A 576,716-nucleotide genomic window follows, 5' to 3' on the forward strand; every position below is an offset into this window, starting at 1 on the left:
GTGAAGTGTGTGTGTGTTTTTCATGTGTGTGTGTGTGTGTGTTTACAGCGGTGACACTGTCAGCATGGACGAGGTCACTCCAGCAGGTGTTCATTAGGCCTCGTTAATTCAATCGAAAAATATGAAAATGCAAATTTAATTAACCCATATCCCACAACGAGGCACCTGCTCCCCCTGCTGATTTCACCAGAGGAAGGAGGGGAGAAACAGGGGTCTCAGTGTCCGACTCATCATGTATCTCACCGCTCTCTCACAGAGAGGAGACAGTGGTCAAACTCATCTGCTCATCTTCTTAAAGGCTGAAATACAAAAGCGAATTGCTGCCACTTTTGATAAAAAAAATATATTCAACATGTCATTATAACCAGACTGTATCTCGTTTTTACGAGTTATGTTGTTAAAACAACATAGTATGTCATAATTATGAGAAATTATCTCGTTTTTATAAGTTATAATGTGGTTAAAACAAAACAGTATGTCGTAATTATGAAATAAAAATGTCATAATTATGAGAAAGTATCTTGTTTTTATGAGTTATGTTGTTAAAACGAAACAGCATGTCGTAATTATGAAATAAACATCTCGCAACTATGAGAAAGTATCTTGTTTTTATGAGTTATTATGTCATTAAAACGACACAATATGTCGTAATCATTAAATAAACATCTCGTAATTATGAGAAAGTATCTCATTTTTATGAGTTATTATGCTGTTAAAATGAAACAGTATGTCCTTTTTATGAAATAAGCATCTCGTAATTATGATAAAGTATCTTGTTTTTATAAGTTATGTCGTTAAAACAATACAGTATATCGTAAGTATTCAATAAACATCTCGCAATTATGAGAAAGTATTTCGTTTTCATGAGTTATTATGACTTTAAAATGACACAGTATGTCGTAATTATGAAATAAACATCTCATAATTATGAGAACGCTGAAGTGCGATGGTAGACACACATAAACCTTTTCATAATTACGAGAAGTTTATTTCATAATCACGTCATAGTATGTCGTTTTAACGACATAAAAACTCATAAAAAACGAGATACTTTCTCATAATTACGACATACTATGTCATTTTAAAGACAAAAATTACATGTTGAAGTTTTTTTTTTTAAATCGTAAGTGGCAGCAATACGCTTCCGTACAGAAATTATGATATCAGCATCAAGCTGCTTTTGTCTATTGGAAAAAAAAAAATTACAGGAACAATTACAGACTGTAGTCCTGTATCTGTTTCTCTTAAAACTTTGTTCTCCTCCTTTCACCCTGTTCTTTAATGGTCAGGACCCCACAGGAGCAGCTATTTCTAGAATCATTTGTGTGGCAGGTCATTCTTATTTTCATACTCATTTTTTTTTTTTTTTATATGGTGTTATTGTGATTACTATTATGATTTCTGGTGCCCCCTATACTATAAAGCAATGTTCCTATTTCAAATTCATGATGCTCTTATAATAACTATATTGAACTACTATAATCTATTGAATCTCCACGTGTGCTAAAAGGCTCATTCTGATGGCGTAAAGAGTATAATTGATGGTGTTCTTTATTCTGATGACAGAGGGGTAGTGGGGCTGGCTAATAGGTCAGAGCTGTCCAGCTGATATGCCCACTGAAAACAATAATTCACCCACTCAGCCACGCTCTCACACACACCCACACGCTGAGGTCCAGGTGCTGCCATTGTCCCGCTTCCCGGTGCTCGTTTTCCAGTCTGATTTTCTTTTAGCGATGGCACCTGTTGTAGTGATGGGCTCACACACCATAATTTCAGCACTATCTCTCCCCCACTCGGGTTGCTGCTGTCTCTCTCTCTCTCTCTCTCCCTCTTTCTCTTTTTCTGACTCAATTTAGAGCCAAAATTCTGTTGGCATGAAAATAATCAAAACACAGCCCATGTAAAACAGAGAAGCGACATATGTTTTGCGTATGTACTGATTCTGCAGTTCTTAAGTAAAGCAACTGTTCAGCGGACATGCAAGTGTTCTCTTTAATTTACCAATTATTCATATGTGACACTGTTGCGTCATTTGTTTGGCAGTGTGAACTGCAAAAAACAGTGTTTTTATATGTATGTGTTTACTGCAATGCCAATTTAGGAAACTCTAGTACGTGGTATTGAAATCTGAAATATCTGGTTCACTGCAATGCAACTCAGTCTGAACAGCCAGATCAGAATTTATGTCATTTTTACATCAAGAAGATGTAAAAAGGCTGTGAGGAGATGGGAAAGCAGTTTGTTTGAAAATGTTTTTATTCCTAAACAATGTTAATTATATTAGAATAGAGGAAAGTCATTGTAAAATATGTTGTTGTTCTTTGTGTTTTTTTTTTTTTTTTTTTTTTTTTTTTTTTTCGGTTTAATGACTGTGCAGTGCGTAGCCTTATTGTTGTTTTATGTGTTTTGCACTAAGGCTACGTGTTTAAAATAAAAATAATATATATATATTTGTTCAGAAAAGGTTTTATATTCTTAGACATTGTTGATAACATTACAGTAGAAGGAGAGATCAGTTACTAATAAACATTGCTCTTAAATAATAGGTCTATGCTTAATAAACATCACTCTGAACAGATTCCACTCATTTGAACAGCCTGAAAATGTTTTTAAAAAGCTAAGTATTACTTGCTAAAAAAATGTTTAAATTGTCTTGTTTAAATCGGGCTCGGTCTCACCAAGACAGTTTATTGGGGCAGGCTTGGGCAGAATGTGCACCAGGTCGGGCCAGGTCGGGTTGGATTTTTTGGGCCCATTCTAAGCTCTAGCCTGTGGTGCATCCGTGCTGTGTTTTAAATAAAACGGCTGAACACATCACAGGATGCACCCACAACATCAAAGGTGATTGTAGTGAGAATGAAACCGAAACTTCAAGTGAAGCGATGCTCTTTCTCGCATGTGTATTAGATACACAGTGCACACTGCTCAGACAAATGTCAGATATGGGTCACAATAAAAAGATTGTGTGAAAATCAGATTTAAACGATCACAGTTTTTAAAACCTACAGTATGCTTGGCTATGCTAGGTAGGTTAAGTGGCTATAGGCCATTAGTGGTATTGAAATCTTATATATCTGATTTACTGCAATGCAACTCAGTTTAAACAGCCAGATCAGAATTTATGCCATTTTTGGGTCAATGAGATGGAAAAAAAGACTGTGAGGAGATGTGAAAATGGATGTGAATAGATAAGAAAATGGATGACAGCAGTGAGGAAGGGTTCAGTGGTACTATAATGAAGTAACAGACCTGTAGTGCATACGTGCATACTGTGATTCTAATAAAATGGTTGAATACGGTCACAGCATGCAGCCACAACATTAAAGATGATTCTGTTGAGATTGAAACTGAAACTTCATTCATGTCAGTTACACAGTGCACACAGGGTCACAGTAAAAAGCTTGTGTAAAAAAATCAGTTTTGAAAAACAAAAAGTTTATTACAGTCTTTAAACCTATGGTTGGCTATATGGCTAGGTTTTGTAATCTGACTTATCTGATTTACTGCAATGCAACTCAGTGTGAGCAGTCAGATTTTGAATTTGTCTGATTTTTAGGTCAAGGAGATGGAAAAAAGGCTGTGAGGAGATGTGAAAATAGATAGGAAAATGGATGACAGCAGTGAGTGGTGAGTTCAGTGGCCTGTAGTGTGTCTGTGCTGTGTTTATAATTAGTGCCACAACATTAAAGGTGATTCTAGGGAGAACGAAACCAAAACTTTGAGATGTGAAGACAGATTTGGGCACACATTTTCTCAGTAGCTTCATTAGGTAGAGTCACCGTTTCTGGAGGGTTTCTGGAGGGCATGGGCTTAACATTTTAATAGAATTTCCATGCAAGAAAAACTAAACTTAAACGTGTTTTCCTTAAGGTGATTTTTAAGTCAGCTGAAGAAGAAATATTGAATTGCTCCATAAACTATAGCAAATTCATTGCCTCAATTATTATATTATATTATATATGCTGGCTGGCTGGGTACAGCTTGTCACATTTGCATTATTGCAATTCTATTGTAAGTCGCTTTGGACAAAAGCGTCTGCCAAATGTAATGTAATGTAATGTTATATGACTGATAATAAGACATATATGTAATAGTCATACATTCTCAGTTTCTAACTTAAATTAACATAAAATATAGTGTTGTGCTCATTATGTGAGATTTGGTTTATGTAAAACATGTGAAGTTGATCTTAAAGGATAGTCTGCAGAACTTAAACAAATAAAAATGCATTTGTTAAGCAACAACTAAACATTAACTGAACTGAAATTTAGCTGCATTTTTACATTCAAAACATGTAGTTGGAGCAACTTAGATGTATTTGGTTCACAGATAATATTTAATTGACTCAACTTGTTTTCTGTAATTGGACCAAAGTTCTAGGATTGTCAGCAGAACTTAAAGTACGCATCTCACAGAACTTAAACTAGACCAACAACAACAAAAAAGGTGCAACAGGTCACTAGAAAATTATTAGAAAAGTCTTTTTTTTTTTTTTACAGTGAAGCAAATGAGACCCCTGGTCTATGAAGGTCAGATTGTGCTACACTCTAATCCATCCTGCATATTCCTCTCCTCTTTCCTGTCTGGGCTGTGGCTGACCGTGTCAGTCTGCTCTCCTGAGTGAAGCTCTTAATGGCATGGCTGTAAAAAGGCCAGCGTCTCTGGCGCTGAGAGTAATACCACAGCTCCACTACCAATTAAGTCCAGCTCATTTGCCTCTTTATGAAGAGTGATCTGCATTTTACGACTGCTGTAACACCACTGCAACCCACTGGAGCGCTCTCAGAGTCCGAGGAGACGCTCTCCATCCCTTTAAAGACACACTGAGCCGCAGAGTGTTAAACTCTGACAGAGATTCTACAGCTCTTACAAGAGTTTGGGTTTCACTGTTTGACCCGTTGTGATAAAGAGACCTTTAACTGCACACTGTTTTACAATCAGTCGTCTGACTCAACTGACCCTGAGAGAGAGAGAGAGAGAGAGACATTTACATTCACTTAATAATCAAACTATTTTGTTTGACATTGCATTTGGTTTGTATTTGGTTTTTAAGTGCTGCATCGTTGCTAGGTTACCTGTATGTGGCAGAGTAATACATGAAGAGCTTCGGTTAGAGTGTGTTACCGGCTGATAACGGCACTCATGGAACACCTCTCAGTTAATCACATTGCAGGAACGGAACTAAGTATTTAATTTTAGACTTAATAATCAAACTATTTTGTGTCAATCTAAAAACATAGACTGAATTAAGATGTTTACAAGAGCTGTGGAGGAGTGTTTTACAACTCAGCAACATACCTAGAGGGAGTGCTATAATATGTTATATTGACACTGCTGTGCTGTGGTCGCACTTCATAAGTGATAGCATAAACCTCGAGTGTATTATTGCAACTATACCACAGTTCCATTATCAATGTTTATTGAAAGGTTTTTAGGACGAGAAAATATACGATCTATTTGATTATAAAAAGTCATGCGAGTTAAAATAGTTCCATTGCTGCTCTGTTCGTAGCTGCGCTGTTGTAAGCTCTGCATTGTTGCTAGGTTAGCGTGATGGCCTCTACTTTTAAATTTAAAATTGTGGAAACCTAAGCTTACTGTAAATAAATGTAAGAGTTTTATTTTTTACCGAATAAACGTTTTTTAGGAGAGAAATCTGTATAGATTAACGTCCAGTGCTTGTTTGACTTTTGATCTCAGCTCACTGGGATCACTGAATTATTTAAAGTAGTTTTAGTTTCTGGTCACCATCAGAAAGCCTGTGATTGTTTTAAATGATTTTTTAAATTAGTTTATTGAATTTATTTTATTTATTTTTACTATTTTATTATTACTTTTATTTATTTATTTATTTTTTATTCTAATGTTTTACATTTTCATTTTTGTTCTTAGTTCTATTATTCGTTTTATATATATTTTTTACTTTTTATATGTCAATTTGTTTTTTATGGTATTTTTGAATTTTCTGTTTTCCATATGTATTTTATTTATATATATTAAATGTTGATTTAAAATTAGTACATTTATTTTTTTATATTTTTTTACTATTTTATTCCTTATTATTTCTAATTTCTAATTTCTAATTGCTCGTCAACATTGTAAATGAGGGTCACCCTCAATGATTTTCCCGAGTGCTGATTTATTTGTGTGGAACCGCGTCTTTGCCTGCACCGCCTATTAGAGACATGGAATTTCTGCACTGTACCTACTGACATTGCATTTGGTTTGTATTTGGTTTGTAAGTGCTGCATCTTTGCTAGGTTACCTGTATGTGGCAGAGTAATACATGAAGAGCTTCGGTTAGAGTGTGTTACCGGCTGATAACGGCACTCATGGAACACCTCTCAGCCAATTACATATTATATTATATTATATATGCTGGCTGGCTGGGTACAGCTTGTCACATTTGCATTATTGCAATTCTTATATGACTGATAATAAGACATATATGTAATAGTCATACATTCTCAGTTTCTAACTTACATTAACATAAAATATAGTGTTGTGCTCATTATGTGAGATTTGGTTTATGTAAAACATGTGAAGTTGATCTTAAAGGATAGTCTGCAGAACTTAAACAAATAAAAATGCATTTGTTAAGCAACAACTAAACATTAAGTGAACTAAACAATTTTAGCTGCATTTTTACATTCAAAACATGTAGTTGGAGCAACTTAGATGTATTTGGTTCACAGATAATATTTAATTGACTCAACTTGTTTTCTGTAATTGGACCAAAGTTCTAGGATTGTCAGCAGAACTTAAAGTACGCATCTCACAGAACTTAAACTAGACCAACAACAACAAAAAAAAAGGTGCAACAGGTCACTAGAAAATTATTAGAAAAGTCTTTTTTTTTTTTACAGTGAAGCAAATGAGACCCCTGGTCTATGAAGGTCAGATTGTGCTACACTCTAATTCATCCTGCATATTCCTCTCCTCTTTCCTGTCTGGGCTGTGGCTGACCGTGTCAGTCTGCTCTCCTGAGTGAAGCTCTTAATGGCATGGCTGTAAAAAGGCCAGCGTACATTGCAGGAACGGAACTAAGTATTTAATTTTAGACCTGATGATTCTACATATGGCCTCATATGTAGACCCTGCCCATGTGGAGACACTGCCCCTAGTGGTCACATGACAACATTACACTCAATTGATTGAAAACAAAGATGGCAGGAATCCCAGTCAAAAGTTTCTACAGCCAGTCCAGACAGAAATATGGGCAAAGTAAAAAAAATATCATCCAATTTTACGTTTGAAACTGGTTTATTTACTTACTGTAGAAAGTTAAAATTTAGTTTTTGGAGCTAATTGGATCCTTCTGATCTCACTATGTTAATGAAGTAACAGACTCATAAGTCTCATGGTGCATCCCTGCTGTGATTCTAATAAAAAGATTGAACATGTCACAGGATTTAGCCATGATTTTAAAGGTGATTCTAGCATGGATGGAACTGGAACTTCACGTGAAGCGATGCTCTTTTTCGGATGCGTGTTAGATACACACTACACACTGTTCAGAGAAGTTTCTGGTGGGTTTCCTTCATGCTGTGGTCCAGCTCATGCCAAATCACCCATCTCAGTTAGGTTTAGGTCAGGGTATTGTGAAGTCCCTTTATTAATCCCATACCAGTTTCATTTTTTATATATGTTTCTAATGGGTTTTAGCAAAAACAATTAATTTAATTGCAAATAAGACTGGAATTTTTAGTTTCTGGTCCTGAGTGGCACTGCCACTATGATTAGGAGATTGCTGGTTTGAATCCTGGTCATGCAGCTTACTATCAGCAGCCAGAGTCTGAGAGAGCACAAATTGTCCATGCTGTCTTGGGTGGGAAGATGCCGTTCTTTCCCACATCACTCTCCAGGTAGTGTTGGTTTACACGAGCCGTCTGTGAGCTAATGCATCAGAAACAAGTTGCATTGTTTTTTTTTTTGCCAAAATGACTTTCTGTACAGAGAAAAAGTTTTATTTGTATACTTGTTGGGTCCTAGTAATTGGACATGTCCAGAGGAGGGACAGTGGGTATATTGGTAGAAAATTTTTAGACATGCAGCTGCCAGGAAAAAGACCAAAAAGAGGAAGACCAAAGAGGAGATATATGGACGCAGTTAGAGAGGACATGGAGGTGGCTGGTGTGAGGACAGAGGACATCGAAGACAGAGGGAGATGGAGGAAGATGACTCGCTGTGGCAACCGCTGAAAAGTGGAAGTGCTGAAAGAAGAAGAAGAAGAAGTTTGGTTCTAGTAATCCCAAATAGCTAAGAGAAATGAAAAATGCACCCCAAGCAAAAGTCCGAGCAAAGACATTTTTCTATTTAAAACTGACAAAATTCATAAAAATCTGCATGTAAACCAGCTAGAGAAAGAAAGAGAGAGAGAGAAAGAGAGAGAGCGAGAGAAAGAAAGAGAGAGAGAGAGAGAGAGAGAAAGAAAAATTGATCTTTTTCTCAGTCTACATTTTATGTTGGCGCAGAAACACAGTGCTGGGTTAAATCGTGTGATTTGTGTTTCTGAAAAAAAATAAGAGAAACGATCTTGGAAGCAAAGAAATAATACGATTTTAATAGAAATTTCCTCGACCCTGAGCATCTGTTCCGCAGCAGCCGGGCGTCTGATTGTATTGGAGCTTCATGGAGAATCTGTGCTCTTTGTAGACGGTGAGCTTTGACATAAAGAGCAGCTCCATTCAGCTCTGTTACAGCTTTCATCTGAATAGTAACAAAGACCCCGCCCTCCTATTACACACACACACACACACACACACACACACACTGTTTTTTCTTTCCTCTCCCTCTTACACACCTCTCTCTCTCTGTTTGTCCCCCTATGACACAAACACACACACACACAAACCCGCACACACACACTTGCGCTGATGGGCTGTCGTGTTGTTGGCAGTGTGTGTGTAGTGCAGGTGGAGGCTGAATGGTTGTCTCCTCTAGAGCAGGTACACTGTGGAGATGGCAGCCTGGTGTGTGTTCTAAAGGAAAGGCTTTGTATTCGGTGTGTGTGCGTGCGTGTGTGTGAGTGTGTGTGCGTGTGTGTGCTTGTGTGTGCTTGTGTGTGTGTGTGTGTGTGTGCGCGCGTGTGTGTGTGTGTGTGTGTGTGTGTGTGTGTGTGTGTGTGTGTGTGTGTGTGTGTGTGTGTGTGCGCGTGTGTGTGCGTGTGTGTGTGTGTGTGTGTGTGTGTGCCCATGTGTTCTCCTCTTCAGCAGGTACACTGCAGAGATGCCAGCCTGGTGTGTGTGTGTGTGTGTGTGTGTGTGTGTGTGTGTGTGTGTGTGTGTGTGCGTGCTAAAAGCAAATGCTTTGTACTTTATCTGTGCAAATATGCGTGTATGTGTGTGTGTGTGTGTTTGTGTGTGTGTCTGTGTGTGTGCATTAGGTGGTTTGGTGCCATTTGATTGGTGCGTGGTGTGTGTTAGTAGCAAGCAAAACAGGCTGTGTACAATCAAACAACAGTAAAATAACTTTGCTACTTGTCCCAGTATGTTGGCCACATAGTGGACAATGTAGTACTATTATAAACTATACTATAAAATGATAATTCACACTTATAATGTACAGTGCCTTGCTAGCAAAGAAGAAATAAAGACATAAGAAGTGCTGTTTGTACAGCAAGCATGTGGAAAAAGGTGCTCTGGTCAGATGAGACCAAAGTTGAAAATTTACATTTTTTGGCCTAAATCCAAAGTGCTCTGTGTGGCTGAAAAGCAACACTGCTCATTCTCCTGAACACACCATCCCCACTGTCAAACATCGAGGTGACACCATCATGGTTTGCGTCTGCTTTTCTTCAGCAGGGACATGGTTAGGGGAAGATGGTTAAAATGAATGGGAAGATGGATGGAGCCAAATACAGTACAAAACCATTCTGGAAAAAAACTTGTTGGAGTCTGCAAAAGACCTGAGACTGGGACGGAGATTTATCTTCCAACAAGACAATGATCCAAAACCTAGAGCAAAATCTACAATGGAAAGGTTCACAAATAAACATATCCAGGTGTTAGAATGGCCAAGTCAAACTCCAGACCTGAATGGAGAATGGAGAATCTGTGGAAAGAGCTGAAAACTGCTGTTCACAAACTGACGCTCTCTGAACAACGTCACTGAGCTTCAGCTGTTTTGCTAGTCTCTCAATGTGAAAAACTGATAGCGACAAACCCCAAGCGACTTGCAGCTGTAATTACAGCAAAATTTTGTATACATTTTGTTCCACTTCCTGACTGTGTCCCACTTGTTGTTGATTTTTCACAAAAAAATTACAATTTCATATCTGTATGTTTGAAGCCTGAAATGTGGCAAAAGTTTGAAGAGTTCTAGGGGGCTGAATACTTCTGCAAGGCACAGTAGTTTGCTTTGCAGTGTTACTGTAAGAATTTGCTTGCATTCAGCAACGAAAGCATTAGTGAGTTCAAGATTTTAGGAAATCACCTCATCTCACCGCATCATCCCCAGCTCCCCAACTCATTCGCTCTACAGCTCAATGCTTTAATGCTTCAAGGCTTTATACCCTTCTATCCCACACCTGGCACTAGTAATAGTGCCAGTAGTTTCACAACTATCTGCTCCAGAAGGGATCGACCAACAAAGATCATTTTAAGAGCAAGGCTTGTAATAGTTGACGAGGAGCCCAGGGTAACTTCTAAGCAACTGAAGGCCTCTCACACAAAGGATAATGCTCTTTTAACTCATACATTGTTGTTAAAAATACAACACTGTTTAGAATCATATATTAACTCTCTAGACAGAGTTCATTTTTTGTATATTTCTATGTATAATTGTATGAATCTTTTGTTAACATTCACCCTGTTTCTTTCCCAAAACTATACACCAGAAAATCTACATGATTTCAAGCAGTGAATTTATCATAATAGGCCAAATCTCAAGTGGAGAGTGGAGACCCTTATTCAACTTGCAACCCAACACCAAGAGCACGAATAACACTTTACCAGTGGAATCACAACTAACTCTTACTCATCTAAATAAGCGTGTAAACACATAAACACACACTCTAAACTCCACAACCTAAATAAAGCCCCATCATAACCCCAAACAAACTTGAATTTTAGCTCTGAAAAAAAAAAAAAACACAAACACTGAGAATGGTTTTAACACTGAGGGTTGTTTGGGTAAAATGTTACACTGTGATTTTAGCACTATGGATTTCACTGTGTACTTTAGGCTAAAACTACTTCATTTGTATGTATCAGCCTCACCCCTCTACTCACCCCACACTCTACCTGAACTGCTGCATTCATGCTGCACTGCCGGCCCCTAACTCACCGAGGCTTACGCAAGACTGTACATTTATTGTGCTGTTGTGACAACAGTGGCTGCATCTGAGAATCTGATCTGTGTACCGTGCAGAACGATGTCAGACACAAACACTGACTGTGTGTGTGTAAGTGTGTGTGTGTGTAAAAGCTTGTAATGCTGCAGTGCTCTGGAATGGACTGTACTCTGCAGTGCCTGTTTCAGCAGAACAAAACTGAAACACTCTGTATTGTTCCCTCATGAGATACACACTGATTTTATTGTAAATGTAATATATCAAACAATTAAGAGCCTACAGTCTGAGTAAAATGAACATTGTTGTTTTATTCTATAAACTACAGACAACATTTCTTCCAATTCCAAACAGAAATATTGTCATTTAGAGCATTTATTTGCAGAAAATGAGAAATAGCTGAAATAACAAAAAAAGATGCAGAGCTTTCAGACTCATGAATAAAGCTTTATGAAAGCAATCTACTGGTCATTGGAAGTCTGCACTGTAAACCCATATGTTGTTTGAACTCAAATGTCTGGTTACCCACCCAAGATGGCGGCGCGTTAACACGTAGCGGCCGCTCCGGGTCCGTTAAATGGTGCTTTTGTGTTACTATTTGTCGTTTTTTCTGTTTATTTCCTGCAAATATGTGCATCGGAACACCCGTGCACATGTTCTACCACCGCCAGACCCTGCTACAGTGGAGAAATCAGCCAGAAAACACGCTACCGGACGAGGTTCTGCAGACGCTACTTGAGCTTAGCCTGCTAAGAAACCCAGGCCGCCAGCCCGCGGTGTTTCCTGACGCCGGAGCCCAGCGGAAGTGCCATCGCAAGCGGTGCGAGCGTAAGCGGAAGCGCGGAAAGAGAGCCTAAAGGCTAGTCCTAGCCGGCCGGCTATACCATCGCTCTTTCTGGCAAACGTCTGTTCCCTTGACAATAAACTGGACTACATCCGACTCCAGCGAACAACCCAGCGTGAGTTCAGAGACTGTTGTGCTTTGGTTTTTGTGGAATCGTGGCTGAATGACAACATTCTGGACAGCGCCATTCAGCTAGCTGGGCTAACCGCGTTCAGAGCGGATAGGAGCGCGGCTCTATCCGGGAAGACCCGCGGTGGAGGCGTGTGTGTTTACATCAACACGGAATGGTGTAACAACGCTGTGACTGTCGCCAAACACTGCTCTCCGCTGGTGGAGTTCCTGATAGTCAAGTGCAGACCTTTTTATTTAGTACGGGAGTTCTCCGCCGTGCTAATAGCTGCTGTCTACATCCCACCCAGCGCTAGCATTGGTGCTAATGCTAAAGAGGCTCTGTGTGAACTCTATCGGACTATCAGCGATCTGCAGAACAAACACCCAGACGGACTGTTTATTATCGCCGGAGATTTCAACCACGCAAATCTCAATCAGTGCTCCCTAAATTCCATCAACATGTGGACTTTGCAACGAGAGGAGCGAGCGCGCTGGATCTTGTTTACACAAACATCCCCAGCGCGTACCGGGCGGAGCCCCGCCCCCACCTTGCTTTCTCGGACCACATGTGTGTTTGGCTGACTCCAACATACACACCACTCATCAGACGCTCCAGACCAGTTCAGAAGCAGGTGAAAACCTGGCCGGCAGGCTCCATCTCTGCCCTTCAGGACTGTTTTGAGTGCACTGCATGGGACATGTTTAGGGAGGCTGCTACTGAAGGTGGTTCTGTTGATTTGGAGGAGTATGCAGCATCAGTCACTGGCTACATCAGCAAGTGTATTGATGATGTCACTGTCTCCAAGACCATCACCACACGCCCAAACCAGAAGCCTTGGATGACTGCTGAGGTACGTGCGCTGCTGAGGACCCGCGACTCCGCCTTCAGAGTGGGTGACAAGGTGGCCCTGAGGAAAGCGAGAGCCGACCTGTCAAGAGCCATCAGAGAGGCAAAGCGCGCACATGCCCAGAGAATCCACAGCCACTTCAAGGACACGGGTGACGCACGGCGTATGTGGCAGGGCATCCAGGCAATCACCAACTACAGGACAATGCCACCGTCCTGTGAACGTGATGCCTCCCTCCCTGATGCCCTGAACAACTTTTATGCACGGTTTGAGGCACAAAACAACACGATGGCGAGAAAGACCATGCCCAAGCTGGACGAGCAGGTGTTGTGCCTGACTGCAGTGGATGTGAGGAACACTCTGCGCAGAGTCAACCCACGAAAAGCTGCAGGACCAGACAACATCCCCGGCAGAGTGCTCAGGGAGTGTGCAGACCAGCTGACAGATGTTCTCACGGACATCTTCAACATCTCCCTGTGCAGCGCCACTGTCCCAACGTGCCTCAAGTCCACCACCATCATTCCCGTGCCGAAGAAGTCCACAGTGTCCTGCCTCAATGACTACCGTCCCGTTGCACTTACACCCATCATCAGGAAGTGCTTCGAGAGGCTAGTCATGAGGAACATCAAGACACAACTGCCCTCTTCACTGGACCCCCTGCAGTTTGCGTATCGTCCCAATCGCTCCACGGACGATGCCATCACCACCACCCTTCATCTCTCCCTCACCCACCTGGAGAAGAAGGACACTTACGTCAGAATGCTGTTTATAGACTTCAGTTCAGCATTCAACACCATCATCCCACAGAACCTCATCAGGAAGCTAAGCTCGCTCGGCCTCAACACCCCCCTCTGCAACTGGATCCTGGACTTTCTGACGGGGAGACCCCAGTCAGTCCGGTTCGGGGGCAGCACCTCCAGCACCATCACACTGAACACTGGGGCCCCCCAGGGCAGTGTCCTGAGTCCTCTGCTGTTCACCCTGCTGACTCATGACTGTGCTGCAAAACACAGTTCTAACAGCTTTATCAAGTTCGCCAATGATACAACCGTGCTGGGTCTCATCACCAAAGGCGACGAGTCAGCATACAGAGAGGAGGTGCAGCGGCTGACAGACTGGTGTACAGTCAACAACCTTCACCTGAATGTGGACAAGACAAAGGAAATGGTTGTTGACTTCAGGAGAGCACAACACACCCACTCTCCACTCAACATCGACGGGTCCTCTGTGGAGATTGTTAAGAGCACCAAGTTCCTTGGTGTCCACTTAGCAGATAACCTCACCTGGACCCTGAACACCAGCTCTACAGCCAAGAAAGCCCAGCAGCGTCTCTACTTCCTCCGGAAGCTGAGAAAGGCCCGTCTCCCTCCACCCATCCTCACACTCTTCTATAGAGGGACCATTGAGAGCATCCTGAGCAGCTGCATCACTGCCTGGTTTGGGACCTGCACCGTCTCTGACCGCAAGACCCTCCAGTGTATTGTGAGGACAGCTGAGAGGATCATCGGCGTCTCTCTCCCCTCCATCACGGACATTTACACCACCCGCAGCATCCGCAAAGCAATCAGCATTGTGAATGACCCCACTCATCCCTCACACGAACTGTTCTCCCTCCTGCCTTCGGGAAGAAGGTACCGCAGCATCCGGTCCAGCACGACCAGATTCTGCAACAGCTTCTACCCCCAAGCCATCAGACTCCTCAACTGCAGAGACTGAACTGATGGTTTTTCTGTACATGCACACACACTCTTACCCCACTTACCCCAGAAAATGTCTGTCTGCACTTTTGTACTGTTGCACTATTGTTCTGTCTACACTGTGTTTATGTGCACCATGGTCCCTGGAGGAACGTTGTTTCGTTTCACTGTGTACTCTGTATATAGCTGAAATGACAATAAAAACCACTTTGACTTTGACTTTGACTTTGAAATAATTTAAGTCTGTTTTACATACAGTGAAATTGGATATTTATAAACTATACTCATCTATTTAGAGTTAGTTGAACATTTGTGGGCACATATATACATTCAAACTGAGATCTTTGAGTTGAACCAACTTATAATAACTGAGTTTAGTCTGTTGTCATTAACAGCTTCTTTTCCATTGGCTTCTGTCACAATCTATTAGCATACTGGGTGTGTTCAACAGTTTCTGACTAACACTCACCATCAGTGTGTAGTGATTCCCCCTGGGCTACCTTACAAATAAATCAAGATCCCCTTCAGTTGTAATAATTTAATGTTTTAATGCATGTTAACTCAAGTTTTCATTCCCCATTATTTAAAAAATTAGAGCAAACCGGCTGCCTTAAAATAGTTAAATAAACTCAACTTATGCGGTCTTACAGTGTAACAAAAATACAAAAGTTAAATCCACTTCTCCTTTAGTTGTAATAACTTGATGTTCTAAGTTATGTTAACTTAAGGTTTCATTACCCATTACTTAACTTTTTTAAGGCATCTGGTTTCCTCAATTTTTTAAAGAAAATTCAACCTATCCGGGCTTACAGTGTGGAGGAAATCTTCCCAGAAACACATGCCTTTGAACTCTCCCATGGAGACCATTTTTGATGAGTCTCTTTTGTCAATTTGTCAAAATAACACTGACTTTAACTGAGGCAAGTATAGTTGAGACCTGCAGTTCTTTAAATGTTGTTCTGGGTTCTTTTGTAACCTTCTGAATGAGTTTTCCATGCCCTTTTGGAGTCATTTAGGTCAGCTAGTCACTCCTGGGAGGGTTCACCAGTGTTCTATTCATCGTTTTCTTCATTTGTTAATAACAGCTCTCACTGTGGTCTGCTGGAGTACCAAAGCTTTAAAGATGACTTTATAACATGTTCTCACCTTTTTTTAATTTCTTCAGAATTTCTTTAGGCATTATGTGTTGCTTTTCGAGATCTTTTAGCTGCTTTTTGTTGTCAGACAGGTTCTATTTAAGTGATTTCTTAATTGGGTTGAATAGGTTTTTTTGCCCTTAATAAATTAAATAATCATCTAAAAAGTGTTTTTTTTTATGTTTACTCAGGTTATATTTGTCTGATATTAAAGTTTGTTTGATAATCTAAAAAAAGTAAGTATGATATGCAACTAAGATGCAAAAAAAAAATATAAAAATCCTTAGAGGGGAAATACTTTTTAATGCCACTTTATGTGTGTGTGTGTGTGTGTGTGTTTGTGTGTGTGGCCAGTGATGTACTGGCAGTCTATCTAAGGGCTATTACAGTCTTGTACCCAGTGATTACAGGTCAGTGACTCAGACCAGGACAAGCAGATTAGAAGATAGATAAATGTTTCTAAAGTGAGATGCTGTGAAAAGCATGAGCACTGCTCAAAAGTATCATCCCACTGAATATTCTAGAGTAATTAGAAGAGACAGAGTTTTCACTGACAGTCGACATATCACACTCAAGTCTATTCCAATCCCCGGGTCAGAGAGCAGTGTGTGTGTGTGTGTGTGATTGTGTGTGTGTGTAATCCCCGCAGGTCAGAGGCGGCGGCTGCGTGAGAGCAGTGTGACAGGTTGTTTATGGATTATCATCATGTCTGTGAGATTAGCGTGTGATTATGGATGAAATGGCAGGGTTATGACTCCACTAAAGAAATTAATCAATCATAATGAAGAGTTTTAACCCGTGGAAAATTGCCGCTACGCCACACAGAAGCGGGAGCTAATTATTTATAGAAATGCTGAAGTGCAGCAGGATTTCACCTGAGAACATGATCTGCATCTTTTTATTATTAATCATAAACAATAATTTTACCGATTAAAGATTAATCTCCTGTAGACTTATTTATTAATTTTATATTTAATTATTTTTTGTGTAACCATTAATATTCAGTGACTACCACTAACTACTTGGCTAACATCTAAACTACTCATTTATAATTTATTACTAGGTAATTACTAGGAATTTTTTGCCCGCCACTGCCCACCCCTCTTTGGAGGTCCAATTAACCCTTTCAGACCCTGCATCCGTTACAATTTTTTACATTTTTGACTATTTGAGAGCTGTTTTCCATCAGAATAAACCATGAACCAGCCAATGAACAAGTTTATAAACCAATAAAACAGTAGCTTTTTAATCATGTTTTTACTGATTAGGGATGTTTTATGAAATAAAAAGGTAAACTATTACAATAAAATATTACATAAAGGCTTCCAATGCAATGGGAATAAAAAAAAACTACTAAATATTTGAGTTAATTTGATTTATATGCTATAAAGATTTTATAGTAGAATATTAGAAGCTTTAATTTCTGTGCATTACAGACAGAAAACAGCATTCTTACATATAATTTTCCGTCACTGAAGATTCAGATCTGAGAGGCTTAAGGTTTAAAATGAGTGTTTATACAAAGTTGTATTCTCTGTGGTCATTGTGCATATTATCGCTGTCCAATAAAAAAAAAACACTTATCTCCAAAACAGAAACTTTAAAGGAGAGAGAAAAAAAAAACTTTGTAGACTTTCAATAGAAAGAGTCAATGTAAAAAGAGTTTATTTCAGGTCATTTTGAAGAGTTTCTATTGGTCCGTTCATCAAGAAATTTTGGCACAGTTTAAGGGAGGGTTTGTCTGTTCAAATTATGTAGTAAACTAAAAATCAACAAAAATGGAGATAAGAATATAAGCAAAATAACAGGCAAAATGGAGGGGGTGGTGTGAAAAAACCCTTAGAAAAAAATAGAAAAAATGGGGAAAAAAAGCAAAATATAGCAAAAAAAAAGGCAAATATTAAGGAACAACGGCAATATTTCACTAGCTATTGTGATTAATTCAGTATTTACTGAGTAATTATTGTGGATTATTCAGTAATTGCTTTCAATTACTTGCACATTACCATGTACTATTCAGTTACACTTAGGGATTATTAACATAGCTACTATTTTACATTGTTGGTAACTATTAATTACATATTAACTATCCAATAATTATGCAACATCTATAAATGACTATGTTACTACTGTTACATGTACATTACTCACAGTAATTATTCAGTGGCTACTGTTACTATAACAGTTGCTTAGTTACCACCATAAATTATTCAATTACACAATTTCATGACGAATTACTAATTAAGTACTTAATTACTCACAGACCAACTGCTACAAAGATTCCTAAGCTTGAGACCACGTCCCCTGCTGCAGTGTGTCCCCTGCAGGCATTTTATACATTATGACAAATTCACAATGTACTACTTTACAGGGACAAACGATTTAATAGCATTTTTAAAAGCTCCTTTCAAACACTTTGCTTGAATAATAAAATAAATGAAGCAGAGTAGCCGGAATTCTGTGGCTGTGGATCAAACCAGAAGGCCTCAGGCTTTCAAACGATAATTAAAACAGTGAGAAATACGGTTAAAATCACCCAAACAAACCGAGAGAAACACTTTAACATAACTGACTTCAGCCATTAATGTACAAGAGCATTTGATTGGGCACCTAAAACCAATTTGTGAGTGAATATTCCACTCACACACACCCACGCACACACACACACACACACACACAAGTTGAAGTTGAATCACAGCGGGCTTGTAATGGCTACCAGTGAGTGCTGATAAAACTGCCCTCGAGTCCCAGGACCGCTGCTGAGTGCTTAAAACACATTACAGAGACTCAGGGCTAACAAAGCAGACAGACACACACACACACACACACACACACACACACACACACACACACACAGCAACTGAAGGCCAGATAAAAGGAGAAGAGCAGAAGAACAGAGGGAATAAAGGAGAATCTGAGGGTCAAAGACACAACAAGGCTGCTGAGAGATTAAAGGATTGATGGTGGGAAAGTGGGAGGAGGGATCAGAAAACAACTGTTGCCAGGTCAGCTTTTACAGAGTGCTGGCACAAATCCCATTTATCCCTTAAAAAAATGCACTTGCATTTAGAATTCGCATACTGTTGAGTTTACAGGTTCAAATGTCACTTTGCCTAGTTGGACAGAGTGACTAATTGAACGTACAGTAACAGGCATCCCACCTCTCCTGTGATTCCAGTGAGTCTCCCTAATATATGCCCACAAATGATCAATTTGTGCTTTTCTCTCTTTCTATCTTTGAACCCTATAGTATATTGCTATTTATACTCTGTACATACAGTATATCTGGATTTCTGAATACACAAATCCTCCAAATGATCCAAAATGACTAAAATATTTTGAATATTATCTTTCATCATTCAATATTGTAATAATTTAAGAACATGTTTTCACTGTTTGGAGATACATGTTTTTCTATGGACAACAACAAGGGCATAGTATACGGACTATATGTGGATTATAAGGCCTTATTTAGTGTCACATTCACTATTTCCTCAAAACATTTAGCATTAATTACATATATGAACCATATTTGTGCTAAGAAGATTTTGGGAAAACCACTGCTTGTTCAGAAAGTCACTAAAAATTGCAAGACAATATTATAACTTTTATTCATTTTATTTATTGTATATTTCTATTTATTTTATTTGGTGTTTAATCTTTTGACCTTTTGCATTTTTATTTATTTTACTTGTTTATTTAGTCCTTTTATATGTTTTATTTTCTGTTTAACCTTTTTATTTGATTTCTGCTTTTACTTTTATGTGTCCTTTTTCATAGAATCTAAGTGTTATTTTTAGCTACTAGATTTTTTTTTGTCTTCTGTTTTTTTTTTTTTTTTTTTAAATGTTTGCCAGTCCTTTTATTAGCTTGGTTTTAATTATGGATCTTTTTTATTCTGAAATATTAAATTAAGAAATTGTGTTCTTGCTTTTCTAATGCTTTTGCATTTACCCTTTTTTGTTTTGTTTATGAAGTTCCTTGTTTTTTGGTTCCTTTAAGTCCCTTAAATTTTGTGGTTAATTATAATTACTACAGACGGTAGTCTTTTTGTTTCTCTACATACTTTTACATACTATTATCCTCAATTCACAGAACCACCACAGATGCTATTCTTGGGGTGGTGGGTCATCCTCAGCACTGAAGTGACACTGGTATAGCGGTGGTGTGTGTGTGAGAGAGAGAGAGAAAGAGAGAGAGAGGGAGAATACTAAACTATCTCACGGTGATGGCCAGCACTCTGAGGAAATCCAAAATCAAATTTCAAGAACAGTTAAACAAATCCAGCAAGACTTCCTGCAGATGGGGATGCTTCTCTGGCGTCTGATTGGCTAACAGTGCCACTGCCCAATTAGATATAATGGAATCAGCCCTGTCACGTGCCTCCGTGATTAATTTCAGATTTTAATGAAAACGTCACATTTATTTAAGAGACATTTAACACTTAATAGAACCTTGATTGAACAGCCCAGCTATGAAATAACAGACGAGCTGTATCATATTCAGCATACTAACACATACGCACACACACACTCACACACACACACAGGTACAGAGGGAACACTCTTAAGGATTACACATTGCCTTCATGCTGTGAACTGAAGCACAGCCGTGGTGGTTTGATTTCAGTAGTAGTTTGTGTATATCTGTAGTGGTGCATGCTGGGAGTGTGGAACCCTGAGGATATCAGGCTGTTCTAGACTGTCGAAGAAGGCCTAATGATTTCCAGCAATTTACTTTTTTTACCACTGATAAGAAGCATTTGACAGTACTTTAGACCCTTTTTTCCTAAACTCTAAATGCAGCAACACACCCACCTCATACAAATAAACCAATAGCTGATTTCCTGCACAAAAGCACATTTTGTTGTCACAACATAAAAACCTGGATCCACATCAACTAAGCGAGTGACATTACAGAAACAGCATCACGTTTGTTTGTTTGTTTGCTTGTTTGTTTGTTTTTTAATAAAAAAATGTACTTGAGTTTCAAATGTGTGCAACATGTTATCTACAAGTAATTGAGGGATATTTATCATTCATCAAATAGAACTATGATGTGGACAAAAAATAGTCTGTAGCAGACATTCAGTAAAAACACGTTTTCAACATTAACATTTTCATATAACATTATAGTCATTATGGCTTTTAGAAAAATGTGTTTTGGGGAGGGGGGGGGGGGGGTGTAGTGCACTGTAGGGCCCTGTGGTGCAGTCTACGCTTTTCCCTTCCATTACTTTTACTTTTATACTTTGTAGTTTTTAAACCAGTACGTTTACAGAACCATCTGTAAGCCAGTTGGCCTAGCATAGCCTCTTATTTATTATTAATAATCTGTAAATTCAAAATTGTGCATTAGTTATTTAGCAATAGTTATTCGTGATAACACACGACCTTGAGTGTTCTATTGCTTTTATACAACAGTTTTTTTCTCTACAAAATGAATAAAGAAAATAAATCAAAGAACTTTAAGAAATTAAGAATGAATATGCTTTAATATGGACTGTGCCTTCCGCCAAAAAGTCGTTCCACCACAACTGTAACAGAACTGTAACTTAACTACAAAACGGTGTATAGTTTATACAGACTAACACCAAGAAAGTTCAAAATTGGGAATAAGTGAAGATGGTAATGTTAGGAGCGTGAAATAACGCTAATACTCCCCTCTCCTGCTCGGTGGAGTCGTCTTCAGGTGAACGCTGTGCATTTTTGAGCATTTTTGCTTGTTTTGTTGGGTGGTGTTGGTTTTAGCTAGCCGGCTGGACTGTGGTTAGATTAGCGTAGCTTGCTTTAGCTCAGCATTAACTTAGCTTAGCCTAGCCTGGCTGGTTAGCGTTCTGGCTTTCAGACGGCATTAGCCGAGCGATTTTCTTTCCTTTTTCCACAAAAGACGAGCCAGCGCTGCGGGCGAGCGTGCCGCGGCTGAGCGCTAGCCTGTGCTAAGCTAACGCTGCTGGAGGTGATGATTCAAAACTATCCTGTGTGTACATGCTGTTAATCGGATACAAGGTTAGTGTGAGAAGGCCGTGATGTTATCACAAATATCAGCACGGCTAGAACACTTCTCAACCAGATCAGATTGTGAGGTCGAAACTAACCGTTGTATAAAATAGCTGTTGCAGAAGCAGTAGTTAAATACTGTGTTTAAGGTTTGGAGCATCAGGTAGTTCATTTTGACGTAGCAAAATAGCAAAATCTCTGTATAGTAATTCAAGAACTCAAGAAAGCCCAGATCAATATCAATATCAATAAACAGAATAATACTGGTGCAAATGCTCATTTCCTGCTGATGGCATGTTGCATTATTTATTCTGTCGCATGTCAAGCATCAAACTTGCAATTAAGAATGTGGAAAAAAGTGTCTCTCTCTGAGCAGTTTTACACAATACGTGACATAGCTTTGTGTTTTCTGTTCAAAAAGCTGTGTAACAGCTCTTATTAAAAGTCAGTGGGGAGTGTAATTAAATTAGGAGATCATTTATTTGTGACACTGTGTGGAACACGGTTAATCTGATTAGCCAAAATTGGTTGTGTGAAGCTGCAACATGTATTCAGCCCAAAATAAGCTTAAAAAATACCTTTTTATGTTTAGATTTTTTCCTTAATTTTGTACGTAGGAATAGGTGGGTACCACTTTAAAATAAGACTACCTTTATAAAGGGTTTATAAATGGTTTACAATTAGTTTATTAATGGTTACCAATTAGGTTGTAAATGCCTTAAAAATCATTAATACTCAGTTATAACACATACATAGAAAGGGCAACAATGACCTGTTGTTTGCCAAATAGTGAACCCACAGCCATCTATATTGTTGCCCTTTCTACGTATGTGTTATAACTGATTATTAATGATTTTTAAGGCATTTACAACCTAATTAGTAACCATTAATAAACTAATTGTAAACCATTTATAAACCCTTTATAAAGGTAGTCTTATTTTAAAGTGGTACCAATAGGTGTATATAACTTATACTGAATTATTGATATTTCTGGTACTAATTAAAGTTTAATAACCACTGACAGTTGCCATAGTATGTTTTTTTAACATAGAGCCCTATTACTGAGCACAGTGCAGCTTGATTTAGCGTCAGTGTGCCTTTGCTATAGTAACGACGGGAAAAGTACACCTTGCACGGTTGAAAACACACAAAAGGAATGTCAAAAGTAATTATCTTAAATAATCATGGGTGTGTTTTGAGTATAAGATGCAGTAAACCAATCAGTATGCCACTTGCTGATCTCTTTTACAGCCAGGTGTGCTCTGACTTTGGTGCATTGCAGTGGTGTGCAGTAAGGCCCTTCTAACCCTTCAGAGAAGGGGTGACAATAAATGCATGTAAATAATTACATAATTTTTATTCAGGAAATATATATCAAAGCTATTGTAAGTGCGAGAATTTATTTTATAAATTAACTAAAATAAAAAAACAGCAACTAATTCAAAGTATTAGTCTGTGTTTTTCAGTTGCTACAGGACTCTTATCTGACTGACAGAGGTTTTAACCAATCAAAGCTTTTTAAAATGGCTTCTGCCCCCATGTGACTGCTGCCCCTTCTCCTGATTTTGAAGAGGGTGTAGTAATGAATCTATTAGCAAAGTCTAACCAATCAGATTCATGATTTTCACTACGGGGGCGGGGCCATGGCTGTCTAAACGCGTTGCTTAGTCATAAATGGAGCTCATGCTGGATTAATTCAATAGTTAGCTAACTATCATGGAATTGCGACTGCAAATCAGATATTGTGTCACATCATATTAAAAGGCCTTTTTAAAGTCTGTCCTTCAATGTGAAACTAATCCACAATAATAGGCCGCCTGACTGGTGAGTTTTTGTGTGTACTTAATGTTTTGGCTGCCCTGGCGTACTGTAGACATACAAATGAGTGATATTTGTTGAACAGCTGTACTTGTAGGCAAATTAAGCATTGATTGTTGGGTCTATTGTATACTTTTGTAGTTTGTAGCTGTATTTGTGGGCTGTTGATGTGTATTAAGTTAATATGACTAAGTCAAGAGAGAGAATATGTAGTTATTGTAATATTTATATGTGTCGGTCGGCCGGCGGCGGAGTGGAGGGAATGGGGGGGTATAGGGGGTGGTTGCAGGAGGGATACCCACTATATTCACTGCACGCCACTGGTTCATTGCTATTTCACGGGTGCAGCTACCTGGACGTGTCCAACGCTTCTCAGCAGAGGAAACTGACCTGTTTGTTCACGCTTGTTTGTTCTGTTCATTGTTAGTGTAAAAGTTTGCATAGCTGCTAAAGTGCATATTCATATATATATATATATATATATATATATATAAAGTTTTAAGAGTTCAGAAATCAATATTTGGTGGAATAACCCTGGTTTTTAATCACAGTTTTCATGCATCTTGTCATGTTCTCCTCCACCAGTCTTACACACTGCTTTTGGATAACTTTATCTCACTCCTGGTGCAAAAATTCAAGCAGTTCAGTTTGGTTTGATGGCTTGTGATCATCCATCCTCCTCTTCATTATATTCTAGAGGTTTTCAATTTGGTAAAATCAAAGAAACTCATCATTTTTAAGTGGTCTCCTATTTTTTTCCCAGAGCTATAAATAAGCACCATTGCTTTTTAAACGGCACATGTGCAAGACATAAAAATGGAATCTGGCACCCACTATTAGGCCTCCTTCCAACTCGATACAGTAATTCACATTACCTTGTCATGAGCACACTGGCCAGTGTTCAGTCTCACTAACAAGATAACACCTCATAACTTATACAGATATAGGCATTCATGCTATCTTATGTAGCGTTGTTGGTAACACAGCTGACAGACTCCCTGAACTCCAAACTCTGCCTTTTAACTTCCAACAGCATAAATATAAATAAATGTAAATATAAACATTAGTCAGCCTCCCAAAGGATCAGTGGAACATGCTAATGCTAAGCTACACCATATTTTTTTTTAGTGACTAATCATGTTTACATTGGCTTGTGTGTGCACACATGCAGAGAGAGGGGTTAGCACAGAGCATATGTTTAATGTAAATAGAACAGAAAGGCCCCTTGGTACAAAGCTAAGTATGTAAACTAAGAACAAACCCTCAGAAAATGTAATTAATTCTATCTTCATTCCTTCTTCTAGCTTCTAGCCTGTCGACTTGCTGTACTTTTCATTGTTTCTGACATTTTCTACCTACTGATTTTGTCTTTTGTGAGTCTGCAGAGTGTTTTATTACACTAATTCTGTCTGTCAATGCTAAAGTGGAAACTCTGGAAACTTGTGAATGTGAATCATTTTACATGATTTCAATTTTGAACTAATCTTTTTGCTGTAATTCCCTTTTACGCTGCCTGGAGACATAATAGCAGCTTTATTTAGTAAAGTAAACAAAGCATCTCTACTTTCGAGCTCAGAAAGTAGATTAATTTTAAGTTATATTGAAATATTGATTAAATCTCATAACTAACTCACCTTGTGTCAGGGTTAGAAATCAATACTCTGGTGATCTGTCTGGGCTGGGCTGGGAGGTATCATTTGATCAGCCATGTAAGTGAGTGAATGAGTGATGTATGTATGTGGTGCATTCTGGGAAATAAGTCCAAAACTGTGAGATAACTGATAGACACAGGTGCAAGAAAAAAAAAATCCAACTTGTACCTAAACATAGTTTACATCGGACAAATAATAATAAAAAAAACACTATTAAATAAATATGAATGAATCTAAATAAAATATCATTGTGTTGGTTTTAAATTGATTCTTTTACTTTACATTTTAAAATTAATTGATTAAAGCAGCATCATTTAAAAACAAGGTGTCTGGTAGGTTCCAAGACCTTTTTCTGGCAATGACAGGTTTTGCTGGTTACCTAAGCAACCATGGTGCTGCTAATCCTCGCTTAAATTACTAGGTTCATTCAATAGAGACTGGACCACAATGCAGTAATGTTACGGCGTTCACGCTCACCGAGCTTCTGATTGCTCACACCTAGACTGCCTTGTATAAATACCCCCCCCTGTTTCCTTTGTTCCCTCACAGAGTTTTAAATCTAGCTTGTTAGCTCTTCTACTAAGCATTTATTTTGATTGTTTGATCGTTAACTATTGTTACCGACTTCTTTTTTATGTTTTTTGACCACTCCTTTTCACCTTTTTACTGTTTCTTTATAGTTGCTGACCTATATTTGTCTTTAGACTACCTTCTCTTTTTACTGGCTGTCACTTTAAAGTTTCAGTTTTTGTGAAAAATGGGATTAATTAGCTCATTTTTTAAAACAATTGACAGATCTAACTTACATTTGATTTTGTAAAAATTAATAATTTGACATATATCTAACAATCTATTGGTCAGTTGGTCATCCAGCAATCTGAAAGGCATAGTGTTACCCATGTTCTTAGTTTTTCTTATTTTACTCACTCTCTTTCACCCTATTTCACACTCGTTCTCTCGCTCTATTCAAACACAAAAGTGCGCACTGTTGACTCCACTGGCTGCAGTATAGCTCTTATGACTCAGACTGTGATGGGATGGGGCTCATGTACAGTCTGACCTTAGGTCAGTTTTTCTTGACTGCTATGAACAGGCTCTAATAAAGCTAGAGAAGGAACTTTCGCTGTGTTCAGAAGGTCTTCAGACTCTCACACTTCTGAGATCACCACAGAGAAGTTGCACTCGAACAAATAACTACTAGCTGGTACATTTACTGATTTCACATCAACACAGTACACTAAGCTGCCTCTGGACTATAACTGTAGAAATACAGCGTTGCTGGAAAGTTTATGAACCCTTTAAAATGTTATGTATTTCTGCATAAATATGACCTAAATCATCGTCAGATTTTCACACAAGCCATAAAAGTAGATAAAGAGAACCCAGATAAACATAGATATTGAGGAAAATAATACAATATTACATATTTGTAAGTGACGGTAGTATTTGAACCTCTAAGATTAGCAGTTCATTTTAAGGTGAAAGTAGAGTCAGGTGTTTAGCAACAAAACCGTTGCTAAAAAGCTTAAACTCCACTATTTCACAGTCCCACAGACTGACTGTGTGAAAATGGAGAACATTCAAGACCTATGTTACCCTCCCCAGGAGTGGTCGACCAACAAATATCACTTAAAGAGCAAGGTGTGTAATAGTCGACAAAGTCTTAAAAGACCCCAGGGTAACTTCAAAGCAACTGAAGGCCTCTCTCTCTCACATTGGCTAATGTTAAAGATCCAGTGGATAAGCCAGAAGGCTACTGGATAAACATGTTGTGGACAGATTAGAGCAAAATAAAACTTTTATTTTAAATGAAAAGTGATATGTTTAGAGAAAGAATCCCATCTGAGAAACATGGTGGTGGTAGTATCAGGGAATTCAGCTCCTCAAAGCCGAGAGAGCATCCATATAGAATACAGCCCCTCTGTTTATTTTACTCTAAGTTCTATCCTAAGTTCATTTCAATAGTGTTGTTCCATAAAATAAGAACATAAGAAAACATTTGAAATAAATTCAAGCACCCAGCATGTTTCCACCCTTATTGAACCCTTTCACAAGTGTTTTCCCACTGGTGGAACTAGTGATATATGTTCCTACCAATGAGATTCAGCTTTACTTCCACCACACCAGTGACTAGTATCCCACACTATACTTGACAATACTATATTTTTTCGGTACTATATAACAAAATTTATTCTTAAAAAAAAAAAACTTATTTACAACAGTGTCTGTACACTGTAAAAAAAAAACCTGTAGTTTTTACAGGAAAACGCTGGCAGCTGTGGTTACCAGAGTTTTCCTGTTAAAATTCCAGACGATAAGTAAATAACTCTACTGAAAAAAAATGTAAATTAATTTACAGTGATTAAAATCACTGCTAAATTACAATAATAATCTGTCAAGTTTACACAAATTAAATGTTAATTTTGCATAGCAGTGTTCTACATAAAAATACCCTTTCCTGTATTTTTTACCTCTAACAAATGTCTTTACTTTTACACAGAATTACTGTTGCGATTTGGAGGAATACATTTTTCTTTTGCATTTTTATTGCACATTTTGATAGAATATTTCTGTTTTTTTACAGATTTATTTTAACTCTTTGAACTCTAGGTTGTTTCTGTGTGTTTTTTCTGCGTTTTTGACAGTTCCCTTTTTCAGGTCTTATAACACAGTAATTATATCAGACAGTCACATGCCCTCATCTCTTTTACTCCAGAAGCCATACGGCTGCTCAAAAATATAATTATTTAAAATGTAAAAGGAAGCAGAATTGTTATATTTTTTACTTATTTTTGAATGTATAGACTTTAAATATATTCACACCTAAGATATCTTTTCAAAAATGGTCAAAAATAGAGTGTATATGAGTTGAAAGCATAAGAATATTGATGATAGTTCATTAAATGGTTTATTACTTTAACAAAATACATGGAGAAACAGCATCAGGCTTAGAGTTATTTTTCTTGATAATCACACCTCTAGGATACATGTAGATTACTAAAAACCTGACACTGAGAGAAATCAGGACACACAAAGAAAACTATATACAAAAATGTAAACTTTTTAGTCTAAATAAATAAAAATGTTTAGTGAAAAATAACTACTTAGTAAAAATGTGGAAGTAAAATAAAAACTATATAAAGTAGTGCGCAGCATACCTAGCTTTAGTTTGAGTGCAGGTAGTTTCACACTTTTTTCTGTGGAAACTTTTGAGTCATTTACTGATATTATTTGGTTTGAAACATATAAATATGTTTGAAGCACTAAAGGTAAATAATATTGGTTGGGGAAGAAGATCCCACTTTTTAGGTGTTTTTCTCAATGGGTTTCTTGTAGATGCTTTTGCACACTGGAATGTCATTGCTATTTTTAGAGTAAGTTCCGCCCTTTCTAACCATATATGGATTATGTTGATGTGTGAAGGGATTCCTGAATAATTAAGATGAGAACATAAGGTGCGATTTTGGATGGAAAATCCGTCAGTAGGGTTCTTAGGGTTAATAATGTACCTGGAGCAGCATTGTAAGATGGGACTTCAGCTCCTGCTCTGTACATATTGAGTCAGTGCTGTGTAGCAGCTGTCCTCAGAACAGTGTAGATAATGTTAAGCTGTTCCACAACATTAACTCTACATCATCTACAGTGAAGGAAGTGTAGGAGCAGATGCTGGGGAAGGATCACATTCTAGAACTGTTGCATTTCTTGTGACGTAAAAAAAACAAAAACATAAATGAACAATATGAAGCATTCTGTGTAAAATCCATGTTTAAATTACTCTATTGCATTGTTCCACATGTCTCTTTCTCTTTCAGTCATAGCTCTTTCAGTCTCTCAGCTTGTCCAGAAATGCATGTGTAAAGCATTAATGTCCCTTAATTTTGGGTCAAAGGGTGAATGAAGCTTTCTGCCTGTAGGTGGAGTCTAGGAGCAAGAAATACCAATTTCTATAATTAATTGTACTGATTAAGTACACTGTTGAAAAAAAGGTTAAAAAAAGGTTATTTTCCAGCAGCAGGAGGCACCAGAAAATGTCTGTAAAAAACAATTATTGTATTTACTTTGATTAAGAACTATTACTGTCATTTTACTAGAACTTGTTTTACATGAAATCTTTCACTTTCAACAGATTTTAATTCTTAAAAAAGCATCATAAACTCATTATTAAACAGAATAATTATTAATTTTACGAAAAAGCTGTCCTATAATTACATGAAATCTTTCACTTTGGGTGAATTATTAATTAATATGAATTATTTCTCTTTCTTTCTTGTCTTTTCAGAGACAGTTCCGTAGCCATGACAACCGAGGAGGTGGATCCCACCGCAGTGGGCATGTCCTCCCCTGGAGCCAGTCCCGGTCTGGAGGTGGCACCCTCGCCTGGATGGGAGGAGCCAATTGATGAAGAAAAAGGGCCTCTGGAGCCAGAAGAGAGGGCGGGGCATGTGGAGGAGGTGGATGATGATGTCAGCAGTGAGCTGAGTGGTCTGGTGGTCCCGTATCCAGAGCTGGCACCGGTGGTCTTCTTCTGCCTGAAACAGACCACCTTCCCTCGCAGCTGGTGCATCCGCCTCGTCTCCAGCCCATATCCTTTACTGTAACACTACTGTAGTGCAATACTGTAACACACTAACTCAACATGCTAGTGTAACACCCATCCAACTCATTCCTGTAACTCAACACACTAGTGTAAGATTCAACAAGCCAATTTCTGTAACTCAACTCACTAGTGTAACACCTATCCAGCTAATTTCTGTAACTCAATACATTAGTGTAAGATTTAATCAGTTAATTTCTGTAACTCAACACACTAGTGTAAAACTCACCCAGCTCCTTTCTTTAGCTCAACACACCAGAGTAACACCCATCCAAATTATACCTGTTACTCAACACACTAGTGTAACACCCATCCAAATTTCAAATGTAACTCAACACACTGGCATAACACCCATCCAATTAATATCTGTAACTCAACACACTGATGTAACATCCATCCAGCTCACGTCTGTAATTCTACACACTAGAGTAACAACCAATCCAACTCATGCCTGTAACTCAACACACTAGTGTAACACCCATCCAACTCATGCCTGTAACTCAACACACTAGTGTAACACATATCCAACTCATACATGTAACTCAACACACTAGTGTAACACCCATCCAACTCATACCTGTAACTCAACACACTAGTGTAACACCCATCCAACTCATACCTGTAACTCAACACACTAGTGTAACACCCATCCAACTCATACATGTAACTCAACACACTAGTGTAACACCCACCCAGCCCATATCTGTAACTCAACACAATAGTGTAAAACCCAACCAGCTCATACATGTAACTCAATACAATAGTGTAACACCCACCCAGCCCATATCTGTAACTCAACACACTAGTGTAACACCCATCCAACTAATTTCTGTAACTCAACACAATAGCGCAACACCCATCCAACTCATATCTGCAACTCAACACACTAGCGTAACACCCATCCAACTTATACGTGTAACTCAACACACTAGTGTAACACCCATCCAACTTATACGTGTAACTCAACACACTGATGTAACATCCATCCAGCTCACGTCTGTAACTCTACACACTAGTGTAACACCCACCCTGCTCATACTGTATCTGTAATTTAACACACTAGTGTAAGATTCAATCAGATAATTTCCGTAACACAACACAATAGTGTAAAACCCAACCAGCTCATACATGTAACTCAATACAATAGTGTAACACCCCCTATTGATGTCTGTAACTCAAAATATGTTCTCACAAACACACACACACACACAAATGGGCACACACTATTAACCAGTCTTCTACAGCATCTCTAGATCTTCCAGCAGACGTGTGAGTTCTCTTGTTAATTTTTTTAAGCCCCTCTGGATGTTTTGGAGGGTCCGAGATCGCCTCTGTGTGGGTTAATGTAATATTTATATCTGTGTTGTGTGGAAAATGCTAACCCACTGTCAGGGTGACTTTGATTTGCGCTTTGAATGATTAATGAACTTTGATGACATCATGAAAATGAAGCATGTGATGATTTGCCATGGAGCACATGCTGTGTGCAACTCTGTGTGTGCAGCATGCAACTCTGTGTGTGGTAGTGTGTGTGTGTGTGTGTGTGTGGTTCAGTGGGATACCATCCACTTCAGTAGTGGAAGCTAATATATGCTTGTTGGCTGGTTTGTGTACTTCACCTGTAGGAAATGGAAAGGGGCATAGAGGGCAAAATCTTTAAAAATGGTGTGTGTGTGTGTGTGTGTGTGATACTCAAGAGCAGATCCTGTGGGTCAAATACCACCTAACTGCCCAGCAAAAAACACAGCAGACCACGAAAAACTGATAAAATAGACAGACTGAGAGAGAGATAGAGAGAGATAGACAGACAGAAAGAGAACGTGAGACAGAGAGAGAGAGAGAGATAGGAAGAGAGAGACATTTGAGAGAGAGAGAGAGAGAGAGAGAGAGAGAGAGGTGCAAAATAGCTTTAAATTGCTTAATTTAAACTCTTACAAGTCTAGAAGCACAACTATCTTTAACTATCGGATGCTTTTATTAAATACTTTGGAAATAAAAAAAAGAATACATAATTACATGAATAATTACACAGTAGTTACAACATGAAATTACCCTTCCAATAACTAGCTGATGCACCTTGTTTTGTTGAAATGTGCATGCGCAGGATCTTGCCTTTTTTTTCCCTGAGCTTCAGTGAATGGAGGTACAGGGCTGTTTTAAGGCATTTGGTGGCCCCAAGAAAATTTGACAATATCGTGTGATTAAATACAATAAACATTACTACCACAAACATAAATATATTTCATTGGAATTTAATGTGAAAGACCAACACAAAGTGGTATACAATTGTGAAGTGGAAAGACAATTCTGCATGATTTAAAACATTTTTTACAAAAAAAAAAGCAAAAACTGAAAAGTGCGGCGTGCAAAAGTATTCAGCCCCTGAGTGCAACCAATTGCATTCATAAAATTGCCTGATGACTGCTAATGACTAAACCAAAAAAATTGTATACCACTTTGTGTTGGTCGTTCACATTCGATTCCAATGAAATATGTTTATGTTTGTGGTTGTAAGATGACAAAATATGGAAAGGTTCAATATATATGAATATATGAATACTTGAATATATGAATACTTTTGCAAATCACTGTAGAACAGACCTGCATTTTCCTTATCATGTTAATATAACAAATTACAGTGTGTGGCCATATTATCAGTACGTTCGATAACAAGTTGCACGAGCTGTTCTAGTTCATTACTAGTTGTACACTGAAAAAAATAAATCTGAGCGTTAGTAAATGTAACGTAATTAAATCTGTGTTGTTAACAACAAAAAAATATGTTTCTACCTTTACATGAATATATCTAGTTTTTAATTACTCCACATTTGTTCAAAATACAAGACATTGTGTATTTTTTCCTTCATATGATTTATTTATGTAATCCCAACAAATCTTTTTAGGTACACCTGCACCACAAACAAAAGTCTTGTTATATTTACTAGAGTTTTAGTCACTACCTGTGTCAATGCTCTTTCTACAGTGTTGCTTCATGCAGCTTTCCTATAGGCTCCTGGTACCATATATCTGCATATTGGGTGTGGCCTCTCCCTTACTTACCATCTTTGTGTTGTCTGTTGCCCAAAGCTACCTTATCCCGGGCGTGCAGTAATTATAATATACATGTTGATTGGCAGGTCTCAGTGTTGTAGAGCTGTAAGAGCACATTAACTTTATTCTGTGTTTCTAGTGATCACAGTATGCTGACTTTGAGCTACAGAGTTCACTCTTTACTGAGTTTACTCCTGTGTTGCTCCAGTATTATACTGTCAGTATTGGCAGTTAAATAATAATATTCTAAATATGTTGAGAATACTCATGGTTAACCTAAAATGAAGTTATGTGAATATTACTAAAGTTTTACTAACTTGAAAGTGTGTTAAAATAAATATGAATTGTTAGTTTATTTGAATAAACAGATCATTTTTTAAAAAGGACAAATTAAACACTTGAGTTGAGTTAACTCAGCTTTTTAAGTCAGCAGTGTACAAGAGAAAATTAAGTTGACAATATTTAAATTTCCCATTTAGTGTCAATGGACTAAAATATATGTTAGCCCTACTTGAGAAAATTAAGTTGTAACTATTTGAAAAAGTATGTTAGCAGTTACTCTTTTTTGACTTTTATTGAAAATTAAGAAGGTTTTTTTCTTTCTCCTGTAAAACTGCTGTTTTGTAGATACTTGTATTTCATTGGACAGCGATGATATATATTAATAAACAGCCTATTGGATTCTACTTTTTTTTTTTTTGCCCAAAAAGTTTATATTCAGGAAAACACATTAAAATACAGTAAGTATCTGTATTGATTGAGCTAATGAAGAAGATGTAGCTGCAGATGTAGATGTGCTTTACTGGCAAGTTCTGAACTGTAGCTTTGGATCAGCAAGAACTTTACAGTGGATCTGAAAGTACAGCAGAGAGAGAGAGAGAGAGAGAGAGAGGAGAGAGAGAAAAGGAAGTGATGAAGTGATGGATGAAAGCGATATGGGGGGGAAGTGAAGCAGAAAGTTCCTGCTCATCACTGCTGCTGGAGCGCAGGGCCACAGTGGAGATAAGGTGCTGGGATTTCGCCGAGCGTTCGGTTAGAGATAGAGGAAGGGAAGCCCGGGGATTTGAAAGGACGGGACGGAGGATAGAAGGAGCCCACCGGGGCTCTGCACCATTCCATTACTCCCTCACTTTTTCATTTCGTCAGCACTCTGTCTGTTCTCTCTCGGAGTCGGTGGATAAGTGTGGAATTGCCCCGGGGCTGAATGGACCGTAGACTTGTGTCTTACTACAGAAACTCCCTCCAGCTCTGCTTCTCACTTTTTTTTTTTCTTTTTAGTTTGTTTGTTTCTTTTCTGAGAGTGTGTTTTTTTGTTTGTTTTAAAAACAACCCCAACACCCCAAACCAGAAAAAGGTGTTGGGAAGGTGCAAATGATGAGAAAAAAAAAGTGTTTTGTGTTTCTAATATTTATGAGCAACAAAAGACTAGAATATGAAATGAGTAAAGTGCACTTTTTATACCCAATTATGTGAAGTTGTTGCAAAAAAGAGTAGCATGTATTTTAATAGACTTTTGTTGCTGCATCACAACTTCTTGGAATGCAGAAACAGAAGTATATGGATGGATGGATGGATGGATGGATGGATAGATACGCCTCTTTTCAACGCCTCTTTTCAAACTGCTGCTAATGTAGTTGGGATTGCTGAGTAGTATCACAGCACTCTTGGAGGAAAGCGAAGCGACTCGGTTCTGATACATCAGCTCACAAACGCCTCATGATGATCAACATCCCCCTTTGGAGTGATGTGATGTGGGGAGAGAGCGCCATCTAGCCACCCAGAGAGAGCAAGGCCAATTGTGCTCTCTCAGGGCTCCGGTAGCCGATGGCAAGCTACATGAACAGGATTCGAACCTCCCGATCATAGTGGCAGCGCTTAGCCCGCTGGACCACTCAGAGCCCAGGGTGGTATGATACGTGTTTAAGAAGTATAAGATTATAGAAGATGCTAACTGAGGTTTGAAAAAATAACTATGCCTTATAAGCTGTATACAAAAATTAATAAAAACCTGAAAATTTATATCTCACCTACTACAGTGGTCAAAAAATAAATACAAGAATATGTAAATAGAACTAATACAAAACTATACAATGTATGAAAGGAACATAACCAAAGATAGAAGGTAGTGCCGTAATACAGAATAAATAAGACAAAAAGGAAAGTTGGTATCAGCAGATACGACAATATTAAATATAAACCTGTGCATTTATTGTATTTAAGTTAAGTGTAAATAGTGACCAGGAGTGCAAATGTACAATAAAAAGTGTCAACAGAGTCCCTGAATACAGAGTACAGCAAGTGATTATAATACAGATAAAAAAAAAACATGTGAGACTCTTTCCTCTAATCCTTATCTGTCTTTCTACCTAATCAAAGTTTTGACTATATTGTAAATTAATATTGAAGTCATCCAGACTATAAAGGGACACATAAAGAATCATGTAGTAACTTAAAAGTGTTTAAAAACAAACCAAAATACTCTGTGAAGCATTTGGATGGTCTTATCTGGGGTGCAGTTTCTGAGGATGGCAAAACTGATGAACTTATCCTGTACAACAGAGTAGCTCTTGCTCTTCCTTTCCTGGGGTGCATAACATTTTGTATGCACTTGAGGACACTTTTAAAGTTTTTCGGATTGACTGAACGTTTTTTTTTTTTTTTTACTTAGTTGAGTAGTTCTTGCCATGATATGGATTCGAACATTACTCAAATAGAGTTTTTCCCTGTATACCACCAACTCTACTTCTTCACAACTTTACAACTGATGCTCTCAAACACATTAAGGACCCTATCTTACACCCTGCACAAGGTCTGTTGCAGTGCTCATTGCTATCTTACACCCTGTCAACAGTCTATTTTCGTGGTTGGTATTGTATCACTAAGGGTTGCGATGGTATTACTCTGGTATGGCTAGGTTGTTGCTGTTGTATCTACAGAGGGTTGCTATGCTGCTGCCAATTGGTTGCTCTGGTGCTCCATCTGGTTGGTTGGTTGGCTGTTGCTAGTGTATTTGTATCATTGTGATACAAAATACAAAGGGTGCACAAATCTTGTATCCAGGTTGGTAGTGGCTCAACAGGGTAACAGAGCCTCCTTTCAACTGGACAGTTTCCCCCATCATCACAATTACACATACAGCTCTGGAAAAAAAAATAAGAGCCATCTTAAAAATTATTAGTTTCTTTGACTGTACCAAATTAAAAACCTCTGGAATATAATCAAGAGGAAGATGGATGATCACAAGCCATCAAACCAAACTGAACTGCTTGAATTTTTGCACCAGGAGTAAAGGCATAAAGTCATCCAAAAGCAGTGTGTAAGACTGGTGGAGGAGAACATACCAAGATGCATGAAAACCAAATATTATTCCACCAAATATTGATTTCTGAACTGCAAATAAAGGCTCTAAATGACAGTATTTTTATTTTGAATGTGTGAAAAATGTCTGTAGTTTATAGAATAAAACAACTATGTTGTTTTATTCTATAATAAAACAACTATTTTATTCAAACACTTACCTATAAATAGCAAAATCAGAGAAACTGAAATGGTCTCTTAATTTTTTCCAGAGCTGTACTTTCATTACACAAGAGTTTCTTTCAGTTCCAACATCTCCATCTTGTTGCAACATTTATTTGTTAATGAATGAGGAAAATTTAGGCCAAAATATTGTTTTTCATGAACTTTTATTAGAAGTTTGAACCACTGTTCTCATTTTATAAGAATTTATGACCTGTGCAATAGATAAGGTCTAAAGAACTGTGGACACATTTGACGTAATTCTGCCAATACAGACATGATAATTTACATTGACAGCAGTGTGTGTGTGTGTGTGTGTGTGTATGTGTGTGTGTGTGTGTGTGTTTGTGTATCAACATGTTTTTCGTGCTGCTTGCTGAGCCGCTTTCGCAGGAACAGCAGGGCGATTACGGGTCGCTGCCGGCATCTTTCTGATCTTAATGGGGGGTTGATGTTCCAAATCTATCTCTCTCTGGTTTCTCTACTCTGCTCTTCTTCTCTCTCACTCCTTCAGTCTCTTTCTTCCTGTTTTTACTCTTTTATTGTTAGTCTGTCTCTCTCAACTCCTCCCACTTTCCTTCTCTCTTTTCCCCTCTTGTCTTCCCTTATTCTCCATTCTATCTATCTATCTATCTATCTATCTATCTATCTATCTATCTATCTATCTATCTATCTATCTATCTATCTATCTATCTATCTATCCTTCCTCACTGATATCCATCTTTCTCTTTCCATTTGTCTGTCTTTCACATTTCTTGTTTTTTTTTCATCTTTGTCGCAATTTCCATTCTCTTTCTTCTTCTTCTCCAGTATGCTTCACCTCACTTCTTCTTTTTTTTTTTACTTGTTTTCCTCCCTCTGTATCTCTTTACTCATTTGGATATGTCTTTTTGTTTCCTCTTTCTTTCCCTTCCTCTCTCTTTGTCTTCCTCTTTTTATCTTCTCTATCTTTCTTTCCTCTTTTTTCGGTCACTCTCTCCATAAGTCTTTTTATTTTCTTCTCTCTCCTCTTTTTCTCTTTTCTCTTTCTGTGCTTACTTTCTATACTACTTCTCTCTCTTTCTTTCTCTTTCTTCATTGAACCCTTCTCTTTTCACTCCTTACTATCTCTCTCTGGATTATGTTGTGCTCTTCTTCTCTCTATGCTCTTCTATCTCTGTCTTTCTTTTTCATTTTTCTCTTTCCATATTAATCTGTCACTACTCCTTGTTTTCTATTTTCTTACATATTACATGTCTGTTTCTTCTTCCTTTCTATTCTTTCACTTTCCTTATCTTTTCCTCCTTCTTTGTCTCATTGGTTTTCTTCTTTTCCAGTCTTTCTCTTTTCTCTCTCTATTTTTCTCTCTTTATTCACTTTAAAGTTATCTTTGTTTCCTCTTTATCTCTTTATCTTATCTCTTTTTCTTCTTGTCTTTTTTCTCTTTCTCCTTTCTTCTTTCTTTCCCCACCACAACTCTCACTCTGCTACTTGCTCCTGTATGTTTCTTCACTCTTTTTCTGTCTCTAAACATTTTACTCTCTCTTTCTGTCTTTCTCTTTCTTTTAGTTTTATTTCTCACCTCTCATTCTCTGTTCTCTTCCTTTCTATCTTTTTTCTCACTTCTCCTTCTCTCTCTTCTCTTTCTCTTTTTTCTTTACTCTCTCTACCTCCTTCTACCCTCTCTCTTTCTTTATTGTCTATTTTGCACCCTCTCCTCTCATCACTTATTTTCTCCCTCTACCCAACACTTTTATTTATTCGCTCGTTCCTTCATTCTTTACACTCTAGCATGGCCTCAGACACTGATTGTCTCAGCTGTACCCGTCATTAGAAAGAATGGTTCCTCCAACATTCATCTCTCTCTCTCTCTCTCTCTCTCTCTCTCTCTCTCTCTCTCTCTCTCTCTGGCTCTGTCTGTCATTCTCAGTGGCATCTCCACTGGCAGTGCGGGCACAGCAAATGCCCTTGGGCCCCTGTAGAGCAGAACCCCCTCCCTCCCCCAGAGTCTTTATTGGACCCCTCCTTTGGCATCTATGACTCATTGTCAGCTCAGATAATGTAATAATGTGCTTCAGTCATTAATCTGAATTAGAGCAGCAGCTTGGTTGAGGCGTTAACTTTGAATTCAAAGCTTTTCACATATTTAAAAATGTCCCTTTCCCCTCCTCCGCCCAACTCTGTCTGTATCTCTTAGAGAAACACACACACACACACATACATGTTCAAATCATGGAAAATAACAAACTATGATCACTTTACTTTCTTCACTGAATTTTTAAACGCAGTAATGTCAAACCAGATCAGAGATAAAATATCAATGTACATTTGCTTGCATTTTACTATTTGTTTGACATCACAAGGTCACATTTTGAGAAAGTTAAATACATGAATTATAGCACAATTCCTAGAATGCATATGCTTGTGTCACATGTCCAGATTCAGCCACTCACAGACCATTTGCTGTAGAGTTGCCGTAGTCCAATAAACTCACTTTAAACTTATAGTGAATTTGCAAACTCTGCTTCAGCACTACAATTCCCAGAATACAACAGCCAATGCCATGGGTCCAGGTTCAGCCACTCACAAACCATATTCATGCCTGATACACTGTATCACTGTAGCACAATAAACGTGCTTTAACTCACATGTATAGATGCACGGTGGGTAATTAGGATGACAGTATGGATGAAATGCATCATGGGGGATTGAGAGCCCAGATTCCTTTATGAAAAAAAAAATCGTAGCTTTAGTCATTCTAGTGTTAAAAGTTAAACTCCAACCCTGCAAAAACTCGAATTTCAGGGAGGTAGCACCAAGCCACAAGTCACAGGCCACAAAATACTCAACGCAACCATATATAGTTTTGATATATTTATTCAGCTGCCTTCACTTCTTTTAAACATGTTTATAGGCTTAATGAGCACAAAGACAAACTAATTGTGATAAAAAGTCCAACCCATAGTACACTGATAGGTCTAATAAGCACAAAGACAGACCAATCAAAATGTAAGTTCTGCCCACAGAAAACACTTGTAGGTCTAATAAGCACAGAGACAGATCAATCAGAATAAAAACCCTGCCCACACAGAATACAGATAAGTCTACTGAGCACAAGTGTAGATCAATCACAAAGTACTGTAAATCCAACCCACAGATTGCACTGATAGATCTTTTGAGCACAAAGACGGACCAATCAGAATGTAAGTTCTGCCAAAAGGGAACAAGTTTAGGTCTACTAAGCACAAAGACAGATCAATCAAAATGTAAGCCCACTCACAGGGAACAAGTTTAGGTCTGCAAAGCACAAAGACAGACCAATCAGAATGTAAGTTCCGCCCACAGGGAACAAGTTTAGGTCTACTAAGCACAAAGACAGACCAATCAGAATGTAAGTTCCGCCCACAGGGAACAAGTTTAGGTCTACTAAGCACAAAGACAGATCAATCAGAATGTAAGTTCCGCCCACAGGGAACAAGTTTAGGTCTACTAAGCACAAAGACAGATTAATCAGAATGTAAGTTCCGCCCACAGGGAACAAGTTTAGGTCTACTAAGCACAAAGACAGATTAATCAGAATGTAAGTTCCGCCCACAGGGAACAAGTTTACGTCTACTAAGCACAAAGACAGATCAATCAGGATGTAAGTTCTGCCCATAGGGAACAAGTTCAGGTCTACTAAGCACAAGGACAGATCAATCAGAATGTAAGTTCTGCCCACAGGGAACCAGTTTAGGTCTACTAAGCACAAAGACAGATCAGTCAGGATGTAAGTTCCGCTCACAGGGAACGAGTTTAGGTTTACTAAGCACAAAGACGGACCAATCAGGATGTAAGTTCCGCCCACAGGGAACAAGTTTAGGTCTACTAAGAACAAAGACAGATCAATCAGAATGTAAGCCCGCCCACACAGAATATTGACAAGTCTACTGAGCACAAGTGTAGACTAATCACAAAGTTCTGTAAATCCAACCCACAGAATGCACTAATAGATCCTTTGAGCACAAAGACGGACCAATCACAAACTACTGTAAATCCAACCCACAGGGTGCACTGATAGGTCTATCAATCACAAAAAGAGACTAATACAGATGTAAGTTCCGCCCACAGGGAACAGGTATAGGTCTAATGAACTCAAAGACAGACCAATAAGAATGTAAAGCCTTCCCACAGAGAATATTGATAGGTCTACTGAGCAAAAGTATAGACCAATCACAATGTACTGTAAACCCAAGTCACAGGATGCATTGATAGGTTTACCAAGCACAAAGACGGACCAATTAGGATGTAAATCCCACCCACATAGAACACTGATATGTCTACAGATCAATTATGATGTAAATCCAACCCACAAGCCCATGAAGAACTGTAATATATATAACAGTTATTGCTTTTGATTTTGACATCCCGAGTACATAACGCCAGTGCAAGTATTCTATTATCTTTTCCATTTTTACCAACACTGATTATAACTAACTTCTTTCCATCTCCTCCCATTTCTCTCTTTCTCTCCCTCTCTCTGTGAACAATACTGCATGAATGCTGTAGCCATCTACAGATGATGCCACTGTGGAGATGGAATATTAAAATCAGCAGGGGAGGAGCTACAGCAGCTTCTGTTAATAGCTACACAAGCATGGCTGTGACTGGAGTGCCTGTTGCATGACAACAGCTTTATACAGCAACACTAAAACCACACACTGAGAGAGAGAGAAAGAGAGAAAGGGAGAGATGTCACACTTTAAGGACTAAGACTGTTTATTAATAAGCTGAGAAGTCATCTGACCTTTCTTTTGAAAGACATTAACATACACTAAATACATTACATCACCCATTACATTCTAATATTGTGAAGGTTCCCCTCATGCTACCGGAACAGCTCTGACCCATTGAGGTAGGAACCTCACGAGACATCTAAAGGTGTCCTCTGGTGTTCGGCACCAAGCAGCACCAATGGGTCACCAAGTCCTGTAGGTTGTTGCATCCATGGATCATATCAATGAAGCTTAGTCTTCTGTTCAGTGGTTGGTTTAGGACTTCTAAGTTTGGTCCAAAACCAAAATATCAGGTCTAAAAGGTGTGATTAACCACGGTCCAGACCAAAGCACCAAAATTTGACCCAAAATTTGACCCAAACAGGTGATCTTGGTCCAGCAGCCCCAGACCATCATACTACCACCACCATGTTTAACTTGGTGATGTTTATCTTTTTCTGAAATGCTGTGCTAATTTTACATAAGATGTAGGTCCTCCATAGAATATTTTCCAAAGGTCTTGGACACCATCCATATGTTTGTTGGCAAATGTGAAATGGGCCTGTTTTTTTGCTTTGGAAGTCTCCCATGGAAACCATTTTTGCTCAGTCTCTTTCTTATTATTGGATCATTAATACTGATCTTAACTGAGGCAAGTGAGACCTGCAGTTCTTTAAGTGTTAGGTGTTAGACCTTCTGGATGAGTTGTCCATGTCCTTTTGCAGTAATTTTGATAGCCACAATCTATTTGCATACTGGGTGTGTCCAACAGTTTCTGACACTCACCATCAGTGTGTAGTGATTCCCCCTGGGCTACCTTACCTTAAGTTCTTCTTCAGTCATAAAAACTTGATGTTTTAATTTATGCTAACTCAAATGTTCATTCTCCAAATCTTCATTCTTCTAAAAATTGAGCAAACCAGCTGCCTTAAGTAAACTCAACTTATCTGGTCTTACAATTTAACAAAAATAAAAAAGTTAAATCAACTTCCCCTTTAGTTGTAATAACTTGATGTTTTTAAGTTATGCTAACTTTAGTTTTCATTACCCGTTACTTAACTTTCTAAGGCCACTGGTTTCCTCAATTTTTTTTAAGTAAATTTAATTTATCTGGGTTTACAGTGTAATATGAACGTTTGGTTGATAATCTGGAAAAAGTGTGACCAAAAAGCAAAGAGAAAAGAAATCTCTAAGGGGGCAAATACGTTTTTTTTTTTTTTTTTTGCACTGTAGGTGATGGCGACTGGAAAATTTCATAGTAAAGTTCTTTATTATGCTTATTAAATCACTCTCTATATAAATGTACAGTATACCACTTATTTATCACACACTCAAATCTTGGTTCAGATTCTGGTTCAGACTTTTTCAGGTGTGAAAAGGGCATCAGATTCTGATCCTGCATCCATTTTTCCTGCTTCCTGCTTTTTTGTTTCTTCACTGCCTCCCACTTCTTTACAGATTCCATTGAAAGCAGATAACCAATAGGGTTGACTTCACCTCTCAGTGGTTTTATTGTTGTGGTGATTGGTGATTGGTGTTATTGTGTGTAGGGATGGTAGATTGGCAGGTTGACTGGAATGCTATTAACCAGGGAGTTAGACAGCATGCTGATGTCTCTTTCTACTGTCTGTCTGTCTGTCTTTATCTTTGTCCTTTCTTTCACACCATCACTCCTTCTGTCACGACTCCTGCGATGCTCGGTCATCAGACACATTATGTCCCCCTGTGAGTGTGTGTGTGTGTGTGTGTGGTTACAAGTGTGGGTCGTGGACAGAGGTCATTATGAGCTCAGCATGTGCGTTTTTAATCAAGCACTTGTGTGAGAGTGTGTGTGTGTGTGTGTGAGAGAGAGAGAAGATGAATAATCAAGAATGACACTGTGGAAAAAAGATGTCATAGTATAGAAGTCATAGTATGAATCGGAAACAAAGGGGGACAAAAATTAACATTGTATTTTTAAGCTAGCTACAGGTCCAACATGCAGACAAGAAAATATTATATAAATGGAAATAGGGTAATGCTGCCATTGGCTGCGAATAATAAGAAAAATACAATTAAAATATATATTTGACCACATATCGAATGTTCAGATATGAAATATTTAAATGTTTTACAGAACTAATGTTGCCATTTTATAAGGAACACACAATCTACCATTATTAAAAACATAACTCTCTGACCAACACTTCTCACCCAATTTGTGTTTAAACAAACCAAAATACTCTCGAAAGCAGGGGTGTCCAAACTTTTTTTGTTGGGGGCCAGAAGGAGAAATATATTTGAAGTCACGGGCCACACGCCGTAATAAAACAAATAATGAAATATACCACGTTAAATAATACATTTTTCCTGATTATTTCATTTACACACCATTTTACTTGACTTACTATCTTTATAAATCTTTGACAGTGTTGTGTAAACTAAGATTTTTCAAATTGATGTTTAATTTCATGATGTTTCTTAATATTAAACTCCTTAATTACAGCAACTTTTAGACTTTCTGTGCTAGAAATGCGCACCCTCTCCTCTTTTAGACTCTTTGCCCCATTTTTCTGTGCTAGAAATGCGCACCCTCTCCTCTTTTAGACTCTTTTGCCCCGTTTTTCTGCGCTAGAAATGCGCACCCTCTCCGCTTTTAGATTCTTTGGCCCGTTTCTGACACCTAGCGTTCAAACTTTGAATCTCACATTATAAAAACCTGCTTGACAGCGGGCCAACTTTCATTCTATTTCTAAAATACCTAGTTACCTAAAATATGTAGTTTGGACACCCCTGCTCTAAACAGTTAATGAGGCTGCAACAGATGTAAATATTGGTGTTTCTTTCCTGGAGCGGACCTGGTGAGTGCCAGTTTCATCATAACATGGTCCGTGAAGACTGCACTTGAGGATACTGTTGCAAGGAAAAGTATGTGAACCCTTAGGGATTACTTGGATTTCTGCATAAATTGGTCATTAAATGTGTTCTGATCCTTATCAAAGTCACAACAATAGACAAACACAGTCTGCTTAAACTAATACCACACAAAAAATGGTGTTTGCATGGTTTTACTGAACACAACATGTTAACATTCACAGTGCGGGGGGGGTATGTGAATCTTTGGATTTAATAACTGGTTGATCCTCCTTTGGCAGCAAAAACCTCAACCAAACGTTTCCTGTAGTTGCAGTTCAGACCTGCACAAGGTTTAGGAGGAATTTTGGATCATTCCTCTTCACAAAACTTCAGTTTCAGTTCAGCAATATTCTTGGGATATCTGGTGTGAATTGATCGCTCTCTTGAGGTCATGATGCCACAGCATCTCAATTGGGTTGAGAAGATCAGGACTCTCCAGAAGGCGAATTTTCTTCTGTTGAAGCCATTCAGTTATTGATTTACTTCTATGTTTTGGGTCGTTGTCCTGTTGCATCGTCCATCCTCTCTTGAGGTTCAGTTGGAGGACAGATAGTCTTAAGTTAAACATAGGAATTCATTTTTCCATTGATGATGGCAATCCGTCCAGGCCCTGAGGCAGCAAAGCCTTCTTTTCAGTTTGTATAACTTTAGTATTGATCTACCATGCAGAACATAATGAAAAAAATAATGAAAACCACTGAATTTAAAGTGTGACATAATTTTTGACTGGTACTGTAGTGAAGTATTTCCAATGGCAGCAAGCGACCAAACAACATCCAGTATTACAATATTTTTCGCACTGTAGGGCACGCGGATTATAAGGCGCACTACCAAAAAAATTTTTTTGGTCTGTTTTTCTTACCTATGGCACACTATAAGGAACAGGGGCGTTGCCATGTTTTCCTTCCCACTCAGCAGATCTCTCTGCTGGGTGGTGGTGGGGGGCGGTAGGTTAAATAAGTTAAGTAAAGCTTAAGTAAAATGTATTAAAATTAATTAAAATTAATTAATTAAAATGAAAGTAAAATTCTTAAATTCTTAAAAAAAAACACTTTCTTTACTTTTTTTTTTAAAGTCAAATAAGCACTGGATGTTAATATACACAGATTTCCCTCCTGATTTTTCCCCTCCTTTATTTGGACGAGTAAAGTGCTTCCATTTATTTACAGTAAGCTTGGATTTCCAGGTTTCTCCAGCACTAAGGTTGGAGCTTTAGCCACTAACCGCTAGTGCTAACAACAGTGTTACACTGAGGAACCCTGAGTGTTCTAGTAAGCCAGGGCTTAGCTAGCGGTTTGATCCACGTAGACTACAGTCTGATATACTCACCTCTGAATGGTGAAAGAGCTAGCGCTTAGCGCAGTTAGTGGGTAATGCTGCTCCAGCAGTGCTAGCCGGGGTTAGCTGCAGACTACAGGCTGATAATAATCACCATCGTACGGCGACAGAGCTAGCGCTTAGCGAGGTTATCGGCTAATGCTAAAACTGCTTCAGCCTTGGTATTTGGTGCAGAGAATTAAACTGAAACTCCTGTATAACGCTGCACTTCATCTGAGTGGCCTTACTGCTTCTTACAACCTGACTGCTAAAAATCATACATAAGACACACTGGATTATTAGGCGCACAGACAATTTCTGGTAAAATGAAAGGATTTTAAGTGCACCTTATAGTCTAAAAAATACGGTAATTAACAATTAACTCCCTTCAGCTTGTTGCTGAACCTCTTGTTAAGCTCTCGTATGAATGTTTAATGAAACACTTCTCCAGTACGTCAAACACGTCAGTCCGTTTCAGCTCCACTACGGCTTTTTGAATAATACGCTTTTCATGGCCGGTGCCGGTTCCGCTGCGACGCCGCATGTGCAGCAGGCCTGCGCTGATGTTCTACCTGTCACTGCCGTCATCTGTCACCTGGCAGCGAGTGGCTGCTGGAGTGTGCCGGGCTGGTGTGTGAAGCTGGAGTGCTTTAAGTGGAAGTGTATCATGTTGTGAATGGTAAGAGGTTACGCAGAGATGAGGGACTGTGTGTAGCGAGCAGTATGATCTGTAATCATCCTGTCGTTAAGCTCTCTCTCTCTCTCTTTTTATCTCTCTGTGTCTGTCTCTCACTCTCTCCGTCTCTCTGCTAGTTGCACTGTGTGAGTGATCACCAGTGAGATAATTAGGTGGGACTGATCTGATCAGCATCCGTCATTCGCTGCAGTCACATCACTCCCACCTCGTCTGAACTGTCTCAGCTCTCCTCAATTAAACACAGTTAAACAGATACAGTGCAGTGCAAAAGTGTTTGGACCCTTTATGATTTCTTATATTTTTGCATTTTTGTCATACGCTGTAAACCCATACGTTGTTTGAACTCAAATGATTTAAGTCTGTTTTACATAAAATTGGATATTTCTAAACAATACTCCACTTGTGGGCACAGATACATTCAGTTGAACCAACTTATAATAACTGAGTTTAGTCTGTTGCCATTAACAGCTTCTTTTCCATCGGCTTCTGTCACAATCTAAAACTGAGTTTAATTTCCCTATAACCACAATCAGTCCTGATTACTACCAGACCTGTAGAATCAAGAAATCACTTAAAATCAAATAGAACCTATCTGACAACATGAAGGAGCTAAAAGATCTCAAAAACAACACAAAAATACGTGAAAAAACAAAGTTATTGATCATCTCTCAGTCTAGAAAAGGTTACAAAGTCATTTTTAGGGCTTTGGGACTCCAGCGGATCACAGTATTATTCACAATTGAAGAAAACATGGAACACTGGTGAACCTTCCCAGGAGTGGCAGGCTGACTGAAATTGTTCCAAAAAGGGCATGGACAACTCATCCAGGAGGTCACAAAGAAACCAAGAACAACATTTAAAGAACTGAAGTTAAGGTCAGTGTTAATGATTTAATAATAAAAAAGAGACTGGTTGAAAAGGGTCTCAAGGCAAAAAACACACTGCTGATATTGATTAATTCAGAATGAATACTGAACAAGTCATAGTAGTTCTGCAATAATTCATACTGGGTTCAGAATAAGATATAGTAGTTACTGAATAATTCATAGTGGTTACTTAATCATTAATAGTGCCCCTGAAAATATATATAGTGGGTAGATAAATATGTATAGTATTTATTGAATGGTTTACACTGAATAAGTCAGAGTTTATACTGAATAAGTCATAGTATTTATGAAATAATTCATACTGGATTCAGTACAATTTATAGTGGCTATGGAGTAATTCAGGCTGGATTCAGAATAAGATACAGTAGTTACTGAATAGGTCACAGTAGTCACTTAACCATTAATTGTGCACACCCCCAAATATCTATAATGGGTAAATAACCATTTAAAGTAATTACTGAATGGTGCACTCTGATTAATTCAGAGTGGATACTAAATAATTCAGAATTTATGCCATATCATAGTAGATATGGAATAAGTCATACTGGATTCAGCATAATTCATAGCAGCTATGGAATAATTCATACTGAATTCAGCCTAATTTACAGTAGTTACTGAATAATTCATAGCAGTTACTTAACCATTAATAGTGTCCTCAGAAATATTTATAGTGGGTAGAGAACAATTTATAGTAAATACTGAATGGTGTACGCTAAATAATTCAGAGTGGATACTAAATAACTCAGAGGGGATACTGAGTAATTCATAGTTGCTATGGAATAATTCATAGTAGCTATAAAATAATTCATACTGGATTCAGTCATAGTAGCTATGGAGTAATTCAGTCTGGATTCAGAATAAGATAAAGTAGTTGAAGAATAATTCATAGTGGTTACTTAAACATAATAGTGCCCACCCAAAATATATAGATTGGGTAGAGAACCATTTATAGTAATTAGTGAATGGTGCACACTGAATAATTCAGAGGGGATACGGAATAAATCAGAGGGGATACTGAATAATTCAAAGTCGCTATGAATTAGGTCATACTGGATTCAGTACAATTCATAGCAGCTATGGAATTATTCATACTGAATTCAATCTAAATAATAGAAGTTACTGAATAATTCATAGTGGTTACTTAACCATTAATAGTGCCCCCCGAAATATCTACAGTGGGTAGATAACAATTTATAGTAATTACTAAATGGTGAACACTGAATAAATCCTAGCAGCTATGGGATAATTCATACTGGATTTATTATAATTCATAGTAGCTATGCAATAATTCATACTAAATTCAGTTAAATGTATAGTAGTTACTGAATAATTAATAGTGGTCCTCCAAATACCTATAGTGGGTGGAGAACAATTTATATTAAATGCTGAATGGTGTACACTGAATAATTCAGAGTGGATACTAAATAAAATTCAGAGTGGATACTAAATGAAAGAGTTTATACTGAATAGTAGCTATTAAATAATTTATACTGGATTCATTATAATTCATAGTAGCCATATAACAATTTACTAATTTATAGTAGTTACTGAATAGTGGTTAATGAGCACTATGTATTAAAGTTTTAAGGTGTTAATAAGTGATACATTGTGTTGTTTAAATACAGTAACAGTACAGGAATGGAGAAACAGTATCGTCCAAAAGTCAGAGAGAGAAAGAGATTTATAGAGTTTATAAAATGTGAGCAGAGGAGACAAACTGCCAGAGTCCACCGGGAATCATGACAGCAGAACCGGAGTGTAGAAAATCCTGTGTGAAATGTGAAGAGTGCAGGTGTGTGGAGTGTTGGAGGAGGTGTGTGTGTGTGTGTGTGGGGGGGGGGGGTTGTGTGGAAGATGCAGAGCAGAGGGCTTCGTTTGGTTGCATCTCCCACAGGAGAGTGTCTCTCTCTCTCTCTGTACAGAAATACCCAGAAAATCATTCCATATTTTGTACTTAATACAAACATAGTATGTATTAGAACTGTGCGCAATGACAGTTAACACAGTTACCATAGCAACGGGTCATTCAGTGGCTGGATAAAACCTGTTGTTAACACATCAGACTAAACCAGACTAAACAGCCTCAGGTCTCCCGCAGTACTGTCTTGGCTTCTTTGGGAGACGGTAGCCTACACTGAAAAAAAAAAAAAAAAAAAAAAAAAAAATATATATATATATATATATATATATATATATATATATATATATATACGTTTACTCAAGAAAAACTTGTATTAGTTAGTTGTAATTTTGCTTTGACCCTATTAAGTCTCTATTTAGATGTAATATGGCAAGTTTTTTTTTTAACTTACCTAAATTTTGATCAATCTTTTTATTTAATCCAATTGTTATTTCTAGTACTGTAGGTTTAAAAAAATTGTTTTTACAGTTTTATACAACAATTCATGCACCTGTTTTTCACTTCTTAAATATCACTGTGTTCGTCTGCAATATGATATATTTAACTAAAATTGCTGATTCAAATAATCAATGATTTATAAAGGAAAATCATAATAATTATTAGGGGTGCCCAAACTCTTTCATACCCCTATATTTAGTACATTGTTGCTAAATCACACCAAACCAACATGTCAACAATAATAGAATACTTCTGAAGTAGTACAAGAGTGAACACTGTAGCACCAGGCCAACACACACCAACACCTCAGCAACACAGAACACAGGCAACTTGCTCCTACAGCCTACAACACCGAGACCTGGCAGCTGCTGTACCCTAAATAAATAAATACAAACAAACACCCAAGAGAAGGTAACTTTGATCATTCAGTGTATTGGGAGCAGGACACTCACAAAATGCCAACATATTTTTGCAGAAGCCAATAAGAAACATGTACAGCTCTGAAAAAAATAAGAGATCACTTTAGTTTCTGAATCAGTTTCTCTGATTTTGCTATTTATAGGCTATCCGGTATATCTTTGAGTACAATGAACACTGTAGTTTTATTCTATAAACTACGGACATTTTTTTCCAAATTCCAAATAAAAATATAGTAATTTAGAGCATTTATGTACAGAAAATGAAAAATGGCTGAAATAACAAAAAAGATGCAGAGCTTTTAGACCTCAAATAATGCAAAGAAAACAAGTTCATATTTTTAAAGTTTTAAGAGATCAGAAATCAATATTTGGTGGAATAACCCTGGTTTTTCATGCATCTTGGCATGTTCTCCTCCACCAGTCTTACACACTGCTTTTGGATAACTTTATTCCACTGTTGGTACACAAATTCAAGTAGTTCAGTTTGGTTTGATGGCTTGTGATCATCCATCTTCCTCTTGATTATATTCCAGAGGTTTTCAATGTGGTAAAATCAAAGAAACTCATAATTTTAAAGTGGTCTCTTATTTTTTCCCAAAACTGTATATTTTAGAAATAAACACTAAGGAAAGAGCATTGCTTCATGTGTAGTTCACTAAATTATGTTTGGAAATGTTTTTTAAACATTTTTATTAGTTTAAAAAAAAAACTTTTACATTTTTTCTAATTGAACACCATTAGTTAATCTGACTAGAACTGACAGTCACTTTTTATCAGAGTGTATACTATGCAAATAGTGGACCACTCCTCAGGAAGAATAGGTGGATCCCAAACTCCACTCCAACTCAATCCAAAAAAAATGCATGGAGCCCAATCTCTTCAGACAATTCAGATAAAGTAGCTTCTATAGTCCTGTGTGCAGGTTTTATATAATTCTTGCAAATACTTGGCATCAAGTCAAGTGACTTAGACCTTATGTTTGTGTGGTGGATGAGCCCTTGCAGTGCTTCAGCAGGGTTTTTCACTTGTATGTCACTTTAGGACATGTTGTGTAGACACCAAAGAATACTTTTCTGAGTGGAGGGAGCATGGATAGGTCATTTATTGTTGTTGGGGCTTATTATGTCCAATTGGACGTAAATCTAATGAGAAAATGTTATAGAAAATGTAGAAATACTGTTTATATTTTGACATCTAATCATTTTTTCTTAGTGATATTTGCATGTTGATATGTTTATATTACAGCTTGATGTGTTAAAAAAAGCAGTGGCATGAAGTTCGGGTTGTACATGATGTTTGTCATGTCTTATTTTGTGAGTTTTTTGGCTAGTTGCAAAAGCAAATATCAGATTCTTTTTACTAATTTAGGTAAACTCAGACTTTTACCATTATCTGATTACCAAAGTTCATTTATATGCACTTACTCTCAAGTGGGCAGTCTTAGTTTTAGTATTAGCTCGGAAAAGGTGCAAACCTGATGAGGGCCGGTTTCATCATGAATTTTTTGACGCACCTAAGAATACTGTTTTACAAAGTTCTTGAGATTTTTTTTTCAGATTGACTGACCTTCTTTCATACTTGAAAGAGTTAAAAGGTGCAACCAATGTTGTATTTTTCGATTTTCTTTGGTTATATAAAGAACCAAACCATGTTTGTAATAGGAATATGTATATATGTGAATGTGAAAAACCTCCTATATACCCAATTGACATAAAGTTCTTTTAGACATTCATGTGTTTTTTTTTTGTTTTTTTTTATCTGGGGTGTTGTAAACTTGCAGTTTCTAAGGCTGCTTTTATCCTGTGCAACAGAGGTAATTCTTGGTCTTTCTTTCCTGGGGCATTCCTAATAAGAGCCAGTTTCATCTCAACAGTTTTGAAGGTCTTTGCACTTGATTACACTTGAGAATACTTTTTTTTTTACAAAGTTTTTTTTTTTTGAGTGGAACTGAATCATCTGTGAGATTCCACCTATATGTTTGAGAGCACGTTTTACAGCATTGCTCTTTTTGATCCATCCACTCCACTGTCGTAGGTGTTGGTCAGGTGTGAAGGTGTCATGTCTGGATCAGGCACTTTATGCCGTAATTGGTCTCTGCGGTTTCAGAAACCCGCCGAGCTAATTCCGTTCTCGGCCTGAACTGCAGACTCCTGGGCGGATTTTAATTCAGGCTTTCCCTCCTTGGGGGTCCGGAGACTTCTGTGACACCCACGGACGTGAGCGACGGTGATGAACAATCAGGCGGAAACTCTGAGGCGATGGAAGGGGGCGGGACAGGAGGGGGATATTTCAGAGAGAGAGAGAGAGAGAGAGAGAGAGAGACAGTGAGGGGAGGAAAGGCAGCCCGATGGTGGCGGCGACTGCAAATCAGTCTTGGGGTGGATGTAAGGTGATGCAGAGCGCACATTTCTCCGCAGCAGATGAGAGGGATCAGTCAGACTGCTGCGAGAGCACCATCCATCTCCAGCCTAATCCTCAGCCTTATTGGATTTTACCATGAGAGGAGGAACATGCGCCCCAGAGCTACTGAACATAACTCAGCCAACGTGCTGCATCACTCCCACCCGCCGACAAACACACACCTACAAAACTTAGCCTTACCTTTACACTGCTGAGAGTCAGCCTGCAACTATTGCTTATAGTGTACGTGCTTTACAAACACTCAATTATAGTATGAGCATCGATCATAGACTAGGCCTTCATTCCCAGTACCACACCATCGCCTGGGGCACTATAACAATCACCCCCAAGCACTGGACAGTGAGGGCGAGTGCATTTTTTTGGTTCTCAAGTGATGGATCTCCATCCAAACCTCTTGGATTTGGGGTTGGAAGTCCAGACGGGATTTCCGCTCGGCGAATTGGTAGAGGCAGGATGGCCAAAAATGCATATTCTGACGGTTTCAAGTTATATCATGGTGTTTTTTTTATATATTTATTATTATTATTATTATTATTATTATTATTATTATTATTATTATTATTATTTGCATGACTGGGCTTTAATATAGGTTTATGAGTTACTGTACTGTTAGGAGTACATATAATATAAAACACTAAGGCTTTGATTAGTACTGGGTTGTCCCACAAAATTACACAATATATGAAGAAATCAGACTTTATTATCAGAAAAATAGCTAAAGAATGTAAACAATAGACCTTAAAAATAACCAGTTCCATAAACAGTTCCATAAACACTATAAACAGAGCTAAAATACTAAATGTTTAAGTATTCAAACAGATATTTCTTAAAAGTTAGATACAAGTTTAATATCAATTTACTATATGTTATTCCTGAAGCCATTAGAGGCATTACAGTATTTAAATCAGCCACAATTTCCTTCTTTCTCCAGTTAACAAATACATTCAAATCGTCCTTCAAGCTACAGTATTAATATATTTAAAAGGGCTGTAGTTAGACCTTCAAAATGTACATGCATCCCACTTACTACAGAAATCTGTAGAATCTATCTGTAGAAGACATATACTGTATGTGTATATGTTGTTGATGCTGGATAGCAGCTCATCTCCTCCAGACTCTGCTACATGTGGAAATACAGGTTTCTACAGGTTACTACAGGTTACTACAGGTTACTACAGGTTACTACTGGTTTCTAAGGGTTGCTACTGATTGCTACAGTGTCCATGTCTTGTGACTACAGCGTTTCCTAAGCCAATATCCTCCAATGGGGGACTTGGCACACAATGGAGGTAAAGCCTGGGATAGCAGGAAAGAGGGATCTAAAAGCGCTATCTAAAACTAAAATTAATTGATGCTAGCTTTGAACCATCTCTACTCTGCATCCACTATAACCAGTAGAACCAACTAAACTGATCAGAGCTCACTTCAGAAGGGCTTATATTAGTATTTTTATTTTATTTATACATTTATTTGTACCAGCAAGACTTGAGAAAGCCAAAATTAGGAAAGTGAGTAGGGGGCAAGGCTAAATAATAACCAATTACAATCTCTACAGTTGGCTAACATTTACTAACATATAAAGTTGAGTCAAAACAACTGCTCTTATAGTCTGAGAATCACTGATTTAAATTCTGGATCATGCTGCTCACCATCAACAGCCAGAGTCTGAAAGAGCATTATTAGCCTTGTCTATCTGTCTCAGGGGTGTGTTATTGGCAGTTTCTCCTCACATCACTCCCAGTGTCATGTTGATCAGAACAGGGATCTATATTAGCTGTTGTATTAGAGATAGTGATTTGATGTTTACTTCCTAAAAATACTTTTTAAAGATATTTTCCAAAAATAAAACCAAGTAACAGAGTTGTATATAGGCTAATAAAATGAAATCCCAACAGTGTTCTCAAGTCTAACGCCACACATGGTATTTCTCACGCTTGCCAATCCCTCGGCTGTATGTTATAATGTACTCTCGTTGAGCCAGTCAGAATATAGATCGCTCTGTTGTTAGGCAGACCTAGTAAGAGGGTGGAGTCTCAGTCAGAGTGTCAGGCGCGAAGAACTGTCCGATTCGAAAGTTCTGAAACACACATCGGTGTTTTTGAACAACTGAGGAAGAACTGTGCGGAACACCACATCCCCCCCAATCTCACGCCCACCAAACTTAAAAAAAATTGAACAATTGAGAGCCCTGAATCCCAAACAATGTTAGATACTAACTACAGTACGTATACATTACAGTACTAAGTTAATGCATTTTTTTAAGCACTGAGAAGTGAAAGATGTTGTGCTTTTTATTTCTTTCATTTTTATGGAGAGATTGAGTTTTAGTTTATGGTGTTAACGTTCCGCTATGAACTGTAATAGCTTCGGTCTTTTGTCGTATTCTTTTTCTTCCTTTTCCTCTCATGCTCGCTTTCTCTTCCTTTATTTTTGTTGGAGAGTCCAGATCGATTAGGCTGCGGGTCTCTCCTGGGCGTCGCAACAGAAGCCGCCGGGTGGAGAGCGATCATTATCCATTCGGATCATCAGCCCAACAAAAGCACTACTAACATCTATCACTGGCTGTGACATTCTGAGAGAGAGAGAGAGAGAGAGAGAGAGAGAGAGAGAGAGAGAAAGAGAGAGAGAAAGAGAGAGAGAGCAAGAATGACAGTGGATGGAGGATGGACAGGCATATGATTAGTGATTACGGGTGAAAGAAGGAGAAAATGTATGCCACTCCTGGGCTGTAAAGGCCACACGGACAAGGCGGCTTCGCTGCCATCCATCTGTCTGTGTGTGGTGTGTGTGTGTGTGTGAGGTGTGTGTGTGAGGTGTGTATGTGTGTGAGTGTGTGGCTGCTAAAGAGCACAGCTAAATGACCTGCTTCTCTCCCAGCAACAGCAGCTCAGTGACCCCAGCAGGAGTAATAGAAAAGCTAAGCCACCTAACAACAACCTGTTTCAGCCCATTGGCCTCCATTCATCACTGCAGTGTTGCTCTATAACTACACCCGATTGGGCATCATAACAAAGGCCCTGACAATAACTGGCCTATCCATGCTCCATCCTTAATGCTTACTTTTGTAGATACCATGATGTCCAATGTTCTCCAATGTCCAAAAGTATTAGTTTTACATACATATAACATTCTATAAACATCCCATAACAAGTTTCTATTGAGGAATTATGATTGTGGGCAGAGCGTTTGTAGGTCATGGATAGGCAACAAGTGAAAACTCTGCCCAGACTGGACTACAGTTGGACACACGCTGGGATTGTAGCCAAGCAAGACAGAAAGTCTTAAACTGACCGCAGAATGGCTTCGGTCCAGCATCTCAGACGAATAAAGCAGCTTAATAAACATGCGGCCCAATGGACTTTTGTATTGAACAGGAGTAGCCTCGGAGCCAGCACGCCTCATGCATTTTTCAAGAGGACTGCTGAAAATGGGCTGAGAGGCCGTTTTCTGACCAGCGAAAGCTCGGATTCTTATTAGTGCTCTTTTTTTTCTTCATTTCCCAGTATTCCTATACTTTGCTGGGCAGCATTTCATTCGTTAAGACAGCGGCAATCCATTATTGAATTAAGGCAGGCTGTTCTACACTCTTCCTCACAGTATAGTGTTTCTCAATTGCTTAATATTCATTAACAGTCATGTGCAATTTAAAATTGAACCTCTTGAGTCTTGAGTTACGCCATTTGTTGTGTAGTCAACCCCTCTCTCTCTCTTTCTCTCTCAGTTTGACTCTTTCTTTAATAAATAACAAATGCATGCTGTTATAAAGAAATTGTTTTTGGTGTATTCATACTGGCTAGAGCGTTCCTGTGGTCTCAAAACAGCCTCAAGATTCATTGCACGGATTCTACTTAATGATTAACAAGAATTTATTTTTTAAGATTCTAATTTCTATTAAGATATGATTGCTTTACACATTTCCTGGAAGTAGCATCTTGTTAGAAGATGGGTCTCTGAACTGTGGTCATGAAGGGACGCACATGGTCAGCAACAATCCTGAAATATTCTGCAGCATTCCAGAATCTATTCCAGAGTCTATAGATTAATGCTGTTGGTTTCCATTTATGGTTCTTCATATGTGACAAAAACAAGATAAAATAGGTGCTTTAACATACTATTTGAATGAGACCAAACCAGGCTGATGAAGGTATGCACATGGTCAGCAACAATCCAATCCAATGCAACATTCCAACAATGATTGATTGGAATTAGTCTATGAATTCATGCTGTAGGTTTCCAATTATGGTTCTTCATCTGTGTGCCAAAAACAAGACAGAAAGGTGCTTCAACCAGCTGTTTGAATTAAGTGCAACCCAAAATAAAAAAATGACTCTTTATCAACTCTGTAGCACAAATAGAATTCTTTATAAAATTAAAAAACATGACGTTTCAGTCCATGGTTCCAGGCCTTTGTCGGATATACCAAACACTACACAACAAGAATGTTTAGCGGAGTACTATGTAGTGTTTTTGGAACAACTGATGAAGGTCTTGAAGCATGGCTATGTTTTTAATTAAATAAAGAAGTCTTTATCTGTGTGCCTGTAAAAAAATCCAGGATCTTCAGAAGGGATGCACATGATCAGCAACAATCTAATCCAATGCAAAATTCCAACATTGGCTGATTGAAATTAGTTCATGATTCGTGCTGTTGGTTTTCATTTATGTTTCTTCATCTATGTGACAAAAACAAGATAGAAAGATGGTTTAACCAACTGTTTAGAACAAGTGCAACCCAAAATCAAAAACGACTCTTCATCAACTGTGCAGCCCAAAAAAATCTTTAAAAAGTTAAAAACATGATATTTCAGTCCATGCTTTAAAGCTTTGTCAGATGTACCAAACAGTACACAACAAGAGCTTTTAGTGGAGTGTTATTTAGTGTTTGGTACATCCGATGAAGGTCTTGAATCATGGGCTGGAACATCGTGTTTTTAATAAAACAAAGAACTCTTCATCTTTGTGCCTATAAAAATCCAGTCTCTTCAAACTAGGCTCATGAAGTGATGCACATGGTCAGCAACAATCCAATCCAATGCAGCATTTCAACAATGATTGATTGCTGTTGATTTCCATTAATATTTCTTCATCTTTGACAAAAACAAGATAGAAAGGTTCTTCGTCCAACTGTTTGAATCAGGTGCAGCCAAAAATCTAACTGGTGCAACCCTCAGTATGTAGCAAAAAATAGGCTTCTTTATTTAATTAAAAACATGAGGTTTCAGCACATTCTTCAGGGCTTTGTCAGATGTACCAAACAGTACACAACAAGAGTTTTTAGTTGAGTGTTTTGTAGTATTGGTACATCTGATGAAGGCCTTGAATAATGGGCTCGAACATTCATCTGTCTGCCTATAGAAATCCAGTCTCTTCAGACCAGGCACATGAAGGGATGCACACGGTCAGCAAAAAAATAAATAAAAAAAATGCATAAATAGAATTCTTTGTTTAATTAAAAACAAGGCTTCAAGGCTTTGTCAAATGTAACAAAAAGTACACAACAAGAGCTTTTAGTGGGGCATTGTGTAGTGTTTTTGGTACATCTGATTAAGGTCTTGAAGCATGGAAATGTTTTTATTTTAAATAAAGAAGTCTTCATCCGTTTGCTTCCAGAAATCCAAGCTCTTCTGACGTTGCTTCTTCTGTTTTCTGCAGTTTTAAACTGTCCTGTTTAGGTGAATTTATGTCAACTGCAGCTTCAGCTTTCTGTTCTTGGCTGAAGAAAAGGGAACCTGGTATGGTCTCCTGCTGTTGTACATAGTGGTAATCTGAGTTAGCATAGTCTTTCTGTCGGTGTGGTTCCTTATCAATGTAAATGCTTTTAATGCATTTTAGTTGCATAGACAATCCCGGAAAACCAGAGAAAATCTCTGAGATTAAATTTTCTGCCAATTCTGATGGTTTAGGCGTGATTTTATGTATAGTACTGCTAAGCCAAGGGTAAGTACAGTAAGTAGCACTGGCATAAAATGGTGTTAAAATACTATTGACAATACTATTGTTTATTACAATTGTTACTGTATGGTTGTTACCGTGACATGTCTAGGAAGTCTCAATACAACCGCAACCAAAGGAATAACCTACTCACACCTTCCAATCCAATAACAGACACCATAATAACCCACTCCATGGTAAGAATAGAGCAAGCATAGAATAAGAACGTTTTTTCCGGCTCAGTATTTACAATAACAGACGCAATAATTACAGCGTCCCCAGTGTTTAGAACAGAGAGAGAGAATTGGACGGAATCCCGAGCGCTAAAGCAGGAGCAGGACCGGAACGACACAGCATTGTTTCCAGCCATGGTTGGGATGAAATGGTGTGCATCCGTGTGTCAAAAACATCTTAGTGAATTGAATGTGAACAGGCACGGCGCTTCGGAGCCTGACGGCGCCTCCTGTTGCTCTCCGCAGGTAGAGCGATCTCTCGGCGCAGCAGTGGCAGTCTCACCTGCCAATACTCATCAGAGCAGCCCAGAAAGGAGCTGATTGCTCCATCAGTGGGGGTTGGAGAGGCAGGCATGCGCAGAAACAAAGAAAAAAACAGTCATTAGCCTAATGCGTTCAACAGCGTGCTAAGAGCTAGGTTTCACCTTCATCACTTATGCACTTATGCAAGAAAATCAGCAACAGCAACTTTCTACCAAAGACAGGAAAACTTCTGATTACATTATGTTACATTAAATAGCATTTAGCGGACGCTTTTATCCAAAGCGACTTACAAATAATGAGGTATAGTGCTAGGTGGTTTGTTAGGGGTGTTAGGAGAGTAAGAAGAAGAGCTCAGTTTTTAGGAGCTTCTTGAAGAGCTCAGTCTTTAGGAGGTTCTTAAAGATACGGCGAGAGATGCTCCTGCTCTGGTAGTGGTAGGTAGTTTGTTAGGGGTGTTAGGAGAGTAAGTGTTCTTTGAAGAGCTCCGTTTTTAGGAGGTTCTTAAAGATATGGCGAGAGATGCTCCTGCTCTGGTAGTGGTAGGTAGTTTGTTAGAGGTGTTAGGAGCGTGGGTGCTCTTGAAGAGCTCAGTCTTTAGGAGGTTCTTAAAGGTAGCAAGATCTCCTGCTCCTGCTCTGGTAGTGGTAGGTAGTTTGTTATTCCAAATTCCAAAAAGTTTTACTTTTGTCTTGTCAGCCAACAGAATCTTCATCAAGATCATTTTTTTTTTGCACAGTCTCTTTCTTATTATGGAATCAAAAATTTTGAACTTAACTGAGGCAAGTGAGACCTGCAGTTCTGTAGATGTTGTTCTGGGTCGTGACCTCCTGGATGAGTTGTCCCTCTGCTTTTGGAGCAATTTTGTTGGGCTGATCACTCCTGGGAAGGTTCAGCAGTGTTCAATGTTTTTTTCCATTGGTAAATAAAAGCTCATACTGTGATTTGCTGAAGTCCCAAAGCTTTAGAAATGACTTTGAACTCAGCTTTCCATAAAATGTAGTTAATCATCAATAATTCATGAGGGCGACCTCAAATAGTTAATTGTGTCAGGTGACCTTAGTGGTGTAAGCTATCAGCAATCACAATCAGGCAGTGGCAGTTGGCTCCTCCCCTTCATCACCACGGACAGAGCAGGAATCCTAAGATAACAGGTGGGCTGTGTGCGCTTGGTGGCAGCTGCACCTGCCACAGCATATGCAAATAACCTCTGTTCTGATTGGCTGCACTGTGTTTGTTCTGTATGTAAAAAGGTTTTTTATCAACCCTAATTTCTTTCCTAATGGAGCGTAAGACAGGGCAAACAATCAGAACGGAGACTATTTGCATACTGTATGTGTATTGTGACGGAGCGGGCTGCCACCAACCCCAAGCAGACTGCCTGCCTACCTGCCTGCCTACCTGCCTTCCTGCCATCCAGGGAATCCTGTGCTGTCCAAGGTGCTGACAGCTCAGCTCCTCAGTTTAGCACCTCTGTTTTAGTCACCCACCAACACCATCTTCAACGTCCAAGGGGAGGAGCCAACTGACACAGTGTGGCTGCCACCCGTTAACAAAATGACCTGTCACCACCTTGGACAGTCCCTGGGTGGCAGGCAAGCAGGCAGTGTGAGGTTACTGGCATCCTTGTCTGGCAATGCTTATGCAAATAGCTCTGGTCGTGATTGGGTGATTGTGTTTGTCTTGTATATTTTAACCCCAGTCAGCCAATAGAAATGGAGACTGTGTTGAGAGTAGGGTTGCAACGGTATGAGATTTTCACGGTATGATAACCGTCTCGGAAAATACCGCGGTATCACGGTTATCACGGTATCACAGTTTGTTACATATATTATTAAACTGACCCTTAAAGAAATTACAACAAAGTTTTTTTGTTCAATTAACTATTTATTGTAGAAACTACACCATCAGGTGAAGGAAACCATGTTTTTCCACTACTCTTAAGGGCATTAAGAGTGTATATATATATAAAAAAAGTTGGTATATAACCAGATACTGCAGAAAGAGGGGATTTATTTCTGACATGATCCTCACAATAGAGATTTCTATTTTAAGGCTTTCACACCTTAAAACCTTCAACATATGAAAAACAGGCACGTCAGAATTTGAAAATAAACGCATGTAAATGAATGGCGTCTTTCACATCCAGTCCGGCCAGGACCTTTACACGGACACGTGAATCCATCGTAGCACGCACTTCACGCCTGTACCTGCGTGCCCAAATTTCGGATAACTCAGCGCTTTTGCGGGCGCTTACCGCATGGGTTGTGCACGACTACAAAGAGGTTTTATTTAGGTTATTTAGGTAAAATTATAAACTGAACACATACTTTGCGCTGCACAGCGGGATGGTGTTCTCGGAGATGGGAGAACAGGTTTGATGTATTTCCTCCTTTAGCTGTGACTTTACGGCCACATTGATTACAAGCTTGTTGATTACAAGATTACAAGTCTGTTTTCAGGCTGTTTGAATGAGCGAAATATGATCAGAATTATGTTAATTAACACTAACATAGAAGCATAGAACTATTATTTAATTAAAATGATTTTTAAGAACAGCTAAACACAGTGCGGAGAAGTTCACGTGCGAGAGAGAGAGACACACAGAGAGAGAGAGAGAGATTTGCGTGTTCTGATGTGAGCTACTCACAGGTAAAGGTTCTCTTTTATCTCCTCGTGCTCATTTTAGTCCAATTCATAATTCTGCAGTTTCTCAGTGTTTTCTGTCGTATTTTGCGGCTAGCGCGAGCGCTTACAACTAACACCGCGGACCGCGAGGTGCAGCCGCGCTGCCGCTGTTATGCCGAATCCGACTCCCTGCTCAATCCGACTCCCGCTTCGCGGACAGAATCGGCACAACACCCCCCGCTGTAGAACTGCGGGAGTGAAAACAGCGCTTATAAATAAGTTAGTTAAGTTTCACTTTCAGTTTTCGTTATTTGGTTCGTTTTCATTAACAATAATAATTGGTTACTTAGCATTAACATTGTGATTATCACACCAGAGCTTTATTTAAAAATAAAATATATAATTAAAAAACAGATGCCTACATCTCAGACTATTTTCTGGAGCCCAACCCGACCCGGCCCGAGGAATGTGGTGGGAAATCTCGGCCCGAACGGACCCGATTTCGGGTCGGTCCTCGGGTCAGGTCTGGTTCGGGCAGAGAATCTAAGCTCTAGTCTGATGCACTTTCTGCCATTCTCACCGCTGTGTGCTGAGTAGCTGAAGCGGAGCAGAGTTGCGCATGCGCGGGTGAGTTTCTCCGCTGGCTTGCGTTTTACCGGTAATAAGCAAACACACACGGTATGATAACCGTGCATTTTAATACCATGGTATACCGTGAAACCGGTTACCGCTGCAACCCTAGTTGAGAGCTGTCATCCCGGCACCCGTGCGCTGTCCGTGGTGCTGACAGCTCAGCTCCCACCACTCTGGGTGGGCTTTGTGAGGTGGGTGGCATCCCCATCCACCACAACATGCTGTATGTAGATAGCCTAGTTCTGATTGGCTGCCTTGTGCAGGTATTAAAGTGAAAAGCAAGCAATCTAGATATTTCCCCCCCCCCCCTTTTTTTTTGCCATTTAAGCTCATCAGGTCCAGTGCAAAACTGGAAATGGTACAAAATTGTACCAAAAGTGTAAAAAAATTTGCTGTAAACTGCCAGGACCTTTACATAAAACAAATGAACAAAAACATTACTCGAATGTAATTTTATTTAAAGTAGTATATTGTAAAAAAAAAAAAAAATGTTCTTAAAAAGAGTGGGTAATTTTTAGCAAACAATTCATTAGTTAGCTGCTTACAGCTGATAAATAACAATAAAAAAGGGACTTTGGAAATGGATTTTAACTGTTGTAATGCTTCTGAAGCAGGATGCAAATGCAATTTGGTTTTATTTTCCATTTTAATAAAAAAAAACTAACAAAGAATAAAAACTAAGAGTAAAGAATAAAAGAATAAAAGAATAAAAACTAATGAGACACTAACACTAACTAAAAAACAAAGATTAATATTAAGATGTAATATTTCCAAAGCAGGATGCAAATGAAAGTTGGTTTTATTGTCCATTTAAAAAAAAACTAATAAAACTAACAAAGAACAAAAGACAATGACACTCTAACACTAACTAAAAAACAAAGACTATAAACCAAACAAAGGACTAACTAGGTCTAACAAATAAATAAGCAACAATAAACAAACAATAAAGAAAACAAACCAAAAACTTACACATGCAGCAGGAATATGTCTCAAGCTAACAGTATTAAACTTTAAAGCAGGGTAACATGACAGAGTCAAACAAAAAGCACGACAGAGACAAGGGACAACTGTGGAGGTAACGAGGGGGCGGAGTTACAAATAAGACAGGCGGGGCTAGGGCAGAGACAGAACAATAACACAACAGGGCAATGTACTTAAAGAGCACATGGCTGAGAACACAAGATAGGAAAATAGAGGGCAGGAGCACATGGGACCAAAAGAGGAAAAACACAAGACTTACACAGATTTACATGGAGCATGGTCTTGTTGGACAAAAACTCCTCAAAGTTGGGGAAGAAGGCGGCAAGAGAATCTTGTATATGGCTTAATTCATGTGTCTTTTGCAAAGAGGATTCTATTATTGCTAAAGCATCCCCACATCATTAATGATCCCCCACCAAATTTCACAGTGGGTGCAAGAGACTGCGGCTTGTATGCCACTCCGGGTCTCCTTCTTACCACTAGACAACCAGGTTTTGAGCTAAAGCTAAAAAAATTGGACTAAAGCTAAAAAAAATTTAGTCCTCTATGGTCCTATCTTTATGGTCTTATAGCCTCTAGAAGCCTGTTTCCAACTGTTTTTTTTCCATGCTCTTCACCCCAGCTGCTATTTGCCATTCTTTTTGTATGTTACTTAACCTTTTTTGTAGGTTACTTGATCATCTCCAGACCTGACCTGAATTCTATTAAAAAGCTCTGAATGTAATCAAGAGGAAGGTCAAGTATTAAACAAAGCTAAACTGCTCAATTTTTGAGCAAGGAGTGTCATAAGGTCACCCAAAATCAGCATGAAAGACTGGTGGAGAGCATGCCAATACACATGGAAGCTGTGCTTAAAAATCATGGTTATTTCACCAAACATTGAATGAATATGAACTTGTTTTATTTGCATTATTTGAGGTCTGAAAGCTCTGCGCCTACATCTTTCTCATTATTTTGACAATTTCTTCCTTCTCTAAATGATTATAATGAATCTTGTTATTTGGAATCAGAGAAATTGATAATTTTGAAGTGGTTTCTTAACATTTTCTGGAGCTGTATATTGTATATATAGTGTATATTGTGGTCAAATGAATATTTCAAATTTTTTTTTTACGTCTTCCTCTTCTTACCTGCTGTAACTGAGTTTGTGGGGATTTGTTTAGCTTCCACTGAAGCCAACTGTCACCTGCCAGAGTCGAATCCCGCCATCACCTGTCACAGCTGAAGCCACCTGTCACCTGTTAGGCTTGAAAAGCACCTGCTGTGCGGCAGATTCAGTCAGACTGGCCGTGGCTGTAGTTCCTCACCTCTGACAGCGCTGAACGCCGAGGCCCGAGGTTAAACATTCCCGTCCAAACACACAGCAGCAATTAGCTCAGCGGGCCCGGCTGTGTGTGTGTGTGTGTGGGTGAAGCTGAATGGATGGGTTGTCTTCTATCTGTATCATCAGCATCATTTCCCTGATGTGTTTTCTTTGTTTTGGTACATTCTTCTTCTTCTTTTTCTGTGTCATGCTTTCCTTTCCTTTTTCTTTTTCTTTTTTGCTTTTCTCCTTTTCGCCTCAGTTTTCATCTCCCTCACTTTCCTGGCGGTGTCAGTTATCACCATGAAGATGGAGAGATCAGACGAGCCAGCTATGACTCAATGCTCCTCTGATGTGCGACGTGAGAACTCCAGCAGTTCCAGGAAAAAAAAAAAAAAAAAACCTTTAGGTTAAATTAGCTGAAGTTTCAGGCGAATGCCGGGTGTTGCGTGGTGCAGCGCTTTAAGAGATTTCTAGAAGTCTAAACTGGTCTTTAGTTGGGATTTGAGGATTTGTACGGGTGATTTTGTTGGTGCTTCTGTAGCAAATTACTTTTACTTTTTGTGTTTATCTCTCGCGCCAAATCTCTCTCTCTCTTTCTCTTACTTTTTCACTTTCTCTCTCTCACACACACATAGCATTAATACTGCAGTAATTGTGCAGTAAGCGTGATCGGGGGCAAAAAATGCACAGGCTATCCTAGGCTGCAGCCTTAAAGCTCATGCTATAATTAAGTCCTACTGATTGGCCATGCTGTAATTAATTCATTCTTTTTATTTTACCCCTTACCCCACATTGGGACATTTTAATAATAAAACACTTTGTGAGCTCAGGATTGATTCAATTGAGCCAATCAGAGCTTTCGCACTGTTTATCGTGTGCCTTGGTAGCAATGACGCTAATCCACCAAGCTACCTATGGAGCCATCCGCAACTTTCATCCGCGCTTCAGTTTCCTCCAAACTGTTGACACACTGTCACTGTGCTGAAGACTCTCAGACACTCTTAGGCACTATTGCTCTCTCTGTGTCTCTCTCTCTCTCTGTCTTTTTCTCTCTCTTTCAGCTGACAGCAGGTTTCCAGGTTGTTAAAGGTGGAATATGGAGCTACACTAGCATTTCTTTCCTCTATTAAAACTCTTAGTTTAACTCAGTAACACATTAAAGTATTATCATTTAAAATATCATCAGACTATCCAGAGAAATTATAATACAGTAAAAAAGGCATTAATTTAATTATAATTTATCATAGAATATTGCTGTGATTAACATAATACATTTAGGTATTTGACACTAATAATATAAATATCATTATTTGTATGTATGTGTGTGTGTGTGTGTGTGTGTGTGTGTGTGTTTGGAATAGGGGCCCATTCAAAGTGTAGCCTAGGGGCCCCGATCTCCTTAATCCACCACTGAATGGCATAACTGTAGAGATACATGTAGTGATATGATGTGTGCATGTGTGATGGATAGTGTATAAACCAATAAGGTGTCGGAATGGCATATGTTTATACTTCTCATCCAACCAAAATCAGATTCACTCCATCTGAATGGAGAGATTTATCTGGATAAGTGTTTTTAACATGTTTTATTCTGTTATCTGTCTTATCTATCCTTATAAACAGGTAGAATATTAGATAAACAGAAAAAGAATAATCTCTCATTTCTGGAATCTGTGCCGTGTTTCTCGTTTTGTTCCTGGAAGGATAGGAAGTAATTTCTGAGCTGTCGCTCGCCCGTGTTACGTTCTTGAGTTTTCTCGTTCACTGAAGCTCATCAGGTGAGCAAGTTCTGAATGTCACACTTCATTACCTGCCTGCGAAACACCAGAGCACAGCATGAAAGCAGAGAGAGAGAGAGAGGGGGGGGGGTTAGAAATGGGGGAAAGGTGGGGCAAGTGAAAGAGAGTAGAAAGAAGAACTGGAGAGGAGGTGGGATGGTGGAAAGGGACAGAAAAGGAAAACATGGAGAGAGAAATAGACATTTGCAAAAAGTGTCCCCCGGACCTGGACTTGGGACTTGGGTGCCTTTTACAAACATTTATTCCCCGTGGACAATGCTTAAATCACTATTATAAACTGTACAGCGGGCAGTACTTTCATCGATTTTTACTTTTACCAGACATGGATATACTTTAGAGTAGTCAGAGGGGAAATGAGTTTTGATGGGAGCCATGATGCTCCTGAACGCATCCCGTCTTATCCTCTCTGTTCTGCATGCACTTCATGAATATTGAAAGATTTCATGTAATTATAGGACAGTTTCTTGTAAAATGAATAATTATTCTGTTTTATAAGGAGTTTGTGATACTTTTTTAAGAATTAAAATCTGTTGAAAGGGAAAGATTTCATGTAATTTTAGGGGAAGTTCTTATAAAAAGGCAGTAGTAGTTGTTAATTATAGTAAATACAATAACTCTTTTTTATAGTTTATGTCTGTTTTAAATGTGACAGTATCTTCTGTTTTTACATACATTTTCTGGCATTCCCTTCTGCCGGAAAATAACTGTTTTTTTTTTTTTACACTTTTTTTTTAACAGTTTGCCACAGTGTGCAGACAATCACCTTTCTCTCCCTCACTTTCCCACTCTCGATTGGGGAAAAAAGGTCTGTGTCGTCTGTGTACGCATTTGTATTCACTCTTGGGCCACTCATTCTTTGTTCGGGAAGATTTTATCTGACTTGCAGGCATCAGGGAGCCGCTATTGATATGCATAGACTCCCGCGTCTTCCGGGAGACTTAGGAAGAGATTGAATAACTAGAGAGGAGATGGGATGGTGGAGAGAAGGAAAAGGAAGTAGAGAGAGGAGGGAAATAGGGATAGAGATGAACTAGAGAGGAGATGGGATGGTGGAGAGAAGGAAAAGGAAGTAGAGAGAGAGAGGACGGAAATAGGGATGAACTAGAGAGGAGATGGGATGGTGGAGAGAGGGAAGGAAGTAGAGAGAGAGAGAGAGAGAGATAGAGAAGGAACTGGAGAGGAAATGGGATGGTGGAGAGAAGGGAAAGGAAGTAGCGAGAGAGAGGAGGGAAATAGAGATAGAGAAGAACTACAGAGGAGATGGGATGGTGGAGAGAGGGAAGGAAGTAGAGAGAGAGAGAGAGGGGAGGGAAATAGAGAAGGAACTGGAGAGGAGATGGGATGGTGGAGAGAAGGGAAAGGAAGTAGAGAAAGAAAGAGAGGAGGGAAATAGAGAGAGAAGAACTAAAGAGGAGATAGGATGGTGGAGAGAAGGGAAAGGAAGTAGAGAGAGAGATAGAGAGAGAGGAGGGAAATAGAGATAGAGATGAACTAGAGAGGAGATGGGATGGTGGAGAGAGGGAAGGAAGTAGAGAGAGAGAGAGGAGGGAAATAGAGATAGAGAAGGAACTGGAGAGAAGATGGGATGGTGGAGAGAGGGAAGGAAGTAGAGAGAGAGAGAGGAGGGAAATAGAGATAGAGAAGGAACTGGAGAGAAGATGGGATAGTGGAGAGAAGGGAAATGAAGTAGAGAGAGAGAGAGAGAGAGAGAGAGAGAGAGAGAGAGAGGAGGGAAATAGAGATAGAGAAGGAACTGGAGAGAAGATGGGATAGTGGAGAGAAGGGAAAGGAAGTAGAGAGAGAGAGAGAGAGAGAGAGAGAGAGAGGAGGGAAATAGAGATAGAGATGAACTAGAGAGGAGATGGGATGGTGGAGAGAGGGAAAGAAATAGAGACAGAGAGAGAGAGAGAGAGAGAGAGAGAGAGAGAGAAAAGAGGAGGGAAATAGAGATAGAGAAGGAACTGGAGAGGAGATGGGATGGTAGAGATATAATAGGAAAAAGACGGGGAAGGGAAGGAAAGAGGAAGAGAGGAAGAGAGAGAGAGAGGTTGATAATGTGAACTGGATTCTCATTAGGAGATGTTCTGTCTGCTGAGCTTCACTGGAGGTCAGAGCTCTCTATCTCTTTCAATTAGCATCCAAAACAACACCCAGACCACCACTACCACTCTCCTTCACCATTATTCCCAATCCTTTAGTCTCTCTCTCTCTCTCTCTCTCTCTCTCTCTTTCTTCCTCTCTCTCTTTCTCTCTCTCATGTAAAGAAAAGAAGACATCACACTGTCAGACAGGAAGTCCAGGGGGCGTGTTTTGGAGGGTTGGGCGAGGATCGTTAATTGCAGGCAGATTTTGTGGTGGATCTCCAGGGGTGAGAGTTATGAACTCACATTAAGATCACTGTCTCTTCTACTATCTCAAAGAATAATCTAGATATGTTACCACAATAATAATGCAGAAAGCAATAGCTGGTATAAGACTGGTAAAGCTGGTATCATACCCAATTTTCTATTTTCGAATTTAGCTTGATACAGTCAGAAAATTAAACTGCTAAAGGTTACACAGACCTGTAGTAATTACCTGGGTAGTAAATCAGTTAAACTGCACCTGAAAAGCTGTTTCGCTCACATGTGAGGTGTATACATTTGATAGTTGGGGATATTTGAGGTTAGATCTGGTTCTGTTCTCACCACAAACTAAACACTTCAGAGTCTGTTTGGGACCGGATCTAGACCACTTCTTTTTGCAGGTCTTAGTGTTGTTGTTTTGGTCCATATCTGAGTGTGATAACTATATTTTTTACTACTACTTTATAGAGTGTTAACATGTGCAAAACACCATAAATCTGTGTTTGAACCCTGTTGGGATGATGTCATACTAGCATTCACTTTTACACTGGTATATCTCCCACCACACCACACCCCCCACTACCACCAACCACCCCACCCCACCCACTCTAAGGCACTCTCTTTCATCAGCTGTCACTAAATGTGTGGGCTGCCACCGTCGCTGTCTGACATCGCAGGCAGGCAGAGAGGCAGGCAGAGAGACAGGCGAGCTAGAGCTAAGAGATTGCTGTCACAGTTACTATTACCGTCACTGAGTGTCTGTATTACTATCGCTATGTCAGTCACTATCATATTTCATTTTGATTCCATTCAGTAATTCATTTCTGGCAGGTCTCTATGAGTTTCCACATTGATTCTCTATCTGCTGCTGCTGAATTGTGCTGTTTAAAACTATAGACGCATCTGGAAGGTCTATCATTCCAATGAAAAACACTCAAAATATATTCCATTTATACCTTCTATGGAGAAATTCTTTTTATTATTATTTTGAATAAATTCTACATAACAAAAATCTTACATGTGCTGTATTTAGACTTATATTTATTCATACGCTGATGAAATATATTGTTATTATTTAGAAAGTCACAATTGTCAAGCCCTCAAAATAAACATTCAGAAGAAAAACAAGAATTCTGTGTAGGAGTTTTCAAGATATTTGGGCTCTATCTGACACCCAGCACAAGGTTTATTGTGCTGTTATGTTAAGGCTCATTGCTATCTTATACCCTGTCAACAGTCTATTTTCGCATCTTGTGTATGCGTTTAAATAGCAACAGGGCTTGTGAATATATAGCTCTGGAAAAAAAATAAATAAATAAATAAGCGACCACTTAAAAATGATGAAAAAATTGAAAACCTCTGGAATATAATCAAGAGGAAGATCTCTTGCTTGAATTTTTGCACCAGGAGTAAAGGCATAAAGTTATCCAAAAGCAGTGTGTAAGACTGGTGGAGGAGAACATACCAAGATGCATAAAAACTGAGATTAAAAACCAGGGTTATTCTACCAAATATTGATTTCTGAACTTTATGTATATGAACTTGTTTCCTTTACACTATTTAAGGTCTGAAAGCTCTGCATCTTTTTTGATATTTCAGACATTTCTCTTTTTCTGCAAATAAATGCTCTAAATGACAATATATGTATTTGGAATTTGGGAGAAATGTTGTCTGTAGTTTATAGAATAAAACAACAATGTTCATTTTACTCAAACATATACCTATAAATAGCAAAATCAGAGATACTGAGTCAGAAACTGAAGTGGTCTCTTAATTTTTTCCAGAGTTTTATCTTCATCGATGGGTTTGGTTTTCTCGAGATTTCTCGAGGTGTATGTAAGTCATTCAATATATTTAGGTAGTCAGCTGACCTCATTCTTTGAGCACATACTGTTGCTAAACCTAGACCTGACCAACTGCAATAAACTCAGATCATAGCACTGCCCCCACAGGCTTGTAGAGTAGGCACTAGGCATGACTTACCCTGATGCTCCATCACTCTGGAACATGTTAAATCTGGACTCATCAGACCTTTACATGACCTTATTCCATTGCTCCAAAGTCCAATCTTTATTCTCTTTAGCAAGAGAGCTGTTTTTTCTGGTTAGCCTCACTGATTAGTGGTTTTCTTAAAGCTACACAGCTGTTTAGTCCCAATCCCTTGAGTCCTTGTCGCATTGTGTGAGTGGAAATGCTCTTACTTTCACTATTAAACAAATTCCTGTGTAGGAGCCAAAACATTAAGACTACGATTTGCATTGTGTGTGTGTATTTAAATAGTTAATTAACTAGATAAGAAATGTATGTATGTGTATATTGCAGTAAAACAGTAATAAGTTATCGTAAGTGCTTTTGTACTGTTTATAAGACCCAAATTGTTTACATTTACACCATTTGTTAATATGCAGAAAATAGGTGTACTGTCGCTTTAAGAGAGACGGCACTGGTGCTCTGCCTGGACGTGTTTTGGGCAGTGCTGAGTGAGCTGCGTTTTTGGATGCTAGTAACAACACAGTTTTCTTACCGTGTTTGCGTTTTAGTACAGTATTGCATCACGTGTTTGGAACAACTATGGTTTAAAAGTTTTAGTTTTGTTTGTTTTCATCACTTGTACAGCCTGGAATAAACAGCAGTTGTTTTTGTTCATTTTACACGGAGTCCTGTGGAAGTTTTTTGGGGAAGACGCAGACAGGAGTAAAGAAGTTGCTTCAGCCACTACTCAGCTCACACACCCTGAGTTCTACTGTTGTTTTTTTTTATTTTTTGATTTCACCAAACGTTTGAGTGATCGGTGATCACGATCAATCAGGACTTTTTGTTTTCAGGACTATACTGTTTGAATGTGTACAATGTACTTTTAGGAATATTCTAGACACATTTTACTTCCCTAGTACCAAATTGTACAATACTGAATTCACATACTAATAGCTACAGTCAAGCATTTGCGATAACTGGTGATGAGACTTTCACATCTCGGTGCCCGGTCTGTTGTTTCTTATTATTCAATAATTACACTGACCTTAACTGTGGCAAGCGAAACCTGTAGTTCTTTAGATGTTGCTTTGGGTTCTTTAGTGACCTCCTGGATGAGCTGTCCATGCCCTTTTGGAGTAACTTCTGTAGGCTGGTCATTAAACCCACATAGGGTCAGGTTGGTTTGGATTGCTTTTCCCCCTTAATAAATGAAATCACCATTTTAACTGCTATGCATATTTGCTCAATTTATATTTGCCTCATACTAAAGTGTGTTTGATAATCTGAAAAATTGTAAGTATGACAAAAAAAATCAAAAGAAAAAGAAATCTGTAAGTGAGAAAATACTGTTTGTAAGATGCAAGTTATTGTAGCCTACAAAAATGCTACTCTAACTCTTGAAACACACTCCAGAGACAAGCAAGGTGCCATCCCAACGATACTTTGCTATGTTTTTTTTTATGCGAGTGCAGGGCCAAGGTGAAAAGCGATAACAATGTTCAGTGATTAAATGAAGACAGCTGCACATTTCTCTCTCCGCAAAGGTTCTCCTGGAATGAGCTGGAGGCTAGCTCTCAGATGAGCTGGAAAGTTGCAGAGTGTTGCAGGTGCAGGGCTGTAACCTCCACCGGGGCTCGGAGTGTGGACACCGAGGGCCCTGCTCGTGCTCGGGAGATTGTTATAGAAGCAGCAGGCGACTGGTCAAGGGTTTGATTCATCTCTTTCACACGGGCCCTGGAAAACAGAGGCGGACGCCACTGTAAAGGATGAAAAGGGAAGACTACAGATCTTTACATGTCGCATGTACCGAATGAAAGAGGTCGAGGGAGATCTAAGCAGCTGTGTGAAAGACCACAGGCCATTATGCGCAGAGATGACAGACGCAGCGGCATTTCACGGCAAAAAAGGAATGGCTTCTGATTTGCACTACAGATTGTCTGGACTGGGAGTATTCACAAAGCGTGTAACACACACACATACACAGACACACATTACCAAAAAAAAAAAAAAACATTTAAAAAAAGATAATTAGGCACGTCAGCCGTTAGTATTCAGTGACATAAAAAAAATAAAATTCACTCCCTTACATATTTCTTTTGTTTTTGCGTTTTTGTCATACTGATATTTTTCTCCATACTTTTTAAACCACTTTATTATCATCTGAGTTCAATTTCACTAGACACAATCAGACCTCTAGAAACAAGAAATTACTTAAATAGAATCTGTCTGACAAGTGATTCCAAATTATTCCAAAAGGGCATGGACAACTCATCCAGGAGGTCACAAAAAAACCCAGAACAACCTTTAAAGAACTGCAAGACTCACTTGCCTCAGTTAGGGTCAGTGTTAATGATTTAATAATAAGATAATAAGAGACTTGTCAAAAATGGTATCAATCATTTTCCAGGCTGACAGTGTGAATATTTATTAAATAAATATTTAGGTAAAATGGAATTTAAAAAAGTAAGAATAAATCAACTTCTTAGAGATATTTATTTATTTAGAACTCAAGATACTAAGTAGAATTTTTGGGCAAATGAATTGGTATAACAAAAATAAAAAAGTGAGTTGTAATAACTAGTTATGTCAGCCCTGATGCTGTTTGTCTGCCTGCTCAGGACTCCATTTCCCAGCATGCTCACTCTCAGGACTACAGTGACTCATCAGATCACATGACGCCTCGGCGTTCCGGTTCGCCCAGCTACTAATTACTAATTGGACTTTAAGTGTAAATTCCCCTTTGTTTGCTCTCTGTAGTTGCCAAGTACTGAATCTTTCTAAACTTAAGTTTTCATTACCTATTACGTAATTTTTTTAAGGCAACCGATTTGCTAATTTTTTTTTAAGCAAATTCAAGTCCCCAAATAACTCAAACAACAAAGAAGAAAGATATCTGCAAATCATGCAGTCAGTTTCTCTGAGAGCTCCTAATCACCCCCATAATCTGTTAGAGGTAGGCCTGAGGACGTAGGTAGGTCTGAGGACGCACAGCAGAAACAGAAAAAAGAAAAAGTGAGAGAATGACAGAGAATAGACTAATATGTGGGGTTTGCAGCTAGCATTGTCATTTCTCCTGGCTGGGTGCCATTTGTGTGCTGACAGCCGTTTTGCTTGCATAGGCTAACTTCATGTTTCTTTCTGCCCCCGTTCCTCCATGTATCACCCTCTCGCCGCCTTATCTCGGGGGAAAGAAATATCACCTGTTTGTGTGGAGGAGAGTAAATCATCCCATACTTGTGCAAGGTCACCGAGACTATCTGTCCGGCTGCAGCTGGGGATTAGCTTCAGCGCTAAAGGGCTAGCCTGAAGAGGTAGACTGCATCAGGAAGCCTGGGCTGGTGGTGCAGTCTGAGCGCTAATTATGAGCAGACTGGGGATCGGCCTTAGGGGCTCGCAGGTCTGTGGGAAATGGGATGGGTGGTGTTTAAACAACAGCGTCGTTAGCATTGCGCTAGTTATGAGCTGGATCTGTTCTAGAATCTAGAATTATGAAGGAGCTCCAGAAGTTTGTGTTTGGTCTGTATTTGTTTGTGCTGGGAACACTGTGAGACAGTTGCGAAATCTGCCTGTAGCTGTATGTAGGCTAGTATGATGTATTCCTGATATATATATATATATATTTCATACCGTGTGAATTCCAGCCTATGCATTCCATTATGACTGGCCCAGTTCCCACTCACTCCTAGCTAGTTGAAACTGTGGATCTACATTGTGATAATGAATTCCAGCATGTGTGGAAGCATGAAAGAACATGGAAATTGTGAAAAATTGATGATCTTAGAGCAGTGGTTCCAAACCCTGGTCCTGGAGGACCCAGCGCTCTACACGTTTCCTTTTATTTCCTGCTCTAGATAAGTACCTTTAGCTCTACTCGTTCAAGTTTCTTGTGTCCGAGGCTCATTAAAACAAAATGTTCACGGCTGTAGCCCTGGAAGCCCAGGCCGGGCGATGTTTAAGAACTCCAGCAGTACTGCTGTCTCTAATCCGCTCATATTGTACAAGCACAACACACACTAACACACCAACACCATGTCAGTGTGGAAGTATAAAAGAACATGGAAATTGTGAAAAATTAATGAACTTAGAGCAGTGGCTCCAAACCCTGGTCCTGGAGGACCCAACACTCTACATGTTTCTTTTTATTTCCTGTTCTAGATAAGTACCTTAAGCTCTCCTTGTTCAAGTTTCTTGTGACCACTGATGCATCCCATATAATATTGTATATTTTTTTTTTTATCTTTTTTTTTATTTAATGGAATGACAAACAAACAAACCGGAGGGTGTAGACAACCAATGTCGCTGTGTCCCAAAAATCTTGCCCCTTTAAAACAACACGCCCTGTTGTTCTCTTGCTCTATAGCACTGCATGTTGTTGATGACATCAGAGCATTTCGTCACTGTCCAATGAAAAACAAGTATCTTCATTTTTGTCGATTCTTAGTTTACTGCATAATTTGAACACACAAACTGTCTTTTATACTATGCTAAATTGTCTTGATAAACAGACCAATAAAAATTATCCAAATGACCTGAAATAAAAAAAAAGTTTTTTTTTCTCTCCTGTAAGGTTGCTGTTTTGGAGATACTTGTTTTTCATTGGACAGCGACGATATACATTGATGAGCAGTGCAGGGTGTAGGGAGTGATTTGGGAAGGATCTGTAAATGCTACTGTATGAAGTACTACTGTATGAAGAGTGAGAAATGGATGAACCAAACGTGACAGAAAATCGTTAGCTTTGCTACAAACCTTACATTAAAAGCTTGTTGTTAGAGCTATTTTTTAGCTAATAGTGTCAGATCTCAATCATACTGAGGGCTAAATTTTTTCGATCTACTGTATAGGCAAGCCATCATTTGTGGACTGCGCAGCTCGATTAGGGCATGTCGCTGTGTCTTTGCTAACGTAACGACAGGAAAAGTATGCCTTGTGCAAATCGAAAAGTGCAAAATACTAATCCTGGGTGTGTTTTGGACATAATGTAAAATAAACCCAGTGTATCAGTGTATCACTTGCCATTCCCTTTAAGAACCAAGTGTGCTATGACTTTGGCAGATTGGTATTTTAATGGCGTAGCGCTGCTTCATAGCCGAGGAAACAACTGACCCGTGCATTCATACTGTAGAGATGTGTGAGCAGCTCATTCATTTTTATTTTGTATTGTGTTTAATGTTTTTGTAAGAGTTGGGTTTGTGCACTGCTGTGCATCCTTGTGACAAAACTAAGAGTAAAAGAAAGGAGTTTTTTTTAATAATGTTAAGCTTGATTGTGTATATATACACATGTACTTTCCGACATGCAGGGTATCTACAGTACATACTTTAATAATTTAGCATGTTTTGAGCATATTCTCATTCATTTCTGCTCTCATTTATTATCTCCAATGTTCTCAGTTAAATGAACTGCATGCTTGTTGTTTATTCTTCTTTCTTTCTCTTTTTTTTGTTTCCGTTCTATTCTTTTTTTTTTTTTTCGTCTGGAGAGTGTTACCACAGCAACAGGGCTGGTTCTGTGTTCTGTCTGAGGAATCCTCGCAGTGCTACGTCGTCGCCGCCGGCAGTGGCAGGAGAAAAGCCTGTTTGAGTGGCTAGCATATCGCGGCGCGCTAATGAAAGACTGTTTAATCAGAGGAGATTTGGTGCTTCACAGACTCCGCCAGAAACATCAGTCTTAATAGAACTAGTGGAACCAACTGAACACACACTGAACACACACTGAACACACACTGAACACACACTGCCCCTCCGTACAACGCCGGAAAATATGACATATAAATTATGCATGTTCTCAGGATTAAAAACCAGCGTATTTACTGACTCTAACACAGTAGAGGATAGCTTTTAGCTCTTTAGCTCCACCAGGGCTTTAATTTGATTGTTTCCATTACTTTCCAAAAGTTCTGAAGGCCATTACATATATGCATAGTCCATAATAAAACATTATATTTGTTTTTGATATGGCATAGGCTTAATTAACTATTTTGTGGGCTCTCGAAACTTAGCTTGTGGCCTCACTATAGTAATATTTCATGACCTCTTTCCAGCTAGCATTTTTTTGGTTAGTAGAACCTTTTTAGACTATTTCAATTACCATTTAGTTCCAGAAGTTTCTGGATGTTCTTAGAACCTTTTCTAATTTAACATTTCTAAATGTTTATGCATGGTAACATCACTGCAACATGACTTCAGTGTCAATGTTTTTATTTTTAGTTTTGGGAATGTTACTTCTAACATTTTCATAATGTTGGTATCCATCTAGCATCGTAGGAATATGCTTGTTTTCAGGACGTTCCTAGAACATTATTCTGTAACATTGCAGACAAACCTTCCTGAAACATTTTAAAACCTTGGCTAACCATTCTTAGCTTTTTGGATGTTCTTAGAAGGTTACTATTTGACATCTGATAACATCCCTTCAACATTACTGCCATGTCAGTTTTTTTCGGAAATGTTACTTTTAATGTTTTTATAATGTTAGTGTTCATCTAGCATTTAGGAACTTTATGTGAGAAATGTTCTAATAACGTTGTAATACAAAAGATGTCAGGGTGAGGTGCAGGGAAGACTTGGAGGCGGATGTAAGTGCAGGTAAGAAAGAAATTTAATAAATATATATAAATAAACAAGTAAACACGTAACAAAGATAAACCAAAAACCAATAACCAAAATAAACAAGTGAAACAAAAGAACATAAACCTAAACAAACAAGAGATAAAGATAATAAACAAACTAAACAGGGCAGGGATATATATATATATATATATATATATATATATATATATATATATATATATATATATATATATATATTACATTACATTACATTACATTACATTTGGCAGACGCTTTTGTCCAAAGCGACTTACAATAGTCAAGTACAATGTAAAATAAGTTTAAAGGAAAAACATCTTTGGATAGGGATAAAAGGAGGACAAAGGGGAATAATAGGATAGAGGAGTGAAGGAGAGGAAGAAGGAAATGAGGTTAGAAGTAGTTAGTGTGTTAGAGGTGTTAAGAGAGTAAGTGCTCTTTGAAGAGCTCTGTCTTCAGGAGTCTCTTAAAGATAGCGAGAGATTCTCCTGATCTGGTAGTGGAGGGTAGTTAGTTAGAGGTGTTAAGAGAGTAAGTGCTCTTTGAAGAGCTCTGTCTTCAGGAGTCTCTTAAAGATAGCGAGAGATTCTCCTGATCTGGTAGTGGAGGGTAGTTAGTTAGAGGTGTTAAGAGAGTAAGTGCTCTTTGAAGAGCTCTGTCTTCAGGAGTCTCTTAAAGATAGCGAGAGATTCTCCTGATCTGGTAGTGGAGGGTAGTTAGTTAGAGGTGTTAGGAGAGTAGGTGCTCTTTGAAGAGCTCTGTCTTCAGGAGTTTCTTAAAGATAGTGAGAGATTCTCCTGATCTGGTAGTGGAAGGTAGTTTGTTCCACCATTGGGGAACTCTGTATGAGAACAGTCTGGATTGCTTTGTGTGAATGTTTGGCAAAGCGAGGCGACGTTCACTGGAGGAGCGCAGCGGCCGGGAGGTAGCGTAAGCCTTCAGGAGTGAGTGCAGGTAGGAAGGAGCCTGTTCTGACATCACCTTGTAGGCGATTGTAAGAGTTTTGAATTTGATGCGAGCATCAACTGGTAGCCAATGGAGCTCAATGAGCAGCGGGGTGACATGTGCCCGTTTTGGCTGGTTGAAGACCAGACGTGCTGCTGCATTCTGGATATACAAGGGATAAACTAAGAAATAAACAAGGAAATAGACTAAATATATATACAAGGCAAAAACTGAGAAAAACACAGAGCAAGGAACTAGGGAACGAGGAGAATAAACTGAGAGAAACGAGGAAAAACAAAACAACAGAGGAAGGTGCAAAGACCGACAAGGACAAAGTGGCACAGGGGATCTATTTATATGAACAGGAAACACACTAGAAGTGGAAAAAGCTGGGGAAGGGGCGGAGCTACAAATGAGACACGTGGTGGAAAACTACTGAGACAGGAGACACAGAGGAGCACAGGTCACGTGGGAATAACACACAGAGACATGAGACAAGGCCAGGACGTGACAAAAGACTATTATTGTCACACACTTACAGAAAGTTCCTGGAACATTATTTCTGTAAGTTTCTGTAAAGAATAACATCCCTGGAACATTTTTAAAACATTGCTAAACATTCTTATGCCATTGTCTATTAGCTGTCAAGTTTTCTGGATGTTTTTTAGAATGTTTTTATTTAATGTTTTTAAAAGTTCTAGTAACATCACTGCAACATGACTTCAGTGTCAATGTTTTTATGTTTTGGGAATGTTACTTTTAACATTTCCATAATGTTGGTATCCATCTAGCATCTAGGAACATAATGTGAGAAACATTCTAATAACATTGTGATGCAATGACCATTATAATGTCACTTGTTTTAAAATGTTCCTGGAAAGCTAACCTTCTTGGAACCTTTTAAAAACACTGATAAACATTCTGTTAACTGTTTTTTTTTTTTTGTAGCTAGGATTACATTACATCACGTTATATACATTATATACTAGTTCTCTTAATTCTCTTAGTTTTGGGTGTAACATGAAATAAACCAATCAGTGTGTCACTTGCCATTCCCTTTAAGAGGCAGGTGTGCTCTGACTTTGGCGGATTGGTATTTTGTGTGTCCTTGTGTGTGTGTGCGGTATGGACGTCTGTCTGTTGACTGTTGTCAGGGTTTTAATCAGTCAGTGGCGCACCTGTTTTCCGTTGCCAAGATAGCAATACGCCGGGAAATTCATCACCGTAGATATGGTGACAAGTCTTGTGCAGAGTGTAAGCCTATTAGCTTGAATTCATGTTCTTTTTATACTGGATTTGACCATTCCCAGTGAATATCAAAACTTGCTTTGCAAGTTATTTTGGATAATCACATCTTTGTAATGCAGTAAATACAAATGTAAATGTTATCTAAATGTCCCACAAGCAGGGGAACAGTTGGAGGTCTGATTCAGAATGAATCTGTTTTTATTATTAAATGTTGGCACTAAAAAAAATCATCTTTAAATTAGTCAGAACTCTGTAGCTACACTCCTGGTCAAAGGCCTAGAGAGTGGGAAGTCAATGAGTTCTGCAGAAGCAGTTTTCTGGTTTAGAGAGGTCGAGTATTGTATGGAAATCGCTGCATCTATCAGGCCAAATCGTGACTGTCTCTCTTCAAATTTCATTTGCAAACGATCGAACAAAACATATGTAATATACCCTTGTGAAATCAACACATCAGTCCATCTTAAATCCAAAGAATCCACTTTTTTAGAGAGCTTCTCATGGATGAAGATGGGCTTTGTCAGCTGAAACTCCAGCTGGAATTCCAAGAAGGCTTTGGGACGTGGCCTCGTCAATTTGCCTGCAGGCAGTGAATGATTTAGCGCTTTGAAAGGAATAATGGTTTATTGGAGATTGCACTGTAGTTGGAGGCAAAGCCAGCAAGTGCTGACTCAAGCACTGCACACTTAAAAGTGAACAGAGAAAAGGGGCTCTGACTGGTTTCTTATCAAGCTGAGGCTTGAGGAGAGGATACAATGGGCTGTAGTCTATTTGCATGTTTATGAGATGGGTTTAAATCATTGTTTATAGTCATGACTTGGAGTTACTGTATGTCTGCTCATTCTAAATGAAGGCTGCAGTGGAGTACTGCACTTCTTTTGGCATTGTTAAATGAGAGCTAAATGAGTGTAAAGCCTTTTTTCCATATGAGAATCAGAATCAAATTGGTTTAAAGGGGAACTTTGAACATAATTCAAATGAAAATATTTAAATGAAAATATTCATTCATTAAGAGTGATTGGATGTAAAATAAGGTATTAGAGAGAGATGTCCTGACTTTATGTAGGTTGTCCATTCCAGATAGCATGAAGAATCAACCCATGGTTGGCTGATGTATGGTAGTATAAGTTGGGAATCAACATTGGCAATGAGGACTTGGGACAAATGCAGTTTATACTCAGCAACCGTGGTGTTGGCGCAAGTGGCTCAGGACAATTCCCATATTATACTTGGCAACCAGGGTTTTGGCACAAGCAGCATTCATGTTTGTTTGAAATATTGGTTTGTTAGAGAAAATAGAGAATATCTAACTTCTGTAAACTTAAAGGGGAACTTGTGACGATTTGTCAAAGCATCGACCGAGACTCAACATTGGCCATGAGGAATGGGGATGAATGAGGTTTATACTCAGCAACCGGGGTGTTGCACAAGAATCTCAGGCCAATTCCCAAAATATACTTTACAACTAAGATTTTGGTACAGGCAGCATTTATATTTGTTTGAAATATTGGTTTGTTAGAAAAGAAAGGAATCTTAAGCTTCTGTAAACTTAAGGTGGAATTCTGCCAATTTGTCAAAGCATCGGCTGAGACTCATTGACATTGGCAATGAGGAATGGGGAGGAATGTGGTTTATACTCAGCAACCGGGGTGTTGGCAAAAATGGCTCAGGACAATTCCCATATTATACTTGGCAACCAGGGATTTGGCACAAGCATCATTTATGTTGAGCATTTTGTTTGAAATATTGGATTGTTAGTGAGTAGAGAGAATATCAAACTTCTGTAAACTTAAAGGGGAACTGATTTGTCAAAGCATCGGCCGAGACTCAACATTGGCAATGAGGAATGGGGAGGAATGCGGTTTATACTCAGCAACCGGGGTTTTGGCACAAGTGGCACAAGTGGCTCAGACCAATTCCCATGTTATATTTGGCAACTGCATTGTGGCACAAGCATTTCAGGCTGATTCCCATATTATACTTGGCAACCAAGGTTTTAGCACAAGCAGCATTCATGTTTGTTTGAAATATTGGTTTATTAGAGCATACCTGTCAAGTCTCCCGTTTTGGCCGGGAAACTACCGTATTTTACTCCTCTTTCCCGCCGTCCTCCCGTATTAGTATTTTCCCGTAAATTTCCCGTATTATACTAAATAAAAAAATATATAGGCCACAGGCGACAATGCACTGACCGCTGTGTGTCTCTTAACCAATCGTGGTGCCGGTTCAAGTAGAAAGTCCCGCCTTTCAGGAGAAACAGCCAATCAGCTAGCTGGTTTTGCGGAGCGCAGTTTAGTGTGCGGGAAGCCCCGCCCCTCCCCTCGCTGTGAGTTCAGGCAGCTAGTCAGAGCAGCTGTCGTTAAAACTAATCTGGATATACGGAGATTTTTCTAAAAGAAAGGTAATGAACCATGTAAACTGTGATGAGATTGTTTCTGATAGCTGGTTAAAAAGACTCTTCTCTGAATCAACACATAAATTAAACCCACTGTGTGTTTAATAAAATACAGCTTGTGACTCAGTTAGCTTAACTTTAGAATTAGCTAGATAGATATTCAGGGTTTGAGAAAAATCTAAATATATATAATGCCCTGCCCTGATGTGCCTGATCAGCCAATAACTATCATTTCCAATCTCGATTAGTTCAGGGCTAGTTTTAGGGTTTGTTAGAATGTGTTTAAATCTCAAGTATTGTGGTAATGTATTATAATGTAATGTAATGTATTATTTAGAAGGGGTAGAAGAGATGGTTGAGCTGGAGAGAGAGAAAATGTGGAGAGGGCTGAAATTAACTGAACTGATCAGGAGTGGACTGAACGATAGAAAGAAGTATTAATGAAAGATTATTAATTGTGTAGGCCCCTTAGGACTATTATTTACTTATGGAATATATCTGATCCATGTCCTTTTTGTAAATTTGTGCACCCTTCAATTTCAATTTTAAATCTATTAAAAAAAAAAAAAAAAAAAGGTTAGAGAGGAGTTTCCTGACTCTAATTATCTTTATGTAGGTTGTCCAATCCAGAAAGCATGAAGAATTGGCCAAGGGTGGCTGATGTTTGGCAGCATAAATTGGGACTCAACATTGAGCATGAGGATTGGGGACAAATGTGGTTTATACTCAGCAACCGGGGTGTTGGCACAAGTGGCTCAGGTCAATTCCCATATTTTACTTGGCAACCAGGGTTTTGGCACGAGCAGAATTTATGTTTGTTTGATGTTTGTAAATGTCACTTTAAACTAGTGTTGCGTGCTTTTTGACATTTTGTTATTACAAAAGTAGTGAGAAAATGTCACAAAACATCACATTTGCTTATTTTTCAGTGGTTATAAAAATTAATGAGGGTTAAAACCATCTTACAACATCGTTAAATGTATGTCTTTATACCCTCATAGTTCCCTATTTACTGTGATATTGGCTGTAAGGATTGTAAAGGAACTTTTTTCCATTCAACAAAGTACAAACAGTGAAAATGTACGTTCAAAGCTGAGGGTACTACCTCTGTGATAAGATTGGTACTACCCCTGTGACAGTTTTGTAGCATTTTTTTTCTATATCCATTTACAACAATCATATCTTTCCAAAATGCCAGTTGGTCAGTTTTTTGTAGGACAAAAACATATTTTAAGTATTTATATTATTAAATAGTGTCTCATGCCCATACCATGTTGTTTTTTTTAGCATTATGCAATGTGGCTTTATTAAGTATTAAGTATTAAGCTATGTTAATTTGTTCTTTGAGACAACACTAAAGGACACATTTTTTCTATATCAGCTGAGAGATACAGAACCATCACTACAAGGTAAACAAGCATGGTACAGTAATGTTACTGGATTTTACATTAAAAATGGTCAGGTTACACAATGTTACACTGACATGCATAGTTACACTGTATAAATTGGTTTTAAAGATAATATATTCTACCTAATTTTTTCCCTATTTTCTCCTCAACTTTAACCGGCCAATTACCCAACCCACTCTTTAGGACTCCCCCTATCACTAGTGACTCCCCAACACCATGAGGGTAAAGACTAGCACATGCCTCCTCCGATACATGTAACGTCAGCCACTGCCTCTTTTTGAACGGCTGCTGATGCAGCATTGCCGAGTAGCATCACAGCGCGCTCGGAGGAAAGCGCAGCAACTCGGTTCCGATACATCAGCTCACAGACGCCTTGTGCTGATTAACATCACCCTTTGGAGTGATGTGGGGAGAGAGCGCCATCTACCCACCCAGAGAGAGCAAGGCCAATTGTACTCTCTCAGGACTCCAGTAGACAATGGCAAGCTACATGAACAGGATTTGAACCGGTGATCTCCTGATCACAGTGGCAGTGCTCAGAGGGCCATATTCTACCCATTTTTATACAAGTTGGAACAGAAATAGAAATCACTCTCACATAAAAAAGATCTTACCGGCTCTATTCTTGCCAGTTTCAGTCCCTTTCAGAATGAGCCATTTAAGGGCTCTGTCACTTTTATGCAAATGAACTGTTGCTCACCATGCCATGTAAAACTTATTATTTGAAAGTACTTATATCTCCCTCATATGCTGACTTTACATGGAGAGTAGGTACAGATCCCTCTCTCAGACAAAGTCTGCTGGATGAAATCTCTACCAAAATTTACAGACAACTTATCTAGTGGGTGGGGCTCTGGTGGGGGTTGAAGAATGAGGGGTGGTGCCAGGGAGGTTCTATGCACATTTACTAATTGTAACGTCACAGTAAGGGAGCCACCCAATCAGCTCATAGAACATGATTCCAGACTCCAAACTCAAACTACAGCTGATTTAAAGAAAACAGCTGGATAGAGTTTAGCAAAATATGCTCACTTTAAATTTTTTTTGTTTCATTTTTCTTTCACCACCACGGTTTTACTTCTCCGTAGGTTTGCATAGTTTTCAGTCATGTCTTTATCTTCTCCAGAGCGTAAGTGAGGTATGGACGTTTCCAGATGTTTGGTCACGTTCTTCCTGTCTCGTTCTGTGATGATATTGGGCCGTTAGCACTTGGTTGATGGCTGGTAGCCCCGGAGCACGGCATCAACTCCCCGTCACTCCCTCAATTAACTTTATTTAAAAGCCCTGCTGTTGCCATGGAGATCAGAGATCAGAGTGCTCTTATGAGCGTGTCACCACGGAAACAATGGAGGCTCAGTGAGCCGAATGTGCAGCTACAGGTTTTGTCTGGGGACATCGTTTCAACTCAAACTATGAGACGTAATGCGTTTTCATAGTAACACTCTTACCTGAGTTAGTTCAGTAGCACTTTATATACATAACATTTAACAGCGTATGTTTTTTTTTTTAATCTTGTAAAATTCCTAATGATTTCAAAAAATTACACCATCACCCCATGGACTGGTTACTTTGGCCCAATCCTATTTCACCCTCTTGTCCCTAAAACAACACCCTACCCTTCAGTTTTGCAAACTCTTGTTAAGATAGAAGTATAGGATGAAGGTTTATGAATATATGGTTCTCCAAATGGAAATTTATCAAAAACACACTTTAAACAAAGGGTTTCGAGAAGTCACTGTAAATATGGCGGTACAATTAGACAAAGAAACTCACAAATTTAGTATTTTCTTTGTTAAAAAATGCAATAATCTTTGCATTATCTTTTTTTAACGCAGGAGGTAATGTTTCTAATGACAGTTGGATATGGTCAGGTTTTTTGTTTTCTTGAGGGTGTAACAGGAAACCAGGGCAGTTTTCTTGCCCTGAAAAATATTCTACAAATATATTATGAAAAACATTCTTAAAAACTTCGAAATAATAAATCAATGTACTGATTCACTGCCCTAGTATTTAAGTTTACTGTACAACTACTAATAGGATCCACACTATTACAGCCACCAGAGAACAAATAATTTAGTTTTTTACAAAGCTTTATTTACATTTTTGTCCAAACTATTGTTAAAGTCTTATTTTGGGGTGCAGACCTCCCATAATTTGGTTTAGTATAGTTACAATGTATTGTGGCTATTTTTTTCATAAAAAAAAAAAAAAAAACATAAATCACTAGCCAAAGGTTTTGGTAGCTAGCTAGGTAAATTTTCCATTCCACCTTATATGGTATAGCTATTACATTATCTGCATTTCAAAGTGTAAACTACATCACTGAAGGCTGTTCCAAAGTAAGGGATTCTTTATAATGCAACCGAAAAAAAAACTATCTATAAGATGCAACTGATGTATCCTTCCAAGTACTTGATTTCCTACAATTCACAGCAAAAGCAATTCAATCAGAAGCAAAAATGGCGAGAAACAAAAACATCTGGTGCAGAGTTTATTTGAAAATATTTTATAAATTAGTTGGGTGAAGAAAAAATGACCTCACCACAAAGCCTCATTATAGTGCTCCATATTTGAGGAATATGGAGTGTTGGGTTTTTAAAGGGATGTCCCATTTCTTACAAGCAAGATTTTAACCACATGTTCTTATAGATTACTTGGTTCTGAGAGGAATGGTGTCACTTAAAAAACAAGGCTTGAGAAATGGGAATGGGCTTTGGACTTAAGAATAGTCTAAACCAATTATAATGAATTTTTATAGGTTTATTTATTCATTGGATTCCAATATCAGATGGTATATTTACTTAAAAAAGACTGAACAGACCAACTACATCAATGAAAGGCTGTTCCAAAGTGAAGGATCCTTCATATTCAACTGAGAAAAAGCCGATGACATTCAAAGTGATATGAAGGACGCAACTGATGTATCCTTCCAAGCACTTGATTGCCCACAATTCACAGCAAAACATCCAACGAGAAGCAAAAAACGTTGGGAAAACAAAGCATTGGGTGCATCTTAGAATTCCTTTTAAATAGGTTTTAAGGAGTTAGATCAGTAGGCTCTTAAGAAAAAGTCTATTGTGGAGTATCAGGTTTTTGAAGCGTTGTCCCATATCTTACAGGCAAGATTTCAAACACTTTTACTTGCAGCTTACTTGGTTCTGAGGGAAAGGATGTCATGGTTGACTGGGCTGTGGACTTTGGAATAGTCTAAATCAATTCTAATACATTTTTAAAGGTGTAATTATTCATTGGATTCCAATATCAGATGGTATATTTACTTAACAAAAAACTGAACAGTTGAAATCAAGGAGCAACAGTTGGAAAACAGAGAAGTCATTTCTAAACATGAAGCCCAAAGTGTTTTATTTGCATGGAGCTCCCAAACTAAATAAAACCAATTCCACTGCATGCTGTGGTAAAGCAGTGCTGAAATACAGCCTCATAAACCAGACTGGATATGTTTCAGAAACATGTTTCTCGTTTGATTGCACACAGCGTGATTGTTGCAGCATGCTACATTTTCTCGAGTACAGTTCCACGCTACTAGCCTTTAGCTCAATCAACAATGAACCGTTTCCTATTGTCTGATAAAGGCGGCTCATGCACGAGTTCTCAGCCTGCAGAGCTGATATAAATTCTGTGATGTTGAGAGCTGTGCTGATTTTAACAGTCTGTTTATTTCTGACAGTCTCTGTGTGTCTCTGTGGAAAAAAGAACAGAGTGAACAGAACAGTGCAGACCTCCCACCTACAACTGCAACATTCACTAGATGTTAAAACCCTGACTAACATCTAAATATTTTTAATTAACCTCCAGAAATCTCATCTTTAATGCATTAATGCATACAGAAATTTGCATATAGGTTTGTGTAACTAGGTTTGTTATATGAAATCAAGTATCTCTCAACACTACAAATGCTTTACTTAAAAAAGAAAAAAAATCTCATATTAGAATATATGCATGTAAACATAAATATAAAACACAAATCCTGGATCATGCTGCTGGGCATCAGCAGCCAGAGTCTGAGAGAGAGAGAGAGCACAATTGGCCATGCTCACTCTGGGTGGGTAGATAGCTCTTTTTCACTTTTCTTTCTCACTTTCAGTGTGATGTCAGTCAGCACAGGCTTCTGTTAGCTAATGTATCAGAACTGGGTCGCTGCGCTTTCCTCCGAGTCTGCTGTCTACCCGGTGATGCTGCCTCACAGCAAGTTGGAAAAGAGGCAGTAGAGGCATGTGCTAGTCTTTACCCTCCTAATGTTGGGTTCTTTATTAGTGAATCCCTAAATAGGATGAAGTTTAGAATTAAATTATTTTGAATCAATCAATCATCCAATCAATCAATACAGCTCTGAAAAAAAATAAGAGATCACTTCAGTTTCTAAATTTTGCTATTTATAGGTTTATGTTTGAGTAAAATGAACATTGTTATTTAATTCTATAAACTACAGACAATATTTCTCCCAAATAAATTCCATTTATTAGCATTTATTTACAGAAAATGAAAAATGGCTGCAATAACAAAAAAGATGCAGAGCTTCCAGACCTCAAAAAATGCAAAGAAAACAAGTTCATATTCATAAAGTTTTAAGAGTTCAGAAATCAATATTTGGTGGAATAACCCTGGTTTTATATCACAGTTTTCATGCATCTTGGCATCATGTTCTTCTCCACCAGTCAAGCAGCTGGGACTGTGTGTCTCTCTACTCTTCCTCCAGACTCTGGTCCCTTGATTTTTGAAAGGAAATGGTTTGGAGAGCCGTGTCATCTGCTGGTGTTGGTCCACTGTGTTTTACCAAGTCTAAAGTCAGTGCAGTGTTTTCCAAGAAAGTCTTACAGCACTTCATGCTTCCCTCTACTGACAACTTTTATGGAGATGCAGATTTAATTTTTCAGCAGGACTTGGCACACTGCCCACACTGCCAAAATTGGTCTTACATAAAATTACAATATTCTGAGACACTGATTTTTGGGTTTTCATTGGCTGTAAGCCATAATCATCAACAATAAAATAAATAAACACTTAAAATACATCCCTCTCTGTTTAATACAAATATATAATATATACACTTCACATTTTGAACTGAATTACTAAAATAATGCAACTTTTCAATGATATTCTAATTCTAATCTTTTGAGATGCACTAGTATTTCTGCTCCAGAGAGTCGTATTTTATTGTCAGCAATTTGGAAATATCATACTGATTAGAACACTGAGTGACCACCGTCGTTAGGACAGATAGTGAATGTTTAAGCTGTCTGTAGCTGGAACAGAATTACACTCTTCACAAAGCAGAATCATATTCATAATAGTCAGAGTTGAAATCTCTCCAGGCCAGGGCACGTGCGGATTGGCTGCTTGGCAGCAGTGCTTTGTGTGTGTGTGTGTGTGTGTGTGTGACTCCAGGCGGAGGTTAATGGCTCTCTTAGCCAGCAGTCCCTCATAATTCTGTGTGTGGTGTTCCCTAATTAAATATCCGTGTTCTTCTCGCTCTCTGCAAACGAGCTCACCGGCCTTCTGCCACAGTGCTCCCCACACACTACTGACAGTGCGCGAGAGCGGGAGACGGCGCTTTCACACTGAGCGCAGGGTAAATGTTCCGGTTACTTTTCCAATCGGACATAGTTCAGCATTTAATGCTTCCAAAAACACTTAAATAAATGTACTTGTGACAGATGGATCTGCTTATTGCCGTGCAAATGCCGCAGTTGCAATGCTGGATGAGGCTGGTAGCCATCATACTAATGCTGCAGTAGCCATGTTGGATCAGGCTGGTAACAAACGCATACTAACTCCACTGTAGTGAAATGGGATGAGGCCTGTAGCTGCTGCTTTAGCGCCACTGTAGCAATTTTGAATAAGTCTGATAGCTACGGTAGTGTTGTGGGATTTGGCTCATAACCAGTGTGCTAACACCACTGTAGCAATGTTGGGCACTACCAGTAGCTGGCATTTTAACACCTTTAACACACACATTATTCTAAGTATTTATCTTTTTGTTTTATTGCTCTACGTTTTAGCCTGTTTGCATATCCTTTTATTTCGAATTATTTTATTTTTCCTTAATTAAATCTTACATTGTTTGCTTGTTTTTATAATTTAAACTTAATTCTCAATCCCTGTTTCTTTATGTAAACTCGGCTACATCGAAAATGAGGGTTACCCTCAATGTATTTACCGAGTGAAAATAAAGGTTGATTGATTGATTGATTGATGTTAGCGATGTAGAATGAGGCCCACAGCTCTTGTGCTGACACTATAGGAGTTTGTTGGCTTTCAAGATGGCGGCCATGTTCTGGATACAGTTTAAAATATAGAACCCCTTACCCGTTAGATGCTGGAGTATTCAGATATGTAATTTCTCTTTTGTTTAGTTTGCCTTTTGTTTCTGACATAAAAGGATGTTCTGTGATTTTGACTCACTCTGTATATTGTAACTGGAGAATTTTGATTAGTTAAATTTAACTGGAGTATTTTTACTCTTAGTCAAGTAATTTTTGACTAAGAAAAACTGAAGTATTTGCACGTTTTACGTAAGTATTTTCTAACTGGAGTGTTTGTGCACTTTTTCATAAGTAACTTCTAACTGGAGTATTCGTACGTTTGCATGAGTCATTTCTAACTCTCTTAACTGTCTTTTAAATCTTTTAACTCTTTTAAAAGTTTTTTTTTTTCTAACTGGAGGATTTTTTGCTTTTACTTAAATAATTTTGCTGGAGCATTTGTCCTGGAGTATTTGTATCACTTTTATCCAAGCATTTTCTAACTATTATTACTAGTAATTATACTTTTACCTAGGTAATTTTACACTGGAGTATTTATACGTTTACTTAAGTAATTTTACACTGAAGTATTTATACGTTTACCTAAGTAATTTTACACTGGAGTATTTATTCTTTTACCTAAGTAATTTTACACTGGAGTATTTATTCTTTTACCTAAGTAATTTTACACTGGAGTATTTATTCTTTTACCTAAGTAATTTTACACTGGAGTATTTATTCTTTTACCTAAGTAATTTTACATTGGGGTATTTATAATTTTACCTAAGTCATTTTACACTGGAGTATTTGTACTTTTACTTAATTATTGTTTAACTCAAGTATTTATACTTTTGTTTAAGTATTGTTAAACTGGAGTATTTTTATCACTTTTAACTAAGCATTTTCTAACTGGAGTATTTGCTCTTTTTATTTAAGTATTTTCTAACTTGAGTATTCATATTTTGCATAAGTCATTTGTAATTAGGGTATTTTTACTTTTACCTACATCATTTTACACTGGAGTATTTATACTTTTATTAGAGTAATTATACACTGGAGTATTTATACTTTTATCAGAGTAATTATACACTGGAGTATTAGTACTTTTACTTAAGTATTGTTTAACTGGGATATTTTGTATCACTTTTAACTAACTTTCATTTCTTAACTGAAGTTAGGGAGTTTTTTTTAATTGAAGGATTTGTGCTTTTACTTATATTTTACTTAATTTCACTCTGGATTATTCATCATTTTTACTGAAGTAATTTCTAACTGGACTATTTATACTTTTGCGTAAGTATATATATATTTTTTTTTAAGTGGAGTATTTGTGCACTTTAAACTAATCAGTTTCTAACTGGAGGATTCTGGTACCTCCTTCTGCTTATTTGTAAGTAATGGAGCGTTCATGGCTGTTCTCTACTCTTCACTCCATTTATTTTGAAGAGGTTCCTCATTTCCTGAACATTCAGAACTCTCGGGCCGTGTCGGGATTGGTCCTGTATGTTAGACACAGTCGGGCGGGTCAGAGTAGCAGAGCTTTAATGGACTCGTTTTTCAGCTTCTCACAGTGTGATGGCAGATCTTACAGAGCACCACTCTGTTTCTGCACCCAATCTGTTCCTGTAGCCGCTATGTTTCAGACCGGCGAGAGCCGGGGGAACCATCTCCTCCATTTCTACAGTCGATTCCTCCCTACAGGAACAGCCCCGAGAGCAGCTAGCCCAGTCCCAGCCCTCTCTCTTCAGACACTTACCGTCAAGCAGAACACTGACCCGGGGTCAGCAGCAAATGATCCATCTACACCCACCCTTCTTCTTCCCTTCAGCCCTCTTTAATCCTCTGCCTGTGATGGAAATTATGTGTGACTCTCAATTTCATCTGAAATCCATCCATCTACATTCTCTGCTGCACCACTGCAGATCATGCTATGGAGACATTAGATGTTTTTACAAACCACACGGTATCTACAACGTTCTCTTGAATGGAAAATAGCTTTGATCTGGTGTGTTAGAAAAGACTTAAAACTCAGCTACACTCAGCTAACTAGAAAATGATAATTCGGTGAAATAACTGCATGTTTCTCTTGGAAAAAGTTGCTAATATTTTTTAACAAAGCTAGAAAGATGTAAAAGAAAGGCAAAAAAATAAAGGGCTTTAAATCTATTGCTACCCTAAATCCAAAGCTATCTTAATTTCACTGCCACCTACATTCTTTAATAGTAATTTAAAAAGTTCTTAAATTTGTAAATAGTATTCAAAAGTGGTGTAGAGTTAAAAAAAAAACTTTGGCTAAAAAAGGAGAATGCAAATATTTCAGGGCTACAATTTGTAGAGAAATGATACCATGCCAAAACATTTGCCCAGAGGTTGCTGGTGTATCCAAAAGCTTCTCCATACACAGAAAGTACTGACGAGCATTGGAGAGGAAGGATGTCATGTGTGTTCTCAGTTTATTCATTCATTCATTCATTCATTCATTCATTCATTCATTCATTCATTCATTCCTATGGGGAAGAAATGTACAATAATTTTACAATAGAGCTAATTGGACTGTTTTAGGAAGCTTATTATAGAAATCTGGTTCTACGTGTATAGTATACCAAAAGTCGAAGTGTAAGCTAAGAAAATGTGATCTGTAGAGATGTTTGAAATTCTTGACAAAAGTTTATGGACACTTTTGAGTGGATTCCTATTGGAAAAAAAAAACTGATTGCTTTAGAAAGCACAAGCAGTGTAAATCAGTATAGGTCCAACTTTTGCAAGCCAAATTAATAAAATTGTTCATAAAAGTACTTTGATGGTGCCATACAAGAACCACCAAGGGATATTTTTTCAGCTTGAATTTTCTCATAACAATTGATATAAGTGATTGATAAAAAAAATTAGGGGTGTTTTTTTACACCTGTAGTTCATTTTTCTGGTCTGAATCAGTTAATCAGCTTCTTTACTTGGAGGGGTTTCTCCCTTGGTTTGGTTTGTTTTCACACAGGCACAAACCTAAATGCACATAAATATAAAAAATTGCACCAACAATTCACACGAGCATGTTGTCTCATCTGATTGGTCAGAGCTGTCTGGCACAGGAGCAAGAAAGTAAATATAGAAAGAAGGTTCTGTCTTCGAGACCAGCACATATATTTGTGCAGTGAACACATTTAATAATCTGGCTAATATATCAGATTAAACTTCACCTGAACAGCCATTTAGCTCAAATTAAAGGAGGATATTTTATAGTCCCCACAAACAAACCATTCCAAAGTTGATTTGGGACCAAATCGAGACCACCTCCTCTCTGAATCGCACCAAGGATGTAAAAGAACCAGAGTTCATTTTACTTGACCAAATAGTGCTGGTGTGAAAACACCCTTAGTCTCCAACATTAAGATCTAGTTTAAGTACTATGATAGTTACAAAAAAAGACCCAGGAAAGGCTTGTAAGAATGTTTTTTTTAAGAATGTTGTTAAATATAAGGTAACGAAGTACTTATCTTTATGAACGTTTTTAAAAGATGCACCCCAGGCTTGTAGAAGAGATTAAGAGAATCCTTAAAATTAGATTTCTTACTACCATACATATGATATACTTTATACTTTAGCAACGGTGGACCACTGCGCTGTCCACTGAGGGTGGTAATTCCGGTAGTGGCAAATTCCTGACTCACATGACCAGTTTATCCAAATGCTCCTCCATAAACAGACAGTGCTGAAGAGCAGTGAAGAGAAAGGGTGTTGTACATGTTCTCAGATGGTGTTTCTCTGCTGTTCCATTTATTCATATGTGGAACAAACCTATAATAATCTTAAAAGAACTGTTCAAAAAGCATATTGTGTGAAATTCGTTTGACATGTATTTCAAATTTCAAGGTTCTAGCTAAAAAAAAAAAAGACATCAGCCCTCACTCTTACTCTCAGAATTCAAGTGGCCTTGCTGTGAGCATGCTGGCCAGAGTTCAAGCTCTCTCACAAGATAACACCTCACTACTTGTTGTGTTGTTTGTCTTCCCAAGCCATCCCCCTGAGGGACACACTTACAAAACTCACTGACAGAATTCACCAGCTTCTTTTTTGGCTTATTTTCCATAATTTTGTATCCAGTCAGTTGGTTTAAATAGGTTCTGCACATAAAGCCTGTTTAGATCCTGTTCTTTTTATCCTAATGTAGTAGGTTGAAAATACTACCAACAATTAAAAAGAAGAAATTCATTTAATAATAGTTTAAATAATTAAGTAGAAGAAGTACATTTAATAATTGTTTAAGACATTTAATCTGAATATATTTTTTAAGACTTTTATTGTGAAAAGAGATATTTTTGTTGTTGTTATACATTGTTGTTAATGTACTGGAAAATAATATATTTTTTTCAGTAGTCATTAATGTAATTTATGGTTAGTTTTAGTCTAAAAGCTCTGTAAACGTTCATCTGAATTAGTTCTAAATATCTAAGCTCAAACTGTAAATAATTGTCAGAACCGTCCAGTAGGGGGAGCACGCGCATGGTTAGCCCTCATTCAGTTTAATACAAGAGTGAGGAAACCACTTCTCTGTGTGGGCTGATGTTTCTCTCCCCCTTTTTTCAGGTAAAAAACTGATAAAACACGGTTTTTAGAACAAAAATGTATAATTAATGAGTTTATTTGATTGTTTTGCTGTTCTTACATTGTTTTTATGGTTATTTATTGTGGTTTTTGATCAGTGGAGACTAGCTAGGAGCTAGCTAGCTAGATCACTAGCTTGTACTGTATTAGCTCCCATGGAAAACACAGTGTGGTCAATGCAGCAAGTGTTCAATTAATTTGTGTGCATAAAATGGAGTAAATATTGCCCAAAATGGTTCTAATTGTAAATTAATTAATTACTTGTAAATGTTGTAACTCATTCAGTTTAATACAAGAGTGAGGAAACCACTTCTCTGTGTGGGCTGATGTTTCTCTCCCCCTTTTTCAGGGGTTCTACACTAACACACCTCATCTGGTGGTTAATCTGCAGTAGTGGAGGGTTGTTGGAGAGAGTGTGAACAGAAATGGATGGTTTATAGTAAGCTGTTAATGCAGGGGGACTTCAGTGGCTCATGCTGTCACTGACAACCCCTACAGCAGCGCTAATGAGCTGTCAGAGAGAGAGAGAGAGAGAGAGAGAGAGAGAGAGAGAGAATAAAGAAAGGTAGAGACAAATATTCATGTGTTTTCCTTTATATTCAGAGGTAAGGTATAGGATAAAAGTTACCTGGAATTAATAATTATAAATTTAGAGTGATATTGAGCTGCACATACAGAAGTGGTGTGTGAAGCAACATGCCAGAAGTCTCAGCATCGAGTTGTAGAGGTTCCTAATGGTGTCCGGTGATAATCCTTCCAGAATTTGCAGTGGGGATGGAATGTTGACTCGTCACTGAAGAAAACTCTAAAGAGTTTCCCTGAAATAAACTAAAGAGAGAAGAGAAAAAAAGAAGGGATGAAGAAAGAAAGGTGTTTTTACCCAAAATATTAGTACTGGCAATGCTCTTCCTGCTTCCAGCTCACTAGACTCAACTACCGTATTTTTCGGACTATAAGGCGCACCGTATTATAAGACGCACTATCAAAGAACGCCTATTTTCTGCTATTTTTCCATACATAGGGCGCATCGCATTATAAGGCGCGTTAAGTGACACTAGAAAGGGTGCCTATATCAAAGTGAACAGGGGTGGCGCCATGTTTCCCTTCCCCCACCGGGGGTGGTCGCTTGCCGGTGGAGCGTCTCAGTATACAAATCTAGCTCTTTCAAAGTCAAACGAGTGCTGGATATTAATCTACACAGATTCCTCTCCTGAAAACTGTTTATTTGGGTGAGTAACGTGCTTCAGTTTATTTACAGTAAGCTTAGATTTCCAGATGTCCACTAAGGCTTGCTGCACCAGCGTTAGCATAGCTATCCGCTAGCACGCTAGCTAGTCACCTAAACTAGTAAAGTTAACCCAAACTTAAACGACAGCGTTACACTGAGTAATCCTGCATGTTCTGGTAAGACAGTGAGATATTAGCTAGCGATTCGTCCCCCGTAGCTTGTTTTAACACGGTAAACAAGCAGATTACAGGCTGATAAAACTCACCTCTGAGAGAGTTAGCGCTTAGCATCTAGCTAATGCTAGCCAGGCAAAGCAGCACAGACTTACAGGCCGATAACTCATCTCTGAACGGTGAACGCTTAGCGATTAGCATCTAACTCTAATAATACTGCTCCAGCAGTATTAAAAGTGCTAAATTTAGAAAATACTGATCTCTGAACAGTGAAAAAGCTAGCTAGCTAAGCGGTTAGCATCTAGCTAATGCTATTGCTGCTCCAGCCTCAGAGCGGCACGGCTCTGCACGGAGTGTGTGTTTACTGCTCCTTACACCTGACGGGTAAAATTTAGATAATACTGATCTCTGAACAGTGAATAAGCTAGCTAATGCTATTTGCTGCTCCAGCCTCGGAGCTGCACGGCTCTGGACTCTGTATAGCACTGAAACTCTGTATAACGCTGCACGGAGTGTGTGTTTACTGCTCCTTACAACCTGACGAGTAAAATTTAGATAATACTGATCTCAGTGAATAAGCTAGCTAGCTTAGCGGTTAGCATCTAGCTAATGCTATTGCTGCTCAGCCTCGGAGCTGCACGGCTCTGGACTCTGTATAGCACTGAAACTCTCTATAACGCTGCACGGAGTGTGTGTTTACTGCTCCTTACAACCTGACGAGTAAAATCCATACAAAAGGCGCACCGTATTATAAGACGCACTGTCAATTTTTGTGAAAATTAAAAGTTTTTAAGTGCGCCTTATAGTCCGAAAAATACGGTAATCCTCACTTTCACAAGCCCTGTTAGATTTTCAGGTGGTGTGTTAAAGCACTATGGAAAACCACTAAAATGTGCAGAGCATGGTACCTCTAGGATATTGCTAAATATATTGCTGGTTTAATAAACTGTTGGGTTTAAGCGCCAAGGACATTTCCCACTACTACTTTTACTGGCCAATGGATCTCTGAGAAGAAGAGTTTGGAGGAGAGGCGTAGATTAATTTTGAAAGTCCGTAGAGCAGAAACTTTCGATTTTTCTTCCTCTAGAGAAGGAGAGAGACAGATAGAGAGAGAGAGAGAGAGAGAGAGAGAGAGAAAGAGAGAGAGAGATAGAGAGAGAGATAAATGAAATGTGAGACTAAAGTAACCAGAACTGAGCAAAACAAACATGAGTCAGATGGAAATGTTCTCTTCACTTAGTTTGATGCATCTTTTTTGGACTTTCAGGCAAAAGTACAGACAGAGAGAGAGAGAGAGAGAGAGAGAGAGAGAGAGAGATTGTAAAGACTGAATGAAACAAGACTAAAGTAAATGTAACTAATGAATTTAGAAATGTGTTTAATCACCAGGGCCCCACTACTTTACACTACTATCTCTGATGAGAAGAGTTTAGGAGTGGTGTAGATTAAATTTGAAGATCTATTTTGGCTGTCTAGAGGGGGGTAGAGAGAGAGAGAGAGATGAAATGTGAGACTGAATGAAATAAACTAAACTAAACAGAATTGACCAAAAAGTACGAGTCATATAGAAATATCCTCTTCACTTAGTTTAATGCATCGGTTTTTGGTGTTTCATCAAAACTACAGGAAGTTGAGATTTCTGTTACCCAAGAAAAAGTACTTTGTCATGAATCTATGAATCTAGTGACAGAGAAAAAGAGAGAGAGAGAGAGAGAGAGAGAGAGAGATGTTGTCGAGGCCGAATTAAACATGGCTAAAGTAAATGGAACTGACCAAAAAAGACATGTCATATAGAAATGCTCCCTTCACTTAGTTTCACTTCGTTCAAAAAGGAAGAGATTTCTACCAAATGAGACATGAGTCATATAGAAATGTCCTCAGAAAAAAAACTTTGAGCAAATTTAAAATGTGTTGATGGATTTAATCAGCAAGATCCCAGCTTCCACTATTATCTCTATTTAGTAGAGTTTTGGAGTGGCGTCTAGTCTAGAAAGAGTGAGGGTGGTGGAGAAAGAGAGAGAGAGAGAGTTAGTAGAGTTTAAGAGTAGCATTGATAAAGTTTATAGATCTATATTGGAAGTCTAAAAAGAGCAAGAGACTGAATGAAGCTGACCAATAAAAGACATGAGTCAGATAGAAATGTTCTCTTCATTTACTTTAACATATTGTTTTTGGATGTTCAGAGGCGAGTAGGGAAAGTTGATATTTCTATAACCCAAGGACTTGAAGTACAAGTTACAAATCTACGAATCAAGGGACAGTGATAGAGTGAGAGAAACAGAGAGAGAGAGAAAGAGAGATGGTAGAGACTGAATGAAACAAGACTAAAGTAAATGGAGCTGACCAAATGACAAATGAGACATGAGTCATATAGAAATGCCCTCAGAAACTTTGGATTTTTCTTCCCCTAGAGAAAGAAAAAAACAGAGAGAAAGAAAGAGAGAGAGAGAGAGAGAGAGAGAGAGAGAGAGAGGGATGGTGGAGACTAAATAAACAAGACTAAAGAAAATGAAACTGATTAAATTTGAAATGTGTTGTTGGATTTAATCACCATTATCCCGGCTTCCACTCCCATCTCTATTAAGTAGAGTTTTGGAGTGAAATCTAGTCTTGAAAGAGTAAGAAGTGTGGAGAGAGGAAGAGAGAGAGAGAGAGAGAGAGAGAGAGAGAGAGAGAGAGAGAGAGAGATGTGAGACATGAGTCAGATAGAAAAGTTCTCTTCACTTAGTTTAACTTAGTTCAGAGGCGAGCACAGAAAGTTGATATTTCTGTAACCAAAAGACTCCAAGTACCCAGTTACAAATCTACAAATTTAGTGACAGTGACAAAGAGAGAGAGAGAGAGAGAGAGAGAGAGAAAGAGAGAGAGAAGAAAAATAGATGGTAGAGACTGAATGAAACAAGACTAAAGTAAAAGGAACTGACCAAATGAGTCATATAGAAATCATCAGAAACTTTTGATTTTTCTTTCCCTAGAGAAAGAGAGAGAGATAGAGAAAAGATGAGACTGAGAGAAACAAGACTGAAGTAAACAGAACTGACTAAATAAAACATCATGAGTCATACAGAAGTTACCATCGCCTAACCAAAGTCAAACTAGATGAAGAGACTGCAAAGAAATAAAAAAAAACATAAGAAGAGATAAAACAGTAATAAATCAGTAACAACTATTAAAACCAAGACTATGATAAAATGACACACTGGTCAGAGCAAATCGCCCTCTTCCACTGAGCACACGGCCTCCTCAGAACACCACCCTAGCTTAAAACAATCAACACCATTCATACTTTTAGAATAATTTAAATCAATCTTTACCCATGCTCTGACATGTAAAGTCTGAGTCATGTAAAGATTGATACGGCATCATAATCTGTGTCTTCTATTTTCTGATTAGTTTTTTTTCTGCTTGTGTAAACCGCAAAATAACACAAAACAAAAAATAGATACATTGTGCTCTGGAAAAAAATAAGAGACCACTTAAAAATGATGCGTTTCTTTGAATTTACCAAATTGAAAACATCTGGAATATAATCAAGAGGAAGATGGATGACCACAGCCCATTAAACCAAGCTGAACTGCTTGAATTTTTGCACCAGGAGTGGCATAAAGTTATCCAAAAGCAGTGTGTAAGACTGGTGGAGGGGAACATGCAAAGATGCATGAAAAACCAGGGTTATTCCACCAAATATTGATTTCTGAACTCTTAAAACTTTATGAATATGAATTTCTTTTCTTTGCATTATTTGAGATCTGAAAGCTCTTTTTTGTTATTTCAACCATTTCTCTAAATGCTCTAAATAACAATATTTTAATTTGGAACTTGGGAGAAATGTTGTCTGTAGTTTATGGAATAAAACAGCAATGTTTATTTTACTTAAACATATACCTATAAATAGCAAAATCAGAGAAACTGAGTCAGAAAAGTAAGTGGTCTCTTAATTTTTTTCAGAGCTGTATATATTTTTTTCTAGTGCTTCTTCACCAATCGTCTGGAGCTTGCCTGCTTTAGCAATCTGTGTTCTAGCATAGTAGTAGGAGATTTCATCATGCAATTAGGGGTCAATGCAATTTTACTTACTGAGACATCTCTAAAAGCTTGAGACACAGTACAGTATAGCAGTCTATGGTGTCTTTATGGAATCTTCTTAAAACCTAGTTGTGGTCATGTCATATCTTTTGCTAGTGGTTCCTCACCAACCATCTGGAGCCTGCCTGCTATTGCAATCTGCATTCTAGCATGGTAGGATATTTCATGATGCAATTAGGGGTCAATGCAATTATACTAAGTTTAAGACACGGTACAGTATATTAAACTATGGTTTCTATATGGAATCTTCTTAAATCCTAGTCTGCTAGTTGGAAAGTAAAAATATATATATATATATCAGCTAATGGCTACGTGGGAAATCCCACAGAACTTTAGCTTTGAATTTGGACAGCTTGAACTTCTCGTTGGAAGCGAGTCCCCCCTCTTCTTTAGTAGAATCTGAAAGAAGAGATAAAAGTTAAAAGCAGGAGTTGTAAAAGAAGGAAATTAAAATATTTGAGGAAGCTGGTTGATGTAAGATTTTAAAGTAATGCTTACTGAAAGCTTGAGTTAATTAGACTAAAAACGTTAAGACTACAAATTATTATGCCCAAATCCTAAGTGCATTTCATTGATTTAATTTTTTTTTATAGATTTAGATATAGATGTATTTAGTCTTCTTTTTGATTTCATTTAAGTAAAATAAAGATTTAATATATTCATTGAAAAAGAGATGAAGAAAGGAAATGTTATAGGGTGAACAGTAGGCGTGGGTAATATTGCCCTAAAATTATATCATAATATTTAATGGTTCTTTCATAATAATGATACTCTTGGCGATATGACAAAACTCTGAATAAAAAAATCCACAATAAATTATTGCAACAAAATGAAAATTACATTTTATTTTTGCAAACGATAGGATAGGGCACACCCATAACTGAGATATTAAAAACTACAAGAATTTTATCTGATTTGTAACAGAATTCAATGATCCAGAATGCCATGGTACTAATAATACTAATATTGAACTCTAAATATCTCCATATATCCAGGATTAAAGTTAAAAAATGATACTAGACAGATATAATCTGTCTCTGGTAGATATATTATGGGAAATGAGAACATTGTGGCCTTTTCTTTTGCTAAAAAACAGCAAAAAGTATTACCCTGATGATACGTTACGGCACACCCCTAGTAAACAGTATAGAGAATACAGCCAACACAGCATTAACAGCTCAGAAAATGATGCTTGTTCTTACAGCCTACAACATAGAGACCAGGCAGTTAATCATAATATAATGTACAAGTTTACTTAAGGTTAAGCTCAGGAGGAATTACTTCACATTGATGGTGAGGGTCAGAAACTGGGGAACACACAAAGTACTGTATTTTTCGCACTATAAAGCACACTTAAAATCCTTTAACTATCCCAAAAATCACCAGTGCACCTTATAATCCAGTGCATCTTATGTATGAATTTTACCAATTTGCCGGGTTGTAAGGAGCAATAAAGCCACTCCGCTGAAGTACAGTGTTATACAAGAGTTTCAGTTTAGATCTCTAGCAATGAGGCTGGAGCAGTATTAGCATTAGCTGCTAAGCGCTAGCTATTTGGCTGTTCAGAGGCGAGTATTATTGGACTGTAGCCTGCTGTTAACTCTGGCTAGCACTGCTGGAGCAGAATTAGCATTACCTACTTACTACGCTAAGCGTTAGTTCTTTTGCGGTTCAGAGGTGAGTTTTATTGGATTGTAGTCTGCGTGTTTAAATGTTAAAACAAGCTACATGTGATGAACTGTTAGCTAACATCGCCCTGTTTTACCGGAACACTCAGGGTTCCTCTGTGTAGCACTGTCGGGCGACATTAGCCGCTAACCACAGCTAGCCTTAGTGGAAATCTGGAAATCTAAGATTACTGTAAATAAACAGAAGCGCTTTACTCACCCAGATAAATAGTTTTCAGAATAGAAATCTGTGTAGATTAACATCCAGCACTCGTTTTATTTTAAAAGAAAATATTTTAAGAATTACAGTTATATTTACATAGCTTAGCTTGGCTAAAATTGGTAAAATTAGAAGAAAAACATGGCGACTCCTCTGTTCCTTACTAGTGTTGCATAATGTGCCTTATAATCCAGTGCACCTTATGTATGAAAATAGACCAGAAAACAGACGCTTATTGATGGTGCGCCTTATAGTGTGAAAAATACGGTATGCAAATGGATTGTGCCAGAAGCCAATAGAAAAGAAGCTGCCAGAGACAACGTATTAGTTCAAACTAATTTGGGGGTTACATTGCAAGAGAAGTCCAGGGGATTTATTTGATGTTCAAAGGAAAGGGGAGGAGCTTCAGGCATGTTCCTGCTCCCAAAACTTATGTATGCTAGTATGCTAGTAGTTCTTCACCAACCATCAGGAGTGTACTTGTTTTAGCAATCTGCATTCTAGCATGGTAGAATTCGACACATTTCATGAAGCAAACCACAATTTAACCATTCAGTTATTGAGTTCCACATGGCTCTATTGTAGGACCTATAAAACTGTTACAAATAATAATAATACTTTGAAAAGAAGTGAAGGGTGAGCTTAGATACAGGGTTTAAAGGGTTTAGCACTAAATATAAACAAGTGTAATGCATTTTTTTATCCTAATATTTTAGCGCATGCAGCATTTTTTTTAAGTCATCTGGTGCACCACCTTGGGATGCTTCTTGTATCACCAGTGGAAGATGCGGAAGAGAGAGAGAGAGAGAGAAAATCCTGAAGTAATGAGTGTGCTGTCGATACACTGTGGTAAGAAAGCCCCTGAGATCACCCCAAGGAATCTAACACATCTTGTGTGTGTGTGTGTGTGTGTGTGTGTGTGTCTGAGCAACAAGGGCTTTTGTCAGGTCAGTGCAATTGATTTTGTTTGGCTGATGTGTATGACAGAGTGTGTGTGTGTGTGTAGCAGTGTGAGTATGTGCACATTCCACCTGTTTTACTGCAGTTTAAATTGGAACTCCTTGGGACGCCTGATGTCACATTTAATGTTGACTGAATTTGATGACATACCTACAGTATATGTACAGGGGTTGGACAATGAAACTGAAACACCTGTCATTTTAGTGTGGGAGGTTTCATGGCTATGGTAAGAGCACAGTTTTGCTCAAAATATTGCAATGTACACAACATTATGGGTGACATACCAGAGTTCACAAGTAAGACAAGTAATTTTAACATCATTTTATAATTTGTTATTACCATATTAAAATCAGCCACAGATCTCTTGCTTCTCCAGTTAACAAATAAATTAAATTCAGTGTCAATTGAGTATTAATTAATATATTTAAACCGAGCTATAGTTACTGCTCTTGAAGCTTTTTTGCACCTCACATCCAGAGCTTTATGGAGTTTTATCACTTGTGCTGAATAAATGATTGCACAGGTTTAGGACCAATTCTGGGCTCGTTTAGGGGACGAGATGAAACTTTTTCCGAGCTGTGGATCGATTGCAAAATTCCATTCGTCTCTTCCTGAATGAATAATTGCTGTTTGCTTTTGTTTTTCTATTTTACTCGGGTAAAAACACTCATACTGCACGGAACAGCAGCAGGAGCTCCTCAGATAAAGTGCTGTTCTCACTTTGAGTGTTTGACTCCACAAAGTTTAGATACCATTACTCTAGTAGGGCCATTGGTTGCAGGACCAAATTAACATAACATTGAGCTGCCATAGTGCCTGTATTGAAGAACAAAGGTGATCTTTTTTTTTTTTTTTTTTTTAAGGCATTTTACAAAATTGCACACCAGGTTCTCTGGAAACACCAGGCATATGTTTATAAAGCTGACATTTGTTTCTCGCTCACACAGGCATTGCCTCTGTGGCCTTTATAAAGCAAAAACATAAAAAATACAAGTATAAAACACGTATTATGAATGCTGGGTATAATATAAAAAGTTATTTTGCTGGGTTCATTTGGCTCCAGGCTACGATTCTGGCTCCGCTGAGGGAAACATACATTCAAGCATCCTGAAGTAATTCAGAGAATGATCCGGTCTTGTGGCCTGTTATATTCTAGTGTGCGTTCTTTCGTTCTCTTCTCTTCTTTTACACTCCTCAATTCCCTCCCTCTCTCTTCCCCTTCACATTCCCTTCTTTCTTTCATTTCTCTTTCTCTCCATGACTGCTCTCACTGGTTTTTAATAAGCAGAGAGAACAAGGGATCTCATTTCTGTGAGCTGGTTGATGTGGAGAAAGACGTGACGAGGCTAGATCATTTAGCTTCTCATCAAGAAGCTTATTTTAATATTGTCGTTTTTAATGCTTTTCCTCTTTTTGCAGATCCCTCTCTCTCTGTCTCTCACTTACTCTACACTCTAGTTGCTCTCATCTTCCCATTTGTTTTTCTCCCTCCCTCATCTCTTTTCTTTTTTTCCCTCTCTCTTTCTCTCTCTTTCTCTCTGCCTTTGTCTCTTTCACTACATCTTTCTAAATCTGTCTCTCTTTATCTCACTTCTCATGATTGCTTTGCTTTTTTACCTCCCTCTCTCCTTCCTCTTTCTCCCTGTTCCTTATTATTTATTATTCTTTTCTCACTCATTCTTTCTTTTGCTTTTTCTTTCTTTCTTCCATTCTTAATTCTTAATCTGTTCTTATTATTTTCTTTCTTTATATTTTTTTCTTTCTTTCTTTCTTTCTTTCTTTCTTATGTCTATATTTTAGTCACTTTCTCCTTTCTCTTTCTTCCATTTTTAATTCTTAATCTGTTCTTATTATTTTCTTTCTTTCATTCATTCACTCATTCATTCTTTCTTTCTTTCTCTCTTATGTCCCTCTTATTTCACCTTCTCCTTCCTCTTTCTTCCATTCTTAATTCTTAATCTGTTCTTCTTTCTTTATTTCTTTCTCATGTCTATCTTTTAGTCACTTTCTCCTTTCTCTTTTTTCCATTCTTAATTCTTAATCTGTTCTTATTATTTTCTTTCTTTCTTTCTTTCTTTCTTTATTATGTCTATCTTTTAGTTACTTTCTCCATTCTATTTTCTTCATTCTTAATTCTTAATCTGTTCTTTCTATCTTTCTTTCTTTCTTTCTTTCTTTCGCCTTCCACATCCTCCAGCTGCTTTCTTTCTTTCCTTTCAGATTTTCTATAGGATTAAGGTCCATAATCTTAATGTGATTCTTCTTAAGCCACTTCTTTTTTGCCTTGGCCATATGTTTTGGGTCATTGTCATGCCGGAAGATCCATCAATGACCCATCACTCATAGCACATTCAATATTCTGTGGAACATGACTCTGTTTATCAGACGGTTCTGTACATGAGCCTTCTTGAGCAGAGGGGCAGCAGAATCTAATTCCATTGTAGTCAAGTGTTTTAATTGTTTCCTTGGTGACTGTGCTCCCAGCTCCCTTGAGATCATTAACAAACCCCTCTTATGTAATTCAAAGCAAAGGCAACTATTTGATTTATCGTGCCAACAGTGATCTATTTTTCACCAAGCTTCTTGCTAATGGTATGGTCTAAATAGTTCTTTGGTATTGCCCATGGTGGTGGACTAGTGGTTTGAAAGGAGGAGACTGATTCTGTGGAAGGTGTTGTTATATATAAATTTGTGTACTTTATGGGCATATAACTGGTCTGTCTACTTAATTAAATACAAATTAATTTCTAATTTCTAACATGTTTTTCTATTTTTCTGTATTTTTCCATTTTTTTTTCCATAAATGTAATAAATCTGAATTGAAATGATCTGTGTTGGCCTTAACTATGAGCTTCACATGGTTTGAGCGGGTCAGTATGATGGTGATTATACTGAACTGCGTGACCCTGGGGATGTACCAGCCCTGCGAGAACATCGACTGCTCCTCACAGCGCTGCCAGATCCTACAGGTAAGAATGTTTTATACTGCTTCAAGTATGGGCACATCAAAACTCCTTGATTAATAGATTAATAATATATTAAAACAAATCCATTTTACAGTAAGGATATTTTAACTTCAAGAACATTTAGAAATGAATATCCATGTAAATACATTTTTAATTTAAATATTTTGTGAAGACTTTTGTAACTGTCTATCATTGTGAGCACATTTAACTTTCTAATATTCACCTTTGATCATCATTTGTGGAGATATTTGGACATTTTCTTAATTGTGAAGTTGTTTGTAACTTTTATTTGTAAAGTCATTTGACACATTCCATCATTATGAGGACAGTTAAAAATGAACTTTACTTTAAAGACATTTGTAACATTCCATAATTAGAAAGACATTTGTAACTTTCTGTTGTTATTGTGAAATCCTAACATTCCATCACTGCGGAACACTTGTAATCATGCATTATAGTGGCAAAATATATATTTTTTATGATAAGGATATGTAGAACTTTCTTATCATGAGGACATTTAGAACTTTGGCTCATTGTGAGGACATTCAAAACATTTGCACACTGTGAGGACATATAGAAGATGTGCTCTTTGTGAGGACATAGAACTTACACTTATTATGAGGGCATTTCTAACTTTCTCATTGTGAGGACATGTAGAACTTTCTTATTATGAGGACATTTAGAACTTTTGCTCATTGTAAGGACAATTTTCCTCTCTGTGCAGACATGTAAAACTATTGGCCATTGTAAGGACATTCTATTTTTTTGCATTCTTTTGCTTGTTCTTTTGCTTACTGTGAGGCCAATTGTGGAGACATTTATAAATTCCATGACTATAAGAGAGACTCCATTGCTGTAAGAACATTTTAAAAGATGCTTCATTTTGAGGACAATTGTTGCATTCCATCATTAGGGAGACATTTGTAACATTCTCCAATTTAGGGGACAATATGGAACTTTCCTCGTTGCGAGTATCTATGAAATATGTGCTTACTGTGAGGACATAAATCTTCAACTCATTATAAGGACATGTAGAATGTCCTACTGTGAGGGCATTTAGAACTTTTTTTATTGTTCTTATCATGAGGACAATTAGAACATTTGCTCATTATGAGGACATTTATCAAATTTATTCTCTGTGCAGAGATGTAAAACTATTGGCCATTGTAAGGACATTCTTAACTTTTAGATATTTATAACTTTTGCTTACTGTGAGGCCATTAGTGGAGACATTTGTAAATTTTCATCGCCATTAGAGAGATTCCATTGTTGTAAGGACATTTGAAAAGATGCTTCATTGTGAGGACATTTGTAACATTCCATCATAAGGGATACATTTGTAACATTCTGTTGGTGCCATTGTGACAAAGTAACTTTTCATCATTTTGAGAACATTTGTATTTTTTCATTGTAGTGGGAAAAATATAATTTTTCTCATTGTGAGGACATTTAGAACTTTTGCTCATAGTGAGGACATTTAGAACTTTTGAACATTAATAACTTTCACTTATTGTCACTAATTGATAATTATTGAAGACATTTGTAAATTCCCATGACTATACGGAAGTTTTCATTGTTATAAGGATATTTAAAAAGTTACTTAATTATGAGGACATTTGTAACATTCCATTATTAGAAAGACATTTGTAACTTTTTGTTGTTGTCACATTGTAACATCACTGTGAGGACATTTGACATCCTCCATTGCAGTTGGAAATGTACCTCATAGTGAGGACATTTAGAACTTTTGTTCATTGTGAGGACATTTAGAACTTTTGCTCATTGTGAGGACATTTAGAACTTTTGTTCATTGTGAGGACATTTAGAACTTTTGCTCATAGTGAGGACATTTAGAACTTTTGAACATTAATAACTTTCACTTATTGTCACAAATTGGCAATTTTTGGAGACATTTGTAAATGTCCATGACTATAAGGAAGTTTTCATTGTTATAATGACATTTAAAAATTTACTTAATTATGAGGACATTTGTAACGTATATGTTTTACTGTTGTGACATTGTAGCATCACTGTGAGGACATTTGACGTCCTCCATTGCAGTTGGAAATGTACCATCATTGTGAGGACATTTAAAACATTTGCACATTGTAAGGGCATTTAAAATATGTGCTCATTGTGAGGACATGTAGAACTTTCTCTTTATGAGGACATGTAGAACTTACCATGAGGACATTTAGAATGTTTGCTAATTTTGAGGACATTTACAATCTTTACACTTTGTGCAGACACTTAGAACTTTCGACCATTGTGAGGACACTTAGAACACTTTTGTATATTTCTGTTGTTGTTAGATCATTTGAAATGGTCTATTATAGTCAGAAATTTAAAACTTTCCTTATTGTGAGGACAAGAACTTTCACTCATTAAGAGGACATTTACTTTCAGAACTTTCTGTTCTCATTATGAGGGCATGTAGAATGTTCTTATTATGAGGACATTTATAACTTTTGGTCATTTAGACCTTTTACTCATTGTAATACCATGTATGGAGTCATTTTCCATGAGAAGTATTCTATTTTGTTTAAGGACATTTAAAAAGTCACTTAATTTCGAGGACAATTGTAATCATAATTTCATAATTATGGTGACATATTAAAATTTGGTGACCAATAAGGATGATCTTCCATTGATTTATTTTTTTTCATAATATTTGTGTTGAAGTTTTCCTTTTTTTTCTGTGATTATGGGGACATCTGTCATTTTCTCTCATTTTGGGGTCATTTTGGAATATTCGTCAATGGTCGAACATTCAAAATGTTCCTTTTTCAGTTAATAGGAAATATTTATTGCGCTAATATCTAAGTTAAATATTTAGTAACTTTTCCCTCCCAAAAAATAGACATTCACTCACACTCAAATACACACTCAAACACAGCTCCTGAGGCTATCTTCTCTTTCCTGTCCTCTGTTTGGTATCTGGCGTCAGATCTCCACACTTAAACCTCAGGATACTGATGTCTATCAGTCCAGATAGAAGCCCAGGAGCTAAGCCACCTCTCCTCCTGAAACCCGTGCAGGAATTACCTGATGTCAGTGACCTCTTTAGCTAATCCGTGTGTGTTCTCTTCTCTCTTTGTTTGGGGGTGAAGGACTGTAGCTGTATTGTAGGGATTTGGCAGTGAGCCGAGTCTGTCTTGTGTCTCGTGTCCTGCTGTTTGAGCTGATATAGAAGTGATTCCTCCAGAGGACTGAAGAAGTCATGTTTGAGGTTCTGCAGTGTTTAGACAGATACAAAGCTATAGATAAAAAAAAAAATCTATATAGTACTAAAAAAGGGTATCATGTTTTACTGTGACTTGGAATCCATTCAAATTTTTGAAACTGTATAAAACCAATAGAGATATACAGACATCCACTAATAAAAAGAATCACATTTTTACCAGGTTAATAATTTATACACAGGGGTTGGACTATGAAACTGAAACACCTTTTTTTAGACCACAATAATTTATTGTCTCGACGGACAGTTCTGGTGGAAACAGGAGAGTTGAGATGCACATTGAATTCTGCTGTGATTTGAGCAGCTGTGGTTTTATGTTTTTTGGATACAATCCGGGTTAGGACCCGAACATCCCTTTCAGACAGCTTCCTCTTACAGCGTCCACAGTTAATCCTGTTGGATGTGGTTCGTCCTTCTTGGTGTTATGCTGACATTACCCTGGATACCGTGGCTCTTGATACATCACAAAGACTTGCTGTCTTGGTCACAAATGCGCCAGCAAGACATGCACCAACAATTTGTCCTCTTTTGAACTCTGGTACGTCACCCATAATGTTGTGTGCATTGCAATATTTTGAGCACTGGAGAACTGTGCTCTTACTCTGCTAACTGAACCTCCACACTCTGCTCTTACTGGTGCAATGTGCAGTTAATGAAGATTGGCCACCAGGCTGCTCCAATTTAGCCATGAAACCTCCCACACTAAAATGACAGGTGTTTCAGTTTCATTGTCCAGTTCAACCCATGTGTATCCCTTTCATAGTACTACAGTTGGGTAAAAATGTATTTAGTCAGCCACTGATTGTGCAATTTCTTCTACTTAGAAAGTTAAGAGAGGTCTGTAATTTCCATCATAGGTAAGCTTGAGACTATTTGAGAAAAACTGAGAAAAATAATCCAATAAATCACATTGTAGGACTTTTTAAAGAATTTATTTGTAAATCATGGTGAAAAGTTTTTGATCAATAAAACAAGTTCTGCTCAGTCAGTACTTTGTAACATAACCTTTGTTTGCAATGGCAGAGGAAACTTACAGGTTTCCTGTAAGTGTTCACCAGGTTTTCACACTCTATAGCTGGTATTTTGGCCCATTGCACTCAGAAATCAGGGATATTGCAGATGATTTGTGGGCATCTATCCACTATTTGCGGGAGCCCCACTATCAATATGTGTGAAATTCCCGCTGGTCGTAGGAGAAGTGAGATGTCTGTACAGCAGTGGTGTGCAGTGAGACCCTTCTAACCCTTCAGAGAAGGGGTGACAATAGGTGCATGTAAATCATTACATCATATTTAATCAAGAAATATATATCATAGTTATTGTAAACTATAAGCATATAGTTTATAAATTAACTAAAATAAAAATTCAGCAACTAATTCAGAGCATTAGTCTGTGTTTTTCAGTTGCTACAGGACTCTTATCTGACTGACAGCGGTTCTAACCAATCAAAGCTTTTCAAAATGGCTTCTGCTTCTGCGTGACCCTTCTGCTGATTTTGAGAAAGGTGTAGTAATGAGTCTGTTAGCAAAGTCAAAGCACAGTCTAACCAATCAGATTCATGATTTTCACTACGGGGGCGGGGCCACGACTGTCTAACCTCTTCTCGGCCCTCGGCTGAAGGGGCTACGCGTTGCTTAGTCATAAACGGCGCTATGGTAAATGAGACAAATATTGTGTCAAATCATATTAAATAGCCTTTTTTAAGGCTCTCCTTCAATGTGAAACTAATTCTCAATAATAGGCCGTCTGACTGGTGAGTTTTTGTGTGTACTTAATGTTTTGACTGACCTGGCGTCTTGTTGGTCTTTGTTGGTCGGCTGTACTTGTAGGAAACTTAAGCACTGATTTTGTTGTTTGTAGCTGTTGTACTTTTGGTCTTTTAATGTGCATTAAGCTCATATAACTAAGTCGAGACAGAGAATATGTAGTTCTAATATAAATCTATGTGTAGGTTGTCGAGTGAAGGGCGGGGGCTTTGTTGCAGAAGGGGTACCCACTATATTAACTGCACACCACTGCTGTACAGTGTTCATAACTCTTATACTTCTTCACATTTTGTCACCTCTCAAGCACAAACTTGTATTTTTCTTGTATTTTATTGAGATTTTTAGCGATAGACCAACACAAAGTGGCCAGATGTCCAGCTGTGTGTGAATTAGTCTCAGTATAAACATGCCTCAGTGGTTTGTTAGGTTTTTCACACCAGCACTATTTAGTCTGGTTAAATTGAACTCTGGTCCGTTTGTAACTTAAGTGTGGTTCGATTGAGCAGGTGTGAAAACAGTAATTGCACTCGGGTACGGATCAAAAGAACTGCAGTGCAGTGGTGAGAGCGTAATCCAGTCTCTATCCGGCTCTACCCAGCTATTAAATATAGTCCATTTATTTGAACTGCTGATAAAGCCCAGTTTAATCTGATATATTAGCCAGATAACGCTAATTACCAACATCTATAAAACACAAATGCTGTGTCCATGCACATGCGGTCTGTGCTGCGTTCACTGCTCACAGCCGCGTGACGCGGTTTACTATGTGTAACATCTGTGCTGCACATTTAAACACTGTGTTTGAAAGCGTTCAGCGTTAAAGCACAGATATACACGCTAAAACACAATATCTTCTCTCTATATTTGCTTCTTTCATATATTTATACATACTTCCACTCCAGACAACTCAACACAACTCAGACCAATCAGAGGACACAGTCTGCTCGCGTGGTTTATTGGTGCACATTTTGGTGCGTTTAGGTTTGTGCCTGCGTGAAACCAAACCAAACAGAAGGAGAAAACGCTCCAAGTAAAAGAACTCATCAGTTGATTCGGACCAGAGAAACCAACTACAGGTGTGAAACCCCCCTTAGAGAACACTGCTAGTCAACAAACAGCAACATGAAGACCAAGGATTTCACCAGACAGGTCAGAGATAAAGCTGTGGAGAATAAGTTTAAAGCAGGGTTAGGTTATAAAGACGTATCCAAGCTTTAAGTATCCCGAGGAGCACTGTTCAATCCATCATCCAAAAATGGAAAAAGTATTCTACACCTGCAAAACTACCAAGACACGGTCATCGTCCACCCAAACTGAGAGATCGAGAAAGGAGAACACTGGTCAGAGAAGCAGATAAGAGGCCTCTGTTCACTCTGGAGGAGCTGCAGAAACCCCATTGTTCAGGTGGGAGAATCTGTTAACAGGACTCGACACATATGTCTAGAAGAAAACCACTGCTGAAACAGGAAAGTAGGAATTCTTTTGCGAGCCACTGTATATAAAAACATGGTTTACAGTACGTAGAATATAGTGGACATACTGTATAAAGGCACAGTATAATTCTAGGTGTATTTTCAACTTTTTAAAAATCTTTTTATATTGAATTTTACTCAAAGTTTCACGTTTTTTTTTTTCTTCCTCTTCTTTTTGTTCTCCTGTGCAGCTGCTACGATATTCTGGAGATACAAGTTTTTGTTCTGACATTGATGCTAAGATAGTTGGAGCTCGCATATTACACACAATGAGTGTAAGGTACTGAGTACTGAGTGTTTCAGTACAAATAAATCAATATTACATTTTTATTGTTTAGTGGCATTTATTCATTCATTTATTTTTTTTTTTTAATATTGTTTGCTACATTTGCATTAGTGCAATAAATCATGTTGACTCAAAACACACCTAAAATTATGTCAAATTTTCATCTTATTTTTATTTTTTTGTAATTAAATCCTCTTGTCCGAGGAATTAGCATGCTATTGTTTTGACCACTGGGCCCTATTGCTCATTTAATTGCTGAGGCTAATTATTGCTAATACGCTATCAATGCTCTTCACAGAGAAACTCTGTGTTGCTTAGTCTGTTGACCTCCTCCTTCCTCTAAAGCTATTTGCAGTAGCTAGTTTTTAATCAGCCAATGCCTGAAGGGGTTGTGATTTCTGAATTTCAATAGCGATTTAATTTAGTGGCAATTATACAAGTGATATAGATAACAATAAATAAGCGGTTAAACACACATAAACACACACACTGATCTTAGACGTACATTGCAGAGGTACATCACGTTTCAATTTCATTAAGATTCAATTGATGCAAGCTGCAACCACACACACACACACACACACACAAGCACACAAACAGATCTGTGGAGCACAGAAGTGGAACGAGAACAAACCCCAATCGCTTAGGAAAAAGAACAAATAATCACTTTTACAAAACAACACATGTAAAGGCGGAGACTTCTCGATCTGTCTGCTGCGTTTAATTGAGTGTTTGATTAGATGCGTGTTTTGTTGTAAGCCGGACTGTGATTACATTTCAAATTATGATTATTGTTGTTATTATTATTATTATTATTATTATTTCCCCTCCCTCTCTGTTTTCTAGGCTTATATTTTCTGAAAAAATATAATAGCTTGGGAAAATAAGACTGATTTAAGCAGCTGCTCAATTAATGTTTAAGCAATGTTTTACTTGTATACTCTAAACCCATAAGAGCCCTATATTTCAAAAAGCTTTGGAACTTTAAGAACTTTGTTAACTCATACTTAAAATCGTTATTTGTAAAAGTTCTTATTTAAGTAGATTCTTCTTGCAGTTCAGAACTTTAAACACCAATTTTGAAGGAAAAAAACAGCAATGATCAATAATCATTATTATTATTCTCTGTGGTTGAATCTATATTATATTATATTATATTATATTACAGGGGATGGACAATGAAACTGAAACACCTGTCATTTTAGTGTGAGAGGTTTCATGGCTAAACTGAAGCAGCCTGGTAGCTTCATCTTCATTAATTGCACATTATTGCACCAGTAAGAGCAGAGTGTGAAGGTTCAATTAGTAGGGTAAGAGCACAGTTTTGCTCAAAATATTGCAATGCACACAACATTATGGGTGACATACCGGAGTTCAAAAGAGACTTGTTGGTGCACGTCTTTCTGATGCATCTGTGACCAAGACAGCAAGTCTTTGTGATGCATCAAGAGCCACGGTATCCAGGGTAATGTCAGCATACCACCAAGAAGGACGACACACATCCAACAGGATTAACTGTGGACGCAAAAGGAAGCTGTCTGAAAGGGATGTTCGGGTGCTAACCCAAAGAGAGAGAGAGAGAGAGAGAGAGAGAGAGCTCTGGAAATATAAGAGACCTCTTTAAACGATGAGTTTCTTTAATTTAACCAATTTGAAAACCTCTGGAATATAATCAAGAGGAAGATGGATGATCAGAAGCCTTCAAACCAAACTGAACTGCTTGAATTTTTGCACCACGAGTAAAGGCATAAGGTTATCCAAAAGCAGTGTGTAAGACTGGTGGAGGAGAACATGCCAAAATGCATGAAAACTGTGATTAAAAAACTGGGTTAATCCATCAAATATTGCTTTCTGAACTCTTAAAACTTGAATATGAACTTGAAATTGTTTTAAACTTGTTATCTTTGCATTATTTGCGGTCTAAAAGCTCTGCATCTTTTTTTTCTCATATTCTGCAAATAAATGCTTTAAATGACAAGATTTCTATTTGGAATTTGAGAGAAATATTGTCCGTAGTTTATAGAATAAAACAACAGTGTTTATTTTACTCAAACATATACCTATAAATAGAAAAAAAACAGAGAAACTGATTCAGAAATTGAAGTGGTCTCTGTATATTGTAGCTGTCCTATTAAAAACACTTATCTCCATTTCAACAGTTTACAAGGTTTTTTCTCTCTCCTGTAAAGTTGCTGTTTTGGATATAAATGTTGTTCATTGAACAGCGACGATATATATATTCCAGGTGACTCATGAGGTGAATTGTAATGTATTGTGTGTATGAAGCTCCTTCTTAAAGCATGATAAAGTCTAAATTGGTGTGGATTGGTTGAAAGAGTTTAGTAACCCTTTCAAATAACTGATTTCTCTTTCCTGCAGGCGTTCGATGCGATGATTTACATCTTCTTCGCTGTGGAGATGGTGGTGAAGATGGTTGGCCTCGGAATCTTTGGCAGACGCTGTTATCTTGGCGACACCTGGAACAGACTGGACTTCTTTATCGTGATGGCAGGGTGAGTGAAGCCTATGAAGTTGAAAAATTTAGTTTGCTCTTATGGTTTTATTGGAAAATATTAATGTGATGCTACTTGCACAAAAGCATAAATTAAAACAGTTTTAAACATGTTCACTTAAATTTTTAATGGATAATGTCATGGTTGGACAGAACTCAGATGACAAAAGAGTGGTCAAAACGAGCAGGGTCAACACCAGTAAACAACAGCAAGAGGGGGTAAACAAACCAACAAAAAAACAACAGAAAAAAAACTAAAATGGACCAAAAACAAGGTTGGAATGAAAGAGTGAAACACAGACATAGTTACAGTATGTGGAAAACCATTAATATTTTGTGAGGAGTGAGTGAAGTAAAGGATGTATTTATTAGAGGTGAAACAGGTGTGTTCAGTATTCAGGCGATGAGCTTCCTGGTAGTGCCGTATGCATGTCATGTGAGCGAGTGATGTCAGTGTGTAGTGCATTCTGGGTATTGTAGTCCAGTTATTTTTGACTCTTGAACTTAATTTGAATAATTGTCTACTTAATAATGAACAGTTTGCTGTCTAATTATAACTCATTGGTTTATTTTGTTTAGTATTAGTGTTTTCACATAACTGTGTAAACTTTTTTTTCTTTTTACAAGTTAAAATTAGATACAGTACTAGAAAAAAGTTTGGACATACTTTAAAAACATCCAAACTATGAAGGAAAAAAACATATGGAATGATTTATTAAACAAAAAGGGTTAAACGCACCAGAATTTGTTTTATAGTTCTATATGTATAGTTCTATTATAGATTCTTCAAAGTAGCACATCTTTACACATCTTGGCTGGATTTTCTCAGTCAGCTTTATAAGGTAGAGTCACCTGGAATGATCAGCTTTCAGTTAACAGCTGTGCCATTGCAAGAGTTCTTAAACATAATATGGCAAGAATTACTCAACTCAAGCAAAGAAAAAAAAATGACTTTAAGAAAGAAGTTCAGTCAATCTGAAAAATGTCAGAGTAAACTTTGAGAGTATCCTGAAGTGCAGTTGCAAAGACCATTAAATACATTATGATGAAAATAAAGCTCTCATCAGGTCCTTCCCTAGAAAAATAAAGACCAAGAGTTTCCTCTGTTGCACAGAATAAGTGAATCAGAGTTACCAGAACGCAGGTTAGCAGCACCCCAGATAAAAGATCAGCTAAATTCTAGTATAAATTTGTATTATGGTTTGTTTAACATTTTTTATTTTTTATTTTCTTACATGATTTCTTATGCATTTCTCCCTATTAATTTACAATGTAGGAGAAAAAAAGAAAAATAATAGATCGTTTCAATGAGGAAAACAATAACAAAGCTAATGCGCACGTCTGTTCCTTCGACGCTTCCGGTGGCGCTATTTTCAACTATACAGCTGTCAAAATGAAGAGTGCATATTTCGCAAATCTCCCGAAAACAGAGCAAACATACGGTCAGAAATTAGTAAAAAGTGATCAAACCTCTTTTCCTGATCCTTTTGATAAGGTTTTAAGAGAGAAGTTTTTTCCTCTGATTTAAAACGCTTGATAGAGGTGACCTACCCAGATATGATCACTACCTCGTTGAAACGGAGGCAGTAAAAGCGCACCGCAGTTTGGACGCATATAATTAATTTCTCAATGGAAAAGTTGGGAATATTTGTTCCTGTAGTAGAGAAGGCATCACTATAGTGTATGGTGAGGTTGGAGCAAGTCAAACGCTATCCAACACGTACTCTGCATGGTTTATAGATAAGAAGGAGGGAGAAGTTGTGAGCAGACACTGTAACTGCAGGGCAGGTCAGCAGTGTGAAAAACAAAGCAGGCGTGTTTTCTATGGAGGACCAAAAATGACATAAGTATAAATAAATAAATCTTAAAATAAATACATGAAAAAATAAAGAAATGTTGAAATAAATAAATGAATAAATAAATAAATGTTGACATGAATAAATGCACATATAAATGAATAAATAAATATAAAAATAAATATAAATAAATAAATAAATAAATATAAATAAATACATATATTTATTTATACATTTATATGTGCATTTACATATATATTTAATAATTTCAACATTAATTTATTTATTCATTTATTTATTTATATATTTATACATTTATATGTGTACTTATTTATACTTATGTCATTTTTGGTCCTCCATAGTTTATTGGTTTAAAGAACAATTTGACCTGATTTTCAATGTTTGTGACTCTCAGATTAGGTAAAGTTTGCATTCATGTTAAATTAAAAAGTTACGTCCACTGTTTTGAACGCTGTTTACCGCTGAACGGAAGTGTCCTAGGAACAGCTACGTCACTTCCTACGCTCATGAATATTCCTCTAAAACGGTCTATACTAAAATAGAAGATGCATCCAAACTATTAGCATTTCATTTTTAGCTTAATTTTAAACAGCAAAATGGTAAAAATCATCTCTTACATTACTTTTAAAAGAAATGTATCATTTTTTAATGGCTCTAGTTTATCTTTTTCATTTTACATTATCTTAAAAATATGAATATATGCAGTTTCCTGACCTTTTGCGGTTCTATCGAGAGGTTTAAGAAGATTCTCTTACCTTTGACAAAGTAAAGAAAGCTCGATATGAAAAAGGTTACATAATATTTGAGCAGTAGAGACAAACAAGATGAGCAATAAAGATCTCATCGCCTCAGACTCCACTTCCGTCACTCAGACGCCGACTTCCAGAAGGTTTCGGCACCCAGGAGCCAATCAGATTCTCCAGATTTCCCTTTCTGCAGTTCCCGAGTGAGATGGCACTGGCTCCAGATGTCAGGACAGCTGGATTAGAGTGTGACTTCTATCAGGCGTGTGGTTTTTTTTTGTTGGGGAATGTCAGCAGCAGGCTGTGTGAGGGGCTACGGTTCAGAGTTGCTCTTGGTGAGGTTCCCAGAATGCTGTGCTGGTGTGAGGATGATAGAAGCGGAGATTCAAATGAAGAGCACTGAAGCTACGGGGACGTGATGGAGCTTCAGTGCAGAACACGCTCTCTAATCCTGGACTGCAGCCATATCCCCTATCTGCCATAAACAGCAGCTTTGGCTGTATATTCAGCAGTATTGACATAAACGTCACTGAGCAGTCCCCGCTAACCAGGCTGTGGGCCATTAATGGCTGAAGTTCGCATCTGCGCCAGATGTTCATTTTCGCTCAATAAAATCAACCCCGAAGGTTTAATTACATACAAATAGCTTCAAGAAACTCCAGAGAGTTGTACAAGTCAAAGCATGAAGGAACTTAGTGGGGTTTAAGATTGCTTGCTTATGCAAGTTGTGCGATAAACTGCCTGTCAAAACTTTGGGGACACTGAGAATATTTTTAGAAACTTTTTAGAAGTTGTAAACTTCTATATTAAGGTAATAAGGCTTTGAATAAATCCTCAATTTATCATCAGTTGTAAAGCATTAACTAGAGTCAAATACAGCTCGAAATTTTCATCCCAAGCCCAACTTAACCTTACCATGTTTTGAGCGTAAACCTGGTCTGAATCTCACCAGGATTGGAGACCAAATCTGGTCTAAATCTCACCAGAATTTGAGACTGAATCTGGTCTGAATCTCACCAGGATTGGAGACTGAATCTGGTCTGAATCTCACCAGGATTGGAGACTGAATCTGGTCTGAATCTCACCAGAATTGGAGACCAAATCTGGTCTAAATCTCACCAGAATTGGAGACCAAATCTGGTCTAAATCTCACCAGAATTTGAGAGTGAATCTGGTCTGAATCTCACCAGGATTGGAGACTGAATCTGGTCTGAATCTCACCAGGATTGGAGACTAAACCTGGTCTGAATTTCATCAGGATTGGAGACTAAACCTGGTCTGAATTTCATCAGGATTGGAGACTAAACCTGGTCTGAATTTCATCAGGATTGGAGACTAAACCTGGTCTGAATTTCACCAGGATTGGAGACTAAACCTGGTCTGAATTTCATCAGGATTGGAGACTAAACCTGGTCTGAATCTCATCAGGATTGGAGACTAAACTTGGTCTGAATCTCACCCGGATTGGAGACTAAACCTGGTCTGAAGTTTGCCCAGTTTTGTTTCTGAACCTGGCAAGAACCGCTTCAAATTTGAGTCTAAATGCTCATTCTAAGCCCAACTTATTCTTACCAAGTTTTGAGTCAAAACCTGGTCTGACTCTCACCAGGAGTTGAGACTGAACCTGGTCAGGATCTCACCAAGTTTTGTGTCTGAATCTGGTCTGAACCTGGCAAGAACCTCTTCAAATTTAAGTTTAAACCTAATTTTGAGTGCAAACTTGGCCAAAAATTGTCCTGAACCTCACAAAGTTTTAAGCCTGAACCTTAAATTCACATGCAAAATCTGTCGAATTCTGAGTCCAAATCTTGCATGAATCACTTTGAATTTTAAGCCTCAACCTGAACTGAACTTAGTTTGAACCGAGTTCAAAGCTAAAAAAAAAAACACCTATATTTTCCTGGCCAGAATTAAATCAAGTTTATGTCCAAAAAATGGCCTAAACCTCATCAAGTTCGGGCCCAAATCTAAACAAGAGTCAGAACCTGTCCAGAACCTAATCAGGTTTATGTCCAAAACCTCACAAAGTTTTAAGCCAGAACCAAAATCTACCGAATTCTGTATCTAAATCTTGCATGAACCACTTTGAATTTTGAGCCAAAACCTGGATTGAACTGAGTTTGAACTGAGTTCAGTTCAAGGCTAACCAAAACCACATAAAACTTCCAAACCTGTTCAGAACCTAATCAAGTTTAGGTCCATAAATGGCCTAAACCTTACCAAGTTTGGGCCCAAATACATCACATTTGAACCTGCCATGCAAAACCTTAAAATGTACAGTCCAAATCTGGCACTGATTTTTGAGCCAAAACCTGGACTGAACTTCTCTTAGTTTTGAGTCTGAACCTGACCTGAACCTCACCATGTTGTGATTCCAGGCCTGACCTGAACCTCAGGAAGTTTTTATACTGAAAGATTTGAGTAAAGTTTTGAGAGTTTTGATGCATCTTGGCATGTTCTCCTCCACCAATCTTACACACTCCTTTTGGTTAACTTTATGCCTTTACTCCTGGTGCAAAAATTCAAGCAGTTCAGCTTGGTTTGATGTCTTGTGGTCATCCATCTTCCTCTTGATTATATTCCAGAGGTTTTCAATTTGGGAAAATCAAAGAAACTCATCATTTTTAGGTGGTCTCTTATTTTCTTCCAGAGCTGTATGGATTTGTATTCGAAATGTAAAAAAATGGCTTGCCTGACCTCAATGTTAAAGACTATAGGAGCAAGTTACAATTTATTCTGCTGCTAAGAATATTTTTTGGGCTAAATGCTACAAGGACCACTCATTCACTAAGTATTGTTTGAAAAAAAATCTATCTTTCTATGTTCAGCACTATTTGGATTATGAAGTGAATACAGTGAGTCTACATACTGTATCTCTAGTGGACATACACAAGGTTGTGACCTTTAACGCCCCGGTCCGAGTAGCAGCAGACTGGGCAGATGGTGGAAGCATCTCGGCAGACTTTCTGATTGCCCACGGGATGGTCTTGGCGTGAGAGTGTGTGTGTGTGTGTGTGTCTGGTGCTGTCTCCTGGTGAAAGTAAGTGTCCAGAGACATGGCTTTAGATCGGCGCTGAATTTAAAGCAGTGGTAGTCAGTAAATAACTCACGCCAACACCGACTCAATTGAGAATGGGAAACACACGTTCCTTTTTTCTCTCTCTCTCTCTCTCTTTTTCTCTCTCTCTCTCTCGTTTTCTCTTTCTGTGTAGTGAATGAGGGTCCTCCCACCGTTCACCTTCTCTCCTCAGCTGTCTTTTTTTCTGACCTCTGAATGTTGTTATGTATGCATGAGCTTCTTCACACTGACAGCACTAGGAATATCAGCCTCTCTTTCTCTCTCTCTCTCTGTCTGTCTCTCTCTCTATCTCTCTATCTGTCTCTCGTTCTCTCACACTTATTCACACACTATACTCCTCTCTCCTTTTGATCAGATGTCATGTATGACAGCTCAGTCGAAAATTCGTACGGAAATTCCAACTAGACAAGAGTGTCTAAATCCCTTAACTTTCCTGCCATGCATCAAAGTGAGGCTGGACACACACACACACACACAGACACACACAGACACACACAGACACACACAGACACACACACACACACACCAGCCTTTAGGTGAACATTTTATTTTATTTTTAAACCCAAATAGACTGTTTGAACTCAAATAAATGAAGTAAAATTGGATATTTCTAAATAACTTAAACTTAAACTGAGATCTTTGAGTTGAGCCAACTTATAATAACTGAGTTTAGTCTGTTGCCATTGGCAGCTTCTTTTCCATTGGCTTCTGTTATAAACTATTTGCATACTGGGTGTGTTCCCCATTTTCTGACTAACACTCACCATCAGTGTGTAGTGATTCCCCCTGGGCTACCTTAAGTAAACTTGAAGATCATATATTATGATTGATTGCCTGGTCTGTGTGGTGTAGGCTATAAGAACAAGCATCATTTTGTGAGCTGCTATAGTAACTCTGTATTGGCTGTGCTGTATTGTCAATATTTTTAATTCTTTCTTTATCGACTTTTCTATGAGTATTTAAAAAAATAGTTGAATGAACTAAAAAGAAGACTAAATACAAATAACTACCATTTTTATTCACCTGACCATCACATTTAAAGTAGAATTATTATGCAAAGCAATTGATATAAATAATAAAAAATATAATACACTACCATATATTTTGTGTTCTGGTTAAGTTTGTGGAATTTTTTTATTAATTATGTAATTCTTACATAACAATGTAATTCATTACATTACAATGTAGTGTACAGCACTTGAGTAAATAAAGTATATAAGTTCAGGAAAATCTTAATTTTAAATATTACATTACATTACATTATATTACATTTGGCAGACACTTACAATAGTGATGTACATAGAGTAATAAAAGTTAAAGGTAAAAACATTTTTAGATTGGGCCCAAAGGAGGTCAAAGGGAAATAATCATATAGAGTAGAGAAAGGAGGGGAAGAAGGAAGAAGTAAATGTATATACATACATACATATATGTGTATATGTATTTGTTAAGTTTGCTGTACTTAAAAATAATATTAGATGAACTTAAAATTTATTAGATATTTGATTACAACAAAAGTTTTGAGTTTAGTCAACTCATTGGGTTATACAGTGTATAATGATGTGTGTTCCATTAGCTTGAAAATTCAAAGTGATTTCCTCTGTTTTGGATGAATCATAAAAACAGAGGTCAGCAATAGGCAGTCCCTCGGGCCAGATGTGGCCCTCAAGCATGAAACATCTGTCCCGTGAGGTTGTTTGAACTATAATAAATGATAGTGAAAAATTAAAATTAAAATGCTTCTCTGGCGAGCTTCGGTGTGACTTTTTTTCGCTTGTTCTCTGGCTCTGGATCTCCTTATAACGCATCACAATTTACTTGCTGGGGAAGCGGTAGTGTATTGGACCGTGACCCTGACGACACGGGTTCGATCCCGCGTGAGGAGCGGTGTGTTTTTTTTATTCTTTTTTTGTTCGCTTCTTCTTCTGTTTACCTGCTTTGAGTTCAACTGTTCTGCAATTGGTTCAACAACCCTCTGGGCTGGAGAGCTACTAGTCTGTAGCACCCCATTCTATTACACTTCATTTTACCCCCCCCCCCATGTAATGACTTGGAAAATATCTGGCACGCAGCCTAACTTATTTGCCGTCCCCTATATATATATATTGAGTCCTGATCCAAACACCATTAGTTTGAATTAGGATTGTGAATGTTAAAGCATTAACGCACATGATTAATTTGTAATCAGTAACATGCTATTCATTTTTTACCGCTAATTAATTGCGCCACCAAATTTGACACCAACTTCCACCGTAATCTGCTCCATCTGCTTCTTTTTAAAGATTTTTTTTTATTACATCTAATTATGCTTTAAACTTGTGGATCTTGATGCCAAATTATGGCAACAAATGTGCCTCTAGTGTGCCAGATTGAAAACACTATAAGAAAAAGTAAAGCAGGCAAAAACCTGTTAAAAGTTGTAATATAAGAAACTTAAACAGGAAATGTGACCCTAATCCAAAAATGTGAAATATTCAAAAAATGTTGTTCAGGCAGACCTTCAGCCTGTACTGCAGTAAGTAATAAAACATGGTCAGTGGATTTCAGGTCAGGTCAGAATGACTTGGCCTTTCAAGAGCGTTCCGCTTTTTTCCGGCCGTGAAAAACTCTATAATTCCTTTGTTGTGCGCTGCAGGTCACCGCCCCTCTACAAATTGAAGCACATTTGATGGTTGATGGAATCTCAGCTATATGCTTCTTTTTATTCACTCTGGAATTTGTTCTGCTGCTGTCAGCAGTCAGACCATCAATAAAGACTCATGAGCCTGTTCTACTGCAGCTCCACAAATCAGGTGATATGCTCTGGACCATGAGGAGCTTCATTTAGTTTTTCACACTCTTCAGCATAGTGCAGACTTCACCTCATCGACTGCTACATTAGTCTTTCAGACTGTCTCTGGCATCAACACACTTTTTAAAGCACGGTTTAGTACAACCTATATTTAAAAAAAAAACTGAGGAACCAATAAAAAATTTTAAAGAATTGTAAATAATATGCTACATTTTGATTCATAGGATTCATGAGGTTTTTTTTTTATTGCTTCACAGAATGTCTGGAAGTGTTTCCAGTGATTTACACACGATTTACAGCCACCTGAGGGCCCAAAGGTCACTAGCATCCAATGCAGATCATTGTTGTCACACCTTTAGCCTTTGTATGTCTAGTTTCCTTTTCTGTTTCTGACCTGTGTTTCAGTTTGTTTAGTTTTCTCCCCCCCCCATGTGTTGTTTGAGCACATGGCCTGTGTTATTGTCCTGTCTCCGCCTTAGCCCCACCCTGTCATCTGTAATCCCTCCTGTCTCATTTGTATCCCCGCCCCCTTGTTAATCCCACAGGTGTCCCTTGTCTGTGCCTGTGTATAAATACCCCATGTGCTCCGTTGTTCTCTGTCGTGCTTTTTGTTTGACCTCGTCCTGTTACTCTGTCCCGATCTTGTTTATCTGTTTTGTTTAGCCTCATACCTGCTGTGTTTTTTGTCCTCAGTGTTCCAGGTTTGCTTTATTTAGTTTGTTTCTTTGTTTGTTATTTTTGCTTGTTTTTTAGTTTATCCTGTTTCATAGTGTTTTGTTTTAGTTACCTTTTCTTCATATTATTCCTTAGTGTTTTGTTCTTTGTTTAGTTTTGCTAATATGGAAAATAAAACTGACTTGCGCTTGCATCCTGCCTACTCTTTGTTACAATTGTCTTATAATGTATTATGATCACAAGTCATAATGCGTAATAAACATGGCTATAATGGGGTATGCATTTTTTTCAAATATTTATAGCCATGTTTATAATGCCTTACAAATGCATTATAGTATGTTATGAATGTAGTTATAGAGTCTAATAGAGATGACAACAAATTGATTTACTGTTCTCAACTTCATCATCCATTGACTGCCACTGAACAGCAGATAATAAAGCATCATCATGGACAGGTAGGAACACCAGTCTTCTTGGTGACAGGGGGTCTCATATAAATAGGAAGGTGATTCTTTAGCCAGTATGAATTGGTAGGCGTGAGTGATGGACGTGCACAGTCAGCAGTCATCTATTGATTTAACTCTGCTGTCAGGAGAATTTGCCGGAAAGGCAGAAGCAGATGTGCTGAGCTCATTAACATCCGTCAGCAACTATTTTTTATTAGTTTTAATCGAGAAACAGTTTAGCAAGCACAAAAAGTACACATACATGCACTGTCAAAATAAAAGTCTTAGGACGACAGTTTTTACAGTAAAGTTTTACCTTAAAGTGTTTTCTGAGGGGGAGATTGGCTTGGAGAAGCTCACACCTGTATAGGTGGTGAGGTGTTATCGTGAGACTCGTTGAGTAAGACTAAACACTGGCCTTTATGCTCATGGCAAGGCAAGGTGAATGACCTGAGATGGAGTGAGGCCTGATAGTGGGTGGATCGAACCACAGTGTCATGTGTTACCGAAGTATATCTAGCCTGTTGTATTTCCCTGTTCTTTAAATAAAACAAACAATAAAAGTTCATTTTTATTTGTACAGTAGGACAATATTTGTGCTCACACATTTTAATTCATTGATATCTGTTGAGATATCTTTTTAGTTGGTGCAAGGTGATTGGTTCAGTTGCCTGTCAGTCAAAAGCTTGAGTAGTGGACGGGGCTAGGAGCTGCGTTGGGAGAAGCAGGAAATAGCGGGGAGCAGAAAGAGAGAGAAAAAAAAGAGAGCACTTAAAAATGATGGGTTTCTTTGATTTTACCTAATCGAAAAACCTTTGGAATATAATCAAGAGGAAGATGGATGATCACAAGCCATCAAACCAAGCTGTACTGCTTGATTTTTTGCACCAGGAGTGGCATAAAGTTATCCAAAATCAGTGTGTAAGACTGGTGGAGGAGAACATGATGCCAAGATGCATGAAAACTGTGATTAAAAACCAGGGTTATTCGCCCAAATATTGATTTCTGAACTCTTAAAACTTTATGAATATGAACTTGTTTTCTTTGTATTACTTGAGGTCTGAAAACTCTGAATCTTTTTTGTTATTTCAGCCTTTTCTCATTTTCTGCAATAAATGCTTTAAATGACAATATTTTTTATTTGGAATTTGAGAGAAATATTGTGCGTAGTTTATAGAATAAAACATCAATGTTCCTTTCACTCAAACATTTACCTATAAATAGCAAAATCAGAGAAACTGATTCAGAAACTGAAGTGGTCTCTTATTTATTTATTTATTTATTTTTCCAAAGCTGTATATGCTAGCTAACTCAGTAGGACTAAAGTATGACATGAGCCCAGTGGGATATACAGTACTAGAGCTGCTGACATGGGAGCTGTGTCTGAACTGGCATCTAATCCCCCAGTGTTTCTGGTATTAAACTCAAACAAATGTTTTTTTTTTTTTTTTCATTTGTATTGGGTGATGTTAACTTGTTGTTTCTGAGGCTGGTAACTCTTTTATTCTGTGCAAAAGAGGTGACTCTTGCTATTACTTTCCTGGGGTGGTCCTGATGAGAGCCAGTTTCATCATTACATTTTTGATTGTCCTTGTAACTGCACTTGATTTCATTTCATTTCTTGAAGTATTTTTTCTTCACTTAGTTTAGTAGTTCTTGCCATAATATGGATTAGAACATTATTCAAATAGGGCTTTTCATTGTATACCAACTCAACATCCAGCTGATGGTCTCAAACATATTTAGAGGGTAATATATTTTATGTATTTACCTCTTGTTTAGCACAGCTGTTAACTGAAAGCCATTCCAAGTGATGCTACCTGCTATCATAAAGCTGACTGAGAAAATGTCAATATCTGCAAAGAAAAGTCGTCTATCCTCAGTGAGAGCTGTAAAGAAAGAATAGAAATCTGGTATCACTGACCCCAGACCTGGCTCTTCAACTCCTTCACAAGATAACTCTCTTTCTCTAACTCTCGTTTTTCATTTGTCTTTCTTTCTATTGTGTGCTCTGTCTCTTTTTTCTCCGCACATCAGTCTGTTATAGTCTTTAATCTCTCTGCTATACCACCTTCATATACTGTCTGATGCTGCCGTACAGCTAGACAGCAGATCAATCCCTCAGCTATCATATCAGCCCCGTCCACACGGTGAACAACTGCAGGAAGAGAGTGAATGCAGACAGCTGAAGCCTTCATCCACCAATCATCACTCTCCTTCCTTTCTGCTGGTTCAGCTATCCCTCACGGTGATTGTATTGATCATGATCTCTGTCTTTCTATATCTTATACTTTCTTCTTCCTGTTCCATCATGGAACAAATTCAGTTTTATATCGTAACATCTGCCTTTGGAGAATTTCACACTGTTCCTGGACTCCATGGTTTCTTCCCTGGTCTTTTCTTCGTTGTGGCTTATTATTATTAGTAGTAATATCTTGTCATCATCTTTTAATCTTATGCTGTTGTAATTCATCTCATTATGTCAAGCACAAAACAGCAGCGCTTCACATGAAGTTTCAGTTTCACCCTTTTCAAAATCAGAGGAGCTATACTGCGCATTAAATTGTTCATTATAGCATTTTTAATGTCCTTTGATGCCTTAGACACGTCATTTCATTTGAAATACTTAGTGGTTATGAAACAAGCCTTTGGCCTTTAGTCACTGTCCTAAAATAAATATATTAAGACCTTGCTATTTCACCTTTTTTTTTGTATTGATAATTTGGTCTGTTTTCATGCATTTGATCTCCTAACACTCCGGTTAAGAGTTTACTAAGCTAAAATTCATCTCTCTTTATTAATTAAAAATACTCAATTTGATTCTAAGACCGTCTTCCAATCTAAAAAAAAATGAGTGTATGCTGTTTCAATGATTACATAAATAATCTGATACAACTGCAGTAATCTGATTATGAACATGCGTGTAAAGGCACTCAAGAATGTCAATGCATTTAGAGCTACACTCCTAGACAGCTGCACACGCTTGAAGGAGAACACTGGCTCCCACTTGCTCCCAACGCTTTGAGGAAATGGGGGGTCTTAATTGCCAAATGTAGACAGCGAAACTGGTTTTGCTTTTTGAAAAAAGTCACTATTCATCAGTGCAGTGCATGCCAACATGCGACTAATGCATTTGGTAACTGGCAAATGCATGTTCTCTTCTAAGCATGTTCATCTTTCAAGTAATGTTACTTTAGATGAAAACTCATTAGTCAACAGATGCCTGAGAAATTGGAAGGACCATGATTGGCCAAATGGAGACAGCAAAGCCAGTTATGCATTCTCACGCTAAATCTGTATCACTCTGCAGACATGTTGCGAGTAACGAGATACCAAATACACAATTTATGAATAAAGGGGCTAGGCTTACATGAGTAGTTAGGGACAGGCAGGGTCAGTGACAGTAAGGCAGCAAATGTAAGCAACATACCAGAGCGTAGTCAGGCCTACATGGAAAAATCCAACAGATAAGGAGCAAGGCAGAAGAGTAGTCAAAAATACAAAAATAGATCGCCAACTGAAACAAACAATAGTGTGGGCAAGGCAAAAATCAGTAGTCTGTAATAAAGACAATAAAAAAGGAAACGTGTTGTAGAAAAGCTAGCGAACTGGACTCAATACTCAGCATTGAACAGAACAAATAGAGGTGTATTTATACTAGACTGGGCAGGTGAAAGCAATCAGTAATTTGGAGAGCGGGAATGCCGTAGCATCACATGATCAGCAGAGTCGGGGAAGTCTGGCAGAAGTGAACTGGGAAGTAGAGTCTTTGAGTAGTTCAGACTACTCAGTTCAGTCTATATAAACCATAGACTGTTATGTAGTCACAGTTCTGTTACAGTTCTCTTGTTGTGGAACTACTTTTTGGCAGAAGGCACAGTCCGTATTAAACCATATGCATTAACACAAAATCTTCTGCGCTGAGACCAGCTGATCCAACATGTAGAATTAGCTTTTTTTTTTTTTTTTTAGAAAATTCTTTTTTTTTTTGCTAAACAAAAGAGAATAGAAATACAGAATGAAACAGAAAGCAAACCGCCTGTACCAAACTTTGCTAAACTATTATAAAAAACCCATAAGTCTGTTGGTGTTCATCTGATTTAATACAATATAAATGATGTTGCTCATTAGTTGTGTGGTGGCACCGTACGTTATGGAAGCTCCAACGCAGAAGGTGGAAAAATATAAAAAAGTCATTAATGGGCTTAATTGTCCCAGTTGCTAAATGACAAGCAGTTGTGGGAAATTGGAACTAGCAGAGAATTACTGGATGAAATACAAAATGGCCAGATATGCAGACACAACAATAAAAGGACAATAAAAGCTGAAAGAACAAATAGATGAAAGACACTCTTTAGAAAAACAATGTAAGATGTTCTTGCAGTTTCAGTCTGATCAAATTACGTAATGCTGTCTAATACCTTTTTACAATGTATATGAATTGCCTTGTTTTCAATCCAGCCTTTACAGAGTGAAGAACAGATTCATTTATTTCAGAATCTCTTGCATATTTGTTTGGTTTTCTGTGTTTTCTGCTCTTTTTTTAGTCCAGGGAAGTGGTGTAATGTTTTATAACTGTATAATACAGCTGTAGCAGATACAGATTAGGTTTAAAAACTGCTCAAATCTAGAAAAAAGAAACATGACTTGGCTCGGAAAAGCTTCAGTGTAATATACCATAGAATAAAATGTCTTCCAGATCTCAATCTGACTGCCACAGTTCCCCTGAACAGTACTTCCCTAATGAGATACAGGTAACACACAGTGGAAACCTTCTGTAGCTGTGTTTACATTGATCATAACAATGATAATATATGTACAATGCCAGTCAAGTGTGTTTGGACACACCTTAAATCAAGCGTTTTCTCATTATTCAAATAATTTCTGCACATGACAGACACTCGCAGATACCAAATACACAATTTATGAATAAAGTGGCTAGGCTTACAGGAGTAGTAAGGGACAGGCAGGGTCAGTAACAGTAAGGCCGCAAATGTGAACAACATACCAGAGCATCGGCAGGCAAAACAGGGTCAAACACAGTAAAATCCAGCAAACAAAGGGCAAGGCAGAAGAGTAGTCAAAAAATACAAAAATAGGTTGACAACGGAAACAAACAATAACGTGGGCAAGTCAAAAATCACTAGTCTGAAACAAAAGCAGGTCGGTAATAAAGAATAAACAAAGGAAACACGTTGTAGAAGAGCTGGCAAACTAGACCCAATTCTCAACATTGAACAGAACAAATAGAGGCGTAGTTATACTAGACTGGACAGGTAAAAGCAATCAGTAATTGGGAGAGTTGGAATGCCGTAGCATCACATGATCAGAGTCAGGGAAGTCCGGTGTGAGTGTATGCTGGGAAGTAGAGTCTTTGAGTAGTTCAGAGTCCAGAGCAGGCAGACTGAGAGCATCAGGACTGTCATAGGGCATATCAGTTTGTCTTTGGCATCTCCAAGATAGCAATGTACGTCTGACTATTGACTGTTGCCATGGTTGAAATCAGTCGGTGGTGCACCTGTGTCTCCTATTGCCAAGATAGCAATACGCCAGAAATTTACCTGAACACCTCACTTCCAGACCACCACGCCCATCAGCGTAGATACAGTATATCGTCGCTGTCCAATGAAAAATACTTTTCTCCAAAACAGCTACTTTACAGGAGAGAGAAATTCATCAAGAAATTTTGGCACAGTATAAGGGACAGTTTGTCTGTTTAAATTATGTAGTAAACTAAAAATTGACAAAAATGGAGATAAGTGTTTTTCATAGGACAGTGACAATATTCATTATCATCTGTGCTATTTAAACAATGCAGACCCAAGGCATGATATAAACTTTTTGTGGGGTGTAAGATGGCAATGAGCACTGCATATTATTTCTTAAAATAAAATGCTTTTTCAAGGACTTTAAAAAAGTATCCCCAAGTGCAGTTACCAAGAACATCAAACTCATGGTGAAACTGGCTCTCATCAGGACCGTCCCAGGAAAAGAAGACCAGAAATTTCTCTGCTGCACAGGATAAGTTTATCAGAGTTACCAGCCTCAGAAACCACAAGTTAACAGCAAATACAATCTAATAAAAGCAATCTAAATGCGTATTTCGCTTTGTTGAACTTTATTTTTTTTTAAGTTTACTACATATATTTCATCATAGTAAGTATTAATTTACAATGTAGGGAAAAAATACAAAAATAAGACATTAAATTAGAAGGTCCAGAGGTGTCCAAACTGAATTTGACTGGTATATACTGTAGATACACTGTTTTACATTTTTTTCTCTATTTATTCCTTTAAACAAAGGTTTGTGTATATATGTGTGTGTGCATGTGTGTGGATTTGTTGGGGGAGCACAGGTAAAGGGATAAAAAAAAAAAGCGAGGCTGTCAGGAAGCTAGCTGCTAATTACTCCACAAAACACTCCAGCTGATTGGTGCAGCTTGAAGTGTCTACTAATGGAACAATCCAGGAGCGTACCAGCGAGCCACTTTAAGACACTTTAAACCCACAAACCTCTGATTCAATTAAAGAGGCACTAAGGAGCAGAAAAGGTGTGCTGATGTGCGTTTTATGGGCACGTGGGTTTTTTTACGTTCGTATGCAGCATGTCTGCATCAATGCATTTACAGTATTTCTGTGTGTGTGTGTGTGTGTGTTATATACTGTATATATCTCCTCTGAAGCAGCGTTTTCCACTGGCAGGTTGAGTCTTGCTGTGTAAGCTGGCAGTGGATGCGCCTAAGAGCGAAGGCTGGAACAGATGGAGGAATTTAATTGATATCAGGCTTGATGTCTGTGTGTGTGTGTGTGTGTGTGTGTGTGTGTGTGTTTATGCATACATCTAAATATGTTCAGCAAAAAAAAAAATATATATATATATATAAATATATAAATACATAAACAGACAGGCTTTGCTCGGCTGTCTAACACACACACACACACACACACACACACACACACACACACACACACACACGTTCGGCCTTCTCCATATGCACAAAGCTTGTAGTCAGAAATCCTCTGGATACAGTATAGCTAGACCCACGGGACTGAATGGTTCTTATGCCGCATTCAAGACAACTGAGAACTGGGATTTTTTTTTTTTTCTACCAGCCTCCCACCTCGGCTTTAGCAGTCTGAGATTGGAACACAATGGCCGCATTAAGCTTGCACTTGCTTGGCTGCTGCTAAATGGTTAGCGGTTTATTTTGAAATAAGAATATCCCAGGCTACTGTACAGTATGTGGTGCTAAAAATTCATTCCTGTTCTACCAAATCTTTGAAGGTGTACTTCTGCTAAAATCTACTTGTTCTTGTTTTTTTGTTTTTTTACAATAAATGAAATACTATAGGTCTCTCTGAGTTGTATATGGATGCTGCACATGAAACTCTTCCTCAAACTCCATTGTCTGAAGTAGCTAGTAAAAGAAAATATATTCAGAAAAAACGAGTCGATCAGGAAAAGCAACCTGTGTCTACGTCAACCCGTGAATTAGTATTCATGGCCTCGTCCACCTTGGCTCACGACCGCCAACAGGGATGGATTTTTTCTTTCTAGATCTGGACTACTCACCTCTGTGTGTTTACACAGGTTTACATAGGATCTCCGGTGGATTTTGCATTTTACAGTTACTCTTAGACAGGGGTGTCCAAACTTTTTTTGTTGGGGCCAGAAGGAGAAATATATTTGAAGTCACGGGCAACAGACTCTGTAATAAAACAAATAATGAAATATACCACTTTAAATAATACTTTTTTCCTGATTATTTTATTTACACACAATTTTACTTGACTTACTATCTTTATCTTTGACAGTGTTGTGTAAACTAAGATTTTTCAAATTGATGTTTCATTTCATGATGTCTCTTAATATTAAACTCCTAAATTACGGCAACTTGTAGACTCTTTTGCCCTTTTTATGCGCTACAACTGAGCACTCTCTCCGCTTTTAGACTCTTTGGCCCCTTTTTCTGCTCTACAACTGCGCACCCTCTCAGCTTTGAAACTCTTTTGCCCTTTTTATGCGCTACAACTGAGCACTCTCTCCGCTTTTAGACTCTTTGGCCCCTTTTTCTGCTCTACAACTGCGCACCCTCTCAAGCTTTGAAACTCTTTTGCCCCGTTTTTCTGTGCTAGAAATGCGCACTCTCTACGCTTTTAGACTCTATTGCCCCGTTTTTTTGTGCTAGAAATGCGCACCCTCTCCGCTTTTAGACTCTTTGGCCCGTTTCTGACACCTAACTTTGAATCTCACAAAGCGGACAACTTTCATTCTATTTCTAAAATACCTCGCCAGCCGCTCCAAAAAAGGAAACGTGCCACAAATGGCCCGTGGGCCGTAGTTTGGACAACCCTGTTCTAGACCAAGTCTTGAGTCTTTGAAATGAAAGTCTAAATCAAGTCTTGAATCTCTGGAAAGAGAATCTAAATCAAGTCTTGGGTCTATGGAATGAGAATCTTGAGTCTCTGAAATGAGAGTCTAAATTGAGTCTTGAGACTCTGAAATGAGAGTTTAAATTAAGTTTTGAGACTTAAGGGCAACGATGGGCAATGGGAGCCAATGCCAGCACAGTTTGCTGGTTTCCCTGCTTTAGCAGAACTCTTAACCCTGGCAGTTAACAGGTCAGTTGAATCAAGACAATGTGCTGAGCAGGACAAGCACAAAATTGAGCAGGAATTCAGCTCTCCAGGACCAGAATTGCCCAGCCCTGCTCTAGGGTGAGAGTCTGAGTTGCGTAGTCTTGGGAAGTTTGAGCCTGATATAGGTTTCTAATTAGAAAGTTTCCCTCTGGAATTTGAAGATCAGAACCTTTTTTTTCCTGTTGAAAACATCATGACATAAGATTATCTGTACAATTCTTGTGGATATTAAACCTTTTAAACAGTAGGATTTGCTTACATAACTATTACAAACTATTTGTCATCTTTGAATGTCTAGAATAAATAGAGCTACCCACTGTTTAACTGGTATATCTGTATCCAGAAGCAGCAGAAGTGTAAGTTAGTCTAATCTGAGCATTTATCCCAAACTAAATCCAATACGAGTTGAAAGAAAACATGCTGTTCAGGCTGTTTTGAGACCTCAGATTCAGGCATGAGGCCTCAAACAGCATCAGGGCCTTCAGAACTCATCTCACTTATCGCATTTCTATCATCTCTACTCTGAAATACTTTCTGTGAGGATTGTCGGGAGTGCTCAGCACTTGCTTGCTGAGTTTGTGGATGAATTGCCTGCAGTGTATAATTGTCTGCAGTGTGTAATTTATTAGCTGTAGCCTGCTGTAAGTGTTAAGCTGTTAATAATGCAGACGGCTTGGTTTTGCTGTGGGTCTGAGCCACATTCAGCCTAATAAAAAAACAATGTGTTCATATCACAGTACAGTGATCAGTCAGTAGGCCGGTGTTCTGGACCGACAGTGCAAATGAAATACACTCACTGAATAATGTGAAGCAGGTCAGAAGGTCTCAAAAAGCAGCACATTAGAATTATATTCACATTAGAAAACATATTCAGTCATTGAAATCTACCAGTTTTCAGGGTGCAAATTCAAGTCACGTCTGGAGTCTCTGGAATGCCTTCACAAGATGAGTCAAAAGTCAGAGTCAGTTTTCAAGTGTCAGAGCTGCTCCGTCTAAGTTAAGTCTTGATCCTCTTTGGTACAAATCTGAGGTTGAGTCTTAAATCTAGAAATGAAAGAAATGAAGAAATAAAAGTCCAAATTGAGTCTTGACACTCTGCAATGAGAGTTTGAATCGAGTCTTGTGTTTCTGCAATGAGAGTTTGAATCGAGTCTTTTGTTTCTGGAATGAGAGTTTGAATCAAGTCTTGTGTTTCTGGAATGAGAGTTTGAATCGAGTCTTTTGTTTCTGGAATGAGAGTTTGAATCAAGTCTTGTGTTTCTGGAATGAGAGTTTGAATCAAGTCTTGTGTTTCTGGAATGAGAGTTTGAATCAAGTCTTGTGTTTCTGGAATGAGAGTTTGAATCGAGTCTTTTGTTTCTGGAATGAGAGTCTAAATCGAGTCTTGTGTTTCTGGAATAAGAGTTTAAATCGAGTCTTGTGTTTCTGCAATGAGAGTTTGAATCGAGTCTTGTGTTTCTGGAATGAGAGTTTGAATCGAGTCTTGTGTTTCTGGAATGAGAGTTTGAATCGAGTCTTGTGTTTCTGGAATGAGAGTTTGAATCGGGTCTTGTGTTTCTGGAATGAAAGTTTTAATCGGGTCTTGTGTTTCTGGAATGAAAGTTTGAATCGAGTTTTGTGTTTCTGGAATGAGAGTTTAAATCGAGTCTTGTGTTTCTGCAATGAGAGTTTGAATCGAGTCTTGTGTTTCTGGAATGAGAGTTTGAATCAAGTCTTTTGTTTCTGGAATGAGAGTTTGAATCGGGTCTTGTGTTTCTGGAATGAGAGTTTGAATCGAGTCTTGTGTTTCTGGAATGAGAGTTTGAATCGAGTCTTTTGTTTCTGGAATGAGAGTCTAAGTCGAGTCTTGTGTTTCTGGAATAAGAGTTTAAATTGAGTCTTGTGTTTCTGGAATGAGAGTTTGAATCGAGTCTTGTGTTTCTGGAATGAGAGTTAAAATCGAGTCTTGAGACTCTAGGGAAAAATATTCAAACATTAAACAAAGAATTTGAAATCTACCAGTTTTTACCTGTTTAGAGTTTTCGGGGTGTCAACGCTCCTCAACACCTTGGAATTAACTCTGAAATACTACACCATCAAAGAGTTCCCCTCAACTCAACTTGTAGTTTAGGTTGGAGAATAAACTCACACAATTCAACATGCGCTGGATGTAAATCTACAAAAAATTCTCTTCTGAAAAATGGTTATTTGGGTGAGTAAAGCCCCTTTTTTATTTGCAGTAAGCTTAGATTCTCGAATTTCTCTAGCACTAGGCTGGAACATTAGCATTAGCGGCTAACCGCTCCAGCATGCTAGCCGGGATTAGGAGCAGGCTACAATATGATAATACTCCCCTCTGAATGGGGAAATAGCGAGTGCAGTTAGCGGGTAATGTTAATGCTACTCCAGCAGTGCTAGTCGCGATTAGGAACAACTACAGGCCGATAATACTCACCTCTGAATGGGGAATAGCGGTTAGCCGGTAACGCTAATGCTACATAGTCAAATGTGGAACCTTTTGAAAATATGTCAGGGCAATAGATCCCATTACATCTGGCATGAAACTAACTTTGGATTTCACTTGAAGGACATCAAACCAATTTCTAGTAGACATTTCTAGTTGCTTGCTCACAATGCAGTAAAGCCTAGTGCAGCAGTGCCTTACCTTGCAAGAAGACACATATGGGAAAGTGGCCAACAGTAAGTAGGCAGTGGCGCCAGTGGCAGCATTGCCTCGACTGCAACAGATTCAATTGAATTTCATCTGAAGGACTGTAGCAGTGCTTCTTTTCTTCCCTATTTAATCGGCATACTCGTTTAAAAGAAAGCAGATTACTGTAATTCTCCCTTCTATTTCAGACATGGACAAATACGCTTCTGAAAGCCTAAGCTTCTGTCCTCAGAGACTGCAAGTGTGATATTATTGAAATTATATTTTTGCATCTGAAATAAGGATTATTTCTTTTATCTTCTCAGAGCCATGTAGGGTGGGTTTTATTTTGCACAGCACTGCCCACTGTGTTAAATTTTCTACCTTCCTTTTTTCCTTAAATCATTTCTATTTTTTGTTTATTTTTTTTTATATTCCTACTATTCATCTACAGGGGTTGGACAATGAAACTGAAACACCTGTCATTTTAGTGTGGGAGGTTTCATGGCTAAATTGGAGCAGCCTGGTGGCCAATCTTCATTAATTGCACATTGCACCAGTAAGAGCAGAGTGTGAAGGTTCAATTAGTAGGGTAAGAGCACAGTTTTGCTCAAAATATTGCAATGCACACAACATTATAGGTGACATACCAGAGCTCAAAGGAGGAAAAATTGTTGGTGCACGTCTTGCTGGCGCATCTGTGACCAAGACAGCAAGTCTTTGTGATGTATCAAGAGCCACGGTATCCAGGGTAATGTCAGCATCCCACCAAGAAGGACCAACCACATCCAACAGGATTAACTGTGGACGCTGTTAGAGGAAGCTGTCTGAAAGGGATGTTCGGGTGCTAACCCGGATTGTATTCAAAAAACCTAAAACCATGGCTGCCCAAATCACGTCAGAATTCAATGTGCACCTCAACTCTCCTGTTTCCACCAGAACTGTCTGTCGGGACAATAAATTATTGTGGTTTAAATGCAGGTGTTTCAGTTTTATTGTCCAACCCCTGTAGATTCCAAGACAGAACAGAGGTAGTGTTTGTTACTGAAACACTGGGCCACTTTCGGCATTGTGAAAGTTTCTGGCGGGATGAGATTTGTTGATCAGTAAATAAACATTGTTGTTTTATTCTATGAACTAGAGGCAACATTTCTCTCAAATCCTAAATAGAAATCTTGTCATTTAGAGCATTTATTTGCAGAAAATGAGAAATGGCTGAAATAACAAAAAAGATGCAGAGCTTTCAGACCTTAAATAATGCAAAGAAAACAAGTTCATATTCATAAAGTTTTAAAAGATCAGAAATCAATATTTGGTGGAATAACCCGCCAATGGTTTTTAATCACAGTTTTCATGCAGCTTGGCATGTTCTCCTCCACTAGTCTTACACATTGCTTTTGGAATAACTGTTTTCCTGTACTCCTGGTGCTACCATTTAAACAGTATAGCTTGGTTTAATAGCTTGTGATCATCCATCTTCTTCTTGATTATATTCCAGAGGAACTCATCATTTTTAAGTGCTTTCTTATATTTTTTCCAGAGCTGTATTTGGCTAAAAAATTATTGTAGACCCTCCTTCGAAACAATGACTACCTGGAGCTCTAGTTTTAAAGCATTTCCAGCTTCAGCAGCTCCATAAACATTGCAGGAATACACTCAGAGAGAAGAAAGCAAGCAAGAAAATGTTCTCTCTGCTGTGCTTCCCTGAGAAGCTCCAGACCACCCAGTTCAAAGACAGGCCTGAGCGTCACCTCAAATATTTATGCCACCATTCGGAGGAGGCCTAGATTAGAAGCAGCTGTCTGCTCAGCCCAGCGTCGGCTGCTACATACTATACTTTTACTATAGCTGAATATATTCAGAATACACAGATAATTTTTTTTAAATGAATATGAATACAGAAAAGGAACAACATCAAATTCCCTGTATTATTTTGAGGACAGTGTATTAATAAAAAGTGATTTATTTGGACCTAGATTTGGTAGGTTAGAGTAAATATTCTACAGTCACACTTTATAAAAATGACTGTAATAACTGTGTAATTACACATTAACAATGCAGTGTTCATTTAGTTAAAGATCGAAAATTCTTTGTGGACAACCTGTTTTTAATGACGAAAACCAGACAAGAACTAAATAAAAATTAATACTTGAAAAATACTTGAAAATGAAAACTATGACAAAATTTATCACAATTTTTATAAAATAGTAAAAACTAAACAAATATGTCAAAGACTGACAAATGGGGAAATAATTTGTAATAAATGATATGATAGGAACACAGCCGCGCCACAGCTGATTTACACAGCGGCTCCTCTCCCACTTACTAAATAAACAGGATTTATGGGATAAGTTTAGCTGCGTTACCATGGAAATTTTATTTGCTTTTGTTGCCTCATATCTGTGTCTCATCACCAAGATATTTAGAAAGGTAATCTTGTTCCGATTTCTGGAGGCAGGTAACTCATGTAACATTAGCTAGGTTAGCTAGTTAATTAATTAGCTAGACTGATATGTCTCCGGTTTAGTGTTAGCAATGTTTAATGTCTAAAAGGGATCAGTGCAATCCATGATTATTAGCTATGGTGTTTCAGTTATATCGGCCACAAACCTCCTTGAGCTGTGAGACACAATTCATACAGCCTTCACTGCATTTACGTTCTATTAAACTAATGGGTAATGCATGTTAGCCGTGTGTAGCCGCGAGTATCTGTGTAGCTGCATATTATTTTAGTAAAAATTAGCAGTGAATTATCTCAAAATAACAACAAACATCTAAAATAGTAAAACAATAAAAAAGTAATACATACTTTTTATTTACCTAAAATGTATTAGAATAAAACTAAACTAAAATGTTGTTTATTTTTGTGGACTAAAACTAGACTAGAACTAATAATAACCAAAAGACTAAAATGTGACTAAGACTAAATTAGCTAATTAGCACTGTAACAATCGGTGTAATAAGAGTGTAACTACTGGTGAAGTACACATTATTGCAGACTTCATAATTTAGTAACTGCACAAGTTTCAACATCAATTTTGACTTGTGTGCAATAGCGTGAGTGAATTTTTATGAATCATTGTGTGTGTGTGTGTGTGTGTGTGCGTGTGTGTGTGTGTGTGAACTTTCACATGTAATAGTTTTGTCCTCTTAATGTGTTTGAGAGTATCAGTTGTAAAGTTGTGAAGAGGTAGAGTTGGTGGTATACAGTGAATAGCTGAATTTTAATAATATTCTAATCTTTATCTAATAACTAATTAGTAATCAACTCAGTAAAGAAAACAAAACTTTCAGAAAAATATTTTGCCAAGATAGCAATGAACTTCAAACGATTGGCTGTTGTCAGGGTTAAAATCAATCAGTGGCGCACCTCAATTTTCTGCCCCCATGATAGAAGTACGCCAGAAATTCACCTGCATACCTCATTACAAGACCACCACACCCATCATAGATATATTCACAGCCGCTGTTGCTTTTTAAATGGCACAGGCACAAGCAGTTAAAATAGACTGTTGGCGGGGTTTTAAATAGCAATGAGCATTGTGATGCGCCTTGCACAGGGTGTAAGATCTTAGGGCCCTATTTTAGTGATCTATAGCACACCAGGGCCTGTCCTGTATCTTTGGTATTGTGAGGGTGCAAAAAAAATATGCCTTGTGCAGCTGGAAGCACGCAAAAGGCGTGCACTAATTCTCTTAATTATTTATGTGTGTGTTTTGAGCGTGATGTGAAATAAACCAATCAGTGTGCCGGTACTTGTTTCCTTTAAGACACAGGTGTACTCTGACATTTGTGCATTGGAATCTTAAGAGTTATCCAAAGACACAAGACACGCTGAGACAGGAACGCTAATATATAGCTTTATAGATCTGTGTATTTCATATTTTTTGAAGTTTTGAATAATTGACAGGCAGCGCCAGACGCGAGAGCGTGGCAATAATGTGCTTTGATGTTTTTTTTTAATATAAAAAATATAAAGGTGAATTTCAGTTAAATAATAGCAAAATAAAATAAAATAAATTTATGTTCAGTTGAAGTGCTTTTCTTTTTTCTTTTTTTATATCCAAAACTGCAGGATTTGAGTGAGAATAAGCACCTGTTGAAATTCTCAAACAGCAGAATGCCTAGATCTGCTATATTAAGCTACAGTCATTTAGTCTGTGTACTGAACATATAACTAAAAAAATATAACTCCTTCTAAATGTCAGGAGAAATAAATATAACTAACAATAACTTATAGTTACTGTGCCGATTTTTTAGTATAATTTAATTTAAAGTTATAGACTTCTGAAGGCTCTGGGTGAGGTGTTTATATTTGCTGTGGTAAAGAAGTGATGGCATGTGGCATTTTGAAGTGCAGTGCTCGTGGTGATCGGTGATCCAGTTCTGGGTGCGCGGCTGACTGATGACTGTTGTCAGGGTTTTAATCAGTCAGTGGCGCATCTCTATTTTGTGCGGCCAAGATAAAAAAACATGCCAGAAATTTACCTGAACACACGTCATTTCCAGATCACCACACTCATCGGCGTTAATATATTCCTATGTCCAACGCTATTTTAACGACACGTGCGCAAGGCTTGAAAATAGACTGTTGACCAGTGTTGGGCATCTTACTTTGAAAAAGTAATTAGTTATAGTTACTAGTTACTTCTCCAAAAAAGTAACTAAGTTACTAACTGAGTTACTCCACTATAAAAGTAACTAATTACCAGTAAAAGTAACTATTGCGTTACTTTTGTGTTACTCGCCCCGTAACCTCCACTCCCTGGCCCTCACCTTCTCAGAGAGTGTTTCATGAGCCAGATAAATAGAGTGCACGACAGCAAAGACAACAATCATTGCTTAGGCGGTTATCTCATCCTCCCCTCCCTTGTGACTTACACACACAACACACACACACACTTGCGCCTTTGTCTGTATGCGCGAAGTAAAAAAAAAAAAAGTTTATTGAGCGACTAAAGTAACGTGCAGTAACGGGGTGTCGGAAATGGTAACGGCATTATAGTTACAGTCAGAGTAATTAGTTAGATTACTCCTTACTGAAAAAAGTATATTTCAACGCCGTTAAGATAGCAGTGAGCATTGTGACGCGCCATTGCACAGGGTGCATGATAGGGCCCTTAGTGTTCTTGCATGATGCAGTGTGTTCCTGCCATCTCAGGAGGCCAACAGCAGTCTGAAGCAGCAGACTAACATGCTTTTCACCCTCGTTACCCACCATGTCTGCAGATCGAAATTATCTGCTCCACACACACACACACACACACATTCCTCTCAGGATCCTTATAGTGTCTAATGATGACTGGAGTGGGCCTGAAATTGCTGTGAAATCTGGCTTGTTAAGGCTGGAACTGACATCAATTTCTTTGAGCCCCGTCTCTTAGCTGAAGTAGCCAGGTCCAGCGGAAAGAGCCCGAGATGGCACTTCTCTCCGCCCACTGAGCGAAAGCACCGGCTTTACGTCAGTGCTGTGCAGTGAGGCCCTTCTAACCCTTCTTCTAAGAGAAGGGGTGACAATAGGTGCATGTAAATCATCACATAATATTTAGATGGACAATGAAACTGAAACATCTGTCATTTTACTGTGGGAGGGTTCATTGCTAAATTGGAGCAGCCTGGTGGTCAGTCTTCATTAATTGCACATTATTGCACCAGTAAGAGCAGAGTGTGAAGGTTCAATTAACAGAGTAAGAGCACAGTTTTGCTCAGAATATTGCAATGCACACAACATTATGGGCGACATACCAGAGTTCAAAAGAGGACAAATTGTTGGTGCACGTCTTGCTGGCGCATCTGTGACCAAGACAGCATGTCTTTGTGATGCATCAAGAGCCACGGTATGCAGGGTAATGTCAGCATAACACCAAGAAGGACAAACCACATCCAACAGGATTAACTGTGGACGCTGTAAGAGGAAGCTGTCTGAAAGGGATGTTTGGGTGCTAACCCGGATTGCATCCAAAAACCATAAAACCACGGCTGATCAAATCACGGCAGAATTCAATGTGCACCTCAACTCTCCTCCACCAGTTTTCACCAGAACTGTCTGACGGGACAATAAATTATTGTGGTCTAAAACCAGGTGTTTCAGTTTCATTGTCCAACCCCTGTATATATTATAGTTATTGTAAACTATAAGCATATATTTTATAAAGTAATTCAATTATAAAAAAAAGCAACTTTTTCAAAGCATTAGTCTGCGTTTTTCAGTTGCTATGAGACTCTTGTCTGACTGACAGCTGTTCTAACCAATCAAAGCTTTTTAAAATAGCTTCTGCCCCCTTGTGTCTGCGTGGACCCTTCTCCTGATTTTGAGAAGGGTGTAGTAACAGGAGTCTGTTAGCAAAGTCATAGGACAAAGGACAATCTCACCAATTAGACTCATGCTTTTCACTACGGGGGCGGGGCCATGCTGGGCTATCTAACCCCTTCTCGGCCCTCAGCTGAAGGGGTTGCTTAGTCATAAAACGGCGCTCATGCTGGTTTAGTTCAATAGTTAGCTAACTATAATGAAACTGCAACTGCAAATAACACAGATATTGTCACATCATATTATATAGCCTTTTTAAAGGCTGTCCTTCAATGTAAAACTAATTCACAATGGAAGGCCACCTGACTGGTGAGTTTTTGGGTTGGGGCATTCGCGATTGCTCTAAGACTGCAAGGTTAGCTCAGCTTCCACTAAAATGTAAAAAAATAAGTGATCAAATATATACTGTTGTGTGTACATGTCATTGACTAAATATGCCCTACAATGCGCTCAACTTTTGTTCAGATTCAGCTTCTTATCACTGGTAGCAACACAGCTTTCCTCTCACTCATTCCTGCAGCTTCACAGCGCTGCTTTAAACAGTGCGGACGCTGGGTGTCCAAAGACTTTAATAGCGAAGCAAAGTGTGCAGCGAAACGAGACGAGTGATTGGATAAATGCTGGGCTTTGTCCCGCCCATCGGATGCTCAGCGTCTCTGGGGGTCTATGGGGCAGTGGGCTGGCCTCGGCTGGCCTGGACGCTCAGCTTCTGCATGATGATTGGATGATCTGTCTGAGGCGGAGTCCCTTTTTGATTGACAGCAAAATGAGCGAATCAGCGATCTCTGGGTGTAAACATCCGCGCTGGGAGCATTTAATTTTCACTCTGTTCTGAGTTGAACCTGAGACTTTCTTAATCCTCTTAGTGGCATTTTCTTTATTAAAAACGACTAGCGACAAATCGAGTTTCTATTTCTGGTGTTTTTTTGTAGCTGCTTGTGTTTGGAGACTGACTTCTATCACTCTTTCTGACTTCTATCACTCTTTCTGAATTCTATCACTCTTTCTGACTTCTATCACTCTTTCTGACTTCTGTTACTCTTTCTGAATTCTATCACTCTTTCTGACTTATATCACTCTTTCTGCCTTCTATCACTCTTTCTGACTTCTGTTACTCTTTCTAATCTCTATCACTCTTTCTGCCTTCTATCACTCTTTCTGACTTCTGTTACTCTTTCTAATCTCTATCACTCTTTCTGACTTCTGTTACTCTTTCTGACTTCTATCGCAGTTTCTGTCCAGCGGGTGCTGCTGAGCCCCTTCACCGTCACAAAGCACTTACAGACAGACACACTTCACACTAGCCTCGCGCCAGCTGAAAGTAATATCAGAGAGTTTTAATGTTGGACCACATTTTGGCGAAGCCATTTGATATTCTTCCTTACGAAGAAAAACTTAGAGTTAAACAGCAGGGCAGATCAACTGCTCAGATTAATTTGGTGTAAAAGGTGGGAAAAGTAACAGGTATTTTCAGCTGTTCTGGTATGATAAAGTGAGCTGGCTGAGTGGAAGTGCTGTAACAAATAAAATGTACTGTTGGCCATTCCTCTTGATGAAAACATCTCAGGGTGGTTAGAATTTACGTATAAATAAATTGAAACATTTTAAGATGTAGCCTAAAATTGAGCTTCCCCTCCTTGAAAGATCAGCATCCGCCACTGGTTGGGGGGGTTGTAGTGTGTAGTGGTGCAGTGGTGGGAGTTGCAGAAGGGGGTACCCACTATATTAACTGCACACTACTGCTTTACTTTATTAGCCTCATCGTTGTGCCTTTTTAGAAAAAAACACTTTTTTCCCACCATATTTGGTAGAGTGCTGGAGGTTAGCCTCAGCAGCGCTGTAGATTATATATGCATTACAGTTGTCTTCAAAGGAGCGCTGGGAAGCGGATCAGTGAATTAATGCGGAGCTACTATATGGAAATGCGCAGCTGTATTGGCAGAAGTGGGGTATGATATATATATATATATGTATATAACGAGTCATATGATATTAATGGGAATTCATAGGCGCGGGAAGATAATTGGCTTGTATCTGTTCCATGTCTTATACCCTTCTTTTTTTTCTGTGGTACTGAAATGTCGCTGTGGTAAAGAAATTTCACATCATTCTATACGCTTTCCAGATGCACTGCGAGGAACAAAATCATGCGCTTGAAAAGAAAACTGTGTTGAAAATGATGTGTTTCACATTTTTATATCTGCTGTTTGGGTTAATACTAATAGAAACTGTCTTTTAAGGACGCTGAGTGGTCCAGAGGTATAAAGCTTTTAAGTTCGAACCCCCGCACATGCAGATTTTTCATCTGTATCACTTCGCCGCCGCGTTGCCAAGTAACGGCATATACACACAGTACAGTTTTGAATCATCACCTCCAGAGGCACCAGCAGCAGCGTTAGCTTAGCACAGGCTAGCGCTCAGCCACGGCACGCTTGCCGGCAGCACTGGCTCGTCTTTTGTGGAAAAAGGGAAAGAAAATCACTCGGTTAATGCCATCTGACGGCCAGAACGGTATCTTAACCAGCCAGGCTAGGCTAAGCTAAGTTTATGCTGAGCTAAAACAAGCTAACCTATCTGGTGGTGTTGGTTTTAGCTAGCTGGCTGGACTGTGGTTGGGTTAGCGAAGCTTGCTTTAGCTCAGCATTAACTTAGCTTAGCCTAGTCTGGCTGGTTAGCGCTCTGGCTGTCAGACGGCATTAGCCGAGCAATTTTCTTTCCCTTTTTTCCACAAAAGACAGCCAGCGCTGCGGGCGAGCGTGCCGCGGCTGAGCGTTAGCCTTTAGTGTGAGAAGGCCATGATGTTATCACATATATCAGCATGGCTAGAACACTTCTCAACCAATCAGATTGTGAGGTCGGAACTAACTGTTGTATAATGCTTAATTAAACACAGGACCACAAAAGCTACTTTTTGAGTAGCTCTCACCTATTAGCTATTTAAGTTAGACTAATTGGGATGTATTTTTAATAAAAAATACGTAAGAAAAAAAAAGGTGCCCCCAAAAGTTTTTTTTATCTTATCATAATAGTTTGTGTGTCTGATTGAATCTTATTATTGAATTTTATTTCTTCTCAAATGAGACATTTGCTGTTTCTGGGAACTCTCCTTCTTTTCATTTAAATTTCTTTTTAAGGGAGGGTGGTGTGACTGGGTACAACACTGATCCTAGTGTTGAAACATCATGTCATGCTGCTTGATGAGTGCATGTCTTCATTGTTTACAGTTGTGGTCAAAAGTTTACATACACTTGTAAAAAAACATAATGTTATGGCTGTCTTGAGTTTTCAATAAGTTCTACAACTCTTATTTTTCTGTGATAGAGTGATCGGAACACATACATGTTTGTCACAAAAAACAGTCATAAAATTTGGTTCTTTCATAAATTTATTATGGGTCTGCTGAAAATGTCACCAAATCTGCTGGGTCAAAAATATACATACAGCAACAAAATTTGTCAATTTTGGTGATGTAGCGAGTTGTGTCAATCAAATTAGCTTCATGTCATGGCCTCTTCACTTCTTGTAAGTGATTCTGATTGACTACAGCTGTTGACTTCTCATGAGCCCATTTAAATAGGGCTCATTTGACCCAGTGATTAGACTCAGCTACAAAAGCTACAATGGGAAAGTCAAAGGAACTCACTCATCCAAAGTGTGGATCTGAAAAAGCGAATTATTGACTTGAACAAGTCAGGGAAGTCACTTGGAGCCATTTCAAAGCAGCTACAGGTCCCAAGAGCAACTGTGCAGACAATTATACGCAAGTATAAAGTGCATGGAACAGTTGTGTCACTGCCACGATCAGGAAGAAAACGCAAGCTATCACATGCTGCCGAGAGGAGATTGGTCAGGATGGTCAAGAGTCAACCAAGAATCACCAAGAAGCAGGTCTGCAAGGATTTGGAAGCTGATGGAACACAGGTGTCAGTCTCCACAGTCAAGCGTGTTTTACATCGCCATGGACTGAGAGGCTGCCGTGCAAGAAAGAAGCCCTTGCTCCAGAAAAGGCACCTTAAGACTCGGCTGAAGTTTGCTGCTGATCACATGGACAAAGATAAAACCTTCTGGAGGAAAGTTCTCTGGTCAGACGAAACAAAAATTGAGCTGTTTGGCCACAACACCCAGCAATATGTTTGGAGGAGAAAAGGTGAGGCCTTTAATCCCAGGAACACCATGCCTACTGTCAAGCATGGTGGTGGTAGTATTATGCTCTGGGGATGTTTTGCTGCCAGTGGAACTGGTTCTTTGCAGAAAGTAAATGGGATAATGAAGAAGGAGGATTACCTCCAAATTCTGCAGGAAAACTTAAAACCATCAGCCCGAAGGTTGGGTCTTGGGCGCAGTTGGGTGTTCCAACAAGACAATGACCCAAAACACACATCAAAAGTGGTAAAGGAATGGCTAAACCAGGCTAGAATTAAGGTTTTAGAATGGCCTTCCCAAAGTCCTGACTTAAACCCCATTGAGAACATGTGGACAGTGCTAAAGAAACGGGTTCATGCAAGAAAACCATCACATTTAGCTGAACTGCACCAATTCTGTCAAGAAGAGTGGTCAAACATTCGACCTGAAGCTTGCCAGGAGCTTGTGGATGGCTACCAAAAGCGCCTAGTTGCCGTGAAAATGGCCAAGGGACATGTAACCAAATACTAATGTTGCTGTATGTATATTTTTGACCCAGCAGATTTGGTGACATTTTCAGCAGACCCATAATAAATTTATGAAAGAACCAAATTTTATGACTGTTTTTTGTGACAAACATGTATGTGTTCCGATCACTCTATCACAGAAAAATAAGAGTTGTAGAACTTATTGAAAACTCAAGACAGCCATAACATTATGTTTTTTTACAAGTGTATGTAAACTTTTGACCACAACTGTACACACTTTTTCTTTACTATCTCTGCCTTATGGATCATTTAAGCTCATAAAAGAAAAAAAAAAGAAAAAAGTATTGGCCCTTAAAGGCAGCCCTGAGGTACACCACTGAACACTGTATGCTTTATATCTACACTTTCCTCCCACAGCACATTTACGATCTGTCCCTTATCATGTCTCATAATGCTGTCTTTCACCTTAGGGTTGTGGAATACTCTCTGGACCTTCAGAACATCAATTTCACGGCCATCCGGACAGTCAGGGTTCTGCGACCTCTCAAAGCCATCAACAGAGTCCCAAGTAAGTCCCTGTGAACATTTCAAACCTGCTTCTTTACGGCTTTCATCCAGTTGAGTTTTTGGGGTGGAGGCGCCTTGCACAAATAATTCAGGACTGTATTTCCTCAGTGCCATTCTTGTTCTGTTTCTTTTGGATGGTTTATGTGTTTGTTTTAGTTTTTGTTGACTTAGCCTTGTTTTTTTTTTTGTCAGAGACAAATGGGGCAGTTCCAAGGAAGCTTGTTGTTTTTGTTCTTCTGAGCACCGTAAGTCTGGTAGATCTGTCAGTTCTCTCCTGCTGAGGGCTTGTTTTTGTATTCGTGGGGTTTTGCTTGCGTATTCTCAGTAGCAGGTTGTTGTCAGGTGTTACTCACCGAATCAGTTTCTTCAATGTTCCCTTTAATTCTCTTTCTCTGTAACTTTTTCTGTCAAATTACGCAAAACAAAAATGTCTTTTGCAATTACGCAACTGACGTGCTAATGACGTTTTGCACACTTTGGACTAAAACACTTGCTTAAGTTTCAAGGTTACAGCAATAAAGGCACGGGACTAACTGTTATTAATGATATTTCCTGTTTAACTTGCAAAATAGATTAGAGCAATCATGGCGAGACCTCAGAGCTTGGCACCCAAGAGCCTCTTCGGTTACAGATGATTGCCCTTGACTTAATGTTGATTTGCTCCAAGTATCAAGGAGGACTGGATAAGGGCATCAAATCCTCTTAATCATGAGAAATATGGGTTTGGGTAAAAAGGAATTAATAGACTCAAGAGCTCATTATTGTGATCTCAGGGTAGGGCTGTGGTTGTGTGATGGTCATGCAGTACAATTGCATGGTTCAGATCAGGAACTTGATACTAAGGGTAGTGGTTTTGGTTCTCACAAAAAATTGTCTGGGAAGTGAAGTTTACACCATATCCATGTGGGGTTCTACTGGGTTGTTTCAAGTGTGAGTAAATTAGCATGTTTTTTATACTATTAGCACTTTTTTCACAGACATTCTGGCATTGTGCTGGTTTGCAAATCTAACTTTGAACCGTTCGCCAATGTTTCCATCAAGGAATGTAGGTTTCGGAACCAGGAACATTAGTTCGCAGTAGTAACCGAAGAATACTAGGCTCTTCAGTGCGAATTATGACCACTTCTGTTTACCAATGCTATGCAACACCCTCTGTTGATGACCTATGACGTGACGTTTTGATGGTTCCACTTAAAAACTGGTGAAAAAAACGGGCTGGTTTGCTAAACAACGCCCCAGTTCTTATAAGCCTGAACGGAACTGGTTCAAGAACCAGAGTTCTTTTGGTGAAAAAGCACTTTAAGTTAGTTTGCGCCCAATGATTGCCAATAGGCTCTGGATCCACTGGAAACCTGACCAGGAATAACTGAATAAGAAGTTAAATGTGGTGGAAGTCTATTACAGGGTACCATACACACTCCTATTTGACAAGACAAGGCAGGACAAGTGAAAGAAACATCCGTACAGACAACACACACTTACACACCAGTAAGCACACACACAAAAACAATGCAGAAAATGTTAATTTCGATTTTATTTGATTGTATATAGCTTAACTCACATTTGACCCTACAGTGCTGTGAAAATGCCTTAAAGATGGCCCCTTAAAGATTTATTTATTTGCTTCCATGTTTACATTTTTTTAAATTATCAAACATATTTTAATATCAAACAAAGATGGGTAAACAAAAAAGTACTTGTTATATGTTTATTTTAATTATTAAAGAAATAAAAACTTAATCAAACTTAAGCAAACAATCTGGCCCTATATAGAAAAAAATTGCTTCCTAAACCTAAACAATTAAGGCGTGCAATTCTTTGGATATTGTTCTGGGTTCTTTTATGACCTCCTGGATGAGTTGTCCCTGCCCTTTTGGAGTACATTCTCTAGGCCAATCACTCCTGAGAAGGTTCACCAATGTGCTGCTTTTTAATGAGACATTCTAGCGTATTTCATGTTGCCAGGAAGGTTTTATTTTAAGTGATTTTTTGATTGTACAGGTCTGGCAGTAATCAGACCTGGTTGAGGCTAGTGACATTGGACTTGGAGTTAATTTATGTGTTCAATTACTTTTTCACATAGGGCCAGATTGGTTTGGAAAGCATTTTTTCCTTAATAAATAATTAATCATTTAAAAACTGCGTTTGCACTGCAAAAATCCATTTAGAACTACAAAAAAATGGAAGGATATGTAAAATATATATAAATTAAGTAATATATGCTTACATTAAATTTAAAAACTCTGCCAGTGGAGTAAGCAATTTTTTTTAGTGAGATTTCTTAAAATAAGCAATCGCAAAATATTAAAATGAGTGAGGTAAAACTTAAATCAAGCAAAAAGGACTGATTAAATCTGGAGACACGAATCAGAATAACTTGATCTGTGACTTTTTGTGGTTATTTTAAGTTTAGATTATTTTTAAAGCAAAATAATCTTACACTTTTTACACTAAGAAAATATCTTATCAGAAAAAAATAAGAATTATTACCTTGAAATTAGATAATTTCACTGCCTAAAATTTTGAGTTTTTTTTTTTTTTGGCAGTGTTCACATTTACACAGCACTGTATGATCCAATCTCCCTTGATTTCCATATACGTTTTTTGGGGGAAAAGAGGAAACCAAAGCACCCATAGAAAAACCACACAAACATGAGGAGAACACAACCAAACTCCCCACTTAATAGTGACTTAAGTGAGGTTTTGAACCCCCAACCTACATAACGTGCCATAGTGCAGAGTGTATTCTTGCCTTGCACCCAATAATTGCATGTAGGTTCTGCACCCATTGCAGCCCTGACCAAGAAAAAGCAGATAAGGAGATGAATGGAGGAATGAATAAGTATATAAAAGCAGGGATGACAAGGGATGGGAATACTGATAGATCAGACGAAAGGAGAAAAACAATGCAGATAGCTAAGGCCAGGCACTCTTGTAGTTGTGGGTTTGAGGGTTTTCTCTTGTTCTCAGTTGTGGTTGTGGAACATGGTGCTGCTGTGCCTCTGCTTCTGTGGGAGAGAATGTGTTCATGTGTGAAAATCCTCTCTCTCTCTCTCTCTCTCTCTCTCTCTCTCTCTCTCTCTCTCTCTCTCTCTCTCTCTCTCTCCGAGATCAAAGCATGTGAAGAGAAGGGTCATGTCATTGCCATCCTCTTACAACCCACATTTCCATATTTGTGGAAAGGAAGGACTTTTCTCCTCATCCTTCTTCTGTTTGACACTATTTTTCATTCTGGCCCAAAGTGTGCACACTGTTTACATATTTATAAAGTAGGAATAATGCCCAAGATAAACTAAAGGCTGATCTTTGATGTTTTTACTTGGACCCAGTTGGCCTTCTCAAATGGTTCCCATTGTTACAGCCCACCATAATCTCACATGGATCCCATTTAGGCCCAAAATCGCACCTTGTGTTCTCAGCTTAATTACTCAGAAATCCCTTCACACATAAACATAATCTATATATGGTTAGAAAGGGCGGAACTGACACTTTCTAAAAAATTGCGGTAGACATCCCAGTGCTGTAAAGCATCTACAAGAAACCCATTGTGAAAAACACCTAAAAAAGTGAGATCTCCTTCCCCAACCAATATTATTTACCTTTAGTGCTTTAAACATATTTATATGATGTTTCAAACCAAATAATATCAGTAAATGACTCAAAAGTTTCCTCAGAAAAAGTCAGAAACTACCTGCACTCAAACTAAAGCTAGGTATGCTGCGCACTACTTTATATAGTTTTTATTTTACTTCCACATTTTTACTAAGTAGTTATTTTGCACTAAACATTTTTAGTTATTTAGACTAAAAAGTTAAAATTTTTGTATGTAGTTTTCTTTGTGTGTCCTGATCAAAATACTGAAAGTCATACGCTGCTCTGAGTGTCAGGTGGTTTTTAGTATCTACATGTATCCTAGAGGTGTGATTATCAAGAAAAATAACTCCGCCTGATGCTCTCTGTGTATTTTGCCAAAGTAATAATGAATAAGCCATGTAATGAACTATCATCAATATTCTTATGGTTTTAACTCATATACACTCTAATCTAACTTTTGAAAAGATATCTTAGGTGTGAATATATTTAAAGTCTATACATTCAAAAATAAGTAAAAAAAAACCAGACACTCTGTAAAATTTTGACCAAAACATGATCAGTTCCAAAGAAATATAACAATTCTGCTTCCTTTTACATTTTAAATGATTATATGTTTGAGCAGCCGTATGGCTTCTGGAGTAAAAGAGCTTAGTGCATGAAGCTGTCTGATATAATTACTGTGTTATAAGACCTGACAGAGGAACTGACAAAAACGGAGAAAAAACACACCAAAACAGCCTTGGGTTCAAAGGGTTAACCATTCCTGATGGCCACAAAGAGTACCGGAACAATTCCTGGTGGGATGCTCTGTGTGTGGGCCGCTGGTCAAAGGACCAAATATGAAAGTTCAAGCTTTACTTCTAGAACTTTACTAAAACAGAAATAGTAAAGAAAATCCATTAATAAACATTGGAGTTTTTTAAAGGTAGATTGATACATACAGGGCTCATTGCTATCTTACATCCCATCAACACTTTGTTTTCACGCCTTGCACACGCTCCATAAAAACATTGTTGGAATACAGGAAAATTGCTACACTGATGAATGTGGTGGTCTGGAATTGAGATGTGTTTTCAGGTAAATTTCTGGCGTGCTTCTATTTTGGCGAAGAAAAACACAGGAGCTCCACTGACTGATTAAAACCCTGACAACAGTCAATCGTCTGCAGAGCACAAACCTGACTTTAAACTCGACAATAAACAGAATAAAAAATACAATAACATTGCTGTTCCCTTAACTGAGCTACTAGTGTAGCTTCACAGCTTTTTGAATGCGCAGGTCAGTTTTCTCTATTGCACTTTTAAGATACAAATGTGTCAAAGTCAGAGCTCATCTGGCTCTTAAAGGGAATGTAAGGCAAGTGACACACTGATTTATTTTATGGCTTTATTTTATGTTATGCCCAAAACACTCCCAAGATTAATTAAAAGGATTAGTTCATGCCTTTGTGCATTTCAAACCACACAGCGCATATTTTTTGTGCCCTCACGATACCAAAGATATACTGATACACCCTAAATCAAGCTGCATCTTAAATCCAGATGCGCAATTGACCAGTGTGCTATAGATCACTAAAATAGGGCCCAGAAATGGATTCCAAAATGCAGAAAAGTTTTTGTATTTGTATTTGGTTCCCAGACCAGCCCCACCTATCACTGACTTCCGTATGTGAGGCCAACCATACAGTGCCATGTTACCAAGATATGTTATTAATACGAATGACTGGGAGTTCTCATAAAGCCAATCAGGGCATCCGTTCAAGGATACAATACCACCTTTTAACAAAAAGAGCCAATCAGCTTGCTCGACATGAGTGGTTGTAGGGAAGCTCTTACTAGGAGATCTGCGCAGGTGCAGCAACCATAACAAGAAATAATCACAAAAATATCATATTTGACTAGATTATAGTTTTTGGCTCAACAATGAACAAAAAACATGATTTTTTTTTTGTGATTATGTCTTGTGTGTGTATATATATATATATATATATATATATATATATATATATATATATATATATATTTCTTTCAAAATGAAAGTAGAAAAGAGAAAGAGAGTCAAAGAGAGACAGAGATATAGAGGGGCTGCAGGGTTCAATTTCAATAGAAATGTTGAGACTGTTTCTTAATATATCACATGCATCTTAATCAGTGTCACAGTCAAAAGGTTTTACTTCATTTGACGTAGAGCCCTTTCCCCACCGTGCTCGTCATTCCTTCTCGCTCTACACAATTAAATGGCATTCATTTGTAATGAACTGCTATCGGTGGAACAGTAAATTCAGTACAGCTAACTCCCGCAGGCTCTACAAATAATGGTAATGTGCGGTGGGTAATGTGTACACACTTAATATTCAGATTTATCACCGGCGTGGCCCCCCTACCTCACCTTTCACTCAATTCACACTGATAAATTATACCCCTGCTACTGCCTCACCTTCAGATAAAGAAACAGAGATGGATGGATTGCTAGATGTTAGCATAAATGTATATGTTGTTGGACAAACGGATAGATGGACAGATAGATGGAAAGATACAGTAGATAGATAAATAAATAGATGAATGGATGGGTGATGGTTTCATGCTTGGTAGATACATGGACAGATGTATGGATAAACAGACTGATTGGATATCGGTAGATATATGTGTAATGGATGGACTAATAGATGGATGGATAGACAAATAAATAAATACATAAATAAATAGATGGGAAAGGCATAGAAACAGATGATGGATGGATTGGTGGAATGAAGAATGGATAGGTAGATGAATGTGTGGATGGATGAAGGTATTGATAGGTCCATAAATGATGAAAAGATGGTTAGATCGATGGGTGTATCAATGGTTGGGTAGACAAATTAAAAACAAAATAGATCAGGTAAAGCTTGAGCATTGATGGATAGATGGATGGATGGATGGATGGATGGATGGATGGATGAATGGATGGGTAGAAGAGACAGACAGACAGATAGTTGATGAATGGATTGGTGCAAGGAATTATTATGGGTGGAGTAATGGAGCATTATATAGGGGTTGGTAGGGGAAGATAGGGGTTGGAATAATAGATTATGGGGAAAGGGGTGGAGTAATCGATCATTGTGGAGATAGGGGTTAGAATCAAGGATTATGGGTGAAGTAATGGAGCATTAAGAAAATAGGGTTAGGAATATTAGATTATGGGGGAAGGGGGGAGGAATAAAGCATTGAGGAGAAAGGGGTTAGGATAGTGGATTAATGCGGCATGGGTTGGGTAACGGAGCATTGAGTAGATAGGGGTTAGAAAATGGATGGATTGGTGGAAGGAAGAAGGGATAGATGAATGGATGTGTGAATGGATATAGGTAGATCTATAAATGGAAAGCTGGAAAGATGGTTGAATCAAGGGTTGGGTAGAGGGGTAAAAGAATAGATAGATAGATAGATAGATAGATAGATAGATAGATAGATAGATAGATAGATAGATAGATAGATAGATAGATAGATAGATAGATAGACAGACAGACAGACAGACAGATAGACAGATAGATAGATAGATAGATAGATAGATAGATAGGTACATGAATGGATGGGTAGATGGATGGATGGATGGATGGATGGATGGTTAGAGATATAAAAAGATCTATAAATACTGGAAGGATGGTTGGATTGATAAGTGAATCAATGGATGGATAAACAGATGAAACGATAGATAAATCAGATATAGATTGAGGATGGATGGATGGGTGGATGGATGGATCTATAAATGATGGAAAGACGGTTAGACCGATGGGTGAATTAATGGTTGGATAGGGAGATGAGAAGATTAATAGATTAGGTATAGATTAAGGATGAATGGATGGGTAGACCAGACAGACAGACAGACAGATGATGGATGGATTGGAGGAAGGAAAAAGGGATAGGTGAATGGATATGTGGATGGATGGAAGTATAGATAGATCCATAAATGCTGGAAGGATGGGTGGATCGATGGATTGACAGACAGATAAAAGGAAAAATAGATTAATGGGGTATAGGTTGATGTTGGATAGACAGGTAGAAGGAGATAGATCAGATATAAGATTGAGGATGGATGGATGGATGAATGGATGGGCAGGAAAGATGGTTGAATCAAGGGTTGGGTTGAGGGGTAAAAGAATAGATAGATAGATAGATAGATAGATAGATAGATAGATAGATAGATAGATAGATAGATAGATAGATAGATAGATAGATAGATGGATGGGTAAATCGTTGGTTGGATGCAAATGATGAATGATAGAAATGAGAAACAGATGAAAAGATGAATAGATCAGATATGGATTGAGGATGGATGGATGGTTATAAACACAGACAGACAGACCCATGGATTGGTGGATAGATAGGTAGATGGATGGAAGGATGGATTAATGGATGGATGGATAAATCAATGGATGGGTCAATGGATGGATGGATGCATGTATAGATAAATAGATTGATGGGGTAAAGATTGATTGGGTATAGATTGATGATGAAGAATAGATAGATAGATATATAGAGACAGACAGACAGATAGAGGTATAGATGGATCTATAAATGTTGGAAAGTTGGTTCAAACTATGGATGAATTGATGAAAAGATAAATCAATTAATGGGGTATATAGATGCATGATGGATAGATAGATATAGGGAGAAAGTGAGAGAGAGAGAATATGAGTAAACAGAGTGATGGACAGACAGAAAGTAAAGAGGAGGGAAGGATGAGTCAGAGAGTAAAAGTGAAGGCTGTCTGTATCACTGCACGGGGCAGAGGAGGCAAACGTACAGAATAATTGGACGAGTTTCTTTAGTGCCAGAGATCCAAAGCAGTGAGACATCCTAACTAAACCCGGGCTGGATGACCTCACCAGACCTTCCTGCCAAATGAGAGATGACTTGTGAGTAACAAAACTAGAATAAAAAAAGAGCAGAACAGAAAGAAAACCTGTTTACTGAAAGCTAAAAGTGGACGGGGTCGCTGTACAAACAAGCCAGGCCGAGTCTGAGGCAGAGGCAGACTGTAGAAAACTGTGTACGAGAAGTGAAAAGTCATCCACTTAAAAAATAGTTTAGTTGAGGTGAATCAAATGTTAAGAACACCTCCTCTTAAATACAAGAAATGGAAGATGTTTGCTTATATATAGTCATTCATTTATTGTATAAATATCTGCCAGTCCTGAGAGTCAGGATTCAATACCATGGGCTATATGTAATAGTAATGGCGCATTGAGAAGATTGAGTGGAGTGACGGAGCATTGAGGAGATTCGGTGGAGTAATAGGCAATCTAGAACATGGGAGTGAAGTAATAGGGCTTTGAGAACATGGGGTGGTGTAATGGCACAGAGATGGGGAGGAGTAACGAAGGATTGAGGAGACTGGGTAAAGTGATGGAGTATTAAGGAGATTGGGTAATCGGGTAAAGTAATGGGGCTTTGAGAACGTGGGGTGGAGTGATGAAGCTTTGAGGAGATTGGGTCGAATAATAGGCAGTCTAGAACATGTGAGTGAAGTAATGGGGCTTTGAGAACGTGGGGTGGAGTGATGAAGCTTTGAGGAGATTGGATCGAATAATAGGCAGTCTAGAACATGGGAGTAAAGTAATGGGGCTTTGAGAACGGGGTGGAGTAATGAAGCTTTGAGGAGATTGGGTTAAGTAATAGGCAGTCTAGAACATGGGAGTAAAGTAATGGGGCTTTGAGAACGGGGTGGAGTAATGAAGCTTTGAGGAGATTGGGTCGAGTAATAGGCAGTCTAGAACATGTGAGTAAAGTAATGGGGCTTTGAGAACAGGGGGTGGAGTGATGAAGCTTTGAGAAGATTGGGTTGAGTAATAGGCAGTCTAGAACATGGGATTAAAGTAATGGGGCTTTGAGAACAGGGGGTGGAGTAATGGGACATTACAGAGATGAGGTGGAGTAATTATGCATTGAGGAGATGGAGTTGAGTAATAGGCAATCTAAAACATTAAAGCTAAGTGATGGATGGGGCTTTGAGAACATGGGGTGGAGTAATGGAGCATTGAAGAGATAAGGTGGAGTGATGGAGCATTAAGGAGATGTGGTGGAGTTATAGGCAATCAAGAACATGTGAGTGAAGCAATGGGGCTTTGAGAACAGGGGGTGGAGTAATGGGACATTACAGAGATGAGGTGGAGTAATGGAGCATTGAGGAGATGGAGTTGAGTAATAGGCAATCTAGAACATAAGAGTGAAGTGATGGGGCTTTGAGAACAGGGGATGGATTGATGAAGCATTTGAGGAGATGGGATGGAGTAAAGAAGCATTGAGCAGATAGGGTCGAGTAACAAGCAATCTAGGACATGGAAGTGATGTGATGGGTCTTTAAGAACATGGGGTGGAGTAATAGGACTTCACGAAGATAAGTTGGAGTAATGGAGCATTGAGGAGATTGGGTGGAGTGATGGAGCATTGAAGAGACGGAGTCAAGTAAAAAGCAATTGAGAACATGGGAATTAAGCTATGGAGTATTGAGGAGATGGGAAGAGGTAATGGAGAACTAGTGAAAAAATAGGTAATTACGAACATGGGAGTGGAGAAATGGGGTAAGAAGATGGGGTGGAGTAATGGGGTGAGAAGATGGGGTGGAGTAATGGGGTGAGAAGATGGGGTGGAGTAATGGGGTGAGAAGATGGGGTGGAGTAATGGGGTGAGAAGATGGGGTGGAGTAATGGAGCATTAAGATAATAGGGAGGAGTATTGGGTATCGGGTGCAATAATGGAGCATTGAGGAGATAGGGGTTGGAACAATTAGGCATTAAAGAGATGAGGTGGTATTAAAAGATGGTGAAGTGGGTTTTTGCCAAGATAGGGTGGAGTAGTGAGGCACTAAGATGGGGAGGAGGAAAGGAATATTGAGAAGATGGGGTGGAGAAACGAAACATTGAGGAGATGGTGTGGAGTAATGTAGTGTTGTGGATATAAATGTTGGAATGAGATGTTTAAGAAAGGTGTTAGAGTAATGGAGCATTGAAGATATGGGTTGGAATAATAGATTATAGGGAAAGGGGTGGAGTAATGGAGCATTTAGAATATTGGGTGGAGTAATGGAGCATTGAGAAGATAAGGGTTGGAGTAATCTGGCATTAAAGAGATGGGGTGGTATTGAGAAGATGAGCTGGAGAAATGGGGCTTTGCAGAGATCAGGTGGAGTAATGGGGCACTGAGATGGAGAGGAGGAATAGAATATTGAGAAGATGAGATGGAGAAACAGGGTTTTGAAAAGACAAGGTGGAGTAGTGGGGCACTAAGATGGGGAGAATGAATGGAATGTTGAGAAGAGGGGGTGGAGAAACAAAACAATAATGAGATGGGGAGGAGTTGTGGATATACATGTAGTAATAGGATGTTTGGGAAAGGTGGTAGAGTGATGGAGCATTGAAGATAGAGGTTGGAATAATGGATTATGGGGAAGGGGTGGAGTAATGGAGCATTGGAAATATTGGGTGGAGTAATGGAGCATTGAGAAGATAAGGGTTGGAGTAATCTGGCATTAAAGAGATGGGGTGGTATTGAGAAGATGAGAGGGAGAAATGGAGGCACTGAGATGGACAGGAGGAATAGAATACTGAGGAAATGAGAGTAGGGAAATGGGCCATTGTGGTAATAGTGTGGATTAATGTTGTGTTGTGGAAATAGATGTAGTAATGGGATGTTTAGGAGATGGAGTAATTGGAGGAGATTTATTTCATATTTCATAGTTTTTAAATAAGCAAGAAACTAAAGTGAAAAAGTTAAATAATGCTTTTAAAAAATAGATTAAACAGTGCTATGTTGGTGCATGAGTTTTTATGAGGGTGTATTCTCAGTACTTCACAGTACTTCATCCTACCATTCAGCTATAAACATCACCAGCTTCGGGGGCGACAGCAAAGCCATCGAGGTCTTTCCGGAGAAGATCACTCATGAGCTGAAGAAGTGCAGCTAGTGCTGGTGTGTGTTAGACATGCTTTGTGGAGAACGACACACTATTCTATTATATTCTCCAGTACTTATGGACCATTAAGAGGAAGGTATTTTAGGACTGTAAAGTAGTGGAGTTCATATGTAAGTCCATTAACTCAGAGATCTAGCCAGAAGGAGGAGAGAGGAGAAGTTTTTTTTTTTTTTTTTAAATCTAAGACATTTTTCAAAAGAAGCAGTTTTCAAATGTTAGACGTTAATTAAGATTTCCATACCTTTTTGTTTGCGCGCAAAGATTTAATTTTTAGCAAAAGGTGCAAGATGAAATAAACGTTAATGTAAAAAAAAATGAATGCAGTCCTTACGATTTTTTTCTTTTTATATTAAAAGCAGTAGTATATATAGTGTTGGAAGGGATAAAAATATTGAAATATTATTTTGCTGGCTCAACCACATATAGTCATATATAGCCAATTATAGTCATTTTAAAAACAGAAAGATCTGGAAGGTTTTCCCTACAGTTTTTCTGGCCATGTCACTTATTTCTGACAGATTTTGCTGAATAAAAAAGCAATCACTGCACTGCTGATGGCACTGATACAAGAGCTACTGCGAACATGGAGATATTTTAGCACAAAATACCATATTTTCTACACTATAAAGTGCACTTAAAAGCCTTTAATTTTCCCAAAAAATCATCAGAGCACCTTATAATCTGGTGTGTCTTATGTATAAATTCTACCAGTCAGGTTGTAAGGAGCAGTAAAGCCACTCCACTGAAGTGTAGTGTTATACAGGAGTTTCAGTGAAGTTTCTCCAGCACCAAGGCTGGAGCAGTCTTAGCATTAGCCGCTAACCACAGCACTAGCTCTTTTGCCATTTAGAGGTGAGTATATCAGACTGTAGCCTACGTTTTTACCATGTTAAAACAAGCTACATGGGACAAACCGCTATCTGATAGTACCCTGGGTTGCCGGAACACTTGGGGTTCCTTAGTATAGTGCTGTTAGACAGCATTAGCTGCTAACCGCTAGCACTAGCGGCTAATCCTAACGCTCCAGACCTGTGCGCTGGAAAAAATTGGAAATCTAAGCTTACTGTACATAAATGGAAGCGCTTAACTCACACAAATAAACAGTTTTCAGGAGAGAAATCTGTGTAGATTAACATCCAGTGCTCATTTGACTTTGAAAGAAAGTGTTTTTCTTATAGTTATTATAGTTATAGTTTTGTTTACTTAGCTTTACCTAACTTAGTTAGACTGACCAATTCAGACAGCAACCATTTGGAACACCATAGTGACTGCTCAGCAGCACCTCATAAACCAATTGAAACAGCATAGCAACCACCTAGCAGCCTTATAGGAACCATAGGCAATAACTTAGCAATAGTTTAAATCACAAATTTTCACTTGCTTACTGAATTAAAATGACAAAATTTTCGTTTTCATTTAATATCTATATTTATTTTCATTTTAATACTGAAGTGTGGAAGTGTGCCCATCATCTATCTTGGTTTTTCAGATTTTATAGACACACTGCCCTCAGAAATGACTGCAATATGACTTAAGTGTGAAGGTGGAAAAAATATGCTCAGAAATGGCTTGGGGCTTTAGGGATTAACTAGCAATATTATGTGCATATTTTCCAATTCGCCATACCTTTATGTTCATATTCCCAGAAAGATTAGTCAGAACCGTGAAAGAAACAGCATGACCCCAGCACGTCCAAGCTGCAGGCTGACCACCACTCTATTCACATTTACTAATCAATCCCAGCAGAGCCACAGCTGTCGTCACCAAGATCCAGTCATTAGTATGATACTGTTAAAAGACACAAATAAAGGTGGACTGAAAAAGTTGGGCTCTAGTTCTCTGCAGAAGTTCTTGCAGCACACTTTCATTAGCGAGGCAGCGGTGAGAGGAGCTGTGATGGTTTATAGCACGGTGGAATCTGCTGCGGCGCCGCGGCCGCTGTAATTCTGCTTGCTTTATTTAGACGCTTATAAAAGAAGCAATCGGCTCTTTTAGCAAAGCCAATTTTCTGACAGCAGCCGTTACATTCCTTCCACTCACAGTTCTGGGACTGGATTAGATATCTTGGCAAAGCTGAAATCTGTAGCTGTAAGCTGTGTGGTCTGCTAAAGCCCTGGTACAGTCAACCATACAGTCAAAAATCCTGAAGAAAAATCTTTGTAGAGTGTAATTAACAATTAACATTTTTTGTGTAAGAAAAGTTAGGACATCTCAGCATTTTACTGCTTAAAAGAGCTAAAATCCCATGCCTTTCCCATTCTATTTATGTACCAGACATGTCTTCCTCTCCTTTGGTTACCTTCACTGTGTAGTCACTCCCCATGTGTAGGCCTACTAGTCAGAGTTGCCAGGTTTGCTGTTTTCCCGCCAAATCGGGATTGTGGTGAAAATTTAAGGATGCAGCGTGTGTTTTTTTGAGATACTTTTAAAAATTACGGAGGCCGCCAACATGCAGGGCAAACGTATAAAAGTTGACACTAAAATCAATCTTTCTTGGAAGATTGATTACAACAATAAGAATTCATTCATTCATTCATAAGGGTGGACAGTATGAAAATGAGAGCAAGAGAGAGAGATTTTTTTGGTTTGTTTTGCTAATTATGTTACTATTAAATGTTTTGACAGTGTTTTGTTTTGATATTGTTTTTTTAAATATATATAATAAATAAATAGCAATAAATAGCAATACTGATAATAAATCTCTTATAAACAAAAGTCGTATACTCATAGTTGTTTTGTCATTTGCTTCAACATGTGACAGACGTGTGATTTTTGGCTAGTTTAAGCTTCTGAAGGACATGTTTTAGACTGGCTGCTTCCTGCTTCTAGTGCACTCAAACAATTTAAATATCGTTGAAAAGTAGATTTATTTCAGTAATTCAGTTCAAAATGTAAAACTCATATAAACATGTATTACACACAGAGGGATCTATGTTAAGCATGTACTACTTTTAGTGTTGATGATTATTATGGCTTACAACCAATGAAAACCCAAAAATCAGTGTCTCAGAAAATTTTAATATTATATAAGACCACTTAATACTTTTGGCAGTGTTTGCAGTGTGCCAAGTCCTGCTGGAAAATGAAATCCACATCTCCATGAAAGTTGTCAGCAGAGGGAGCCATGAAGTGCTGTAAGATTTTGTGGGAAAACGCTGCACTGACTTCAGACTTAATAAAACACAGTGGACCAACACCAGCAGATGATATGTCTCTCCAAACTTGGCAAACTGCCGACACTGTCGGTAACAATTGTTCTTATATAATATTAAAATTGTATGAGACACTGATGGGGTTTTATTGGCTGTAGGCCATAATCATTAACAATAAAAGAAATAAAGGTTTAAAAGAGATAACTCTGTGTGTAATAAAAGCAGTGTGTAAGACTGGTGGAGGAGAACATGATGCCAAGATGCATGAAAACTGTGATTAAAAACCAGAGTTATTCCACCAAATATTGATTTCTGAAAACTTTATGAATATGATCTTGTTTCTTTGCATTATTTGAGGTCTGAAAGCTCTTTTTTTTTGTTATTTCAGCCAATTTTTCATTTTCTGCAAATAAATGCTCTAAATGACAATATATGTATTTGGAATTTGGGAGAAATGCTGTCTGTAGTTTATAGAATAAAACAACAATGTTCATTTTACTCAAACATATACCTATAAATAGCAAAATCAGAGACTGATTCAGAAACCAAAGTGGTCCTCTTTTTTTTAGAGCTGTATATGAGTCACATTTTGATCTGAATTACTGAAATAAAGTAACTATTCAATGATATTCTATTTTTTAGATGCACTAGTATATTTGGCATTTAAATATTGTGCTTGTCTTGCCTTAGTTTGCAAGGCCATGAGAGATAGTTACGACTTATGACTTTATTTTGATGAAATGCTACACTCAAGATCACTCATGCTGTAATGCAGAATTATTCAATCATCATTTCACTGACGGTGATAATTTTTAGAATAATATTGGCGTCACATACAAATCACATACACTTTGTTAATTGTTAATTTCTGAAGTTGTGGACAACTACCACTGTGTATAGTAAATTCAAAAGGCAGAGGGCAAGGCAAAAAAGCGTAGTCTAAGTACAAAAACGGGCAGGGAACAGAAAACAAACGATAGGAAAGGTGAGACAAAAGAGTAGTCAAAAATACAAAAAGAAGTTGGTGACAACTTAGTAGAAGAACTATCAAGCTAGATTCAATATCCGGTGAGGGAACAAAGGTAACAGGGTGGGGTATTTATACAAAGCAGTCCAGGTGTAAGCAATCAGAAGCTCGGCGAGCGTGATCAGGGAAGTCCGGTGAGTCAGCATGCTGGGAAATGGAGTCCTCATTGTGAAGGACTGATAGCTTTATCAGTTGGTTTGCCATCATTGTCCTGGATGGAGTCTTTGATAAGAATCTCTTCCCAAAGGTCCACAGTGGAAAGACAAAGCTTCAGAAATGCCCCCTAGAAAGCATCTTTAGATTTAGATTTGGACCTCAGTGAAAGCCTGGCTGGATAAGGGTTCCAGAGCCAGTGTGTAAAGCTTATCAGACTGAAGCTAGTGAACTGGTCTGCAGTCGTTATGTTTCATTGTATTAAAGAAACCATACAAATCAAAAACTAGCAAAGTCTGCTGGTTGGTGCTGGTCTGCTGGATTTTTCACTGAAACCTCTATTATCTATTCTGTGGAAATGGAACAGTTTTATATCCCAGGGTTCTCTGCAACAGGGCTGTGGAACAGAGGGGATTATTGCATGCAGTGAAGATGTGGTTGACACATATTTAGCCCATACAGTACACGGCTTGCTTTTTAATAATCTACATGTGTGGAGATAAGCTGGTAGCTGGAGGGCTGCAGTTCTACACACAGCAAGACATTTTCCACAAAATGTAGCTTTTTTAGGTTCACTAATTGGTGCCAAGCTGCCTTTTAGAGACCAGGAGGGAAAGCAAAAGTCCTAAAATGTATGTTTTGGTGTATTGTATAGTATTGGAGATGTCACCAATTCTAAATAACTATCAGGTTTCTTATGATACTTATTTAGATGCAAAGCTATAGAGAGGAATTAGTGGCAAAAGTGGAAAAGCAAACAACTACTGTGGACAAATGTGGATACAATCCACAAAATACATTGCTTTTTCTTATTATCATGCAGAATATGTGTCGAAATTAAATGCAAAACCACTATGACTTTATATTTTACCGCACTTGATCTCTTTATTGAAAAAGACTAGACAAGAATTTATATTTTCAAATTCAAACACTGATTTCGTGTCAGAATTTTACTTAGAATGCAATCAGCTCAACTGCATTATATTCCATTTTGAAGTGCTGCAAAAGGTCAAAGGCAAATCACAATGCACAGGATTGCATTTCGTCTAGGAGCAGTGCGGTATTCACGCAAAAAAAAAGTTATGTAATCATTGCCCAATCAGAACACACTGACATGGACGAGGCTGAGTAAATATTCATATATGTGTTCAACACTTTTGCATGTGTAAATATTAGATATACAATGTAAAAAAAACTAGAAAAGGTGTGGAAAAAGGCGGGAAACAGAACAAAGGAAATGCCACAAAATGGCATGTACAAACAAAATACAGCTTTCAGCTTCCAATAAATCCTTTAACTCCTTGTCTTGGTTTCTTTTATGATTTTCTTTTCTCTCACTTGGGGTTATTATATTATCTTCTTTTCTTTTTCCTTTATTTCTTTAACTTTTTTCTTTTGTATTTTCTTTTCTTTTTTCTCTTTACTCTTTTCTCTTTTACCCACTGCTACTGGTCACCCCTCTACAAAGGTGCGACTGTGAGGTCTCGTTTCACTGAGGTTTATATAGCGTGCTGTACAGGTGCAGCTGGTTGATACTAATCAACGCCAGGGATTCTGGGAGTTGGAGTTTTGAGATCCATTTTGCAGCATGGGATGCAGCACTTCCCATCACACATTGGATAAAGAAAAAATGTTTTAATTTTAAGATTTCTAAAAAAAATAGAAACATTTTAAAAGTCAAGGTAAAAAGCTTGTATTCCAAATGTTCCTTTTTTTGAGCATTTCTATTGGTCCGTACATCAGGAAAATTTGAATGTAACATAAAGAACAACAGCCAGAATCAAATTGTGTCAAAAAGTGAAAAGCATAAAAATCGAGATACAGTTTTATATTTAAGAGACAGTCACAATATATTTGAAAAGTTTAACAGTCTAAATTGATGTATTGGTTTTGGCATCTTCAGATTGATGAATCGTGATGCACTAATGCCTTTCCACATATATTTTCACATAAAAGAACTAAGAAGGGTTTTTTTTTTATCAGTGCAAGTAGATATCCGTCTGCTTATTTACATCCCCGGCCAATTCAGAAGACGCCGACGTGTCACAGGTGCGGAGAGCTGAAAACAATAGATTAGAAAAGAAGTAACTGCAGCAGCCTACTCACTGTATAACCCTGCAGGCCCAGATGCCTTTCCAAATCAGAGCATTCATTTCTGAAATTGCATGGTGGTAGAAAATAACAGCGCAGGGTGCACAGGGTGCGCTGTGAGGTTAAGATCATATTCTCTTTGTTATTATTTTCTCTGACAGTCTGCAGTGTGATGTGTAGACAGCTACTTATCTCCTCCGTGCTCTGACCCCCGGTGGCTCCGGAGTGGCCCTCGGGGGGGCATTATAGAGCTAGTTAGGGTTTAGGACCCGGCTGTGCGGCTGTGTGTTATGAGCTGTGTAACTCCCCTGCTGGTTAGCACTGCTGGTTTCTCTGTGCTCAGCAAGACAAGTGATGACGTGACCAGTGGCAGCAGCAGTGGCAGCGGTAGTGTAGTCTCCTACAGTGTACTGTATACACCAGGCACATGCACAGATAGAATACCAGGGGGTCTTCAGCTTCAATCTTTTTTCCTTTATGCTATAAAATAGAATTTATCTGAGCAGAATTAAGAATTAAGGTTTGAGTGTTTAGTTTATCTAACTGTAGATACACTAGTATCTAAGCTTAATAGGTTTGTTCTTTTCAGGAGACTCCAAAGGCAACTGTGCAACACAAAACAAATTTGTCTCAATTGTTTGATTAAGATGATAGAATTATTGTTAAGTTAAAGTCTTAGGTTAATCCTTTAACCTTTTCAGACCTGAATTATGTGCAGTTTTCGAAAAAAATAAAATAAAAATAATAATAATAATGCTGTTTTCTGTCTGCAGTGCACACAAAGAAAGACTCTAATATTATAATGAACAATCGATATTAATATTAAGTTCAATTAAGTAAAGTAACTGTTTTTGTATGTATATAGGGATTGGAAGCCTTTTTTATTTGGCACTAGTGCTGGAGTGGCAATCCATAAACGGGCATACAGGCATAGAAACATTCATGTACATAGCGAATTTAGAGCATGTAGTACACCTAATCTCCATGTTTTTGTACTGTATGTGGAAACTGAAGTTCCTAGAGTTAACATTTAAACCCATCCAGAAACAGGGAGAACTTTTAAAATGTGCCCATATGGGGACTCAAACCCAAGACTTCAGCATTGAGTAACAAGCCACTGTTACACCTAGAACTTTTTGTCTAGAAATTCTTATTAGAACAAAGCGGTTTTAGTAATTAAGTAAACTGGTTGGACATTAGAAAGCTGTCAATTATTGTCACCAAAAAAGTCCCAACCAATAAAAGAGCTTGCTTCCCCATAATATAGAACACTTAAAAATGTGGCTTGTACAAGGCTTGTACTATTATGATAATAAAAAAATAGGTGAACTCTTTACTTTCTTGACTAGATTCTCAACATGCATTCTGAAAAAGAGCATATCATCCAACCTAACACCCAAATAATTGTAGGATGAATTTGTTCTGTTTTCTCCTTTCTATCTTAAGAATTAAATTATGTAGCAGTTTGGACAAATCACAGGAATTCCCCTTTAAAATCTCATTTATATTTGAGATACTGTTATATTTGCTAGCCTGCAAATGAGTAGTTAGCTCACCGCTAGCTAACCTTAGCGGTGAACTAGCTAAAAAACTAATGTTACCGGGGAGAGAGCTACCGTTAGTGACCGTGGAGAGAACTAAAGCTATAGACGAGTTAGCTAACCTTAGCAACAAGCTAGCTAACAGACTAATGTTATCAGGAAGGGAACTGAAGCTTGTGATGAGCTAGCTAATCTTAGCAATGAGTTTGCTAAACTTTGCGATGAGCTAGCTAACACACTCATGTTACCGGGAAGGAAACTAAAGCTAGAGATGAGCTACCTAAAGGCTATGCTTAGTGATGAGCTAGTTAACCTTAGCAATGAGCTAGCTACCCTTAGTGATGAGCTAGCTAAAATACTAATGTTACCGGGAAGAGTACTAAAGCTAGAGACGAGTTACTTAACCTTACCAATGAGCTAGCTAACACACTTACTTGAAAGAGAACTAAAGCTAGCGACAAGCTAACTAACCTTAGCAATGAGCTACCTAAAATACTATTGTTGCCTGGGAGAGAACTGCCGTTAGGGGCTAGCTAGCTAACCTTAGCAGCCAGCTAGCTAACCTTAGCAATGAACTAGCTAAAATAATACTGTTGCCTGAGAGAGAACTGCCATTAGGGGCTAGCTAGCTAACCTTAGCAGCCAGCTAGCTGACCTTAGCGATGAGCTAGCTAAATACTATTGTTGCCTGAGAGAGAACTGCCGTTATGGGCTAGCTAGCTAACCTTAGCAATGAGATAGCTAAAATACTATTGTTGCCTGAGAGAGAACTTGTTAGGGGCTAGCTAGCTAACCTTAGCAGCCAGCTAGCTAACCTTAGCAATGAGATAGCTAAAACACTATTGTTGTCTGGGAGAGAACTTGTTATGGGCTAGCTAGCTAACCTTAGCAGCCAGCTAGCTAACCTTAGTGATGAGCTAGCTAAAACACTATTGTTGTCTGGGAGAGAACTGCCGTCAGGGGCTAGCTAGCTAACTTTAGCAGCCAGCTAGCTAACCTTAGCGATGAGCTAGCTAAAATACTATTGTTGCCTGCGAGAGAACTTGTTAGGGGCTATTTAGCTAACCTTAGCAGCCAGCTAGCTAACCTTAGCGATGAGCTAGCTAAAATACTATTGTTGCTTGGGAGAGAACCTGTTAGGGGCTAGCTAGCTAACCTTAGCAGCCAGCTAGCTAACATTAGCGATGCACTAGCTAAAATACTATTGTTGCTTGGGAGAGAACTGCCATCAGGGGCTAGCTAGCTAACCTTAGCAGCCAGCTAGCTAACCTTAGCGATGAGCTAGCTAAAATACTATTGTTGCTTGGGAGAGAACCTGTTAGGGGCTAGCTAGCTAACCTTAGCAGCCAGCTAGCTAACATTAGCGATGCGCTAGCTAAAATACTATTGTTGCTTGGGAGAGAACTGCCGTCAGGGGCTAGCTAGCTAACCTTAGCAGCCAGCTAGCTAAACATAGCGATGAGCTAGCTAAAATACTATTGTTTCTTGGGAGAGAACTTGTTAGGGGCTAGCTAGCTAACCTTAGCAGCCAGCTAGCTAACCTTAGCGATGAGCTAGCTAAAATACTATTGTTGCCTGGGAGAGAACTTGTTAGGGGCTAGCTAGCTAACCTTAGTGATGAGGTTTTGGAAGAGGTTTTAGAAGAGACACAGATTAAACATCATTTTGATAAATGATGTGATGTGTTCTCTGCGCATACAAAATGTTTCTGATTGCTACCATGCTTTTAGCATCACTACAGCACCAGCAGCATTGCTAAAGCACTGTGAATATGTTAGTATGGCTATAGATGTTTGGATTTTTTTTATATCTTAGTGATTAAATTATGTAGGAATTTTGACAAATCAGAAGAATTCCCCTTTAAAACCTCATTTGTATTTTTATTACACTGTTATATTTGCTGCTAATGAGCTGCTATTGATTGATGATACAGACTAGTTGCTGGCTGATCCTCTGAACCGAGGTCAGCTGAGATGACACAGTGAGACAGACAGGTGTGAGAGTGTCAGTGAAATGGGTCCGTGCCGCAGTTCCCACAGGTCCTCTACAGAGCTTAATGTGTCTGCTCTTCTTTGGGCGCGCCATTAGGGCCGAGGCGGCCGGTTACTCTGCTCCAAACAGCGCAGATTAAGTGGCATTAAGCCATTACGGGCATTAAGGCATTAAGGCTCCGGCTCTCTGGGCCTTTGCTGTCTGATCTGATAGATCAGCTCGGTAAACTGCCTGCTCATCTTCAGTCTGACACAACAAAGTCACCAGCATGTGTTTCTTTAACTCTGAAACATTCACACTTCTTCCATTTCTTCATTTTTGAATTAATATGAAACAAGTTTTAGATACCGAATACTATACCGTATTTTTTACAATATAAGGCGCACTGGATAATAAGGCGCACTATCAATAAACATCTATTTTCTGGTCTATTTTCATCCATAAGGATTATAAACAGATTAAAAGGCATGTTATGCAACACTAGTAAGGAACAGGGGTGTCGCCATGTTTTACTGCTAATTTAGCAGGTCTGGCCGCTGGGTGTTGGGTTTGAAGATAAGCTAAGTTAAACAAACAAAATTATAATTTTTTAAATAAAAAAGAATTTCCTTTTGCTGGATGTTAATCTACACAGATTTCTCTCCTGAAAACTGGGTGAGTAACTTATTTGGATGAGGTAAATGCTTCAGTTTATTTACAGCAAGCTTAGACTTTCCGATTTCCACTAAGGCTCGATGCAGCATCATCATCATTAGCAGCTAAATGCTAGCGCTAGCTGCTAATATCGCCCAACAGTGCTACCTTGAGGAACCCTCAGTGTTCCAGTAAGCCAGGGCGATGTTAGCTAGCAGTTCCCAGATAGCTTGTTTTAACACAGTAAACACACAAACTACAGACCGATAAAACTCACCTCTGAATGACAAAAGAGCTAGCGCTTAGCGCAGTTAGCGGCTAATGCTAATGCTCCTCTAGCCTCGGTGCTGTAGAACTAAACTGAAACTCCATTATAACACTGTACTTCACTGGAGTGGCTTTAATTATGAATACTCTGACAGAAATGCAAAGCTAGGCAAGGCGATGTGCAGTGGGGTGTTTAGGCTAAAATGAAACGCTCTGATTGGCTGAAAACACTTCGCTCAACCAATCCTAAACTTATGGTTTTCATTAAATATGGCCAGTAGGCCCTAATCATTGAATGGATGGGCCCCAATGCTGCAGCCTATGGTAGCCTGTGCATTAGTCTGCTTCTGACTAGGCCACATTAATGTAATTATATTAGGAATACTAGTGGGTTTAAAAACAAGCTGATGAAAACATAACCTAGATGAAGAGGCCTTGTTATATCTGTTTGAATAAAGTCACTTATTATTATGTAGTCACGTACAATTAGGTGTTCAACAACATGTTAAAAATACAACAGAATGCAGGAAATGGCATCTAATTCATTAAAGTTATCATAAGGAACTCTTTGAAAAAATGAGTAATCAGTTGGCATTCGAAGACCATGAGTGACCTTGGTCCTAGCACAGGGAAGAGTCGGGATATTGATTCCCTGTGGGTTTTGAGTGATGGTGGTTCGAGCCGAGCCGTACTGGAAGCTCTAAGAGCTCTTGGTATAGATCTGGCTTTGATCATTGCCATCTACTTGGAAGGAGCTGGTCCATTTTGTTGGCTTTGTAGGCCAGCATCATGGTTTTAAATCTGATGACTGGAGGGAACGCAGCAAAGGAGTCACATGACTAAACTTCGGACGATTGATGGATGACGAGTCGTGCTGCTGCTGCATTTTGAACTAGTTGCAGGGTTTTGGTGGTTTGCAGTGGAAGACCAGCTACAAGAAAGTTGTAGTAGTCAAGCCTTGAAATGAGAAGGGACTGCACAAGCATTTGAGTGGCTTCCCGAGAGAAAGTTCAAATTGTCCAAATGTCAGATTTGCAACATGGCTTGAGAATAATAACTGGTTATCCATTACCATTATCCATCAGGTGATGGGAAGTCATCCATGATGAGACATTAGCGAGAAATGCTGAGATTTGGGATGAGACATGAGTGTCGGAAGGAAGGAAAGAAAGGCTTAGCTGAGTGTCATTAGCATAGCAGTGGTATGAAATTAAAAAAGCTTCTGATTGCTACCATGCTTTTAGCATCACTATAGCACTGGTAACATCAGTACAGCACTGTTAGCATCACTACAGCACTGGTACTATCACTACAGCACTGGTAGCATCACTACAGCACTGGTAGTATTGGTAATGCAGTGTTAGCCTTGCTTAATATTGCCACCACAGTGTTAGCATCCCTATTATGGCATTAGCATTATAACTGCATCAGCTATTGCTATGACCTTGGCCATTATTTTAGCATTACAACATAAGTTTTTACACTTTTTTGTCCCTACGTTAGGAAATATAAACATATATATTAATTTGATATTAAATCAAATTGTCACCTTGTTGGCTGGAATCTAATTGAGTCTGCTAATCAACAGTGATAGCCATTGGAAACGTGGAAACATCTACGGACATTTGGACATGTAGTCCGTCTATCAGAAGCTGTTTCAGACGCTGTTCTACAGTGTAACGCTGTGTGCAGGTCGGAGGCTGTTTCCTGTGGAAGCTTTGATCCGGATGAACGTGTGATTTATCAGCGCTGTGGTTGTGATCACAGTCACTGAGGGATTCTCTTTTATATGCCCATCTTCTCTCATGAACACAGGAGCTGTCAGTTATTCATAGCCGCCAGATGTCGATGCATGAAGATAATGATGGGTGATTATTATCTCAGAGTTAGTTAAAAATTAAACAATGTCACAACACGAGGCTTTGTGTAGGACTACACAATATGTATGCATGCAGTGGGTTTTCATTGTGGATATGCAGGTGTTTTGCGACTAAATAGAGAGAGATAACTGGTGAAAAGCAACAGTTGTATGGATGCTACGTATCTATAATCTAAAGCATGGTGCATCCACCCCCATGCTTCACATATGTCATTCACAATTTGTATTCTAGTTCTTTTCAAATGTGGTTAGTGTCCTTAGTGTTGCCGAAAAGTCCACATCACTTGTGTTGATAACTAATTCCATAACTCCATAACGTATCTAGATGTTTTCTAGAATACTTCAAACTATGGCTATACAATAAATTGTATTTTAGCGTTATTATGCTTTGAGATTTTTACAGTAAACACAAATAAATAGGTGAATGAATAACAGAAGGCTATGCTTTATGTAGCAACAGAGAGAGCTTTTCATGAAAAAAAAAATATTAATGCTAAGAGCCGAAAACAAATTTGTGGAGGATACACTAATTTTTCACACTATAAGGTGAACCTAAAATTCTTAAATTTTCCCCAAAGTCACCAGTGTCCCTTATAATCCAGTGCGTCTTATGTATGAATTTTACCAGTCAGGTTGTAAGGAGCAGTAAACCACTTTGCTGAAATGCAGCATTATAAAGGTATTAGCTAACCGCACTAAGCACTAGCTCTTTTTTCGTTCTGAAGAGACTGTTATTGGCCTGAAGCCTGCTGCTAACCATGGCTAGCATTGCTGGAGCAGCATTAGCATTAGCCACAAACTGCACTAAGTGCTAGCTCTTTCGTTGTTCAAAGGGGAGTATATTGGACTATAGTCTGTGTGTTTACCGTGTTAAAACAAGCTATATGGGATGAAACGCAAGCTAATATCACCCTGGCTTACCAGAACACTTAGGGTTCCTTAGTGTATCGCTGTTGGGTAGCGGTTAGCCGCTAACCCTGGCTAGCACTAGCCTTGGTAGAAATCTGTGAATCTAAGCTTACTGTAAATAAACAAAGGTTCTTTACTCACCCAAATAAACAGTTTTCAGGAGAGAAATCTGTGTAGATTAAGATTCAGCCCTTGTTTGACTTTAAAAGAAAATGTTACTGTTTTCTTTACTTAGCTTAGCTTAGCTTATCTTAGCCACCCAGCAGCGAGACCTGCTGTATTAGAAGGAAAACATGGCGACACTTCTGTTTCTTACTAGTGTAACATAATGTGCCTAATAATCTGATGCGCCTTATGTATGAAAATAAACCAGAAAAAAGCTGTTTATTGATAGTGAACCTTATAATCTGGTGCGCCATATAATGCAAAAAATACAGTAGTTATTTTCACATCGATATCACAATATACAACAGCATCGCAGTGCATCCCAATTTTTTTCTACAGCTCCAGAAAAAAAAACCCTTCTCATTCAATATTTTTTATTATTATTATTTTTCTTACATTGTAAATCAATACTTAAGTCATTCAGACTATGAAGGAACACATAAGGAATCATGTAGTAACTTAAAAGTGATAAAGAAAGCAATATTAAACATAACTCTTAACTTGCAGTTTCTGAGGCTGGTAACTCTGATGAACACAACCTATTTAACAGAGGTAACTCTTGGTCAGATTAATTTCCTGGAACAGTCCTGATGAGAGCCAGTTTCATCATAACATTATTGATAGTATTTATGACTGCACTTGCAGATACTTTCAAACTTTTTGAATTTGTTTGTTTATTAAACATTTACAAAGGAACACTCAAAATGAAGTGTTACAAGGCATCTGCAATGTGATTGGTTGAGAGGCGTTCAATAAGTGACATTACCAGCCGGTAATGCACTGTAACCGAAGCTCTCCGTGTATTACTCCGCCACATACAGGTAACCGAGCAACGATGCAGCGCTTACAAGCCAAACAGCGCAGCTACAAACAGAGCAGCAATGGAACTAAACAGATCTTATTTTATCATCCTATTTAACTCAAATTCAACTTTCATTAAACAGTGATTATGGAACTGTGGTATAATCATAATGATATACACTGCATATATGACACTTTATAACAAACTTGTGTGTTTATCTGTGTGTTTTTACAGGTATGCGCATCCTGGTTAACTTGCTGCTGGACACTCTGCCCATGCTGGGAAACGTGCTCCTGCTCTGCTTCTTCGTCTTCTTCATCTTTGGCATCATCGGTGTTCAGCTGTGGGCGGGGCTTCTGCGCAACCGATGTTACCCTGAGGATAATTTTACTCTGTGAGTTTAAATCTTAACTCTGCTTAAGGCTACATCTTCCAGGAACACTGTAGTGTTACTGTCTAAAAGCCATAAAAGAATTGTACAGTGCCAGTCAAAAGTTTGGACACACCTTAAATATATACCAATTCTACCTCTTTACAGCACAACTGATGCTCTTAAACACATTAAGAGGGCAAGAAATCCAAGCAATTAACTCTTAAAAAGCTTATCACCTCATAAAACTGACAGAGAAGATGCTAAGATGTTGTCACATGGGTCAAACCAAGGACAGACACTCGCAGATACCAAATACACAATTTATTAACAAGAGGGCTAGGCTTACAGGGGTTGTTAGGGACAGGCAGGGTCATTAACAGTAAGGTAACAATAAAAAAACAACATATCAGAGTGTGAAACACAAAATGGGGTCATACACAGGTAATCCAGAAGGACAAAAAGGGCAAGAGTAGGCAAAAGTGTAGTCAAACAAGGCAAACAACAAAGGAAATGTGTTGTAGAGGAGCGAGCTAACTAGATTTAATACTCAATGAAGACCTAAGGGAACTGAGAGGCAGTTACACTAAATTAGACCTTAGATTCTCTGCCGGAACCCAACCCAAACTCTATTTTTTTTATATATAAAGTTATTGAGTGATAATCACAATAAATCAAAGTAACAAATGAAACTAAACAAATTAAATTAAACACTTGACTTGGAGCACTGTGCACTGCAGTGCATAGCCTTATTACTGTTTTTTTTGCACATAAATTATAAGCACAATATAAAAAAATAGTTAGTTTAGAAATTGTTTTCTATTCTTAAACCATGTTAAATTTTATTTGATTAGAGGAAAGTCATTCAGACATCATTCTTGTAGCTTAATTTACCGAAGTCTAGGCCTCTGGATCATTGTTCGCATTGTTTATGTGTTAATCTTTCCAAGATCTGTTCTTAATAATAATAAAAAAATCTTTAATAATTGGTCTTCTTCAGTGCTGCATTATTCCGAACAGATTTCGCTCATACGTACATTTCAAAAATGTTTGTAAAAAGCTACGTTTTAATGCTTTACTAAAAAAAATGTTGGGTTTAAATTGGGCTCGTGCAGGACATGCACGGGCTTGGGCGGAGTCGGCTGGATAATTTGGGCCTGATCTAAATTCTGTATTAAAACAGACCACATGTGAGCAATCAGAAGCTAGGAGAGTGGGAACGCCATAGCATCCCATGATTATCAGAGTCGGGAAAGTCTAGTGTGAGTGCATGCTGGGAATTGGAGTCTTTGTTGTGTGAATTTTGTTTACCCATTTTCAATAGCATCGACTCTATGTGGTATAAGCATTTACTGGCCTATTGCAAATGTCGATTTGTCATAAAAAGTCATAAAAGGCTCATGAATGTCCTTCACCTCGAAGATAAGAAATCTAATGTTATAAACTTTTAAATGAATAGTGAAAAACATTCCAAAGACCCCTTCCTCCTCCAGTTTCTTCCTCCTCTCTTTATACTCCGCTTCTCTTCTCCTTCTCTCTGAGCTCAATAAAGCCTGATTATGAATCTAAATTTGAAAAATGCAAATGTCTTTGTCTTCTAGTTGAGCTCACCATTTCATTAAAACTTGCTCTTCTCTTTTTGGCTGCCTTTCATCAATATTAACTGCCCTCCACACACACACACACACACTCACACACACACACACACACTCACACACACACACACACACATACACACACACACACACACACACACACACACACTTCCCACAGTTCTCTGGGGTTGCTGTTCTGCGGTTTTAACAGTATCCTAATGAACAGTGGGATTGTAAATACTGTACACTTCTACACAATAAACCGTCTCCAAATTCTCCATTAGCATATAGTTAATATTAACATCTGTACACGAGGTCAGTCGTATCCTGAGGTAAACTGAGGTTAAACGGTCAGATCAGTGTGGTGGACAGGCAGTATATGTTTGGCTCAGTGTGTGTGTGTGTGTGTGTGTGTGTGTTGCAGCCTGGGGCTACTGGTGTCTGTGGACTGTGTGGGATTTGTATTTATGAGTTTTGTGACATTTTTAGCCTGGAGGGTGAATCCTTTACCACCTCACAGCCATCAACTCTCACCCCCACCTGAGATAAACTTATACTGAGAGTTTAAAAGCCTTTAAAGCCAGAAAATTACAAATAAAATTATTAATGCTGAAAGCGTGAAGTATAAATAAAACATTTTTGCTAAGATAATTTTAGTAAACCCTCTCTTCCGCTCACTAGCATCAAGCTTAATGGAATAATGTATTTATAATAAACAGAGATAACATTAATCAATAAATCAATCAATCAATCTTTATTTCCATCGGGAATACATTGAGGGTGACCCCTATTTACAATGTCGCCGAACATTTACAGTATAAAAGTGACTGAAAACATTTAATAATAAATTTGAAATAATAAGGAACAAAATAGTAAAAAAAATACAAATTTTAAAACATTTAATATAAATGAAAAAAATATATATGGAAAAAGAAATTCTAAAATAACAAATTGACACATGCAAAGTTAGGCTGTTATATTCAGATGTGCCGATTGTCATTAGCCACACACCCATAATGTTGCACATATATCTCTATAAATCCGGTCAATCCATAAATCCATCTTTCTGCCATCCTCCGAGTTACTGACTGCCCATAAAAAATAATATTTAAAAACAAATAACAAGCTAAAATTAACCTTAACTAATGTAATATAATATATAATATAAGTAAAATATGCAAGGTAGAAAAAAAAACAAAACAAAACAAAAAATAGATCTGTAAAAGTCTTTAAAATGAGAAAATAATATATTATTATTATTATTATTATTATTATTATTATTATTATTATTATTAAAACAATTTTAGTATCTTATCAAGTCCAATGGAGCCAACTCTTATGTGTATATATATATATATATATATATATATATATATATATATATATATATATGAAATACTATACTAATTTACAAGAAAAAACACTTTTTAGTTTTGCTTATTAGTATTTATTTTACTTATTACTTTTAAATTTATTTATTTATTAATTTAAATGTAAATATTGGTGTCAGGTATTGGTTCGATTTGTGAACCACTATCTGTTGAAACTCCGCCCACTGTATAGTAGTGTTGTACTTTGTCATTAAATCCCACTGTTCTGATTAGATAAAATGTAAACTAAATTTTACTCAGACTGTATAAATATTACAGTGTTATTTTTACTATCACAATTTTCAACATGCGATTTAAAATATATCAATATTTCACCTTGATTACATATCACAATATAGTGTAATTCAATTGTAGCATCTATCGTATCGCCAAGTTGTTGCCAGTACTTTTTTACCCTTGAAGCTATTTGTGTAATTTGTGTCATTGCTTTAAAGGCATTCCCATTAATGAGATTCAACCTGAAAAAAAAAAAAAATAAATAATGAAGAACTGCATTAAAGTGTTCACATTGCTCTTTGTCTTTGTTTATCACAGCTTGGCGGTTGGTGAATTTGTTCCTGTCTGAATGAGAGCGCTGTAGATCTTTTGTAGCTGTAGATCAAACTGCCATTAGGAGGAACACGGCTCAGGTTGACATAATTAGCATGTAGCTTTCGTTTGCTGTCTGTTTCAGCACCTGTGCTTTGAGGTTCTCTGCGTTTGTGTTCTGTTGCTGCGTTTGGTGTGTGTTTTTTATCTGTATGCATTCATTCAGGAGCTCCGATCCGTTCTGATCAGCGCATCTAATCTACGGTCTGATCTTTGCACGGAAAGCCCCTCCCCCACCCCCAGCCCCAGCTGAGACAAATGATGAGGATACAACAGTACCGCTTGTTTAAGTAATTGAAAGGGAAATTTCGGTCCAAGAGCAGTTCTGTTTCTGTGATTTCTGAAAGTCGGGGACAGAGGGATTTGGAATTTTGTCGGTCTTCTTAAATTTGTATGTTTTATAACTGAAAACCAACATCTTACTTTGTTTTTTAATGATAGAGTTTTTCACTATTCTTCCAGAAATGTATTTGTCTTTTACTTGGAGCGTTTTCTCCCTTTGTTTGGTTTGGTTTCACGCAGGCATAAACCTAAAACGCACCAAAATGCGCACCAATAAACCACGCGAGCAGACTGTGTCCTCTGATTGGTCAGAGCTGTCTGGGGTTGAAGTAAATATAAATATATGAAAAAAGTCACGCGGCTGCGAGCAGTGAACGCAGCACAGACCGTTCTCACCACAAGCGAAGCGCTCCAGAGTTTGTTTGGGACCACCTCCTCTAGGTGGTCTTGGTCCGGTTCTTTTGATCTGCACGAGTGCGATTACTGTTTTCACACCTGCTCAATCGAACTGCATTAAAGTTACAAAGGGACCAGAGTTCGTTTTAACCGGACCAAATAGTGCTGCTGTGAAAATGCCCCTTAGTTCTGAAGCAGAGGTGGTCTTGAACCGTTTCCAAACAAACTCTGGAGCGGTTTGCTTCTGGTGAGAACATGATCTACTGGTCTCGATCTAACCCAGCTATTAAATAAACTCCTTTTATTTGTTTAATCTGATATATTAGACAAATAACGCTAATTATTTACCACAGCTATAAACAGACGCTGTCTCTGCTGCTGCTCCATGCTGTTTACACACCATATGAATGCCACATGTTCAGTATTCACTGCTCATAGGATATCTGAGCTGCAGGTCCTATTAAAAACACTGTGATTGAAAGCACAAAGGCAAGTTTTCAGCATTCTGTGCTAAAGCAGCTTCACACTGCACAGATATACACGCTGGAACACAGAATCTTCTCGCTACATTTACCTTCTGTGTGAAAACAAACCAAACAGAGGGAGAAAACGCTCCAAGTAAAAACAAACTCACCAACTGATTTGGAGCAGAGAAATGAAACTACAGGTGTGAGTACTTAGATAATTAATCCCAAAGGGGTTGAGGTCAGAACTCGCTCATCTTTATAGACCTTGCTTGTGTTAGACGTTTTCTTGTTGTGATGTTTTCTTGTCTTGTTTTCCCCTCAAAGGCTATTTTTAATGACATGTTAGATAGTAAAGACAGAAATTACTATTTGTATTATTTTGATTATTATTTTTTATTTAGTTGTTTTGCTTTGTAGCTATGAGATTAGTTTCCAGACCCTCACCCATCTCATGAGAGGAGCCATTGGATTTGGGTCTTAGCACATGGGTAAAATTCTCAGCTGACAGCTGCTAATTACAATTTTTGACCTGCTTTAACAGTCTTAATGAGTCAACTGAAGTCCAGCAGGATAACTTTACAGAATTGGTGTATAAACTACTATTTTACTTTATTCATGGTTTTATTGATTTATCAAACCTAAATAAAAAATTGCATTACCTCTTTTAGTTTCTGTTGACTTTAATGGCATTTTAACACTTGTCCCAAATAAATAAGTCCACATCCAGAGCTGCTTATGGGCTTGTTTGGAGGAGAGACACATTATATATACTGTACATGTCGTTGCTGAAAAAAAAAAACCTAAACATTTTATTCTCCATTTTTGTCGATTTTTAGTTTACTACATAATTTGAACAGACAAACTTTTCCTTACACTGTGCCAAAATTTCCTGATGAACAGACCAATAGAAACTCTTTAAAATTACCTGAAATAAACTCTTTTTACATTTACTTCCATTGAAAGTTTACAAGGTTTTTTCTCTCTCCTGTAAAGTTTTGGAGATAAGTGTTTTTCATTGGACAGCGACAATACACACTAATGGTCAAAGGTTTTAGAACACCCTAATTGTTCTCTTTTATTTTGGCCATTAAACTCTTCAGGTCCAATCAATATCTGGAAATAGTACAATAATAATAATATAAGTAAACTGTCAGGGTTTATTAAGAAAAAACAAGTGAACTAAAAACAGAAAAAAAGGTTTATCTCAGTTCTCAGGCCAGCATGAAATGACCATTTACAATTTTGCTGTCAGGACCCGCACTCACTCCACAAAGCTGAGCTTACTACAATACCCTCAAAAGAAATAATGTGATAATTTAAAGCAGTCAAATAAAACAAAAATGAACCACTCACGCAACCCCATGTGCAGCACCGGGAGCAGATAGCTTCTACACCTGTAATGGACCAAATTAGGCTTCCCTTGAAGGGAATTTTAACTAGTGATAGGGATTGCTTCTAGGCTTAAAAACAGCTTTCACACTTGATCAATGGAAACAGCCCTGCAAGGCAAGCACACCTGGGTTTGAAAAAAGCTAATGTGAACACATTTGTTGATGTAATGTGAGGTTGTGTTTACTTAAAAAAAATAATTTGACTTGAGGTCAACATTCTTCGTCATCTTCTTCATCTTCTTCTTCTTCTTCTTCTTCTCCTCCAACTTCTTCTTCTTCTTCTTCATAAAGCACAGGCATGCTGTTAGCAGTTAGGGGAGGATATAGGGGACAGTAGGGAGGGTTGGGTACACCAGGGAGTAATTGTTGTTTCTTTTGTCTGTGCAGCAATTCATTGACTCTGAGACTGTCACTCCAGGGTAGGGACCCAAGCTGGTATTTCCCAGGGTAATTAGACCTTAGAGAGCTCATATTTGTTGGGGAAGGAGATGTTGTGGTGGTGTCTGGCTGTTCGTGAAAGCCTAGCAGGGAGTCTGAAGACTTTAGTGCATGAAGTATCTATTTGTACGCTATTTGCACTCAACGTTTTGTCACCTCACCAAGAAGGAGTAGTTATAATAGAATGGAACTTTATACGTGTGAATTTAAAATAAATTCCAAATAAAAATATTGTCACTTAGAGCATATATTTGCTAAAATAAGAAATAACAAAATAATAATAATAATAATAATAATAATAATAATAATAATAAAACAATGCAGAGCTTTTAGACCTCAAATAATGCAAAGAAAACAAGTTCATATTCATAAAGATTTAAGAGTTCAGAAATCAATATTTGGTGGAATAACCCTGTTTTTCAATCACAGTTTTCATGCATCTTGGCATGTTTTCCTCCACCAGTCTTACACACTGCTTTTGGAAAACTTTATGCCTTTACTCCTGGTGGAAAATTCAAGCAGTTCAGTTTGGTTTGATGGCTTGTGATCACCCATCTTCCTCTTGATTATATTCCAGAGGTATTCAGAGGTATATTCAATTAGAGAAACTTATAATTTTTTAAGTGGTCTCTTATTTTATATTATACATTATATTAGACTGAAATGACAAGTTAATTGGGGGAAACTGTACAATTGAAAGAAGGCTTATATACGATTTGGCCCCTATATTTTGCTGGATCTGTAGATCATGCACACTCATAGAGTGGGTTGCCAAAGCTGGTTTCCCTGCTTTTCATACAAATGCTTGATTGGTGATTCATTTGGCAACCAGGAGATCTCACCAGCTCTATTCTTGCCAGTTTCAGACCCTTGCAGAATGAGCCGTTTAAGGGCTCTGTCACTTTTGCTGACTGTTGCTGACCACACACCCCATGTTTACAAAGTTTTTTACCACACCTTATTGTTAGCTTATTGCTGCTAAATCGCAACAGTGTTAGAGACTCACCTAGGTGGTGTTCGAAGCGGAATAGCCGATGGTTTTAGTGGCTTACCTGGCAGCACCTCTAGTGGAATAGCTGAGCTCCTCTATTCGCTGACTTGCCACAAACAGTAGGTATAGATCCCTCTATCAGACAAAGTCCGCTGGCTAATCCTGCTGTGTACTGTTTGAGGTTTTCAACCCAAAAGACCAAAATGCCGGTCCGTCAACTGATGTAGTGGGTGATACTCTGGTGGGGGTTGATGGGTGAGGGGTGGTGCCTGCGCACGCATTTTCTTATTGTGACATCACAATAAGGGAGGCATGCAAACGGCGGATCGAAGCATATGATTCCTGACACCAAACTCTTTCGACTGAGTTTCAGAAAATCGGCAGATGTATTTATTTATTTATTTTTTTCCCCCACATTTTTATAGGGGCAGTCAAGACCCGAGCCAAAATAAAACTTACTCACAAACTCACAAAAAGTTAGTTTTTTTAATAATATTTCCACTTTAATACAAGTTTAAACCTGTTTCCTTTTCTTCATTCCTGTCTTTGTGTTCTTCATGCCTGCCAGCGCATTATAAAGTTTTAACATGGTGGAAATTCACTGAAATTGGTTTTCTCCTAAAGACGCTGCTGTTGTTTATGTTGCTGGTCTTGTTGCTCTGGTGATCAGTCATTTCTGTAGCTTGCTTGCGTCTGGTGTTCGGTCTGGAACAAAGTTATGGAAATCGCAGTGAAATCGTGGTCTTTTTTGCTGGAATTATCTTTTTCCTGTCTGTGTATAGGGAGTAGCAATCAGACAGGAGATGGGATGTGAGAAATTGAATTTGTGACATTACTGTAATCTCTTGACTGAATGCAATAAAGCATTCAGAAATCATTTTTTTTTCTCTTTTCAGAGGAAGACTGCACTTCTATCTGTGATGCGTTTAGTCTTCCATTGGCTGAGATTAGTTGGGACAGTTCTTTATGCCTTAGACAAGCCCATTCCACCTTAAAACATGTAACTCTATGTTTGGGCCTGTATGATGAGGTGTAAAACCTTGCCGTCATCTTTTGAAGTGCAGATTTAAAGTGACACACAGCACACACTTAATGCTTTTCCTGGCTGACACAGCACACAGTTACACAAGTAAACACAGTCGTGCCAGGAAAACTCCAGAAACAATAACATGCAATATAAACAAATTGATTGATTGATATTTATTAGGCTATTTGATAGTATTTCTATTTATTTAAAAAGAAAAAGCTTAGTTATTTCAATGAATTAAATGATTAGGATTAACTGTAGTTAGGGTAATTGTTAGGCAAGGTTTAAACACAATATTAATGTTTATGAATATAATAATGAATATAATGAATATGTTTTAATGTGGACTGTGCCTTCCGCCAAAAAGTAGTTCCAAAAGAAGAGAACTGTAACAGAACTGTAGCTACAAAACGGTGTATGGTTTATGGGTTAGCATGAAATCAAAATTGGGTATTAAGGAGGTTAGTAAACGTTAGGACTGTATAATAACGCTGAAACTCTCCTCTCCTGCGCCGCGAAGTCGTCTTTGTGTGAAAGCTGCGCATTTGTGAGCATTTCTGCCTGTTTGCTAGGTGGTGTTGGTTAGCTAGTCAGCTGGACTGTGGTAAGGTTAGCGTAGCTTGCTTTCCATCCAAAATCGCACCTTGTGTTCTCAGCTTAATTACTCAGGAATCTCTTCACACATCAACATAATCCATATATGGTTAAAAAGGGCGGAACTTACTCTTTCTAAAAATAGTGATAGCATCTCAATGCGGTAAAGCATCTGCAAGAAACCCATTGAGAAAAACACCTAAAAAATGTGAGATCTCCTTCCCTAACCAATATTATTTACCTTTAGTGCTTCAAACATATTTATATGATGTTTCAAAACCAAATAATATCAGTAAATGACTCCAAGTTTTTCCACCACGTGTCTCATTTGTAGCTCCGCCCCCTCCCCAGGTGTTTCCACTTCTAGTGTGTTTCCTGTTCATATAAATAGATCCCCTGTGCCACTTTGTCTTTTTCGGTCTTTGCGCCTTCCTCTGTTGTTTGTCTCTCTGTGTCTCTTTGTGATTACAGCCCTAACCCTAGTTCCTTGTTTATATCTTCTTGTTTATTTCTTGTTCCCTTTAGTTCCCTGTTTTGTGTTTATCTGTTTATTTCTAGTTCCCTGTTATTTTCCTTTGTTTTCTCCTTGCCCTGTTTAGTTTATTTATTCTTGTCTAGTTTAGATTCTTGTTGTTTTCCTTGTATGTATCCCTGCCCTGTTTAGTTTTGTTTTATCCTCGGTTATTCCTGTTAGTTTCTAGTTTCTTGTTTATTCCTTGTTTATGTTCTTAGTTCTGTTAAGTTCTTCGTTTATTAGCCTCCCTCTTTGTTTATTATTATTATTATCTCTTGTTTGTTTTGGTTTATTTCGTTGTTACGTGTTTACTTGTCTCTTTGTTTATCTTTGTTATTTATTTATTAAATTATTCGTTTCGCCCTTACCTGCTCTCGCGTCCGCTTTCCTCGTCTCCCTGCCTGGGTCCAACCTGACAGTCCTGATCTAAATACTGAAAGGTATAGTCTGCTGTGAGTGTCAGGTGTTTAGTATCTACATGTATCCTAGAGGTGTGATTAGCAAGAAAAATAACTCCTCCTGATGCTCTCCATGTATTTTGTCAAAGTAATTGTCAATATTCTTATGCTTTTATCTCATAAACACTCTAGTCTAACCATTTTTGAAAATATATCTTATGTGTGAATATATTTAAAGTCTATACATTCAAAAATATGTAAAAAAAACAAACAAACAAACAAAAAAAAAAAACAATTCTGATTACGTTTTTGAGCAGCCGTATGTCTTCTGGAGTAAAAGAGTTCAGGGCATGTGTCTGTCTGATATAATTACTGTGTTATAAGACCTGAAAGAGGAACTGAAAACAAAAACGAAGAAAAAACACACCAAAACAGCCTTCAAGGTATTCGAAGGGTTAACAGTGAATAACATACAATCAGTAAAAAAAAAAGAAATAAAACACCAAGAAGGAGTTGTTGAAATTGGAAAATCTTATACATCCCTTATTAATACAATACCAAAATCATTTTGTGGTCCTGACGATATTTAACCCTTGAGCCTTTTGTTTGACACATGAAACTTAGATCATTGGTTAACTCATAAAAAGATCTACGGATTCTACTTCCGACTTCCACTCCTCACTTATTTCATTTCAGAGCGATTCAGAAAGTTTGTATTGTTTTCTATCAATGCAGTTTCTAAACAAGCCTTAGGATGTAATAAAGCAGGGAAGAGCTGCATCTTGGATGAGTATCTTACTGCAATGAGTCGTGATCACTAGCTGTAATTTACTGCATGGTCACGTAGGAAGTATCTGAAACATCTCGCTTTACACGGCCGAGTGGAGTTAACCCTGCGTGACTAAAAGCGTTTGGTTCCAGATCTTCCTTGGTTGTGTTTTTTACTCTCCTTAAAGTTCTGGCATGATCTGTTTATATGTATCATCGTCTCTTTGCTTTGATCTGTGCGCTTTGGCCTTTTTATCAGTTCTGTGTATAAATTCTTATCAGTTCTGATACAAACAGAGCATTAAACACATTACTAGCCCTTTGAAGTCACAGTAATCAGTAGTGTGTAGTGTAATGTGTATGGGTTATCTCTAGCTTATCATAAATAAAATATAGCGTCTGTGTTTGTAAGTGGAGAAGCATTTTATTATATAATTTTCTTATAATAATATTATTTACGTAAGCCAATACAAGCATATGTAAATTATATGTGTAAATACAGTGGCTTGCAAAAGATTTTAAGTGATGGACCAACACAAACTAGCACATATCAAAAATGATACATGTTTTTTCAAAGTTTTAATCAAATAAAAATCTGAAAAGTATTGTGAACAGCAATTTTCATGTTTTGCCACTTTGGACTTTGGATTGGTCCATTCTATCACATGAATATTCATTTATCTAAACCAGGGGTCACTAATAGGCGGACCGCGGTCCGTGTCTGGACCCAGACGTTGTCCAATCCGGACTCAAACCGATAAACTACTGAAAAGGATTTAATTCTGACAGTGTTTATTTAAAGCGGCGGAACGTTTATTGTATTTATGGTTTACGTGCTTTACAGCGCATTAAACTTACTGATCACCAAACTCTCCTCTGCCAATCAGATCTGTGCAGGTGCGAGCGCGCGGAGCCACACAGGCGAAACAGGCGGTGAGAAGTGGGAGAATAAAGCGAGAAAAGCTAATACAGATGGTGCGCACCAGAAAAAAACGTTAAAATACTACAGTTATAAAACATACTAACAGTAACATAACCTCACGGTGTTACTTGGAGGAATTAAAGAGAAACAATCGAGACAAGAGTGCAAAATATTCCACTTTACTCCACCTGATCAGAACTCCTCTCGAAGGCGCACTCTCTTTGCTCCCAAAACAACCCTACCTCAGAACTACAGCAACCCCCAGGGGAATTATTGAGGGTGTTTCCATTTATTTTATGATAGGTTGATAATGTAATTATTGTGACAGTCCTATTTAAAACAATAAATATTGTTAAAATATACTAGCATGTGTAATTTGTTTTGTCTTTCAGTTGTTGATAAAACACTGACAGAACTACTATAGGCTTCTTCAGTAAACAGAATAAAACACGGAATTATAACACAAGTTAACATTGGCGACGGTCCGGATCTTAGCCTGATTAAATTTTCTCTAACTGGACCAAACTGAATTCTAATTAAATACCCCTGATCTAAACCATTCCTCTGTAGCTCTGGCTGTATGTTTAGGGTCATTGTCTTGTTGGAAGGTGAAGCTCCTTCCCGGTCTCAAGTCTTTTGCAGCATCCAACACAGTTTTTTCTTTTAGGGTTGTAATCTATTTATCTTTATCTTATTTTCATTATCTCTAATCAGCTTCCCTGTCCCTGCTGAAGAAAGGCATTGTCACAGCATGATGCTGCCACCACCATGGATTTGGATATAACCACAGCACCTTCTTCCACATGTTTTGTCTTTCTTTCAACAATGGTTTTTCTCTTGCCATTCTTTCATAAAGACCAGATTTGTGGAATGCGTGACTGATAGTTGTCTTGTGAACAGATTTTCTAACCTGAGTTGTGGATTTCTGCAGCTCCTCCAGAGTGACCATGGGCCTCTTGGTTGCTTCTCTGACCAGTACTCTCCTTGCTCGATCTGACAGTTTGGGTGAATGGGCATGTCTTGGTAGGCTTTCAATTGTGGAATACTTTTTCCATTTTTGGATCTCAAAATAATGACTTAGTATCTCAAAGTAATGACTTGCTATCTCAAAATAATGAGAAAGTATCTCGAAAGAATGACTTACTTTCTCAAAATAATGACTTAGTATGTCAAAATATTGGGATAGCAGTTTAACACGCCCTGGCCTGCCGGCTGACCAGAAATATGTCATAATTAATATCTGGCTGTGTTTATGAATAATTATAGGCTCAATATAAACATCCAAAAAGCCATTTTAAATCTTAGAATCTCTGCTTTTCAGTTATCTATTTAGCAGTATTTCCTTTCAGAAAAAAAAAAAAAAAAAAAACATTTAGGGTGAAATATATTTATTAAAAATATTATTTTTAATTTCCATACTAACGTAAGTTTTTTGTACATCCATATTTGATCCAATGCCGACATGTTATACATCATTCAAACCGTCTAACCCTCTGTAGGATGTACAGTTCCTGAAAAAGAGTGCTTAGAGTTTTTACCGCAGCTTTAAAAACAGAACTTTATTCTTATAAAGTTTCCAGTCCTTTGGAGAAATAAAAAGAATATCCCAGGTTCAGATCACTATAATATCTAACCGGTGAAAGGGAGCAGTTAATAATTGTACATGATAATTCTAAACACCGCAAAATAGCAAAATATAGAGCTGCAAAAAACACTTCATCCATATAAATATTTCATGTTATGGATCTGAAAAAAAAATATAGAAAATTTGAAAAGCGCCTAAAAATGTTAATTTTTTTACCATATTTTGACAATGGTTTTCCTCTTTCCATTCTTTCATAAAGACCAGATTTGTGGAATGCGTGACTGATAGTTGTCTTACATGTTCAATTGAATAATTTTAAGTGTTTCAATTAATTTTGTAAAGGCTTTTTAAAGTAATATTAATTCATAAAATTGCCTCTAAATTATTTAATATTAGAGTGAAAAGCCTTAAAAATGTAGTTTCAGGCAAAAAATGGTCAAATTGGCTTGGAGTTTAAAAGGCTAAAAAAAATATATATATATATATATAACATGGAGCTGTGGAGCAGTGGAACTGTGTTCTCTGGAATGATGGTGCTCCATCTAATAATTCGGGGTAGATGAATTGGGGAGTTGGGGATGAGGTGGTCTCTCTCTCTCTCTCTCTCTTTTTCTCTATGTGAGTGTGGCAGGGGAACAGGGACTGATGGGAAAATCATGGCCATGACCTTGATGTGTCGTGTGTAATGGTGATGAAGATGGAGATGTGTGTCTGTGTGTTGGTGTGAGTGTAAAATGATGGATAGAGGAGAGAGAGAGAGAGAGAGAGAGAGAGAGAGAGAGAGATGTAAGGACGTGAGTACAGTGTAGTGATGAGCTAACGGCTGGCTCTTATTACCCGATGGTGGCGTGAAGGCTGGAAATGTCAGTGTCACTGGAAAGGTCTCTATTACACTCCGGATACAGAGGGAAGCCTTTTCTCAGTAATAAGGGCAATGTGCTTACTTTGTTTCGAATCATTGTAAAGTTCACTGCAATTATGTAGGCAAGCGTGTCACCTGTTGGACGGGTGTTGAGTCCCCAACGCTTTCATGCTGTCAAATCAGTCATGTGAGAGTGAGGTCGCTTTGCATCTTGCTGCTTCAGCTTTATAGAGATCATAAACTTCATTCACTCATTTTCCCTGGCTGTTAAAATAGCGTCAGAGTTTTGGACTATACTGTATATCTATACTGATGGGAATGGTGGACTGGGCATTATGTGTGTTCAAGTTCATTCCTGGCATGTTTCTATCTTGGTGGTGGGAAATACAGGTGCGTCACTGACTGATTATAACTCTGACAACAGTAAAATACCGTTTTTACTTAAAAAATAAACAGAATAAAGAAAAAAATAACATTGCTGTTTCTGTACCTGCTGGCACACTTTCACAGCGTGAATGTACAGTTCAGTACAGTCCTCTGCTGAGTTGCATAAAAGCGCTGCGCCGTTAAAATATCAACACACACCAAAGTCAGAGCATACCTGGCACTTAAAGGGAATGACAACCGGCTCACTGATTAGTTTATTTTAGGTTATGTCCAAAACACACCCACAAATTAGCGTTTTGAGCCACCCTCACGATGCAAAAGACAAAAATTTCAAAATTGACCTAATCTGCCTAAATACACCTAGCACAAATTAAAAGATTGTATTAAAATATACAGCCCCTAAAAAATAAGAAAACTCTTCAAAATGATCAGTTTCTCTGATTTTGCTATTTATAGGTATATGTTTGAGCAAAATGAACATTGTTGTTTTATTCTACAAACTACACTAGGAAGATGGGTGGTCAGAAGACATAAGGTCACACAAAAGCAGTGTGAAAGACTGGTGGAGAACCAAGACAAGCCAAGAAAAGAATAAAAATCAGGGTTATTGCACTCAATATTGTTTTCTAAACTCTTCCTGAGTTAAAATATTAGTATTTTCTAAATTATGTTTTTACATTTTGGCCATTTCTCATTTTCTGCAAATAAATGCTCTGAATGACAATATTTTATTTGGATTTTGGAAGAAGTGTTATCAGTAGTTGTAACACATTAACAACACATTAATGAGAAAATGAGAAATGACTGAAATAACAAAAAATATGCAGAGCTTTCAGACCTCAAATAATGCAAAGAAAACAAGTTCATATTCATAAAGTTTTAAGAGTTCAGAAATCAATATTTGATTTTTTTGAATATTTGAATAACCATGTTTTTTAATCACAGTTTTCATGCATCTTGGCATGTTCTCCTCCACGAGTCTTACACACTGCTTTTGGATAACTTTATGCTTTTACTCCTGGTGCAGAAATTCAAGCAGTTCAGCTTGGTTTGATGGCTTGTGATCATCCATCTTCCTCTTGATTATATTCCAGAGGTTTTTAATTTGATGAAATCAAAGAAACTCTTCATTTTTAAGTATACAGAGCTCTATATACGGTATTAACATGATTACGTAAGAACACACAAAGCCCTAAAAACTAGGTTAACTAAAAGAAACTAGGTTATAAACATTGCTGGGTTATTTCTTTTAAGAGGGAAAGCAATTGTTCCTGCAGATATTTTAGGTTTTGGGGCATGGGAAAATATGAATTTATGTAAATGAGATGCTGATATTATGGCGCATGACTGCTGGGAATGTACAGTCCCGGGAGCTACAGTCTCAAACACTTTGAAATTTCGTGAGGCCAGAATCTGAAGTGCAACTCCTGAAACTTTAGTGGAAATGTGGGATCTTCTGGCATCAGCAACTAAAGTGACTTTTGCTCCCAGAACTCCTCCTCATTAGATTTGTATTTTGGGTTTGGGTTGTCGGGTGTGAGGACTGATGATGGTTGTTAAAGGAAGATGATGATCAGATGTTTGGTGTGGGGTGACAGGGCTAAGCCGCTGAAGCTGATGTCAACAGCTGCTAATGAGCGAAACACTCCAGCCTCTGGTAGAATGTTTAAAAAACAGTGCAGTGAGGATCTGAATGAGCATTATTATCATTTACTGCGGTTACCAAGCTTCAGAGTGATTGGTACAAATTGTAACATTCATAATGCAGTGTTAACCAGTGTTTAGAGGGGACATTTAGAGCTAACCATTGAAAAATTCATCTTTATTTTTTTTTTAAATCGTGTTTTTTCTTGCTTTTTAAACTGAATCTTTGAGATAATGGGTAAACACTGCTCAACAATTGCACATGGTCCATGCTTTACAATTTAACTGAGTTGCAAAAACAGTCCATTTTGAATTAGCTGATTTCGTGATATCACAAAAGGCAAGTGTGGCCCACAGAAGTTAAAATAAAATAATAGCCCAGCCATTCACATTAAATATTTAGGTCCAATCTTAATTTATATACATATATTTTTCCCAATTTTGCCTGGCAAAATATCCCACTCATTCAGCTGCTACTCAGCTGTATATCCACCAGTGAAGACTAGCATATGCCTCTTCTGACACATGCTTATGTTCGACACTTCTGGAGGAAAGCGCAGTGGCTCCGACTCCGTTCCGATACATCAGCTCACAGACGCCTTGTGCTGATCGAAATCACCCTTTGGAGTGATGAAGGGAAAGAGTGCCACCTACCCACCCAGAGAGAGCAAGACCAATTCCTTTATATGATACAGCTTTAACCTGCTTTTGTGGATTGCATGGTAATTGTGTTCAAAGACAGTGATTTCTGCAAGCGCCTTTCATCACATGCAGTTATTTCCAGTAAAAAATCATGCATGTTTCTTAATGTAGTGCCTCCTGTGGGCCTAAAGATCACCAGCATCCTACTGACAATACTGACTGTTGGGCTTGTACATTGTGCACTTTTGATGACACTATGTGCTCTAGATGGCACCTTACTTGATGTGGGGTACACTTTATCACACTACCAGTGTTGGGCACGTTACTTTGTAAATTAATTATTAAAAGTAAAAGTAATTGTAAAAGTAATTAGTTATAGTTAGTAGTTAGTAGTTACTAGTAGTTAGTAGTTACTTCTCCAAAAAAGTAACTGCGTTACTAACTGAGTTACTCCACTATAAAAGTAACTAGTAAAAAAAAAAGTTACCAGTAAAAGTAACTATTGCGTTACTTTTGTGTTACTCGCTCCGCGTTGCCTCGGTATGTAAACATCCAGCGCTCAGCCCAGGTATTTATATTACTTTATTAGCTGATCAGTTGGATCCGGTGGAAAACATACAATTGTAGGGCAGAGACCAGAGTTAAGAAACTCATTTAAACAAAGTATAGTACTAAATTCTGGCTATCCACAATATCCAGCTTCTATCCAACTGGTAAGCTAAATACATTTTCGTTAATTATAGCTTACAGCAATCCTGCAATCCTAAATTAATAAAAGCACAGTATTCATTTGAAAATGAAATGGCTATTGGCTGATCAGGTACATTCTCAAACCTTGATCTGTGTGTTTTGATTCAGAGACGAGTCTTTTTAATCAGCTATCAGAAACATCTCATCACAGTTTACATGGTTAGTTCAGTTAGCTTTCTTTTAGAAAAATCGCCGTATATCCAGATATGTTTCAACATCAACGCTGAAACCCTCAAAAATCCTCAAAAATCCTCCCCAGCAAGGTGTTGGGAGTGCTGGGGCGGGGGCTTCCCTACTAGCCCACCGCACTCCGCAAAACCAGCAAGCTGATTGGCTGTTTCTCCTGAAAGGCAGAACTTTATTCTTGAACTGGCTTCGTGATTCGCTTCAAGAGATTTTCCATTCACAGCGGCCTGTCTCCTCACTAACAATACAGCTGAGCTGAGCGAAATGATTCGGGGCTACTGGAAATTTATTCGGGGCTAAAGCCCCGGAAGCCATTTTGAATTAGCTGATTTCGTGATATCACAAAAGGCAAGTGTGGCCCACAGAAGTTAAAATAAAAAAATAGCCCAGCCATTCACATAAAATATTTAGGTCCAATCTTAATTTATATACATATATTTTTCCCAATTTTGGCTGGCAAAATATCCCACTCATTCAGCTGCTACTCAGCTGTATATCCACCAGTGAAGACTAGCATATGCCTTTTTCTGACACATGCTTATGTTCGACACTTCTGGAGGAAAGCGCAGCGGCTCCGACTCCGTTCCGATACATCAGCTCACAGACGCCTTGTGCTGATCGAAATCACCCTTTGGAGTGATGAAGGGAAAGAGTGCCACCTACCCACCCAGAGAGAGCAAGACCAATTCCTTTATATGATACAGCTTTAACCTGCATTTGTGGATTGCATGGTGAATTGTGTTCAAAGACAGTGATTTCTGCAAGCGCCTTTCATCACATGCAGTTATTTCCAGTAAAAAATCATGCATGTTTCTTAATGTAGTGCCTCCTGTGGGCCTAAAGATCACCAGCATCCTACTGACAATACTGACTGTTGGGCTTGTACATTGTGCACTTTTGATGACACTATGTGCTCTAGATGGCACCTTACTTGATGTGGGCTGCACTTTATCACACTACCAGTGTTGGGCACGTTACTTTGTAAATTAATTATTAAAAGTAAAAGTAATTGTAAAAGTAATTAGTTATAGTTAGTAGTTACTTCTCCAAAAAAGTAACTGCGTTACTAACTGAGTTACTCCACTATAAAAGTAACTAGTTACCAGTAAAAGTAACTATTGCGTTACTTTTGTGTTACTCGCTCCGCGTTGCCTCGGTATGTAAACATCCAGCGCTCAGCCCAGGTAATTATATTACTTTATTAGCTGATCAGTTGGATCCGGTGGAAAACATACAATTGTAAGGCAGAGACCAGAGTTAAGAAACTCATTTAAACAAAGTATAGTACTAAATTCTGGCTATCCACAATATCCAGCTTCTATCCAACTGGTAAGCTAAATACATTTTCGTTAATTATAGCTTACAGCAATCCTGCAATCCTAAATTAATAAAAGCACAGTATTCATTTGAAAATGAAATGGCTATTGGCTGATCAGGTACATTCTCAAACCTTGATCTGTGTGTTTTGATTCAGAGACGAGTCTTTTTAATCAGCTATCAGAAACATCTCATCACAGTTTACATGGTTAGTTCAGTTAGCTTTCTTTTAGAAAAATCGCCGTATATCCAGATATGTTTCAACATCAACGCTGAAACCCTCAAAAATCCTCAAAAATCCTCCCCAGCAAGGTGTTGGGAGTGCTGGGGCGGGGGCTTCCCTACTAGCCCACCGCACTCCGCAAAACCAGCAAGCTGATTGGCTGTTTCTCCTGAAAGGCAGAACTTTATTCTTGAACTGGCTTCGTGATTCGCTTCAAGAGATTTTCCATTCACAGCGGCCTGTCTCCTCACTAACAATACAGCTGAGCTGAGCGAAATGATTCGGGGCTACTGGAAATTTATTCGGGGCTAAAGCCCCGGAAGCCCAGGCAAGGCGACGCCCCTGTGTATTATCATACATGAACAGCTCTTACAGAAAATGCAGATTAAAAATTTTTTTCCGGCATCGATTTGGCGCCCCCTTTAGTGCAGCGCCCCTATGCGTCACATACGCTACATACCCCCTTTTTGCGACACTGCACACAATGCACACACACACACACACACTTGTGCCTTTGTCTGTATGCACAAAGTTAAACAAAAAAGTTAATTGAGTAGCTAAAGTAAAGTGCAGAACCAGGGTGTTGGAAATGGTAACGGCGTTATAGTTACAGTCAGAGTAATTAGTTAGATTATCAACGCCGTTACTCCCATCACTGCACACTATTCTACCTCTAATATGGCTCATCACCCAAATAAAGGTCTGGTTAGCAGCTCATGATTTGGTCATAAATTAACCATTCATCAATGCAGAAGAGGATGGTCTAGAATATTGTCTCTAAAAAGTATGTAGTCCCAACTGAGTAAAAGTAGAAAGTAAGAGATTGTATTTTCTCCATATTTGAGCATACTGCCATGGTACCAGCAGAAGCTGCTGCTCTTATAGATATATATAGGCCCACCATAATTGGTCACGGCTGGTCAAGTTTTGCTGCTCCGTGTTGCTGGAGAGACAAACAGACTGACCGGTCCAACCATCGCCGTAATATAGTGAGCTCTTCATGCATAGTTTCAGAAGAACAAAAGAGTGAACTATCCAAACAACGGTTTACATAACCGCTGCCAATGCTAGTAAACCCTGTATGAAAAATACCCTTCGGTTCTGCAGTTCCAGCGTGATCTGCTTCTCTATCTTCTCTTTGGCTTTCATCTGAGTGTTTGGCTCGTGCTATCAGAAGTGTGTATGTACACACATCATCACTGATGCTTGTGCTGGCTGAAAAATACAGTTACATAGAGTTATGAGAGTTATAGTAGAGCCTGAAGGGTTCTGGGTCTGCTACTCATCACTCCAAACTGTGTTTAGGAGCCTGCAACAAGCTTTCTGTGCTTTGTGGACTTGAACAAACGTCTATGCTACTTTAGATTTTTTTCAGGTTGGTCAGCCACATGCTCAGACTGTAAAAGGAACTGAGCTTCTGTCATTTTGCCAAGATGTGTGTGTAGATTCATGGCATAGTGGCTTAACTTTGTTTGGTTGGTTGGTTGGTTAGTTGGTTGGTTGGATGGATGGATGGATGGATGGATGGATGGATGGATGGATGGATGGATGGATGAATGTAGTGCTATGCGATATGACGATAAATATCGTGGGGACGATAGAGAAGTGTCTATATTGCTACTTACCTTCTATCATCAATTATTCATGCAAATATATAAAGTAGGCTACGATGAAATGTATTGGTGTGGTCACTTTGCATAAACTCGGTTTATATAAGTGATAATAAAGTAATCTTCACAAAAAAAACGCTTCATAATGAGGTTTTGCGACATGATGCTGCTTTAGCTACTGCATCTACATCATTTGTTTTCATTTGACACATATATATTGCTGCACTAAAAGTTAGTCATTCTCATTTGTGAAAGTTTGGTTTAATGTCACTTTGAAATAAAGTTGGAAAAAAGTAAGCAATGATATTATTTGGTCATATTTGTCGAGGAATAGCTGAAAACATACTCAAATGTGGTATATCATGATATATATCGTTATCGTGATATAAAAAAAATCCATATCCTGATATATGATTTTTCCCATATCGCCCAGCACTAGATGAATGGATGGATGAATAGAGGAATGTTGGTTGGTTGTTGGATGTATGAATGGATAGACGGATAAATGGATGGATGAATAGAGGAATGTTGGTTAGTTGGTTGGTTGGATGGATGAATGGATAGACGGATAAATGGATAGATGAATGAATTGGTTGGTTGGTAAGTTGGCTGGCTGGTTGGATGGATTAATGGATGGATTGGTTGGATGGATAGATGGATGATGAATTAATAAATTAATTAATAAATTAAACCAGATCATAATTTCTTCACATCAGACTTCATTTGAATTTGTGAATTTAGATCTTGGTTCTGGCACTGACATCAACCATGCACTGTACAGCATTGTGAGTGTGTCTTCGCTATCATAATGATGGGAAAAGTGTGCTGTGCACAGCTCAAAACACACAAAAGGGATGTACCAATTCTCTTAATTAATCACGAGTGCTTCATACTGAGCACTCTTTCTCCACGTTAGGATGTTCTTAATGGTAAGAGGCTTTAAGGAAACTGGGTATTACTTATTTACACTGTAAAGGTGCACAAGCAGGTAATTTAAGGGATCAGCTATATTATTTTATTTTGTATTTTGTTTATTGCTGATGAAAAAGTTGGGTTTTTGCTCTGCTGCTTGCCTCTCTTGCGAAGATTGCAAATGAATGTTTGACTGTCAACATGTATCTATCTGCATGTGATCAGAAGCACTTCCTGTGCAGGTTAAAGCTGTATCATGCTAAGAAGAAGCCATATGTCCACACCATCCAGAAACTTCAACAAATCTCTAGATGAATCTTTAAATCTGTTTTAAACATTTTAATGTTTCTTTCTTTCTAACTCTTTCTTCTCTATTTTTCTCTCTCTCAGCTCTTCCGGCATGGCCCTTCCTACCCCGTACTACTCTCCGGACGAGGAAGACGAGCGACCCTTCATCTGCTCTCTGCCGCAGGATAACGGGATCATGTCCTGCAGTGATATTCCGGTGCGGAGGGAGGGAGGGCGGAACTGCTGCCTGGATGTGGAAGATGCTCTGCACTGGCAGGCTCTGGGTATGGCTGCCGAGCCCATTTTCAACGCCAGCGCCGGCGCTGTCCCGGGACTCTGCGTCAACTGGAACCGCTACTATACCCGCTGCCTCACAGGCTACAAAAACCCACACAAAGGTGCCATCAACTTTGACAACATTGGCTACGCCTGGATTGTGATATTTCAGGTGTGTAGGTGAAAGTTCGAAAGTCAAACTAAAGTCACAATTTACTTTTTTTTTTATCAAATGGCATTTTTGACATACTTGTTTATTATGGAAACTTCCTTTTAGAAGCCCAAATCAGAAAAAGCCTGGACTGTATGGAGTATATATGGTCGCTGTCCAATGAAAAACACTTATCTCCAAAACAGCAACTTTACAGGAGAGAGGAAAAACCTTCAATAGGGATCAATGTAAAAAGAGTTTATTTCATGTAATTTTGAAGAGTTTCTATTGGGCCGTTCATCAAGAAATTTTGGCACAGTTTGTCAGCAACAATAAAAAAAAAAAATTACATTTTTTACAAATCTTTAACTTTACTTTAAATGCAGACAGTTTGAACCCAAGATATTTTTAACCTTCATCGCTTGGTATCCTCAGTGTTAAATAACTTGTGAGTTTTGTAAAAAGGGAAAGCTATACCGTCACAACTTGGAATGCGTTGCAGGGATGGAGAAAATGGAGAAATTAATTCATATTACTAAACGAAATTAAGTTGAGCAGACAAAACATAATACATATATATTGCATTTATATTACCTGCAATCCTTACCTTTTCTGATTTGAGGTTTAAAATTACAGTGACTTGCAAAGAATATTCATACCACTTGAATTTTTACCAATTTCTCACCTTACAACCACAAACTTACATATTTTTTTAGATTTGAATTTATAGATCAACGCAAAGTACTCGCCAAATAGGTCAAAGATAAAATTTGATCCCAAGCTTTGAGCATCCTAAGTAGCACTATTTAATCCACCATCCAAAAATAGAAAAAGTATTTTATAACTATTTTATAACGGTAAACCTTAAAAGACATGGCCGTCCACCCAAACTGACAGGTCGGGCAAGGAGACCACTTGTCAGAGAAGCAACCAAGAGGCGTATGATCACTCTGGAGAAGCTGCAGAAATCCACATCTCAGGTGGGACAATCTGTTCATAGGCTAACTATAAGTCATTAACTCCACAAATGTGGCCTTTATAGAAGAGAGGCAAGAAGAAAACCATTGATGAAAGAAAAACCTAAGTTTGTAGTTTGCAGCCAAAAGCTATGTAGGGGACACAGCAAACATGTGGAAGAAGGGAACACTGCTCATCACCTTTAGGACACTATTCCCACTATGGAACATGGTGGTGGCAGCATCATGCTGTGGAGATACTTTTCTTCAGCAGGGACAGGGAATCTGGTCAGGATTGATGGGAAGATGGATGGAGCTAAATGCAGGATACAATCCTGGGAGAAAACCTGTTGAAGGCTGTAAAAGACTGGAGACTGCGAGTCACCTTCCAGCAAGACAATGACCCTAAACATACAGCCAGAGCTACAGTGAAATAGTTTAGATCATAGAATATTCATGTCTTACAATGGCCCAGTCAAAGTTGGTGAAGAAATTCCAGAAAAGAATTTCAGTTGTAAATGCAGTGAAATTTGGTTCTACAAAGTATTGATATAGGAAGGCTGAATACTTTTCCACATCACACTTTTCAGATTTTCTTTTGATTAAAATAATAATAATAATAAAAACATTCCATTGCATTTCACAATTATGTGCTACTTTGTGCTGGTCTCTCATTTATAATCTCAATACAATATATTAAGGTTTGTGGTTGTAAGGTGACAAAACATGAAAAAGTTCAAGGACTATTAATACTCACTCCTTGTGTAAAAACGTATTAATAATGTGTTACGCACTTATTTTATAAAAGCTTAATTTGAGAAATCATAGCTGCATATTATAACGCATTATACCAAAATATACCAAATCTGTGTTATAGTGCATTACAACACTACATTATACAATGCTCTTATAAAAACAGATATTATAAGTCATTATGAGCCCTTTCTTTATAAACCCTTATACTTGTAGTTTATAATGTGTTATGGATGGCACTGTAAGTACTTATGAGTTATTATACAAGCTTATTTCAGTCCATATAAGGTATTATGCATGTCATATAATGCATTTATAATACATTATGAATACAGGGTTCTTAGGAAGTGTTATCAAGGTTTGTTCTAGTAAGGCATTGAATGGAAGCGAGTCTTGTCTAAAAGCATGTTTTAAAACATGTATCTTCTGTTTTTAAGTGGCCAGCAGATGTTAAATGTTGTTCGGTTAATTACAAAACAATTACACACCGAGCACTGAGCGAATGATTTACGCTGAGCATCAGGCTGCTCAGAAAAGGCCTCCTGTTGTAAGTAAAGGCCTACTAATCTCCTACTGTTAATGAATAGAGGAATGACTGGAGAGCAGCTGGGCAATGCTGCATAGAAAACTAGTGCAAATATTTGCACGATTCGCACTAGAGGATGTCAGTCTGCAGAGCACACAGGCTGACAGTGCCTCTCGCAGGAGCGCTCTGCAGGAAGGCTTCAATTTAGACACAGACACAGCCTCCAATTTGAAGCTTTTTGCTCTGTGATCAAAGCCCTGGAAACACATCAAGTGCATAATGATTTCATTATGATTTCTGAAAGTGAAATAAATAAGGGGCTATGTTTACTTGACTTATTTTCATATGATATGGTTGCCAAGTATCCACACACATTTGCCCTGCTGTTGACATCCCGATCACAATATTTGGTTTATGTTGACGGATACAGTCCCCATGAAAAGATGAATATGAGACAAAAAAAAACAACATATCAGTTTCAATTTCCAGGTTTTTACAACTGGATCTGATACACCATTTACCTCTGTCTGAACCCACCCATTTTTCTTGTGAGCAAAACTAAAATTCACTTTTTCATTTCTTGTTCTCTGTAAAATACCATAGGTCTCTCTGAGTTGTATATACATGCTGCATATGAAACTCTTCCTCAACCTCCATTGTCTGCAGTAGCTAATAAAAGAAAATACTCAGAAAAACCGTCAATCAGGAAAAGCATCTGTGTCTACGTCAACCTGTGAGTTCATGGCTTCGCCCACCTCGGCTCGGGACCACCCACAGACAGAGCTAAACAGCAGAGACGACGTTGTCGACTAGCTAAAGAACTTACAGCTTCTGTTTTGTTTACACCAGCTGGTTAGTGTTAGCTATATTGTGTAAGTAACTATAAGTTTAAATCGGATCTCCGGTTGATTCTGTGTTTTACGACTATTATGACTTTCTTCTTCGGGTCATTCCAAACAGCTGTTCTGGCTATAGGCAACATTTGTGCAATGGTTCTGATTGATTTTCTATCTTCTCTCAGCTTCACAGTTGCTTGTTTTTTTCACCAATTGACAGCTCTCTGCTTTTCATGTTGGTTAATTTTCTATAACTATAAATGCACAGTCTGCACAGATAAAACCCAAATCTGAAACTGAGCATAGACATTAAGCACTACGACCTGACAGTCACATGTTCCAATACTTTTCCTCAAAAGAAAAATGGATGGGTTCAGACAGAAGGTGATATCTTCTGAACTGTGTATCAGATCTAGATGTAAATGAAATGTTGGTATTTCGTCTCATATTTATCTTTTAATATCAATTTCAAATGTTTTCAGTCTACAGTAGAAATAAAGGGATTGACCTCACTGTTCCAATACTTTTATAGGGGACTGAATATTTGAAAATTACTGATAAAAAGTTGTGTCTATAAATTTTTGAACATTATTCATTCAGTTCTTGTGCCTACATATTTGGGTAAAATGTACAATAAGTGTATTTTTGTGTCTGTATGTCCAGGTCATAACTCTGGAGGGCTGGGTGGAGATCATGTACTACGTGATGGACGCTCACTCCTTCTACAACTTCATCTATTTCATCTTGCTTATCATAGTAAGTGGGGCTACTTTGGCTACGCTTCAGCCTTTCATTCGTATAGCGTTGCAGAGATGTCTGGTACAGAGATACCTGGGAAACCCTTGCTGTGCGTGGGTGAGCATTATCCTGCTGAAAAGAAATATTGCTGAGCTGTTAATGTTCCGCTCATCACTACTAGGGATGACCAACTGTCAACTTCGATGCCTCGCTAGGTAACCCAATGAGAAGTTGCGGCAGTGAGTAGCTACATAGCAAAGGCAGGATTGAAGTTCTCACCATGAGACCACTTTACTCAAACCCAACTGTTTTCAGATTCCAAAGAGAACCTAGATTGGTTGTAAAAATGATTTGGCTACATTTCATAGCACTCTAGGCAATGGGAAGGCAAATAAGTCAAAATTTATTTAGCAATTTGTCAAAACTACTATCTCAAAGTCTGTCACCAAGGGCAAAATGTGTTAAATTGCTTTGTAGATTGTAGAGGCAGCTCTACAAGGTTCTCAAAGATCTCTCACCTAGAGGTACACTACCCAAACCTAGTTTCTGAGGTTCACTTCAGTTTCTGAAACTGAGGGTTCAGACACCAGTATTTGGTGAAATAACCGTGGTTTTTAATCACAGTTTTTTTCATGCATCTTGGCATCATGTTCTCCTCCACCAGTCTTACACACTGCTTTTGGATAACTTTCTGCCTTTACTCCTGGTGCAAAAATTCAAGCAGTTCAGCTTGCTTTGATGGCTTGTGATCATCCATCTTCCTCTTGATTATATTCCAGATGTTTTTTTTCAATTTGGTCAAATCAAAGAAACTCTTCGTTTTTAAGTGGTCTCTTATTTATTTATTTTTTTCAGAGCTATATCTGCCTGAAACATAAACACCTGTTGAGTTTTGGGTCTTTTTTGTTGCTTTAGAGCAACTCTGCATGTTCTACTAGGAGATCCTGGCACTCCGGTGCTCCAGTCTCTGATTTTAGACCTGGCGTTTTTTTTGTTCTTGGCTGAATATTTTTAAATTGAAAACTCTCTTTCTGTTCCAATTTGCTGAGAGGTGAATATTAACATGGTTAAAAAATGCATTACCTTCCACACACACAGACACACACACACACACACAAATACACACACACATCATACACACACTTACACACATTTACACACCATGAGAGAGACTGAGAGCCCTTGGAGCTTTGTAGTTGCCAGGGTAGAAGATTAGGTAGGATTTTGATGCCAGGGCATTTAAATCATGAGAGAAACTGGCAGAGTCCACCTAGCTAAGGCGAGCTTCCAGCAGCTCTCTCTATCTCTCTCTCTTTCTCTCTTTCTCTCTCTCTCTCTCTGTTTGAGAGTGTGTGTTGGTGTGCTCAAACGTGTGTATAAGTGATCTCAAAGGCATGGCACCTGCAAGCCTGTGTTATGTAAGGTGTAATATGTATACACACACACTGAAACACACTGAAAGGCAATACAAATAAGAATTCACATTTACATATAAAGCATTTTTAGACACTCTTTTTCAGAGTGACTTACAGAAATCCACTCAGAAAATATCCCTGGTTAGTGTGAAAAGATTAGTGGCAAAAAATGTAGGTGTAAGTGTCCCGGACGTTGAGGGATGAGAGGGTGGATGTAAACGCAGGTAGAATATTTATCAAACAAGCGAGTAAACGTGTTGCGATGCTTATTGCTATCTTGGTAAAATAGAAAGGAAGTAAAGAAGAAGGGAAGGTTTGTTAATGATCTCAAGGGAGCTGGGAGACCAGTCACTAGGAAATTCATTAGTAACATCCTTCATCCACTACTTTCTAGTTACTTAATTCTTGTTACTTTTTTACAGGTAGGTTACAAGTTATTTGACAGCTACCTACATATTCACTGCATTTAGAAGCAGTTAATAATGTATTTATAAAGCAATATTTGGATATTTATGACCAGCTTATGCTCCAACTTCCAACATAAAAGGGAGCATTGAACTAAAATGATAATATATTGTTAATTTATAGTACATTAATTTATCGAAATTCAGCAGACATATTTTAATGATTTGATACTCTAGAATGTTAATGTAATGTGGCTGAATATATGTAAAGCTTCTACCAGTAAAATAAACTGGTTTGTGTCAGTAACTGACTGAATATAAAATGCTTCTACCAGTTGTTTATTTTAATGTACAATTAAATACATGTTATTAAAAAGAAAAATTGTGATTAATTGTGATAAATCCCAGCAAATTTTATGATTTATTAGTTATTTTAAAATAACATTGAGGGTGGATTTAAATGCAGGTAGAATATTTATTAAACAAACAAGTAAACGTGTTGCGATGTTTATTGCTATGTTATACCCCGTCAACAGTCTATTTTTACACCTTGTGCCCACGTCATTAAAATAGCTACGGAGTTTACGGAATGTATTTACGCTGTTGAGCGTGGTGGTCTGGAAATAAGGTGTGTTCAAGTACAGGTGCGCCACTGACTGATTAAAACCGTGACAACAGTCAACAGTCATCCACCCAATCCTATCTGTACGCCCTCTGCTCGTTACACACACAAATAAAGCTGATTGACTGGCTTAACAATCAAGCCTGTTTTACTGAGTAAATAAACAGTAAATAGCCAGATAAGGAGTAAAGGAGTAAAAGTCGTAAAAAAGAATGGAGGTACACAAGATAACTTCAGTCATCATCACTCTGGAGCTCCATGCAGGATCTCATCTTGTGGATTTAAGATGATTCTGAGGAAGGAGGGAAGATTTGTTAATGATCTCAAGGGAGCTAGGAGACCAGTCACCAAGAAATTCATTAGTAACATACTTCATAAAGGAGTAAAGGAGTAAAAGTCGTAAAAAAGAATGGAGGTACACAAGATAACTTCAGTCATCATCACTCTGGAGCTCCATGCAGGATCTCATCTTGTGGATTTAAGATGATTCTGAGGAAGGAGGGAAGATTTGTTAATGATCTCAAGGGAGCTAGGAGACCAGTCACCGAGAAATTCATTAGTAACATACTTCATCCACTACTTTCTAGTTACTAAATTCTTGTAAAAAATTTTTACAGCTCACAAGTTACAAGTAATTTGAAGGCTACCTACATATTCACTGCATTTATACTATAAATATATAAATATAAATAATCTGGTTTGTGTCAGTAACTGGCTGAATCTAAAAAGCTTCAACCAATTGGTTCTTATTGGTTTAATACATATTATTTAAAAGGAAATTTGTGATTACTTGTGATAAATCCCAGCAAATGTTATGATTTAATACTTATTTTAAAATTAATTGACTACCATAACTATCAAGCCTGCCTTACTGATTAAATAAACAGTTAATGACCAGATAAGGAACTTTAAAAAAAGTGCTAAAAAAAAATGGAAGTAGACCAGATAACTTGCCATCACTCTGGAGTTCCATGCAGGATGATTCTGATGAAGGAGGAAGGTTTGTTAATGATCTCAAGGAAGCTGGGAGACCAGTCACCAAGAAATTCAGTAGTAACATACTTCATCCACTACTTTCTAGTTACTAAATTCTTGTAATTTTTTTTTACAGCTCACAAGTTACAAGTAATTTGAAGGCTACCTACATATTCACTGCATTTATAAGCAGTGTCTTTAAAAGGAGGTAAACTAATTAAGTAATAATTCTTTGCACTGCACATTATACTTCCGAATATACGTAAAGCCAGTAAAATAAACTGGTTTGTGTCAGTAACTGGCTGAATCTAAAAATATTCTACCAGTTGTTTCTTTTAATTTACAATAAAATACATATAATTACAAAGGAAAATTGTGATTAATTGTGATATATACAAGCAAATTTAGGGTTTGTTAATGATCTCAAGGGAGCTGGGAGACCAGTCACCAATACATTCATTAGTAACATACTTCATCCACTACTTTCTAGGTACTAAATTCTTGTTACTTTGTTTACAGTTCAAAAGTTATAAGTTATTTGAAGGCTACCTACATATTCCCTGGTTTGTGTCAGTAACTGACTGAATCTAACAAGCGTCTACCAGTTGGTTCTAATTATTTAAAAGGAAAAATGTGATTCATTGTGATATACACCAGCAAATGTTATGATTTATTAGTTATTTTTTTAACTGATTGATTGGCTTAACTTTCAAGCCTGTTTTACTGAGTAAATAAACAGTTAATGGCCAGATAGGGAGCTTTACTTCTAAGTTTTTTTTTTTTTTTTTTTTTTCAGAATGTAATCCTGACTGAGGGGCATTCAAAGAGTCTTCAAAAGCTTACCTTTCTTTGGAAATGTCCCGTTTTCTGCATGGTCTGGCAGTATCTAAGCAACAAACGCGTATACAAGCTTTGAACAGTGCATGTACTGGTTTATGAAGAGTTTGCAGGCTTTAATTGATAGGTGCATTAAAGAACACAGTTTGCCTGGGGCTGGTTGGTGGTCATTAGCGTATGTTCTTTGCTACTGACATTATCGCCGGTGCGGAATTGTGAAGCAGCAAACTTTAAACACTTGACTGCGTTTGAGGTAGGCTGAAGATTTACTTTAAAGCCTCGGGGCAGCGTAAATCTGTGTTTTCTTTCCAATTAGGTTAATCGCGCTCCGGTGGGCAAACAAAAGTTACTTTTTCCTCAAATCGTTTGGATTTAGTCACAGTTGTAGTTTCTTCACATGAAAATGTTAGATTGATTGTTTTCTGTCTATTTCTGGTGGCTCTAAAATAATATTACAATTCTTGGTACTATGAAAGAACACTGCAAATGTTTTTGGACATTTGGACATTGCAAAGCATTTGGGGGGGCCAAGCCTTCCTCTTTCTCTCTTTCCTTTCTTTTCTGGCTTCTTGTTGGATTACTCTGCTTCACGATCGCTGAACTTCCATATTTTGCCGACTGCAGGAACCACGAACCTGGCTTGGAACAACTCTACCCCACTTTTTTACTTGACTTTCTTTGTTTTTTCTTTAACCAAACATGGATATACAGGGGTTGGACAATGAAACTGAAATAATTAGACCACAATAATTTGGAAACAAGGAGAGTTGAGGGGCACATTAAATTCTGCCATGATTTGGGATACAATCCAGGTTAGCACCTGAATATTCCTTTTGCGTCCACAGTTAATCCTGTTGGATGTGGTTCATCCTTTTTGGTGGTATGCTGTTATTGATGTAGACTTTATTATAGACGTGGGAAGTCTGCACTAGTGTATTGGCCCCTCTTGAGGGGGATTCTGATAACAGTGTTGTTGGACAATCCTGTATTCACTATGCACAGTTTGTTGTTGCTTTTAATTCATAACCCATCGTTGTCTGGGGGCCCCAAGGCATTTCGGGGCCCTAGGAAAGTAATTGGTTTGCTTGCCCTGTTGTAACAAATTGATTTTTAAACTTTTCATATATGTAGCTTAAATAAGTAACAGTAAGAAACAAAAGAGGTAGAAACAAACAAACAAAAACTCTATAATTTTTTTTGGTCTAGTTATCAACAGTAATCAACAATGACTTACCAAGACTCGGATTTAATAAAAGCAATAATAATAATGTAGCAAAACATATAATGTGACATACAAAAAATGTAATATGACAAGAAAATCTCAAATCTAAAAAGGGCATGATTTTTATTGAATTCATATAAAAAGAGGAAACATACACTTTATAAAGGCTTTAGAAGACTGTTATTATTACAATATGGATTTGTTAAATCTCTGTATTGTGTACAAAACAGCATTACACACCCCTACTATGAATTGTGTTGTAAAAAAAGAAGAATACTAATTTAAACAACAGTTTAAATTAGTTTAAACTTCCACATTCAAGAAATGAACTGGTTTTTAAACATTCCATAGTTAAATCTAAGTGGTTTGATGTACCGTTTGAAGTTTTTTCATGAATTGCTAACACACCAGATATTGTTTGTGTGTCCCAGAGTCAAAGGACGGCTGTGCTGTATGAAATATCGTGTGCATTTGATCTGTATTTGGAAGAGTCATATATCTCAAAAATGAGGAAGTACCAACCTCTGGTTAGTGTTATTGAAAATGTAGGACTTAAATGCTAACTGATAGTCCTGGTGTTTGGGAGTCTTGGTCATGTGCATAGATTGGCAGTGCGTGGTCTTGGTCTTGGGGGATTAAGTAGAGTAAAAGCTAAAAAAAAACTAGTAAAGTTTTGCTCTATTTCAGCCATCACTGGGAGTATACATATTTGGAAAAGGCGCTGTTTTCTTTATCCATAAATAGAGAACACAAGAAACGCTGTAACACCCTGTATGAATTGTATGTGACTATGTTTGGACAATTTTTTCTGAAATATTTTGTTTCCTTATTGTTTATTGAATTGTATATGGAAACTAAATAAAGTATAACATGTGTGTGTGTTTATAGCTAACTAGATAGTGCTGGTTTATTCAGTGCAGAACATCGGGTAACAGCTAGACTAAAGCAGTAGTACAAACTGTGCTGAACAGCCTGTCAGGCTCTTGTTTTTGGACAGATTAAACTAGCGCTGTGTACCTGTAATTTAGCCGTAAGTGAAACGTCCAGTCAGGGGTTCAGTTTCCCCAACCTGTGTGATTACGTCTAGTGCTGCAGTAAACTGGGTTTTTATTTTTTTATTTTTTTATTTTATTAAACAGCTTGAACAAGTCTAAGGACCGTGGACCAAACCAAGGGTCATGTGTTTGCTACATTGTATATATTTGGTCCGCTTATTTTTGTTTTCACACTGCAGTTTAGGGAGCGCACCAATCATTTTTCCTGCTTTTCCAGTTATTTTTCTTTATCTGCTGCTGTTGTTAAGGTTCCTGTTGCTCAGCTTCCTCTAATTGGTCCGAAAGTTTGAACCATCTACAAAAGCGCTTTCACACTGCAGGCGAACCGGGCCATGGTTCAGAAGATCCAGACCGAGACCACCTCTCTTGGTCGGACCAAAATCGGACCAAACTGAAAAGTCCGAAAGTCCGCACCAAACGAGGCAGGTGTGAAAGCACCCTAAGTATCCTAAGTATACTAGTAAGTCTGAAGTTTAGCTACCAAAAGCTGTTTCTGGCAAGTATAACCTCCCAGACTCTTAAATATCCTAAAGAAAAACCTCTAGAAAAGTTTCTTTCCAAACAGACATTGCCCTAAAAAGTTTTGTTAATTCTGGTGCTATCCTAAATAAAAATGTAATAAGATTTTCTAAATATATACTACTTAATAGTAGTATATTCTATTTAGCCTGAAATACCATCTACCAGTCCATAACATCAAGTAGGAGAAAGTTTTTCCTACTCCTCCTTGCAGAATTCTTTCAGCTGTGTGATGTTTAAAAGGTTTCTCGCATGTTGCCCAACATGTTTCAAATCCTCATCCCATAGCTTCTCTGTAATATTAAGATTTGGACCTTGAAACTCTCAATTTCTATGTTTTCAGACATTTCTTGGTGTATTTACTGGAATATTTCCAGTCACTGTAATGTTGCATGCTCCACCTTTGCTTGAGCTTCAGTTTTTTACAATAGCTTTCGCTGGTTACCTGAGCGAACATGGTGCAGCCAGTGGTGCTAAAACAAGAGCTACTGCTAACATGAACAGCAATCTTTATCTTAGCAGGTCTTTATCTGTTCATTCACTCATCGTTAAACCAAAGAAACACAGAATTAGAACTAAAGTGAGCTTGTAGGATTAAAATAGAATGCAAGAGAATTTGTGCTAAAATTACTAAAATTATTCAATCTGAAAAGTGACTGCACCACAATGCATGTTTTAAAAGTACTTTTTTAACATGCTTGGTGCAATTACACATAACACACAAAAAATACAATTTGATTATTTTTTATTTAAAAAAAAACCTTATTGATATTTAAATACAGTTGTGTGAAAAGGTGTTTGCCCCTTAATTTTTTTGTGTGTTTGTCATTCTTAAGTGTTTTAGATCATCAAACAAAAATAAATATTATATTAATTTAAATATTAGTCAAAGAACACCCAAGTTAAAAACAAAATGCAGTTTTTGAATATGAGCTTCAAACCTACATGGCCCTGTGTGAAAAAGGGTGAAAAAATGTGAAAAACAAATCACCTCTAAATAGTTATGTCATGGTGGGGATGGAATACAGACACTCGCAGGAACGAGTTTACAGTTTATTAAAACAGAGTTAGGAATGGGGGTAGTCAAATACAAAAATAAGGCAACACCAGCAAACAGGAACCATGAAGATGAGACCATACCATAAACAGGAGACAAATAAAAAAATGTAAACTGTCCAAGTAATACACAAAAAAATCCACAATCAGAGGCAGAGGCAAAAATCGGCGTCGAGAAAACAAGGTCATACAGAAAAAAATAGTAACAGAGAAAATAACACAGGTGTGCGTGGAGTGTCCTTTTATACTGCTAGAAATTAGAACTCAGGACTTCCTGGACGGGGCAGGTGAGGCGTCACGTGTTTGGGAGTATGTGTGATGTCAGCGGGTGGTGCGTTCTGGGTAGTGTAGTTGTCTAACTGGAAACCTCCGTTGGAGTTAAGTGTGGGGGTAACAAAAGCCCCTACAGCACCAGACGTGACAAGTTAAGATGAGTGAAGCCAAAATTCCTCCACAGAGCTATGAAAGACTCATTGCAAATTACTGCAAACACTTGATTATGTTTGGGGGGCAAAGGTTTAGGTTGATTAGGTTTTGGACACAAGAATCAGAATAACTTGATTGCTGCTTGATTGTGCTTATTTTGAGTTTAAATTACTTAAAATAAGGTACAAATTCTAAGTAAGAATGATTAAGATAATTATCCCTAAAATAAGTAAAATAATCTAACACTTACTATGCTTAGTAAGACAAAAAGTCTTATCAGAGAGGAAAATAAGATTTACTGCCTTAAATTTAGAAAATTTCACTTGCTAAGATTTAGTTTTTTTGCAGTGTAAGACTTTTTGTCTTACTAAGCATTGTAAGTGTTAGATTGTTTTGCATATTTTGCATGTTATGAATAATTATCCGAGTCAGTTTCACCTCATTTTAAGTAATTTGAACTGAAAATAAGCATAAGAAATCTGGATTCAAGTTTTTCTGAGGCTTGTGTCTAAAGGCAAAAAACAGTTATCGTTGCTTGATTTAAGTCTTACTTTACTGATTTTGAAACTTTTTGATTGCTTTTTGTAAGAAATCTTAATAAGAAAATTTTGCTTACCCCATTGGCAGATTTTTATGTGCTTAATATACATATATTTGTCTTAATTTGCATATATTATGTCTAGATTTTGCCAATGGATTGTTGGATGTTTTGCAGTGTATTAGTATGATGTATGAGAGGTTACTTGATGCACATCCTGTTTCAGTCTAACTTTGCATTTAAGGAACTTACTACTACTTAGTAGATGTTTAATATAGTAGCTGTTTATGGTGCCATACGTAGTTTTTTTTTTTTTGTACGTTTTACATTGTGAAACTACATTGTGACTGATGTCAGAAATCAGCCATCTGAGCAGTTTCCTGTAATCATTCTTACTTAGAATTTGTACCTTATTTTAAGTAATTTGAACTCAAAATAAGCACAATCAAGCAGCAATCAAGTTATTCTGATTCTTGGGTCCAAAAACAGTGACTTTTTTTGCTTGATTTAGGTGTTACTTCGCTAATTTTGTAGGAAATCTTACTAAGAAAATTTTGCTTACCCCGTTGGCAGATTTTTTTGCTTAATATACATATATTTGTCATAATTTGCATATATTTTGTCTAGTTTTTGGCAATGGATTTTTTTGCAGTGTGGCTGCTTTAAACACTTATGCTGGAGGTTTGAAATTGAGCACATCGGTTATGTTTGCATCAGATACTACATGTGTGGCAGAATCAGTCTAGAAGCCCAACACACACACACACACACACACACACACACAAAAGCCTTCACACTCCCTCGGTCTCAGCCTGCGGCCACTCTCTGCCGCATTGTTCACCTGGGAGTGTTTATCAGCAGGATTGAATAAGTGTGACAGCAGAGCTCCACTGCTTCACCTGCAGAAAATGAAGGAATAAACTCGGGGTCCGTGGTCAGATTGGAGGAAGGGCAGAGCGTCACTCTGGAGGAATGATAGAAAAGTGTTAAGGGAGATAGATAAGCAATCAGCAGGGGAATACATTTTATTCCGTTCAGAGAAGAAAAAAACGAAAGAAATAAAGAAAGAAAGAAGAACAGGTGGTACATTGTCTCAGATTGCTATTCTGAATGCTGGAACGCTCGAAACGCTCGAAACGCTCGGAACTCTGAAACGTGTGTCGGTGCTGAAGGGCCGTTACGGCATATTGCAAATGACTATGTGCTACAGCAATATTCCAGGTTTCTGGTATCCATGACAATCTGTGAAAAGAGTCCACCCACATCAGTACACTGATAATGAGTTGCCACAATTTTTTTTCTTCTGCAAAAAGTACTTTAATAAGAGTAAGAGTAATATATTGTCACTGTCATGCAAAAAAGCTCATCTCTAAAAAGGTAATTTTACAAGAACAGCAACATAAAATAACTTTATAATCTTTCAGTTGAGAAACAACAAACACCAAATACCAAATTTACACTATGCCCAAACTGGAAATTGGAAAAAAAAAATGTAGAATGGAAAATCTAATAGAAAAAGTATTTAAAACTTCAGGATAACTATGTACTAGGATGGTTATTTATGGATGTGTCATGCTCAACTAATATTAAACTAACATTCAACCGAATTTCAACTAGAAGCAATTTAACTCGGATGATTCTGGATGGAACCTAACTCTAAACCTAAGCCTTACTTCATCCATGTATCAACCCTGAAATCTAAACATAACCCAAACCTTATCCTTAACCTTAAATCTAACACTAATCCTAACCATGAATCAATCCTAAATTCCAAACCTTAAATCTATCCCTAACCATAAATCAACCCTAAAACATAAACATAACCCAAAACTTATCCTGACCCTTAAATCTATCCCTAATCCTAACCATGAATCAACACTAAAACCCAAGCCTAAACCTTATCCTACCCCTTAAATCTAACCCTAAACTCAACCATAAATCAACCCTAAACCTAAACCCAACCCAAACCCTATCCTAAACCTAAAACCTAAAGCTCCACTAGGTAGGATTGAGATTTTGTGCTCGTGGGCTCCCCCTACAGTTGCAGAGTGTAATAAATGTTTCAGGCGGATTAGTTTCTCTTTCTCGTTTTCTGGCTTTCACAGACATATTCGGACTCTTTCCAGCTTCTGCCAGAGTGTCTGTATGTTAGTTTGTAAAGAATGAACCAGTAGTCCTTGTAGAACTGTTAGAACTAAAGGTCGGAAAGCAGGTCGCAGCGTTGGTCGCGGCCGCCTCGGAAAACTTACAGAGTCTGGTTTGAGCTCAGAAGAGCCTCGGCACAGACACGAGAGGGCCGCTATTCCTCCAATTACACCTCAGTGGAGCGCTGCAGTGAGTTTCAAGCTGTAATTTTACTTTTTTAAAAAGATTAAAAATCAAGGAAATCCTACCTAGTGCTGCTTTAAATCTAACCCTAACCATGAATCAACCCTAAAATCTAAACCTAACCTAACCCTAAACCTTCAATCTAACCCTGAAACTAACCGAAACCTCAACCAATAACCAACCCTAAACATAACCCAAGCTTAATCCTAAACCTTAAATCTAACCCTAATCCTAACCATAAATCAACCCTAAAACTTAAACCTAACCCAAACCTTATGCTAAACCTTCAATCTAACCCTGAAACTAACCCTAACCTCAACCAATAACCAACCCTAAACATAACCCAAGCTTAATCCTAAACCATAAATCTAACCCTAAACCTAACCTTGTCCTAAACCTTAAATCTAACCATAATCCTAACCATAAATCAACCCTAAAACTTAAACCTAACCCAAACCTTATGCTAAACCTTCAATTTAACCCTGAAACTAACCCTAACCTCAACCAATATCCAACCCTAAACATAACCCAAGCTTAATCCTAAACCTTAAATCTAACCCTAAACCTAACCCTAACCTTGTCCTAAACCTTAAATCTAACCCTAATCCTAACCATAAATCAACCCTAAAACTTAAACCCAACCCAAACCTTATGCTAAACTTTCAATCTAACCGTGAAACTAACCCTAACCCAAACCTTATCCTAAACCATAAATCAACCCTAAAACCTAAACCTAAACTAAACCTTATCCTAAACCTTAAATCTAACCCTAATCCTAACCATAAATCAACCCTAAAACTTAAACCTAACCCAAACCTTATGCTAAACCTTCAATCTAACCCTGAAACTAACCCTAACCTCAACCAATAACCAACCCTAAACATAACCCAAGCTTAATCCTAAACCTTAAATCTAACCCTAAACCTAACCCTAACCTTGTCCTAAACCTTAAATTTAACCCTAATCCTAACCATAAATCAACCCTAAAACTTAAACCTAACCCAAACCTTATGCTAATCTTCAATCTAACCCTGAAACTAACCCTAACCCAAACCTTATCCTAAACCATAAATCATCCCTAAAACCTAAACCTAACCCAAACCTTATCCTAAACCTTAAATCTAACCCTAAAACCTAAACCTAACCCAAACCTTATCCTAAACCATAAATCAACCCTAAAACATAAACCTAAACTAAACCTTATCCTAAACCTTAAATCTAACCCTAATCCTAACCATAAATCAACCCTAAAACTTAAACCTAACCCAAACCTTATGCTAAACCTTCAATCTAACCCTGAAACTAACCTCAACCAATAACCAACCCTAAACATAACCCAAGCTTAATCCTAAACCTTAAATCTAACCCTAAACCTAACCTTGTCCTAAACCTTAAATCTAACCATAATCCTAACCATAAATCAACCCTAAAACTTAAACCTAACCCAAACCTTATGCTAAACCTTCAATTTAACCCTGAAACTAACCCTAACCTCAACCAATATCCAACCCTAAACATAACCCAAGCTTAATCCTAAACCTTAAATCTAACCCTAAACCTAACCCTAACCTTGTCCTAAACTTTAAATCTAACCCTAATCCTAACCATAAATCAACCCTAAAACTTAAACCTAACCCAAACCTTATGCTAAACCTTCAATCTAACCCTGAAACTAACCCTAACCCAAACCTTATCCTAAACCATAAATCAACCCTAAAACCTAAACCTAACCCAAACCTTATCCTAAACCTTAAATCTAACCCTAAAACGTAAACCTAACCCAAAACTTATCCTATACCTTAAATCTAACCCTAATCCTAACCATAAATCAACCCTAAAATTTAAACCTAACCCAAACCTTATGCTAAACCTTCAATTTAACCCTGAAACTAACCCTAACCTCAACCAATAACCAACCCTAAACATAACCCAAGCTTAATCCTAAACCTTAAATCTAACCCTAAACCTAACCCTAACCTTGTCCTAAACCTTAAATATAACCCTAATCCTAACCATAAATCAACCCTAAAACTTAAACCTAACCCAAACCTTATGCTAAACCTTCAATCTAACCCTGAAACTAACCCTAACCCAAACCTTATCCTAAACCATAAATCAACCCTAAAACCTAAACCTAACCCAAACCTTATCCTAAACCTTAAATCTAACCCTAAAACGTAAACCTAACCCAAACCTTATCCTAAACCATAAATTAACCCTAAAACCTAAACCTAAACTAAACCTTATGCTAAACCTTAAATCTAACCCTAATCCTAACCATAAATCAACCCTAAAACTTAAACCTAACCCAAACCTTATGCTAAACCTTCAATCTAACCCTGAAACTAACCTCAACCAATAACCAACCCTAAACATAACCCAAGCTTAATCCTAAACCTTAAATCTAACCCTAAACCTAACCTTGTCCTAAACCTTAAATCTAACCATAATCCTAACCATAAATCAACCCTTAAACTTAAACCTAACCCAAACCTTATGCTAAACCTTCAATTTAACCCTGAAACTAACCCTAACCTCAACCAATATCCAACCCTAAACATAACCCAAGCTTAATCCTAAACCTTAAATCTAACCCTAAACCTAACCCTAACCTTGTCCTAAACTTTAAATCTAACCCTAATCCTAACCATAAATCAACCCTAAAACTTAAACCTAACCCAAACCTTATGCTAAACCTTCAATCTAACCCTGAAACTAACCCTAACCCAAACCTTATCCTAAACCATGAATCAACCCTAAAACCTAAACCTAAACTAAACCTTATCCTAAACCTTAAATCTAACCCTAATCCTAACCATAAATCAACCCTAAAACTTAAACCTAACCCAAACCTTATGCTAAACCTTCAATCTAACCCTGAAACTAACCCTAACCCAAACCTTATCCTAAACCATAAATCAACCTTAAAACCTAAACCTAACCCAAACCTTATCCTAAACCTTAAATCTAACCCTAAAACGTAAACCTACCCCAAAACTTATCCTATACCTTAAATCTAACCCTAATCCTAACCATAAATCAACCCTAAAACTTAAACCTAACCCAAACCTTATGCTAAACCTTCAATTTAACCCTGAAACTAACCCTAACCTCAACCAATAACCAACCCTAAACATAACCCAAGCTTAATCCTAAACCTTAAATCTAACCCTAAACCTAACCTTGTCCTAAACCTTAAATATAACCCTAATCCTAACCATAAATCAACCCTAAAACTTAAACCTAACCCAAACCTTATGCTAAACCTTCAATCTAACCCTGAAACTAACCCTAACCCAAACCTTATCCTAAACCATAAATCAACCCTAAAACCTAAACCTAAACTAAACCTTATCCTAAACCTTAAATCTAACCCTAATCCTAACCATAAATCAACCCTAAAACTTAAACCTAACCCAAACCTTATGCTAAACCTTCAATCTAACCCTGAAACTAACCCTAACCCAAACCTTATCCTAAACCATAAATCAACCCTAAAACCTAAACTAAACCTTATCCTAAACCTTAAATCTAACCCTAATCCTAACCATAAATCAACCCTAAAACTTAAACCTAACCCAAACCTTATGCTAAACCTTCAATCTAACCCTGAAACTAACCCTAACCCAAACCTTATCCTAAACCATAAATCAACCCTAAAACCTAAACCTAAACTAAACCTTATCCTAAACCTTAAATCTAACCCTAATCCTAACCATAAATCAACCCTAAAACTTAAACCTAACCCAAACCTTATGCTAAACCTTCAATCTAACCCTGAAACTAACCCTAACCCAAACCTTATCCTAAACCATAAATCAACCTTAAAACCTAAACCTAACCCAAACCTTATCCTAAACCTTAAATCTAACCCTAAAACGTAAACCTACCCCAAAACTTATCCTATACCTTAAATCTAACCCTAATCCTAACCATAAATCAACCCTAAAACTTAAACCTAACCCAAACCTTATGCTAAACCTTCAATTTAACCCTGAAACTAACCCTAACCTCAACCAATAACCAACCCTAAACATAACCCAAGCTTAATCCTAAACCTTAAATCTAACCCTAAACCTAACCCTAACCTTGTCCTAAACCTTAAATATAACCCTAATCCTAACCATAAATCAACCCTAAAACTTAAACCTAACCCAAACCTTATGCTAAACCTTCAATCTAACCCTGAAACTAACCCTAACCCAAACCTTATCCTAAACCATAAATCAACCCTAAAACCTAAACCTAACCCAAACCTTATCCTAAACCTTAAATCTAACCCTAAAACTTAAACCTAACCCAAACCTTATCCTAAACCATAAATTAACCCTAAAACCTAAACCTAAACTAAACCTTATGCTAAACCTTAAATCTAACCCTAATCCTAACCATAAATCAACCCTAAAACTTAAACCTAACCCAAACCTTATGCTACACCTTCAATCTAACCCTGAAACTAACCCTAACCCAAACCTTATCCTAAACCATAAATCAACCCTAAAACCTAACCCAAACCTTATCCTAAACCATAAATCTAAACCTAACCATGAATCAACCCTAAAATCTAAGCCTAAACCTTATCCTAAAATTTAAATCTGACCCTAACCATGAATCGTCGTAATAGTCGATTGAGCCACGCCCGGGTACGGCACGGATTGCCTAGTGTGAGGACACACACTTAGTGTCACTAAATGTAAGACGTCTTTTCCTGCAGTGCAGCTCTATCCACGAGGAGCGAGCATTTTTCTTCTTCACTACATTAAGTCCACACACACTGCAAAAACTAAAACCCTCAGGTCACACATCAGGGGGGCGGGTTAAGCGAACTTTTTCTGCCTCAGTTCCTAAACAATGCGAAATGTCAGCTCGGGAGCCGGCGCCTCGCTTCACAATTCCCTCTGTGGAAAAGTAATACCACTACAGCCTCACACTATTGCCGTCGCAAAACAAAAGGCCCCGGCGTGTCAACAACTACACTTATTAAAAGGACCCGAAGAAAAAAAAAATGCTAAAAAAAAAAACACGGATGCCCTGAGGGCAGCGAGACTGTGAAGAGTCTGTTAGATCAGACGTTTCTCCAAAGACCTGATGTTTACAGAGCTATAAAATGATTTCGGGGCTTTTTCTGGACGTGCGACTCGAACGTGGAAATCAAGCCTCAATCCCCTCAGAACCCTTAAAGACACACACACACACACACACACACACATTTATACACACACATACACTCACACACAGACACACACACACACTCGTGCAAGCAGTGTAGTCTCCCTTCATAATTGCTGCCATTAATATGAGGAGCTTGCAGGTTGGATGTTTTAAATGCACATGCAGGGAGGTTGAAATTGAACACATCAGTCATGTTTCCGTCAGCTGCTGCTTCTCGTCGCGCAGAAATGGCCCAGGGGCCCACACACACACACACACACACACACACACACACGCTCAAGCTTCCAGAGTGTATCTGCCCACGGATGCTCTCGCTCGCCTGGATCGCCCGGGAGTGTTTATGTGCAGGTTTGAATAAGAATGATATAATCGCCTGGCTCCTTTTTCAGTGTGTCATTTTCTTTTATGAGTGAGCAAGTGTGAGGCAGCCTCAGGCAGTGTGTGTGTGTGTGCTCGTGTGTGTGTGTGTGCATATGTTTGTGCTGGGTTGTGTGCATGTATGGGGTGAAGCATTTATTTATTTTTTTGCTTTCTTAAAGCAACAGTTTGCCCACAAAATAGAGCAAATTCAAACCTATCAAATCTAAAATGCCAAAATACTGTGTTGTGTTCTACTGCATAGATCATTGAAGCAACCGCCAGACGTTCATTGCTATCTTGGCAATGTGTTGTCAACAGTTCATCCCCAGCACATATACAGCAACACTGGTTACACAAAACATAAACACACCCCAGTGCACAGTAATTAGTAATGCTTGTAATTAGCATTTAAAACCCGGCATATGTAACTGGCTCAGCCCAACGACACATGAGGCTGGCAGATGCATTCTGGGAATTGTAGTGGCGAAGTAGAGTTTTTCCTTTGGGGTTTGGGCTAAAGAGACTGTATTAGGCATGAAAATGGTCTGTGATTGGCTGAGATTAGAGACGTGACATGGACAGATGCCTTCTGGGAACTGCAGTGCTGGAGCAGTGTTTGTCCAGTCGCTATAAGTGTAAAGTGCATTTATTGGACTTCAACGACTGAATCAGGCAAGACAGCTGAAGGAAAAATACCAGAAAAAATGAAAAAGACATAAATTTATCTAACTAATTGTTGACAAGAAGAGGAGGGGTTATGTCCTCCAGGTCCTGAAATTTCAGTCATCAAACTAAACATTATACCAAACGTTTCCTGTAGTTGCAGATCAGACCTGGAATTTTGAATCATTCCTCTTCACAAAACTTCAGTTTCAGTTCAGCAATATTCTTGGGATATCTGGTGTGAATCGCTCACTTGAAATCATGCCACAGCATCTCAATTGAGTTGAGAAGGTCAGGACTCTCCAGAAGGCGTATTTTCTTCTGTTGAAGCCATTCTGTTGTTGATTTACTTCTATGTTTTGGGTCGTTGCATCATTAATTCTCTGTTGAGCTTCAGTTGGCTGACAGACGGTCTTAAGTTTTTCTGCAAAATGTCTTGGTTAACTTGGGAATACATTTTTTTGTTGATGGCTTCCTTCTTGGTGTCCTCCCATGGCGTCCTCCATTCTTGTTTAATGTTTTCCTTATTGTAGATTTGTCAACAAAAATTTAAGAATGTGCCAGAGATTTCTGTATGTCTTCAGCTGACACTCTAGGATTCTTCCTCACCTCATTGATCATTCTGCGCTGTGCTCTTGCAGTCATCTTTACAGGACGACCACGCCTAGGGAGAGTAGCAACAGTGCTGAACTTTCTCCATTTGTAGACCGTCTGTCTTACCGAGGACACATGAAGATCAAAGCTTTTAGAGATAGTTTAGTAATCTTTTCCAGCTTTTCCAACCAAAGTCAACAATTCTTGAACGTAGATCTTCTGAGAGCTCTTTTGTGTGAGGCATGATTCACATCGAACAATGCTTCTTAAGAACAGCAAACCCAAAACTGGTGTGTGTGTGTGTGTGATTTTTTATAGGCAGCTTTAACCAACACATCCAATCTCATCCCATCCTGGCTCCAATTAGCCCTTAGAAAAGTCATTAGTCTAGGTCTTCACCCCCCTTACTGTGAAAGTTAACATGCTGTGTTCAATAAAACCATGCAAACATATATATTTTTTGTGTATACGTTTAAGCAGACTGTGTTTGTCTTATTGTTGTGACTTAGATGAAGATCAGAACACATTTAATGACCAATTTATGCACATATTCAAGTATAATCCCAAATGGTTCACATACTTTTCCTTGCAACTGTATATTAAGAATAAACACTGTGTAAAAAAATAAATACATCATAAAAAGGTTGAGAGCTCGGAAGCTCGGACACAGAAATATGGCAAAACAATAGATCTCATCACTGCTCTTATATACAGTGATGTGTTTTGTCATTGAAGCTAGCATGAAAGGCAATCAGAGCTTACACACTTACACACAAAAACACACACATGAACAAACACACACACACACAATGTAAACATCTCACAATGTAAATGAACTGAATGATAGCACCCAATCAGGGCTTCCTCCCTCTCCAGTCGTATCGGGTCTGGTATAAAAATGTAGAGGGACAATCACGGCACACAAACACACATTTAAGCAAATACATGCATACACACACACACACACACACACACACACACACAGTGTGCTGCTCGTTATACCTCATTCCGGCTTCATTTAGTCTCAGGAACCCCAATCAGAGGTACTTCACTTTAGCGTCCATTGTGCAGTTGCTGCTGATTGTCCACTCTAGCCCTCAGATGCCTGTTGAAGGCTCTGAATGGCGAGTTGATGCTTATGTGACTCAATGAATCCATGTGCAGTAGTGTGTGTGTGTGTGTGTGTGTACAGAGACAGAATTAGTCATGCAGGTACCCAATCAGAGCTTTGTAAGCATTTAAAGGCTTCAAAAAGGAAGGACCCCCTCTTCAAAGACATGTACTAACAGTGTTTATTGTATTAATCAGTATACTGGTTTAATAATACAGCTATAATTAATAATACAGTCAGAGTCTGCATTCTATTTTATGTTTTCTCATCTTCTTTTTTTAGGATTTTTAAGATTTTTATCATTTCATAATATGTAGCATTTTGTTTTTACAAAAATGAAATCCATTATTTTATTCTGGTCGTGTTCTTCTCCTTTCAAGGAAATCATAGGGCAATTTAGAGAATTTAGTTTCCTGGCATGGAAATTCCTGGAAAACACTCTTGGCCCTATTTTTCACCCTGTACCATCATCGTCATGATGCTTGTTGCTATCTTACAGTCTATAAATAGCTGAAACTGAGCTTGTGAATATGTATCTATGCTGATGGTTGTGGTGGTTTGGAAATGGGGTGTGTTTAGGTAAATGTCTGGCTATAAATTGCTATCTTGGCAAAGGAAAACACAGGTGTTCCACTAACTGAATGCAACCTAGACAACAGTCAAACAACCATCAGACGTTCATTGCTATCTCGACAGTGAATTGTCAACACAAACGCATCCCCAGTGCATGTACAACCCCACTTGTTATGCACACGCGGACACGCAGCAGTGCATAAACCCATAGCATGTGCCTGTTTGCAGCTATGTAAACTTTTGCATCAACAATAAACAGAATGAACAGAAACAGAATGTGTTAGACACATCCAGGTTGCTGCATCCCAGAAATAGCAATCCGCTAAGGTCAGAGCGCATCTGGCTTTTAAAGAAAATAGCAAGTGACACAATAATAGGTTTATTGCACGTTACGCCCAAAACACACCCAAGATTTATTCAAATAATTGAAGCAGAACTCCGTGTGAAATTGACTTTGGGTGTAGTAAAACATGATAAAGAGTAGTAGCCTTTGTTGAATATCCCACATCTGTTTTCCTGCAGCTTTCTAAAATCCAGCAATTTTATTCTGTTTGTACAAACAACCTTTAGACTGGGTGATATGGGGCATATTCTTGCCCATGCAGATAAATTGCTTTTTACACCTTTAAAAGGTCAAGCTTATGAAAACTTAAAACACTGTTTACAACCAGTTTAACCTGTTTATCATGATGTTCTACACCTACAGTAAATTTCACGCCGGAGTTCTCCATTAATACATGCCTTTTGCGTGTTTCGAGCCACGCAAGTCGTACTTTTCCCATTGTTATGATAGCAAAGACACACTGACGCCTTAAATCAAGCTCTGCGGCATGTGGCTGGCAGCTCGCCTGTAGATCGCTAATATAGCGCCCTCAGTTTTACAGTGTTTGATTACAGTGTTATAAATTGAGATGTAAGCCCATTACTCATCGTGAAAAGCATGTATATAAATATATAAATATGAATATAAATATAGAGATGTGTCGTGTCGGAATCAGACATAGATACAGCACAGCGAATGAGATAAAATTCGAAATAAATTAAGATGCAATACAAACTGACATGAACTGGAGTTGTGATGGAACATATAGAGGGGTTGGACAATGAAACTGAAACACCTGTCATTTTAGTGTGGGAGGTTTCATGGTTAAATTGGTGCCTGGTGGTCAATCTTCATTAATTGCACATTGCACCAGTAAGAGCAGAGCGTGAAGGTTCAATTAGCAGAGTAAGAGCACAGTTTTGCTCAAAATATTGCAATGCACACAACATTGTGGCTGAAATACCAGAGTTCAAAAGAGGACAAATTGTTGGTGAACGTCTTCCTGGTGCATCTGTGACCAAGACAGCAAGTCTTTGTGATGAATCAAGAGCCACGGTATCCAGGGTAATGTCAGCATACCACCAAGAAGGACCAACCACATCCAACAGGATTAACTGTGGATACTGTAAGAGGAAGCTGTCTGAAAGGGATGTTCAGGTGCTAATCCGGATTGTATCCAAAAAAGATTATAACCACGGCTGATCAAATCACGGCAGAATTCAATGTGCACCTCAACTCTCCTGTTTCCACCAGAACTGTCCGTCGACAATAAATTGTTGTGGTCTAAAACCAGGTGTTTCAGTTTCATTGTCCAACCTCTGTATATGTTATTTAGCATAAAAGAAATATAAAAAAATACCTTTCAAAAACATACCACCCTGCACATCCAGCCATCTCAAAGCACAGATAGTCCTCAATACACTTGAACTGAGCTTTAGGTTAAGAGACCAACAGTGCATGTTGATTCAGTCATCCATACAGAACTCAGTGTTTTGAGCAGTGAAGGAAACAGCGTTGTGACTAGAGCAGGGCCTGTAATGAACCTGTCAGGGTTCTGTCCGAGCTCCATGACACTGCTGCTGATGTGTGAGTGGGTGGCAGAGAGAGAGAGAGAGAGAGAGAGAGAGAGAAGAGATATATAGAGGCTGGCAGTGTCTGAAAAGATGCCCTGAAAAGACGGGGAGGGTGATTTTCAGTAAGAGACTGGTTTTGAGGCTTTTTTTTTTATCAGTGATCTCATCCCTTCATCATTCAAGACCTTCACCACGAAGCCCAGGAGCAGCTCTTAGTGTGCTGTTGATGACAGGGTCCATTTCATGGGATCCCAAATTCAACCGACACATTGTAAAAAACCTTTGCTTTTCCAGTATGTTTAAAAATATAGATATTTGATCTTTATTTTAAAAGTATGAGGAGATGGAAGTTATATAATTAAACACATAAAACTGTTTAAAACAAGTAATGTCCTTACTTTCTGACACTGACTGGCAGAATGTTTTTTTTCCCCACTTCTCCATGCAGAATTCTTTCAGCTGTGTGATGTTTGACAGTGTTCTCGACTGCTTGACCATTTTAGGACTCTCAGGTTCTTCATTTTAAGACATTCTTTGGCGAAGTTCCTGGAACAGCTTGGGTCATTGTCATGTTGCATGGTCCACCTCTGCTTAAGTTTCAGTTTTTACAGTACAGATGATCTTATATTTTAAAATCTCAAACACCTCAAACATTTCTCCTCCATTCTTTCGTACAGTTTGTTTTGCCACAAGGATGCAACTTACTTTAAAAATCAAGAGCAGATCAAATGTGTGTCCAAAGGTCTAAAGGTGTGGCTCCTCCAAAATCTTCCCTAACTTTGTTCTGTCATCTGTAGAGGTGGGGATGTTCATTATAAATTTTTTCATTATAAATTATCTCTAAATATATATATATATATATATATATTTGTCTTCAGTTTTATTTTTAATTTTTCCAAACATAATCTTATTTGTTTTAAGTTAGTTTATTTTAAGTGCCTTCATAAATTAAGACTATCAGATCTAAATAAAGCAGATTTAAGTATTTTATTGTAACAAAAAAAGCTGTTGAAATACAACAGTATACAATATAATATACTGTTTATCCAAAAAAATGGAAAAATAGTTGTTGGACAGGCTTATTTTTTAGTGCTAATACCTTAATTTCCCAATATTATTCTAATAAAGAGTTTTACATTCTAATCATCTTTCTATCTCTATTGTGTTTGAAAGGTGGGTTCCTTCTTCATGATCAACCTGTGCCTGGTGGTGATTGCGACTCAGTTCTCGGAGACGAAGCAGAGGGAGCATCAGCTGATGCAGGAGCAGCGGGCGGCCTGTCTCTCCTCCAGCACGCTGGCCTCTCTGGCCGAGCCGGGGGACTGTTACGAGGAACTCTTCCAGCTGGCCTGCCACATCCTCCGGAAGGCCCGCCGACGCTCCGCCGCCCTCTTCAGAGCCTTCCGGCGCCGCCCCCGTGACCTTTCACCCACCCGACCTCAGAAAAGCAGAGCCAACATCAACGGAGGAGAGAGAGTTCAGAAACATCATCAAGGTCAGAGAGAAGAGTGGAGAGATGGATGAGTGAAGGAAAGAGTAGAGAGATGGATGGATGGATGGATGGATGGATGGATGGATGGATGAGTGTAATGATGTAAGCATAGACAGTTAACAGGCACAGAAAAATACTACTAGTACTATTACTATGACTACTACTACTGTTACTACTACAGTTAATACAGTACATTTACTTTAAACATGATTTTTACGTCTACTTCTGTTTTTACTATTACTCCTAATGCTGATACTACTACTATAATTACTACTAACACTACTACTTCTGTTACTACAACTTTCTCTACTACTACTACAACTACTACACTGTAAACAAAAAAACTGTAGTTTTTACAGGAAAACGCTGGCAGCTGTGGTTACCAGAGTTTTCCTGTTAAAATTACAGACGATAAGTAAATAACTCTACTGAAATTTTTTTTTATTAATTTACAGTGATTGAAATCACTGCTAAATTGCAATAATAATCTGTCAAGTTTACACAAATTAAATGTTAATTTTGCATAGCAGTGTTCTACATAAAAATACCCTTTCCTGTATTTTTTACCTCTAACAAAATCTTGTCAAATTTACGGTGAAAAACTGGCAGCTGTGGTTGCCATTTTTTCACCGTAAAAAATACAGTGATCTTGTATATGGCTTCACGGTAAGGTATATTAACACTTGTAAAACAACTGTTTGAAAATGTACTAATAAAGAGGAGTTACTGTTAAAATAACGGTGAAAGTGTATATAGGCTCATGGTATAGCTGTATAATTCACAATGTAACCCTGTTGCTTTTTAAGTGAAAAATGATCCATTCCACAGCATTTATTGTCCAATTTTATGGCAAATTTTTGTGGTTGTCCAATAACTTTGAGTCACGCTGTAAACAACATACAGTTTTAAACAGCATTATCTTTTTCAAAAGCGCTTCATTAACTGCTCACTTACAGCACAGAGATGTGCTCGGAGAGTGAAATCACTTATATACACATAATGTAAAACCCAGGCAGGTGGATAAAACCGCTATGAAACTACATCATGGTGATGTCTCTGAACTAAACATCTAATTAACATAGCCACGCCCCATAGACAGCTGCATTACATCCCATTCAGACCCTGCTTTTCACAATGTAATATACTTTTTTTCACAAGAATATACTGTAAACAAAACGGTTTATCAATATGAAATTTACTGTTGACAAGAATTCAACTGTAATATCTTATACATTTGCAACTGTTTATTTTACTGTGAAATACTGGCAGCATTTTCAAACTGTTGTTTTTACAAGTGATAATATACCTTACCGTGAAGCCATTTACAAGATCACTGTATTTTTTACTGTGAAAAAATGGCAACCACAGCTGCCAGTTTTTCACCGTAAATTTGACAAGATTTTTTTTTTTTACAGTGTATATTTCACATCTTAAAATGGTAAAAAATATAATTGACGGCATGTTTTTTATTGAAGGTTTGTACACCGTGAATAATACAGTAATGTGCTATTTTTAATATGACTGTCCAATGCTGTCACCATTTCAGCTTTTCACCATATATTTCACATGTTAAAACAATTAAAATTAACATTTTTCACAGTTTTTTAATCTATGGTAATTCAATGTTTATTCTACAACAATAAGCTTCTTCTTGCTTTACGGTTTATTTCTGTTGCCATTTCACAGTTTTTCACTGTAATTTTCACAGACATTTTTTAACAGTGTACTGCAAACAGTATAACTTCAAACATACTACATATTACTGTCTTCACTTTGAACATAATTGTTACTACTGTTACTCCTAATGCTGATACTACTACTATTATTACTACTAACACTACTACTTCCATTACTTCAACTTTCACTACTATTACTTCAACTACTATACTACTGCAAATAATATTACTAACAAAATTACTGCTAGGCTACAGCTACTACTACAACTTCTACTGCAAACAGTATTACTTATACTACATACTACATATTACTGTCTTCACTTTGAACATAATTGTTACTACTGTTACTACTAATGCTGATACTACTGCTAGCAGTATTACTTCTAACACTACTACTTTTATTACTTCACCTCTTACTACTATCACTACTACTACGATTTCTATTGCAAATAATTCTAATTTTACTACCATTAACATCATTCTACTATTGTTACTACTACAGTTAGTAAAATACATTTACTTTGAACATGATTGTTACATCTACTACTGTTTTTATTATTACTCCTCTACTACTGTTACTTCTAATGCTGATACTACTACTATTATTACTACTAACACTACTACTTCTGTTACTACAATTCCTACTACTACTACTACTACAACAACTTCTACTGCAAACAGTATTACTTCAAACATACTACATATAGTAACAGCAGTACTTCACTTTGAACATAATTGTTACTACTGTTACTACTAATGCTGATACTATTACTAGTAGTATTACTTCTAACACTACTACTTCTATTACTTCACCTCTTACTACTATCGCTACTGCTACAATTTCTATTGCAAATAATTCTAATTTTACTACCATTAACAGTATTTCTAATACTGTTACTACTGCTACTACTGCAACAACAACTTTTACTGCTAATTGTATAACTACTACAGCCACAACTACTATTGTTATTACTACTACTACTGCAAATAGTATTGCTACTAAAATTACTACTACTATTACTATTACTACTAGTAGTAGTACTACAGCTACTTTTATAGCTACAAACATGACTAATACTTCTACTAATGCTACTGCTACAACCTCCACAGCTGCTACCTTTATTACTACTTTTCTATATTTCTACTACTACTATTGCTGCTACTACTACTACTACTATAAACAACAACTTCTACTGCTATTTTGTATCTATACAGACAAATAAAGATGCAAGCTTATAGGTGCAATATGACTTTCAAGGTCTGATAATGTACTTAAACCATTTAATGTCCTCACCAAGTAAAAAGCAATTGATTTATTTGCTAAAAAAAAAAAAAAAAAAAAAAACAGAAATGGTACAAATTCCCAATTAAAAAAGACGGGGTGATTTTTAACAAACATTTACTTGGTACAGGAAAAGTCAGATCTGGCTGACCCACATGGAAATGCTTTTAGCTCAGCTCAACACTGTACTAAGTCTCAGTTTCAGCAGTGAAGAGAAGAATTAGAGGTCTGACAGGTGAAGAACTGCAGTAATAAAGTCACTGATAAGACGACAAAAAAAAAACAGCTTTGTCTGGGCCATACAGCACTGCTAATGCACAACTAATAAAGAGGGGTGTTCTAAAATGTAGTGTTAGTGTGCATAAATATACTGAAAATGACATGCTTACCTCCAAAAAATCAACCAAATCAATTAACATATGTGTAGTAATTTATGGATTAGAACTAAAAAAAGACATAATACTGAAGGACATAATGACATCTTGGTGCAGGTGGCGCAATCAGGTTTAAGTTCAACACCTTTTTCATTGAGACTGTGACTCTAAATATCTTCTACCAAATGGTTGAGCAGGACAGTAAAGGGTTAAAGGTGTTTTATAATGACTAATTATACTGCTGCTTGTATAACTACTAGTATTACTCTCAGTTTTACTATTATTACTATTACTATTTCTACTACTGCTGCTGCTGCTGCTTTTCTCACAAATGTATAAAACTAGGTACTGTATTTTTCGGACTATAAGACGCACCAGATTATAAGGTGCACTATCAAAGAACGTCTATTTTCTGGTCTATTTTTATACATAAGACGCACCGGATTAAAAAGTGCATCAAAGCCCCACTAGGTAGGATTTCCTTGATTTTTGATCTTTTTAAAGAAGTAAAGTTACAGCTTGAAACTCACTGCAGCGCTCCACTGAGGTGTAATAGGAGGAATTGGGGTTGCTCTCGTGTCTGTGCCGGAGCTCCTCTGAGCTCAAACCAGACTCTGTTAGTTTTCAACGCTCACAAAAACTGCGACCTGCTTTCCGACCTTTAGTTCTAACAGTTCTACAAGGACTACTGGTTCATTCTTTACAAACTATCATACAGACACTCTGGCAGAAGCTGAAAAGAGACCTAATATGTCTGTGAAAGCCAGAAAACGAGAAAGAGAAACTAATCGGCCTGAAACATTTATTACACTCTACAACTGTAGAGCACAAAATCTCAATCCTACCTAGTGGAGCTTTAAGCAACATTAGTAAAAATGTCTACATCAAAGTGAGCAAGGGTGTAGCTATGTTTCCTTTCCAATGGGGGAGTGGCTAATAAAAAAAAACTGTAATTCTTAAAAAAAAAAAAAAAAATCTAAGTCAAACGAGCTATGGATGTTAATCTACACAGATTTCTCTCCTGAAAACTGTTTATTTGGGTGAGCAGAGCACTTTTATTGATTTACAGTAAGCTTAGATTTCCAATTTTTTTGTCTAAGAATGAGTTTTTCAGTGAAGTTTCTCCAGCACTAAGGCTAGGTGCAGCAGCATTAGCCGCTAACTGCAGCACTAGCGAGACGTAAACGCCGCTCGATAACGCTATCAGCTAGCGATTCATCCCACATAGCTTGTTTTAACACCGCTCTCAATTTTTGGGAAAATTAAGGATTTTTCAGTGCACCTTATAGTTTGAAAAATACGATATAGAATCCAGAAGCTATAAACACTTTACAGTAATATCTTTCTTCCAGTTAATTAGACCATACCAATTCCTTCACAGCACCCCACTGTCCTCATCACCAAACATCTGACCACGCCCCTCCCGAAGGGTCCGCTGCTCTTCCCGTCACCCCCAGCTCCGAGGAATGTCCTGACTGCACCAAGGCCCTCATGCTCACCGACGGGGCGGGACCAGTGGGCACGTCAGCCAGTGAGGAAGCAGAGGACGGCGCGGAGCAGAAGACGGATGAGCAGGCCGACCAATCGGAGGAGAAGAAAGAGAAGGGGGCGTGTAAAGGGAAGTGTAAAGAGCTGTGGATAGAGATGAGGATCAAACTGTGGGGAATTGTGGAGAGCAAATACTTCAACAGGGGGATCATGATCGCTATTCTCATCAACACAATCAGCATGGGCATCGAACATCACGAGCAGGTACACACACACACACACACACACACACACACACACACACACACACACACACACACACCATTCCCTTGATTGTAAAAGTCTTCAAGTGGATTTCTGCATGATGAAAACAGAGCAAACAAACTCCACCTGCTCCCTCTCATGAGACCACAGAGTAGAGCACTCTCAGAAAAGCAAAGCACACACACACACACACTTTTATACACACACACACACTTTAATACACACACTCATATTTTTTCTGTGCCAACATCACCCAACCTTTCTTCCCTGCATCTTTCTCCAACTCCAATGTAGCATGTTATAAGTCTGAAAGTTCAGAAAAATATATGAAAGGAAAACAACAACAAAGTGTAAAAGAGAGAGAGAGTCAGAGAGAGAGAGTCAGAGAGAGAGAGAGAGAGAGAGAGAGAAAGAGAGAGATGAAAATTCTGTAGGGTCTTTCTATCACAGTTTCTCCGAGGAATGACATCATCATAAGCTCAGATTAGATTCACAGATCACATAAACCCCTGTGTAGAGAGTGAACACAGGTGGTTGCTGTAACGTTGTGAAGTGTTGTAATCATGTCGGAATGCTACATAGTTGCTGTGGTGTTCCAGGTGGCTGCTATAGTGTGTGTCTTTGCATGTTGCTTGCTATCGTGTTGCTATCAGTGGTGGCTAGGTGGCTGCTTTGAAATGTCTTGGTAGTTAAGATGTTTGAGTTGCTTTGTTATCTCAGGTGGTCATTACGGGGCTGTAAGCCAATCAGAGGTGATAGGTTTGCATGTATGAATATTCATGAGCAAGAGACGAAATCCTATCGTTTCTGCCCCCCACTCCTCCACCGGACTAAAGCAGCGTTACACCGGATCACTTTTTTCACACAAAAAACAGCTCACATGACATTCATTCATACTTGAGAGCACAACTAGACATTTTAAAAGTAAATTATAAAAAACAATAGAATGAGACCTTTAACGTTTGGGAGCTATGCTACTTAAATAGAGCAGTTTGGTAGTCGAAACACAGTCAAGTATGTTTACAATGAAGGTAAACGTCTAAAGGTAAAGTCTCTGAGCTTTTAAAGATCACCAGAATTCAGTGTAAATACACAAGGATTCATTTATTCAATTAGATCAGATACGACTGATCCATTTTAACTTCTCCATCTAAAATCTTTGCCTCAGTTCTTTTACCTTCCTTCTCTGACAATCCACCTGCACTGTTCCATGCACCTGTATAAAATGTCATGTAAAATAAGTTATAAGGTATAAGTATAATGCATCATAATAAATGATCAATGATATATACATTTTATTTCAGTTTTCTTCATAAATATTTATATGATAAAAAAATAACTTAATCTGATCCCTGTCTTGACTCAAACTAAACTTCTAGAAGTCTTGATCTTACCTTGAACTCTCATCTCTTGACTTCAACACTACTGCCAATGTCAATGTCATTACCTAATAACCCCTTAACAACTTCCTGGGATGCCATAGCAACCACATAGAAACAACCTACGAAGCGAAGCAAAATCCACCGGAGATCATATTTAAACCTATGTAAACACACAGAGGTGGGTAGACCAGGTCCAGAAAGTAAAAATCCACCCCACGGTTTTGTTGGCGGATGGAGGGGTGGATTTGTACTTTTAACTAATGTAAACAGAACTGTTTTAAAAATACACCTACCTACATATCTCAATTTACTTCGATAGGGGTGTTCCATATACAAATTCTAACCATTTGTTCCTTAGCTCTGATTTACTGGGCAAAGCATATAACATTGATGTGTTATTTGCACAAATAATGCAGGAACTGACTGCCATGCTGTGCCTAGTGCTGCTAGCTTCTGCAGTGCTACCTGTGGGCAGTCGAAGCCAAGGTGGGCGAGGCTATGAACTCACAAGTTGACATAGACACGATGCTTTTCCTGATTGACTTTTTATAAGCATTTTCTTTTACTAGCTACTGCAGACAGTGGAGGTTGAGGAACAGTTTCATTTGCAGCATCCATATACAACTCAGTAAGACCTATTATATTTCACAAAGAACAACAAATAGCGCCACGATCTCCCCCACCCCCTCACCAAATAGCGCCATGTTCCCCATGTAAACAAATAGCGCTGCAGTTTCTCCCCATCCACAAATAGTGTGGCAATTCCACCCAGGTCAACAAACTCTTGAGTTTCAGCAGGGTGGGATCTCCAAAGTAGATCAGACCAACACTGGGCTTCCACTAGATGAGATAGAGTAGTCGGATATCTGCAGATAGTCTAGTTCTAGTGATATTTTTAATGTGAACTGCTTGTCCTTGCAGATCATTCTTGGCTTCTGTTATTGGGTGTGAGTAGTGTGTACAAAAGGCTAATGCAAATGTAAATCGTGAGGCTAGCTGACCACATTTTAATACTAAAATAATTGCTGATTTGTGGTAACAGACTGACACAGTAAAGACAAAGTGATAGTTAAATATTGTTTATTCTTCGCTTTGGCACAGTATGATATGTATATTATGTCTGTACGTTACACTGGTCCTCAGTTATGAAGCTCAAAATTGCTAGCATTTCGCTAGCTGGCTGCTAGCTCAGTCCTGCCCTCACGTGGCTTCTGATGGATATTGAAATCCATAAAAAATGTGTTTAAAAATCATGTTCCCTTTAATAAAACCTTTTCTATGACAATATGAATTATTGATTATTGTTGATGATATTATATGATATTGAATTATTGTTATACCCTAACCAGATGATGCCTGAAGGTAGGATCCTCCACAGCAGGTTCTTTCCTACTTCCTCTGTGCTGCCATCAATTCCCAAATGTGTGCACATGTGTGTGTGTGTGTGTGTGATTGTGTGTGTGAGGGCACACTGTGACACTGTTAAACCTCCGCTCTGCTGGATCGATTTAGGGCATTGATCGCAGCGAGATTGAATTGGCCGATAACCACACAAAGAGGAGACGAGGAAGAGGGAGGGAGGGAGATGAAGATGAAAGCTCAGATGATGCAACATAAAGCCATGATTTTGTTTTATTTTTTCCTTACTTGTAGAGTTCTTTTGTTTTCTTTTACAGATTTTGTTCTATGTTTTTTCCCCAATTTGAAAGATAATCACAACAACCATGAATGGTTTTAAAAAAAAAACATTAGTTGTTTAATAAGTGCAAACTGGAAAATTGTCCAAAAAGCCAAAGGATAAGAAAAAAAGGAGCACGACATGAAAAGAAGTAGCTGCAACAAGAGGAAGGAAAATAATTAAAACTGCACTGTTTTCTTTTTAGCACTTTATTTGGACTGTCCATAACAGATACTCAGCTAAAATTCAACAAAAAATTAAAAAAATTAAGCGTGTTATGTATGTGTTCATTTGTTAGCCACTTTCCTCTTGTCTCCTCACTCTCAGGAATCTAATAACCCAGTGCGTCTGTCGAGAGGTACCCTCTGGTAATAGTTCTCTCTCAGACTCCGGCTACTGTTGCCATGTGGCATGACTGAGGTTGAAGAGTCCCTCTCTTCCCTCCAACACTTCTTTACGTCGCATGTGAGAATGTGGTCTGTTTATTCGTTTCTTAGCCACTTTTCTCTAGTTTCTTTGCATTCGGTAATCTAATAATCCTGTGCGTCTGTTGAGAGGTACGCTCTGGTAATAGTGTTCTCTCTGACTCCGGCTGCTGATGCAATGCAGCATGACTGAGGTTGAAACAAGAATCCCTCTCTTCCCTCCAACACTTTTTTTCCGTCCCATGTAAGCGTGTGGTGTATGTGTTCATTTGTTAGCCACTTTCCTCTAGTCTCTTCACTCTCGGTAATCTAATAACCCAGTGTGTCTGTTGAGAGGTCCACTCTGGTAATAGTGTTCTCTCGGACTCTGGTTGCTGATGCCATGCAGCATGACTTAGGCTGAAAAGAGAGTTCGTCCCTTCTCTCAATACTTCTTTACGCCACACGTGAGCGCTTGGTGTATGTGTTCATTTGTTAGCCACTTTCCTCTTGTCTCCTCATACTCGGTAATCTAATAACCCAGTGTGTCTGTCGAGAGGTACCCTCTAGTAATAGTGTTCTCTCGGACTCTGGTTGCTGATGCCTTTCACCATGACTGAGGATGAAAAGGGAGTCCATCTCTTCCCCACAACACTTCTTTACGTCGCACGTGAGTGTGCGATGTATGTGTTCATTTGTTAGCCACTTTCCTCTTGTCTCCTCACTCTCAGTGATCTAATGACCCAGTGTGTCTCTCAAGAGGTACCCTCTGGTAATAGTGTTCTCTCGGACTCTGGTTGCTGATGTCATGCAGCATGACTGAGGATAAAAAGGGAGTCCATCTCTTCCCCACAACACTTCTCGACTGAGGTTGAAACAAGAGTCATTCTCTTCCCTTCAACACTTTTTTTTCCGTCCCATGTAATCGTGTGGTGCATGTGTTCATTTCTTAGCCACTTTCCTCTAGTTTCTTCACACTCTGTAATCTAATAACCCAGTGCGTCTGTTGAGAGGTACTCTCTGCTAAAAGTGCTCTCTCGGACTCCTTCTGCTGATGCCATGCAGCATGACTGAGGATAAAAAGGGAGTCCATCTCTTCCTCACAACACTTCTTTACGTCGCACTTGAGCATGTGGTGTATGTGTTAATTTGTTTGCCACTTTCCTCTTGTCTCCACACACTCGGTAATCTAATAACCCAGTGCGTCTGTCGAGAGGTACCCTCTGGTAATAGTGTTCTCTCAGACACTGGTTGCTGATGCCATGCGGCATGACTGAGGATAAAAAGCGAGTCCATCTCTTCCTCACAACACTTCTTTACGTCGCACATGAGCATGTGGTGTGATGTGTTCATTTCTTAGCCACTTTCTTTTTGTCTCCACACACTCAGTAATCTAATAACCCAGTGCGTCTGTCGAGAAGTAACCTCTGGTAATAGTGCTCTCTCAGACTCCGGCTGCTGATGCCATGAGGCATGACTGAGGTTGAAACAAGAGTGCCCCTCTTCCCTCCAACACTTCTTTTTGTCGCATGTGAGAATGTGGTCTGTTAATTCGTTTCTTAGCCACTTTCCTCTAGTTTCTTTGCACTCGGTAATCTAATAACCCAGTGCGTCTGTCGAGAGGTACCCTCTGGTAATAGTGTTCTCTCGGACTCCGGCTGCTGATGCCATGCAGCATGACTGAGGATAAAAAGCGAGTCCATCTCTTCCTGTTAGCCACTTTCCTCTTGTCTCTTCACTCTAGGTAATCTAATAACCCAGTGTGTCTGTCGAGAGGTACCTGGTAATAGTGTTCTCTCGGACTCCTTCTGCTGATGCCATGAGGCATGACTGAGGTTGAAAAGGGAGTCCATCTCTTCCCCACAACACTTCTTTACGTCGCACGTGAGTCTGCGATGTATGTGTTCATTTGTTAGCCACTTTCCTCTTGTCTCCTCACTCTCGGTAATCTAATAACCCAGTGCGTTGGTTGAGAGGTACGCTCTGCCCCACACAGTCAGATACGTTCCCAGTAATGAAAAGCTTATTACAACCCCACTGGCTGAGAGCGGCGTGTCGGAGAGAGAGTGCGTATGCGTGCGTCTATCCACATTTTTCTGCGCCTGCAGCTTTACAGCAGTAATTAAAGAGGATTATTGTCATTTTTTTTCTCTTAGACATGTGTTCTGCTGTTGTTCTCTCTTCCCCCTTTAAACGCTGTGTGTTCTGCCCAGTGATTCAGCTCCCCGCGGCTCTGCTTCTCCTCGATCTTTTCCTCTGCTAATCTTGCCTAATAGTGACAACTCCCCGTCAAGGGTCAATTTCTTCCCAAAGCAGTTCTGCTCATTGCCAACACTGCCATTGCAGTTGTCCTCCATCTTGCAAAGGGTCCAAAAAAGAAGTGGTTTTGAATTTCGAGTGCTTTTTGAGTGTCTTAAGAGTTGTGTGGGATAATGAGAAAAAAGGAGGAATTTAACTGGCTTTGATATTGTTGGATTTTTGTTTCAGAAACTTTAGGAGGAGATTCAAAATGAATACTTTGATATCAATAATTTTAGATATAGCTTAAGCACCCATTCGCATCCTGTCACCTCCTGGCCCTGTTCCGTGTCTTTCCTCCTCTGTGACGTGTCACTGTGTCGTTCTCCACGTGGTGTCATGTCTCTTCCTCCTGTGTCTCTGCCTTAAGTGTTTTCACCTGTGTTTCATTTGTAGCTCCATGCCCTCGTTACCTGTCCTCAGGTGTTCCTTGTTTCATTTCCCACCTTGTATCTATATTTATAGTCCTGTGTTTCCTGTTTCCTTTGTCGGCTCTTGTACGTTTTACGTTTCTTAGGTTGTAGGTTTTCTTTGTTTTCCCAGTTTCTATGTACTATGTGTTTCTTTGATTATTTAGTTCTTTGTTTTTTCGTTTTGTATTTTCAATAAATTGCTTACATTTCCGTCTTCTCTACGTGTCCTCTCCTTGGTCCTGCTGCACCCTGACACATCTGGTATTTGATGTTTTAGTAACACTTTATAAAACTCTTCCATAGTTAATAGGTAATTAAGCAGTGACTAAGCAGTAACACACAAATATTAGCTATAATATTACTTTATAATTTTTTTCTCCCAAAAACAGGGGTTAAGCAGACTACTACACCCAGTAGTGTTTTACTATTTTCAAGTTGCTAATATTTAGATACTGAGAAGATAATGAGGATGATTGGGTAATTAAGGTTACTACTACTACTACAAATGGTGTCACTGGATTTATTTAATAATGCCTTTAATATCACCACTGATCAAATAGTTGTTTGTGTACACTGATTTAGATCTATAGTTCCCTCAGTGGCATGTAAGGGTTTTCAGCTGAGGAGTTAATGTTTGTTTAAGATGTAATTATTGAGTAGTTACTATTAAGGAGACATAATTAGTAAGTAGTTCTCCAGGAGATATGTAAGTGTTAATAGTGAACTACTATAATCATTGGTTCAGTACTATCTACTGGGTAATTACTCAGGACTTCCTGGTAGTTGATAGGAGAGATTTAGGTGTTAATGCAGCACTGTTAATTAGTTACTGCTTAGTTTCTGCTTAGTTACCTCTTAATTATGGAACAGTATTTTGTGTTGAAATTTGTTAAACGTTTCAGCAGTTTCTATCGTTTTGAAGTGAAAGTGAAAGCTAGGAAAGCTAATTGGAGAGCATGGGAGAAATATTTGGTGACTAAATCAAACATTACTCAACTGTTATAAATTAGGTGAACATTTTTGGAACATATACATTTAAACTGAGTTTAGTCTTTTGCTATTAACAGCTCCTTTTCCATTGGCTTCTGAAACAATTCATTTGCATACTGGGTGTGTCCCCCTGTTTCTGACACTCACCATCAGTGTGTAGTCATTCCCTCTGGGCTACCTTAGGTAAACTTATAGATCATATATTACTATGTGATTAACTGTCTGGTCTATATATTGTTGGCTATAAGATCAAGCATCATTTTTGAGCTGCTAACTCTGTATTGGCTGTGCTCTCAATGCTGTTCGTTCTATAGCGTTTTCTTTCTTCATCTACTTTTCAGTGGGTAATTTAAATCTTCATTTAAAGTAGAAATATTAAGTTAAATCAATTACAATTACAATACAATACACTCAAGTTTTAGTAAACACTACTTAATCTTATTATTATTTTTTTTTAAATTACGTAAAGCAACCGGCTTCCTTAAACATTTAAGTAATTTCAACTTATCCAGGCTTACAGCCTATAAAACTGAGATTAGGCATTGATTCTGATTTATTCATGATCATTACTTGTTGTAAGAATATTGCAGTTACAAGAGGCATGCCTGTTTTATTTCAAGTTAATACTGTTGACTTTAAATAAAACACAAATAATGTTATTGTTGGTCTTTTTTTTATATAAATATTTATTAAAAACATATTTAAGTAAATGGTATTAAAATGAAAATGGTATTAAAATCAATAGTTTTATTTAAGTGGAACACAATATATTAAACAAAACTGTCGGATAAATTAATTGGTATAACAAAAATTCAAAATTCAGATCACTGAATTAGAGGGCTCTGCAGAAAGACAGGATTTTGGCATTTGCTCATGATTGGCTAACAGCACTGCAGCAGTGAACACCTACCTGCCTTCCTCTACAGTCAATTTTACAGCTCTAAAAAAAGCTCAAGAACAAAATGTTTTCAGAGATACAGCCTTAGTTATAAAGACATAGCAGTGTAGTAGATAACCAGTGTAGTACAGTAAAGTAGTAGATAACAACCACAAAGATCTAAAAGGTCATTTAAGTTGCATGTTTTTCCTCACATGCAAATCTCTTGTTCCATCTTTCAGCCAGAGGAGCTGACCAACGTTCTGGAAATCTGCAACATTGTGTTCACCAGCATGTTCGCTCTGGAGATGATCCTGAAGCTGACGGCGTTCGGCTGCTTTAACTACCTGCGCAACCCCTACAACATCTTTGACGGCATCATCGTCATCATCAGGTAAGAAAGGTCTTCATACTATGATGTACTACAATAACATGGAACCACAAGGTGTTCTTTGAGGGATGCCATAGAAGGCCCACTTTTGGGTCCAGATAGAACCATTTTTGTCGAGATGTGTGAGTGTGAAGAACCTTTAAATTGGTAAAGAACATCAAGAGAAGGTTATTTAAACCTATATTAGTGTTCTTCATACTCTATATTACATATCTGTTACATATCTGTTGTTTCTCTTGGTATTAAAAGCGATTGTTTGTGACATCCTTCACAGTGTATACAAGAAATATACTGTATTTTTCACATTATTTTCTGGTCTATTTTCATACATAAGGTGCATTAAGCGACACTTGTAAGGATGCCTACATCAAAGTGAGCAAGGTTGTCAGCATGTTTTCCTTCTAATGGGTAAACAAAACTGTGATTCTAAAAAAAATAGTCAAGTGAGTGCTGGACGCTCTCTACCAAAAAAGTTTATTTGAGTGACTTAAGCACTTCTGTTTATTTACAGTAAACTTAGATTTGCAATATTTTGTCTTAAGGTGTGTTTTCAGTAAAGTTTCTCCAGCACTAAGGCTGGGTGCAGCAGCATTAGCATCAGCTGCTAACTGCAGCGCTAGCGGGACGTAAATGCCACCTGATAGCGATAGCCTGAGGAACCCTGAGTGTTCTGAGTGTCTGATAACCCAAGGCACTATCAGCTAGCGGTTCTGCCCACATAGTTTGTTTTAACACGGTAAACATGCCGACCACAGTCCAATATATTTACTCTCCTCTGAACGGTGAAAGAGCTAATGCTGCTGCACCAAGCCTTAGTTTTTGGAGAAACTTAGCTGAAAGCATACCCTTATAATGATGTACTTCAGCAAAGTGGCTTTACTTCTCCTTAAAACCAGGGGCCAGTTGTTCAAAAAATGTAATCCGGATCCAAATTATCCAGATTTGGTAATCACATTTTTTGCTATCCAGGATCAGGTGATCTGTCTTACTTTTAAGCCAGTTTTTCAAAGCAATTTTGGATTGGATCAACCTGATCCAGAAACACAGTTTTCAGGATTACCTAATCCGGATTACTAGCTATGTAAAAAACAGATAGAAGAACCAACAGGGGTTGATGACTCCTTTTCTTGCAGTAACAAGATACTGCTTATTGCAAAACAATACGAGCAATTGAGCGTTCTGCAGAGACGCTTTGCATGCCTTAACTATTTGCGAGTCGAACCACAGGGAGCATGCAACATAACACTTGCATGTATTGTCCTGCACAACGTTGCTACCAGACGCAATGTCCCTCTCTGTGATGTTCATGATGCACCTGAGCCTGTTGAAGAACCAGAACAAACTCTGGTGTTCTTTTCAATTGTTCGAAATTATTTTTGACAGCTTCATATCTGATGAATGTTTCCTTGACATTAATATACAGTGATGAATGACAGTGACGTAGATGAAAAAATGAATGTATTATTTTTGTTTGTTATTGAAATCTTTTGGGGGGTTTATTTCATGGGGTCAAGATTGTTTTTATTTTTACGTTACTATAGTAAAAGGCTTAATTGGTAGCCAATGTCTACTTTATCACTTTAACGGTTAAACAGGTCAAGTGCAAAATAGAAATAAAAGTATATACACTAAATTGTACAAATACATTTTTTTTTACTTTAAAACTTTGATTTTAAAGTTTTACTACATTTTCTTCCTGAAATCCCCCTTGAAATCCTACCCCTTGTTGGGATCAGGGTAATCCTGTTTTTTTGGATCAAAGTTATCCAAATCCTACTGAAAAGTTTTGAACAACAGAAACTGAAGGTTTGATCCATTAACAAACTAGGATTGGATTACATGATCTGATCCGATTTCAGATTGCTTCTTTCCCTTTTGAACAACCCGTTTTCCAGATTTGATCCAATCCGATAACCAAAATCCGATCAGATTACCTTTGAACAACTGGCCCCAGATTATAGTCCGACAAATAAGGTTCAAATTGACATTTGATTGCAAAAAAATGCTGTTTTCCCAAGTTCCCAGTTTAATTAAGCCATGTGTTCTTTTTAAAAATTAATACTAATTAATGTAGTAAGGTTTTTAGTTTTCTCTTTGGCTCTACTTTTTGGCTGTAAAGAGCTCCTTCCCTCTTCACTTTAGTTTATATTTTAATTTATGTTTATATGGAAACTCCCTACGCTGTTTTTTACACATGCACTTTTAGTTAATGTAAATTTAAGGTAATTGGATGATTTTTATCCTAAATTAGGATCATTTTCACTCTTGGTGTAATGTGTGCAGGTGTGAATGAATGCAGTTATCTAAGTTAGACTAAAACATCTTCACCAATACCCTTAAAGCAGAGGCTGAACAGATGTAGTTTAAACTGGATTATTTATCTATATAATAACTACTGCTATGAATAAATTTCATCTCTACTACTGCACAGAAATATACACTAGTCCAGAACACAGGACCGTCTTCCTGTATTTACCCTGTTGCACAAATAGGAAAACTCAGTCCTGGTTTACAAACTTATTAACTGCCTCAAACTAAAACAAATCAGCTATAGGTGTGAAAAACCCCACTAGGAAGGGGTTATTCGGTTGTTGTGTTGTATAGATATGTATAGAGATGGTTTTAAAGTAACTATCTTAGTTCTTATGAAAAAAAAAATATTGTTTTTTTTTTTTTGTCTTTAAAGCTGCCTTTAATGAACATCAGTCAGAAACGGATGCTGTAAATACTGTGTATTTCTTACATTTTTTACGCATCTTTATTTGCCTAAAGATTAAAAACATATATAGAAGAAAGTCTCACAAATTCCAGATGTTGTTTTCAGGAGATTAAAAATTAATCTCTTATTTACATTAATAGCAAAAACATGTTGCTCTATAATAATAAAATAGACCAGCCCTGTTTAAAACTTTACAAAATAAGATGCAATTGTTAACAGAGCTTATATTTAGATATCAGGCCTTATTTTAAATGGTCCAAAATACTCCAAATAAAATAATAGAAAAAAAAACTGTTTGTATGTTATTTTTTATTTTATTTTAACTATACCTCATTTCATTAATATGGTCTGGCATTTGAAAATATTTATTTTGAAGACCAAAAGGATGGATTAGCCACCATGGCAATATGTTTTCTAAATTGGATTAATCACTAATGTTTGATATCAGATGGATGACACAACGCTGGTTGGATTATTATACTGATTTGTGGTTTGATATGATATGATATGATATGATATGATATGATATGATAGGTGGTTTATAGCTGTAGTTTACTTGAGACTGGAATGCAGCTGGCGGCTCAATGCTAGCTAACAGCTGAAAAGATTGGAGACTGTTAGCTAACTGTTTTCAGAGATGAATTGGTCATGGATTCTTTCTATGGTAGATATGGTAAGTTCTGCTGTTTGATATGATATGTATATGATTTCAAAGGGCACCAATTTTAAAATGTCCTTTCAATGTGTTATAATTTAGTATATAATAGTATTTTTATATATATAAAACTGTTTGATTTATATCCTTTTTATCGTAATTATGCAGAATTTGTATAGTTTGACAGCTTTTGAGATATTGATAAAGTTCTCGGGATAAAAAAAAATCTATTAAGAATAAAAATGGGGTGCTACTATGTCAGGGCAGCTGCTTGAGAAGACATGTACTGTCAGCACTCAGTCATTTGTAGTTTTATTTTCATCCCCTGCTATTGCTATTGGCCATGTTCATTTACACACATGCCCAAGCCATAGACTTTCTGCGTTCCGACAGCTGCCAAACTTAATGTACCAAATCAACAGGTAGTAACTGAGCTCTATTCTACAGCCAGGTGGTTATATTTCTCCCCCTTTACTCACCATCAGTGTGTAGTCATCCCCCCAGCCTTCCTTTCCCTGTGTGTTCAGTTATAATACTGTATATTCTCTAATCAAAAAAACAAGCATCTGTGAAACAACCACTTTACAGGAGAGAAATGAAACCTCCTTAACTTTAAATGGATGTCAATGTAAGAAGAGTTTATTTCAGTAATGATAACAACATATCTCTCTCTCTCTCTCTCTCTCTCTCTGCAGTGTGTGTGAGATCGTAGGTCAGTCTGATGGTGGTCTCTCAGTGCTGAGGACCTTCAGGCTGCTGCGTGTGTTAAAGCTGGTGCGCTTCATGCCGGCTCTGCGGCGGCAGCTGGTGGTGCTGATGAAGACGATGGACAACGTGGCCACGTTCTGCATGCTGCTCATGCTCTTCATCTTCATCTTCAGGTGTGTGTGTGTTTGTGCGCTGAAAATACTCGTTCTGTACACACAGACTTAAACACACACACACACACACGCACACTTGTTTGTTTTTAGTAGAGTGTGTGAACACTGTATGTGTGTGTGTGTGTATGTGTGCGTGTGCTTGTGTGTGCAATGAGTCTCGATGCTTCTGGGGCAAATATAATATATTAATAATCACATGGGTGTCTCCTGTGTTGTGTGTGTGTGTGTGTGTGTTGTGTGTGTGTGTGTGTGTGTGTGTGTGTGTATAAGCCTGCAGGAGTGATGTAAGCTGGTGCTCAACTCTGATCATGCCTCTCTGAGTCTTTGCACTCTATGATCAATAAGAGAGAGAGAGAGAGAGAGATGAAGTAAGAAAGAAAGAAAGAAAGAAAGAGAGAGAGAGAAAGAAAAGAAAGGAAATCAGGAAAACAAAGTGTGAAAAAAGAGAGATGAAAGAGCAGGACAGGGAAACAGATGGGATAAAGAAAAAAGCCCAGAGAGAGAGAGAGAGAAAGAGATATGAAAATGTAAAACAGTAAAAAAAAAAAAAAAAAAAAAAACTAGTGAAAAAGAAAAGAATAAAAAAATCTAAGGGGGAGAAAAATAGAGAGAATAGACAAAAAAAGAAGAGAGAAAAGGAAATAAAAACGAGAGGAGAGAAAGAAATGGAGAAAGACGGAGAATATAGATATGAAAAGCAAAAGAAGAAACGTTAGAGAAGCATTGGGAATGGAAAGATAGTAGAATAGAGGGAATAGTAGAGAGAGGGAGAGATATAGAGAGAAAAAAGGAAAAGAAAGAAGAGAGAGAGAGAGGAAGAGGAGGAAAAGCTGTGGGACAGGTGAGCTGCAGCAGAAGGAAGAACAGGACAGAAAAAAAACAGAAGAGATGAAGAAAGAAGGCCATAGAGAGAGAGAGAGAGAGAGAGAGAGAGAGAGAGAGAGAGAGAGAGAGAGAGAGAGAGAGAGAGAGAGAGAGAGAGAGAGAGAGAGAGAGAGAGAGAGAGAGAGAGAGAGGAGATACAGAGTGCTGTGTCTGGGTGAGCTATGAAGACAGATGGAGTGCATGTTCTTCTCCATTTGTCTCAGAGCATGGGGCACGCTTACACACACACACACACACACACAAACACACACAGACCTCTGGCTGAGCATATTTCTACTATTACACCCAACAGCTCCGTCACTCTGACCCAGAAACCCAGAAGACAATAAAACACAGTCTGTTCATTTATACTAACAAACACAACATCATGTTCACACAGCTGGACACGCACGCGTGTGCTCTAAATTACTTGTTTTGGGGTGGAGTAAGAAATGAGATTACTCTCTCTCTCTCTCTCTCTCTCTCTGTCTCTCTCTCTCTGCAGTATTCTGGGAATGCACATATTCGGCTGTAAGTTCAGTCTGAAGACAGACGCCGGGGACACGGTGCCAGACAGGAAGAACTTTGACTCTCTGCTGTGGGCCATAGTCACTGTGTTTCAGGTACAGTGTGGTAGATATCTGTAAGAAAGGGTTGAGACTTTCAGTCCAAACTAAAATTGGTTATGTAGTTATGCTTACCAATGGCAAAATAGTGGCAAAATAGATTGAGACTGAGTATCAGCGTTGGCATTCAATGTCAATGCTATAGAAACAGGTGAATATCCATCCATCCATCCATCCAATGTCAATACCCGCCTTATCAGTCAGGGTTGTGTGGGGCCTGGAGCCTATCCCATCCGGCATTGGGCAGAAGGCAGTATACACCCTGGACAGGCCGCCAATTCATCACAGGGCAGACAAACGCAGACAGACACAGACAGACACACAAACACATAGGGGGCAACTTGGACTGGACTGTGCTGCCGAAATACATGAACAGATTCAAAGAAACAACTGGAATCCACACACTGAAACATGTATCTTTCATGCTCTAATTAGCGCTGTGGTTCTCAGTCTTTGTCCTGAAGTAGCACTGTCCTGCAGATTTCAAACTAACATAGGTTTAAATTAATTACAACACAACTAATCTAACCAGTGAACTGGTAGAACTTACTGTGTTACAGCAGGAAAACAGAAAGCCAAACATCGCAGCAGTAGAGCAGATCCAGGATTCAGAGCCACTTTTTTAAGTGTATTTCCCTGGCAATGAAATTGTATTTTTAATAGGTTTATGTAGAGCTTGATTCACTGCCTGTTTGGCCATTTTCCTTGAAAGTCCAGACCAGAATGCACACCAAGGTTTGTGTCTTTGTGACATTTGGTCCAGTTAGTTTTGGTTTCACACTACAGTTTAGTGAACTAAAGAACTTTGCAGTGTTCTGCTCTTATCAACTAGTCCTTATAGGGTGCGTCTCTCTTTGGGGATCCCTGTTGATATACCCATAAAAAAAAATTAAGAACCACAGCTTCAGCAAGATTGTCTTGTTATGTAACTGCATAATGTTGAGCCTGCTCGCCAAGTCGGATTTCGGCACAACACCAATTATTTTTCTCTGGTTTGTTTAAAGACAAACTCAGCTTCCTGTAATTGGTCTAAATATCTGAGCCATCTAGAAAAGTGTTCAAAGACTGTAGGTAAACCGGACTATGGTTCAGTAGATCTGGACTGAAACCACTTCTTTTGGTTTGACAAAACTCTGGTTTGTCAGTGTGTACCCTCTATGTACAAGACATACAGTAACTTAAACAATGCCACTCAGGATTGGGTGGAGTCAGCTAAAATGGGACATTTAATTTAATGAGCCAGTAACATGCAACAATATTCTAAAGCCCTGCCACTATGATTAGGAGATCACTGGTTCAAATCCCAGTCATGCAGCTTGCCCTCGACTGCTGGAGCCCTGAGAGAGCACAATTAGCCTTGCTCTCTCTGGGTGGGTAGATGGCGCTCTTACCCCTCATCACTCCAAAGGGTGATGTTAATCAGCACAGGGCGTCTGTGAGCTGATGTATCAGAACTGAGTCGCTGTGCTTTCCTCCGAACATGCTGGATACTCAGCAATGCTACATCAGCAGCAGTTCGCAAATAGGTGGTGGCTGACTTCATATGTATCAGAGAAGGAATGTGCTAGTCTTTACCCTGCTTGTGTTGTGGCATCACTAGTGATATGGGGTATACAGCTGAGTGGCAGCTGAATGAATGGGACAATTGGCCTAGCTAAATTGGAAAAAATGGGGAAAAAAATAGAAATTTAGTAAAAGACAATTCAAAAACATTTATACTTTCTACTAGGCTGGATGGTAAATAGAGTATATGCAGCTTTAGTTATAGTAAGATATGTATATGTATGTGTGTGTGTTTGTGTGTGTGTGTGTGTAGATCCTAACTCAGGAGGACTGGAACGTGGTCCTGTATAATGGCATGGCCTCCACGTCTCCTCTGGCTGCTCTCTATTTCGTGGCTCTCATGACGTTTGGAAACTATGTGCTCTTCAACTTGCTGGTCGCCATCCTGGTGGAGGGATTCCAGGCAGAGGCAAGGCAACCCCACCATCCATCATCACAATACACACCTACACCCTACACTCAGTCACAGCTCACACTTCCTCCTGAGATGTTTCTCTGTGAATTAATTCTGTTCACATGTGTTACCACATTCGGTTCCATAAAGAACCATTTTTATATGTGTTTAACCTCATGAGACCCTATGTCCCCATATGAGGACAATACATTTCAGCTTTTCTGCACTATAAAACTTAACATTTTGACCTCATATGAAGACACTGCCCATCCCATCCAGTGATCACATGACAACATTAAGCTCAATTGATTAAAAACTAGATGATGAGAATCCCAGTCAAAGGTTTCTACACCAATCCAGACAGAAACATGGGCTAGGTAAACATTTTTATGCAATTTTATGTTTATTTGTTTTTTTGAGTTTATTTGTGTACCGTATTTTTCGGACTGTAAGACCTAAATTAAAGTCCTTTTATTTTCCCAAAAATCGATGGTGCTCCTTAAAATCCAACACACCTTATGTATAAATTCTACCAGTCAGGTTGTAAGGAACAGTAAAGCTACTCTGCTGAAGTGCCAAACCGCTAGCTGATAGCACTCAGGGTTCCTCAGTCTACCTCTATCGGGCAACATTTACTAGCACTAACTGCATCTGGCTTGCGCTGTTACCTGTGGCTGACTAGCGCTGCTAACCGTGAATGGCTAGCACTGCTAGCCGGGGCTGGTAGCGATCCTAATCACGGCTGGCTAGCACAATTAACCATGGCTGGCAAGTGCTGCTAACTGTGGCTGGCTATCGCTGCTAATCGTGGCTGGCTAGCCCTGGTAAACGCGAAACGCGATTGGCTAGTGCTGCTAGCTACGGCTGACTCTTGCTAAACATGGCTGACTCTTGGAAAAAATACTGGATTTCTAAGCTTACTGTAGGAGAGGAATCTATGTAGATTAACATCCAGCATTCGTTTAAAAGTTTAAAATAAAGTTTTTTTCTTTAAGCATGGCTAGCTAGCGCTGCTAACTGTAGCTGGCTGGCACTGCTAACCACAGCTTGATAGCACTGCTAACCACAACTGGCAAGTGCTGCTAACTGGGTCTGTCTATCGCTGCTATCGTGCTGGTAAATGTGGCTGGCTAGCACTACTAACCACGGCTGGCTGGTTCTGCTAACCACGGCTGGTAGCACTGTCATAGTAGAGCCCCCAACATTCATTTAAATGTTCCTAGTCTCCCAAAGCAGGGCAACTTTCATGAAATGGAAGTTGGTGTTCTTTTTTATGGCGTACATTTGGGGAGGATTTTAACAGCAAGTATAAACAGAACACAGTCAAAGTAAATCCCTAATGAACATTCCCCTGATGTCAAAGTTCACACAGTATTCAGTCACACACCTCTGTTCCTTTAAATAACAAAAAATAGTTCTCTTATGAGCCTATTGACCCTCCAGTGCCCCTTTTGAGAGTGTAATTGTTGTTCTCTTTTTTCACTAAATATGTTTCATATTTCTCACTTCACTTCTCACTTCTCCATCAGGGTGATGCTAATCGCTCTTACTCAGACGAGGATGGATCCTCCTATGATGAGAGTGAGAAATATAAGGACTCCCTTCAGCTCTCAGGTAAGAATGTTAATGGGAACAAACAGCTTTGATAGTTAAGAAACCCCTTTACTCTTACAATAATAAGTCCACTGTGGATTTAATACAGTTTTGATTATAAGTTAATTTTAGTTAGTTAAAGTTTTTTTGTTTTTTTTTTATACACAGTAAGCACTTTGACAAGAGCCAAAAGAAACAACTCAGCTAACGATTTTTGGTTAGTAGAATGTATTTTAAATATAACAATTCATGTTCTTAGAATATTTAGTCTTTTAGACATCTTGGATGAACATCACTTGTGTCAGTGCTTTTAACATTTCCATAATATTAGTAAGCTGGGAAGTGAATAAGGTGTCCATAACATAATGTAACTACTTATGGTCTATTCAAAAGCTATTCAGAGTCCAAAAAATGTGAGTAAAGTTTTAAAAAACACTAACACTCATACATGAATAACACCTTTCACTCCTAATCTGTAACTGATAGACTGTAATACTGTGTCTTTTGTTTAATTGGACCATCATTGATTTTCTGTGTTATATGTCCAGCATTAGAGTGAACGGACTTTCTAACATCAGATTGATGTCTGGTGTCTGCTGGGAGGGTAGAGTTGTCCAGTATGGCTGAACATACAGCAGAAAACACCGAGAAACTAAGAAATCAGCCTTACTTTAGAAACTTTAGATATTTTAGACTGACTTCTAATCATAAAAATTTCAGACCTCCTGCAAGGCCAGTCTGAGGGTCGACAGTTAGTGATTCTCCTCCAATCAAAGAAAAAAGTGTTTGGTTTAATATAAATCATTAATCACTCTGGGGATGGACAGACTTGAGAGAGAGAAAAAAACAAGAGCGAGAGGTGAGAAAGTGAATGAAAGAATATAAGTGTCAAAGAAAGAAAGAAAAAAAGAGAAAGATAAAGGAGAGAAAGAAAATAAAAGAGAGACAGAGAAAGAAAACATGAGAGAAAATGATAAAGAAAACAAGTGAGAGAGAGAACGAGAAAGAGAAAGAGAATAAGAGAGAAAGAAAGAAAAGGAAAAGAAACAGCGAGGTAAAAAAGAAAGTGAGAAAGAAAGAAAGAAAGAAAGAAAGAAAGAAAGAAAGAAAGAAAGAAAGAAAGAAAGAAAGAAAGAAAGAAAGAAAGAAAAAGGAAAATGAGTCAGATATAAAAAAGAAATAAAACAAGTGTGAGAGAGAGAAAACAAAAAAAGAAAGAAAATAAAAGACAAAAAAGCTGTGAAAGAAAGAAAGAAAGAAAGTGGGACAAAAAGTCAGAGATAGAGAAAAAAGTGTGAGAGAGAGAAAGAGAGAGAGAGGGAGGGAGAAGGAGAGAGAGAGAAATACAAAATTGTAAAAGAGATAAAATAAAAAAAAATAAAGAAAAAAATGAGAACATGAAAAAACGTGGAAGAAAAAGAAAATGATCCAGCGAAAGTAAGAAAATGAGTAATAGAGTGAGAGAGAAAGAGAAAAAAGAGAAAACTAGTGAGCGAGAGATACAGAAACAAATAAACGAGTGAGAAAGAAAAAAGAGAGCAAGAACCAAAAAATCTGAGAGTGAGAAAGAAACGAGAGAGAGAGAGAGAGAGAGAGAGAGAGAGAGAGAGAGAGAGATTCTGGGCATTGAGGAAAATAATGAAGGATGAAGATATGACTGTCACCCAAAAGGTCAGGCAATTACTAAGACAATCCTCTCGCGCTGGGAGATAAGACACGGCTATTGAGTCTCGGGGACGCTGTCACCTCTCGCGCTTCATCTAACTGGCCTAAAGGCTTGCATGATCAAAACATGATTTATACATCATAGGGATGGACTGCGCTCCTGAGTCGAGAAGGTAGAAGGTAGAGCGAGAGCTGAGAACGAGTGTAAGTGGAAACCCTGATCTGGTTCAGCTGAGGAGAGAGAGAGAGAGAGAATTTTAGAGTGGAGAGGATGGAGGGAAGGTAAAAACAGGTGAGACTGTGGGGTTGTGTTGGGTTAAGAGAGGAAGAAAACATTTCTCTGCCTCAGGTCAGCTGAGGAGAGGGAGAGTATGAGTGCTAGTCTCTAGTCCAGAAGAAGCACCAAGGAAAGTTTATCTGGACAAGGAATGAGAGCACGGGAGCAGTATGGATCCTTTGAATAAATCATGCATTAGATTTAGGATTCATTACAATGGGAAAAAAAGTTCTGTTAGACCAACCAATAAAGTATTTATTATATCAGTTTTCTGTAATTATACTTAAATGTTAGTTAAAATCTAATGTTCTGGTTTAAAATCAATCAAAATATAAATTTACCCAAGGACAAAAAAATTAATTACATCAAAACAAAGTTTTTTTTTTTACATTGTTACAATGTTTGGCATTTTTTTTTCTCTTTGTTGTTAATGTGTTTTGTTTACTGCAGGTTTTTATATCTTAAATCTTAATTTTTCTACCTAGATATTTTGCACATTTGAATTTTTGCACTTTAATATTGTGTGAGCAGATTGTTGTTACAAGCATTTCACTGCAGGTCATACTGTGTATTACTATGCATGTGACAAATAAATTTGAAATTTGAATTTGAAATTTGAAATTTGAATTTGAATTTGAAAGTTGAATTTGAATTTGAATTTGAAATTTGAAATTTGAATTTGAATTTGAAAGTTGAATTTGAATTTGTATTTGAATTTGTATTTGTATTTGAAATTTGAATTAAAATTTGAATTTGATCTTTGATTTTTTTTTTCATACCTTAATATATTTTTATTTAGTCAGTCTAAAAGGTATCACTTTAAAATAACACTGCCATAAATGCCATAAATACCATTAATAAACAGTTATAACACATACGTAAAAATTACCTGTTGTTTGTCAAATAGTGAACCCACAGCCATCTATATTCTTGCCCTTTCTACGTATGTACACTCGGGCCCTGGGTAGTCAGGTCCTTTTTTCCCCCCACTACCACGCCCATGGTACACACTAACGGTTATATAGTAGGGGAATGTTAACTTAATTAAACTTAAGTTAACTTATTTTTTTTATTTTATTAATTTTTTTTATTTTGAATAAACAAAAATAAATCACTGCAATTTGGTTTGTTAACGTAATAAACATTTTATAAGTAATTTGTCTAATTCTGTACAAACTAAAAATTATAATCATGTCTAAAGTCTAAAACTTACTACATTACTTGAATAGAATAATTCGATTTGATACTTTTATAATTGGATCCTTTTACATATCCCAAACTGCAACATAAGCTAAAAATTCATGCAATTGTTTAACATTTAATTAAAGTTTTTTTCATTAGTTAATTGACAGTGACAGTATAATTTAACTGATTAATTTAAATTAATTAAAATTATTATTTTTTATTTTTTTTAAGTTTTTTTTTTCAAATAAACAAATAAAATCACTCTAATTATGACCAACCTCATAAAGTGGTCAGTCTGTAGATGCTCCTTTTTTTTTAAGTAAAAGTGGAAAATAGCTGACCACTAATGAACTCTGTTTCCCCACAGATCCCAAACTGTGTTCTTTGACACCAAACGGACATCTGGAGCTGAGCCCTGTGGGAGGAGGAAGGATGAGTTTTGAAGAAGAGTCCCGTAAGAGCAGCGTCACCAGTCTGGGCAAGACTAGCCTGGAGCAGCGCTCTTTTTCACTGGTAAGAACGTGATCATGTTCATCTTAATTTTTACTTACATTTTTCTCCCCAGTTTAGATAGGTCGATACACTCAGCTGTATATTCCCCATCACTAGTGATGCTACAACACACTGATCAACATCACCCTAGGAGTGATATGAGGAAAGAGAGCAGATTTCAAACCGTCTTCTCTGATTCACTGCATCTGGGAACAGTGATAAACAATAATCTTTCAATTAAAGCTGGTACTTTACAGAGTTTAACCCTTAGAACCCTACAGACGGATTTTCCATTCAACATCACACCTTGTGTTCTCAGCGAATCCCTTCACACATAAACATAATCCATATATGGTTAGAAAGGGCGGAACTTACTCCTAATAATGATGACATCCCAGTGCAGTAAAGCATCTACAAGAAACCCATTGAGAAAACCACCTAAAAAAGTGGGATCTCCTTCCCCAACCAAAATTATTTACCTTTAGTACTTCAAACATATTTATATTATGTTTCAAAACCAAATAATATCAGTAAATTTTATAAGACCTGAAAGAGGAACTGACAAAAACAGAGAAAAACACACCAAAAACAGCCTAGGGTTCAAAGGTTTAAGGCAGTTAATGGGTCTGAAGTCAGTGCTGTTCTCTTTCAAAAGTCAACTTCTCCTTCATGTGGATTAGAGCAAGAACATCTTGTATTGGGAGAATTCACGAAAATCCAGAGGATCACAGCGGGCCAAGTGGCTTAATGTCTTTAACTTAAATTGGAGTTTTGTGGAGTTTTTGGGACTTTTCTCGAGCTAGTTTTCAGTCTGCCATCCTGCTTATTTGCAAAGAATGGAGAGAGAGAATGAATGAAAGAGAAAAAGAGAGAGGGAGATACTTGTCTATGAACAATATGCATGTACATCGAACTTATCAAAGCTCAAAATGTTTTCACTGTTTTTGACATATAAAGATAATTCTTTGTGAAGCGAAAACAATAACTTTACATTGACTTCCATTGAAACTTTTGTATCTTATCCTGAATTGTTTATAATTTAGAGGCCTAACAATATGTGCCAAATTAATATGTGATTATTTTACATATACAACTCTGGAAAAAAAGTAGGAGACTTAAAAATTATGAGTTTCTTTGGTTTTACCAAATTGATGGAAGATCACAAGGCATCAAACCAAGCTACGCCGCTTGAATTTCTTCACCAGGAGTAAAGGTATAAAGTTATTCAAAAGCAGTGTGTAAGACTGGTGGAGGAGAATAAGACGCCAAGATGCTTGAAAACTGTGATTAAAACCAGGGTTATTCCACCAAATGTTGATTTCTCTTAAATCTCTTAAAATTTTATGAATATGAACTTTTTTTTTGTTTGTTTTGCATTATTTGAGGTCTGAAAGCTCTGTATTGGCTTTTTTGTTATTTCAGCCATTTCTCATTTTCTGCAAATAAATGCTCTAAATGACAATATTTTTATTTGAAATTTGTAAGGAATATTGTGTGTAGTTTACAGAATAAAATAACAATGTTCATTTTACTCAATTTTAAATATAAATTTTAAATATATTTATAAATAGCAAATTCTGAGTAACTGATTCAGAAACTGAAGTGGTCTCCTTCTTTTTTCCAGAGCTGTATGTACTGTATTTGGGCATATATCAAATTTCAGTATGGGCAGTGTGTGTTAGTGTTTGTGTGTGTGTGTGTGTGTGTGTGTGTGTGTGTGTGCGTGTGTGTGTGTGTGTGTGTGTGAAGTCTGCTTCTATTGGGAAATCACACATCACTAATGAGTCAATGAAACATTTTGCGATAATTATTGCTTTGATTAGAAACCGCTCAGCCAGAGACTGCCCCAGTGCTTCTTATCAATGTCCAGCATGTGTGTGTGTGTGTGTGTGTGTGTGTGTGTGTGTGTGTGTGTGCACGCATGTTTGCAGGACCAAAAATTCCCTTGGTAGGGTGCCAAGCCGAGCGATGGCTGTGAGGTTTCCATAGCAACTCCTCTTTAATTGAGGCAGCCATGAGATCTGTGAGGGTGAAAAAAAAGAAACGAGTGAGCGGGCGAGAGATATATAGAGTGAGTGTGAGAAAGAGCGAGAGAGAGAGAGAGAGAGAGAGAAGGAGCTGGATGGTTTAAATATAGTGGCGTGACGCACCATGCTTGGGAGATCACGAGAGTTAGGCAGGGAGTTGCTCGTTTCTGAGCTTTTTGAATGCCTGTGAATAGCGAAAGTGTGCGTGCAATGGAGCGTAGAACCGCACACACACTTATACACAGACACACACAGAGACACACACACACACTGAAATGGCAGCACTGAATGGCTAATCAATGGCAGTATCTGCTCCATTCATGGTGCATGAGTCATTGTGCAAAACCTCCCCATGTAAAAACTGCACTCCTCAGCCCAGGAACCTTCTTCACACTGTTTGTTTCTCGTGCTGGTGGTCCGACTTCCCTCACATTCTGACTGCGGTTTCCGTAAAACCCAGCGAGCGCTAGTGATTCACTTGTTTCTACAGACATTATCCATTTTTTCAGCTCCACTGATCATAAAGGAGAACTTTGTAGTTCTATAAATACATGCTATAGACCTTCTCTGCATGTTTCTCTGCAGACTTTATCAGTTTACGTTCACACTGTTCTTCAGTGGCCACGACCCTTACGGATCACCAGAGAGCAGTTTTTATTTAGGCAATTTGATTTGAGTTTATTTGAGTATTGGTGGATCAGATACAGCAGTGCTGCTGCAGTTTTTAAACGCTGCGTTCACTCACTGTCCTCTGCACTATTTAACACTCCAACCTGGCTGGTCCAGCTAGCAGATAAAAAAAATCACAGATGACAAAACTACAGATGACAAAGAAATGGTTCAAAAAAATAGGTTTACTTGTAAAATCCATGATGCGAATCTCCCGTTTCACCTCCACATCCCAAAGGTGCTCTACTGGAGTGAGATCTAGTGACTGTGGAGGTCATTCGAGTACAGTGATCTCTCTCATTGTCGTGTTCAAGAATTCACTCTGAAATGATTTTGCTTTTTATGACATGGCACATTATCCTGCTGGAAGTAGCCATCAGAAGATGGTACACTGTGGTCATAAAGGGCAAGTTGACACGACGCTCAAATGGTACTAGTGGGCCCAAATTGTGCCAGAAAAATATCCCCTACACTGTTGCACCACCACCACCAGCCTGAATCGGTGGGATACGTTTGAAAATCATCAAGTGGGTGATAGATACAAATCTAGGTGTGCAACGTACGTTTCAAAATCATGAGGGGGGGGGGGGGGGGGGTTGGGGTCCAACGTATGTTGTAAAATCATTAAGGGGGAGGGGGTGGAAGGTACGTTTTAAAATCATCGCCAGGGGTGGTTGCAACGTACATTTTAAAATCATCATCGGGGGGAAGGGGGGGGGGATGGGGTTAGTCCCATCATTACTAGCCCACCGCGCTCTGAAAAACCAGCAAGCTGATTGGCTGTTTCTCCTGAGAGGACATTTATTTGGGGCTTTGATTTGGCGCCCCCTCTAGTGCAGCGCCACTATGCATCGCATAGGCTGCATATCCCCTTTTTGCGCCACTGAAGACAGATAAATACTTCAGAAATGAGTAGCGTTTTCGGATATTTAAGATTTAAAAAACAAAATCTCTGTGTGTAAAATCTTGATTCGTGATTCGAAATTGACCCAAATTAATTGTGAAAATCACAGCACTAAGATAAAGTATAGTCACAGACAGAAGCTCGGAATGTGTTGCTGCACAGTTTGTGTTGGTCATCCTCTGGTTCTTCATCAGTGTCCAGAGGATGCTGACCAAAGCGTGCTGTCCACAGAATGCAGTTGGTGGCCTATTTATTCTTAGTTTAATCTCCAGCAGCTCTGCTGTGTCTGCTCCTGGCATCATTTATTTACATAATGGCTTTCTAACTCCAACTCTAACTCACTATCAGTGTGTAGTCTTGACCACCAGAGTGACTTTCCCTGCTATTTCATTGCAAAAGAGAAGAAAATGTTGTAAACAGTAACCTGCTTTTAAATAACCCAAGGAAGCAAGGAAGCCATGGTGGAAAGGCTACACACTAATGGTAGGTGAGAGTTGTGGGGATATCTAATACTTTTTCACCAATACTCCATATTTTCCAACTCCAAAAAATTGCTGTGTAGCTTTCTGAACTCACATTTACACATCGCTATGTTTAACATAGCAGTAAATGCCGCTGCTGAGGCTTAACATCCTCCTTTCTCCTGCTTTAATATATAAAACGATGCCCCCTCCACCATGTTTCACAGTTGGATTGAGGTTTTGATGATGGTGTGCTGTGCCTTTTTTTTTCTCCACACATACTGTTATGTGTTCCTGTTAAATGACTCAGTTATGGTTTAATCTGTCCACAGTATATTAAGCCAGTACTGCTGTGGAACATCCAGGTGCTCTTTTGCAAATTTAAAATGTTCATAATTTTTTATTATTTTTTTTACAGCAGTGTCTTCCTCCGTAGTGTCGTCCTATGAACTCCATTCTTGTTTAATGTTTTCCTTATTGTAGATTTGTCAACAAAAATATTAGCATGTGCCAGAGATTTCTGAACATCTTTAGCTGACACTCTAGGATTCTTCCTCACCTCATTGATCATTCTGCGCTGTGCTCTTGCATTCATCTTTACAGGACTACCACGGCTAGTGAGAGTAGCAACAGTGCTGAACTTTCTTCATTTGTAGATCATCTGTCTTACTGTGGACACATAAACATCAAAGCTTTAAGAGATACTTTTTTAACCCTTTCCAGCTTCATGCAAGTCAACAATTCTTGAATTCAGGTCTTCTGAGACTTTTTTGTGCGAGGCATGACTCATAACAAGCAATGCTTCTTAAGAACAGCAAACTTAAAACTCATGGTAAGTGAGAGTTGTGGGATATTAAACACTTTTTCACACATTTTTTTCTAACTCTAATTAATATTCCAACTCCAAAAATTAGCTGTGTAGCTTTCCGAACTCACATTTACACATCGCTATGTTTAACATAACGGTTAATGCCGCTGCTGAGGCGTAACATCCTCCTTCCTCCTGCTTTAATATATATCTAGATGTCTTAATTACACCTAACAGTTAACTAGGTTTCTATGGTAGCAACCTTTTTACCTCCACTGTGGCTAAATATGGACAATTGTCCTCAGTTACATCCAACATATGTAGCCTGCAATTATCTTAGCGCCACACTATAGCCTACACACACACACACAGTCCCACACTCCCGCTTAAATAAAACTTATTATCAGAATACTGTGCTTTTTCCCTTTAAAACTAAAAACATTTATTTTTTTTTTTTTTATCTTTTGACTATGGGTCATATTTAGAACACATTTAACCACCAGAATAGATAAACATTAATATATATTGGTTGTGTTGTTATTGGTTGTTATGTTGTTACATGGTTGAATGTTGGTTAGGATCTAGTAGAGCTTAGATTCTCTGCCTGAACCAGACCCAACTCGACCCGACCCGACCCGGCGCCACCTTTGAGCGTGATGGGCAGAGAGCGCCATCTACCCACCCGGAGGGAGCAAGTCCAATTGTGATCCCTCTGGGTGCCGGCAGCTGATGGCAGAGCTACATGAACGGGATTCGAACCTGCGACCTCCTGTTCATAGTGGCAGCGCATTAGACCACTCGCCGCCCCCAGGCATCTGTTTTTCTAATACTATTTTTATTTTATATAAAGATATGGCATGATAATCACAATGCAGCAAATTAATAAATCAACAAATCAGCATTACGCACTTGACTTGCAGCATTGTGTGTAGCTGTTCCTAATAAACATTTGAATTAAATAATAGGTCTATGCTTCTTCGGTGTTGCAGTGTTAAAGGAGTACTCAGGTGTAAAATGGACTTTTGATGTAGTAAAACATGATAAAAAGTACTTACCTTTGAAGAATAGCACACCTCTGTTATCCCATTCCGAGACCCAGAAATTTTAACAGTTTGTCCAAACATCCTTCAGACTGGGTGACACAGGGCATAGTTTGCCACGATAAATCGCTTTTTCCACTGTTATCCAGCTCAAAGTAGCTCCACATCTCCTTGCTAGAATCCGGAGAGCCCTGACATTTAAAACAAGCCATTAATAACTTAAAAGTGCACAAGCAGCATACTAAAAACCTCTGTTTACATCCCGTAACACAAGCTTCAGCGCCAAGCGCCGCCATTACTCCTGGCGCCGCTTGCTACACCATGCAGACTATACATAGCCTTTGCATAGTGTAGCAGCCGATGCCAGGAGTAATGTGTCACCCAATTCTGGATCTCGGAACGCTGTGGGAGAACGGAGGTGTGCTATTAATCGAAGGTAATTAAAAAGTCCATTTTACACCAAAGTTCTCCTTTAATAAACATTATTGTTAACAGATTTCGCTAATTCAGTTTTAACACTCTACTTGGGTGTCGCTCTAGGCTCTAGGATCTAGCTATGTATATCTGTATATCAAAACATTGCTATCTTGATTACCCAGCTGCATGCAGAGTACTGAAGTATGAATGCATGACTGAAATGCCTATTATCTAGCTAGCTATAGTTATGGCTAGGCCTCAGTGTTAATCTCTTCAGGAGAATATTTGTCTTGTAGTCCTTCTGGGATCGAAGCTGTCTACTTCTATCAAATGCATTGTCCATATTTACTATCTTTTTGCCTGCTATTGCGCTTCATGCTTGGCAACCCAGGGTGTGGAAATAGGACTGGGTGGGTGGGATTGTGCACATACTGTACCATTACTTTATACATGTTGAGACGAGAGTGTCATCTTTAAATGAATTTCAATGTTGATGTACATCTTTGAACGTCTTTCTACAAAATATATTTTTTACAAAAATATTGATCTTGTCCCCTCTCTCTTCCCCACAGCGGCACGGACGCAGTTCCCTCTACCGCCACTGGGGGCGCCCTCACCCTCAGTCTGTGTGGAGTCGGCGCTCCAGTTGGAACAGCGTAGGCCGTAGCTCACGTGGGCTGACCGTAGGGGGCAGTCTGAGAGTCCGTGGCCCCCATTCCCACCCGGCTGAGCGTGAGTCCCTACTGCCCCCCCCTCCCCAGCTCTCACACCCACCCCCTCTCCTGTCCCGTCGCCTGTCCCCTCGTCGGGACCGCCGCGCTCTCTCCCTGGAATTACCTGAGCGCTTTCAGCTTCCTGGACCCCCCCTGCAGCGCCCCCCTCTGACTAGGATGAAGAGCTTTGGCGTGGACCACGGCTCCGGAGAGCACCAGGACTGTAATGGGAAGACCCCCGGCCTGAGGGCCCCTCTGCTGAGTGAAGTTTACCCCCAGCTTAATGCCCGTAAGGACAGACCCCATCTGGACGAGGAGACTGACTATGTGAGTTTGATTGAACTTTTATTGCAGATCAGATTCCATACATTTTTAATGATGTATTGACATAATTTTGCGTCATTTCGGTATTAAAGTGTATTATAAACTTCATGAAGTAAAGGGTTAATCACATATTTAACTGTTACTTTAGAGTTCAACAGTAGGGGGGAATATAGCAAAAAAAAAGCCAATTCTTGCACAATAGTGTATAAATTAAGCAAAGAGCACTTTACAGGTTAAAATTGCTGAGTTGAATGAGTAACAAACCATTCTGTGCTCCTGGGCTCCCCCTACTGGTTTAATTCACTTTTACACCACTGCAGTTAATAGAAATCACATTATAAAAAAGAGCCCACTTGTGAACAGCTTTACACATGCATTTGTTGACAAGCTTAGCGATATAGACCCAACATATAATGTAAAAGATACATGTAGTCTGAGGCAGTAGAGGAATATTATTGAATTTTATCCAAATATCACTGACGTTACTCAGCTTTACACAGATTTGGGCAAGAACTAGTTAAACAAGTTCATATTACAGTAAGTGTATTATTAGCATGTACCTGATTCTGCTATTTTTCACACTATAAGGTGCACTTAACATTCTTTAATAAGCCTTTTAATCCAGTGTGTCTTGTGTAAAAAATTTAGCAGTTAGGTTGTAAGGAGCAGTAAAGCCACTCTGCTGAAGTGCAGTGTTATACAGGAGTTTCAGTTTAGTTCTCTGGCACTGGGGCTGGAGTACTAGCATTAGCATTAGCCGCTAACCGCTATTTCCCCTTTCAGAGGTGAGTATTATTGGCCTGTAGCCTGCTGCTAACCGTGGGTAGCACTGCTGGAGCAGCAGTAGCTGCTAACCGCACTAGCTCTTTCTTCATTCAGTTGGGAGTATATTGGACAGTAGTCTTTGTGTTTACCGCGTTTACGTGGGACGAACTGTTAGCTAATATCATCCTGGCTTTCCAGAGCACTCAGGGTTCCTCAGTGTAGCTTACTGTAAATAAACGAAAGCACTTTACTCACCCAAATAGACTATTTTCATGAGAAAATGTGTGTAGATTATCATCCAGCGCTCATTAGACTTTAAAAGAAAGTCTTTTTATTACAGTTTTGTTTACTTAGCTTAGCTATACTTAACTGCTTTACGTAAATGCGCCTTATAATCCGGTGTACCTTTTTTATGAAAATAGAGCAGAAAATAAACGCTCATTGATAGTGCGCCTTATAATACGGTGCACCTTATAGTGCAAAAAATCCAGTAATTTATATTTAGATGGGGCTCAATACACAATCATTTTTTTTTGCTAAACTACTGCTAAGCCTTTACATGTAGAACAAATAACTATTTTGGATGGTATTTTTACTTATTATGCTAAGTAGACAAGATACGACAAGACACGACAAAACAAGACAAGACAAGGCAACCATAAACACCCTTCAAAAGGTGTGTTGCGATGCTCACTGCTATCCCACACTCCACCAACAGTCTATTTTCACATCTTGCACTTAAAATAGCCATCAAATGGTGACATAGTTTTCAAATATGTCCAAGCTTTATGGGTATGGTGTTCTGGAAGTGAGGTGTGTCCAGGTGTATTGCTGTCTTGGCAAAGATAGCAATGGAAATCACAGGTGAACCACTGAATGATTTAAACCCTGACAACAGTCAACTGTCAGGCGTTCATTACTATCATGGCAACACAGGCGACCTTGCTCGTGTACCTTTACAGCATGAATGAGCAGGTCAGTTTCCTCTACTGAGAAGCGCAGAAACGCTGCGCCATTAAGATAGCAATCCGCCAGCCAAGTCAGAGCACACCTGGCTCTTAAAGGGAATGTGAGGCAAGTATGCCAAACACACACCGACATGCCCTAAATCCAGCTGCATGGTGCACGATTGACGCCTCGCCTAAAGATCGCTAAAATAAGGCCATCTGTGTCCACCACTGGTTGATCCAGTGGTAGTTCTATAGCATAAATTGAACCAGTATGTACAGCCCCGGGCAATGCGGCAGTGTTTAGCTGTGCACTCTTCTGTGTAATAAAAGCGTTTCTTATGACTGTAAGGCAACGATCAGATTTCCCTGTCAGCGCACATAATAGCAAATCATTACAAACACTCAGGCAGTGATCTGCTGTGAAAGGAAATTATTGATACTGACTAAGACATTTTGGCGGAAGTGAAAATTGACTTTTGGAGAGATAATGGAGCATTATTAGCGCCCGAGATTGTACTTATAAATAGGAGTGTTAGTAGAAGACTGTGCTTCTGACTTTCTGACATTTGTATTGAAGCTAATGGAATGCGCTGTGCAGGAAAATGACATGTTTGTGGAAAGAGAATTGCCTGCCGTTTGCTTCGCTCAATAGTTAATCATAGTTTTATGCTGTGTGTAATAATGTGTGTGTGTGTGTTTGTGTGTGAGAAAGTTTACTGACTCATTCTTCTCCTGATCTTTCTGTAGAGCCTGTGTTTCCGGATCCAGAAGATGATGGAGGTGTATAGGCCGGACTGGTGCGAGACGAGGGAGAATTGGTCTGTCTACTTGTTTTCCCCACAAAATAAGTGAGTCTGAAATATCAATTCTCCTCAGTGGCTGTTTTCCAAAAATACCTAAATAATTGAAAATCTAATTGTATTAATTCTTTCAGACCTACATTTTGTGCCAGTTATGGAAAAAAAATAATTAAAAAAATAAAATAATAATAATAATAATAATAATAATAATGCTTTCTGTCTGTAATGCACACAAAGAAAGAATCTAATATTAAAATATAAAATCTATTTTAACATTAAAATTTAATTGAACAAAAAAGCAACTGTTTTTATGTCTATTGGACTGGAAGCCATCACAAGCCATCAACACTAAAATAAACATGAAAAAAAGGGTTCTAAATCACATTCAGTTAGTAAAAATGAACTATTTTATTTCTATCGCTGTTTTTTTTTTTCAGAGCAGTGCACAGGGCTAAGCTATTGTTTTATTGGCTTATTTATAGTCTATTCTGATTAACAAAAGGTCTCAATTTGTGTTATGTGCAACAAACATTTGAAAAATGGTATGGATGATATGGACTCTACACAGTGCTAACTGGTTACAACAAGCATTAATTACATATTAGCTACATTAGCGTCAATGCAAAAAATAAAGAAGCAGTGGTTTGATACCAGGGAATCCGGTGTGAAGTGAAAGGTTGTGTACATCCAGAAACAGGAGCTGCAGTGGAAGCGTAGTCCTCCTGAGTGTTTGGGATATTGATGGTGCGGCAGGTCTGGCCTTGGCAGTGAAGGCTTCTGCGGCTTGATTAGGGTATTGATCGGGCCCTGGGGGGAACAGGTGAAGCTTTCAGTCACTGCTGTCACACCCTGCGGAGTCCTCAGAGAGTGGGGACGGGAGGCTCAGTCCTACGAGAGCACGCTGGAATACCTATGAAGTGCTTACCTTTATTGTGTGATATCAAAGAGGACCGTTCTATAATAAAAGGCAGTGTTTATCAGGCTTGATCCAGGAATAGCTGTGTCTGTTTAATCAAATTTAAAAGCCCTAGCCTGTTTTGGTGTGTTTTTTCTTCGTTTTTGTTTTCAGTTCCTCTTTCAGGTCTTATAACACAGTAATTATATCACACAGCCACATGTCATAATCTCCTTTACTCCAGAAGACATACAGCTTCTTAAAAATATAATCTTTTAAAATGTTAAAGGAAGCATAATTGTTATATTTGTTATATACTGGCCAAATATAACACTGGAATACTGGAATTGTTATACTGGCCAGGTTTTAGTCTAAATTTTACCAAGCGCTTGTTTTTTTTTTTAACTTATTTTTGAATGAATATACTTTAAATATATTCACACCTAAGATATATTTTCAAAAATGGTTAGACTAGAGTGTTTATTAGTTGAAAGCATAAGAACATTGATGATAGATCATTACATGGTTTATTAATTATTACTTTGACAAAATACATAGAGAGCATCAAGCGTATTTATTCTTTTTGATAATCACACCTCTAGGATACATGTAGATACTAAAAACTTGACACTCAGAGCAGCCTATGCCTTTCAGTATTTTAATCAGGACACAAAGAAAACTATATACAAAAATGTAAACTTTTTAGTCTAAATAAATAAAAATGTTTAGTGCAAAATAACTACTAATTAAAAATGTGCAAGTAAAATAAAAACTATATAAAGTAGTGCGCAGCATTCCTAGCTTTAGTTTGAGTCACTTTTGAGTCATTTACTGATATTATTTGGTTTGATTGAAACATCATATAAATATGTTTGAAACACTAAAGGTAAATAATATTGGTTGGGGAAGGAGATCTCACTTTTTTAGATGTTATTTTTAGAAAGAGTAAGTTCCACCTTTTCTAACCATATATGGATTATGTTGATGTGTGAAGGGTTTCCTGAGTAATTGCGCTGAGAACACAAGGTGCGATTTTGGGCGTAAAATCCGTCTGTAGGGTTCTAAGGGTTAAAAGCTCTTCAAGATCCAAGATTTCAAGACCTAGACAATGACTATACAATACAGCTTGTATTATGAAGTTATGGAATATATCATATAGTCAGGTATGACCCAGGCAGGGTGACGAGGAAAGCGGACACAAGTGCACGTAAGGGCTAAATAAATAAATAATTTATTAAACAAATAACAAAGAAACAAGGAATAAGTAACACGAAACAAAGATACACAAATAACCATTAACCAAAACAAATCAGAGAACATAAACTAAACCAACTAGAGAAAAAGACAATAAATAAACAGGGAATATATACAAGGGAAATAAACTAGAAAAATAAACAAGGAATAAAACTATAAACGTGAAAACAAGAAATAAACGAGAAACAAAGGACTAAGGCTATAGAATACAAGGAAACACTGAGAGAAGCTATGGAACACTGAGAGAGACAAAACAACAGGGGAAGGTGCAAAGACCGACGGAGACAAAGTGGCAGAGGAGGGCTATTTAACCAAACAGGAAACACACTAGAATTGGAAACACCTGGGGAAGGGGCGGAGCTACAAATGAGACATGTGGTGGAAAAGTACTGAGACGGGAGACACAGGGGAGCACAGGTCACGTGGGGAAGACACACAGAGACATGAGACGGGGCTAAGACGTGACACATATATTATGGAGTTGAATGAAGGTGACTTGAAATGCTGTGTTAGTAAATAGCGGTTTCATCATTGAGGCAAACCTGTATATCACCAGATTATTACAAAAGACATGCCTTTTTTTATATTGTTGTAGTTTAAACTCTCCAGCTCTAGTGAATAACCTGAAATGGTACAAAATCCAGTGAACCTAAATGGCGCAGGCATTAGCAGTAAACTGTCAGAGAAAACGAAAGAACTAAATAATGAAAACAACTGTATATTTATCGACCATATCAGAACGTTCTTGTAATAGCCCTCTTTAAATCATATATATATTTTCCCACCTATAATCAACTTTCATACAAGCATATTTCCGTTTATTATTTTACATATTGCTATAATACAACAATAGAAATTGAGCTTTAGAAAATGCTTGAAATTGAGCTTTAAAAATGGTTTCAAAAATGACAATTTACAAAGCCTTTGTCTGTAGTAAAGCAGTATTGCAACAGCCCATGTTATTGCATTCTCTTCTGCAGCTTTTTTATACACTTACTTTTAATTATTTCAAGTATAAAAGCCCTATTTTAGCAATCTATAGCACATTGTTATTTGCACTTTGCACAGGTTGGTTTAGGGGCATGTTGGTGTGTCTTTGCGCAGCTCAAAAGACGCAAAAAAGCGTGTACTAATTTTCTTAATTATTAATGGCCAATCAACCAATCAGTGTGCCAGTAGTCTTTCCCTTTAAGAGCCAGACGTGCTGTGACTTTTCTGAATAAAATACATTTATGTTCAGTCAAAGTGCTTTTTCTCTTTTCTTTTTTTTTATTTCCAAAACTGCAGGGTTTAATAGAGAGAATGAGTGAGCATCTGTCAAATTATCAAACAACACAATGTCTATATCTGCTTTATTAAATTACAATAATTAAGTCTGTCTATTGAATATAAATATAAATCATTTTAAATGTCAGGAGAAATAAATATAACTAATAATAACGTATAGTTACTGCGCAAATTTTAAGTATATTTTATTTTATAGTGATAGATAGCTGAAGGCTCTGGGTGAGGAGTTTTTTTGTTGTGGTAAAGAAGTGATGGTATGTGGTATAATGCTTGGGGTGTGCAGTGCACATGGTGATCCAATCATGGATGTGTGGCTGACTGTTGACTGTTGTCAGGGTTTTAATCAGTCAGTGGCGCACCTGTATTTCCTGTCGCCAAGACAGAAACACGCCAGATATTTACCTGAACACACCTCTCTTTCAGAATATTATGCCCACCAGCGTTAATACATACCTAAACCTAAACATGTAAAAATGGACTGTTGATGGGTGTGTTAGATTTCATCGAACATCGAGATGCATCTTGTGCAGGGTGTAGGATAGTAGCCTAAATCATTTTTTTTTTAGAGAAATTACAAATAAAGCCAGAGAGCAGTGTTGTAAGTATTGGTTTCTAAACCTTTAAAAGACTCTTGAAAACTGGTACAGGAAGAGTGAGGTCTGGCTGAACCACATGGCAACAACACCTTTAGCTCAGCTTAACATTAGACTTAGGAGCCTATTTTACCGATCTATAGTTGAGCCATCAATTATAGATGGCAAGAGCCAGATGCACTCTGACTTTATCGAATTGGTATTATAACAGCGCAGTGCTTCTGCACTTAGCGGAAGCATGTTCAAGCTGTGTAGGTGCTGATGTAAAAGTTGTTTGTGCACTGCTGTGTGTCCTTGGTCACATCCTCCGGTGATAGCAGCACAACAGTCTCATCTGAGTTCAGCAGCTTCTTAGGAAGAAGCTGTTTCTGACTTTATTTAAGTCTGTGTGTGTGTATTGATCCGCCTGATTGGAGGAGCTTAAACAGATGGTTTCTAGGGTCTTTAATGTCTTCTGTGACGTTTTTAGCCCTCCTCACACAGCGAGCGCTGTGAAGATGTTTTAGTGATGGCATCTCTATGCCAACAATGTCCTGTGCTGTTTTCACAACACGCTGGAGGGCTTTTTGTCAGCTTTGGTGCAGCTGCTATATCAGACTGTCATGGAGTTTGTTAGGATGCTCTCTGTGGTGCATCTGTAAAAGCTGACAAGCTGCTTTTAAGGGGGAGGTTTGCTCTTTTTAGCTTTCATAGAAAATCAAGGCTGAGCAGTGCTTTTCCTACTACTATTTAGGTGTTGTCAGTCTGGTGGAGGTCCTCAGGGATGGTGGCTTCCAGGAACCTGACTCCCAGGAGCCTTGAATGGCGATTTGGTATCTTCTTCTTGGTCATTTTGGTGTCTATAACCTCACTTAGAAGGGTTTTTTATTTTTTTAAAAAGGGGAGGTGGGGTTATATAATTATTACCAGAGTGTTTCTTAGTGATTTTAGTGTTGTCAGTTATTTTTACATGTACTAAATTATCAAAATTATTCCCTAAACCATCCAAATTATTGAACTTTCAATCACTTTTATGGTCACAGGTGTATAAAACCAATAACCTACTCTTGCAGTCTGCTTTTACCTACATTACTAAAACGAATGGGTCGCTTTCAGGAGCTCAATGAATTCCAGTGTGGTACTATCATAGGATGCTACAGTCGTGAAATTTCCTCACTACTAAAAATTCCACAGCCAACTGTCAGTGATATTATAAAAAGCAACTGGAAAAGAAAGCAGCTTGCAGAGGTTTCAGAGTGTGCAGAGGTTGCCAAATTCAAGTCAATCGCTACGGACCTCCAAACTTCATGTGGACTTCAGATTACAGTTTAGACTCGCTGCCTGAATATTATTTTTTATTTTATATACATCTACAGCTTGATAATCACAATATAGCAAAGAAACAAATTACACTGTGATCATAAAAAAGTCCAGATGCTGTCAGGCTGTCTGTTCCAGACTCTGAACATTCTCTTTTGGACTCTAGTTCCCAGCATGCACCTACGTACACCAGAACTCTCACACTCCTCCGATCATGGACACTACGGCGTTCCATCTCAACCAACTACTGATTGCTCACACGTGTTTTCCTGTTAAGAAACACCCCAAACTTACTTCTTGTCTGTCCCGAGTATTGTATCAAGTTGTCTAGCTCTCTTACAACGCGTTTTCTTGTTTTGTCTTGTCTTTCAAGGTTGAGATTTTTTTTTTACTTTGTGGGGGGCACGGACGCGGCCACCAGACAAGACAGTGGAAACTTCTGGGGGCATCTAAAGTTTGTGTGCTTCTAATCCATGTTTTATGGTAGATACACAGTGGAGCTGGGGAAGAAGCTGCTTGTGGCTCTCATGAAGAGATTAAAAAAAAAAAGTTTTTCTTTTTCAATTTTCAACAAATATACACCAGAAAAACAAATACATCTCTGTAGCGAGTTACCATTTTGAAAATGCAGACTTTCTCTTACTAAAACTAAAATAAATCTGTTTTCTGGTAAATCACTATATTTTAAACAAATGTTATGTAGAAACCACAAAATGAAGTCTTGTTATAGAAGAACATCAATATGTTATAAAATGACACCACTGATGTCTTGAGGAACCACAGTATCCATAGTTCTACTCATGTTTAATTATATTATTTCTGGAGTTATGGGATGGCTAATGTAAGAACAAAGCCTATTTGGTTGTACAGTACAGACACCTTCTCTTTTTCAGTGCGTTTTCTTTATTTTCATGACTATTTACATTGTAGATTCTCATTGAAGGCATCAAAACTATAAATGAACACGTGGAGTTATGTACTTAACAAAAAAATATATATATTCTTGTTTCTTCTTTGATAACTGCTTTGCACACTCTTGGCATCATTCTCTCAATGAGCTTCAAGAGGTGGTCACCTGAAATGGTTTTCCAACAGTCTTGAAGGAGTTTCCAGAGGTGTTTAGCACTTGTTGCTCCTTTGCCTTCACTCTGCAATCCAGCTCACCCCCAACCATTTGGATTAGGTTCAGGTCTGGTGACTGTGGAGGTCATTTTTTGTTATGTACATACAGTAACTCCACATGTGTTCATTTATAGTTTTGTTGCTTTTAGTGAGAATCTACAATGTAAATAAAGAAAACGCATTGAATGAGAAGGTGTGTCCAAACTTTTGGCCTGTACTCTAATGAGTTTGGAGTTTGGAGACCTATAAAACATGGAAATAAAAGTGTTATTATATCACAACACTAAATTCAATTTTCTATGAAAGCGCAGCGTAAGTTCTACTATAGACTCCAATGCTACGTCACCTAATTACCTATCCAATCAGATTTTCTCTTCTGCTTTAAATAACGATCACTCATTCAGTACCTTGCTGCATTTCAGACGCTGTTGGTCGCTCTTCCTGACGTTGTCCGCAGTTCTCTCGCTTATGTCCCGTTCTCGCTTCTAGTGTGTCCGACCGGCGTCTCGTGTTGGCCTCCTGTTGCTAACCTCCTACTGCTGGCCGCTTTGTCGTCGGACGCCTCCCGCTCCTACTGACGGCTGCTGCTCCCCACGTCCGGTCGGCTGTGCACGGAAGACGCAATCTGCTTGCCACGCGCCGCGCCGTTGGCTGGCGGCCCGCTACTCTACCCCCTCCTGCTCTGTCCCGCCGCCGCCCCAGCCCACTGTCGGAGATAAGCCCCGGCTGTCCCGGTCCTTCAGGCGGTCGCTGTCTCGGCGTGGAGTTCGGACTCTGGTTTGGTCGCTGTCGAAGAGCGCTGTGGATCTGCTTCCGGGTTGCCTCTCCCTGTAACGCAGTGTTCTGTCGTATTGTGCGACCCGTCGTGATGTGCTTCTCGACGCCAGTGCCCATGCGCGGGGCCTTTGTTTGTTTTCTTATTTCGTGGTTTTCTGTTAAGTTGTGGTCTCCCCTCCTTACTCTTAACTGTCCTCCGATATTTTGTTTCGGCTTTATTGTATTCCTGCTGAAGCATGTTTGACTATGGGGCTTTTTCTAGCGTTTTTACTTTATTTGTGTACTAGAATAGCGCGGTTCGATAGGGTGGCAAGTTGTAACTGAGCACCGGTTCACCCGGCCCCTCTGCCTTCGCTCCGCCTCCCCTGGCCTCTGCTGCTGCTGCGGCTGGCGCGGACCTGCCCGTATCTTTCTCCTCTGGCGCGCTCTCCCTGGAACTTTGACTTTTGCTGAGCTGACTGGCGCGCTCCTGCCTGGATCTTCTAATGTTGCTGTGCTGCCTAGCGCGCTCCTGGTTCGTTCGCCGCTACTGCGCTGCTGGTGCGCTTCTGTCGGATCTGCTGCTGCTGCTACTGCGCTGCTGGTGCGCTTCTATCGGATCTGCTGCTGCTGCTGCTGCTACTGCCCTACCTGGAGCTTCTGCCGGATCTGCTGCTGCTGCTGCTACTGCCCTACCTGGAGCTTCTGCCGGATCTGCTGCTGCTGCTGCTGCTGCTACTGCCCTACCTGGCGCTTCTGCCAGCTCTGCTGCTGCTGCTGCTACTGCCCTACCTGGCGCTTCTGCTGGATCTGCTGCTGCGCTGCCGCGTGTGTTTCTGCCTGGGTCCTCTGCTGCTTGGCCTCTTCCTCCTCCTGTTTAGCTACTGCCGTGCCTGGCCCGGCTTTTGGTAGGCCGTTTGTTTCTGCTGATGCTGCTATGGTTTTCCCCGCGCTTGCGTGCTGTCATCCTACAAGGTAAGGTTCTTCTTTTGCCTTCCTTCCGAAGCCCGTTTGCCCCCGGCGCGTGGATGGTCCTCGCGGTCTTTTGACCTTATGGCTGGCCGCTCTTCTACCTCTTTTCTTTTTCTTTTTTCTGTTCTGTCTTCTGTTCGCTGTTCTGTTGATTTTCCGGACTTTTGACTACATTCTAACATTCTACCGCTCACTGCTTCCTTCTTCCGTCGTCTCTTCCCCGACCTCGCCTCCCTTACTGTCACGTGCAGTTACTCATGATTGGGTTTTCACGTATTCGCTTCTTCGTCATATTTTGTATCATGTGCATGTTTGCGTTTCTCAGTGCTTTCAGTCTCTTGCGTTCCATGTCATTGCTCCTTGCACTTTGCTCCGTAAATTATTGATGGCAGTTGGCACCATCTACTGCTCTGCCTAGTTTACGGTATTCATAATGGTAATAATATTGATAGTACTAATAGTGGTAATGGTAGTAATATTAGTACTAATAATAGTGATATTGATAATAATGATGCCGATGTTACTCTTTATTTTGAAGCACCTTCATACGTTTCAATGCAGCTCATCGTGTGCTGTACGTGGAATAAGCACAAAAAATAAATGTGTAATGGTTCATAATAATGCTAGTGGTGCTAGTACTAATTAGACATAATGCTAGAATACGAACTGATGTACAATGAATTGTCCAACTGTAGTATATTATTTATTGGTATATTTATTTATATAAACCATACATAATGATAATAATAATAATGGTACTGCTGATACTCTTACGAATTATTGTACCTGTAAAATGGATTAGTTGTTAAAGCTTAGTTTAAAGGAATATGTCTTCCTCTGCGTTTTTAAAACTGTTTGCTGCTGACCTGCTTCCCGGCTTATCTTCTTCTTGCCTTTTCTTTTCTATTTAATCTTATCTTTTCTGTTCTTCTGTGTTTTGATCCGTATATAGTGTGTTTCTTTATTCTTACTGTTCTTTATTTCTTATGAATCGTGCTGTTGCTGCTGGATGTCTACATTTCCTTAGGGCTATTTCATATCTATGTATCTGTATCTTTATCTGTCTCTGGGTTCGCGATTTCGCTCGGGTGCTTTTCGTGTGTTCTCTGTTTGCTGTGTCGTTCGTGGCTTTTCTAGTCTCGCTTTCTTGGTTGTGGTCCGGTATTTCTCATTGTTCTCCTCGGCGCCGTTTCTTCGGCTGCGCTCGGTGCGAGCGCCGCTCTGTTTGTCGGTTTTGGGTATTTATTTCCAAGGGCGATAGTTTGCCGACTGTTGGCTATTAATTTTGACCCTCGCCCCTGGATCTGCCTCTCAGTTCTGTACGAAATGATCGGTGGTGATCGCGTGCGTTTCATTACTTTTTATTTTCTCTGAAATTATTAATAAAATACGTTGTGACCGCGAAGCTGTGATCACGATCCTCATTTAAGTTGTTCTTTCTGCACTCCGATTATGTCATTGCTCAATTTAATTACCTGGGACTCAGTAATTATAAATTAATTTCATAATTGGTAACAAACTTTCTCTCTACAAAATTATTGATGCCAATTAATAAGGAACGTCGTAATAGTCAGATTATCCGAGTTCGTTTTCTAATCCAGCTATATGCTTACTCCTCAAAGGCATTGCAAAAATCCTCTTCCTCAATTTAATATAGCTTGCCATTTACAGAAATAAATCTAATTTACAAGTCTTATATATTCTCCCTATGTTTCCACTGCATACGGCAGCTTTTATGGATTTAAGCGCACAGGCATTTCACGAGCGCGCGCCGACAATATTTATTTGATCAGTTCAATGCCTCACGCTGTCTGATTTAAGCTCTACTCCTTCCTTCATTTCTGTTTGCGCGAAACATTCTGTTGCAGATAACAGGGCCCTGTTTTACAATTAAAATACTAAAAGTGCACTTCTATTTCTGTCTTCACTTCTGGGGCAGCTATCTGCTTTCACGCTCTTCTAAACTTTATGCGCCTCTGTTTGGTTTCACCTAATAGCTACCCTATGGCGAAACAGTGGTCAGATTTCACCTGTCAAATGTCAATTAGGAAACGCTGACCATCTCCTTCCTGCTACGCTGGTCGCTCTCTTTAGGAACGACGCAGCCACATCCTCAGCGAAGCTGACGTCACCATTTGCTACTTGAAGAAGACGGGTAATTTCAGCACACCTGTCACACACTTAGACCAGAACTGGACCTACTGCTGAACGCTCAGCAAGCTCATTCAACACTGTCTAAGTAAGTATTATTTATAAGCAAACACTGGAGGCGGTGGAAGTACTACATACTTTAGAGTATGTTAATTTGTGCATCAATCCGGCGATTTAAATGATCTATTATACATCAACATTTGCTTTTGTTTCAATGCTTCACTAACAGTATTAACCAGTATTAAAACGATCTGTGATGCTCTCCCAACACTGCTGATTATCACATGTCTATACCTATAGCTTAATGCATTATGGCCCGTGGTCATTTACATCAACACATGCCAGGAGACAATCTCCTCTTTATCTTGGGCTCACAGCCCAGACGACATGACATGAGGATTATTGCATGTTACTAACAGCATGTTTTTTCAGGGGTCGAACCCCGCGCTCAGCGTTTTACAGGGCGCGCAGCCCGTTACTAACAGCAACGCATGCTTTGGGGGCGGTCCCCGCGCATGAGGGCTCAACGCCCAACCTAGATGCATGTTTTGGCCCTTGGCCCTCACTAACAGCAATGCATGCTTTTCGGGCTCGACGCCCAAGTGTATGAATGTAGAGCCCGTGGCTCGACTGCTCGAGGGCGCACCCCTCGCATAACCTCTTCTCTTTCTTTCTAACCTCATTTTCCTTCTCTCCTCCTTCGCTCCTCTATCCCGTTGTTTCCCTCTGACCTCCTTTAGGCCCTATTGTATAATGTTTTCCTTCTACTATTTCTGTATTTATCTTATAACATATTCGTGCTGTATCTTAGTCGCTTCAGACAAAAAGTCGGCTAAACGTAATTTAATGCAAGGTAATATTATGATCGATGAATACAGAATGAACAAATGAACGAAATAAATAAAAGAATGAGGTAGGCACGCAGCCTACATATTTGTGGCATTCCCCGCGTATGATCGGATGAATACAATGAATGAACGAAAGACTGAAAGAAGGCATGCTACCGTATGTCTTTTGGGGACGTCCTCTACGCATAAAAGAATAACGAAAGATGAAATGAATGAATTATAAGGGCTCACCCCGCTCGAGCTAGTATCTAGAGTATGGAAGAGGGCTCGCGCCCTTGCGCTTCGGGGGCGCTCCCCGCTCAAGGCTCGCAGCAAGCGCATGTATGAACGAGGGCATCGGCCCATACTAACAGCATGGAAAGTTGGCGCGATCAAGCGCATCACTGGGCACTACACTCATGTTAACTCTGCTTGTTATTGCACAGAACACCCACATTTAGATGCATCCAGCATGTGCTCACATTACGCAATTCACAAGTTAAATGATAAATAAACTCACTCATGCATGGGGATATTCATGGTATAAATAAAACACACCACTGTCCACAATCTCGGTGCAACATAAAATCGTAACATTGTATTATGCTATTATTAATTAAACATTTTTTTTCTATTACAGGAAGTAGAAACCAGGTAAAGATCTGCGGTGGGTATATTTATAATTTATACTTTTGGGGTTGGCTCCGCCCTGTCTTCAGTGTACGACAGGATCTGCAGAGCCCAGATGTATCAAGCCCTGGGCCGATGACGGGCCTACGCCAAAGACTCTAATACATGAAATTGTTTCTATACGACTTTCACGAACATATACGTGTACTTGTTTCGCCTACAAATATTTTGTTCAAACATTAAATAATTCAACTAACTAAATTTGCTTCCGGAGTCGTAATAGTAGAAATGAAAGCGCAGCGTAAGTTCTACTATAGACTCCAATGCTACGTCACCTAATTACCTATCCAATCAGATTTTCTCTTCTGCTTTAAATAACGATCACTCATTCAGTACCTTGCTGCATTTCAGACGCTGTTGGTCGCTCTTCCCCTCCTCCCTCCCCGCCGCCTCCAGGTTGGTCCCGTTTGGTTGCCCGGGGGTTGGCTCCGCCCTGTCTTCAGTGTACGACAGGATCTGCAGAGCCCAGATGTATCAAGCCCTGGGCCGATGACGGGCCTACGCCAAAGACTCTAATACATGAAATTGTTTCTATACGACTTTCACGAACATATACGTGTACTTGTTTCGCCTACAAATATTTTGTTCAAACATTAAATAATTCAACTAACTAAATTTGCTTCCGGAGTCGTAATAGTAGAACATGTATTTCTCATGTATCAATGTGTATGTTTTAAGTGAAATTACTGTAGCATTTTGGAGTAATGGGAAGTCAATCATAGGAAAAATGTCTATTCGGTTTTGCATAAACCAAAATTTGGAGTCCTATAAAGCCAGCAAATCAATTTCTTATCAAATGACACCATTAAGTTTATTAAGAAGCATCTCCTATACTATTTCTGGAATAAGTATCAAGTGATATCACTGTAGCATTTTTTAAAAACGGGAGTCAAACTTGGTTTTGCATAAAGCAGAATTTGTAGTCGTATAAAACAAGCAAATCAAACTGTTATCAAATGACACCATTAAATCCTTGAAGAACCCTTTCCATACTATTAAAGATATAAGCATCAAGGTAATATGCTACAGTAATATCCATCATATTACTGTAGCATTTTTGAGTAATAGGAGGTCAAACTTTGGAAAAAGGAGGGCTGGGGTCACTACAAAGCATTTGGCTAGCGCTGGCCCTGAGTATATGCATGCTGCTTCACCGCTGTCTAAAATGAGCACTATGGACTTTCTATAGTAGTTTTATAGTTTTATAAAACTATATATATACTCTATATAGTTTTGAATTGTGGAAGGGTCATACATAAAGAGATATGCATAAAGAAGAGGGCACAGCACACAACCCTGGGGGATGCCTGTGCTCAATGTAAGGAAAAAGCTTGTGTCTGGGTGACGGTGACAGTCTGGGTGGGCAGATAAGGAAATCCATTATCCAGCTTCCTATAAAGAGAGTTGTTGGTGTTAAACTCCAAGCTAAGAGAATGTACTTTCACATTGATTTAAATTTAGATCCCAAAAAGCAGGGAACTTAGTCTTATACCATAGATCACCCTGCTCTGTATTTATTAAACTTCCTAAAGTGCTGATCCTGAAATGACACTTCTACTAAAATGTTCTGACCTCATTTAACACTCCTTCTTCTGCCCAACTTAGCTCAGCTAATTAGCGAGGCCTTCATGAGTTGCATTCAGAGTGTTAGAGGAGGGAATACACCAATCTCAGCAGGGCTGTGACCCTCCAGGACCTGCCTTTGATGCAATTGCTGGTACTGTATATTCTGAGCAGTTTACCTGAAGGTTATTTTATTTTTGTTGACTTGTTTATTGAATTTTATATTGACTACATATTGATATTTCTTGTACCACTACTTCAGTTCTGTTAAATGTGTTTACTTTGGGTTTAGGCTTCTCTCACCTGAACTCATTTTTGACCATAAGCATCTGCCACATATTTTTGGTTGAGGTTTAACCATAGACTGTGTATAGCTGGACAGGGCATCGTCTCTCAAAATTGAAGCCACCACAGGTTGGGCGCCCCCTGCTGTCTGGTTGCAGAAAGCTGTGTAACCCCACTCATCCCCATAGGTTTCAATGGCAAAACAGAAAACTTTCAATAACGTTTTTTCTAATATACTGTATTTCTACCTCCATTATTTAAATGGAACAGCTAGTATAACCTCTGCTTATAATGTCAATTTTTTTATATCCCCACAGAATTCATTTTTTAAACGATATTCAGCTCTATTCAAAAAGGTGTGATTATTGTAAAAGGGCTGGGTTACTCCTAGCTGGAGTGGGACCAGTGTGTGAGCTCTGTGGAGGCAGCCCTCAGGGGCGGGGTTATTTAAATGAGTAGGCTGTCTCTCCACAGTCTTTCTGCCTCCTCTGGTCTCTACTGCACAGACTCGGGTTTCAGGATCGCCAACATGGCGGAAGATTTTGGCTTTATTTTCATTGAATGAATGGGAACGACGACACAGTGTCCACATTTTTTACAGTCTCTGGGTTTAACTAATTTCATTTATATTATGGAATATGATGCTTTCTTTCCTTGGTAGGATTTCCACACCAGCAGAAGCACAGGATTAATGATGAGTAAGTAAACTGTGCTTAAACTTAAGCTGGAGTGCAATAAAGTGAAAATTTAAACAACCCTAAATTAGAGTTGGGACAATATAAAAAATGCTAATAAAAACATTGTTTCTTTCAGTAATCTTAACTTTTATTTCATTGGAAATATTATGAACCCAAGATATTTCATGTTTTGTCTGGTCAACTTTTATAATTTTATTAGTTTAATATTTGTACATTTCCCCATATTGCAGGGCTGTGAAAGATTGGTAGACATGGATTCACAAAAGGATATTTCTTCCTCTGTAGTATTTTTTTTTAAGTTCATCAAATACTTAAAATAATTGTAGGAAATCAACGCATAAATACATTAAGACAATAAAAACATGTGCTGCACACATTACAGAAGCATGGCTGTGGGGAAAAAAGGGGAACCTGGACTGAACTGCCTAAAGGAAAACACTATACTGTTGAACACTGGTGGGATTTAAGTGTTGTGAGAAGGAATGGCAGAGTTCAGCCAATGTAGTGTTAGGAGTCTTGCCCAAGGACTCTTAATGGTGTAGCGCTATATAGTTACCTAGGGCGGGAATTGAACCGCATGATACGGAAGCACACCTGGCAGGAGATTGTGTTATCCACTGCGCCACAACAACCACAGTTATACTGTATTATAGCGATTTACTTTAAGAATGACATAACTTCAGGAACGCACATTTTCAACTTACCCAGGTGGTTTATTGTGTCAATAAATCAAATAATCAAAACGACAATCTAATTTTGGGAATATTCTTAAGGATGAGATTACAAAGTACTTAAAAAGCCTTAAAAATGTTTGGGAAACGCACCCCTGAAATGCAGGAGTAGCTGTAGTAAAGGAAACAAAGTTGAGCTAAAAGAACATTAAAAATACATTGGGTTTATACGGTCTGCAGTTAAATGAAAGTCAAAGTAAACATAGTAAACAAAGGAACACGATGTATGTAAACTGAAGGGCATTTTTCCTTCCTGGGGTCAACCTATGCACGAATATGGTTATCTAATCCCTTTCTTTTCTCTCTCTCTCTCTCTCTCTCTCTCTCTCTCTCTCTCTCTCTCTCTCTCTCTCTCTCTCTCTCTCTCTCGCTCTAGGTTCAGGTTGACTTGCCAGAAGATCATAGCACACAAGCTGTTTGACTATGTGGTGCTGGCTTTCATCTTCCTTAACTGCATCACAGTGGCTCTGGAAAGACCAAAGATTCACCAAGGCAGTTTGGTAGGTTCAGTCTACATTCAGTCTTAAACCATGGGTCTGTTTTCCTAGACAGGGATTGAGCCTAGTCCTGTAAAATGATTTAATTTTTAAGGCCTCATTCTATCGTTTTTTTTAATCAATTATAAAATGTCTAGTTTTTGGACTCTAGAATGAATGAATGTCCTGTGAGAAAAAAAAGTGCCCCAGTGATCCAGTATAACACTGCTTTAGTTTGGGGGGGGATGGGGGGGGGGACAAGGGAACGATAGGATTTCAGCTTTTGCTCATGAATATTCATACATGCAAACATATTGCCTCTGATTGGCTAACAGCACTGCAAGGCAGAGAGACAAAGAACCAACAGTTCTTATAACAGTAACACTAATAACAGTCTTTACAATGTCATATGTTACTTTACAACATGAGTAACGCTCTGCTAAGAGCAGTTCAGCCACTGGTCTAGTCTTAGAGTCGCTGTAAAATGCCAAATCCACTGGAGATTGTTGGCTGAGCCGCAGCAGAGCCGCCCGCCCAGGCAGCTGGAAAAAAAAAACCCAGGGATGGATTTGTACTTTTAACTAATGTAAACATAACTGTTTTAAACATACACATCTACCTTTCTCAATTGTACTTCACTAGTGGTGTTCCATAGACAAATTCTAACCATTTGTTCCTTAGCTCTGAATTACTGGGCAATGCATAAAACACAGATGTAATATTTGCACAAATAACACAGGAACTAACTGCCATGCTGTTCCTAGTGCTGCTAGCTCCTATCTGCTTGCGGGTGGTCGCGAGCCAATATTTTAACAAACTGAATAAGGTTAAGCTATCAAAACATGAAATATTTTGGGTTCATCTTGTCTGCAAAAAAAAAAAGTAAATATAATTTCTATAGTGTTTCTATCGTACAATATTATATCAGTATCTGTAGATAACTCTCAGATAATTTTCAATCTGTACAGAATTTTGTTTTATTATTTTCTTAATTCTAAACTAACAATGTTAACCACACGGAAATCTGTTTATTTGTTATTATAATGTTGCGCCGATTTCTCCAGTTCAAGGGAAAAAATCGTCTGAGCGAAATTCTTTGGCAGACAGATCTAGAATTGTGCGGTTTAGTCGTGCTCTGACTGGAGTGACGGCTCCACTTGAGCGTGCTGACATTTACACACTCCCTAATCCTGAGTAATAAAGGCAGGATATTACTCAGAACGGGCTCAATGGGGTTTCATAGCTCGGCTATTTATTTGATAGGCTGCTATTTTACTGTTCTTAAGACTGTGGAAAAGAACATTGACTGGGTGAAAGAACAGATAACTCTCTTTTCTTTCTTTGCTCGATTTCTCTTTCTCTCTATTTCTGCAGGAGCGAGTCTTTCTAACCATCTCCAACTACATCTTCACTGCCATCTTTGTTGCTGAGATGACGGTCAAGGTAAGCTCACGATTGCACATGTGCAGATGTCTATCAACAAATGCAAATGTCTTTTTTCCATGTATACAGTGGCTTGCAAAAGCACTTGAACTTTCTTTTACATTTTGTCAGCTGACAACCATAAATTAAATATATTTTCATGAGATTTTAAGCGATAGACCAACACAAAGTAGCACATAATTGTGTAGTGGAACGAAAATGATACATGGTTTAAAAAATATATATATATAAATAAAATCGGAATAATTTGTGATGTGCAAATGTAAATAAAATCCAATGCAATCAATTGCCTTCAGAAGTTTCTTTATTAGTTAATAAAGTCTATATCTACAGGGGTTGGACAATAAAACTGAAACACCTGGTTTTAGACCACAATAATTTATTGTCCTGACGGACAGTTCTGGTGGAAACAGGAGAGTTGAGGTGCACATTGAATTCTGCCGTGATTTGAGCAGTTTTTTGGATACAATTCAGGCTTTGCACCTGAACATCCCTTTCAGACAGCTTCCTCTTGCGTCCACAGTTAATCCTGTTGGATGTGGTTGGTCCTTCTTGGTGGTATGCTGACATTACCCTGGATGCCCTGGAACCAGGCTGCTCCAATTTAGCCGTGAAACCTCCCACACTAAAATGACAGGTGTTTCAGTTTCATTGTCCAACCCCTGTATATATATTTTTAATTCAGTTTGAAAGCAAGTCCTTGTGTGCACGTAAAAGGGTTAAACAAGGTTATCTCCTGAAATACTCTTACGTATGAGACTCATCCTGAGGTAAAGTACGAGAAACATTTATCGTAACTTTTCACAGACTATGTTTTATCACTCCGAAACTGATTTATTCATGCCTTATATCTGTTTCATGCTTTAAATATCTCTTTTAATAATCTAGATTCATGTATAATGTAGAAATTCTGTCACACTCTCTGGTTTCTCGCGGTCATGGACTTCTTTATGGATGAATTCTCACAAATAACAGAGAAAATCTTTTCTTTTTTTTTGCGGAAAATAAGCCGATTCTAGTTTTAACGTGACACTGTGTGCTAAAGCATAGTCTTTTACGTACATCATTAGAAATGTTTGTGCACGCTCTGATGGTTCAGCTCTCCAGGGCTAGGAAATGATCTTGAAGAAGCTCAGAAAATAACACTTTGGGGCAGTTTCCCAGACAGGGATTAAGCGTAGTTATAGACTGTATTTTCTTTTCAATGGAACATTTTCTTTCAAAATGCTGTGTGGTCTGAGGCTAGGCTGAATCCTTGTCTGGGAAACTATCCCATTGGGTCAATGGCTTTTTTGCCATATTGGCTTTTTTCAGATTATCAAATAAACTTTAAAATCAGACAAAGAAAATCTACAGTAAATACATTTATTAATGGAATACAATTATCCAAACAAACCTTCCGTTGTAAAAAAAAAAAAAAGTGCATTTAAGTATATTTTTTAAAAGTATACTTAACTTGAAAAAGTACATACTTTTAACATTAAAATTAATACGTACTTAAATATATACTAAATGTACTAATTCTCCAGCAATTTATTTAATTATTTCATTTTTTAATTATTATTTATTTTTTTCTTTTCTTTCTTTTCCACCTCATAATTTTTTATAAGAAGGAAGGTTTGTTAAAGTGTTTTGTGTTTAGTTTTATTTTAAAACAGTGTTGTGAAAATCTAATTGTGATAAAACAATAAAGATAATGTTGGTTAAAAAAAATAACTATTTAAGAACAACTTACAGCAATTTCAGTATATTTCAACTATGGTTAAAAAATATTTAAACACAATATAAAAACAGTAGGTTGTGCTTTTGAGTGCTTTTTTGTATAACTTCTGCAAACTTAAATAGATTTAAATATATGTTTTTTAAAATATAATTTTAATACACTTGAAGTTTATTGTAAATGTACTAATTTGCGTATTGATGAAAAAAGAAAAAAGTGTACTTTAAGCAGTTTTTAATGCTACTACATATATTTGCTTCAACATACATTTTATAGAAATACAGAGAATGTATATATAATGTGCATTTTCAGTAAGTAATTTAGATAGAAAATTTATTTTTTGTATTCTTTACCTATTTTAAATATACTTTTAATGCTCTTAAGTGTACTTCCTTTTTACAAGGGTGGCCCTGTGTCAAAAAGTAACTGCCCCTCATAAATCAACTGTGATTAATCGCTGATTACTGCTCAACCTATAGAATCAAGAAAAATCACTTAAATAGAACCTCCCTTAAATCAGCTAAAAGATCTTAAAAGCAACACATTATTCCCCGATCTGAAGAAATTAAAAAACAAAGTAATTAATCATCTATCAGTCTGGAAAAGGTTACAAACTAATTTCTAAGGTTTTAGACTCCATCAGACCACAGTGATTCACAAATGAAGAAGACATGGACCACTGGTGAACCTTCCCAGGAGTTACCAGCCCACCTAACTTACTGCAAAAGGGCATGGACAACTCATCCAGGTCACAAAAGAACCCAGAACAACATTTAAAGAATTGTAGGTTTCACTTGCCTTATTTAAGATCAGAGTTAATGATTCAATAATAAGAAAGAGACTCTGCAAAAAGAGTCTCCATGGGAGAATTTCAAGACAAAAATTACACCTCTGAATTGGAGTGGCCTAGTCACAGTCTGATTAAGATGCTGTGGCACGATTCTAAACAGGTTGTTTATTCTTTTTTGCCAGTTCTCTTGGTTTATTGGTATGTGAATGACCAATCAAAGACTGAGTTCGCCAGGTTCGCAGTAGATCCTGGATTAACATCATTAGCAGCACTGCGGTTGCTAAGGAAACCAGTAAAAACTGGCATAGCAAGGAAAACACCCAGGAGGACCTACCAGACACCCTGTTTTTACAATGAATATATTTAACTTTGCAAGGGGGTCACAGAAACATATTAATGCCATTAATTATAATGAATACATCTGCTGGCAAAAAAAACAAAAAAACAATATGAACTTTAAGTATGAACTTTAAGTAGTTACACAAGTAAAATATATTTCATAGCAGCATTATACGAAATTGATGGCTGTTGTTAATAAATGTTTGTTCCGCATGCATGTGGGTATAGATATGGGAGTATATAGGTAGAGTATTTACATTAATTAGAGCATAAAGCTTATTGGCTTATTTGGCACAAACAACACAGAACAAATAACTCTTTTTGTATTAATTTGTGAAGCTTTTTTCTATAACTAACTTAATCAGTATTCATCTTACTTAAATTACTTTGCATAAACTTTACTCCCCAGAATCTATACATATTGGATCCTTACAGTACAATTATAATAATTTTCCTCTTTTTTGTCACAAAGAAAAAAACAGTTTTTTCCTTGTTTGTCCAACTTTATCTCTCTTTCTCTCTTTTTCTATCTATCTTTATCTATCTTTCTCTTTCTCAGTCTTAATCTTTCTTTCATTCTCCCCACCTCCTTCTTCCTCTCCCCCCATCCCTCCATGCCCCAGTGAGTAATGGGCCCTTTTCACATTTCCGGGTTTGGAATGCGGAAGTAAAAAATAGCAGGGTAAACAACGCGTGTAGAACGTATAGACGAAATGGAGCAGCATAGGAAATGCTACTGCAGCGAGCCTTTCTGCTCAAACAGCAAACGCAAACAACCAAACCTGAGTTTCCACGACTTTCCAAATGTCACACGTTTACGCGGTAAATAGATAAGAGCAATTAGGAGAGAGGAAAATGCCACATTTACGGTTCTGCGCGGCAGTACATATGCGTGTAGCCAGCACTTCAGGCCGGATGAGCTATATGTCAAAGCGGGAGGGAACAGAGCCAGGAATCAGTTTCAACACGATTCGCCTGGAATAATTTTGGGAGTCGATATGAAAACCGCCTGACACCCTACGAGAAGGCAAGTACTCGTCTCGGTTTGAACACTGAAGCTGCCATGGGACAGAGAGACGAGGAGGACCTGAAGCTATGCTAACCGAGCCAAGCACGATTACTGCCGTCCACCGTCTCCTGGTGAGTAATTTTACAACTCTTATATCCATTTACACAATAAATACACAAGCCAGCTACCTAAATGTCCATTTGAATAATTAATAATTACCTGAGTAATAGTCTCAAGACAGGATACCTACCAAAATAACATTGGAGATACAATATATACTGAATAACCGTATAAACTTACAATTCATAACTGAATAAAGTCTTAATATGATATAATTATTTGGATAAAGTCTTAATATGCAATATTTACTTGAATAAAGTTTAAACTTACAATTAATACCTGAATAAAGTCTAAATATGCTATACTTATTTAAATAAAGTCTTAATATGCAATACTTACCTGAATAAAGTCTACACCTACAATTCGTACCTGAATAAAGTTTAAAATTGAAATACTTATTTGAAGTCTAACTTGCCTAAATAAAGGCTAAATATTCAATATTTACCTAAATAAAGGGTCAATTTGGCATGTTTACCTGAATTACTGACTTGTGTCCGAGATATCATTTGTTGTTTAAAAACTTTCCAAGCACAAGTATGGTTTATGTATTATACCAAAGAATACCAGTATTTGTTAGCTAAACATAGCACAGTAAAATATACCAGTTTACCTAATTAATAATTGGTGTACAATATAGGTCAATTCAGAGTTTGACTTAAATTTTGTCAGAATATCTGTCAATATAAAACTAAGCTAATGTCTTTTTTCCCCCCTTTTGTCGCAGGCAAAGTGGACGCTGCAGCTGCACGAATAAGGGAGCTGGAGCAAAAAGTGATTGAGCTGGAGAATTAAATAAAACAGCTTGCAGACCAACCTAGGCTTAACCATTTCTGCTCAACTAAAGAAGAGTTCCACTTTTTCCACACAATTTCCCTTGACTCAGTACAAAATTCTGTCTAAATATTTTAGCTTTAACTTACCATGTGAGCTTCATTTGTTTTTTGTATTTTTAGATTTTTTTTAATTTGAGTGTTTTATAAATATAATAAATGAAATACATTTTAATCCTCTTGTCCCAGGTGCTTTGTATTTGTTTTATCTGTAGACAGTCATAGATGATTTGGTTACGACTGTATTCACTAGGCATACCATTGCAGGAAATACAATATTCTAAATATACAGTTTAAACAATATAGCTAGTTGTCAGAAATTATGCATTTTTTGAAGCACAACCAAAATGTTATGTTTACCCAAAATATCCTGATTTTTAAAGTTAATTAAAATGTAAAATAGTTCCATGACACCCAATACAAATAGATTGATTCAGTAAACAAAATGTCAATGAACTGAAATGTTTTCTTGCTTGTTGCTGGCTCTGCGCTACATAAAAAGACAATTCAAGCAAAGAATACAAGTTTATTTAGAAAATTCCATATTTCCACAAAAAACAAACTATAACAGAACATGCTGCTGGGAGAGGGACTGTTTTAAAGCCCATGGTGCTTTAATGGGCAATCTGATAAAGCAGAGCAATAGTATGATTGGAAAAGGCCTTCCCGGCAACACTTGCACGATGTCTTTATTACCTCCACAGGATCTGGGTGGTATGAAGTCACCTGTAATGCAAAGCACAGACATACTGTCAGCTCTGAGAAACATTTTTTAAACGGTACAAAAAGCACCAAATGTTCATATCTATATTTAAGCCATTCACAATTACTACTACATCTTTAACCTCTTGGCTAACCCTAAACAATCTACCTGAATAAGTTAACCTCCTAAAAACCAAGCAAAAATTTAATATGATGGACAAATTAACACTTGACCTTCACATTCTACAAGTGGTTGGTATATCTGCTTCACTACAGACGACTAACTTTGGCCACTGGCTTAACCTACCTAGTGGGAAGCTAGCAACACATAGAATCATCTTAGGCTTACCTGAACTGTTTCACCTATGTACAAGATAACTAGGGTTAAATGTGGTTTAATATTTTTTTTCTCCCTGTCGATTAACTTTCCTAAACCACCTGCACTGTGTTTGAAACTGTATATACAAGGGTAAAACAGTTCTGTCTTCTATCCAACTCAAAGCCTTAAATAAGCACATCAGATCCTGGGCAGTAGCTACAGTAATTGTTAAAACAGAAAAGAAAACATTAACTAAACAGCTACTTAGCATTACTTGACGTACTGTTGTCTATCTAAGTTAGCAAGCTCGCTAGTTAGCGGTAGCTAACCTAACTGAATTGGAAGCCTCGCTAACTTGTATAAAAACAACTACTTACCCTCAAAATTAAAGATGTATTCCTCGACAAAAAGCTTGTAATCCTTTTCAACCTTCGATATTTTCGCTACTGATACCTCATCTATAATCAGTGAGATGTCGGAGAAAGAAATCAATAGAAGTTTGTGCAGAGACAGCAGTGAACTCCATTCTAGCGCCGCTGTGTTTACCCTGCTAAACCAAACCGGAAACACGTCATCAAGCTCTGTGAAAAGGGCCCATTAGCTGATGATGATATTAATTACTGTGAATTGCTGATAGGCAGTCTGTCATGTGCCTGTCCTGGATCTGTTCTCAGGGTCTCTCTGATTCTTCCTTCACTCCATTAAGTTGCCCAACAGGGCCTGTCATTTACATATTAATTCAGCCCTGTGAGAGAGGAAGAGAGAGAGAGAGAGAGAGAGAGAGAGAGATTTTTATCCACTTTTATATTATGATTAAAATTGATTGATTAAAATTGGCTGACCGCTGTTTTTGTTGTTGTTACAGGTGTTGTGTATTATAAATATGTTTATTAAACTCATTATTGGTAATTATACTTGATATCAGGGCTGGCACTAGTAATTTGGGTGCTCTAACCACAAATGCTTTGTGCTTATTTTTTATGTTTTATAGTACTTTGGTGTATTGGTGTATATACCACCAAACCCATACATTTTGGGTTAATAGATTAACTTACCTTTTTTTTCGCACTATAAGGGGCACCAGATTATAAGGTGCACTATCAATATACATTTTCTGGTCTATTTTCATACATAAAACGCACCGGATTATAAGGCACATTATGGGACACGTTATCTAAAATGTTTTACACTAAAATATAGTTAAAACATAGTTCCCCTCTAAAAAACAGTAGATAACATTAGCTAACCTAGATAACTGTAGCTCAAACATTTCCCACTGAAATACAGTAGATAACATTAGCTAACCTAGCTAACTTTAGCTAAAACATTCCCCACTGAAATACAGTAGATAACATTAGCTAACCTAGCTAACTGTAGCTAAAAGATTCCCCACTGAAATACAATAGATAACATTAGCTAACCTAGCTAACTGTAGCTCAAACATTCCCCACTAAAATACAGTAGATAACATTAGCTAACATAGCTAACTTTAGATAAAACATTCCCCACTGAAATACAGTAGATAACATTAGCTAACCTAGCTAACGTTAGCTAAAACATTCCCCACTGAAATACAGTAGATAACATTAGCTAACCTAGCTAGTTTTAGCTAAAACATTCCCCACTGAAATACAAAAGATAAAATTAGCTAACCTAGCTAACTGTAGCTCAAACATTCCCCACTGAAATACAGTAGATAACATTAGCTAACCTAGCTAACTTTAGATAAAACATTCCCCACTGAAATACTGTAGATAAAATTAGCTAACCTAGCTAACTGTAGCTCAAACATTCCCCACTGAAATACAGTAGATAACATTAGCTAACCTAGCTAACTGTAGCTCAAACATTACCCACTGAAATACTGTAGATAACATTAGCTAACCTAGCTAACTGTAGCTAAAACATTCCCCACTGAAATACAGTAAGTTAGATAACATTAGCTAACCTAGCTAACTGTAGCTCAAACATTACCCACTGAAATACTGTAGATAACATTAGCTAACCTAGCTAACGTTAGCTAAAACTTTCCCCACTGAAATACAGTAGATAACATTAGCTAACCTAGCTAACTTTAGATAAAACGTTCCCCACTGAAATACAGTAGATAACATTAGCTAACCTAGCTAACTTTAGCAAAAACATTCCCACTAAAACACATTAGATAACATTAGTTTACATAGCTAACTTTAGCTAAAACTTTCCCCACTGAAATACAGTAGATAACATTAGATAACCTAACTAACATTAGCTAAAACATTCCCCACTAAAACACAGTAGATAACATTAGCTAACCTAGCTAACTTTAGCTAAAACATTCCCCACTGAAATACAGTAGATAACATTAGCTAACCTAGCTAACTTTAGCTAAAACATTCCCCACTGAAATACAGTAGATAACATTAGCTAACCTAGCTAGTTTTAGCTAAAACATTCCCCACTGAAATACAATAGATAAAATTAGCTAACCTAGCTAACTGTAGCTCAAACATTCCCCACTGAAATACAGTAGATAACATTAGCTAACCTAGCTAACTTTAGCAAAAACATTCCCACTAAAACACATTAGATAACATTAGTTAACATAGCTAACTTTAGCTAAAACTTTCCCCACTGAAATACAGTAGATAACATTAGATAACCTAACTAACATTAGCTAAAACATTCCCCACTAAAACACAGTAGATAACATTAGCTAACCTAGCTAGTTTTAGCTAAAACATTCCCCACTGAAATACAATAGATAAAATTAGCTAACCTAGCTAACTGTAGCTCAAACATTCCCCACTGAAATACAGTAGATAACATTAGCTAACCTAGCTAACTTTAGATAAAACATTCCCCACTGAAATACAGTAGATAACATTAGCTAACCTAGCTAACTGTAGCTCAAACATTACCCACTGAAATACTGTAGATAACATTAGCTAACCTAGCTAACTGTAGCTAAAACATTCCCCACTGAAATACTGTAGATAACATTAGCTAACCTAGCTAACGTTAGCTAAAACTTTCCCCACTGAAATACAGTAGATAACATTAGCTAACCTAGCTAACTTTAGATAAAACGTTCCCCACTGAAATACAGTAGATAACATTAGCTAACCTAGCTAACTGTAGCTCAAACATTACCCACTGAAATACTGTAGATAACATTAGCTAACCTAGCTAACTGTAGCTAAAACATTCCCCACTGAAATACAGTAGATAACATTAGCTAACCTAGCTAACTTTAGCAAAAACATTCCCACTAAAACACATTAGATAACATTAGTTAACATAGCTAACTTTAGCTAAAACTTTCCCCACTGAAATACAGTAGATAACATTAGATAACCTAACTAACATTAGCTAAAACATTCCCCACTAAAACACAGTAGATAACATTAGCTAACCTAGCTAACTTTAGCTAAAACATTCCCCACTGAAATACAGTAGATAACATTAGCTAACCTAGCTAACTGTAGCTAAAACATTCTCCACTAAAATAAATTAGCTGACATTAGTTAGCCTAGCTAACGTCAGCTAAAAACAGTTCACACTGAATTATAGTTAACATTAGCTAACCTAGCCTGCTAACAACATCATTTCACTGTGGAACAAATGCCAGTTTAAACTATAGTGGTGCTCACCACTTACTATCTGGTGCTCACCACTTAGTATGTGGTGCTCACCACTTTTGACGTAAAAAAAAAATACACCACGTCCCTTCAGGGGCCCCGTATAATCCTGATTAAAAAAGGAAAATGTGCAACTTATTTGTTTCTTTTTTAATTAATTTTTAATTAATTCTTTTTTCGTCTTCTTTTTTAAATTATTTTTTTTTTCAAATTATTTAACACTGTCAGATTTGTTCTGTTCAAGCTACACTATACAAACAAAACCTGCTATGTAATGCTATTAAGTGAGATTTTGTGTGTGTGTGTGTGTGTGTGTTTGTGCCATCTGTGGGTATGCAGGTATGCAGTGTTTGCCTGTGGAGGATGCGTTACCTCATTCCGATCCTGGATCCTCCCAGAGGTCTCTTTAAGCCTCTGGAATTTTCCCCTGCCACTGGCGCATTCGCGCGACTCGGGAGATCCTGCTGTGTAAAATGGCTTTTGTGACAATATCTGCTGGGAAAGCACTACACAGATAAATACGACTCAAATTGAAAGAGTGTGAGAGAAGGGAAAAGCTAAAAGATTCCCGGTAGTGTGTTTTGTGTTCACCTCTCGCCTCCCTGCGGAGGAAGATGTCGATCTTGTTGGCTTATTGACACTATTACGTGTTTGAATGGCAGAAACCGATTCCTGGCACTGTGCCCGCTTACTGCACCTTGGCAACAGTTGGCATGGCACCAGCGGTTTGTGAACCGCTAGTCAGTGTGGAGTCGAGGCGCGAGAGCGGAGGTGTTGCGACAGTGTCCGTGCGCTGCGGAGGGGTCTAGAGGTGTTAAAACCCATCAGAGGTGGCGTCTCAACTGCAAAGATTCGGGAATATTAGCATAGCATTTGATTTAAATGACATTCAGTAAAGGTGGAGCTATTTTTTGGGGGGCCACATAAAAATCTTGTTATGTAGGAGTCGACGAGTCTTTGTACAGAAAGTTATTTTTGCAAAAAAATATCTATTTTAGCTGTATGTAAAAAATAATAAACGAGTTTCAAGCATAAAATTTGATGAGAAGTTTTATCTTGCACAGGTTTCTGCCTGGACTGGCTATAGAAACCTTTGACTGGGATTCCTGCCAATCTTCTTTTCAATCTATTAAGTATAATGTTGTAATGTAACCATTTATTGGTACCAACAGGGTTTTCATAGTAGGCTAAAGGGTCAACGTTTTGAAAAATTAACTATCATGGTGCAGAGAAGCAGGAATGGTCCAGAGGTCTAAAGCACTGCCACTGTGATCGGGAGATTGCTAGTTTAGATCCTGGTCATGCAGCTTGCCATCAGCTGCCGGAGCCCTGAGTAATTGGCCTTGCTCTCTCTGGGTGGGTAGATGGCGCTCTTCCCTTCATCACTCCTAGGGTGATGGCAAACAGCGTCTGTGAGCTGATGTATTGGAAACCGAGTCACTGTGCTTTTCTCCAAGCGAGTTGTGATGCTTTTCAGCAGTGCTGTAGAAAATGGGGGAAAATTAGAAAAAAATGAAAAAAATAAGAATTGCTTCAAATTGACTTGAAATATAAAAAAATAGACTCATTTATATTGGAAATCCATTTTTTCCTTCTTATCACGCTGCTATTTTGGCAATGATTTTTTATTTTTTTTTGCATTGTCATATGGAATTTAAATACATGTTTGCATAATTCAGTTAAATTTTATGTATATAAAGTGTGAGATTTCATGATGCACTGGATCGTCTTCATTAAAGAGTCTTACATTAAAATGTAATGAATTCTTCATGAGGTCAGAGATCTACACTGTAAACTCACACATTATTCTAATACTTTCTTTTTCTCACCTCTCTCTCTCTCTCTCTCTCTCTCTCTCTCTCTCTCTCTCTCTGTCTACCTCTCCCTTTTATTCTCCCTCTCTTTCTGCTTCTGTATCCCTCCCTATTAGTTCCTCTCCAGCCCTTCCTAGAAACCCCTATGGCATGCTGTCAAAATGTGTCTGAAAGCAGACATGGCATTTTTATGCTCATAAAACCTCTCTTTTTTTTTGTTTGACTGAGGAAAGTCATGCTGGGAAAGCTCTTAGAAGGTGTAAAATAACCCTTCTACTTTTTTCTCTCTCTCTCTCTCTCTCTCTCTCTCTCTGCCTCTCTCTCTCCCTCTCTCTCCCTCTCTCAGGTGGTATCGATGGGCCTGTATCTGGGCGAGCGGGCGTACCTACGTAGCAGCTGGAACATTCTGGACGGTTTCCTGGTCTTTGTGTCTCTGATTGACATTGTGGTGTCGATGGCAGGAGGCGCAAAGATCCTGGGAGTTCTGCGTGTTCTCAGACTGCTCAGGACACTGCGCCCTCTCAGGTAGGGAGGGTCACTATGGGAATTGCATGATGATATCACTCTACAGTAGTTTGCAAAAGTATTAATACCCATTGAATTTTTCCACATTTTGTCACCTTACAACCACAAACTTAAATGTATTTTATTGAGATTTTAAGTGATAGACAAACGCAAAGTATTGCATTGCAAGTGTGAAGTGGAACAAAAACGATACATTGTTTTCAAATTTTTTATCAAATAAAAATCTGAAAAGTGTGACGTGAAAAGTATTCAACCCCCTTTACTCTAAAACCCCTAAATAAAATCCAGTGCAACCAATTACCTTCCAAAGTCACTTAATTATTAAATAGAGTCATACAGCTGTGTGTAATTAAGTCTTAGTATAAATACACCTGTTCTGTATCGACCTTAGAAAACACTAGTGAACAAACAGCACCATGAAGACCAAGGGACTCACCAGACAGGTCAGAGATAAAGTTGTGGAAAAGTTTAAAGTAGGGTTAGGTTATCAAAACACATTCCAAGCTTTGAGCATCCCAAAGAGCATTGTACAAGCCAAATAATTCTACACCTGCAAACTTAAAAAGACATGGCCACTCACCCAAACTGACAGATCAAGCAAGGAGAACACTGGTCAGATTGTCTGGTGGAAGAGTGTCGAGAAATCCATTGTAAAAGGAAATATATGAATTGTTGTTTTCAGTTGCAGCAAACATGTGGAAGAAGGGGTATGAATACATTTGCAAGCCACTGTATCTTACCTAAAACCCAATAATCCATATTTCAGGTCATTTATCCTTCTGTAGGCTCATGCATTATATACTCTGGTTTCCTTCAACTTAAGGATACCCCACAGGTGATCAATTGCATTTAGGGTTAATGGAGAAATACAATACTTGGCCAATCCATTATTTTTACCTTCAGCTTCCTCAGCATGGTTGTTGTTATATTGTCGGTTTGGTGTTTGGGGGCGTTATCCAGTTGGAAAACTATTATATCAGTCTGTTTTTCCAATTCCCAATAATCCATATCAAGGGACATTTACCTATTTATAGGCTTATTAGTCATATACACTGGTTACAACATACAGTATATAATAATATAAAGTGACCACTTCAGTTTCTGAATCAGTTTCTCTGATTTTGCTATTTATAGGTAAATGTTTGAGTAAAATGAACATTGTTGTTTTATTCTCTAAACTACAGACAACATTTTTCCAAAATTCCAACTGAAATAACAAAAAAAGATGCAGAGCTTTCAGACCTCAAATAATGCATAGAAAACAAGTTCATATTCATAAAGATTTAAGAGTTCAGAAATCAATATTTGGTGGAAAAACCCTGGTTTTTAACCCTTGTGTGGTGTTCATATTTTTGTTATCTGTTTACTTTGTTACTTGTATTTAATTCAGCAAAATTAAGCAATTTTACATTAAAATGTTTTACACATGCTTTCTTCACCTAAATTGCAAGCAATATAAACAGCTTACATGGTTAATATTTGCCCTTTACCTTTCTTATGTTACATTTCTTTCAAAAAGTGCTACTCTTTTTTTTATTAGTTTTTTAATAAAATGTAAAAGAAAATGAATTTAACTCAAGATATGAGTAGAAAATGTGTTTAGTTTCAAATGTACAAATGAAGCAATGTTTATTAGCCCTTGGCCAAACATACTATATGTAATATAAATGGGTAGGGGGGGAGGGGGGTGTACAGTGTGTCTTTATCAAAAATGTGTTTTGATATATGTTTTTCACAAAAAAATGAGCCAATGCCAATGAGTTTGAGTTAGAAAAAATATTTTTTTAGTATCATTTGATGAAAAATGAAAACGGGTCCCACAGACCCGAACACCACACAAGGGTTAATCTTGGCATGTTTTACACACCAGTCTTACACACTGATTTTGGGTAACGTATGCCACTCCGGGTGCATACAACATTCAAGTAGTTCAGCTTGGTTTGATGGTTTGTGTTTATCTATTATCCTCTAGATTATATTCCAGAGGTTTTTAATTTGGTAAAATCAAAGACACCATATTTAGAAATAAAGATCTGGATCAAATTGAGCTGACTAGATGACTGGGCCAGCGCATTGGCAAAACATCAGCCAAAAGTAAATCATGAAATTCACCAGAGATGCACAGGTTGGTAATGGAATCATCTTCCACTATTCAATGAAAACATGGAGACATGGAGCTGGGGGATGTTAGACACCTATGACGCTCCTCAACCTTATACTTGTGGGACACCTTTTGATACAGCACAAGGTTCATGGTTGCCAAAGACTCACTGCATAGGCATGGAAATAAAATCTAACCAATGTGATCCGATTCCACAGAAGAGCTAGAAAATGTAATGTTAATTTAATGCTATGGAAGATGTATGTATTGCATGCTGCTGGTGTGTGGTTCCACATTAGTAATTTCTGGGTCTAATGTGGATTTTCCATATGACAGAAAGAATGTTTTTCTATTTTTTTCCAATTTGCTGCTTTTGCATTCAGGATGCCACCGGTTTCGTGGAATTATGGGGTCGGTTGTTAATGAGTTGAAATATGAATAATGCTAAGTCCACGCTACAAGGAGGCTAACAGTCGTGCACATTAAACTGTCAGCTACGAAAGGTTAACCCTATTAGCCTATATGTAACATCAGTTACTTTAAATGTACTCTACTACTGCCAAAGAAACAGAACTATACTCTGCTGCTTTCTTTGAGGTATTCATATATACTACTCATAGTACTAGGAAATTATACCCTTGATACCCACATATCTATAATCGAATTAATATAATGCAATCTAATACAGTGCAACTAACTTTCTGTAATTTATTATATGTTTACTAATACATATAATAAGTTAAATACTTGTCTACTTCCCCACTGTAAACTGTTTTTAAACGCAATTCACTGCGGTGCTGTGTCTATAAAACGGACTCAAACTATTCACAAGCACTGTTGCTATTTACACAATGCAGTTAGCTCAGTGTTCTTTTAGCATTAATGATATCCTCTATAAGTTTAATTACCTATAAACTCATTGGCAAGCAGGCTTGGATCATTGGATAAATCAGGCTTCAGGCTAGTGGCATTAGCAATGCTGGTAACCAGCCTTGGAGCATTGGGCTTGACGCATTAACGAAATTGTGTATTTCCTACCTTGCTAGCTATACCTAAAGCATAGCTAGCTGGTTAATGGAGTTATGGAGTATGGTATTATATTGGTGGTTTAATACTTGTCTACTTCCAAGAAATTGCTGTTAACCCTTTTTTAAATATGATGCTAGCTACCAGGCTTGAAGTGTCTGACTAGCGACATTAATGATGAAGGCAACCAGGCTTGGAGTATCTGTCTAGTGGCATTAGGAACGCCAGAAACAGGGTCTGGAGCCTTGGGCTAGTGGCATTAGCGACACCGGCTAAGGTGGCTTGAACCATCAGACTAGCAGCATTAGCAAAATTGTGCATTTTCTAGCTTGCTAGCTATATCTACTAGCTACCTAACTACTAGCTTTAAGAAGCCACCTGTTAAAGTAGGTATTATTTTGGTGGGTAAAAACTTAAAGTCAGACTATTCACAAGCAGTGTTGCTATTTAAATGCTGCAGTTAGCTCAGTGTTCTTTTAGCATGAATGATATCCTCTATATGCTTAAAAAAGGAAAATGCACTGAGCTGTGTGGAGGGAGGTGTAGCTGTTTAATGTGAGACGTTTTCTGAAGTGCGTACCGGCGGCTGCTGTGGACATTCCGCCCCCACGGCTGGACCGTCCCTGTCTGCCTGCCTGCTCAGATGAAACGCTGGAATATGAAAGTTGTGTTCCAGCCTGCACCTGCTCCGGGTCTGTTTCTCTCAGTGTGTGTGTGTGTACGCTTGCGTGTACACACACCTGCTCTGAAAACGGCGGTTACTGGGCTCGAGCGGCAGTGGCTACGCTACGGTGCACAGGCGTTCAGGGAAAGCTTGAAGTAGGCCAGGCAGAAGCTGAGAGGTGAATGAATCTTGCTTGGGTTGAAGCACTCTATAATGTTGCATTCATATTCATGGGCTGCTAAATTATAGATAGGCCTGACGGATGGGTGGTAGTGTGTTAAAGATGTGCTGCGTGAAACTCCAGCCCTGGTGGGCCGCAGCACCTGCTGAGTTTAACTCACTGCTACAGGAATAAACTCCCCAGCAGCTGTTAGTTACATTTACTGTTTAAGAAGGAAAACATTTAGATGCAACACACATGTTGCAGAACTTGTTGAACCCGGGGCTTCATTTCCACACAGCGCTGGGCAGACCTTTCAGTGTCTGGCTGCTGTTTGGCATCCCATTATTCTAAAATGCTACATTAATATAATTTGATACTTATATCATAAATAGTATATAGAGGCCTCTTCGAATATTTATCTGTGTCATTTAACATTAGTTTAATTTGCTGGTTTTACAGCACTTCAAAATCAGGTTTATAAAAACCAAATAGACATTTTTCCTAGGTTTGGCATTCCATTACTCCAAAATGCTACAGTAATATAACGTTGATACTTATATTATTAATAGTATAGAAAGGCTTCTTCAATTATTTTATGGTGTCATTTAATAATAGTTTGATTTGCTTGTTTTATAGGACTTTGAAATCTAATCCATACACAACCAAATTGACATTTTTCCTAGGTTTGACCTCTCGTTACTCCAAATTGCTTCAGTAAAATCACTTACAATTGTTAATATCAATAGTATGGCATGTGTTCTTCGCGGAATTATTGGTGTCATTTGATAACAGTTTAATTTGCTTGTTTTATAGGAATTCAAATTCTGGTTTAGGAATAGACATTTTTCCTAGGTTTGACTTTCCATCACTTCAAACTGCTACAGTAATATAACTTTATACTTACATCATTAATAGAATGGAAAGGCTTGTTCAAGGATTTTATAGGACTTCAAATTCTGGTTTGTACAGAACTAAATAGACATTTTCCCTAGGTTTTGACGTCCCATTACTCCAAATTGCTACAGTAAAATAAATTGATACTTATATCATTAATAGTATATAAAGACTTCTTCAATTATTTTATGGTGTCATTTGATAACAGTTTGACTTGCTTGTTTTATAGGACTTCAAAATCTAATTTAGGTTTGACATCCCGTCACTCCAAATTGCTACAGTAATGTAATTTAAAACATATATATACCTTGAAAACATGATATTTTAAGAATTTGGTCTATTTACTCCAAATAAGCAATTTTCCTACATTTGCCATCCCATTAATTCAAATTCTTACAGTATTATTACTTGAAACATACATACTAAATACTATTACAAGTGGTATTTAGGACTTCAGTGGTTTAATTGGATAAGCCTTTGATTTCTTATTGTTAGGAGTCTAAACTGTGCTCTATAAACAAATATACTATTTTTCCCATTACTCCAAATTAATATAATTTGAGAGTTAAATGATTAATACTATGTAAAGTGTTTTTCAAGGCATAAGTGGTTTCATTTGATAATGATTTGATGTTCTTCTATAAACATACTTTAAGTTATGGTCTTTTAATAACGTAATATTAAAAAATATAGAGGATTCATCCTGAGACTTTTTCAAATGAGAAAGACCTGCATTTCCAAAATGTTACACTGTTCTACAGATAGATAGTTTTCTTTTTTTGTGTATATTTGTTGATTTGACCAAGTTCAATTATGTTTATTGAGCTATAAAATTAGTTTATTTTCCATTTTCAGTCTCTGCACTCTGCATGCAGCTACCATAAAACACAGTTTAGACACACACTCCAACTTTAGCACAGGAGATTCTTCTTTTTCTCATGCAAATATTTTACTTTTGTATTGCCTATGTCTATTAACACACTTTACACATTTTTATTTTAAATATGTCGTTTCATGATTACTATTATTATAGTGATTTTTTTTTTTTACTAGCCTGATGTTTTGGTGTCCCCCTGGGCACTTGGTGCGTTGTGTGTTGTGCAGGATATGTGTGGGATGGAGCGCTGACACTGGGCAGGGGTGAAAACAGTAACCGATCTTGGGTGCAGATAAAAAAAAAACAAATGCATTGAGACTGGTCTGAGTCTGGTCTAAAATGAACTCTAGATTGGTTTGCTGCGGTGCGAACATGATACAATCTTAATCGAACCCAACTTTTAAACATTTTTTAATTAAATGGCTGTTCAGGTGCAGTTTAACCTGATTGTTATTACCCATTTTATTACTACAGCTTCTAACCAACGCAATCTCTGCTGTTGCTCTATGCTAAATTACAGTATTGCTGCAATCCATGGTTTTCAGACTGTTGCTTTGTAATATCCTGTAAATATTGTGTTCTTTTTTGAAAATAGGGTGATCAGCCGAGCTCCTGGGCTGAAGCTGGTGGTAGAGACTCTGATCACCTCCCTGAAGCCCATAGGCAACATCGTGCTCATCTGCTGCGCTTTCTTCATCATCTTCGGCATCCTCGGCGTGCAGGTTTGGACCAGTGTAGCTCCCCAAACAGTCTGATATTTAATCATCTGTTTTACTCAGTCCCCCTGCTCTGTGTCAGAATCCATCAGTCTTCATACTGATCTCTCTCTCTCTTTCTCTCTCTCTCTCTCTTTCGCTCTCTCTCTCTCTCGCTCTGATCTCACTGACTGTAATGAATGCTGAAAAGCTCATCTCTGCGTTCTCTCGCACACTGAACCCTTTAGAGCTTCCCATTATTTTTTTTCTCTCTCTTAGTCTCAATATTTCCACAGAGGCCTTAATGAAACATTGACTAATGCAAATGTGTGTGTGTGTGTGTGTGTGTGTGTGTGTGTATATGTATCTCAGCTCTTCAAAGGGAAGTTTTACTACTGTGTGGGCCTGGATGTGAAGAACATCACCAACAAGTCCGACTGTCTCTCGGCTAAATACAAATGGGTTCATCACAAGTACAACTTCGACAACCTGGGGCAGGTACGGCATCGGCAGCGGAAAGTCGTTAAGAATCCATTCAAGCAAAGCTGAAGCAAAGCTCTTTGTTTGCAAATAAGCTCCACTGCTTGTCCTCTCCTCTGTTCTGCTCTTCCTCCAGGCTCTGATGTCTCTGTTTGTGTTGGCCTCCAAAGATGGCTGGGTCAATATAATGTACCACGGGCTTGATGCAGTGGGAATAGACCAACAGGTAGGAAAGTGTTACACGTATTGTCCCTAACACTCTGGGCTACATAGGTCTTCTAGGAAGGCTTGATGTCTAATTTGGCATTTATATAATTTTTTTATCTTACTTGATTTGTTTTATCCCTCTAAGTCATGATGATGCCCTAAACAAACTATCTTTTTTTTTTACTACACCATTTTACTCACCATTATGGGTGTATTTTTTTATATAATGGAACAACGGCCAATATAATGAGGGCTACAAGTGGGTCATAAATAAAAATATGTATATATGTGCAAGAATATCGTCGTTGTCCTATGAAAAACACTTATCTCCATTTTTGACGATTTTTAGTTTAGTACATAATTTGAACAGACAATCTGTCCCTTACACTGTACCAAAATTTCTTGATTAATGGACCAATAGAAACTCTTCAAAATTACCTGAAATAAACTTCTTTTACATTGACTTCCATTTAAAGTTTACAAGTTTTTTTTTTCTCTCTCCTGTAAAGATGCTGTTTTGGAGTTTTTTTCATTGGACAGTGACAATATGTAAAACATGTGTATTTGTCAGCTTATATTCTTACTATATTCTTACATTATTGTTGTAAACTTACTAAAACAAGTTTATTTCTTCGGGCAATGTTATTTAGATCACTATTGTTAGAGCCCATCATAATAAAGCATTGGCAATTCGAATAATGTGCTTGTTATCAAAATTAAACTGAAAAGAAAAAAATCTAAAAAAGTTCCCAAAGAAAAAATTCTCCCGAAGAGTTGTGGTGTCTTTTTTCTCCCCCAAAATATAATTCATGCAATAGACGGTTAATATGTCTGATATGTTAATATGTCTGAAATCTCCTAAATGTCTTAAAATGCTACAGAAAGTAAATATTGTACAATTTAGATTTTAATTTTCTGCATTGCAGAACGTTTCACAGTTTTTAATTGTTATATGCAAGTTAGCAAGTTGATTTCACAGCAGATTAAAATAAGAAGAAACAACAACATTATGTATGGCAGTGTTCTATATTAAAGTTTTAAAAATGTATAAAAAGTATTCAATTTAATTTCCTTATACCTGCAGATACAGATGTTTCTCTGTTTATAATATTTAAATGGACAATCAGAAGTGATCCAATCAATATTTTTTCTTTTGTGTGGTATTGGGTTTGATACAGATAAGCATGCTCTTTTATTTGTTAGACTTTATTGGGGCTGGACCGAAGAGTTCACACAGTAAATTACACCAACATAGTTAGTACTTGAAAAAAAAAAAACACTAAATGTATTTTGGAAGTTTTAGGATTTTATCTTTGACCATGATTATAAATGTGTTAAACAAACTGAAATACTCATTTAGCATTTAGCAGCTCTTAACGTGCTGTTAACTTGTGGCTTCTCAGGCTGATAACTTTGATGAACTTATCCTGTACAACAGAGGAAACTATTGTTCTTCCTTTCCTGGGGTGGTCCTGATGAGAGCCAGTTCCATTATAATGTGTTTAATGAGCTTTCAACTGCACTTGAGGATACTTTCGAAGTTCTTGAAATCTTATCATCATATTTTATTATCATTATTTATCAGCATTTCATTTACTATATTAAAATGTGCCTGAAATATTGATTGAACAGTTAAAATACCATATATCTCTTGATTTATAAAAATGTAAAATCTATAGCATTTTATAATATTATATAAGTGATTCTAAAATCCTGTTAATAAACAAACACATTTACACACAAGTGGAATGGAACCAATGGGTCCACCGAGCCTCATGTCTGTGCTTGTCTAAATTGTGAATAACATTAATAGATATGTTTAGCTGGCCCAGGAGAGGAGGAGGTGAGAGATCGGTGAGACAAGCATCACACCTACAGCTCCTTAATCATCATACACACCTTCCCAGTTGGTCGTTGTGTGATATGTAAGCAGAAAACCCAGTGGAATACCTTTAAACCCCTGTCTTTTAATAATCCAGCAATCCTTCACTGATTCCACTGATCTCACCTCCCTCTTCTCTTCTCTTCTCTTCTGCTTTTCTGCTCTTCTCTGCTCTTCTCTTCTCTTTTTCTCTTCTCTGCTCTTCTCTTCTCTGCTCTTTTTCTATTCTCTTCTCTGCTCTTCTCTTTTCTGCTCTTTTTCTCTTCTCTTCTCTGCTCTTCTATTCTCCGCACTTTTTCTCTTCTCCTCTCTTCTCTGCTCCTCTGCTCTGTTCTTCTCTTCTCCTCTCTTCTATTCTCTACTCTTCTCTTCTCCTCACTTTTATTCTCTGCTCTTATTATTTTCTTTTCTCTTCTCCTCTCTTCTATTCTCCACTCTTCTCTTCTCCTTGCTTCTATTCTCCGCTCTTCTTCTTTTCTCTTCTCTTCTCTTCTCCTTGCTTCTATTCTCCGCTCTTCTTCTTTTCTCTTCTCTTCTCTTCTCCTCGCTTCTATTCTCTGCTCTTCTTCTCCTCTTCTCTTTTCTCTTCTCTGCTCTTCTCTTCTCTGCTCCTCTGCTCTCTTCTCTTCTATTCTCCTCTGTCTTTTCTTCTCTGCTCTTATGGTCTTCTCTTCTCCTGTCTTTTACTCTCTCCTTCTCTTCTCTTCTCTTTTGTGTCTCTCAGCCGGTGATCAACAACAACCCCTGGATGCTGCTGTACTTCATCTCTTTCCTCCTCATCGTCAGCTTCTTCGTGCTGAACATGTTCGTGGGCGTGGTGGTGGAAAACTTCCACAAGTGCCGGCAGCACCAGGAGGTGGAGGAGGCCAAGAGGAGGGAGGAGAAACGACTCCGGCGCATGGAGAAGAAGAGGCGGAGTAAGAGACGAATGAGGAGAAATACAAATAAGATAGAGAGAAAGAGAGAGGGAAGACAGACAGACAGACAAGACAGAGAGAAATACACAGACAGAGAGACAGACAGACAAGACAGAGAGAAATACACAGACAGAGAGACAGACAAAGAAATAGATAGAAGCAGAAATTGAAGAGGGAGAGAGAGAGAGACAGACACACGGAATGAGTGAGAGAAAAGAGGGAGAGAGACAGACAGATAGAACAAGTGAGAGAGACGATGGAGAGAGAAACAGACAGAAGAAGTGAAAGCGAAGAGGGGGAGAGAGAGACAGACGGATTGAGTGAGAGAGAAGTGTGAGAGAGAGAGACAGACAGAATGAGTGAGAGAGAAGACCTTTAAAATGCATTTATTAAAACAAATTAAACATTAAATAGCTCTTTTTCAAACCACAAAAAAGAAAAAAACACAGAACATGAGAAAAAACTATACGTTTAACATTAGAAACCCATCCTCAGAAATAAAACACAACACCTCCCCCTTTCCCCAAACCTCAGAAAACTCCATCAGTCTGTGAGTCAATTTAAAAAAAACAAACTCGACACGGATCCTGGTCCGTACCAGCGCTTTAACCAACAGGACAGGATCTAATGCCCCTCTACCACCAATTTTGTTTTTTCTCGTGAGCCAGACAGCAAGCTTGGCCTGACCCACCAAAAAATTCACGAGACAGAGCGTGCCTCTCCGAGCAGCCACATATTTAGGACCAAAAATATAGAGGCTTTCAGTCCAACCCACCCCGAGCCCCCTACACCATTCTTCTACTAGTGCAAACAGACCTGCCAACCTTTCACACTGCAGGAAGAGGTGACCCAGCGTTTCGTCTCTGCCACAAAACGGGCACCCCCTACCTACACTCGGATCAATATGTGCCACATATCTGTTCGTGGCCACGGCCCCATGCACAATCCTCCACTGAAGGTCTGCCGTTCGCTTCTCTATGGGAGGCTTGTACAGGGACCTCCAGCACCCTCGTGGAGAAGAGCCTGGTGCCAACAACCCAGACCACTTGGACTCCGGTAGACCAAAGAGAGCATTTCCAAAGGCCATCTTTACGCTTGCTCCATATAAGGCTTTCCTAGAGGCATCTGCCAGAGTCGTCATCTCAGGAACCGCATACGACAGTAGCCATCCCCTCTCATCCAGGGTGTCCCCCGCAGCCATCCCTACAGACAGAGAGGGGAAAGGCAGGAGATCCACCCCATCGCCACGCTCCAGGGCCTCTCTAAACTGAGCAGGCATCGCTGACATCACTTCCTCGAGAAACCTCTGCACCAGACGATCAGACTGAAATCTCATCTCAGCCTTCAGAACACTCACAGTCTTCCAAGTTCCCGTGACCCTTAGGCCCCCAAGAGTGGTTATGTTTGCTCGTACCAAACAGCGCCGAATACTCCTTGATACAAGACTCCGGGTTTGGATCAGGGGGTTATAAAACAATGGCTCATCTTCCACACAGGTACAGGGTTCCGTTGCTCTTTCAATCACCAGCACAGAAGACCACGCCTTCAGGACAGACTGGTAGAAAGGAGTGGTCGCAGAAAAGTCCATGTCCTTGAGTTGCAAGACAAAAAGATGCTTGCCATAGCCCAAGTTCTCCACACGCTGTAGAAGTACACAGGCTGTAGCAGCCCACGCCATTCCTTCCTGGTACAGTAATCTCTGCACACTCTGTAGCCGAAACGTCCGTATGCGACAGTTCAAGTCAATCAAACCCTGACCCCCTTCATGTAATGGCAGATAGAGAACCGGGGCACGTGTCCAGTGTTGTCCAGACCAAAAAAAGTCCACAAGTCTCCTCTGGATCTCCTGGACTAGGGAGGCAGGTGGTTCCAACACAATAAACCGGTGCCACAACATGGAAGCAATCAGGTTGTTGGCCACCAAAACCCTCCCCCTATAGGACAGCCGCGGCAGGACCCAGGTCCATTTAGACAACCTGGCACACACTTTTTCCACTAGCCCCTCCCAGTTTTTGTTTTGAAATTCTAGAGGACCCAAGTATACTCCTAAATACTTTAGCCCGGTGGTCCCCCACTGCAAACCTGCTGGCAACACTGGGAAACCTCTGTCCTGCCACTGCCCTGTAATGAAACTCTCACACTTAGCCCAGTTAACCCTGGCTGAGGAAGCTCTTCCATATAGAGATAAGCTTTGTGTGAGATCTTGCACATCCTCTTCCCCTCTAATAACAACAGAAATATCATCCGCATAGGCCGAGAGCACAACGTTCTGTTGCAGCCCCTGCACCGACAGTCCTTTAAGCTTAGCTCTGAGTCTACACAACAAAGGCTCAGCAGCCAAGCTATACAAAAGACCAGAAATTGGGCAGCCTTGACGAATCCCTCGTGACATTGTAATAGGACGACTGAGTCCTCCTCCAACCTTAAGCAGCACTGTGGCATCAGTGTACAAGAGTTTCATCCAGGCCATAAAAACATCCCCCACACCAAATGCCTCAAGTGTGTCAAACAGGTAGGAGTGGTCTACCCTATCAAAGGCTTTTTCTTGATCTATGGACAATAAACCAAGATCACAAGAGGTAGTAGTACACAGATCAAGAACATCCCGAACAAGAAACAAATTATCCATAATTGTGCGACCAGGCACACAATATGTCTGGTCATGATGGACTATTGAACCTATATGTTCCTTCAGTCTGTTAGCCAGTGATTTAGACAAGATTTTATAGTCTGTACAAAGCAGTGCTACAGGTCTCCAGTTCTTCAAGAGTCCCAAATCACCTTTTTTAGGCAGCAGAGACAGTACTGCCCTAGTACAGCTGACTGGTAAAATCCCAGTGTCCAAAGATGACTTAAAAACAGCATACAAGTCAGTCCCAATTAAAGACCAGAAGGTTTTATAAAACTCAGCTGGAAGGCCGTCTATGCCTGGTGCTCGCCCATTCGAGAGCTGTTGGACAGCTGCTGTAAGCTCCTGCAGTTCAATTTCAGAGTCCAACTTTTCAGAACGAGCAGCCTCCAGCTTTGGTAAATCCTGCAAGAAGTCCTTCCTGCAGGGTAGGTCACATGGGTCAGTGCTGTAAAGATCCGTGTAGAAATTTGCAGCCATTCTTCTCATGGCAGCAGGTGCAGTGATGAGAGACCCGTCAGAATCACGAAGATACAGCATCTGGTTCTGATGCCTAACATTACGCTCCAGATTGAAAAAGAAGCTAGTAGGAGCATCCATGTCCTTAATGCTGGACATTCGAGCTCTAATCAGCGCCCCCTTGGCTTTCTCTTGGAGCAATGAGCTCAAAGTTTTCTTCTTTCTCACCCAAACATTCCTTCTACTCATATCACCACATCCAGTGATATCAGCCTCCAGTACCTCAATCTCCCTCTCAAGCCCCTGAACTGTGCTATTATAAATGGCTGCTGAATGCGCAGAATACTGCTGAGAGAAAATCTTAATTTGTGTTTTGCCCACCTCCCACCATGAAACTAAACTATTAAAATCCCCTTTATACGACCTCCACCCTTCCCAGAAAACCACAACGTTTTTAAGAAAAAACTCATCCTGGAGTAACTTCAAATTAAAACGCCAGTAACAACTGTATTTCCTAGTCCTGGATAACATTAAATCCATCATGATCAGATGGTGATCAGAGAAGCCAGAAGGGGTAATGTGAACATTAAAAACCATATTATTATTCATATCTAAGCAGTAGAACCTATCCAGCCTAGCTGCACTTATCCGCTCCTCAGTAATCTTTACCCAGGTGTACTGCTTTACTCCCTCATTCCTGTTTCTCCACACATCCACCAGCCCACACTCCCTGATTAACCCCTTCAACACTAAGGCAGACTGTGGATAAGGCTCCTCTCCAGTTCTGTCCAAGGTGAAATCAACAGTGCAATTCCAATCACCCCCCAAAACTACAATTGAGTTAGTACTATGCTGTTGAAGAGCTCTCTTTAACCTGTGAAACAGTTTTACTCTGTCACTTCCATTAGTAGACGCATACACATTTACAAAAAGAAAAGTAAAATCTTCTATATCCGCCTTTACCATTAAAATCCTCCCAGGTTCTACCTCAATACAATGAACATTAGACAAGTGTAGACTTTTTACAAAACATATGGCAAGGCCAGCACTAAGATTTGAACCAAAACTATTATACAAGCTACCCTGCCACCACATTCTCCACTCTGTCTCATCATCCTTATCACTATGTGTTTCCTGTAAAAACACTACATCCAAACACTTATGCCCAATTATCTCTTATTTGCATCTCTGCCCCCATTAATGTTTAAAGATCCCACCCTAAGCCTATTCATGCGGAAAAACAGAGAGAGAGAGAGCAGAAAAAACAAGAGAAAAGATACACAAAAAAAAGAAAGAAACACCCTTTGTGACCGATCCATCCACACTAACTTTTCACAGAAGCCTTACCCTTTCGTATACTTGTCACAAATTTTTTCAACCTATATCTCTTTTTCTTACTCAGTACATCATAGCTCACCGCCACTTGGATGTGTGCTACAGATGCCAAGAATTTGTCTAAATCCGGGAAATAATCACGGACCTCCACATGCTTTCCAAAAGTCACATCCAGAAATGTATTAATGTCTTGCACCGAGTACAGATCATCATCAGCTTGAAAAGCAACATCAGAAACATCTGAAAACATATCAACACTGAGGTCACCTGACATATCTGCCAGCTCCTCACCTGACACCAAACTACCCTCAGTCCCCCCAGAGCTAGCCATGACCTGAGAATCACCCTGCTCCACCATCTCCGCCCCATCACTCATAGACAGCAATTCAGCCACACCACACAGTGCACCACTGTCCCCACCTGGATTACCTAAACTCACCTCACCACCAAACCCCGCCTCAACCAATCCAGCACCAGCAACCTCACCTTCTCCATCTATAACATTCTCAACTTCATCTACACCCAGTACACCACCATCACCCTCCTCCAGTCTAGCTTTCTTACCTACAGTCTCCCCCTCACCTGTACCAACCTCTACATCGCTCTCCCCCTCCTCCACCTCCTCCTGCCTAGCTCTCTTTCCCACAATCTCACCCTTGCCTGTATCGACTGTACCAGCTTCCCCTTCCTCCTGCCCAACTCCTCCACCTACCACCTCACTGATACCAGACTCATCCCTGTTCATTTCTCCGTCAGGTGCACCTGTCTGTGCACTACCTAAACCGCTGCCACTAGGCCCCGCCTCTCCGCCGCCACTAGGCCCCGCCTCCTCGCTGCTACAGGACCCCGCCTCCCTACCAGCAGCGCTCCGGTCTGGGACCGTCCCCGCTGCACCCTGACTCCCCCCCCTGCTCCCCCCTCTCGGCCCCGCTGCCCCAGCGCTGTGTGGACACGCCAGTCTCTTGTGACCAATGTCTCCACACTCGAAACATCCCATGTTTCCAGTGCTCGCAAAAAGCATGAAAGACTTCCCCTCATGAATAACTCTGAACGAAACATCCAGAGTAGGCTCGTTTAACACCATCAAAACTCTGCGTCTGAATGACATCACATGTTTTAACCCCGGACTTTTGCAGTTTAACGGGATAGGTGAAATACTACTTACAATTTTTCCAAAGCGCGCGAGTTCCCGCTGGATCAGCTCGTCGGGGATGACCGGCGGCACGTTAGAGATAATAACTCTGTGATGCGCAGTGAAGAGCGGAGTAACAGTATAAAACTGATCACTTACCGTGATTCCCCGTTCAACCAGCCCGTGAACCAGCGCTCTGTCCTTCACAAACACCACCACCGCCCGGTACATCCGCGATGCAGACGCTATATTCTCACAGCTCACCTGCTCACCTACAGCGAGCAGCACGCTCTCCACAGACACCTCGGGCCCCACCTCACACCTCACGCCGTGGCGGAGCGTCAGGTGCTGGGCGTCCCCAAACGGGGCAGACGCCATCCCCGCGCCCCGCCACCAGGCCTAGTCGGTCTACTCAGAAAAGAAACAATATCCGTAAGAAAGAAGAAAAAACGCTAAAAAAAAAAAAAAAAAAAAAAAAAAACTACTTTCACTTTCACTATACACTAAAAAATACCCATGGATGGAACGGAAAAAAAGAAAAAAAAGGAAAAAGAACGGAAAAGAAACGACCCAAACTTTCCCCCAGTCCCGCTCCCACAGCACCCTCTACCCACAATCCCCCAGAGAGAGAGAGAGAGAGAGAGAGAGAGAGAGAGAGAGAGAGACAGACACACAGAATGAGTGAGAGAGAAGGGAAAGAAAGAGAGACAGACAGAGAACAAGTGGATGAGATAATGGAGAGAGAGAGAGAGAGAGAGAGACAAAACAAGTGAGAGAGAAGGGGGGAGAGAGAAAACCAAAACAAGTAGGAGAAAAGAGGGAGAGAGAGACAGATAGAACAAGTGAGAGAGACGAGGGAGAGAGAAACAAACAGAACAAGTGAAAGTGAAGGGAAAGAGAGAGACAGACAGAATGAGTGAGAGAAGGGTGAAAGAAGGAGGCAAGATAAAATAAGATAAGATTGGGAAAAGTTGCAAACAGAGAGAACACAGTCAGAAAAAGAAAGAGAGAGAGAGAGAGAGAGAGAGAGAGCAGGAGGTGTACAGGATAAACAACAATAAATGAATGTTCTTTCTCTGATTGCCTGTGTATTATTGGATTGTTCAGTAAATAAAAGCTGAAATAAGTTGCCCTTAATTCCGCATGTTGAATAGAGCAGGAGAAGAGCGTGAGAGGTGCTGGAAGTAGGTCAGGAGCTCTCTCAGGTGTGCTGGACTAAGAATGGGGTTATGAGTAATTTCAGCACATGCACAGCTTTCTCTTTCACTGTGGAGTATTAATCACGCACTCGTTCTTCTGCTCCTCCACCATCCTTCATTTTCTCTTAATATCTCAGCCCCGTATCTCAGCCTTCACCTTCTTTTATTACTCACTTCACTCTTCACCTGCCTTCTTCATTTATTTAGCTCACCTTATCTCTGCGGCTTACCCATCAGCTCTTCTTCTCGTCCGTGAGACGTACAATACAAAACACTGTGCGAAACGTTGTAGGCATTTGTGAAAATTACTATTTTAAAGCTGCTTTTCTGGGCAGTAAATGTTCATTCACTAAAGAAAAGTGATTTTACATCACTGTGTTAATTAAAAGGTCTCCTAGTATCATCATTTGAACTGGTTTAATGAATTTAGAGCTTATTGATGGTAAATCTGGTGACGCAGTGGTGGGTGTCCAGGAGAAATCTGGAACTCAACTTAGTTCTACAGATTAGCTCAAGGAGTACAAACTACTTTTATATTTATGTTTATTGGTCATTTTGATCAAGTAATATGTTGTGTTTCTTCAGGCAAAACACATAAATTACTGATACAAATGCTTTAATATGCATATGTGCACAATACATCTTTTGCACAATACTTTATGTATATCTGATATTTGTCTAAACAATTCACACTAGGTGAACTAAGTGATGTACATGCACTCAAGAGCAATGCTTCACGTAAAGTTTCGGTTTCATCTTTTTCTTCTTGGTTTTCAAGTAGACTTTCCAGTTTTACTGTTAGAAATTGAATAAGTGAATTATAATTTGGGTCAGTTTTAGTGGGATTTTAGTGTGGGTTCATTTTTCTGAAATGTAGTTATAGAGAATGGTATTTATTATAGTAACCTTACTTTAGTATAGTATAGTATAGTATAGTATAGTATAGTATAGTATAGTAACTAACTAGTTTAGTATAGTAACTACATTTTTATTCAATTATGGTGTATTTTAGTGAATTACATTTAATAAATGCTGTTTATGGTAAATATCAAGTTGAAATGCTATGTAAAAGTATTCTAATTTTAGTGTATTAATTACAGAAAATTCTAATGAATTATAGTTACGGTCAATTTAAGAAAGTTACAACCTTTTCCATTTCATTGGTCTATAGTAAATATAGTAAACTGTAAATCTTATTTTAGATCTTGTTAAATCTGCTGCTGCACTGTAGTCCTCTTCTGCTGTTTTTACCTCTTTGCTTGTTTCTTTAGCAGACTTTCCAGTTTCTATTGGATGTGTCACACTTTCTAATGAGTGTATGTAATAATTGTATAGTTAAACATCAATAAACCATATAATAACAGTGAAGCTATTGTTGAAGTACGCATTGTTACAGATTAATTACACTTGTGCAGGTTACATTGTTATTACATGAACTGTTAATGTGTAACTACACAGTTATTACATACACTTATTATAACGTTGGACCAAAAGTGCTTGTTTCTGCCATTCAGTCAGTCAGAGTGAAGTGTAATGATACTTTTCCCTCCTGTCTGAGTAAATGGACAGAGAATTGACTGACAGCACGATGTACCTGTGTCCTTTTCAGGTGAAGCCAGTTCTGTTTAGTCTATCAGTCCATTTCAGATCCAGTTTGCACAGTTCTTCCATTCAGTAGAGTCAGCTGACAGACCAGTAGTGGGAACATTTTCTTACATGGTTAGGATAGATTTTTACTGGTCATTATAGTTATGGTCAAATGGTCATATGGTTTAGTAAATTATCTTTATGGTAAATGTCAGACTCTACGTATAGCAAAATGTAAAAAGCTATGGCTTTTATAAATGCTAATGTACTAACTACAATACATTCTTGTAAATTGTAGTTAAGGTTAATTTTAGCAAGTTTTATCAAGTCATTTTGGGTAATTTTAGTGGAATTATGGTACATGTTATATTTACAGCTCTGGAAAAAAAGAAATGAAGAGACCACTTCAGTTTCTGAATCAGATTATCTGATTTTGCTATTTATAGGTATATGTATATGAGTAAAACGAACATTGTTGTTTTATTCTATAAACTACAGACAACATTTCTGCCAAATTCCAAATAAAAATATTGTCATTTAGAGCATCTATTTGCAGAAAATGAGAAATGGCTGAAATAACAGAAAAAAAAAGATGCAGAGCTTTCAGACCTTAAATAATGCCAAGAAAACAAGTTCAAATTCTTGAAGTTTTAAAAGTTCAAAAATCAGTATTTGGTATCACAGTTTAATGCATCTTGGCATGTTCTCCTCCACCAGTCTTACACACTGCTTTTGGATAACTTTATGCCTTTACTCCTGCAGTTCAGTTTGGTTTGATGGTTTGTGATCATCCATCTTCCTCTTGATTATATTCCAATATTTTTAATTTGGTAAAATCAAAGAAACTCGTCATTTTAAGTGGTCTTTTATTTTTTTCTGAGCTGTATGTCAGTAAATGTGCTTTATGTTAAATACAGCTTTTTAGTAAATTTGTAGTATAGTATATTTAAGCTTATTCAAATTGTGCAAGTTATGGTTATGGGAAATTTTAACAGGCTGTTGCTATGGCTCTCCTTTTTTTCTTCAATTAATTCCTTATGTCTTCACAACTAACTCTCTCTCTCTCTCTCTCTCTCTCTTTCTTTCTCTCGCTTTTCTCAGAGGCTCAGAAGTTGCCATACTACGCCGGGTACAGCCACATCCGTTTGATGATCCACTCTTTCTGTACCAGCCACTACCTGGACCTCTTCATCACCCTCATCATCTGCATCAACGTGGTCACCATGTCGCTGGAGCACTATGACCAGCCCAAGGTCAGAAAAGAACCCCTTCAGAGTCTTCAGAGTGACCCATTAGCTTCCTACTCTACACATAACAGAGAACATAACATTTTGTTAACAAAAAAATTAAAAATCTGATTATGAATTTTGAGTATTTGTTGTTACCAGGGCATTCTGGGACCTAATTGACTGCCTGTTCCATATTTATAACTTTCAGCACATTGTAGTGGAGAGTGGATGCACTAATTAAAGTAATGGCTGAGTGCAAAATAAACTGAATAGACTTGTTTATGTGTTTTTGGGCACTGTGAACTATGAAGAAAATGAAAAACTACTGATAAAGTTTTTTAGCAGTGGAACTTTGTTCTGTCTGTCATACAAACTTATTAGAGATTTAATGTTTACAAGGGTGTGAAAAAGTTTGGACACCCCCCGGATTTTTGTATGATTTTTCTTTCTAAATCATTGGTTGTTGGGATCAGCAACTTCAGTTAAATATATCATGTAACAGATGAACACAGTGATATTTGAGAAGTGAAATGACGTTTATAGGATTTACAGAAAGTGTGCAATAATTCTTTAAACGAAATTAGACAGGTGCATTGATGTGGGCACCGTTGTGGTTTTATTGATTTGAATACCTTTAGCACTACTTATTGGAACACAAAATTTGTTTTGGTAAGCTCATTGATCCTTGACCTCCATACGCAGGTGAATCCAATTGTATGAGAAAAGGTTAAAGGCGGACAATCGCAAGTTTTTCTCGTCTTTGCATCTTCTCTGAAGAGTGGCAACATGGGAGCCTCAAAACACAACTCTCAAATGACCTGAAAACAAAGATTATTCAGCTGTTAGTTTCCACTGTGATGAACAAAGTGAGGAAATGGAAGACCACAGGCACAGTTTTAGTTAAGGCGCGAAGTGGCAGAACAAGAAAAATCTCAGATAAGTAGAGGAGAAGGATGGTGAGAACAGTCATAGTCAAACGACATAATTTTTAGGGGGGACAAATCCACCTGTTTCTAATATTGGGTGAGACATGTCCCACCCTTCCCTCCCGGTTCCTACGCCAATGAAAACAACGACTCTTAACACTGCTCAAAATCTACTAAGGCATTGACGCATCTGGCAAACAGTCCTCGTGTGGATGGTGCTTCCAGAAGCAGTTTGAAACATGCTTTAGCACTTTGTGGTCCCACGAAATGTTTTGGTGTATCACCTTATGACTGAGCTATTATTGATCGTAGATGCTTCCTATGCACAGTAATGACACTTACAGTTGGCCAGGGTTAGTCTAGATGGTTTGCATAGCTTGAATTATATACCTGTTAGCAACTGTTTTTCCATATAGCGTACACCTGCTTTTGTAGCTCTGGTGCACTACTAAAGTGCTCAAGCATGTATTAGCTGATCCACTTCTCTTGAGGTAAGATAGAAATTGTATAAATTGGTTTTTTCGCCGATGTATTCCTTTTAACTGCAATGATATGCCTCTTACACTGTCAGTTCTCTCACCTCCCGCTATCTCCCTCTCTCTCTCTCTCGCGCCGTTATCTCTCCTCAGTCCCTGGAGACAGGTCTGAAGTACTGTAATTACTTCTTCAGCTCCACCTTCGTGGTTGAGGCTATGCTAAAGCTCATTGCCTTCGGCTTCCGGCGTTTCTTCAAAGACAGGTACGTCCTCCCTCCACACTAAATACTGGCAGGAGGGCAGTGAACATGCACACACTCAAACACTCACACACACACACTCTCTCTTCTGAGACAGTAATTGATGAAATACACTAATTACTCCCCTGCCTGCTTTCCCGAGTCACACTGTTTTCTCAATCTGATGGAGCCATGAGCGATTCTGCAGCCGTAATTATGCCAATTTCGCTGCTTAATGTTTATTAATGCATGCACCATCACGTCACTTTGGGTTTAATTGAGAAAAATGCTGCTTCAATTAGAAATCATTGCTTATGTAATTATTCATGCTCATTTCATGACGTGTGAGGTCAGATAGTATGGACTGTTTTTTCAACCTATTCATCCTATTTACATGACTGTTTCAAAGTATTAGCACTTACAGTTGGCTGGGGCAGACCTAGCAGGACAGAAATGCCATGACTTGAAGTAAAGCTGGAATCTGACATGGAATTGTGTCACAGAGCTCTAACGTTCCTGGGAAACCCTTTCAGTTTGTGGACAAGCATTATCCTGCTGATAAACAGCAGCTGGACTTCCAACCCTCGTATCACTACCGGGTATGAGCGAATATTGTAGGCAATGGCTGCCCAGATCATCACACTAACCCTTGGGGAAGTGCGTCACTCCTTAAGTGCCCCTTAAATCGGCACAAAAGATGATATGAATCCTGTCCATACCATTCTGATTCAAAGCCCAACAACTTGGAAAAATGTAATGTAAAAAAAAGAAATATAATGAGTGCATCGTAGAAGTATGTCTAGCAGTTAACCCTTAGAACCCTACTGATTGATTTTCTGTCCAAAATTGCACCTTGTGTTCTCGGATTAATTACTCAGGAATCCCTTCACCCATCAACATAATCCATATATGGTTAAAAAGGGCGGAAATAACAAATAACATCCCAGTGCAGTAAAGCTAAATCTACAAGAAACCCATTGAGGAAAACACCTAAAAAAGTAAGATATCCTTCCCCAACCAATATTATTTACCTTTGGTGCTTTAAACATATTTATATGATGTTTCAAACCAAATAATATCAGTAAATAACTCAAAAGTGTGTCCACAGAAAAAGTGTAAAACTACCTGCACTCAAACTAAAGCTAGGAATGCTGTGCACTACTTTATATAGTTTTTTATTTTACTTGCACAAGTAGTTATTTTGCACTAAACATTTTTATTTACTTAGAATAAAACATTAAAATTTTTGTATATAGTTTTCTTTGTCTGTTCTGATCAAAATACTGAAAGGCATAGGCTGCTCTGAGTGTCAGGTTTTTTTTAGTATCTACATGTATCCTAGAGGTGTGATTATCAAGAAAAATAAGTCCGCCTGATGCTCTCCATGTATTTTGCCAAAGTAATAATTAATAAGCCACGTAATGAACTATCATCAATATTCTTATGTTTCAACTCTTATACTCTCTAGTCTAACAATTTTTGAAAATATATCTTTGGTATGATAATATATTTAAAGTGTATACATTCAAAAATAAGTAAAAAAAAAAAAAAAAAAAAAAACAGGCACTTGGTAAAATTTTGACCAAAACATGCCCAGTTCCAGGAAAATATAACAATTCTGCTTCCTTTTACATTTTAAATTATACATTACATTATTATATTTTTGAGCAGTCGTATGGCTTCTGGAGTAAAAGAGCTCAGGGCATGTGACTGTCTGATATAATTACTGTGTTATAAGACCTGAAAGAGGAACTGAAAACAAAAACGAAGAAAAAACACACCAAAACAGCCTAGAGTTCAAGGGGTTAAACCCTTTGGTTGAACCCTGTTTTTCAGAGATGCTACAATGCAAATGTTATCTTCAAATTAAATCAATTCTATCTCTATTTTTTTTTATTTCAATTCTTAGCATAAATGAATAGTCTATTCTCTCCTCTCCTTGATCTCGTACGAATGGCCTCGTCGTGCTGTGCGTGCTGTATGTTTTAGTGTCGGTTTTGAATCTTGACCCATTTACGATGCAAAGAGATCCATGTTTCCCTCTGAACCCAGTGCTGTGTTCATTGCGTAACGGTGAGGAGAGGTGCAGCCTGCTGCTTCTGTTAAAAGCGTTTGAAAATTTCTAGGATTTCTAGGGCATGTTTTAACATATGATGTGTCTTGTATTTGTCTTGCGTTTTTGTATCAGTCAGTAAACATGCATTACTTTACCTGCTGCAATATTTAATGTGTAGGACCCGGCGGTTACATGTATATGGTGTCTAATGCTTCATTATTAATCACCTTGAAAGCTCATAATGAATAATACAGCTTTATGCACACAGAGTCATCAGATATAGATAGAGCCATATCGTCGCTGTCCAATGAAAAACAAGAATCTCCAAAACAGCAACTTTACAATAGAGAGAAAACACCTTCTAAACTTTAAATGGAAGTCAATGTAAAAATAATTTATTTCAGGTCTTTTTTCTATTGAACCTTCCGAGAGGTCAATTACCCCAACTATACTGTACCTCATAGTCTACCGAGGCTTATAGAAGAAGGTTTTAGAAGAAGTCCTGGAGGATTCTGGGGAGGTTATCACAGGCACAGCCTGTTTTGAAATCTATAGAAAAAAAAATGGAGAATGTTATTGTAACAGCAAAGCCCTAGAATCTAAGTCAACTTGAGGCGATGTATCACATTTCCAGCAGATCATAAAAACATAAGGGTGTTGTTATTTGTGTTTTTTCTATTTTATTGTTCATGTGCAAGCAGATAAAAGTTTGTACATTTTGCTAAAGAATCTACTTTGGTATATTCTGTATACAATATGCTATTCCACCCTATTCCCCTATCTGTAGGTGGAATCAGCTAGACCTGGCTATAGTGCTTTTATCTGTGATGGGCATCACTCTCGAGGAGATCGAGATCAATGCTTCCCTTCCCATCAACCCCACCATCATACGGATCATGCGGGTCCTTCGAATCGCTCGGGGTGAGTCACCCTCCCACACACACACAGACACACACACATGCTCCTTTCACCTCCTGTTTTATTATTTTTTATAATTTTATATATTCATCATTTACCCAATTTCCATAAATACATATTCTTTGTTTGTTACAGTTCTATAGGTTATATTCTTACTCTCTGTTCAGGGCCAAAGAGCCATTTAGTTGAGATTAATACTCTCTGTTTAGGTCTGAATAACCATGTAAATTAGATGCATATCCTCTGTTTAGAGCTAAATAACCATATAGTTAAGACTAATACTCTCTGTTTAGAGCTGAACAGACATGTAGTTGAGATTCATACTCTCTGTTTAGAGCCCATTAATCACGAATTTGAGATTAATACCCTCTGTTTAGGGCCAAATAAGCTTGTAGTTTAGATTCATAGTCTCTGTTTAGGGCCCAATAACCATGTAGTTAAGATTTGTACTCTCTGTTAAGGGCTGAATAACCATTATTTGAGATTCATACTCTTTTTAGGGCTAATAGCCATGCTGTTTAGATTTGTACTCTCTGTTTAGTGTAAAATAAGCATGTATTTTAGTATATATACTTTCTGTTTAGAGCTAAATAACCATGTAGCTCAGATTTATACACTCTGTTTAGGACCCAAAAAACATGTATTTGAGATTCATACTCTATGTTTAGGGTTGAATAACCATGTAAATTAGATGCATATCCTCTGTTTAGAGCTAAATAACCATATAGTTAAGACTAATACTCTCTGTTTAGAGCCGAGTAGACGTTTAGTTGAGATTCATACTCTCTGTTTAGAGCCCATTAACCATGTATTTGGGATTCATACTCTCTGTTTAGGGCCAAATAAGCTTGTAGTTTAGATTTATACTCTCTGTTTAGGGCCCAATAACCATGTAGTTTAGATTTATACTCTCTGTTTGGGTCAAATATCTCTAGTTAAGAATTTTCTTCCATTTTTGGTTTGGAGCTTGAAAGTTTAGATTTATTCTCTCTATTTGGGGCCCAATAAGCATGTAGTTGAAACTCATTCTCTCTGTTGAGGTCCCAGAAGGTCAGTAGTTTAGATTGATACTCTTGGTTTAGACTCATTCTCTCTGTTTATGGCTTGATTGCTCTGTAGTTCAAATTCATGTTTTCTGTTTATGGCCTAATTACTCGGTAGAAGTTTATTGTTGCTGTTCCAATGCTGCAGGTTCCATTTTTGTTGATCATTTGATTCACTTTTATTGGTTTTCAGCAGTGCTGAACCAGTCCTTTCATTCGGTCTCTGCATTTTATTTTTGTCATTCACACTCCTCGCTTTCTCTCCCCCCCATTTTCTCTCTTTGAGCCCCTGCTGTTCACCGGCTGAGTAACAATAGACGGCAGTAAGTGCCCTGACCCCGGCGCGAGTGGGCTATAATTACAGCCACGCGATAGGTACAATAACCAGCGAGCAAGGTGTCGGAAGGGAAAGAGTAGGGTACAATGCTAGAGTATTTTTTTTTTAAGGGTCTCTTTTCTTTGGGAATGCTAATGATTGCCTCCTTTCTGTAACATGTGAGAGAGTGTGTGAAGGGAGCGTTTAGGTGTGGAAAGGGCAGTGTGGTGGGTCACAGTGTTTCTTAGGAGAGCACTGATGGTAATTAATGGCTCTTATAGTCTCTTTCTCTCGCTCTCTCTGAGGGTTAGCCTTGGTTGCTGTGCTCCCACATCCTCGCTCCACTTCTGGGTCTGACATTTGGTATTTAATTTCTCACTTCGGCTGGAACCGCTGGGACTTCTATTAAAGAGTTGAATAGCTTTTATATATAATGTTGCTTATTCTTGTGATTTTTCTCTTTTTCCACAGTGCTGAAACTGCTGAAGATGGCCACAGGGATGCGGGCTTTGCTGGACACTGTAGTTCAAGCTTTACCTCAGGTACATGCAGGGCTGGCGCTAGTTATTTGGCCTTTTGTCTCCCCACACAGTAATTCAGTATGATTTGCTAGTTTTATAGGACTCCAAAATCTGGTTTATACAGCAAATAGAAATTGTTCCTAGTTTTGACTTTCCATTACTCCAAAATGCTACAGTAATATAACTTTATACTTATAACATGAATTATATGGAAAGGGTTCTTTAAGAATTGAATGGTGTCATTTGATAACAGTTTTATTTGCTGGTTTAACAAAACTCCAAAATCTGGTTATTTCAAACCAAAAACACATTTTCCTGAGTTTGACTTCTCATTACTCCAAAATGCTACAGTAATGTAAATCAATACTCATATCAATGATAGTATGGAAAGGGTTCTTTAAGTATTTAATGGTGTCATTTGATAACAATTTAAAAATCTGGTTTATGCAACACCAAATAGCCATTTTTCCTGAGTTTGACTTTTCATTACTCAAAAATGCTACAGTAATATAAATTGATACTTATAGTATTAATAGTATATAAAGGCCTCTTTAAAAATTAAATGGTGTCATTTAATAACAGTGTGAATTGCTGGTTTTATAGGACTCCAAAATCTGGTTTATGCAACACCAAATAGACTTTTTTTTTCAAAGTTTGACTTCCCATTACTCCAAAATGCTACAGTAATATAACTTGATACTTATAGCATTAATAGTATATAAAGGCCTCTTTAAAATGAAAATTTAAATGGTGTCATTTGATAACAGTGTGAATTGCTGGTTTTTATAGGACTCCAAAATCTGGTTTATACAACACCAAATGTACTCTTTAATACTCTCAAGTATTCTTTAAAACCTAAGTGGTGTCATTTGATAATCCTTTGATTTTCTTATTTTATAGCAGTCGAAATTCTGGTCTACATACAACCAAATGGGCTTTTTCCAATCCTGTGAGTCCAAATGGCTACAATAATATAAATTAAACTTACAAGTTTCAAAATCAAGAGCACCTTGATTTTCTTCTTTAATAAGACTTTTAATAAGAATTTGGGTCTGTACATAATGTTTAAAAATATATTGGTTTTAACCAAAAAACATCTTTTAATAGATATTTTATTTTTAATGTTCTACATGTTGTTGTCTCTTTGGTGTATATTTGTTGAGCAGACTTTATGTTTATTTTCCATGTTTCAGTCATTTGCATATAAAAGTGTGATCAGCTTCTCCCCAGCGCCGCTGTGCATGCAACTACTGTAATACACGGTTTAGACACACACTCCAATTGTCACACAGATTCATCATTTTCTCAAGCAAATTTTGCTACATAATGGAAAAGATTAGTTGACAGAAGGAAAGTTGGGCGATTTTGTCCTACAATAAGAAATAAAAGCAGAAGCTAAATTCCCCTAAATAAAAGTTAGTAATACAGAGTAACTAATAATAAAATAAATAATCACTGTCAAACATTATTCTCATTCCTCTTTTATTTTTTTGGGTAGAAGACACATTCAACATGCAAATAAATGATGCCAGGGGCCAATGGGAAATATACAGCTCAGGAAAAAAATAAGAGAGCACTTCAGTTTCTGAATCTGTTTCTCCAATTTTGTTATTTATGTTATTTTGTTATTTATGTACCCTTATGGGTTTATGTTTGAGTAAAATGAACATTGTTGTTTTATTCTATAAACTACAGACAACATTTCTCCCAAATTCCAAATAAAAATATTGTCATTTAGAGCATTTATTTACAGAAAAAGAGGAATGGCTGAAATAACAAAAAAGATACAGAGCTTTCAGATCTCAAATAACGCAAAGAAAAGAAAAGTTCATATTCATTAAGTTCAGAAATCAATAGCTGCGGTCCAATCTGAAGGGAGCTGCCCAACTAGGCAGCATTTTCAGGCAGCATAGGCGCGCTCCCGAGAAAAGGACTGTCCCATTCGGAAGGTAGCATGTGCTGCCTACCTGGGCAGCTGCCTTATTTTACCCCAATTCTGAAGGCAGCGTGAGATGTATCCTTCACGGCGAAGGCAATCCCATGATGCATTTCACCAGCTCAGAGTTCCAGCGCTCAGATTTAAAAACATGGCGGACGGAGCCGGCACTGCGAGGGAGTTTCTGTACAAATGTAAGTAATTCCCTCCTGTATTTCCACTCACCGCTGCGTGGGTTTATCAAACTAGCATATTTTAGACTGTTTTAAGTTGTTTTCCATCGTTGTTTTCGCCTGTACTTCATTTAATGTAAGACCTGACCGGCGGAAGCTACCGTTAGCTTATCGTGCTAATTTACCGGGTAAGCTAACACGCATCTAGCCGACTTACAGAGTACCAAACGCGGCTGCAGCGCTGAGGAAACCCCCGCTAGGAAACAAAGACACCCTGGCCGTCCAGTGTAAAAAGTTTTAACTGTTTTAAGTCACTGTTACGTATAACTAAGTGATTTACTGTGTAAATAGTGTAACACTGTAGAATAACCTGTAATTCAGTGATTTAATGCGTAAACAGTTTAATTGTTAGAGGGAATAACTAGAGTTACCTGTAACTGAGTGATTTACTGTGTAAATAGTGGAATTATGAGCGTGTTCTCCATAAACCGCTGTTACTAATTCAGATTTATTTTTTCCACAGGGATGAACGTGGGCCGGGGAAGGTGAACTCTGGTCAGACCGGCTGGAGGCAGCGTTAGCTCCCTTTATGAATATATATTTTTTTTCTTTGAATGTAATAAAGTTTTCTCTCTTAACATTATTATTTTTGCTTGCTGTGTGTTTATTGTCACTATGCTTATTGTAGTATCACATCTCAACTAGTGGGTATGGGTAAATTAAAAAAAATAAAGTTTATGAATCATGTGTTTTATGCAACTAAAAGATAAAGATATAATAAAAATTAGCTGACTGTGTATGAATGTACTATTGTGTGAAACGTAGCTTAGTTTGATAATTTAGCTCTGGCTCATACAAAATATTTATTATATTATGGTTTCATTACTCATGCATTTCTACAAAGCATCTAATCAAAAATAAAATAAATGCATACATAAAACTGACCATACTCTGAGAATGAAGTGAGGAAAAGTGTATAATTAAAGTAAATCATGAATATTTAAATATCTGTAATATTTGGATGAGTAAAAGAGAAATAGCTGCCGCTGCATTGAGATTTATCCCGAGGTAAGTGATCATTAACTTTAGTTATTTATAAACAAGCTCACGGGCACAGCGCGCTAGACGTGATGACGTATGCTGACTCCAGAGCGTGTCCCGAACGCGCTGCCTTATAAGATCCCTTATGGGTGAAAATGCTGCCGAACGAGGGAGCTGCCTTTGAAGGCAATGACTACCTAGGCAGCTCCCTTCAGATTGGACCGCAGCTAATATTTGGTCTAATAATCCTGTTTTAATCAATTTTTTTCATGCATCTTGGCATGTTCTCCTCCACCAGTCTTACACACTGCTTTTGGATAACTTTATGGCACCCCTGGTGCAGAAATTCAAGCTTTTTCCTTTTGATTATATTCCAGACATTTTCAATTTGGCAAAATCAAAGAAAGTATGGAGTAAAATCTGCTAAAATTCAGGGTTTATACACCTTTCACAAGGTAAAATTCAAGCAAAATTCACTCGCTCTTCCTTTCTTTATAATGTTATAGAATATTACATTTATTAAAAATTTAATTTAGCCGTATTTAGAAAAAAAATCTGAAGAAAACTATGTTGCATCTGGGGGAAAAGAAATGGTTCCTTGTGAGCCAACTGCTCTTGGATTACGAGAAAGAACTATTTTATTTATTTATTTAAGTAAATTAAAAATATATATATATTTTTTTTTTATTCAAGCAAACTTATTTAGTTAGATAGTTATTCATTGTAAAGTAAAGCAGTTATAATTTCAAGCTTTTTCAAGCACTTTCTCCAAAATTCCAGCAATTTCCAGGCCTGGAAAACGTTAAAACGATAAAATTCAAGCATTTCCAGGATTTCAAGCACCCGTACGAACCCTGAAAATTACAGTGTAATGTCCTGTACGCTAAACTATTTAATAATAAAAAATAAAAAAAAACACAGGGGTTCACCCAGCCTCAGCAGACCTGGGTTCCACATCAACAAGCTGACCTCCATCAACACAAGTGCACTAAAGTTGCACTAATGTTGTTGTGCTAATTAGAAGCTCATTAGGGGGAAGACGAATAGTGCTTAGCTCATCACTGATGATATCGCTGTCCTGTCAGTGATGAATACTGATCTGTGTCATTATGGTGCTCAGTCCAGGCCCACACCTTTCACGTCCAGTCACATGACCTGGCCTTATCACAAGGACGACTGACGGGATACAAAGGATAATTGAGGAGACCTTTCACTTTCTGACACTGCTTCCAAGAGATGACCGATTTCACAAATGACACGTATGCTACTGTCCTTCATTAAACATGCCATTCCATGAAATCACGTTGAAGGTTAAATTTTTTTCAACCTTCAAAGCCACGTGAGTTTACTTTCCAGAGGAAAAAGTAGGTTGCTAGTGCGTTTATTAGTTTGAATAGTTTCATAATCTCGTGTTAATACCATCGTAGGTATAGCACACCCACTCTGAGCTGTTTTTTTTAGTATGTCATAAACTGTGGAAAGTTAATTTGCTGCTCTCACATTCCTGTGGTGCTATTCTAACAGTATATAACTCATCTAAAGAAAGAAAATAGCTTTTGTAAATCATTGCTTTGCTCTCTAGGAAAGCACATCAGATGAAAGTCACTATGTACCTTCTTTATTCTGCCTCCCAGAATTTGTTCTTGAGGAAATGCCTAACAAAAAAAAGTCTACGTCAGATTTGTGATGTGTTTTTATAATCCACAAAATTGTTCACTTTTTTCATGATTTTCCTTTATAAATCATTGGTTGTTGGGGTCAGCAATTTCACTTAAATATATCATAAAGCAGACGAACACAGTGATATTTCAGAAGGGAAAGGAAGTTTATAGGATTTACAAAAAGTGTGCAATAATTATTTAAACAAACTCAAGCAGGTGCATAAATTTGGGCATCTTTGTTGTTTTATTGATTTGAAAGCCTTTATCACTAATTATTGGAACACAAAATGAGTTTGGTAAGCTCATTGACACTTGACCTACATACACAGGTGAATCCAATTATGAGAAAAATGTTAAAGTGGCCAACTGCAAGTTTTTCTCCTCTTTGCATCTTCTCTGAAGAGCGGCAACATGAGAGCCTTAAAACACAACTCTCAAATGACCTAAAAAACAAAGATTCTTCAACATCATGGTTTAGAGGAAAGATACAAAAAGCTCAGAGATCTCAGAGATTTCAACTGTCAGTTTCCACTGTGAGGAACATAGTGAGGAAATAGAAGACCACAGACACAGTTCTAGTTAAGACCTGAAGTCTCAGACCAAGAAAAATCTCAGATAAGTAGAGGAGAAGGATGGTGAGAACAGTCATAGTGAACCTACAGACCACAGACCAGCTCCAAACACCTACAACATCATCTTGCTGCAGATCACTGTGTCACTGTGCATATTTCAGGTTTTTAGCGCACTTTGCACAAGGAGAGGCTGTGTGGGAGAGTAATTAATGCAGAAGAAGCTTTTTTTCTGAGCACATGCCACAAACAGAGTCACTTGAGGTATGCTAAAGATAAAGCACATTTGGACAAGCCAGCTTCATTTTGGAATAAGGTGCTGTGCACTGATAAAACTAAAGTTTTGAGTTATTTGGAGGGCGGTTATTTATGCATGGAGGAAAAAGAACACAGCATTCCAAGCCAATCACTTTCAGTTTGTCTACCCACAGTAAAATTTGGTGGTGGTTCCATTATCCTGTGGGGCTGTGTGTTCAGTGCAGGTACTGGAAATCTTGTTAAAGTTGAGGGTCGCATGGATTCCAGTCAATATCAGCAGATTCTTGAGAACAATGTTTAAGAATCAGAGAGAAAGTTGAAGTTAAAGCGCCGGGGCTGGATACTTTAACAAGACAACGATCCTAAACACTAAATACTGCTCACAATCTACTAAAGCATTCATGCAGAGGATCATCTCAATGATCATCTCAGTCCCCAGACCTGAATACTATTGAACATCTGTGGTGTGATTTAAAGCGGGCTGTTCATGATCAGAAACCAACCTGACTGAACTGGAGATGTTTTGAAAAGAAGAATGATCCAAAATACTTTCAACCAGAAGCCTGACTCTCATTGGAAGCTATAGGAAGTGTTTAGAGGCTGTTGGATTGCCCAAATTTATGCACCTGCCTTTTTTTGTTTAAATAATTATTGCACACTTTCTGTAAATCCTATAAACTTAATTTAACTCTTCAAATATCACTGTGTTCATCTGCTATATAATATGTAACTGAAATTGTTAATTTGAACAACCAATGATTTATAAAAGTGATCAGGGGTGTGCAAACGTTTTAATACCACTGTATGCAATTATGCTGACATGGTCCGTATGTGGGTCTGTCTCTTGACTTTTGCCATGTCTAATAGAAACTAAAGAATTGAATTGTCCACTGTTGGTGATAATGCCTTCTATAATGTGCCACATTTAACACTGTGGATTAAGGAACGTTACTCTCAGGCCTCGCTCAAACTCCAGTGACTCACATTGCCTTGTCATGAACACGCTGACCAGTGTTCAACTTGTTCAGTCATACTCACAAGATAATACCTCACAATTTATACAGGCTGGTGTTGATTAATCAGATCTGGATGGACGCTCCAAGTCACCCTAAAAGTATTGAATGGACCACTGTTCAACAGACTGCTCCACAGAGCTCCGAGTGAGCCCATCGGGCTAAGCGCTGCTGCCACTGTGATTAGGAGATGGGATTAGGAGCTTGGTTCAAATCCCGGTCATGCAGCTTGCCATCAGCTGCCGGAGCCCAGAGAGAGCACAATTGGTCTTGCTCTCTCTGAATGGGTTGATGGCACTCTTTTCCCCACACCATTCTAAAGGTTGATGCCACTACGATCAGGAGATCGCTGGTTTGAATCCCGTTTATGTAGCTTGCCTAATGAGTGGGTTGGGTAATTGGCCATGTAAATTGGAGAAAAAAAGGGATAAAGGGATAAAAGGGACTGCTTCACAGCCTAATACTATAAGAAATCAAGGGTGTTAATAGGAAGATTGTTCAATTTATGTTACATACCTCTGATATTCTGAAAGTTAGGAAATGTGTTCTGTAATCATTTGATTGCATTAATCAGTTAGAGTATTACTGTAGTAAGTTCAGGTGCTGATGTTAGTTGTTTAGATCACTCCAAAAGCCTAATGCTATACAAAATATCTAATCTTCTCAAAAGTTCTTACATTAGATGTTGAAAAACTGCTGTGAGGACTTTGAGTTGCTTCCCAAAGGTATTTGATGGAGCTCCAGCCATCAAACTAGGGAATGCATGTCTCAATACCACAGCTCAATGCTTGATGTAGATCATATAAACTGTGTGAATGGCTATGTCAGCAAGTTGGAAACCATTCTGTGAGTTCTGTGACATTATTTAATATATTGCAACTCTTCTATGCTATGTTTTATGCTTTGTATTGTGCTGTTGTATTGAATTCTTTTACAGCACCTAAACCATTTACCATTGACTTCTCATGGCAATAAAGAAAGCTGCACGTATCTATGTACATATGTCAGATTAGATTAGTCCATGGAATGACACGATCATTCTACTGAATTGTGATCCCACCCTGATGGGGGTTATAAAGGTTTATAAAGGTTTACAGTTCAGTTTGGTTTGATGGCTTGTGATCATCCATCTTCCTCTTGATTATATTGCAGAGGTTTTCAATTTGGCAAAATCTAATCTAATTTTAAGTGGTCTTTTATTTTTTCCAGAACTGTAGATTTTTCAAAATGTGCTAAATCCATGCTTATGTAAAACCTGTGATGGGTTTCTTGTATTGCTAACATCATGCAATGTGAATTCCACATGAGTCGTTTTTTGTGAAAAAAAGTGCTCAGGTGTTTTTATTTAGCCCTGCTTTAGATCACTGAATTGGAGGTCTCTGGTGAAAAGAGAGGTTTTGGCTCTTCTCATGAATATTCATACATTCAAATATATTTTGCCTCTGATTGGCTAAAAGCAGTGAAGCAGAGAACGCCTACCAGCCTCCCCCCACATTCTGTCCAATGGCGTTAGCTAAGCCTTGACTACCATTAAGTTTTATGGTGTTAGCTTAGCATAGGTTCCAATTACATTTAATAGCATTCGCTTAGCCTCGGCTACCGTTAAAGTACATGGCATTAGCTTAGCATAGTTTCCCATTTACATTTAAAGGCGTTAGCTCAGCATAGGTTCCCATTACATTCAATGCAGTTAACTTAGCCTCTGCTTAATTTACATGTAAAGGCATTAGCTTAGCATAAGTTCTCTTTACATTTAATAGAGTTAGGTCTAGAATTTAGTCACAAAACACTAGTAAGTAAACAGCAAGTTATCAAGTAAAACAGTAATGTAACCAAAAAAAACCACATGTATCATGTATGTTAACATGCTAACGTGGAGAATATGAACATACTATTTAGTTACAAAACCATCAGGTATAAAAGTTGCTTTGTTACTTACAGGCTGTGAGATGCTGGTTGATCGTCGTGACGGTACAGATCCAGGTTTTAATATCAACCTTGAAGCAAAACCACTACTGTAGGCACCGGAGTTGGAGGAGTCAACAAATGTAAACAAATAACACAGAAACAAACTTGTCTCGCCTTGCTCCTTTAGCTCTGTTACCTCCTATCTGACTGTGGGCGGTCCCGAGCCAAAGTGGGCGGGGCAAGGAATACTCTTTCATCTGGTTGACGTCTGATCAGCTAATTTTTTTGAGGCTTTTCTTTTATTAGCTACTACAGACAATGGAGTTTGAGGTAGAGTTTCATATGCAGCATGCATATACAACTCAGAGGGACCTATAGTATTATACAAAGACCAAGAAAAAATTGATTTTGGCAGAATAAGGCCTTTAAAGGCATAGCAATCTTAGTAATAAAAATGCCTTAAAAATGATCTCTCTATTATTATTCTGGCTTTTGGCAAATATGAATGATTTTGGGAATCATTTTAAGAGTTCAGAAATCAATATTTGGTGGAATAACCCTCTTTTTCAATCCCAGTTGCCATGCATCTTGGCATGTTCTCCTCCACCAGTCTTACACACTGCTTTTGGATATATTTATGCCACTCCTGGTGCAACAATTCAAGCAGTTCAGCTTGGTTTGATGGCATGTGATCATCCATCTTCCTCTTGATTATATTGTAGAGGTTTGCAATTTGGCAAAATCTAAGAAACTCATCATTTTTAAGTGGTCTCTTTTTCCAGAGCTGCAGATTTTTCAAAATGTGCTAATTCCATGCTTATGTAAAACCTGCGATGAGCTCTATCATTATTCTGGATTTTGGCAAATATGAATTATTTTGGGAATCATGATTGACCTAAAACAGGAAAGGTTCGTTCTGATTTTATGTCAGACCGTGAGAAAAACATGTAAGTGTATAAGTGTCTTTTTGTTTTTATGTAGTGTATGAAAACGTCTGGTTTTAACTGTATTTGCTTAGTTAAACTTAGAAGAAGTGTACATTTATAAAATTTAAATAATTTTTAAAAGGAAATAAAATGTCAATATTTATTTTTTACCCAATGCACCACCATCACTAATTATGAATCCCAATTACTGTATTAAAAATAAATGATTTTTTCAGTTTTCAGTTTTAAATAGTGTAAATTGGTGCTTCTGAATTTTGTGTACTACTTTTGACATTTCAGGTCTTCTCTTTAGGGAAAAAGACAGGTCTTTGTTTCTTTGTTTGCATATCTGTATGAGTCATTATTTGCCTGTACCATATTTACCAGGCTGAATTCTTGTGATTACAGTAATTAGCTAATAGCGTGCTGATGAACTGTGTGTTCTGCAGGTGGGGAATCTGGGTCTGCTGTTTATGCTGCTGTTCTTCATCTACGCTGCTCTGGGCGTGGAGCTGTTTGGAGAGCTGGGTGAGAGGAGCTCTTCATGTAAACAGCAGCTGTACGACCTAATCGACTCTAAAGAGTCGTGAGGGTGCAGATTACTGTAGCTGAACTTTGGCACGCATAGTGAAAGTTTTGTGGAGCGCTGGTGGGTGTGCTGTAGGAGTGTATTCAAGTGTATTGTGAGTGTGCTGTGATGCATCATTCTGAAGACTGTGATTAAAATGCTTAAAATGTTTTTGAAGTGTAGAATGAAGTACCATATTTTTTGGACTATAAGGTGCACTTAAAATCCTTTCATTTTCCCAAACATTTTCAGTACTCCTTATAATCCAGTGCGCCTTATGTATATATTCTACCAGCCAAGATTTAAGAAGCAGTAAATTCACTTTTGCTGAAGTGTAGCGTTATACAGGAGTTTCAGTTTAGTTCTCCAGCACCAGCACTGGAGCAGTATTAGCATTAGTCGCTAACTGCACTGAGGGCTAGCTCATGCCGTTCAGAGGCAAGTATCATCGCTCTCTGTAGCCTGCTGCTAACCCTAGCTAGCACTGCTGGAGCAGCGTTAGCATTAGCTGCTAACTGTGCTAAGCATTAGCTCGTTCGCCATTCACAGGCGAGTGTATTGGACTGTAGCCTGCACATTTACTGTGTCAAAACAAGGTACATGAGATAAACTCGTAGCTAATATCACTCTAGCTTACTGGAACACACTGCCAGGCGTGATTAACTAGCGCTAACTGTAGCTAGCACTAGCAGTTAGCCCCTGATGCTAATGCTGCTGCAGCCAGCCTTTGTGGAAACCTGGAAATCTAAGCTTATTGTAAATAAACAGAAGCGCTTTTAAAAATCTTGTAATTTTTTTCAAATTGTACATGGAAAATATATACAATAGATATTTGCAGTGGCCCACAATTGGATCCCATTAAGCAAATCTGTTTTCTATTACTTTTTAAAATAATAATTAAAATAACTGAATTAAAAAAAATCTTAATACACCTCATTGTTCAATAATAATAATAATAAGGGTTGGATTTCTTAACAGTAGATTTTTCCACTTGTGTATACTGTAGGAGTTCCCATCTTTTATTTACCATCATCTCACCTCTTCATTTTTCTCTCTCTCACTTTATTTAGTGTGTAACGCGGATCACCCATGCGAAGGGATGAGTCGACACGCTACATTCGAGAACTTCGGCATGGCCTTCCTGACGCTGTTCCAGGTTTCTACTGGTGACAACTGGAACGGGATTATGAAGGTGAATTATAATAAAAGTCTTTTTCCTTCGGTACATCACAGGAAAAACAAGAAAAAAATCAAGAAGTAAGCACAGCACACACTAGTCTTTAGACTTTTATTATCCTAATTATAAAAATAGGTCAGCTATGCATTTTTTAAATGTTTAAAATGAAATTAGACATTATAGTGTGACGCAACATAAATAAAAGGTTTTAAAAAAGTGATAATTATATATAATTGTATAATTGTATACGTAAATGTGAATTTCACAGATTTTTTTTTTTTAAATCGTTGGGCAATTAATTCAGTGAGATATGATGTAGATCATTCAGTGGTTTTATGAAATAAAACAACATAGACATTTACCAACTCAGATTCTATTGTTTTTAGGGTTGCACTAAATGTTCGGCAACCGAAAGTATTTGGCTAAAAAAGGCAAAAATAAGCTCTTTTATGATTAGATTGCAGCATTGCTAGTGGCAGGCAGGGAGCCAGTAGAGAGCCAGCAGAGAGAGCAGACAAATGGCAGGTTTAAGTTCATTTTTCTCTCTCTACTCACAAAATTGAATAAAATAAAGCATTAAGCATTTCTTATCACCTTCAGTACACTGTAAAACCCGACAAGTTGACAAAACTCAAAACTTTTGTTGTAACCGATTAAATTTTAATATAATATAATTTAATATAATTTTTAAGTATAGTGAACTTAACAAATACATATACACATATATTTAAAATTAATATTTTCCTGAACTTGTATTTAGTCTTCTTTCTGGTTTCATTTAACTATTTTTTTAAATACTCATAGAAAAGTAGATGAAAAAAAACAGTAAAAGTATAAAAGTACTGAGAGCACAGCGAGAACACAGAGTTACTGCAGCTCAGTAAATGATGCTTGTTTTACAGCCTACAACACAAAGATCAAGCATTTTATTATAATAGGTGATCTATCTATCTACAAGTTTACCTAAGGTAGTCCAGGGGGAATCACTACACACTGATGGTGAGTGTTAGTCAGAAACTGTTGGACACACCCAGTATGCAAATAGATTGTGACAGAAGCCAATGGAAAAGAGGCTGCCAATGGCAACAGAATAAACTCAGTTATTATAAGTTGGTTCAACTCAAAGATCTCAGTTGGAATGTATATGTGCTCTCAAATGTTCAACTAACTCAAAATAGTTGAGTAATGTTTTGAAATCTCCAATTTTATGTAAAATAGACTTAATTTATTTGAGTTCAAACAACTTCTGGGTTTACAGTGTATCAGTTTACGAACTCTTCACATACTGTCTGTTTTCCAACTTAAACATACAATCTGTACAGGGCTAGGATAAGAATGTTAGCTGAGACAGCTAGTTTAGCTTGTTTACGTAAAACCTGGCCATCTCTGTGTACATATCTACTGTGGGTCTCTGTGGTCTCTTTGTGGTCTTTATTTTGAATATACAGCTCTGGAAAAAAATTAGAGACCACTTAAAAATGATGAGTTTCTTTGATTTTACTAAATTGAAAACCTTTGGAATAGATTGTAATCAAGAGGAAGATGGATGATCACAAGCCATCAAACCAAGCTAAACTGCTTGAATTTTTGCACCAGGAGTGGCATAAAGTTGTCCAAAAGCAGTGTGTAAGACTGGTGGAGAAGAACATGAAAACTGCGATTAAAAATCTGGGTTATTCCATCAAATATTGATTTCTGAACTCTTAAAGGTTTATGAATATGAACTTGTTTTCTTTGCATTATTTGAGATTTGAAAGCTCTGCATCTTTTTTTTCAGATATTTCTCATTTTTTGCAAATAAATGCTCTAATTGACAATATTTTTATTTGGAATTTGGGTGAAATGTTATTGGTAGTTTATAGAATAACATAAAAATGTTTATTTTACTCAAATACATACATACAAATACATAAATAGCAAAATCAGAGAAACTGATTCAGAAACTGAAGTGGTCTCTTAATTCTTTTCCAGAGCTGTAGTAATGTCTATAATATAAAACAATTTTATTATTGGATGATCCATTATAGATGCCTCATAGATGCTCAACTAACATTCAATTGCATGTCTATTAAGTGTACGTAACTGAACTGTAATGTGAAAGTAAAGGATTCTCTATTAAATGGAACCCAACATCCAACCCTAACCCTAATTTATTCCTAACATTTTAGAGGTGAGGTTTAGGGTTAGGTTTAAAGTTTAGGTTAATGTTTGGTTTAGGGCTGGGGTTTAGGGTTGATTCATGGTTGTGGTTAAGGTTAGGTTTAAAGTTAGGTGTAGGGTTAGGTTCTGTAGAAAATCATTTACATGTGGCTAAGAGTTCAGTTACATTTAATAGATATTCAGTTGAATGTAAGTTAGGCATCTATAAGGCATAAATAATGGACCATTCAAATGAAGTGATACCAAAAATTCTAACTGGATATTTTTCTCTTAGAAGAATAAAGTATTTTACATACAGCGGTGTGAAAAAAAAATTGCCCCCCTACAGATTCCTTTCGTTTTTGCTTTTTTGTCATACTGATAGTTTTCTGATTATCAAACAAACTTTAATATCAGACAAAGATAACCTTAGTAAATAAAAAAAGCACTTTTTTTTATTTGTTAAAGGGAACAACAACTTTCCAAACCTATATATCCCTGTGTGAAAAAGTGTTTGCCCCCTAAACCTAATAACTTGGTTGTGCATCCATTGGCGGCAAGAACTGCAATCAAACTTTATCAATAACTGATATTGAGTCTTTCATCTCTCTGTGGAGAAATTTTGTTCCATTCTTCTTTACAGTAAATCCTTTACAGAATTTACTGTCTCGTAAACAGCAGAATCACGGCTTCCATCTATTACAGCAAGTTGTCCAGGTCCTGAATCAGCAAAGCAGCCCCAAACCATCACACTACCACCACCATGTTTTACATTCAATATGATGTTCTTTTTCTGAAATGATGTGTTAGTTTTACACCAGATGTAATGGGTTCTATTTAAGTGATTTTGTGATTCTACAGGTCTGGCAGTGATCAGGCCTGGTTGTTAGGATATATAATATTCTTTATATAGGTTATATTTGTTTGATATTAAAGTTTGTTTGATAATCTAATCTAATTTGATAAGTATGACAAAAATGCAAAAAACTAAAGAAATCTGTAAGGGAGCAAATACCTTTTCACACCCCTGTAAATTTATGGAGCATTTTACCAAACTCCTTTATTATGCAGAAATGATGAAAAATGAAAGTCTAAAAAAAATAAAAGTCCACTAAAACACAATATACTGTACACTGACATGCCAAAAGCCAACATGTTACCTCACACCTGTATATACCAAGTTTTAAGGTGTTATCTTGTTTGAGCAAGGCCTGCCAGTGGGTTCCACATAGATGGATAAAAATCTTGTGATTTTAACATTTGTCAATCCACAGTATACAGAAATGAAATACGTTACCACTCACAGTAGACAGTGTAGTGAGTGCACTAAAAAAAAATGATGAGTAAAATGTACTTTAAAACTTTTCTTTTTGCTTTTTTTAAGTAAATTTAATTTCAGATAAATTTAAGTAACTTAAATGTTACACAGAGTAAATAAGTGAACTTAACTTCAGTCAATTCTTATTTTGGTATACTTTACTTTATTTATTTTCGCTGAATCAATTCTTTATTTTAGTAACATTTACTTAATTTCTGCACACAATATTACCTAATTACAATTACTTAATTTATACAATATTACTCAAATCATTTATATTATAATTCCCGAAATTTAAATATATTTAGTTAAGCCATATATTCAAATATTTACATAATCTTAAAGATTTATTTTGTAAACAGACCAAGTCTCACTGTCTCAACACATGAATGGCATGTAATACATTCTTTTTAGTATACTAACAATAATGTATTACATGCCATCCATGTGTTGAGACAGTGCAATATGTGTGTTTTACTGTTCACTTTTTTACTCTATGTAACATTTAAGTCATGAAACCGAGTTGAAGTTTTTTAAATTTATCTGAAATTAAATTTACTTAAAAAAAATCAAACACAGAAAGTTGCAAAACTTTTTTTAAAGTAAATTTTACTCATAATTTTTTTCAGTGTGGTAATTATTGTGTCTAGAGATATCTGGCAAGACCTGTTCATTCGAACAGACAAGCAACTCATCTAGAATTCTTTACCAGCTTTCTTAGTGTAATAATAATAATTTCAGTACTATGGCATTTGGCATGTCATTGTATTTTCGATTCAATGTCTTTTTTCAAGGTCTTTTTTCTGCTAGATGTTTGATGTTAAATGTTAGTCATTGGCGTTTCACCCAGATCTTTGCTTTGCATGATTCCAGACTTTCTGTATTCTGTAAGCTTCCTTGTAATCCTGTCCTACTTGTGTCGCAGCTGCTATCCTAACTGTCTTTGTATCCCAACTACTCTCCAGTGTGACCCAAAGGATGATGAGTCTTGGTTCCTCTCAGTGTTTCTTCTCTTGCTCTTATAGAGAGTTTTTTGTCACCCTCGGCTTGGTCCTTACGGGTTTGAACTCGGGTTTCCGTACATCTGCTTTGTTAAAAGCAACATTTAAATCCAATTCCCATCGAAAACTAGCCTAATTAGTCATCTCATCACTTTTGACATGCAAGGCATTGTAGATATTCATTTTCTACTCATGGTATGACTTTATTTTTGATGCTATGCAACTTTTCCGGGTCATTCTTTTTTGCTTTACTCTGGACATTTTGTAGAACTTTATCTTTTATAGGATTTTTGTCATGCAAGAGTCATTTTTCATTATTATTTTGGGTCAAACTGGTTAAATGCTCTATATCTGGCCAAAGGTATGTGGACAACTGACTTTTACACATATATACTGTATATGCTTGTCAGACATTCCATTGTAGAACCACTGATTGGCGCTAATATGGGCTTGGTTACTTGTCCGCAGCTATGACATGCTTCTTCATGCTTCTTCTGGATAGGCACTCCACGAAATTCATTCAATTCTCCACATTCACTGATTTGAGCATTTGACAGGCACAAATGTTAAGCAAGAAGCTGTTGCAGTTTATTCCAAAGGTGTTCAGTGGGATATTACCATGGGTCTATGAAGATGTACTGACAACTAACATCACCCAATGCTGGAGTTAATAGGCTGAGCCTAAAGCCTAAAAAAACAGCCTCAGCTCATAATCCCTCCTCCACCACGTGTTACAGCAGGTAGATAGTGTTTTCCAGGAACCTGCCAGACCCAGAATTGCCCATCAGAAAGCCAGGTTCATCACTCCATCAGTCCTCAAGTTTTCATTCCTTTAGATACCGGTGGTGACAAGCTTTAAGGGAAGCTTTAAGGTTTTTGCTTCTGTGTCAAATCTACAACATACCCTACACCGCAGCCTATGAACCTCCAGAGAAATGTAATGTGTCACTGACGCACAGGCTGCAGCAACTTTAATTGGTCCACTGGGCATTATAGTCCCGCCTTTGCTTTTTTGCCTTTGTGAGTGACAAAGACACACTATTGCAAAAGTATACAATATAATCTTATAAGTATATATACTCCAGATAGCATGAATAATTGTCCAAAGCTTGGCTGATGTATAGCAGCATCAGAAATTCATAAGACTTGGCAACTAGGATGTTGACACAAGCAAGCAGAGACTGATTCACATAGGTTGTATTTTACTTGGCAACCAGGGTGTTGGCAAAAGCAGCATTGACTGATTGCTAAATATTACTCGGCAACCAGGGGGTTGGCAAAAGTGGCATGAACTGATTCCCATAGTATACTCAGAAACCAGTGTGTTGAACCGATTGGGGTATTGTACTCTGCGTATTATACTTGGCAACCAGGCTGTTGGCAATGATTCCCATATTATATTTAGCAACCCAGTTGAGCTGATTAATGTATTATACTTGGCAACCAGGGTCTTGGCAAGAGTGTCACGGAGTGATTCCCGTATTATACGCAGCAATCGGGGTTTGAGCCGATTGGCATATTATACACGGCAACCAGGGTGTTGGCACAAGCAGCAAGGACTGATTCCCAAATTATACTCAGCAACCAGGGTGTTGAGCCGATTAGTGAATTATATTCTGCAACCAGGGTGTAGGAAAGTGCGTTGTAGGCCAGTTTCCATATATTACACTCAGCAACCCTGCCTCTGAACCCATACATCACCCAGTGCCTCTTCCAAAACAACCCCTCACATTTTTTAGCCTTTTTCAAATTTGAGCTGAGGGCGGAGTCAGCTAAAATCAGGGGGCTTAGTACCTCTTTAAAACATTTACATTTCTAAAGCTGATAATTGCCATTGCATGTATTAATTTTAAACTTTTTTTTTTTATTTTAGTTTAGGCAGTTATGCAGTTTGGAACTGAAGTGATCTGCATTTGCTTGGTTTTGTTGCTTTGTGGCTGAGCTGCTGTTCCTTCTAGACACTTCCATTTCACACTAATACGTAGCTTTTGCATGGCTCTTTGCTTGATTTTACACACCTGTTGTAATGGGTGAGCAATGGGTAAGGCTATAACAGTCCAGCGTAGTACTTAGGAGGTTCGTCCACATACTTTTGGCCACTTCCGAAATGAAACAATAGCGGCAAATGCTGATCAACATCATATTTCCTCCTAGGACACCTTGCGTGAGTGCCCCCATGGCAACAACCACTCCTGTAATGCCAGCTTGCAGTTCATCTCCCCCATGTACTTCGTCAGCTTCGTGCTGACCGCCCAGTTCGTGCTCATCAACGTGGTGGTGGCCGTATTGATGAAGCACCTGGACGACTCCAATAAAGAGGCTCAGGAGGATGCAGAAATGGATGCGGAGATCGAGCTGGAGCTGGCGCAGGGTGGGCTGTGCTGCCTTGGGGGGCTGGCGGCTGCGGCCGGACCTGGGCTGGGCGTCACGAGCGGAGGAGGAGGAGGCGGTGGAAGCAGTGGAGTCCACGAGAAGCCGGTTGAGTGCGGAGGAAGACAGGCAGCCATGGTGGGGGCTCATGTCCATGCCAGCCAAAGCGGATACACACCTCAAAGAGGGGGCCATGAATCGCATAACCATAGGAAGCTGTACTCACCTGCACAGGTAAGTAGTCTTCTTGTTTATTCTTTTGCTCAACCCATATAATGATTCTTAATAGTATTGGAAAAGGATTAATACTTTACAATACTTCAGACTTTAAGCAGAAAGGGTTTTATGGGGTTCTAAAGGGTATAACAGGTTTATGGATGTGTTTGTGTTTTTATTTTCTATACAGTGGCATCAACAGGGACATCATTTTAGATAGGATGCAAGCATGAGTTGCCACCAAATGATCACTGGTTCTCTCAAAAAAATAGTGGCCACTGGTGGAGACCCTTATCCACCCTGCAACACAATGAGACAAATAATGCTCCACAAGTCCAACCTTATGGAAATGCAAGTGCTGCTGCATTGACCATCAAAAACGTTATGATGAAACTGGCTCTCATCAGGAATGCCTCAGAAAAGGGTAGACCAAGAGTTTCCTCTGTTGCACAGGAAACGATTATCAGTGTTACCAGCCTCAGAAACCTCAAGTTAACAGTTAAAGTAGTATTTAGGTTTGTTTAATAAACACTTTTAAGTTACTACATGATTCCTTATGTGTTCCTTCATAGCCTGGATGACTCCAATATTAATTCACAATGTAGGAAAAAAATACCACTTTTCACTTTAAAATATGATCAAATTCTCTACTGATAATATTAGAAAAAAATAAAAATTGAGACCGGGAAAGCCAGTACTTCATCAGCGTTCCTGCTATGAGAAGCTTGATAAAAATAAACCATCTTTGTAAATTTATGGATTAAGAGCTCTGCAGAAATTCATTTCTCATGACCAAACGAGGCCTTTTTCCCCCTCATTATTTGCACCATATTCTGCCAGGCAGGGTTGTCTTGAAGCTTTTCCATAATTCATTTGTGCTCCTGATTTGAAATTCCTTATTTCGACGTATGATGGATACCCCGCTGCTGAGCGCAGAGACATGATTTTGTTTATGGGACTCCGGGAGTGATCTAATGGAGCCTGTAGCAAAGCAGTTCTGGCAGTGACTCATGTGAAAGGATCAGCATGCGATGGGGTCAGAACATCATAAAGGCCAGAATAATCCCTCAGTAATGCACGCGCTGACACCGTGACCGCATAATGCCGTTTCTGTTCCCTGGAATACGCACCTCATAACAAGATGTCGCATGTGATAAACACACACAAACAATATAGATAAATGTGCTTTACTGCTCAAAAGACTGCAGTTACACACCTCAGATTACTGCACAGCCTGACATGAGGTTAAAATATGTCTCGGGCAGATATGTAATTGACTACAGGTATAGTCTGATTAGACACTTGGGTCCAATCCCATTTCACCCTTTGACCCTTTGAGCCTTTGTTTCACATGTGCAGAACAGTGCTAATGCATTGTCTCACTTTACAGCACAGAAAATTTTAATTTGCTCTTATTTTTTTCTTTTGAAAAAAGTGTATTGTCACCATTCATTTTTTTCTTTTAAAAACCAAGTGAACATCATAAAAGGATTCCATACATTTAAAAAAAACAGTACATTCATAAAATCAAAAACAAAGAATTCCTCACATTTCCCTTTAAAATACATTTTTACATAGTGCTTTTAAAAATAATTTTCTTTTCCCATGTATTTTTTATCACACTCCATTAAAAGGTATTTACAATAAAAAAATAAAAACGAGTAAAATAAAATACATGATGAAAGCACATCTCTTTTCCACACACATTTACTTATTTAATAATCGTCATTTTTTATTAGATTGTTTTTACACTGATGTCGTTTTTTGTGTGTCCATGTTTTCAAGTCCATGTTTGCATGCTCTTATAGCCTACAACACTCTGGCCATGCAAACAACCATTATATAAGATACAACTGAATACCCAAGGCAAGTTATGGTGGAGGTGTAGAGTTTAGACTTCCTGCCACGTTCCTCGGGCTGGGTAGGGTCAGGCTCAAGAAAATGATCTGTGATGTAGATCTATTTTTTAATGCTTTTTTATTTAATATAAAACTATGGCGTGATAATCATAATATAGCAAAGTAACAAATCAAACAGTTTTTTTTTTAAAGACAAGTTGCACAACATAGAATGTTAGTCATGCAGCTCTGGGGCTCACGCACAGCTGAGCTCCTCCACTTTAAATAGGTCTATGCTTCTTCAGTGTTGCAATTAACATGGTAATTAACAGAATTCTGAACAGAATTTGCCTATTTATACACTCAGAAAATGTTTTAAAAAGCTTAGTTTTAACCTTCTGCTTACAAAAAAATTGTTGGGTTTAAATCAGGCTCAGGCTCATAATGACAGTTTATTGGGCAGTTCGGGTCAGGCTTGTGCAAAAAAAGTGCACAGGCTTGGGCGGGGTCGGGCTGGATTTTTTGGGCGATATCTAAGCTCTAGTTGGGGGTACTCGGCCATTAGGCAAATAAATATGCCAAATGGACATTTATGATTTGTATAATGTAGTAAGAAATTTTTTTTAGTGTGTCATAGCTGTTCAATTGAACAACGCAAGTGTGTGCAAATTGTTGTTTTAAACCAGGGGTATTTAAATAGAATTCTGTGTGGTCCAATTAGAGAAAATTTCGACACGCCAAGGTCCGGACCGTCGCCATTTTTAACCTGTTAAAAAAAAAAATATATATATATATATATATATATATATATATATATATATATGCCTCTCTGGCCAGATTTTGTGTACATTCCTCCCCTGTTTCTCTCTCTCGCGTTCGGTGTGACTTTAGTTCTCATTTTTCCGCCAGTTCTCGGGCTCCCTATCTCTTTATAGGGGCGTTTTTTCCTGGCCGCTCCCAATTAACTAGCCGGGGCAGCGGTCTGCACAGATCTGATTGGCAGAGGGGAGCATTTGGTGATCTTACACCACGTGTGATTGGTCTGTGAGTTTACTGCGCTGCAGAGCGCGTATACCTTAAAGACAAGAACAATTCTGTCGCTTTTAATAAACTCTGTCAGAATTAAATTCTTCTCTACTTTATTGGTAATTAACCCTTATAACCATTTTTTTTTTACACAGGGAGTCCTGCTGCATTTTGGGGCTTTTAATTCAAAACTGTCTTTTTTGTTAAACTACTCAGCAGATGTTTACTTCATTCCAATTGCGAGTAATATAAACAACACATTTAACAATGTGTAAAAACAATTATGTATATCATTATTACATTCATACATATACAGACAGTGTTTATCATGATCTTCTGACCAGTTAAGATATCACCAGTTAAATCTCTGTGATGTTGGGCAGTATATCAGTTTATTTGGGTTAACACTGAAATATTCAGTGTTTCTATCAAATTTAAATCCAAATGTTGAAATTAGGTTTTTCAGAGTGAAGAATCTAAATGTTTTGCTTTGTGTGTGTGTGTGTGTGTGTATGTATGAGTCTGTGGAGCTGGGGAGTGTAGCTGTGGCTGTAAATATGAAGGCCCCAGCAGTTGTCTGGCCGGTCCACCTTTATGCGATAAGTGATAAAAATAGCTGGGAGCGTTCTCTTCCTGCGGCACCTGTTGACTGCAGTGATTGGGCAATTTCCAATGCAATAGCAACAAGGCCAGTCTCGCCCCTCTCCATCAGTGTGGGGCCATGATTACGGCCGGCAAACTCCTCAGAGTCTATTTATAGAGGCACATTCAATCTGGAACAAGCAGAGCCAGCCGACAAGCGGGTGAGGAAGATGAGATGGGCGAGGGGAAAGCAACATTTAAATAATTAATGTGGAAAAGCTAAAATGGGAAAGAAGCAGGCTCCACTCTGGAGTCAAAGCAGGAGTCTTCAGATTTTTTTGCGCGGTTAGATAAAGACAGATTATGTGTTGCATCAGGAGGCACAGATCTTGAGAGATAACGAAAAAAAAAAATAATAATGACAAAGGGGAAGAGAGAACAGGAAGTGTGTAAGGAAGATGGAACAAAGTGTACACAAGTATATATTAACTGAACTAACAAAGAGAAAACTATATAATCAAAAAAGCCAACATATCTTACCGCCTGTACTAAAAAAAAGATACTTTGCACCAACTTAAAAAAATACTCTAATTTGTTACACCTAAATATATTAGTTTTTAGTTTTCAACTTATATTTATGATTAAGTTAGAATCTAACATTTTGATTTAAAATCAATCAATATATTATTTAACCCAAGTACCAAAAAGTTCTTTAAAACTATATAAAAAAAGATGATTTATAATAAATACCCGTTTTTACACTATTTATTTTAATCTGGAAAAAAAACTTTTATTTTCTATTACAGCCATGTATAGATTTACCTTTAAATATATAATAAATAATTTTAATTCTGTTAGTTAATTTAATAAAGTGCCTGTAATTTCATTTTCAGCCAAAATAGGTTGTTTATTTATAAATTTGCAAGTATAAAACCTATTAAATTATGTTAGAATAGCTCATAAGGGCTTAATATTATAATATTTATTAACAATTAAAGCTGTAGAAACTTTCAAAGTTTTTAATCTCTTTCATATATCTTTCATTTCTTAATTGACCACGCAAAAACAACTGGGACAACGGCAACTTATTCTTACAGCCTACATACACAGTGTGTACGAGCACTTAGCCATTATATAAAGAAGATATCCTGAGGGGAACAACTTCACAATGATGGAGAGGAAGGTCACGCCCTTTACGTGTAATAGTGTTGACGGGAACCAATGGGAAGAGTGTGAGACTGACTGGCAGAAAGAGTGATCTGATGTGATGTCATAACCTCTGAAAAGAAGTAACATTTAGTATTTGAGTTAAATTATTGATTTGAAGTTGTTTTAATAGTGAATGGATTTGCTTTCAAGCAAACTGAGAAAAAAAGGTTTTAACCTGAAATTATATTTTTTATGAGACCAACATAAAAAGAAAATACTGCCAATACTGACAGTATAACACAGGAGCAGAATAAGAGTATATCCTGTAGCTCCAAACCAACATACTGTGAGCACTAAAAACACAGACTATAAGCAACTTGCTTTCACAGCCTACAACACAAAAGCCTGGCAATAAACACACATATTACATTAATATACGCCTAGAATAAGGTTGCTTTGGGCAACAGACAACACAAAGATGGTAAGTAAGGCAGAGGCCACACCCAATATGCAAATATATGGTGCCAGGAGCCTTATGGGAAAGCTGTATGAACCAACACTGTAGAAAGAGCATTGACACGTGTAGTATAACTAAAAGCTGGTTGAAATCACATTTTTAAGTTTTCAGGTTGAAGTTCAGGTTGAGTTGTACTGGCCGGTAAGTTCACTCAATTTAATAATATTAGTTCTCCTGGCTAAAACACAAAATCACTTTTTAGAGTGTATACAAAACTTGTGTTAACAATAAACTGAATTAATCAGCATAAAAAATCAGGTCAGTTTCTCCTTCCTGAAAAGTGTTGGAAACGTCCAGGTAGTTGCGCCCCTGAAATAGCAATCTGCCAAAAGGGTGCAAAAAGTGAGTTTGGCATAATACGTCCCCTTTAAACAACCCTGTTATTAGAAATATTGGTGACTTTGAAGGTGTTAAGTCATATTAGAATGATCTTTCTACAGTTTCTTGCTTTAGCTTCGTTGCTTGGAAGCTGAACTGAATTGAGAAAGTGAGACAGAAAAGAAACAGAATAAGAGAAACAGAAGACAGTGAGGATGAAAAGCCGTAGAGTGATTTGTGAGTGGCGGTGTGATCCTGCAGCGGGCTGCCTCCTGCTCCCTGTCACTCAGACCTGTTTTCCTGCTGCCTTTCTTTTTACCTGTGTAACAAGAGAGAGAAAGAGAGATTTGTGAGAAAGAAAGAGAGAGAAAGAACAAGTGTGCGAGAACAGATGCTGCTTCTGTTCACCTCAGCTCCTTGTCTCTAATGATGATACCTGCTCTCAAGTTTTTATCAAAATCACAGAGACTGTTTCGCTCGGAGATGTCGACCCAGAATGTGTCAGCACTGACATGAAACTGAAACCATGAAGTATTTAATTGATGAACGAGTAGGAAATGCAAGATGTGTTTCAAACTGTAGACTCTATCCCAAATGGGCTAAATTTCTCAGCTGCTATGTCAAACAAGGCTGTTCCAAAGTGAAGCAACATTGTAATTGGAAGGGCGCAGCTGATGTATCCTTCACGTCCCTCGATTACCTATAATTTACTGGGCAAGTCCAATAAAAATATCAGCATGAAAGAAGAGTTTCATGGCTACATATATACTGTAAAAAGACTCTTCACAAGACAGTCCTTGGAACAGAGCTATGGATTTGAGAAGAAAAAATACCCTATCCGGACAGGATTAGTTTCTCAGGGCGACATCTGTGATTAATCACATTTCGACTCTTTGATCAAACTGTTGCATCCAGACTACAATTGAAAAAAACAGGAGGACCAGTGAGTTTTTCACGTGACATCGCGTTCAGTAGCTCCTCCATTTCCACTCGCTGTTGTGTTTACATGGATCTCCATGGAAACGCGCACCCAAAGTGCAATTACAGTGTGTAGCAGTGGACAAATAGTTATTTTATTCAATTCGAGGTGATAAAACTTAGAGATGTGGGTCTGGACAGGACTAAAATTACTGGAGTTCAGCAAAAACAGTAGGAAATTCAGCCTTACTGAAAAAAAAGTGATGGATTTACTTCATAAAATCAAGGCAACAGAGTGCCACCATTCCCATTGGCCCCTGGCACAATCTATTTGCATACTAGGCATGTCCTCTTGTCACTGACAATAACCATCAATGTAAACTAATTCCCCCTGAGCCACCTTCTCTGGGTATACATGTAAATTACATGTAAAAGTTGACTGTCTGGTCAGCCTAGTGTTGTATGTTTCTATTAATGCGAAAACATTCTTGTGGTACATGTTAAAAGTTCTAGCATTAAAGTGTTAAAAAGGCTTGACATTTTTAAAGCACACTGTTAAATAAAATTAACAATTTTGCACATTTATATTGCAGTTCTTTAGAGATTGAAAATAGCAATAGAATCTACTTAAAAAGATCAATGCAAAAAGCTCCATTCTTTGTGTTTTAAGTAAATCCAATGAATCCTTTTCAGTGCATTTTAGCACCATGTGTTTTGCATTGAATTACCACTAGGAGGGTGAAGACTAGCACATCCCTCTTCCAATAGGTGTGAATTCAGCCACCTCCTCTTTTCAAGCTGCCACCAAAGCAGCATTATTGGCAGCCAGTGGACTTGGAGGAAAGTGCCGAATCCCCAGCTCTGATGCATCAGCTTACAGACCATGTCCTGACTAAGAGTGATGTGGGTAGGAAAGACCATTTACCAACCCCTGAGAGAGCAAGGCCACACTGGAGTTAAAATTTCCGGAGTTAAAAAATCAGAGAGAGAGTGTTAAATTGTGTGAGTTTATTCTCCAGCTTAAACTACAAGTTGAGTTGAGGGGAACTCTTTGGTGGTGTAGAGTTTATTTCAGAGTTTATTCCAAGGTGTTGAGGATCGTGATTGAACTCTCTAATGGGCGTGTCCCCCAATCCCAGCTTACCATCAGTGTGCAGTCTTGCCCACCAGGGCTCTTTCCATGGGGTATTTTGTTATATTTTATATAATGGTTGTTTGTTTAGCTGATGTGTTGTTGGTTATAAGAGCAAGTTACTGTCTTCTGCACTGTTAAGTGTGACAAAGTGCTGGAAATGCACTGAGAACTGCAATGCAGGATTAAAGTTACAATAAGATACAATAAGAAAATACTGACATACACTTGTTGATTAAGAAATCGTTGCTGTGATCAGTAGTGATGGTTTTTGTGGTTGCTTTTATTCCTGTTTTTTCAGGGCTTTGAAATAGTATTAGTTTAATAACACAATTTGTTTCATTAATTGTTAGCACTGTGAAGGAGTTTATGGTAAAATTAACTCCAGCTGAGAGCTGTATTTTGCTCTAGATGCAATAAATATTTGAACTCCCAGAAAAGAGTTATTTTAACTCTGTTATAGAGTGTATTTGATGGTCACGCATATATACAGTTAAATGAGTTGATATTGACTCTTAAGGAGTTTATTCCAAAAAACAGAATTTGCTGTGCAATTGTGCTCTCTCAGAGTCCGGCTGCTGATGTCAAGCATATTATACCATGATCCTGGATTTGAACCAGTGCACCATGTGTATATTTTAGGAGGTGGGAAGAAGCTAAATCTAGTATCTAGAGTGGAAACAAATGCCTCACCAGACTCAAACTTAGTATCCCTAAACTCTTCTTGCATACTACTGCTACTACTTGTGGTGTCACCATATTACGGTGGCCTCATTTCCCAATAATGCCCATGGATTCCTATTACTAAACTGTCACTGTTATACCCCTTAGCAAGGCCTCAAAGCTCTCTACTCCAATCTGGAGAAAATTTCCTTGTACTTATGAAGTAAAAATGACAATAAAGTCACTTACTAAAACATTTACTCCTCTCCACAAAATTAAAGGCAACAGATCTATTTCTGGCTCAGCCCCGTCTGACATGGTTCCAGGTTGTGTTCTTGGCCTGGAAATGGCAGATTAACACAGTTAGTAGTTTGTACCGAACATGAGTACAAGAGCTCTGCCCATTTTGACCCTGCTGCTGCTGCTGCTGCTTCTGCTGCTCCTGTAGTGCCAGCCACACTTTCCAAACTGGAGGCAGTCCTGGCAGCATCAGCGACCTGTTCCAGTGGAGGAAAACTGGTGTCAGCAGAGAAGCTTTTAGTTTAAACTGGATAAATGCAGTACTGGATGTTCCTGAGCAGGTTTGTAACCAACAACAACATGAAAAGAGGCCATATTTTAGACAGTAGAAAGGTCACACAGTATTCTGTTATAACAAGTTAGGAGGACTGCGAACATTTAGTGTAATCAGTTGAACAAAAATTCACACAAAAAAAGTCTGATAGGCAGTGGTGTATCTGTCACATAGAAAGTGTTAGAAGAGTATCATAATTGCAAATATCAAATTTATGAAACAAAGAAGATAAACAAACGCAAAGCGTAAAACAATTAAACAAAACTAAACTCCAAAAATATAGAAAAGCAAACAAAGAAAACTAGACCAAAAAACAAAAGCAAGAAACCTTAATAGACCTAACTTTAAAAAGAAAACAAAACACAATGAACAAGCAGCACACAAAAAAACCGTACAGGCAGCATTCAAGGCATTTGAGGCAGGTGCTTAAATACACAAGGAGGGTGAGGAACACCTGTGCTAGAAAACAAGGGGGTGGGGTTACAAACAAGACACAAGGTGACCAAACTAATGGTTAGGGCCTGGCTAGGGCTGGGGCTGGGGAGTTAAAATTGTAGTTGAACTCTAGTTGAGGCCAAACCAACTACTCTGCACTACTCTGCTCTACTGCACATGCTCAGTTTTACTCTTTTGTTAAACGGGGTCTACTGAGCAATTATGCAGGGGTTTTCACCTGATGTTGGTCAGGCTATTTGCATATTGGGCGTGTCCTCCCACCTCTCACTCACCATCAGTGTGTAGTCATTCCCCACAGGCTTCTAGCCTTCTCTTGCGTTTTACATATGTGATATGTTGTTAACTATGTGGTGTCAGTGTTGAAGGCTATAAGAGCAAATTACTGTGTTTTGTCTTAGTCAGTGAGATTATATGTTGGCTTGGTTCAGCAAGTGTTATTGTTAGTATAATATATTGTACTTAATCATATAAATAAAAAAGCAGACAGTTATTAAGTTCAGGCTGTATTTTTTAGAGTGTACGCTGATGGGCGTGGTGGTCTGGAAGTGATGTGTGTTCAAGTATGTTGCTCGTGTGTTGCTCTTACATGGTGGTGGAAAACACAGGTGCGCCAATGACTGAAATGAACCTGGACAACAGTCAATCATCAGAGTGCTTTTTCTATAGGTGCGCCCAGAGCCTGCTGCGCACTGCAGAGCGCAAACTCGACTTTTAACTCAACAATAAACAGAAAAGAATAAAATCACATTGCTGTTCTCTTAAATAAACTGCTGGCGTACCTTCACAGCGTGAACGTGCAGCTCAGAATCCTCTGCTGAGATGCACAAAAGCACCGTGCTGTTAAGATACGAACGTGCCAAAGTCAGAGCTCATCCGCTTCTTAAAGGAAATGACGACTGGCACACAGATTGGTTTGTTTTACGTATATGTTATAGCCAAAAACAGTATTTTTACATTCCTTTTTTGCATTTCGAGCCATGCAAGGTGCATTTTTTGTGCCCTCAAGATACCAAAGACACACCGATGCGTTCTTAATCCATCTGTGTGATCCACAATTGACTGGTGTGCTATAGATCACCAGATTTCTACCCTTATTGTTTATTCAATCTAAATAATACCATAAACTATAGGATAAAACTCATTCACATTCTTCCAATGGATGAAAACACAAAATAAAAAACTCTATTACTTGTAGTCAACAGGCAGATGTTCACACAGAATCAACAGATCTACAGCGATTGTTTCCAACTTTTTGTCTGCATCCTAACTATCTGAGCATCGGAGGTGTTGGCAGATGCACAGCTTGATCAATGAAACCCTGAGGAGCATGCTGAGTAGGGTGGGTTGGGTGAGAGTTGAGAAGTCGAGGCTGGATCTGATGTGTGAAGAGTCATGAAGAGTTTATGAGGGGAGAAGGCGAGTGTGAGCGCTGGCTGCAGTGATAAGCAGTAATGATCAATAGCTACGCTTCTATTGATTTTTTTGGCACAATTTACAATCCATAAAATAAAAATGATGTGTTCTTGCGATAACGTAGCTTACATAAAATAAAATAAAAATATCTGTGCAATTTCCTGTGAGAAAATTCTGTCTCATAAGTGCTTGTTGCAAATTCCATACCATTGGATTCCTTTGTATCTCATGATCAGGACATTCTATTAAAACATTGGTCAAAAGACTTCATCCTCGGGCGCCGAGTGGTCCAGTGGTCTAAAGCGCTGCCACTATGAGCAGGAGGTCACCGGTTGGCCCTACTCCCACCGGGTGGGTAGTTGGTGCTCTTTCTTCATATCACTCCTAGGGTGATGTCTGCAGCACAGGGCGTCTGTGAGCTGATGTATCGGAACCGAGTCGCTGCGCTGTCCTTCACATGTATCGAAGGAGGCATGTGTTAGTCTTCACCCTCCTGGTGTGTTGGGGCATTAGTTGTGATAGGGGGAGTTCTAATGGGTGGGTTGTGTAATTGGCCATGAAAATTGGGGAGAAAATGGGAAAAATTTGAAATAAAATAATAATTAAAAAAAGACTTTATTCTACAACCTTTTTTTTTTTACAGCTAATTCAACACATTTGGTCTTTTCTTGGTCCAGCACTACACACTGTCATTTTTTTTTTTACTTTCTACTCATTTCACAATCATATACACTTCTAATGGTGGTACACTTTTTTTTGTTCATTACTTAGTGAGCTTGAGTTCACTTTGGAAAGTAGCCTTTACCACCCAGTTGTTGTTAAAAAGATGTTGAAAGAAATGTTTGTTTAACTAGCTATAACTAGACAGATATGTCAGTCTTTTCATTAGATAGGAGCAAACAGCATTAGGAACAAAATGTCAAGTTAGTTCTTGAGTTATTTGTGCAAATATCACATTAGTGTTCTATGCTTTTCCCAGTAATTCAGAGCTAAGGAACAAATGGTTAGAATTTGTCCATGGAACACCATCATTAAAGTACTATTAAGATTAAGGTAGGTGTATGTTTAAAACTTAAATTAAAGTTCTGTTTACACTAGTTAAAAGTAAAAATCCACCTTTTTGTTTTGTTCCAACTTTTTGGTCCTGGACTGCCCACCTCGGTGTGTTTACATAGGATCTTTAGTGGATTTTGTGTTTTAGAGAGACTTTGAGACTAGGTCAGTGGCTGAACTACACTTAGCAGGACATTACACATGTTGTAAAGTAACATATTACATTGCAAAGACTGTTTTCATAGTGTAAAATGTCTTTATTTTTTTCCGTCTCCTGCTGTCGCAGTGCTGTTAGCCAATCAGAGGCGATATGTTTGCATGTATTAATGAGCAAGAGCCAAAATCTTATGACCCCTCCACCGCTCCACAGGACTAAAACAGCATTATACCGGATCACCGGAGCACTTTTTACACAAAAACCAGCTCATAGGGCATTCATTTATACTAGAGACCACAACATTTTGGACATTTTAAAAAGAATGAAAAATAAGCTGAGCAGAGAGTCCAAAACAAATCCAAAAGGGCTAAAAAAGAAAAAAGCAGACACTCCGACTTCCCATTTCAAATAGAGCGCAGCATTATATACACAGAGGGATCAGGTGCAGGTGAAATAAATAATTAGTAATGAGTCCCAGCTGAATTTAGAGTATGCAGTTTGAACTAGTGTACTTGCCTGTACAGACTTGGCAAGTTTGACTTGTGTGTACAGGCTTCCAAAGACCAGAGGGAACTGTTGGGTCATTCTGCAACAGGAACATCTGCGTATTTGATGACATCACCATCACCAAATTCATGCTATTTAAAAATGCTTTCTACCATAACTAAAAAAAACGAGTTCACCATACTTAAAATACGTTTTTTGGATCAATGTAATTCTACAAGAAGTTGACTCAACTCAGAAAGTCTATTGCATTGATTTTTTTGTTTTGTTGACCCAAGGCTTTATTTTATTAGCGTGCACTTCCCGATCAAGCCTGCTGAAATCATTGGGTGCAAGGCAAGAATACCCCCTAGACAGGGCACCAGTTTATAAAAAAATAATATATTAATATAATTAAACATCAGAGATATATAATGCAGATCTTTTCCTCTTCCATACCTACATAAGTAGGTTTACATAACTGCTAAAATTAAAAATAAATAAATAAATAGATAAATAATTGAAAATGTATGTTAATCACTCAACAAAAGTAATATGGTGATTAAAATGGTAAAGAATAATTATAATTAATATAAAAATAAATACATGTACATAAAAATATATATCTTAAATTGTTATTTACAGGTTTCTTTATTAACTATGTTTAATTTTTCTTTGAATGTATTTTTTTATTTATTTACATAACTATTTATTTCTGCATTCATTTATTTCCTTATTTATTTATTACTGTATTTATTTATTTCCTGATGTATTTATTTCTGCATTCATTTATTTCCTTATTTATTTATTACTGTATTTATTTATTTCCTGATGTATTTATTTCTGCATTCATTTATTTCCTGATTTATTTATTTTTCTATTTATTTATTTTCCAATTTATTTATGTCTGTTTTTCCTTGTCCTTATATGATAATGAAGGGTCAATGATGTCACAGTGTTTTAGCGTTTCTATTGGTTGATCGATGTCAGATACCCTAGATCGATTGTACGTCTTCCTCCTTTGACGGTCACTTAAACATAGTTAATAAAGAAACCCATAAATAACAAATGATTAAGATATTTATTTTTATGTATATGTATTTATTTTTATTTTAATTATAATTATTATTTGCCATTTTACTTGTATTGAGTTATTTACTTACGTTTTATTTATTTTTTTTATTTTTTTATTTTTAATTGTGGCAGTTTTGGTCCTCCATCCTTAAGTTTCTTGTAATGGGTTTTCAAAGAATTCCTTCAGATGGGAGCTCAGCTAGCAGGAGGGTTTTGCTGGTCTGGCTCTCCGGAGCTGAGTATCGACGTCTTCGCCGCTGCATTTCACCTGCCGTCTCGTGGTGGGCTCTGAGGACAAGCCTGAACGAGCACGACTGGGGGGAATACGCCTCGGTGGGCAATGGCCAGGAACACTGTGTGCCTTCTTCACCCCATACCAGAGACAGAGAGAGGGAGAGAGAGAGAGAGAGAGAGAGAGAGAGAGAGAGAGAGAGAGAGAGAGAGAGACGGGGAAGTGGAGGGTGGGTGAGTGGGAGAGAGAACAGTTTGTGCTCATTCTCTCATTTGTGTGGGCACAATTATTCAACAGTTTGGGATTTTTTTAAAGTTTTATGCAATATATAATCACTACTACTGCAACTAATACTAATGCTATTATCACTATGACTGCTGCTGCTTTTGCTACTATTGGTATTACTTCTACTATTAGTTCTACTAATACTAGTTACTAATACTGAATACTGCAATGAATATTAATGCTACTATTTACTACCAGGGGTGTGACGAGACACTAATATCATGAGACGAGACGAGACACGATACTGGGTTCACGAGAACGAGACGAGACAAGATTTAAAAATAAAATTTTAAAGAAAACCTCAAAAATGAAAAATGGCTTGAAAACTAGAGTTTAATTTGACAAAATCATATATCACAAAATTAACAGACTGGTTTCTCTCACACATTGATTTTTATAAGAAATAGAAATAAGAATAAAAAATAAAAATAAAACTTTGCAACAACAGTGCAAACCACAACCAGTCATATTAAGCCTATGGTTTGTGTTTTGTTCTCCTAAATCTCTTGTAATTTAACTATGCAGAACCATAACCAGTCATATTAAGACTATGCTTGAAGTGCAAACAGAGCCAGAACATTTTTTTTAAATACAGTACAGAGCTAAAGAATTAGTACAACTAACTAAACAGTCACGTGTAGGATCTACGTACAATATTTACATATGGTTTGTTTCTTGTTGGTCACTCTGTTACTGTTTATTGTTTCTCCTGGAGCCAAAATGCAGCCAGACATACAACTTAAAAAGGGGGTATGCAGCCTTGGCTGAAGGCTTCATGAAATACCCAAGTTCCAAGTTCAATATATAAAACTGTGTTCTTGTGGGTGTTAAGCTTTTTAAAGAGGTTAATTGTCCGTATTGTTTTGTTTCTAAACTGAAAACAGGAGCATTTTTGAGTGAAGAAAGGGACAAAAATTGTGTCCTTCTTCTTATTCTAAAAACTGGGGTGTCGGGTCACTTTTCGCGGGAGTCCTTCTGGCCACATCACGCGTCTTTATTTACTTACGTCACACATACAGCCTCTCAAAGAGGATCCGGCTCAGTTTTACTGAAGGCAAGCAGCCGGTGGAGCAATGGAGACTTCAGAAGGGGACACTCAGACCTCAGTAGCTCATTAACCCTGAATAAAACCAAAGAAACAAAGGAGGGAAGCAAGCTCGAATATTTCTGTATATAATAACTTTCTTACATCCTCTAAAGACTCCCTCAGCAGTTTATGACTGAGCACGCTCTCTCTCTCTGACTAGGGGCGCTGCACTAAAGTGGGCTCCAAATGAAAGCCCCAAATAAATTTTCTCTCAGGAGAAACAGCCAATCAGCTTGCTGGTTTTGCGGAGCGCGGTGGGCTAGTAATGACAGAACGTATCTCCTCCACCCCCTCCCCCCCGGGGGCGCTGATACTGCGTTTGCATACACTACTACTACTACTAGTACTACTACTACTACCCACTACTATTGCTACTACTACTACTACTACTACCACTAGTTCTACTACTACTACTTTTACTATCACTATTACTACTACTACTACTACTACTAGTTCTACTACTACTACTACTACTACTACTACTACTAGTTCTACTACTACTACTACTACTACTACTACTACTACTACTACTAGTTCTACTACTACTACTACTACTACTACTACTACTACTACTAGTTCTACTACTACTACTACTACTGTTACTACCACTATTACTACTACTACTAGTACTATTACTACTACTACTACTACTACTTCTACTACTACTACTACTACTACTACTAGTTCTACTACTACTACTACTGCTGCTGTTACTACCACTACTATTACTACTACTACTTCTACTACTACTACTATTACGACTACTACTACTACTACTACTACTTTTACTACTATTACTACTACTATTACTTCTACTACTACTACTACTTTTACGACTACTACTGTTTCTACTACTACTGTTACTACTACTACTACCACTAGTTCTACTACTACTACTTTTACTATCACTATTACTACTACTACTACTACTACTACTACTACTACTACTAGTTCTACTACTACTACTACTGTTACTACCACTATTACTACTACTACTAGTACTATTACTACTACTACTTCTACTACTATTACTACTACTATTACTACTGTTACTACTACTACTACTACTAGTTCTACTACTACTACTGCTGCTGTTACTACCACTACTATTACTACTACTACTTCTACTACTACTACTACTATTACGACTACTACTACTACTACTTTTACTACTACTACTGTTTCTACTACTACTGTTACTACTACTACTACCACTAGTTCTACTACTACTACTTTTACTATCACTACTATTACTACTACTACTACTACTTCTACTACTAGTTCTACTACTACTACTGTTACTACCACTATTACTACTACTACTACTAGTACTATTACTACTACTACTACTAGCTCTACTACTACTACTACTACTACTGTTACTACTACTACTACTAGTAGTTCTACTACTACTGCTGCTGCTGTTACTACCACTACTTACTACTACTACTTCTACTACTACTACTTTTACTACTACTACTATTACTACTACTACTATTACTACTACTATTACTTCTACTACTACTACTTTTACTACTACTACTACTGTTTCTACTACTACTACTGTTACTACCACTACTACTATTACGACTACTACTACTACTTCTACTACTACTACTATTACTACTACTACTACTACTACTACTACTATTACTTCTACTACTTTTACTACTACTACTGTTTCTACTACTACTGTTACTACTACTACTACTACTACTACTACCACCACTAGTTCTACTACTACTACTGTTACTACCACTATTACTACTACTACTACTAGTACTATTACTACTACTACTACTAGCTCTACTACTACTACTACTAGTTCTACTACTAGTAGTTCTACTACTACTACTGCTGCTGTTACTACCACTACTATTACTACTACTACTACTACTACTTTTACTACTACTACTATTACTACTACTACTTCTACTACTACTACTTTTACTACTACTACTACTATTACTACTACTATTACTTCTACTACTACTACTACTTTTACTACTACTACTGTTTCTACTACTACTGTTACTACTACTACTACTGCTACTACTTCGACTAGTACTACTATTACTTCTAGTAATACTTTGACTTCAATTCTTCCACTTCTACTACTCTTACTACAACTGCTGCTACTATGGCTACTATTAATGCTACGGCTGCCATTATAACTACTGCTACTAATATAAATACTGTAATAATACTTTTAATATTATTGTTTATTCCTACATGCTGCAATTAGCCTGCTTGGTAGACTTTGATGTAACATTGCTTGTTTGAAATAAGTGTGTGTGCGTGCGCGTGTGCGTGTAAGCCCTAGTTCCATCTCCCCCAACCCCAATATCATATCTGAAATGAGTAGTTGAGTCTTACAGACTCTGCACTGGAAGCATTGAAACACACTGCTGCTAGACCCTGCTTTCATCCTGACTCTCTTTCTAAAGCACACTCCCAATAAAATAATCACAGCAGCCCAATTAGCTCGATTGCTTTGAATATCTTAAGTGGTGGTGTTCTTATTGCTAACACGCAGGGGAGGCACCCAAGGCTTGCTCAGCTCACTCTTTAATCTGCAAAGCACTTTTTAATGCTAACACATAATTAATAATACACATGCGGGGTTTTTGTAGCTCCACCGCAGCGGTCTGGTATTTAAAGAAGGCGCAATTTCCCCCACTGAAGTGAAGGAAGATAATGTTTAATGAAATTATACTTGCTCGCACTGCAGGGCAGGAGGCAGAGATGAGTAGTGAGAAAATAAACGGGTTAGGAATCAAAGAAAAATATAAATACAGCATAATGTGTCCTTGGGCCAAAAATGATGGGCCAAAAGGGGCCACCAGAAAATGTTCAGTATGACTACCAGTCAGTACTGGTGCATCTCAAAACATTTGAATATTATTAAGTAGTTACTTTATTTCTGTAATTCAGTTCAACATTTATATATACATATATACATATATATATACATGTATATATATATATATATATATATATATATATATATATATATATATATATATAGCAGCCGTGGTTTTATGTTTTTTGGATACAATCTGCGTTAGCACCCGAAAATCCTTTTCAGACAGCTTCCTCTTGCGTCCACAGTTAATCCTGTTGGATGTGGTTCGTCATTCTTGGTGGAATGCAGACAAGATTGGCCACCAGGCTGCTCCAATTTAGCATGAAATCTCCCACACTAAAATGACAGGTGTTTCAGTTTCATTGTCCAACCCCTGTATGTACTGCACACAGAGTGATCTATTTTAAGTGGTTATTTATTTTATTGTTGATGATTTTGGATTACAGCCAATGAAAACTCAAACATCTATGTTTCATGAAATTATTTAGAATGTTATATTAAACCAATTGGTACTTTTGGCAGTGTGGGCAGTGTGCCAGGTCCTGCTGGAAAATTAAATCTGCATTTCCATAAAAGTTGTCAGCAGAGGATGCCATAAAGTGCCATTAAGGGGTCAAAATATTCAGAGAGGGGTCAAGTATTTTTTTCACTTATCACGCTGTCATTAAACAATTGAATGCAACTTAAAAACAAAATTACACAGTAAAATCTATGGAGTTAATTTTGTGACAAAAACGTTTGCATGAAAAAATAAAATGTGCAATCAAAATGTAGGAATCAAAGGGAAAAAGTGTATTTAGCAAATATTTTATAAATATTTTATAAAATTAAATATATTAAATCAGTTGCTTTATTATTCTTTGTAGGTATCTGAAAATGATTTATGTGTGGATTTTGCCAGTCAAGTGAAGGAGATTTACAGGCACTACTGTAAACCTTATAAAATGTTTTTCACACAAAGCTCTTATTTCAATTTTTGTTCTTTACAGAAACAAATTTGGTTCTTTAATTGGATCCCTCGAAAAAAAAACTTTCTAAGAACCTATATTTTGAAAAGGGAAGAAGGGGGCACTATCCTTCTCATAGAGCAGTGGTAATCATAATAATAATATGTGAACATTGCAAGTCAAAAGCAAAATATTAGTAATTCAGGCAACCATATGTGAGTAGCAGGGGATGTTCAAACCTTAGAGTCTTCAGAATTCACCTGGTTTAATTGGAGAAAATATATTTACAGGAGCTTTCCAATAAAAGTTCTAAAGTCTGATACAATTTAAGGAAGAACTGAAAAAGATCACATTGCAGAGAAGAGGGATAAACAGCAAAAAACAGAGATGCATGCAAAGTTTTATCACTCTGTTAAACTAACAATAATTTGTGTTTGTGTGTGTGTGTGTGTGTGTGTGTGTGTGTGCAGGAGAATCTATGGCTAGACAGTGTGTCTTTGCTAATTAAGGATTCTCTGGAAGGAGAGATGCAGATGATTGATAACCTATCAGGATCTGTCTTTCATCATTATTCCTCACCTGCTGTGTGCCGAGACTGCAAGTGCCATCCAGCAGAGGTAAAACACACACACACACACACACACACACACACACACACACACACACACACGCACGCACACACACATGCACTATATATTACACAAACAAACACGCACATACACACACACACACACACACACACACACACACACAGTGCTAAAAAAAGCTTCACAACATGAGCTATGTCCTTCAGTTCAAACCACACATGTCAAAAGCACAAAAGAAAACACCTTTAACAAATCCTGCTAGCTAACTATGGAATTTCTAATAGTATGTTAACACTAAGCTAGCAGCTGTGCATACTCACATATTTGGCTGTTTTTGATTAAACTCTGATTGACTCTCAAAACTGTTCTATTTTCCAAATCCATTAAATTAGAAAATGGATTAAAAAACAACTAAGATCTCAGAACAACATACAGCGCTGAAAAAAATATATGAGACCACGTAAAAATGATGTTGATGTTGGAATATAATCAAGAGGAATATGGATGATCATAAGCCACAAAGCCATCATCCGTTGCAACATTTAAGGTGGAACGGTTAAAACTTAGCTAGCTAGCTACTGAGACAAACTACTTGTGATCTTTTTTATGCTCATTATGAAGAATTCGGCCATAAAATATTGAAACTACTCATTAAACTATGGTAATATAGTGTTAATTGTCACTTTTAACAAGGAAAATCTGAAGCGTGCATCTGAATAATCTCTATTTGAAGGGCTAACAAGCCCTATACAATCCCCCTTATGTGTGTGTGCACATGCAAAACAAAGGGGTAGGGGAAAGTGGTAGGGCCAAGGGGTGAAATGAGATTGGGCCAAAGTAAATGTATTTAACACTGCATTTTCCATACTGTCCCAACTTTGATTTATTGTTTTATTCTATTGCAGTCTACATCTATTGCATAATGTCTTTAATCCAGCTCCTAAAGGCCTAACCAATGGGGCATTCTCCATCTGCTTAGATACTATGAAGGGTTAAATCAGATGACTTGGTAGACAGTTTTCCGTTAGACATTTCAAGACCCTCTTGTTCCTCTTTTCAAGATTCCCAATATCTTATCACAGTTTAATGATTCTGTCAAATAAAAACTAACTTCTTTCAATCTTAGAACTCATTACGTCCAGAATGAATCTGCACTCTAAAGGCTAATAATGCCCTAAGGGTCTCCCAGCAGCCTTACTTTCACAGATTAATGAAGCACTTTAGTATACAACTAAATTTACATGGTTTTCTAAAGCAATACAATGGAAAAAAGTAATGGTTAAAGTGGCAGTCCGTATTATTTTGTTTCTAAACTGAAAGCAGAAGCATTTCTGAGAGGAGAAAAGACAAAATATTGCATTTAATGGTACCAATGTGTTGAATCAGCACAGTACAGTCTCTAAAAGAGGATCTGGCTCAGTTTTACTGAACGCGAGCGGCTGGTGGAGCAATGGAGACTTCAGAAGGGGAAACTCAGAGCTCAGGAACTTATTTACTCATAGTAAAAACAAAGTGTGAAGTTGAATTAAGGTTTCTGACTGGGTGTGCCCTTTCTCTCTCTCTGACTGAACATAACCTGGAATCGGATTCATCCGCTCTGAAAGAAGACTGCATCACACCCACTCATTTTAAAATATATCCCCCAAATCCCAAAACTTACAGACATCAGCTTTAGTGGGAAAGATAGTAGTAGGCAGTAAGTAGGAGCTTGAGCATTTTCATGCCTGGATGTAGCTGATTGAATACATTTTTTGTGGTAATAGAGATTTTTTTTGCCTGACTATTCCTTTATAAACTTGTTTTTAAGATAAGCACCACATCTTTAATTTGAAAATAATAAAAAAAAAAGGAAAAAGTGAAATACTGTATATATTATTCATATAAAATATAAGAACTGATATTCACCTGGGATTTTCAGCTCAACACTTTGTTGATGAGAAAGGTCAGCAGAGAATACCCAGTCTGACAGAAAGGCTACAGTAAATTAAATAAACACGCTACAAAACCATTGTACGCATTGTGGTGAGCAGAAAAGCTCTGAGAATCCACAACATGCCAAATCTTGAAGCTACAACAGCAGAATAACCATTAAGTTTCTCCTCTTTCAACCGAGAACAGAAAGCTGAGGATGCAGTGAAGTGCAGTGGGCTAAAGTTTACCAATTCTGGACATAACATAAAAAAAGCAAAAAAAAAAAAAAAAAAGCCTGATGAATTTCACACAAATGGTTGGGTCAGAAATTGGCACCAACAGCATGAAACCATTGACCTTATCTGGCTTTGCGCCAACAGTCCAGGCTGATGGTTGTGATCTTATTGGTTTGGGAACATTTTATAGAATATTTTGATTGTTCACCACCAATCAAACTTTGCTTGAATGCTACAGAATAGTTAAGTATTATTGCTGACCATGTGCATCACTTAATGGCCAATTTCTTCTAGTTCTAGTTTACTCTGAAAGAACACCAAGAGAGCAGTGAAATACACATTTTTCATATAAAATATAAATTGCTTTTAAATGTTTTTTTTTAAATTAAGTGTAATACTGCCATTATACCACATTATTCCTCTTCTATCTTAGTTCATTTGTCTTCTTAGTGGAAATGTGGAAGATACTGCTTCCCTGCAACCTGAGCAAAAATGACAGTTCTATATACAGTACCTGTATCCACTGGCCTATTTTGGATGGTACCAGTTATCTGTGGCCCATCTGTCTATTTCTTTTTGGCTTGTGCAGTTTATCTCATTCACTAGACTGACCTGACAGACCTGGGCTCCAGAGATTTTCCTGATAAAGGTTGTGAAAACTGGCCAGAACTGGATTATAGGATAGCATTTAATAGAATACAATATGTTACCAACTAGATTTTCTGATTATGTAAAAAATATTATTAGTACTCAAGGAATATGGTAACACTTTACATTAAGTGTTGACTAACTAACATGAATTATCATACAGTTCTGTTCAGTAAAATAAATATACCAAATCGAAATAATTCTAATCCATGTAGAGATGTATTAACAATAGAAGTAAAAATGTAAAATATATAATATTATATTAGTTAACGGATATCAGTAAAAAAAAGTAACTGGCTACCACTTCACAAATGTTATCACAGCCAAATATATTTATAACTAATATCTAATTAATAAATATTTAACAATGACTCTATGCATAGCTGCAGCATATAAGAAAATGTCTTGTACACATTCTCATGGCGCCCAACAGGGTACCATATCCTAACCCTTTGCCCACTCTTAGGCAGATGTCAGTTTAGTGTGAGTGTTTACAGCATGCTTCATGTCCAATTGCTAATATATTGACTATGACCAAGTTATTCAGTTTAATAGATTTAGCAGCTCATATTACAGCTGTGGTTTGATTGGACACTGGGTCTTGCCACAAGCAGGCATTAAAACATCCCCCCACTTCTTCAGGGGCTACTTTTAGAAAGTGTACCTCTTGGTGAGGGACATTGCTAACATGCCTCTACAAAAGCACTCACTCCTACACAGACATTTTTCCCCAGTATACAAACTTTGAGACAGGGTGCATTGGATGGGACTGGAACTGTATAATTTTTAGTATGTATAATGTATAATGTTTTGTTTGGGATCCAAAGACAGTATGAAAGTATAAAGGCTTCCTCCTGGTGACCATTCAAATCTACCTTTGATGTGAAGTGATATACTGCCTCAACTACTGATGTGATGATCTGGGAAGCCATCTATACAAGAGTCAGTCACTCCTAGTAGTGATAAAAGGGACACTAAAAGCTCAATGATATGTGCAGGATTCTAACTGGCAACTTTTTCCAGCAGGATAATGCTCACCCACACAGCCAGGTTTCCCAGGAATTTCTGCACAGGATTGCATCACTTCCCTGCCTGGTCTCTAGATTTATTGAATATTGAACATTTTTGGTACCAGCTGGGACAGAAGCTCTGCCAACCTACGAATGTGCAGGATCTACAGGTCCAATGGCAATGTCTTGTATACTGTAAGCCCAGATAAGCTGAATTTACTTAAGAAATTTGAGAAAAAGTAATGGGGAATGAAAACATAAGATAGCATAACTTAGAACATCAAGTTATTACAACTAAATGGGAACTTGATTTATTTCTAAGGTAGGCCAGGGGGAATCACTACACACTGGTGGTGAGTGTCAGAAACTGTTGGACACACCCAGTATGCAAATAGATTTGACAGAAGCTAATGGAAAAGAAGCTGCAAATGACAACAGACTAAACTCAGTCTCAGTTGGTTCAGCTCAAAGATCTCAGTTTGAATGTATCTGTGCCCACAAATGTTAAACTAACTCAAGATAGTTGAGTAATGTTTAGAAATATCCAATTTTATGTAAAACAGACTTAAATCATTTGATTCAAACAATGTATGGGTTTACAGTGTACACATTCATATGGCGCCCAACGTGGTACCATAACCATAGCTCCTTTTAATTGTACATTTCTTTAGTATTACCCTTTGCCCACCCTTAGGCAAATGTCGGTTTAGTTTGAGTACAAACCCATGGAACATCACATGCCATGTGACCCGTAAATTCACTGCTCTTCATTTTCCACTCTGCTTTCACCACGTGAACAGCGAGAGCACACTGCTAAATGTAGCTGTCAGCTCAGTTTTCACACATGCACAGTATGCGCTGTGCTTACATCATAGCATTTTACACAGTAGCCAGACATGTGAGTTACACACTGGGGGATATGCAAATACATGCAGATCCTATTGCAATTAGCATATGTTCTGAACCTTCCTTATATCTGCGCTTTTCATGGAGAAGAGCACATATGATCTTCACTCCAGTACTGCCAGCTATTCAGCCCATCTTATAAGACCATAAACGCACATAATGTGACGTGATGTGTCAAATATATAGTGTGCACAGTTTTGCAAGGCAAAATAAATGCCATGGTTTGCCTTATGTAACAATATAAATCTTAAACCACTTATTTAACACAAGACATAAATCTAAATAAATCTAGTTTGGCATTTGTTTTTTTGTTGTTTTTTTTTTGAACTGGTAATCTGCTGGGATTTTTAGCACAACTTTTTAATATGAGAGGATGAGCAGAAAATAAACAATCAGACACAAAGGCTACAGGCAAATCTTGAGGCTACAACTGTATAACATCCATTAGTTTTCTCTTCTTGCAGCCAAGAACAGAAAGCTGAGGCTGCAGTGAAGTGTGGTGGGCTGAGATTTACTAGTTCTGGACACGTAAAGGCTGGAAAAACATAGAAGAGCCTGATAATTTTCAAACAAATTTTTGGGTCATAAATTGGCACCGATGGCATGAATCCATTGACCCTATCTGCCTTGTGTTAGCAGTCCAGGATGATGGTGGTGATGTTATGGAGTGGAAGACATTTTTATAGAATATTTTGATTGGTTAATACCAGTAAAACTAAACATGAATGCTACAGCCTATTTAGGAAAGATTGCTGACCATGTGCATCCCTTAATGGCCAAGATCCTCCAGTTTAATGATACATCAAATCACCAATTAAAGATAATATGAAACTGGGTTCATGGGCGTGACAATGACTTTAGTGGTCTTAGCCCTCGGATTTGAATCCAATAGAACTTCTTTGGGATGAAGTGGAAAAAAAAAGATTCAGAGCAGGAATTGTGTGATGCACTTGAGTCAACAAGGACAATTCCAACCTACTATAGAACCTATAACATAAATGTTGTTTTTAGAGCATATATCCTGCACATTTGGGTAAATAATTCATTTGCATAAAAAAGATAAAGGTATGTTTAAAGAATAGCATCTGCTTTTACGAATGAACTCGTTATATGCATTGTCTCACTTGATTGATTCTGAAGGACATTAAGGCATCAGGCACCTTACGGTAAAAAGAAAATGTACGTGGAAAGATCAGTTAGTTGGGTCTCGTGATTTTAACAGCAATAGCAGGTCAGTGGATGGTGCAGTCAACAATAAATAGTAAATAATATGTAGTTCAAAAGTGCAAGATGCAAATTACATTGGCTATTAGATAAAGTGACCTGGTTTGAATATGTAAGTGTGGATAAGTAAGTCCATGCAGTGTAACTGGAATTAACTCAGTTTTCAAAAGCCTCCCAACCCAGATGGGAGACTTTAAAATGGTTCTGATGGAAGTGTGTTTGACACAGGGGGGGGGGGGACACATTTGCTAAAAAAAAAATGAAAGGCCTCCCTATAGTGACTTAGAACAACATTCACAGTTAATTACTAAAAATAAATAAACATTTTTTTCTGTACTTCTGTTTATTATTAGTTACATCCAACCAAAGGTGACTTTACAACCTAAACATGTTACTCCACGTTTGTTAGAAAAAAATATGTATATATGAAAAAACTCATCAGTTATCACCTAATATTTAAAATAATATAACAACAGATTTGGTTATTATTATTGTAATTATAATTATTTTTTATAATAAAATTAATAATAATAATAATAATAATAATAATAATAATAATAATAATAATAATTATTATTATTATTATTATTATTATTATTATTATTATTATTTTGTATTGGCATGTCAATTCTGTTGCATACTTACATTTTCCCACTCTTTTATAAAAACTCAGTAGCATTGGTTCCTGTGTTTAATTTTTTTTTCTAATAAAAGAACTTCTTATGATGGGGTCCTTTTATAAAAAAATGTAATTTTCCTTTTTTTTTATAGAGATTTTTGCAGCAGTTAATATAAACGTTAGATAACTCAAACCCTGTCAGTCTGTTAGCAGAACAAGACATTACCCAGAAGTCGTTTTTATTGCAGTATATAGTTATTGTTGCGATGTAATGCTCTCGTCACTGACATTGCGTGTATAGCCGGTGTTGTGCTGAATTCAGCACCCCTGTCAGGAAAAGCACCCCCTCTCGGAAAAACTCACCCATGTCTTCTTGGCTCTTGCTTTACTTAAAAAATAGAAATACCCAGGATACTGTTCTAAGCTACTCTGACTCGTAAGAAATACGAGCAGCCTCTTTCGAGAGGGGGTGCTTTTCCTGGCAGGGGTGCTGAATCCGGCACCATAGCAGTGCCTAAATCTGCACCCTCGTCTTGACAAAAGTGGAGATAATTGCTTTTACTTTACTTAGAAATATTCTCCCAAAAGGGGGTGCTTTTCATGGCTGGGGTGCAGATTTCCGCATGCTTTGAAAATAAAAGTTTAAATAAAAGTTTTGTTATATTAAAACAATTTCTGTTTTTTCTGTGGTATCATTTTTTGGGGAAATAGGTTTCATCTATTTCTGAAATCCCCCCAGCACTTCCTGCTTCTTAGCCAAGGCTAGGGACAAAGGATCTCCTCAGGCTGTCCATTGAGCAGCTCTGAGACACCAACCAGCCATTAAAACAATCCTTTGCTTTACAATTATGGTGTGTAATGGTTTGATTTCATGATATAATAAAGCAGTTTGTCCAAAGTTACCCTTTCTGCCACTGTAACAAGAGAGTACAGCTCCAGCCACTGACTCATTGTGATGTTCTCCTCTGTAACAGATGGTTTGAACCTGTTTGATTGTCATGAGCTCTTTGTCAGCAGGCAGTTTCATCAGTTTCAGTATCATTAATTTCATTGACGACAATATCTCTGTTAGTATGACTCACCTTTTGTGTTATAATTGCTCTGTTTCGCCCTCAGATCCAGTTGGCTGAAGTGGAGCAGGCCTCCCTAATGTCAGAGCAGCTTTCAGACAAGTCGTCTTCACCAGTGCTGCCTGACGATCTCAGCCTTGATGACCACAGTGTTTATCAGCTCCTCGTTAGAGACTGCAAGGTGTGTTTGTCTCATTTTGGGCCCTATTTTAGCGAGCTTTCAGTCTTTGCTATCGTAACGACGGGAACAGTATGCCTAGCTTGGCTTGATTTGCACAAAAGGCATGTACAAATTCTTTCAATTAATCATGGCTGTGTTTTGGGCGTGATTTAAAATAAACCAATAGTGGATAGCTATGACAATGGTGCAGCTACCTGGACGTGTCCAACACTTCTGTAACAAGTGGGAGGGAGAATGCACCTGTGTTGAAAATGTACTGCCAAGACAGCAATGAACATCTGTTGACTGTTGAAGTTTATTTCAGTCAGAGGCACACCTGTGTTTTCCATTGCCAAGATAGCAATATGCCAGGAATGTACCTAAACACACCTCATTCTGAGACCATCACGTCCATCGCGGCATAGATACAGTATTTTTTTTAAGCACTGTTGCTTTTTAAATGACGCAGGTAGAAGGTGTAAAAATAGACTGTTGACAGGCTGTAAGATAGCAATAAGCATTGCAACACACCTTGCACTGGGTGTAAAACTTCACAAGACCCATAAACTGTGTTCTAAAGTCTAGGCTGCAGCCGAAGTGGGCTGCATTTTTTGGACCATATATATATACTGTACAGCCTAGAAATGTAGCCAAACTTTGTAGTAATTCCATTACCCACAATGTGAAGGAAAAAAGAAAAACAGCACTATTCAAATTGGTTGAAAATGAAGTACAGTATTGTGCAAATGTTTTAGGCCCCTGTGGGAATTTCATTAAAGAAAAAGCTTCTTATCTGGGCACTAAGTGTTTATTATCTCAGTAAATTACAGCATTACAATAAATTTAAACAGCGATTTTACAAAAAGCAGAGCTTTAACATCACTGTTTCCCTTTAAACATCTCCTAATCTCTCCTCAACTGAGTTTAATAGAGTTATTTCCAGTTCTCATATCAACACCTGGTTTGGTAAATTGGTAAACATGGTAAATCAGGTGAGCTGCTGACGGAACATATACACATGCTGGCTGAGGGGCATCCAGGAGAAATCTGGAACTACACTTCACTGTTCTTCAGCTTGGCTTGGTTCTTCATACTTAGTTATATGTAATGAAAATACATTTTACTGTATGCATGTTTATTTGCATCTGTTCAAAGCATATGTGTTTTTTTTAGGTAAAAACACTCATATTGCTGAGATAAATGGATTTGCTTTGGTGCCTACAACTTTTGCACAGTACTCTATGTCATTAAGGAATTATTTTTAAACTGTTTTTGTGAAGAAATGGGAACATCTGGGACCAGGTAACAAGGGGGCGGAGCTACAAATGAAGAGGTGAGTACACAGAAGACAGGGGCGGAGACACTGGAAACTGAAGGGCACGTGCAAAGGGTAAATAAGCACAGGGACTGACCAGAGAGACGCAAAGACAGGAAGAGACCGTGACACATAGTGAGCTGGGGTCACCAATGTTTCGCAGAGTCCATCACTACAGACCTCCGAATGACATGTGGCCTTCAGATTAGCTTAAGAACATTAGAGCCTAGAAAACTTCATGAAATGGGTTTCCATGGCCGAGCAGATCCATCCAAGCCTTACAACCCCAAACGCAGGACATGTGAGCAGATACCAAGGACCCAACCTTTAATTTGGAACACAGCCATAGTCTCTGTAGTCCTAACAAGATTTTGTATCCATATATCATTGACATTGCATACCTACACGAGTGGATACCCACAAGAAGGTCACAGGGAACATCAGCATCTGCTACCCAAGAGTCCCAAGGGATGCCGCTGCGGTCGCTAATTATTGTAGCCTACAGTGGCTTAATTAATCTTTATTTGTATGCTTTAGTACCTGATTAACTAATCAATGCACGGTTAACCATCTAATTACCTCATCAGTCTTCCCATTTTGGTGCTATTCTTTGTATATATTTTTTTTAGGCACGCCAAGCCAGCTGCTGATGACCAATTGTCTCAAATCTCCTCTGGCTGGCTGTTTTTTTTTCTCTCTATTTTTTTGTTCATCTTGTTCTTCTTCAATCTTCTGAATCACAGCTAATTTGGTTCCCACTTCATAACAAGGAGAATCAGATGAGCCCTCTGAAGCTCATAATTATTTTTCTTAATTCAATTCATCATTGATACGCGCTGTTCTATGGACTGGATGGAGACGTGGAATTGAATGCGAAAGAAGAGTATTGGCGAAAAACAGCGTAGCCTTTAAAAATGCATTATAGATTCAGTTCCGCCGGGACATGAGAGTGACAGCGCTAGAATGCTAATGTGTTAGCCGTTACACTGACAAGCTCGGAATAATAACGCGGCTTGTGTACCATTACCCAAAGGGTTTGCCATGAGCTGCCTTGAGGCAGGCCTTTACAGATCACGTTAAGGACATATGTGATTTTTAGCATTAGCATTAGCATTGTTAGTTTTGCTAGTAGCAGTGACCCCCTGTGGCAAACGACCAGCTTGCAAACACGGAATCCGAGAGGTTAACTCAAACTGCCCTCAGGTAATACCAGCCATTGATGCATGTTAATGTGTCTGACCTTTTAGCCTCGCTGTTCTGAATTATAATGCTTATTAGCATCTGTGCTAACGTGCTAACACAGGCTCTGTCCGCTCCACCTGCAGGAGGACAGAGGAAGCAGCGGTTCCCAAAGTTTAGAGGAGCTTCAGACTGCAGCAGGGGAATGCAGAAGGTCCTGTATTCACAGCAGAGACCCCAGCTTCGGCAGTGAGGGTAGAGACGGGTCGCTCGAGCTGGGCCTTCAGGAACAGACTGAACCAGCTTCCTCTTCTTCTTCTTCTCAGCACATGCCGTCACAAAGTCAAGGTTGGCATCACTGTCTGCATACAGTAGGGGGCCCAGTTCTGCGTCTATTTTAGAGTTTGTGTCAAAGTTTTCAAATATCTTTAACCTCTTATTGCAGAGACCCAAAGCCACACTTAATTTACTACATTTCTAAAAATCTCTTTTCCCTCCAATCTCCAGGACCATGAGCTTCCTCACTATTTTTACTGTCGCACTATTGTCACATGACCTATAAGGACTATAAACTATAAACATGAAATATTGATGCCATCCAATGAAAAAGGTACACAGTATCTCAGTTTTTGGTAATGATTTGTTTACTACACAATTTCCACTCCCTTTTACACAAGAGCACTTCTTCACTTTATTTCAAAATTTCATGATGAACGGACCAATAGAAAATCATTTTCATGGCTTAGACTTCCATGTAAAGCTACATTGTTTTTCCTTGTCCTGTACAGTCACTATTTTTGAGAGTTTTGAAGATGTTTTTCTTCAGACAACAATAATACAGCTCTGGAAAAAATTAAGAGACTACTTCAGTTTTTGAATCTCTTATGTTTCTCTCAAATAAACATTGTTGTTTCATTCTATAAACTCTAGACAACAACAAAACATATTGCCATTTATTTGCAGAAAATAAGAAGTTGCTGAAAGAATAAAAAAGATGCAGAGCTTTCAGACCTCAAATAATGCAAAGAAATCAATGTTCATATTCGTAAGTTTTAAGAGTTCAAAAATCAATATTTGGTGGAATAACCCTGTTTTTTAATTACAGTTTTCATGCATCTTAGCATGTTCTCCTCCACCAGTCTTACACACTGCTTTTGGATAACATTATGCCTTTACTCTTGGTGCAAAAATTCAAGCAGTTCAGCTTGGGTTGATGGCTTGTGATCATCCATCTTCCTCTTGAATATATTCCCGAGGTAAAAATAAAAAAAAAACTCATAATTTTTAAGTGGTCGCTCATTTTTTCCCAGAGCTTGTATATGCATAGAAATATAGAAATATGTAATAGTCTCAAATCACCGCCCACTTAATATCTGGTTACATTTTCATAAGCTAGTTTTACCTCAATTAGATTCATTCAAATGCCACTAACAAGCCTCTGCACTGCAAAAAAAAAAAGAATCTAATTTCCAAGCGATAAATCTTATTTTTGGCTCTGATAGAAAGTTTTGTAAGGGTAACAATATTGTGCTTGTTTTAGAAACAACAATCTTAATCAGTCTCACTTAGAATTCTCACCTTATTTTAGCAAAAGTAAGCAGATACAATAATCACCAATCAAGTTAATTTGATTCTTGTGTCCAAACTTAAGGTACACATTCTTAGAAAATGGAAATTTAATTGATTCAGGTCTTATTTTAAAGCTTGTGATTGAAGATTGCTTATTTTAAGAAATCTAAGAAAAAATTGCAAATACACTTATTTTTTATATATGTTGTCTAGGTTTGGCCAATGGTGTTTTTCTTAATGTGTTGTTTTGTAGATACAATTAATAAAAGCCTGCACAACAATTTTACCAGTTGTAAAACAACACTGATAGTGTTAATTGGGCTTTAGCCTTAACACTGACCAATTTGGTGCATAATAACCGTCGAAACTGTAATTTCAGATGTTTTAGTGTTTTGAGTGTGTCCACCCTTAACAATTTGTACAACTTTAATACTTTTTCTCTGCTGAAATCTGCAGGGGGTCTTTTTCGTACCATACTTCACACATTGTTATCATGTTATTAATACACCCATATCACCATGTGTCCTACTATAAAGGTAATGGGAAATGGGAAAATGTACCAGCTTACTGAAAGCTCCAGTGACAAAAGTGACCATAATCATACACTAACTACTCTGGGCCAGATTTTAATGAGTTAAAGGTGACATGTTGGGTACTCTTAGTAGACCTTCAGGGTGTAACACCACTGATTCACACATTGTCACATTGTTTCCTTCCATTTATAGCAAGCCTATAATACCAGAAGACTGAACATTCCATTGGGTACAACAAAATATATATTTTAATTAATTTAACTGTTGGTATGAGTTAATGTAGCTTTTTAATTCCTCAGGGAATGTTCATGTTCACGTTTGATGGTGTGCAGTGTACTTTTTTGGAGCATCGTTTAAAAGTAGCAACTACTGCACACTAGGAACAGCTCAGAAAACCTGCCTGGTGTTTTGGAGATGATCTGATCTTTATATAATCATAGTTTTGACAGTGTGAGAGTGTCTCAGATTTTTTACGTTTGCCTATTTTCTTGTTTCCAGAACTTGCAGAAAGTGACAAAGTTTCTTCCAACAGCGGCAAAATGCTTCCGAGCTTTTTCCAATTTTGGGAGGATGGTGTGGGCGGATCGTTAAATATTTATGACTTCTTGGTGGAACAATGTACACTGGGACCTCAGGCTGCCTGTCACCAAAAGAGGAGCACAACCCTCTGGATGATTTAGATATCCAGTCAGGATCACTATCGCTAAAAATAAGACTTTATTTCAGTCTGTCTGATACAGAAACAAAAGGCGGATTCACGAGGCTTTTACACATTCAGTATTCAGACTAATGAGATGATTCAGAGAAAGAGTTAGTCTGGAAATTGCATAACGTTATCCACTGATCTGTCTGAGAGGATTTGATCCAAAAAAAAAATAATGTGTGCAGAATGCACACTGTAACAAGATGCTGTATGAAAGACTGTAAGTCTGTGAGCATGGGGATTTTATGATCCGTTTACCCAGATCTGGTCCAAGTGTCTCATGCTGAGTTAGATATTCTCTCGCGTAAGGCACAAGTAGCATAAACACATATTTAGTTATCCGATTTGTGTCATTTTAGACTAAAAATACAAAGGAGAACCCAGTGGAAACACTGCACATAGCGCTAACACGGCACCAAGTGCCCGGGGGCACAAAAAAAAAAATCAGGCTTGTGAAAAATCATCATCATCATAATAATAATCATAACAACATTTTGAAAATAAAAATATGTAAAGCATGTTAATAGATACAACCGTGTTTTACGGTGGCCGCGTGCACTGCAGAGCTGGGGAAGAAGCTGCTTGAGCTTGTGCAGAGACTAAAAAATGGAAAATAAATTAGTTTTACAGCTACAGCTAAATTACAGCTACAGCTAAATAATCAAGTCATTCCTACTGGGGTAAATACAAAAAATTGAATATCATTAATATCATTAAAAAAATTGTTTATTTCAGTAATTTAGTTCAAAATGTAAAACTCATATATTATATACATGTATTACACTCAGAGTGATCCATTTTCAAGCATTTATTTATTTTATTGTTGATGATTATGGTTTACAGCCAATAAAAATCAGTATTTTAGAAAATTCGAATAATTGGTACTTTTGGCAGTGAGGGCAGGGATGCAAGGGTTCTCGATATTTCGCGATATTTTGGTGCGCGCACTAACAGAGCAAACGGACGCTCTCAGTAATGCACAGCCCCGCAGTGACGCAGCGCTGTTTAGAATAGCAGACTCGGCCACATGGCCGGGGGAGGGGCTGTGGAGCACTGCTGCTGATGAAGCATGTGAGAACATAGTGTGTTTTCCTCCTTTTTTTAATGTACCTCTCCCTCGTGTCTTTCCACAACCATGCAACAACCAATCAGAGTTTTTTTCTGAATTTCCCAGGAGCAAATCAGAGCTCTGAAGGCAGAGGCTGAAGAGGTCTAATTAAACAAAACTTTCTCAGCTGCGTGATCATGGCGAGTGAATGCAAAACGCAGAAAAGGAACTTTGAAGAGGCGCCTTCAGCTTATAAATCTGCTGTTTGGGACCATTTTGGCTTCAGCGTTGAGTAATAATGAACAATGTAAAAACACAGTCAGCAGATAAAGCACAGTGTGATATCAGTTTGGTATTTTCTTAAAGTATGTGACTGGCTGACAATATTTGTTGGTTGAGTTGATTGAATAATATTCATGTTTATTTAAATTTGCCTGTTTTTGACTAATGGTGAGAATAAGTATTCCTTTTTTATAATAAATATTTTAATTAATCTGTGCGTATTTTCTATTTAATATTGGCTCTGCAAGTGTGATTAGGAGCACCTTGTTGATTTGAAACAGAAAGGGTTAAAAGCACACTGCATGTTGGAGCTAGATAATATTGATATATACTGAAACCGAACCAAAACCATGGCCCAAGAACCGTGATACGAACCGAACTGTGGCCACACTGTACTGTTGCATCACTAGTGGGCAGTGTGCCAAGTCCTGCTAGAAAATGAAATCCGCATATCCATAAAAGTTGTCAGCAGAGGGAGGCATTAAGTGTTGTAAAAAAGTGTTTTCTGGAAAAACACTGCACTGACTTTAGACTTGATAGAACACAGTGGACCAACACCAGCAGATGACATGTCTCTCCAAACCATCACTGATTGTAGAAACTTCACACTAGACCTCAAGCAGTTTGGTGTCAAGGCTAGACAGTACTCAGACACGTGCAGATGCAGAAAACTGTGATTCATTTTATAGCACAGAAACAATGGGTAGTCAATATACAGAAAAGTGAAGAGCAGGCAAAATCAGCAACGGTATAAACAGTCCAGGTAACACAAAAAATTCAAAATCAGAGGGTAGGCAAAAATCAGAGAAATTAGTATTCCGGACTTCCGGGGGGTGTACTGAGATCAGGTGGATGTGTGATGTCAGCGTATGGTGCGTTCTGGGTAGTGTAGTTTAGAGACTGGAGATTGCAGAGTGTGGGAGAGACAGGAGCGCTATCAGCACCAGACCAGACATTTGGACTTTGTGTCTCTCCACTCTTCCTCCAGACTCTGCTCCCTTGATTTTCAAATGAAATGCAAATTTTACTGATAATCAGTGATGGTTTGGAGAGTCATGTCTTCTGCTGATGTTGATCCACTGTGTTTTATCAAGTCCAAAATCAGCACAGCTTCTACCAGAAAATCTTACAGCACTTCATGCTTCTCTCTGCTGACAACTTTTATAGAGATGCAGATTTCATTTTCTAGCAGGATTTGGAACACTGCCCACACTGCCAAAAGTACCAAATGGTCTTATATAATATTATTTATAAAATAATTTTTCTGAGACACTGATTTTTGGGTTTCCAATGGTTGTAAGCCATAATAATCATCAACAATAAAATAAATAAACACTTAAAGTAGATCACTGAGTGTGCGATACATATGCATAATACACGAGTTTCACATTTAGAACTGAATAAATGAAATAAAATGAAAGATATTCTAGTTTTCTGTACCAATACATACTTCCTAAGTAGTTACACTGTTATTACATGATTATTAATGTGTAACTACACAGTTATTACAAACTTGTATTATAAAATGGACCAAATAGGTGATTAATGAGTGTGACAGTCACTGTGATGGGCTGATGAGAAATGAGACGAGGTGTTTTCGTCACTCAGCAGTAGCATATCGGTGCTCAGGCCCACCAAAGGCCGTTAGTTTAGTGCAGCACAGCTGGTGGGCCATTAGCTTTTGTTTCGGTTCTGCTCACTACGTGTGGTGCCTTTCTGTCCGCACTTACTGTTTAACTGACTGTATCACTGACTCCATGCGGTGTGCACTACGTCACTGTGTGGTATATCACTGACATTCTTTAGCGTGTAACTAGCTATGTGTGGTGTGTAGTGGCACTACTGACTTGTACGGTTCTCTGGGCGAATACGATATATAGCAACACCCCCAATGCCACACACTTGCCCCTATATTAGTGCTGGGCAGTATAGCGGTTCATTAGGTATACCGCGGGGGGAACAAGAACAGATCTGTTTTTCTCTCATACCACCAAACCGCTAGAGGTGCTGCAGAGCACCGTGTGGAACAGCACCATCAGAGAAGCACATGCAGCCATGTTGAGTCAAACGCTTCAAGCGTTGAGCATTTTATGTCCATTTATAGTGTTTATGAAACTATTAAACATATTTTTAATATTTTGTAGCTGTGTTCAAGTTGTTGGTGTATCTCTTGTTAAGGTCTTTTTTATATATTCTTTAGCTGTTTTTCTGCTAAAGAAGTCTGATTTATTCATATATTGTTTAATTTTGTGGGACAAAGTTAACCCAATACTTAAAGCCTCACTTTAAATCCTTAGTGTTCTATAATATATGCACTCCTAATAGTAGAGTAAGTCACAAACCTATATTAAAGCTCAGTCATGCCAAAAAATTAAAAGTAAAAAGTAAGTAGAAGTTAAAAATGTAAATAAAGGACTCACTTTTTTCCATAACTGTCCTAAAGCTTGTCAGCCGCCCCTAACTGAATGTTTTTGTGGGACAAAGTAAACCCAATAGTAATAAAGGCCTTAATTTAAAGCACTGGTGTTTTCTATTATGTACTCCAAACAGTACAAACCTATATTTAAGCCCAGTTGTGCAAATAATAATAATAATAATAAAAATACAGTGAAAAATACTGTGATATTCATTCTTGGCCATACCGCCCAGCACTACCCTATATGTATGAAAAAAACACTGCACAACTATAGTATTTGGTTGGACAGTGTTCTCCAGCACATCCCAAAGAATCTTAATATGGACTCTGGACTGTGGTTGCCAATCCATGTGTGAAAATTCAGTATATAACTCAAATTCAGTACATTCAGGTAGTCAGCTGACCTCATTCTTTCAGCACATACTGTTGCTAAACCTAGACCTGACCAACTGCAGCATCAACCCCAGATCATATCATATCATATCACTGCCCCTACAGGCTTGTACGGCAGGCACTAGGCATGCTGGGTGCATCACTTCAGTCGTCTCTCTTCTTACCCTGGTGCTCCATTACTCTGGAACAAGGAAAAATCAGACCACACATTTGCTTGAATTCATTACTAATTTATACTTTTTTTTTTATCTAGGTGGTGACCTTTTTTTGGCAAGGCATTGTCTCTACCTCTGGTTTCCAGTGAGAAAACATTGATTTAGAAGTTATTTTACTTTATTTGACCAACAAAACATAAACATAAACATTACATATAAATATAAACATAACATAATCAGTAATCTGTATCTGTAAAAGAACGGGCATAATTTATAAAGCAGACACACAACCTCGCAAGACTTGGCGTTTCACCATCAGTATAGCTACAGTTCAATAGAGTCCAATTTTGATGCTGGTCAGTGGTATAATTGGACCAAGCAGCTATTTATTTACTCTAGTTAAAAAAAAAAAAAATATATATATATATATATATATATATATATATATATATATATATATATATATGTATATATATATATATATATAGAGGCATTAATGTGGTTGTTCAGGAGCATGTTTCCACTAGTCAAATAATGTATTGGTGTAGTCAAACAAAATCCTTGTATCTCCAATATCAAGATAAAAGGGGGTGAGGAGAAAGCATGAAGGAGAAACTAAAGCAGTGGAAGTAATTGGGGAGAATTTCTATAGGTTTTGACACAATATAACTAACAGACACTAAAAAGGACATATATGCTTTTTAGACCTTTAACCCTTAGAACCCTACGGACAGATTTTCCGCCCAAAATCGCATTGGATGTTCTCAACTTAATTACTCAGGAATTTCTTCACACATAAACATAATCCATATATGGTTAGAAAGGGCGGAACTTACTCAGTGAAAACATCCCAGTGCGGTAAAGCATCTACAAGAAACCCATTAATAAAAACACCTAAAAAAGTGAGATCTCCTTCCCCAAACAATATCAAACAAGTTGACACATTCAAAAATAAGTAAAATTTTGACCAAAACAAGTTCCAGGAAAATATAAGAATTCTGCTTCCTTTTACATTTTAAATGATTATATTTTTGAGCAGTGTCAGGATTTGACCCAGGCAAAGAGACGAGGAGGCGGACGTATGTGCAGGTAAGGTGAGAATTTAATAAACAAAGAGACAAGTAAACACGTAACAACAAAATAACTAAACAAACGAGGGAGGCTAGAGAACATAAAACTAAACAAACGCTGGAAAATAAACTAGGAATAAACAAGAGAGAGAGACTAATGATAAATAAACAAATAAACAAGTAAACAAGAAACAAATAAATAAACAAGAAACGGAGGCAAGATAAAACTAAAACAAATAGGGAGGCTACTAAACCAGAAACTAAACAGAGCTAAGAACATAAACAGGGAATAACTAAAGACTAAACACTAAGCAGGTGAATAGGGAACACGGAAACAAACAAGAGATACTAATGATAAATATAAACTACAAACAAAGAGGGAGACTAAACAAGGAAAACAAAATGAATAATGAAGCAAGACTATGAACTAAACAGAGCAAGGATAATTACAAGGATTAAACTAAGATAGACACGGAGAGAAACACTGAGAGAAACACTGAGAGAAACACTGAGAGAAACACTGAGAGAAACACTGAGAGGAAATCTGGGAACACGGGAAGACAAACGACAGGGGTTAGTGCAAAGACCGACACCGGGCAAGTGACAGAGGAGGGAATTATAACCAAACAGGAAACACACTGGGAGTGGAAACACCTGGGGAAGGGGCGGAGCTACAAATGAGACATGAGGTAATGGAAAAGTACTGACAGAAAACAGGGGTCCAGGTCACGTGGGACAACACAGGCACGAGGACAGACAGGAAACAGGGTCAGGCGTGACAAGCAGCTGTATGGCTTCTGGAGTGAAAGAGATTAGGGCATGTGACTGTCTGATATAATTACTGTGTTATAAGACCTGAACAAAGAAAAAACACACCAAAACAGCCCAGGGTTCAAAGGGTTAAACAGCGACAATGTATTTATCTATGTGATTTGCTACCTAGCATTGCCTAGTGTGGGAATAAACCTGACTAATAACGCCTCATTCCACTTGCACGTTGCCAGTCCAATTGCACATGGGTGCGATGCCTTTGCGTCAGTCTATGGTCTCCTGTGTTTCACTGTTTTTGTGTGATGTCTCGTTGATGGTTTCTCTGACTGTGTGTGGTGTCTCTGTGGCAGATGGCGAGCGGTGCAGCAGTAGCAGCAGAGGGGATGGGAGGGCGTCCTCGCCTCTCTTTCATCTCCCGGCAGAGTTCTTCCACCCAGCCACGGCCGTTCCCCAGGGGAGCCCGGCAGCAGGGGTGGCCCTGGCAGGCCGAGCAGGCTCCAGGCTCAACTCGCCGGCGTCCTGGGCTTCGCTCCGCTCCCCCGGGGCCAACACCAGGGCCGTGGGCCAACAGGTACAATATGTCCAAGGTGAAGTGGATGCCTGGGAACATAAGTCCCTAAAGATGTTTTATAGATCAGCTTTTCCTAGCCAAACCCTCAGGGCCCATATGGCCATGTCTCTACTCTTACGAAATATGATCCACGGAACCATTAGGAACCAAGAAGCCACTAGGAACATTGAGGAGCAACGATTCCCACTACAGTCTGTAATTCTAAAACTACAAAGTGTAGAAACAAGGTCATAATATTCAGACAGGAGTTTGTATATAAACAGTATCTTTCTCTTATATATGCAGCTTCAGGGAGTTGGCTGTGGAGTCGTGTGGACTGCGAGCGGATTATAATAAAATGCTAAATTGCTTAAATTGATAAAGATCTTGACCTACTTTAAACTCTAAAAACGAGTGTGTGCATTTGCTGACAGTCCTCATAATTATATTTGCTGTATCCCCAGAAGAGTATTTGACCTTGACTTGAATTTGCATTGCATAAACCTACAATTTAGCAGCACTGTGAATAGTCTGTGAGTCAGTGGACTTCTGCCATGCACATTATTGTTTGAGGGTGGTGAAATGTTTCATGTAAATCTTTTAAGTAAGTAGTCCTATTAACACTTAGATGTCTCCTACTTTTCAGCCTCCGTCCCACAGCGAGTCCTCCCTGGCCATGGGCAGTTCTGAAGGTAGCCTACAAACCGCTCTGGAGAAAGGCCTAAGCTTCAATGTATCTTCTCCACAGGACCTTACTTTACCCCTACCTCTGGTTAGCCCTCTGCCGGACAACACCCTCCCTTCCCCGGACCTCAGCCAGAGACTACGCCCGGCTCAGACTGGCTTCAGTCTCCAGGCCACCAGGGGGCGCCAGAGGAGCCAAAGCAGCTGTGGAGGCAGCACCAGCCCCAGCTGCAACAGGCAGGACTCCATGGACCCTTCGGACGAGGACACGGGCATTGGGATCGGGGAAGGGTCGAGTCTGGCGTTCAACAGCGAACATTTATCGGAAACTCTCAGCAGCCTGTCGTTAACCTCCCTCCTCACGCCCGGCTCGCTTGTGCCGCCACTGGTCAAAAAGTGCAACAGCACCGGGAGCTTAGAACAGGGCAACCTTTCGGTGCGGAATAAAGATGGCCGGCAGTTTTACGGCATGGACCAGCATCAGTATCTCTCTAACCCTTGGACGGAAGAGAAAGGTGGAGGGGCAGGGGAAAAGGGGATGATGGGATTGGGATTAAAAAGTTCCAGCCAAACGATGGACGCTGGATTGCGCAAGAACAGATGAAACTCGCCCCTTGTTTGTCTATTTTGTTTGTCGTCTCGCTTGCACTCCTCTCCAGAGCGAGAGAGATCTTGATCTGACCTGTTCTACGAACTCGACCCTCTCTCAGTCTTTAATTTGTAACACATCCGTGTTTTGTGTAGCCTTGACTAACAGGTGAAGCTCACAGGAACGGGATGACAGGACGTCGACGAGGTTCGGGGCACGGCGGAGTCGGAATTCTTAAGTTCGAGGCACATTCTTGCAGGCATTCTTGGAGGATCCTGGGGTTTGCTGACTCAGGATATCCTAAATAATAAAGAACCAGTGGAATACAATGAGAAAAAAGAAAACCAATGAAGAACCAGTAGATTGTAGATGGTCGATACCTAGATTAGCTGTGAGGAAAAAGCCCCAAATGCTGCACATGCTGCACATGAACTAAATCTGTGTTGGGAATCTGCTATTGAATGAAATGTGGATGTGAGAGAGTTGATCTTTTTTGCAATGAAACCCAGCCTGCCTTGATATCTTACATGCAAACAGGTGATGTTTCAGGAAAGAAGCTTTGGGGCGAGGCTTTTGATGTGGGACTTTTGATGTGAGGCATCTGGGGTTTCACGCACACAGACAGCAAAGGTAGCAAAGGATCAGACTCCCTTAGTAAAAATCGTAAATCAAAGAATGGTGATAGGTTCTTTTTTAAATGTGACCCTAAATATTAGATTTGTGTGCAGGTATATGTGAACTGTCTCCATTTGAGAAGTTAGGTACACTTAAAAAATTGAAAAAAGAGGGCTAATAATTTTAAACGATAATACTGTAGCAAGATATTTGGTTTAGTTTTTTTGAAGAAATATCTAGGTAGTACTTTCTATGAGTTCTGCAACAAAAAGAGAGAGGGGGTGTTTGGTTCAATGTTTCTGGACATAGGAAATATTTAGAGAAAAAAAATGAAATGGGTAAAATATGGACAGCAGCTAAACTGAAAAAAGATCAGCAGAACTGAAGATTGTCTCTACAATTGCACCTCCTGGTTGAAAAAAAATGGCTTTCCATTTTGAGGGTTTTTTGGAGAAGGCGGGAGAGCTGATGTTGGAACATGATATTCTACCATAAAGATGTCAAAAAAAAAATCAACGAAGAACTTTATTCCTTTATTTTTACAAGAGAAGTAGTAGAAATCTAATTTTCTTTAACCAAACGTTTCGTGTTGCAGCTCTGTTCATTTCTCACAACCATTCGCTACCATTTTACACTTTCGACAGGAAACGGGTGAATTCTATTTAAGTATGAGAAATGCTGTTTTTGGTTTCTCTTGCAGGTTCCTTTGGTTGAGAAAGTGAACAACTTGTAGAACATCTTGAAATAATTCAGGGGTCAAAACAAATGCTTTTTTTTTTCAGGAATTGATTATAATATGCTTCTAATTCAGATTGCATGTGTGCATTTTTATGATTATTTTTCTTCGTTCATAGCTTATCCTCGTGTTGAGATGTAGCTCTAGCTGCTAGGAGCCTATTATTTTGCATGATGCTATTATACACTTTGTTCCCTTTTTTAATTTGAGTCTTTTGTCATTCTGCTCAAAAGAAAACAAGGAATCATCGATACATCATTGCAAAAATTGACACAATTCTGGACAAAATTAGCTGTCAAATAAATAGGATTGACTCACTGTTTTTGATTCAGCTTAATTAATGATGTTTTACTTACTGCTTACTATGTTCTATACCTTCTATTTCTGTACATGTCTGTTAGAAGAAGAAAAAAATCACTCGTGTGCAGCCGGCAGGGTGTGATCTCTGCTGACCTCGGCGTCGTGGTTCAGCTGAGCAGTTGTCAGACACGGCCTGTAATGGTCCTTCAGGGATTGTTCTGGTTTCAGCAGCTGCCTGCTTAGGAAGACGACTCAAAGAAGAAGTGGAAATCTCAAACTTTGATGATTAACTTTAGCGACGGGGGAGGGAACAGACTGTGAGATAACTGCCTGTGAATTATAAGAACCCTTACGGCAGGTTATTTAAGGTTTTTCACATTAGCGCTAAAAGATTAAATGCCATTCTTAAGTGCTTAAATGCAGTTTTGGGAATTTGAACTTCCTCAGAAGTCAAAAGGGGTTGTTACCTAATTATATCTGACACAGTCGGGAAAAGGTTTGTCGAGATTTACATCAAGAAGTATAACTTTAAAGGTGTTGGGTTATTACTGTGCTTAATAAAAAAAATTTGGGATTGGAAGTTACAGCTCTGATGAGCCTCCCAAATCAAAGCGGTTTTAAACTGTTTATCAACCTGATCAGTTCAAATAACTCTTACACTCTATTTTAGCGCTCTATAGGTGAACCGCCAACCATGCACTGTCCAGCTTGATTTTCTTAATTATTCATGAGTTTGTTTTGGGTTTAATGTTCAATAAACCAATCAGTGTGTCACTTAACAATACATTCCCTTTAATAGCCAGGGGCATACTGGTGGATTGGTATTTTAACAGCACAGTGCTTCTTCACTTATCAGCAAAGGAAACTGACCTGGGTATTCACACTGTGAAGGTGCCAGAGCAGGTAATTTACAGAAACAGCAATGTTATTTTATTTTGTATTCTGTTTATTTTTGATGGTCTGGGGCATGTAGCTAAGATATGTTTGGACATTTAACTGTTGACTTTGTCAGGGTTTTAATCAGTCAGTGGCGCACCACTGACAGTGTGTTTCCGCCGCCAAGATAGAAACATGCCAGAATTTTACTTCAACACACCTCAGTGCCAGACCACCACGCCTATCAGTCTAGATATATTTAAAATCCCAGTCGCTATTTTAACGGCGCTGGCACAAGGCGTGAAAACATACTGTTAACTGGGTGTAAGGTAGGGCCCTAGGGGTCTGTATCTATCCTTTATGCATTTCTTTTAAATGGAAAACCTCCAATTAGAAGGCTAAAAGCTGTGTAGTTCAGTAGAAGGCCCTTTAATTGTATGAAAAACTGGCTCTATGTCACACGAGCCAAACCAAGGACAGACACTCGCAGATACCAATCAAATAATTCATTATCAAAAGAAAAGGCAAGAGAGAAGTCAAAAAATACACAAAAATAGGAAAGGAAAACAGACAAAAGAAATGCTCAGTAGAAGAGCAATCTAGCAAGCTAGATTCAATACCCAGCAATGAGCAACTGAAACAGAGGGGTATTTTTTATTAACAAGACCAAGTGTGGGCAATCAGAAGCTCAGAGAACATGAACGCCGTAGTGTCATGTTATCACCAGAGTCTGGAAGGTCCGGTGTGAGTGCATGCTGGCAGTTGGAGTCTTTAATGTGTGTATAAGAGTCCAGAGAAGGCAGACTAACAATGTCAGGACTGACACTCTAAGGGTGCATTTCTATTTGGCGGTGCAGTACAGGTACTAATCCAAATCCAAAGAACATGAATGAGAGAGATTTGGGTTGTAATTCCTGCTGCCGAATCAGGAACACTCTGCCCTGAGAAGCTCAGCACTACATGCACAGCTCCCACTTTAAAGAGTTTACAGCGACTGCTTTGGAAAAGATTCATCAAGACAAGACTTTATACACTATCAGCCCAAAGTTTTAGAACATTCCCATTTTTTTTACCTTTATTTTTGCCAATTAAGCTCTTCAGGTTCAGTCGAAAACCAGAAATGGAACAAAATCCAGTGTACAAAATTTAGCTTACAGCTGGTAAGTAGCAATGGAAATAAACTGAGCTTTGCAAGTTGTTTTTAAAATTGTCAATTTCCAAAGCCTTTGTCTGTAGTAAGGCAGTATTGAAGCAGTAATTAGAAAAAGACACAGGAACACAGAGAACTCTGTAACTATTGAAAGTACAAGTCTTTACTTTAGAGAAATTACAGAGAGCAATGGGTTCTGTTTCTTACACCTTCAAAAGTCTGGTACAGCAAAAAGTCTGGCTGACCCACATGGCAACAGTCCATTTAGCTCAGCTTAACATTGGACTAAGTCTTAGTTTCAGTTTTCAGTGAAGAGAAGAATTAGAGGTGAAAAGCAGTAATAAAGTCAGTACCACTTTACTTGGATGGTCCATTTCATGATGCTCAACTGAACTGGACATTCACCTGAATGTCTATTAAATGCAACTAAAATGGAAGATGAAAAGTAAATAATTCTCTATTGAATGTAACCCAACATCCAACTCTAACCCCAACATTAATCTTAACATTTTAGCATTGGGTTTAGAGTTAAATTTAAAGTTCATGTTAGGGTTAGGGTTAGGGTTAAGTGTAAGGTTAGATTTTAGGGTTGATTAGGGGTAAAGGTTAGGGTTAGGTGTACGGTTATGTTCTATTTTGGATCATTTACATTCAACATAGGGTAAAGTTGCAGTTAATAGACGTTAAGTTGAATGTTAGTTGAATGTCAGTTGAGCATCAACGAGGCCATCAAATGGACCATCCAAGTAAAGTGTTACCATAAAGTCATTACTAAGACATGTCTGGGTCATACAGCACAGCTGCTTGACTGCTAAAAAATAGAGGTGTTTCTGTCTTTTGATTGGTAGTGTATTTGTGAATGTAACAATGGATACATTTATTGGGGGAAACTGAAGAAGGGAAAGAAGGCGCTAGCACTCTGTTGGGCTTAGATACAAGATGAGATACAGTTGGGCATGGAGAAATCTAAGGTTCGAGAGTTCTAGATTGCACACAAATACCACAGTTGCATCTGGACCTGTAGATCCTGCACACTCATACAACGCTGAAGCTGGTGTCCCAACTGGTCCCATAGATGCTATGTTGGTAAGCCAGGCAGATCGTGGAAGTATTACAATGGGCGAAGACATTCCTGGGAAACTCTTGCTGTATGTGAGTGAGCATTATACTGCTAAAACATGTCATCTGGGTGTTTTCATTTTTTGATGTTGTAAAGCAACCAGAGACTTTGGCAATATAGCACAGGGGAAAGGAGGAATACGTTCCACAAAATACGGTCCAGCAAATCATTTGATGCAAATGTCAATCCAACGAGGAGAAAGCTGAAGCTGAAAAGTTATTGGCATCAACAACAGGATGATGATCCAAAAAATATCTCAAAGCTCTTTCTTTTGTTGTTTGCATTTTCCCAGGTACGTATTGTTAGCAATACCAGCTTAAAACAATATGTTATTCTGCTCATGCTATCACCATGTTAACACACCTACAGATAAAAGAACAGTACTGTGTAAGTCTGATTTAATGAGGCACAAACAGACAGAAGTTTTAATATACACTTTAACATACACTTTCTGTAGCCAATGGGTAATATGTGCTGCATCATGATATTGCAATGTTTTACCCAGGCCAGTGGCAAAAGACTTTAATAAGACTCACCCAAAAACAAAAGAAATGATTAGAATGATGGGAGCTTTGGCAGGGAAAAATACAAAGGATGATAAGAGAAACATCTCAAAACCATGAGGAAAATGAAAAACCAAAAGCAAATGTTAACAATACTTACACACCTACAGCGCTTGGGCCCTAATAATAACAATAAAACAGACCAAAAAACAATAGGGATCTTCACCTCTTGTGCTCAGGCTTTAATTATTTCCTGATATGATGAGATCAATACCATATCAAATTTGGTGCACTATGGATGACGTTTATCCTGGCATTGCCTACATTTAGGGGCACTTTGGAGCTCCAGAAACATGTCTCCAAGTCCATGCTCTAGGGAACATTTTCTTTTTCTACAGGTCAAGAAGAATAGTATTGAATAATAATAAAAACAATATGTACACACCTACACCTGCGCCTACAGTGCGGGGACCCTAATAATAATAATAGTAATAATAATAATACTAAAACAGGCCAAAACAATAGGAACCCTAATTATTCCTGCCATTAGAACAAAGCCGTAGAGCAAGGTTAAGAAGGTTCATGGAAGCGATGTGCTTTTCTGTTTTGTTTTGTTTTTTCTTGTTCTTTTGTTCTATTTTGTTTACAGAACATGGCGCACTTATGCGAGCCCCGTCTCTGTTGGGGGCTCACTCTATAAAGCTCTGCGCAGGTGTACCACGCTAATGACAACTGTGACCAATGGGCAAAAGCGGCACCTGTGGATCCTCGCCGTCTGGTCTGGTCCATGTGGATTAAGCTCACGCCCACTACCGCTGAGCTCTTCACCAACGGCCCAGCGCCATCGCTTCTGACAGAGCGGACTCAAAAGAGACGTGTGGAGGCCGTGCATCTGAGCAAAAAAAAAACCAAAGAGCTAGCTATTAGTCAGGAAGGGGATCACGGTGCGTGCCGGGGGGTTGTCAATGGTCAATGCTCTTTACACCTGGAAGCTTGTTGCTACAAAATGAGATGCCTCTTAGCAGTACAGACTACAAGACTGTAGGGTATACTGACAACACTCAAGGATAACATTGTGATCACCTTCTTGTTTCTATACTCATTATCTATTTTTTTTTTCAGATCCACTAAGCATATAGGAGCACTTTGTAGTTCTATAATTTAAGATTGTAGTCCTGTTTCTGTTTCTCTGCATCCTTTATCATTAGTTATCCTCCTTTCACCCTGTTCTTCAGTGGTCAGGACCTCACAGGATCCACAGGGCAGTTATTATTATTATTATTATTATTTGACTGATAATATTCCACCAACAGTATCCTGTGGCAGCATCCTGTGGCAGCGTCCTGTGGCAGCATCCTGTAACACTGATGAAGGTTTAGAGATTGACCAACACTGTAAACTGTTCAGCAACAGATTTACAGCTTCTCTCTCTGACTTTACTTCATCTACAAGATGAAACAACTTTTGAAGGCGTATGTCTCATTACATCTGTCATAAAACTAAAACAGCATTTCAAAAAAAAAAAAAAGAAAAAAAAGAAAATATCATACCAACAGTCAAACATGGTGGTGGTAGTGTAATGGCCTGGAGCTGCTTGGCTGCTTCAGCACCTGAACAACTTGCTGTGATTAATGGATATTAATGGAGAGGGAGGAGTTGGATCCATTAATTATTTATACAGTGCCTTACAAAATTATTCATATCCCTTGAACTTTTTCACATTTTGTCACCTTATAATCACAAACTTAATTATATTTTATAGAGATTTTAAGTGATAAACCAACACAAAGCAGCACATCATTGTGAAGTGAAATTAATAAAATAAAAAGTATGGTGTGCAAAAGTATTCTGAACCCCCTAAATAAAGTCCAGTGCAGTCATTTGCCTTCAAAACTCACTGAATAGGTTAATATAGTCCAGCTGTGTTATTTAGTCTAATTAAAAATACAGCTGTTCTGTATCGTCCTCAGTGGTTTGTTAAAGAACACTAGTGAGCAAACAGGATCGTGAAGACCAAGAAACTCTCCAGACAGGTCAGAGATAAAGTTGTGGTGAAGAAGTTTTAAGCAGGGTTAGGTTATAAAAACACATCCCAAGCTTTAAGCTTCAAAGAGCATTGTAAAGTCCATCATCCAAAAATAGAAAAAGTATTCTACAACTGCAAAGCTATAAAGATATGGCCGTCCACCCAAACTGACAGATCGAGCAAGGAGGGCACTGATCAGAGAAGCAACCAAGAGGCCCATGGTCACTCTGGAGGAGCTGCAGAAATCCACAGCTCAGGTGGAAGAATCTGTCGACAGGACAACTCTAAGTGATGCACTCCACATAGCTGGCCTTTATGGAAGAGTGGCAAGAAGAAATCCACTGTTGAAAAAAAAAAAAACATAAGAAATGCTGTTTGTACAGCAAACATATTCAAAGTGCTTCCCAAAGCTTCTTAGTCATAGATCATTGTTTAATGGTGCATCAGGGATCGCATTAAACACTCTCTTTACCAGTTAAAATGACCTGAATAGTATGAACTGTTCAGGAAACGGGGTCTTGCATAGTTTTGCGAGGTGATTTGAATGTAAGAAGGCACCTGAGTCTGGTCCAAGGTTCTTATGTTTCTTACATTGTTCTAGATTACTAAAGCTGGAGTTACATTACATGACTTTTTAGCCTCCTTTGATTGGATACGTAAAATCAGTTCAAAATGTAAAACTCTATGTATTCTATAGATGTAATACACACAGAATGATATACGTTAAGCTTTTATTTATATAATTGTTGATGATTATTATGGCTAACAGCCAATGAAAACCCAAAAATCAGTTTCTCAGAAAATGTTAATATTATATAAGACCAATTGGTTCTTTTGGCAGTGTGGGCAGCGTGTCAAGTCCTGCTGGAAAATGAAATCCGCATCTTCATAAAAGTTGTCAGTAGAGGGAAGCATGAAGTGCTGTAAGATTTTTTGGGAAAACGCTGCACTGATTTTGGACTTGATGTAACACAGTGGATCAACACCAGCAGATGACACGGCTCTCCAAAGCATATTTAAAATAATATTTAATTACTTTTTTTTATTGGAGGCCTTTTTTATTTCACCAACCATCTCTACACATAAAATAAACATGGTTAAATGTGTTCTAAATCACATACACTTTAGTTTTTACTTTTTTTCTTGTTGGCTCTAGTGCTGCCATTCTACTTTGTGGTCTATTCTGCACTGTAAAAAAAGTTTCTTGTAAATCTTTACAGCAAGTTAACAGCAAAAAAGTTATTGAAGAATTTGTAAAATTACAGACAGATCACAACAAATTATTTTATAATAAGAATAATAATAATTAATACATTAATTACAGATTATTATAGCTTTTGGAAAGATTTCATGTAATTCTAGGACAGTTTCTTGTAAAATTAATAATTACTCTGTTTTATAAGGAGTATATGATAATTTTAAGAATTAAAATCTGTTGAAACAGAAAGATTTCATGTAATTATACGACAAGCTCTTGTAAAATTAATAATTATTCTGTTTTATAAGGTGTGTATGACACTTTTGTAAGAATTAAAATCTGTTAAAAGGGAAAGATTTCATGTAATTATAGAACAAGTTCTTATAAAATGACAGTAATAGTTGTTAATCATAGTGAATACAATAACTGTTTTTTTTACGGTTTATATCTGTTTTAAATGTCACAGTATTTTTCTGGTGTTTTACAGACATTTTCTGGCATCCCCTGCTGCCGGAAAATGACCGTTTTTTTTTACACTTTTTTTTAAACAGTGTAAGCTTTGGCTGGAATAAATACACATTAACTCTGTAAATATATATATATATATATATATATATATATATATATATATATATATATATATATATATATATATATACAAACATATACATACATGATGTATATTGTAATGGGAACAGGGTCTGAAGGGGTTAATATCAAGGCATTATTGATCAGTAATGATAAAACTACATTGGGCAAGCGTTGCAAGAAGCCACCACCTGTTGCTCTCTCTCCCTCTCTCTCTCTCTCTCTCTCTCTCTCTCTGCAGGTGTGTGTGTCTGTCCGAAAGTAATGGAAGATCACTTCTGGGTGATGTTTCACTTGTCGCTGACTGATATCAGACTCTTTGGCTTCTCTATCCTCTCTCGCTCATCCTTTTCTCCCTCTCCGTTTCACAATGTCTCGTCCAATTTGCTCTGACACGAGGCAGTAATGGCCGAGCCACTGAGCTTAGATAGACAGTCCGCTCTGTCACAACCACTCAATCCGGCCCTCATTTATACACATTCATCTCCACTAGCAGCGCGGCCCCACCGTCGCATCACACGCAGCAATTAATTTAGCCACTCAGAGCCTCGCTCACACACTCCAGCGCCGCCGAAAAACTCCACATCACCACGGCCAGGCAGAAATCGTTCTGACGAGAGGCGCAGCCGCTAATGGACTTCACACAGTTTATGAAATATGACAGACGAGGACAGGCAGTGTAAGCACGTTCAGTGCGACTCTCATAATTCTGAGTATACTGTAACCCCACCTCTTTAAACACTGCATCATTAAAGGTCTCCTTCCTCTAAAATCTACTTTTTCTTGTTCTGTGTATAATACTATAAGTCTCTATGAGTTGTATATGGGTGGTTGACATGACGTGGCCTTTTTTTAGTCCAGTGTTTCAAATATATATATATAAATTATAGAAGAATATGTCAAAGACTGTGATGATATACAGTCACCCACCTCAAGCTCAGGCGTACTTGGGTTCTGCAGCAGGACAATGAAAAAAATAAATAAATAAATGAAGGTTTTGGAGTGGCATATAGTCGTAGTCTGATTGAGATGATGTGGTATGATCTTAAACAGGCTGTTCATGTTCAAAAACCCTTTAATGTGTCTGAATTAAAACAATTCTGTAAAGTTTAGAGTGGAACAAAATTCCTCCACAGAGATGTGAAAGACTGATTACCAGTTATCAGTAAAGCTTGATTGCAGTTGTTGCTGCCAAGGGTAGCACAACCAAGTTCTTAGGTTTAGGAGGCAAACACTTTTTCATACAGGGCTAGACTGGTTTGGATAGGTTTTTTTTTTTTTTCCTTTAAAAAAATCTAATTATCATTTGAAAAAAAGGGCTTTTTATATTTACTCAAGTTATCTTTGTCTGAAAAGCAAAAAACAACGGAAAATGGACCATCCAAATGAAGTGATACCAAAAGGAATAAACAAAAAAATATGAGTTTAAAGTACTTAAACTCAAGTGCAACAGTTACAGGTGGAGTGGAGGTGGTTAGAAAATGAATTAGAGTGATTGAGTGACTGAGAAACGAACGAGTAAATGTGTGACAGGTGTCCTGATACTTCTGTCCATGTAGCGTATAGAAAGATACGAACTCTCAATTTAATTCGAATTCCAATTTAGAAGCGTAATTACTACGCGGCCGCCGTGCGCCGATAGTCAGTTAATTAGAGGCCCCGGTGGTGGAGAGCCGCTGCCGCCACCCACTTTTGTGTAAAGTGGCAGCCCGTGGTAATAATTCCTCAGCTGAAGAAATCCATTATCATTGTTGTTGCTTGTAATATCTTTAGTTAGAATGCTGCTGCACTGCTGAAGCACTGTGAAACCTCGTCCCTGACTAAAGCAGAAAACGTAATGAGACAGTTCTTCAGAGAGAGAGAGAGAGAGAGAGAGAGAGATCGAAGGCAAAACATTGATACATATTCATGCTGGTCTGGTGCCCTACGGCAGCGAAAGTTCACATTTTGCATTTCGGAATCATAAATGGAAAAACGGAGCTCGTCTGGGATGCAGACGAACGCGTGTCTCCTCCCTCAGGGTTGTGTTTGTGTGTGTGTGTGTGTGTGTGTGTGTGTGTGTACTGGTGGCTACGTGGCAGTGTTTCTGCGTGTACTCATGTCCAGAAAGACTGCTTTATTCCATGCATGTTCAGGACTTCAGTTCCCAGAGGATGCAAACATAATGTGCATATGCATATTTGGTTACCTATAGACTGCTGTCTTTACTACTGTCTATAGAATGGGTTTCAAACCTCTCCACATTGTATTGTGTGCTGCTGATTGTTTAGAATGAAAACCTGGGTAACTCTTCCTATGAACCCTGTATTCATAATGCATTATATCACATGCGTAATACCTTATAATGACTGTAATAAGCCTGTATAACTCATAAGTACTTACAGTGACATCCATAACACATTACAAACCACAAGTGTAAGGGTTTATAAAGAAAGGGCTTATAATGCCTTATAATATCTGTTCATAAAAACATTGTACAATGTAGGGCTGTAATGCACTATAACACAGATTTGGTATATTTTGATATAATGCATTATAATATATAGTGTTATATACAGTCATTACTGGCTTTAAGTTAAGTGAGTTTTCATATGCTTTTTTAACATGAAGTAAATTTTATTATGCCTCACTGTAATGTCTTATAGAGCATTATGAGTGCTCTGTACTGGCTTTAAATGTATAGGTTTGACACCCCTGGTCTGTATATACCCTATAGACACAGAATATATTCAAAAGAATACACGGCTTGACAGTTTATTAAGTCTCTACTCAGTTAAGGCCAGGATTGTCAACAGTCTGCCTGACATCCCACCACTAAATCTTCAAGATTTTTTATTCAATCATTACATAAAAAGCTTTCATGTTTCATAAAAAAACATTACTGAAAAGCAAAATTGTAACTGTAATAGAGAATATAAAAAAATTGAAGTAAATCTGCTAATGTCAAAATATAATGAATACAAATCATAAAATTGTCTCTTTCCTGAGCTTCATTTTAAAATATTTATTTTCCTGAATACAAATCAAATACACTGTAAACCTATACATTGTTTGAACTCAAATAATTAAAGTCTGTTTTACATAAAAATGGATAGTTCTAAACAATACTCACTAAGTTTTTGCTAAGTTTTCATTTCCCATTATTTAACTTTTTAAGGCAACTGGTTTCCTAAAAAATCTTAAGTACATTTTACCTATCCAGGCTTACAGTGCAGTTCATGTCCTCTGAACCTTTAGTTTAATTATGTTTGTCTTGTTTTTACACCTATTTTCAAACATGCAGAATTTGGGCTGATTCCTGTTACTGATTTGAAAATATTAAGTGGAGTAGAGAGAAAACAGGCAGATTCTCCAAGTGTCCTTTAGGAGATTTCAAAGCCCTCAAATTTTCAGAATGAGAATAAGTTATTTTACTGCAGAAAAAAAAGGGTTTTGCGTCACCTACACCTGTAGCCCATATACGGGTCAAGGCATTTTAAGAGGTTAAAGGAGAAATCTGGTGTGAAATGGATTTAAGTTGTAGTAAAACCTGATAATGAGTATGAACTTTTGTCCATCTCTGTTCACCCCCACCATTCCAAAATACAGCACTTTGAACTGATGCTCCCAACTGACATACAATACAAGAGATAGGGGCATATTGTTTGCCATGCAAAAGAATAGCTGTTTTTACACTATTAATATGAAGCTCAAAGTAGCTTCACACTTTATTGGTAGAATTCTGAGGGAGTTGGCATTTAAAACAAGGCACTGAGAACTTAAGTGACTGAAGAGCACAAACAAACAGGTAGGATAGTGGAACAGTGTGAATATTATAGAGATATTTTCAGTAACAGCTGGAATCCATGCATTTCCACAGAATTAATTTTGCAATCTGTTGTGAAGTTGTGGAGCTACTGTGTCAGATGTGTGTAAAAAGTCTTTTTTGATAAGCTTTCTGTCAAAGTTCTCAGTGCCTCATTTTAAATGTCAGGGCCCTCAGAATTCTACCAGTGAAGTGTGGGGCTACGTTGAGTTTGTCTATGGAGTAAAAATAAAGATTTCTTTGCAAGGGCAACATTATGCCCCTATCGCTCGCAATGTAAGCCTGTTGGGAGCATCGGCTAAAAGCGCTGTATTTCAGAATAATGAGGATGAATGCAGGTGGGCTATTCAACAAAAAATATATATTATATATATGTTTCACACCGGCTTTCTCCTTTAACCTTCCCACTCACTAGGGTGATTTGAGTTTCTCAAATCAGAACGGCCAAGATGTCTGTCAGCACTGTTATTTGCAAGTAATGAGATTGTGTTTGTGTTTTCAGACATCACAAATGTATCTACACGGGTAATTAACCTTTGGCACTTTCCTTGGACCTTTCCTTCCCTGCTCTTCGGTCACTCTGGATCTGATAAGTTTGTCACATTGCAAGTGTCGCAAAATAATATGTTGAAATCCAATTTGAGCTTCCAGAGCATCCAGGCTGAGACATTTCTGCACAAATCAGATTATAATTACATTTCCAGCCACCTCTAAATGTGGTTTCTAAATGCAAAGACTATCAAAAACAATCTGAATCAAATCATATATTTCATTAGACACCCGTTTTGACCGTTTTTTTTTTCTAAATCACACCCTTTATTACTTACCCTGCATTCACACTACACATTTTTCTCAATTGCTCCATGTTTTAGAGTGTGCAAAGCAGTAATCAGAGCAAAGGGTGGCTATTTTGAAGAAACTAGAATATCATTTTTTTTCAGTTATTTCACCTTTTTTGTTAAGTACATAAAACTCCACATGTGTTTATTAATAGTTTTGATGCCTTCTCTGAGAATCTACAATGTAAATAGTCATGAAAATAAAGAACTCGCATTGAAAAAGAGAAGGTGTGTCCAAACTTTTGGCCAGTACTGTACATGTGGTGAGCCTAGGTTATTCCTTCCTACAGATATGTCCAGCCACTGTGTGCAGCAGTGGAAAATGCATGGAAAAAAACTGTGTGTGTGTGTGTGTGTCAGAGTATTGATCAGTCCACCCTGCCTTATGTTACATGGGCAAATATTAAACAAGAACTCTGTAAACACAGACCAGAGTCATAATCAATACAGCCATTCAGGTTCACCAATAAAAAGAGGGCGAGTCTATAAATGTCACTCACCTCCATTAGGGAACGTCCTGAATGCGTTTTGCGTCTACGTTATTTGGATTTACGGCAGGATGTTGACAGAGCGACTCCAGGAGTTTGGGGTTGTGGGTTCAGCCTCTGGGTACTCTGGTCTTCCTTCCGTCTCCCAAATACACTGGATACACTTTGAGGTCGATCCCTTTATTTCTGCTGTGGACTGAAAACATTTGGGTTCGACATTAAAAGATTAATATGTTTCACATTTCAGCTTTTATTTCCAGGTATTTAAAGTGCCTTGCAAAAGTATCAACTTTTCAACCTTTTGCCACATTCCAGGCTTCAAACATACACATATGATTTTTTTTTTGGGTGTGAAAAATCCACAACAAGTGGGACAGATTTATTATTATTAGTGGAATGAAACTTGATGGATAAAAATATGGATATTTTAAACTTTTTTTTAGAAATAAAAAACTAAAAAAAGTGGGGCATGCAATATTTTTTGCCCCCCTTGCATTAAAGCTTTGTAGCGCCACCTTTTACTGTGATTACAGCTGCAAGTAGCTTGGGGTTTGTCTCTATCAGTTTTGCACATCGAGAGACTGAAATTTTTGCCCATTCTTCCTTGCAAAACAGCTGGAGCTCAGTGATGTTGGATGGAGAGCTCTGGTTTGTGAACAGCAGTTTTCAGCTCTTTCCACAGATTATCCATTAGATTCAGTCTGGACTTTGACTTGGCCTTTTAAACACCTGGTTATGTTTATTTGTGAACCGTTCTATTGTAGATTTTGCTTTATGTTTTGGATCATTGTCTTGTTGGAAGATAAAGTCTCCTGTGAACAGTAGATTGTGATACCCTCACTCCTGACCACTGGAGGTTGTTGCTGCTGTCAACAGTTGTTTTATGTTTTTTTCTTTACAGCCCTCACATGCTTCTATCATCAACTACTGTTGGTTTCCTTGATCTTGGTTGGTTCATCATCTGTTATTTAGTACACCAGTGACGACTTTCTTCTTCTGGACAGTTCTAAACAGTTGTTCTGGCTATGGACAATATTTGAGCAATTATTCTGACTGATTTTCTATTTTCTCTCAGTTGTCAGATCTCTGGTTTTCATGTTGGTTACATAGTTACATAGTGTGCATAGATAAAACCCAAATCTGAAACTGAGCAGAGTTTACTGTTTAAATAATCAATGTTTCTGGACACACCTGGCAACAAAACACACCTTATAGTCACACATTCCAATACTTTTGCTCACAAAAAAAATTAGTCAGATAATTAGCTCCAAGTAAATCAATCTATCTATCTATCTATCTATCTATCTATCTATCTATCTATCCATCCATCCATCCATCCATCCATCCATCCATCCATCCATGCATCCATCCATCCATTCATTCATTCATTCATTCATTCATCCATCCATCCATACATCCATCTGATGGCCTGGTGCCCTGTTTTTTGTGCAATTCGCCCTGATCAGCAAAAATCAGATAATTACCTGGATAAATGAACGGAGTTACAGCTCACCGGCTTCAGGTTGGTCTTTACCACCACAGTTATTTACAAGTGCGCTAATATTCTCTTTAAAGCCCATAATACTATGCTTTTAAATCCCAGAAATTATAGATATTACATACCGCTGTATGCGTGAGGGCTGAGGGGTAGGTGGGTGTGTAATTGTGTGTGCGTCAAAGAGTGTTCATATGAATGAGATTTAATATTACAGCTGCAGATCCTTTTTGATCATTAGCATAATTACTGAAAGCCACTAGCAACAAACAGTTTCGAGAGCCACCCACTGCTGTTTCTAGGAGACTTATCACAATGCTTCTATAATCCGCTCAACCACGTTTCAGTGTGCTCTGTGGCAAACCATGTGCTTCAGAAACACGACTGAGAAAAGAGCTAGAGAGTTTATCACAAGGACGCTGCACTTTAGCAGCTTATCTACTGTTACATAAAAGTGGTTAACTACATTTCTACCAGAATATTTTCAGGGAACAATCTTTTAATCTCAACAGAGTTTAACAAATTGATATTTAAAAAAACAAAATCTCATCACATCTGGACCCAAGCAGATCCATTCATCTACAGCTCTGGGAAAAAAATAAGAGACCACTTCAGTTTCTTTTATAGTCATTTATTTGCAAAGAAATGGCTGAAATAACAACACAGATGCAGAGCTTTCAGACCTGAAAATAAGTTCATATTCTTAGAATTTAAAAGTTCAGAAATCAATATTTGGTGTAAGGCATCTGTAAGCTGATGTATCGGAGGTAAGTTGCTGTGGTTTCCTCCGAGCGCACTGTGATGCTACTCAGCAATGAAGTGGTGGCTGTCTTCACATGTATCAGAGGAGGCATGTGCTAGTCTTCACCCTCCTGGTGTTGGGGCATCACTAGTAATAGTGGGTTGGGTATTTGGCCATGTAAATTGGGGAGAAAGGGGAAAAAAACAATGCAACTGGAAGCCTTTTAACACTAGTATTTATGTTTCTGCATTAGGGACTGATGAAGTGAGAAAAGGGTTGATTAAGAGTGAGGCTCTTTTTTTGTCATTTTAGCCATTAGTGAAGTCAGGCACTGCTGGATGATCAGTTCTGGATCACAAACAGCACTTCCTAAAGAACTCATCCTTAAGATTTTCTAGAGTGATGGAGCTCCACCATTCCAGAAAATGAAGATCCACCACTCTTCAGCCCAGTGTTTGGATACTAGATAAACTGAATTAGATAAACCGACTTCCTGTGTCAGCAATGCATGTATTTGATACTATATGAACATTCTAATTCTATATTTTCCTATTTTAAGCTTTATCTTGTCCAGTCTTGTAACATTTGCCACAAATAGATACAAACAATCAGAATTCCTCACAATTATGGACATGGAATACACATTGATTCAGAAGTGGATGGACAGTAAAGGCATTTTTTGTGCATCAGGAAAAGTGTGAAAAAAACAGTGGGTGACAAACATCATCCCACACTTGATGGTTGAGCATCTTTTAAACCTGTTTAGGGTCAGAGACAGAGCATATCATCCAACAGCTCAGCTCAGGTTTCCCTGCATGAGAAGGCGAGGATTATCACTAAGCCTGATTGATTGAGTTTGAAAATATTTAAAGTAAACTGGCCTTGAACTAGCAGTGAACTTAACCATCCAATCACAAATCCACCAAATCATGAACATAGAGGTATTATCAGCAATACAGTAATATCCACCAAACAAAAAGTGCCTTGACTAAAAAAAAGATATCTTAGCGGGTAAAATCCTAATAAATCTAGCCTTAATAACTAGTATTTCTCATTTTGAGATTATTAGAGTACTACAATAAGACTTCTTAAACTTTCTTTTTCTTGATTTAATGATTAATTCTACTAAAAGTGTCTTATAAAATTGGCAGATAACATAGAAATAATGCTTAAAGCAATCAAAATTATCAGCCACAGAAGTAAGAAGCCTTCAGTAGATTGATTCGCTTAAAACAAAAACATATGAGTTAGAAATAAGTTGAGTAGAAATTGTAGATTTAACAGGATCTAACTTGCTAAGATATCATTATTTATTGCTTCTTTTATTGGTTCCACTGTCAACTCTAAGTCAAATCTATAATTAAGTAATAATACTATAACTATAGGGTTATAACATGTAATATTGGCACTGCTGTGCTGCGGCGTAGGCGAGAGGTGCAGGCCGAGTGCTGTTTGGCAGAAATCTGAGAGAAATCTGTGTAGATTATCATCCAGTCCTCATTTGACTTTGAAAGCAAATGTTTTTTTTTTTTAAGAATTAAAGTTTTGTTTACTTCAGCGTCCCCTACTGGCAATAAAGTCCCCTATTTTACATTCAGATTAAAATACCCTATATTAATTGGGAAATATATACACTTAAGCTTTTATTTTAATAATAACAACTCTTAAGCTGATACTGGTGGCTGATAATGTTTGTATTCATGCATATTTTCGAATTGTGCCCCCCAGTGCTGTATAATGACATCGCATTTGTTTTTGTGTTTGGCTTGTAAGAGCTGCATCGTACTACACTACAAGCCCGGATAAGTTATGTTTTATGGAAACCGGTTGCCTTAAAAAAGTTATGTAATAGATAATGAAAACTTAAGTTAGCATAATTTAGAACATCATGTTATTGCAACTAAAAGCGGAAGTTGATCTAACTTTTTTATTTTTTGTTTTACTGTAAGACCGGATAAGTTGAGTTTGCATAAATTAAAACATCAAGTTTAAAACTAAAGGGGAACATGATTTATTTCTAAGGTAGCCCAGGGCGAATCACTACACACTGATGATGAGTGTTAGTCAGAAACTGCTGGACACACACAGTATGCAAATAGATTTTGACAGAAGCCAATGGAAAAGAAGCTGCCAATGACACCAGACTAAACTCAGTTATTGTAAGTTGGGTTAACTCAAAGATCTCAGTTTGAATGTAAATGTGCCCACAAATGTTCTACTAACTCAATTAGAAATATCCAGTTTTATGTAAAACAGACTTAAATCATTTTAATTCAAACAATGTATGGGTTTACAGTGTACAATGTTCTTATGAACAGATATTATAAAGCATTACTAAATTTCAGATTGTTAAGCAAGTTCCAGTCACCCTGCTGGGTTTTTCCACTGTTGGGATGTAGTTGGTTTCACTCACCTAGTGCTTTTTTAGCTCTGTAAGTGTGCAGTAAGCCTTTATATCATATCAATGTAATATTTTAATAAGCATATTGAGGATATCATCAGTGCTTTAGGACCCCAATTGTACATTTTGCTACAGAGAGTGTAAAAAAATAAATTCTTGTTAATGTAGTTATTGAGACAGGTCTATTCTGTTATCACCATCATATTCTTGAGTTCATTTGCTGAGGCTTGAACCGTACTGGGCATTCAGAAGCAGAGATGTTGAAGAGGGATGAAGAGGACGACATCAGGGAAAATGAATTCTACTTTCTGGCTGCAGTCAGCGTCTGTAATTACCAGGCTGGGTAAGTGAGGTCAGGATTAGTGGGAGGGTTTCATCCCTGATGACCTGCGTATTCCCGTCGCCTTAAAGGACATGCGCATCAATCTACCGCCGGTCTAAATATGAACACAGGGTCAGGAAAATTTACCATATTAACACCAGCAGCTTCACACTGTCTCTTTCTCTCAACACCAGCCGCTGTCTAGAGGTCTGCCACCTTCCTCTCTCTCGTCATCTGTTCATCTGTTGCTGTCACTTCTCTCTCGGTGCATATATTGGAAGGTCAGGTCAGTTCACCTCATGCTAGCACTATATGATACTCTTTTTCATGTACTTACTTCTTCTTAATCATCATCCTCATATTATGTATCTTCTTCGACACCACCCCCCTCTTCTTCTTCATATACTTTATTTACTTCATCATTATCTTATTAGTATCTTCATCACCTCTTCCTCCATTTACTCTCAACTTTATCTTCTGCATCTTATTTTTATCTACTTCATCATTTACTTTATCTTCATCTTCATATTCTTCTTTGACTTCATTACCATCATCATCGTCTTCTTTATCTTTTACATTCTCTTTGTTCATTATCTTCTTTAGTCTATTTTTATACTTTTTATTTTTATTTTTTTCTATGAAACAAACTGCACGGTCATCACTTCTTCATTATCATATACCCTTTTCTTTTTTATCATCTTATTTTTCATCTATTGCATGGTCACATGATATTCTGTTTTTGTCATCTTCTTCTTTTTCTTCTTCTTCCTCTTCTTCTTCTTCTTCTTGTTCTTCCTCTTCTTCTTCGTCTTCCTCTTCTTCTTTGTCTTCTTCTTATTCCTCTTCTTCTTTTTCCTCCTCTTCTTCTTCTTCTTCTTCTCTTATCATCATTATCTTTTTTAAAGAACCTGTTAATACAATATAATTTTCTTTTTTTTCATAACCATCAGCATCATCAGGATCATCATCATTATCATCAACCCAAACATCATCTTTTTAAACAATCTGTAAATGCATTATAATCTTTTCTTATTCATTATTTTCTTTATTCTTTTCATCATCCCCGTCATCGACGCATCATTGTCTTTTCTTCTTCTTCCATTAAATCCTTTTGTTATCTTAATCTGAATCATCATCGTTGTCATCACCAACATCATCTTTTTAAACAAATCCATTACAATCATAATTTTCTCGTTCATTATCTTCTTTTTTCTCTTCATCATCATCCTCACCATCATCGTCTTTTCAAACAAACTGTAAGGCTCTCATCATCATCTTATCCTTACCTTCTTTTTTCCTTATCTTCTTCTTCTTCTAGATTTTATTCTTTCTTTTTCTTAAACATGTAAAGCCATAATTACTCTTCTTGATCATCTTCTTGTGTCTCTTTATCATCATCATAATCATCTTCATCATCGTTATAAACCCACAACGCTTCTTAGCCTCTTATTTTTGTACTACCTCTTCTTCTTCTTCTCCTTCTTCTTCTTCTTCTTCTTCATTAATCTCTTTATTATTATCATCATCATCATCATCTTTTTAAACATGCAGTAAATCCATATTCTTTTTCCCCTAATCATCTTCTTCTTTGTAAACATGTAAATACATCATTAGCTTCTTCTTGTTCATCTTCTTTATTCTCTTTTCCATCGTCATCATCATTATTTTGATGTAACCTGTAAAGCCATCATCTTCTTCTTCTTGATTATCTTGATTCTTATCTTGATTTTCTTAAACAACATGTAACGCCACCATTATCTTCTTCTCGATGATTATCTTCTATGGCCTCTTCTTCTTGTTGTTCTCATTATTCTTATTGTTCTTTTATCTCTTTTTCTTTTTGTCTTCTTTTTTTCAAACAACTGTTAAGCCTATGGTCTATGTATCTTATAGATCCAGTCCATACATATGTCCATCCCTATATATAGCCCATCTGTTGCTGTACAGCTTCTTCGACCCAATCAACCTGCTGAGGGTGGACCACCTCCTTAAGTGTCCACTGGAGAGCAGATAATAAATTGGTCAGTGGGTGTGGAATGGTAATGCTCTTCTGTCAATATTTGGAAGGGTAGGTGTGTTTGAATTGTGCTCATCACCGTGACGGGATGGCAGGAGAGTGTGCGAGTGGGAATTAGCTCCCTCAAATCCTTCCTGGAAAGCCTCTGAGACAGGGATCCTCACCCCGGCGTGGAATACAGTAGTGGGGCTAAATTACAGCAGACAGGCTGGGTGCTGTTTGTAGCTGTAAGCGTGTCGGGTTTGTTTAGTGATAGACAGATATGAGGTGAGAGTGGTGTTGAGTGGGCTGAGGAATGATGTCTTGCCATCTGTGTTTGAAGGGGGGTTGGGGTGGGGGGGCTAAGATGCTTTGATCATCCCTCCTTTCTTTATTTCACCTGCCAAGCTTCTTCACAGTCTGGATTTCCAGCTCGCCTGTGACACATGTGTAAGCACGGATTTAAACACACACACACTTACACACACACACACAGGCAAACAAATGCATACATAAAATGACTTACACATACACTGATGCCAATTGATGCTTCCTGTTATTATTGTGACATGTATAGAATATTATACGGAAGACCTTTAATCTTTCCTATTTCTTTATCTTGGCTAGGGTTAGCTTTTAACCTAGTATGGATTCCCACAGCAGCTTTGAAACAAGTAGTGCTTCTCCTGGTAGTACAGGATTAGCTTTTAGCCTAGTATGGATACCTGCAGCAGCCTTTGCACAAGTAATGCTTCTTGAAGTCAGCTAGGGTTAACTTTTAGCATAATATGGATAGCTGCAGTGGACCTTTTATGAGCAAAGCTTCACCTAGTTGGCTAGGGTTAGCTTTTAGTCTAGTATGAACACCTGTGGCAGCCCTTTTGCAGCAGTGCTTTCCCTGATTGGCTAGGTTTAGCTCACAGCTTTTAGCCTTGCATGGATACCCACTGCAGCCTTTGTACAAATAATGCTTCTCCTGGTAGTACAGGATTAGCTTTTAGCCTAGTATGGATACCTGCAGCAGCCTTTGTGCAAGTAATGCTTCTCCAAGTCAGCTAGGGTTAGTATTTAGCATAGTATGGATATCTGCAGTGGACCTTCTATGAGCAAAGCTTCTCCTAGTTGGCTAGGGTTAGCTTTTAGCCTAGTATTGATAGCTGCAGTGAACTTTTTATGAGCAATGTTTCCCCCAGATGGCTAGGGTTAGCATTTTGCCTACCATAGATACCCACTACTGCCATTCTACAAGTATTGCTTCTACTGATTGGCTAGGGTTAGCTTATGGATTACCATCTATGACCGGCTAAGTCTAGCATTAGCTGTTAGCCTAGGATGGATTCTAGTAGCAGCCCTTCTCCTGGTCATCTAGGGTTTAATTTTTTGATTGAAATATTTAAGGTTGTGGTTCCTCCAGGCAGCAAGGGTTAGCTTTATGCTAGGATAGATAGCTATTGTGGCCCTTCTATAAGCAAGCTAGATATAGCTTCTAGACTAATATTGGTAGCATTAGAAGCCTTTCAATAGTTGGTGCTTTACCCAGTCTTTGCTTGATACACATGGTAGCCCATCTACAAGCAGTGATTTTCTGGTTGCATGGATGCTCTTGGCAACCTCTCACTAAGCAGTGTCTTCTCCAATCACATAAGGTTGGGTTTTATCCTAGCGTTGTTTTCCTTGGTTAGCAAGGGTTCATTTTAAACTAGCATGGATACCACTGTTGGCCCTTCTCCAAGCAGTGCGTCCTAAGCTGAGAATACACATTCTTTATGGGGCCAGTTGGCTGGGGTCTGTTCCAGATTGTTTCTTATGTTCCTTTATACGCTCTGAAACACATTACAATACATCAGCAGATTCTCCCCACTTCCTGTTCTCTGTTTATGGATAGCCATTCAGCTGCACCATCTGACTGTAAGCTGTTCCACATTAGCCAATTATTCCCTGTGCAACTTACCGCTCGTTTATACACTGTAGCACCATGCGTTCAAATTGCCTCTGGGATTGGTTCGCTCGCAATGAGGTTTCATGCATGTCATTGCAGTTTAATGATAGTTTCTTGCTTCTAGAGGTGAAACAAGATGAGAAACACAAGAGTACTGGAACCCAGTAATGAATTTACTTCAACGCAGAGTGTGTTATTTGTGTTTGAGTAGAGTAATTCAATTAGCTAGCTCACAGGATAGTAGGATGCCAATATATGCTACAAGAATAAGACTTATTTCCCCATTGTCCATCTTTTCAAAGAACATGCAGGTGCACATACTGGTAAAATCCAGCTCATGAACAGTTTTTGATTGTTTTTGATGGTGTCAACTTACCTTTAATGGTTGAAGCTGAAGCTGAAGTGAAAACTTACCCTTCGATGGCTTGTTAAGTAGGTTAATTAGCTTATCTCCTAATATGTTCCATTAATGTGAGTTTGGTAGAGCATTAGTCTATTTTGTTGTCTAAACTGGTTGACGCATTTGGTAAAAATGGTCAAACTCTTGGTCGTGTTAGTCAACCAAAATGGCCATAATAGTTATGCTGGTTAACCACCTTGGTTATTATGCTAGCCACTCAGCTTGACACAATTTTACATTCTATTCATTCGTCTGCCTTGGCATGCATATGAATTGAGTGACATCCCATTCTTAATCCATAGGGCTTAATATGACTTCAGCCTAACTTTTGTAGCTATAACAGCCTCAACTTTTTGGGAAGGCTTTTCACAAGGTTTAGGAGTGTGTTTATGGGATTTTTCTTCCTGAAGAACATTCGTGAGGTCAGACAATGACTTTGATGTGAAAGTCCAATCAAGTTCTTCCACACTGAACTTAACTTAACCATGCCTTTATGGACCTTGCTCTTGTTTTATGTATTTTAAAGCATTAGGAGCATTAATGGGCCAAGCCCAACCCGTGAAAAACAACCCCACACCATAATCCCTCCTCCACCAAACTTGGCACAACTGGCAACAGCCAAACGTGGACTTGACTATCGAATTGCCAGATGGAGAAGCGTGATTCCTCAATCCAGAGAACACATCTCCACTGCTCCCAAATTTAGTGGCAGCATGCTTTACTAAAAAAAACTGTATCCGACGCTTTTCATTGCTCTTGATAATGTAATGCTTGGGTGCAGCTGTTTGACCATGGAAACCCATTCCATGAAGTCTTCTTCTCAAGTTTGGAGGTTTGTAACAATTGGCGTTGAAGTCAAATTGTTGCAGTTGCTGTTGTTTCCAATCACTTCCACTTTGTTGTTGTTATTATACCACTGACAGTTGATTGAGGATTAATACGTATTAAATAACTTCATGATAGCAAGGAATGTAACAGTACTGTGCTGGAATTCACTAGTACTGAGAGCAACCTGCACTTTGACCAGTGTCTGTAGAGCAGTCTGCATGCCTAGGTACTTGGTTTATACACCAGTGGTCATGGAAGTGATTGGAACACCTGGATTGGAACAATTTTGGATTTGGATGGGCAAGTAAATACTTATTTTTAAGTTTTAATTGGCCGTCCAGTGCAATTTATTTGTGATAAATTTCTAAATTCTAGTTTTCAAGAACTCTCTTCTCTCTGTTTACACCATGTGGTCTCCTTCCCACAGCCGTGACCAGAACATCTGTCCCCTGCCTGATCGGCATGGCCCAGGCTAGTAATGAGCCCGAGCGCCAGCTGCCACAGGAGAGGCGGAGAGCGTCTGAGAAAGCGCCTTAGACAGGCAAACTCACAAGACCAAGGACGCAAGAATTCCCACCTAACAAACAGACACATCGGAAGATTCTCCACCAGTCACCTTGAGATGTTTCGTTCATTCAAGTCAGGCCAGTTGGCATAAAGGCTTAGCGAAGCATTTCCTGACTAAAATTCTCCCCCCTCATATCAGCAGTCTTTTAATTAAGACGACAGGCACATATGCTGACTCTTCCCAAACACTTACAAACAGATGCAGTAATAAAAGCATGGGTATGCGATTGTGAAACTTTGAAGGTCTGGTGAATAGAGCTGCTCTTGGAGACTAAGGGCCTTATTGTATACGCTGTGCAAAGTGCGTTGCGATGCTCGTTGCTATTTTACACCCTTTCAACAGTCTATTTTCACGCCTTGTGCCCATGCCCGCACCATTAAAATAGTGTCAGAGTTTAAGAACATATCTACACTGATGGGCATGGTGGTCTGGAAGTGAGGTGTGTTCTGATAAATATCTGGCGTGTTTCTGTCTTGCTGGCGGGAAACACAGGTGCACCACAGATTGATTTAAACCTTGACAACAGTCAATAATCAGACGCCCAATCCTATTTTACCTATGCAGGAGTGCCGTGCGGGTTGCAAGCGCTCAGCACGTGTATACACCTGCTTGTTATATCCACACATAAATACATGCTGCTACATGCAAATCCAGCCTTTACATCAACAAAAATTGTTTAAATATCAATGGGCCAAAGTCAGAGCGCAGCTGGCTCTTAAAAGGAATGACAACTGGCATACTGATTGGTTTATTTTACGTTACACCCAAAACACACACATGATTAAGAGAATTTGTACATGCCTTTTGCACATTTCGAGCTGCGCAAGGCCTATCGCCCTCACGATACCATAGACGCACCCTAAATCCCAATATGTTTTCTACACACTTAAAAGTTCAATTACCCAATCCCTGCTCATATGAACTCCCTTTATCACTAGTAATCCTCCCAACATTAGGATGGTGATAACCAGCACATGCCTCCTCCTATACATGCAAAGTCTGACCCTGTCTCTTTTTAAATGTAGCATCACTGGGTAGAGCACCGAACACACTCGGAGAAAAGTGCCAGATCTCCAGCTCCAATACATCAGCTAACAGTTGCCTGTGCTGACCAACATCACACTAGGAGTGATGTATGCAGAAAATTCCATTAACCCATGCCTAAGAGAACAATGGCAATTTATTATGCTCTATTGATCTCCTGCTGCTGATCGCAAGCAGCGTGATTCAGGATTCCAACTAGAGATTGAAACCAAAATGTGGAATAGAAAAAACAAGAGAAAACTATGCAACTGCTAATGTAATATTAACATGACATTAAGTGTTGTTGTGAAATAGCAAATTTCCCTTTCTAATCTAACATCCTATTAATTTATATGTAACTACGGCTCATATGTGCTTTGTTGATTTTTTTTTACATTACATTACATTTGTCAGACGCTTTTGTCCAAAGCAACTTACAATAGTCAAGTACAAAAGTAATAGAAGTTAAAGGTAAAACATCTTTAGATAGGGCTTAAAGGAGGTCGAAGGGAAATAATAGGATAGAGGAGTGAAGGAGGGAAGAAGGAAATGAAGTTAGAAGTAGTTAGTTTGTTAGAGGTGTTAGGAGAGTAAGTGCTCTATGAAGAGCTCTGTCTTCAGGAGTTTATTAAAGATAGTGAGAGATTCTCCTGATCTGGTAGTGGAAGGTAGTTTGTTAGAGCACAGCAAATGTGCCAGTGTTAATTTTTCAGGGTTGGTGTAGATTAGAAGGGGTTACTAGTAATTTTACTCAGAATTGATCAATATTAACTTCCTCGGTAGTCAGTCCCAAATAGTGTCAGAGTTAATATCTGTCGTTATGAGAATATCTCTGAATTTACACCGTGACTCGTTAGATTGGCCACACCCACCCTTTGAATCACCTGCTGGAGTGGCGTGGGACACTGTCAGCAGCAGCAGCAGCAGCACTCAGCCATACTTCGTCGTGAAAATCTCTCCTTTCTATGGTAAGTTACGTTTTGGTCGATAAAAGTGTCACTTTGGGATTGATATAACCGTTTTGTGGTTGATTTTGTCTGCTGGGTAGCAAAGCGAATTAACTGTGTAAATGCTGTACTCGATTGGACTGTTGTATGTCGACATTTCATATGTGCAACGCACAGTGTAAGTAGGGCTATGTGGCTAGTTTGGTATCTTTGGTGTTGGGTTAACTGATACATTTTTGGTTTCCCGTTTATTGATAACACATCGGCTTTTGGGTCTGCTATGCTTGCCACCCATCCCTCGAAATACGGAACCGTCATGGTAGTTAAATCATGCGCCTCATATTGAACCGGTAAGGGACGCGATTTGTCGCGTATTTTCATGAATGATTAAAGCTAGAACAAATTGACAACACGTCACCCGTATATCAACTCTAGCTGTTGTTGTGAGCGCGACCCAGTTGAGCGTCTATGCTCGGTGCTCCATAATATTGAACTAGAACTAATAAGTACCTTTATGAAACCGTGGTCTGTGCCTGTCTGATCATGTTAAACGTTTTCCACACGAAGAGAGTTAGTTCGAGGTGTCTTGCGCGTTGCAACTTGCAGACCCTCGGTAAGAGTTGACTTGGTTAAAAAAGTTAGCCTTGACAAGTGTGCATCGGATGGGAAGCTCTCATGCATGTTGTCAAGCCTACTATATCTTACAGTTCCCTCAAATGTTCGTTCACAAAACACAGGAAAAGGTTTTTTTTTTTACAGTAACTTAATTTTTACTTCACATTCCTTCATCAGGGTCAGTGTCATGTTGTCTGTACTGTAATGGGCTCCTTGCACTCACGGCTCTGACGCATTTCCGTTTTCAAATAATGCGGCTCGGACGTTTCCGGTTGTATTGTTTACATTCGCCTGTATAGGCAAAACGTACATTTTTTACTAGCGAGAGGTCAAAATGAGTATCCAGCGTGAAGTTTTGAAGCCGTTTTCAGCACTGTTGTGTTCCTTTTTGCACGGCGTCTGCTAAGTTTTAAGGAAGCTTTAAGCTAATAAATCTAATAAACAGTGGCTAATGAACATTAGTCGGGACCACTTTACCATTTCGCCGTATTAAAGGTCTGTAGCAAACATTTCATACCAGACTACCTGGTTAAACCAGAAACGTCAGAAGCTTGGAGACGACTGGCAAAGCTTGCAGTGCCACTGCTTTTTAAATGGAATAATTAACGTTACAGCACCCAGGCTCCATGTATTTGGGAGAGGAGATCAGCGTACTTGCCTGAATGATCCACCAGCTAGCATTTTTATTATTATTATTATAGCGAGATATTATTATAATAGCTAATTATTATTATTATAATAGCTAATTATTATTATTATTATTATTATTATTATTATTATTATTATTATTATTATTATTATTATTATTATTTAAATATTATAGCTAGCATTTTTATTATTATTATTATTATAGCGAGATATTATTATTATTATTGTTGTTATTATTATTATAATAGCTAATTATTATTATTATTATTATTATTATTATTATTATTATTATTAATAATATTATTATTAAAATATTATAGCTAGCATTTGTATTCTTATTTTTTACTAATATAGCTAGCATTTTTATTATTAGTATAGCTTGATATTATTATTATTATAGCTAGCATTATTATTATTATTATAGCTATATATTATTATAAATTGTACTATTTTTATTATTTTTATTATTATTATTATTGCTAGCATTTTTATTATTATAGCCAGCATTTGTCTAATTATTTTTATAATTATTATTATAGTTTGCGTTATTATTATTACTAGCATTTTATTAGACTTCCATTTGATAACAGGAGAAACTAACTATCAATAATGCACCTAGCAAGCTAGTTAGCTATACTAGCTAATGCTGAGCTATGTGGGCTAACGTAAAATATAAGAAAAAAAACTTTGTAGTGTGTAGGTATGATATAGTTTATAGGCATATAGTTTAAAGCCTTTCTCTAGTTTTCTAGTGGTAGGCTTTACTGGTCTCCTTGACGTTGAGGTTAATTTTTAGAAGCTCTTGTAAACACCAGCTGATAATACTGCCATAACGAGTGTATTGGAAAAGCCAAACAGGAAACGCTGGAGCAGCACTGATGAGAATGCGGAAGTAGTTGTGCAAAGAGCGCATTGTAGTGTTCAGTCACCCTCCTCCTCACACCAGGGCGAGGATCACTGTGTGTAAATGTAAGAACTTAGGACAGTGTTGGGAAGTAACGGATTACATGTAACGGCGTTACGTAATCAGATTACAAATTATGAGTAACTGTAATCCGTTACAGTTACTGCTTCAGTAAATGGTAATCAGATTACAGTTACTCTGCTAAAATAAATGGATTACATTGCGGTACTTTTCTATTTTTGGTCTTCCAATCCAACACTGACAAAACGCGATCACATTCACATAAATCATAACATCAGAATATTCTATGATTCACAACCTCCTGCTCAGAATGTTTTCACTGCAGAAGCGCCCCCTAGCCCGTCGGCGGGCCCGTTCTGACTATGTAATGTAGAATGCTTATAAGCGTCAAATATTCTAAACACACCGACCAAATAACCGACTCATATTCTTTAGTACTAATTTAACTACCTGCATGCAAATTTACAACCATCTACATGAAACCAGTCGCCAGAAATCGCCAAATGAAAACAGCCTGTTTTTTCACATTGTTTACATGGGGAACACGCCTCCCCAACAAAATAGCCTTATAAAATATTATTAGTATATAAAATAACATCATATTACATTATAGAAAATTCACTTACTATCACAGCATCCACAGTACAGCACTGAACCGCAGATAAGATATCCATAAAGTCCTTTATTCGCCTGCTCACTTCTCCTCACAAACATGCGTTTATTTTCAGCGGTCCACAAACCACTATTTTTCTTGAGTGATCGTCTTTTGAACCAATAACGTGAGCGCTGGATCAATCCAATCCAATCAAATCGGGTCATAGCCTTTCTCCAGCGTCACAAAAGTGATTGACACCTATTTCAACCAATAGTCCACCCTTAGACGAAAACATTGGTACGTAATTTTCCCTGATTGGTCTCCTAATGGCTGGGGGAGGGGCATGCCTAACCGCTGTCACCAAATTCCCTCTGCTAAACAAAGGTGCGCCCACAGCGCGCATACGTGTGATTTTGTTTGTCATTTCATCAAAAAGTATTAATATTACTCTGAAATAGACTTACATTCATTTATTTTATCACAAACAAACAAAAATATTACAAACTCTGGCTGTATAGAGACAGATTTACTGGAGAGGTTTTGAACACTTTGGAGACGCCTGGTGGACACCTAATATAATGCAGTGTAACTCTTCAATGCATTGTGACATAAATTATAAATTTTATAATTTGTTTGTCAAGACCCTACTGAATCAGGAAATGTAGAGAATGATTGACTATTCATCACCAACATCCATACACACATTGTAAACTCTAAATATAACAGGCGCTTTTTTTTTTTTTACATTTTCTTCTGCATTTGATGTTCTCAAATGGAACTTAAATAATGGAAATTAAAGTGTTGAAGTGAATTATTGTTTACTGTTTATGATTACACTGCATTTGACATTTAATAATAAAACATTCAAATTATATTTTGTTTGCATTTGTGAGTTCTTAGAAAAGGAACAGATTGTAATCGCATTAAATCCTATTGGACCGAATTGTATCGTATAAAGACATAATTTGAGGTATCGTACATTATCGTATCGCTGACTAAAATAATTGTATTGTATCGTATTGTAATGAATCTTGTGATTTACACCCCTAGATAATCCTGGCAAAAAATCCACCTGCAGAAAGTGGCAAACCTGCAAATAGATAGCTTACAGTTGTTGTTACATTGTTTGGTTTTTAATGATTTTATCATCAATTTATAGAAGTGTTTTATAAAATTGTTTGATTAAATGGTTTCATAAGTATTTTTATAGGGTGATTGAAAAGGCTGTTTTATTTGTCTATCTATTAACTGGAAGGAAAAATAAAACAATAATATGCAATATGTGGTTGCTACATTCATTCAGGCTTAAAAAAAACGACAATATTTAAAGTAATCCAAAGTAATCAGATTACGTTACTCACTTGAAGTAATGTAACTGATTACGTTACAAATTACATTTTGAGTGATGTAATCAGTAATCTGTAAGGGATTACATTTTAAAAGTAACCTTCCCAACACTGACTTAGGACTACCTCAAGTAATGCCATTTTTGTCTTTAAAGCAACATGCTGGTTCCAGTAGAATATAATGGAGTCAGCAAATGGGTCAGGGTACCACAGGCCGAGGAGGAGTACAGTTACTCCCAGTTTTTGCAAGCAGGTAACTGTTTGGCTAATTTGACTGTCATGTTTATTTGTGCTTTGAAGGTTTTACAGTGTCTTTGTTGGAAACTGCAGATGACAATTATATTTCCCACTAACCCCATAGTATTTATAGTCCATCAGCTTTGCTCAAGGCATGGTTGTTGTTCCCAAACCTTGCTTATTGACAGTTTCTTGTGTTTCAGTGCTGGCGAAATTCAATTTGCCAGATTTTACTTCTTTGAGGCTGAAGGATTCATCTAATGTGGAAGTGGATTCAGACATATTTGATGAACTCTTAAAGTCATCAGGGGTGTTTTTCAAGGCAGAGGAATGTAATGGTAAGTGATTGCAGGCTTATAGATGTAATTAATTGTTATGTTTTGTTTGTTTTCTACAAAAGGTAAATTGAGCTGTAACATATTTCCTGTCTTGGTCACTAGGCTATATGCACAGCACACGTTCACTACCTTTTTTCCTGCCTTACATTATTGGACAAACTGATTAATCCAGGTGTGTTTGAACATAGTTGTGAGATCAAACACACCTGGATTAATCAGTTTGTCCAAGAATGAAGAAGACAGGAAAGCAGGAGCAGGATTGTCAATTGTCACAATGCTATATTTTTTTCTTAGGTATCCCTACTGAGGTGACGTTCTTAGAGGGCTCATCTTCATCTGACTGGTCACCATCACCATCATGTATGTCCCAAGGGTCATCATCAGGTACTGACTCAACAGTGATACTGGAATCTACAAAGACTCGGAGAAGACAGCTGATTGAAGGGCCCCTGGATGGCAATGTTGCAAGAGATGTAAGTTAACCAAATGCTATTGACCCTGATGTCAATTAGACCAATGTCGAGCCTTATATTAAAGTTTCACAATAAGAATATTAGTACTGTAACTTCAGTAGGTGTTGGTCATAGAGGTAGAACATAACACTAGAGTGGATCCCGCCCCCTTTTCACGGCAGTCCGTGGCAGCCATTTTTTGGAGGTAGACCGGAGAAATGGAAATGAATGGAGAAGGAGGCTCATCTCTCAAAAATGGCTTAATAATGTGAAAAATGTCCATCAACACGCTATGCAAGGACAATAGCTGAAGAGTGTTGCTAAATATCTACATGATTTTTATAATTTGATTTTTAAATGTATTTTGTCGACTCATATGATTTAAGTACATATTTAGCCTGACATTTCAAATCTGGTCTTTGATTAATGTGTTACTTCATATTCACACAGTTTTAGTCAATTTTTTGAGTTCGGCATGTTCTCCATTGATTTGCATTGACTGAATGTGCCTACACTACCTACACAAGATGGGAGGGTGCATGTGCCGTCATGAATTGCGGTGTCAACTCTACTGTTATATTCTTCCACTATGGTGTTGGACTGCAGATGCTCTGCTATGATGGCTAATTCTTATTTCTCATGCCAAACAACTGTTACATCAGATGAAATACCTACTGTACTTGCAGTGTGAATGATATGCAATTGTCGTTTCAGATTGTTAGAGATGCTCTGTGTTCAAAGGCCAGTGGGAAAGAAATACTAGAAGAGTACAAGAAAACAAGCACCATCAGTGATGTTACAAGAAGGAGGATGGTCAACATTCTTGTGGCAGATATGGTGGAGTACCATGGGTAAGTAAATGCACTTGCAATATCGGATTGTGGTTGTTTAAATTTCTCAGTAGTTTTTATTTTTACTCAGCTATTCCTTTTGCTCTTCAGTTTTAATTGAGCTGTTTATTTTACTAAGCTGATGTTATCTGATATTCATTTATTTTTGTATTATTGCAGAATTTATTCATCCTCATTTAAAAAAAAAAATAGTTATATACTATTTTTTTTTGGACTCTTTTTACGTTCTGCTTAACCCATTGATGCCTAAAGCACCTGCAAAAAAAACGCCTGCTAAATGCCATAGCCCCTTTGGGAAAAGGTGCTGTAAACCTGCAAAAACCTAAATATCTCAGTGTCCCTAGCACATAAAAACATGAAATTAATTGCATTTAAAAGTCAAGATCCTGTTCTTGCACCCATAACCCTGAATGCTGCATAATGCATCTCCAGACACTAGGGTCAATGTTGCGCTATGCATCATCTGGCATCAATGGGTTAACTTTAATAACAAGTACTCATGAATGAAACTCTTTCTTCCTAGGAGGGTACCTCCGGTAAATGTGCGGAACCTCTATGCACTTGGGATTACAACACTGTTCCCAAAATTGAGTGACCCAGATTCCGAGAATGGCTATGTGAGTGCAAACCATAATGCATCCTAGTATAATCTGTGTATATTTGTAGAACTTTTTTGTCAATAGCAAGTCTGCCAGTCCTGGGTGTGGCATCCCTCGTCTGTCGTTCTCACTGGGGTCTTTTAAAAGGTTTTCCAGGAGTTTTTTTTTCCCAGGTGGTATGAGTCAGATGAGAAGCAGTTGACTGGGGATGAATGCAAGGAAGCCATATCGGCGATGAAACACTCAAGTGATGCAATCCTTGTCAGAAATAAGATGAAGGCCACATTCCAGCACAGACAAAGAGTCATTCAAGACCCAGAAAGTGCCTCTACTGTCCTCGACCTCTTTCCCAGATTCTTAGATACACCTGGCTTGGTAAGCATAAAATGCATTCCTGTCAATTTTGTGGTTGCCTTATTTTGCTTGACTGTTTAATTGATGCCTATGGTGCCATGGCAACTGTGTTCTCTTCCACTTCATCTTTTCTGTTTTAAGATCGACCAAGACTTCTCAATGATCTTTGGTGAGGAGGTGTCTGGTAAATTCCTCTCCAAGTGGCCAACCTTTTTCAAACCGAGAGTCATCGCAGATTGCTGCAAGAACCTAACTCCGTCCGGTTGTTGATGAGCTGCTTCTGTCTGCACAACAAGAGTCTGATGATGGTGGTAAGTGTTAACAGGCTTCATGATCTTAATAATCTGCACACATCCGTTACTACCTGAACTTGAGGCTGCTCCTGGTTTCCTGTCTTGCATTATTGAACCGACTGATTAATCCAGGTGTGTCTGACATTACAGCTATGGTCAAATACAGTAATGTAAGACAGGAAACCAGGAGCAAACTCAAGTTCAGGAAGTAGCGGATGTGTGCATATAGCCCACTGAATAGTAGATACAGTAGATTACTCATGCTTTCAGTGCAAAACGAAAATAGGACATCGTTGTGTCCTCATGTTTTTCTCCCCTTTACTACAAATTATGTTTGTACACACTGCATCTTACTGCTAACCATATTCAATCCATCATGTAATTAAAGGTGCACTGTGTAGGATGTGACCAGAGTAGGTATTGTAACTATGCTGCTCATTGTAACGGTTGTCTACTGCCAAATTTGATCTTTTCATGAATATTTACTAAATAATGAACTGATATTTACTAATATGACCAAAGTACAGTAAGTTTTGCTGCTAAAATGGTGTATTTCTGGACATTCAAAATAGCGGATAATTTAGAAGATCCACCTTTTCATGTATGAAAAGTGCAATTTTTCCAGTCATAATGAATACTTACAATTACTTTGAAGATGGTGGTGGTGTGTATTTGTGAAAAAGGTAACATTTATGAATGGGCAGCATGAATTCTTGATAGAAACAGCTAAAATATTACACAGTGCACCTTTAAAGACAACTGAACTGTAACTGATGCCGCAATATGTCTCTTCTATTTATGCAGTTTGGCATTCTGAGGAGTGGGATTCTGAGATGGCTGCCATCCTGCTTCTGCTTCACCTCCTGCCTCCAACAGTTAAAGGCAAGAAGAGTGGCAAGATGAGTGCGTCGGAGGCTACTCGACGCCTGATCAAGTTCATGAAGGTATTTTCTTAGGACTGTACATCACCAAAGCAAGGTTTTCAGGACCCAATATGACATTGTAATTCTTTAGATGCAGTTAAATAGTTTTTAAAAAGTAATACATCCATTTATCGCACAAAAATAAATTAATGTTGTGTACATTCATCAATCCATGCCTTGAATTCATCATTAATTCATCAAGTTGTGTATTGTTCACATCCATTCATGCATTCATTCGCCCATGAATGAAAATGCCTTGAGTAAAAAGCATTTCATCACACTCACTCAGTCACAGGGTCAGGCATCCATTCATATAGTCAGTAGCATATTAATTCAAATGGCTTGAGTAAAAACATCACTCACACTCACTTTTTCACTGACAGGTGGGATCAAGCATGGAGACCTTCCTTAAAGAAACTGGCCTTAAACAGCCCTTTCTGCTCGGTGTTGGAGAAAGAAGCAGCTGCATCCAGGACTTCTACATCATCCTGGACCAGAAGGCCATTCCCTGCAGGATGCAGACCCCTGTTGCTGCCTTTGATGAGCTTTTCAAGGCGCATTATGCTTTTGCTGTGTCGTATGATGATGCCCTGTCCAGCTTCTTCATCTTCATCCAAACCACTGTGTATGGCATTGACGTCGGCAAAGTGAAAGAAAGTCCCAGGGTAAAAGAAATAAGAGCAAGACTTCTTCACTGTGAGGTTTGAAGACTGTACATTTTGACCAGAAATGTACACATGTTACCTTTGTAAACTACACCACACCAGTTGTTCAATGTTATTTAGACATTTGAAGTTTCAGCATGGATTGTATCCCGCAAAGTCTCTGCGATTGAACTGTGGAGAACCTGGTTGTATTTTTGTACGTATTCTGGTTACCAACGTCACCTTTCTCGAGTGCATAAAGACTGCTTTGATCCAGATCCTGTCACCAGTTTTGAATTTGAGGCTGTGGCTGGACCTTCCACACCAGTGAATGTGGATCCTCCTGTGAAGGTTACTACACATGTTCCTGTTGAAAAGAAACATATTCGGGACATGTGCAGCTCTGTTATTGCTCAGGTTCAAGCCTCAGGTGTTCCAGAGAGCACTGTGCAGTATCTAGTTAATTCAATGGAGGAACTGGTTAATGATGTTCATGCTCACGCAAAGGAAGCTGTTGTTAATTGTTTGTCTTCTGATGCATCAAGAGAAACTTTGGAGAGAGTTGAGAGTTGTTTTGATCAACTAGAAAACCCTTTTTCGTGTCTGAACACGGATGAGGCATTTTGAAAAGAAATGGAATATAGTAGAGCCTGTAGAGCATGTTCTGGCTGTCCGTTTTGATGTAAGAAGAGACAGAAGAACAGGCACATATAGGCAAGTTCCAGTCAATGATAAGTTCATGTATGTGCCTATCCGTGGGTCTCTCTCATCAATGTTTAGTAACAAGGAACTCTGTAACAGTTTCAAAGAAGTAAAACCACACCAGGAGGGATTATACAGAGATATAAGTGATGGGTCCTACTTTAAAAATCATAGTTTATTTTCTCACCACGAACATGCTCTTCAGATCCAACTCTACTATGATGAAATAGAGACGGCTAATGCTCTAGGATCAAAAAAGGGAGTGCACAAACTTGGATGTGTTTATTTTGTTTTGAGAAATTTATCACCAAAGCTCAATTCTGTGTTAATGAATATTCACGTTGTTGCTCTTTTTCACTCAGAGGACCTTAAGAAATATGGATTTGAGCCAATTTTGAAGCCACTTATCGATGATTTAAAGATTCTGGAGACTGAAGGAATACAGTTGCCCTTTTTAGCTACACCTGTGAAGGGTTCAGTCATTCAGGTCACAGGAGACAATTTAGCTCTACATGCACTCTTTGGTTTCGTCGAATCATTCAGTGCGACATACTGCTGTAGGTTATGTTTAACTGAAAAAAGGGAATATCAGTCAGTTTTCACTGAAGATCACCCAGGTTTAACCCTACGTACAAAAGATCTTCATAAAGAGCATGTTCGTGTTATCCAGGAAAATCCTGCTTTGAAATCAACATTTGGTGTCAAACGAGACTGTCCACTCAATTCCCTCCAGTTTTTCCATTCGTCAAACAATTATGCTTTGGACATAATGCATGACCTGTTAGAGGGAGTGGTGCAATATGAGTTAAAGCTTGTGTTTCAGTATCTGATCAAAAATTCAATATCCCTGAGTTCGTTGTCTGAAAGAATCCATAGCTTTAATTATGGGTATACTCAAAGAAACAACAGGCCAAGTGGGCTTAAGCTTGATGACAACAGCAAAGATCTTGGACTCAATGCTATTCAGTCTTGGTGCCTTCTCCGCAATGCCCCACTGATATTTGGAGATTTGGTTGAAAGAGAGGATACCTGTTGGCAATTGTTACTCCTTTTAATTCAAATTGTTAACATTGTGTTTTCACCCACTGTATCTCATGGATTGACTTGTTATTTGAAACATCTCATTTTTGAACATCACACCCTTTTTAAATCCATCTTCCCAGAGCACAATCTCATTCCCAAACATCACCATATGATCCACTACCCCAGCGCTATTAGAAGAATTGGGCCACTAATACACATTTGGTGTATGCGGTTTGAAGGGAAGCACAATTTTTTTAAGAAATCTGTAAAAAACTTCAAAAATATTGCTAAGACTCTAGTTAAGAAACACCAGGCTCAGTTGGCATTTCATTTTGAGAACTTTACTTTTCAGAGATTACAGTTTGGTCCTATCTTAGAAGTCCCGGTCAGCAGTATAGAGGGTGGAGAGGTGCTGAATGAAGTGTTTGATGAGTCATCTGTTTCCACCACTTCCTGGGTCAAAAACTATGGCACAGAGTATCAAGTTGGGATGTATGTGATAACTGGAGTTGAAAATGAGATGCCCTTGTTCAACAGGATTGACAGTATCATTGTTAAAGACAGAAATGGCTATCTTTTGATTTGTAAAGTCTCAAATGTTTTTTTTGATGAGCATTTAAATGCATTTGGCATTGAGGAGAAAAATGAGGTTTTCTCAGTGATCTCTGTAAATGATTTGTTATATTACAGACCTTGTGATAGGCAATTTTCAAATGACAGAGATGATCAAGTGTACCTTGTTCCATATTGTAATTATATGTGAATCCATGCAAACTGTTAATTGTTAATGTGGTGTGGTGGTCATTTAATAAGATAACATTTCTAAAGAAGTTTTTGCCTTGTGTGTTTTTGAGATGGGTTTAGTGGGTGGTTGTGTTGGTTAAGGGTGGGTGGGTTTATTAGTAATCAAACTTTACACCCATTGGTCTGAATGCATTGGAAGTCGGTGTAGCATTTTCAACCACAGTAGTGTAACATTTTATTAAAATGACACTAGTGGAGAGTACAAGTGACACTAGCTGGTGTTAGATTTTAACTCCCAACAGTGTTGAAATTACTAGATTTAAGTGTATAAATATAGTAGTGTGGTGTAAAATTAACACTTAAATGTGTTGATTTTTAACTCCTTAAAGTGTGGAAACAACTATGGCTGAGTGTAAAAATATTAACACTTGACACTAGGAAAGTGTTAGTCAGTGATAATGCTAATTCCCCATAGTGTTAAAAAAATAACTCTGAGTGTAAAAATATTAACACTAGTGTTAGTGTAACATTAACACTGAAAAGAGTGGATGCATATACACACTCACTCAGTGTTAAATTTAACACTCCGAGTTGATTTAACACTGGCATTTTTGCTGTGAGGTGTTAAGAGAATTGGTGCTCTTTGAAGAGCTCAGTCTTTAGGAGTTTCTTAAAGATAGAGAGGAATGCTCCTGATCTGGTAGTGGAAGGTAGTTTGTTAGAGGTGTTAGGAGAGTAAGAGCTCTTTGAAGAGCTCTGTCTTCAGGAGTTTATTAAAGATAGTGAGAGATTCTTCTGATCTGGTAGTAGAAGGTAGTTTGTTCCACCATTGGGGAACTCTGTATGAGAACAGTCTGGATTGCTTTGTGTGAATGTTTCTTTGGTAAAGCAAGGTGACGTTCATTGGAGGAGCGCAGAGGCCGGGAGGTAGCGTAAGCCTTCAGGAGTGAATGCAGGTAGGAAGGAGTCGAGATTTTGGTCGAGATAGGCTTCTAGGCCTCTGCTCAGAGTTGGTTCAAAAACTGTACATTTAATCACTTCACGCACATTGTCTATGCATCTTAACTACAGACAAAAACCTAAGACACTTGTTTTAAGATTAGAACAGGCTAATCGTACAAGTTGAGACCAATAATCATCATCTTAGATTAGTTCGACCTCAAGGATGTGGATGTAACACCACTCGTGACTCGGAACGGCAGGTGATGAGGCCCGTTAGTTAAAGCATAAAGACTTGGCCTGAACAGACTGCAGTTTATACTGGGGGAGGCTGAGATATGCTGGCTAAGAGCTTCAAGCACTTATATCAGTATGGGTTCTGGTAACAAAGAGTAGGAGGAGCTGATTGCTTTCTGACCAAAGGAAAGACATGAAGTTCAGTCTGGTAATCTTGCATAGTCAGAACTCTGAAGCTTCACTTAATTTTTTTCCCTTTATTTTCTATCCATTGCATTCCAAAAGGCATGTTTGGTCCAGATGATTCTTTAAATAAACAACTTTTCTTTTTTTATTTGACTAAATCATTTATCTATCACCTGACATTTTTTGGAAATGGAATGTCATTAAAGGTTTAGCAGGTTAAAGAGTGAGTAACTTTTCATTTTCACTTTAAGCCGTAACTCAATCTCTTAATACGCTGGAGTGAAATTGAACTGACCTGTGCCCTGAGAAGGTCCAGCAGCTTGCCTAAGCAGAATTTTAATGATCCGATTGGTGTTGGTTTGGCTTTTCATGGGAGAAGGGTTAGCCAACAGAGGACGTCTGATCAAAAAACAAGCAAGACGGTTATTTTTGTTGACTCTCGGGCTCTGCGCTCCACTGTGCAGTGGTGGTCTATTTCTGGAAGCCGTTTGTGTGTTTGTTCTTTTGCTGCAGTTCTTTCTCCGCTGTGTCAAAGTGATTCGGTGAATTGAGGTTTGTCTTTCTAGGTAAACAAAAGAGAGAAAAAAAAACATGCGGCAACTCGTTAGCTCGCTAGACCTCCCAATTCTTCTCTAATAATGTTCCCTTCCTCATCTGAATTTCTTTTACCTCCTTAAAAAAAAGTCAATGGGACAACAGTGATTGGGTGAGTATTGATTGTGCTTCGTGTTGGGGGATAGAATTAGAGCGTGAAGGAGGGGAGTTTGTTGCGGAGGCTGAAATCCAATTTCTCAAAGCCAATTTCGGTGCAGTTAATAGGGAACATGGCTTTGCATTAGTGCTGCATTACTGTGGACAGGTTGGTTCTTGTATTTCATCTCTTTCCAAAGCACAAACACAGCACAGGCTGCTCATTTACAACAGGTGTCTTAATTCAACTCCAATAGGCCACTTACTTGCTCACTTTTCAGGTTTAATCCATGTCAGCTGATTAAAAAACAACAACAACAAAAAACAAATAACCAACAGCAATACAAAAAGGACACATACCTGATTTTCTTCCCCCGAAATGATGCATACGTTGTTGGTCCATTTGATTTCTTTTTTTTTTCTAAAATGAAATTTCACGCTACGCTGCTCGGTTTCCTTTAAAGACTCTCTCTTCAGGTCTCTCAAATCCAAAATTGATCCGCGCATTCTTCGGTCATCGCTGATTGACTCACAGTAGAAATAAAACAGTTTGAAGTTGGTGAGAATGGATTTATTTTCTGACTCAGTGACAAATCTGAATTGCTTCCAAAGGCTTTTTTTCAGATTCAATAGAGACTTTCAAATGACTTAAGTGCAGCAGAGAAAGCCACCTACAATGTTCAGTTAATAAAATGTGTGGCATTCTTTGTTATAATATCCTGAGGTAGACCTGGAACACAGTATACAGTGGAGTGAAAAAGAATACCTACATTCTTATTATTATAAAACAAATTTAAAATTAAATATTGGACAACGATAGCCTGAGTAAACATACAAAGCAGTTTTTAAAAGATTTTAATAAGGGGGAAAAAATCTATCCAAACCAGCCTGGCTCTACATGAAGAAGTAAGACACCTTTTTTTTGGAAAGCTGAGCAATTTCACTTACTAGCCACAACCAGGCCTGATTACTGTAGAATCAAGTAGAATCCATAAATCACAGAACAGAACCTGTCTGACAACATGAAGCAGCTAAAAGATCTCAAAAAGAAACATGCTATACCCCAATCTGAAGAAATTCAAAAACAGATGAGAAAACTCATTGATCATCTATAAGTCTGGAAAAAGGTTACAGAACTATTTCTAAGACTTCGAATCACAGAGAGAGCTGTTATTCACAAATAGAGAAACCTTCCCAAAACTACTTCAGAAGGGCATGGACAACTCATCCAGAAGGTCACAAAAGAAACCTAGAACAACATCTAAAGAACTGCATGTCTCACTTCAGTTAAGGCCAGTGTTTCAGTAATAAGAAAGGGACTGGGTAAAAATGATCTCCATGGGAGAGTTCCAGGGCAAGAAACACTGCTGACAAAAAAATACACAAAGGCCCATCTCACATTAATCAACAAATGTCTTGATGATCCCCAGACTTCAGATTTTGGTGTACTTGGGTTCTGCAGCAAGTCCACCTCTGAATGGCTCAAAAAAACAAAATGAAAAATCTGTAAAGAAAAGTGGACCAAAATTCCTCCACAGAGGTGTGAAAGACTTAATTGCAGTTTATGCCGCCAAGGGTGTCTTTTTTGCACAGGTCCAGGTTGGCTTGAATAGCTTTTTTCCCTTCATGAATTAAATCATTATTTAAAAACTGTTTTTTTTTTTTTTATATTTACTCAGGTTATTTTTGTCTGATATTATGGTTATGGTTGTCATAATATTCTGGCTTGACTGTGTCTACTAGTATATATCTGTCTATCTCTACTATACAAATTCTGATTTACATTATATTCTGAATAAGCAACCATTTTTCTTCAATTGAATCTGTTTTTAATGTGAGCAATAATAAGAATAATGAGGATTTCCACAAAAAATAAAAATAAAATCCAGAAAAAAGGGTCAACAGGTTTCCGATGATCAAAACATTTTGGCCAGGTAATTTTATTACTTTAATTTGTTTACAAATCGGCTAAGTTTATGTGTGTTTTTTTTTTGTTTTTTAATTGAGATAATGATTAATTCTACCATTCATTCACACATCCTAACACAGCACAGCACCATTTGGAAGCTCATCATTTGTAGAGGGTGGTATATTTTCTTTTTGTTTTTTCTCTCGGATCGTTTCATGTCTTCCTTTTTTTCGCCTATGAATATGAAATGGACCACAATCCACTAAAGACTTTTCCCAATCAGTCATGGCTTTCATTTGCATGTAGTGCGAGCACACACACACACACACACAAACAGAAAGAGCTTTTCTCGGCCTTCCTCTGCTCTACTGTATAAATTCTGGGGGTTAATCTAAAGCTGATACCCCCAATCCCCCTGTTTTCCCCTCTTTTTCAGCCTCATCCTCAGCTCCTCTTCAGCACGGTGACAGAAAGCCATTTAGAGCTAAATTCCCAGGGGATATTACACAAGCTCACTTGGGTATTCTCTAATAAAACCACCCAGAATACCATTGTGTAAGTCAACACAGCAGTCTGGCATCCAGCTGCAGCTTCGCAGATGAAGCTTCTGGTTTGGCACTGTGCGTAAGAAGTCCTCTGTCCAGAGCCAAACTGACTGGCAGGAATTTCCTGTCATTCTGAGCCAGAAATTAATACAGCAGCTACAGTTAGCTAGTTAGCTAATTTCATCCACACAAAACAATACACCAGCTAAAGTTACAGCAGGTCCCTGCCTCAGTTTGATGGTTTAGCTGGTAACCAAACAAGGGCGATTCGAGATTTTTAGGGGTGCTAAGCACAAACAAACCAACAAAAAAACTATGGAATTTCCATATCATCACCTTCCTTTGATGTATTTTTTTTGCCTGAATCATCTCCTCATGATGCTGTGGCCAACTGTGGTAAAATCTTCTACACCCCCTCAGTTGATCAGATCATTTAAATCTACCCCTTTATATTATATTACATTACATTACATGTGGCAGATGCTTTTATCCAAAGCGACTTACAAATAATGATGTACATTTATCAATACGGGACATAGAAATTTAAGGTAAAAACATTTTTAGACAGGACTTAAAGGAGGCCAAAGGGAAAGAGTGGGCTAGAGTAGGAAAGGAGGGGAAGAAGGAAATGAGGATGGAAGTTTGTTAGGATAAAGTAGGACAATTTTGGATAGTGGCTTATGTCAAGAGTGGGACTTAAGCTAATTAATTATGCTAAAAATAATATCATATCAAATAATATCAGAACACATTTAATGACACATTTAATATGGCCCAGCTCTCTATATTAAAAAATCTGATTTTTGATTTAAATAAATTTTTCCCCGACTAAAATCTCCTAAAAGTCTGGAAGTCGCTAAATGACGGCATTGCCTAATTTGCATAATACATGTTTTTAAAGCTGTAAAGGATTAACATTGTGAGAGAGAAAAAAGTGAGTAAAAAACACTCTAAATATGATAGAAATTATACAAATGAACTCCAACAAAAAAATGCAAACTTCTGTTGCTTTTTAAATAGGCAGTCACGTCTCAAAATAACTTTATTTTTACGTGAATTACATAAATCAGTTTTTTGCCGTGACTGGGCAGGGTCAGTCAGCACGCACAGTGTGTTCATGGAGCGGTGTGTGTGTGCTGAGTGTGAGAGACTGCACTGTAAGTGTTGTGGGGCAGGGCTCACGGCAGCACCCGCTGCAGGGCGGAGGTCAGTAACTGAAGAGCGCAAGTTCATCTCAGAGTTGCCAAAAGTCTCCAATAACACCACAAAAACTCGCTAGATTTGTCGCTAGACGCTTTTTTAAAAAAAATTCGCTACAGGGTCTGAAAAGTAGCTAAATATAGCGACAAAGTTGGCAACACTGCTTTGCCGTCATTTTGTGTGTGTGTGGGGGGTCACGAGAAGGGCGGGGCTGTGCGCGGGAGAGAGGGGCGGGGCTAAGCTCAGGGGAGCGTTGGTGGTGAAAATTAAAACTCAGAGAAAATCGATTTTCATAAAAACACATCGTCCTTAACTGTAAATTCGAATTGATCGATAAAATCGATTAATCGCCCAGCTATATATATATATATATATATATATATATATATATATATATATATATATATACATGAAAAAGTTGAGAAAACTCAAAATGTCATGGCAATTTACTGCACTAAATTTTTGCACTTTCGCTCCTAAAACAATTGGACATAAAAATCAGAATAACTTGACCTGACTTTTTTGTACTTATTTAGAGTTAAAATTACAATTAATAATTAGATAATATGAGCCTGGAGAAATGTGTCTGCTTAGCACAAAGCTCACTCAGGCTGCCAAGCTGAGGACACTTACACCTACACAAACGAGTGTTTGTGTTAAAGTTAAAGTTGTCAGAGGCCATTTCCCACACAGAGTTCTAGTTAGAAAATACTGCCTGAAGCCCTGCTGAAAAGAGAAAGAGTATCCTGCATGTATCCTTAATATCTGATGAAAATATAATCCTTATATGTCCTTTAAAATAAGGTAAACACTCTAAAAAAGAAACAAGCAAAATAATCTTACACTTACAATGCTTATGAGACAAAACAAATCTTATCAGAGAAATACTATGATTTATTGTCTTAGATAATTTAGCTTGATACCAGCTTGTTTTTGCAGTGCAATTCCCTACGTCCATGAACACCTGGATCTACAGCCTTTATCTATGAGGAAAGATTAGTTCATAACTCATCTATTTGTTCAGTCTCTGTAAAGCAGTGCTAATCTTTGAGTGAATACACACAAGACAGATAGACTGCAGAGCACTTATCATCACTTACAATCTGTAAATGAACCATTTCATTCTCATTCTCCATTCTCTCCCTCGTCACGCATTTAATGTGGATCAGTGTGTCTGCATTCTCTCAGGTCTTCAGGCTACAAAGCGACACACTCTCTTCCTCACCAGTGATGAATGCTACATTACCAGAAGCAGATGATTGTGAACGTTCTGAGCGTGGATGTGTGTGTGTTGGCAGGGTCGTTTAGTGAAACGGCTGACGAGTGTGCTACAGGTACTCAGCGAACCAGAACAAATGGTTCTATGACTGTTTGCCTTCATGTGGATTAATGTGTTGACATTTCCGAAGCGTATCTACGCTTACAGCAACGGAGAGAGAGGAATTGCTCAGCTAAAGCTTCGGGCATGATGATTTCTCCAGCTTCAGACCTAAATATAGGCTACAGATATCTGCTCTTGATTGCTGGGAAGAACTTCAGAATGAGGCTTCACCTTTTAGTCAAGCTCATGATTATCATTGGTATGTCTAACCCAACTTAAAGAGGAGTTCTTGTGTAAATAAACTGCTAACTTTAGGTTTTCCAGGGGCTAGCCTCACTTTTTTGTAATGTTTAGTTCTTCAGTGCATTATATATAGCACATAAAAAACATATGTAGTGCTGCTGCTCTCTTAGTGTACTTTATCCATCAGCATTTACCCACCCATGCCAAATCACTCGCTGCACCCTGCTCTGCTCCCAAAGAGTCTACCTTCTGGTGATGTCAACAACACCCAGTGCTATTTGGCAAGAGTTCTAAAAGGGTTTGTGGTTTTAAAGAGGCACATTTTTGAAGACACATCCAATTCTTCTACCTACATCCCCCTATGCACTGTACACTAACAGCAACATAAACACAACAGACAAAACGAGAAAAAATTTTAAAAAAGAAAGAAATGTCCTGACTTGGGTCTTCATTAGGGTAGCAACTGCACAAGCCATGGCGCTACGGGTAAGTAGCTGGTAATTTATTGCCTTCAGTAGATCACTCACATGAAGATTTGAGATTCTTTGAATTTTCCTTTCCACCTTAAATGCTGCTGTGGTGAACTTCGAACGTCTTCAGCTTTTAAGGTGGATCAGAACATTCATATACGATTCCAAGTGTAGTTTTAGTTTTTTTGTATAATTTGCTCCCTGGTTCATGTTATTTCCAAAACACACAACCCATGATTAATTAAGAGAATTCCTACATGCCTTTTTCATGTTTCAAATTGTGCAAGGCATATTTTCCCCGTTGTTACAATAGCGAAGACACACTGACATGCTAAATCAAACTGCGCAGTAAACAATTGATGGCTTGCCTAAAGAACGCTAACGTACTGCTGCATGGCACACCAAGGGGAGGCAGATTTCAGCGTAACACCACATCTTTCTTCCTCTGGTTTGTTTAAAGACTGCCTCAACTTCCTGTCATTGGTGCGAGAGGTTGGTCTGAACCATCTAATAAAATGCTTTTAAACTGCAGACGGTTAAAATGGACTCGGTTAATTTGTACCCTTAGTGTGGTTCGACTGAGCAGGTGTAAAATGAGTAATTGCACTCGGGTGTGAATAAAAAAAACCCAGCTTTGACCCAGCTATCAAATATGCTTCTTTTATTTAAGCAAAACTGCTGATAAGGCGCAGATTAATCTAATAAATTAACCAAATAATGCTAATTACCACAGCTATGAAAAAAAACACTGTATCTGCTCCACGCTGTTTACACACACGGTCTGTGCTGTGTTCACTGATCGCAGCCGTGTGACTCTGTTAACTATCTGTACATCGTCGCTGCACATCTAAGTAAACAAGTAAAGGAACTCATCGGACCATAGAAACCAACTACGCCCTAGGAGAAGGCTTCTCGCTTGATTTCTACAGAACAGAAAGGAACAGAACCACAGGGTCCATATTGTATGCAGTCACTTGAGAGAGTTTCATCTTTTTTTCTTGGTAATTTATTTTTCATTTAGACATTTTTATGTGCAAAAATCCTCTGCTCTATTCTGAATCTAGAATATTCTAGCACAAATTGTACTGCAGAATTATCTTACAGCCGCAAAAAGCTTGGGATGGAGGATAAAAAGCCAGCAGTGAGGCAGAGAAGGGAATATGATAAACGGTCATCAATATGCTAAAATACTTATTCATTATCTGCAGTCACTGGCATGTCCTCCGTCTCCCTGTCTGTCTTTCATTCTGTCACACACAAAATTACTGGTGCCCTTGGAAAGGACATATACAGTATGCACATCTTACATTCTGCCAGTTACAGCTCCTCCCTTCACCTCAGTTTGATCCAGGCATTGTATATGAAACATGTTTTAGTGGTTATCAATAAAGTGTAGCTTTTTGATGGATGTTAAAGTCATATCTCAACAGTATCAAGGAATCCAGTCTCTATCAATAAATTGGGTGTTAATCTCTCAAGCAATCAATTTACATAGGTCAGGATGACATCCATGCAATATTCAGCCGTCATTTAATAATGTAATTAACTAATGTACACTGATCCGGCATAACATTATGACCACCTGTTTGTTTCTACACACATTATCCATTTTCAGCTCCATTTAAAAAAATGATATGGTTTTCACCATATTTATTTTAATCTAATAAACATCCCTTTATTCTGAAACCCTTATATAAAGTCCAGTGCAGTGAATTGCCTTCAGAAGTCCCTTTATTAGTTAATAGAGTCCAGCCGTGTGTGACTTAGTCTTAGTATAAATATACCTGTTCTTTAAAGCCCTGAGTTGTTTGTTAGAGAACACTAATAGTGAACAAACAGCATCATAAAAACCAAGGAACTCACCAGACAGGTCAGAGATAAAGTTATAAAGAAGTTAAAAGCAGGATTACATCATAAAAACATATGTCAAGCTTTGAGCATCCCAAAGAGCACTGGTCATTCTACATCTAAAAACCTGCTCATGGTCATTCACCCAAACTGACAGATCAAGCAAGGAGAGCCCTAGTCAAAGAAGCATCCAAGAGGCCCATGGTCACTCTGGAGGAGCTGCAGAAATCCACAACTAAGGTGAGAGAATTTGTCGACAGGACAACTATAACTTGTACACATCCCAAATCTGGCCTTTATACAAGAGTGGCAAAAAAAACATTGTTGAAGGAAAGACATAAGAAGTGCCATTTTTAGTCTGTAGCCACAAGTCATGTAGAGAAAAAAGCTAACATGGAAAAAGGTACTGTGGTCAGATGAGATCAAAGTTGAACATTTTGGCCTAAATGCAAAGTGCAAAAAAGTAACACTGTTTATCATCCTGAACACACCATCCTCACTGTGAAACATGGTGGTGGCAGCATCATGCTGTGGAGATGCTTTTCTTCAGCAGGGACAGAGACACTGGTCAGAGTTGATGGGAAGATGGATGAAGCTAAATACAGGCCAATCCTGGAAAACAAAACATACTGGTGGAGGTTGCAAAAGACTTAAGACTGGGAAGGAGATTCACCTTCCAGTAACATACAACCAGAGCTACAGTGGAATGGTTTAGATTAAAGAATATTAATGTGTTAGAATGTGTTAAAATTTCACCCTTATCTTAACTTCAGTCTCATCTACCTGCTAGCTACCAAGCTAGCTCACTGAGGTGACAGGCTAAATGCCTGAATGCTCATGAGTTCATGAGTTCATTATTTGTAAAATATTTTGAGTTTTTTAGAAGACATCCAGGACTCAAGAGCCATAAGCAACCCCCTGCTCTATCTAGCTCAAGCCTTCCATCATTGACACACAGCTGCCCTGGAATAGATATTTATCATGTACCATCCATCCTTCCATCCATCCATCCTTCCATCCACACACATACACACACACACACCATTTGTCAGTGTTGTGGATGTGCTCTGATTGATCTACCACCCAGGAGATCTTCCCACACCACCCAAGTTCTCAGTAGTTTAGAAGCATTTTCTGCTTCCCACTAGTCAAGGTATCCCAAACATATCCACTGATGTTGAGGTCTGGACTGTTTTAGGGCTTGTTTAAACATTAATGAGACTTATATATGAATGAATGAGTGGGCATACCTTGTAAATTAATTCTGGATTCATCCAGACTATGAAGGAACACATAAGGAATCATGTAGTGAAATAAAAGTGTTAAAGAAACCAACATACTATAGTATTTAGGTGGTTCTTAACTGGGGTGCTCTTACCGTGCATTTTCTAAGGCTGGGAACTCTGATGAACTTATCCTGATTTTCCTTTCCTGGGAGCTGTTAACTGAAAGCCTTAATTCCAGGTGACTCTATTTTGTAAAGCTGATCTAAGCAAGATGTGCCAACTTTTAAGAATCTAAAATATAAAACATAGTCTGGGTTGTTAAAAAAACTTTTTTGTTTAACAATTTATGTTTTCATAGTTTTCATAGTGTGGGTAACTTTACTATTAATCTACAATGTACAACATTGTACACACAAATCCCACATGTCAGTGTAGCATTCTATAGCTTCCATGGCATAAGTCATGGGACTTTTTTTTTTTTATTTTTTTTACTTTTTTTAACATAAAAATCTGGATAAATTCTTCATGGTACTGAAAACTGGCCTTTAACCTGCAACTCATAAAGAATACAATATGAGACAATATGATATGAGAATCAGCAAAGAATTATTATGCAATGTGCCAAAAAATCCTCTTTTAATATCCCTATTATCTAAATCATGATTCCATCTCACTGCACTTCAACCACTTATTCTCTCCAGGGGCTCAGAATGTCAGTGTAGCAGAAAAGCATATGACAGTCAGAATTAGCTCCCGGTGTAATCGCGCACAGGCTAATCCGCCCTGTCTCGGCTCTCGGGAGGCTAATCCACGCCCCTGTTCCTACCAGGCTCTGTTTGACATTTCAGCCTTACAGTTAGACCTGCCAGTGGCCAGCTCTACCGGGGGCATCTGTTAGCTCAGAGGAGAGCCAAAATCCGCCGTAGTTCAAAGCTGGCTCCCCCAGTCTCTATACGCACACACTCACTGGAAACTGGAGTGGACGTCACGCTCCAGACGCAGGTAGAGCAATGAGCAGAATGAGACCGTCATTAGTTCTGCATCAGATCTGACCTTTAAGTGCCTGCTGGTTCGCGAGCTGGCCAAAATGACATCATTTACCACTTTGCTGGAAACCCCTACCCTGTAGCTCCAACTTGTTGATGTACAGTTAGAAACTATAGGCCATTATTTAGTCTACAGATTAATGTCATGTTAATAATGCCTCAAGTCCACCTTTGGAAAGCGTATTTACGCAACTTTGAAGCTCATAAGTATAAAGAGATATCTTATCGAATGGTTTCCTGCATGTTTTTTCAGCAATAATATGTGCATATTGTCGCTGCCCAATGAAAAAAAAATTATCTCCATTTTTAGTTGACTACATAATTTGAACTCACAGTCTGTCCCTTATACTGTGTCAAACTTTCTTGATTATTGATTTCTTGATAAAAAAAATCTCCACAATGATCTCAAATACATTCTTTTTTCATTGACTTTCTCTGGTTTGGTTCGCCAAGCCTCGTATTCCCGCTTACACATGCCTGTCTTCATAGGGAGTGATGCAGACACACCAACACACAGTGGAATAAGGCTTTGAAGGTGTTAAAGGTGGTGTTTCTGGTTCTTCCATCTCAAAAGGCAGGCAGTAGAGCAAAAGGCAGAATGGGAGCATGTTCATAAGACTTCTATAAGACAGCTTGATCATTTGATTCACTTAATGGTGAGCTTCTTCAAACCCCAGCAACAGTGCAAATCCTCAACCATCCTGGCAGTGTTAATGTGCATTTGGAATGATTTATAACGCTTTTAGAATTGTTGTATTCAATGGTGAATATTCAATTTTCAATGTTCTCACCTGTGGTCATTTGTTACCCCGCCCCTCATTACTGTGTATTTATACCCCATGTTTTCCTTTGTTCTCTGTTGCGCCTTTTGGCGTATATTGTTTTGTTTTTTTTCACCGACAGTTGCACCTTTTTGTTCCAGCTACATTTCTCAATTGTTATCTTTAATTGTTTTTGTTTTTTCTTTTGACCTCTTATTTGTTTAAAAAAATGCAGTGTGTTTTTGCTTTGTCATTCATTATAGATACCAATCAAACCCACTTGTATCCTGCACACAACTCGTTATATAAGTATGTAGTGTTTTATGAACACTTTGGCATTGTAATGTAATATAAAGTAAGGAAATATAACATTATTTGGTTTAAACTTTCCACATTTGCTCTGATAACTAAAAGAAAATGATTCCCAGTTATTACAGGATAATACATCCTTTAGAAAACATCTCTTTTAAATATTACAATTATCTGTATAAAGTGAAGAATTAGACACTTTTGTGTTATTTTTTCTGTTCTTAAGGAGCGATCTACATAGCTCCTTGAATCATTTCGCACTACCTCTCTGAAGTTAATGAGGCAATTATCCAAACTATCCAATTCAGCCCATTATCATTCATAATCTGGCAGATTATCCTGAAATTACATGGAATAATTGAGGCGATTCATAATGCAATCGGATACTGAATTGCATGTATTGAAAAAAGGGAGGTATTAAGAGAGGCCTGTTATCTCTCTCTTCCTTTCTCTCTCTCATTTTGTCAACCTTGCGTCCCGCCGCCCTGGTGGTCCGACCTGGCGGTGTCTGATTGTCCTGCTGCGTGATTCTGTGGACCCCAGCGGTGAAGCAGGGGAAGAGGATTAATTATGGTTTCGTATTCAGAGGCCGCAGTTCAAACTGCATCGGCCGAAAAACCTATTAGCATTGGCGAGGAGTCAATCAGAGAGCTCAGCCGTATTGTGAATGCTCACAGCAGAGCCACGGGAGGGAGATTAATGCTCAGCTCCTCGCTGCCTTTTTATTTCTTCTTTTTACCATTTTACTCATTTATATGTAATTTATAGGTCGATTTTAATGTACAAAGTAAAAAAAATTATAATAAAATAGACTACATAATACAAGCTTATTTTAAACATAATACATGCGTGCTGTCCGTCTCATTATTCCACAAATTCATATGATGGTCTGATATTATATAACAGTAAGTAAATTAAGCTGCCATTCTGTTCAGATTTTTAAATGCTTAAAAAAACGTTCCTGTGACTCTACTGACTTTCTGAATGTGGTGGAAATCAGCACTGAAACTCAAGCCAAGGGATTTTCTGATTGCTAGATAATTACGAATGGGAAAAAAAACAAGAACAAATAGTTGAAAATTTATATTGAACAGCCGAATCAAGCAAGACAATCAACTAAACATCTGTTACTCCAAGAAGCAAACAGAAACACTGACTAAAAGTCACTTATACAGTGCCCTTGACATTAAAAGGTAAACATTTCACCTTCTATTTCCAGGTATTTGCATCTGGATCTGATACACAGTTCAGAAGATAGAACCTTCTGTCTGAACCCACCTATTTTTCTTGTGGGCAAAAGAATTGGAACATTGGAACATTTGACTGTCAGGTGTGTTTTGTTGCCCTGGTGTATCCTGATACATTAATTATTTAAACAATAAACAGCGCTGAATGTCTTTGCTCACTTTCAGGTTTGGGTTTTATCTGTGCAGACTGTGTATTTAAAGGTAGAGGAGTACCCAACATGAAAACCAGACAGCTGTCTATGTGTGGAAAAACAAGCAACTGTGAAGCTGAGAGAAGATGGAAAATCAATTAGAACCATTGCACAGATATTGTCCATAGCCAGAACAGCTGTTTGGAATGTCCTGAAGAAGAAAGTCGTCACTGGTGTACTTAATAATGATGAATAAAGAACTAGACCAAGGAAACCAAAGCATTTGATGACAGAAACATTATAAGGGCTGTAAAGAAAAATCATAAAACAACTGTTAAAAACTGTAAAACAACCTCCAAAAGGGCCCCAAATGTTTTCAATTTACAGCAGAAATAAATGGATTTGCCTTTCTGTTTCAATACTTTTGGGCCTGTACCACTTTTTGAAGGGACTGCCAGTGAAACATTTTTTAATTCTGTTAATTAAAGTTTAATTTGAAATATAACAATTTTAAAAGTCAAGCAGTCCAGATTTCTAATTCATGACATCACTGCAAATAAAGGTGAGGGTGGTTGGCTGACAGATGGCCTAGTTCACCATTCTGCTTCTCTAAATCCAATCATACGCTCCTGTTCAAAGTCTGTTAACCAGAAAAAATGTCTTTGAGTACACCATAGAGACATGTCTAGCAGTCAACGATCTTTCACCAAGAGCTACACTACCCAAAATGAAAAACTTCTTAGAGCCTCTTTATAGGGCAATGGAGAAACAACTTTAGCACTCTATGGGCAAGCCATGAACCGTACAATTTTCTTAGGGTGTTTTAGTGTGTCTTTGCTGTCGTAACCACGAGAAAGGTTTGCTTTACACAGCTTAAAAAACACAAAAAGCATATACTAATTCTCTTAATTATGCATAGGTGTGTTTTGGGCATAACATAAAATAAACCAATCAGCGTTTCAGCTGTTAAGTGCTATTTGAGGGTTGTAGCTGCCTGGACATAAAATATGAGGATGTGTGTGTTGGGCTGCCAAGATAGCAATGAACATTTGACTGTTGATGTCTGTATAGGTTGTCAAGATAGCAATACGCCAGATATTTATCTGAACACACCTCACCTCCTCACATCTAAATATAGTAGATATATTCAAAAGAACCATTGCTATTTAACGGATGCAGGCGGAGGAGATTAAAATAGACTGTTGATGGGGTGTAAGATTGCAATGAGCATCACAATGTGCCTTGTGCAGGGTGTATGTAAGACAGGGCCCCTAGTGCCTAATATTTGTATGTCAATATTGCATAATTGCATGCCTACTTTTGCAGCAATTTGGGGTCAGTGTCTGTATGGCCTTTTTTAAGCAAAAAAAAGAGATTGTCAATTTAAAAATATTATAAATACCATTTTCTACAATTTTTCGGAAGGACTGAATGGAAGTCAAGCACAGCAGGTGGCGTAAACGTGACGTGGCACAGGCATCTTAAAAGGCCATTTCCACTAATGACCAAAGTGCTATTATATATCTGCCACGGCTACTGAGCTTTAAAATGTCACCGTCTATTTGCATATAAATGATACGCGGGGCTTCTGAAGACATTTCATTATTTATTTGCTCATTCACTTCATTTCAGTCACTCAGTATCAACTCCTCTTGGCTGGCGTTAGACAATGGCCAGTGGCATTAGTGGACTCCCCCTGTCTCTCTCTCTCTTTCCCTCTTTTTCTCTGTCTCCCTCTCTCTCTCCTCCCCCTTCCTCACTGTCTCTTTCTCTCTCTCTCTCCCTTTCTCTTTTTCCCTCTCTCTCTTCCCCCTTCCTCACTGTCTCTTTTTCCCTCTCTCTCTCTCTCTCTCTCTCTCTCTCTCTTCCCCTTCCTCACTGTCTCTTTCGCTCTCTTTCTCTCTCTCTCTCCCTTTCTCTTTTTCCCTCTCTCTCTCTTCCCCCTTCCTCAATGTCTCTTTTTCCCTCTCTCTCTCTCTCTCTCTCTCTCTCTCTCTCTCTCTCTTCCTCACTGTCTCTTTCTCTCTTTCTCTCTCTCTCTTCCCCTTCCTCACTGTCTCTTTTTCTCTCTCTGTCTCACTGTCTCTCAATTTCTTTCACAGACACACACACGCATTGTACATTTTAAATTTGTTCTGCAATAAAAAATAAATAAATAAAAACACATTTTAGGGTGTTTTTACACCTGTTGTCAGTTTCTATGGTCTGGATTCGTTTAAGTTTGCTTATTTAGAGTGTTTTCTACCTCTGTTTGGTCTGGTTTAACACAGGCATGAACCTAAATGCACCAAAATGTGCACCAATAAAGTGCATGAGCATGATGTAAATATAATGAGGAGATTCTGTGTTCCAGCGCGTATCTGTGCAGTGGAAAGCGCTGAAACGCTGCACATTCAAACACAGTGTTTTTAATAGGATGTGCAGTGCAGATGTACACATAGTAAATAGAGTCACATGGCTGCGAGTAGTGAATGCAGCACACACTGCGCGTGTGAACAGCATGGAGAAGCAGAGAAAGTGTTTGTTCATAGCTATGGTAATTATCATTCTCTGGCTAATATATCAGATTAAACTGCATCTTATCAGCAGTTTAGCTCAAATAAAAGGAGTATATTTGATATGTATTCATTAGAATTTTACTTAGCACATTAAAAAGACTGTAATCTAAAAATATATATATATATATATATATATATAACCTGAGATATAAGCATAAAAATGTACATAATTATAAATCATGATTTTAATAAATAAATAGAATAGTATTTGCCTAGCTGTTTGACCTCAACCAAGAAACCAATAATCTGCAGATCTCTAATAACCAATCTGTGTACATGACCAAGAGTACTTTTATAGCCGAAACTGTACACACACAGCCTCACTAAAGAAGCCCTATCCTCCCCAGTTCTCCTAACTGGGCTTATCACATGGGTGGGGGGATGGCGGTAATTGTGCCCCCTTGCTTCCTGGTGGATGGGGGGGCTTGGATGTGAGAAAGGAGGCTGTATCTCGCAGAGTTGCTATGGAGACGCTGTAACCAGGTCTTTTGCATCCACCCAGTACAGTTCTGATCTCCACACGAACAAACGCCACCGATCTGCGCTGTATAAACATCGTCCAGTCCATCATAGAGTACGGCTGGAGGGTCAGGGTTCAGTAATAACTGAGGAGATCCACACCAGAACACACAGACTATACCTAACCTCTTTAATTAATTAATAAAACGAGTGTATCCTCTCTATACTGTCATTCAAACAACCTGAATAAAAAAAATTAATGGAAGTCAGTGTAGAAATATTTTATCTTAAACCATTTTGAAACATTTCTATTGGTCTGTTGATATTGAGAGTTTGACACATTGTAAATAATAACTGCCATGTTTATATTATTACTTCCTCTTTTTTCTACTTCCACTTCCACAACTGTACAATCACCTAGTGCTGGGCAATTTCCACGATTAATTAAGTTAATTCGAATTACAGTTTTATTGGGATTTTCAAAAAGGAGTAATCACAGTTTTACATACAGACATTTTACCTTTTTAATCTAAAATATCAGAAAACGCTACTCATTTCTGAAGTGTTTATCCAACTTACCTTGGTTACCAGCACCGCCCACAGACTAACATGCAATTTTTTTCTAACCAATCCGTTCAGTCTGAGTACTGAGCTGGTACCGGATAAAGTTCCAGCACTTTTGACACAAAGACCCAGTGGGATAAAGCATATATTTTAGCTAAAAATAAATCCTACCGTTTCTAAAAACAGTCATTGCTCTCTGGTAAGGATTCGTGATTAATTATGAAAAACAATAATATTAATAATAATAATTGGGTTTTTTTTTTGTTTTTTTAAGGTAAACCTAGCTTTGAACCATTTGTTTGTCATCTGTAGTTTGATGTTTAGTAGGGGAAGAAAAAAAACGATTATAATCAAACATCTGATTTTTTTTTTTTTTTTAGGCCATTTTCGCCCAGCACTACAATCAAACCCCCAACTTTTTTCCTTGGACGACATGCTGCACCTTAATCACACATGTACATATTTGGATTTTGGTGCAGTTAGTTTTAGTGTCTGTGTGAACCAGACCAAACAGACAGAGAAAATGCTCTAAGTAAACGGAATCATCAGCTGATGCGGACCATAGAAACCAACTACATTTGAGAAAACTTCCTAAGAAATGAAAATCTGTCAGTCTGAAAAAGACCATCAAAAACATATTGTAAATGCTTCACAGAGTATTATGGTTTGTTTAAGACATTAAGTTTAAAACACGATTCCTTATGTGTTCCTTTCATTGTCTGGATAAGTTCAGTAATAATTTACAAAGCGGGAAAAATACTGACCTCTCTTTGTATCTTAGTTACAGAAGAGTCGCGACCGACAGTAGGGATCATGTTGGCAGTGGAGGCACTTAGCTAAAATTAAAGAAGAATACCGGTATGAAATGGACTTGGGGTGTAGTGAAACATGATAAGGAGTACAAACTTTGGTTGAATTGCCCACCTCTGATTGCCCCCAGCATTCCAAAGTACAGCTACTTTGAGCTTGTTAATGATGTAAAATTGTGATTTCTATGCATGGACACGCTATGCCCGTACCTGTAGCACTGCAAATCTGTTGGGAGCATCGGATAAAAGCATTGTATTTCGGGAATGCGGGGGGTGAATGGAAGTGGGCTATTAAAAAAAAAAAAAAAAATCCATTTTACACCAGATTTCTCCTTTAAGTGTTAACTCTTTTACCAGCTATAGAACGGCGAGTGTCCTTTCAAGCAGCCCCCTGTAACAATATCGGTGCAACACTACTCTGAAGGTGACCTGTGGTACCCACATATGGTATCTGGAACCAAGACATTAGCAGCATAAGATCCTTTAAGTCCTGTAATTTGTGAAGTGAGGCCTCTGTGAAACACATGAATGAGCCTTGGACACCTTGGGCGACCTTGTTGCTGGTTGTCCGGTTGTCCTTCCTTGGAGCACATTTGGTAGGTACTGACCAATCTATCAATAATTTATGAGTGCTTTTGACCAGAGGAGGATCCTTCCAAGGTTTCGTCCTCCAGCTTTGAGGGAGTTTTTCCTTGCCGCTGTCTTTTACACCAGTGATTTTATGTTTTACATTGCGTTTATGTACTGTACTTTACAAACTATAAGGCGCATCAGTGAACGCCTATTTTTTGGTCTATTTTCATACACAAGGCACTCTGGATTCTAATTATCGCATTATGCGACACTAGTAAGAAACAGGGGTGTAGCCATGTTTTCCTTCTAATTCAGCAGGTCTCGCTGCTGGGTGGTGGTAGGGGGTAACTAAGTTAAGTAAAGCTAAGTAATAAAACTGTAAATCTTAAAGTCAAATGAACACTGGATGTTAATCTACACAGATATAACTCCTGAAAACTGTTTATTTGGGTGAGTGAAGCGCTTTCATTTACTTACAGCAAGCTTAGACTTCCAGATTTCTATACTAAGGCTGGGTGCAGCAGAATTAGCATTAGTGGCTAAGCGCTAGCGACAGTTAGCGCTAGTAAATGCCACCCGACAGTGCTACACTGAGGAACCTAGGGCTACACTGGTAAGCCAGGGTAGTATTAAGAAGTGGTTCGCTCAGGCTACAGTCCAGTATACTCGCCTCTAAATGGGGAAAGAGCTAGCGCTTAGTGTGGTTAGTGGCTAATGCTAATGTTACTCCAGTAGTGTTAGCTGGGTTAGCAGCAGGCTACAGGCTGATAGTATGCTCTACTGAGCATATAGGAGAACTTTGTATTGGTTCTGTTTCTCTGCATACTTTATTATCCTCCTTTCACCCTGTTCTTTAATAGTCAGGAACTGCAGTGACATTGACTTGTTGGCGGTGTTGTGTTAGTGTGTGTTTTTGCTGGTATAAGTGGATCAGAAACAGCAGTGCTTCTGGGGTTTTTAAACAGTAATTTAACAGTAATTTGATTTGCTCTGACACTGTTATCAAATCCCTATATTTGACTCACAGATCTCACTTCTATCCCACATCTTCACATGTGCCACAAAAACCAGATAATCACGATTTTACTTCACCTGTCAGTGCTTTTATTGTTTTGTCTGATCAACGTAGTTTAGCTTCCTAGTTATTAATAAATATAACGACAAAATTCACTTTTAATTTCTGCTTCTGTATTTCGTGCCTCTATTTCCAAATGGCAACCTGCCAGAACAAAATAAAAGAGAGGTTAGTTAATAGCACTCTGATCGTTAGAGAATATTAGTCATAAAGCCTAAACCCATAACTTATAATCCATAAAATAAAAAAAAACACTAAATGTTTTTTATACTAGACTTGCATCATTCATTAACCTTTCTTGCAAAGCCACTTACTGTAAGCATTGCTGGGAGGATTTGATGGCATTCAGCCATGACTGAGCTCCATCACTCCAGAGAATGTAGTTTCACTGCTTCACTGCGCAATGCTAGGGGGGATTTTTATCCCCTGAGGCAAGACCTGGAATTGTATCCAGTGTCCTTCATGATAAAAGGTTATTTCTTCAGAGCATCCCATTTCATTGGCAGTACTTTAAAAAATGAAACGTAAAGGTGCTACAGATTTGTTATTGTTGTCGTTGCTGTTTTTTTTAATCTCAGTGTTAGCCCATTTCCAACAATCCTCATTCATACAAACTTAGTAATATCCCTATCACTAGGAGCACTGCCCCCACAAAAAAACGAGCTGGCTATTTTTCAGCTGAACAGGTATTCACTGAGCTTCAGTAAGGTTGCTAACCATAGCTGGGTAGCATAGGACGAAAATGGACAATGACTTATCATCACTTGCCACTGTGTGTCAATCTGGCAACACGTGAGATTCATGCCTGAGGAGGAGCGGGAGAAGCAGAAAAATTTGTGGCTCCTCTAGCCATTTCAGATATTTGCTTGCATATATAACTGATTGTTCCTTTAAACTTTCCCAAATACAACAAATACATTCTAAAATGTCCTTATTATTCCATCCCACCTTAAAAAAAGTAATGTAGTAACTTCCCATTACATTCACACAATCACACTAACACCGGCCTATTTTATATTTTCAGATTCAACCTCAAGTACTGCAGCTGTTACATAATTACCATTATTAGTTATTCCACTTTAAATTCTACTTCTATATTTCAGTGAGTCTACAGGACAAAATGAAACATTAAAACTTTGAAACAGTACGTCTGTGAGGAGCAGTTTACAGAGACTGTATATGGATGAGAACTCTCCTCCTATAAAATTTTAACTTTTAACTAAGATTTTAACTCTATTTTTAGCTCTGGACAAAAATTAAGATACCACTGCAGTTTCTTAATCAATTTTGTCTGAGTTTGCTATTTATAGGTTTATTACAACATTTCTTCCAAATTCCAAATAAAACTATTGTTATTTAGAGCATTTATTTGCAGAAAATGAGAAATGGCAGATATAACAAAAAAGATGCAGAGCTTTTCAGACCTTTCTCCTCCACCAGTCTTACACACTGCTGTTCAGCTTTGTTTGATGGCTGTGATCATCTATCTTCCTCTTGGTTATAAGTCTTCAATTTGGTAAAAATCATCATCATTAAGTGGTCCCTTGTCTTGTATTAGTTTGGCTCATTTTGCCACTCTAGAAGGCACTTTACTGATGCCTTTTTAACCATAGGGGCACTAATGAAGGAGGCAGTTGCCACCCCTGCCCCCCCTTGAGTCCTCCAGTGAGTTCACTGTGCAGCCACAATTCTGTGCAAAAGAGATGCATTGGATGTTGCTAATGGATATATACTACTGGAATTACAGCTTACTTTATTTTACTCATCATACTGAAATGATGTGTACATTTACACACATTTACACAGAATTAATTCTGACTGTTTGTTTGTTTGTTATTGTTTTTGTTTCTGACCTGCAGGAAGCAGCGAGAGCAGCATTGCATTACCACGCGGAAAACGACAAATGTACAGAGTGGTGTCAGGCCTCGTTTGGCTGCTCAGGCGTTAAATAAGAGCAATTCATCTTATTTATCCAGCATCAGCTACCCAGCATTTCCAATAAACAGCTCCTCCTTTCTCTGTGTGTGTGTGTGTGTGTGTCCCAGAAATGGTGAGTTATTTCAGAGTGTCTAGAGACAGAGACTCTATTTACACATAAATCCAGAGTAAATGTGTTTATATCACATTATATCACCAACTCAACCATTCCTAGCACGGGGAGCTCCTGCCTGGAAGCCACATTCACTCATATGCACACTGATAGAAAATAATATTGTGGCTTTAGCCGGCCAGCAACAGCACCGTGGACCTGCCTCTAGCCCCTGCTAATATGCATGTCCAACACGGATGAAACTATCCGACCCCATAACCTCCTGTCACTGCATGTACCCTTATTATTTTAATCTTTTTTAGTGTGTTTTACTCCCAAATAGTACTTTGTACTCACAGAAAACACAGTGACCTGCTGCCCCCTAGTGGTGCTCAGCGAGCATCATCACATACAGTGCAGTTCATTCTGTACCAAGATAACGCATAGAAAACTGCATTGCAGTACATCGGTTTTTTACTAAACTTACATTGTACTGTCTATAAAAGTACTTTAGCCTATACATTACCTCATACTTAATAATAATATCACTTGCTTAAAGAGAATTCTGCTGTTTTTTATTTCCAAATTGCTGCAAAATATTGAAAAGCTGCAGCTGTTGAGGTCTAAACAAGCGCATTGATAGTGGTTTAATGAAAAATGCTGCATTGCAGAGAAATGCAGCCACTGACTCAAGGCTGCTATATATACTGCATGACTGATCTCAGATCAGTTTCTGTTTGAATCTGTTTGCTCATTCATGAAAAGAGCCATGAAAGTAAGACTACTGCCAGGTAAAGTGAATATTATTGATTACCTGGTTTTAACAGTACCTGTCAAAGGTATGGATGTGTTTTACATACAGTATTAATCAGAAAGTGCACAGTCAGTTTTTGGAAGGAGGAAAAATGGGTAAGCTTAAGAATCTGAGATATCTGGACATGAGTTGTATTGACTAGACGCCTGGGTCAAAACTAGGGCTGGGTATTGAAATGTGATATGAAAAAGGTACAACTGAAATGTCTCGGTACTACTGATTACTAAAAGGTTATTACAAGGCAAGATTTTTTACAGTGGCAGACATGGGAAATAAGAATTCCCTGCTGAAAGGAAAAAAACAGCCTCATAAGCGCATCAAACACTGGTTTAATGGGTTGACCAGTTTAGCTCTTAAACAGAATAAAGTATGTTTTTTTGTCTGATTGACCTTTACTGGAAGTTTTTATATTTAAGTTTAATTTTTGTACTTCTATTCCTTACATTTTAACCCAGTTATCAGTAATTTCTACTCCTTACATACACACAGAAGTGCTTTTTTTCACCCAAGTAACAAGTTTTCAGGAAAGAAATGTGTGCAGATTAACATCCAGTGCTCTTTTGACTGAAGAAAATATTTTTTTAAGAATCACCCCCAACAAAACTGCCTGCGAGACCTGCTAAAATGAAGGGAAACATGGCAACACCCTTGTTCTTGTTCTTTACTATTGTTGCTTGAGATGCACCTTTGTTTTATTGCTTTAAACCTTTTTTAGACCTTTTTAATAATAAATCTTAATAATAAATCATATTTTTATTTTATTTTAATTGTTTTGACCTGTATTTTTACCCCTGGTGTTTTGGTCTAAGGTGATTAAATATACTTTATTTCCTATTACATTATTTCACTTTTCTGTTCCTGGTTATTGTAAATGCTTGGCTATGTTGAAAGTAATAATTAATTGATTGACATATTCAGTTTTATTTTTCACCTATTAGTTGAATTTGTTTTACCAAGTATTTTTTACTGTGTGTTTTTTAAAGGCAGTAAACCATTTTTAACAACGGTTTTGTGTCACCACTAAAAACTTCAGACTCCTGTGCATGGCTTGGCTTAATGAAACAATCATTAATTAACCATTTAATTATGCACTTTAACATCATGAAAGACCTCTGTAATGTTTTTTCTGTGTAATTAATTGTGTACTTAATAATGTTACCAGTTGTTAATGGCACAGAAAAACTGCAAACAAACAAAAAATACAAAGTAGGAAAGTTTGAATATCTATTTTTATCAGGTTAATTGAGCAAAAAGCCCTTAACAATAGTCTGAGTATCAATCAATTATAAAATAAAAAAGTAGGAAAAATATTTGGGGAAATATGGAGCCATTTTACACTTTATTGTGTTATTTGTATGTAGTTAAAGTATGTTTTTGTACAGTGTAACTGTGTTGTTGTTCCTGGTTATTGTAAATGCTTGGCTACGTTAAAAATAATAATTATTTAATAGACATATTCATTTTTTTTAATTAATTAAGTAAATTTGTTTTACCAAGTATTTTTTTCTTTGTGTGTTTTTAAAAAGGCATTAACCCTTTTTTAACAACAGTTTTGTTTCACCACTAAAAACTTCAGACTCCTGTGCATGGCTTGGATTAGTGAACCAATCGTTAATTAACCATTTAATTATGCATTTTAACATCATGAAAAACCTCTGTAATGTTTTACTGTGTAATTAATTGTGTACTTAATAGTGTTACCAGTTGTTAATGGCACAGAAAACTGCAGACAAACAAAAAAATACTAAGTAGGAAAGTTTGAATATCTATTTTTATCAAGTTAATTGAGCAAAACGCCCTTAACAATAGTCAAACAAATAGGAAAAAATATTTGGAAATATGGAGCCATTTTTACTCTTTATTGTATTATTTTTATGTAATTAAGGTATGTTTTGTACAGTGTAACTGTGTTGTTTTGACTGTAAAAGGCTATGGTGAAGTTAATGCTCTACAGCAGGGCTTGAGGGCGCCGTGTTTATGAGGAACAGCAAGTCAGAACAGAACCCTCTCCTCACTTCCGAGTGTTTGAGGCTCAGTGAACACTCCCTCTATCTACACTTCCTCCACAGTTTCAGCTCTCCTGCTCTCCTCACCCCCCCCCCCCTCTCTCTCTCTCTCTCTCTGTCTATCTCTCTCTCTCTCTTTCTCTGAGTTACCGTGCGTCCTGTTTACCTGAACAGCTAGGCTACTTTATCCTCCGCTGTGCTGTGAGAAGACCCTCTGAAAGTACCCGGATTATCCTGCTCTGGACTCTCTCGTATCTGCAGGTTCTCGCTGTTCTCCTCTCCTCTCTCTCTCAGTCTCTCAGAGCTCGCTGTGTCCTCTCACAGGTGGTTTCAGGGCACTTGTGGAGCATGACCATCAACGAGAGAGCAGCCCGAGCTCTGAAAGAGATCCTCAAACGGCCGGGGAACGACACATGCGCTGACTGTGGTTCTCCAGGTGAGTTACCTGAAGTTTAACAGGACTGTTGATTAGCTACCAGCGAAGAGTCAGACTGCAACACTGGCCTTAAGTCAGTCAGTATCAATATATAACGTGTATTTGTGCTTGTTCTGCAGCATAGTTATATAAATTTCACGAAATTGTGTGTGACAATACCTCTTTCAACATTTACTCTGAATGAACACATTATTACACGTAAAAAATGTGTAAGCAAGAATAAACTTAAATAATACGTTTTAGTCTTCTGTCGCAGTTAAGCAGGATCTTGTTTGTTATTTTAGTAATTAGCGCTAGCTAACACTACCATTTCTGCTTGTGTGATAAATGCTCATTGTATACATGGCAACAGCAACAGCTTGTTTGCAGTCCTTAAAACGGCTCATTATGAAGGACTGAAACTGACAACTGGTAAGAATAGGGCTGGTGAGATCTCTTTATGTGAGAGGGATTTTGTGCAAATAACTTCATTAACATGTTTTGTATAGCTATTCAGACTTCTGACTTCTACACAAGCTATTCTGACTTGTGTAAAAATAAGTATAACATGTCCTCTTTAAATTAACTGACTTTGATATCCAAAAATACTGTATACAATGAAAATATAATATATAAGTACAAACATCCAGTGTACAACTAAAATGCTTCCAACAAATGCTGTGCTGACAACAAATATTGTTATTCATTGTTTTGAGATATCAGACTGTAGCCATTTTCAAAGTTTCCAGACATTGTAATTAAATAATACTAATACTTATACTGTGATATCGTTTGCCTAAATTTAAAGGAAATGGGAGCACAAACTATTCCCTTGATTTAGACTAATACTTTTTATTCTGTCGCCCCTCCCGGCATCAGCTTAATTATTTTAGCATGTGGCAGTGACTCTATGGCAGCTTGCTAATACAGCTAATGGCATCAGTTGTTAAGTGAACCATGGAGTCAGATTTGATTTTTAATTATGCTTCATGGTTGTTAGTTCTGCTTATTCCTACGTTGTGGCCCACCTTATATGGTTCCAGCATATGTAGCCTGGTTGCTGCACCATTTAAGGTGTATTGTGAACGTGTGGTATGCTAAATTTGAGTTGGAATGTGTTGTTGAGGTTATGGCAATAACTCTGATTGAGATTGTATGTGGACCTTTTTTGGGAGTTTAGCTGTAAGAGAATTATAGAGTTTAAATTCAGTCATTGATTGAGTTGGACCATGTTTTGACCACCATTACAGCAGTAATTATGGATCATTTAGCTTAGCACGGCAGTAATGGCTGCAAGGCCAGACAGAGGCGGCTCCCGACCACAAGCTTCAGCATGTCTGGGAAAAAATACCTTCACTCTGACAGAGCCGTACAGGCGGAACTACACTTCCTTTAAGACCAAAGGCTTTCCGGATTTCAGATTTTCCAGAAATGTGGCGTACATTTGTCAGCTATGTTCACTCATTGTCCTCCACTGTCCTTCACCATGTGGATATAAAGTCAGAGACATCATTAAGACTCTGTGTCTGTGTTCAAAAACTCCAGCAGCACTGCTGTGTCTGATCCACTCTTCCCATCACAACACGCACTAACACCTCATGGGACATTCCAGGATTTTGGTACATTTCAGGGGTGGTCACTTCTGAAAATTTGATCTTCAATTTGATCATTTTTAGTCATATATTTATTAAAAAAAGGTAATAGACGATCAAAAAGTTTCATTCGTCAAGCTCAGGTATCAAAGCAGTTTTTTAAATTAGATTATGCAATGTATTTGGTAACTTACAGTAACAGGGTTGCGAGTAACAGGGTTGCAAATCTAGGCTAAGTTGTGGTTTACCCAAGGAACAGATGTTAACTGTAAAATTTAGCTATATATACAAGATCAAGGACAAACATGATTATATAATATATAAAGTAAATTTTGACTCTACTCATTATTAGTCTTACAGTATGAGTAACAGGGTTGGGTTCATTGAGTGACACACACAACTTGGACAAACATATTTGGAAAAAAAAACTTGAAAATTGTTAGAGCACTTACTCTTGGTCTTGCCATGTGGGCAGAAAATGTCCTTGTGATGTCACTTCCTTTGTGCCAGTAGACAAACGTTTTTAACTTAAAATTTCTTATGGTAACAGGGTTGCGCGCATGTTGTGGACACAATTTAATAGCATAAAAACTGTAACATGCAATACAATGTAGACCAAAGAAGTTGTTTTCATAAGTAAAGGAGAAGCATATCAACAATATACAAGAGGAAGTCATTTATTTAGAGCTTATTTTAATTGTTAAATTTGCCAAAGGAGTTAGTCACCCAATGTGTGGTCCAAAGGTATTCGGTCTTTTGAATAATATCTAAGGAGCTTATTTTTCCACCATATTTTACAGTTTGTCTTATAACAAGTACATTTTTCACAAAAAATAGTCATTTAGATATTTTGGATATGTACATTTGAAATTTAAGTGGTAGGACAGGAAATGTACCAAAATCCTGGAATGTCCCTCATACACAACCACCTCCATGTTTGTGCGTCACTGCAGTGGAAAAAGAATGACCCACCTCCCAAATAAAAGCTGCCATCTTCTGGTCCTGTTTTTTTTTTTCTTTTTAAATTCTCCTGTCTGGGTGAAATGGATTTTTTTTGTTGTTTTTTTTTAATGGCGATATACACAATATCTCTATATTTTTTTATTCCATAAGGTGATAACCAGTGATGGCATAGTTACCTTGAAAATCTGAATAACTAATACTGAAGTAACTTCAGCAGATGCCGACAGCACCCCCTCCCCAAAATCACACACACACACAGTCACCCTTGCCATCTTAAAAGAAAACTGACAACCAGACAACTTGTTGTAAGTGTGAAGTGGAGAGAGTGAGAGACTGTCTGTCTGTGAACTTGTGTGTTCAGTCCAAGTGCTAATTATAGCCATGTTATTTTGACTTGGTTGGGGCCAAGGGGAACTATTGTAAGTTTCAGCAATAAAGCGATGATACGTAGGTTTTGATAGAGAAAATGACAAAATAGTAGTGCAGTGTTTTTTTTTTATTATTAGAAACTTTAGTGTGATTACTGGATTGGAAATAGTAATGTGTTACATTACTTGTTACTGAAAAAAATGGCCCAATTAAAGTAACGTATTACTCAAAAATATACTTCTGAGACAAAGCTCAGAGACATGTTTCATATTTTTACAGAGGCATTTTTAGCTTTCAGTGCCATTTCCTGCGTAGTTAAAGTAGCCTAGTAGTCTAGTCTAAGCAGCATTTCAAGGATTCAAAGAGATTTTATTGTTATTCGCATCACATGTGGTACATGAGGTGGAATGAAATTGTGATATCACAATCCAGTTTACACCCAAGAGCTGTTGTTAAAATAGATATATAGATAAAATAAAAGAATACAATAAAAATAGAATATACATAATAGATATACATAAACTAAATAGGAAGAGTAGACAGGTAGCAGCAACATGAAGTCCAGCGTGCAAGTTTGCTATAGCAGCATGATAATGGAATTAGAGCAGTACAAGATAAAGTGTCTCAGTGCGGTTTAAAGTGACAGTGTTTGTAAACAGTAATTTGTCCTTCTGTGTCAGTGCAGTGCATTTTACATCAACAACTGAAAGCCAATTCAAATTACACAAATTAATTACAAACAACAGGTTCTTCAAATAAATGTTTTTTGTTCCACTTCAAGTAGCCTAAAAACAAGGCACGCATAACAAAAAGAAGGAAAAAGTTGCATCTAAAGTGCTTAAGATAAAAAGTGCAGATTGAGTTTTAGTTTTTTTATTTTCTATAAATCTGAGCTAAAACGGAGTCAGGTCTATTCTCATATCCGTGTGAAAGAGCTGATTGTTGTGTCTTAGTTCAGGTTAGAGTGGGCGTGTCTGCTGTAAAGATGATTAGTTCAGTAGTGACGTTTCACGCTGCTGCTGTTTATTAACTCTAGTGTCTCAGAACATTAGATTTGTTGGTGTTGAACTGTCTTGTTTTGCTGAAAAGTTGGGTTCCGCCGTCACTCTCTGTGTCTTTAGAGCACATCATCTGAACAAGCTTTAAACCTCTCCTGTGTGTGCGCCACATTTCCAAATCCGAAGACGAATGGTCCAAGAAACCAGCCAGAAGTCAGACTCTCATTGGAGGCTATAGGGAGCCTTTAGAGGCTGTTATTTCTGTAAAAGAAGGATCTATTAAATATTGATGTAATTTTGCTGCTAGGGTGCCCAATTTAGTTTAAAGAATTATTGCACACTTTCTGTAAGTCTTCATCTGCTATATGATATATTTAACTAAAATTGCTGATCCCAACAACCAATGATTTATTAATGGAAATCTTGAAAATTATTGGTGCTCAAATCTTGTATGAAAATATATTGATTCCTTTTTAATGTTGGTAATATAGCCTAGAAATATTTGTATTGTATTTGTATCTGCCTTTATTTTTTTCTTTTTTTTGTGGTAAATACGAAATATGTCAAATAATTTAGATTCGGTTACTTTCACTAAATCACTCACTGTAACTGCCTTAGAAATGGCACTTTTCTTAAGCATATGTCACTAACAAAAACACATAGTTATTGTTGGGTTTGAAAGAATTAGGCCAGCTGGAAATGTAAAATTTATTTAGTATGGAGTTGTGAAGTCTGACAGGTTCAAAGATGCATCATAGCAGGATATATTCTTCATTCTGTGAAAATTACTACCAAATTTGATATTTTTATACTACTGAGGTGAATTTACCCATGTGGTCTGTCAGAGACTGTAGAAGTATGTACATAAAGTTACTTTACCAGTGTATAAAAAGGCAACGGAGACTTGTATAAAGCCTAATTGATTGAAAGATTTGTGTTCTAATCACAATCAGTGTGTGTGTGTGTGTGTGTGTGTGTGTGTACAGGAGAGATTTCGTGGCTTAGTTAAACATTGGCACAAAGGAACATGAGCATGCAAGATCAAACCCAACCCGTGGGTGTGGCCTTACTTAGATAAACATAGCAGAAAACTGCATGCACAGTACCAGTCAAATGTTTGGACACACCTTAAATTCAATGATTTTCTTATTATTTAAAAATGGTGTGCATTGTAGATTATCATTAACAAATCATCCGAACTATGAAGAAAAACATATGGAATTATTTGGCAAACAAAAAAAAGTGTTAAAAGGTTCAAAATTCAAAAATTTTCAAGTCATCTTTATAAGGTAGAGGTACCTAAAATGGCTTTCAGGAGTTAATTACTTGAATTTCTTGCCCTTTTAATGTGCTTGAGAGTATCAGTTGTAAAGCTGTAAAGAGGTAGAGTTGGTGGTATACAGTGAATAGCTCAATAGCTCAAAGAACTACTTAACTAATAAAGAAAAAATACTTTAAGAAATGAAGGTCAGTCAGTCTGAAAAAAATTCAAGAACTTTGAAAGTCTCCTCAAGTGCAGTCGCAAAGACTATCAAAAACATTATGATGAAACTGGCTCTCATCAGGACCGTCCCAAGAAAGGAAGAAGAAGGAACCCATCTTACACCCTGCACAAGGCATGTTACGATGGTAAAGGCAATCTTACACCCTGTGAACAGTCTATTTTCACGGCATGCACCTGCATCGTTTAATTGTGGTGATATGGAAAAGAGGTGTGTTTAGGTACATTTCTGGTATATTGCTGTCTTGACATCGGAAAACACAGGTGTGCCACTGACTGATTAAAACCCTGACCGCAGTCAGATGTCAGACGTTCATTGCTATCTTGGCAACGCAGATTCTCTGTGCATGCTCAATGTGTGTACACTATCTCTCATTACACACACACACACACAAGAACTTGTAGCAGTGCACAAACCCAACTTTTACATCAACAATAATCAGAATACAAAATAACATTGCTGTTAATTCGTCCACATGTACATTTTTCTAAAATCAGACTTTAGATTTAGGGAAAGATTATCTATTCAATTTGCTCTAGGTCACATGAGACCTTGCAATTGAGAGAGCTGAGATTGTTCTGAATATTTTGATATAAAACGTACAGTTGTGGTCAAAAGTTTACATACACTTGTAAAAAAACATAATGTTATGGCTGTCTTGAGTTTTCAATAAGTTCTACAACTCTTATTTTTCTGTGATAGAGTGATCGGAACGCATACATGTTTGTCACAAAAAACAGTCATAAAATTTGGTTCTTTCATAAATTTATTATGGGTCTGCTGAAAATGTCACCAAATCTGCTGGGTCAAAAATATACATACAGCAACATTAGTATTTGGTTACATGTCCCTTGGCCATTTTCACGGCAACTAGGCGCTTTTGGTAGCCATCCACAAGCTCCTGGCAAGCTTCAGGTCGAATGTTTGACCACTCTTCTTGACAGAATTGGTGCAGTTCAGCTAAATGTGATGGTTTTCTTGCATGAACCCGTTTCTTTAGCACTGTCCACATGTTCTCAATGGGGTTTAAGTCAGGACTTTGGGAAGGCCATTCTAAAACCTTAATTCTAGCCTGGTTTAGCCATTCCTTTACCACTTTTGATGTGTGTTTTGGGTCATTGTCTTGTTGGAACACCCAACTGCGCCCAAGACCCAACCTTCGGGCTGATGGTTTTAAGTTTTCCTGCAGAATTTGGAGGTAATCCTCCTTCTTCATTATCCCATTTACTTTCTGCAAAGAACCAGTTCCACTGGCAGCAAAACATCCCCAGAGCATAATACTACTTGACAGTAGGCATGGTGTTCCTGGGATTAAAGGCCTCACCTTTTCTCCTCCAAACATATTGCTGGGTGTTGTGGCCAAACAGCTCAATTTTTGTTTCGTCTGACCAGAGAACTTTCCTCCAGAAGGTTTTATCTTTGTCCATGTGATCAGCAGCAAACTTCAGCCGAGTCTTAAGGTGCCTTTTCTGGAGCAAGGGCTTCTTTCTTGCACGGCAGCCTCTCAGTCCATGGCGATGTAAAACACGCTTGACTGTGGAGACTGACACCTGTGTTCCATCAGCTTCCAAATCCTTGCAGACCTGCTTCTTGGTGATTCTTGGTTGACTCTTGACCATCCTGACCAATCTCCTCTCGGCAGCATGTGATAGCTTGCATTTTCTTCCTGATCGTGGCAGTGACACAACTGTTCCATGCACTTTATACTTGCGTATAATTGTCTGCACAGTTGCTCTTGGGACCTGTAGCTGCTTTGAAATGGCTCCAAGTGACTTCCCTGACTTGTTCAAGTCAATAATTCGCTTTTTCAGATCCACACTGAGTTCCTTTGATTTCCCATTGTAGCTTTTGTAGCTGAGTCTAATCACTGGGTCAAATGAGCCCTATTTAAATGGGCTCATGGGAAGTCAACAGCTGTAGTCAATCAGAATCACTTACAAGAAGTGAAGAGGCCATGACATGAAGCTAATTTGATTGACACAACTCGCTACATCACCAAAATTGACAAATTTTGTTGCTGTATGTATATTTTTGACCCAGCAGATTTGGTGACATTTTCAGCAGACCCATAATAAATTTATGAAAGAACCAAATTTTATGACTGTTTTTTGTGACAAACATGTATGTGTTCCGATCACTCTATCACAGAAAAATAAGAGTTGTAGAACTTATTGAAAACTCAAGACAGCCATAACATTATGTTTTTTTACAAGTGTATGTAAACTTTTGACCACAACTGTAAGTATTATGGTATGTGCAAGTGCCTTTATGTGTGAATTTAAGAAGATATGCAAAACTCTAAAGAAACAATTCTATTTGCGACAGTAACATAATGTCTGCAAAAAAATTATGATCACTTCCCCCTAATGTTGCCATAAAATGTGAAATCTGCAATGGCAAGCATTAAAAAAAAGAAAGTCCCTTTGCCATGCATGCCACACCCCCATGATTAAGGGCTCATTGGAAAGCCCAGGATGTTGTTTTGGCAGAACAGGGGAATTTTATACACATTGCATAAATGGTTTTTGAATTATAAACACCACAAATATGAATGAATAAATGGTTTGCCAAATCTCAGACAGATATATACACTAAATAAATGCACACAATACATTTACATCTAACATTAGCAACATACATTATCTACTTCCTCTGTATTGCAAAAGTTAGTGACTCATCTAACACACACACACACACGCACACACATTCAAAATTTAGGCGTTTTTAGTCAGAGCTCAGGCAAATGGGACTTTACAGGCTTGCAGACTTGCTGAATGAGAAAGTAATTATTGCTTAATACCATGGACTTGGGGAGATGCCTATGTGTGTGTGTGTGTATGTGTCTTTGTGTGTGTGTGTGTGTGTGTGTGTGTGTCTGTGTGTGTGTGTGTGTGTGTGTGTGTGTGTGTGTGTGTGTGTGTGTGTGTGTTTCTGCACGACCTCCTGTAGATTGTGGTGTGAGCTTCATTTAAAAGTTAATTTAAACAAGTGAATGTTAATCTTCTTTAATCCTTCCTTGATCTTCCGTTCTTAATCTTGATTTGTGTGAGGATGGTTTGCACATTAACCTCAATTCACTATTTTACCACATAGCGCCTGAATTCCTGCTCTTTTTGCTTTTTTTGTAGGGGTACGAATGGCTCAAAACTTGCTTAAATGTCAGCGAGTTGTCATGCAAAGTAATTTTTTATAAATCACTAAGTCTGTGTAAGATGTTGGGCACACACTTCCATCTCCCTCTGTCTTCTATGTTCTCTGTCCTCACACCAGCTACGTCCATGTCCTCTATAACTGCGTCCATATATCTCCTCTTTGGTCTTCCTCTTTGTCTTTTTCCTGGCAGCTGCATGTCTAAAATTGTTCTACCAATATACCCACTGTCCCTCCTCTGGACATGTCCAAACCATCTCAGTCGGGCCTCTCTAACTTTACCTCCCAGTTGTTCAACCTGTGCTGTGTCTCTGATAATCTTATTCCTGATCTTATCCATCCTTGTAACTCCCAAGGAGAACCTCAACATCTTCATCTCTGCCACTTCCAGTTCTTTCTCCTGTCTTTTTGTTAATGCCACTGTCTCCAAACCATACAACATAGCTGGTCTCACCACTGTCTTGTTTTTTTTTCTTTGATCTTTGCTGCCACCCTTTTGTCACAAATCACACCTGAAACTTTTCTCCATCCACTCCATCCTGCCTGGACTCATTTTTCCTCACCTCTTTGCCACACTCCCCATTTTCCTGGACAGTTGAGCCTAGGTACTTAATGTCCTGCACCTTTATGAAACTGAAACACCTGTCATTTTAGTGTGGGAGGTTTCATGGCTAAATTGGATCAGCCTGGTGGCTAATCTTCATTAACTGCACATTGCACCAGTAAGAGCAGAGCGTGAAGGTTCAATTAGCAGAGTAAGAGCACAGTTTTGCTTAAAATATTGCAATGCACACAACATTATGGGTGACATACCAGAGTTCAAAAGAGGACAAATAGTTGGTGCACGTCTTGCTGGCACATCTGTGACCAAGACAGCATCTCTTTGTGATGTATCAAGAGCCACGGCATCCAGAGTAATGTCGGCAAACCACCAAGAAGGACGAACCACATCCAACAGGATTAACTGTGGACGGAAGAGGAAGCTGTCTGAAAGGGATGTTCGGGTGCTAACCCGGATTGTATCCAGAAAACATAAAACCACGGCTGCTCAAATCACGGCATAATTCAATGTGCACCTCAACTCTCCTGTTTCCACCAGAACTGTCCGTCGGGACAATTAATTATTGTGGTCTAAAACCAGGTGTTTCAGTTGTTGTTCAGCATGTAGTTTCACAATATGTCACTGTATTTATTTATTTATTTATTTATTGCATTACAGGGCTTTTATATAGGTTTGTGGCCTATTCTACAATCAGGAAAATGTACAATATAATACACAAGACTTTAAATGATGGCTTTGATACTGTACGGTTTACTTAGTACCACAAATTTGCACAATACATAATATGTATGCCGGAAGACTGTTGCAGAGTGTAAACAATAGAACTTAAAAACGAGACATGACCTTTTTAAAACGAAATACTAAAAAAAGTCCTATAAAAGTATAATTGAGCTTCCCTAAAATACTCAAAATATTTAAGTATTTCAAGATATATGTACTATGGCACAAGTAAGACACACATTTAATATCAGTTTACAATGTTATCCCCGAAGCCAAGGATTTGGAAACTTCACACTAGACCTCAAGCAGCTTAGACTTTGCTCTTCCTCCAGACTCTGGTCTCTTGATTAACAAATGAAATGTAAAATTTACTGATGATCAGTGATGGTTTGGAGAGTCATGTGATCTGCTGGTGTTGATCCACTGTGTTTTACTGTTTCAAGTTCAGTCAGAGTTTTCCCGGGAAATCTTACAGCACTTCATGCTTTCCTCTGCTGACAACTTTTATGGGGATGCAGATTTCATTTTCCAGCAGGACTTGGCGCACTGCCCACACTGTCAAAAGTACCGATTGGTTTTATATAATATTCTCATTTTCTGAGATACTGATTTTTGGGTTTTCATTGGCTGTAAGCCATAATCATTAACAATAAAAGAAATAAAAACTTACAATAGATCACTCTGTGTGTAATACATCTATATAATATATAAGTTTCACATTTTAAACTGAACCACTAATCAATTTTTATTAAATGCACTAGTATAAAAACCGTATTGAAGTATTTTGTTTCCACTAATCGTCTCCCTCTTTCTCTTTCTCTTTTCTCAGATCCTGAATGGGGATCCTGTTCGTTGGGGGTGTTTATTTGCCTTGCTTGTTCTGGAATTCACAGAAACTTTCAGAGCCCTGCCAAGGTCAAATCTGTCAGACTGTCTCGATGGGAGGACTCTGAAGTGCAGGTACCTAACGCACCATTTCTCTAACCCATCATCAGCTCACAAAATTTATATCTGTCTCTCACTTTGGCTTTGAGGCTTCATAGCTCTTAGCTATTCCTACTTGTTAAGAGACTCAAGAGATCACAAGTTGGAAGTCCCTTCAACACCATAAACCTTCATCATCAGATGCACTATAAGCCCAGATAAGATGAGTTAACTCAAAAAATTTGAGGAAACCGGTTGCTTTAAAAAAGTTAAGTAATTGGTAATGAAAACTTCAGTTAGCATAACTTAGAATATTAAGTTATTACAACTGAAGGGGAAGTTGATTTAACTTTATATTGTAAGACCAGTAAGTTGAGCTTACTTACCTTTTTTTAAGGCAGCCGGTTTGATCATTGTTTTTTAAGTTATGCGGAATGTAAACTTGAGTTACCATAAAATAAAACATCAAGTTATTACAACTGAAGGGGAAGTTGATTTATTTCTAAGGTAAGTGTTGGTCAGAAACTGTTGGACACACCCAGTAAGCAAATAGACTGTGACAGAAGCCAATAAAAAAATAATTTGCCAATGGCAACAGACTAAACTCAGTTATTATTGATATTATTGATTCAACTCAAAGATCTCAGTTTGAATGTATAAATGTGCCCACAAATCTTCAGCAAACTCAAAATAGTTGAGTATTGTTTAGAAATATCCAACGTATGGGTTTCCAGTGTAGCTGAAAATAGAAAGGCCTTCTTTAACCATGTAAATGTGGAAAATCTACACTGTAGATGGAAATAAAAATAAATAGGCCTATCACAATAATTATGCTATTATATTATAGAAAAAAAAACACAATTTTGCTGAAAAAATGCTAATTAAGGCAAATAAATAATTAAAAATGTTCTGAATATGATATTCTGATGGTATCATTTTATTCCAAAATACACATACATATCCCTGACTATTTTATTAATTCAAATTGTGTTCCTCTTTGTTAGTGGTATAATTGCATTATTTTGCTCTTATACCATTAATATATACGATATCAAAGAAAAAAACTTAAAACAAAATTGAATGGAATAATAGAAGATCAAATCTGGAACAAAACCTTATTCGTATTTTATTAATTATAAAATAAAAAGTAAGAATAAGAACATAATAGTTTTTTATTATTTCTTTCAAAGTTAACATAGTTTAGTCCTCCTAAATATAAAAAAAAGTCAGTGACATCATCAGCTCTACACATGCTCCTGTCTACATTGAGTGCGAATTTAAATCAAGGATTCAAAATATTTTTACAAGCACATGAAGGTAGTAAAAAAGTTTTCTTTATTAAATTCTTTATTCAAGCTCCATAAGTTGGTTTTATCTAGCCTTAAACTAAAAGTATATTCTAGTATTTTAATTGAGACGAATAATATAAATATCATTGAATTTTACATTTCTTACATTCATTCTTTTATTTATATTTAAATATCCACTTAAAAAAAATATATATATATATGTATATATATGAGAACAAGATGGCGGGAATCCCAGTCAGATGTTTCTTCAGCCAGTCCCGAAAGAAACACGAGTCAGGTTTAAATTCAGATCTATTTTGATGTTTGAAACTAATTTATTTACTTACTATAGAAAGCTAAAATTTAGTTTTTGGACTATTTGGGTCCTAATTGCACACTATATATATTTATATGTATATATATATATATATATATATATATATATATATATATATATATATATATATATATATATATATACAGGTAATATAATATAATCCGATTAATCACAACAATATTCTGTGATTAATCACACTTGTGCATCAGTGCAATATCAATCAAAAAGGGGGAGGAGTCACAGACACCTTTTATGCAGTATTTATCCAAATAAATGTGCAGCCAATTTACTAATCATTTTGTGACTTAACTCAATATGTATCATTGAGCAAACTCAGATGTAGTAGTATGACATTATTTATACAAAGTTAAATCAAAAGATACTCTGTAATCAGTTCATTTTACATTTTATACATGTTCTGTCTATCCAGCCCTTTTCACCATCTAGGCATATGTTTTAAGTATCTTCTCCTCTTCTATCACAGTTCATGGCAGAGAACGGGAACGAGGTGGCAAGGAGTAAATACGAGGCTCAGGTGCCAGTGTACTACTACAAACCCACTCACAAGGACTGCCAGTAAGTCACCATAACAATACTCCCACCCTTCAGCAAGTCCCTTTAGCTGTGGGCTGCAGAATTTCACTGTGAGCTGCACCAATAATGTGTAATAAGACAGATCAAAATGGTCTTTTGGAATGTGTGTTTATTTTTAAAAGTTTATTAGGTGGCAGTTAAACATGGTGGTGGTAGTTTCTTAAAGAGCAACTAAACCCTCTGATTTTAGATGACACCACCCTTAGCTCAAATTCAAAAAAAGAAAGGCGTAGTTTGGGAGGGGCACTGGGTGAAGTATAGGTTTAGAGGTGGGGCAGAAGGGAGAGCTGATTGGGCTGAGCAGTATTATTGATTGACTGATCTGCATATTGTGAGCATCCGCGTACCAAAGTACACGGAAACGTCATCCTCATCTACGGCACAGTTGAACTTGTAAGGGTGCTGCAGAGCCTGAAATGACCATGATAAAAGTTTTTTTTTTTTTTTTTTTACAGTTTGGAAAGGTTTATAAAATTTTAAAGCAGGGCTGGTATGTTTTACTACTTCTAAGGAGCACATTTCAGCCCAACAACTCAGTGCTGGGGTCTTTATACCCTGCTTATACCATAATAAAATTTGATTCTATTAAATTACGAGAACAAGGCCTGCGATGCAATTATAAAAACGATTATCGATGAATCTTAATGCGTCTTTTTCTTCTATACCGGATTTTTTTTCTCCTCACTGCATGACTACTTGGTACAGTTTTTTTTTTTTTAGAACATGATAGAGAAGCTGAGAATCTTCAGCTCAGTGAGGCTATTTTGACACATTTTGAAGGGGAAAAAAAGGATGAAAGTAACTATGGCTCAATAGGTAGCTTGATGGATTAGCGGCCATGCTAAAAATGAACAGCGCGAGGAAACATGACAGATAAATTAGGAAGAATGTGAGGGAAATGCGAGATCAAATGATATGCATACTTTAGACCAGGGGTGTCCAAACTTTTTTTGTTGGGGGCCAGAAGGAGAAATATATTTGAAGTCACGGGCCACAGATTCTGTAATAAAAAAAATAATGAAATATACCACTTTAAATAATACATTTTCCTGATTACTTTCATTTACACATCATTTTACTTGACTTACTATCTTTATAAATCTTTGACAGTGTTGTATAAACTAAGATATTTCAAATTTATGTTAAATTTCGTGATATCTCTTAATATTAAACTACTTAATTACGACAACTTTTAGACTCTTTGGTACGTTTTTCTGCGCTAGAAATGCGCACCCTCTCCGCTTTTAGACTCTTTGGCCCGTTTTTTCTGCGCTAAAACTGCGCACCCTCTCCGCTTTTAGACTCTGTTTCTGACACCTAGCGTTTAAACTTTGAATCTCACATCATAAAAACCTGCTTAACAGCGGGCCAACTTTCATTCTATTTCTAAAATACCTCGAGGGCCGCTCCAAAAAAGGAAACGGGACGCAAATGGCCTGTGGGCCGTAGTTTGGACACCCCTGCTTTAGAATATGAAATGCATACATGTTGGCAGGTCTGAAACGATTTTTGTTATTTGTGAAATGTTATTTGTAAACTGAAAATTTCTCCCATCCCTAGTGTTCAGTGTGACTATTTAAGAGTCTTGTTTTTGCTAAGATGCTTTTTGGAAAATGAGCTCAACACATACATGGTAATTCAGGCTGTACTTACTGAGAAAACACATTGGGTGACGTTGAACTCATGTCATGTTCAATATTGTATCAATAATGTAATTATTGTGACAAGCCTGTTTGTCAATCAGCTTAATCTGCGGATCTTCTTTTTCTCTTTCTCTTGTGAAGTTTTAACTTTTTTATATATATAGAAGGTCTTTGTTGGACAGCGATGATATATCTTGTTCCAATTATATGTATGTGTGTGTGTGTGTGTGTGTGTGTGTGTGTGTCTTCTCAGGGTCCTAAAGGAGCAGTGGATCAAAGCTAAGTATGAGAGGTTGGAGTTCACTGTTGACAGGAAGCCGCTGTTGTATGAGGAAGGTAAGTGGACACTGATCTGAACTCCAGTTATTAATAATAATGGGAATAATAATGGAAACATAATTAATCTCAGATAAGCAGCTGGGTGTGACAGTTTACCAAGAGAAGCTTTAGTAATGACGTGATTTGTCATTCTCCGTTTTCATCACCGGTGTCTCTTTCATCCATCACAGGCACCAGAGAGGGGCCGCTGATGAAGAGAGGACGGGACAACGGTCAGTTCCTCACCAGACGATTTGTCCTGTCAGAGAGGGAGGGGACGCTCAAATACTTCACCAAGACTGATGTGAGTTTGACACACGTACACTGTGTGGACAAAAATATTGGAACATCTGCCTGTTCCCTTTTTCTGAAATCAAGGCTGTTAGGAAGGAGTTCATCCTGATTTTGTTGGAATAACTGTCTCTGCTGCAAGGAGGAAGACTTTCTCCTAGCTCAGAGGTCCTGACACTGTCTGTGGAGGCATGCATAGGGTGATGTTGCACTGTGTATGTGGCTGAAACGTATAGTTTAAATGATGATAAACAACAAACTATAATATATAACATCTTTACTGAACTTCACTTTTACTAAACTTGATTTGTATATGATTATATTTGACCAAAATAAAGCAAAATCCCTCTCCATTCCTGCATTTTCAGTGTCGTGCAGCAGATTAGGGACCTTAAGAAAAAAATACAGTAAAAATGAGTAATGAATAAATCATATTAACTTTCATAAAATGTCTCCTCATGATTTCAAATCAAAGTCAAAATTTTCAGCTCTGGAAAAATTAAGAGACCACTTCAGTTTCTGAATCAGTTTCTCTGATTTTGCTATTTGTAGCTATATATTTGAATAAAATGAATATTGTAGTTTTATTCTATAAACTACAGGCAGTTTTGCTCCCAAATTCCAAATAAAAATACTGTCATTTAGAGCATTTGTTTGCAGAAAATAAGAAATGGCTGAAATAACAATAAAGTTGCAAAGCTTTTAGACCTCAAATAATGCAAAGAAAACAAGTTCATATTCATAAAGTTTTAAGAGTTCAGAAATCAATATTTGGTGGAATTTAATCACAGTTTTTATGCATCTTGGCATGTTCTCCTCCACCAGTTTTACACACTGCTTTTAGATAACTTTGGCACTACTCTCAGGGCCCAAAATCAAGCAGTTCAGCTTGGTTTGATGGCTTGTGATCATCCATCTTCCTCTTGATTATATTCCAGAGGTTTTCAATTAGGTAAAATCAAAGAAACTCATCATTTTAAGTGGTCTCTTATTTTTATCCAGAGCTGTATGTGTACATTTATTTGTACTGTGCTGTTGGTTTGACCTTACAAGGTCACATTTTGAGAAAGTTAAATGGTGTTCAATTATTTATTTTGTCCCTAAAGTATTGCATGCCCCATAGTGTGTAATCACAAAATTCATAAATATATCAAGCAAATAACAAGGGCTTACTGTTAATTATATCAAACCGGTTTTATTTAATCTATTTGGCTAAGGTAGACTTGAACCACTGGAAAGCATTTATTATAAACACATTAATTGCTTCAGCAGAAGAATTGCTTATGTTATAATTTTATAAAAGCAACAAGCAATTCTACTGTCAGGCAAAGTGAATAGTTAACAGTAGGTAATGGTTGCTGAGCAGCATAACAGTTCATTAATGAAACACTATGTTTTTTTTACTCGTTACTAATGCCACTGACTACTTAATGCAGACTTCAATTCAAAAAGGCATAATCATATGCCTTAAAAAAAATCTGCATTAACGTGGCAGTCGTTAAAACATTGTGATGTTCATAGCCTGTTACGTTGCTTGGCAGCCAAGGCTGGTTGTGGCAAAGCATCTGTGTCTTGGGGCGGAACCAGTATGTGAACATGCATTGTCCTGTTGGAATAGTGCACAGGATTGTGTCTTTTAGTGTGGCTTGTTACTAGTGGTATGATAAGATCTCGTATGATGGGATCTTGCAAGATTAAAAAAGTGTGATACTTCTCGTCAGGTGTTAAATGTGTCTTATGAGACCTTTTTGCACAGGTAACCAACCCAAATGGTTAATCACTTTGGGCAGCAAATAGACGGATTGTAACAATAGTTCTAAGGTCTAAAGTAGAGCTGGGCGATATGGCCAAAAAAAAAAAATCTTGGATTTTTTGGATTTTATATTTATATTTCTGCTCTGTAAATACAGGGCGGGGTCAGTCAGCACGCACAGTGTGTTCGTGGAGCGGTGTGTGTGTGTGCTGAGTGTGAGAGTTTGCATTGTGAGTGTTGTGGGGCGGGGCTCAAGGCAGCACCCGCTGCAGCAAGGAGGTCAGTAACTGAAGAGCAGGCGAGAGGGACGGGGCTATGCTCAGGGGAGCATCGGTGGTGAAAATTAAAACTCTGAGCAAATTGATTTGCATAAAAACACATCATCCTTAACTGTAAATTCGAATTAATTGATAAAATCGATTAATCGCCCAGCTCTAGTCTGAAGATATAAGATGTGAGATCATACAGGAGAGAAGTGTATTGCAGCGGGTTTATGGTAAAAGCAGCTGCATTATTTTTGTACTGTTTTGTATTTTACTGCATATGATAAATCATACATAATTCATAATTATTGACATCTATTTCATTTATGGACATTTATCAAGTGTAAAAATTTTCGTGCAGTTTTACATTTTGAGAGTGAGCATACAGCGTTTGATGCAGACAGTATGAACCAGCCTTTACACTTGATCTACAGGGCAGTTTTCTAAAATAAGAAGTCTATGATCCTTGTATGCAACACTGTTCATTTACATCATTATGAACAGATTTTGTTCATCCAAACAACTCAGATCTGTAGTTTAATTGTCAGTTTTAACACTCAACTTATTAAAAACATGTTGGGTTTAATTTGGTCTCAGGCTCATAATGACAGTTTATGGGGTGCACCGGGGCGGGCTCTGAAGGAACATGAATGGCCTCTGGTCAGGTTGGGCTAAACTCGTGGGCTAAACTCTTTTGAATACCATTGATTTCTGAAAGAACAGTGAATAAGCAGTGTCCCAATACTTTTATCCGAGTGGGCCAGCAGGCTAAGCGCTGCAACTATGATCGGGAGATCGCTGATAGGAATCCCAGTCATGCAGCTTGCCATCATCAGCAGTCAGAGCCCTGAGAGAGAACAATTGGCCTTGCTGTTTCTGGGTGAGTAGTTTGCGCTCTTTCCCCTCATCACACCAAAGGGTGATGTCGCTCAGCACAAGGCGTCTGTGAGCTGATGTATCAGAACCGATTTCGCTGAGCTTTCCTCCGAGTGTGCTTTGATGCTACTCAGCAATGCTGCATCAGCAGTAGTTCAAAAAGAGGTGGTGGCTAACTTCACATGTATCGGAGGAGGCATGTGCTAATCTTCACCCTCCTTGGCATAACTTGTGATGGGAGATATAAGACAGATGAGTAGCAGCTGAATACGTAGATCAGTCAGCCTGGAACACAAAAAAAACAGTGCTCCTCTCCTTTCACAGTGCTGAAAGAGTAAATAAATACATCAGTTAGTTATATCTTGATACTTTCCTAGAGAGTCATGCGTAGCCTGGTAGTGTGGCTTAAGTGCACTTTCTGCTTCTCTGGGTGATTGTGTGTAACTGTGAGCTTGGACGCTGCTTGGCGGGGCAGGTGCTGACTGTGCACTCTGAGCTGTTTGGACTGCTCTGTTCACTCCGGCTGTGAGCAGTGGGTGTGTAGATTGGGGTGAAGTGGCCAGAGCGCACTGCTGTAATAACATCTGAAATATTCAGGTGTTGCTGTCAGGGGACAATGTGGAGATGCTGAGAGCCAATTTCTGGCCTTCAGTCTGCTTACTCAACCCCGTCACCGGGTCAGCACCACAGGAAATGTGGATCATGTCTGTTTATTTTATCAGCAGGGCTTGCTGGTTTTAACCTGGGTATGGATGTAATGGGTATGTGTGTGTGTTTCTTGGAGAGAGTGTGTTTAGTGAGGACCACATTTCCTCACAAGCATTGTGGTATGTCATAATTTGTGTGTTTGTGAGGATATTTTGGTGGTCTTTACAACTTTAAAAGTTTTTTTTAAACAACAATTGGTACTTTATTATGAAATTTAAGATAGGCTTACACGAGTAGTAAGGTGCAAGCAAGGTTCAGTAGCAGAAAGGCAGCAAATATAAACAACATACCAGAGAGAGTAGTCAGGCATAGATGGTAAATCAAGCAAACCCAACGCAAAAGCGTAGTCAAAAATAAAAATTTAAGTAACGACAATGAAAAGTGTCATAGAAGAGCTAGGAAACTAGATTCAGTACCCAGTGAGGAGCAAAAACAAATTGAGGGGTATATATGCAGGGGAGAACAGGTGAGAACAAGCAATAGCTCGGAGAGCAGGAACGCCGTAGTGTCACATGATCAGTTGTGTAAGGAAAGTCCGGTGTAGGTGTATGCTGGGAAGAGGAGTTTTGAGTGAGTGGAGTCGGGAGCAGGCAGGCTGACAGCGTCAGGACTGACATTTGGTCACTGGTGTTAAGGTTAGGGTTAACTATAGGTATAGTATAAAATAGTTACAGTTTTTACCGTGTCAATAGGAACTTCTCACAAAAATAGCAAAACGAACCCAAAAAATGTGTGTGTGTGTGTTATGGGTGGCCAATGTGGCAAAATGAATAGCAATATTTCTGGGTATTTTTTGATAAGAATGTTGGTGATGTGACAAAACAGTAAAAAATGTTTGATTAATTTCAAGCCTATACTATACTATACTATACTATACTGAAACAGAACAGTTATACAAAACACATTGAAGGAGAAGAGGTGTCTCCAGGCACTTATGGACAATTAGAAAATTGCTACAAATATTATGGAAATATTACTAAGATCCTGGAATGGTATAGCTATAGAGCTTCTGAAAATACATATTTAGAAAATACAAAAAAGACATTTAAAAAATCTTTAAATAAATACATTAAATACATTGTGTTAAATAACTCATCCAGTTTTAAGCATTTCTACTGGTCTGTTTATCATGAAAATTTATGATAATGAGTAGACTCCCATTCCAAATCTTGGGGGGAAAATGGTAAAAAAGTAGCTTGTGTCTTTGTGTGTGAGTGAATGTGTTACGTCAGCTGCATACCTGTTTAGGAATACATGCATGTTTTCTTCCTGCATGTACTGTTTGTTGGTTTACAATATTGACTTTTTTATGTTTCCATGTTCTTTCAGGCAAAGGAGCCTAAAGCCATAATAAAGGTGGACACCATCAATGCTTCCTTCCAGCCGGAGAAGATTGGCAATCCTAATGGCCTCCAGATCACGTACCTGAAAGACTTCAACACACGCAACATCTTCCTCTACAACGAAAGCAGCAAGGTTGGGCCTGAAAGAGAGAATTGTAGATACCCTTGTTTTCCCAGTAACCAATCCCCAGTTTGGAGATCCACCTGCAGACTTTTGTAGACTTTAATCTGCTCACAATGTTGAAGCTAGCATTCCCATTTGGGGCAGATTGGTATCCCAGAATTGTATATATTTGTTGAGTGAAGGAGTCTACACTGAGCTGTATATAACCTATATACAGCGAGATAAATAAGTATTTGAAGTAGGGCTGCCACAAACGATTATTTTTATAGTCGACTAATCACCGATTATTTTTTATGATTAGTCGACTAATCGGATCATACGTTAATTGAATATAAAACACAGTTTATCACAATAGAATGCAGCTGCTATTATACAACCAACATTAGATTTCAGCTATATGCTAACTAAAAATAAAAACAATTAAAATCATAGTTCATTAAACCTTTAATGAAATATGCAGCTTGTTGTAACAGACAATTATTTTACTGTTTAGCATAAAGTGTAAACAACTGTGTAAAATAAGGATAAGGCACTGGCATTTATGAAACATCTCAACCGTGAGGTTGTTTGAACTATTATGAAAAAAAAGTATATTAATAAAAAATGCCTCTCTGTCCAGATATTGTGTACATTACCGTACACAGGGCAGCGGTCTGCACAGATCTGATTGGCAGAGGAGAGCGTTTGGTGATTTTACACCACACATGACTGATCTGTGAGTTTACTGCACCGAAAAGCACTGAAAACAGAAGCCACTGTCAGAATGAAATCCTTCTCTGTAGTTTATCGGTTTGGGACGGCATTTGTGACAACGTCTGGGTCCGGATCCGGATCGCGGTCCGCCTATTAGTGACCTCTGTTTTAAAGCTATCAAGATGAGTAAGTTAAGTACTAAGTTAACGCTCTGTTTACGCTAATTTTAGCAGCTAAATAGCAATTTAGCTTCTTCGTCATTTAATCAGCCACAACATGCCTCCTTTTCAGGTGCTCGTGCATCGCGGTTATGCTGCCGAGGAAGGCAAGTTCTTCATTGCAGATATTGCATTGCACGCGTTTCACTTTTATTTTCTTGGTGATCCCACACTTTTGAGTTCTGTAGCGGGGTAGCCATGAAACCAGAGCCTGTCTGTATAATGTCCTGAGATGTCGTCCACTACCTACCCCGGTTTCCACTACTGCGCATGTGCGTCCAGGACAGAAAGGCAGTCGCAGCAGTTTGGAGAGAAAAACAAAGAAAAAAAAAAAAAAACGACTAATCGACTATTAAATTAGTCGTCGACTATTTTAATAGTCGACATAATCGTGACTAGTCGACTAATCGTGGCAGCCCTAATTTGAAGTATTTGAAGTTCACCCACTTGCAAGTTCACCCACTTAGAAATGGGTGATCATTGAAATATGTGTTACTGCTGCAAATATGTTTTTGAAGACCTGTTAGTCCACTTCTAAAAAGTCCACCTCCACTCCACTTACAGTGGTTGGACAATGAAACTGAAACACCTGTCATATTAGTGTGGGAGGTTTCATGGCTAAATTAGACCAGCCTGGTGGCCAATCTTCATTAATTGCATATTGTACCAGTAGGAGCAGAGTGTGAAGGTTCAATTAGCAGGGTAAGAGCACAGTTTTGCTCAAAATATTGCAATGCACACAACATTATGGGTGACATATCAGAGTTTAAAAGAGACAAATTGTTGGTGCACGTCTTGCTGGCGCATCTGTGACCAAGACAGCATGTCTTTGTGATGTACCAAGAGCCACGGTATCCAGGGTAATGTCAGCATACAACCAAGAAAGGACGAACCACATCCAACATGATTAACTGTGGACGCTGTAAGAGGAAGCTGTCTGAAAGGGATGTTCGGGTGCTAATCCGGATTGTATCCAAAAAAGATTAAAACCACGGCTGCCCAAATCACGGCAGAATTCAATGTGCACCTCAACTCTCCTGTTTCCACCAGAACTGTCCGTCGAGACAATAAATTATTGTGGTCTAAAACCAGGTGTTTTAGTTTCATTGACCAACCCCTGTATTATTCTAAATTAGAAGCAGCTGTTTTAGCTGCATAAAGACACCTGTTCATACCACACAATCAGTAAGTCTCCAGCTACTAACGTGGCTAAGACCAAAGAGCTTGGTGAAAAAAGATCAACTGTTGGAGCAATTGTTCGAAAATAGAGTAAGAAACTTAACATGGCGGTCAATCTCCCTCAAACTGGAGCTCCATGCAAGATCTCACCTCGTGGCGAATCAATAATCCTAAGAAAAGTGAGAAATTAGCCCAGAACTACACCAGAGGAGCTGGTCAATGACCTGAAGAGAGCTGGCACCACTGTTTCCAAGGTTACTGTGGGTAATACACTAAGACGTCCTAGTTTGAAGACATGCACGGCACAGAAGATTCCCCTGCCCATGTTTGGCCATGACCATTTGGATGATCCAGAGAAGTCATGGGAGATAGTTCTCCAAAATAGAACTTTTTGGTCGTAATTCCATCGCAATGTTTGGAGAATGAAGAATGAGTACCATTCTCTCTTTTTCTTGCACTCTACCCTGAGATATTATAATACAGTATGTCTGCCAGAAGAAAACAACACTACACTTTTATTACTGTCTTTCTCTCAAAAATAAGTTAAAGTTAAAATTAAGTGATTGACACCACTAGGACAAATATAATTTAATCTAATGCTGATATTTCTTGTAAGAACTCTTAAAATCTAAAATGCATCCAGCAGAATGCTTAGAGAAAAGATTTATAGTTTAAGCAGTTAAAGTAATGCTGTTGTTTTTGTTCTTAAGAAAAGCGCCACAAACAGGCTTATTGTTTTCATTTCACTCTCATGGTGACAGTATGAGGGTGAGATTACTCTGGACTGCTGTTAAATAAATACATAAATACATAGTGTGAGAATAAAATTGCTTTTTGTACAATTTGGTTACAATTTACAAAAAGGTATGAAAAAAGCCAGTAGGCTTTTTTTGCATGCATCACCTGTTGCATGCATCACCTTTTGACACTTTCACACCTCTGGTCTGCAGAGACCTATACTTGGAAATAACTGCTGATTTGTCAGAGATTAGTCTAATATATAAATCCTTTAAAGTTCCTGTTTTGTGTTTATGAGGTCAAATAAAATATACAGGTGAGTATAAGGCTAAGTCTCTTTAGTAGTATATATATAGTGCCAGTTCAAGTGCTTTCTTTATTATTATTATTATTTTTATATATATATATATATTTTTTATATATTTATATATTATTATATATTTTTCTACATTGTAGATTAATATATTTATATTGAAAACAATTAAGAGACACATATGGAATTATGTAGTAAACACAAAATGTGTTTGTCCTCCACAATCCCCTGATCTAAACCCACTAAATACTGGTACCACTATATATATATATTGTTTCGACGGACAGTTCTGCCGTGATTTGGGCAGCCGAGTTTTTATGCTTTTTGGATACAATCCGATTTAGCATCCGAACATCCCTTTCAGACAGCTTCCTCTTGCATCCACAGTTAATCCTGTTGGATGTGGTTGGTCCTTCTTGGTGGTATGCTGACATTACCCTGGATACCTTGGCTCTTGATACATCACAAAGACTTGCTGTCTTGGTCACAGATGCGCCAGCAAGACGTGCACCAACAATTTGTCCTCTTTTGAACTCTGGTATTTCAGCCACGATGTTGTGTGCATTATATATATATATATATATATAAGCGCTATATATAGCTTTGTCATCAGTTTTGTCATTAGTTTTGCCTCCACGATTGTGATCAGGTTTCACTTACAGTTTTAAGTAAAAAATAAGAAGTAAGAAAAAGTAGGTTCTATGAAGGGTTTCTAAAATTATGCCAAAAAGTCCCACATTTTCCCTGCAGGCACATAACCTGATTACACGTTATCCTGTCAGCTAACATCATGACCAACATTCAACCTTAAATTAACGTCTATTGGCATTGGTGCCCAGCTGGGTTGTTTATTAATTGTAGAACTGTTTTTTTACTTTTTGAAAAGCTTATATTATTATTCTTATTATTAACAGTGACAGTTCTTCATAATCTCCTTTAAGCACAAAGTAACACATTTTGTAAACCAAAAGTTTTTGTTTGTTTGTTTTTCATTCAAAAAACCATTTGTAGCACTTTGAACATGTGTATTAATATTACTCTCTCTCTCTCTCTCTCTCTCTCTCTCAGGAAATAGTGGACTGGTTTAACTCTATCCGAGCAGTTCAGTTACACTACCTAAAAGTCGCGTTCCCTGGGGCGTCTGATGTTGAGGTATGTTAATGCTGTGTTCACACTTCACCCACACATTCACACACGCATTCACACACACATTCCTGTACACATGCACTCATACACTCTTCTTTCACTTCCTGTAAATTTCCTGTATCGTTTCTTTACTCTTTATGCCTGACACACTATTGTTTTAAATACCACAGACGGCAGTGATGTCAGGCTACTACAGGCTGGAAGCCGCAGTCTGGCTGCTCGATTTAATCCCAGCATTCTCTAAATAGCTTCTACCCTGTTTCCTCTTTCCAGCTAAAACCCAAACTGACGCGCAACTTCCTGAAAGAGGGGTACATGGAGAAGACCGGACCGAGGGTAGGGCACTCAGCATTCTAATCACTCTGACTCTGACCTTGATGTTGCCCTGGTGGGGTTAAATCTGGGCCCAATCTTGGTTATACACTGCACATGGGGTGTAGATGGGACCAGTCTGAGGTTAATACCTCGTTTAAGGGTGTTCTCACTTTTGATGCCAGTGGTTTAGACATTAATGGCTGTGTGTTGAGTTATTTTGAGACCACAGTAAATGTACATTGTTTATACTGTAGCTGTAGACTGACTACTTTACATTGTATCAAAGTGTCATCTTCAGTGTTTTTCCATGAAAATATATAAAAACATTAGTGGTGTCAACTGAGAAAATATAAAAGAATTTTATCAGATGAATTACAACCTTGCTCTTTTTAAGATGTTTTTTTTAAGAGTGGATATTTATATGCAAATAAAATAATGAATGTAAAAAAAATGCAATTATATTTATATTAGTGGTGTCAATTAAAATACTAGTATAGGCTTGTATATCTGAGGGGAGATAAAGCCAACATGGGGTACTGGAATGAAGAATGCATAATAAATTAGATAGATCAGTTGATGAGTTTGTGTACTTCACACAGGCATAAACCTAAACGCACCAAAATGAGCACCAATAAACCACATGAGCACATTTTCTGTCTGGCACGGGAGCAAGACAGTACATTTAGTAAAATATATCTGTGCAGTGTAAAGCTGCTTTAACACAGAACGAGGAAAATCTGCTGCTGTGCTTTCAAACACAGTGTTTTTAATGGGACGGGCAGCACAGATGTAGTACATTGAGTCGCACAGCTACGAACAGTGAATGCTGCACATACAGTGCTCTTAGAGTGAAACAACATGGAGCAGCAGAGACAGCGTTTGTTGATAGCAGTATATTATCTGGCTGATGTATCAGATTTAACTGTGCCTTATCAGCAGTTTAGCTCAGATAATAAGTATATTTAATAGCTGGGTCAGATCGAGACAAGATCATGTTCTCACCACAAGCGAACCACTCCAGAAAAAAACATGCATGTTGGGCGAGGGCGGGGCAGATTATGGCAGAAGTTAGGGTCAAACTTGGTGGTGTAATTAATTTGCGCAAAACAATAATAACACCTTACTGATTCCAAATTAATTGTGTAAGGGTTGACAGCCCTAAAAAATATTTACAAACATTTGAGATATTATACATCAAACCATCATTTAGCTTAGACCACTTACAAAATATGATTATGAAATTGAAAACCTCTGGAATATAATCAAAAGGAAGATAGATGAAAACCAGCAGTTAAACTGCTTGAATTTGTGCACCAGGAGTGACATAAAGTTATCCAAAAGCAGTGTGTAAGACTGGTGGAGGAGAACATGCCAAAATGCATGAAAACTGTGATTAAAAAACAGGGTTATTCCACCAAATATTCAAATTTTGTACTTTATGTATATGAACTTGTTTTCTTTGCATTATTTGAGGTCTGAAAGCTCTGCATCTTTTTTGTTATTTCAGCCATTTCTCATTTTCTGCAAGTACATAAACCTATAAATAGCTAAATCAGAGAGACTGATTCAGAAACTAAAGTGGATTTTTTTCCAGAGCTCTATAGTATGTGATAATGTAGACCACAGCCGGTGGCTTTTATGTGATTCACATTGATATCAGAATTACCACCTATCACCCAAAATTAGAAAATTAATCAAGATATAAATTCTGGCCATATTATCCAGCCGTACCTAAAACATCCTTTTTAAAGCTGCCATAGTTCTGTAAAACAAAGTCATTAGGTGTCATTTTTACATTAGGTGCAATAATGGTGACCATTTTCTGATAATGGCTCCAACCTTTTACACAATAGCTTGCAACTGGCAGAGCTGTACAACAGTATCATACTATTAGTATAATAATACAGGACAGTCCAGCAGCCATGCTATATCTCACTGAGTCATCTGAGTCCTTTCACAGACTAATAACTACTGCTCATCATTCTGAACCTACTGAACTCTGCAACACTGGGTGCGCTAAGCAACCTGAGCCATGTTCTCAGTGTCATAGTCTGACAGGAGATATAATAAATTACAGTCAACCAAAGTACTTGTAACATGTAAAATCTCAACTTCAAGCTAGTTTGTTGACAAATAATAAACTACTAAGCTAAATAACTAACAAATTATTCATTTTGCATTTAGAACTAATTTGTATAATTGTAGTGTTTACTGGGTTATGGCAGGTAACCTCTCATTTGTCTGTAACTAGGCTGTTATTTGGAGATTTTAAAATGTAATATAATTGTGACTGTCTGGATAAAGATAAACCTGCATGAGTGTCTGGAGTTATGTTGTAAGTCAGGCTGGACTTTGTGCAGAGTGAATTTATTATCTTACATGTAATAAACCACAGTTCCCCATCTGTAATAGTGACGAATTTATGATTTTTCGCTTGAGTTATGGTTCTGAGGCCACAGTGCGACACTGAAACTAGGACTTTGATAAATCCTGTCAAAATAAATTTAAAGATATCAAACATGTTGTCAGATGTTGTTTTATAAGCCTATTTAACATTCTGTTATTTTAGCTTAAAATAATGTGTTTATTTTATGGCAGGCTCGTAAAAAAGTGATGTGATGGAAGGTTTTTAAGTGCGCCATAAAGTCCGAAAAATACATTAATAGTTGTTTTATTTTCCTTTTTTTTTTCTTTTTTTTGTATTGGTTTTATCTCTAGATCTCAGTTTTTGTTAAGCTTGATGTTTCTTTCAAAGTATAAAGAGAATAATTAAGATAACTTACAGTTTGTTATTTACATGTACTGAAACATAATTTTTCATCTTTTACAGAATAAATTATTTTTTTTATTTAACTTTGTTTCATTCAAATAGGTTTTTTTATTTTTACTGATTTAAAGGTTCTTCATTATGTCATTTAAACACAGTTATTTAGGAAGCCTCCCCCTCTCTGCTTGAAAGTCTGTCTAGGATAAATTAATGCTAATTTGCTGAACATGTGTAAGATACAAATTTACAAAGAATGAGACTTCTTGTTTAACTACTCTAGCAACATTGAGTTTGAGAAAATTAACTTACTAGAAATGTATTGTGTTTCTTCCTCACCCATGGCTCCAACTTGCATCCAGCTTAATGGTGCTTTACTGGCAGGCTTTTGGTTGGTTTACTGGCCAACATTAGGAGGAAGCAACTGTATTGTATTTTTCACAATATAAGGCGCACTTAAATTCTTAAATTCTTCCTTAAATTCCGTAAAACCAGTCTGGTATTAAGGAGCAGTAAAGCCACTCTGCTGAAGTACAGCGTTATAAGGATGAGTTTTCAGTAAAATATCTTCAGCACTAAGGCTCGGTGCAGCAGTATTAGCATTAGCTGTAAACCCCAGAGGCAAGTGTATTGGACTGTAGTCTGCGTTTTTGCCATGTTAAAACAAGCTATGTGGGACGAATCACTAGCCAATAGCGCCCTGGGTTACCAGAACACTCAGGTTTCCTCAGTCTAACGCTATCAGGTGGCATCTCTCTAGCGCTTTGGTTAGCGGCTAATGCTAATGCTGCTGCATCAAGCCTTAATGCTGGAGAAATTTCACTGAAAATGCCTAAACAAAGTATTGGAAATAAATGGAAGCGCTTTACTCACCCAAATAAAAATTTCATGAAATAAATCTGTGTAGATTAACATTCAGCACTCATTTGACTCTGACACTCTTGCTCATTTTGATGTAGGCATCCTTGCTAGTGTCAGTTAATGCACCTTATAATTTGGTACGCCTTATAGTGCAAGAAATACGTTCACTTATGTATATAATATGTATAATAATGTAGACCCTACTAATCGTAATTAGTTGTCAACTATTTAAATAACTGATTTTACTTGATTAAATCAATGTTGCAGCCCTACTTCTGTCTGTGTAATGAATTGTGCATCATACGAATCTCATGTTTTTTACTGTTTCTGTCATTCCCAGCAAACTGAAGGCTTTAAGAAGCGTTGGTTCACCTTAGACCACAGGAGACTAATGTACTTCAAAGATCCTCTGGTATTATCTGTTTTCCTTCCTCTTTTCTCAATACACACCCCAACACATGTTTACAATAACACAGACACACACACACGTTTCCTCGTAAAAGAAAAAAAAAATCATCTGGAATTTTTGGAGGTTTTTAAATACTGATCTTAGTCCACCTTTATACAGCTGGTCCCGGATCAGCAGTCAGGGGCAGCTATTACTGTTTGTTACAGCATTGGCAGTCCATGTGTGAAGTTCCTTACGGTATGCTGACAGGAATTACTGGCTCCTGTCCAAGTGCTTTCAGTAAAACAGTGCTAAACCAGTTGTTCCACCTGCTGCAGGTGAGAATGTGACATGATAAAGGGTATCTCTATGAGATTACCTAACTTCCGATAGCATTCCAGACAGCTAAACATAGTTAGTTACATCGCCAAAAAGTATTTGCAAATAAACTTCCGATTCTGTTACATCCGATTCTTAATCCATAGGGTTTAATATGATGTTAGCCTACCCCTTTGCAGCTAAAACAGCTTTAACTCTTTTGAGAAGGCTTTCCACAAGGTTCAGGAGTGTGTTTATAAGAATTTTTGACCATTCGTCCAGAAGTTGATTGAGATCAGAGATGGCTAATGTTGGGTGGGTAAAAAAAATCAAAGGTGTTCTGTCTGGTTGCAGGCCAGTAAAGTTCTTCCACACCAGACCTTCTCATCCATGTCTTTATGGTTCTTGCTTTGTATACTGGTGTACAGTCATGTTGGAACAGGAAGGGGCCGTCCCCAAACTGTTCCTGGAAAGTTAGGAGCCTGAAATTGTCAAAATCTGTTGGTCTGCTGAAGCAGTAAGAGTTCCTTTCACTGGAACTAAAGAGGCCAAGCCCAACTCCTGAAAAAACATCCAACACATAATCCCCCCTCAACCAAACTTTACACTTGGCACAATAAAGGCAGAAAAGTACAGTTCTTCCGACCACCAAACCCAGACTCATCCATTAGTTTGTCAGATCCATTGAGTTACTTTTGTTCCCAATGGTTTCCACTTTGCTGTAATACCAGTAACAGTTGACTACCTGTGAGACTCTCTTTCACCCTCACTCTCTCATGCCTGCACCCTCTCCCTCTCTTGCGCACCCTCTCTCACTTTCTCTCTCTCTCTCTCTCTCTCTCTCTGTCTTGTGCACGCGCCCTCTCTCTCTTTCTTTCTCTCATGCGCATGCTCTCTCTCTTTCTCTCTCTCTCTCTCTCTCTCTCTCCCGCATGCACCCTCTCTCTCTTTCGCATCCTCTCTCTCTTTCTCGCACATGCCCTGTCTCTCTCTCTCTCTCTCTCTCTCTCTCTCTCTCTTGCACGTGCCCTCTCTCTCTCTTGTGCGTACATGTGCCCTCTCCCTCTTCTGCACTTGCCGTCTCTGTCTCTTTCTCTCATGCGCATGCACCCTCTCTCTCACTCTCTCGCATGCAGCCTCTCTTTCTCTCTCTCTCTCTCTCTCTCTCTTTTTCGCACACCCTCCCTTGCTTTCTCGCACGTGCCCTCTCGCTCTCGCAGGCGCTCTTTCTCTCTCTCTTGTGCATGTGCCCTCTCTCGCTCTCTCTCTCTCGCACCCGCACCGCTCTCTATCTATCTCAATATGTTTAGGAAAAAAAAAGTGTGGTTTAAGCAGTTAAATTAATGCTGATGTTCTTGTTCTTAATAAAGAGCCACAATCAGCCTCACTGTTTGTTTGTTCCAACAAGATCTAAAAGATGGATTCTCTCTTGATGACAGTTGGAGAGAATCCTGGTTTCAAGCATTTAATAAAAGAGCTCGAGCCTTGTTAAAACATTCCATCCCCCCCAAAAAAATAAAACATGGTTATACTTAAGTTAATTAAGTTAATAAAGGTGAGGCTAAACAGAATGCCCAGCCTCTTTATTTTTTCCACCAACCATACCAAAAAAATATACCGAAAGTGCAACGAAAGAATAACAAACAATTTATACGGGTTTATACGGGGGTGTGAACCGAACTGTGAGTTTTCTGTACCGTTACTACACCCCTACTGTGGAATATTTAGTAGTGAGGAATTTTCACAACTAGACTTGTTACACAGGTGGTGTTCTGTCACGGTAACAAGCTTGAATTCACTGAGCTCCTGAGAGCTAGCTTATCAAATGTCAGTTTTGGCTAAAAATGTACATCCTGTCGTGTAGCTTGACATGAGAGGATGGATGCGCGCATGACAGGAAATAAGAATGAGTCTGTGTCATCTAAAGTCTTATACATATGAATAATATTGAATAGACTGAAACTGAACCTGGCAGAAATCCTTATTCTAAAATGTTCTAAAGCTGATTTATAGCGTATTGTCTGTGGTGTAAACCCTGGTTTTGCTGTGTTTGCTGTGATGGTAGGATGCGTTTGCTAAAGGTGAGGTGTTCCTGGGACACAAGGATCTGGGCTACAGTGCCAGCGCAGGCCTGCCTCCCAACACCCACTGCAACGGCACCTGGCAAAATGGCATCACCATTCAGACGCCGGATCGCAGCTACCTGTTTACCTGCGAGACGGAGGTGGAGCAACAGGACTGGCTGAAGCACTTTAATGAGCTCATCAACACAGTGATGTCACCTCAAGAGTACAGCAGTAAGTGACACTATTAGAAACACCCACGTCATGCTTCCAGTCACTGGCCACTTTGATAGAAACATTTATTTTGTGTTTATACTCTCTAGCCAATTTATTAGAAGGAGGTCTGGCGTTAAGCGAAGTTTAAGGGTTAGCTTTAGGTAAAGCACTGAGTGCTAAATGCCACTGCTCTCCCTGCAGCATTAATAAAATTTATTTCAGCTAAGATAATGCTTCTAACTCTTACCTCAGACCTGGTAAGTCGGTGCTTGGGCAGTCTCACCACGTCAAAGCCCTCGAATCCTCTCTATACCATAACACATATGGTGTTCTGACGAGTTGAGCTGCCTTGTCAAACCGTGCTTCCCTAGTGTACATTGCAGGTAAAATGCAGAATCAACCGGAGATCCAATTTAAACCTATAGTTACTTACACAAGATAGCTAACGCTAACCAGCTGGTGTAAACAGAGCTGTCATCCTCTCATTTTTAAGCATTTTCTTTTACTAGCTACTGCAGACAGTGGAGGTTGAAGAACAGCTTTATATGCAGCATGCCCTATAGTATTTCACAAAGAACATAAAAGAGTGGATTTTAGCAGAAGGAGACCTTTAAAGGTTTAAAATAAACCTAGCATAAACGTATAAACTGTTTTTGTAAGGACGTAAACTGATCATTTCTTTCACCACTGTATGTTTGTAACTGAACTGACACTCACTTCTGTGTATACTAATTTTTATAAAATTTTTATTCATTTTGCAGTGGAGGCCCTTTTCAAGCACAGGCACTGATGGAGTCAGGCATATTCTTTTCAGCATCTCTATAAGTCTGAGACACAACACACTACTTTTTTTTTTAAATACTTTCCAAGAATTTGTATGTTTTGTTGTTGTTGATGTTGTTTTTTATATTTTTAGTAGTTAATTAATAATTATGCAGAGTAAATACTAAGAATAATAAAATGACATTACTGTAAATTGTTATGACATGGAATTAATACATTTCATCTGTGTTTTAATAAATTATCTATTTGAACAAAGAAAAAAAACAACAATATATCAACCATTTCTCTGTTTTAGGAAATGAATGAAAATGAAATTTGTACTTTATTACATTTTAAATCTGAAATGTGTTTTATGTAGACTTATATTTCTTCAATTATAAATTAAATTAAGAAATAAATAAACGTACACTAGTGAAGAAAGGGAGAAATGGATGATATATACTTACTCTTTGGAAGGGCTCATATATAGTTATGTGTTAGACTGAACTGTCAAAACGATTGATCTGTAACAATGTAAAATATTTGGTTAATCTACTGTTTATTTACTTTTTTGTTTTATATATATACATATATTACTGGTCAGATTAAAAAATAAAACACCCCTATTTTTAGTAGTCCAGTACCAGTGCTGTATGGTCCAGACGAGTTGATCTTTTTTTTTGCTCTCATTTTTTCAATGACTTTATTACTTCTCTACACCTGTCAGAACTCGAATTCTTCTCTTCACTGCTGAAACCGAGACTTAGTCTTATGTTAAGCTGAGCTTGTTGCCATGTGGGTCAGCCAGACCTGACTCTTTCTGTACCAGGGTTCTCCTGTTTCCAAGAGTCTTTTGAAGGTGTAGAAAACACCTCTCACTCACTCGCAGTTATTGACTGGACCTGAAGAGCTGAAATGGCAAAAATAAAGGGAAAAAATATGGGTGTTCTAAAACTTTTGAACTTTTGAGTGTGTGTATATATATATGTATACATATATAAAATGCCTGCTCAAGATTGTGTTCTGATTATTACATTCCCAAACGATGTAATTGTTGATTGGGTATAGACCCTGGAACTTCTTAACCACATGACATATTCAAAATAAATGCAAAAATAAATGTTTACCACAAATAAAAGAAACAAAGGTGTCTCTGTTACATAGCTCTCTACCAGTAAACAAGCTTTTTAGCACTTTATTAGGAACACTGTGTATATTATTACTGGGTATATCCTACCTGTGCTCTCAAACCAGCCTTCCTTTCTTAAATCAGATCCTTAAAGATTTCGTTCCATGTCATAAAGTCCTGTCATGATAAATATGTGAAGCCTTAATATTTACAGTACCTTTGGATTTAATAACTGGCTTTTGGCGATGCTCCCAACAGGCTTACAACGCTAGAAATAGGGGAATAGCTTTTCCCATGCAAAGAAATGAATATTTTTACACAACCAACAAGCTCAAAGTAGCTTCACACCGAGATCCTCCATTCCTAGGACTTTAATTAAGCCTAGCTACCTGGCAAGGCTGTAGAAGTGAAGTAGTTGCTTCATAAAACGCTTTAAGACTACAGACAGAATCGTAAGCCTACAGTTTGCCAGCAGTTTATCCAACCAGTCATTTTTGTGAAACATGAGCCTGACGCATGATAGCAGCATATATACCCCTTTGTCAAGTCCAAACTCTGGCAGTAGTAAAACTGGAACTGGCTCACGTGGGGGTGGGAAGGGCATAACACGGGTAACGCCTCGTCTAGGTGCAACCCTGGGTGTGGGAGGCAACCTGTACACCAGGGGTCAGGAATTAAGTTTGGCCGCGAGACAGATATTTTTCAAGCCGTTCCCTGGCAGGCCACGAAAAAAAATGAAGTATAATGGGATGGAGTGCTACATACTAGTAGCTCTCCAGCCCAGAGGGTTGTTGAACACAAGTGCAGAACAGTTGATCTCAAAGCAGGTAAACCAGAGAGAAAAAATAAATAAATAAACACACCGCTCCTCACACGGGATCAAACCTGTGTCATTAGGGTTGTGGCCTAATACACTATCGCTGCCTTGGCTAGTAAATTGGGACATGGCTGGGACAAAAACGCCATTATAAAGAGATAGGGAGCCCAAGAATGGGCGTAAACTAACAAAAACCCATCAGAGAAACATTTTATTCATTTATTTTTTCCATTTTTATTTATTATAGTTTAAACAACCTCATGGGCCAGATGTTTCACGCTTGCGGGCCGCATCTGGCCCGTGGGCCACCTATTGCGGACCCCTGCTGTACACCTTGTAGGTCTTCATCATGAACTTACAGTAGAAACTGCTCACCTCAGCTACTTGGCCACCATCCGTCTGTGTGGTATGCATCTACTTTGCCCATGACTGGTTCTTTGGTGAAAAATTATAATTAGGGCTAAGGGTGAATCATGTCCCAGTGCCACTGTGGTAGAAATAGTCCTGCATTGCGTTAAAGCTCATTGTTTGATAGAGTGTAATGAGAAAATCTGTGTGTGTGTGTGTGTGTGTGTGTATGGTAACTGGTATCACTGATGTCTGAAATGGCACCCTGGTGTTCCGAGCTGGGTCAGACAGCCTAAAGGGAACATCTCATAAATCTAACACGTCATGTGCAGTCGCACCTATGTGTGAGTGAGAGAGAGTGTGTTAAGAGGACAGAGAGAGAGAGAACGAGAGGCAAGAGGAAGGACAGGCGAGGCAACAGACAAGGAGCAAAGTTTGTAAGCGAGAGAACTGTGCGGGAGAATGCAACACAAACTCTGACACTCTCCCTGACAATAGTCTTCCTCAAGGATCCAGGAGTTCAAACCTTGGATGGAAACATTCGTGGCAATTCACTTCCCTGGGAAGAAGAATCGGGAGCAGATAACCTTCGATTGGATTTCTAGATGTTCCCAATCAGGTCCTAGGCTGTTGTATTTAGGCACATCTGAAGGACTTTACAAGCTTTTGACTGCACAGCACTGGAACATGGATTTGTGTGAGACTAGTTCATCTACATGTTTCTCTCTACGGACTTGTCATCCATGCTCGAAAGTTAGTCACTTTCTGTTTCATGTTTGAATGGAAAACAGGAACCTCATCCAAAGTTCAACATCTCATAATCCCAGATCCAGCCGTTCCGAAGACTTTGAATATGCCTAGTTACCTGGCATGGATGTAGATGAAGTCGTCCCTTTGTAAGAAGCTTTAAGACTTCTGATCAACTTGAAAGCCTACAGTTTATGGTGGATAAACCAGCGGACAATCCAGTATTTCCTCCCAACCAATAAATAAACCTCTTGAATCTATTTAGCTTTTTCAACAGACCTCCAGACTTTTTTGTGGAACATGAGCCTGACACAGAATAGCAGCATCTCTACCCCTTCGTTGAGTCCAAATTCTGGCAACAGTGGAGCAGGAACTGGCTCGAGTGGAGGTGGAGGGGGTGTAACATGGGTAACCCCTCTTCTGGGTGCCACCCTTGTCACCATGTGTGTCCTGGGTGTGGCAGGCAACCTGTACACCTTAGCCATAATGCGCTCAGCTGTTCTGCGCCGTGCTGGATCCATGCACGTCTTCATCGTGAACCTTGCAGCAGCTGACCTGCTCTACCTGGCCACCATCCCCTTTGTGGTGTGCACCTACTTTGCCCATGACTGGTTCTTCGGTGAGACAGGCTGCCGGGTGCTGCTGAGCCTGGACCTGCTCACCATGCATGCCAGCGTTTTTGCACTAGTGGCAATGAGCATGGAGCGTTATCGAGCTGTGGCTGCCCCTTTCCATGCCCGTCGCCATTCCACCATCCGCCGCCACTGGATGGTGGCACTGGGCATCTGGACTGCAGCCTTCGTCCTTACGTTACCCATGATGGTGATGATCCGGCTACGAGAGGGACGTCCAGGACCGGGCGGTCTGGTCAAGCGTATCTGCTTCCCCACCTGGAAGCTGGAGGCCTTCAAAGCCTATCTAACTGTGCTTTTCTTCACTAGCATGCTTGTTCCCGGTTTGGTTATGGTGGGGCTATACGCTGGTTTAGCAAGACGCTACTGGACAGCGCAGGCTAACCTGAACCGCAGAGGAGGAACAGGAGCTGGAAGAAGGACAAAACTCAAGCATAAAGTGGTGGCCATGATCTTCAGCATCGTGGTGGCTTACTGGGCCTGCTTTCTGCCTTTCTGGGGTTGGCAGATGGCCAAGCTCTTCTCATCTGAGTCACTGCGCTCGCTCTCACCTGCCGCACACACTTACGTCAACTTCTTTGTCACCTGCCTGACCTACGGAAACAGTTGTGTGAACCCGCTACTCTACACTCTGCTCACCCGCAACTACAAAGACTACCTGGCTCAGAGGGGACAGTCCTCATGCTCTAGTCGTGGCGACCAGGGGTCGGCTGCAGGGGGCAATGCATGAAATGATCATAGGCCAGTTTGACCTTCATGCTTTGGACCTTGACATCTCAGTTTAATTTGCAGATTCTGAATAGTATTCTTTTTTATATTATGAATTGATGTGCCACTGGTTCCCTGTCCAGGGGGTCTTTCTGCCTAGCACCTATCGATTCCAGGTAGGATCTGGGTTAATCTCGACCATGATCTGGAAGAAGTGGATACGGAGATGGATGGTTGTTTGTTTGATGTACCTCTAATGGTGCTTTACATGGTGTATTACATACTATGTCTGACTGTATGTATGAACTGTCAAACTACTGTCAAACTCGTTCCTTCAACTTTCCTGAAACTTCATATACTACCTGACCAGAAAGACCAATCATAAGTCTCCAATTACAGGGGTCTCAATACCTTCAAAAATTCATAGACAATTCTGCGAAGTGTGTGTGCTTGGTTACAGCTTTTTTGCACAGGTATTGTTAAGATTATGATGGGTGGACTGTTAAGATAAAGATATACTTGCTGTTAACATACGCAAGATGGATGCATCACATTTCCTGCATCCTTTTGGTGCATTAGTCCCAGATAGGACATCCGGACAGAGCACGGTAAGTGCCAACATTCCTTGTTGGCAGGTATAATATGACAGGTGGTCCGAGCTGCAATCGCCAAAAACCCTGTTTACAGAGTATAATAAAGGAATTGGTCTGGGAATTGCCTGCTTATGCCAAACCTCTGGTTTATAAGGATTTATAAACCACATTCCGCATGGCTGATGCTGAGTCTACCATATAAAAGCCAAGCTCAGGCAGATTCTTCCTGTTTTCTAGGACAGGGCAGTGCTGAAAAGTTTTGAAGAACAGATACCTACATCTTCCCACTGTGGGCAGTGGAAGTTTCTAATTAAAGCCTTCAGTAACATGTGTAGCACATAGGCAAGTATATGAATATCTCTAGCCTTAAGATATGCAGGGAAATGGGGTGAGATAATTCCAGCTACTTTTAGAGCACTTTGAATGGGTCTGACCTTTTCCTAAATGTCAACCCTAGTTTCCAGGATTTTTCATAAACGGTGCTTTAGAGGACTGCTGTTGGGATGCGTTTCAAATGTGATGGACGTCTGAAACAATGACATTTGATGAACTGCTGCGCAAGAAGTTATGATGACTCAAGTAAGTTGGAACTTCAAGACTTTGACTTTGTTTCGGCAGTCCTCTGAACTTGCGATCAGGTTGCCAATGATTCAGTGGCACATGTACCAAGAACCCAGGACTTTATTTTCTTATAGAGCTAGGCTATTCATACTGTGGTGCATAAAAGTCTGTGATTCCTTTAGAATTTTAGATATTTCTGCCTAAATCTGATGCAAAACTTTTTCACACAAATAAGCAGAATCAGACAAGCAGAATCAAAACAAAGCAGACAAAAATATTAGACTCTGTATGCATTAATTGAGAAAAATGATCCAAGATTACATATATGTTGGTGGCAAAGATATGTTAACCAGCTCTGATATGCTGTTGTTTTTCCTCCCAAGAACTGCTGGTTCAGCTCCTTCCAAAACATTTCTACTCGATTAGGGTTATTTTTTGGGTCATTCCAGTACATGAATTTTACGCTTCTTTGTCCTTCATTTAAGTTTGATATTTTTTTGTGCTTAGGTTAATTGTCTTGCTGCATGGCCAACATTACTGCAGTGGTACTGCTTTCTAAAAATAAGAAAATAATAATTAGATACATTTACTCACTTAATGCCATGAATGGCACACAGATGCCCCATATGTGGCCATGTGAAGTTTCTAGAATCAGGCATAAATAAGAGACCACTTTAGATTCTGAATCAGTGTCTCTGATTTTGCTATTTATAGGTATATGAGAAAAAGGAACAATTGCTTTTGGATAACTTTATCCCACTCCTGGTGCAAAAAATTGAGCAGTTCAGCTTGGTTTGATGGCTTGTGATCATCCATTAAAGAGGTTATTAAAGAGGTTTTCAATTTGATAAAATCAAAGAAACTCATCATTTTAAGTGGTTTCATATTTTTTTCAGAGCTGTATATTCAGAGCATACCTGGGTGGGCAGTGTAGGGTAGGCAGCATGCTGAATTAGAATTACTTTTGTGATACCTTTGGGACTGTCAGTACCCCCTTAAGTCAGGACCCCTTGCTTAAGAAATAATCTTATTTGTTCAAGCCATGATACACTTCAACCCATGTGTTGCGAAGATAAAACTTTAATAGAGTCCTGTTTTACACCTGATTATGATCCCAATGGTTGAAAACACTTGACCCTTATTTCTAATTCTAAAATTTCCTTTTAATCCTAAGGGTTCACATACTTTTTCCATCCACATCGATTTGCAATGTAGGATAATTTCCTCAATAAATACACGATAAAAGTTTAATAATTTTGTCTCATTTGTTTGATTTGGTTTTCTTTAAGTATATATCTGAAAATAATTTAAGTGTAACATAAGGTTTTTGGTCAAATTCATGATGAAATATTGGAATTTTGAAACAGTTCACAGACTTGCAAGCACCACTTTGTATTTCTTTTTTTTTTTTAATTCTGGATGTTGTAAAGCCTCTTAAGCATTTGTGTGATGCTCTGGAGTGTCTGCAGGAATACTTTTTAATGCTCATCAAAATAAATGACTTCATGCTGTTAGCACTTAGATCATCTCGGCAGTGAAGCACTATAAAAGGAACTTTAACACTGAAACTTCAGACCTGGAGAAAAAATGTTGTGTTGGGATGTTTGTAAATGTCTGAGCATGAAGTGTGTGAGTGTGAGTGTATGCGGGAGTGTATCTCTCAGCTGTACATGTCTGTACTGCTCCCTCTCTCTTTCTCTCTCTTGTTCTGGAATGTTTCTCCAGGACACTAAATTCCTCACTCCGTGCTACAAACCTTTTCGAGTGGGTGTGCAAATTACTTCAGGGACCACAGATTTTCTTTGGCCAGCAGAAAATAAGCAATAGAAGACTCATTATCTTAACATTGCTGTCAGAACCATGTGACCTCTGATGCTTTTTTAAATTCAAATCAACCTGAACCTGAATCATGAAACCCCTGATCAAAGTTGAGTAAACAGGTTCTAGAACAGGTTCCTATGCATACAAGTGTATATTGGTCATTTCTTTTCTGTTGTCTATTATCATGAATAAAGCTCTGCTTGAAGGCAGAAGATCTGATGCAACATTCCATGCATTCCTTTGGGAAACCCCTACAGCCCACTGTGGATGGCACAAGGTTCTCTAAGCCACAAAGTTTCTACTAGTAGAGTCTACACAAGTTCAACACAGGATCTTGAGTAACGTTGAGTAACATTTTGCAGAGACATGCATTTAACTAAACTAACCTTTAATTAAACTTTTGTAAATGCAACACAGTAACCCACAAAAGATACAGTGTTGTGAAAAAGAATTTGTTCCTAGAGATTTTTTGTTGTTTCCTTGTTTTGCATCCTTATATATTTTTTTCAGACTCAGATAACCTGAGTAAAAAAACAAGCAGTTTTTCAGACCTGATTACTGCCAGAACTGTACAATCAATAAATCATTTAAATAGAATCTGTCTGGCAATATGAAGTAGGATAAAATTACATAAAGTTACAAAAAGCAACAAATTATGCCCTAGTTTAAAGAAGCTCAAGAACAGATGAAAAGAAACGTAGTAATTGACCATCTATCAGTCTGAAAAAGGTTAAAAAAATTATTTCTTACAGTTTGAGACTCACCACAGTGAACCACAGTGAGAGCCATTATTCACAAATGCAGAAAGCATGGAACACTGGTGAACCTTCCAAGGAGTGGCCGGCCAACCAAAATTATTCCAAGAAGGCATGGACAACTCATCCAGGAGGTCATAAAAGAACCCAGAACAACATCTAAAAAACTGTGGGTCTCACTTTTCTCAGTTACGGTTAGTGTTAATGATTCAAAAATTGGAGAGTAACTGGCCGAAAATGTACTCCATGAGTTCCATGGCAGAAACCACTACTGACCCAAAAGATTTTTCAAAAATCATTTTGATGATCCCCAGGATGATGGAGAAATATGCTGTGGACTGATATGACAAAAGTGGAACTTTTTATGGTGGTGGTAGTGTGATGATCTAGGGCTGCTTTGCTGCTTCTGGGCCTGGACAACTTGCTGTAATTGATGAAACCATGAATTCTGCTCTCTACCAGAAAATCCTGAAGAAGAATGTCTGCCATCAGTTTGTGACCTTAAGCTTAGTCATATTTGGGTTCTGCAGCAGGACAATGATCCTAAGCACAGCAAAAAGTCCACCTTAGAATGGTTAAAAAAACAAAATGATGGTTTTGCAGTGGCCTAGGTAGGGTTCGACTGAGATGGTGTGATATGATCTTAAACAGGTCGTTTATGCTTGAAAACCCTCCAATGTGGAGAAAGAGTGCAAAGAAGAGTGGTCCAAAATTCCTCCACAGAGATTTCACAGAGATGCTAGTTATCTCCAATGTTCGACTGCAGTTGTTGTCGCAAAGGTTGGCATAACCAAGTTTGTAGATTTAGGAGAAAATACTTTTTCACACAGGGGTAGATTGGTTTGGATTGCTTTTTTTCCCTTAATAAATAAAATTATCATTTAAAAACAGCTTTTTATATTTACTCAGGTTGTCTTTGTCTGATATTTAAATGTGCTTGTTGATCTTATAAATTTGAGTATGATAAAAAAAAAAACTAATGAAATCTGTAGGGGTAAATACTTTTTCAAACCACTGTATATATTTTTCAAGGGGTTTATTCTTGCATGAGCCTAGGTTTGCACTTCCTCCAGTAAGTTAGTACTCATTATGAAAATTAGAGAGGGGAAGTCAGATAGACAAAGACTTTGTATCAGGAACGTGACAAAGCACAGCTGTGGAAACTGATGAAACATTGTAAATGCTTCTAAAGCCAGCAGAGGACTTGCATTGTCAAACAAAAAAGTTCTGCTGGAAGTGCACTTCAACATACCTGAGAGATCCAGTCTGTGTTAAGTTCTGCAGGGAATGTTATAGAACTTCTTTTTTTTAACTGATTTCATGTACTTTATTTATTTTATTTTATTTATTTTTTTTATTTAGCTTAAACTTTGCCCGGTTGTATTTGGCAGAACACCCATCTGTCTTTTGTATATTAGCAAAATCAGCTAAAATATTTGGTTGGAAATCTGCAATAAATATGTGCAAATAGAATAAGACAATTCCAGACACTTTTAGTAGATATAACTACTATCTTTGCAACTGTCTGAAAAAAAGGTTTAAACTTAGTTTAAGAGAATTTAACTTTCTGAAGTGTTGCTATTTTGGCAACTTGTGGGATGGGGGAGCTTATAGGGATCTCGGATCTCCCAGCATGCATTGTGGTTTTCTTTTTTTTTTGGGGGGGGGGGGTGAAAAAGGGCTCAGCATGTTGGTGATAATTTAACACTCTTTCCCTGTTATAAATAAAGTTGATGAGCCATGAATCTATTGAATCTCCACCCCCTGTGATGCCACACTATTTCTTGTTGTCTCATTGATATCCAGTTATTTATAAGACGAGAATAAGTAGCTTCTAGAAGTTTGTTTTTAGCCATAGAAGTGAGTAAATAGAGTCTATAAATTTATGTTTCCTCTGTGTAGACGTTCATGCCATTGCATGTCTTTGCGTTCGTGGTTATTTTAAACGGCACAGATGTGAAGCTAAAGATAGAAAGCATGCAGACCACAGAGTTTTTTTTTCTTCTTCCACATGCTGATGTCATGAGGTCACCAGTAGGTCTGTAAGAGAGCTTAATGTATTGAGCCCTTTTATGGACTCAGACCTGCCAAACTCTAAGGTTATAACCTATGATGTAATACATACAATACAGCCTGACTCTTTACCTTTGCTAGTGTTATGAAGAGGGGGTATATTCACATGAAAAAAGCATTACCCACCATGCATTAGACATCATACACAGGGTTCTTGCGCCATTTTAAAAGTCAAATTTAATGCTTTTTAAGACCTTTTTAGACTGCAATAATTATAATCTAAGGCACAAAATGTAGTCATATTTTCTTTGGTAGAAAATAATTTGTATTGAAATCAAAATCGTATGCAAAACTCACCACTAACGTTACTATGTTATCTAGCTCGCTGCTAATGTTTGCTAGCTTGCCGCAAACTTTAGTTATCTCCCCTGTAATGTAGCCAACTCGCCGCTAATGTCACTATGTAAGCTAGCTCTCCACTAACCTTAGTTCTTTCCCTGGTAATGTAGCTAACTTGTCGCTAATGGTATTATGTTAGCTAGCTCGCCACTAATGTTACTATGTTAGCTAGCTCTCCGCAAACCTTATTTCTCTCCCCAGTAATGTAGCTGCATAACTTGCTGCTAACATTAATATGTTAGCTAGCTCACCGCTAATGTTAGCTAGCTCTCTGTTAACCATAGTTTCTTGTAACGTAAGCTAACTTACCGCTAAAATTAGCATGTGTTGTTTACCCACCGGCATTAAACACACTGGCTGAAAATGTAATACCTACAGCAAATTTACAGTAAATTTAAGGCAATTTAAGACCTTAATTACTTTTTTTTAAGGACCTGCAGGAACCCTAATACAGACATTGTTTTTTGTGCTAATCTTGGTCAGTCTGTTATGGCCTTTTTTTTGGCCCAAAAACAATCGCTGTAAACTGGGCTATTTAGTCTGTCCAAATTTAGACCAGATTGGTTGTCTTTTTTGGACTACATCATCATTAAAAAGAACATTATATGGACCCTTTACCAACATACCCTGTAATGTTACAGACATAGACTCTTATCGTAAAACCCTGCACAAGGCATGCCTTTAAGCTTGTTGCTATCTTACACCCTGTCAACAGTCTATTTTCACGTTTTCCCCCCATGCTGTTAAAATAGCGTCAGAGTTTAGAAATATATCTACACTGATGGACATGGTGGTTTGGAAGTGACGTGTGTTCAGACGTGCTTCTATATTGGCGGTGGGAAATTCAGGTGCGCCACTGACTGATTAAAACCGGCAACAACAGTCAACAGTCAGCCGCCCAATCATATCTTAGCCATGCAGGAGTGCAGTGCGAAAATACAACTTTTACATCAGCAATAAACAGAATTGCTATTCTCAAAAACAATCAAAAACTTATATAATAATAATAATAAAATAAAAAAAAATAATTCCTTAAAAAATAAAGACTCATATTCATAAAATGTACTTTATTAGCCAATTGTAGTTGTTTTCCTTACATTCTTAAACAGATGGATGAGTTTTTTACTGTAAACTTCAGCTTACATACAGTATATTCAGATAAAGATATATTACTGGACACTTTTATGGATTTAGATGGACAAGAAATTAATTTAGAGGTCTCCTCATTTGATCTTGATGCCCTGGACCTTGACGTCACCCTGCACGTCAATATGCTTGAAGGTGTCATCACCGGTACGGTTGGGGAAGCTCATCATTGTGCCATTGGGGAGTTTGATGTAAAACTGGTCGTTGTTGAAGTTGATAGACACCTGTTAGAAGAGAAGAGAAGACAAGAATGTCAAAATTAAGTGTTAAAGATTTGCATTAATGCCACTGTGACAAAATGGACCATGATTGTTGATTTTCAAACACATGTTGATTACAATACATATAGTTCAAAATAGAGTATAATGAATGTGATACAATATGAAAAACAATAACCTATTTTTTTTTCCTATTTTTTCCCCCACCGGTGACGTAAAATTGCCTGCATCTCACTGTTATTAGAGGCACACTGCTGCAGCTACAGCTTAGTCAATCAGTTCTCCGTCCTGTCCTGCCTCTAAATCCAGTGCTCCTCTCGAACTACCCCTCCCATTTTTTAGCATTTTGCAAATTTGAGCTGAGGATGGAGTCAGCAAAAATCAGGGGTGTTGGTGCTCCTTTAAAAAGATTTGATCTCTCTGCTGTAAAATTGCTGTATTTTTCATTGGACAACGATGATATACAATATATGTTTCTGATAAAAGTCTCAGTGTGAAGCTTCATATGATCTTGTTTTTTTTCAAGTATTTTCCACACTAGATCTGCTGCTATTGTATTGTTGGACACTGAAAGCTTGATATATAAAACTGCCTCCATCTAGTGTTTGTCTTCAGTCATTACATGTTGCTTTGATTGCTCTGCCATAACATTTCTGAATCCATTTCTTTTCATTCCACATTTGAGTTTTTTCTTACGAAATAAATTTGCATTAGAATTATTGGAATTATTTATTAATTTGTTTACTTACATACTAATTAATATTATAATATAATGTTATGTGGCTTATCTATACCCACTGAATTAGGGCATACAAGTGGGTCATAAATAAATATGTATTTGCTGTTTATATTCTTGCTTTATTCATACATTATTGATTGACACGATTCAAATGATTAGCTTATTATCAATTTAAGTATGTTATATTCACAGGGATTCTCAAAATTCCAAAAAAATATATATACTTCTTCCAAATTGGTTAACATTAATAATACAAAATTCAATCAAAGTTTAAAAACTTTCAAATATCAGCTTTGCACCAGATTTAAAAACGCACGGACGATTTCTGGGAAAATTAAATGATTTTAAGTCCACCTTATAGTGCAGAAAAAAAATTCATTGATTGTTGTAGTTGTTACATACTCACTCTTCCTACTACTATAAAATTTGAAAGGCAACATAATAAATCTTATTACACTGATAATACATTCTTATATAAAAATATATATATATATATATTCTTTTAAATTATTGATATTTCAAATATCAATATATATATATATATATCAATATATATATAATATATGTAAATTATCATTAGCAATTTAGTTTGGCAAATGCATCACTTCTTTAAAAAGATTATTTAAAAACATTATAGAGATAGATTTTTTGCTTGGATTTGAGAGTGTGGATGCTTAAAATGTAGTTGCATATTTACACTAATTTAATTAATTTATTGTACAAAGGTGATCATGGTTACATGAACTTTTTGACACTATTATCAGTGCCCTGAATATCCCATATGTGATTTATGAGTGCTCATAAATGCTAAAACACACAACAGCAGGCTGATATGGAGATGCTTTAAACAAAGACTTTAAAAGTTGTGGAGCACTGTGGGCAGTATATGAGAAACACACTGGAAATTTCTGTATTTCTGTACTATCAGTGTATAATGAATGTCACTGAATATACAGTGGCAAGAAAAAGCATTTGTCCCCTTACAGATTTCTTTTGTTTTTGCATTTTTGTCATACTGACATTTATTATCAAACAAACTTTAATATAAGACAAACATAACCTGAAATTTAGCCCTTTCTATATGATGATTGAATTTATCAAGGGAAAAAAATCACTAATTTTCACCAACCACAACCAGGCCTGATTACTGCCAGAGCTGTAGAGTCAAGAAATCACTTGAATAGAACCTTTCTGACAACATGAAGCAGATAAAAGATCTCAAAAAGCAACACATTATTCTGAGATCTGAAGAAATTCAAAAACATATGAGAAAAGCCATTGACATCTGTCATTGTCATTTCTAAAGCTGTGGGACTCCAGAAAACCACAGTGAGAGCTATGATTCACAAATGGAGAAAACATGAAACACTGGTGAATCATCCCAGGAGTGGCCGACCAAAATTAATTAAAAAAGGGCATGGACAACTCATCCAGGAGGTCACAAAAGAACCCAGAAAAACATTTAAAGAACTGTAGGTCTCATTTTCCTTAGTTATTATTTAAAAAGTGCTTTTTTATATTTACTTTTTTTAATTTACTTTATCTTTGTCTGACATTAAAGTTTGTTTGATAATCAGAAAAATATCATTATGACACAAAAGCAAAAAAAAAGAAATCTAGGTTTAGGAAGCTGAGTCTATGAAGATTAATATAATCTATTGGAGACTATGGTCATGTGGTTATTTATAGGTAACCACAATTTCATGACTAAATCATGTTCCATTTCTAGTTTTTTTACTGAATTTGACTCCATTCTAGTGCATGAACACCGTGCATAAGAATAAGTGTAATCGATTCCTTTAATTTCTTTTTATAAATAAGAGTTAATCTAAAGAAGTCACAGTAGGTATAGTATTCACAAGTCTTTGCACAGGTGTTTGCACACATACTGCTTTGTGATGTGTGTCACATGAAGGGGAGTTTGTTTTTTGACACAACACCAGTTCTTTTTCTTCTTTTATTGTTTAGCTGTTGATCATACTCTTCCTGTAAATTGCATGACTGTTTAAACTATCAATAAAAGTGCTTGATTGATCCGAACTGAGACCAGACAGGGGTTTGTGTCACCTTTCACACGTGCTACTTTGGTATGGACCAACCTTAAAAGTCCAAAAGTCCAGGCTAGTCTAGAACAGGTAACCATTACACCAAGTTCAAAAACTGTGTTTTTGAAACACATTTCCATGAAGTCTAAATAAATAAATGTATACTGTATAAGTAATCATGGTCAAATGAAGGTTAAATAAGTGAATGTTCACGTTCATGGTTACATGAACTTTGACATATACATCACACACATTCCATATGTGTTTTATTAGCTACCATAAAGACATAGAGACAATAGCAGACTGATAAGGAACTGCTTCTACTGTAACTCAGGATATATACTGTAAGTATGTAGATGAATCACTATAGATCAATGTATGACTATATGTATCAATAAACGATTGTTTAAGTGACAGATAATTAAACCAAACACCTAAAATACCCTGAAAGATAACGAAAGAAATGTTCTTTTGCATTTTTGGAAGCCTTAAGACCGCAGTAAGTCTCCATTTATCATATAGAAAATTACATTCATTTTTTACTACGGGATTTTAATACAATTTAAAACGTTCAAACAACTGCAAATTGACATGAAGCCTATTTCTACTTTAAGTAAGATGATTTGAGCACCTTGAAGTCATCACCCTGCTGGAAGGGGAAGCTGTGCTCCCTCTGCTCTTCACCCCAGCCGCCCAGGTTGGAGTTGCACACGATGACGTTGCTGTCGCCGCAGTAGCAAAATCGGGGGTTGAAGTGGAGAGCGATGCTCTCAGAGTTGTGGCCGATATTGACGGAAAATCTGAACAGGAGAGACATCATCAGCAGTCTATTCATCATTTATAATTCATCATTCATTGCGAAATATCCACAAAATGTAAAGCTTGATTTTTTAAAACATGATTAAATGAAATTTAAAAATGTGTTAGTGTCATAAAAGCTCATGCAAGCAGATAGAAATAAGTGTTTATAACCAAATCTCATCCTCTTTAACTCAAATTTTTTTAATAAAAAGCAATAAAGGAACTGTATTATTTAAGCAATAGAACACGAGAGGGAGTGTGTTACCACAAATAAAATCAAAATTGGGAATAAGCAAAGATGATAACTTAAACATTAGGACTGTAAAATAACACTAAAACTCTTCTCTCCTGCGCAGTGGAGTTGTCTTCAGGTGAAAGCTGTGCGTTTTTTAAGCATTTCTGCTTGTTTTGCTGGGTGTTATTGGTTATCTAGCCGGCTGGACTGTGGTTAGATTAGCGTAGCTTGCTTTAGCTCAGCATTAACTTAACCTAGCCTAGCCTGGCTGTTTAAATTACCGTTCTGGCTGTCAGACGGCATTAGCTGAGGTGATTTTCTTTCCCTTTTTCCACAAAAGTCGAGCCAGCGCTGCGGACGATCGTGCCGTGGCTGAGCGCTAGCCTGTGCTAAGCTAACGCTGCTGCTGGAGGTGATGATTCAAAACTGTCCTGTGTATTTTTGCCGTTACTCTGCAACACGTCGGCGGAGTGATGTAGATTTAGTGTGAGAAGGCCGTGATGTTATCACAAAGATCATCACGGCTAGAACACTTCTCAACCAATCAGATTGTGAGGTCGGAACTAACTGTTGTATAAAATTGCACTCAAGGTTTGTGCTATAATGTATAATATTGGCACTGCTGTGTTGATCTACGACACTCAGCCTGCAGCCTCATGGCTACGACGGTGCAAATATTACACTTCATAGCACTCCCTCTTGTGTATTATTGTTTAATTTTATATATAAGGGTTAAAATAACTTAAATATACTGACTTTAAAATGCACAGCACATGTCTACTAAAGGGTCCCCTTGCCAATAATAAGCCTTGTTGAAGCCAAGGTCCTGTTTATGACTATAATTATGAGTTTAAGACCATTGTGATGTCATCAGTGCAGCCTGTGGTTATGAATCACTGTGATGTCATTTGATCTTTTTTCTCATCAATGTAATTGCATGGTTAAATGCTTAGTGTAATTCTTATTCTATACGATTCAAACTGCAGCCTTTAGTTCAAAACTCTGGATGACTAATAACTTTCTCCAATTAACTAAAAAACAAATCTAAACATAAAACTTCGGATTCTGACTTTGGGCCATTGTGATGTTATTGGTGCAGCATGTTACCATTAATTTACATTATGATAACAGTCCATTTATTTTATGTAAGCAAATAAAGCAGAAACCGGGCCATTGTGATGTAATCAGTACATTGTGCTACAACTTTCACATTAATCAACTATAAAAATAATCCTTCTCTGTTATTATCTACAGGAGCTGAACCATAACAATTTAAGCCCATCTGCCTTTGTAATAAAATACTTTGTCATATGATATTTTTAAGAGTATAGAAGATTTTTTATTCCCAGCTGAACGTCCTGTGATTACTGTAATGTTATTATGCGTACTTACAGTTCACAGCTAGACTTGACTTTGCCAGAGATGGTCAGCTCCTGGCCAGCCTTAAAGGACATGTCTTTCACGGTGAACACCTGAACGGTTGGGAAAGCGATATGAAAAAATGTAAAATTCAGACATTAATAATAAAATATAATACAATATACAATATAAACCATTTATATTGAGTAGTATAGACGATTCCCTAGAGTGTAATGTTTAATATGGTCTCATAATTGACATAGAGACCCTGGGCATGGGCAGTAGGAGAGTGGAGCGAGGCCTTGTGTCATACTGTTGGGTAATATTTGACTGGTTTATTGTGTCAGTGGTGTGAGAGGAGACTATAGAGGGTTATCTATATCCTGCCGAGCCCAGAGTTAATGATCTACATGAATTACTGCATCATTCCAGGTGCTGTTAACAGAAGACATGAAGACTGCACTGTTCAAACACTGACCTGATCACATTTTAACATGGAAAAACTTCTGCATGTCTCACCAAACTATGTGGGAGTTATAGAGCCACTGAGAAATGAGGTTGATCTCAAATTAATTGATAATCTTACTCTTAATTTATGGAGTTTAAAATGGTAGAAGCTTGTAAATCATAAATTGTAGAGATTCTAGATTTTATAGTTAGGTATCTGTGTGAGAGTGTGATCTTTATCGCTTCTTTCTTGTCCGTTGGACCACACCCTGGACTCCTGTTGGACATATGCTGAGTTCATAGTCCTATCTAAGATATCTCCGTTGATTTGCAACTGAAAGGTAGAAGCTTCAAATGGTTCATTGAGCAAAACCATAAAAAGTAACCACTTTTGGTTCCATAAAGAAGCATCAAACTGTGTAACACCCTTTATGCTTGGGATTAATTCGACCCCAGAAATGTAAACCTTCAGGAAAATGATTATATAATTATGATCAAACATGTGATCAGAGTTGCATTAGGAACTTTTGTGGTTCTCAATATTATCCAACATATATAGCTCTGGAAAAAGTAATAGACCACTTAAAAATGATGTTTCCTTGATTTTACCAAATTGAAAACCTCTGGAATATAATCAAGAGGAAGAGGAATGATCACAATACATCAAACCAAGCTGAACTACATGAATTTCTGCAGCAGGAGTGGCATAAAGTTATTCAAAAGCAGTGTGTAAGACTGGTGGAGGAAAACATGCTAATATGCATGAAAACTGCGACTTAAATCCAGGGTTATTCCACCAAATATGATATGTACTGCTAAAACAAAGCTAGATTCAAATGAACCCATAACAAAGCACTGGTGCGTTCAGAATATGTACATTAAAAAATAAAACATTAAAAATATTCTTTCATTATTGTTAATTTTAGGTCTATTTGGATGACCTTTTAAGGTCTTTAAACAGGAAGCAAATAAATCTATTTTTTTATTTATTTTTTAAAGATGTTAAATTAGGGAAAAATTGACCCCAAGACAACAGGAGGCTGAAATATCTAAATAACCTTAAATTGACGCAAATGTTATTTACGCACTCATCTCTTTCTAAATTTCACTCTCTCTATATAAATATCATTATGTTAATTTTATATTTGTGTTAAGGTATTGATTTATTGATTGATTGATTGGTTGCTCTTATTAAATTAGGATTTTAAAGACTTAAATGGGGTTAAATGGGTTCAAATTGACCCCCAAGAGGAGTAAATAAGGTCTAATTAACTTTCATTTTATGTACATTTTATTTACACACACATCTCTAATATATCTAAATATATCTAAACATATCTAAATATCACTCTCTCTATAAAAATATCACAATATTAATTTTATATTTGAGTAAAGCTATTGATTGATTGATTAATTAATAAATTATCCTTAATTAAATTATGATATTGTACACTAAACGTGGTTAAACTCCCAAGACAACCGGTGAATGTAAGGTCTAAATAACCTTAATTTGAAGTAAATTTTATTTATGCACACTCTATATAAATATCATTCTGTTCTTTTAAATATATATTAAAACAAAGCTGTTCATTGATTGATTCATTCTTTTTTATTTTTCGCTCTCAGTAAAGTAGGACATTGAATGGAATCCTATTGACCCTAAAGTAAGAGGAGGGTTAACGATCTAAATAACCTTAATGTAACCTTGATGTAACTTAACATTCTGGTTAAGTGGTTCTTCTATGGAATTGCTCAAGCAACCAAATTTAACACGTTCATTTTTAAGAGTATTTTATTTTTTACAAGTTCCCATAATCCTTTTACCTCAGTCAGCTCATTCTTTGCGGTTGTACTCATAGAAACCCACCCCAGCTGCCTGCTGAACTCTGCACATGTGATAACATCTAAATCTGGCGTTGACCAAACAGTGCACATACCTTCGGTTAGAACGGACATTATGAATGGGCAAAGCAAACTTGTTAATTCTGTGAAGGAAGTGACTCGCTGTGTGCTGTTATTGTCGTGGCCTACGACTCCAAAGCTGTTCTATTTTCAGATTCTCAGAGCTGTATTTAATGCAGTAACTGTGACACTGAATATATTTCTAATAGAATTATGTAATTCTGTATTTGTAGAATTTTGTAAAGTACTCACCATCTTGTCGTTGATGTGGACGAGGTTGCAGCAGGAAAAGGTATGAACTTGTAACTATCCTTTATAATGATGAGGAAAAAGCTGGAGGTGTGGCCAAATTGTCTTCTGCCCAATGGGAGCATTAGTACAGACGTAGAAACCAATCAGATTGGAGTGTGTGTTGAGGAAACTGCTGATGTACAGCACAATATATTGTAGATAGCAAGAAAATGGTTAGAAATGTAGTGACCCATTGAATTTAATGTCATAAATGTAGATTTTGTTTCATCTCTTGGATTTTTTTAAGTAAAAAGAAATATTTTTGTAAATCAGTATTTTAGAAATATTTTAAAATATACAACCTGATACTGGGCCTTATTAATAAGTAATACTAATAAGTAGGGGTGGGTGATATGGCCCTAAAATAATATCACAATATTTAATGCTTTTTTTTTTCGCGATAACAATACTCTTGGCAATATGACAAAACACTGAATTAAAAAAATATATTTGAAGAACACACTACTGCAACAAAGCATTCGATATGATATGGCACACCCCTAACTGAGATATTAAAAAATTAAGGAATTTTATCAGATAGTAACAGTGATACTAATAATACGCTCCATATATTCAGGATTAAAGTGATATAAATGATATTGGACAGATATAATCTGTCTCTAGTAGAAATATAATGGGAAATTAGAACAGTATGATTTTCTAAAAAGAAATTTTCTACAAACAGTAAAAATGTTGTACCCTGATGTGATTATTAGGGGTTGGTGATATGGCAAGATATTTCATGGTTTAATATCGTTCTCGATTTTTAAAAATGTTGGCGATATTGTTGCGTACAATACGATATGGCATACCCCTACTAATAGGTTAATTGTATACCAAAACAAATTATCCAGGATGTATCAATACAGGATTTTGGTTTCCGATATCTATGGACATTACATACTATGATTTATGGTATAACCATTATGATATATCCCTGCTATCACATGTATAAAAAGATAATGCAATTCTAATAATTCATGTAAATTTTAATGCATGAAAATAAACAGAAAGTCTTTTTCTCACAAATGAGAGCAATATTATGATTTTATTAGAATTGTATTATATGTTGATCACAAAAACAATTAAAATGTCTACATTTCTGAATTAAAACAACTGAATTCATTCATTTATTTAAAATAAACAATTTTCTTTTCTCTCAATCAGGAAACCACACACTCATATATTAGATGTGGATGAAACAGACATGCAATTAAAATATTTGCTGGAGATATAAAGCTGCTTCTATCTAGTGGATGTGGTGTGTCATGGCAGACTTCCATTTAAGAGAAACTTAAAACTCAGATTTCCATGTAGTGGTGGTGATACAAATGTAGCTCTTCTTTTTACTGTTTAAAGTCACCAGGGAACATACACTAATATACACCCCTAAATAAATAAAAAAATCTTAATTTTTGCCTTTTAAGCTCATCAGGACCAGTCAGTAACAGGAAATCCAGTGTACAAATCTTGGCCATTAAAGGAAAAAAAATGTATTGTAAAAAAAAAAAAATCACATTTTGTCTGAAAAAAGAGGGGGTCATTTTTTAGCAAACAATTCATTAGTTAACAGCTTATAGCTGGTAAGTAGCAATATAAATAAAATGAGCTTTGGAAATAAGTAAAAAAAAATACCATTTAAAAAGCATTTTTCTTTAGTAAAACAGATTGTGTTACTCCTCTCTCTAAATTCATTAACATTATGGGTCTAATCCTTTTTTGATCAAACTAAAAGTGACAGTGGTAATGAAAAATCCCTCAGACTAAGAGGAAGAAACCTTGAGAGGAACCAGGTCTGGAAAGGGGAACCCATACTCGACAAATACAGCTATAGACAAATACAAGCTATACACACATAAGCGTGGTAGTCGGGGAAAAAGATGACCTGACTACCCAGGGCCCAAGTAGGGAGAGGCCCATGAAAATTCAATTTTTTTTTTTGCTCACGCTCCTTGCATACTGGCATGGATAGGGGCCCACTGACATTGAAAGTGTACAGGGCCCAGAATTTGCTGCCACGCCCCTGGATACACAACAAATAGCAAAACAGTATAACTGGGAAATAACTGGGCAGAGACTGAAATGCTGAAACCTCTGTCATTTCTTGCTCCATTTAAGGTGGAACAGAAAAGTTAGCTAGGTAGTCAAAGTCATAGGACACAATACATACACACAATACTACAACACAACGACTCATTAGACTTTTAAGCAATGCTTTATTTTAACGTGTTGTTTTTCACTTACACGAATGGATGAAACAATTAATCAACTGCAACTGCAATCAACAGAGAACACCAAGGGCGTAGGAGTGGGTTTGATATTGGGGGGGACACATTTGCTAATATGGACCAAATCCCACCCTATATAGTTTCCTAGAAAAACATTTGCGGAATTACTTGTAATCCCAAATAATCCTTTTTCTGTATTCTGTTTATTATTAGTTACATCCAAGTAAAGGTGATTTTAGAACCTAAACATGTTACTCCACATTACATTTACTGTTGCTAGAAAAAATTATACGTGAAAGGTCTGAATTATATACATATGACAAAAACTGATCAGTTATCACCTAATATTTAAAATAATATAACAGATTTGATTAATATTATTATTAATTATGTATTGTATGTTGTATATTTACATTTACTCCAAACTGACTAGCATTGTGTCCCGCACTTTTAATTGTTTCTACTGAAAGCACTTCTTATGATGGTGTCCTTTTATGAAAAAGAATGTAACTTTACGTTTCATAGGGATTTTTGTCAGAAGTTAATATAAACGTTAGACGTGAGGACATGTGTTCTTACTGTAAACTACAAATGAACAGAAGTCAGATTAGATCAGTGTTTCTTAACCCTGTTCTTACATATTCTATTGCATACTTCCACTCTTCTGCATATTGTAGAGCTTTCTCTGCTTTAAATGCACTTAATAAAGTACGTGATGGTATGATGTGTCTAATACACTGCTGGACATACATAATGATTGATTTATGATCCATAGGGGGCTAAGAGATTTTAACAGGTAAACTCAGTAAAGGACTGTTTATAAGCTGATCAGCTGGATCAGGTGGAAAACACTATTTTAAGGGCAGTGATCAGGGTCAAGAAACTGCTTTAAACTACCAACATAAAGTGTTGTACTAAATTCTGTCTATTACCTTCATCCAGCTTCTAGCTGACTAGTTATCTAAATGAATGAAAATTAAATAGTTATTAGCTAGTCAGGTACAGGGCACGCTGAACATTATATAGTTTTGTTTTTCTTAAACTAAGCTAATTCCAAAGCTAATTCCGAAGTTAAGCTAACTGACCGTCACAGGCTGTATTTTATTAAGCGCAGAGTTTGTATGTTTTGATTAACGCGTTTTTAACCAGCTATCAGAAACACAGCAGTTTACATGGTTTACATGGTTAGCCTACCGTTACCTTTCTTTTAGAAAAATCGCTGTATATCCATATCTGGTTTAAAATCATCTGCTGCATTCCGATCGCGCTGCTTAATCTTACAGCAGGGGAGGGGCTTCCCCCCACCAGCACACTCTCCTGCTTGCGCCGCAAAACCAGCAAGCTGATTGGCTGTTTCTACTGAGAGGCGGAACTTAATTCCTGAACCGGCTTTGTGATTAGCGTTAAGAGATTTCCCATTTACTCAGCGGTCACCTGTCTCCTCATTCATGGTACAGCTGATCTGAGCGAAACCATTTTATTTTTGGGGGGGACAAATCCACCTTTTTCTAATATTGGGTGCGACATTTCCCACCCACCCACCCCCCGGTTCCTACGCCAATGGAGAACACACTCCAGAAATTAAAGCCATGTGAAATTATCACGGCTCATTTTATTTGCTTGTTTTTTAGATAACTTTAAAGCTGTGAATCTTCACATCTCCCTCCACATGGAGGTGGATGAACCTGTCATCCCCAAAGCGGTTTGGAAAGCTGAACACATTGCCGTCAGGGAGTCTGATGTAAAACTGGTCATTGTTGAAATTGAACGCCACCTGTTGGACAGGAGAAGAAGTGTGTGAGATGCAGGAGATACACGGTTTGTTTGTTCAATCACATTTGAGAACTTTTGGATTTGCAATTAGAAATCAATTAGCAATGTCAGTGTACATCCCAAATTCCTCTTTAAAAAGAGGTTTGATGGGAACCTGTTTCTATGTTTTTTTGAGATTATTTTTGTTTGTTTTTTTTTTATTGAAAATTTAATTAATATGAATTCTTACCTAATTTCTTTTTATTCTTTACATTCAACTCTATAGCTCAATTTAGGTAGTTGGCTTCTTGTTTATATATATATATATATATATATATATATATATATATATATATATATATATATATATATATAAAATACTTATTATTTAATATATGCTTTAATTAATAATGTTGTAATAATAATGTTACATAATTGTATTAATTATACAAAATATTATAATAATTACTTTTTATATGTTTAATATTAACATTATTTTAAGTCTTGTCTACAGCATGTACTTGCTTTATTGACAGCATTCTAAAACAATATAAAATACAATATTAATATAATTGACAGATCAATCAAGTAAAGTGGGATATTATATAATATGATTATAATATGATTTTTGGTAGAAATAAAGATGCATTGATATACTGGACTGACACTTTTTTATATCATTTTATTTCTAATTTCTATCCCATTTTCACCCCAATTTACACAGCCAACTACCCAACCCACTCATTAGGGCTCCCTCTATCACTAGTGATGCCCTTACATCAGGTGGTTAAAGACTAGCACCTGCCTCCTCCAATACATGTGAAGTCAGCCACCGCTTCTTTTCTAACTGCTGCTGAAGTAGCATTGCTGAGTAGCATCACAGTGCACTCATTTCTGATACATCAGCTTACAGACGCCCTGTGCTGATCGACATCACTCTTTGGAGTGATGTGGGGAGAGAGCGCCATCTACCCACCCAGAGAGAGCAAGGCCATTTGTGCTCTCTCAGGGCTCTGGTAGCTGATGGCAAGCTATATGACCGGGATTCGAACCGGCGATCTCCTGATCATAGTGCAATATACTTGCACAATACATATATTGTTTCTTTCTGTCTTTAGTAGTTGTTAATACATATGCAAATATACTTATCAATACAAAATAAATAGCAGTAAATATCCATACTAGTCTATAATAGTGATAATAGTAATAAATACATATACAAATATAATACAAATAAATAACTGTATTTCCCCAAACTGAACCACAAGAGGGCTCTTTACAAAGACTATTGTAAGCCATTAACACTGCAGTTATGTGATAATGTCATAAAAAAAAAAAAACTATTCATAAAACCATATAAACCATAGTCATAAAATTATGGAAAATGCGCTTGTGTAGTCAGACAAGGACAAAGGTTGAAACAGATAGGCTCAGCTAATCCAGGCAACAGACGTGGGCACATAGAAACACCCAATATGGTCAACAATCTACAGTATAGATAAACTCCCTTAATGACATCTCACCAGAACTTTCTGTCAATGTATGGTTGATTGACTGCAGCTCATTTTGCAGAAAGGTATACATGAATCAAGTTTTGACACAGATCACAAACAAAGTTGTTTGATTTATGAGACTTAAGCAAGCGGAAGTATCTGAAAATGTCTGTACTCTCAGACTATGAGAGAGGTGTTTTACTATTGTAAATGTGTGTAACAGTAAAGGGTGTATCTCTGATCTCAGAAATGATCATTAATCTGTCTTACAGGGTCATGAATTTAAACACAGTGTTTGCTTCGTTTGATTGAGTCCCTGAGTTACAAGTCTAATGTGGGTAATAAATTACAGAACATAATTGCAATGTGCAGCAAATTCAGCAAGTTTCCAAACAGTAATTCTGTTTGGCAGTAGCTATGTTAATTTAAGTACAGTGGATTATGGGCTTTCTAAAACTACCTACACTAAAATTACTTGAAAAGAGTAAAAACTCAACCCGACTTGACCTGACTTTTTACTCAACAATAAACAGAAAAAAGAATAAAATAACATTGCTGGTCCCTTAAATGAGCTGCTGGCGTCCATTTAAATTGTGAACATGCAGGTCAGTATCCTCTACTGAGACACAAAGCGCCATGCTGTTAAGATACGAACGTGCCAAAGTCAGAGCACTGCTGGCTCTTAAAGGAAAGGACGACTGGCTCACTGATTTATGGTTTATTTCACATAATGCCTAAAAGACAGCCATGATTAATTAAAAAAACAAATTAGTTTTGAGCCATGCAAGGCGTATTTTTTGAGCCCTCGCGATACCAAAGACACACATCTTTATTTTAAGGGAAGAATCTTAAGCATTTAAGGGCCAGTTTCCCGGACAAGGATTAAACCTAGTTCTAGATTAAATGTTTCCTTTAATAGGAACATCTTCAATCTAAATACTGTGTGAATTTACTCACACTAGTTGCTAATAGTGGTGTATAACCAGACTGGAACATGTTCAGCAGGATCCATGCACACCAGCTGTTCACTGATCATGGAAACAACACACCAAAACCTTAACCTATCTTTTATATTTGATGCTATTTGATTAACTTTTCCCTTACTCCACTTAAGTTTATTTAACTCAACTGAGTTTTATATGGTTTGGTTTGTAGCCGCACCCTGGCTGAATGCAGACAAGAGACGAGTGATTTTAATAATAAAAGTGTTAAGTTTTGCACAGTATGCCTGTGTGAGTTTTTTTTGCTGCGGCCCATAGGTGTTGTGTGGATGCCTTAAAATAGCCCTTCCTTAAAGCCCTATCTGGACGCGATTACTTTCTCATATTTCACACTTCTACTCAGTGATAAAACTCATGCATCCGGACTCCAATTGAAAAAATGGGAGGACCAGTGAATTTTTTTGGCTTTCTCGGTCAAGTAACATCGTGTTCAGTAGCTCCTCCATTTCCACTCGCTGTTGTGTTTACACAGGTCTCTGTGGAAACGCACGCCCAAAGACAAATTACAGTGTTTGGCAGTGGAAAATAGCTATTTTATTAAGCGTGAGGTGACGAAACTCAAGAGATGTTTGTCTAAAAGGAACTACAATTACTGGAGGACCACAGAATTCAGCTAAAAACAGTAAGTAATTTAGCCTGTAATTTTCTCAGAAGACACATACAGTATATGTTCGTTCTGGACGTGAATAAAATCAAAGAGGACTCCCGAAAATTATCCAAAGATCCCTTGAGAAAGAATCCCGTCCGGATAGGGCTTAAGTCATGCGGTGGTAAAATACCCTACAATACTTAGTGTAGTAAACAATCACCCTGAAATCTCCATCTCGTTGAAAGGGAAAGACTTTTTCTTTCTGTTCAGAGGATTAAATGACCTTAATTTGTTAAAGTATGTTTTTTTTCTTTAATTAGGTGAGTAGTTCTTGCCATAATATGGATTAGAATATTTATCAAATAGGGCTATTCACTGTATTCACAGTGTCCTGCCTCAATGACTACCGTCCCATTGCACTTACACCCATCATCATGAAGTGCTTCGAGAGGCTAGTCATGAGGAACATCAAGACACGACTGCCCTCTTCACTGGACCCCCTGCAGTTTGCGTATCGTCCCAATCGCTCCACGGACGATGCCATCACCACCACCCTTCATCTCTCCCTCACCCACCTGGAGAAGAAGGACACTTACGTCAGAATGCTGTTTATAGACTTCAGTTCAGCATTCAACACCATCATCCCACAGAACCTCATCAGGAAGCTAAGCTCGCTCGGCCTCAACACCCCCCTCTGCAACTGGATCCTGGACTTTCTGACGGGGAGACCCCAGTCAGTCCGGTTCGGGGGCAGCACCTCCAGCACCATCACACTGAACACTGGGGCCCCCCAGGGCAGTGTCCTGAGTCCTCTGCTGTTCACCCTGCTGACTCATGACTGTGCTGCAAAACACAGTTCTAACAGCTTTATCAAGTTCGCCGATGATACAACCGTGCTGGGTCTCATCACCAAAGGCGACGAGTCAGCATACAGAGAGGAGGTGCAGCGGCTGACAGACTGGTGTACAGTCAACAACCTTCACCTGAATGTGGACAAGACAAAGGAAATGGTTGTTGACTTCAGGAGAGCACAACACACCCACTCTCCACTCAACATCGACGGGTCCTCTGTGGAGATTGTTAAGAGCACCAAGTTCCTTGGTGTCCACTTAGCAGATAACCTCACCTGGACCCTGAACACCAGCTCTACAGCCAAGAAAGCCCAGCAGTGTCTCTACTTCCTCCGGAAGCTGAGAAAGGCCCGTCTCCCTCCACCCATCCTCACACTCTTCTATAGAGGGACCATTGAGAGCATCCTGAGCAGCTGCATCACTGCCTGGTTTGGGACCTGCACCGTCTCTGACCGCAAGACCCTCCAGCGTATTGTGAGGACAGCTGAGAGGATCATCGGCGTCTCTCTCCCCTCCATCACGGACATTTACACCACCCGCAGCATCCGCAAAGCAACCAGCATTGTGAATGACCCCACCCATTCCTCACACGAACTGTTCTCCCTCCTGCCTTCGGGAAGAAGGTACCGCAGCATCCGGTCCAGCACGACCAGATTCTGCAACAGCTTCTACCCCCAAGCCATCAGACTCCTCAACTGCAGAGACTGAACTGATGGTTTTTCTGTACATGCACACACACTCTTACCCCACTTACCCCAGAAAATGGAAAGCACTAAAAACCCTACTACCTCACTGGACTCTATTGCACACTGTGTAATAGAGGTAATTACTACCTCACTGGTCTTTTTTGCACACTTTTTGCACACTGCATAATTTGCACACTGTCTTGTTATTTATTATTCTTTGTCTGTATTGTGTTGTATTGTCTGTCTGCACTTTTGTACTGTTGCACTATTGTTCTGTCTACACTGTGTTTATGTGCACCGTGGTCCCTGGAGGAACGTTGTTTCGTTTCACTGTGTACTCTGTATATAGCTGAAATGACAATAAAAACCACTTTGACTTTGACTATACCACCAACTCTTCACAACACAACTGATGCTCCCAAACCCATTAAGAGGGCAATACATTCAAGTAATAAACTCTTGACAAGTTCAGCACAGCTGTTAACTTAAAGTCATTCCAGGTAACTCTACCTCATGAAGCTGACATATTCTGGTTTGTTAAACACTTGTTTTTTGTTTACGAAATATGTCGAAGAAAAATGTTTTTCTTCAGAGTTTGGATGACTTTATTATTACATTTTAAAATAATGTAAAAAAAAAAAGACAATATTAAATGTGTCTGAACTTTTTTATTCTGGTAATTAACACCATAACAGGGTTCAGTGTCAGAACTCTGGTAGCAGTGCAAGAAATACTTACTTCTCACAGCCAGACTTGACTTTGCCGGAGACTGTAAACTTCTGGCCGGCATAAAACCTCAGATCAGTGACTGTAAGTGCCTGTACATTTGGAAAAACAGGGCGCAAACATGAAGGTATGTGCCACAAAAACACATTACAACAACAACAACTTTTTTAGAGTGTACCTATCTGCCCTCCCCCTCTCTATCTACCTATCTACCCTCCTCCTTTCTATTTACCTATCTGCCCTCCCCCTCTCTATCTACCTATCTACCCCTCTTTCAATCTATTCTCCCTCTTTCTATTTATCTATCCGCACACTTACTATCTACCTATCTGCCCTCCCCCTCTCTATCTACCTATCTACCCTCCTCCTTTCTATTTACCTATCTGCCCTCCCCCTCTCTATCTACCTATCTACCCTCCTCCTTTCTATTTACCTATCTGCCCTGCCCCTCTCTATCTACCTATCTACCCCTCTTTCAATCTATTCTCCCTCTTTCTATTTATCTATCCGCACACTTACTATCTACCTATCTGCCCTCCCCCTCTCTATCTACCTATCTACCCTCCTCCTTTCTATTTACCTATCTGCCCTCCCCCTTTCTATCTACCTATCTGCCCTCCCCTTTTCTATCTACCTATCTGCCCCCCCTCTCTATCTACCTATCTACACCTCTTTCAATCTATCTTCCCTCTTTCTATTTATCTATCCTCCCCCTTACTATCAACCTATCTGCCCTCCACTTGACTATCTACCTATCTGCTCTCCCCCTTACTATCTACCCATCTACCCCCTTTCAATCTATCCTCCCCCTTTCTATTTACCTATCTGCCCTCCCCCTCTTTATCTACCTATCTACCTTCCCCCTTTCTATCTACCTATCTGCCCTCCCCCTTACTATCTACCCATCTACCCCCTTTCAATCTATCCTCCCCCTTTCTATTTACCTATCTGCCCTCCCCCTCTTTATCTACCTATCTACCTTCCCCCTTTCTATCTACCTGTCTGCCCTCCCCCTTTCTATCTACCTATCTGCCCTCCCCCTTTCTATCTACCTATCTGCCCTCCCCTTTTCTATCTACCTATCTGCCCCCCCTCTCTATCTACCTATCTACCCCTCTTTCAATCTATCTTCCCTCTTTCTATTTATCTATCCGCACCCTTACTATCTACCTATCTGCCCTCCCCCTTTCTATCTACCTATCTGCCCTCCCCTCTCTCTCTATCTACCTATCTGCCCTCTCCCGTTCTATCTACCCCCTTTCAATCTATCCTCCCTCTTTCTATTCATCTATCCTCCCCCTTACTATCAACCTATCTGCCCTCCGCTTGACTATCTTCCTATCTGCCCTCCCCCTTACTATCTACCCATCTACCCCCTTTCAATCTATCCTCGCCCTTTCTATCTACCTGTCTGCCCTCCCCCTTTCTATCTACCTATCTGCCCTCCCCCTTTCTATCTACCTAACTGCCCTCCCCCTTTCTATCTACCTAACTGCCCTCCCCCTTTCTATCTACCTATCTGCCCTCCCCCTCCCTATCTTCCTAACTGTCCTCCCTCTTTCTATCTACCTATCTGCCCCCCCTCTCTATCTACCTATCTGCCCTCCCCCTCTCTATCTACCCTCCCCCTTTCTATCTACCTATCTGCCCTGCCCCTTACTATCTACACTTCCCCTTTCTATCTCCCATTTACCCCTCTTTCAATCTATCCTCGCTCTTTCTATTTATCTATCCTCCCCTTTCTATCTACCTATCTGCCCTCCCCTTTTTTATCTACCCACCTACTCCCCTTTTAATCTATCCTCCCTCTTTCTATTTATCCATCCTCTCCCTACCGATCTGCTCTCCCCATATCTACCTATCTACCCTCCCCCTTTCTATCTACCTATCTGCCCTCCCCCTTTCTATCTACCTATCTATCCTCACCCTCTCTATCTACCTATCTTCCTTCCCCCTCTATCTACCCATCTGCCGTCCCCCTTTCTATCTACCTATCTGCCCTCCCACTTTCTATTTACCTATCTGCCCTCCCCCTCTCTATCTACCTATCTGCCCTCCCCCTCTCTATCTACCTATCCACCATCCCCCTTTCTATCTACCTATCTGCCCTCCCCCTTACTATCTACCCTCCCCTTTCTATCTCCCATCTACCCCTCTTTCAATCTATTCTCCCTCTTTCTATTTATCTATCCTCCCCTTTCTATCTACCTATCTGCCCTCCCTTTTTCTATCTACCCATCTACCCCCCTTTTAATCTATCTACCTATATACCCCCCTTTCAATCTATCCTCCCCTTTCTATTTATCTATCCTCCCCCTCTCTATCTACCTATTTGCCCTCCCCCTCTCTATCAACCTATCTACCCTCCCCCTTTCTATCTACCTATCTGCCCTTCCCTTTTTTATCTACTTATCTGCCCTTCTCCTTACTATCTACCCATCTACCCCCTTTTAATCTATCTACCCCCTTTTAATCTATCCTCCCTCTTTCTATTTATCTATTCTCCCCTTTCTATCTACCGATCTGCCCACCCCCTCGCTATCTATCCATCTATCCTCCCCCTTTCTATCTACCTATCTGCCCTTCCCTTTTTATCTACTTATCTGCCCTTCTCCTTACTATCTACCCATCTACCCCCTTTTAATCTATCAGCCCTCTTTCTATGTATCTATTCTCCCCTTTCCCATCTACCCATCTAACCCGCTCTTTAATCTATCCTCCCTCTTTCTATTTATCTATTTTCCCCCTACCGATCTGCCCACCCCCTCTCTATCTATCCATCTACCCTCCCCCTTTCTATCTACCTATCTGCCCTCCCCCTTTCTATCTACCTATCTGCCCTCCCCCTTTCTATCTACCTATCTGCCCTCCCCCTTTCTATCTACCTATCTGCCCTCCCCCTTTCTATCTGCCCTCCCCTTTTCTATCTACCCATCTGCCGTCCCCCTTTCTATCTACCTATCTGCCCTCCCACTTTCTATCTACCTATCTGCCCTCCCCCTTTCTATCTACCTATCTGCCCTCCCCCTTTCTATCAAATCAAATCAAATCAAATCAAATTTATTTGTATAGCGCTTTTTACAACAGGTGTTGGCACAAAGCAGCTTTACAGAAACATGATTACAGGACAAAGAATCAGGCAAAACATTACACATAGAAAATACAGAATACAGAACCCCCAGTGAGCGCGGAGGCAAGGAAAAACTCCCTCAGAGCTGCAGGAGGAGGAAGAAACCTTGGGAGGACCAAGACTCACATTAAAGGGGGGACCATCCTACCACTGGTCAAACGGCTTTTAAATAGAAATTTAAAAAGTCTTTTATACATCTATATAGGTTTTATGTACTCAGGAGTGTAATAGCGCCACTAATGGCTTGGATGTAATCTGTAGTGGAGAGTAAGATGGATGATGAGCAGCTGATCTGTGGTGGTGGTGGAGAAGAGCTGACTTCAGAAACTTCCATCAGTCTGGCCGGACAGGAGACGCGAGAGCCTGAGGGTCCAACATCGGTATCGGGTCAGACAGGTGGGCAGTCAGTAACTCGGAGGAAGGCAGAGAGATGGAATTAGTTTTGACTGGATTTATGCAAAACTGAGAATATTAAAACATTATCAGAGTGTGGCAAATGACTCCGGCAGAACTGAATAAAACAGCCTAACTAAAGGCAGAGAGCCAGAAGGTAACATAGACATGGAGGCACCCTGAAACACCAGCATCCACCCACTCCACCGTCCACAAACCTGAGTGACCATGTGCAGTGGGAGAACAACAGCACCAGCATCTCAGTTTACCACAATTTCCTCTGTCCATGAACCCCTGAATCTGCAGCCTTATCTAAAGGGAAAAACATTAATTACCAAAAGCTAAACTAAACAAGTAAGTTTTCAGTCTAGACTTAAAGATTGAGACTGTGTCTGAGTCCCGAACATATTCGGGGAGATTATTCCAGAGTTGAGGCGCTTTATAAGAGAAAGCTCTTCCTCCTGCAGAGCTCCTCTGAATTTTAGGCACTACTAATAAACCAGCACCCTGAGATCTGAGTAATCGCGGTGGTTCATAACAGGAGATGAGGTCTTGTAAATACTCAGGAGCGAGCCCGTGTAGGGCTTTATACGTTAACAGGAGAATTTTATAGTCTATGCGGAATTTGACTGGAAGCCAGTGCAGTGCTGATAGTACTGGACTAATATGGTCAAATTTTCTAGTTTTAGTAAGGACCCTGGCTGCAGCATTTTGAACTAGCTGAAGTTTATTTAAGTTACTGCCGGAACATCCAGACAGTAGCGCATTACAATAATCTAGCCTTGAGGTAATAAAGGCATGTACTAATTTTTCTGCGTCATGCAGTGATAGGGCATTTCTTAGCTTGGCGATGTTACGGAGGTGTAGAAAAGCTGTTCTAGTAACATTAGATATGTGTTTATCGAATGCTAGATCTGAATCTATGATAACTCCAAGATTTTTAGCTGCTGAACCAGGGGTGGCTGAGAAGTCAGCCAGATTTAGCATTAAGTCTGATAATTTATTTCTAGCAGCTTTGGGGCCTAATAGGAGAACTTCTGTTTTATCACTATTTAATAGGAGGAAGTTGTGCGACATCCATGATTTTACATCTTCTACACAATCTGCCCTCCCCTTTTCTATCTACCCATGTACTCCCCTTTTAATCTATCCTCCCTCTTTCTATTTATCTATCCCCCCTACCGATCTGCTCTCCCCCTCTCTAACTACTTATCTACCCTCCCCCTTTCTATCTTCCTATCTACCCCCTTTCAATCTATCCTCCCCCTTTCTATTTATCTATCCTCCAACTCTCTATCTACCCATCTGCCCTCTCCCATTTTATCTATCTATCTACCCCCTTTCAATCTATCCTCCCCCTTTCTATTTATCTATCCTCCAACTCTCTATCTACCTATCTGCCCCCCTTTCTATCTACCTAATTTTGGATTTATGTTAGATTAAATTTTATACTTCAATACCGAAGTGCAGAGCACCTTTATGACCAATATGGTTGCCAATTTTAATTGTTACTTTCATGAACTCTAATAAATAATCTTAAATAATATTTTTTTGTTTTATTTAGTTAAACAAATGATCATGAATCTTTATATAAACTGATAAAAAGTGTTATAATAAAATAACATTTTAGCAATCAGTGAACTCTGAATTATTACTAATCTTATAAGTTTATTTTTACTGGTTGTTCATGTGGCAAGTAAACGCTATGAAATAAAAAAATAAAATTAATTATTTAAATATATAATACGAGGAAATCCCTTAGAAAGAGTATAATTATTACGTGTTTGGTTATAACGTGAACTTTATTTGCAGGACACTTGATCAGGCTATAGACAAACTAGGCACTGGATGGAGGACTGTCCTTTTACCAGAAATGTGTAAAAACTGAAGATTTCATTAAAATACACAATATTAAGCAATATTACATTTTAAAATATCTACGAAAAAAAACTAAGCCATAAAAATAACTTATTTACTTATAACTAATTTAAAAGCACTATATATTTACTTAGTAGGTAACTAAGAAACTAAGAGATTAATGAAAGCAAAGATTATCAAATAAAAAAAAACATCTGTAAAATAGATGTAGATATGTGCTTATTGTACAATACAGAACTAGTTGTTCCACTACAGTAAATACAATACATTTATTAGGTTTCTAATAAACACAAGTAATCACAACAAACAATAATTACAGAGTAAATATATAAACTAAATAGAATAACTGGAGGAGGAGAAAAATTAAACACAGGTTAATGTAAAGAAAGAGGAGGAGCCTGACCAGGTAAATCTCACCACCCTTCTTTATCATGAGATACTGAGGGTCACAGCTGTCTTAGGGTTTGATCTATCATCATCAGATCCACAGTTCATAACCAGCAATACTACAGTCATCCACACCCTGAAGAAGCGCAGCAGAGTTCTCCTCATGGCATCTGAAGTGAAGAGCTGCATCTCCTTAACCTTCCTGTTTTATAGAGTAATATTTATCTATCAAAGGTTTGACCTCTGTCTCAAAAAAATCTTAATAAATTTTAACATCAGTTAAACCTAAAACTGCTTTGTGTGGCCTCTGTTTATTTATTATAAAACTACATTTACTGATGTTGTTACCAGTGGAATTGTCTGTAGTGATCAAATAGTTAACAATTTATTACTGTATATTACTCTTATATGCTTTTGGTCTGTAATTTGTAACCAAGTGTAAGTGTGGTATTTCTAAAATTAAACGGATGATCTGAAAATATGATTTGCAATAAAGTAGCCGATCATATTTTTAGATCACCAGTTTAATTTTAGAATTTTAAAACTTCATATCACGTTTTTTTGAAGAATATAATGGTATTAAATAACATTTAAATCTGCATTAAAACAGTTTCTGCTTTTTCTACACTTAAAAAACACTTTAACCAAATAATTATTTTTCTAGTTAGTATGTTTAACAAATTAGACTAATTTGTTAAACATACTAAAATGATCTCAAGTGGAACATTAAAATATAAGAATCAAAGAGTGTATATATATATATATATATATATATATACAGTGAGTCCAAGAAGTATTTGATCCCTTGCTGATTTTCTTTGTTTGCCCACTAATAAAGACACTATCCTTCTGCACTTTTAATGGTAGATATATTCTAACATGGAGAGACAGAATATCAAGACAAAATCCAGAATATAATTTTAAAGAATATATTTTAATTAATTTGTATTTCAATGAGGAAAATAAGTATTTGATCCCTCTTGCCAAACACACTCAATACTTAGTGGCAAAGCCTTTGTTTGCAAGCACAGCGGTGAGACGTTTGTTGTAGTTAACCACAAGTTTAGCACACACACCAGGGGGAATTTTGGCCCACTCTTCTTTGCAGATCCTCTCTAAATCATGAAGGTTGGTGGGCTGTCGCTTGGCAACTCTGACCTTCAGCTCCCTCCATAGATTTTCGATCGGATTGAGGTCTGGCGACTGGCTGGGCCACTCCATGACCTTAATGTGATTTTTCTTGAGCCAATCCTTTGTTGCCTTTGCTGTATGTTTAGGGTCGTTATCATGTTGGAAGACCCAACCACGGCCCATTTTCAGATCCCTGGCAGAGGGGAGGAGGTTGTCCCTCAGCATTGTGCGGTACATGGCTCCATCCATCTTCCCAGTGATGCGGTGAAGTAGCCCTGTACCCTTGGCAGAGAAACACCCCCAAAACATTATGCTTCCACCTCCATGCTTGACGGTGGGCACAGTGTTCTTGGGGTCATATGCAGCCTTTTTCTTCCTCCACACATGGCGGGTGGAGTTGAGGCCAAAAAGTTCAATTTTGGTCTCGTCTGACCACAAAACCTTCTCCCAATAACTTGGTTCATCTTTCAAATGATCATTGGCATACTTGAGGCGCGCCTCCACATGTGCTCTCTTCAGCAGGGGTACCTTTCGGGCACTGCAGGATGTGAATCCATTGTTGCGCAAAGTGTTGCCAATTGTTTCCTTGCAAACTGTGGTCCCAGCTGCCTTCAGGTCATTTGCTAACTCCAGCCGAGTGGTTGCAGGACGATTTCTGACCGTTCTCAGCATCATTGCCACCCCACGAGGCGAAATCTTCTTTGGAGCACCGGGCCGAGGTCTGTTGATTGTCATGTTATACTCTTTAAACTTTCTGATAATTGCACCAATAGTTGTTACTTTCACATGCAACACCTTACTAATCTTTTTGTAGCCCATTCCAGCTTTGTGAAGGTCAACAATTCTGACTCTGAGGTCCTGTGACAGCTCTTTGGTTTTACCCATGTTGGAGACTTGAAATCTGTGTGATCTGTCTGATTCTGTGGACAGGTGTTTTTCACACAAGTGATTAGTGAGAACAGGTGGCTTCAGGTCAGGTAACAAGTTGATTGGGAGTGTCTAACTGGTCTGTAAAAGCCAGAACTGCTAATGAATACTAAGGGATCAAATACTTATTTCACTCCATGAAATACAAATCAATTAATATATATTCCTTAGATTTATTTTCTGGATTTTCTTTTTAATATTTTGTCTCTCCATGTAAGAATGCATCTACCATTAAAAGTATAGAATGATCATGTCTTTATTAGTGGGCCAACGAAGAAAATCAGCAAGGGATCAAATACTTCTTGGACTCACTGTATATATATATATATATATATATATATATATACACTCTTTGTACATTAAACTTGCGTATTTAAGTAAATAAAATTTACATTACAGTTTAAAACCAGCCAAACAAAAAACAGTCTACATAGCTAGCTAGTTAAATAAAGCTAATTAAAGGCTTTAAAGACAGCTACTTATCAAAATGTGCGTTAGTAAAAAGGTTAAAAGGTCATTTAATAGCACAATATTATTGCTTTCAATCTAGGTTAAATTTTAGCCAGTACGCTAGGTTAGCTAGCTAGTAAGGCTCCCTTAACAATGAACATTTATGATATGAAATGAACTGTAATACTGTTGTTGGAATCATATTTTGTGTTTATTTCAATGTTTCTTGAAGTTCATGCAAAGAAGAAGCAACACTGTAGTGAGGCTCAAGCTCTTTCCATCTTTTAGTTTATCCCATTTTCTGCAGTCGTCGTCTTGTTGACATATAATATAATATAAAAATGTAAATTTTAAACACATTAGAGTAATTATTTAACCTTAATCAGGTAACACTATAGATGGAGCAAATCCACCACATCAATGAAAAACAAAATGAAAGTTAACTTTATACTTTTAATAACTTGTTTATTCTGAGCAAATCTTTAAAAAACATGTAATTGCACAGATATTGGGTAACAATAATCGCACTGGGTCACCCTGGTCCTATTTATTGTCTTGGTAAAATGACTCATTTGGTCGTTCAGTGGAATCACACCCTCTAGAGGTGAAGAAATGACTACAGACGACTCGTCTTAAAGAGTTAATATACAACTGAATCGACTCACAACAGGGAGCTGACTCATAGCAGCCAATGTGTTACTGGACCCATAAATCAACTACAAAAATACTTCATTATACCTGCATGGCTGAAGTTTGCAAAAGGGTACAATTACACGCCACACTGGTACTGGCAAAAGGTTTTGTGGACAGAGGACACCAAGATTGAACTAATGCTGCACTACATCTGGCATAAAAAAAGCACTGCACATCACGAAAACATCCCAAATGTAAAATATGTTGAAAGGAACATCATGATTTGGGCCTTTTTTGCTGCATCAGGGCCTGGCCAGCTTATAATCATTGAGGGGATGTTGAATTCCCAAGTGTTTAAAAAATTGAATAATGTCAGAGTATCTGTACATTAGCTAAAACTCTGTACAAGTTGGGTGATGCAACAGGACAATGACCCAAAACACTGCCTTGTGGAATTGCGAAGTCCGAGCCCATTCGAGGAATACGACGACCAATATGCAGGTCTGACTCACCTGCATGATCATAGTTTTTGTTATTATTATTTTAGGCGCATTATATTTGTCAATACCCATGACTTGGATGGAAAATAGATCAGATTTTATGACAAATTTATGCAGAAAACCATGAAGTTCCAACAAGTTCACATACTTTTCCTTAAAATGAAGATCACAGAAAGGGCCATTACTCCGTTGGTAGACAATGAAGGGGTAACTGTAGAAAGTAATTTATTTCTACTCATTTATTATTTATTCACATACTAATGAAAATGATACAGTTTTGTTTAAGAAATCCAACAATAACAAACAAAAAAAGACTGAATGGTCTTAGTTGTGAATGTTTTAAAATGACTTTTTTGTTTTAAGTAACATTAGCAATAACTTAAAGAATAAAAGAATAAAATGAATCACATAAAACACAAGCATAGAAAAGCAAGCAGAAGGTTAAAAAGATTGAAGCATGTTTTTTTTTAGACAATGTACAGTACAGGTGTGGCAAACATGGTTTCCCTGTGGTTAAAAACCCCATCATGACACTAAAATGTCCCTGTAGTGTTCCTGTAGCTCTACCAATGGCAGGGCTGAGTATTTGTATCAGCCAGCTGATTTCTCTAAAGCTTAAATGCCGTATTCCCTTAATAAAAGAAAATAATTTGACCTCTATGTGAAAGCAGATGTATGAGTTTGGCATTTCTAGGGTCCCTCATGGTGGGCTTTGTTGTTGGAGATGACAATATTTCAGTGGGCACAATGGTATATCAAACATGTTTTTGTATTTATGTATGTAATGCATGTATGTGGGTGCATGTGCTGCGCTTTTATACAGGTGAGGTACTTTTATATATGTAATCCGATCTAGCCAAATGGGTGCCTGGCAATAGGACGACACGCTAAAGGAAGGACTCCACCTAAAAATCCTAACAATGCTGACAATAAATAAAAGCTAGCATGGGTCAACTGGCATTATGTCGATAGGATCCTGTGAAGTGGTCCCCACTAGCAATGATATTTCATCAGCAAGGGTAGCATTTTTACATGACAACATTAGTTGACAAGCTCAGGCCTCACTCTCTGCAGAGCCAGCATTCTGCACCTCCTCCTCCAGAATGGGTACGATTAGATTGTCCTTTGACATCAGGTTATATTTCATTACAAATCGAGTAAACCGGTGACACAGGAAGGTCTCATTCTATAGAAAAGAGAAAGAGAAAAAAGGTAATTTAGTCAGGCATTGACTGTAGGGCTGCAAGGAAATTCTGACTTCATATTGTTTCAGAGCATTTTATCTTGCAATACTGTACATGTATTTTCTGATTTTTCTTGATTTTAATTATTAGTTTACTTGATGTCAGACAGTGGTTCATTTAGTGTTTATCATCTTGATACCCTGCATCCTTTTATGTATTCTCTGCACTTAATATTTAATACGTCGACCCCTATGGTTACGAAAATATTACACTAAATTGGTTTAAAACAAGATGAGGGAAATCCCAATCAAAGGTTTTTACAGCCAGTTCAAACAGAAACATTGGCCAGGTAAAAATTCTGATCGAATTTTATACGACAAATTTTACCAATAATAAGAAGCACATTTTTAAAATATTAAAATAAACTACTGTCCCCAAAGAAGGACATTATTTAAATTTAGTTTTATTATTCTTGTTAGACCCAAACTGCTTGGGAGAAAATTTTAATGCACAACAAGCAAATTCTGGGTCTCAGGAGGATAAACATGAAAGTAATACCCAAATATTTCTTTGGACACAAGCATATAAATAATTGCATTATATCACCTTTCTTACAGTTTTGCAATATACACTGCCTGGCTTCTCCATACTTCATAAACACAGCAAAAACTGCTTTTCCACAGTAATAGAAAGAATATTTATTATTTTAAATTGCACTGGATTAATATAACCCAAAACTATTTTTATATTTCTTTTTAAAGAAGATAAAAAAAAAAACTCCAAAGTCCTTACTGACGTGGGAATGCGCATTCCGGTAAAAATGACTGAGGATGTCTGGTAATAATTACTTTACCCAACCTGCCCACGTAAATCTAATACTGTCTGAAGAGGGCTTTACGATTATTTTGGTGTGTGACTTCACTGAGGACCTATACCACATTATCCCTCCAGCAACTTTATGCCATGTGAACAGTCTGAAGCAGAGATGTCGGAGACGTCGTGTCTCCGTTCCCATTCATTCAGTGAAAATGAAGCCAAAATCTTCCGCTATGTTGGCGATCCTGAAACCCGAGTCTGCGCAGTAGAGACCAGAGGAGGGAGAAAGACTGTGGAGAGCAGCCTACTCATTTAAATAACCCCGCCCCTGAGGGCTGCCTCACGGTCACAGGCTGCAGAGCGGAGCGGAGCTGACGGTCTGTTATTGGTCCCGCCCATAACCAGCCTTTTTACAATAACCACACCTTTTTTGAATAGAGCTGAATACCCTTTTAAAAAACGAATTCTGTGAGGATATAAAAATTTGACAATATAAGCAGAGGTTACACTAGCTGTTGCATTTAAATAATGGAGGTAGAATTACAGTATATTGGAAAACAATGTGATTGAAAGTTGTCTGTTTTGCCATTGAAACCTATGGGGATGGGTGGGGTTATACAGCTTTCTAAAACCGAACAGCAGGGGGTGCCCGACCTGTGGTGGCTTCACTTTTGAGAGAGGATGCTCTGTCCAGTCTATGGTCTGAAGTGTGAAGAGCTCCATCTGTTGTTACATTTTGGTAATGCAATTTCAGTTAGCTCTTAGTTATTGCAGCTCTTTAAAGTCTTTGCTATGAGACATGATTCTGATACTACATTACAAGTTTGAGACCCATACATGCAGACACTGGGCGGGAAAATCCACAATCACCAGGTCCATTTCACTTAGCAACCTGTATTTCTATAACTCGCTGGAGTCTGGGGGTGATCTACTGCTCTTTAGTATCAACAAAACAATATTGTCCTGAAGTTGTTGTTGTGTTATACTGCTTTATGATTTATGTGAATTTTAGTCTATAATGCGAAAACTGGTCTGTATTACAGCTCTATGTTTGGCTATAGCCTTATCCGGACGGGATATTAGTTTCCCAGGGACTCCTTGGGTAATTTTCTCTTTTATGGGGGGGTCCTTTGTGAAAATTACAGAGAAAATTACAGGCTAAATTACCCACTGTTGAATTAACTCTGTGGTCCTTCAGTAATTTTGGTCCTATCCAGAAGCACACATCTCTAAGTTTTGTCACCTTGCGTTTAATAAAATTGCTATTTGTCCACTGTCACGCACCGTAATTACACTTTGGGCGTGTGTTTCCACAGAAATCCACGTAAACACAACAGCAAGTGAAAATGAAGGAACTACTGAACGAGAGGTCATGTGATCGAGAAGGCCAAAAAAAAGTACTGGTCCTCCAGTTTTTTCAGTTGCAGTTCAGATGCAAAAGTTTTATCACCGTGTGAAATATTTTTTTACAGAGAAACTAATCCCATCCAGAAAGGGCTTTCTACACAGTGATAAAACTCTTGCATCCGGACCTCAATTGAAAAAACAGGAGGGAACAGGGAGTTTTTTGGCTCTCAGTCACGACATTGTGTTCAGTAGCTCCTCCATTTCCACTCGCTGTTGTGTTTACGAGGATCTCTGTGGAAATGCGCACCTAAAGTGTAATTACATCGCGTGACAGTGGACAAACAGCTATTTTATCAAACACAAGGTGACGAAATTGAGATGTTTGTCTGGGTATTACCGGATGACCACAGAGTTCAGTGAAAAACAGTAGGTAATTCAGCCTGTATTTTTCTCAGAGGACGTCTGAGAAAAATACATACATAGTCGTTCCATGTAGGCCCCCTAAGAAACTAACCCCATCCAGATAGGTCTTATGTCCGATTTTCTTGTAATCTTTTTAGGTTCACTTCAGGGTACTAAATTATTCAATATCAAGATAAATGGGACCTTTAATCTTTGACTAAAAATGATTCCATTAGTATAAAACATTGCTGATTTGAATTACCTCATACTTGTCGAATATCTGGCGGTGGTGAAAGTAGGCGTGGGAAAATATCCTGTAGATGCGACGGCAGACAGATCCCAGCTTTGCCACAGAAGACTCCTTTATGCTCACCCTGTTGAAGATTCAAATTTATTTAACATTAATAACATTTAATAACATTTTACATAATAATTCACATTACCAATGTTTTAAGTAAATGAGTATTTTTGATTATGCAGAGCTGTATTACTTTGAGAATCTTTGGTGATATTTACAGCACACAATATTTAGTCTGTGAGTTTCCTGCACTGCAAAAGCTGCCGACTGTAAAGGCTAGTAAAGTTCCACCATTTAAAATAAACACTGTGGAAATTAAATAGTTCAACAGCTAGTATAGTTTACTGACCAATTCCTTCTCTATACCTTCCGTCACGTGTTTATCCATATCCATGCTCTGGCTGCCTACATTGTGAAGCGGTGAGGGAGGGAAAGTTTGTTCAGTGTGGGAGAGAAGAGGGGTGAGGTAAAGCTGTGTAGAGAAGAGGGGGAACTGAAAAAGCTAACTTAAAGCAAAATAGCCTAAATCGATATTGTCTCATCCTGTATCTCATAAAATTATATTGATAATTCTTAAAATCTCGACATATCGCCCAGCCCTTCGGGAGAAATATATGTAGGTGTGTGAATGTCGGAAATCATAGAGAGACAAAATCCACAAACTAATAATCCACAGGACATGGTGCCATGATGCTTACCGGCTGGGGAAATACTTATTACTGTTCAGAAGACAGGCAGCTCCATCAAGCGTATGTCTAGTATAGTCAATAGCAGGACACTGGGGAAAGACACAGGCTTCATTAAAAAAAAAACACACACACACAAACACACACATACAGAAAGAAAGAAACAGAAATGTACATTGTAAGAGCAGATGCTAATTTCTGCTTCAAAATATATGAGCAAGTCTACTTAATTTACACAGTTTTAACTGTTCAGTTGAGTCAAAACCAAACACTCTTAACTTTGACTGGACTGCTTTTTACAATATAATCATTTATGTAATATACCCTGGCTTAGTTAGCTATATGTTGCTTTACTTGGGTAGTCTGTGGCCCATGGCTAAATATATATAAACATAAATTTTTCCCCAAAAGGTTTTTTTTTTTTTTTTTCATTTTTTTAAGACCATTTTTATATTACCACCAGTATTGGCAGATGTGTAAATGGGTGAATTTGAGATTGGATGTATTTCCATGTGTGCATTATCTGCAGACATTAATATGCCTCCTAGTCCCTTTACTTGAATTAATAAATACTGTTGAGGTTCTAGTTTAAATACAGTTTTTATGTGTGCAAGCACAGAAACAATTTAGTAGGGCTGTATGTTGTTTTGGCATTGTCATCACTATGTGCACCTGTGCAATAGTCACAGTTAGGGGTGAAACAATTACTTTAGTACTTCGAGTTACTCGATTTAAAAACTGACTGATTAATTTCTGTGCCTCGCGGAATCATTTAAGTAATTTTAAAACGCAGAGCATGGAATTTAGCGCAGACTTTTAATGTGAAATAGCTCGCTTACGTGCTTAGGTTTTTGGAGCGGAGAGCAGGAAAATTTACCTCATAATAAATCCAGCAGAGTTTAACATTATTGTACCTTAATAACATGACAGTGCTGTGGAGTGCTGATTATTATTAATACTGTCTAATGTTTGTGGTTAGTTTATTACAACAGAGACAATTTCTCCACTTAATACAGGCTTTATGTATTCAGTAAACACAGCGCTGTGGAGTTTATAAATAAATACATGTTAAAGTTACTCTGGTCAGAATGCACGGCCATGAACATATTGTATTATGTCATTTTGTCTTAGTTATGTCAATTAGATCAGAGTAGTGTAAAACATTAAAAAAATGAAGAAAAAAAAAAAACATTATTCCACAGGTATTTCCGAAAACATCCAAGAAGGAGAATCTTAATTGCAGCGAGCTTATCCAACACTGGCAGATCTGCCGTCTCTGCTGTTGAGAAGCTAAGATGCACAATATAAAGCCAATGTTTATGCCTTTATTATTGATTAATGCCCCATATGTAATACTTGAATTCCTAAGTTTAAATAATTTAACTTAATTTATTAAATTTTTAATTAATATATTATTACTTGTGGTATTTATGTCTATTTGTCTTTGCAATGTGGAAATATATGTTGTGAATTGGTCATTCATTATTAAGTGAATTTTTTTATTTTATGAAATCTCTTATTTTATGTTTTCTCGAACAGATCTTTCAGTAGAAAACTCGATTACTAAAATAATAGCTAGTAACAGTACAATACATGCAGGGTCAGGTTTACAGAGTGATTAAACATAGACTAAAACTTCAATCAGTATTCTGTGTAGTCCAAGACTAGGCCTAATCAGCATGGGATTGCCCCATTATATCATATAAAGCTTATCAAACAGTGCACGGCAACTTGCTTGACACAAAAAGAAAATGTGCACTGTTGTTTTCCAAGACGTACCTAGATTATATCCGTCCAATATCATTTATTTCACTCTACTCTTTCACTAATCATCAAAACACAATGGGAAGATTTAAAAACCATGTCATGTAAGATGATTTCAGGAGAAATATAGTAAAATTCCTGTTAAATTTTTTAACATCACTATATTTGAGCCATAAGGGTACAACTATTTTTGCAGTTTGCAGCAAAAGGGAAATTCACAATGTGCATTTAATATCTACTAGAGGCAGATTATATCAGTCCAGTATAATTTATTTTACTTCAATCCTAGATATATGGAGTGCATTATTAGTACCATGATATGTTGGATCATTGACTTCTGATAAAATTTGGTGATCTTGATTTTTTTTATTCAGATTTGAATCTCATTATTGCAAAAATACCCTGAAATTGTCATATTTTATTGGCACATCGTCCACCACTACTGCAGAAAACCAAACTATTATACTGTTGTTTTTACCCATATCACACAATCCTACAATTTAGACTGTTTTCTTCACATCCATTACACTTTTTCCCTTACCTCTTTGGGAGTTTTATGTGCAGCACACAAAAAGATCCATTGTTCTGTAGCTGTCATCTGTGTACATGTGTCAGGGTGGCATTCTCCCTAAACAGGCATTTGTGCATACAGTCATGCAAGAGAGAGACAAAGAGAGACAGACAAACAAACATGAGATTAGGGAGATTTATATGTAAAATGTATACAGAACTAATAATTAAACTGCTAAATTTCATTTCAGAAGTAAAAAAAAAAAAAGGATAAAAATATATGTGCACGTGAGAGAGAAATTTCTACCTGTAACTTAACAGCAAGGCCATTTAGTTCCAGACAGAACTGCCTATGAAGGTGAGAGAGAAAAAAATAAATCAGGACAATCATCTACTATTCACACAAGTCGGCCTATTTCATAGTGATATAAGAAATCACGCAAGCCAAATATAAATTATAATGAGGCTACAAATTGTAATTATAGCTGGTCTGGAATGGTGGTCAAAACTAGATTGTTATAACCATGTAATTATTCCAATGTATCCAACTGCCAAATGCCACAAATGTAAATGCTACTACGAATGCTTTCAACCTCTCAATCCATATTTACCACGCTGTTGTTAAACACAGCAAAGCAAAGCAATCAAAGACCAACAAAAGATCTTTTAATGTCCCCACTGAGAGTAAAATTTACTCCAAGCCTAACCACTTAACAGCTTAATCTGCGTCCGGAAAATCATGCCTAGAAGTACCTCAGGTGTTCGTATTTCCAAACACCCTCGTCCTGTCCCTCTGGAGGCTCCAGAATCTTGTCGATGTTGGCGCAGTCAGAACGAATGTTCTGTTGAATGTACTACAGAGGGGAAAGATAGGCTTGGTTAAACAGCTGACAGCCCAACGAACCTCAAGGAAACACAAAATACTCCTAGAGAGCAGCTGAACCTGGACAGCTCAGGTTTCCCTGGGCAGAACACCCAACGCTTAGTTCCCACCTGCTGCACAGCCAGAGTGCTGTCCATCTCCTCAAACGACTCATCGGGCCAGTTGTAAAAATCCTGTCAGCACATTCAGAAGATACCATTAACATCACTTCAACGGAAATAGATGGAGTACTGTGCAGAGCTTTTAGGCACATAAGAACATTATTTAAAACCATTGGCAATAAGAGTGTGGATATACATGTTTAGATACATTACTAGCTCTGCCAATTTAACATCGATAAGCACTGACTTACTAAAGTTGGTACTGATATATTATATATCTCAATCTATATGTGATATATATTAATTTATGTGTATGATGATGTGATTTTGGATCAAGTGGTTTTGGTCAAAAACACATTCTGGGGATTTATTTTGCCAATTTAGTTGTAACAATGCTTCTTTGCAATTAATCTTATACTGTTGGAAAGCTTGTTTCTTTTAAATGTTGCCACATTCGTAAGGAACTTGTATTTGTGGGTTGAGCAGCAGATTTGGATATGTAGGTTGCATCCATGCAAAAAAAAATTCTGCCATTTCCAAAAAGCTTATTTTGCTTTTGCTATTGACATGTAAGCTTTTGGTATACCCAGGTGCCACACCTGTGAACATGGATGATGCTACAGTGGTCCGTAGATGTCTGCTCCAAGAATCTGCATGCCATGTTTGACTGATCTGGATAGGGCACGTACAATAGGGCGACATTAAGCTAGTGTTTTGCAAAACCAAGTTGTAGCATTATTCGGAGTAAGCCCCCGTACTAGTATTTCCAGACTGAAGGCCAAGTTCCGTAGAATGGGGGATGTCAGAGACAGGCTGTGAACTGGCAACCCTGACACCCCAAAAAGATAATCAAACACCAAACGAGTCGGTGGCAGAATAAGCTGTTCGGCATTGGCAGAGTGGATTTAGTAACATTTTCATTGACCCACATACTCATACCATTTATAAAGGAAATTAACAGGCTATCCAATGGTATAAAATTTATTCAGTGCTTTGCATTTACTGCAAAGAAATCAAACGAAAAGTACGACATCAGTATTGTGACTGATTTATGGATGATGGATGACAGTAATGCAATAAAAACATATGGTAAGTTAAGGCTGCAACTAATTATATATATATATATATATATATATATATATATATATATATATATATATATATATATATATATATATATATATATATATATACACACACATTTTTTTTCAATTAATCAATTAGTCAACATTTATTTCTGTCACGCCCTCCCTCTCTGCTTGCTGTTGCTGCTCTTGTTTCTAACTTTCAGTATTGGTTCAAAATGATAGACACAGCTGAACATGGGATGTAAATGCCCTTCAAAAACAGTGTTCTTTGAATGTGGAAGGTGCTCATATTTAGTGAGGTTATGTGAAATCTGTCGACAACGAACATTTGGAGTCGAAAATTCGTTGCAGCCCAACTGCAAATGTCTGTGTTGCTGCAAAATAACTAGCCAACCCATAACCACTTTAAAATATAGTTATCAGCGTTTCTACTGACACATCCCAAACTCATCGAAAAATCTGAATTTCTCTAGTGGTAAATACGAGTTTGTGGTGGCGTTCATGTGCGCTAACCACATAAATAAGACGTTTATGGAAAACAAATATCTATTTTTTTGTTGTTTTTTTTTTATAAGACAAGGAGCCTAGCAAAAGTACAAAGGCATGCAACAGTTAAGGCAACCCTAATCAAAATATGGGTTGGGTAGGTCCATATCAAGTTAGTTGTTATCAGAATACTGTGCATTCTGTCTTGAGCGACTTGAAACCAGCATAAGCTAATTATATCTATAGCTAACACTGTGGACTAAACTGTAACCCTTGTAGGTTAGCTAGATAATTAACTATCATTTTACGTTAGGCAACCTAGATAGTTAGCTTAGCTAGGTAGCTAATATAGCTAACTACTTAAATAAACAGCTGACAAAAAAAAAGGAGCTTTAAAACCAGGCTTTGGTAAGTTAACGTAATCTAGTTAAGTTACTTCAATAGAAAGCTACACAAAAATAAATAAAATAAAATTTAATAATCAGCGTAAATACACAGATATAAAAAAAAACCAAATTATTTCCTAAAAAAACATTTCCAAAAAAAAAAAAAACAAGCGATAGCCGCAGCTAATGTTAAGGTTAGCGTTAGGAAGTTAGCTAGCCTCCTATCCAATGGCTAACCCAGGGTTTAGCTATTGTAGTGAGCTAACGCTACCTACCTCCTCAGATTACATAGCTTACACACCTCTATCTAAACTGTAATATCACAACGGCAAACCGAGATATCTATCCTTTACTCCAACAAACACTTTACAGTTATAGGAGCTACCAGACCACTGAATTCACAGCCTTAGCTAAGCTAAGGTTAGCCAGCAGCCTAGCTAACACTGTGTCCAGCTTCCCAGCAGCCTACGTTAGCTTTCCTCTAAAAGCAGGTAACGCTAGCTACACTACACATTCCTCTCTGAACATTCTGCGTTTGTTCCGTTCAGAAATGTCTTTCGTTACCAGCCCTGGGGTGAGAACACTGTATCCATTAAATTAAATGTTCATGTATTGTAATTCAGTACCTTTGCCTTGGTTCCTGGACGGTTCCTCCTCAGGACTGCTGCTCCCTCCGCCATGACCATCTCGGCAATGTTCCTGCTCTGATAGAGCCCGGCGGCCACAGCGCGCAGCAGCGCCCCCTGTTCCGCTGCTCCACTCCTCAAACCCCTCACTCTACACTACATACATGCGTCTGTATCATTACAGCTACAGTTAAAAGACGTGCTATCTATCGAATAAATAATACAAGGATTATCAAAGAAATTCTTAACCATTTTATTTTTCTTAATATTTATATTAGTGGTAGAAAAATAATTGTACTAAATCACAACAATATTCTGTGATTATTCACATGGGTTAACACTTTAACGCTGACTGCACTAATTTAGATTAGTTCACAAGTATCTAATTTTTAAATGAAAAATATATTTTTCTGAGACAAGAAGCCTAGCAAAAGTACAAAGGTATGCAACAGTTTGGGCAACCCTAATCAGTATGGGTTGGGTGTGTCTAAGATCCATATTGTAGTTGTTATAAAAATGCTGTGCCTCTTGTCTCAGTATGTAACAAGTACACACTTTTTTAATGATTTCCTATTAAATTATTACAGAAGACTTTAGATTACACAGAAGTCATGATGACAGGGTGGACAGGGTATTTTAAATAGCTGGATATAGCCGGAAAAAAATCTAACTGAAAAACTGAAATGACTAATATTTGAAGAACTTCCCAAAGTGAAGTTTATGCGTCTAAAATCTATGCGTAATAATGTGTGTATTGAAAGTAAAAAAAAACAGACAATTTGCACAATTTCATACAAACACAAAAGGCACATTTGATGCAGGCATCCCCAAACTTTTGCATGCACTCTATCTGTAATGTAGTTCTAATTAGTGGCAATATGCCTTCACAATATGTGCAGTTTTTGATTTCCAAATCCTACTTTTATATATCTGCAATAAGGCCTGTCAAAATATTGATTTTTGTTTGGACAATATTTTCTCTCAGAATAATTGCGATAAATTATAATATTTTTTATTTTAGGACAATTTATGCCACTGTTATATCTTATTATAATCACTATGAAACAGTGGAATGACTATGAAGTTTTATTATAAAGAGCATTGAACTTTTAATTATTAAAAATATTTGGACATATGAACAGAGGTGGAAAAAGTACAGAAAAATTGTAATTAAGTAAAAGTACCTTTACTTTGCTAAAATTCGACTCAAGTAAAAGTAAAAGTATCCATCCAAAAAATCTACTCGAGTAAAAGTAAAAAAGCACTCAATTTAAAATGTACTTTGAGTAAAAGTTACATAGCTACTTTTAATTATTTGATGTAAAAAAGTACAACAAATCATAAGTTAAATTGTTTTTAATGAACTATTATTTCACATAATAATTTGGACCTTTCAGGCAGGATTTGTTTAGACCATCCCATAAAACATTTTCAAGAACAAGTGGCATAGGATTCTATGATCCAATTTTTTTCTTTACTTTTAACAAAAGTTATGGTCATATAGGTGACTATAAACTGTATTTTTACAGTTTTTCAGTTCATTTATATATTTTAACTTGCAGTTGCTATGCTAATGTTTTTTTAATCATTCAATCAGATTGTTTAATGATACAAATACTTACAACCACATGCTTTCTCAGGTTTGATGTGGAAGTTTTGAAAGCTGACAGCTCTGTGCGGTGGGGCACATTTTGTATTGCATGAGGACGTTATTGCCTCGTTATTCTACGCGCGAGCATCCGTGAGCCGGCGCATCCGCGCCAATTAATATTTTTTTTAATTCAGACAATTGTTTTTTTTCCCAGCATTTTAATTTTTACTCAGTAATCGGGAGCTTTCCAATGTAGCAAAGTAGATTACTTGTGTCAAAATGTGCTTGAGTAAAAGTAAATTACCTATTTTAAAAACTACAAATAAAAATGAAAAATTACAAATTACTCATAAAATCTACTCAATGACAGTAACTTGAGTAAATGTAATTCAGTACTTTCCACCTCTGCATATGAATATGAAAACATTTGAATATAATATAATTCAGTACACAGATGAGATAATTACTGTAAAAGCCCTACCTGAAAGTCAATTATGGTTAAGATTACTGTTTTTTTAAATTATTACAATGTCAGTATCTGGAATTACAATGTTTAATATGTACCTGTAAATGAACAAAAGAATATCTATAATTCCACAGTTTACTAGTAAAAAAATCTAAATTTTTAAAATAGTTTTTTTCTACTTTTTTACTCCCACCTGTTTAGCTGCTAGTCAGCTGTATATCCCCCATCACTAGTAACGTCACAACACAAGGAGGGTGAACACTTGCACTTGCCTCCTCCGATGTGAAGTCACCGCCTTTTGTTAAAACTGCTGCTGATGCAGCATTGCTGAATAGCCAGCGCAGTGACTCGGTTTCAATACATCAGTAGCTAGTAGCTCTCCAGCCCAGAAGGGTTGTTGAACCCAATTGCAGAACAGTTGATCTCAAAGCAGGCAAACCCAAGAAAAAAGTAAAAAAATAAATAAACAAACACACCGCTTACAATACACTACCAATACACTACCATTGCCCTGGCTAGTGAATTGGGACAAAGCTAGAAACAAAAACAGCCTTATAAGGAGATTGTTAGCCCAAAAACAGGGATATAAACAAATGTTGCCAGGAGAAGCATTTATTTTTTTTTTTTTCCCACTAACGTTCATTATAGTTCAAACAACCTCACAGGCCAGATGTTTCACACCTATTGCCGACCCCTGCTCTAGAAGCTCAGGAATTCCGGTAACACAAATGTTGTTTCTCCGCAAGCAATTTTCATGGTCATCCAGTTTTGCTTGGATGCTTTAATTTTCTTTCCTGAGCAAAGAACACAATTACCATAAAGTAGTGCCATGGGTGCCTATTCATCCAGAGAGTCACCAGTGCACCTTGCAGCTTTTGTTCCTGAATCAGTAGACTGCAACCTTAGTGCAGAAATAGATGCCACTAAGTATTTGCCTGTTTTTGTCCATTGGCTCTGGGGCAGAGGTTGCTGCAATCAGCGCAGCCCTATCAATGTCCTTCCCATCTTCAGCAGCCTTGCTTTTTGTGTTTGCTCTTAATATTTGTTTTCCCTTCTTTGTGCTCAGTGCTTCCAAAGTGTAAAGCATGGGACAAGGGCAGGAAAAAAGTCTCCGAAAAAGTGCAAAATGAGCAAAAAGTTTCAGTGGTGGAGTGATTTCCTATCTTATCTTGCCACTATTTTAATCAGAATTAGCATACCAAACATTTTGTCATATTACAGCTCCATGCACAAGGATATTTACTCTTATACCTGTGGGCACGTTTAGCCTTGGAGTACACCCACTTATTAATATTCCTTGAGGTATTTGCTTTTTGCACAGGCATACACACACACACACACACACACAAGCACATACACACGGATGCACACTCATAACACTTTCTAGAAGCAACAGTGGCAGATGAGCAGCAGTGACGACTTTAAGCCTTCTCAGCTGTAAACATGAACTCCTTTTGATAGTGGATTACTGGATAAAAGGTGGTTTGGTAGGTGCCGAGAATAAAAGAGGAGGGGGCCGAGCAATGTGCGGGCCTATGCCATTTGGGCTGATGATTCAGGGCTTTTTGCTCTGTGGCCTGGATCAGAATCTTGGCAGTGTCTCAAAAGCGCCAAATCCCACTCATTACAATAACAAAACCCTTGATCCTGCCACCATCGGCTGAGGTTTATAAAACAGGACGAGCCGACCATGCCATGGCTCATCACCCGAGGAAGGACGGCACCCCACTAACAAGATGAGTAAGGTGAGATAGAGATTAGAGACAGACAGACAGACGGATAGGATCATAAATATTATGTAGGAAATACAAATACAGTTATATCTAGGGAAGAGAGCATTGGAAATGGAACACAAGGCAGTGGTCTTCAGTCTTGCTTCAGGAGAACTACCTCCCCACAGGCTTTGGATTCAATTCTGTCAGATTCATTCCAATCTCCAGGAGGGCATGATGCAACTCGTTATGGCCTTCAGAAGTCTTTGACTGACTTTATGAGATGTGATTTTGTTCAAAATGGTTTGAAGTTGAAACCTTCAGGAAGGTAGATCTCCTGGAGTAGGGCTGGAGGGCTGTATACACTAGCAATAGTTCACTGACCCAATAACCATTGGGCCACACATTTTCACATTCATGCTGCAATAATTTGTCAAAATTATAAATTAATAAAAGGCCAAATTGGAAATGTGGTAGAATTTATCAATTTGGCTGCTGTTAATTCAGATTATTTCAAATAATGTACTTTTCCTGTCTATCTGCAGATCGTATTTTACGAGGACAAGAACTTCCAGGGCCGCTCATATGAGTGTGATGCCGATTGCCCAGACATGCACCCACATGTCAGCCGCTGTAACTCTGTCCGGGTGGAGAGTGGCTGTTGGGTGCTGTATGAAAAGTCCAATTATATGGGATACCAGTACGTCCTAACCAGGGGAGAGTACCCCGAATACCAGCGCTGGATGGGCTACAATGATACAATTCGCTCCTGCAGGACCTTCTCTTATGTAAGTTTGTATGTGTGTCTGTGTGTGTAAGAAGAAGGAGAGAGCAAGAGAGTGAGAATTCAAAAACATAATAGACAAATACAAAAACACGTTTCAGTGATAATATGGCATACTGGTCTAGTATAAATATGTATTACAATGAAATGTCCTTTATTTTAAATCAACTTGTGATAATGTGATAATGAAGATTATATTCATATAATCATGTTACATAATACTGTGCTCTTGATTAACCAGCAGATTGTTGTACATAACAATCCAATTATTGCCTGCATTAACCCTCCAGAACAGCGGGGGGCCCTACCGAATGCGCATCTATGAGCGGCCAGACTTCCAGGGCCAGATGATGGAGTTCAGTGACGACTGTGAATCCGTGCAGGAGCGCTTCCGCAGCCGGGACATTTACTCCTGCAACGTGATGGACGGCTACTGGACCATGTACGAGCACCCAAAATACAGGGGGCGCCAGTACTTCATGCGGCCTGGCGAGTACAGGAAGTTCAGCGACTGGGGTGCCACGTGTGCCACGACCGGCTCTTTCCGCAGGATCACCGAGTTTTGAACAGCCCATGGCCTCTTTGTCCTTCTGATAGACTTCCCAATGAAATAAAACATCACACATAAAGCAACACTCCTTCTTTGTACATGTCTCAACACAATCAGAAGTCCAATTATTTCTGTATTTGGTTTGGTGTCCTCGATATAGGTCGCTGTGCTCTGTATGCCGGTGCAGGCCCGTGCAATGCTCTGAAATCATAGAGTATTTTCCAGTGTTTAAGGAAGGCAGGTAGTTTCTGAGACCTAGGACATTGTATCCACAGTTTAAGGAACAGTCTTAGATTAAGTAACTCGTTGGTGGTTTACCATTAGAAATCATTAAGAGCAGTTCTACTTGAAGTGTGACCAGCTGTCCAAAGTTGGCCTATGTTGGATGTTTGTTTTGGCGCTCTAGAAAGTTTTTTTACTTTTTCAAACATATTTAATTTCTCAAAAAATGTCCCCCCAAATCCAGCCCGACCCGGCCGAGCCCGTGCACGTTCTACCAGAGCCTGACACACCCCATAAATTGTTTTTGTGAGCCTGATTTAAACAAGACATTTTTTAGTAAGAAAAGCTTTTAAAAAACATTTTCGGGCTGTTTAAATGAGTGAAATTCGTTCAGAATTATGTTATTTAACACTGCAACACTGAAGAAGCATATAAATATAAAACACTTTCTGAACAAATATTTTTTTTTTATTTTAAACATATAGCCTTAGTGCAAAACACATAAAACAACAAAAAGGCAATGTGTGACAAGCAGAGGAGCTCACATTCTAATTTGTGCAATCTTTTAATGTAAAAGTTTGATTTGTAACTTTACTATAATGTGATTATCACGCCATAGCTTTATATAAAAATAAACATAGCATTAAAAAACAGAGCCTGACCCAACCGGGCCAGAGGAAAGTGGTCGGGTCGGGTTCGGGCAGAGAATCAAAGCTCTAGCCCAAATACAATACAACACATTCCCCCCACTAACAACCCTGATTTATAGTATAGGTTTAGGATTAATGTATACCAATGCATACTAGCTCAATAACAAAAAGGCAAAAAATGTGTGGGCACTGGTAGCTAATATGGTAAAGTAACATACATAATTACTTACTATTTATAAGTCAGGCATTTATTGATCTATATTTGATATTTAATTTATTTTTCAGTAGAAATGTCATTGAATTGATCTGAGATTTTTAGACCAAAATATTTCTTATTATGTTAAATGGGGTTTTCAATGCGTGTTATGCATTAAAGTAACAAATAAAGCTTCAATAAGACGATACTGTGAAACACTGAATCATAAAGAAAAACCCAAAAGGTCAAAGTTCACCCAGCGATAAAAACATGCCTGGTTGGCATAGATCTCATAGACAATGCAGTGCTTTGTAAAGGCAGAGGTTTTGTTGTAGCGTACAGCATCATGCCAGAAATCCCGAAAATAACACACTCTCTTTCACAACAGGCCATTTCCATGCCCAGTTCTGAGAACATTCTCAAACAATGATGAATAAACATTGTGTAATGCTCTGTCATATTCTAGTTTACTGTAATATATATATATATATATATATATATATATATATATATATATATATATATATATATATATATATATATAGTATTTAAATGTGTTGCTTCTGATTCATATCACATACAAGTCAATAAAAGCTATTTTTGCTATTAGCGGTGAAACTATTAGCTATTGTTGGGGTGGGACAAAGTAGGCCCAGTTCAGTAGGAATTGGTGAACTTTCCACTTTTTGTTTTGAAAGCAAGATTGCTGGTGAGGTGAGAAGGTGCCATAGTGGTGCTGACTCAGGTCCCTCATTATGGAGATGACAAAGCTCCCAGTGAGGACGGATATATAAAGTATACTGACTGATGCTAAAGCACATCAAGCAGCTTTTCCAGGGGGAGCAAACATGATGTCCAAGGTATGTGAGAGAGCAATGATGTAGAAATGGTTGCCATTATTCACTACAAAATAATGTGCATTAGATTTTTCATTCTTTTGACTATTTATCATATATATAAGGCTTCATGCTAGACATACATCATATGTTTACAGCTTAATCACTTTATATTCTCATTGTTTATTTTCTGCCATGCATGCATCCACCATGTCATAGAAAGCATTGTCATTTGAATCACACATGGTTGACCTAGACCTGCAAACTTTTTAAATTGTTCATGGTGGTCTTGTTCTGATTATTTTTGATTTTCAATTTGGGCACTGTTAGCATGTTATATAAAAAAAGTATTTTACACTTGAACCAATGGTTTCTGATTCTTTAGTCATATATAAAACCTTATTCAGTCTTATTAGTTTATGTTTTTAAATGAACCTAATCCAAATATTTAATAAAATGTTATTTCCTTTTTTTTTAGATCATCTTCTACGAAGACAAAAACTTCGGTGGTCGTCACCATGAGTGCATGAGTGACTGTTCCGACCTGCACTCTTACTTCAACCGCTGCCACTCCATCCATGTTGAGAGTGGCAACTTTATGGTCTACGATCGTCCTAATTTCTTGGGAAACCAGTACTTCCTGAGGAGGGGGGAGTATTCCGACTACCAGCGCATGTTCGGATGGAACGACTGTGTCAGGTCCTGCAGGATGGTCCCTATGGTAGGAATTTTGATTCTTAAATTTGTGTATGATGTATGGACCTAGTGACAGCATACCATCCTGAAAAAATCCTGCACATTACCAGATTTTTCCAGTAACTTGTTTCCAATAGTCTAAGCTGTTTTTTTTATGGCCAAGGTGATTGAAATGCTGGCTATTTATGCCAAAGTCTTAAAAAGTCTTACATTTGTTTATTAAAAAAAAAGCCAACATTTGTCATAAATATATCTCCCAAAAGTTTTAAAAATGTGGCTGACAGAAAATAAAACTTTGGTTTTATTTTTCCCTATAGCATTTTTCAATTTTTGCAATTTCATAGTGTCACTGTCCAATGAAAACAAATATCTCCGAAATGGTGACTTTACAGGAGAAGGCAAAAATGCTGTAAACTTTGAATGAAAGCTAGTGTGACATGGGAGTTGTCTGCATATATTTTGAGCATTTCTATTGGTCTGTTTATCCAAAGTTATTTACACAGTGTACAGAGCAGTAACAGGGATCAAATGATGGATCAAACTAAAACCTGACTTCTAAAATTGTAGCTACACTCTAAAACACAGAGGTACGAAATGAGTACTTTTTTGTACTCAAGGGTACACTCTTCATTATTGTACCTTCAAAGGTACAATATTGGTCTTTATAGGGTCAGATTTGTTCCCTCTGAAGTACAAAGTCATCATAACAGCCAAGTACAAGTACAAAGTACAAAATTGTACCATTTATTCGGCCAAAAGGTACATTCAGTATCCAGCATCACTGTACTAATAAACAATATATATTTTAATTGCACATTTTTTATTTGAAAACCAGACAATTTTGGATCATCAAGTTCTTGACACATATTTAGTTGATGATAATGTTTATAATCTTTATTGGCACAATAACCATGGGTACAAAAAAGGAATTTTACTGAAAGGTACTTTTTTGTACTTCAATATAAGGTACAGCCCCAGCGACAAGCTTTGTACCCTTTTAAGTACAAATCTGTGAGTGTATGGTTTATGCTAACAGCCTAAAGACAGGACTTGATGATATAATCTCTGAGACAGAATTTGTTTTTTTTAAGGGCATATTAGCAACAATATACTGTACTGTACTGGTTTGGTCAGCTGGGTTATACTGGTGCTTAAACTCAATAAAGCTAATTATTTACAAGATCCATATTTTTACTTCACAATTTATAAACAGTATCAAGACGAAAATGTGAATAAATTTACAGATCACCTTTGTGTTTCTACCTGCAGCTAAAAATATCCTGTTTTTTGCTGATGCTGTCTGTCTGTTCTTCCTGCAGCACCGTGGCTCTTACAGGATGAGGCTGTATAACCGCAGGGACTTTGGTGGCCAAATGATGGAGCTGATGGACGACTGCCCCAACACCATGGACCGCTTCCACATGTCTGACTTCATGTCCTGCAACGTGATGGACGGCCACTGGCTGATGTACGATCAGCCCAACTACAGGGGCAGAATGATGTACATGAGGCCTGGAGAGTACAGGAACTTCAGAGACTGGGGATGGGGATCAAACTTCAGGATTGGCTCCATTCGCAGAATGATGGACGGCATGATGTAGGAGTTGCCACTGAAATGTCTCTTGTAGGCTGTTTTACATTTTTTAAAATGACATGTAATGACATATTAAATTACATGTCTTCTCCAGTATAATCTCTTTATTTGCTTCATTGTGTAGCCTTTGAGTAGTAATAACTATTCTTGCTTAAAAATCACACCAGTCAAATGATGTCAAGTGATGTCTAATTGTCTAATATGGTAGTTGTTATGCTATTTAAAAAACAGTAATGTTTAAGAGGATAGTTTACCATACAGCTGAGGAGTAAAACCAATCAGAAAAAAAATGAAATATTAATTAAAGAGACAGAAATCAGAAAAAAATGAAATATTAATTAAAGAGACAGAAAACAGTAAAAAAATGTAATACTTTAATAGCCACAAATGTCAGAGCATGTATAGATAGCTTATGGGAATGCACACAAAAAAAAATATTTGTTTTATTACAGAATCTGTGGCCCGTGACTACACTTATATTTCTCCTTCTGGCCCCAACAAAAAAAGTTTGGACACCCCTGGCCTATAGGTTTTATTATTAAGAAGTAAGCTTTATGTTATAGTACAAATCTTATCATTTTGAGATTGAAAATGAGCCTTGAATCATAGAAATATATTGAAATCACAGAAAGCTATTACAATTGCCTAAGTCACATTTTATTTAAACTTAGGCATAATAAATTATCTTAATTCAAACTCTTGACATCGGCTATTATCCTACAGGGGTAGAATTAAATGATCTAAACAACTAGGGTTGTTTTTAATTAAAGTTTCAGAAATCATCATAAATCATCATACATTTAACATAAAGTTTATGTAAATAAATCTTATGCCTAGTAACTTTTAAGGATGTTAGTAGTGAGGTAAAGGCCATTCGTAGGCCATTTTTCCACAGATGTTTAGATGACCAGCATCACAAGCAAATGATTTAAGCAAAAATGTCAAATTCAATTTCATAAATGATTATTATTATGATATCCCCAATTTTTATTTTCTATAAATATTAGCATTACATCAAATGCTAAAAAGAAAACATCTGCGCCAACAGAACATACAGCCAACTTAAAACTCACCAGCTCTACTGTAATTTTATTACCATTTGAATATGAAATTTTGATCACATTTTCCCACATAAACAGCAATGAATATTTATAACTTCATGTAGTCATCATGTAATATTATAGAACAAAAAGTTGCTTTTTATTTATTTATTTTTTACATGTTGAACAGTTTTATAGTAAAAAACAACAAATTTATATAATTTTATTTTTCTTAATGGAAAAACACCTCAAAGAGGTGTGATTAGCTGGTCTTATCAAACTCCATTTGTTGGAATTGATCTTCTTCAAGGCCATCCTCACTTTCTTGCTACCTTTCCTGGAACACACCAGCTTCCTGGACTCTGTCGTGGAGCCCCATGTAGTCTAGATGCACTACAGTTACTCTGTAATTGCTTGTCATGGATGAAATGTTCAGATTCCTCCAGAATCTGAGCATTTTTCAGAGATCCTCCTTCTGCTGGAGTAAAAGAGAAGACAAAATAGAGAGAAAAAGTATATTAGTGTCTTATGCGGTATATACCCTGCATTTTAGTTGTTTATCATTTTTTCTTATGTTTTATTGTGTTACAATATTGGTCATATTTTACCATTACCTTGATCGTTTAACGTTATGAGATGTTTTTGTTACTGTGCTTTTATTTATTTTATTTTTTTTCCATTTTCTCCCCAATTAACACAGCTAATTAACTAACCTACTCATTAGGACTCTCCCTGTTACTAGTGATGCCCCAAAACCAGGAGGGTGAAGACTAGCACATGCCTCCTCCGATACATGTAAAGCTCAGCCACCGCCTCTTTTCAAACTGCTGCTGTTGATGCAGCATTGCCGAGTAGCAATGCAGCAACTGGGTTCCGATACATCAGCTCACAGACGCCTTGTGCTGACTGACATCACCTTTTGGAGTAATGTGGAGAGAGAGTGCCATCTACCTTTCCAGAGAGTAAGGCCAATTGTGCGCTCTCAGGGCTTCGATGATCATAGTGCCAGCAATGAGCCTACTGGACCACTCAGAGCCCTTGTTACTGTGCTTTTAACACTAATATATGTACATATGTGTAAAGAAGCGCACTGTAAATGCTCTGATTCGTTGTTGTGTCGAGTGTTCATCTAAAAAGCAGTCTAACCTTAAACACTCCTGATAACTTCAACTGTAAGTGGGTAAACTGCTTAACTACTGTAGGCTGAATAGCAGGATGTACTGTATAGTCAAGAAAAACACCCATAATTCAAGAAGGACTCTTTGTATTTACATATTGTACATATTGTATATTGTAATCCTGCTATTTCTCTGCATACTTTATTCTTCTTCTTTTTTCCTGTTGTTCAATGGTCAGGACCACCCATGAGCACCACAGAGCAACAATTATGTTGGTGGTGGTGTGTTAGTGTGTGTTTTTGTAGTTACTGGGAACTGAATAGTTTAACAGTTTTTATGTCAGAATTTATTTTTACATCACACATGCTATTTCACCATTTTAATGCACTTACATGTACGTGGCGGGACCTGCACTGACTGTTGCTTAAGCTCATTTGACGCTGGATATTCTCCCCACAGCAAATACATGTCACATGTGAAGCGGGTCAATGGTCATTGCATCTTGTGCTATTGATAAAAACATAAAAAATTGAACATTTTATTTACATACATTTTTATTTTCTCATTTTATTTAATTTACTTCCCAATTTGTAAGGCCAATTAGCCCACCAACTCATTAGAAATCATATAGTAATCACTATTATACCAAAGTTAGTTCTGACCCTGCAATGTGATTGGCTGAGAGGCATTCTATGAGTGCCGTTATCCGCTGGTAATGCACTGTAACCGAAGCTCTCCATGTATTATTCCGCCACATACAGTCTACAAACAGAGCAGCTATGGAGCTATTTTAACTCGCTGAGTGTTTCTAACCAAACAGATTGTATTTTCTTGTTTTTGGAACTGTGGTATAATTGCAATAATACACTCAAGGAGCAGCACAGCAGTGCCAATATTACACATTATAGCACGAACCTCAAGTGTATTATTGTGATTATACTACAGTTCCATTATCCATTATGTTTACTGAAATATTTGGAGTTAAAGAGGATGATCTGTTTGGTTATAAAAATCAGCTAATTAAAACAGTTCCATTGCTTATCTGTTTGTAGCTGCGCTGTTTGGATTAAAAGTGCAACATCGTTGCTAATTTACCTGTATGTGGCGGAGTAATGCATGGAGACCTTTGGCTACAGTGCATTACCGGTTGATAACAGCACTCACCGAACGGCTCTCATCCAATCACATTGCAGGGTCGGAACTAACTGTGGAATAAAATACACGTTATAGCACAAACCTTGAGTGTATTATTGCTTAAGTAATGACACTAAAACTAAAGATGGGTGAAGGCTAGTAGATTTTTCGATCTACTGACGCATCATCATTGGGTAGACTGTACATTTGGAGAAAAGTGCTGCAGAAACCCATCTCTGATACATCAGCTATTAGACACCAGTGCTGACTAACTTTACACTAGGAGTGAAAAGAGGAAAGCTTAGGCAAACATGCTCTCTCTCAGACTCTGGCTGCTGATGGCAAAGCAGCATGATCAAGAACTCAGACTGGCAACCCTTGGATCATAGTGTAGCATTGTAGCATTGTACACTAATTTCATCCTCTTTATTTGAATATTACCATCATCCACAATTGTGTGTTAACACACATGACGTCTCTGGGTCACACTCTCCAGCAGGTAAAGTGGATCTTCCTTCAGGTCAACATAATCAGTCCTGCAGTCACGCAGTCAGCCCTCCGTCCCCTCACTGAAGATGTTCTGAAATCGCATGAGTTCGGTTGTGCTCGTAAATTGATCCAGGCCAAGGGTATCCCCCAGAAATGAAGAGAAATAGATACAGATATACAGGAAGTGAATATGTACTGTCTGTGATTCAGCCTTCAGGCCCTAAAACTGTGATTCCGGTTAAAAAATTTACGCAGGTACGCAGAAGCACAGAAAATGCAAAGCAAAATAACCAGCCTTACCTTTCCGATCATGTTAGCTAACTTCAGTTAGCGCTCAGTAATGCGGGCTGGGCTGACTTTGGGCTCTTTATATACTCCAAACAAGAACATTGTAATGCAAATCCATGTAATGCATCAGCATTTTTTCTGTGTCAACACTATTGTTGTAGAACAAAAAGCTCTGTGTTTAGACTGGAGCATTGTGTTTAAGCTCAACCCAAACAAAGTCTGATCATGACCCACTATGACTAACCAAAATCTGAGGCTAACAAAGCCTTGGGGTGGCCTGGTGCCACCAAGCTACTCCCACTTTAAATAATCAGTTATTGAGCTCATTTACTTGAAGCGTTTCCCCCCTCTATTTGGTTTGTTTTTACACAGGCAAAAACCTACATGCATCAAAATGCAGCTCAACAAACCATATTAGCACTCCTCTGATTGATCAGACCTGTCTGGCACATAAGCAAGAAAGTAAACATGGCAAGAAGGTCCTAAAATTTAGATCAGCGCAAATATTTGTACAGTATAAAGTTGCATTTACACTGAATGTAGATTTTTTTTTGTCCTGTGCTTTCAAACTATTTGTTTTTCAATAGAATGGATGATGCAAATGTCAGTCATCTGCTGTGCAGTAAGCGGATTTGAGCATGCATGAGCAGTGATCTCTGTACATACAGCATTCAGTGTAAAAACACTTAAGTATGGTGCAGCAGCAGAGATGGCATTAGTTAATAGCTGTATATGTAAAAAATATGGGTATAATATGGGTAATATATCAGGTTAAACTGCACCTGAAAAGTAATTTAGTTCAAAAATGAGTAGTATACAGTGGTGTGAAAAAGTGTTCGCCCATTTATGATTTTTTTTGCATGTTTCTCACGCTTAAAGGTTTTAGATCATCAAACTCTTTACATTTTAGTGAAAGACAAAAGTAAACACAAAATGCAGTTTTCCTAACAATTCACTTACTCTAGCCACACCCAGGCCTGACTGCCACCTGTTCTCAATCAAGAAATCACTTAAATAGGACCCGCCTGACGTAGTGAAGTAGACTAAGACCGTTTCTCAATCTGCGTTCTTGTCTGTACTTGTTTTCTTGTGGACTTGGGAAACGTCACCATCTGCAGCCCCAGTACTGTTCCACTCAGAAGATCGCAGTTAGCCAAGCACACAACAAATACCCGAATGTGTTCTTGCTCCTCCCACTCGAGGATGCATGAAAAGGTGACTTGTGTGGACCTCTTACAGCCTGATAACCCAGAATGCACCTCGCAGCAGTATCAGTGTAAGGCAGGATGAGAAGGTACATAACTGTAAGCACCTGTACGTTTTCAAAATAGTACTGCTGTGTGCTAAAATATGACGTCATCAAGTACATAGCTGTTCCAATTACACAACAACCGTCCCGCTTCCTCCTGTCCTCGGGAGTTCGCACTCGTGAGCCGAACTTACCAAGTCGTACTTGCCAAGTATGAAAGTTAAGACTTGTGTACTTGTGCATTGAGAAACGGCCTATAAGATACTCAAAAACTAGATACCATCCCAATATTCAAATAAATTCAGGAACAAACAAGAAAGAAATTAATTGAGAGCCTGAAAAAGGTTATAAAGTCATTTCTAAAGTTTTGGGATTCCTAGAGTCATTATTCTCAAATGATAAAAACGTGTAACAGTGATAAACCCTCCCAAAAGTGGCTGGCTGGTATTGTAACAGCGAAGCGCTTTGCGAATCTCAGCAGAGGAAACTGACCTGCACATTCATGCTTTAAAGATGGTCCAGCAGCACATTTACAGAAAGAGCAATGTTATTTTATTCTTTATTCTGTTTATTTTTCATGTAAAAGCTGGATTTGCAAGATGCAGTGCGGCCATGTGTGTACGGAGCAGGGGTGTACACACGCTGAGCATGTGCTGAGCGCACAGCACACCTGCATAGCTAAAAGATGGATTTAATACATGTACTATGAAGTTCTTTGATGTTTTTTCAGTATTTGGTTTTAAACGGCAAATAAAATATTCCTGGGGACCAGGGAAAGTTTTGCGGTGGGTTAAATGGGTGAGTTGCAAAAGGTTGGAAACCCCTGCAACAGACTATTTAAATTAAAATGTAAACCTACTCTCCGGTGGATTGGCGGCCTGTCCAGGGTGTTAACTGCCTTCTGCCCGATGCTGGCCTGACAGATAAAGAGGATATTGACAATGGATGGATGGATGGATGGATGTAAACCTATGTTTCTCTTATTTTTCTGTTTAGGTCTACCATTTTACTTTTCACCAGAAAGCTTCAAACATAGACGAGTAGCACCTAATAATCTTCCGTTTAATTTTGTCAATTAATGAAGTACAACAGTTTTGCTTAAGCAAAGGTCTCCAACCTCACATTGTTTTCCCATTTAGTGGTCTTGATATTTTTCAAATATTTAAGCAATTTTCCATTATGTTTTGTTTTAGCTCTTACATAAACTTGAAAGGTGTTTGATTGATTTTTTTTAGATATATAGAAGCAACCATTTAGAGCTATTAAAACAAGCTGTCAAAACCTTGCACTACAATAAAACATGTATGAAACCAACATAACATAACAACATAATAACATCTCCATTACCCTATTCTGAAAGTCACATTAATAAACTTTTTCCAAGAATCAATTAATTTGGTTAATCTCCCAGCACTAACTGATATTTACTGATATTTACTAATAAAGAAAACAGAAAAAACATAGACATACATTTCAGTTTTTCTGATGGCGGATCAGCTGCTGGATTTTGGTCACTGGTGTTGATCATTTCCACCAGTTCTCACCATTCTCACCAGTGCACATCACAGTAAAACGTCTGATTCTGATCTAAAGTGGACTGAAAGCTAAAGGTGTTAGCTAATCAAGCCAAACCCTTTTCTCCCTTTAGTAAAAGTGACTGTGGCTCAGTGATACCGCTGCCCTTTTATAACGTGCTTTATCCAGTGCAGCTCTCCATTCATTTGTTAAGGATCAGCAGTGTGGTATTTTCACCTTTGTTCACCCTGTAAACCCTCTCTTTGTGATCATTTCTGTAAAAGGGAATCTCTATGTGTGCTGCATTCAGACTCTATAGGCACAGTATATAGGCTAATACCTGCTAGTGCTTTCTGATTGTTTGGTCAGGCTGTGTTTTATAGGGGTCAATATCAATATAACGTGCGCTTTGTGCTTGTTAGTTGTTTAATATTTTCTGTAAATGGGGAATGTTAAACTTCACTTCAACACTCACATTTTATCCAATTTAACACCAAAAGTTAGGACATACCCTAAATTTTAGGTGGTTTATATATTTTTTTTAATCTGCATTCTAGATTAATATTAAAGTCATCCAAACTATGAAGAAAAACATGTGTAATTATTTAGTAAACCGAAAAGTGTTAAACCAACCAGAATATGTTTATATTCTATACAAACCAAAATACTTTGGCTGACTTAAAGTAGAGTGCATTACAGTAATTCAGCTGGGATGTGATGAAGGCATGGATTACTGTTTGAAAGTGCTCCTGTGTAAGAACTGACTTCACCTATTCATCTCCCTCAAATGGAAAAAGCTGGACTTGACAACTGATCTGGCTATCCAATTTAAAATCACTGTCCATCTTAAAACCCAAGTAAGAAATCATTGATTTCATATACTGTGGCAGGGGGTCTAAATCAACAGGAGGAGCTTCACAGGAACCACTGGGACCAAACACCATTCTGTTTTATTTTTGTTAAAATTTAAAAAGCTTATTTTAAAACAGCACAAAGCAGTGTTCTCCAGTCTCACGCTTTGAGCCTCCCCCCCACCCCCGTTGAACAACTGAGGAAGAGCACCCCCACCACCAAAGCCCTGGCACAGAGAGTTGTCTGCCCACTCTACTGTCCAGCAAAGCAAGTTTAGACTGATAGCAGAGGCAGAGAACGGAGAGTGGAGGAGCACAGAAATTCTAAACTCTTCTAAAACTCGTATCTAGCATTATATTCACTTTATGTTACACGACAGACAGATAAATAAACTCAAATTCATAGCTAAACTGAGTCAATATAGAGACCAACTATGGTTTCTGGCAAATATTTTTGGAGTACTCATCAATGCGTATAGACCGTTTCAGAGGAATATTCATGAGCGTAGGAAGTGACGTAGCTGTTCCTAGGACACTTCCGTTCAGCGGTAAACAGCGTTCAAAACAGTGGACGTAACTTTTTAATTTAACATGAATGCAAACTTAATCCTAACCTAATCTGAGAGTCACAAACATTGAAAATCAGGTCAAATTGTTCTTTAAAGTAAAGTTTGGAGGACCAAAAATGACATAAGTATAAATAAGTACACATATAAATGTATAAATATATAAATAAATAAATGAATAAATAAATTAATGTTGAAATTAATAAATATATAAATAAATGCACATATAAATGAATAAATAAATAAATATATAAATAAATAAATACATGCACAAATAATTGTATAGGTAAATACATTAATAAATAAATACATTTCTTATTTATATATTTATTTATTCATTTATATGTGCATTGATTTATGTCAACATTTATTTATTTATTCATTTATTTATTTTAAGATTTATTTATACTTATGTCATTTTTGGTCCTCCATAGTAAACACGCCTGCTTTCGTTTTTCACACTGCTGACCTGCCCTGCAGTTACAGTGTCTGCTCACAACTTCTCCCTCCTTCTTAGCTACAAACCATGCAGAGTACGTGTTGGATAGCGTTTGACTTGCTCCAACCTCACCATACACTATAGTGATGCCTTCTCTACTACAGGAACAAATATTCCCAACTTTCAACTCCTCCGTTTCAACAAGATAGTGATCACATCTGGGTAGGTCACCTCTATCAAGCGTTTTAAATCAGAGGAAAAAAACTCCCTCTTAAATCCTTATCAAAAGGATCAGGAAAAGAGGTTTGATCACTTTTTACTCATTTCTGACCGTATGTTTGCTCTGTTTTCGGAAGACTTGCGAAATATGCACTCTTCATTTTGACAGCTGTATACTTGAAAATAGCGCCACCGGAACGTAGAAGGAACAGACATGCGCAGGAGCTTTGTTATTGTTTTCCTCATTGAAACGGTCTATTCCTAGTAATCACATGTGACATGGCTGCTCCTCTGTTATTATTGAGTTTTGTTCACATTAGCGTTTATAGCATGATAGCTTTAGCCAGCATATTCAAGATCATTTTAGCTAACCTTGCTAAGCTATCTATCTCTCTTAGGCACCCTCTGCCTTGTTATCCCAGCTGTACTCAGATCACTGATATAAATGGGAACACTACATTTTTTAATTAATTTAAACACCAGTCCCTAGTAGGCACATCTAGTGGTGGTGATAAATACCTGACTGAATTAGCTACAGACAGTTAGCTTACTTGTTCAGGAGAAAAGTAGCAGCTCTGGGTTGTCTCGTAGTCTTTTTGAGCTCCAAGGGTGCTTTAACACCTGAAAGTCTTGACCGTGGTCCGAACCAAGGTTCATGTGTTTGCTACTCTGTATATATTTGGTCCGCTTATTTTAGTTTTCACACTGCAGTTTAGGGAGCGCACCAAAGACCTTTGTGTAACACTCCTACATCCTATAACTTACGTATCGATGCGTTTTCCTTAACTTGACGCTGATTGGTTTTAAAGGACATGCATCTGACGTTGGCGTGTTGACAATTTAGCGGGTAGTTCATTCGGTGGAAAGCCTTTCCAGGATCAGGATAAAATATATAAAAAAGATTAATTTCGTCTCCATAGTAGTGCTGCTATTGTGTTTTTTATACCAGCAGCAGCAACTTCAGGTACAGTACTCTAGGTTAGTTTAAATTTACCAAACGAACGTGCTCGTCCTGAAGCAACTGTATCCACGGCTCATTTTTCCTGCTTTTCCGTTTATTTTGAGAGGGTACTGACTGCAGCCTGCAGGAAGGCGGAGTTGGACGTCCAGTGCACCCAGCCCCGCCCACTTTGTCAGCATCATGTCTTAGCTCCGCCTCTGAACGGAAGTAAACAATGTGCAGGGCAGTTAGCGGACTTTAAATAAAATGTGCCGCGTCCTCCGGCTTAAATATTGTGTATACACTACAAGCTTGCGAGACAGACAAAGTGGGTGGGACCTTCCCGCAGGCTGCAGTCAGTAGTAGTTGGAAAAGCGCTTTCACACTGCAGGCGAACCGGACCGTGGTTCAGAAGTTCCGGGCCGAGACCACTTCTCTTGGTCTAACCAAAATCTGGCCCTTTGGTCCGCGCCACCTCTGGGTGGGGTAAGTTTTGGGGAACTAGCAGCAGGTGGAGTTACAAAACAAAGGATAAAAACAAACACAGATACCCGTGAAGAACTGCACATTTAAAATAGAAATGTACTGCTGAAGCCCTGCTGCCAAGAGCTGCCAGTGCTTTCACTCAACATGTTTCCTTAATATCTGATGATACATCCTGATCATTTTATAATTTACTACTGAAAATTAATAGAGAAGGCATTATTAGTTTTTTTCAGCTGGATATATCTGGCTGTCAGCAGCATAACAATGAAATGAGATGCCATGCTTTTGCTTAATGGAGCCCAGTGGAAGTCTGACTTTCACACTACATTACACTACAGTACTTCTGAATGTCTAGCTCAATAATTATTGCCAGTATCAGTCTTTTTTATTGTTATTTGTTGTTTCTGGTAACCTTTATCTTCCTTCTAAAAGGTATTACAATCTGACAATTCTTCTGGGTGCAGCTATGTTTTGTGCTCATAAAAAATAAATATTTGTTTAAGGGTTTAAGAGAAATAAAAAAAAAACGTAGTAACTATCCTTACCTAAGTTCTATTTAAATCTAGCTTCAGGAACTTTAGAGTGTTTAGCAGTTTCTTGCCATGCATTCGACCTTTAAAAGAGAATCCAAACGTAAATGAGTTGTACAACAGCCTTTATTAAAAATCGTACTTCTCAAACAGTAGATATTAACAAGACTCCATGATGCGTCTCATAGACCTGAACCTCATTGTGGAGCTCATGCCTATGTCTCTGAAATTCCTGTACTCTCCAGGCCTCAGGTACACCATCTTGCCTCTATAGTTGGGCTGCTCGTACATCAGCCAGTGGCCGTCCATTACATTGCAGGACTGGATATCGGGCATGCGGTAACGATCCATGAAGGAGTCACAGTCATCCATGATCTCGTACATCTGGCCACCGAAGTTGTCCTTCTGGTAGATCCTTGTTCTAAATTGTCCTCTGTGCTGAAAATGAAAAGGAGAGGAACAACGAATGAAGATGGAAGATCTACCATACTACTGGCCAAGACAACTAAATAAAATTAGTTAAAAGAAGATCAAGAGTGGGAAACGAAGGACAGACTCCAACACAGTTTGCTGATTTTCCTGCTTTGACAGTTCTACTAAACCAGGAATGGAAAAAGTGAGTTGAATCAGGTGTGTTTAAGCTGGAAAAACACTAACATTTGTTAAAATGTTGTTTAAAAAACATAGTTTTTAAATATTACCCATTGGCTCCTGGCAAAGTATATTTGACTTTTGGACATATCCTCTCATTTCAGTCATTTTCTCAAAGCTACTTTCTTTTTGGTCTGCATTTGTATTATATATATATAGTGTACCTGCCAGACCTTCTCCAAGAGTTGAAGGCTGTAAGAGCAAGTTACCTTCAATCTGCGTTGTTGAGAGCGATCTTAGCTACCAAAATATTATGCTGTGAGTGTTGGCATATTTTAAAAAAGTGAAAAATACAGTCTGTTTCTTATATATAGGATATGAATACCGATTGTTAGAATTAATTCCTTTATAGTTTCTTTAAATATTTGAAATAACCTGTTGAGTAAAGTAAAAGATCGTTATGTGAACAAAAATTAGTTTAGTTGAAAAAAAAAAGTTTTTACAACTTATTAAACTAAGTCAAAGAAAATGTATGGCTTGACTTGAGTTAAGCTGCCACAAATAATTTTTTTTGGACTGAATTTTTTTTTTTTATTGTTTAGTACCATTTTTATTCTACTGGCAAGGTGGGCAAGAGTCCAGAGTTCAACACAGTTAGCAGATTTCCCTGCTCTAACAGTTCTACTTAACCTGGAAATTAACAGATAAGTTGTTTAGTTCACTTCAGCAGGAAAATCACTAACATATGCAGGACTCTGACCCTTTAGGACTAGAATTTCCCACCCTTGCAATACATGCTTCTCTATAAAACTATGCCTTTGTTCTTCGAGGGCATCTTGAGGGCACCTTAAAGAACCCCCAATATTTAAGGCTGTAAGATCAACCTTTACCATTGGAATTGTGCGACAGGACCTGAAACAGTCACTCATGCCCATGTGTTGGTAGTCGGAGTATTCGCCCCTCCTCAGGAAGTACTGGTTCCCCATGTAATTGGAGCGATCGTAGACCATGAAGCAGCCGCTCTCCACCCTGCAGGAATTGCAGCGGCTCAGGAAGGAGGTCAACTCAGCGCAGTCGCTGCTGGTCTCATAGGAGCGACCCTGGAAGTTCCTGTCCTCGTAGAAGATGATCTTCAGAAAAAAAGCATCATAAAATTAATCACAAAATAAACATTAGAAAATACAACTCTTAGTTATTATGTTCACTTTATAAATACCTTGCCCATGCTCACGAATCTGTCAGAGTGACTCTACAGACGTATTACACTCACCAGACAGGTGTAGCTTCAGAACTGTCCTCGGCCACTTTTATACCCCATATAACATCCAGAGAACCCTATGCTTCCATTGTATAAAATTCTGAGTTGGCAGTAATGTACATGCGTTGCTGCATGCGCTGCAATTCAAAGCCAAATGCATTGGCTCATTACAGTCCATTGTATCAGATTGTGAGTGAGCTCTATTTTCTATATTGTTCCTATTGTACTGAATAAAACAGGGAACCTTCTTTAAGCTGACTGTGAGCACACACAAATCAAAGTTCAGAAAATGATGCATAATCAGGAGGGTCGGTCTTAATATAATGTGACTTTGTGTCCTCAGTTAGTTCCACATAGTTGTTTAAGTTTCATACAAACACTGGGTAACAATTTACACCAAATGAGCCCAATAAAAAAAAAAAACATCTTTAATGTGGGGGTGCGTTTTACATGTCTGTGGTGCTGCCTGATTAAGCTGAATAAATTATTTTTTTTTCAATAATTTAGGCATTTCAGTTATACATTTAGCCACTTTCATTAAAAAAAATCAAGCTATTTAAATATGTCCAACAATTTCCTGTCCACCCGGTCACCTTGGGGTAATCCCGCATCTTTAGAAACATAACCTTATAGTTACATCATTATTTTTGTCTTGTCTTGTGTTTTCCTTTTTTTTTTTGGTTCTCCTGCTCCTGTACTCTGTTCTCTTGTTTTGTTTTCCGAGAGGCTTGGGAAGTCTGGTTGTGACACACTTCACAGTTTGAATACCTTTGCAATAGGATTATCCTAAAAAAAGGCCTATTTTAGTGATCTATATCGCACTGGTCACGTGAGCATCGTGCAGCTGGATTTCGGGCATGTCAGTGTGTCTTTGGTGTTGCAACGGCACAAGAATTTGCCTTGTGCCACTGTTTGTTTCGTGTTTTGAGCGTAACATGAAATAAACCAATCAGTGTGCTAGTTGTCATTCCCTTTAAAGGACTTTAGCACGTTGATATCTTACAGCAAGGTGCTTTTGTGCGGCTCAGCAAAAGGAAAATGACCTGCGCGTTCATGCTGTAAAGGTACACCAGCATCTCATTTAAGGGAAGAGCAATGTTATTTTATTCTGTTTTCTGGTTATTTTTTATGTAAAAGCTGGATGTGCACGCACTGTGCTCCTGCATAGCTCAGATAGGATTGGGCGGCTGAATGTTGTCAGGGTTTAAATGAGTCAGTGGCTTACTGTACTTTCCACTGCCAAGATAGATCAGTGTAGAATTATTCCTAAACTCTGATGCAATTTTAACGGCACAGGAACAAGGCATGAAAATAGAGTGTTGGCGGAGTGTAGCCTCGAGCATCATTGAGTCAAGGCGCAGGTGCAGGGTGTACTATGGATATTAGCTATGGATATTTTGAAGTAAACAACGAAGCACTGTTGTAGGTCGCTCTTGATAAGGGCATCTGCTAAATACCTTAAATGTTCAATTTTAAAGGCATTAGTTTGGTGGGTATTAGATAGATATACAGACCAGAAATCTATTTGATTCACAGCAGATATTAAATTAAATCTTTCCAAACAGACACTAATTAGATTAATTAAGAGACACATTCAATTAGAGTGGACATAATTGGATTAGTAACAAATCATTATGAATTAAATGTAATTAGCTAACAATGTTGTTTGTCTTGCAGTAACATATTATTACATGCTAGCATGCTAAATAAGTTTAATGGTTGCGATAACTTGTTTTATGTGCTTACATTTTAGCAAATGCTAATGACCCTTTTAAGCTACGGGCTTAAAAAGTAGGTGTGTAGGTGTAGTTTAGTAGGTGTGATGTTATGGAGCGCTAACATGTTGAAATGTGATAACAGCTTTTTTCATTGTGGTATAACATGTTATTAAGTGCTTAGGTGATGATGTGTTCACAAGGCAAGGCTCATTGTCTCTGCAGATTTTAACATTTAAATGTTACTGAATCCACTTTTCTTTCAGTGCTGCCGTTTTAAGAGCAATAACAGTTTCCACTCATCAGCAGATGATGTTCAACCACACAACTCTTATCTTATAGCTGTTCCAGGAATCAAAAAATCATGACGCACATCTCTGCATCCTTTCCTTATAGATTCAGATAAACATGGCAATGAGTCATAAGCCAGTATTATCAAACCATATCAAACCACTTGGTGGCTTATTATTGTAGATTTATTGCTTTAAAATAATCATAAACACAATTAGTGTAAAATTAATAATTTTATACTGTGGTAAAAATCACTGTAAACTTTTCATCTACACAGAGAACATTAAAACTAAGCAATGCAGTTTATTAATAACAAATTGATCAAGGCTCTGAAATGTAACTCATATGCGTATTCTTTTTTTGTGGTGCAAACTCAAACCTTTGAGTTGTTTTTATTAAACAAATTAGCCACAACAAGGTCCACACCTACTAACCAGAAGGAGTCCAGGTTTGCTAGAACTTGACTCTAATTAGCTTTTAGAGGTCATTGCAACACTGAATAATAATCAAGCAATCGATTATTTGCACTGGAGGGGGATCCTCATTTACAATGCCGCTGAGCATGTACAGTTTAAAAGGGATAAAAAAAAAAGAAATAAAAACTGACATTTACTATAGATGAATAAAATATATACAAAAAAGGAAAAATAGGACATTTTAAATAGATCATAAAAATTGAGATAAAAAGTAAAGAATTTATGTCTTATGAAGAAAATAATAGCATAATATAATAGATATAGAATGATAAGAGATCATCAAATTTATATCAATAAACTAAGAACATGGGAATAATGGGAAATATATATATATATATTATAAGATTTTATTAATCAAATAATAAAAGTTTCAAATTATGAAAACACCTCACCAAAACCTCAACCTATCCTTTATATTTGACAATGATTTCATCAAATCATCAAATGAATCATTTGATGAACTTACAGGTCCTTACTTATTTTTATTTAACTGAACTGAGTTTTATATTATCTGTAAAAGAGAGCGAGAGCAAGAGAGGCGCAGCACATTTTGCCTGATTTCTCTTGATTATTATTTATATAATTTATTAATTATCAGTACATTTGTTGGCTTTAGTGAGTTTATTAACATGAATTTTACTACACCTGTCCGACCTTATTTATTAAAACGTTTTTTTTTTAGAAGACAGAGTTCTACTTTGCCTGCCTGGCGACATTTTAGAGCGCCGGACGAGATTTTAATTAATGAATTACTATATTTAATATTTTAATAAATTTGCCCTGGTGATAAGAAACGAATGCTAAGGTATAGCTTTCTATTTCTGTGTATTCAAAATGTTTTAAGTTTTATATAATTGACGGGCAGCACCAGGGTGACAATGTGCTTTATTTTTCAGATATAAAAGAGAATTTCAGTTAAATAATAGCAAAGTTATATAAAATAAATGTATGTTCAGTCAAAGTTCTTTTCTCTTTTAATTTTCCATTTCAAAAACTCCAGCATTTGAGAGAGAATAAGCATCTGTTGAAATTCTTAAACAGCAACATGCCTGTCTGCTATATTTTAAGTTACAGTTATTTAGTCTGTGTACTGAACATAAATATAAATCCTTATAACTGACAAAAGTAAATATAACTAATAATAATTTATAGTTACTGTGCAGATTTTAAAGTATATTTTATTTTTATAGTTGATTGCTGAAGGCTCTGGGTAAGGTGTATTTTTCTGTGATGAGGAAGTGATGGTATGGGGTATTTTAGGGCGCAGGGTGATGTGATTCAGTTTTGGGTGCGCGCCAGTGACAGCTGAATTTCGACATCCTTTCGGGGGATCAATCGCGCAATGGGTTTTTCCACCGCCAAGATAGAAACACGCCAGAAATTTACCTGAAAACACGTCATTTCCAGACCACCACGCCCATCAGCATTATTATATTCAAGAAGTCCATTTTAAGGATGCGTGCGCAAGGCGTAAAAATAGGCTGTTGACGGGGTGTACGATGGCATGGGGTGTACGATAGGGCCCATGATGTTATCTGAACGTGAGTTATCTAATGATCACGGAAAGTTGTTTCTTTCGTAAGTTTGATGTTACTTTCTGTCCATCAGAGTGGAGTCTGTGTGGGACTGAGGGGCTGGGTTCTACTGCTGTTCTCTGGACTAAATAAAAATGCTGCTGATCTGTAGAGTTCTTCTGATGTTCACAGGATTTGCTGTGGGTGAGTTTTCTCCACTAACACTCTTCATTTCACTCCTGTAAAGTGTGTTTTAATGATCAAGCTGCACCATCTGATACTTCTGATCATCCAACACTATAATTTGATATATCATCATATATCTATATGTAGTATGGACAGTGTTGGGAAGTAACGGATTACATGTAACGGCGTTACGTAATCAGATTACAAATTATAAGTAACTGTAATCCGTTACAGTTACTGCTTCAGTAAGTGGTAATCAGATTACAGTTACTCTGCTAAAATAAAAGGGTTACATTGCGGTACTTTCCTATTTTTGCTCTTCCAATCCAACACTGACAAAACGCAAATAACATTTTGCGGTGAATACGCTCTGATATGACAGGGAACTCTCTGCCCCTCCTCCCGTCTCGCTGCACACACACACAGGGAGGAGGGGCAGCAGCTCACAGCGGCTCCGCACACACAACGAGACGAAATTAACTGACATTTTGGTCAACGAATAAAAACGAGACGAAAATGTTTGGCAGGGACGAAATCCAATCAGAACTGATTTAGGTCTGTGAAAGGTAGGGACCAGTTAGGAAGAGATCCAATCACTGGTACTTTACCGAAGGTGGAGTACCCGCCTCTCCTGCAGCAGCGCCGCGCGGAATTAAACTGTCGATACGGAGCTCGACTGGAAGTTAACTCGACAGAGTTCAGCAGGGAGAGAGGGAGAGAGAGAGGGGAGAGGCGATATATTTCTCTTTTGACGTCGCGAAAAACAAGATAACGTGTAAACCGCGTGGAGCGACTCCATTACCGGTAAAAACACCACTAATCTTTCAGCTTCTGCAGACCAGAGTCACACAGATCTCCATGCAGAGATCAGCGTTTTAATACTGATGTTATTTCATGAGCTGATGTGTTTAACTCAGCAGTGCACTAAAACACAGAACTGATACAGAACCCTAACTCATTAAGATCAGATCATCTGTTTAGTCTCACAGTGGGAAAGATATAGCTGGTGATAAATCAGCAGCAGGTCAGAAAGGAACTCAATAATATAACGAAAATAAAACAATAAAATAAGTGAATCGATGAACCCAAAAGTCTGTGTAAAGTTCCTTACAGCACTTTCTCATAAGTTTCTCACTTTAACTCATAAAGTCTCTCTGTACATCCTGAGAGCATCTCTACAGCACAGTGTGTGAATGTGTGTTCATTTATAGACTGTAGCTCCAGTAGGTGTGCTGGGTTAGTGCTGGAGATAAAACTAGATCCTTTAAAAGTTTTTGCATCTACAGCTCTGTTCAAACTATAATTTAACTATTCAGATGTTTTATGACCTGATTTCTAGAGCAAAATTTTAAATGTAAAATATGTATAGTCACACACCTACAATAATAATAGTAATAATAATAATAATATACATTAAATCATATATAAATATATTTCACTTTCAAACATTAACAATATTACTCAAGTGGTTATTAAACGTTTCATTTTGTATACATGTAGAGTTAATAATTCAAGGGAACTGATGAAAAAGCATTTACATTTACACCCTTTACATTTTAGTCAACTAAATTTACTGTAATTTTAGTCGACTATATTCTTATGACATTAAGTCGACTAAAACTAAAAACATTTCAGATGACTAAATTGTGACTAAAACTAAATACTATTTTCGTCACAAGACTATGACTAAGACTAAATCACAATTTGTTGTCAAAATTACACTGGAGGCAAACCTGCAAATAGATAGCTTACGGTTGTTGTTACATTGTTTGGTTTTAAATGGTTTTATCATCAATTTATAGAAGTGTTTTATAAAATTGTTTGATGAAATGGTTTCATAAGTATTTTTATAGAGTGATTGAAAAGGCTGTTTTATTTGTTTATCTATTTGTTACATTCATTCAGGCTTAAAAAAATGACAATATTGTAAGTAATCCAAAGTAATCAGATTACGTTACTCACTTGAAGTAATGTAACTGATTACATTACAAATTACATTTTGAGTGATGTAATCAGTAATCTGTAAGGGATTACATTTTAAAAGTAACCTTCCCAACACTGAGTATGGACCAGGCTTATTTTCATAAATGTGTAAATATACAGTGCTGTAAAAAGTAGTTGCCCCCTACTAGAGGTTTCTTTTTTTTTGCTTTTATATCATACTTACATTTTTATCATAGACACACTTTAAAATCAGACAAATATAAACACAAAGTAAACATAAAGGAGAGTTTAATATGATAATTTAATTTATTTTGGGGGAAATTTTGTGACCTCCTGGATGAGTTGTCCATGCCCTTTTGGAATAATTTCGGTCGGCCGGCTGGTCACTCCTGGGAAGGTTCACCAGTGTTCCATGTTTTCTCTATTTGTGAATAATAGCTCTCACTGTGGTTCTCTGGAATCCCAAAGCTTTAGAAATGACTATGTAACCTTTTCCAGACTGATAGATGATCAATGACTTTGTTTTCTTATCTGTTCTTGAACGTCTTTAGTTCGGGGCATATTGTGTTGCTTTTTGAGATCTTTTAGCTTTTTTATTAAATACCGATTATGAAGGCATATGTAGTACAAATATGTAAATGTCATGTCAGGTTGTATGCTAAAATGTTAAATTTTTACAGCTGTTAGATTTATTTAATGCATCAGAATTTCATAATAAATGGACCAATAGAAATACTCTAAAATTATTTGGTATGAAATTGAAATTTTAGAAGGTTTTTTTGCTGATAAACGTTTTACACATATATATTTATGTTGATTTATGACAGAAATTTAATATATTAAATAATGCCCAGTGTCAAACATATTATCATATATGTCACATGAATGTGGCCTTTCCTAAATATACGTGGATATTGAGTACATTTTACTTATTATAATTTGATTGCAGAGAGATTAAACCCAAGATACTGAGTGTTAATAACTTTGTTAATGTTCTTTTGCAGCCATGTCTTTGTAATGTGTGCAGCATGTGGTTTAGCATTGTCTTGTTGAAAAATGCATGGAAGTTCCTGTAAAAGACGCGTTCTTGAAGGCAGCATATGTTACTCTAATATCTCAGTGCACTTTTTTGTTGCATTGATGCTGCATCACAGAAGTGTACTGACACGCCCACATACCATTACAGAACCGGGCATTTGCACTTGTAGCTGAGAACAATCTGGATGCTCCTTAAAGCTACTGCTTTATACCAAATTATGATCACAATCATAATCATAAACAGGTGATATCACCTTGGATTGGATTGGATTTATATCAATAAATAAATGAAGATGAGCAGATAAATCAGGAGCTCTTTAAATTTCACTTTGTATAGTTTCTGTTGTATATTTCTAGTTTAGAGAAATGTAAAAAGTTAGTACATTTGGAGCATTTCTATTGGTCTATTTTTTATAATATTCTAATACAGTAAAGAGAACAACTGCCAGATTCACTTTTATGGAGAAAAGTCAAAAACTGGATTTTTTTTTTGTACAATAGTGACAGTATGTATATCTACAGTGCAATGCAAAAGGTTTTGGTACCCTGGTCAAATTAGGGAACATAAAACATAATGTTGTCAGGAATACCCAGGCAGGGAGACGAGGAGGCGGACACAAGTGCAGGTAGGGTGAAATCAATAAATAATAATTTAATCAATAAATAACAAGTAACAAAGAAACAAGTAAACACTAAAACACGGAACAGGGAGATATATACAATGAACTAGGGAAAAAAACTAAATGTCTGAAAATAACCAGAAAACAAACGAGAGGAACCAGAGAACTAAAACAAACTAGAGAATATAATAAAAATAAACAAACCAAACAGGGCAGGGAAATAAATACAAGGGAATAAACTAATAAACACAAAGCAGGGTTAAATACAAGGAGTTAACGGAAATAAACAAGGGACTGGAAACATAAACTGGAGATAAACAGAGAAATAAGGAGCACAGGAAACAAACTAGGAATAAACACGGAGCTAGGGTTATAGAAACGCGGAGAAACACAGAGAGACAAAACAACAGAGGAAGGTGCAAAGACCGACGGAGACAAAGTGGCACAGGGGATCTATTTAAAGAAACAGGAAACACACTAGAATTGGAAACACCTGGGGAAGGGGCGGAGCTACAAATGAGAAACACATGGTGGAAATCTACTGACAAGAGACACAGAGGAGTACAGGTCACGTGAGGAAAACACAGAGACATGAGACAGGGCTAAGACATGACAAATGTATTTAATGTACCATACATTTGTTTCCCCCACAGTTAATGTGTTTGTGTTAATGTGTTAAATTCAGTAAATAAACAGTAATGATGCTTTAGAATGTGCAGAAGCTTGTCTTTGTAGAGGAAGTAATGTAGCCTGTTTACATTAACACCATTAATAATGCAGGTGATCGGACCAGGGGTACCCAAAGTTTAGACTTTATTAAACTGTGGATAAACATCAATCGTCTCAGCTCCTCATCAAATTCTGCTCTTGTACTGTTAGTGTTCCATTTCCCAAACTACAGTCTGTCTCCACACTGTTTTATTTACTGTATTTACACAAGATTACACTTCTCTGCATCACATTAATCACCATCTTCTTCATCTTCTTCCTCTGCAGCTCTAAATATTGTAGATTATTGCTTGAATTCTTGGCCATGTGTGATTTATGGAGCTCTGGGACGCCCGCTATACCTTCAGCATTCCAATCATGATAAATGGATATCTTATGGATAAACACTGAAACTGATCCGATTTTCATATTTATAAACCATACAATAACAAAAAAACATCCAGATCCAAGATGGCAGTTTGTTCCTGAAAACAGAACCATCATAATAACCAGGGCAGAAAAGAACGATTCAGGAAAATACAAATTAATCACCATGAGTGAGTTATTAAATCGCATGAGCTGTCATTTTGAACTGAATATAGAAGGTGGGTCTACACAAGGTCTAAACACATCACACTGCAACAAAACTTATATCTCACAATGTCTGATCTACTGATTTAATCCCTGAGTGAAATTCAGCACATCAGACTACTTTCAGATACACTCTTTACTCAACTGCTCTTCTCTCCTCTCATTTTTTATCAAACACGGCCACAATATCAGAAACAAAGAATATAAAATAGCTCAGATTTATGACGCACAACTTATACCCAGTGAAAACATGTGAATATAAATGATATTTTTATATATTAGTGTAATAATTCTTTATAGTGAGTCTGAAAATGAAGGCTGAAAGCTCTATTCAGCAAATCCTCTCTCACTCTGTATTTTACAAACTTCAATAGTGGAGAAATTCAGACCCTCAGAATCCTTCATAAGATCAGACTGATAACAAGCATTTAGCTCAGACTTTAAACTCCAAACTTTAAACTAACCTAAACTCTAATATAATCTGAACTATTATCTAATGTGAACTGTAGTCTAATCCAAGATTGAATCTAATCTGAACTACAATCTAATCTGAACTCTAATCTCAACTGTGATCTAATCTGAACTGTAATCTAATCCAAGATTTAATCTAATCTGAACTACAATCTAATCTGAACTCTAATCTCAACTGTGATCTAATCTGAGCTGTAGTCTAATCCAAGATTTAATCTAATCTGAACTGTAATATTATCTGAACTATAATCTAATGTGAACTGTAGTCTAATCCAAGATTTAATCTAATCTGAACTATAATCTAATCTGAACTCTAATCTCAACTGTGATCTAATCTAAACTGTAGTCTAATCCAAGATTTAATATAATCTGAACTGTAGTCTAATCTGAACTGTAGCCTAATCCAAGATTTAATCCAATCTGAACTGTGTAATCTAATCTGAACTCTAATATCAACTGTGATCTAATCTGAACTGTAGTCTAATCCAATATTTAATATAATCTGAACTGTAGTCTAATCCAAGATTTAATCCAATCTGAACTGTAATCTAATCTGAACTCTAATCTCAACTGTAGTCTAATCCAAGATTTAATCTAATCTGAACTCTAATCTAATCTGAACTCTAATCTAATCTGAACTCTAATCTTAACTGTGATCTAATCTGAAATGAAGTCTAATCCAAGCTTTAATATAATCTGAACTGTAATCTAATCTGAACTCTAATCTCAACCGTGATCTAATCTGAACTGTAATCTAATCTGAACTCCAATCTCAACTGTAACCTAATCTGAACTCTAATCTAATCTAAACTCTAATCTCAACTGTAGTCTAATCCAAGCTTTAATCTAATCTGAACTGTAATCTAATCTGACTTCTAATCTCATTGGTGATCTAATCTGAACTGTAGTATAATCCAAGTTTTAATCTAATCTGAACTGTAATCTAAATTGAACTGTTCTCTAATGCAAGATGTAATTTTATCTAAACTGTCGGTCTATAATCTGTAGCTGTGGTGTCATCAGTGGACGTTACAGACAGGTGTTTTTCCAGCATGAAGAGAAAAGTTCACTGTTCGTCTTGTGGAGATCAGATCCAGTTCAGCTGGACTCTGAATGGAATCCCACATGATCAGAATCTGACTGATGGGAATCAGACTCTCCTTCTGGATTACATCTTTACTGGAAATGTTACCTGTTATGTAAAGAATCACATCAGCAATGAAACAGAACTATTGAACTACAGCAGTGTCCTGGTAAATCTCTTTTTTATATGAAATCTATTTATGAGAAAAACAATAACAGCAGTGATGCAGTAATGACCAACAAGTCTATGATAAATATGCCTTATGTCAATTTATGACATGAACTAAAATCTGGACTGAGCTGTATTTTTAAATAATGTAATCTAATCGAAGCTTAATGTGTATAATCTAAGATCTAATCTGATCTGTAATCTTATCTAGGTTTTTGGTTTGTAATCTGAGATATTATCTAATCTGTGTTTTAATCTAATCAGACCTGTAATCTAACCTGAGCTGTTGGTCTATAATCAGAGCTGTAAACTAATCTGAGCTGTTGGTCTATATCTGTAGGTGCAATTAAATGAGATGCTGGCCTATAATCTGAGCTGTTGATGTATAACAGGGATGGGCAACTGGCGGCCCGGGGGCCGCACACGGCCCTCGTCATCACTCAGTGCGGCCCGCGAATAGATCAAAAATAATTTCATAATTTCATAATAAAAAAACAAACAAAAAAAAAACAAAAAAAAAAACGTAAGACCGCTAGAGGGCGCTGCCAAACAACCACGAAAATTGACATTGACATCCAGTCCATTGTGAGCCAGCAGGCCAAACCACAGCTCTCTCATTAGCTTCAATAAATGTTGGGCCTCTGTGGTCTAGTTTTCTGCTATTATTGAATGAGCTATTTGCAATCAGTTTTTAAATCTTTTTTGTTCTTTGTTATAAATGAGTTCAAATGCCTTTTGCACTTTTATAAGCAAATGTTTTGTCCTTGTTGCTTATGAAGGACTTGTTATAATGAACTTATTTTACACAGAGGAACTACTGTATTTGCAATCAGTTTTTTAAGCAAACTTTTTGTTCTTTGATATGAAGGACTTCCTTTTTGCACTTTTTTTAAGCAAACGGTTTGTCTTTTGCCGTATTAAAATGCATTAATATGCAGAAAATAGTTGTTGATAAATGTTGGTGCTGTAAACATACAGATATAAATTCATATAAAATTTGTTCTTATTGAAAATCATTTGTAGCGTTTTTCATATTCAATTATTTGAAGTGCGAGGTCATGTGGCCCTCCAATGGTCATGCTGAAAAAAATGTGGCCCTCTCCATCATGGAAGTTGCCCATCCCTGATGTATAATCTGAGCTATAATCTACTCTAAAATACTGATTTATTGTCTGATCTGTAATTTAATCTGTTTTAGGCACTTGCATGAATTTCAGTAAGATAAAGCTTCTTATCTGGACAGTATGTGTTTATTAGCTCAGTAAAACACCAGCATTACAATAAATACAAACAGCAAAAAGCAGTGCTTTAACATCACTGTTTTCCTTAACACATCTCCTCACCCAAGTTTAGTAGTGTTATTTCTAGTTCTCCACATATCATACCTGTTTTAGTCAATCAAATCTTATTGATGTTAAATCAGGTGAGCTGCTGATGGAACTAAACATGCACATGCTGGCTGAGGGCATCCAGGAGAAATCTGGAACTACACTTTGTTCAACAGCTTTGGCTCAGGATGAAACTTACCTAAAAATGAGAAATTCTTGTTACTTTTTACTGTATTTATGTTTATTTGCATCTGTTTAAATCATAATATATATTGCTAAGATAAATGAATTAGAGTAATTTGCTTAGGTGCCTAACATTTTTGCCCAGTACTGTATGTGTGTGTACTCCACTAATTTTCCATGCTTCATTAACCAAGCTATTAAGCCTGTTTAATATACCAAGCCATAATATAAAAGGTAACAGCCATAAAAATGTTCCATTTGCTTTAAGGATCAAATCTGCATTCTGCATTCATAGCACTATTCTACTTCTTTATCCTTAAAAGATGTTCAGTAGGAATCCAATAAGACATTCCTTGAGTTTTATTGGTAATCAGAAAGATACTTATGAATTACTCAGTAGGCTATCTAACAAATGTCCAATAACACATTCAAAAGGGTATTAAAAGAGACTAACTGAGCCCTTTAAACAAAATACACATGTCTCCATATTTGGGAGAAATCAGTTATTTTCTTCACTATTGTAAGTAATTTAAGTGTCTTTATAAATTAAGAAATGAAAGTCTAAATAAAGCACATTTTTGTTTTTATAAAAAAAAAAATTAAATGGTCAGATTTCAGCATGTGTGTATAATCACAACTTCAAATACAGTGTTACATTTTAAAGTTTTATTTTTATTTTCACAGAATGCATTTCCAGCACAATTGGCATGTCACAACCATTATTGTTAATTATTAATAATTAACTATAGGTCAAAGCAAAGATACAGGTATGGTGAAATACCGCGCTGTTAACAGATATGGATATACAACAAATACAACCAATCAGATTGTTCCGGTGTTTGGTTATATAAAATGCACGACTATACCCTCAATTAGCCTTCCACCATTCATTTTTCATTAACATCTATAAGAAGTTTTTACAAGTTGATACTTTTTTTAATGAATGTTTATTAAAAGCGCCTCGACAGCCTTCAGTAATCCATGATTCGTCTGATGGAGGAGAATCGCATGTTGTCGAGAACGAGGTCTCTGAAGCTCTTGTACTCTCCAGGCCTCAGGTACATCATCCTGCCTCCGTAGCGGGGCTGCTCGTACATCAGCCAGTGGCCGTCCATCACGTGGCAGGACAGCATGTTGGACATGCTGTATTTGTCTTGGATCGACTCGCAGTCGTCCATTAGCTCATGCATTTGACCGGCGAAGTTCTCCCTCTCATAGATCCTCATTTTGTAGGAGCCATTGTACTGTGAAGAGGCCAATACAATGAGATGTTATTCATATGTATATAGGTTTACACCATTTCCAGGACATTTAACCAGTCCCAGTGGAATTACAACTACGGGCTACTAACATGTACTCCCTTTATGATTTACACGGCCATTTATCCAACTTGCTTATTAGGACTCCCCCTGTCATTAGTGATGCCCCAACACCAGGAGGGTGAAGACTAGCACATGCCTCCTCCGATACATGTAAAATCAGCCACCAGCTCTTTTTGAACTGCTGCTAATGCAGCATTGCTGAGTAGCATCACAGTGCGCTCGGAGGAAAGTGGAGCAACTCAGTTCCAATACATCAGCTCACAGACGCCTAGTGCTAATTGACATCACCCTAGGAGTGATGTGGGGCGAGAGCCCCATTTACCCACCCCCAGAAAGAGCAAGGCCAATTGTGTGTCTCTCTCAGGGTTCCAGTTGCCGATGACAAGCTACATGAACAGGATTCGAGCCGGTGATCTCCTGATTATAGTGGCAGCGCTTAGCCTGCTGGACCACTCGGAGTCCTCATATTACTTGATTTTAGTCCAGGTTTTTGCCAAGTTACGCAGCTGTCACTGCTACAATTCAAGATTCACTGTGAAGAAACATTTCTAAAAGGAACGGACTTACAGACCAATCAGAGGAAGTTGAGGCAGGTTATTAAACAATAAAACAAGAAAAAGATTGCATGCTTGCAGGTCCCACAGAAATATGGGAGAAAAAGTTTATGCTGGTGATTTCTTTATCTACTGTAACTGTAGATTAAATTTAAGAAATGCGAGGGAACACACCCTGTTACACTAATTATTCTGTGGTTTTTGTCAGGAAGTCAGAATCAGTATAAAACCTGGAAATGCAACTTGCTGAACTGATAAAATTCGATAAAGCATTCAGTGTCAAGGATAAGGAGATTCCGCCCAAAAAGGTACTAATAACAAGATGTTGAAAACAGGTTCTTTAGTGCGCTCACTTAAACTGTAGAGGATGGGACAGAGTGTGGACATTTAATATCAACACCAATTGTTATACACTGTATTACACTGTAAGGACAAAGTATAAAGGTCCCAGTATAAAGAAATCCTGATCTAGCGGGCACATCTTTATAATTTATGGCAAGAATGGGTACTCAGCCACTCTTTTACCCATAAGAATGGCAGCCAATAGGGCACTGTGTCTGATTTTTGTCAATCTAGTGACACTTGAGTCCACCAGCTGTTTCAGATAAGGATTCTTTGTGGAAAACACACAAAACATGCTGTTAAAAGTGTTGATCAGCACACCTGGAGTAACCAAAATGTAATATATCACAAGCTAATTTGTCCATTATGTGTCTGTTTGTTATTTTCTTGATCATCCATTTGCCATTTGATCCGATTTGCTGTGCCAGCATTTAGTGTGGAACTCCATTGCCTTTCTTTAAAGTAAAGTACAGCCAACAAATTTCTATTGCTTCCATTGCTGTTGTTATTACTATATTTTTTGTAGTATTATGTATTTTTATTTTATTACCATTAAGAATTATTTTTCCCTTTATTATTCTTGCCACCACTATTACAATTATGTCAGTACACCTGAACATAATACCGCTATGTGTCTGTGCCTTTATTAAATATTTATTAGTACATTTGATCAGAGGAGGATGGGTCCCCCTCTAAGTCTTACTACCAGAATTCAGTATATGAACTGCTGATTTACTTCAGTTTCTGTAAAAAGCGCTATATAAATCTCTCTGATTTGATTATTCAATTTATTGACAAAAAAAAAACAGTGCTATTTTTAAATAAGACTATAAGTTTGTTAATGTTATCAATTAGGTTAAAAATATTTTTTTAATCACTAATAACCATTAAAAAAATGTTTTCCAAATAGTGATCCCACATTCATCTTTCTAGATACTTATTTTCCTTTTTTTTTACCATCAGTCAACATAAGACCTGGAGTATAATAATTTAAACTACCCAGATTATTAATTTAATCGGTAATGATACAGAATGTTGTGTACATTCACAGTTTGAAAGGCATACTCAGTATAATAGCTGCCACCTTCACAATTGTAACAGGTACTGATACAACAGTGATTCATAACCCAACTAATAACTTAAGTTATTAAACCATTTATAAATCTCTCTTATTTTAAAGTGGTACCAAACATGAAAATGTACGGTAAATACGGTAACTTACCGTAGGGATCATTCTGCAGGATCGGATGCAGTCACTGAAGCCCATCAAGCGCTGGTACTCAGGATACTCCCCTTTCCGTAGAAGATACTGGCGGCCAGTGAAGTTGGGCTGGTCGTACACCACGAAGACCCCGCTCTCGACGCGCACAGAGTGGCAGCGGCTCAGGTGGGAGTTGAGCTCCGAGCAGTCGCTGCTGCATTCATACGAGCGACCCAGAAAATCACGATCCTCGTAAAAGATGATCTGACAAAAGAGAAATCCATAAAAAGCATGTTTATGTTAGTTTTTTCCCTGTCTGCTGCAACATCTTGTATTGATAAAGCAGTTCTCTATGAATTACAGCAGTAGTATGTGACAAGGACATGATTTCTCTGAAACACTTTAACTTTCATTAAAAGAACAAATGAACAAATAGTGTGTTTTGCCTCTGCTTTGTGTTACCTTTCCGTTCATGGCTGTAGTAATTTGATTGGGGCTGTTCTCTGCTGAGTCCCCTTTTATGTCTGATGTGGCCATCAAAGGATCAATGGGCCAATTGTATAAATGCCTTAGTCAGCAGTGGAGCATCAGACCAACACATCAGGGCAACACATACACACACACACAACTACACACAAATCTCTAATTACACAAAATTACACAAGAGAATGAACCTAATTCATTCAGTCATGAATCAATCTATAAAATTCTGAAGAATGCACATCAAAATATAATAACCCACTTTGTACTAGCAAAGATACTTTCAACAGAAGCAGCTTTCTAGATTTATACACATGTAGATGTTAGGCATTTCAGATAGATTCTTCTTTGCAGGATAAGCTGCATTTTGTTACAGTATATCACCTCTGCTGTATAAAATATTCCAAATCTTCATATCTTCAAACCTATAAATTGTGATACTAATGTGATGTTTTAAATGAGAAGAACAATGAAATCTTTCATTTTTACTTGGAAACTGCTTGTTTGGAGGAGGGGCTCATTATCACTGGTTTGTTTTCACAAACAAGAATTCTGAATAGTGGACCAATTTAGCAGTTTTTTGTGTTACTTTTCTGTGTGTAGATTCGTAAAAGCTTTAGCTGTTTGCTGCTCTTTTTTACTAAGCTTGGATCCAAACTAATTTAGTGAGGCTCGGCACTTTTGGGATGCTCAGCATTTCACTATGCATGAGCTCCTTCAAACCGAGAAGATATTCTTCCACGCAGGCCAATGCGAACCATGCTTTTTCACTATGCTATCAGTATTCACACTCACTCTACAAAGCTGAGCTTATTACAGTTCCCTCACTATCACTAGTCCTATCACAGTGTGGGTTTATTATGATATACGGACAGAAATATACTACGTGGTGTCAATAAAGTTATGTTACAAAATGCGCTGATCATGCAACTGCACACACAGCACTGGGAGCAGATAGATTCCACCCCTGCAGGGGCCTGCACTAGATTTCACTTGAAACAAACCAAGCCAGAGTAGACCAGAGATTATTGCTCTAGAAGGCTCCTGTGCTCTTACACAGCTTCCCAGGTTCTTTATTTTCTAAGACTAATAGCGATTTTCCACAGGTGTGGAACTGGCACTGTTCTGGTTCGTAAAACTAATTTTGAACTGTTCGCTACATTTCCACCATTGCCCTCTGTTTTATTAAAACTGGTGGAGATTCAGGCTTGATAAATGGATTAATAGGCCATTATAAATGTTCCACAAATAGTTATTTAAGAGTTATTTACCTTATTCCACAGGGAGAAAATAAAATCTAGGTCTACACATCAGATTAACATCAAATAAAGCTTATTGTCACATGAGGTGTTGTGGTGTATTACAATGGTAAAAATGTATTCATATGAAATTGTATAAGGAGTCTGTCTGTCTGGAGTGAGGGTCCTCTGAGAGATGGTGGAATGTTGGGCCAAGAGCAGAAAAACACCATTACATCTGTTTTACGTTAAAACTGGACTCACGCCTAGAAAACATGCATGTCCGTTTATGGTAAAGAAACGTGATACTTAACGTATAAATACTCTGGTAAGAACAAAGAGAGGGAGAGAGATTTTGAGACACCTTCAGGATCGGGAAAACTTAGTCTCTCTCCACTGTCATTTCTGAAACTCTGTTATAATAAAACTTAACCTGATTGATAAAATAGAAGACAGTGTGTTAAGTCTCATTTCTTCAAGAACCATCATTCAAGAGAAGACACCACAGTGTCACCAGAGGTGTCAAGTAAAAAAATACAAATACTTTGTTACCTTAATTAAATGTAAAATTTTTTGGTCTCAAAATTTTCGACGTTTTTTTTTGGTCAGAATTTTTTTTGGTCCCAACATTTTTTTGGTCCCAAAATTTATCGAAGTTTTTTTTCATCAAAATATTTTTGGGTCAAAATTTTTTCGAAGTTTTTTTTTGTCAAATTTTTTTTGGTCCCAAAATTTTTTGAAGTTTTTTTTGGGTCAAAATTTTTTTGAAGTTTTTTTTTCGTCAAAATTTTTTCGAAGTTTTTTTTGGATCAAAATTTTTTCGAAGTTTTTTTTTGGTCAAAATTTTTTCATCCCAAAATTTTGGTCTCTAAATTTATCGAAGTTTTTTTTCGTTAAAATATTTTTGGGTCAAAATTTTTTTGAAGTTTTTTTTGTCAAAATGTTATTGGTCCCAAAATTTTCAAAATTTTTGAAGTTTTTTTTTCGTCAAAACTTTTTCGAAGTTTTTTTTGGGTCAAAATCTTTTCGATGTTTTTTTTGGATCAAAATTTTTTCAAAGTTTTTTTTGGGTCAAAATTTTTTCGAAGTTTTTTTTGGATCAAAATTTTTTTGAAGTTTTTTTCGTCAAAATTTTTTTGGTCCTAAAAATTTTCTACGTTTTTTTTGGGTCAAAATGTTTTTGTCCCAAAATTTTTAGAAGTTTTTTTTGGGTCAAAATTTTTTTGGTCCCAAAATTTTTCGGAGTTTTTTTTTGGGTCAAAATTTTTTCGAAGTTTTTTTTTGTCAAAATTTTTTCGAAGTTTTTTTTGGGTCAAAATTTTTTCAAAGTTTTTTTCGTCAAAATTTTTTTGGTCCTAAAAATTTTCTACGTTTTTTTTGGGTCAAAATGTTTTTGGTCCCAAAATTTTTCGGAGTTTTTTTTGGGTCAAAATTTTTTCGAAGTTTTTTTTTGTCAAAAATTTTTCGAAGTTTTTTTTGGGTCAAAATTTTTTCAAAGTTTTTTTCGTCAAAATTTTTTTGGTCCTAAAAATTTTCTACGTTTTTTTTGGGTCAAAATGTTTTTGTCCCAAAATTTTTAGAAGTTTTTTTTGGGTCAAAATTTTTCTGTGCCAAAATTTTGGTCTCAAAATTTATCGAAGTTTTTTTTCGGTCAAATTTTTTTCGAAGTTTTTTTTGGATCAAAATTTTTTTGGTCACAAAATTTTTCGAAGTTTTTTTCATCAAAAGTTTTTTTGGGTCAAAATTTTGGTCTCAAAATTTATCGAAGTTTTTTTTTCGTCAAAATATTTTTGGGTCAAAATTTTTTCGAAGTTTTTTTTTGTCAAAATTTTATTGGTCCCAAAATTTTTTGAAGTTTTTTTTTGTCAGAATTTTTTTTTGTCCCAAAATTTTTTTTGGTCCCAAAATTTTTCGAAGTTTTTTTGGGGTCAATATTTTTTCGAAGTTTTTTTTTGTCAAATTTTTTTCAAAGTTTTTTTTTTTGTCAAAATTTTTTCGGAGTTTTTTTTGGGTCCAAATTTTTTTGTCCCAAAATTTTGGTCTCAAAATTTATCGAAGTTTTTTTTCGTCAAAATATTTTTGGGTCAAAATTTTTTCGAAGTTTTTTTTTGTCAAAATTTTATTGGTCCCAAAATTTTTTTACGTTTTTTTTTTGTCCAAATTTTTTTTGGTTCTAAAATTTTTCGAAGTTTTTTTCGTCAAAATTTTTTTGGTCCTAAAAATTTTCTACGTTTTTTTTTGGTCAAAATGTATTTGTCCCAAAATTTTTAGAATTTTTTTTTGGGTCAAAATTTTTTTTGTCCCAAAATTTTGGTCTCAAAATTTATCGAAGTTTTTTTTCGTCAAAATATTTTTGGGTCAAAATTTTTTCGAAGTTTTTTTTTGTCAAAATATTTTTGGGTCAAAATTTTTTCGAAGTTCTTTTTTTGTCAAACTTTTTTCGAAGTTTTTTTTGGGTCAAAATTTTTTCAAAGTTTTTTTTGGATCAAAATTTTTTTGGTCTCAAAATTTTTCGAAGTTTTTTTTGGGTCAAAATTTTTTTGGTCCTAAAAATTTTCGTAGTTTTTTTTGGGTCAAAATATTTTTGTCCCAAAAATTTTAGAAGTTTTTTTTGGGTCAAAATTTTTTTGGTCCCAAAATTTTTCGGAGTTTTTTTTGTCCCAAAATTTTGGTGTCAAAATTTATTGAAGTTTTTTTTCGTCAAAATATTTTTGGGTAAAAAATTTTCGAACTTTTTTTGGGTCAAATTTTTTCAAAGTTTTTTTTTGTCAAAATTTTTTCGGAGTTTTTTTTTGGGTCAAAATTTTGGTCTCAAAATTTATCGAAGTTTTTTTTCGTCAAAATATTTTTGGTCCTAAAAATTTTCTACGTTTTTTTTTGGTCAAAATGTATTTGTCCCAAAATTTTTAGAATTTTTTTTTGGGTCAAAATTTTTTTTGTCCCAAAATTTTGGTCTCAAAATTTATCGAAGTTTTTTTTCGTCAAAATATTTTTGGGTCAAATTTTTTTCAAAGTTTTTTTTGTCAAAATTGTATTGGTCCCAAAATTTTTTGAAGTTTTTTTTTGTCAGAATTTTTTTTGGTTCTAAAATTTTTCGAAGTTTTTTTGGGTCAAAATTTTTTCGAAGTTTTTTTTTTGTCAAAATTTTTTGAAGTTTTTTTGGGTCAAATTTTTTTTGGTCCCAAAATTTTTCGGAGTTTTTTTGTCCCAAAATTTTGGTCTCAAAATTTATCGAAGTTTTTTTTCGTCAAAATATTTTTGGGTCAAAATTTTTTCGAAGTTTTTTTTTGTCAAAATATTTTTGGGTCAAAATTTTTTCGAAGTTTTTTTTTGTCAAAATATTTTTGGGTCAAAATTTTTTCGAAGTTTTTTTTTGGGTCAAAATGTTTTTGGTCCCAAAATTTTTCGGAGTTTTTTTTGTCCCAAAATTTTGGTCTCAAAATTTATTGAAGTTTTTTTTCGTCAAAATATTTTTGGGTCAAAATTTTTTCGAAGTCTTTTTTGGATCAAAATTTTTTTGGTCTCAAAATTTTTCGAAGTTTTTTTTTGTCAAAATATTTTTGGTCTAAAAATGTTTTGACGTTTTTTTTGGGTCAAAATTTTCCGAAGTTTTTTTGTCAGAATTTTTTCGAAGTTTTTTTTTTGTCAAAATTTTTTCGAAGTTTTTTTTGGGTCAAAATGTTTTTGTCCCAAAATTTTGGTCTCAAAATTTATCAAAGTTTTTTTTTCGTCAAAATATTTTTGGGTCAAAATTTTTTCGAAGTTTTTTTTTTGTCAAAATTTTATTGGTCCCAAAATTTTTTGAAGTTTTTTTTTGTCAGATTTTTTTTTGGTCCCAAATTTTTTTTTGGTCCCAAAATTTTTTTTGGTCCCAAATTTTTTCGAAGTTTTTTTTGTCACAATTTTTCAAAGTTTTTTTTGGGTCAAATTTTTTCAAAGTTTTTTTTTGTCAAAATTTTTTCAGTTTTTTTTTGGGTCAAAATTTTTTTGTCCCAAAATTTTGGTCTCAAAATTTATCGAAGTTTTTTTTCGTCAAAATATTTTTGGGTCAAAATTTTTTCGAAGTTTTTTTTTGTCAAAATATTTTTGGGTCAAAATTTTTTCGAAGTTCTTTTTTTGTCAAACTTTTTTCGAAGTTTTTTTTGGGTCAACATTTTTTCGAAGTTTTTTTTGGATCAAAATTTTTTTGGTCTCAAAATTTTTCTAAGTTTTTTTTGGGTCAAAATTTTTTTGGTCCTAAAAATTTTCGTAGTTTTTTTTGGGTCAAAATATTTTTGTCCCAAAAATTTTAGAAGTTTTTTTTGGGTCAAAATTTTTTTGGTCCCAAAATTTTTCGGAGTTTTTTTTGTCCCAAAATTTTGGTGTCAAAATTTATCGAAGTTTTTTTTCGTCAAAATATTTTTGGGTCAAAATTTTTCGAACTTTTTTTGGGTCAAATTTTTTCAAAGTTTTTTTTTGTCAAAATTTTTTCGGAGTTTTTTTTTGGGTCAAAATTTTGGTCTCAAAATTTATCGAAGTTTTTTTTCGTCAAAATATTTTTGGGTCAAAATTTTTTCAAAGTTTTTTTTGTCAAAATTGTATTGGTCCCAAAATTTTTTGAAGTTTTTTTTTGTCAGAATTTTTTTTGGTTCTAAAATTTTTCGAAGTTTTTTTGGGTCAAAATTTTTTCGAAGTTTTTTTTTTGTCAAAATTTTTTCGAAGTTTTTTTTGGGTCAAATTTTTTTCGACGTTTTTTTCGTCAAAATTTTTTTTGGTACTAAAAATTTTCGAAGTTTTTTTTGGGTCAAATTTTTTTTGGTCCCAAAATTTTTAGAAGTTTTTTTGTCCCAAAATTTTGGTCTCAAAATTTATCGAAGTTTTTTTTCGTCAAAATATTTTTGGGTCAAAATTTTTTCGAAGTTTTTTTTTGTCAAAATATTTTTGGGTCAAAATTTTTTCGAAGTTTTTTTTTGGGTCAAAATGTTTTTGGTCCCAAAATTTTTCGGAGTTTTTTTTTGTCCCAAAATTTTGGTCTCAAAATTTATTGAAGTTTTTTTTCGTCAAAATATTTTTGGGTCAAAATTTTTTCGAAGTCTTTTTTGGATCAAAATTTTTTTGGTCTCAACATTTTTCGAAGTTTTTTTTTGTCAAAATATTTTTGGTCTAAAAATGTTTTGACGTTTTTTTTGGGTCAAAATTTTCCGAAGTTTTTTTGTCAGAATTTTTTTTGGTCCCAAAATTTTTTTGGTCCCAAAATTTTTTGAAGTTTTTTTTTTGGGTCAAAATTTTTTTGGTCTTAAAACTTTTAAAAGTTTTTTTTGTCAATTTTTTTTTTGGTCCCAAAATTTTTAAAAGTTTTTTTTGGGTCAAATTTTTTCGAAGTTTTTTTTGGGTCAAAATGTTTTTGGGTCAAAAATTTTTTGGTCTCAAAATTTTTCGACGTTTTTTTTGGGTCAAAATTTTTTTGGTCTCAAAATTTTTCGAAGTTTTTTTCGTCAAAATTTTTTTGGTCCTAAAATTTTTTTGACGTTTTTTTTGGGTCAGAATTTTTTTTGGTCCAAAAATTTTTTTGGTCCCAAAGTTTTTCGAAGTTTTTTTTGGGTAAAAATTTTTTTGGTCCGAAAATTTTTTCGAAGTTTTTTTGTCAAAATTTTTTCGAAGTTTTTCTTTGGGTCAAAATTTTTTTGGTCCCAAAATTTTTCGAAGTTTTTCTTTGGGTCAAAATTTTTTTGGTCCCAAAATTTTTACTCTCTATCAAGAACATACCAGACGTATGTAGACTAGCATAAAGATGATCCTTGCAAAAACATAAAAGAGAATTTGAGTAAAATGTCCCAAATAAGCTTATTTAAAATATTTACATTGTACTAAAATGCATTTATTTTTAATTGGCATATATGCAAGTAGTGTGAATAGTCTAGTTTTCAACATTAACATTTTAATATACCATTGTAGTCATTATGGCTTTTATAAAATGTGTTTTGGGCAGGGGTAGTGCATTAAAGGCTTCTATGTCACGGCCTAAGCTTTTCTTCTTAATGACACTTTTCCCCTTACCTTACTTTTATTTTTATACTTTAACTTCTACAGAAGTATTTTAAACCCAAGTATCTATACTTTAACCTGAGTAATGAATGTAAATACCTTTGCTTTTTTACATTATGAAATATTTTTGGTGAGAAACACACCACTATTTGGAAACATTGCATTCTAGTATGAAGTTAGTACTACATTATGCACAGAAACAATATGAATTTCCAGATCAAACAAAGATATAAGCAATGGTCCTGAATATGCTACTCAGATACTGAGAATATAGAGGTATACAATCAATAATGCATTGTTTAGGACGAAATTTATTTTTTTGAATTTATTTTAATAATATATTTTAGATATTATTTTATTTTCACACAAATAAATATAAACAAATTAGTTCACCACAAGGCCAGTCTTCCTTTTTCCTCCCTCTCTCTTCCTGCCTGTAGTAACAGTCAGAGCTGAACTGGGAATTAAGTAGGAAACGTGTGAGTCTGACAGTCATAAATTCTGGTGTCTACCAAGAAAGGAGGATTTCCGGCATTCTGTTTGTGACCTAAAGCTGAAACATACTTGGGATCTGCAGCAGAACGACGATCCAAAACACATCCTAGCAAGTCCACCTCTGAATGGCTGAAGAAAAACAAAGTGAGGACTTGGCCTATTCAAAGTCACGACCTGATTCCTTTTGAGATGCTGTGACATAAAAAAGCTCTAATATGGCGGAATTACTACAATTCTGCAAAAAAGAATGGGCCAAAATTCCTCGACAGCTCTGTGAAAGACTCATTGCAAGTTACCTCAAAGTTTGGATTGCAGTTTTTACTGCTAAGAATGGCCAAACCAGTTATTAGATTTAGGGGCAAACACTTTTTTCCAAACAGGGATATGTAGGTTTGTTTTTTTTCTCCCTTAATAATAAAAACCTCCATTTGAAAACAGCAAAGTAAACTCCAGGTAAGTCAGGAGCTGTGAAATAGCATCAGTTATTTAGGATGACCACCCTGCTGACCACAGGTTACACAGAGGCTAAACTCTTTACTCTGAGGGGAAGATTCACTGTCTCTCATTGTCTGTTAGACCAGTAAAGTGTACAGCTTCTCCAGTCAACAAACTAACGATTTAGACAATTAGTTAATAATGTTTTTTTTGTTACAGTTCAATATGAAGCGTTTTGCATGACAGCAGCCCCCTATGACTGACAGCTATTTATAACCAATCAAACACAATGTTTAAAACTTTGATTTTTCTTTGATTTTAGCCGACCCGATTCAGGAATTTAGAGTTAAGGTGCTTGCACACTGAACGCGGTATGCCGCGCGGCATTCCGCTGTGCTGCCGCTCTGCTCTACGCTGGTCAGTTGCGGGTGCGTTGCGCTGCTGCTGACGCCAAGCGTCTCCTGCTGATAATAGGCGGAGTTTTCTAAAACCCATCACCTCTGTGAGCGGTGTTTTGTAGTTTTGAGTCTCTACAGCCTCTGTGGATCTGTATATGTTTCTCAGCCTCAGAACAAAGCTCTGATTCTTCTCTTCCTCCTGTTATCTCTATATGAGTGTAGGGAAGTGATGTACAGCTGAGGGGATTCACTAATCGCTATTATTAGTCTCTCGCGCACGTTTATTGTTGTTTGGACTACAGTTTCTCTCTAGTCGCGTGAGTTCACGTCATGCGTTTTCTGCCGAGGTACCGCTTGCCGCGAGGTCAAAGTTGAACCATGTTGAACTTTGCCCGCGGTAAGCGGTAGCGCGGTGGAGGCGTGGTTATGGGCGGGGAAACGCGCCGCTTTCCGCTCTGCTCCGCGGCAGCGACGCACCGCTCTACCGCTCTAGACACTATTGAATCCTATGGGGGTCAGCGTACCGCGCCGCACCTACCGCGTGCAGTGTGCAAGCACCTTTAAGCAGTTAAGCAGTGATGTGTGTGGTTGGGCGGTGAAACTGCTCACTTTACAAGAAGCTGCAGTTCCTCATCCAACCGCTAGTCGGAGCTGCAGCAGCAGCACAAGCCCCGCTCTCTTCACTCAGTCACAGAGCTACAGCCCAGCCACGGGCTACAGAGGCAGCTCAGCCAGTCTGGAGCGGTTTTACAGTTTCTGTGTAGGACCAATCCGCCACCTAGTGAAAAGAAAATAATGGTTTTAACCCCACTAACTGGATAATACCGCTCTCTACAGTTTATCTTTGAGCCCAACCAGTGAGACATGGAGCTGGTTGGGCGTCACGGAGTCACTGCTCGGATTACATTATAAACAGGTCAGTTAGCGCTGCTCACTTCAGGATGTTTATAACTACGGAGTTTAGTGGACACGACCGCCAGGTTAGACTGTTGAAGGCTACTGAAGCCTATTAAAGGCTATTGGAGGTTATTGAAAGTGCTGTCACAGTTTCGTAAAAGAAAATAGGCTTTTTCCGTGCTGTACTGTTTATTAACATCATTAAAACAGATTTTGTTCTTTCCAACTATTTGTGAATTTAGTTCAGAACTCTGTTTTATTGCTGTAACGTTACTTACTAAAAATGTGGAGTTTAAGTCAGGTCCGCGCTCTTAATTACAGTTTATGAGCGCGGACAGAGTCAGGCTGGATTTTTTGCCTAGAGAATGTTGCACTACGGCACTATATACGGTGACACAGTTATACAGGAAGTAGAGCTCATGTTGAGGCTATTCCTCACAGCATTCAGGGACACGTTCATAACATGTTTGGTTATTGTAATTTCACTGCTCGTACTCATTAAAGCAACGTGAACAAATGGAGTATGGTAAGCTTTAGTAAGTAAGTAAGTAAGTGAGCTTTATTTATAAAGCACTCTTTACACAGCTTCCACTGCCCAAAGTGCTGTACACAAAATGTCTAATGACTACACATACATACAACCAAAACTTAGGTAAAAGAAATCACTTAAATAACATATTAAAATAAGAATCCCGACATAAAACAGAAATAAGAATAAGAATTTTCCTATCTATTGCCCAATCTAAGCTCTAGCTGGAGCGTTACATTAACGTAACTGTTGTTTGTATTAAAATATTGTATTATTATCTATATATTAACAGTAAATGAGATTTTAAGCAGTAAGCTGACTCCGAAAAAAGGCTGAGGAGGCTGATGTTGGGGTACACCTTCCTGCGGTATTGGCATATAAAATAGAAAAATTCTGGTGTCTTATAAATATTTACACATTACTTATATCTTCACTGAAATGCGTTTATTTTGGTCAGTAACACTCTTCTGTTTATTTTCTATAAGCGTAAATTACCAGTGTTTGCCTAGGCGTGGATGTTATCAGGGGAATCTGTACCAGGTTTTCCTGGCACCTGTGTGGCAATAATGTGGCATTGGCCCCGCCCAAGATCGGCGATCGGCCGATCGAGATGGAAGACCGTCGGCGATCGGAATCGGCCCCAAAAACACTGATCAGTCCATCTCTATTTAAAACTCTAACATTATTCAGCATCTTAGTCGTCAGCAAACTTTAACATTATTTAGCATTAGTCTCCGCTCTACACGTCGGCCTAGTGAGCGACTGAGCGCGGCTACTTCACTGCGACCTCCCCGCGGCGCACGCCGGTCCGGCGAGCCACTAAAGCGCGGCTACTTCACTGAGACCTCCCCGAGGCGCATGCCGGTCCGACGAGTGACTGAAGGAATGCTACCACTATTGTGCTTAAATCTGACTCTCTGCTGAATCCGACTCTGATTAGTGGAAACAGCGTTTATAAATACATTAACAAACACTAAACGAAGGGCATTCTATCTGTAATTTCAGTTCGTTTTAGTTAGTTTTAAAAACACACAGTGCAGTTCTAGTTAGTTACCCTTTATTTCTATTAATTACCGTTTCTATTAGTTTCAGACTGTCTGATCTGCAATTACAACACGTGTTAAGCCATGCGGTTGCCTCCCTCCTTCTCGCTCCCCCTTTCCTCACCCTTCCTGGCAAGCAGACAGAGGCGGCGCTGCTTATGCAGAACTCTGAGTATCTATTTTTGTGTGAAGAATCAGAACATTGCAACATGACGTTTGTTTTACTGACTTGGGTAACATCGCACGTCCCGCGATGTGTGCATGCGCGATAGTCACATCGCGGGACGTGCGATGTTACCCAAGTCAGTAAAACAAACTTTTTTTGGTCCTAAACATGTTGATGACGATGACTTAACCGATATGTCGTGCAGCCCTATTTAGCATCTAAATATTTTGTGACATTTTTTAAAACTGGAAACACGTTTGTCTTTATCCTTATTCACAGGGTCTGTGTAACCACCAGAATGCAAAAAAAAAATCTAAATATTACACTATTTGTAAAAAAATACATGTAAAGTCACCAAAGGTCAAGGATACAACATATAAAATAAATTATCCTGGGCAGGTAAAATCTGCTTCTGGTAGATATGTCTAAGAAAATAAGAACAGTGCTAATTTTCTCTTGTACAAAGCAGCAAAATAGTCAGTTATTAATGTTTAATTAAAAATACCCTACAGTACATTGCCCTTACCGTAATACGACTATTGCACTACCTACATTGCAATAGCAATTCTGAGATGATATATTAGTATACTGATGTATTGATATATTGTGCAGACCCAATGTGCATTGCATTCAGTTTATTTTAGCTTTGTCATTTCAGTGCTAATGTTTTATTGTACACTCTGTGGTGGCACCTGTGAATGGGCAGCATGTTCCAAAATGCTTACATTGTCACATCATTTCCATATAGGTCCTTTTGGCTTTCACAATATAGAGTGTGGAGTCAGGGTTTCTATTCAGAGAGCGCTGTGATTAACCATTGAGCTATAAAAGCAGGACCTGCACGTACTGTCGAACAATTGAACATTTGGAATTACAGAACGCAGCTATGACCATGGGCAGGGTAAGAAACATTTTTTATTTATTTTTTTTCTGGTTTCCACAAACATTCTGCATTAAAAGCTCTTTTAAAGCTCTGTAAGATCTTTCTGAGTTTATCTCTGAGTTTATCTGGTCCTGCTTTCCTTTCTAGATTATCTTCTACGAGGACAGGAACTTTCAGGGACGTTCCTATGAGACCAGCAGTGACTGCCCTGAGCTGACCTCCTACTTGAGCCGCTGCAACTCCTGCAGGGTGGAGAGCGGCTGCTTCATGGTCTATGAGAGGCCCAACTTCATGGGCCATCAGATGCTGGCCCGTAGAGGAGAGTATCCTGACAACCAGCGGCTGATGGGAATGACCATGAGTGACTGCATCCGCTCCTGCAGGATGATCCCAATGGTGAGATGCTCCTAACACATTTTTTTAATACTTTATATTACCTATAGGAACTATCATTGGAAATTACATTATAAAATCTGGTTCCATTGTTATGCTGATTTTACTGCTGACTTGTGCTCACTTCAGCATCTTAATCAGTGTCTCGGTTTAGGAGATTAAACTCTGGATGACAACTATCCTTCTCCTTTAAACCCTTTCAGACCCTGCATCCATTACAATTAAATATTTGTTGCACAGAACACTATTTGAGAGCAGTTGTCCATCAGTAAACAGTAAAGTTAGCTTGACCCCATCCACGGTAGTACTACTAGAGCCATTAAGGCAAAGTAACAGCTATTTTTTTTATTTAATTCATTTAATTCATGCGTTTAATTAAATTTAGAACACTTTTTAATCATGTTTTTTCCTGTTTAGGGACGGTCTATAAAATAAAAAGGTCAATATGAAATATAAAAAGTTTACACACAGGTTTCCGATGCAATGAAAAAAACGATTAAATATTTTAGTTAATTGGACATATTTGCTATATATATTTTATAGTAGAACATTAGACTTTCCTTTTCTGTGCATTACAGACAGAAAACAGCATTCTTACAGTTTTTTCCATCACTGGAGAATAATTCAGGTCTGAAAGGGTTTAGAGCTGTTGTCCATCAGAATAGACCATGAACCAGCCAATGAATAAATTTATACACCAGTTAAACAGTAGCTTGGCCCTGCCCACTGCACTGAAAAAAACAGTAGTTTTAAAGCCATTGAGGCAAAGTTACAGCTAATGTTTAGTAATTTACTGTAATGTAGAACAATTTAATCATGTTTTTACTGTTGGTTGTTTGTTGGATGGTTTATGAAATAAACAAGAAAATATTACACACAGGTTTCCAATGCAATGGAAATAAAACATTGCATTGGAATTATTAATTGGATTTATTTGCTATATAGATTTTATTGTAAAATATTATGGTTTTATTTTCTATTCATTACAGACAGAACACGGCATTCTAAAATTTTTTTACCATCACTGGATTACTCACTCACCCCTACTAAGAACTCCTGAATTTTCACAGTACAAAATAGTTTTTTTAAGGAGGTGTTGGGGCAGGGTTCAGTACTTCTAAAACAAGAACCCCTAAAAAAATCTAGAATCCCCATTTGATGCAACTAGCATCCGCTAACAATATGGAGTGTGTTTTCCAGTAACAAATGACCTTAGTGATTAGTCTGTGCGTTTTATCTCGTGAAAATATGTAGTAGCACTGATCATGTGGTAGAGTACTTTTAAAACATGCCTTGTTTGTTCTGTCTCCTTTCAAAGCAGATAAATATAGTGATTATAGTAGCTCCTTTAGCTCATCAAACCTGTTTAGTTTTAATTTTAACAAAGTGCAAACAAGCAGCGATCAACATTTTCCAGTGTTGATATCTCTATCAGCAGTAGATCTTGTATTAGCACCATTAACAGCACCACAGTTGATCAGGTAACCAGAAAAAGATGTCAGAAAGACACATGACAAGGCAAAAGATTAGCTTCAGGGAGAAAGCTACCAGACGACTTTGTTTTAAGAATGATTATATTTGGCTGTGCAGGAATGGTCACAAAAGGCCATTGGTGCCATTCATTATATATAATATTTTGTCCCCTTCCCACCAAGAAATACTACTGCTTTTAATCTTTAGTACTCTACGCCTAACTTTTTTCACCTGTTTCTTAAAAACTAACTTAGACTAGAGAAATATGAACAGGTTTAAGTACTTCATAAGTTATACAGGTTTCTATGGACTGGTTACAAAGTACTTAGGTTAAATCCCATTTCACACCTTGGCCCTACCCCTCTGTTTGGTACGTGCATGCCTACAGGTAGGGTTTTTTGTTAGTTTGGGGGGGGGAGTGTTTGGGCTATATGATCTTTAAAACAGAGATTTTTCAGAGGCACACTCAAAATAGAGGACTGTGAGAAGCACTGGCAATTTTTTTTTTCCAGTGTTTTTCCCCCGATTTCTTCCTAATTTACTCCCCCTATCACTAGTGATGCCTCCTCTGATACACATGAAGGCACCCACCACCTCTTTTTTTTAACTGCTGCTGATGCAGCATTGATGAGTAGCCTCACAGCGCACTCAAAGAAAAGTGCAGTGACTCTGTTCCAATACATCAGCTCACAGACTCCTTGTGCTGCTGACATCACCCTAGGAGTGATGTGGGGAAAGAGCGCAATCTACCCACCCAGAGAGAGTAAGGCCAATTGTGCTCTCTCAGGGCTCTGGCAGCTAAAGGCAAGCTACATGAACAGGATTCGAACCATCTCCAGATCATAGTGGCAGCGCTTATCTCTTGTAGTTCGTCTCCGTAGCTAACTAGCTATCTTTCCTAATCTGCCTTAATGGTGCAGCAGAGGGCAGAAGCTTCAGCAAGTTGGGACGGAAAAATTAAAACTCATAAGCTAATTTCAGCTCCCCATCTCTTAGGAATTAAGGGATTGACAATAATAATTAATTGCTGCCCCACCTTTCCCTTGTTTGAAGACATACAATGCCTTAAACTTAACTAACTAGTTAGTTATCTCTAACTATGACATATCAGGGGCTTGAAGGGTTGGTTCAATTCTTAAGGGAAGGATTTCTTCTCTTCCTCCTTGTAAGTCTGTTCAAAGGGGAAGGGCTACACTCAAAAACAAGGGGTAAGGATACAAAAAACAAATGGGATTGGGCCTTAGTTTTAGGGACTTTTGGGAAACGCACTCCAGATTTAAAGCACTATATTACTCAGAATAATTCTACTTAAAACACTAACATTGACTATGTCTCAGATTTATGGTTCCAGTTTGCCTTGTTATAATGTCTTAAACGTCAATAATAAACTGAAATCATGTAAAACAGTAAAATCACTTATTTTTTATCTAGCTTACAACACATAGACATGTAGCTCCAAGCGCGTGTTAAAATGTACAACACTGAACTGTACATAACAACATAAAAATAAAGAATCTTTTATTAAAGGTATGAAGCTAAAAGGAATAATTTTGTTGAAATAATCTGTTTCTGTCCCAAACAGTATCGTGGCTCCTTTAGAATGAGGGTCTATGAGCGAGAGAATTTCGGTGGCCAGATGCACGAGATCCTGGAGGACTGTGACTCCTTCTCTGACCGTTACCGCATGTCCGATATCCAGTCCTGCAACGTGATGGACGGCCACTGGCTGATGTACGAGCAGCCTAACTATAGAGGCAGGATGGTGTACCTGAGGCCTGGAGAATACAGGAGCTACAGGGATATGGGCATTAACTCCATGATGAGGTTCGGCTCCATGAGACGCATCATGGACTCCTGTTAGCTGAATTTAAAACTGCTTTAAATAAAATAAAATACAATTCTTTTCAAATAACTTGGATTTCCATTGTGATTATTCTTAAACTGATGACATACAGTAGCTTAAATATATTATATAGGGTTGTTAATAAGTTATTTTTTGACCTGAATGCTAACAGTGCTAACTGTGTTATATGTTACTTGAAGCAACTTGTTTTGTTTACTTTATTTCTTTGCTAATGTTAATCAGATAAGATACAGTAAGATAAGACAACAATTTAACAATGCCAGAGGGGAAATTCGAATGTTCCTGCAGCGTATATACACATACACACAAGTTTCACAGAGGAAAAGAAATATTAACATTTTACCACTCACTTCGACCTACATGTCTATGTGTTTTGTCTATGCTAGAAATATTAGAAATAATATTACACATAAAATTATTAAAAATAAAATAATTTCATTATTTTTATTATTATTTTATTATTATTATTTTATTATTTTATTTTATTATGAAATTTGGCCATTTTCTTTATAACCAGCATTAAGCTGCAGCATTTGAGGTGGAACGAAAAAATCAAATAAAAGCTCATTTCAGCTCCCCATCACAGAAGAAATAAGGAATGGACAGTAATTATTAATTGCTGCACCACCCGCCCCCTTTCTGAAGAGGTAGGATGCTCTAAAGTTAACTGGTTAATTAGCAGCTAGGTTGCTAAGTTTTAGCGCTCCACTGCTATAGCTATATCTGTATCTGAATTTCCCCACTTCCTCGTGTAACTCTGTTACACTCGAAAACAAGGGGTAGGTGTACAAAAGAGAAATGGGATTGGGCCGAAGTGTTAATGAGCTCATTAAAACACTAATATTAGATAACTATAAATACAAGTAATACTCATACAAAACGTGGTGATTTTAAACTGTGTTCACTGTGTTCCTTAAAAAAACACCAGAGTTCTCCTTATTGAGTCTAGTATTATTCATAGTTCTTATATCAACACCTGAACTGATGAATCAGAGTCAAAGCTAGTTAATCTGGTAAAATATGGTGGTGGTGGAATTAAATAAATTTACTGGAAAGCTGGCAATTCAATTTAATTTCCTTTTATTTAGGTTATACAGTGCTTTTTATAACAAATGTTGTCACAAAGCAGCTTTACAGAGATATGGATCCACTTGGTGTACAAAGACAGACCAATCATGTCACTCATTCTTACTCTCTCTGTCCTAAAATTCGACTGCTAAAATACAATGCTCAAAATTCGCTGTCAACATCCAGGACACACAGGATGAGCAATCGATTCAGTCTTCAATCGAGCCAACAACCAGCCAATCACATCACGCTCCGAAGATCACGTGACAGGTAGCGCCTCACGGCTCAGAGCCGCTCAACGCGAGTCACAGCCCCCTCCGCTGCTCCTCTCGAGCAGGTGAGTGTAAAACAGCTGAAAACAGGGCATTTACCTCACCACTGTGGCCATGTAATATCACTTAAACGGTGTAGAAATCATCACTTTAACCACGGTTTGCTCTGTGGTTTGTAAACATATTAAATTAAGATAGATATCCAGATATACCTTGTTAAACTAACTAACTAAATAAATAAAGCTCCTCTGTTCATTTCAGAAAGAGCTTCAAACACGAACACTAGATCAATTATTTATAAATACAGCCAGACTGTGTGGAAGATAATTACTACTGTAGAATCTGAGATAGTAACTTAGTTAGCTAAATTATAGCTACCTATCTTGCTAGTTAGCTGTGGGACTGTGTGATTATAGACAAGATACTACCTAGTTAGCGGTTTGTTTAGCAATACCTTATTTACACTTTGCTGCAAAGTATGTTGCTTAGTGTACTGGCCACTGTCTAAATAAATATATTGAGCTATATTACACTTACTGTACCCCTCTCAGGCTGGTCCTCTCATTAAATAAAGTAGATTTATTACAGTTACTATATACCTCTCAGGCTGGTAACTAGGTCTAGATGTATGTGTGGGGATTATCTAATTTGTAATCAGTGCAATATTTATTAGTGATGTCTTTTATACATTTTTTTTATATTTAGGTCATGTTAATAAATGAGAATCAAATATTACAACCCATGAGAGAGTATTATTAGTAATATTTATTAAATGTTTTATGTTAATAATAATTATCACATTTTGTAAATGCTGTCGCTAAAAGTGAATCTGATGTTTTTATTTAAGGTTGAAAAGAAGATGGAGAAATTTCAGCTTGCAGCTATGGAGAGTTCACCGCGAAAATAACGAAGTCAAAAAATACAAAGATCTGTCCATATTCTGAAGTCAGGATTTTATGCAGATTTTATTCATGGGAAAAACTGGGTATTCAGGGAAATAAGTGGAATTTATTTATTTATTTATTTATTTTTTCTGTTTACTTTTTAATCTCTTTTACAAAAGTTTGCTTATTTTACAATATTTGTTCTACTATCAATTACATGTTTGTCATGAGCTCTTTAGTGAGTTAGTGTAGCTCCTTTGTGGCACTTGCTTTATATTTACTGTGTACTTTTAAATATATATAATAGGAACACACACTGACCCACACAGTGTCATGTGATCTGTGACATAGGCTTTCCCATGATGCAATGGGGTGCAGTTGAATTTTTAAATTTGATTAAAAATGAAGGAACTATGTACAGAGGATTTTTTCTGAGGTATTGTGGTGTTAGTTTGTGGTGAAATAGATGTTTGTGGGTTGTTGTTTTGTGTTTTTTGGTGTTTTGGGTAATTCTGAGCAGTCACCATGAAGAAGTAAAGCGTGATAGGACCGTGCTTTAAAAGGCCCCCGTCTCCCAGGCACTAATGTATTGGCTCTGTAGTCATTACTGAACACTGGGAAACTGTTACTTGTCTAAAGTATGTGAAATCAAAAACACAAGGGAAATCTAATGGGAAAAACATGGTATTCAGGGAAATAAGTGGAATTTATTTATTTATTTATTTATTTTTTCTGTTTACTTTTTAATCTCTTTTACAAAAGTTTGCTTATTTTACAATATTTGTTCTACTATCAATTACATGTTTGTCATGAGCTCTTTAGTGAGTTAGTGTAGCTCCTTTGTGGCACTTGCTTTATATTTACTGTGTACTTTTAAATATATATAATAGGAACACACACTGACCCACACATTGTCATGTGATCTGTGACATAGGCTTTCCCATGATGCAATGGGGTGCAGTTGAATTTTTAAATTTGATTAAAAATGAAGGAACTATGTACAGAGGATTTTTTCTGAGGTATTGTGGTGTTAGTTTGTGGTGAAATAGATGTTTGTGGGTTGTTGTTTTGTGTTTTTTGGTGTTTTGGGTAATTCTGAGCAGTCACCATGAAGAAGTAAAGCGTGATAGGACCGTGCTTTAAAAGTCCCCCGTCTCCCAGGCACTAATGTATTGGCTCTGTAGTCATTACTGAACACTGGGAAACTGTTACTTGTCTAAAGTATGTGAAATCAAAAACACAAGGGAAATCTAATGGGAAAAACTAGGTATTCAGGGAAATAAGTGGAATTTATTTATTTATTTATTTTTTTTTTCTGTTTACTTTTTAATCTCTTTTACAAAAGTTTGCTTATTTTACAATATTTGTTCTACTATCAATTACATGTTTGTCATGAGCTCTTTAGTGAGTTAGTGTAGCTCCTTTGTGGCACTTGCTTTATATTTACTGTGTACTTTTAAATATATATAATAGGAACACACACTGACCCACACAGTGTCATGTGATCTGTGACATAGGCTTTCCCATGATGCAATGGGGTGCAGTTGAATTTTTAAATTTGATTAAAAATGAAGGAACTATGTACAGAGGATTTTTTCTGAGGTATTGTGGTGTTAGTTTGTGGTGAAATAGATGTTTGTGGGTTGTTGTTTTGTGTTTTTTGGTGTTTTTGGGTAATTCTGAGCAGTCACCATGAAGAAGTAAAGCGTGATAGGACCGTGCTTTAAAAGGCCCCCGTCTCCCAGGCACTAATGTATTGGCTCTGTAGTCATTACTGAACACTGGGAAACTGTTACTTGTCTAAAGTATGTGAAATCAAAAACACAAGGGAAATCTAATGGGAAAAACTGGGTATTCAGGGAAATAAGTGGAATTTATTTATTTATTTATTTATTTTTTCTGTTTACTTTTTAATCTCTTTTACAAAAGTTTGCTTATTTTACAATATTTGTTCTACTATCAATTACATGTTTGTCATGAGCTCTTTAGTGAGTTAGTGTAGCTCCTTTGTGGCACTTGCTTTATATTTACTGTGTACTTTTCAATATATATAATAGGAACACACACTGACCCACACAGTGTCATGTGATCTGTGACATAGGCTTTCCCATGATGCAATGGGGTGCAGTTGAATTTTTAAATTTGATTAAAAATGAAGGAACTATGTACAGAGGATTTTTTCTGAGGTATTGTGGTGTTAGTTTGTGGTGAAATAGATGTTTGTGGGTTGTTGTTTTGTGTTTTTTGGTGTTTTGGGTAATTCTGAGCAGTCACCATGAAGAAGTAAAGCGTGATAGGACCGTGCTTTAAAAGGCCCCCGTCTCCCAGGCACTAATGTATTGGCTCTGTAGTCATTACTGAACACGGGGAAACTGTTACTTGTTTAAAGTATGTGAAATCAAAAACACAAGGGAAATCTAATGGGAAAAACTGGGTATTCAGGGAAATAAGTGGAATTTATTTATTTATTTATTTATTTTTTCTGTTTACTTTTTAATCTCTTTTACAAAAGTTTGCTTATTTTACAATATTTGTTCTACTATCAATTACATGTTTGTCATGAGCTCTTTAGTGAGTTAGTGTAGCTCCTTTGTGGCACTTGCTTTATATTTACTG

General features: G+C 37.8%; 11 protein-coding genes, 5 long non-coding RNA genes and 1 pseudogene across 18 annotated transcripts in view; 10 read left to right on the top strand and 7 right to left on the bottom strand.

The window, feature by feature from the left end:
• Positions 1-31,120, top strand: part of LOC125802176 (voltage-dependent T-type calcium channel subunit alpha-1I-like) — an 85,877-nt gene extending 54,757 nt beyond the window's left edge. The window contains exon 2 of the mRNA XM_049479332.1: positions 29,678-31,120. Within this exon, the coding sequence (XP_049335289.1) occupies positions 29,694-29,996 (303 nt within the window). The 5' untranslated portion in view covers positions 29,678-29,693 and the 3' untranslated portion in view covers positions 29,997-31,120. The remainder of the gene's footprint in view (positions 1-29,677) is intronic.
• Positions 31,121-105,011: 73,891 nt separating this feature from the next.
• On the top strand, positions 105,012-374,346 carry LOC103032203 (voltage-dependent T-type calcium channel subunit alpha-1I). The gene is made up of 35 exons (XM_049479328.1): positions 105,012-105,130; positions 114,272-114,405; positions 146,615-146,712; positions 173,098-173,257; positions 195,504-195,849; positions 199,563-199,655; positions 222,577-222,898; positions 227,609-227,979; positions 236,264-236,415; positions 240,482-240,667; positions 242,037-242,154; positions 243,974-244,129; positions 245,644-245,728; positions 249,202-249,347; positions 256,225-256,692; positions 259,152-259,252; positions 274,704-274,827; positions 276,178-276,246; positions 287,856-288,034; positions 294,355-294,481; positions 294,827-294,952; positions 295,071-295,160; positions 297,748-297,940; positions 307,383-307,534; positions 309,066-309,175; positions 311,995-312,128; positions 313,956-314,026; positions 323,940-324,018; positions 325,129-325,250; positions 331,848-332,297; positions 351,520-351,666; positions 359,307-359,441; positions 362,061-362,262; positions 371,205-371,425; positions 372,051-374,346. The coding sequence occupies exons 1-35, from the start codon at positions 105,038-105,040 to the stop codon at positions 372,690-372,692; spliced, it is 6,402 nt and encodes a 2,133-aa protein (XP_049335285.1). The 5' UTR covers positions 105,012-105,037; the 3' UTR covers positions 372,693-374,346.
• LOC125802178 (uncharacterized) lies at positions 279,192-281,229 on the top strand. Its single transcript, XR_007439153.1, has 2 exons — positions 279,192-280,235; positions 280,949-281,229. It is a non-coding gene; the product is annotated as an uncharacterized LOC125802178 (long non-coding RNA).
• On the bottom strand, positions 281,567-282,816 carry LOC125802179 (uncharacterized). Its single transcript, XR_007439154.1, has 2 exons — positions 282,453-282,816; positions 281,567-281,780 (listed from the first exon to the last, which is right to left on the bottom strand). It is a non-coding gene; the product is annotated as an uncharacterized LOC125802179 (long non-coding RNA).
• LOC125802180 (uncharacterized) lies at positions 315,868-316,757 on the top strand. The gene is made up of 2 exons (XR_007439155.1): positions 315,868-316,135; positions 316,638-316,757. It is a non-coding gene; the product is annotated as an uncharacterized LOC125802180 (long non-coding RNA).
• Positions 374,347-403,831: 29,485 nt separating the features above from the next.
• LOC125780442 (uncharacterized) lies at positions 403,832-406,812 on the top strand. The gene is made up of 5 exons (XM_049479650.1): positions 403,832-404,286; positions 404,581-404,759; positions 405,453-405,589; positions 406,113-406,206; positions 406,684-406,812. The coding sequence occupies exons 1-5, from the start codon at positions 404,103-404,105 to the stop codon at positions 406,810-406,812; spliced, it is 723 nt and encodes a 240-aa protein (XP_049335607.1). The 5' UTR covers positions 403,832-404,102.
• A 29,360-nt stretch (positions 406,813-436,172) lies between these two features.
• zgc:92360 (ArfGap_ADAP and PH1_ADAP domain-containing protein) lies at positions 436,173-469,409 on the top strand. The gene is made up of 11 exons (XM_007238127.4): positions 436,173-436,502; positions 447,167-447,297; positions 449,372-449,463; positions 451,378-451,460; positions 451,634-451,746; positions 456,663-456,809; positions 461,010-461,093; positions 461,361-461,423; positions 465,368-465,439; positions 467,799-468,030; positions 468,774-469,409. Exons 1-11 carry the CDS (start codon positions 436,415-436,417, stop codon positions 468,800-468,802), a joined length of 1,134 nt encoding a protein of 377 aa, XP_007238189.1. The 5' UTR covers positions 436,173-436,414; the 3' UTR covers positions 468,803-469,409.
• A 2,001-nt stretch (positions 469,410-471,410) lies between these two features.
• uts2r4 (urotensin-2 receptor 4) lies at positions 471,411-475,666 on the top strand. Its single transcript, XM_007238130.4, has one exon. The coding sequence runs from the start codon at positions 472,116-472,118 to the stop codon at positions 473,175-473,177; it is 1,062 nt and encodes a 353-aa protein (XP_007238192.3). The 5' UTR covers positions 471,411-472,115; the 3' UTR covers positions 473,178-475,666.
• A 4,683-nt stretch (positions 475,667-480,349) lies between these two features.
• On the bottom strand, positions 480,350-488,521 carry lgals2b (lectin, galactoside-binding, soluble, 2b). The gene is made up of 4 exons (XM_007238128.4): positions 488,442-488,521; positions 485,874-485,953; positions 484,077-484,245; positions 480,350-480,667 (listed from the first exon to the last, which is right to left on the bottom strand). Exons 1-4 carry the CDS (start codon positions 488,442-488,444, stop codon positions 480,521-480,523), a joined length of 399 nt encoding a protein of 132 aa, XP_007238190.1. The 5' UTR covers positions 488,445-488,521; the 3' UTR covers positions 480,350-480,520.
• Positions 488,522-492,289: 3,768 nt separating this feature from the next.
• Positions 492,290-495,812, bottom strand: LOC125802268 (uncharacterized). The gene is made up of 2 exons (XR_007439294.1): positions 495,764-495,812; positions 492,290-492,482 (listed from the first exon to the last, which is right to left on the bottom strand). It is a non-coding gene; the product is annotated as an uncharacterized LOC125802268 (long non-coding RNA).
• Positions 495,813-507,428: 11,616 nt separating this feature from the next.
• LOC103040199 (MOB-like protein phocein) lies at positions 507,429-517,940 on the bottom strand. The gene is made up of 8 exons (XM_007241704.4): positions 517,813-517,940; positions 515,236-515,298; positions 514,996-515,096; positions 514,550-514,592; positions 514,274-514,360; positions 511,981-512,060; positions 511,247-511,358; positions 507,429-508,421 (listed from the first exon to the last, which is right to left on the bottom strand). The coding sequence occupies exons 1-8, from the start codon at positions 517,870-517,872 to the stop codon at positions 508,290-508,292; spliced, it is 678 nt and encodes a 225-aa protein (XP_007241766.1). The 5' UTR covers positions 517,873-517,940; the 3' UTR covers positions 507,429-508,289.
• Positions 517,941-521,538: 3,598 nt separating this feature from the next.
• On the top strand, positions 521,539-523,000 carry LOC103040515 (gamma-crystallin M2-like; annotated as a pseudogene).
• Positions 523,001-524,733: 1,733 nt separating this feature from the next.
• Positions 524,734-527,202, top strand: LOC103041429 (gamma-crystallin M3). Its single transcript, XM_007241708.4, has 3 exons — positions 524,734-524,843; positions 525,298-525,540; positions 526,835-527,202. Exons 1-3 carry the CDS (start codon positions 524,832-524,834, stop codon positions 527,114-527,116), a joined length of 537 nt encoding a protein of 178 aa, XP_007241770.1. The 5' UTR covers positions 524,734-524,831; the 3' UTR covers positions 527,117-527,202.
• Positions 527,203-527,468: 266 nt separating this feature from the next.
• Positions 527,469-534,075, bottom strand: LOC111193680 (uncharacterized). 3 transcript variants are annotated; one of them, XR_007439322.1, is made up of 4 exons: positions 533,898-534,075; positions 530,843-530,981; positions 529,660-529,774; positions 527,469-528,627 (listed from the first exon to the last, which is right to left on the bottom strand). It is a non-coding gene; the product is annotated as an uncharacterized LOC111193680 (long non-coding RNA). The 3 variants fall into 3 exon arrangements; XR_007439321.1 differs by lacking the exon at positions 533,898-534,075 and adding an exon at positions 531,191-531,241; XR_002650621.2 differs by lacking the exon at positions 530,843-530,981.
• Positions 534,076-538,081: 4,006 nt separating this feature from the next.
• On the bottom strand, positions 538,082-539,865 carry LOC103041116 (gamma-crystallin M3-like). Its single transcript, XM_022675109.2, has 3 exons — positions 539,781-539,865; positions 539,455-539,694; positions 538,082-538,411 (listed from the first exon to the last, which is right to left on the bottom strand). Exons 1-3 carry the CDS (start codon positions 539,787-539,789, stop codon positions 538,133-538,135), a joined length of 528 nt encoding a protein of 175 aa, XP_022530830.1. The 5' UTR covers positions 539,790-539,865; the 3' UTR covers positions 538,082-538,132.
• Positions 539,866-552,790: 12,925 nt separating this feature from the next.
• Positions 552,791-556,149, bottom strand: LOC103040822 (gamma-crystallin M3). Its single transcript, XM_007241706.3, has 3 exons — positions 556,021-556,149; positions 555,580-555,822; positions 552,791-553,383 (listed from the first exon to the last, which is right to left on the bottom strand). Exons 1-3 carry the CDS (start codon positions 556,093-556,095, stop codon positions 553,111-553,113), a joined length of 591 nt encoding a protein of 196 aa, XP_007241768.2. The 5' UTR covers positions 556,096-556,149; the 3' UTR covers positions 552,791-553,110.
• An 11,859-nt stretch (positions 556,150-568,008) lies between these two features.
• Positions 568,009-571,924, top strand: LOC103032844 (gamma-crystallin M3). The gene is made up of 3 exons (XM_007242832.3): positions 568,009-568,164; positions 568,294-568,542; positions 571,595-571,924. Exons 1-3 carry the CDS (start codon positions 568,150-568,152, stop codon positions 571,871-571,873), a joined length of 543 nt encoding a protein of 180 aa, XP_007242894.2. The 5' UTR covers positions 568,009-568,149; the 3' UTR covers positions 571,874-571,924.
• The last annotated feature ends 4,792 nt before the right edge of the window (positions 571,925-576,716 follow it).

Source organism: Astyanax mexicanus, chromosome 5 (genome assembly GCF_023375975.1).
Source record: "Astyanax mexicanus isolate ESR-SI-001 chromosome 5, AstMex3_surface, whole genome shotgun sequence".
NCBI lineage: Eukaryota > Metazoa > Chordata > Actinopteri > Characiformes > Acestrorhamphidae > Astyanax > Astyanax mexicanus.

Excerpts from the sequence above, each read along its gene's own strand:
- LOC103040822 (XM_007241706.3), bottom strand. The coding sequence starts at position 556,095 with ATGGCCACATCAGACATAAAAGGGGACTCAGCAGAGAACAGCCCCAAT. Across the intron at positions 555,823-556,020 it reads CTACAGCCATGAACGGAAAG|ATCATCTTTTACGAGGATCG; the intron begins GTAACACAAAGC and ends CTCTTTTGTCAG. Across the intron at positions 553,384-555,579 it reads CCTGCAGAATGATCCCTACG|TACAATGGCTCCTACAAAAT; the intron begins GTAAGTTACCGT and ends GCCTCTTCACAG.
- LOC103032203 (XM_049479328.1), top strand. The coding sequence starts at position 105,038 with ATGATGGTGATTATACTGAACTGCGTGACCCTGGGGATGTACCAGCCC. Across the intron at positions 249,348-256,224 it reads AGCAGCGCTCTTTTTCACTG|CGGCACGGACGCAGTTCCCT; the intron begins GTAAGAACGTGA and ends TCTTCCCCACAG. Across the intron at positions 314,027-323,939 it reads TAGTTCAAGCTTTACCTCAG|GTGGGGAATCTGGGTCTGCT; the intron begins GTACATGCAGGG and ends TGTGTTCTGCAG.
- uts2r4 (XM_007238130.4), top strand. The coding sequence starts at position 472,116 with ATGAGCCTGACACAGAATAGCAGCATCTCTACCCCTTCGTTGAGTCCA.
- LOC103032844 (XM_007242832.3), top strand. Across the intron at positions 568,543-571,594 it reads CCTGCAGGATGATCCCAATG|TATCGTGGCTCCTTTAGAAT; the intron begins GTGAGATGCTCC and ends TGTCCCAAACAG.
- LOC125780442 (XM_049479650.1), top strand. The coding sequence starts at position 404,103 with ATGGTTGTTGTTCCCAAACCTTGCTTATTGACAGTTTCTTGTGTTTCA. Across the intron at positions 404,287-404,580 it reads CAAGGCAGAGGAATGTAATG|GTATCCCTACTGAGGTGACG; the intron begins GTAAGTGATTGC and ends TTTTTTTCTTAG. Across the intron at positions 404,760-405,452 it reads ATGGCAATGTTGCAAGAGAT|ATTGTTAGAGATGCTCTGTG; the intron begins GTAAGTTAACCA and ends TTGTCGTTTCAG.
- LOC103041429 (XM_007241708.4), top strand. Across the intron at positions 525,541-526,834 it reads CCTGCAGGATGGTCCCTATG|CACCGTGGCTCTTACAGGAT; the intron begins GTAGGAATTTTG and ends TTCTTCCTGCAG.
- lgals2b (XM_007238128.4), bottom strand. Across the intron at positions 484,246-485,873 it reads GTCAAGTCTAGCTGTGAACT|ATTTTCCGTCAATATCGGCC; the intron begins GTAAGTACGCAT and ends TCTCCTGTTCAG. Across the intron at positions 480,668-484,076 it reads AGCAGGGTGATGACTTCAAG|GTGTCTATCAACTTCAACAA; the intron begins GTGCTCAAATCA and ends CTCTTCTAACAG.
- LOC103041116 (XM_022675109.2), bottom strand. Across the intron at positions 538,412-539,454 it reads CCTGTCGCACAATTCCAATG|CACAGAGGACAATTTAGAAC; the intron begins GTAAAGGTTGAT and ends TTTCATTTTCAG.
- LOC103040199 (XM_007241704.4), bottom strand. The coding sequence starts at position 517,872 with ATGGTCATGGCGGAGGGAGCAGCAGTCCTGAGGAGGAACCGTCCAGGA. Across the intron at positions 511,359-511,980 it reads AATAAGTATTTCCCCAGCCG|GGTGAGCATAAAGGAGTCTT; the intron begins GTAAGCATCATG and ends AATCTTCAACAG. Across the intron at positions 508,422-511,246 it reads AGATATTCGACAAGTATGAG|AATGAGACCTTCCTGTGTCA; the intron begins GTAATTCAAATC and ends TCTTTTCTATAG.
- zgc:92360 (XM_007238127.4), top strand. The coding sequence starts at position 436,415 with ATGACCATCAACGAGAGAGCAGCCCGAGCTCTGAAAGAGATCCTCAAA. Across the intron at positions 449,464-451,377 it reads CCCACTCACAAGGACTGCCA|GGTCCTAAAGGAGCAGTGGA; the intron begins GTAAGTCACCAT and ends GTGTCTTCTCAG. Across the intron at positions 461,094-461,360 it reads CTGGGGCGTCTGATGTTGAG|CTAAAACCCAAACTGACGCG; the intron begins GTATGTTAATGC and ends TCCTCTTTCCAG.